This window comes from Mugil cephalus, chromosome 11 (assembly GCF_022458985.1).
Source record: "Mugil cephalus isolate CIBA_MC_2020 chromosome 11, CIBA_Mcephalus_1.1, whole genome shotgun sequence".
NCBI classification, from domain to species: domain Eukaryota; kingdom Metazoa; phylum Chordata; class Actinopteri; order Mugiliformes; family Mugilidae; genus Mugil; species Mugil cephalus.
In genome coordinates, this window is record NC_061780.1 from 20867528 (window position 1) to 21444243 (window position 576716).

Genomic DNA, 576716 nt, shown 5'->3' on the forward strand with positions numbered 1-576716 from the left:
TGCACCTGTGTGCATTAACATTTACTTAGCGTGTGTGTGTGCGCGTCCGTTAGCATGACTGTGTGCCGATGTAATAATGCCTGAGAGCGTTTTTGTGCGCCCGGTGTGTGTACGTGCACGCGTGTGTCAACACACTAAATGCAACCATACAGCCATCCAAGCTATTAATTCAAACCACAGCGGAGCCGAAATCCATCAATAACACAAGAGTTCATTCAAAAAATGATGTTATTTTAGTTCAAAGAGTGGGAGGAAAGGGAGAGGGGAGAGGAGCAACAAGGCTGGACCGCAGCCAGAGAGGATATTTTTGGCTTCCAGAGAAACAATCGCCTTTTTTTGCCTTCCACGATAGCAGCGACTTCTCAGTGACTCACTGGCAGAAATGATGATAACACACTGAAGAATTATTTGTCTTTGTGGGTGAATTTAATTGCGCCGTCCCACACTGCTCCGGTCATATGAGAATCTGAAAGAAGTGCCTGCGTCCCAGAGGTCCATCACAGCCAAAGGTCCTTCTTGTAACAGTGTCAAGATCTGCTCTCATTTTTTTTTCTTTCTCTTTTTTTTTTTAAAGTGGAAAGCCATTTCCTGACTCTCTTTGTAATGCACATACGTCTGGCACATCACAAAGGGAGAAAAGGGCAGGGGAATAAAGAAATTATATGAAATCACACAGGATGAATGTTATTGTTGTTGCTGTTGATGTGGGAAAGTGACTTGGTCTATTGCATTATTCATTCCTCTTCCAACAACATCACAGGGATGTTTTCAAGGAGGCCTGATTTCACTAAATCATGACGGGCTAGTCTGGATCAACGGCTTTTTAGAGTCATTCCTCCGTTTCTCCTTTCCTCACTTCAACCCCTTTCACTGGCCCATCTCCCCATCTGCTTCTTCAAACATAACCCGCCCCCCCACACCCACCCCTTTTCTATTCTGCCATTCTTCCATTCCTTCATCTTTCTATCCATCAAACGTCCCTTCTCTCCGTCCACCCAAGTTCTGTTAAATCTCTCCGTGCTTTAATCACGCAGCCCTCGCTCCGTTTCCATCTTTCCATCTAACCCCAGGTACGGGACGGAGGGAGCAGTCACTGGGAACTTTTAAAAATGTCACTCCTGACAGACTGGATGAGACGCTGTGCCGCTCTGTTGATTTATCCCTCCTGCGCGCTGCAGTAACTTTGTTAACGTCTCTCATCAGCCTATTAACAACACTTGAGCGTGGCCAGGAAACAGGTGCTGGGAGAGTTTTACTGTCCATCACCTCACCGGCGGGAGCCGATCAGCAGAAGGGAGCACAGGCATAATTACTGTACATCTGGGGATTCAGCGCTTTGGGCCCACAGAGGCGCAACTTCAAGAACAAGTAGCTCAGGATCTATTACTTCCATTAGTGGAATACAGTAGAAGAGAAATATAGCAAAAGAATGAAGGCTGTGAGTTTAGTTAAAATAGGAGTTTCTGGTTTGAAAAAGGAGAAAGCAAGTATGACTTAAAAGGAACAGAGATCTTAAATAAAAATAAAACAACAAGATTCAGGATTAAAGTTTACGTTTAAAAGAACAATAAAAGTCAGTATGTTAAGGAAATATAATGAAACATGTTAGTTTGATTGTCCTACTCATTGTGTTTTTCGTTTTGTTTGTATGATGGAATTGTATCTTGGGAACTAAAATGGAAACGTGACAGTCAGTGTAGGCCGACACCTATTTTATTTTAATTTTATTTTATTGCTATCATTATTTTGCTGCTTATTGTGTTGTTGTTTTTTAATTTAAGTTCTTTGCAAATCGATTATTGGGGTAAAGGGGCAGATTATATAAGATTATTCTTCTTTCTGCACCCTTTCATTCAGATTTGGGAACGTTTGTGAATTTTTGTGAATTTTAGACACAGTAAGGGCCGATTTAAGCTTTACTTTACTGTCTAATTAAGCAAATAAGCTTATTTCCATAGCGGTTCCCTTAAAGTTTATAAAGACCGCTCCAATATAAATGTGCTTTTCCATTATAAATGAGAGAGAATTCACATTGAGTACAGTTTGAGCCATAACACGATCAAAAGTTGAATCACCGAGAAAAAAAAAAAACAGATTAGTCTTCACAGCTGGTGGAAGGCTTCCAGCGCCCGCACCAATCACTCAGTTTTCAGTGAGAAAAGAGGCAAAGCAGGAATGATGCAATGCGTGGAGGGCAACAAGGCATAAGGCACCTTTTAAAAAAGGCACCACGGCCCTCACACCCGCGGAGCAGCTGAGTCCAGAGAATCCCCGCCCGGCAACAAAAAGGTCATGCCTGTCGCAGCTGAGCCGTGGAGAGCTTCGGGAACGTGCTATGAGAAAATACCTTCTTCGTGACGATCGCGTATAACAATGCGAAAATGCAGTGACCTTACAGCTGGGGGAGCGTGTTGGAGACAGTTTGATATGACCCTCTCTGCCTATATTGTAACAGTGCAGGAAGCGGAGCCCAGAGCCTGCAGGATACCGCTCACCTAACCCAGCTCCCCTGCTGGCTTTTTACTCACATATTCTCTTGTAACAACTACTACACGCATATGTATATATACATACACAGCTGGGACGGGGTGGTTGAGTGCTGTGGCTTGCACTAGCCTCCATCTCTACCTTAGTTTTCCCCATTTTCACATACTCCTTCTGAAACCCTAAGTTCATCCATGTTTCTGCACCTTTCCGTTGCAGAATCCCTCACTATGTCCTTCCATCATTTCAAACTGCCCCTGTCATTCCCCGCGTCCATCTTTCCTGTTTCGCTACTACTAGAGAGGCCCAGCTGTTGCTTTTGATACAGTGCATTGTGTAAAAAACTTCAGCTCCCTACGGAATTTCCATATCGATAACAACATTTTAGCGTACCGGCTAAACCGGCTGATGGCTTGACAAAGATCAGATGTCCGATCAGGGACGTTTATGATCCCGCGCAGATCCTTCCATTTGCTCCCGCTCTTCATTTCTTCGCTCTGCTAGCCGTCAGACCAGACAACAAATAACTGGAGATGTCATCGTCATGGCAGGGAGCGTTACGGGAGCGCCAGGCCAGCACTGACAACCGGATGAAGCTATTTGCTGACAAATGGGATTTGGTGTTGGGCTTGAGCAGCATTAACTGGTGGGTTTTATTGGTTGAAGGAGCACGATATCACGGTGGTTTTCCTCTCTATGCCTCTCTGGCAGAGTGGATAACGTTGCAGGGAGCAGAGGCATTTGGTCACGCAAAGGTGCTGTTAAAACAGATGGCAGGAGACCAGTGAAGAGAGTGGCACCGGACAGCAGATGGAGAAAAGATCACGCCGCAAACCACAAAAAAAAAAAAAAAAGTACCGTATATATCCACCAGTGCATTGTTCTTGCTCACAGACGCACACTCAGTGGGTCTATCTCCTACTTTTAAATGTCTGAAAGATTTAAAGCGTCCTGCATCCCCATAAAATATGGAAAGAGGACAAGATGAAGCAGATATTTCTCCTCTCCAAAGCAGTGGTGATTTCATTAATGTGTATATGTCCACTTCAGATTAGTTCGCCCAGGTTCTAAAACTGACAGTAATGGACTCATCACAGAATAACCCAGCTTTTGATTACGCATCATAAAAAATTGTGCACCACAGCAGTTTTAGGGTGAACCAATAGGGGGCAATCTTGCACAACAAAGCAAAAGTCCAGAGCTTGTTGCAGTCACAGCTGAATTACAGTATGTGCTGTGGTGTCCAGGAAAGTGGAGTTCTGCAGAGCGTCATTCTCCTCGACTTTTTTCAAGCAGGTTTGAGACCACGTATTAATTCACTGCACCGTGTGGCAGAATTAAACATGTGGAAAAAACACGTTACTCTTATTTTTATATCCATTTGATTAATATGTGCTTTTACAGAATCCTTTACGTAACTTTAAGACAAACTCCTCCAGTGAACCCGATCGTGTTACAATTTGATCTAAAATTCTGATACTAAAAAGTAGCTTTAGTGGTCTTAATGGGAGAAAATCTGGACGCTCACCCTGGTGGATGATGTTACATGGAGGCTCAATCCTCAACAACATGACAAAGCGTGTCGTGCAAATGTGTTGTTATACATGAAACAGTGTTTTTTCTCTGTTATCTGGTACGCCTCTCTGATCACTAATGGTTTCTGTTATCGTTTCGTCACAAATTCCCTTAAAACTGAAAGTCTTATTCAGAAAGAGAGATGACTACATGAACAACAACAACAATAACAAGCAGAACAAAGAAGCCATGAGGTAAGAGAGGCATAACCCCACTTTTCTAGAACTGCTCGATTTCAAGTAAAAGAGTGTGATGTGGAGGAAAATGTGAGTAGAGGGGGTCTTTGAATGAAAAACACCCATCCTGAGAGCTGCTGCCGGGACAGGATGAGTGCGAGTGTAGGTGGGGATGTGGGGGCTTTGAAACCACAGCAGGTAGGTAACAATGACAGGTTTACCTCCCCCTGCTCATATAGTATGGACCTGACATCCTGTCTGCTATCAAACACACAGGCACAGCAACACAGACAGGCACAAAGAGACCCAGGCAGACTCCAGGAGAGAGGCCTGCAGCTCCACTTTTTCCCGTCAGAGGACTCAGTAGAGGATCCGAGGAGCGGTGCTCGGGAGTAAGGTGACACCTTTTTGTTAAGATAATTGTCACATATACTAATTGTGATATGATATCAGAGGAGGACACTCACGTCTCCAGATGTGGCACAGGGATTGTTCATTAAAATAGTAGGTCATGACACACATGTACTGCATGTACATGTCATGTATCACTCATGTGTTACTGCAAGAGAAAAAGTAAAAGTTTGAATTAATAATAATCTGTATGACTGACACATCTCAGATGCTCTCACCATAATATATTTTTTTAACATTTATACATTTTATACCAAGATTTCGTGCGTCAGTTTGATTTTCTTTTCACGTTTAAAAGCACGAGTTAGTAAATCAAATGAATGCTCTGACAAAGTGAAAGTCACTTTCTGTACCTAACCTCGCGAGCGGTCTACAGTCCCTTATGAGTTATTCCTCTCAGTCCCGTCTTCTGTCACTCAGTGTTATTGGAAGAGGAGTGTCGGCCATTACGGGCTTGGCAGCTGCGCTGAGCTGCAACGCTGATACTCTGTGGGAGTCATATTATCATAGAGAATGATGGCGGCTGCGGAGGGACTCAGAGCGGGGCCAAAGGGCAAGGCACTAACTCTCTGGCTCTGACATTACCCAAACTATAAAGAATACAGTAATCCTATAGCGCAGATGAGAGTAACTGTAAAATCAAAACTGTAAAATAGAGGCCAAAATGTCCTGTCAGGGGCATTAAAACAGAGCGAGATAAAATTCCACGGTCTTCTCGGGTCGCTGTAAACGTGATATTGATACCTGAGTCATATTTTAATAACAGTCGTATCACATGGGACTCTAATAGAATTAAGTACAATGAGTCACAGTCTGTTCAACGCGACGCTTATTATTACTGTTTTTGGCTTAATCTAACGGAACCTGTGCGCGTATAGAAATTCCATGAAGTAAAATCATACCAACATGAAATCGACGAATAACCACCAAAAAAAAAAAAAAAAATAATAATAAAAAAAATAATATAGCCGTATCATACATGAAACTGAATATTTCACTGGTAACAAGGCGTGAAGGTTTCGATTAAAAGTTTAGCAGGAAAAAAAAAATCTCACACAGGAAGTCGGCGTTTTCTTCACAGAAAGTATTTTGGTTTTTTTTTTTTTTTTTTGTAATGAATGAATTTAGACTGCACGAATTAGATTGGCAAATGCGAATATAGTTATTGGTGGGTAGATCTCTTCGACGAGCTCAAGACATATTTAAAACACACATATAGAGAGATATATATACACACACACACATATATAGGCCATCTTAATTACTTTTTTTCAAGGACCGAAAATAAACACAATTTAGGCTGCGCTGCTCTACCTCTCCAGAGTGAGTATAATATGTTGAGAAATGCCATTATCTATAATGTCAAAAAACGCAGGGTTCTATGTGTATTCTAATCTGTCTGTAGCTGTTCAGTGTTTTGACAGTGAAGACAGAGACCGGGGTGATATGAAACCGAACGAAAACCACAAGCATGTTGTGTGCAGACAATGTTCTGCAGCTCTAAGAAAACGAAAATTAGGCTACATAGGCTCTTGGATAGACTAAACGTCTTTGGTTGTTATCTCTCTTATAATGTACTGAAATCTGCCTGACCCTTTTCTGTCATGTCTTTATTAAAGCAGGTTTTGTAGAAATGCGTGAATAGATGAGAGGATCCACATGTGCACTGATGAGGTATATTTAAATTGTTCTTGTAGGCTACATGAAAGTTATTTGTTTGGGTTTTTTTTGTTATTTGAGTGTGCGTATTCAATGTATGTCACATTATTTAAAAGCACGAATTCCTCACGGGGGCACAGCTTTTTAAAATAAAATTCGTCTTCATTCATGACATAAAACTCGGGTGTCGTTTCAGAGCCGGGGACTCGATCGGTTCAAGAGAGAGCTTGTCGTTTTGCTCATCTTCCAATAGGCGGCGCTGCAGACTTGCATTTTGCAAAACCAAACTCTCTGCGGCAAACACAAGAGCTGCACAGACTCCAAACCTCTGTCAGTCCTGCTGCACTGAACATGCATGAATTTAACATTCCTCTAAAAACACAACAGCGATGTACTTCCAAACCTTTTGTCATACGTACAAAAATTTTAATTAGTAAGATAATCACAGAAAAAAAAAAGATTAAACACAAGCTGGGCCATAACGTGTCCGTTTAAAGCATTTTGACATTTCTCTAGAGGAAATAGGTAGACATCCCCATTCTTGATTTAAGTGTTTTTATTTAAATTCACATAAAAAGGGATTTTTAAAGAAAAAGGTTAAGATGTTATTAGAAAAAGAAAATGGCCCTTTCAAGTCAAAGTCAGTGTGTGCGTAAAGTCACCTCTGCAGCACAAGAAGGCGCGCAGTTTTAACTTCTGATCCTGGCTGTCAAAGGTCTTCATTGCTTTGCATCTAAATCCGCGGCCAGTAACAAACCGCAAAGCAATTAAAGGCCAGTCTCATATAACTACTCTGTCACTTCTCATAAATTGATTTAAAAAAAAAAAAAGAACAATCAGAAGGATGACGAAATAACACTGCATTTTTTGAATAGCTCCAACATGTATCGCCACACTTTCCGCATATTATCTACTATTTATTTATGATAATAAAAACGGGCAATTGAGAAGTATATTCCAAAGTCTGTGTTGTGATGTAATTAGAGATTTTTATTCAGTTTTTCTTTTTACTCAGGTTAATGGAAAAAAAAGAAACAGTGCAAACGTGAGAAAAAAAACAAAGCTCCTTTTTACAATAACATATTTGCATTTGTTCACCATGCTGCTCATCATTGTGTTTTTTATTTTTTTCAGTCACAACCTTAAAGATTTTTTTTTCACTCTTACCACAATGAAATCAAACGAGTTAATGTGGTGGATCTTGCATGTGCCCTCCATTTCGCAAATGGGGTCTATGGTTTCAAAAAAAAAAGGAAAAAAAAAAAGACAAGACAGAAAGAAAGAAATCTTGTAAGCTGCTCAAGCATCCAAAAAGCACGTTTTCAAAAGCGTGGAGTTGAAGGTGGGGGAAAAAAAATGTTCAAGGTTTCCTCCCGTGCTTCCAAACATGTCTGCAAAAGAAGGTATCAGCCTTGGCTATATGGTGTATGAGAGGTGTCAGAGGAGGCAGGTTCAGCTGAACACGCTACTATGGTCTGGAGCCTTAGTTGCTATCCAAACACAAATAAACAGAGGGGAACATTGGAGTTAATGATAGAGGAGGGGGGTGGAGGCGTGTCGGAGGGCGGGCTGTGCTCTCGAGAGTCCGGAGCCCTAAAAGTGCAGAACCGCACACTTCCAGCCCCAGCTCCGGACGGGACTCCCACGCTGCTGCTGTCTCTCCTCCAAACTTCTTCATCTCTTTCCACAACTTTTCACAACTTGTCACGTCTCTGCGAAAGTCCGAGACATCAGAGTTGGCTGCATGGCTACATGAAAGTTTCATGGACTTGGACCTTGGAAAACTTTTAGCGACGCTTTATTGGAGCTCGTCGCCTCTATAGTTACTGTGGATTACTGACATACCGCAGGACCCTTGGCAGCTATTTATTGGGGTAAGATTCTGTTTGGCAGGGTATGTGTCAGTCTTCTGCGGGAAGGGAACCAACCTCACTTAATTTACTCGTTAGAACTTTTTTTTTTATATATATATGTATATATCGCAGGGAAAGTTTTTACACGGACCGTTAGAAACCAAAAAGAGCAAACTTATAGTAAAACAGCTTCTCGTGCACAGTAATGAATTAAAACGTGTCCTAGAGGAGGTCGTAGCTCCGTGATGATAAACGGCTCGAGGTCACAGTTCGCTCACGCTTTGACATCGCTGTTCTCCGTCCGGAGCGCGCGGCATTAGAGAAACAAACAGTGGCCTTTGCGCTTGTAAAGACTTGTCGTTGGGCATAGAAATGTAAACCGTCCTGCCAAAATATGAAACTGGGGGGGATTTTAAACAACAGGACGGAACACTTAGGCTGCTGTCAAAGAGTAAGTGAAGTCCAAAGGTGAGAGAAGATCACGCCGAACGAAGTTGTTCTTATGGGCAAAGAACAACAAGTGCCTTCACGGTGACTTAAGCTGCACCTGTGCGAAATTATATTTAACCCCATCCCATCTGTGAGAGGGGAGGCAAAGTAGAGAGAAATCAAGGATCTGTGCGACAAAAGCGAGTGAAACAAGCGAACAGCAGCCCCTCCGGCTACCGTGTACGCAAGACCTTTTATTCTGAAAACCACAAGTGTGGATAATGCCTTAATCGCCAGACATTTCAGGGCAGCTTGTGAAATATTATGTTAAAATATGTTTTGGTCTAAACCGCCAAAAGAATTGCGCCTCTTATTTTATTACTCAAAGACACAAAACTCAGCTTTTTTTTCCTTATTATTTTCCATTTTGACCACAGCTATAACTAAAGGTCAGCTCGCCGTAGCAGCGCTGGCTCAAAGCCAGTCCCGCTTTCACCATCTGGAGCCTTGAACTTCTACGGTGGACTTTTTCTCTGTTGGGGGGAAAAACATAAGTCGTTATCCCCACGAACACGGGTCCAGACCAATTCCTCCACTGTCATTTCACCTCGTTTGTCATGCACAGTAAAGACAGGTAGCTTCTGCTTTCACTTAAGGCAGACATTGTTCTTTTAAAATTAGGCCTCTAAGTTAAATGCCCAGAGGAGATTTCCATGTTATGTTGCCCAGCTGTAACAAGGCATGTTCAAAAACACATGCAGCATGAAATATAATAGACCTAAAAAAAATAAAATAAAAAAATAAAAAAATATTAGTGCCAATAAAATCAGCTACTATCCGCCATCATATAAAAAAACAAAGTATTTCCAGTAAAGATAAAAGCAGCTTTCTTGTGGTTAATAGCCAGCCTTAGTGTGTTTTGTTCTGACTCATGCTCGTGCACTTAATAACGTATGATCTCCAGCTGGCAAAATTTCAAACTCCTACAAATCTACATTCAGAGCACTTGTTTTGCATTGTGTAACACCAACTACAACGACAACAGTGTCTTCTCTAATTATGGGAGATTTAGTGCTTCATTCAGTGGGTTCTGAAATTGTAATTTACAGTGTTAATCGGTGTCATATGAGTTGTTTTTCCACTCACTTAATTTAATTACAGTTTCGATGACTGGTTTGTTTCAAGGAATTACTTTGAAGCGCATCTGAGTTTTCGGGAACAAACTATCGCTAATGCCTACAATATAAGTTTATATCCTCGCGGGGGTTTGTTTATGGCTGGCAGAGGTTTACACGCTATTACAACAATAGTACTGCACCTGTAGGCTCTTCAGATTATTTAACTAATCGGCTAATTCACGCTGTGCAAGAAGTCATGCAATATTTTTTCCCTAATTTACTGTAGGTTACGGTGATCCCCCCTATAGATTGACGTGTGTTTGTGAGGTAAATACCATCAGGTTAAATTAAAATAAAAACATGTAGGACAATTAAACTCTCTTAATGCATTTCAAGTGTCTTCTTATATGCAAGCAGGTGGCATTGGGGCACGGCTTGTAACCGAGGGTCATATTTAACCTGCCTTTGTCACCACATAATTGCGAATTTTTTAAAACAAAGACCATCAACACACTCGCTCACGGTTTTTCTGTTCTCTGCTCTCCTCAGGGTTATCATCGTGTCTTCTGCAGAGGTCTGAGCCGATATGGGGAGCAAAGCCCTGCACGCTCCGATCCCCCTGCACCCAGCCCTCCAGCTCACAAACTATTCCTTCCTGCAGGCCGTCAACACTTTCCCCGCTGACCAACTGCAGGGTCTGTACGGCCTCAGCGCGGTGCAAACCATGCATATGAACCACTGGACTCTTGGCTACCCGCACATGCAAGGACTGCGGTCGACGATCACGGCAGCCGCCCAGGGTCTGGTAGATCCTCGTATTCCCTTCCCAGGCCTGCCCTTCACGGCCGCAGCGCAGCTCTTCCACCCGAAACAAGCCACCGTTGCGCACGGCATCCCCTCGCTGCACAAAGACAGGCCGAGGTTTGACTTCGCCAACCTGGCCCTCGCTGCCACGCAGGAGGACCCGCCGAAAGCTGCGGATCTGGCAAAGTTGGCATCGGGACTAGGGGGGACCATCTCCGAGTTGAGCAAGCTGTCCCCGGACAGAAAACCGACTCGGGGCAGGCTTCCATCCAAGACGAAAAAGGAATTTATTTGCAAGTTCTGCGGCAGGCATTTCACCAAGTCCTACAATCTCCTCATTCACGAGAGGACCCACACAGACGAGCGGCCTTACACCTGTGATATTTGCCACAAGGCGTTCAGAAGACAAGACCATCTCAGAGACCACAGGTAAGACAGATTTATAGCTGATATTGTACCAATTACGCACAGGGCTAGGAGGGGGGTCTGCAATTCCCAGCAGCATTCCTGAGTTGTGACAAACATATTTATTCCTTTAAAAGACCTCTTCAGAACTGGCTATAAAAAATATGTTCTCAATTTTGCCATGAAATACAAACAGGTCTATTCCCAGACTTTTCTCCATGAGGGCGCTAAAGCACTTTAAAGCATTAAATTGTACATCCATAACTTACACAGTGGGGATTTTTTCTCCCCTTGACTGCGGGGCTCGTAACATCGACTGGACAAGCAAATCCATGCATGAGCAGACGTTGATTAAGTGCCATTTCTGTTTTACAGATACATCCACTCCAAGGAAAAACCATTCAAATGTCAGGAATGCGGGAAGGGATTCTGTCAGTCTCGAACTCTAGCCGTCCATAAAACCTTACACATGCAGGTAAGCTCAGAATATTAAGAGACACCTTGACCTTAAACTGTGTGATACGCTATGATCATAATTCACCTATATGCACTGTCTACTGCATGCATGGGGATTTCAGTAAGTGTCATAAAACCATTGCGTTTGGCCTATTACCAAATTAAAAGAAACCTCTGAAAGCTATAGAAAGGTTGCATAAAAAATATTTTGCAAATCAGCGACTTAGAGCTGATACAAGAGTGGATTTATTTAGTTGACTGAAAGATATAATTGATAGACGTTCTATACAATAAAGGGAATAATCCTTTGCTTGCTTTAAATCTAAACAGGAGTCTCCCCACAAATGCCCCACATGCGGAAGAACCTTTAATCAAAGAAGTAACCTGAAAACTCACCTTCTCACCCATACAGACATCAAGCCCTACAGCTGTGGCCGCTGCGGAAAGGTGTTTCGGCGCAACTGTGACTTGCGACGGCACAGTTTGACGCACAGCCCACATCAGGACTACTAGCCTGGACGGACTAACAAAAAAATAAATAAATAAAAAAAATCATAAAAAAAAAACAATGGACAGAACACAGGAAGACAAATCAGTGACTTTCACCTTGTTCAAAGACAATCTCCAAATCAGGACACGTTTACAGCAGCACATTTTAGAGTGGGATTTGGTTGAACCGCAAGTGGAACAGCAGCGGAGCCAGCTTTCACCCCACCTGTAAATATCAAGACCATGTACATAATGTTGTTTTCCATTTTATTTTCTGACCATGAAATGCTAAAAGTTGTCAAAAAACAGTAATAAGTTTAACGTATGTTAAATTGTATTTTAGAAATAAATATTTCCATGACACATCTGCATACGTTTCTGTTTTTATTTCTCGTTTTTACGCGGACCAGGGTGTTATCGCCCTAAGCAATATTTAGTTGAAGCCATTTAGCGTGGCCATCGAGTTAATAGTCTGAATGTTTACAGCCAGCAGGCAGTAAGAGCTTATGATGGGCTTTTTACAATCGACCAGCAGGTATCAGTTAGCAGGGAGTATGGAATGACATGAGAGAACCTCTGTAGCTGTTTAAGTCTTTTCGGACTAGAAAAATATTTTATAAGACAAATCGCATGTGTCACTCTGAGTGATAATTGAGCTAAAACTATTACAATATAAAAAAATAAAAAATTAAAAAAAGCGCACCACAGTGGCAATGTCTCCCTGACACCCATTAGTGTTTTTGTAGGTCTACACGTTTTAAGCTCCATTATTATCTTCCATGTCAGGAGACTTAAGAGGCTGATTCTATTATATTAGCCGCATTAGCAGCCATATCACATGTCTTTATCTGCATCACCTCTGATATCACAATTGACCTGGAAAACGGTAATGAATCACCAGCTCCCTGCGAAATTAGATACAAATGGACACCGATGTATTTACTTGTAAAAATGGTTTCAGGATCTGCTCTGTAACAATTTAGACGCACGTCAACCTGCTACTAGTTATTACTCAGCTTACTGAGAATTTTAAAGGGCATCACTGGCGCCCAATATATGTAAAACGTCTCGATTATTGTAATTAAAATGTGATATAAAATTGTTAAATAAACTGTTAAATAATTAATTTAGGGGATATATTTTCCACGCCGCTTTATAAGTTCAAGTTGAAACTGTGAGCGCCTTGGCCACCCTCGTTTAGGCGATTTGTGTAGACGCAAATAAGCTAAATATAATTATTGGGTTTCCTCCAACTAAACTCTGAGTTTGGCCACTGATTAATCACGAGGGCCTGCGGCCTGTGACACAGAGAACTTATCTAAAATCATTTTCTATCATTCGGTGAAGTAAGCCCCTCTCGCTCGCTCCTCATCTCGCCTTTATTCTGAGTCAGCTGGCCTTCAGGCCCGCTGCTTCTTGATCACAGCAGAAATTACGGGCTTCAAACGACTCGTTTAAAACTAGATTTTCACCTAACAGTGCGGTGAATTGCCCGAAAATGCGCAGCATTTATGGATAATGGGCTCGCAAAGAAGAAGAAGAAGAAGGAAAAAAAAACAAGTGCCTGCAATAACAACAGACCACTTAAAACGGAGTTCATGGCTGCTGAAAGACCATTAGTAAGGCCCGGCTTATTACGCACTGCAGGATTCTACTAATTATTTAATGGATAGAAAAGCAAGGAAATGCAAACACACATTCGCAACAAAACAACCGAGCTGCTAGATAATCACATTAAAGAAAAATGCTTAATCAAGAAACTATAAAATTACAAGAATGCAAAAATGCCCGATGTAATAATGATAATAATAAAAATGATGATAATAATAGAAATGTTAATTTTTTTTTATATTAAGGGTTTGATAAAATTGAATTTAAATAAACCAAGTCGTTGAGTCTAACCATTTTAAAGCCTATAAATTACATCATTGTATAATAAAAAACGCGTAAAATAGTAATCTATAAAGGCACTATAGGGAAATGTTTTTTTAAATGAACTGGCATAAATATAATTATTTAATATTCAATTTTAAAATTAGTCGTCAAGTCTTAGCTTTTTTTTATTTTATTTTTTATTTTAATTTGTGAGAATCTGATCGATAGGAAATAGGCAGCAAGTCTCGTGTTTTTTACACATGGAATGAATGTGTTTGTACCGTTTAAATGAAAGTATTAAATAAATATGGCAAATATCACTTCATCCAAAAAGGGCAATAACTGAAGATTCCTCGTATTTCTAATTTACTACTGCTCCAAAGACCAACATCATGAACTGGTGGGTGCAGTTAGTGGAAGGATATGAAATTGTGCCTGATGTTCTGGTGTAAATGGTTTGTTCTCTATAGAGAGCGAATTAACCAAATTCTCCTAAGAGTGGAGGGATATAAGAGAAGGTATGACGGCGTGATTTTTTCCCCCCTTTGGTCATCTTGGTTTGAACGGACTTCAGAAGAGCAGGCTGATCTGTGAGTGCGCACTTGGAACACATACCGGGACGCACGTATGCACAGTTGTCAAAAAGTGGACAGATAGACGGCGAACGTCATCTGTGACCGGCCCGTGTGGACTGTGTCCTCAAGAAGCTTTATCTAGCCGAGCTGACGGGGAGAGGCTGCGCTGACTGCAGGCCATGCATGGGCGCATCTGCTCTAGCCTCATATCTCACTCCAAATGATAATATACATGGCTTGTGACAGACATCATTTTATATTAAGTTTATTCCAACAGTTTGAATCGCTGCATGCACGAACCAGGTTAAACTGACAATAACAGAAGTTTCCCTCTATCGTTTTGCTCTGACTTCAGTTATTTGGTTTTGTTTATGACTTTGCTCTAATTTGTAATCCCTGTGACCTAAGTCCGTCAAATATTCACTAAAACAAAGTGTGTTAGAGAAAGATCTGGTGTGGTAGATTCTGTTCAAATGGGCCTGACCTGCAGATTGTTTTGTGATGCACAAGTACAAAAACAAACATCCTTATTTTGTACCTTTCTAACGAGCGTGGGCCAACAGGCCTGCGTTTAATGATGCAAAACAGAGCCGATGGTTCTGAAACAACACACAAATGAAGCAAATGGCTCAGTTTTCATTGTCATTTAGGCCTATTTCACGCTTCATTATGTATATTTTCCTTGCATTTTATCTCCATCTAGTATTTATTTCTCACTAGACTACGTCTCTACATTTAATTGAGCCTGCAGTCCCGTAGCCAGTAATGCTAAGTCATGCACAGGCTATTTAAAATGTGTTCAGGATCCGAATAAGATATTTCAAATCCAGATCAGTCTCCATTATTCATTTCAATTGATTTTTTTTTCTTAAAACTGAATGTGGTTCGTGAAGAAAATCGTTGCAACTCTTCCAAGAAATAGTTCTTTGCAGTCACCAGCTTATATTGAAGAGCTGCCCGTCTTGAGACTTTTTCTTTTGCTTGGCAGTTAAGGATCTTACACAAAACCTTCCTTGCACACAGTCTGGAGCTGTGATGAACACGCGCATTGTGATTTCTAAATGCACATTTAACATTTATGAATTTAGGCACAAGGACGTTATGTTTACAGAGTGCCAATCAAGGACATGTTCTCTGGCTTAGTGGTTAGAACCACATCACTGAGCATAAAATTGTAACATGTAGCACTGAATATTGGCTTGGGGCTAGAATGAAAGTATATAACCACACGGTTCGCAGAGTGAAGGTATAATTTAAGCCTATAATAATATACTTGCACGATTTTGTCAGCAGGAAAAGCACAGGTGCACAAACCATTTGAGTCAATTTTCATTCGATTCCATTTAGGTGTGTAAATTTAAACCATTCCAGTGAGCTTGCATGTACAGCACTGTTACCTTAAAACTGGCACGCCTGAACTGAATGGAGTAATAATTAGTTTTATGGCGCATTTGTGCTATGACACACCGAAACAACGGCAGTGAATGGCGCATATTCCACACTGTGAGGTTCAAAATAAGCACTGGTTATTTTTTGTTCGTTTCGTAGTACTGAGGGAGCCCTAATTTCTAAAGGAGAAGTGTGAGTATAATGCGCAAAACAGTGTCTGTTCAAATGTTTGATGTGCGTTCAGGGCAGTGAACAAATATTGGAGTTAGACGTCACGTATTGCTCCCGCTGAGCAATGCGAAAGTGTACATCAGGAATCTAATGTCATCATGAAACAAGATAATATCACAGCAATTTAGTATCGCACTAGCCATCGCCATACCACTGAAACCTACCGCGTACCCCTAGTTTCCGTCCTTTGAGTGAGCCGTACGGCGGAGCGCAAATTTCCCACGGACAGAAAGGCAGCACCAGGCACTACGGAAGCCGCGTTGGTGTTTACTGATGACGTTTGAGCTAGCGCCGTGGAGCGATGTGGCTAACGTCCGTAAACTGGATGGACATGTTATATTAAACGCCAGTTTCAACAAATAGCTGCGGAAAGCAAGCTGGAGACAAGTAAGGAGTTGTGTTTCTGTTTTACTCGTGAATGCTACGTTTAGCCAGGCGAGACCGAGTTAGAGCTACTTCTTCTGACCACGTAGCTTAGCTTAGCTTTGCTATGCTGCTGTGTTGTGTGTCAAAACCTGAAGTGACAGGAGAGCACTGCGAGCCTTTTACTAACCAGTCCATCCATATTAAGTTCAATTTAACTACACACTGTCCTAAGTTACACGTCGTGTGTTCATAATTAAAGTTACGTCCAGTTACACCGCTGTAAATTTGTAAATGTTGTGGCTACTCACTGCTGGCGTGCCCCCTCAGTTGCATCCTAAAAAGTGAACCCACATTAGCAAGGAGGCTATTTCACACATTCCGCTGTATTTATATGAACGGTAGGTCAAAAAAGTAGACCTCTTGAAATGATAAATTTATATAAAAACGCTTTATTAAGCCTGTCATTAAACCCAAGAGAACATAGTTATTTTCCTGTTTTGTTTTTTTTACTTCCCAGACATGGGTTGGTCTGTCTCGGCTCGTCTTTATCTTATATCATCAGTTTGCAAATACACTTTAATATTGACTTTAGCATGTGCACGGTTGGTGTAACGACATATGTTTGGAGATTAGAGGCAGACTTGAAGCCCATATTAATAGAGCCCGACAGACATCTTGACAGTTTCTGATATCTTTATTATCACTCCATTCATTAAGTGTTTAAATAAACCACTCCAGTGAGTTGACATGCACTGTTAGGCTGCCTTAAAACGGGGCACACCTGAACTAAACGTAGCCATCATCGATGTCAGCTGTCACACCTGTGTGTCTGTGCCATGATACATCAAAATATAGATAGATAGAAATTACTTTATTCATCCTCAGGGCGGAAATTCGAGTATCATGTGTATGTTTGTACACAAACATACACAGACATCAACACAACAAGTAATAGCAGCAGTGAGATCAGTGCAAATCGAAGACTGGTAATATATATATATATATATAAGAATGAATCAGCACGATGCATATCTTTGCAAAAAGAGCGACAACAAAATAAATGAAAGAAAAACAATATGGCTGTGCAAAAGTCAGTGTGAAATAAAAGAGCAGGAAGCATGAAAACATATCGGTGCAAAAGTAGTGGTGGTTCCAAACTATGTACAACTATTGAGGCATTTTTAAAAGGTAACATTTAAACAGTGGTGTTGTACAGTTTGATGGCTGTTGGGACAAAAAGAACTCTTAGTCTTGCAGCGTAGTGAGAGAAGCCTCCCACTGTTGCTGCTTCTCTGCCCCTACTTCAGAATTACCCGTATTTATAGGATATGACTAAGATATAAGACTTTAACGTACATATAACCAGTGTTTCTTTGTGTTCCAGACAGCTAGAAGATGTTGGAGTCTTATGTCACACCGCTCTTGATGAGCTATGTGAACAAGTACATCAAGAATCTGAAGCCCTCTGACCTGCAGCTCTCTCTTTGGGGAGGGGATGTGGTGCTCAGCAAGTTGGACCTGAAGCTGGATGTACTCGAGCAGGTACCGTGTGCTTAATATGACTTCTGCTTTGTTGAGCTTAGTTTTGCAAGACCAAGACAAGACTGTCGTAACAGACATATTTTATACTTTAATCTCTTTCACTAAACAGGTAGTGTGGTTATTCTGTGTGGAAAAAGGTTCTAATATTAGAGAGAACATATATTCATTTTCACATGCATGGTTGTGAATCCATTTTCCTTCAGCGGCACAAGTTTTTGCTATCAGTATATGCACAGTTTATGTGTCTCTGGATATACACTGCTCAGTAAAATTAAAGGAACACTTTGACAACACACCAGCGATATGGATTAGACACTGTATTAGGAATTAAAGGATTCCATGCACCACAACTATGTCAAGCATAGTCGTTTGGGTTCCTAATGGCACGACGGACGGTGTCCTGGAGTATCTCCTCCCAGATCTGGACCAGGGCATCACCGAGCTCTCGGACGGTCTGAGGTGCAACCTGGTTGCGTGGAATGCACCAAAACGTAGTATATCCCAGAGGCGTTCTATTAAATTTAGATCAGGCAAATGTGGGGTCCACTCAATGGTATCAATTCCTTTATCCTCCAGGAAGCGTCTGCATACTCTTGCCACATCAGGCCGAGTATTGTCATGCACCAGGAGGAACCCAGCGTAGGGTCAGACAGTGGGTTCAAGGATTTCACCCTTATACCTAATATACCCTTATAACTGGTAGTCAGGGTGCCATTGTCTAGCTTGTAGATGTCTGATTATCCCTCCGTGGATATGCCTCCATAGACCATCACTGACCCACTGCCTCGTCTGTGAAAAGCACAGGCTTATATTCAGTTCTGGTGTTCTGTGGGAAATGCCAACAGAGCTCTGCAGTGAGCACACGGCCCTCTAGAGGACATCTGATTCTCTGTCCACCCTCATGAAGTCTGTTTCTGATTGTTTGCTCATAGGCAGCTACACTAGTGGCTTGCTGGAGGTCATTTTGCAGGGCTCTGACAGTTCTCTACTTGTTCCTCCTTGTACAAAGGAGATGATACTGATCTCGCTGATGGGTTCAGGACCTTCTTCAGCCCTGTCCAGGTCTCATACAGTAACTACCCATCTCCTGGAATCTCCTTTATGTTTTCATGTTGTAGACACAACAGACCTTCTAGCAATGGCATCTATTGATGTGTCATCCTGGAGGTTGGACTTAATTGAGCATATCAATATACCAGAAGTTTAATTGACTTGATGATATACTCTGATAAAAAAGTGTTCTTCTTATATCCTGGATCAGAGTAATGTGGAAATCAGTGTTTTGCCTTAGAGGAATTGTGGATGTGAAGCGTAATTAAATCACCAACCTGCATTTGAGGACAAACCGCTTTATGACCCGAGCCTAAGCCTCCCCATTGAGGAGTGCCAGTGCTATACTGCATCATGTTTTCACAATTCTAAGTTGTTACAACACAAAACTGAGTCAAGTCTTGCATTAAAGTGAATGTCTGCCCCACTAGCTAATATTATATTTCCATTTAGTCCACATTTTGGCCACAGTGTGCGTGACTAAAATCAAAAATCATGCAGCACTACCATTCAGCCAGACATCTTTATTGTGATTTTGGAAGGTGCCTGATAGATTTACTCTCATATTTTGCTCTCCAGTGTTATTTTGACACCATGTTCTTTTTTTAAACTTGTAATGTCTGGATTAGATCAATCTGCCGTCAATTAAAAGGATTTTCTTTTCTTTTGAGTGGTTTCTGACTGTTTCTGAAGAGCAGACCAAAACACTACCTAACCTAACAGAGACTGTGATTGAAGTGCTTATTGGAAGCAGCTTTAAGGCAACTGACAATGGGAATTATGTTTAGAATAGAGATTTGTGTGTAATGCAGTGTCAAAATGTTGGAAACTGCCCTGGTTTTACCTTTGTTTTATTCCATATCAGCTTTATAAGAACTTGTTAAAAATGTGCAGGCAGAGATCATCTGGTTAATTTTTAGTGAAACATCATGGGGATATTGAGCAGAGAAGTCCATGACAGTCTTTCCTCAGAAATATGTTTGGTTATTAATATTTTGGCTTAGACTTCCAGAGAAGGCATGTGAAGCCTCTGTGTAGGCTGTCTGGTTTCATGGGACTCGTTCTCACACAGAGTAGTTCAAGATGCAGAACAGTGATTTGGCTGCTTCTGAGACTGATTTTCTTAAAAGTGGGACCAGCGTGTAATCTGTAGCTGTTGTTTTTACTATCCACTCGTCTTCAAATATTAGTTTCAAAGTACTGTTTCAAACATGGATGGATGACGAATCCAAATGTTCTTGACGTCTCTGCAGTCGTTTTGCCACATGTCCTTGCAACACTGTCTGCACTGCAGATGTAATTCTCAAGTACAGATTATTTTAAATCAAGAATCAGCTATATGTTTCTCATCTTCTAATGTCTTTCCCTGTGCGTAGGAGTTGAAGCTGCCCTTTACGTTCATGAGCGGTCATATCCATGAGCTTCGTATCCACGTGCCCTGGACCAAGCTGGGATCGGAGCCCGTAGTCATCACCATCAACACCATGGAGTGCATCCTCAAGCTCAGAGACGGAGCCCAGGTTAGTTCTTTACTGGTATGAGAAACATGTTATTCTTGATCCTACTACAGGGCCAGAACAGAGCTGGCCAGATTTTCTTGTTATTTATGTGAAAGTGCTCTTCATGCCAAAGTTAAACTTTCTCATTGTTTCTTTTTCGCTCTGTGTTTCCAAGGAGTTTCGCAATGGCCCCCTTTTTTTTTTTTAAATGAATAAATAAATAAATAAATAAACAAATGCTAAAAGTTTTTATTTGAAAACTTTTAAATCCACCAAGCTTCTTGATGTGACAGTCAGTTGCTGTGGCGTCATTAAATTATGACTTCTTTTTGTTTTTCTTTCCTAAAACCACATGAAGGTACAGTACAAACTGGATTCTTATGTGTTGTTTGAAGAAATACAAATACATTTGGAAGATCGTGCTGGGCGTTTTATTCCAATTTGCCAATGGTGTGAAGGGTCACTTCATATGCAGGACTTAAAATGTTAATAGGAGAAAGCTGCCTCCTCATCTGGGCAAGACAATCAGTGTGCGCCTTTTAAAACTGGTTTGGATTGTCGAAAGTTTACACAAGAAGAAAAACACATTGGTGAGTGTTGTAATGGGCGACTTCAATAAGGAGCATATTTCTTTGGGATTAGAGAGTTTTGTCATCCAAGTTACCAGAATTAAGTATTTGCAAGTGCTCTTTAAATGTATAAAGACATACATCTGCCTTTGCTATTTTTTAACAGATGGTTTCCAGCATATCGTTTTCCTTCCATCTTTTGGTCGTTTAGAAACGGTTGTTTCTCCTTTGCCAGTATGAGGAGAGCACAGCACTTTGACTCAACTCTAAATGAAAGACATCTTCATTGACCGCTGCCCAGAAATATTCAAGGAACTCAAAACTGGGATTTGACTTTACTCAGTTTGACAAGTGCTATTTTCTAATTGTTCGTCTCATTCTTTAGCCTGTCATGTTTTTGTCCCATGAAGAAGAATTTCACATCTCTGTCAAATTTGCGTTACATAAAAGCGCCCTGTACAATATTTTAGATGTGTCCTTGGCATCGGTAGAACAATATCAGATAATGTCAGTAGGAAATGTCACTTTGTGCTCTGCCTTGTATCACCACGCTTAAAAATCTGAAAACTGTTCTCTCGAGAGAAATATTTATATTATTGTATTTAGTTAAGTTACAAATATTTTCATTTTTGGGCTGCGGTATACGAAAGGCATTTTTCTTAGATTTATTTTTGCTGAAGAGCCTGGTTCTGCGTTTGCCACCCATGCAGTTTGCAAAACTGAAAGTGTGGAGCACAGTGCTGGCCCTTTATGGGAAGGCTGAAATTTCAAGGCCAGATGTCCCAGAAGAAACACATTTCAAGGGAAGTCAATTACAGCTAATTATATAGACTGCGGCAAAAAGATTTGTAACACATGAGCTTGAGCTGCCCAGAACTAATGGTAAATATCATACTATGCAGGTGGCTACTGCTCAAGCGATCAGGTTTCTAGTTCAGTGGAAATTTAAACTTGCTTTTCGGGCCTCGTACACAGCTTAAGGTCATGTATCAGTAACCGGTAGTGGTGTAATGCATGTCGTCTCAAAACAACTATTTGTTACAGATGTTTTCTAAAAGCCTTCGAGTGAAGAAAAGATTTTGCAGAATTGCAAATGACATTTGGACAAATTTTTCAGTGCTATGTACACCCAAGAGACATAATTTGGAGAAAAGCCAGATTTACAGCAGAACTCCTTCTAGCATGTGGAATTTAAATGAGCCACTACACTTCTCTGTTTTAGTAAGAGGCGGGAGGCCGGCTATTGTGTTGTGAAGCCAAGGAAATTAAGCCAGCTTCCTTTGTGCGCTGCAATTTGGTTTCTTTGTATTCCATTATTATATTTATTGTCGTTGTTGTTGTTATTATTTATGTATTTATTTTTATTATTTATTTTTTCTTCGTATTGTTATTTAATTTGGAGTACACTTTCTCTGAACATATTGCAACTTAGGTGGTTGTTTGACTTTGCCCTGAGAAAAATGTCTTGATTTCTGAAAAAGAAGTGTTTTAGTCCACGGTTGCGTTAATCAGATTCTAGCAGGGATGCGGGGTGTTAGGTGTAGGTGCATGCAACACCTGGTCCATGATAGTTTTTCCCAAAGCTCTTGTATAATTGGGGTGAAAAAAAAAAGATCTTTGTATGGAAAATCTAGCACTATAAATTTAGTAGATTACTAGTCTTTTTTGTCTAGTAGAGACAGACGTTCTGTTGTAGGTTTTCTGCAGTCAAAGTGTGGAAATGATAAATGATATCATTAATATGGTTTGTTTTCATAATTACTGTTAAAGCCTGAGCGCCAGCCTGTAAAAACATCCGCACATCTTTTGAAGTTCATTAAGGGCTGTGTAATTTGACCGGAATTATTTGGACCTTTTTAATGTTCGTGTTTCCCCTCGAGAGGAACTGGGTAATATTAGGGATATTCAGATTGCTCAATAGGGCCCATCTGCAAAGCACCAAGAGCAGCTCACAATTATAGTTTCCAGCAAATGTGGAAATTTGGGCGTTTAGCAGCAGTTGGAGATTACAGCTCCTGCTGACAGTGTAATTGCTTAAAATAAGCTGTAATGAGGACTTGTACTGCAAAACGTATGGTAACAGAAAAAATGCTGTCAACTTGTTTTGGACATTAATTTTACAAACTGGAGACTATTTACAAACAAAAAAGATTTGCTGTGTATTATTGTGTTTTTTTCTGTAATTTTTAGTTTCACTTCAAGTCAGTGCAATCTTTTGAAGAGTTTGATTTGTTGAACACAAACGTGACACCGTGTGTTTATTTTAGTTTAAGTCTAAAAACTTTAATCCTTGCACTTCAAGTTTTATTTGAATTATTAGGGTGGACTGCTCCATGTGAAATCAGACTCAACCGAGCTCTGTTCCCATTCTAAATAAAAAAGCAATCGAGAAAGATCAAGCAGAAATTGGCAAAATGACTCTCCTTCATGAAAGAGCTAAGAGCAAACATTGATGTAATATTGCAATATTACAGGCACATTTATTTTCCTTTTGACAACTTGGTAAATTTCTCCAGATGCTGAGGATGAGGTGTGATCAGTAAAGACGGAGAGGAACTGCCTGGACAGCAGTTACAGTGGATCATAACACTCTCAGACACTCTGTATTTTTTACGAGACAAAGATAAGGATTTGGGTTTGCTGAGGAGAGCCTTTCTGGTTTTGGCTCAGCGCACTGCTTGATCTGGGAGTTTTATAGCCGTTGAGTGCATTTGCCACTGATGTGGAGGTTCTGATTGATGCATTGCCTCAAGATGATTTGGGGAGGTGCCTTTGAGACTTGTTGGTTTGGCATATGGTCCAACAAGGCCCTTTCTTCAGCTAGATTCCTTCCAAACTATTTTTAGGGTTTTTACACCACCAAACCTCATTGCTCCTAAATAATGGGTAGTACATGTGAATTAGGAAACCCCTTCTTCAGGACTTCTTAAAAACCCAAAGTTGTTATTCCATTGCTCAATCTACCACCTACTAGACAAAGGCATACTACTTTTACTTTTGGTTAAACAGAAATCCGTTGCCACAGTGCTTGAATCTTGAGTATGCCGTTCTAAATGTGTGGCGTTGCCTCCCACAGGTCAAATGCACAGTGGTCTGCTGCGAGATGTTTTATTTTCTGGTTTGAACTGAGATATGTATCTCTCATTTATAGACTGTGGTGCAGTCACGAGCCAAATCGTTATGGCCACTTTACAGATGACGCAAATAAAGTTCTTTATCTCACAACAACGTGTCAAGGTTTAGAAAATATTGGGCCATTAACGGCAGTTTATTGTATTGTTAAATGCAGGAGAATCGGACACGTGTAAAAAGGCCTACACCTTTGGCATGAGCCTAGCTGTTGACTGGGTCTGAGCATCTCTGAAATAGTGAGGCTTGTGGGCTACTCTAGGTCAGCAGTGGGAAGGTAGAACCAACTGCTAGTGGTTTGAGGATTAACAAACCACAGCCCACTGATAGGGTGTTGGTGAAGTGCAGGGACCAGTCTGATCTGCAGAGTCTCTACATCACAATTAACCATGACTTACAGCAGCAGAATCTGCTGATTTGTATTCTAAGAGTTGTATCAGTGAAACCTTGAACATGCTGTTAAATACATCTTCACTTTCTGTGTCCTTAGTACAAACTCTCCCCCGACAGAATGAGCCCTAGCGTATTCATGCCCATTCAGCTTATCTTTTACAAGTAGGAAAACACAAAGGAAAGATTACAGAAGTAAAGTTAAAACAGCCTGTGGAAGTTTGCAATCAGATGGCACAAACTGGATAATCTCTGACTCACTGCCATCCGGAAATCTTGCCTTTGATTCTCTGGCTTGCAGGAGCAAATGGCTTTCAGAGATTGCACCATAAATCCATCTGATCATCATCTCAGTGGGGCCTTGCCTTCCAAACTGAGGAAACGGAGGACAAAGACATGGAGCTTTGGAGAATCTTATTTGCCTCGAATCCAACCCCCTGCAGCAGTAACCAAACCCATCCCTGACTGTAAATAATAAAAAGATGGAGTAATGTTGGCACACTGTGGACTTTGTTTCAGGCAGGTTGGAAGCCAGAGCATGCTAGCCAAGTGTTATGTGATTGGGAGTGGTTAGAAAAAAGTCTTGTGCAGGTCATTGTATATTTGTTTTAGTGATTTTGTCATATAAATTGTGCAAATGGCCGTGAAGATAAAGTCTTTTGACTGCATGTGTTGTTATGTGAATCTCTCCTAAAACCTCACATCCATTATATGATTAATGACCCAATGACCTAATCTGTACTTTGTTGACCCTTTCTTGTCCCTTGGATTGAAACAAACTAAAATTGTGAAGTGTAATATTAACAATTTGTCTTACACTCACATGCATGTATATTGGAGTCATCCACTTAGTGACAAGATTGTTTAAAGCTTCGGCGTTACAGTCATGTCATGTGCTGTGTCCACAAGTAACCTGGATGGAATTCCAGCGAAAGACCAGCCACATGTTCGCCACGGCACAACCTGAAGTATTAAACTTGCTTTGTTTTTGAGAGTTGGCGTGGGTTTGTGTTCCTGTTGAGGATGAGATTACTTCAGTTCCTTCAGACAGGCCTCAGACACAGGAAAGCAGCTGGGGGAAAAATTAAACCCAGTGGCTTCCTGCACCCAGTGAGTCAAGTGGTGATCAATACACCGGGCAGGATGCTGCCGCCCCGCGTTTTAATCCCTGCTCCCAGGCCATCCGGACTAGAGCAATCCCCCAATGGAACTTATTACTTGATGGGTGCTCCTGGTTATATTGCAGTTTGGGAAACGATTACCTTACAATTAAGGCTAAAGTTATTCAGCAGCATAGACCGCAGTTTGTTTCATGAGCCATAAACAGACACTAAGGAATTCCAGCATTAATTTAGGGAAGACTTTTATCTCTACATGTTGCTTTTAAGATGCTTGTGTCAGTTACACACGAGCTTTAATTAGTCTCTCCGATTCTGCGCAGACTAAGGTCAGTAGTTTTGGGTCGCTTTTCATGATGTGCTTCTGTATTTATTTCAGTCACATTGACTCACCCGTCAGAGACTTTTTGTGAGACTGAAAGTCACAAAAAGGAGTAAGACGGGTGCCTCTTTGCGTATGATTCCGCGTTACACAAACCGTGGGTGGTCTGTGTTTTATGTCTGAGGGTGAGTGTGCGTGTGCTCATTTCACCCTCATTCCCTTTGACCTATGAATAATTCGACGCTTATTATACGAACGATAACGCCAGGCAGGATGTTTTAACCGGTGGACTCGCTGCTCAGTAGAAAGCTATTTGCTAGAAATGACTAATACTCAATTACATGCTGCTTATAAATAAACAGTGGATTTGATCTGTCTGAGACGTCTTCTCTGTGCGCTTTGATTCATAAGGGGGATATATGCAGCTAATTAGTTTCAGGATGAGCACGTTTTGCTTTGCGTGTGAGTTTCTGAATTTGATTTTCCTTGAAGAATGAAATTAAGCGTAATTCTAATTAATTAAAACAAATATTAATATTAAGATATGTGTATTAATGAATTTGGAAGGATTTGTTTTGCGTAGGTGAGGTTGACAGTTTTCCTTCTCTCTGGTATTCTGATGAACATTGACAGTACTTCAGTTGCTTTGGAAGCCGCTTCATAAAAGCTACGTAAACGTAATGCCTGCCTGCCGCATTCCTCTTGCCAACCTCCTGCAATATGGCTTTGGTATTTCTCAACACTGACAGAAAGCCCTCTCCCGTTTCTCTCAGTTTGATTTACTCTATCTAGAACATTGATAGTCTCCAAGAACACTTAGGCCTGTGGAGTTTGTGCCTTCCAGCTGCACCTCGCATTTGCAGTTAAGTTGTCAGAGTAGCCTCAGCCGCGGCCTGCAACGCTTTTGGAGGCTGGTGCTCACATTGTTCAGTGTGTGCTTACGTCTTGTATAATATGCTTGGTATGGTGGATGAAAATAATGCAAAAAAGCTCTTTTGTTTCTTTTTTGACAGATGAAAGTTAATGTTAAAATCAGGTCCTGACCACTAGTTGTCAGCAATTCACCAAAGTAAAAAGATACATTACTAGGTTGCTCTTTTTCCTCACTATTTACAAAAGGACAATTACTTTCGCATCAGGAGGAAAAGTAACCACAGTTTGCTCGAGCTGATTAACTACACAATAAATAATTGGCAAATAATAGGGTCCCGTTAATTATTTGGATAAGGAATTATCAGTTTAGAATTAAAGCAACCTCTGTGTCTGGGAATTCCCCCTCATGTGTTGTAATTGACTCAAAGATGGTTTTTTTGCACATGACTGTGTGAGTCTGCGTATGTCAGGGGTCTGTGTGGAGTGTTTTATTGTAGCTAACACATTGCAGTTATTAGCATTAGGGGGTAGCCGTGCCAGCGTAAGCAGCATGCCTCACATGCTCAGCCTGGGCTTGTGGTTAGCTGATGGAGACATCTGAAGGACCAGAACCTCTCAGATCTAAATCAGGAACAATTTCTCCCTCTTTTCAATTCTCTCGCGATGTCTTCTCCTCCTTAGATTTTCCCCCCTCTCAGCGTTTATGTTTTCACATACCTTACATTGTCATTAGTCTTATTTTTTTCCTTTGTGTTTTCCTTTGTGTTTTCCTTCTACACTTGAGTTCTCAGCTAAACTGAAGTGGTATTGGTCTCCTTCAGAAACAAGGTATGCAAACATTAGGTCACAGAACAAAATGTAATGTCCTTCCATGGAAACTGCAGTGGTCTGGGTGATTCAGCCAAGTTCTAAATTTCATCATAGCACCTACACCAGGACTAGTCACTAGCATGTCTGAATTCCTTTGTTTTTGGCTTTAAATCAACCAAGAAAAACTGCCTAAGTACTCAATTCCTTCTACTTTGAAATGTCTCATTGCTACTTGTTTACTATTCTGAGGGGAAAAACCAGCAAAACGGCAACAAAAAAAAGAAAAAGAAGAAAACTATTTCATACATGAATTGTGGCTTTGAGATTTATTTGATTAATGGAGCATTATACAGCACATCAACTTCTTTACCATAAGCGTAAGATTGGTTTTCTTCTGGTATTACTTGAGGTTTACTTGTAAGATTAAACCAAGTAGCTTTAAACCAATGATCTAAAATACAAGGTCCAGACCAGAGAATAAATCTCAAATGTGTCTCATTTAATAAACTCTAATGGGACTCATCCTTTCATGTTACTGAGATGGTGTAAGGCAGAAAACATCTGGATAAACTACCTCAAGCTGCGACCTCTCAGGTGAGCGTCACACGAGCACAACAGCGAGTCGTGACGTCCACTCGAAACAGCGAAATGTCAGAAGCCCACGTGTTTCTCCCTGTGGTCTGCTTTGTAACTGGGATCCCTGTTTATCTTGTTATTCTGGGCATGTCGGAGGCTGACATTAGACATAAGCAGTTTGACTTGGGTACAGTGGAGGCACTTTTGGCAGAGACCCTCCAGCATGACATCACCAGTAACGTTGTGATTCTTCCAACTGTGGAATGAAATAGTTTTGTAATTATACATTCTGCTTTTGGCAGATGTTTTGGCAAATTTTCTTTTGTTCCTGCTCCCTTCACGCTTGAATGAGCATGCTTTTGGGCTTCAGAAAGAAAGAAGGTCTTTGCTTGTCAAATTAGCCCGGTGCTTTCATGCTAACGGTGTAAAAATGTTTTAAAAATTTCCAACAATGCCACAACTCTTTATATTTTATTTTGTTGTTCTGCTAACTATATACTATATAACTATATACTACCACCAAACAGGAAAGGCCTGTCTTTGTTAGGTTCTTTTATTATTATTATTATTGTTTTTTTTAATGCATTTGTGCATTGATAGTAGGCTGTCGTTGACTTAACCTATTTATATTTCTATATTTAAGTCTCTTTACCTGGAAAACATTTGATTTATGCATTAATAATTTAATTGTTGCGCTTAAAATTGTCTACTGTTTTTTTAGAAAATTTTCTAGCATTTCATCTCTGTTCGATGCCGTAGTTCTGTTGCGCTCAGACAAACAAATGTCTAATTGATATATACAGTAATTTTTGCTTAATGCATTTCTTTCATAGAGACATAGACGAATAAAAGGAGGGAGAAAGTGAGGAAGGTTTGGCTTTAATGAGCTGTTTTCATTAAGATAATAACTCAAAATGAGATAGTCATCTGGGCTAATCCCTCCGATCTGCCATGGATTCCAGCTGCACAGCCGTACAGTGTTTTTTAGGAGAATGGCTCTTTATATTTAGACTGTGTGTGTGAGAATGTGCTTATGCTTTTGTGTGCGCTGTAGTTTGCGAGTATTTAAAATTTGACGAGGCGCGTTGTCGTCGGCGCACAAATTATAGAGCGTTATTGCAATTTTAAGAACTGTCATTTCATTTTTAAGTGTTTCAAACGGGGAGGGGGATTGAGTGAAATTCTGGCCTTTCCGCTCTAGCTAGCAGTAGCCTTATGTAGTCTGCCTCTATTTGAGGCGAAAACGAACCCCTGTCTTTAATCATGGTAAAATAGCTTTCCACATTTGTTACAGTTTCATTAAAAAGCCATTAGTGGCTAATTTCTAGCTGAGCTGACGGATGTGTTCGAAGCCAAGTGATGTTAAAGAGAAGGAAATCTGAGTCAACTGTGATGAGCTCGGTTCTCCTCAGCTAAAATTTCAGTGCGGTTGTCATCAATGGTTCAAGCAGCTTAAGTGTAAAAGAAGTGGCCACATACCTTTTGACATTACTGGAACAATCCCAAACTGTGACAGTATGTTTGAAACAGTGAGCCACTTTTCATCTCTAATGATTCCTCTGGTTGCCAGCTGGAAACCATTCAAAAGAGAGCCAGGGTCATCACTGTTAAAACAAGCTTCAGACCCACTGGTTATGGATGGGATGAGAAGCTCTGCAATAAGTGGAGGGATAAGGATTGACAAGCTAGATTACAGATAAAGAAGATTAAAGATGAACAGAAGTGAAAAAGAAGCACAACAGCAGCGGAGGGATTAGGTTGGTTGGTTGATTTTAGGTTTAACAATTAGGTTTGAAAATATTTACCCGCAGCTTTTATAATAGATGTTGCAGTTTTATGTCAGGAATCGGTATTAGATGAGATTGAGCATTACCTCGTGGGATTCTATCAGAATATTCTCTATATTTCAATGATTTTACATGATTTTATTACACATTCTGCAGTTAAATGGTGTAATAGTCAGACTGGTCTGCATAAATTGTATTATAGAAATTGTATTCTTTGTGATTCTCATTTGCATTGCATCAGATAATTTGTAATGGATTAATTGTTCAGCTCTAATATATAAAAGATAAGTTAGGAGAGTCACTGTTTCAAGAGCAAAGGAGAGTGCTTTGTGCCAACTGTGTGTTTTTATTTAATTTAATTTAATTTTAGTATTGCTCTGCATAAACAGTCTGAAAGCCCTCATATCCAGGGTGTATCCCATAATGACTGCCTGTTTTAAAAAGGTTTTCTATTAGGTTTCTAGAGGTTTATATGGCAAAATGTGTCGTCTGTTTTGTTTTTATAAGAATTGGGTAGATGGTACTCTTCGGACCCTGACATGGGCTACAGGGCTTCTACTTGTCAGGCCCAGTGTGTGTCTCTGTTTGTATGTGTGTGTGAGAGTGATTTAGAGGAGTAGGGGGTCAGTCTGAGATAAGGAGCTATTGGGTTTCCTTCATTTGTTTTCTCACTCCGTAGGCGTTCGCCCTCCCCTGCCTGGCCTCCAATCTCCAGGCCTGCTGCTTTGATGTCAGCATGAGTTCGCCAGCAACCTGCAGAGGAAAAACAACAATAACAGAGAGCGTGTTTATCCAGCAATGGTCTGCATGCTCCCATTAATCTGACGAAACTGTGTGAAATTGACCAGTTTTAAAAATGTTTGGTTTTAAAGATCAGGCACTTGCAGGCTAGCACAGTAGTCTCCTGCCAACATTTTTTTCCCCTACATGTTAAAAACTGCAGCTGAAAAATTGCTTAAAAAAATTTGTGAAGGAAAATTTTTTTTGTTTAGTCTAATGGATGTCAAACAGAAAACATAAAATGACAAGAGGAGGCAACAGGATGAGGTTATTCTTTTGCCCAAAACACATTTTAAATTGAATAATGTGTTGTTTTTTTCTCTGTACATTTCAAACTATTTTAAAGATTGCGCTGAATCTGTTTAAACAGATCTCGGGAAACATTATCCATTTAAAAATAAAGCCTGCTGCCGTAACCTGGAATGATCCACTTACAAAAATATATATTAGTTTTTTCCTCTTAGGCTGCACTTATTTCCTATCACAGGTTACATATAACTAACATTGTCAATATCAGATATTGTATCGCTTCTTTCTATTATCTGTGAGTTATGGATAGTTTGTTTGTACAAAGAGAGCTACGCCGAGCGTCTGCAGAGGTGCTGTTTCCTAATAGCTGGAGGTGGTGGCGGGCTGCAGCTAATGTGTTCAGCAATCGTACACGGTGACTTTCCAGACAGGCTCAACACGCTGCCTCCTGGTCTTTTGACTGAGCCAGACGTCTGCAGGGGGACAGAGGTCATGTCTGGCCTTCCTGTGCCCTAGCCCTCCATGGGTGCCCACTTACCCTCTGAGTAGGGGGTCCCCCTCGCCTGTCACTCACACCGCCGGGCTCCGCTTCGTTCCCTTTTACACCTTTTGTTCTAGTTCCATTACCTCAAAAGTCTCCCTTACCCTTACTGTCTCTCGTTTACTCTCGGCCTCAAAGTCTCACTTTCTCCCACTGTTATTTTTTCCACTTATGCCTTTGTTTCTTGACTCTCCTTTCATTTTTAACTACCGTCATCTTTGGTCAACAGCTGAGGTGACATGCCTGCAGGGGAAGCAGCCCCCCCCACTTTTACTTGGTCTCTCAATTCTCTCTCCCTCTTTCTCCATCTCTCCCTCCCTGTCCAGTGCCCTGCCGTGGCATTGGAGGGATCAGTTTACCCAGCAGCAGCTGAGGCAGGCTTCATTTGTCTCAGGGCTTCCCTCTGAAAAGGCATTTTTCGCCTCTGGAGAATTGCTCACTGCCCACGGTGACATTGAGCGCTTAATTGCGCTACTTCCAAATTTGGCAGTCTTGTTCTTTAGTGGCAGTCCAAGCTGTTGAACTCAATGTACTCTTGGCTTGCAGGGCTATGCATTCCTTTAGGTACAGATATGAGAGTCTACTGGGGTGGGAGACAGTTTCTAATTGTGCTCAAGTAGTCTATTGTGATGTAAGCCAAACACAGCAACACGTGAGTGTGTCTCATTATAGGCCTACTTGATTTAATTGAATGTTTTTTTCCCCTTTTATATTATAATGTCTTTAAATATTACTGATGCAACTTTTTAAGTGAATAATGAGCAACATATTTACATCGTATTATATGGCAATCTCTATTATGTGGGACCTTGATGAAGTATTTATTATTCCTTCTCTGTGTTTACTAATTCCCACCACTCACTGATGAGGAAAAAACGGCGTGCACAGTGCAGCTCTACCGCCTTGGCCCTTTAGTGAAGTAAAGTGTAAATATTTCTGCCAGAGTCTCTCATCTCTTTTGGCAAATGCATGTTTACTTTACTGCACTGGGGAATACTTGCTTCTCTGTCAGTGTGTCCGCAACTTAAATTATGCAAAGCATGTTTAAAACCCAATCTTCATTACTCAACCACAAAGAGAGAACGGGATTCGTTGTAATTAAATAGTGTCAGAATTGGGGAATGTGCGTTAATTGTGTGGGGTACGTGTATGTACAGTATGTACAGCATTTGTGACTTGCCTGGGAAGGTGTGGCCGTTGGTTTTCATTTGCTCCTTGGGGTGTTTGTGAATGAAGTGTGTGCGCATGGAGTAGCCAAATATATTTGGTTTTGACACCTCCCGTGTTTACGTTAGCCAGGATAAGGGCCGACTCCTGAGACACCGAAATGCTAAACACATGTGATCTCACCTTTCTTTGTCCAAATCGTCTGACTAACTTACCACCCAGACTTCTGACTGTGAAAAGGTTACAGTGCTGCAGTAACCCCTAATCAGTGCCATACTGGGTGTTAACTCATTTAAATCTCCGCCATTCCCTTACTTCTCACTTTTGACAGTTGCATTATGTTTGGTTTCTTTTTTTCCCACCTTTCTCTATTCACCTCTTTTTCATTTCTTCCTACCATCATCTGTTACAGGCTTATGTCAGCTGTGAATATGAATATGAGGTATTTGTTGTTCCACATAGTAGCTGTAGAGGAGTCTAATCTATTGTAGTTATAGTATTTTGTTTTGTACTTCAGTTCTGATGTCACAGGCTGCTCTCCCTTATCCTCCAAATTGTTCAGTTACGGTTAGAGATGTTATTGCGGCACGACTGGCTCCGATCCACGTCGGACAAATACTTGTCATTTGAATAAAACGCTGATTTGGCACATTTTAGCTAAATATCCCCCGATTATGAACTGTTGAATCCAAAGCAGTGAACAAGCAAATCCCCCCTAAACACTGGAAACGATACAACAAGACGCACTGGAGAAGGCGACAATCTACTTGTAGAAGTTTTACAAGTCCACAAAGTCACTCTCTTTATTGTTAATGGAGCTTCTCCAGAGTTTTGTCGCTTGATGACATCAGATATGAAAGCTTTGATTTTCTGCTTTAAGCTTTGGGAGCGGGTTTAGACATATTACCAGAAATAGTATCAGCATGGAAAATCCCTGTTACATGAATTTTCTTTGCTTTTTGTAAATATGGATTTGCAAAACCCAAGTTTAAAGTGTGTTTACCCTAGCAGTAGATCTAGAAAAAATCCTTGGCTTTCAGTCCTTTTACCCTAGCCTCTTTCTGTTTCTCCTCATGTCTCTATTGTTTTTATCTCACCTCATGTCTAAGTCTCTGAGCACCCACTAGCTTGAGGTACCATAGAAGCTGAACCAATAAATAACCTCCTTACCCCAAATCTCGGTTCATATTGTTTATCTTCAGGCTCATCTCTGAAGGGGATGTCCATTTCATCATCATTCCTACGCATGCATATCTAAACACACACATAGATTTGGACTTGCATTCCTGGGCCTAACACACTGCAGGTCTCCTGAGTGCAGATGACATGTGCTGTTATGCAGGAGAGACCTTCACCCTTTCTCATCCAAGGACTAGAGTTTATTTGTAGAGGCCACAGGGATGGTTGTTAAATGGGGATGGGAGGGAGGGCTGATGTAAGGGGTGGGCTCGTGGCTCAGAAACACCAGAAACCTAGTGTAGATGTTTCCACAATCACTCCACTGCCATGGAGTAGGACAGATGCTTTTGTTTAGAATCATTTGAATATCCTCAATCACTCGAATAAGGTAACAGATTAGATGGATTACATTGTTGTACCTCATAACTTGTTATGGAATAAAGTCATATGACTGACTTTATCAGTGGTAGCTTGAAATGTCCCTCAACCCGTGAACCTATTACTTGCTTTATTCTCAAAGTAAACTACACAAAGCTGTTCATACACGTTAAGAATAATTACTCTGACTCCACCGTGGATAAATAATGAAATAAACTGATGGTTGGGATCATTGTGGGATCATCGCAACTACTGTACACTATATTAAAATGTTACCTTAATTTACTTCCTCCATCACCTAAAGCTCTGGTCTGTTTGTTTCTCCGTTCGTCAGGATGACCACGACAGCGGCTCTAGCTCCACCAGCCGAAGTGTCTCTGACAGCTCCAAGTCTGTGGCCAAGACACGCCGCCTACAGCAGGCTGCCCCCAGTGACCCAGACCTGCCCCCAGGTGAGTAATGGCCCTTGGTACAGTGAGGCTGTTCTAACGTCTCAGGAATGAAACCACAGAATGAGCGTCCAACTAGGTCCAGATTTGCCCCCTTTTCTGTCCAATGTGTCGGCGTTTCTCACGACTAGAAATCCTTAGTGTGGGTTTGGTGACGGGTGGCACCTGGTTAAAGAGTGTAGGAGGCAAGTCATAAGTCTAAAGCATAAGCGTTGGTCATGAGTCCCTGTCTAGCCTTTCCCTGAAACTTTCAGCATCAGCATTTATTGACCAAATTTTTACTAATCTTGTTCTTTCTAAACTTATACAAATTCAATGTTACCATTGTTACTCTTTTCACATATGTGCTTAATCGGATAAAACACAGACTTTCTTAAAAAAAAAAAAAAGTTTTTTCACTGGTGAAATCTGCCGGGTTGACCATGGGGGGATGTGTGTGTCATAAATCACAGAGTGATGGCTCTTATCAACAAGGCCACTTGACCGCATGCCTCCTACAGAGCCGTGGATGCCCTGTCTGCTATGCAAACACAGACAATTCAAATCTTATTTAGATATATGAAGAAGTTTAAAAATATGCCTAGTTTTATTATTTTACTGAACTACTCACTAGCACATAATCGTGGAGAAAAAATATACAACAAAGGAGAAATTACAGTGGAATGGCAAAAATTGTGCCGCAAAACAGTGAAGATGAGAAAGAAGGTGGAAAATTGGAGACTAAAGAATAAATAGATGATACAGCTTTTAGGGAGTAGAAATAAAAAAAAATAAAAAATTGATCTAGGTCAACCTAACAACCGTTGGTTTACTCCCAGAACCACATGAATATGAATGCATGAAGTAAAAAACTGTGAGCTGGTTGTATCTGGGGAGGATCCATTACCAGGCCTGATGTTATGAGATAATATCTCTCCCCAGCTGTTAAAGCAGGGTGCCTCACACCCCAGCATCTCCCTTTGGCATTTGTGTGAGTGAGAGAGCGAGAGCGTGTGTGACCTATTTGTAATTTTGTGTGTGTGTGTGTGTGTACGGGTCTTAGTGTACCTGTGCTAATTTGTGTGTGCACGTCCCACCCCCCACCATTTCCTTATTTAGACCCATTAAAGGCCGTAGAGACTGCTCTGGGGTCAGATGCTGCAGCACCTCGGTAATAGCGAGGAAGCAGACGAATGCAGTAATCACAGCCTTCCTAATTAAAAGGTGAAGGTTAAAAGGTGGATGGAGTAAAGCTAACCTGCTATGACTCAGGCAGGGGATGTTTTCCTAAGAATAAGATACAAACCAAACCTTTCAGAAGTCCTTAATGTAGTTAAAGGATTTTTTTTTTAAGTGAGAAAACTGCAGTGTCTCGACACAGCGGTGCATTCTCTTGATATGGATGCACATGTCATGTGATATTTAAGGGATGCATTGCAATGCAGCAATTCCGGCTGATGAGTAAAGGTTATAAAAGAGGTTTTATCTTTATTTTTGTTGGTTGAGCACCATGGTTGAGTCAATAACACAGTAAACTTGAGTGTTGCTTTCTTGTTTCTTGTTTGCTTGTACATGTCAGTTGCACTTTCGTGTTTTGTGACGGGCCCAGGCAGATGTGTGTGGACGGCTGGTGAAGAAGTGCGTGTTGATGAGTTTTCGTGAGAGGCGTCTGAGCTCTTTCTCAGAATTTACGTTGACTATCGCACTGTGTTGCATCTTCTCGCCTCCTCTTCAAAACAACCAAAACATAACATAGTGACACCAAAAAAGCAGCCATTTGCAATTATGCAGTCATTTGGCCCTAAGCTCTCACATGCTGAATGAATTTCTCCTCCTTGTTCGCCCTGTGGTGGAAAATAGTGATGTTAATTCATATGCCATGGGATTGGTAGCCACACAAAGACCAAAGACCTAAGTGCTTCCACCTTTGGCAATTCTGTGAGTGATTATGTTTACTGCTGCTTGTGGGGGACCAGTGGCCACCGTTTGTGAGAACCACATTTGTCTGTTCCTGCTTCAGGCATATTCACACTCCTGAAAATGTCTGTTTTTTTTTTTTTGTATATGACATCAAAGAGATTTAATGGTGGCACGTCTCCCTTTGAGTCTGAGTTTTTTCCCCGTACGGGTGAGTTAGGTGAAACAGAAGCTATATTCCAGATTAGCTGTTTCAAAGTTGAACTCCCCAAATATGAGACAGCATGTCGGATCTTTTCATTATGGCAGCGACTCAAAATACAGAAAACTTGTTTCCTGGTAGTGATGGGAGACATATCCCATCTGTAATGGAATCCTTTTAAAAAGATATGTTGAGATACTGAGGCAACCTTTCATCATTCTGTGCTAACTCAGAGTCTACTTGTTCCTGCGGTTTCCAAATGATAAATGAGAGATCATGCAAGCAAGAGCGTTGATCTGTGGATAGATAAATATAGTAATGCCTGTAGCAGGAGGTGTTCATTTACATTTTGCATGAAAGTTGACTTCATTACAAAATGCATTACAGACAGAAGGACTGGAGGTGCCCACCTAGTGACAAACTCTACCCTATAACAAGTTCATCCTATTCAAAAGACATCGAGTTCCAAGACTGTCAGCCATCATTTACCATTTCACTCTTTGACTACTTGTCCTTTAACAGGAAGTCAAGGCTTCTTGTTGAAGGACAAGATAAGAAATCAAGAAATCATGAATCATGGACTATAAAAGAAATATATCCTCTTTAAACAGCTCTGCTTTTTCTTCCTGTCTTTTCGTGATCACCGTTGAAGCTTGAAGAATCCTTGGTTGATATTTCTGCGCCACACAATATTACATGTTTCACAAAATCCTCTCTTCACTCTCTTTTCTTTTAGTTATTTATTTTTTACAATTTTAACATATCGCCCCTTTAATGGACACTGCATTAGTATCTTATCAATTTTGTGTATGTTGTATTTTGGCTGCCCAGCTAACATAGTGAAAAATGTGTGGCGTTATTAGTTCAATTCAATTTTATTTATTTAGCGTCAACTAAAAAAACGAATTCTCAAGACGCTTTAAAAAACAGACCCGAACCTCCAGCGCATGCCTGAAGGTGACGGTGGCAAGGAAAAACTCCCTTTTAACAGGAAGAAACCTTGAGCAAAACCCAGCACATATGGAGGGACCCGTCTATCTAAGCCCAGCCGGACAGAAACATAGAAGAGGAGAAACAAATTTCTGTGATAAATACATACATTGTACTGAAGGAAACACGTAGAATCTAATAATACAAGATGCAGCTTATGATCTTATGTGACAGTCTGAGAGTAAAGAGAAGTCATGGACAGGTTGGAAGATTGTTCATCCAGGTAGGAGTGAATAACTGCAGGCCATGAAGACTGGGCAGGTTGATGAAACCACAACAACAGATGTATTTGGAGCTCCACCGGTCTATTAAACAACATTTATGAATTTACCTTATTCACCAGGTTTACAGAGCATTTGAAGACCACTTCTATAATTTTCCTCTAATTGAACTGAAACGTTGCGCTGTATCACCTAATATGTGGGAGAAAATACATCTGGGGGGAAAATCCAGTCTTAACATTTCTTATTGTGTTTGAAATTCCAACAAATACAGCTGCTGTTCTGGTATTACTGGAAAATGCAACTTAAGGATAGAGAATATCCCATATTGGTAAAAGCTGGAGCTTTCTCCAGCTGGAGATTTCTTCCACTCTGGAAACCTGCTGTATCATGCATGGCTGGGTTTTGTGAATCTACCATTTTACTATAAGAGGCTCTGGAGGTAATAGAATAGCTAACATAATTAAGTGGCTTAAGTTATTAGTGATGGTGACCTTATAATCATTTAGGCTTGCAGTGTTGCTACAGTTCTGTAAGAAACTTGTCGAAAGTAGAAGTGAGATCCTTTGCACCGCTGTGTTTGTACCCTTTTTATTTTACATTTTATACTAGTCCTACACTAGCTACTGTATGTATTCTCTCGGTTACACTGCGAACTGCATCACTGACATTTTAAAATAACACCACAGGACCACCTTACAGTATATTTATTGTCCGATTTTTTTTTCTTTTTTCTTTTTTTTCCCCCAAGGCTAATGCTTTAGTTGCTAATACTTTCCATATACAGGAAAATGGTGACCATGTACAGTATAGTGTTTCTTTCCTTTATTACACAGCAGTGAGTGCTTGGCCTGTTCTTAGATCACATAAAGGAGCTGGTTTTTCCAGTCATTTTATGGTTGAAAAGTTTTAAGTGGGCTTCTTCCCTGTGGGCCGCGGCACAGGTGCTGGCTGTGTCAATTGTTTACAGAAGTTCAGAGCGGTGCGATGGCTTGCAGAGAGATGGAATGGGGCCTTGGACTCGGTTGCAAGGCAAGAAAAGGTATAACAAGTGTACGAGAGTGCAGCAGGCAAAGAACGGCTCCCTGACAGGACTAAATTACATCCAGAGAGGGGAATAGCAGGGGGTAAAGTACTGGTTTTACTGCCCGGGCTGCAGGTGCAACAGCAGCTTTCTGACTGACCCCAGAACCACAGACACACAGAAAGACACACTCTCACACAACGGGGCCACATTCATGCACGCAAGAAAGCGGCACCGCGCACACACACACACTCGAGACAAGCACATGCAAGCATGCCAAACCACGCACAAATGTCACGAACACACATCGCGTTTATGAGCTGAGTTTATACTATGTCATCCTCTCTTCCTGCCACTCTGTTTGGTCAGGCAGCGAACTCATGAGAATTTTGTCAATTGGATTATGCTAATACATAGCACGGCCTGTGTACAAGTGGCAGAACAGTTAACCAATTCATATAAATATTTTCATCAACAGCACCATTTAGTTCTGCCTAATTATCGGTTCTGTTATGCCCTGGGCCAGGCATGTAGATACAGGAAGACTAATATTTAGTTTGGAAAATAAGGGAAAGCATTAAAGCTTTATATGTTTTAACTTGTAGTGACTGTGTTTAACAGTACATGGGAGGAATGAATAATGCCATTGGTCCTGTGGTTAGGAGGATTTATTGCTGTATATTTTCATATTTTATGGTTGAAACTCCCCTGTCTGTAATATTTTAAGTTCTTTCTTACTTTGTTGAGTAATGACCTTACCATGTATGTTTTTCCTGCAAAGCTTCTGTTTCTGGGCGTCACTGTGGCTATTAGGAGGTACTGGTAACACTACAGGATGGCTCCCCTAGCTCTGTTGAAACCCAATCTGTCAGGCTGCTTTTTCTCTCCTGCTTGCTCTTGGTTACTGCATCCATCCACCTCTTAAACAAAAACCTGCCGAGATCCCATCTTTTACTCCTCAAAAAAAAAAAAAAAAAAAATCCACAGCTTTATTTATTTGTTGTCTTTTGTACACAATTGAATTCTCCAGACTTCTCCACGTCTGTAATTCTTTACGTGTCGTTTAATGCATTATATTTCTAGAATTAATGAACTAAACTTCTCATTCGGGAAAGCTATAAAAATGTGTTTTGAGTGTGTCAGTGTTGTTTTTTGTGTTCTCATCTTTGGCAGATTGGAGTCTTAGGAGTGCCAGGATTTGCAATTAATGAACCAAAGTGTGGCTACAGGATCAGTAATTCCGTTCTGTTCCTCTTATAAGGTCCTATATGTGTGAATACATATAAAACATTTAGGCTTAATGGGCTTGGCTGTCGCCTGCTGATAGGTCTGGGTTATATTTGATTTTAAGAGGAGATGAGAGACATTCAGAGATTCATAAATTCCTCCAGCTTTTGTTCATGCACTGTGAGGTTTAAACATGTTTTCATGAATATTTAGCTCTTTTCATTGTGCATTTGTAAGGGATGTACTGAGGACAAAAAAAACACAACATGTGAGGAGCTCCTCTTATTTACTAGCCCAAGAAGACGGCAAATGTTATTGGTGTTCAGCCTTGACTTTAAGGGAATGTAGATATTTAGATAAGGCATCCCAGTAAACTAATATAGACACTCTGTTTTTCTGTGTGTGTATGTGTCTCTTTCTAAGTAGGTACACTTTTTGTGTACGTTATATAAAAGGTTTTCTGAAGACGATTTACCAATCATCCGAGTGTCTTCTTTCATCTAAATCATAGGTATTCAAGAGGGGGTCCGCGACCCCTAGGGGGTCCGTGGAGGTACTGCAGGAGGAGTCACAAAATCTTTGGATATTTTTATATATTTATATATTTTTTTAATTTCCTTTCACAGTTTTTCACAATTTTCTCCCTCAAACTCCCTGTTGCACATGTTTGAAATAAAAAACATGAATATTTGAACCCGTGTATTATTTGAATAGCTTAATATTGAATGCAAAATGAGAATTATAATTTATGTTTATAAATAGCACTAGGTCGAGTTTAATATAGAACACATATAGTAGGTTACCTACTTAATCTGTCAATCAGTTTGGGGGTCCTTGGACAGAAAACCGTTGAAGACCCTTTGTCTAAATCATACGTCTTCAACAGGGGGTCTGCAACTCCTAGAGGTTCTGCAGAGGTACTGCAGGGGGGCTTGTAAAACCTTTGGTTGATTAGACATTTTTTTAATATATTTTTTTTTTTAATTTTCCCCCACAAATTTAAACGTCTTTAAATACACATTAACATGAATCCATCATATTTTAGTAAAGGGATAAACGGAGGCGGAAGATGCTACGGTTCAGTCAGCGCTTCACTCCTTCACTCAGTCAGTGATACACAGGAGCGCACAGGAGTTTCACAGGAGCGCCACACTTATCGAAACCTGTCAATCTAAGCCTCCTGTACACTGTAGGCCCCGCCCCTAACGCTGCTGAGCCAATCACACGGCTGCATATTACAAACTGTCTCTCAGGTTCACCACAACTGGCCGAGAGCCCATTCAGTCTCCAGGTGAAATCCTAGACGCACGCTGCAATATGAGCAGAAGAGAAGCTAACAGTGCAGCTCGTTCCCATCAGCCACTACTACATTTAACTATGTTTAAAGTGAAATATTTTCTTTATCTACCAATTTATACATTTAAATATTCACATGATTAGGATCTCTTAACATCTTTGTGTGTCTTTTATTTTTTTTAATTTGTTCTCATTACACAGTTTAACACGTTTGTCACGCGCTTCCCTGTGTGTTCTCAGGTTACGTGCAGAGTCTGATCCGGCGCGTGGTGAACAACGTAAACATTGTGGTGAACAACTTGATCCTGAAGTACGTGGAAGATGACATCGTGCTGTCAGTCAACATCACCTCCGCCGAGTGTTACACTGTGGATGACATCTGGGAGAGGGCCTTCATGGACATTGCGGGTGAGCGATAGCTGCTCGCATTCCCGGGTGGTGCGATAAACTAGTAAAATAACCTAGACTATAACCTACTCTCTGCTGCTTTATTAAACGTCCAATGTTGGCAACTCAACTTAAGCATGCCACAACATACAAATATAGTGCATCGTGTCCTTGCATTTGATGGGTGCGTGGCTCACAGCACTCCCCTGGTGAAGTAAAAATAAAGTCATGCTGATTGCTCCAACTCCTAGATTTCCCCATTTCCTGGCAGAATGTAACTGTTATTTTAAACTTGAACCACCATCATCATTTTTAAGAAACAAGTGATTCTTTCAAGTGAATTTCTAAATCTGTCTCAACAGAGAGACACCATGAGTTGGCGATTTACAGTCATTGTTATCACTGTGGAATTTCTTGTTCAGGTGGCACTGCTCCAGAGTGGGAAGTCAGTGGTGGTTACAACAATAGATACTGGCGCTGTTTAAGGAATGAAACTGATCTGGGAATAATAAGTCCTGTCAGGGCTGGGTGAATCAGTGACAGTTAAGAATGCGAAGTTGGATGTTGCTCACTGTCATCGCCCATTTTTCAGATAACAGTCATGTTTTCATAACATATCACGTTGGAATAAGTTGATGGAGAAGATTCAAAACAACTTACTCACTTATTCAAGTGGTGCTCACAGTTTTAGATGTTTTTTTTTCCCTAAAAGAATAAATAAATAAAAAAAAAGAGATAATGTGCTCAGTGGGAGATGAAAACACCCAACAAGTTCTGATGTAGCGCACAGTCTACATGTGTGTGTGGCACCCATCTGTGTTGTAAGCTTCTTGTTGCGTGCCCGCGTTTGAAACACCGCATTATTTTCCGTCTTTCTGACAAGCCTGAAACACGGCCAGTACTAGATGACGTGAAAGAATAAGCCCTCCATTTTTCTTTCTCTCGCTATCCATAGCGAATGGTTTTGTTTTTCTTCTTCGTCACCTTGTTCTCCTTTGTTGTTAATCCGCTCATGACCTCTTCACATTGGCACCGTGGTTATTGAGCATGTTTTGTGTTAGTGTGTCCGTGTTTGCATTTGCTTGTATTGAATAGTACCTCTTTATGTGCAGGTCTTTCTTTGTACGCACATAATGTCCCAGCGTGCACAACAGGTCTTATAAACTCTTATATGTTTAGTACCAATTAATTTTCTTTTCTTTCCTCCTCTCTCTGCAGCTCCAGAGCTGGTCTTGAGAAAAGTGATCAACTTTGCTGACTGCACCGTGTGCCTGGACAAGCGGAACGCCAGCGGCAAGATAGAGTTTTATCAGGACCCACTGTTGTACAAATGCTCCTTCAGAACCCGCCTCCATTTCACCTACGACAACATCAATTCTAAAATACCATCCGTCATTAAAGTGAGCAACTCTAAATCACAGCCACAGCTGTGATCCTCTCCCCGCACGTCACCAACTGGAAGACTTTATTTTGTCTGAATCATTTACATATTTAGAGAATTATGTGACTACGCTTTGTTGGATTAGCTGCTCTCACACCAATAACAGGATAAAGACTAATGCTGGTGTATTGTTCTAATCCGGTGATTTCTGGATGTGGAAGACAGCTGTTTGGTTTGGCCAGGTTTCACTTCCTACAGAAGAATGTAAGATAAGACTAGAAATAATATGATGCATCACTCAAGTACCAAAAGTGTTTTTTGACACATCTGCTCCCTAAGGAGATCTTTCAAGAGTTCATATCTTAATCACTTTAGTCAATGATTGGTCAGAATTCTGTTGTGCAATTATGAACCACCTGAGGCCACAGCTTTTAGACTACAATGATTTTGAGAATCAGTTAATTTTTAGAACAATTGTAGAATCATCAATAGAAGTCGCAGAGATCGTCCTAGTCATTGTCAGTAGCTGTGTTTTGCAAAATAAAAGCGATATTCCTGAAATTTTGATAAAGTACAATTGGCTTTGTTCGTATTTCCCATGTAAGGTGTTTTGTGAATGAGCTGTAACTCTCTCTTCTCATTACGTGAGACTTCACTTTGAGGAAATCGACTTCAAATGAACCGGTCACATGACCCCCTGCTTCATCTCCAGTGATGTCGCTGACAGGGAATTTCCATTGTGTTTCCATTACATTTTCTGTGATCAACTGTTATATTGATACATCTGAAAACCACGTCATGAGAGCGTGAAAGTGTTTTAACGATATTTGAGAGGTTTTTGCGGAATGTGGGTGTTTCCATTACCAGTTTGTTGTTGCGATATTTGGCTTTTGCACATTTCTGGGGGTAATGGATACGCAGCAAATGAGAGGAGTTGAACCAGAGATTTGTGTTTTGATTGACGTTTTTTTTTTTTTTTTTTTTTTTATAGTTTATTTAATCAGATCTAAAATTGTTTGGATGAAAAAATAATGATTGACAACAGTAAGTCATTTGATGGTGTATTTTCTTAACCTAATATTTAAGTGAGTACGTTTTGTAAGATTTTGTAGAAGATTCACCTGTTTGTGGTTTACGCTTTTGTGTGTTCTGACCACTACCAAATTTTCTCGCATTAAGAAAATAATATATCTAATATATATATATCTTATAACTTTAATAAGGAGGAATATTTTCTTACAAGAATAATCACATTATATAGCGTTTCTGTACCATATTTTACATGTAAACATATCTTTCATCATGTAAACAATCTCTTACGGTTCTGCATGTCTCCTCAGATCCAGACGATGGTGGAGAGCCTCAAGTTGTCCATCACCGACCAGCAGCTCCCCATGTTTATCCGAATATTAGAGCTGATTATTACCCTCTACTACGGGGAGATCGGAGGGCACAAAGAGGGTGAGGGCGAAGAGGGCGTTGGTCTCGTCAAGGAGGCTGGAGCGAGTTTACCTGGTGAGTGAAGCGTCTCAGAGACTGTTGTTTTAGATCGTAAAAACCATCAATTTATTTATTTTTTTTATTTCAAAAGTTTATTTAAAGCTACTTTCGTTAGAATTGAGTGTAGCATACAGTGTATCTAAGTACACTATTCTTGTGTCTAGCAGTATGTTTCTACTTGTGTACCAATTATGGAGTGAACACAGCAAAGTAAATCAATAGATTTTCTCTCCGATAACAACATTTTTATTTGTTTTTACTCATTCGGAAATGATACGTCAAGCCCTCAAAGCGCTGTATGTATATTAGTATGGTTTTCATCTCATGATTTTCCACGTGTAACCTTGTTCTGTTGAGGGTCTTTGTCTGTCCTCATGCTGTTGTTCCTAGCCGGGACATTTAACATCGCTTTGACCATGGTGTGCACTCCCCCCCCCTGCTTTTTCCACAAACAAAACATGGAGCGTGTAACTCGACACAGACCGTTGTCATCAGGCCTGATCGCCTCCATGTGGATAGTGAGCAGGAGAGGAGGATGAGGAGTAGAAACATGGCTGAATCAAACGCAGGCCCACCTCCGTCTTTCTATTTGGAGCGCCATAGGAAATCACACAGCTCACATCCAGCAGCTGAGCGAAACACATGCATGCAGTCAACGTGTCTCGTAGGCGTAGCATGGACGAACAAACTCTACCACGCGCGGTTACTTGCAATGTTAAAAGCAGGCACGCACACAAAGTTTTAACACCTACACGCAGAATAGATTATATGTCATCATAGCTGCACTTACCGCTTTAAAAAACCCCACCTCATTCCTAAAACCCCTATCTCATCTCTCCCCAACTCCTCATCCTCACCACTGCCAAATAGAACAGGATCAAGTCCCAGGTCCCGCTGGGTTAAATCAGCCTCTGAGCAAATTATGGTGGAGTAGAAGTTGTGGGCAGAGGGGAAAGCAGACAGCCCAACACAATACAGCATATTCCCTTGCTCCTTCTAACTCGCTCCTGCCTCTTGGCGTGGAACTTTCACTGCAAGTTGGCGCAGCTTCCAGTTCGGTGTCCAATGCCAGATGTAAGAGTCGGTGTCATGCTACTGCTATGCGGAGCCTCTGAGAATGAATTAGTATCCCATCACAAAAATATACAAGAGGGGACCAGCTCTTGGAACCTGAGCGCCCCCAGATCTTGTTATGCTGGAAGTAATCGACAGAGCAATGAAGCTGAAGGGGGCAGGGGGCAGTTGTGCGTGCATGCACTGTAGTAGTAGTCGTAGTAGTAGTTGTAGTATCAGTAGGAAGGTGTGTGGATGTTGAGAGACATCGGCACTCGTGCACAAACATATTATTTTGACTCTATCCCTTTCAGATAAGGACCGGAGCAGACTGTCTAGAAAATAATAGGTGATTAGATTGGTAGCAAATGTAATGTTCCCTAACAGTACAGATAGAGCCTTTACTATGGAATGCACTTATGTTGTATCTTGATACTTACAGTGACTGACTTGGCTTACATGTATATTTATTATTAGCGAGTTGTACTTTGTAGGAAACAATCATTGTCACAAAATTGCTGAAACATGATACCAGTCTAGTAGGTAGTACTTCATCACTTCATTTGATTTCCCATAAGCTGTTTGTGGTGAGTCTTGGCTTTGTGTTCTGGCTCCACTGCTCCTGGATGTATGTTTCCTTTATTTACTCTTGCTGTGAGTTGGCTTATGTAACTGATGCTGCTGGACTGATTGAATGCTCATAGTTTTTATGAAATGAGGGTATGTGTGTGTGTGTATGTGTGTGTGTGTGTTTTCGAGGACAAAAGATTTAGTGGAGAGTAATGAATCCAGTCTGGATCTACTGTGTGATGTATTAATAAGCCATGCGTTTTAATTTAAAGTGGTTCCTTCTAGAACGTTTTCAAAGGGATTATTAATTTTTCCCTCATGTGAAGGTGTTTTTCTTTTGCCAATTAGTGAAGTGGAAAAAGCCTCGTAATGTGTTTATGTGCCCATGATTCACTGTGGCTACATGTTGTTTGTTTGAATCTTTCTCTTTTAGGTAAGAGCCAATGTCTCATTAATGAACAGCCCTAATAGGTGAAGGGTGCAGGATAGTGTTGTATCACTAACCAAAGCAACCTTTCCGTCAGGATTAAACCGCCGGTTTTCCTGCTGTCTGAAATTCAGTGAAGTCTGTGAAACACTAAAAAAATGAAGCGGTTGGAAACAGAGATGACTAACGTGCTTGAACAGAGCAGCTGGTCACGGCAGGGAAATCTGTATGGTTTCAACAAGTATGTGAAGAATTATGGACCGAGCACTGTAGTGTGGCAGGCGGTGGCTTCCTGTCTCAATAAACTATATATGTTTACTATTACTATCTGTATGAGTGTGGGGAGTTATGTGTTTTTTATTGTTTTTGCATTTTCTAATTGTCCATCGAAGATTTAACATAATGAATGAAATGGTCTCCGTATGTCTCCATGCGTCACGATAGTCTTTTTAGAGCCTCCTTTTAATTATCATCCCACTTTTTATTATTATAGCAAAGAGTCAAAGACGATTAAAGTTTGAAGTATGTGGACACGGATGATTCAGCATTTCTTTTGTCTGGCTGTTACTCTTACGCCTCTTTGCCGGCTTTTAAATATTTTGACGTTAATATCGCGCTGGTAGTTTCAAATGGAAACAACGCGTATTTTTGAAGTATGTTCTGCAGCCATGCACACCAAAGGGAGTCTGTGACTTTTATCACCTGTGAGAAAATGATAAACAGGCGGACTAATTGTGTCTCGGTGTGCAAATGCGCGTTAATGGTGTACGTGCAACCTTAATAATGAGATGTGTATGACCACATGTATACACCCTGGGCAGATGTTCAGTGGTCAGGTAACCGGTCCACCTCTCCCTCTATAAACATTGAGAGACATCTACTGGCCTGTGAGGGAACTGCTTTCTCTTCTCTGTCTCAGTGTCCCTGAGCTGTTCACTCACTCAAACGCTTTGACTAGTTTAGACAGCGCCGATGCTTAAAGACTCCTATCGCGACCCTGATTTGTATTATCATTACGGATACGCACACAAACACACAAACGTAGATTGCTCTTGCGGTGAACAGGGATCTTTCACACCTGTACGTTCAGAGCGCTCCACTCTATGACAGCATACATCCTGGCTGACCCTCATCTCCCTCTGGGAATTTTTCAATCACTTCTTTAGATTAATGCTTCAAAGTCTCCTTAAGCTGGCCCTGCTTTGATCGCTTGATTGGTAATTGTGCTTTTATTTTGATTGTCTTGCGTTTCCAATGTAGGATTCGTCATTCGGGGCAGTGACGTGCGGTGAAAGAGCTTAACTTGTTGAACTGACGCCGCTTTGTAGAGTGAAAACAAAACGTAAAGGGAAACGATAGATAGAATCAGACAGGGACATTGCGCTAGTGAGAGAGAGATAAAAAGCCATAACATGGGATTTCCAGCTGCCAATTCACAAAGTGAAAGATTTAATTAAAATATGTCATAATTTTCACCGCCTTAGCCTCTGGGATTCCTAAGCTGTGACCTCACGGACAATATTGTTTTCTCGTAAAAGGACGTGAGGAATGGGATTACACATTCTTGTGTTTTGACATAAGCTTCCTCCATCCCAAAGTGCATGGAAACAGACATGATGGGACCAGTTCAGGTGTCAGGATCCGGACCAGAGGGGTGCGTGGTGCTTTGGGGATCCTGTGAACCCCCCCCCCCAAATGGTGCTTTTTTTTGGTTACGCACGCCAGCAACATGCCAGTTGACTGACTTTATCCGTTACACTTCCACCTGGTGCGAAGCTTGCGGCTCAACCAGTGACCATTGTTAGCCTTCACTTGAACCCTTAACCCAGCTGGCTCAAAGCTACCACAGCCTTCCCTCATTTCTGTTTCCGTCTATTGGCCTATTAACAGTCCAATCCAACTTATTTATTTATAAAGCTGTCAAACAACCACGGGGTACCAAAAGTGCTGTACAGAAGAATAAATAAAAGATTAAATATGCGACTGAAATCCTGTAGCTGCATTCATCTGTGGATGTAGCATGTGCTGCAGGGCCCAGCACAAAGAGCCTTGACCACTGGGTCTAGTCAAAGCCGTCTTCTGTCAGGATGCTGGATGACAGGCTGTGCCCTCTGGCCTCCAGTGGAACGGACTTCCCCTTTCTCTCTGTAGAGTTCACGCTGCAGTGAGTTCATGCAGTACACAAATACTTACACACCTGCATGTCGGAGCATTGGCAGCCAGCGACTACCATGAAAGTGCTTTGGTCTGTGCTGTTTTTGTGTTTTCCAGCTGACAGCTGAAACAACTTGCTTGTATTAAACTAGCTCGGAGGCACTGACAAATGAATTTAGTGTTCTACAGTGGGTATAGACACTTCAACAGCTTTTATCTCTGTGTCAGACCAGTGTGTTCTCAGCCTATTAACTTGAACTGATTTGTCTGGAAGAGCTTGTAAATGGGGGGAATTTTATTCATTTCAATCCAGATTTAAATGTATTATAACTTTGTCAATGATATTGTTTACAAATGTAACTTATTTATATTTGAATGAGAGAACAGCAAGCTTTGTAGAAATCCTATCCTAGTCTTACATTCAGGCAAAGGCCCAAGCTTTTACACCAATGTTAAAGTACTGTAAAATCATCTGCTTTTGTTTCTGTCACAATCATAATTCATTTGTTTATCCCCTTCAGCGATAGATGCAGAAATGGAAAGTCAAGGGTCAAGCCAGTACTCGGGCCAGGATGTCTACATGCAGTCCGGGAGTCCTGAAGAGGGAGACCAAGGCTGGGTGTCATGGGCTTGGTCCTTCGTTCCAGCCATCGTAGGCGCAGAGGAAGAAGGAGAGGAAGGCCTGTACCAGCAGAGAGAGGCAGGAAGCGTCCCCAACAGCCCCCAGCAACACACTCCCAAAGACCCCATTGTTTCCATAGGCTTCTACTGCACCAAAGCTTCTGTTACCTTCAAGGTAAATCAACTTTATGAAAAATATTGCATAATTATAAATGGAAATTAAACGTAAGTAGTCGTTTTCTTACAGCGACCTCAGTTTAATGGCACTAACAAAATCCCCTCATAATGCAGCATTCGCTTGCCTCAGAAGTGCGATGTGAAAATACTTGAGCAGTGCGGCTTGAAAGTATTTGCACCTCTCAGAAATTTCCACATTTCTGCCTAAAAATGACTCAAAACATCCACAGATTTTTTACAGTGTAACTGTGAATTGCTGATTAGTCGTCTACAGCGGCTTGGAAGAGTTTTATCCCATTCCTTAGTACAGAACTGTTTCAGTCATAAGATATTGGTGGGTTTCCTCACATGAACTGTTTGCTACAGGTCATTTCCCAACATTTCTACTTGATTAAGGCCACAAAAAAAATAAAAAATAAAAAAATTCCCAATAGTCTTCTGGCTTGTCCCCATGATGTTTAGCAGTTTAGCAAACTGCAGAAGGGCAGAAATGTTGTTTTTGGAGAAGGGTGGCTTTGTCCTTGACGCCCTGCCATGCACACCATGTTTGTTCAGAGTTCGACTGATGATTCATGAACATTAACATTAGCCAATATGAGAGAGCAGTTAGTTACTTAGAAGTTATCTTGGGTTTCTTTCTCTGACTATTATACATGCTGCTTTGGGAGCTATCTTTGCGGCCCTGTACATGTCTCTTATTACAGCTCTGTACTTATTAGTATGTAATTATAAGGTAGTTGTTACGGTCCATTGGAAACGTGTGTGTACACACTGCAGATTGCTCCGGGGAGAAATTGGTTCACCTGAACAGATTGCGATTGCTAACAACAACCTAGACCTTTTCTCAGATGTGCTGGAGCCAGTCTCCCAGTTTACCCCAAGTGTTGCCATGACAATAGGGGACCACTGTTGCCTTCACCCTCCACATTTTTTCCGCTTCCTGTTTCAGCCATCGGTATTTCTTGATCCTCTCATGTTTTGTCCTCCCGGGTGTTTCTATCATCCGCAAATTGCAACATCTATCACTACAATGTTCTTCTGTTGTTTGTCGACGACTTCTAGAACTGGTTGGACAGCCGTCACAAGTTTATCGTTCGGGATCCTGGTTCACTCGCCGTCTGCTTCTACTTTTCGGTGGTGTCTCTCGCTTTGATTGGCACAGATTTTTCTGTACGCAGTCTAAAATATAAGACATGGCCACCCCCGCCCCATAGCTTTCATGTCTTCAACATAATTCTACAATGTAGAAAATAATAAACACCGAAGAAAGAGTTCAAACCTTTGACCGGTGCTGTATATATACAGATACTAAAGATAAAGATCGTGTGTTGCATGTACCGTTGCTACATTCACTCCCTCTGCCTACCTCACCTCTGAAACTTATTTTTATTTTGTTGACATTTTCAGTTAGAGTCTTAAAAACAGCTTGATCCCCAGGAAGTTCCAGTCCCCTTTGTCTCTGTGTGCGGTATAGGGAAGGGTAGTGTAACCGCTAACTGGCGTCTCGGGTCACATTAATGTTTTAAACATTATACATGGAATGATGACTATTCAGAAATGAATCCCGAACTTTAATCCTGCCCGCTCACTTAGAATAGTTGGAATTCATCTGTGTTTCCCCTCAGACTTAGGCGCTTCAGCTCACATTACAGGTCTGTGTGTGCACGTGTGTGTGTATGTGTGTGTGTGTGTGAGTACTTGACAGTGTGTGTAATCAGTGAAAGGGAGATACGTCTCGGGCCAAACAGGCCTTGGTGTTTTTCTAATAATGTTTAAATTGTTCCTGTATTGTTTGAGTTCTTTTAATCAATTAATTGCCCCTCGTCCGGAGTAATTGCAGGCAGCTGAAAGGATGGTTTTTTAAATGTTTTCGTCTCTTTCCTACAAGGAAGTATTTAGTTTGAAGGAATTTCATGTCTTTGAACAGCCACTGCCTGAACCTGAGTCTGACATGAATGTGAAATCAGAGGGGTATTTTTAGACTGCTGACGCACTCCACTCCAGATATCTTTGATCAGAGAAATTGGCAGTGTGATTTAATGACCTATACACACATAATGCATAGTTTAGCACTGACCATTTGATCTTTTACTTTGGCCCACCTGCCAGATTCTCACTAAATGTCAGACCTTTTGCCATTTTTCATTTTAAGAAACACTAGTTCTTTAACTTCTTTTTTTTTTCTTTTTTTCACAATGTTTAGTTTGAGCACGTTTCAGGTACTTGAGCACTTCAGTCTTTTTCCGTGTTTCCTTCAGATCCTTGTTGCATTTCTGAGTAATGGACAAAATGTAAAAAAAAAAATTACCCGAATCCATTTATTTGTGATGAACCCCCAAAGCTGTTAAAAGACATCTAATTGATAATAATAATGATAATGTCACTGGCTCTATTAAAGTCTTATTGTTTATAGTAGCGTGTTGGTGCTCTAATGAAACACTGAAATACCCCACTACTCTTCCTTGAGGAATGCTTTATTCATTTTAGTGTGGACAATTCATCCTGGCATTGTGCACTGATGTCGTCATACAGAACTATTCTTTAGCTATGCTAGGTAATATAACATCCTTGCTCACCATTTCTCCCTGGGACCTGCAGGAATGGGGCTGGGGTGGTCCCTGCACGTGATTAAACCATCAGAACTGAACGAGGGGAAGGGAGCGAGGGTGAGAGGCTGCTCCATCAGTAGGGATAATAAGGCCCAGCTGCTTCTTGCGCCGCACCTGCTTCCTGTGTTAAAGTTGAATGGGTTGGGGTCTGCATATTATGTCCTACACTCACAGTTCTGAGACTTAGGCAACCTCAGAAGCATCGCAGCTCTGTACCCTTCTCACCCCCGCCTGCTAAATTTGACCAGGTGCTCACTGTGCGTCTCCACCCTATCTCTACGGCCAATTAACCTGAATGCTCGATGGACAATCACCTCTACATTAGTGTTTGGCCCCTCGGTATGTTAAACTCTTTAGTCATGTTCTGATTGTCGTGCCACTAAGGCCAAAAGGGGCCTCCGCTAAAATCAGCGAGAAGTGGCTGTCATGCGGTTTGATGAATGTTTCTGGCCTGAGTCCAAAGTCGAAACACAAAACTACCTTAAAGTCCCATGGCTGGCATCGAGGCTCCGTCTGATCTGAGAAAACGTCCTTGTTTGGATGGTATTGTTTCTGGTTTTAAGCGCTGTTTTCAAGGGCCTTATGTTCCTAAGCTTGTGTAGCTTTTGTTTATTTTTCCAAACCTGTATCTTTTTCGGCAGTGAATAGTGGACACACACACATCAAGAGAGAGATTGAGAGCTACAGTTTTGTTTTCCAGTTTTACATTACTGTCCTCTCCCAACATTTTAAGTCGGCAAATTCTCCTCCTACATACCTACTTATAACACACATTTAAACTTTTTAAAGCACCCCATTGTCATGGTCTTTTTTTTATTGTGTTTGTTGTGGCACCCGTGTGTTTCACTTGAAGAAATTTTAAGATTTTCTTGTTCCTTCTCAACCATCACTCAAGTTAATTCTGTGAATTCTAACAGTATTAAATGTAATCCTTCTGTCTTAGCTGACGGAGACCCAGTCGGAGAGCAGCTATTACAGTCCTCAGAAGGTCAAGTCTAAAGAGGTCCTGTGTCTGGAACAGGAGGGAATGACTATTGAGGTAAGACCGTATAGATTACCTTATCACCTACATGGTTTGTTGATTGTAATAGAGCTGAACACAGGTTATGGACTAATCCATAGATGTCTACATACTGTATGTATATATATGTATGTATATATATATGTATGTATATATATATATATATGTATATAGAGGGAAGCTTGAGGCGAACACTGTCACTTGTTATATTTTTGGGGGCCAAAACTGAAAAAGCAAAAAGTTAAAGTTTATTTGCATACCAGCTACTGCTAGTTGTAGACGACTTTGGTTGAACGTGATTAAAAGAAAGGATTGGAGTGAGTTAATTATCAGCAACTCTCTATTTGCAGCGCACATTTGATATCAGGTCAGATTAATATCTAATAGAGCATCAGTTTTAGTCTGGATAACGTTATGGATTAGACTAAAATGTGACTGAAATAACGCTGAGTTACTCATTATTTGGAGGGTTCTTGATACATGCTAATGCTAATGCTAACTAACGTGAGGTTAGTTGTGTGTTTCAGTGGTATCCCATCAGTGGTTTCACTTACTTCTTGTAATATCTTTATCTTTTGGAGAGGCTTCACTTAATAAAGACAGACCAGACTTCTGCCCCTCTGTGTCCTCCTTTGGTCAAATTGTCCATCCAGTGAGTGGGAATGTAGGTTTAGGTGAACGTAGTCCCATCGGTCAGAATCAGAAACTTTTTAAAAATAACACTCATGGTCTGGGGGAGTGAATAAAATATGTTTTCCTCGTTCCTTCCAGCCAAAACACACTATTGAAATATGTTAACTGCTGTTTTGGGGTTTGAGTGTTTGAGATCTTTTGCCTCCAGTTAAGCCCCGCCCTTCAAAAAAAACATCACTCTGTTTACAAACCGTGAAAGGGTCAATTGGCCCTCGTAGAGTTTGAAACCATTTTTGATGACTATGAATATTGTAATTGTTCACAACAGTTGCCCTCAGTTTTACCTCGCACAATCTTGTTACCTGTCACAATTAGAACAGATGAATGAAGCTCCCTGTCCTCCCTTTTGATCCTCATTATGAGTATTTTCTTTTCTCCTTCTTTACTGTTGTACGCTTCCTTTTAATTCCCTCCTTAACTACATTTATAAAGCCTCGCCAGGTCAGTAATCAGTACCTGGCTGTACATGCATTGGTGTCTTCCCCATGATGTAAAAAATACTTTTAAACCTTTTTCTCTGATTACCTGGTTGGAGTAAGAACGTTTTTTTTTTGTTTTGTTTTGTTTTGTTTTTTTGCTCCAAAGCTTTTTACCAGATGTGAAAATTCTGAGTGATTTCCAGTACCATTTTTTTTTTGTAATTTATGTTATGGCTCGACGAGAGAGAGAGAGAGACAGAGAGAGAGAGAGAGAAGTATGAACTGGGACCAAAAGCGAGAGCGTTGAAAGGCAGAGGGGTGGCTAGTAAAACAGGGAGAACTAGGCCTTGTAATAATTTTGTGGTGAAACGTAAAGTTTTATTGGACTCTTTGTTTAGCTGTCTGGATGTTCTCTGTTTATCTATGTATTGGTAAAGCAAAGACATACTGAGTGAGGGGAAAACACACCTTGGGGATTACAGAAGCTGGCTGGCTGCTACCACATGCAAACATGCATCGCTCTCGAGGGAAAATAGAAGCTGTCTGACCCTGGATTTAATTATTACACAATAAATGGACGCTGCAACCTCAATGTCACTGCAAACCAATGTAACATAAATGGTCATAGTACCCGCCATTCTCCATTGATACTTTATTCAGTATACGCGGTCTTGAACTGTCCTTCATTTTACTGTTTTTATTCCTATTTAATAGGTTGGACAGTCAAATTAGTTTTGGGTTTACAAGTAAACGCCCATCTGATGATGATGATAATTCCTTATAGTCTTCACGTAGCGTTTATCTGTTCCACATTGTTCTTCAGTAGGAACTGCTTTTTTATTTATTTTTATTTTATTCCAGGTGCTCATGATGGGGGACCCCTTTTTCGATTGTCAAATTGGTTTTGTAGGCTGCCGGGCTCTCTGCCTGAAAGGCATCATGGGAGTACGGGATTTTGAGGAAAACATGAACCGACGTGAAGAGGTAAATACCGCGTACAAAAAAAGTAGATGACTGGAAAGACGATTAAAATGTCAAAGAACACTTAAGCTACGTCTCCAGGAGAAGGTTCTGTGTTTTTAACTTATGCTCTGCTAACAGCGTTGTACAGTTGCAGCAAATCTGCAACCCTTTTGGGCCACTGACATTACCTGAGATCCCTCTTAAATATCTTAGTCGGCTATAAATATATTTAATATTTTAATTAAATTACAGTACGTCTGAATGAGATCTTTGTAGCTCTCATAACTTCCCCTTTTCCTCCGTGTCTTTACAGGACGCGGTGTTCTTCAGCTGCGGAGACAGTCTAAGCAGTAAAGGAATGACTTACCTCACCAACTCACTCTTTGACTACCGGAGTCCCGAGAACAATGGAGTCAGGGCTGAATTCATCCTGGATGCTGCTAATCATAAGGTACTAATTAGACTGATTAGAGGTGACTACAGGTGCTCATCGCTGATACTGCCTTGCCAGATATTGTGTCCCCGGGCGTGTGCGGAAAGGTCTGGTTTTGATGGTTGGATACACCGAGTAGAATGAAACGCATTTCTGGTTGGGGTCCTCGGAGAACACCTAGAGGACCCCGGAGCAGCCGTGCAGCTCCGTCAGTAAAACTGTTTGTATTCACAGTAAAGCTGTTTCATCCCCTTGAAAATTTACCACAAAGTTTTAAAAGAGATCTTCACAGGAGTTCATTTCAGTTCGATTTCAGACCAGGCCAAGAACCAACTCAAGGTGCATCTAGAGGCTGAGAGCAGCACATACTAATTCTAATTGGCTCGGAAAATAATGCATTAAACTTCACTTAATGAAATATCTGTAGGTGAGATTGAAACTTCTCCTAAAAATACAAATTAATATCCACCCCCCCCCCCCACACACACACACACACACACACACACACACACACATTAGTGTTGGATATTATTCAAATGCTAAAACAATAAGCACATTACTTAATTTGGGTCAATAAACAGTAATCTGACATAATTACAAACAGCCTTTCTTTATCTTTCATCTGGAAAGCTGCTGCGTCAGCTATTACCGTCTTTAGTGGTGCTATTTTTCTTAACGTATAGTGTGCTCTCCTTCAAATAACCTAAAGGTTTTTGTTTGGCATCAGATTATTTCCGTCAGTCACCTCGCTGCTGGCTGCAGTAGAGGAATGTTCACTCTGTCCAAGTAGTAGTGTTAAACCCATTGTTCCTGATAACTCACAGCTTCCTTCATCAACCCTCACAGCTCCAGTGTTGACTCTGCTTAGAAATGTTCATGACCCTCAGTGGAGCAATTGTTTGGACATCCATCCATCTATCCGTACTTGAAAGTCTAAGACTCAAAGGTTTTAGTGCTAATTCATTAGTGATTTTGAAACCAGCCTGGCTTTGATCCAAAAGCATGCCAGAGCCATTAGAGATCCCCTAATAAATATTACTTATTAACCCGCCTCCCTGATAAGACTCTCCTGAAATCTCTGTTTGGAGAAATAGTGAGTAAATCCGGGGGTGGAGTGTTAAATGCGTGAGGGGGGGGGCCTCACTCATTCATTTGTTCTGTTTCTTGTTTGCTCACTCTTTCTCACTGTTCGTCAGTTGAAATATAACTTTCAAATAATGTTGATGACCCGTAATGAGTTATGTTACGACAGCGCACGACACCCAGGCGGACCAGGAATAAGGTCAAAGTTTACGTGTTTACCGTTTCCATTTGTTAATGATGATTGTAAATAAATACATAGAGGTGGCACAGTGTTTCAGTAGCCATCAATACCACACCTCGTAATTAATGAAAGACTGTTGGAACATTTTTATTGTCTATTGTCATGTGTACACATTATAATGAGTTGATAACTTAATTTAACATGTTGGTCTAAATGAAAATACTGTAAATAAAATGGCCCCAACTCAAAAGTGCATGAATTTTAAACAGACATTTGTGCCTCAAATCAACACTCTAAGAAATTATTCATGGGGTTAGTGAGTATAGATCAAAATCAAGAGCTTTTTCTGCATAATAAAATACATTTGTGATGTGTTCACTTTATAATGAGTTGATAACTTAATTTTACATGTTGGTCTAAAACAAATAATAAAATAAAATTGTGTCAACTCAAAAGTACATGGATTTTAAACAGATAACTCAAACTTAAAATTTATTCTGACTTGAATAAATAAGTTATTGTACTAAGAAAAAATAAGGCAACAATTTGCATGAACAAAAGAAATAAGTTAGAATAACTAGAAGAGGTAATTTGCTTCCTCCCGATGCCTGGTCTGTCCTCAGTGTCTGGTGGTCAGGTTCTGGTGTGGTGGTCAGTCACTACGATAAACGATGTATTATTATTTTAACAAAATTAAAATTAAGTTTGTTTAACTTAAATAAGCTTGTAAAGGACAAGAAGTTGTGTTGCTTATACTAAAGTAATTGCCTAACTAGAAAAGTCAGAAATTTTTACGTAGAGCCAGCACATCATTTTTTAGAGTGTAAGCTTTCTACGTTATACGCCTTTGTGGTTACATACAGTAATAAAAAAAAAATAAAAAATTGAATTTCACAATGAAAACGTGTGTTATGGTCCCAATGAGACAGTTTTGATTTGTTATAGAAAAAAGTCCTATCTTGTCGTAGATAAGATATATATATATTTCCTTTGGCATGCCTCCAAGCACCAACCGAATGAGGAAACTTTCAATTCCTTTTATCAGTAGCTTATTACTCAATAAAGTACAGAGTGGATATGTAGTAAATTACTCTGGCTGTGTACTGTGAAATATGGACTATTGCTTCTTTTGACCTTCGCGCTCTCAAAAAGTATATAAAAAAAGGTTTATTGAGTTTACAATTTAGCTTCAATCCCGTCTCTTTTTATTGCTAGTTTTTGTAAGTGCGTTTAAATAGCAGTGATATTACAGGTCTGTTAAGTATCTCGGCTAAGTACGTCCACCTCTTAATAACTCTTTCTATCACTGATTTAACCTCCACTGCTCTATCCATCTCGACCCCAGCCATTGCCACTCTAAAAGGTTATCAGCTTGTTTGCTCCCTTGCCTCCATATTTACCTAATTCTACTTTTGTTTGACAGGAGACCTACACGGAGATAGCAGGCATGCAGCGCTTTGGTGCCTTTTACATGGATTATCTCTACACAATGGAGAACGGCAGCGGCAAAGGTATTGTTTGATTCCTTCCTCCACACAGAGCTTGTTTGGTCACCTTGCCACCTCTTCTCTTTCTTTTCTTTTTTTTTTTTTTGTCATGTTCTCCCTTTCTCCGCCTTGTTCTCCTCTCTCCTCTTGTCTTCCCATCTCTTTCTCCCCTTTTCTTTTCTTCTCGCCTCGCTGTCAAACAAGCCCCCTGGAGACGTGAAGAAAGAGCTCGTCTCGTTTCAGTCACAGCCACCTGGTCCTTGACCCTCTCTGTCCTCACTCTCACCCCAAACTTACCTGGAGGGCAACTGTCAGAAGTGTTTAGTCTGCACTGACACGTATTTGAGTTTCTCTCTCCCCACTGCTTGTTGAAACACTGTTTCCCCCTCTGTCTCTTTACCTGTAAGCTCTTGAGAAAGTGAATAGGCCCCTCTTGCCTAATTAGATGTCACTCTGCCAGGCAGAAGCCTTAAGAATGGCAGGGCTTCTCATTCCTCAAGCAACCGCACTCAAGAATGTTTATTCAAGTCTTAAAGATCTGAAGTTCCCATTAAGACATAAAAAAAAAAAAAAAAAAAAAAAGGCCTCCCTTCATTTTGAAATGTTATATTTGGCCCGTGAACATCTTGTGCCGTACCGTGTGATGTTGAACATTTTTATTTCGGTGCTGCTGGAACGATTCTTTCTGTGTAACACCTGACGGACATTCATAAGTTCTCTGATAAAATTCAGCTCAGTTCATAAAAGAAATCCAGTTAGATCTTTAAACTTCTGAGACCCAGTCTTAATTACTTTATAATAAGATTAAGGTATTTGGGATTGGTAAGTATAAAAAATAAGCATAACCTTTGAACTGCAAGTACTTTTTGACAGACATTATAAAGACACGGGGATTGTTTCAGTGTATATTAAAATTTAAGTCCCCAAAGTGTACCAAAATTATACGCATGTTATATCGAACCAGAAAAGCATAAAGAAACAAGTGTATTGACCCTTTGCTAACAAGAAAAGAATGTCTCTTTATGAGGACAACTGGTCTAAATGACGCAGAATAAGCTGCCACAAACCTAAAACGTGACTTCTGTAAAGGCATTCATTGTACGCTATTGCGTAATGTACTGGCAGTGTAGTGTGTACTTGAAAAATTTATAATAGGATGCTTTATAGTTCCTTAAATTAACAGTGGAAAGTGCAATATTGCTTTGAAAAAGTCCCCAAAAACTATAGAAACAAAGAATTGCTTGGATTAATTTAAGAGCCTGTTCAGATCATCTCCTTGGAGTCTAAAGTCACCTGTGTTGTCTTACTTGCCGCCATCTTTTTTTTCCTCTTTCGTTCCCTCAACATTTTTCTGACTGGGCTATTGTTTCCTTCTGCTGCTGTCAGCTGCAGATAATAATCTAAATTAAAAAAAAACAGTGATACTGTCATACTGAGCTGTCAAAGTCATTTCTGACGGCAGGATAAGTGTCACTCTCCCCTCTCCTGCGGGACGGCTGTGGTTACCCTTGCCAGCTGGAATGCTTCTCTTCTGTCAGTGTTTCTGCTCTTCTCGGACGTGGACCAGATCCAGTGTCAACCAAACAAATTAGCCTGCATTGCCACAGGACTAACGTAAACTCTGAGTCGACTGAAATACTAACCGACCCAGGTCACCGTACCATTGACTTCACATTAGAGTAATGCTGCAGATTAAAAACTTTTTTTTTTTTTATAAATCTTGGGAAACGGAGACACTTTTAAATCGTTTAAATCCCAGCTAATTTCAGCCTTCTCATCATTCCACTGACCATTCATTCTACCTGCAGCCATATGGTTGATATTAGGCCTAATCCATTGCAGCCAAATCTCACTCATGGGAGGGGAAGTGGCACTGCCTGTTGCCCTTTATAAATTTCCAAAATTCAGTGGAAGTTACTCCCCCAATTCCCCTGCTCTTTCTGCTTTAAAATAAAAAAAAAAAAAAAGAGAAGAAGAAGAAAAAATAAAAAGTAAAATTCATAGTTTTGACTCTTAGCTGTAAGAATGTTTAGTGCATTGGTGGAATGTAATGGGAATAAAACAAGTTGTGACCCTTTGTCCTCTTCCTCCCTCGCTGCCATTCATCCACCCCCTTCTTTTATTTTTAATTTCTGCCTTTTTTATTGCCGGGGAGCTGAGTCTTTTAAGTGGACCTCTGGAACAGGGGGCCTGCGATGAATGAAGGGACAGCTGTGTGAGAGAAGTGGACATTTGGAATATTCATCATTCCAGAGGTTCACGGCTTTGTGAGCTGCCTGTGAGCTGCTGCGTTACACCGCGGCTATCTTAGCGGCTTCTCTGCCTAATGGAGACGACAGGATTCCGGGCTAATCTTAATATTAATATCTGCACATTAAATGACCCTATATCACCAATAATGCTACACTCTTCAAGTTTGTAAGGGCACACACTATAGTGTATACCGTAGGTCTTATGTCTGTGCATGTGTGTTCCTGTTCGCAGGCTCTCAGGACTTCTCTGTGGTTGGTATGGAGGAGGTAGCGCCTGTGGTTCAAGAGACGTCCATCAAGAGGTTGGTGGTGGGGCCTCTGGACATCCGGCTGCACAGCAGCGCTGTTCACCGCATCCTCAAGATGGTGACATGTGCCATGGACCACGAGTATGAGCCGTACTGCAAACCACAGCAAGGTCAGAGATCTTCTCCTTCTCCTTCTCCTTCTCTTCTCTTCTCCTTCTCCTTCTCTTCTCTTCTCTTCTCTTCTCTTCTCTTCTCTTCTCTTCTCTTCTCTTCTCTTCTCTTCTCTTCTCTTCTCTTCTCTTCTCGAACGTCTTTCTTATCTGCACTCCGTGCACTTCTCCCCTGCCAGCGATCAGAAACTGCAGCAGTTTACAGTATCCTCATCACATTGTTATTTCCTTGCACAACCCCATCCTTCAACACACAGCTGTACATGAAAGCAGTGACCTTTTGGACCACATCGGGGAGGTTAAGCCAAACACCTTTTGTTGCTGATGGTCCTGCGCAGCTATTGATGAGCTCATCCCTTCGATGTTGTGAAACAGCGCGGAATGTGTGGCTGTGTGCAATATCTGTAGCAATAACTCTTTTGCAAAAGATTTTTGTGAAATGATAACATCCGTAGGTTTCGGTCGTTTCAGCATCTGCGATAGATAATGGATGATGGGGTAATTACTATAGAGGTTTTTGTCTAAAGTTGGATAGGTCAGCATGTTCCTTCCTGTTTCTATATGTGTCTGTGCTCTCTGGCATTGTCTGCGGGGAGGGTCAGCGTGGTCAGACCCCTGGGGAAAGAGCGAAATTGAGATAAAAGGGAAAGCCAGCGTTGCTATTAAAAACACTTTATGTTCTGTGTTAACAAATCTCCTCTCTTCTACGTCTTCTGATTGCAATATTATTTAGTTTAGCTCTGCAGACAAATGTGTTTCCTTCGGTTTTTCTGTAATTTTTAAAAATATTAAAAGAAAGATATACTCAGCTTCACTGACAAAGCTTGAGTTTGTTTCTTCTCCAGTCGAAAGGACAAAAAAAATCTTAATTCTGACTGTCTTTGGGGCTACACAGGTTTTAGCTGGTCTGCACGTGACTTTGGTGACATCTGATATACTTCAGTTGATAGAAGAGCAACAGACAGCAAAAGGGGAAAGACATTCATATCTGTTCTCCTCTTTTTTTTTGCCAAGAAGAGTCACTTTCTTTTCCAGTGAGCTATAAATAGAAGCTATACTGTGTCCTTATGTTTTATAAAATCTGCCCCTTTTGCTGATCTTCAAACTAGTCATGTTAATTTTTTTTATAATAAATTAGAAGCTGGATCTAGTAAATGCCTTTTGTTAAAAATCATCTATTCTGCATGCTTTAAACATGTAAGCGTTTGTAATCACCTCCCCGTGCACCGTGTGAGCCGCATGTCGTAATTTGAACGATCGCTGTGGATATCGACTTGAGCCCTGGCACACTATTAGATTGGACATAGTAGTGCCAGATGAACCTGATGCGGGCTGTGGCGGTAAGCCAAAGAACAAAACAGATTTGAGATCAAGTTCTGAGGCCACCTTGTAGTTGGGAATGAAGCCCAGCAGAACCTTCACAGAAGAACTGAAACATGCCCGTGTGCTGGGACGGGAGCCAAGGGCCGTAAGAAAGGGTTTGAAATTTGGTCTACCTTATCCATGCACAAAGTTTAGTGATTTAGTGTTCTGATCACTCTTTACTTTGGGGAACCCTGACCTTGCTAACCTTTTTCTTTTTTTTTTCTTTTCTACCATGTTGACTTGCTTTGCTTAGTTTTCCTGCCTCTTTAAATGTTTCTGGTTATTGATTAAATCTGCGGTTTCATTAAATGATTCCAAAACAAAGCTTCTGGGAAATGGCCATGGTGATTAACAGTTCTCAGAGATGCAAGTACTTCTATCGTTCATTGTTTTAAAGCTACAAGCACAAACTGTCTTTCCTCACTTTATTTCAAATAATATGCAACATATTGTTTGCTAACGGTTACTGTCACTCTTGCAGAGCCAAGTTGTTTTATAACAATATGCAGAATTTTACAGCCTTTCTTTGCGTTGTCTCATTATCTCTGTAGAAATCGTTGAGGAGAGCAGTGGCCCAGCTACTCCAGAAGAAATATCACGCTTGGAGGAATTCATCCCAACCAGACTCACCAGTCTCACCCTGTTACGAGTCTCAGTCACCGTCTCAATGGCCGAGTTCAACCTCCTCCACACGCTGATGCCCGTCATCATGGGGCGGAAGGTAGTGCCTCCAAAATCTCCTTTGTTTGTCATTAATGTCCTCGTATCTCAAGCCTTACCTTCTTTGGCAACCTCGTTTTGTTCGGGGCTTATTGTGTCATTGATGGCAACAACAAAAAAAAAAACATAAAGGTGTGAAAAGGTGTATTTTACTCGTAACCCCCTCCTCTGTTTTATATTTTCCATCCAGCAGACTGCACCAGGACCAGTCTCTGTGCCAGCGTTTCAGCCGCTGGATCCCCTTCCGTCTTTGCAGTTCCAGGTGGAAAGGGTCAATCTTGAACACTCTGTGCCCATGTATGCTCAAGAACTGGTCACCGCTGTCAGCAGTCTTAACCAGCCTTCAGACAACCTGCTGCATCACTGCTATGCACACCTCTGCCTCAAGGTGAGCAGTTTAATATTGTACTGTATGGATTCAGAGTAAGAAAAACTCCCTTTCCCAACATGTAGTAGGTCATACATATATATTTGATTCATACCTGTGTATTTAATAATTATATTGCCATTTCATCATGCAGCTGAAACGGTTGCTTTCATGTCATGAGTGCATTTTCACGGTTAAGGGCAGTCAGATCTACTTAGCGGATGTGGAACCATCCGACTGCCATTTTCCATTAGCTTGTTTGCTCGTTTCTCTATTTTGTTTATTTCGTTTTCACATTTCTCTCTTTATTCGTCATCTTTCCATCTGAAACTAAATATGCTCTACATCTGGTTGGGTTTTCATGCATAGCGTGCCAGTAGGTTAACCGGGAAACGGCCACTGTAATGAGTGTAGCGCCACACGTTTGACTCTGCTCCGAAGTGGCCCCCGTGACCCTTTTAATGACCTCGATGACCCCTTTTCACCTGGTCATAAAAAACTCAGCACTGAGCTTCCTGATGAGCACCAGTTCACTTCTGGTCTTCTTTATCTACCAAACTGATGGGATGCTAAAGCCTTGTTCAGTGATGCGGTGACATACTCCTGTTTTTACACAGGTTGCATAGTTTTGACCAGTGCTTTGGAGGCTCAAAAAATGTTAAATTAATTGTTAATAACAGTTGCATATGATAATAACATTGAACTGATTAAATGTTTTGCGTCTTTAGCCAGCAGATCGCGTAAAGTTTAAATTAAACATTAAACTTAATGTAGCGACAGTCTTGAGTTTTTTTTTTTTTTTTTACAAACTCTTGGCATGTAGTAAAAAGGTTACTGTAGTTAATCAACAACCATATTCATAAGTTTATTCTGTGAAACAACTCTGTAAATAGTATATGTTCTCTAACAAAGTTCTTTTCGAAACCATGACAATTTATGTTAAGTGAAGTTTGCCATTTGTCTTCCACTTTGATTTTCAAAATGATTTATAACAAGGCTACAAATAATTAACTTCTAAGCTCTGCATTTATAATTTATTTGTCCCAGGTGTCCTTTGTGAGACATATAGAGTGCTAGTGGATTTGCTAAATCGGGTTTTAGGATGCCCGGATAACAGATCTGGAGTAATTTGTGATGGTATAGCGTGGCCTGGTATGGCCTGAGCGCGTTATTGGGGCAGGATGTTTACCGGACGTCATGCTGGTAGTCCTTATCAGAGGGTCAGCGCGGGGTTAACAGTCAACTGGTCAGTGGCCAAGGATCATTGTGACCAATCAGCCAATCGGCATCTGTATCTGCCGCAGTCTCTAATTCTACCTCTGGATTTTGGCAGCGGGATCATGGCAGGGTGGAGGTCATTCTGGCCGCAATTCACCCGGTGCAGGAAGTGATTTGAAAAGGGTTTAAACTGAGGCTTATCTTAATCGGTGTTTTATTGACGCTGGCTGTCAGAGCTTAGGTATCTGTCTGAGGGTAGTGGTTCGCCATTGTCTCGCTTTTTTCACGATGGTCACAAAGGGCTCAAAGCGGGGCCTGTTTGCTCAACAAGGAGACCACAGAAGTAAACAGATGTATCACAACTGAAGATCTTGATTATTTGAATGTTGGCTTCTGAATGGAAAACTTCTGAATGGGGAACAGAAGTGTGGATCCCCATAGAACGCTGCAGTTAATCAGAGTGTGGTGTGTGTGCATGCATTTCAAAGTGGCGTTTTTATTATGTCTACATCTGTATATAACAATCATGCAATTCAACTTGATATATTGCTTCCAACATTACATCCTCTGGCCACTTGTCCTATTAAAAATAAATGAACATCGTCATTTCGCCTGCCCGCCCTGGTCCAGCTGCAGAGCAAATAGTTAAGTTCACCTTTACTTGGAGCAACTGAATGAGTCCAGCTCTGTGCAGACACGGCAGCTGCGTGTAGGACAGCTGGGCCCAGCCATCATCCTGTACCTCTATTATTAAACAGGACTTTATTAGCATGTGTGCTATTAACACTATGTAAACACTGAGGTTGCAGTACATTATGTGCCGCTAACAGTAGCTTAGTTAATGAGAGATCTCTCTGGCATAGAGCAGGGTTTGCTGCCTTTTCTGTACTTATTGTTACTGTATGTACGAAGACTTGGCTTCAACTTCAAAGTTATCCCGAAAACCTTGTGTGTTCATATGTGTTAGTGTACATACCTGTGGACAAAGTGTGCTGAAAACTCGATATAGCGCAATAGTCATGTCACTTTTGTAATCAGGCATGTCTTATAATTCCATTACGGGGAAGCATGTTTTTTGTTTCCCGCATATAATATAATTTTGTCTTTTATCTTTATGGAAGCCAGAGCTGAACCGAACACATTTAGATCAAATCAGTTTAAGGGCTCCCCAGAACCTTAAGTGTAGCCGAGTGATGATGTCGTCGTGTTTTTTTTCATCCATTGAATAGTTTGATATCGCTGTCTCAATTTCCATCCCTGTTACTTCTTTGCAGGTGTTTGGGTTCCAAGCAGGCTTGACGTGCCAGGACAACGCAGGGGCTTTTCTGCCTCTCATTCCCATCATCCCTTCCTTCAGCACTGCGCTCTATGGGAAGCTGATTCAGATGCCTGTCTTCTGGTGAGTTTGTGCCGCTTACGCTATGCATCGATATCACATAAAAGCCCCGTGTATATGCACAAGATGCAAAATATCCATAGATAAAATAGAACTGTATTCATGAGCACAGATGCAATACAAGATTTAGTTTTGGTACAAGCAAAGAATCCCAGCATCTTTGAACTTGGGTCCCTTCAATGCTCAAAAGAATAACAGCAGATGCAATGATGCATCTGTTTGGTTATACTACTGTTCTGCAACTGTGTTTGTTTTTACTAAGAATGTTATTTGGACTTTCCACAAGCACCCCTGGATGGCGTGTTTGGCAACAGCAACTTTACCAACAACATTTAAGACATATGCCAAGGTCACGGGCGCAAACATAGATCTATTTTTTTTGTGGCAAATATAAAATGTGTACATCTAATGTGTGTGAACTCGCGGTACGTATACACTTCCTGTATGCAGTGTGTGTTCACTGTAAGTTTGACGTCAGGCCCGTGTATTGCAAGAGGAGGGCCGTGCATCAGAGGGTATTTAAAGTGATGGATGAGGCACTTCTTCAGCAGTCGATGGGGAAAACAGAAAAACAGTCATCAGCTTAACAACTGCAACTGTTTTTTTTTTTTTTTTTTTTTTTTTCGGGGGGTTTGAAACTTGAGAAGAGGAAAAATACAGTGCTGTCTAAGCAGATGAAAAAAAATATTGCTGTGTCCTTGTTTTTTTTTTAATGCCAGACAGAGGATGAGTCACTGGACACGTCTCCTAAGGAAGTGAAGACATTGAAGAGAGGACAAGAAGGAAAAATATTAGTTTGGAGTTGGAACAGTTGAACAAAGACAGCATTAGAGAAGTTAAATTATTAGAGATTAACAATGAATTAATGTCACATTTAAAGGTTGCTGTAATAATACGATGTTATGATAAACAAAAACTAATGGAACAGAACAAGGCAGAGGCTGCAGACTGAATGGAGAACAGAGAATTGGGACAAAGAACAGGAGAACAGATGAGAGGGTGGGAGCAAATTACAGTTTTGTGGGACTGTAGGGGGTAGGGATGAGAAACAAAAAGATTGTGAAAAGGGATAATGCATGAAGGAGAATGTGTACGGGACGAAATAACCTCTCTCAAGTCGTTTTTAAAGTTTACAATCACAGACCTCGACTGAATGTGTTCATTTTTGTTGATGGTACAAAAAAGTCTTTGAGAAACAGTCTTTCAAAAACAGCAAATAGTTCTCAGGAATCATTTTCACTCCATTACTGTGTCTTCAGTAACGATCTGGAAAACCCCTGACACACACAGACGCACACACACACACACGCACAGACGCACACACACTGTGCCCCCTCACTCACACCTTGCAGTTAAAGTGCCTGTTAAAGCAGGAAACCTGTGTAAGAGCACTAGCTTGGGAATCAATTTCCCCCCATTAGTTTAGATTTAAACATGTCAAAGAGCTGCAGATGGTTTTGACTTTTCCAGACTTTTTTCTCCAGGCAAACATTGTATCTACTGTACAATGGTTAGTTGGCCACAGGGGGAACCACAAAGCCCTCACTGAGAGCGCCGCGTAAATTCTTCTGTAGATAAAACCCGATTCCGTGTGCTCCCTGCTCCTAATAAGACCACAAGTTGTTTGTTTGATCTCCACCCCACCTCTCCTCTCTGCCCCGCCTGCCTCAAATAGTCGATTCAGACGTCAAAGGCATGTTATTTTTCTTTCTGACAATCACTACATGTTTTTCTTTCATCTCGTGAAAGCCTTCCAGATCAGTGCCTACTGTGGCTTTTCCTTCAGCCTGGACCGATCCTTAGTAATAACTCTGACAACCTCTCACAGAGTCTCTATGACATGTTAAGAATGTGCTCTGTTATTCTTAGTGTAAGCACAGCTTAGAAAGAAGAGAGTGTGTGTATGTCCAGCGTGCATCAGGTGGCCTCATCTTGCTGTGATCTGAATAGATGTTAAATACCATAATGACATTCAGATTAAACCTCAGTGTATCTGAACACAGATAATTCTACTACTCCGAAAGGGATTGTTTCCACTTTTGTCCCATTTTCTCCGTCCGCGGTTTAAACTCAGCGTGCCGTTCACGACACATGAACTGGTTAGACGCACTGCTCACATTTTCTAACAGTTGCCCGTTTGTTTCGCTCCGTCTCTTTCCTGTAGACGATAATGAGCCTTCATTGTGTAGTCTTATCTTTTCTGTCATGTTAGCGTTGACGTGACTCATATTTGACCCTTTTCCGTCTAAGTGAGAGGCAAAGACGCACCGTCCCCTGACCTGTCTGCTTCTGCAGTCAAAATCTAATAAATGCGACATGACAGTTTGCTCCTGGAAGAATGAGGATGAGCACGTTCGACGGGAGTACAGACAACGGTTGGTTAGAGTAAACGGAAGAAGGACGCGGAGGCGTGAGGTTGACAGCTGCCAATCATGTCGGATGAAGAGTGAAAACTTAATTTGTTTCTTGTCACACTTTTTGGCGTTTTCTATAAATAATACGGTCATTGTTTCTGCATCTGGATGACGTCAGCTGGATTGGATTGATAGGATTCCCTATAGTTAGTCCAAAAAGGGACACACAAGAGTCATGGAGCAGGAAAAAAGATGCACTCCACCAGGTGGTAGCGTTTATTGTGACTGGTGTGGCGTTTGTTTGGGGACCGCTCCTCGTGATGTAATTTTGACAACACTGCTCTCCAAGATGTTATCTGAACGCACAATGAGCTAAGCCATGCGAGCTTTTGAAATTTCAAAGGAAGTGAGAAGCAATTAGACCCCAGAAAGACAGAGACAGCCTACTCTGTATGCAACCAAGTGTATGTGACTGCCAGCTAATCATGGAGGATTTGGTAGACAGTGTCCATTTGTGATCCAGCACCTCTGCTGATGAGCTGGACCACGAGTGCGTAGCTCGCGTTTCCTTCAGCTTCACCACAAAGACTCCCTCTTCTCACAGTGGGCAGCAAGAGACTTTGCCCCATTACACTACCTTGACATCTTCTCCTTGACTGTCTTGGTTTCTCCGTGAGATCTTTGGGTGTTTCCAGTTAGTTAGACTAAAATGTATTCGGTTTCTCAGTTTTCCAGATGAAATTTGAAGGCATAATTGCCTCACAGAGCCACCAGATCTCCAAAAAGCAGACGAAGAAACATCCAGGCTGCAGTATTCTCGGGTTGTTGTTGAACCCGTATCTACCCTAGAAAGCCCTTGTATGGGCACTACCTCACAATTGCAATGTTTTAACCTCCTGGCTGTAGTTAAAATGACCTCAAATGTTGTAATGCAGCTCTCGTTGTCTCTGTGTGGGAACGTGGGAATTAACACTCGAGGTTGGCAAACTAAAACATGTCTGTTGGCTGTTATAATGCTGGAAAAAGGGAAGAAGAAAAAAGGTCCTAGCCACCTTGTGAGACTGTGTTTAAGACTGCATTGCTGTGGCTAATAAATAACTGCAAGTGAGTGCTGTCCCACTGGTAAACATTAAGCTGAGCTCCACTCAGTCACTGTCACTAGATCTCATGGTGGGTCGTGGATTCTTACTGTAGGTGCTAGTTGAGACACGAAGATAATGGTTCTTCAAAAATAAAAACTGCCCACTTGACGAATGACATTCACAAGACAAGTGGAAGATGCCGGTGGTGATAGAGCCATTGTTTAAGTTATTAAAAATGCACATAAAAAAGAAGTCAACGGAAATTAGCATATTTGCTGAATGAAACCCTCTTCCAGGCCGGTGTAGTAATTCTGGAAACTGCACTGTCAAATAAACTAAGCGAGTACAGTATAAACTGCATGTCCCTTCTCTCACTGAAAAGTCCAGAAACTATAAATATGCAAATATTTAGTTTTCAGAAGTTTTACAATGGGACACCATAAGCCTCCTATTGAGAAATATCGGTCTCTCTGCTACCATGAAGTAACGAAGCTGTCATTTGTTGAGCAAAAAAGGCCAAATTCTCCGAAATGCACTTTTACTTCCAGCGAATTAAGGTCCAGCTCAGCGGCGTCAGGTTGTACAAATCCCCAATGAAAGGCAATGTATGGGCCCCCCAACTTCACAGGGACTTAGCAGTGAGTCTCAATTGGTCTGGCTGTTAAACCTGTTATTCGAGATAAAATCAGTGCCTGGAAAAAAAGAAAAAGAAATGGAATGGGAGGAGGGACTGGATGTTAGAAGTGCCACCTGCATCGATCTCCCCAAAACCTAACCTCTCTCGCTCTTGAGCACGCATGCACACACACTCGTGCTCACACCATATAATATTCCTTGTGCAGGGCCACCTGACGGCAGCAGCATATGGAGACGGGCCAAGGCCGGGGCCCACCAACCGACCGGCCGACCAACAAACCAGCGGCAGCTTAGTGTGGTTCGTCGCGTTGCAGGCCATAATTCAGACCCACACCAGCTTTTATGTGGCATTTTTAGCAGCCCCTGTTACTCACTCAGCTATTTCTGAGGGGATAATTTCTCGAAGCATGTGGCAGTACAGGTGCATGTTATATGGCCCCAAAAAGGCGACTTGTTTTGCGAATGTTTTAGAATAGAAAAGAATGTTGGTTTTCCCTTGATATCTAATTATTCGTCTAAGTCCATTACGTTGTCAATGGTTAGTTCAGTTTTTAAGTACTACCTGTAAGGGTTTTTTATGTGAACTTGAGAAGTCCATTACTATGTCTGGACCAGTAGTCTAGACTCTAGATTAGCTCATGTTGTGATTTATGAAGGCTGCTTGAGGCATCTGAGGCACGAGGCTTCTGGTGTGATTGTAATGCCTCATTGCCCCTGTTCATAGTTAGTCATAGCAAGCTGCTCCTGGTCTGTGTCTCCGAGCGCTGCCAAGCACAGGAGGACAAATGCTATTTGCGTCCTTAAGTAGAGATCCAAGTCAAATGTACATAAACAGCGTTCGCTGGTGAGAACATTGACTTTAGCTGCTGCACATGCCTACTAGCCATTTTGGCAGGCCCTGTCATTAACAAGTGGAACTGGAATAAGATTTTTGGCAGAAGACGGCGAATTCAGGGAGAGGCTGCTGGATTTTAAAAGTCAAATTTCTGTGCTGTGAGTGAACCTGAATTTGTGAATGATGTCATATACACAGTCACCGCATCAAGCATTGTGCTCCTCCCTGTGAGAAGTGTTGATTTTATAATGAAGTAATCATTATAAAGGTCTCGGTTAAGACTTTACTCATCAAGGCCTCTGCGCAGACAGGGTTAACGTTAAAGAGAGCTTTTCGCTGTATGGGGAAGGATAATTGAATGACCTCAAATCAGCGTGTGGTTGCTGTGGTCATGCTCAACTTTTGAGTTGTGGTTCGGAGACCATGAGAGCTGTGGAGAATTCATTTAGTCGAACAAGGCAGCTCGTGCTTTCTAGGCCCTCGCTTGTTCTTGGAGAAATATTGGAATGTTTTCAGAAAGAAAAAAAAAAAAGTTTTCGCATGATGAAGCCGAAGGGACACGGGGACAAACTGCAACAAGTAGGCTTTATGTATTAACAGGTGTGTATTAAAAGCCTGGAGTGGCCTATGATGTAATATTGTTCCACTTTTCACTCTGAAGTATCGGAGTGTAAGGCACTGAGAGCTGCAAGGTAAAACATCATATTTCGTGTGGCACAAGCCATAAAATACTTTGGCCAACTTTGTGGTGAGGTTCTTTTCTCCCCTGCACCTGGTGTCGGACAGTTTTATATGGTTTCACCGCTGACAGAGATCAATGGATGGATTGAGGAGCGTTGTATGAGGGATATGGCATCAGCAAAGCGTGAGGCCTGCGCTCTCAGTGATTGACGTCCCCGTTGTGATGGAGAAACCGTTGCCACTCTGCTGCGGAAGTTGCGTTACTTGACATTTGGAAGCTTAAATCAACACATTTTTTAATTCAGCCCTGAAGTAAATGTTATTGCTGTAATGCTTTTTTTTTTATTCTATATTCTTGCAATCCAAGAACATCAGTTGAGTTTTACTGCGATATCCATTTGGATGTATAGGCCGGTGCTGGGATAGTGGATTCAGGAGCAGCTGTAGATGTTTTGAGTTGACTGAAAGACTCTATTAATTCTAGAATTAGTCATCTGAGGAACTGAGGCTTGAGGGAGGGAAAACAGTGGGAAAAGAGGGAAGGATAGATGGATTATCAGCTCTGAGTGGATTATCATCTACTGCGGTGCGCATTCCACTGTCCTCTCCTCCCCATCAGCCTTCAGTACTGCTCCGCTGCTTCCAAGAATCTGGCCCGTCCAATTTTCACTGCTTAAGGAGAAATCTGCGGTTGGTAACGAGGTACCGGAAGCGTTGCTGTCACCAAAGTCGGGCAGCTTGAGAGAGGAAAACTTCGCTGAATCCATATTCTCACTGTCACTGACCATCTGCATGAAGGTCAAGGGCTTTGGGAGTGGGAGAAAAAAAAAATTAAAGATGGCTTACTTGGATCAAAGTAAAGAACAACCAGAGCTTCCATTGACTGCTGTAGCTGTTATGATAACATCTGTAGTGGAATCTGTGGAGTACAAATGTGATTTTAGGTCTGTTGTCTGTGGATAGAGGTCTATTATCTCTGTGTGTCCTTAAAAGGAACCGCATGTCCTCCACAGCTGGACATGTTGGACACAGGCAGGAAGCTGCACACACAGACACACCATTGCACACACACACACACACACACACACACATGCCTCTTGATATGTTTTCCTTTAACGCCTGATGAACCACGTCATTGCCATTTTCTCGCCTTGCGGTCTGCAGCTGTCTGCACAACTTGATTAAAACATTTCTTTTAGTAATCCCTGTGTAATGAAGCCCTCTCCTGAGAATGGATCTCAGTGTGTGTGTGTGCATTCATGTGTGTGTGTGTGTGTGTGTGTATGTGCGCATGAGACCGTGCACATACGTTTGTGTTTTGGGTCAGGGGTGCTCCAGATGGGAGGAAGGGGAGGTCTGCGTATGTGTGAGTGAGAGGGAGAGAAAGAGAGAGCGGAGTGTTTCTATCTGAAGAGTTTCGGCTGTTCAGGACCAATGATTGAGAAATGCACACACGGCACACCTTTGACCCTGGGGAACCACAAAAACTCTGAGCCGGGGCCACAAATATAGTCCATGCCTCTCCCTCAATACCCAGATCCAGCACGGAGTCTTTAAAGAGTTTAGTTACATTACGTAACTAGTAGTTGAGAGATAAAGTAAAATTCCATCACTTCAGTTCACGAACACTATCTTCAACACGAGACGACATGCGCAGTTTAATGATGCTGTGCTCGAAATTCGACTTTCTGAATGTCCCAGTTTACATGCAATGGAAAAAATCAAATAACTGACAGGAACATGTTCTCCTCCACCACACTAGGTGGCGATATGTGTCTTTTTCAGCAAGTTAATACGGCCACCTTTCCAGGTGACCTATTACGTCGTATAATAAATAAGAGTTTATTACAGCAGACCGGCATTTCAAACAACAAGATGTGTAATAGTTAAGCTCTTTTTTTTTTTTTTTTAATGACGTACGTAATGTGAACGCTACTTATGGTGCAGATAAGATGGTGCTATCATTCAGGTGGTTCTTTTACCAGTTCCGTTTACCTTCTTCTTGTGCGACCGTCTTTCTTGGATACTTTTGTTCCAGCGGTTGTGGAGCATGTGCACAGGCATTGTCCAGTTAAAGTCTGATTAAGGCGTATACATGCCGAGGAAAATCGATTTCCAAATGCATTATCTGCGTGTCTTAATCGGATAACGAGAACTCTGATTTTGGGTTTACATGCACAGTTAAAGTCAGATTAAGGCAATAATTAGTTTTTTTCATTTGCATGTAAACGTACTAACTGACATGAAGAACAGTGAGTAGGCTGCAAAATAAAGTAAAGATAATGCAATATCTGAAGTTAGAAAAACGAGGTGGCGCAATGTGAACTTGTTTAGAACATATTTTACACTTCATTCAATAACGAATGAAGGAATATTCTAGAAATCAATCGAAACATAACACAAATAATCATGTCACCTCACCATGTGCTGGGAAGATAACTTTAAAAAAAAATAAACCGTTCTTTATCGATCACTTATCATATTTACCAGTCCAAGACTCCAGGCTGAGTCAGAATACACTGGAGACGAGCCATTCTCATCAGCGTGGGTTAACGGCTTTGGAAATGTTCTGTATCAGAGGCTTTGCTGCAGCTTCAGATTTTTCCCATAAAGCCGGTGACATAGACCATGCACAGCTAATGACAGAAATGCTTTGAATAAACATGAAGAAAGAGATAGTGAATGGGCTAGAGGTACTGTTTATTCTCTATCATTTATCAGAGAGTTTATTTATTTATGTTTGAATAGTTTTTTCCTCATTTTTTTTCTTTCTTTTTTTTTGCGAGTGTTAGTCATTTAACCCATATGACCTCCAGGTGGTGAAATGACAAGTTCTCCCCTCCCCCAAGTTGGCCACTTAGGTGTTTGTGTTCAGTGTGAAGTGCTTGCATGATTTATAATCTTCATTTGGAGGCTTTGCAAGACACTGTAGTGAGTCTTTTGTAGTAAGATAAAAGAGGGGACTTGAGAGCAGCTCATAACTCACTCTGGTTATTTTCAAGAGGGGTCACTGACCTTGGCTTGGAGAGATTGGGAATTTTGAAATACGTCAGATCAATCTCTACCACAAAGAACCACGAAGAACGAAAAAAAAAACCTAAAGGAACACGCTGTCAGTCTTTTTTCTTTCCCTCCTTTTTCAGTCAGATTCCCTCCAAAGATTCTCTGAAAAATTGAAAACAATAGCAGTAGGGGATTTTGCCAACTGCTTGAGTTGGGGAATGTTTGTGTTGGTTAATTAAGGTAGGCTGCGACAGTGAATGATTTGAAGAAACCTCAGATAACTTATCACCGGTCTCAGGACAGTGGCTATCTGTTGTATCTGTCAGACAAATATGTCAGCCTGTAATGGATGGCATTGGCGTTGCTGTGGACTTTGTAAATAAACTCAGATAAGTTAAAGTCAAGAGAAAGTTGCACATTGTGAGTTTTTTCAAAGGCATCAGTTGCTTTATTTCCGTAAATCTAAACTATACCGTGTTTTTGAGTCATTCCACTTATTTTAGGAGCTTATCGGTGTAGCATGTTCCAGGCCTTGTGGATTTTCCCATCTAGCTCCCATCACAGACAAAATACACCTGTACCAGCCCCGTGATTCGTGAATGTGATAAGGTTCTGGTGCTGGAATGTCTTACGTCTTGAAACGTGATGCCTCTAATTCAAACCAAACAATTCTACTTTGGTTTCATCTGTCAAACATTTCCTTCTGGCGTGTCCACTTGATGTTTAGCAAACAACAACGTTTTCAGAAATGTTCTTTTTGGAGAGCACTTCCTTTGTCCTTCCTCTCTGTAATGCACTCCGTGGTTGTTCATTATTGCTTAGAAGTTACCCTGGGTTCCTTTATCACCTCTCCAACTATTGAATTGCTCTTGGAGTGATCTTTGTTAGTCGAACACTCCTGCAGAGGGTAAGAGATGTCTTAAATCTCCTCCATTTGTTCACAATCTGTCTGACTGCGGATTTGTTGATTCCAAAGTCTTTAGAGATGCTTTGGTAACCTTTTCCAGCCTGATGATCAACAACAACTCTTTTTTTTTCTGAGCTCCTCAGAAAGCTCCTTTGTGCGTGCCATCATACACTTTTACAAACATGTGTTGTGAAGATCAGACTGTGACAAATCCCAGATTTTCTTTCTTTCTTCCTTCCTTTTTTTTTTTAAGGAAAGCAGGGCACTGAACAACACCTGAGTCTCTTTACACTGATTGGAAACACTTCTGACCACATGGACTCTAATTTCGCCTTGAAATTAACTTGTTGTCCTGAAAGTTGACTTACTTTCCCACCTCATAGATGTGAAATACGTGCTCATTTTCCTGATTAAGCAAATGCACAAGTATGATATTTCATTTCCATTCATTAGATTTGGTTCCCTTTGTCTACTTCCAGGACTCGTGTGAAAATCCAATGCAGTTGTAGTCGTTTTTACGCAGAAATGTAAAGAATTCTGAAGGGTGCAATATCCTTCAAAGACTGTATCCCTGACATGTATCCAAGCATGTATACTGGGACACTGTGTAAACCATTAGGACCAGCTGTCCGTGGCAATATTCCTTCAGTCACTGCAAGATGCCGGTCTTAAAAAAAGTGTTTGCTCACCACATTTGGCTCGACACATCAGCTGTAATATTTCTTTGCCTTCTCCGTCGAGTCTTCCGTCAGAACATCTATATTAATGCCAAAATATAAAACTGTCAACGCACTGCCTCCTAATTATACGTATGCAGAAACCTACCCCAACCAGCCCATTTTAATAAACCTACCTTTAGTTTTGTTGAAATATACTTTTCCTCTTCGCTATTATACATGCTCAGCATAGTTTACACATAAATGTGCCCACATACGCCCACAGCATCAGGCCCCTTGTCAGCTGCAGCCTCATTACTGCTGCTGATTGTGCTCTGGCCTACTAAATAGCTGTTATTGGTTTGTACATGTGTGTGAACAGGTGTGTTTGAGTTTGGCCGATAGCACGTGTGTTGGCATGCAAGTATACGCGCATTTGCAAACATTTTATTTCTTTGTGCCCGATACAGGTATGTGCGGTTTGTGGCTGTGTTACTGTGTCTATTTGCATTTATGTGCTTGTGTGTGGCCTTTCCAAAGCGGCAGTTGCATCCTCTTAGCTGGCTAACCCCAGCTGTATATTTCTAAATATAGTTATGTGACCACAGTCGGACCAGACCAGGCCGCTGATTAGCCTGAGAACCGTTGGCCTGAATGGATCTCAGCTATTATGATGTGAAATGACTATGGTGCAATTATTGAGTTACCCCGAAATAGTTGAAATTCAAAGGGAAGGTTCGGCTTAGGTATTGATGTATTATGTTTGTAATGTCATAGCATGTAATTGTGTGAGAATCGTCATTTGTTTTAATGACTGAATATAATTTTATATCCCGTGCCTGCTTTTTGTCCACATTTGAGCATGAACACGGAGGAAGCAGACGAGGCAAAGAGTAGCCTACCACAGCTGGTATCGCACTCATGACTCTGACTCACGCCCTCTGCACAACACCATGCCCTGTTTTGCTTAATTTTGACAGGTACACTTGGCAGAAAGGCCTCTTGCCAGCCAGTCAGCCCGTTACTTACCCAGGCGGCCCAGCATGTCCGCCAACTGGCCTGTCGTAGCCCCGTTCTAGTTCTTTGTCACTCAGTCACGCCTCCAGCGAGGGACAGGTCGGGAAATGAGGCCTAATGCTGTTGAAATACACCCGAGGAAAGCATATTTCATTGGCTGAAATGAAAACACCTAATTTTTCATAGCTTCTGACTAATTTTGATTTCCTTTTAACATATTCCTGGTGGCCTCTGCGTTTTAATAAAAAAGTTATTGACTTAAAGGACCACTGTGAGGTCAGAGACAGCCTTTTCAATGAGGCACTGAAGTTCAAGCCAAGAACCTGATTTCTTAAAATATGAGTCAGGACCCAAAGTGGGTTGTGGGCCGACTTGTGGTGGGTCTACACATTAGTAGAGTAGAGTAGTATGCTTTTAATGAGTTTTTCTCTCCAGCCTCCAGGCTTGCTTTTTTTTTTTTTTTTTTTTAACAGGGATTCTGCACTGTAGCTGCAGAATGCATTTTGTTAGTTGCCCCATGCACACTTGCTCCACAAATGTTTTTGTGTTGTTATTTATTGCGGCTGGTGATGATGCAGGTGTTATTTTTACCTCTTGGATGCTTTTGTTTCCTTTATAGCCTGAGGTAACAGCGAAGCGCTGCCTGCCAGAAAGCTGTTTACCATGTTGCAGCAAGAAACACTGACCGTGCCAGCTACTTAATGAAATCCGATGAGTGCCTGGCTGTCCTCACATCCAGCATTCCCAAAACACCCTAATGAGAGTCTCTGCTTCTCATTTAATTCCAAGATCCAAGTTGCTGCAAAGAATTGGGCATAATATAATAAAAACAGGTGCATAATTAAAGTTTTAGGAGACCACATGCACATGACAGCTCCCCTTAAACGCTATAAACACTCAAATAAGCCAACAAACTTTCATCCCTTGCCAGTCCTCTCATTGAAGTGGCTTTGCAGGCACATTTGCTCTGCATGTGGGGACATTGTTGTTGCTGGGTCCCCTTCACTTTCTTTTGTTCAGCTGTAATATCTTGCTACGTGTACACACACACAATGCACACATGTAAACACGCGAAAAACACATGAAAATCAGTTTGATTGATGTCTTGTTGTATAGCATGCAACAGTAGTGATTTTTTAATAGCAGAAAAAGCATGACATTGTATGGTTCACCATGGTGCCAAGTGCACCACATGTACCCAGGGATTTTTAAAATGTACATGTGTGCTGTCAAGGTAAACTCATTGACCCTGTCAGGTTGGGACTTTTTTTTTTCTCTCCTCCCTCTCCGCCTTTGTTTCTCCCGTACTGTTACATCTCTTTTTATCAAACTCCTTCGCTTTCTGTCTCATGATAGAGACAGCGGGCGGTTAAGAACTCCGGGCCTGCCTGTGTGCAGCTAACAGCTCATGTCACCCTGCCGAACCACCCAGGAGCAGAAGAAAGGGAAAGATAAAGAGCTTCGGAGAGAAGGAGAGGGAGGGAAGTAGAGAAGTTAAACGATTGCAGAGCTGTTGAGCGAAAGAGAGAGAGAGAGAGACCCTGTGACATATCCCACACTCTGAACTGGGACCAGACCAAAATGGATGTGTGATTAAATGAACTGTGATGCTCGTTCCTGACATGCTGCAGCCATCCCTGGAATTAGTCACAGTTCTATTTTCCTCATAGCGCAGCGCCTCGTTGCTTCCATTACAGTATGTAGTGAAAGTGAGCGTATGCGGGTGCGCGCACACACAAAAAATTGAACTTGCGTCTGGACGGTTGGTGGTTGGTGGGTGAGTGGGGGCGCGATGCCAGTTCTCAAAACGCCAACCCAAGAAGCTCTCAGAGCGCAGAACACAAGAGAGGAAAACAGGAGTGGAACCAAAGCGCCTTGTTTTGCTGTGTTTATTTCAGGCTCCCTAGGTGTTTTTCCAGCCAATGGAAGTTCTTAACGGGTGAAAAGGGCACGTAGGGACAGAAAAAGAGAAAGCGGGGTATGATCGATGAGAGAGCAGGAGTCGTGACACAAGTCACAAGCGCATCGTGACTAAGGCTGGGCGGTACGACCAAAAATCTGTACCATGGTCAAAAATTCGTCAAAATTCTGACGGTATCTCGTTTTTTATTGTTGTTCACAGCTTTTTCTACTGGTTGAGAGAGGAATTAATGCAGTAGATTGACTAAGGATGGACTATTTTACTGTGATGAGGAGTAAATATTGTAGAATAATCCCACACTAGTAGTAAAACAGGTGCGAATGGCCTTGTGTTAGCGCTGCCTGCTGATGTGGAAATCAGGGGACATTTACAGCTTCGAGATAAAATAAATAAATAAAAAGCATTAAATGTTGATCAAGGTAAAATGAAGAAACGGGGACAATTACAGTTTCATTTATTTTGACATATTTAAATATATTTAAACTGCCGTGTCTGCAATGTAATGTCAATAGCAGCGCGACCAGCTACCGTAATAATTAGAGTCTGTGCGCAACATATTTTTTTCTCATTCCTAAAAAGCAAAAATTGGGGACACTTTCGGGGACAGTTATAGCCGGCGGACATGTCATCCAAAACGGGGGCTGTCCTCAGAAATTAAGACTTTGGTAGAAAAATACCTTAAAGATAGAACTTTTGGATTGGAGGGCTAGGGAATGTGTGTTTGGGTATGAATGAATGAGAAGACAATAAATTGAGGAGACACTGAGGGGAGTGTGTGTGTTTCTGTGTGTGTGTGTGTGTGTGTGTGTGTGTGTTTTACACATGATGAATGAGAGCACGGCCCACTGAGGTTCTGATGGACAGGGGCCTGGAGGACCGCATTGGACCTCACTGTTACCTCATCCCCCCCGAACGCTCAACTCATCAGCTTGTCATACGCACGGACTCGCAGAATCTCTCCCCCTCCACACATTTGGAGACAGATGAAATGTTAAATGCGTGGAGATTCTTTTCAGGGTCAGGTTTCTGGGCTGTACATCTTTTCACATAAATCATCATCACAGTTTTGACGGAGGGGAGAGAAGGGTCGGGAAACTTAACCTACCTGCCAAGTAACTAAGGAAAGCTTGGCTCACACTTGGTACTTCTTCAGTTTACTGTTGGAATGTAGTTCTACTTATTTGGCCCTTTGTAGTATCAATGAGCTGTTTTATATTGCGATGTGGTATTGATGGATTTGTGGTAGTTGTGCGCCGTTTGTTTCCACCGGCGTCTATTTCATTCAGTGTATATCGGTGTTTATGTGCAACACTCCGTTCTTTCACTTTCATTTATCGGTGCCATGCCGTGATGCTCATGTACGATCTTTGGTCTCTTGCAGGAGCAAAAGGTCTTCGGTCCCCACCACAGAGTGTATCTTCGAGCTTCCCCACTTCACTGTACAAGCCACGAGGGCCCAGACGCTTTTGCTCCAAGCGATCTGTCAGAGCTGGACCCACAGCACGGCCAACGGAGCCCCGCCGACGCTCAGTGAAAGTTTGCTCAATGAGGTGTACAAAGCTCCAGGTAAGCAATGTGCTCAGTGATGTCTCGCCATTTTCTTTCTTAGCCCGCTGCTCTTCAACATGGCGAATGTAGGTAAAGTTTCAGTCTGTAGCTTCACCACACAAGATTTGTGTGTGCTGCTTTATTTTATTTGGTTTGTCAACTAAGAATGGGCTGTTTATGCATTGGACGTCCATCCAACTAACAACTAATTACTCCTTCTCCTACTAAGTGTGAGGAGAATGAGACAAAAGTCATCATACAGGAGAAAAAGGTTTGTAATTGTTAGCGTGACAGTTGGCTCAATATGCAGCCGCCAGCTATTCTCTTACCATAGTGTTGCACTGTAGTAATTCTAATTCTAGCTCAACAAAAGATGCATTGTCTTCTATAGCAGCTTCACAGAACACAAAACCCAACATGCTCATCTGGTCTCTTTTAGCCCAGGGTATTAGATGTTGTTAATGCATTCATTTATGTTGTTGATTTATTGAAATTTCCCTTTTCCCATAAAGTACATTTAGTGTCCTTCTTTTATTTAGTTCTGTATAAACTAAGGCTTGTTCCGTAGTACCAATAAATTGCGAGGAGTGATATATGGAACTGGCTCGAGCTGAAAGTGTTTTGACTCCTTTATGAAAAGTTTTACAGTTATTTTCGAGGGCTCAGCTTGTGTGCCAGACTATCGTTCACAGAAAACAAGTCAACCTGATAGTAGCTAGTGAGCTATGGGCAAATTAGCAACAGACTCTTTACCGGGGTATTTGCTCAAGCACGTATCCAAAAGTTACACTCTTCAAATGTACACTGGAGACACTTGCAGACGGATTTGTCTCGTGCCCAGTGTGGGGTACTGGACCTGCAGCCGAGGGCAAATTAACTTTGAAACGCTTCATGTCGCCTAGGATGCCTTAATGGTCAAATAATAAATTTTGCCCCTTGTTAAATAAAGGGAGGGGAGCCTGAATTCAATAAAACAGTAGCGTTTCTCATGACGGTAGCATCTGGACAGTCCTCTGGAGGGCCTGGGATTTTCCAACTCATTAGGATCATGTTGTTTGGTATGCCGTCAACATTCTCCCTCAGCCAAGCCAGCCAAGCTACCTTTTTCACCGTTGTGTAGCCGCCAGAATTTATGAAACTGGTCTCCCGTGGAGTGAAGTCAAATATTCCTCTCCCCTCATTCTGCCTTTCTCTTGGAACTGGACTTGAATAGAGACATGGAGAAACATTTGCACATCTGGTCCATGTGCTGGCAGGTTAGAAAAAGAGCAATGGGGGAAAGAGTTTGGGCTTAGGAGTGAAGGGGAATTGTTGATGTGTTGTGTAAGTATATGTTCAGTGGGGAAAATACTCAGCAATAATTCCTATGATATAACCAAAGATGTCTATTACTGTATCTGCTTTTGAAATTGTGGTGACGCTCGCAGCCCTTGAGGAAGATGTTAGCTGTCCAATCCCTCTCAGTCTTTGGTGTGACAGTTAAAGCCTGTTGGAGAAATGGAGATAGAGAAAAGCACTAGAATTAGCAGAGTTGAATGAAATGAATGGTTATGAACTGTGTTTGCTTCTACCTCACATTGTAGAACCTAGCTGAATAGTTTCGGTTCCTGTGGCCACTGTGGTTATGTCCACACTATAAGGTTAAATGGGACCTTGCCAGCGGTTCTCTGCTGGCTAGTTACCTTCCCAAATTCCTTCTAGGCTTCTCCCTCCTGTGCTTCCATTCAGATGTTTTCCTTAACTGAGGCCCCTTGGACCTTGCATTAATCCTGAGCAATCCAATCGCAAGTGACCGGCTTTAAGTACAGGTGTGAACACACTGAGGGCATTTCAGTGATCAGATCTCTGACCGCATTTGCAGGTGGTCTTGGAGGCATTCGATCACATTCCTTTGGTAGTGTGAACACACAATATGTCCTGGATCATATTAAAGATCGTCTACTCAGCAGGAAGCTCTTAAAAAAGTGGAGGTTTGGCTCATTCGTTTAGAAAAAAAATACACCCCACACAACCATTCTTTTAAATAACCACCTGAAAAGGAAAAGAAAAAAAAATATTGCCATAAACTGACTTTAACTGGACACTACTAAGTGCATGTTACTCCGACTAAAGTAGTAAAGGTCTCCTTGTCGTATTAAGACACCCAGATTTTCCCTGCCATGTATACGCCTTAATAGGACAACTGGACAACACGCGTGCGCATTCTCCACAACCACTGTGATGGCATATGACCTCAGAACAAAAGTATCCAAGGAAGCTGGTCGCAGAAGAAGAAGGTAAACAGAACTAGTAGAAGAACCACCAGAGGGATAGCGCCATCCTATCTGCACCACAAGTAGCCCACACATTACATATGAGATTAAAAAAAGCTGAACTATTATTCATCTTGTTTTTGTTTGAAACGCCGGTCTGATGCATGAATGACTCTTGTTATTATATGACGTAATAGGTCAACTGGAAAGGGGTCTTATTAACCAGCTGAATAGACGCATATTGCCACCTAGTGGAGTGGAGGAGGACATGTCCCCGTGAGTTAATTGATTTTCTCCGTTGCATGTAAACTGGGACAAGGACCACGTTCAGAAAGTCAGATTTTAAACTGTGCATGTAAACACACTGACTCATGTTTGTTCATAAGTAATAATTTTAAAATATTCTGACCTTGACTAAATAATAATCCAATCTAACCAAGAATTAACAAATAAAAATATTTGATATGAATACACTTTGAGTGAGTCTATGCTACGAATGTGTATTTGGTCTTGTGTGCTGTAAAATATTGAATTAATCAAAAATATTAGCAGTGGGTGCATATTTTTTCCGGCAGTTTATGGCCGATGTGGAGGGTCTGTTATAATGCTCACTAGATTTAAATCCTCGGCTTGTTCTTGTGTCACCAACTACTGTAGCAGTCACCAGGTTACCGTGGGGACACACTGAAACGCTGAGGCTAAATTCTGAGCATGCCGGATGTACGCTGTTTATTTTAATGTGTTTTTTTTTTATTATTATTCTTGTAGGAATGTGTTCTCCCTTTAGTCGCTTTGATGTGGCAGGTTTTTCATTACTGGAAGGTGTTTCATATTGAGGTCTAGCTGATAACACAGATGGTCAGTGTCCTTTGCGGGAGGGAGCCACTTGGCTATGAGCTCTAATTCCTCGTCCAAAAGAAAATTCCACAATCCAGCAACAGACAAACTCTGCAGCTTCAGGTTTAATCTCAAGGTACTGACAGACTGTAAAATATTCTTCAAAATCTTTCAAGTAATTCATTGCAACTGACTAGAACGCATCCGCTAGGACTCGTAATACTTTGACTTACTGTGGTGTTCATTTGACGCTACAGGGATAATGCACAGCATATGCAGTATAGCTTGTGGTACTTGGGCCCAAAGATGAATGAAATCAGAAAATAAACCTTAACACATTGTATTCTTATTTCTCAAGAGTCTGACATTGTCAGTTATTGTCTGTTCCACAACTGGTTGGATTGTCACACAGCTGTTTGTGGTACTGTGTTGATTTCTGTTGTAGTTAGCTTGGCTCCATCATTAGCAGATTTTTCTGCGGTTACACAATTTTCCAGCTTTGTCTTTTGCATTTTAGTGAAGCCCACAGTAGTGCTGTGTAAATTGGTGAGCAGAAAACAGTGTGACAAACACTAGTTTTTTTTTTTCTGATCGAGCCTGCTCCACTCTGTTCTTCATAGCTCTAATGTTTTGCATTTAAACTTTATTTATGTTTCTTCCTTTAAGTCTGTGCTGCCCCAACATTTTTCTTCCACAATGTTTGTCGGTTGCATTTCTCAGGTTGTCGTTTCGTGTTGTTTATGGATTAAATATCTCATTTTTTTCCTTGTAATTCTTTTCGCCCTCCATCTCCCATGATTGTCAGTGGCCAGCAAAGTCCTTCAAGTTCTTTGTTTATAATTCCAGGATGCTTGTGTGGTTTGAAAGAGCAGCGTGAGTAACAGCAGTAGAATGGAACCAGTGATTCCTGTCTACTGCTGCTTCTAGCCTCTGCTAACCTCAGATTCAGCAACACACTGACCACGCTGACCTCCCACATTACTCAAGTCTGCATGCATTTTTATGTGAGTGAACAGTCTGCTGTACATAAAAGTATGATGAATGTGTGTGCGTGTGTGTGTGTGTGTGTCGGATTTTGGCACTGGGGAAGTGTAATCTGCACAAACTCATTTTTTCATTGCTAATTGTCCAGTAACATTTGCAGCCTCTGTCTGGCTCCTGTTCTAACCAGCTCTAGTAATTACACTATATTCTTATACAAACCTTAACAAAGAATGCCAAACCGTGCATGTGTGGGTCATGGGATTGTAGAGGGTTACATATTATTGAGGTCAGGTAATAGTTTGAGTTTAAAATAACAAATAAAAACAGTAAAACAAACAAATGTTGATTAAATCATTGAATCTTTTGATTCAACCCCTGAACACATGTTGTACAGTTTCAGCAGATCTGTTGATAGATCAGTAAAAAGTGATGAATCGCAGAAAAATATTAAATCTGCTTATAGTACAATCCTGATGGGATGATCCGGTGATCTCCATCTATTATAAATCTAGTTATATATGTATTGCTTTGAATATGATTTTCTTTACTGTTGACATATTATATATATATATTTTTACTTGGATATAGGTCTGTGTATGTCCTCAAGTTCTTGCAGGCAGCAAAACTTTTTAGATGTGTCATTATTCAAGATTCATGCCCGTTCCTTTTAAACACAAACACCGGTTGCTTTATAGCCAGTTTTGTAGTTGTGGCTGACCAGTGTTCTGTAGTATTACGTTTCTTGACTCTAAACTCTTGACCTGCACAGCAGAAAAGGGGTTGGACGTAAATGTGGTCTTTGCATTGCTTCCTGTTTTAGTGTCTCGCTTCATTTGAAGGACAACACATCAAGGTAATTCAAATCAGCAGAAAATTGGCATTTCCACCAGTGATGGATTCGGCTTTAATGCAGCTACCACAGCTGTTTTTTTTAGCCGCAGCTATGTGGTGGTCTGGACTAGGACAAAAAAAAGGGGGGGGTGGGGGTCTGGTAGGAGTTGGTTGGTGGTGGTCACCGGCCGCGCTCTAGATGATTTCTGTGTGATATACGAGCTGTGACATAGCTTTAGCATGACAGATCTAGGGGTAGAAAGAACAGAGGAAAGAGAGTGAACGAACGAGCAGAGTGAAAAATGAAAAGGAATATAAAGCTCGAAGGGGAAAAGTGACAGAAGGACGGAAATAAAGAGACTGAGAGTGTGGGGCCGACCCTGGTGCCCTGAATTACAACTGGTCATTGGTGTGCTTTATTAAACCCAGCTTTGGCACCTAATTGAGTGTCAGGTTAGGCACACGCGCAAAGAGAAGTGCACAGGCACGTATGCACAGATGCATGCCCACCTCCATCTTGAGTGGATCCTATATGTACTTCTGAACTCGCACCATATGATCCCATTTAAGGCAAATGACTGCAAGAATGTTTGGACACAGCAAGCCTATGCTCTCATTGCACAGCAACTAGAAGCATGTTGATGGTATTACTAGAGGACTTATGCTCTTTCTCATAACCGTATCATTATTAAAACAAGTCTTTTGTTTTTAGTTCCCTCTACAGTTACAATGGGGAGAGGGGAGGAGAGGGAGGGAGGGAGTTGGGGGGCGGGGGTCACAGATTTAAGGATTTAAGGACAAAAATGGACAAAGGAGCATAAAAGTGGAACCTATTCCAGGTCACATTAGGTAGACTTATTTATTTATTTATTTCCCATTGCTCCGAAACAAACGTGACATCTTAGAGTGTGTCAACAATAGTCTTCACGCATTTCTGCACTGCATGAAAAAGGCTGCTCCTGTCACGGCCAGCGGTTCACATCCCTGTGATCTAACTGCCCTCAGGAGCATGAGTCTGACGCAAATCCCCCTGTGACGCCGTGCCACAATAAGTGTCGGTAATAGCTCCGCGTTATTGGAGGTGAAAAGGTGTTCATTCTCATTTCACTCTGTCACCTCCCTAATCTGATCCCCGGCTGGTTGAACATTTAACGTTGTCCGGTCACAGAATTTACCCGTCTATCTTCACTGCTTCCCTTTCACCCTCCTCCACGCCTCTCCCTCGTTCACCGCTAACGTAGCCGGTGGTAGCATTCTCCTGGCAGCAAGGCCGAACAGAGGAAGTCGCACTCCGCTCGGTTTTTTCGCTGTTTTTCTGCGCAGGTTTTGGCAGACGCGGCCTTCTTACTCACAACTTTAATATTCCTCACGTATTAGTCGAGACAAGCCGGAGGAACAGGCGGCTTTGCCCTGTCGTATGATGTGCCCGTACACTTAGCTCATGGAGATTGTTTTGATAGTCTCTCATTGTTCTATGGAGGAAGTGAAAGAAGGGAGGACAAGAGCCTTTTTATGGTCTGTGGTTGTCACAAATGTCAGTAAAGAGATGGGAAGCTTAATGGAAACCCTGAGATGTCTGTTTCAGCGCGGCCTGGCCCCCTCACTCAAGTAGCAGTGCTTCTTTGAAGAGGTAACTTATTGGTTTGGGAGAAATTTCTGCCTGTCTACTTCTCCTGCTTTGTGGATTGACATCAGGACAGGAAGAAAGCAGGAGGGAAAGTAAAGAAAAGGGGGGGGGGGGTGTTTTTCATCCAAACGCAACCGTATTTCTGACATTAAAAACACGTTGTGTCAGCATCAGAGAACCGATAAATAAATCTTGGATGGAACTTGAGACGGTTCTTGTCAATGAAAACTTCAATGAGCTACAGACGTCCCTCGCTCCACTCCTGGCAGATTGTGATGATGTTTTAAGTCAATCCAGACTTAGGCTTTCCCTACTTTTCTTTTGTCTTCGCGTAGCTCTGTTCTTTCTCCGTTGCTCACTTCACTTCTGAGCTAATGAGAGCGGCCAGTGGAGTCGATGCAGAACAGAAGTTTGTTGTGTTGTCCCAGAATTAGACATCACATTACATGGAAATTTGTGCGCTTAACGGGATGAGAGCTAAACGAAATGCCTGAGGTCTGCTTTTGCGTCACTTCCACAGCGCACCTTCCGTCAGAGTTGGGTTGGTGACTTCAGACGCTCGTTGAGGGACATCAGGCTTGTCACTTTTCTGACCATAATTATCCATTCATCATTCCTCTTTTCCTCACACTGTCTGCTGGGCTTCTGGTGGAAGAAATAAGGGGGAAATCAGCAGTGCGCCAAGGATTTTCTCCCCCAGTTTCTGTCATGGGAAATAAAATGGGATTCCAGGCATGTTGGAGAACATGGATGATCCCAGTACAAGATGTGGAAGCCGGAGTCTCATCTCTGATTTGAGTCACTGATGGTTTCTCGGAGGCATCATTCCATCTACCACTAAATTCAATATACAACTGGCGTGGTATAGGACTTAAATTGGCTGATGTGAAGATTTATCATACATTATAGAAGCCTGGCTGGTAGTTTACTATGACAGTTTAGTTAGCCGGCCAAGCATGTGCGGAGCCATGTTTGCGGAGGTTTGAGCTTTTGCCATTTAGAGCTGGAACACTGGACTCATCTCCCCTGTGGAGCGTAAACTGAAATATGATATGAAAACCCCCTGTAGCCATGGTTTATGAAGCATTACCGCGGTAAAGACTTGTAGGCCCCTACACCGTGTCATCAGCAGATAATACGTTAAACAGACACCAAAGGTGTGCAGAGTTGAGTTGTAGTCAGGTACGGCTCGTTGTGTTCTGCCTTTACGAATGCATCGGCCCCTGTAGCATGAGATATGTGTCATTAACACGTAAGAAAAAGGCAGATTAAACACAAGTCCAAGAACAGAACGTGTTAATTTGATAGGTAGTTAAGTAGCACGTTTAAAACGTTTATCTACTTGCAAAGCAAAGGGTATCACTGAGACGTAAACAAAATGTACTATAACTGCTACGGGCTTTAAAGCAGCCGCAAGAGACGTCTCTGTATCAGTGACAGCCCCAAATAAATCTGTTTGTATTTATTTCATCTGGTAGTGTCTGCAGAGCTGGCTCCCTGCTGTGAGCCAACCGTCCCATCTAAGGATAGTGACTAGTGCCGACTGAGCACATAGCTCCACGTCACAAGCCCATAAATTTCCACTGTAACTCCCATTGAAGTGCCGAAACCCCAGTCACGTCTTGGCTACCACCACACACAGACACAGTCAGCCTCTGCAGAGCTGTGACATAAATATTGATCTCAACGGATTATTGATAAACAGGAATGCTCTGCTTGTTTCTCTTTAATTCTCTCCCATAAGGCAATTGGAGTGAGAGGGGAGGGGGGGGCAAAAGCTTGAGAAAAAGAGCGAGCGTGAGTTATAGAGACGCAGAGATCTTAAGAGTCACACAGAGACAGAGCAGTAATCCAGAGTTGCATTTCAGCAATCGAGGGGCTGGTTTAGCGTCATTAGTTGCGGTCTGTATTTTTCGAGCATCTCTCATGGTGGAACCACACTGGCATTCCCTGCTGGCTACTACTTCAAAGCTAGAATGCCCCTGTTTCTTATGCTAACCAAATTTGTCAGGGCAGCATTAGGCTGGGGATATGGGAGATTGAGAGGCAGGCCCTCTCATCCAGAACTGTGTTTTAATGACCTATCTCACCACTGGCTAATCATCTCCTTACAAGTGGCAATGCGGGAATCATCTATGTCACAGCACATGTTTCTCTATCACTTTTAGTGCAACTGTCTCTCCCCTTTTTTCCCCCCTTACTCTCCCTCTCATCCTTCCCGCTTGTTCTATAACTCTTTACTCGGTTTTGCTCTGCGTCTCGTTGTGCACCCACCAACCCCGCCGCCACCCCCTCCATCGTCTTCCAAACCTCACTGCCTAGGCACATTAGTGTTGGCCAAATTGCTTCCGCATGAAGACTCCTTAATTGTGGTAATTCGGTGGCAGGGAAAACCACGGTTTGAATGCGCAGGGAACATGTGTCACTGCTTTAGCGGGGAGACAGAAAGGCAGGCAGCACCTGGAGGGGATGGAAATTATGAAAATTAGACCCCCAGCCTCTGCTACCACCAGCACTTACACCCCATCACTGTCTTTATACCGTGACCATTACAGGCAGCGAGCACCACCGCCGCTGTACTTGCGGAAAGCAGGAAACGCGCTCCTCTGATTTCTCACTCCATCCGACTGCATCTCGAGGGGTTATTTGTTAAAACTCTCGCCTCTTAATGTGTAAGTGTAGAGGAATGCGCTGTTAAGGTTTTTATGGACTAAAATAACCCAAACACTGGCACCGGGCTTACGTGTGTGCGGTGATTTAGTGGCGGCGGCCATTGCTGCTCGTGTACACTGCCCGGTTGTTTCCAACCGCCGATCTAAAAAGGCACAGGGAAAGTTTTCTACTGATGCTCTAACCTATGTCTTATGTTAGAACAACACAGTTATTTAAAAATATGTCACTTATTGGCTGTAGCCTGGTTGGCTGCTTTTGCCAGGTGAATGACATTTATTTCGTTATGACAGAAATATAACGCTTCACTACATCTTTCAAGCCACTCTACGTTGTTTTTTTTAAGGTTTAATTGTAAATTAAGTGAGAGTACCTGAAAGTCAGAAGACTTTTGACTGACAAAGCTGCACTCCTCTCAGCTTTAACTGCTGAACAAACCACTACCGCTTCACTTTGTCTGTTTTCCTCTGTCCCACTCTCTCTGCATGTGTCTGTATTTTTGCTGCGTGTCAGTTCTGGGCAAGATGCCAGTAGACCTGCTCCTACTTACTGCTTCTACTTCAGCCCCTCCTAACTTAAGAGAGACAGTTATTGTTTCTGCATCAGCACTTAATGGCTCAGCTGGCTGCTTTCAGGCTACCCAACTTGTCTATGTCTACCTCTTTTTCTGTCAGCCCCCTTGCTGCTGTGGGCCCGCTGCCAGACTCGGAGGTTTTAAAGCTTCAGGTTCCTTTTCCTTCTTTGTCTTTTCTTTGTCCTTTTACCTACCCGTTGGGGGTTAGAGATGAGGTACATCATCCTGTCATCCAGTTGCAAACACGTATAAAACTGGTCATCAATGCACGAGTTGGGGAGGAATCAAAACATAGCTTTAATGTGGATATGTTGTACCTTATTCTTTTTTTTTGTGTGTCTGTATAAATATTTAATTGAAATATGTAGTTTATTTGCAGCAAAATTCAACGCTTATAAATTCCTCCTTATATTTCCTCTTGTACAAGTGAATATATTAAAAAAAATGAACAAAAGACACCACTTTCTGTGATCATATTTCCAAGTGAATGCTAAAAATTTGTTTTCTTTCTTTCTAAATCAGATTTTTATTTATTTTTTTTAATCATGAATGTCCACTAATTCATGCCTCTCGAGCTGGAGTGTAAGTTTGCCTGGTCCAGCGCATAGGCAGACAACTTTCCCATACCATTCCTCAAAGTAGAGCGAACAGGACATGTTGGAATGTGTAAGGCATGACTTTCAAGTGCGCAGATGTTCTGCACACATACACATATACTGAACCCCGTGCATATCAGCTATTGAGGTATGCGGACTGCAAAAAAAAAAAAAAAAAAAAAAAAAAGCCGCCTGCACTTCACATTTGTGTCAGTGTATTTGTTCTCTCTTTTTTATTCTCTTAACCGACTTTACATCCCTCCTCCACTTCATTTTCTCCGTACTCTCTCTCATCAGTGTTTAGTATGGCAAATCCAGCTGCCCACTGTTGCCCTCTCAGTGTTTGATGGAGTGCCATAGCCTCTGGCCTCTAGCTGTGTGTTTATGTACTTCTTGCACCTGCCTTTCCTTGACGAGTAACAGCACCACACACATTCACTCGCTCGGTTACACACAGAAACGCACGTGTTTCGCAGTAACACACACACACACACACACACACACTAGTGCACGCATAAAACACACTGAAGCCAGCAAACTACCAGCCCCTTGTGTGTTTTTACTCTTCCTGTGTACCCCACATTTTTATAGTCTAACAGCTGGACAAAACATTGTCCAGAGCCCCCCCCCCCCTCCTCCTCCTCCACGCAACAACCACCAACCCAGCAGGTGCAACATGCCCTTTAGGACATCTACGTGGGCAAGGGGGATATGTTATAGTATTACCCCTTGTGCCATTCATCACAGAGCAAACAGAGTACAGGGAATGGCCCCTGTCATGTTTCAAATTGGCTTGCGCTTTTAACATCTCCATCTTTTCCCGACTCTGGGGAACAGTCAGTCCGTGCGCCGGCCTACTCATCACCGCTGCTGTCATTTTTCCTTTAGTGCTATTTTGAAAAAGGCCAAACGGTCACTGGATCTGGATATCCATTCTCTAAGTTGGTCTGTTCTTCCCGACTAGAGGGGTCATATGTTTTTAAGGTTCAGCGAGACGCACTCAATAATGCAGCCAAATGTCTGCTCCAGCCCTTTTATGGCAAATGTATATGGCTGTATTGTTTCTGTTGGGAGAAGGGAGCCCAGCTTTATGTAGTGCGTATGTCATTCTGTATGTTTCCCTCTGGTACCGGTCACATGACATAACCCGAAAATTATTGTGCTGTGTGTGGACATACACAGCGTATTCGTGAGTTTGCACATAGTCTCCTAGTTTCTACAAAACTAATCTTTTTATATAGTAAGCGGATGGAATTATGACTAAACTAAAATTTAGCATTTCAAAAGTGGTTTTATTAAGTTTAAGTTTAAGTTTCAGAACTCAGATATTACTGGTTGACTCGAAACATTGTCTCTCCTCTAAAATACCTCTATGAGTTAAGCAATGTGAGAGTATGAATGGGGATCCTATTGCTTAGGGTCATGTGTTTACTTTACATAAGGTGTAAATGATGTATGATATTCACGTATACAACAAACTGTATTGTACTGAGATTAGAAAGTGGCTTCCTGAGGTTGCAGCTGAACTGTGGCAGTGGTTGACCCTCTGCTTTGGGGTAGCTAACCACATAGAGAGGAGGCAGAGAGACAGAAGGAGGGTTATTAACGTTACCTTCCTCCATCTGGGCTCATAGAGGGCCTCTCTGACAGCAGGTGAAGAGGTTGATGGGTAATTTGTCTGAGAGAAGGAGAGGAGGGAAGTCGGTGGTTAGTTTTTTTTTTTCTGTTTAGCAATTTCCAGTAATTCCCTTGGTTAAATTTGCCGTGTGTCCACTCAGACCCCACCCTTATCCGCCCTCCGTGCGGGTTTTTCGCTAGGTCACCCTTGTCAGATTTCAACAATAATAACTTGACTCATCATCAGATACATGGGGAAGATGTGTAAGGATTCATGCAGGTCGGAGAGTACTTGCCTGTTGCCAGATGTGCTTTCATAGCCTTTAGTAGCACTGTTCATCTATTGGTTATTAATGCCGAATCTTCTCATTTACCAGGCGTCAGTAAATCTCTCATTTCCAGTTCTCGTTCTTTATTGATTTTCATGTATTATTTTTTTTTCATCTTGAACACTGTGCTGCTTTTCTGGTTTATTGATCTTGGGGCAGGAAAAAGCACCAGTGACTTATAAAGTCCCTAAATTGTGGACACTCACAATAAAGTGCAATCGCTGTACCGGGGGGATTACTTTGAGAAGCAAAGCCTTATTGGAATAGGTGATGTAAGAATTCAGTCTGATTCCCTCAGACAGTTCCAGCTCACTGGAAGAATGTAGCATGTGATGAATGGATCCCGCTCTCTTCTCTCAGACCAGATTGAGAACTCCCAAACTCTGCAGTATCTTTTAGCCATCCAGCTCTTTGTCCCTCCTCCTCCTCCTCCTCCTCATCATCATCATCATCATTTGTTTGAATTAGCCTCTCACCATAGAAATAACACTGACATATCATAATGCAAATCGTTTCGTTTCGGAAAGATGGAAGACGGAGGGTTCTTCCACACTAGGCTGCCATTAAGAGAAATAATCACAGAGTGAGGCTTGAGTCTGCTGTGATGTAATGCTGGCGTGAGGTGAGTCGTATCTGACACTAAGCTGGATACAGGCGTGAATATATTGGATAATGTTTTGGAAAAAAAAAACATCCATATTGACCTATTACTCACACTCCCAGTAGTCCCTGTTCTTTAACTTAAAATATTCAATTCATTCAATAACAGATTTACTGGGAACGTGTGAACTATTTAGAAAAAACAATTTAAGGGATTTATCTCTTTAAATGTCTTCTGCAGGTACTTGAGCTCAGGGTACTTTATCCAGAATCGTATCAGTCGGCTGAAAATGTTCTCACAAGTTAGTCAGGTGATGTGATATGAGGATGTTATGCTTTTTGGGCACTTAAATTTTAACCTGCTCAATATGTCTCTGTAACCGTCTTTGAAATATTTATCTCATTATAGCGACACAGTTCAGTAACAGGTTAATTATTGATGACTTGGATCGCTTGGTCGAGAACAATTAAAGGCCACTCAGGTGTTTAACATAATAACAGAAGCAGCGTTTAAACCTGCCGGACTGCAGTTCATTTTCACTTTTTTTTTCTTTCTTTCTTTCTCTCTCTTTTTTTTTTTTTTATTAGGTGTGAAATATCAAGGCCCGTCACCGACTCTCGAGGGCTCGGTCCAAAATCTGGAGCTGAAGTTCTGCAGCCGTGCGACGGTGAAATGCGCCTCGGGAACCGTGGGAGCTGTAAAAGTGTGCGCCAGGACCCCAGGTGTGTGCAGCTGTGCCCTGTTAAAACTTTACTGCCTGTGTAGGAGGGAAAGAGTGAGACAGACTAGGGCTCTTCTTTTACTTTCTTTAACTTATACGTTTACGCAGTCCACTCTGTTCCTCTGTCTTTTTTCTCCTGCTCGGTCTTTATCATGATGTCTTTCCAGCTACGTGTCTCAGTTGCTGTTTTCTCTTGGGACTCTGTCGTTGGGACGTGGCCACGTCTTTGATGGCGAGGATGTTATTGGAGCTAGTGTCATAGCATAGAGTTCACAAGGTCAAACTTCACACATGATGTTTGGTGGAGCAGACGATCCTTTGCAGCTGTCAATATAGAAATACAAAGGAAAAGTATGAGAAGTTAATTTTCTTATTTCCAAATGAACATATAATGATTTATACTATAATGTGCTCATGAGGAGGCAACAAAATTAACTTGTAGGGCTTCACGCCATGTGCAGTGTTGCGTCACTGGGTCACGATGGCGGCCTTTTAGCCGATTCAGCATATATTCAATCAGCTGTGGGACAAGACAGGAAGAGAGATCCCCCGGCTGTTTTTAAAATGATCAGATCAGGACTGAAAAGAACGAGCCTTTGTATTTTTAGCGACTGCCGGCTAATGTCAAAGACGCAGTAAATGGAAGAAAAGGAACCAATTCATAAATTGTTGTTGTCACCGACTTGACTCTCACCTACAGAACTAAATCACAAAATGGAATATGTCAAGTACACTCAGGAAAAGGAACAATGAACAAACACAGAGAAAAGTTTCCGTAAGACGACCTCAGGTCAAAACATTTCCCTGAGAGGGTTACAGTGTTTCTGGTGTTGGATGACCAGTCCATTCCTGTAGCAGAGAACACAGGTTTTCCGAAGCCAAAGCCTGAGCTACATTGTTGCCCTGTTTACTGTATTGATACACGTTGCACATGTGATCCAGGAGAATACAGTCATAAGATAAGAAAATCTCTTACGCATGTCCATGGGAGGAAATTTTCTTAAATTAGGATCAGATTGGGACTCGGATTGGCCAAGAGATTGGTATCAGGTTTGGGAGCCAAGAGAACTTGATTGGGACATCTCTAGTGTGATGAGTTATTTCCAGCCACACAGGCAACAATTTTGTGTTGATAAATGAGCCTGTCAAATAACATTTAATATGAAAACGAAATGAAACAAGGCTACAAAGGCGGGTAGTACATTTTCTCTCAATCAGTTGTGTGGTCTTTTGATTGTCTCATATTGATTATAGGTCTTCAACAGGGGGGGTCGCAAAATCTTTGGTTGATTAGACATTTTTTATATATATATTTTTTAATTTCCCCCCACAAATTTAAATTTCTTTAAATACACATTAGCATGAATTGGCCTGCAATTTGCCGAGAGCCTATTTAGTCCCCAGGTGAAATTCCAGATGCACGCTTCAATGTAAAATGAATATTTAAAGTTGAATAGCTTAATATTAAATGAAAAAATTAAAATAATAATGTATATTTATAAATAGCACTAGGCTGCATTTTATATAAAACACATATAGTAGGCAGGGGGAGGGGATCCCTACTTAATCTTGAAAAATGTTGAAGACCCCTGGATTATTCTATTGCAGCATAATTAACTCATTAACCAATTTTCTTGATAAAATGATTAAAACAGTATTATTTTATGTGTCTTGGTCACTTTGTAAGGAAGACTTTAGTGTCAGTGTGAACAGTTTTAACGAATATTGGTAATTAGGGAGTTTGTAACACATCATGTCTTATAACTCTTTCAGGCTCAGGAGAGGGTGCGAAAGAGAAGCTGGTTCCTCTGATTCAGGGCCCGTCTGACACCAAAGAACTTCACATGAGCCGCTGGCTCAATGAGATCCGCAAGCCCGAGTCTTTGCTGGCCCCCGACCTGCTGGCGTTTTCTGTTCAGGTGCCTCAGCAAGGAGACGACTGCAGGAACTCAGGTACGCAAGGTGTTTTAAATGCACGCGTTGCTTCCTCTCCCCTCCGATCCGCTTCATGTCACATAAAGTGAGGTTGTAGTTTTAGGATTTGTTACAGAAAGATTTGTTTTGCTTGTCATTTTTTTTTTCTCCTCCTTCATCCCGTAATGTCATGCAGCGCCCCCCTTTTCAGTTATTTGTTTAGTAAAGCCGATAAGCGCTTTCCACTCAACTATCCTTGAGGCCGCGTTGGCGACTCGGCATCTCTTAACAGGCAGCACCAGTTCTCTAAACAGCATTTAGTTTCTGTCAGCGCTGGGGTGAGCTGGCTAACAACAGCTAACCACTTGAGGATTGCTGTTGACGGCTGCTCTGATGTCAGGTTGCCGTTTTTGATTGCGTCCCTGGACCGCAGATTATATTTCTTGTGTCAATGTAAGAGCGGGTGTTTGCATGTGTGTTTAGAGGGAGGGAGTGCTCTTTGAAACTGAAGTAGCTCCTGCAGTGGTTTTTGTAATTGAGGCCATGAATGTTAGTGTGTCATCAATAAACTCTCCTGCACGTGTGCAACTGCAACTAGTTTTTTGGCCCGCTCCGCTTCGCTCCGAGGAAAGATTGATACCTCTGGAAGTACATATACTTGACAGTCTCCCCTATGTCATGCCTTCAATTGCTCCCAAGTGTCTAAAAGCCCACAGTGGGTGATTCTTTTTAAAGTCTTAAAGTACATTTTGGGCTGCTATCCCTCAACCCCCCTCCTTTCACCCAGCAGCAGATACAGGAAGAGCATGGAGGGACGATGTAAAACAATACACCTCCGCTATTTGTTTTCAGAGTTGTCTTCGGAGTCACAACTGTACATCACTTTTAATGCACAGCTATAGAGATTCATCATGTGGCCTTGACTCCCATAAACCCCCAACGCAGGCCCTGAATCATATCAGGGCCCCGGGCCTTAAACATGTCAGGAGTGGGATGTACGTAGAGCTGACCTCAGGTGGTTTCAGACTGTTCCTAAGCAGGCATTCAATTCCTGCTGCTGTCACACTGTCAGCTGGGCGGTGATAAGACTGCAGGACGATCCGTTTAGTTAGCTATTTAAAAAAGAGCAGACATCACCAATTTATGGTAATGATGTCATAACATCCGCCAGCAACTATGTTAGAGTCAATAACTCCTTAGCTGCGCTGGTGACACGACTCTAAATTGTCTTGCTCTGGTAGATTCCTTCCAGCTTTTTTCTCCGCTCAAGATTTATTTCGATGTCTGTCCACAAACTGTTGTCTACTGTTTTCTAGTAGCAAGCGTTTATTCGCCTCAGCACTCCCGCCAGCCTAAATTTAACTTCATCATCATCATCACTGCGCTTTCATATTGAGTTCGAGCGTCCAGACTGAGATGCATCCGATTGGAAAAGCACTTCAAACCCCCCTTTAAGAAACGCTTTGAAGCCAAGTTGCACTCAAAAATCAATCTGGATACAATCTGCTTTTAAAAAAAATGATTTGAGCTGATCCTAACATGCACCTACTATCCCATTTCACGTGAATTGAAGATGTAAAACGGGGGAATAGCACGCTTTCCTGGGAAACTCTCGGCTTGATTTATGTGAGGAAAGTCGCTGAATTTCTTTTCCCGAAAGTTCCATTGACATAAAAGCAGATTTTTTAAAAGAAACGTAGTATTTCTCACAATGCATTTCTCTATCGTTTACTGCCTCGCATACATAGATACATAATTTCAGGGACTCTGGTAAATGTTATTTAGTGGACAAGCCCGGACTATTACTTTGATTTAGAGTGCATATTATTTCAGCGAAGCAATGGCTCATAAGGACAGTACATATTTTTGAATATTAAAACCTGATCTGAACACAAACCAGAGGACTGAAAGAAAGCAAAAAAAGAGCAGGAGAGTGAAGGAAGATGAAGGTGAAAAGGAGGTGGGGGGGCCGACTCCCAGAAGCACGGGATATATCTTCAGCAGATGTGGAGCAGTGTAGGCCTGTACTCCTTCTCATCACTGCCTCTTTTCTTTCCCCTTGTCTTCGATGTTTAATGTTCTTTGTTTCTTGCTTCTTTCTGACTCACTCTATCTGCGTGTCTTCTTTGCACAAGCGCTCTCGAACGCCTCACAAACACACCCTCGCGCATGGACACAGTTCCAATATTTGCCTCAAACGTCTTTACTCGAATGTGCCTTTGAATGGATTCAAAGCTGGACGCAGTTTCACCAGACTTGGACATTGCTCTCTTTTTTCTGTGTGCGTTGTGTCAAACATGCCGCTAAGGGACAAGGCTTCATAGTGGGTGTGTGTGTGTGTGTGTCTGCTTATAGGCCTGTGCTGTGTATGGTGGTCAGGGTTACATCAAAGCCTTTGGTCAGTCCACATGTCCTATGTCCCTGCTGTCATCCACAGGGTGACTGGGAGCCTGTTAAAGCAATGCTAATGGAATGATGGATGCAACGCCTCATTCCGCCGGAGATGAAAGGTGGCACAGCACCACTCCGAAGGGGGGCTGCACCACCCTTTTCCTCCCGACTCAGTGCCTCGACGTTTTGCGATCGCTGCGTTTGTGCGTCGCTAGAACACTTGGCCTTAGTATCTAACGCATTTTATTCGTCCCATGTGGTTCTGTTGATTCCATTTAGCGAATTCCTAAAGCGTGATCATTACGCGTCGAGCATAATACTAGGCTAAGGGAGTAAGACTCCTTACACCATAGACACGCTGAAAGCATTAGGACGTAATGATCTACAATCAACTTTTATATTCTTTTTCATATTTGAGCAGTTGCTTCTGGTTTCTGTAAGGATGCATCATAAAGCGGAACAGTGCTGCGGGATCCGTTTGCCCAATTCCCAAAGCACAACATTTATTTAGAGTGCGAGGAAGGAATAATTGACGTGAAGATGCCCAGGTTTTGTCAGCGAGGTGTTTGAGTGCAGACGCTCAGAAGCTCACAGTGCTTTCGCGTACATAAAGTTTAATTTGTGTTTTCATGTTTCCGCGCACTTGATTGACTGCAGTTGATTATAAGTCGAGAGAAGTCTTGCTTTTAGTGTTTCCCCTCTCCGGTCGTATGTGTGTGATCTCTGTGTTGTCTCATTCTTAGAGGTTGTGACAGGGTCTGGAAATCACCAGCACTTTCCTTATAGATCCTATAATTCATCCCAGAAGCCATTTCCTCCATGCCTTACATTTTCCATTTTTTTTTCTTTTCTTTTTTTTTAAGATCTCAGAGAGTCCCGTATCTCAGAGTTCACAACTGATAGACAGTTTAATAGACAAACTGCATCCACGCCAGTCAGGAAACACTTGTTTCTGGTGTTTTTTCTCGTGATGGAGATGACTTCCTGAAAACAATTTAGTACAACACCTTTAGCGCACATTAGTCGCTGTGAAAACAGTTTTCCCAGTGATGAAGTCACGATTGATTAAATAATTCAATTCTTAGTCCGGGCCCTTTAAACTTGCAGCTTCGACACATGTTTTAATCTTGTCTCAATCTCCCACTCATTCTAGCTCTTTCATGCAAAGCAAATTCAATGAGTAGCTTTCAAATATGGCCAGTAACATCTGTTTTGTGTCTAATTGTTTACCAGTGAATTAAAACAAAATTCCAATTTACTTAGAAAATGAAGAGCGTGGGTGGGGCCGCGGTCGGTGGGAGTCCCTGTGCACTTGTAAGAACTCCTGCAGATCTGGACTAATGTGTTTTCGTTTAGCAGAGTTGAGGTTGGAACATTCTAATAAATTAGACACGATTAAAGACGTGGGTTTTAACGCTGAAGAACTAAGCGGCTCCGCTTTGAAACGTCCTCTTTTATAGATCCAAAGCGGTCGAGTAATTTCATATCTTGCCGTAAAGCCTTTACGTTGTAACGTGACGTTCCCACTTGATTTCTCCTAATTGAGCAGTCTCTATCTAGACGGATTCAACACCGATAAGATGGGTTGGCAGTGGCACGGTGGAGCCTTTTATTTTATTTTTAACCAAACATGATTTTTTTTGTGTCCTCTCTTATAATAAGAACTCAATGCCAGTACCAAGTACTATAAAAAAAGTTAGGCAAAATATGGAAAAAACCTAAAACAAACAGAGTGGAGGTAAAACCAAAAATGGAAAGGAGCGAGGCAGCGAGAGGAGGAGGCAGACCTGTGCAGCTCGGGGGTGAGGTAGTTGCTTTTAAGTCACAGTGGGCAGCGGTCCAGGTTGGAAGACGGGATCCAGAGGGCACAGGTTAGTCTTCCACATGAGCCCGACTGAGAGCCAGGGACATGTCATCATTCACTAGCACACACTCGGACAGATGCCTCTGGTATGAGATCCATAAATTATTTGTGAATTTAATCAGAGTGGAGCAGTTGTCTTATGGATCGCTAGGACCAGAAATTCTTGGCCGTGTCACTCATAATGACCTCCAGTGCTACGCGGAGTGTAAATTATCAGTGGTGCTCAAGAGACAGCTTGATCATTTTGATCCCTGGACAGTGGCTGGCCGGCTGACTATTCTCTTTGGCTTGGTCTTGGGGGCTGTCACTGCTGATTGATGGGAAAGACTAAGGGGGCCTTGGATGGGGCTAGAGGGCGTGTGAGGAGCTGGAGTTTATACTGAACCTTGGGGCAAGCAGCAGCCTGCAGGTGTCCCCCTCATCCCCAATACACACATATAAACACACACACACGCAAACACACACACACACACACACACACACACACACACACACACACACACACACACACACACACACACACAGCCTTCATCGTCTGAGTTTCACCAGAAGAGGAGGGACCAACGGGTCGGGTGGGCTTTGTGATCGTAGAAAAAGACAAAAAAAAAAAAAACAGAGGGAGAGGGAGAGTGAGGGATTGCATGTGTTTTCCCCAGGCACGCCAGCAGCTGTGAGACAATGATTTATGCTTTTCTCAGAACTCTGGGATCTCAAAATGTTACATTTAATCAAGCACACTGAGAGCAGAGCAAATGTTAAAGATGTTCCCTATAAAGCCCTCCAGTTTTGATCTCTTTACCATACCATGGGAGCTGTGGGAATAGGGGAACAAAGTGATCTTTAATCTCAATTTTAACATATTGGAGGGAATTATGAAAGCTACATGGAATTAATCCTTTGAGAATTCCCAGGCTGCTGTAATACTGAACATATTTAGAGCCCTAGTAGATATTAAAGCAGCTTTCTCCTCGGTTACTGTTTTTAAATTAGACAGATGGAAGGAAGAAAGTCTTTCGGTTTGTTTACGCCGAATAAAGCCCACCCTTCAATATTAATTTACAGCGTTTACGCATTCCCCCGCGCGTAGGTAAACAATTACCACATATATGTTGTTACTTGTTTATTTTGCGTCACATTCACACAAACCTGCACAAGTGTGTTTTCCACATGTGTCCTGAGAGACCCCGTCCACCGCAGTCAGAAACAGGTGGGTCTCTGAACCCTAAGACTAATGAGAGCAGGTGGGGAACGAAGCTCCACCTGACTTTGATCTGACCAGGGCGCACGGACGCACGCAGATTCAACCGGGCCGCGCTCGTAGCGCACAAACACATACATAGAAACGGCTCCACGCGCCCCCTTTGCCTTGTCACTGAAACCGTACCCTGTAAATGGGTTGCACTGACACTGTAGATGGGGTGTGAAGTGAAGTGGGATCTCCCCTGGTAGCCTCCTCCATTACAATCTTTCAAAGGCCTGCCGTACTTTCGCACATCCATCTATCATGTTCTATTCCCCTCCTTTGCATGTGTTCACTCACTCCATAGAGTGTTAAATCAACAGTCTGGCTTTGTCTCAGGCAGCAGCTTGATGGCTTTAAGCTGCTGCCTGAATCTCTTTCTGGCTGATAGAGCCGCAGTAGACGAAGTGGTACTAAAAATACATTTATTGTACGAGCTTGTAATAAACTGCGAGAGGCGATCTCGTAAGCGAAGTGGAGCGATTTTTAAATTAACGGAAGGCGAACATACTGCACTTCGATTAATATCGGGAAGACGGTACGCAGAAAGTTCAGGAAACTAATGGAATTAGGGGAAAAACATGCCATGTAAATGCTCCGTCTGAAATGGGTTCTGCACGCTCAATTTTAGATTCAACGCAAGTGCATGAAACTAGACCATACACAGTTATTCCATTTGATTATTTGTTTAAGCACCCCGTAACTTCCTCAAAGGTCTGTTTAATCTTCAAGGCGGCAACTCTCATCGTGTCTCTGCAGTTAGTGTGTGTGTGTGAAGCAGAGCAGGTAACATGGAGATTATACCCGAGGGAACCCACTCAGAGCTGACTTTTGAGGTCAATCACGGCCCATTACTGGAGCTGTTCATCTGTGAAGTGTTGGGCTACTTAGGCCACTCTCACAGGGCTTAAACCCGACTGAAGTGTGAGTCTGAGGGACGGGCGTAGAGATCGCGTACAGGGGGATGCGGGCTGAGGCCGGAGACGGGGTAGGGCCGGAGTGTGACTGCGGCTAAAGCTGCTGCTAATGCTAGCCTCCGCTCTTACATGATATTACAGCTCCCATGCTGCCACTCGGCCCTGACCATTTCATCACGCTCCCTTTCTGAGTTGGATTCGGTCACAGTTATTATTTAAAAATGTACAGATGTAAAGCTTGGGACTAGATCGAGGCGAATGACACTTTAACGATTCGCGCGGAAGTTGGTCAGTGCAGCAGTGAAGGACGAGAATTCACAGAACAGAATAATAATAGATAATAGAATAAAGCCAGTGAACATAATAATGCTCTAAAACTACAGGCTTTTCTAGAGTTTGCTGTCTGTGTAAAGTAGCATGGCGGTTTGTCTGTCAGATAGAAATGAAGTTGTAGCCGTTGAGTGTAAAGGGGGTCATTCTGGTTCACTTCTAAAATTAGCTTTCTTAGCAGAGCTGCGTCCGAGAATGAGAGGCAATTAGCCCTTTTCGCCGTGTGAAAGCGGAGACAATATTAGCTAATCCGTCTCATTAAGACGCTAAAGATGTAAAGACTGTCTTTTAATCATTTTCAGTTTAAACTATTTCCAGCACTTATGCAGTAAATTTAGAAACGCTACGTACAGACGTGTGACAAAGAATATGCAGTAAATGTTAAAATATAAAGAGAGATGTGTTACCTGGAATATTCTTACGTCATTATGTTTAAACTTAATTTTGACATGAATATTTTTTTTAATTTTATTTTCATCCATCCATGTCCGTTGTACGCCGGGTTTTGAAAAGTTTCCTGTTCCAAATCTTAGCGCAGATGAAAGATTTTTTTTATGTACTTTGTAACAGCGCATTAATGTTTAGCAACAGATGAGCATCATCTCATTTAATGTGGAGTTTTATGTCCTGTTCGAACTGAGACAACACATGAAGTAATTCTTGTTCCTCGGCTTTCCCTGCATTTCACTTTTTCCCCTTTTAAGTGGTGGGGGAGACGCTTTCCTTGGCCTCTCAGCAGCTGGAAAATAGTGATCTAGCTTGTCAGCTACCGGGCGTAATGTAATTCCCAGGGCACCCTGATTCATTTCCCACTAAGGTGCAATTCATTTTTAAGGTCTGAAGCACCCCCCTCTCCCCTACACACACACACACACACACACACACACACATCCAGTATATACTCCTATCATTTCAAATTTGCATGTGTGACTGCAGAGCTATTCTATTACAATGAGTAATTATAAGTCGAGCTCTTTAGAGGGAGAGACGGTACTAAATTGGTCGTAGCTCAAAGTGGTTGGCCGTATGCACTTCATTCACCATTAGTAAAGAAGAAAAGGGGGTCAGGTAATTAGTGTAGTTTTCACTAGTTTCATACCAGAAACGCACACTGTGTGCTGTGAATCAGAAATGGCATGCCGACTCTAATCTCTGGCGTTCACTATGTTGCTTACAAGCTGTTTACTCCTCCGGACTGGAGTAGCAGGGATGGAGGAGGTCAATTTACTTAACCTTATCTAATTGAATGTTGTCCCTGGATTAAAGGTCGCCACATTCCACGCGGGCAGATCAAACATCACACAGCACAATCAAAACAATTGGGCTTCTCTGGATCACTTAATCGGGGGCTTGTGGGGGTTTTATTCTCACAAATTAGTGGGGATAATGTCCAGATTGACTGCGGAGTGCCAGGACACTGTTAGATTTATTTGTACTGGTGCAGGAACGAGGAAAAAAAAGTTATCTTTAAGTCAGTGATGGTGGTTTAAGTGCTTTCTTTATACTAACTCGACAGACTCCAGACTTGCCTCGCAGTGCAAACTCTCTCTTTCTAATGACTTCCCATCTTTGCTGACAGAGGCAAACATCATCACACCACTAAGTTTATCAGCGTCTCTGTTTGTCTGTGAGCCATGCCTCTTGTCTTTCATCTCTCATTATTGCTGTTCCAGCAAGTGAGATCAACCGCCACCTCCTTACATTATTAGAGGTTGGTTACTGATTTATACTCCGCCAGCGCTGAAGTCACATACAGGCTAACCGGAGCCGAGGCAGACGCAGGGTAGGCCCGGGCCGAGCGGTGCTGAGGCGAGCTGGCTGGAGTTCTGTGCCAGTAGCCAAACCAATATCTGTCTCGCCGCTTGAGTGCCCATCAGAAAACACGTGGTGGGCGTGGGAAGGGGGTTGAGAGCCCATTAGCTTCTTCACAGCTCAGCTGCCGCGGCGCACCTCCTCCCTCGTACCAAGCCCTCCCCTCGCCTCTTCTCCCATACCCTGACATTACACTCCTCCTCCTCCTCCTCCTCTTCTTCTCCTGTCCTGTTATGCGCTCCGCAAACACATTTTCCCAGGCTACACCGTTGCCCGAATCAGTTTGTGTGCGCACACAACATTGGGCAAAAAAAGCTTTACCACACAGAACTACAGCAGCACCAGCTCCTCAAATGAATACAAGGGGAAATATTAAAAGTTCGCGGGCTAAGTACAGTCCCACATAAAGCAGCAGCGGCAGCAGCGGTGATGAAAAAAGGGGGTGGGTGGGTGGGGAGGGTGAGCCATATAGTTGAGAAGGGGTAAGAACTTATGGTCTTTGAAAAAAAAAAAATTCTTTTGATGCTGATGTGGAGATTATTACTGGAGGACTGAGTTCAGATGTAATTAATTAGGCTAATGGTTGTTATGGGGGGGTGGGAGAGGGGCTGGGTGGGACAGCGGTGGCGGTAAGAGAGTTTTCTCACAACTCTCACAGAATAAAAAGGCAAAGTAATTAACAGAATCAGCCGTTAGGAACCAGACTGGGAGGGTTGATGGGTGGAGGGGGGGGTTCACTGAGGCTCAGTCAAGAATGGAATGTGACACACACAACCTGCGCTAATGTTGAATTCTCCCATTTAACTGGTTTATACCTGCGCACTCATTCACACATGCAAGACTCCCAGTAGTGCACATTACAAGTTCTTTAGATTTTATTTATTTATTTATTTTTAGTGCTGGCTTGTGTTTTGAGCCACTGCTGGAGTCTGCATGCTTCTTCGAGGGCAACCGAAGAGAAACACACAAAGTGGATCGTGCATGGTTTTTGTTTTCCGCCAGCAGCCTGACCTTCTGTTGTTCAAAGCATTTTTCTTTCGATTGTCTGAAACCACCGTGATTTGTCCCAGTGACAGACAGACTGAAGGATGGATTCTCGGAGTCTTTATTCAATCGTCACATATTTACCCTCCTAAATATGGAAACTGTTGCTCCTCCTCGGAGTCCTGTACTTGTTCTCGTTTTGCATGCGGGGGCCTCGTTTGTCTTCGCGAGTCCCCCTGAGACCACACAGGAACATTTTTTGGCGTCATTTCCTAGAAAAGAACCGACAGTCATCACAGCCCGGTTACAGATGACATACAGGTTTAACCAGCTCACTACAGCACGATGATCGGCAGATGAAATGAAACCTCTGTTAAATTATACCTTAAATGTGTTAAATTGTAACCGACACGTCTGGTGCAAACAACATGCACACAAGCTTCTTACTATGGCTTTACGCAGAACCACTACCTCTTCACTTATGTGTTGGCATTGTTCTGTAATTGCGCTGCTAAAATGTGCGTCAGCCCCTTGTCATCTGTGTTGAGTATTTCTGTGTACGGCAACCGAGTGTCTCATGTTGGAGTAGGAGCTAATAAATCTGGGACAACAGTTACTGAAATCACTTCAAGGCGGTAAATAGAGAAGACATCTAAGCAGATGGGGAGAGAGTTTTCGGCGCATTCGGTGGTTGTTTCGCAGCTGTTGCCGTCTACGTCGCTGAGCCGCGCAGTTAGATTTCTGGGGAGGTGAAGGTCAGGCTACAGCGTATCGTCTCTGAGGCCGTTATGTAACTCGCCACCACAGATCTGGCTTAATTCCTCATTAACTGTAACATGTACTGGACGATGACAGATGAGATAGCGTGGCATTTGCAGCATAGTTAGAGTTGCTGTAATTATAAGAAATGTTTTGAGATTCAAGCTGCGGCCATTAATAAGTGACCAAATTGAGCTTTTAACATTGGGCAAACTATCACTTTAGCTAATTCACATGCGAGAGTATAGATGGGTCCTTATTTAAACTGTTATATGAGCACACTGGTTATATTAAATAAGAAAAAACTGATTAAATTTGACAAGTTTGAGGCAACCTATACAGTTAAATGGAGGATCATTTATTGTGTAATTGTCTATTTGACCAGTAAAAAAAGAGAAACGCTCAGTTATTTGCCTTATAGTAACATTTTCAACTCTTTTCTTTGTGCACATGAATGAAAAACATTTCAAGTTTTCCACTGTGAAAGTCAATCAGCCAATGGTAGAAACATTATCCAAAACAAAGCAACTTTAAATGGACTATTTGATCACATATAACCACTGAAAGTCATTTTTGTTTAATGTATCTTTTGCTTTAGGTGAAAGAATCAGAGAAGAATGCCACAAAACAGGTTTTGTGTTTGGTTGTTTGTTACAATTCACATTTTTCTCTTAATGTTTGTAGATTTTAATCTAGTTTGATCTGCTTTTAGGCCCACGGTTTAATAAAACACGGCAGAATGTGAGACATCTAAAAATAAATAAATAAAAAAGTATTATATTGATTGATGGATTTATCGGTTTCACTGTTTACTCTCCTTGGTGTCGTAGTGTGACTAAGTTGATTTAGCTCGGTTCTCATTGCTAATGGCTATAGGGAGTTGGTACTCAGCAGCCTGGTTTATGTCAACCAGTGCTGTCCACTGCTGACCTGAAACAACAGGGTCAGCCCCAGATGAATTTGTATATTGGTGAGAATTTTTTATTTGTTTTTTTTGGCTTGGTTTACAATTCTTTGTTCTGCACAATTATTTAAACACTATTACAACTCCCCATTCTCACAGAGCTCTTTGCATCACGTATAATCACATTTAATTCCTGAACTGGTTGAACAACACGACTTACAAGCAAGCGTGTAAGTGCTCAGCGTGTTTTCGTGCACGCAAACCCAGACCACTTCCAGATCCCTGTACCGGCCTGACCCCCTCTTCAGCCGTCCCCCCTCCATCACTCTCCCTGGCTCTCTCTTCTTTACACTTTTCTATCATTCACGCAAATGCTCTCCTTCTTCTTCCATCTTCTTCTACAACTTAAAAACTAATCCAGGCCCCAGCTTAATACACCACCACCACCACCACCACCACAGCCCCACTTAACCTTCATTCAGCTGCCTGCCAGGTTGGGCAGGAATGTTAATGGAAGCTGTCAATGGGAACTGATTCTGAAAGGTGAGTGGGAGCTCCGAACAGGGCGACCTCTAGTGACAGATGCTCTGGTCCAGTGAGAGTTATGGTCTCTTGGGTGAGGAGCGCATCCTGCTCCCTTGCCCTCCTCCTCCTCCTCCCCCCTCGGCCTCAGCCTCTCCTGGTAACCTGAACCTGATTGTCTCTGAAGTTCATGTGACTGGTCATCTTCAACTCAACTCAACTTTTATGACCAGCTGTCATTCACGATGAAGCTTTCTCATCTGCAATCAATCTTTAACCTTTTTTATTAACTTTATCTACCTAACCCTAACCTGTGTTTTAAATTAATCTTTCGCTCTGGCCTCATCCGCAGCATCAGCATTCTGGGGTTACCAGCTCCCTTTGCATCTCTGGGGTTTCTTTTATTTCCCAAGTAAGCGAAATATTAAGGCCAAATATGAGCGCCGGCCAAAATGAAAAGGTCGGAATTAACCATGACTCATCAACGCTGCTTTGGCATCTAGATCTGTGGAAGATCAGAGAGAGGATGAAGGCAGATGGAGCTGGAGACAGACCTTACACGGCAAACGCATTCATTACCGAAATTAATAAGGAAAACATTTTTACCGCGAAATATGATCTGGTGTTTTGAAAGCTGCGGCTAATGCGCGCCTGTGCCCACAGTGTGTATTAGCTTAATCAGCTTTCAGGCTGCATAAACTGTCTGGACTGAGATGGAGGTTTGACACCCAGCCTTACGGGCTACATCCTTCCTCCTGTGAGGCTGTGAGCTCTACAGCCAAATTGCAGACTTTGCTCCGGGGTTTCAAGGCTCAGACCCTCCTGTCAGCTCTGTGGTTGACGGCAAATTTAGGGCCTCGTATCTGGAATGTCTGGGAAAAGGCAGAAAAAGACCTTTGACATAGCCATCGTACATTATGAGTGTGTGGTTATAATTGCATCATTTCACAGCCACACATATATATTTATATATATATGTCTGTGAAAATGAATTTTAGGCTGATTTTAATTAACCCGTGGACTAGTAGCAGTGGCTTAGTAGTAGTGTTCTGCATTCAAGATGTTCCTGATAAGGCTTCCAGAGCTTCCTGTCCTTCCTGGGGAGAATGAACAACGTAGTAGAAAGATACTGGCCGGTAACCAGCACGCGGCTGTTTTATCTTATTGAAGGCATGATGAAAGCAGTTGGGTGCTGTTGTCTGACTGTGCGCTCATAAGTATGCATGTAAAACTGGAAGTGTGGGCCTATAAAGATGCTGATTTGACCATTGACTTATACTTTTATGCTTTTTTTTATGTGCGTCTTTCTTTTAATATCCTTCTGCTTGGGGGTTCTTATCTGAGAACTGCAACGAATGGAAATTTCATCTCGCGAATCCACTTGATCCCGGGACGTTGACATAACATTAGTCATATGTAATGAAGAGAATTAGAATGATAATAGATGAGTGTGTTTGAGCAGGGAACAGGGAGAGGGGGGGTAGGGAGGGGGGGGGGGGGGGTGACAGATAACATGAGCAGAGGAAGTGAAGACTGCTGATTGACTGCTGAATGAGTCTGCTGTGTTTTAAAGTGTCACTTTGAGGCCTGGATTTTGGACAAGCAGAAGATCTCCAGCCAGGTGCAGACACTAAATTCAGCCTGCATCTCTACAGAGGGAGATGGATGACTTGTCTACATGTGTGGCGCGCCGCGTGCAGTAGGCCAGAATTCACAGGGGCGCGTTGCTTTCTATAGAAAACTGGATATGACTGTGAGTTATGGAGTTTATAAGGGGGAAATGGGAATATGGTGTAATGTGTGCAACATAAGCCGTTATGTAATTAAGAGGTTGGCTTACCTAACAGCGTCTTTGATTAACTTGAGAAGCTGTTTTGGCACCAACACTTTTTTTTGAAAGACTTGACTGGAAAGCCAACCATTCAGAGCTGGTTGTGGCAACTTGGTCTAACGCAACTTTAGGGGTAACACCGCCTCTTGTGGATTTGTTGGAAGTCCGCTTGGCGCACTAACCGTTATTTGACCCCCCCACCCCCCAGCCTGGTCACATTGGAGCATGAATTATAAATATTACCCTCTTTTAGTATAAGTTATAGGCTTTTGCTCCTTTATCCTAGCTATATCAACACATTGATCTAATTCTCATTTTCTCTGTGATTAATTGCCATGTTTTGTGACTGCACCATTGTCCTCTTGGTGCACTTTGCATATTTTTCTTGTGCCGTCACTTCACCGCTTGTTACAAATCATTACGATTCAAAAGGAAAAGTCTTTTATCTATGTAGACATGTGCTAACGCTGAGTGTTGTGGTGAAAGTTCTGCACAAAACTATTGTGCTTTTGGCGAGTGCGTCTGTGTGCATTTGCTAACGCGAGTGGGTGTCCGGATTTGGGCGCTTTATTGTTGTGAAGCTTGGCGGCTTCTCTTAGGTTCTCCGACATTACAGGATCATTAAATCACTCTCACCCTTTCACCTCCATCTGTGCCTGACAGACAGAGACCCTGCCTCTTTGAGACAAGGCCTAAACGGACAAGCCAAGCAACATGACGTGTGACAATCCTAAAAGGGTGGAAGGTCCCTATAGTGAACCAATAAGCCAGGCTAATCTGTAAACCCTGCGATGGCCGACACTCTCCCACCACCTCTGCCACCTCAGATGTGTTGGCGAAAGCGTTTCAGCGCCGCTGCTCCGAGATCCGTCTTAGCCTCCAGGCCAGCCAGCCAGTCGCCCTGTCAGTCCGATCTGCCCAGTCCGTCGGTTTTGTTTAAGGGTCCCTTTAATGCCCGTTGATTAAAGTGCCAAAGGTCATACTGTCGTGCTTTTCCTCATCGTGTAGGGTGGGGTTAGGTGGGATGTGGAGGGGGGTGGGGAGGGGTCGACGGTGTGATAAGAAGCAGATGGGGGGGGGTTCAGCCATGGAACCTTATCACAGAGTCACATGGTAGATTTATGACTCAAGAGAACGGTAGTGTTGCATGAAGCGTTGTATCAAGTCCGAGCAATACGTTTAATAGTGCTTATAGTGTATCTGACAAACGTACCCACATAACCAGTCCCCATAACCAGCCCTTTAGTGCCTTACTTTACTTTACCCCTACCAAAGTTCTTGTTCACTTAATTGCATTTTTTTTTACAAATCAGCTTTTTACAAAATTCAGTTTTCATTTTATGTAAGGTATATGCAGCCATCACATACAGGTTAAAAAAAAAAAACCCAAAACGCTCCATTCGAGCAAGTGTCTCAACTCTGGTTGAGTCCTCTCATCCAGTCTTGTAACCCCTCTAACCTCTGGTCTTTTATTTTAGCCCCCTGCGGTGACCCGCTTGCGCTGCTGTTCACACCTCTGTTATCAGCTACCAGTGCTTCTCTTCTATCAGAAAACTTCACAGGAGCTTCCTCTGAGGCCGCAGCGAGACTGAAGTGGCAACAAAGCCTGGAGCCGGACACGTTTACCGAGACACTTTGGCAAAATGAGTCAAGTTTTAGATTTTTTCATAGTGTCTCTTAGTGCTGTAGCCAATCAATACATGTAACAATCTGTTACATTACAATCTAAGAGTTACAACGATGTATTCTTCCACCCTAAATCCTGTGTAATCTAGATGTAATCTAGGAATCTGAGGTTAGCAGGACTTGTTAAAAAAAAAAGAAGATGCCTTATCGCGACATTCAACAGATCCACTCAGCTGGTGTCCGCACATCAGGAGATAAGGCGAACCTGCGGACACGGACAACCCTGACAGGGAGTTACCTGGGTATCAGGGATGTCGAAGGGGTGTTCAGAGTCATGCTGGCCCCCTTGCATTTATCTAGGTGTGAATACAGGGTCATCCGTGCCAGGGGAGGGGAAGAGCAGCAGGGTGCTGGAGACGGTTGTCAAAGAGACAGACAGTGGTTAGTGGTTAGGTCACACTCCATTGACACCCTGGGTAATGGACCACAGCCAGTGACTAACCCCCTCTAGTATCTGTTATATGTTGTATGGTGTCCTCAAATATGAAACGTGATTATCAAATTAAATGCGTTTCTCAAGTAGCAAGTTAAATTTCGCTTCGTCACTGCTGGTAAACAGCAGATCCAAGAGCCTTTAAATAGGCACGCAGTAAATTATGACTTTACTTGTCATATGCTTCATTGTGACTCATTCTACACGTGCAACTCTGCATATGTGCGAGACGCAGCCGACGCAGGGATGTGACTCATGTGAAACCACTGCAGCACACTGTCACTGAGTTAAAATTCTGCAGTTTATGGACACTGAGAATTTGGTCCTGAAACAGCGGCTTAATAAACACCATTTGGAACTTGAAAAGAGCGTGGCATCATGGCTGTTTGTGGTCTCCAGTTTAATGCATGTGAGTAATTACCAGCAGCTTTTGAAGTGCACACACAAAAATGCTGCACAAAACCCAATTACTGTATGAGCATACAGACGGGTTTTAAGGACCGAGAGGAGAAATGTGATTCTTTTGGGTGTTAAGCTACGTTGTTATTTCCTGCAGTCTTTCAGCTCACTTTTGATTATTGTTTTTTTAGAAAAATAATTACATATAAATATAGAAATGTTTGGTTTCTCTGACTCAGGATGGCTCCCGGCACTTCCCGCATTTGCGTGATGGTCCTGCACTGAATTGTTTATTGGCTGCGCTTTGTCAGAATGACACAGCATTGGGTGGGGTGAGTGTGTGCCGCGTTTGGTTGCGGAAATTGGTTGCGGTTTGGTAGCAAGTACTACAGTAATACTAGGCTTTATAGGACTGTGTGTTTCTGCTTCGCCACATGTGTTGCATTGGTCACTGGACTCTTCATCTTTGTGGTTTGCCCTTTGCAGGCTGCCATTAAGACAGCCAGGCAGAAAGAAAACAGTGCGAGGCGGAGAAGCATGTTAAGAATTGGGGAGTTCAATATGGGCTATTGAGGCAGACAAACAGCCAGAGGTTTGGACATCTGGGCTGGCAGAATATCACACACATAGAAAATGGGAATTTGACAGTGTTTGCGGTAGAGATTCTATGAACCACTGCAGAATGTGTAATAGAAAAGCATTCAGGCACTAAACAAGAGTGTAAAGGGATATCTTTGTTGTGAAAAATGAAATTAGATTTTAAGTTTCTCATTAACAGTTTTTCCATTAGTTTCTCCCAGAAATATTCAGCTTCAGCTCTCGCATGCGTGGTAGACAGTCAGACAGCTGAAGCTAACAGCGGTGCAGCAAGTTCATCAATCAAGCGGTGAGAAGGCAACAAACCAAACAAACCTGCGTAGTCTGTGTGGCTGGCGACCATTGTGAATGTCCAGGAACTTATACAAACTGCGGTAATGGAGAGCAATAGTTCAGCCTCTCCTTCTAGCTCCAGCTCTGAAGCAGCAACATCTCCGGGCCTGTTTAAAGAAAGGGTCACTAAAGAGATACCAGGGCGCCTCCCTCTGGGACCTGTGGTTTTACTGGGACAGCTCTCTGGGAGGCCAATAGTCCTTGTTTATGTCTGCTAACATCTGTGTTTTCCTGCACTGCCATTCAAAGGACAGTGGTGGCAGGCGAGCTTTAATATTTTTAGTACTCCAAACGTTTGGTCTATATTCGACAAGTGGGGAAATGTCAACCTAAGAGAATTAACTCTTACTCTCCATTTATGAGTCCATAATGCTGGCTTACAGGTTGCGTGGTTTTGTGTTTACCGTTGCACACACACATATACGCCAGAATCTTTAATTCTTCCCAGAATGCCCTCTTTCTACTTTCCCCTTCTCCTTCCTCGTCTTCCTCTTCTGCCTTTTGCTTCCCTAAAACTAAAACTGAACTTCCTTTTGCTTTTTCCACCTCTCCTTCACTCCTTCACCTAAACCCCCTCCACTTTCAACCAACACCCCAACACCCTGCTCTGGTTCCTGCTCCTCCTTCAGCTCCTAATGAGGAAGTCTGGCTGACCTTTTTCCACGTCCTTGTTACTTCGCTGCCCCCTTGTGGTGTGCTGTTTGGTTGAGAGCTTCCTCGTGTCAAGTTGATGGTAGACCACAATGGGCACAAAGACTATATTTTGCAAATTATGCTCAGACAGATTTCTTTTTAACTGGATTCAACAGTGAGGACAATACTGAAAGTAGTCTATGGTGTTATTGTTGAATACTTGTGTGCGTGTGTGTGTGCTAAGTTTGCACGACACATGCACGTCTCCGGCCTTGGATGGCCTTCAGTGGTTTCTCTCACACAAGTTATTAAACATGGATTTAAGATCAGCGTTTGGAAACAGGTCTTAGGTCTCCAACACTTATATTGAATTATGTTTTAAATATAAGTGAGCTGGCAAGCAGACCGGGGAAGTTATTGTGAAAAAAAAGAAAGTAATTGTAGTAGGTTTGGTTTCAGACACATAATAAAGCTATATAATGTAGTCTTCTTTCTCTTTGGCACTCAGCCACTTCTTTTAATCATTAAGTGTGGTGCGGGTGGTTTCCTCCGTGGAAGTGATGAAGATATTATTATAATCTGGAAAGAGCTGCAGGAGTCATTTATAAAAGAGGAAGTAGACATAATCATGCAAATACCCTCAGTTACTTTCCAAATGGAGCGGACTTTCACTGAAGCGAGTACACAAGCACTTTATAAATATGCAAGATGGTTGTGTGAAATGCTCTCGTAAACACATCCAACCTTGGCTGCGTGCGCGTCTGTGGGTGTTTGCGCTCTCATGCAACAAGTGGTGTAAATGCTGCAAAGCTGAAGGAATGTAGCCGTTCAGAGGTCTTCTCCTCTACAAATAAATATTTGGTGATGACAATATTGGAGATATGTTAAACACAAGGAGGGTAATTTTCTAGTCAAATAAACCTCAGCAGTGGTGGTTGTGGGGGAGGCGCGGGGGAGGAGGGGGAGTGGGGGGGGAGGCACACATGTGTCTGTGTTTCTGACATTTTAGCAAGAAAGAGGGAGATATGCAGACAAAATGACGCAAGGAGAATTTGATGAATATGCAGAGATGAGTCTGTCAGTAATAATGTTGACTGTTTATTTTTATTCCTAAAAGTCCTCCTTTGTAATATCCCTTTAGCATTTTAAGTTCAGGTGTAAATTCTGACCTCGAGTGGGACTCCTTAATATTGGAATGAAAATGATTAAGTGCGGTTTTGTTTGGTCCTCGTGGACAATGGCTAAACTATGAGCAACTTAATTTAATTAAATGGTTATTGTTCATAGCGGCTTTATTCCTTTCCAATAAATTCAGTCACTAGCCACATTAAGTGATATTTTATAGCCATAGTGTGTCCCTTTATTTACAAAACCATGCTTTTACAATAACCATAAATACTGTGCTGTGAAATAATCACAATCTGAGATCAGCACAGAGTTCAAAGTGAAATTAAAGCATTTCATCAAATCTGAACCAGACACCACTTGAAAGTCTGGTACTTATGTTGAACTTCATGAATTCCACATTATTTCTCAGTCTTCGCCCTAATATAAACATTAGGTTTTCTAATGTCAGGTAAATTTGGTGATTCCTCATCCTGACCTTGTTGTCTTTATAACCTACAAGCATTTATGATTTCATTTGAATCATTAGAGAATTGGGATGTAATAATTCTGCTTTTCATAATGTTAGTTTAAGTGGGCCTCAATGAACTATAACGGACAGATATTTTTATTATTTTTTTTTGCCTTTTCGTAATCCTTTCCACTAATCAGTTGTCTTGCCTTTTATCCAAATCATTAAAACATTGACGTTTTCCTTCCATTTTTTTTTTTTTTTTTTTTTCCCAAGACTTTCCCAAAAGTTCCTCAAGCGCTCCAGATGAGGCAGACGTGACATTGCCCCAGCTTGCCCTGAGGCTGCCCTGCTGGTGCCCATATCTCAGCCCAAAGAGCGGTGGCTTCACGTGCAAGCTCTCCCAAATAGTTTGTCCCTTTATTGTGTCATATAGAGCGGGGCCAGCAGAGGACTCTTGTTTAGATTGCATCACGGCCTGAGACCGTGGGTGAAGGTCTAACTCGAAGACTGACTAATGAAAACATTGTTTTGTCACTCTGTGCCATTTTACCACGTTTGCGCTTTACAATGCACAATACCCAGCTCATGTAGGATGCACCCCCAGTAGAGCTCCTTTGTGGTTGACAGCTATAGATGTAATCAGATGTAGTAAAGCATTTGAAGCAGGTCAAAGTGAGGTGAGCCAGCAGCTCCGCAGATAATGTCCGCACTCCCTTAACTTTATGGTGGGCGGGGATGAGAGGAAACCCAACCTTAACGGCGCTGGAGAGAGGTCAGGACCAGGGGGAGCCTCAGCATCAACAACCCCTAAATGTGAAAAGGCCAGAAGTTAACAGTAGCCCCGGAGGTATGGACGAAGCTTAACGTTGGTGAAAGTATCATAAGTTTAAGCGTCACTAAAAGTCCTACCGGCGAAAATCACTGGGTCGTTGTTCAGGTGTTTGAACATTATGTTTGAATGCTCTCAATTGTGACAGACGTGACACATAATGGAACTTTCACTCGTACACACAGTATATATTTCCACCCAAGAACATGTCATAGCCAGACCTTGCATTATAACTGGGTGTGTGCAGCTGTAATATAATATAATGAAGCATTTTTGAAAATGTTTAGCTCATTATACCCAAAGGCACATAAGTAATCAGTTCTGTAATCCAGACTCCTCATAATGCCCACTGGTTATGACTCAGCAGTGAATGAGTGAGTAAAACATTGAGATGTTTTAGAATATATATATATATATATATATTTTTTTTTTATTTACAATGAATGAGCACCTCTCGTGCTCCATCCAGATGTTCTAAACCCCGGCAGCAGCCCTGCACTGCCTCAGACGGTCGGTGCGCTGTCGGGTCCGGCGGTGGGTGTTACACCAGCGGTAGTGGTTGAGACCGAGAGATCTGTCACATGGCACGATACCCTGCATGCCTGAGGAGATGCCAGGGTTTATTTAAACAGCAATTCAACTTAACATTTTTGAATGCGAGAATGGCGATTTATTGTTTAGCTGCGAGCCTGTCAGTGAGATTCTTATTTCATGACTTGTCTTATGGGTCCAAGAAAAATAAACCCACACCTGAGCTGGCTTTATAGGTCTGCCTGACGTCAGGTCCATTATCCGCAGCATCGGCTGCATAGTTTTTATTCCACTACAATCTGGCGCGCGAGTCTGTGTGGGAGGCTGCACATGGGGTCGGTGTGTTTGTGTACGGTATGTGGACTCGCAAGTGCAAGTAAGATTTTCGCCCCGCTGCCAAGCCTGCAGGAAACCGATGTGCCGTTTAATATGATTGCAGGTAAAAATATTTTGCTAGCGTGAAGCTCGTTTGAAAGGCCTAGAAAAAAAAATGAATGATGCCACCTCGCTGGAAAGCTGGAAAGAACACAAAATATCTTAAATAGTCACCTGTGGTTGTGTGGAACATTTAAAATAATGATGTTAAACAACAAGTCAGGTGTGCTATGTTAATATATATGTGTGCGCTTGCACGTAGCGTGTTATCTTATTTTCTCTGTAATATTTTGCAATGCATGCACCGTTTCTGATTGTGGAGTATGTGTGTTCCACATTGTTCTCGTCATGAAGCTTAAGCCAGGTACGTGACATCATGGGGGTCAGGTCCACATCTTGGAGGCTTTGCTGAGGCAGCGCTCGTATTTTGCAACACAATCTCCCGCCTGATCCAACATTGTTTCAGGGTTCTGACCTCACAGCAACCAAAATACAAGCCGAACACGATCCTTTAAAATTAGGTAATGCACTCTGGACCCTTGTTGACCATCCCTTGGGCTTGGAAAGACAGATCAGCTCATGTTATCCTGTTGTCTGGTCTTTATTACTCAGCTCCTCTGCAGCTGAAAAAAGTTGACTGGTTGCACCCAGCTCGGGGTCCTGGACTCCCAAAAGCATATCACCACCAAGATCATATTAGCCCATTTTCTTTCAGTGTAAGAAAGTAAGACAATCTTAACACTCGGATCGTGGTTTCCCCTCCTCCTTCCCGAGAGGCTTTGGTGAACTTAAGTTGCCAATGGATGCTAAACAGAATTGTTTCTATTGTAACAGAAACAATACTGTTGTACTATTATAAAACATGGGAACTTATTATAAAGAAATAATGCACCAAAAGTGAATCCAAAATTATAATGATTCAAAATAAAACTAAAAATACTTTTGGTTTTAAAACCACCAGTGGATGCACTGTGATTAGACGTAGAATACTCCCTGGAAATGTCACATTTATTGACATTTATTTATTTTGCTGGATTTGAGTTCTTGAAGCCAAGTGAGTTCTTCCACACTCTTGTTCCTGGTCCCTGGCAGCAGCTCCTGTCAGATAACTTTGTGCAGGTTTGTTAAAATCGATGACTCAACCTCAAACGTTTGTAGTTTGTAGTCTGAACTTGGCAATGACAAATAAAAGACTAAATAAACGGTTGTGACTCTTCAACTCTGCCTGAGTTTGACTTTATGGAAATGTAGTCAAACAGAAAGAGGAAGGGAAAGAGATGAGTTTGTGGTCCCTCTCCTCCCCTCGCTATGTGAATGATGCCCGGGCCGAGGGGAGGACTCGTAGACTCAAAGGATAAAGGTTGATAATCTTGTCCACCAATGGAAGCGCTTTGATGTGGGTTGTTGTTTCTGTGAGGCTCTCTGCCTCGACTCATCCCCCTCCAGCAGCTGTGCACCGGACGGCCAGCTGTAAGAACACAGAGGGGTGAGAGTGTCCTAAAGAATACAAACACACGAGCAAACTTCTGCTGGGCAAGAACTTCATAACCGATCCGAGCTCCGTTTTTACTTCAGCGCGTTTTAATTTCTCGCACACGGGTTTGGTAGGCGTGCATTTTTCATAACGTGTCACGCACAGTGAGTGTGAGCGCGCGCTGAGCTGAACCATCTTGTCCTTGCGCTCAGGACAAATCAGTGCTTAGTGTTCAAGCACAGATTTATCTTGAGACTTTGCAAACACTGCCACGTTGTGTTCTCTTGGGAATTCGGCGGTTCATTAATCAATAATCAGATTTGTTTTCGTTTGAGGTATAAAAATACAGATAACCTCACAATCTTTAGGTTGCGCACTGTACAGCGGCTTAAAAATGCTCACCGTTTTTGACTCGGGCTCGCACATGTGGCGCATGCAGACATGTGCACATTGTGCTGCGAGGCAAGATGCAGGTGCCTCCTAACACTGTTGACTGGTGTTATTTTAATAGGCAGCTCCCTGCACAGCTGGCATAGTATGTGTAGACATAACAGCAAAGATGAAAGCGCGTTGGAGAGATGGTGTAAACTCGCATGGCAAAGGGGAGGTATGTTATTGCCAAACTTGATGTTTTATCCCTTAGTCATACAAGTCATTAGAGGGTAAATACTACCCAGGGTATAGTATAGTCCCAGATGGATGGTCCTGTATCAGACTGCCAGCCTGCTCACTTACAATATATTGTTCTACCGAGAGGACTTAGCACTTTAGCTGCCTGGGTGAAGACAAATATGGGTCTATGATTTTGACCCTTTCCATTTGAGAAATGGGGGCAAATTGCCCCTTAAACTCGTTCTTTAGACTACCCTTATACTCTTACCCTCACCCCCACTCACCCACCCCCCACCCCACCCTCGGCACCCCGATTTCTTTCTAGTGCCTCAGGCGGTTGTGTTCATTAACCTTGGATGTAATTATTTTTGTTTTAGTCTCATATTGCTGACATTTCAACTCAGGGGCTCCTCAATCAGGATTAACCCAAACCGCAAGAAATCACACTTCACAGCCTTTTCTTACAGCAGCGCTTGTTGCCTCCAATTTCAGTCAAATTAAAGGTTTATTTTATTTAGCCTCTTTTTTTCGGTCGGGCCCTGTACCGTGAGAAAACAAACCAGGCTGCTTGCCTTTGATTTGCTGGTTGCTAGTGAGTTTTTCAGAATCTCTCCCCCCCATTTCTCTGTCTCTCTCTCTCGCTCTCTCTCGGTCGGCACAAAGCAGTCCTCTGTGCCGGCATCGGTTCTAAAGATTGAGATCACGCAGGTGGTAGCGGTACGACCATCTGCAATGAAAGAAAGCCTCTCGTATTTATTTACTTACCGTGCAACGTAGGTGTAATAGCATTAAACGTGTAGTCTGATGCTTGTGATAAGTTTTACTACTTTCTGAAGTTCATCTGTTACTCGTTGTGAACAAAGTTCTCTCCGTCAGTGTTATGATGTTTGGACAAGGCCCGTATGATGCTAAAATCGGTAGGCCTGCACTGTTGGTATGTATATACGAGAGTGAAACTATATACAGTGTGTGTTTATATATGTGTTATATATGCGTGTGTGTTTTCATTGTACTATATAAATTAGATACAGCAGGTTTAAAGCAGCAATCTAGTGTGTATACATACTTCTCGAAGCTGCGCTTCCCTCTCACTTCTCCTTGGGGGCCTTAAGGTCCACAGGAACCCTCAAGTCATCTTCCTGCTCTAGGGACACTTCATCTTAACACAGTAGTAATAAACTATCATCACTCTGAGTCAAGTATGTGAATCTGTGCAACAGCAGCAGCAGCAGCAGCAGCGGTAGTCATAGACCGAGCAGCAGTAGTTGTAAAATCACATCACTTTGAGTGGTCCTCCGGGGGTCCTGGACTCCTCTCGCTGTGTGTGGTTTGACCTGTCGTGGCCTTCCAGCCCCCCACATGCCCATTAGATAAACAGGCAGTAAACACAGGCAGCCCCGGCACTGCTCTCTTCTCTTCATAGCATATACAAGGCCTACAGATGAAAGGACCGGTTCCCGACACTAATAGCCTCTAGACATTAGCTTCCATCAGCCTCCTCCGGCTCATAATTAAAAGTTGAGCCACCGTCTTCTCAGAGTTTCCCACCTTAGATCACGTCTTCTACGTCTCGCAGATGAACTGCCTTCACCTGAACTTTAATATTCACCCCCACACATTTAATCCTTGTTTATATCAGAAACAAAACTACTGCACAAGTCTTGCAACTTTCACAAAATGTTAAAGTTAAACTTTCACATTTCCAGATATGCATGCAAGCCTGCATAAAATACATTTCCATCACATTTAAGATTTCCACATACTTTTTTTTGGCTCATCTCTCCAGTATTTTTTTTAATCAAGAAAAAGAAACATGGACAATCTGCGTGGATTTTGCAACCTTTAAAAAAACAATATGTTTTCGGAATTAGACCCATTGGACCAAAGAAGATGCATCTTCGTCCCTCTCCATGACCCTGACGCTCTCATATAGAGCTAAGAAGGATAAGTGCAACCTCTCTAGCAACTGCTGCTGCTACTTTTCCGTCTTCAAAGGCTCGTCCTTACCCCTCCCACACCCTCCCTGTATATCTCTTCTGTCTTCCCTCCCTTTTCTCCTCCGTCCTAACCCACCTCTGTCCTCCCACCGTTCCCTTTCTTTGTCCCGTCCCCTCCCTTGCGTTCTTCATCCCTATCATCCCATCATCTCCCCTCTCCTCCCTATCTGTCCTGCTGCTCTGCAATAATCCAGTCTGGGGAGCATTTCAAGTGTGTTTAGAGTAGCTGACTCATCACTGCTTTTGTGCCATGGTTTGTTAATGTAGGGCAGCTGATAGTAGTTTGGACTTCCTGTATTGCAGGTGGCCCGAGCATCCTTTATTTATGTATGCGTGCACAAGTACATGTCTGTCTGTATGTGTGATGTCGGACTGTATTAAATACAGCTCTGATGGGTGTAAACACTTCTTCTTTATCATCAGTGTGTGTGTGCAGACAGGACTGACACCTTCCAACAACAAGACACACACTTAGCCTTTACTTTGCAGTGAGTGAGGAGTGTTCAGTCCGTGGCTTCTTTCAGCGCTGCCTAATAACAGGCTAACAAAGCAAAAGATCTCTTTCTCCGAAGCTTTAGCACACACTTACAAAAAAAAAAAATGCATGTTTCTGATCATGTCCTATCACATCTGTCATCTAGGAACACTTTAAAGCAAGGATTTGTGGTTTTACTGACAAACCAGTGAATTCTAATAAAGCAAAAAGAACCATAATTTTACGTCATTTTAGCCATACATCACATTTTTATGTGCCTACATCACCCGTAAATAATCTTTTATCTCCCCCACATATGTTGGAATATTTATCTCCTAACTTCTAATTGTTCAGTTGTAATCATCCTATCTCTGCTCGGGCTCATCCCTCGTAGCGCTGACACTGCGGTGACCCCCGTCTTGGATAAGGAAATGCAGCCAATCAGAACTAGTATTTCATTGCACTGTACACCCCTTCATTCCCCTCTGCCTTCGTCCCCGCATAGCAGCTAAAATAGCTCATCCTGAAACCATTAGACCAAATTGCTAAATGGTTCAAATGTGCAACCACTTAAGACTATGTCTTTAAGAGGAGTAATCTTCAATCTACTGTGGCAAGCAAGAAGAGGATGAGGTGGATATTGGGACTGGGAACGGAGAGAAGGACCAACGGAGACTCGAACTGAAAAGCAAGAGAATGGGTTAAGAGTTAATGGCCATTTCATATAATCTTCTCCCCCCGTACGCATTTTCTCTCGTGTACCTATTTTTCAGCTCTTGGTTTCTAATGAGATTGCGAATTAAATTGAAACATGAGGCTGTCACGGTGATTGAGGTTAAATATAAAAGCAAAAACACACAATCGGACTTGTTTCCGTTTACGCTCAGGCACATCAAGTACAGCGAAGCAAGAACAGGGACGAATGTAATGATTTCAAATCATCTTAAGACAAAGTGTTATGCAGACACCTGTGGAGAGGAACTGAGACCAACTGTAACAAACATGCTGCTGTGAAAACATCTGTAAAATTTTGTTACAACCGTAACCGTACTTTAACCGAACTGCATGCACTCACACTTGTTAAAAGAAAATACGAATCCCCCTCTGCTTATCCTGAAGGTTTTTACAAGAACATTTCTCAACATATGCTGCTGTGCAGGTTTTCCCAGGAAGAAATCCTCTGGTGTACAGAATTCCCAGCCGCCCGAGTTTCTGGCAGCAGCGGCAACGTTTTCTTTGGAATTCGTACAGTGTAAGACCTCGGTAGCTAACATGAGCAGCAATCAACTGAACATCCATGGAAAAACACTTTTAAACGTTGGCTGTGTTCTTTTATTGATCTCCGAGGAGCACGGTGCAAAACATTTCTCATCAGTGACCCTTTATCACCTACGATGTTGCCAAAATTCACAGTCTTCAAAATTAACTCGACTTCACTCGTGGACCAAACCGACAAATTTGCCCCGACCGAAGTGTTCGGACCGGTCGACTGGACGACTGCCAGGCCGGTAGACGGACATACACTACGGGAGGATGCAGTGCACACACAACTGTCAAAACGTCAAGATTCTTCAGGAGAACATTCCCAGCTTCATGAGTGACCCGAAATCTTAACCAGAAGACTTTGATCTGTCACTGAGATCATTACTTAGTCTACTGAACTGACAAAAGGCCAAGTTGAAAGATTGAAGGAACGGGGATTCTGCAGAGAGGTGATGAGACTGGAAGGTAATTGATAAGGATTGTGCTGCATGCTCTCTTGAAAGCTGAGGGCTGTGGAGTGAACTGAAGGATTAAGCGGAGAAGATGGTGCTGGGTGCCCACCATCTGGACGCATGTCGTAAGAGACGGCTGGATTGTGACGCAGGTCCGTTTCTTGGTGGCGACACAAAAATATCAGAGAGAGGCAGCTGCAGACAACAGGATATCTGGGAGATGTTATAACAAAATAATAGAAGTCAACAACATCTGATAGGAGAAAGAAAAAGCCACAGTAACATTATTAGAATGTGTGAATAAAATGCGTTTTCATCAGCTTGGTTACGTGCGCTGCACACAGAGAGACGCACAAATGTTCACGACATACACAGAAATAACCACGACACATTTCAAATTGTGTTTGTTTACGTCCCGTCTCGGTTATATTCTTTGTGTCTAATGACCATTTAATTTTGTAACCACTGCACATACACTGATCAGCCACAACATTAAAAACACTGACAGGAGGAGTAAACAACATCAGCCATCTTGGGACCAACGGTTCTGCTGGGAAACTTTTGGACCTGGTATTCGTGTGGAAGTTACTTACCACCCACCTGGACCAGAGCAGGAACCCCCCACCGCGTGGCAATGACACCCTTTGATGGCAGCAGCCTGACACAGGCACACAAACAAAAATGGTTTAGGATTAAAAACTTTGAATTCACTAGATCCCAAACTGAACAATCTGTGGGATGATCCACAGAGGCTCCTCCCCTCAACCCATACGACCTAAAAACCTGCTGTGCATCTAAAACTTTGCATTTCCAATCTTTGTCAAGTTGTTACTATTTTGTTACGACAGAAAAATCATTACTTGTTTGGCAACGAATTTCCTCTTTATGGACATTATTAACCTAGAGAGTATAACATTTTTTGCAATATCGCATACACTTTACTTTGCCACTTGCAATAAACTTTTCTATTTGTTTCAGTGCAATTTATATATATATATATATATATATATATATATAAAAAATATTTGGAACCAACTCCACATAATGGCAGACATTAAATAGCCTCACTCCCCCTCTCCTCATGACAAACTGAGAGAACTCGGCTTGAACTGCGGAGAAAGCCCATGAGCCAGCTTAATGATAGCAGTGATAAGGAGATTTCAAGGTAACTATGCAAAACTCAAGCTTTCTGTGGGAAAGCAGCAGCAGAAGCAGAAGTCTGTTTATTTTAATGAGCTCAGAAGTGTCTCTCCTGTTCCCCTTACATTACACTGGGGCTCATTTAGGGTTCACACGGTGCACTGTATGTCCATGATGGATATGGTAATGATACATTAATGCAATCAGGACCAAGTCTGTTTTGTCTCTCATTAAGAAGGCTAGCTATCTTCCTGACAAGGCCCAGGTCACGTTTAGTTGCGACTATAAGTATTTTCTGCTGGAGTGGTTTGAAGTGAGCAAAGGAGTGTTTTTTTTTCTCTTTGGCATATCAGAGAAATAATCTAGGAGAGAGGATAGGAACTGAGACAACAGCTGGAATCCTCCAAATCGAGGATGGTTGGGTTTCAGTCGGGGCACAGGCTGCAACTGTGCAGTGTCTGGTTGTCTTTTCAACACCACGAGAGTTTATGTGGATTTATGAAGGCTAGGAAACAACTAGAAGGGGGATATGGATGACTGTGGATCCTCTTATCAACATCTGGAGCTTGACAAAGCTGCTGTTCTTCTGGCTTCTGCACCCTCATCTGGCCTCACTACCGGCCTGCAACACATTCTATGGATGTGCTTAAGTCCATTTGTCCATCGTCAACTGTTTCGTGTGTGTGGTCTGCTTTATGCAATTTAAGAATTTGCTCCAAAATATGGAGACTAAATAAGGCCGTAGGCAAAAAAAAAAACATTCGGTGGTGGACTCAGTCACACTTCAGAGCCACTTCAGACATCAAACGTTAATTCACCTTTGTTTGGATCGGATCTTACTCGGCTTGACGTACTTGCACATCTCGATACCTTGGGAAATAACCCTGCACCAGATATTTGCATTTTCTATCTGTCTGCAAACAGCACGTGCGCACACTAACATGGAGACATGCGCACACATGGAACGTGTTGCTACTGTTGAGTCGAGCACCACCCAAAGCTGTCCAGACAACAGCGCTGCACCGCGCTCGAGCCGGGACTTTCGACACAAGTCTGAGAAATGTGTCAGGCCCCGCAGCTAACGAGCGTGAGTCAACAAACCCGGTGGATGAAGAAAAGGAGGAGTCTCTGGCTTGATGCGAGCGGGGATAAATCTCTTTTCTGTGGATGAGCCTGTTGGTTGCTACATACGTTAGCGTCCACGTACACATGTTGACGTGCACGCGTCCTGTATACATACTCGCAGGCACTCGGAGCGCATAGCATAAACACTTCTGAACCACGTACTGTTTGGATGCACAGTAAATGTACGTAGACCTTTCAAACATGCACAACACATATATATATATTTCACTTGACGTGTGTGATTTATCGGGTTCAGTGAGCGTTGCTTCCTAGCTACTTCTTTCTCTTCATGTTCTGTATCTCTGTCCGCTCTGCCACTCGTTCCCTGGATATTTTCCTTTTTAATGTGACCTGTGAATCTGCCCTTCCGTCACCTTTTTTTCTGTTCTCTTTCTTCCTCTCTCTCTGTATGCCCTTTGTTGATTTCCTTGCTGGCTGAACCGCTCGCCAGCTTTCTTCCTTCCTACTGCCGTTACTGTGCCCACAGCTATAGTCAACCTTTACGAGGTGTGTCTTGCCTGTCAGCTGCAAGCTACCGTAGTTGGGTCATATTGACAGACACACACAAACCTTTATATTCCATGAAAACCACACACACACACACACACACACACACATTCACATACACACGTATATACCAGCTTCCAGTACGGAGTGTTAAATGGGCCCAGAGTGAGACCAGGCTTTTCCGTAGGCCAGGGTCTGTTTCCAGTCAAATCTGCCTGTGTCCTTCCTGAGGCCCTGGGCTCCTGTGGCGGCGTTGCCCTGGGCCGCTGGGTCGTAGCTCGGCGGGGGAACGGCAGCACAGTGAATGTGAATATGTCAGAGGGGTGTGTGTATATGTGTGTGTGTGTGTGCGTGTGTGTGTGGGAGAGCAATAAGGTTCTGTGTGGCTTCAGTTCCTGTTCACTGTCCTACTGCTCATAGAAAACGGACACAAATAGAAACACTTACGCTCATAAAGATGCGTGAACACACACACACAGACACACAGAGACACACAATAAAATATTGGCACGCCGTTCATTGCGTCCACCCACACACAGCTGAGCCCCTTTCGATGGTGTCAGCAGCGCTAGCTCTCTCTGACACACACACACACACACACACACACACACACATACTCATACACCATCATAGACACTCACTCTGACACACACACCAGTAGAACACCTGTCGGGCTGCATGGCTGCTCCAGGACACCTTCGAGTCATGAGCTCATCGGAAAAGCAATTAAAGGCGGTGTAGGCCCTGCACGCTGGCGTAATGTTTTGTTTTGCTACTTGGCTTCGAAATTAACCAAACCTGTCAGAAGTCATCTGGCTGACGCGGGCTGGGCTATATTTATTTATTTTTTGTTGGAGAAGCTGGACGCAGGGTCCCTGCGCTGCCTCACGTCCAACAATGAAGCGATTCTGAGGGGGCGATTAGCTGGCCGGGACACGAATCCCCCCCCACCCCCCAGCTCCCCTCGGTCTACCTGGGGGGTGCTTAGAGAGCACCTCCCACCTCTCCTCGCCTGTCTGTTACTCTGAAGTCGGGGTCGTGACCTTGTAGTTGAGAGGTTGCGCTCTCTGTAACCCCAATCAGGGCTTTGGTCTCCACTGTGGGACTTGGTTTTGAACTTGCACTGACCTGACCGCTCCCTGTTTATTCAATTTCGCGGTTGCAGTGACGGAACAAAAGGAGATTTTTGCATTTAAAAAAACGTCCTCGTATAAACTATTTAACGTGATAAAAAGTCAGTGTGAAGACAGAAACATCTCCGGTTGATGGATTAATGGCGGCGTCGACCCAGAAAAAGAAGAAACAGGCAAAACTATAGAAAGGGCTTAAAGGTTCCTTATAGCCTCAGGCTGCAACCGGTCTGATGTCAGGCTGCAGTAAAACAACAGCAGGGACCTCATGCATTCTGTTAACTCTACTGGTCTTTAGCCACTAATGGAAAAAAACACCTTTGACATTAATAGGTTCATCATGGGGGGAGTCCAGGTGAGTGCGTCCTCACACATGCCTCGCATGTACATTTTCTGCCTCTACGTATTTTCACAGTCCAGGCCGCTGAGCCGTTCCTCTGGTGTTTTCTCGAGGAATCATTTAGGAAGTAAGAAAAACACCTTTGTTATCATTGTCATCACTTTCCGCAATTACCCGTATGCCACCCTGTCGAAGTGGAAAAAAACAACAGTCAGCCTGCTGCCGAGGTCGCCCTCCAAAGCATGCCAGGCCCATTTCACGGAGGCGCGAGCTTCAAAGGACGTGTCACTCTCCGGCAGTTGTGTCAACACAATGATGAAACAAGAACACAGTGTGGATAGTAAAGCTTTGGTGTTCAAAGCCTCAAAAGCCAGGTCAACACATATTTTATTTCTGTGTCACTGTCAAGAAAGAAAGAAAGGGGGAAAAAAAAAGATTGTTTGCTCTGTTAATCTCAGAAAGAGAGCTTTTTGAGTGGTGTTGTGATATATCACCATGGTCATGGCTGTCATTAACAGACATGACACACAGCCACAGCGAGACTGCAGTTGCTGACACAACAATGAAAACACTGCTCGAGCACCAGCAGTTACTTCAGCACTTATTTGAGCCGCCAGCCTACCGGACTAATGCACTCAACAAATCAGCTCCTCTCATCTGATGATGGGATATCGTTTCTCTAATAAAAACTTAGATGTGGGATTTATGTGTATATGTATCGCATCTGCGCTTTCTCCACCGACCGCTTCCTCTATATTTTTATTTTTGTCACCTTGCATAAACTCCTCGCGCTGAACTTTTCGCGGCACATCCCAAGATGAAGTTTATTTTTTATTTGGTGTATCCTGTAATAGCTGTTAAATAACCAATCCATCTGCTGTGTCGGATGATTTATTGCGCCGTGACTCATTTCTGCTGAATGCGCTTAGTCGTGCTCGGTGCATCGATTTAGGGTCAATTTATTAAACACATCTTCACTACTCAGCCCGTTCCCAGCCTTCTGGGGCCCATACCGCTCCTGCTGTTCCGAGCTATGATGAAACCACTTGAAGTCAGGCCCCAGCACTACAGCCACAGCCAAAGCCTATTAAGCAGCCACACTGCGGTATAGAAGTTCAAGCCACAGGACTGAGGTTATGATTCCCTGTCAGGAGGAGGGAGAGAGGTGGATGCAGGATGACGGGGGCCGTTGGACGAATGGTTTCATGGGGAAAGGGGTAAAAGGAGCATGAAAGATGGAAGAAGTGATAAAATGACCTTGAGGGAGCGGAGACTAATGGAGAGGTGGAAATGAAGAAGTCTATTTTTAGGGGATCGGGATGTGTTGAGGTGTAGATGAATAGGGAGATGGAGGCTACGGTGGAAGAACACCCTGCTTAACTTGAGTGTTTTTCGCCTTTCGTGGAGATTTTGTACCAGTAATAAATCATGGTTGAGGATTGAAGTGCGCCTGGTGAATAATAATTTGACGCACACAAACACTGACAAGTGCGTACACTGTAAAATATTATACTGGAGATATTCACATCAAAAGGTTTCACACCTTACCCCAACACAAAAGCGCATATTTGACTGTACTGACACAATGCTTTCAGTCGCACATATTTACTGCAAACACACACACTTAGCGTAGGGCACTTACACACACACACACAAGTTCACGGGTCGCAAATCACTGAATGTTGTAAAAGTGGAGCAAATTAGAGCGGTTTTATTTGCATTGTTCACAGGGAATAATGGAGGAGGGAGTCGTTCCTGCCAAGCTCGAGAGCTAGCGTAACAAAAAAAAAAAAAAAAAAAAAACGCGCTCGTGTGTTTGTTGAGGGAGGGTTCGTAATCGTGCTTTTTGTCCGTGCTTTAGAAAATGCTAAAATGTTACGCAAAGCAGCAGGCAATCAGGCTTTGATGGAGTCGAAACAGACACACATTTACACTTTCGGCACATATGCACACGCGCTCATATACACACGGTCTTACATGGCTTTGCCCCGGGGCCCTGAAACAGAAGACCGGGGTCTTGTCCAAAGCTCCATTAAACTGCTGAAAGTCCTCCTAGAGCTGAAACATCCTCCTATCGTCATGCTGGGACATTCCACGGCACGCCAGAGACCCCGCGCTAATCCTGCCGGCATGGGAATCATTATTGATAGGATCCTAATGCATTACCTCAGGGCCCGCTTATTGTTGGTAAAGATTATTATTTAAGAGTAAACCAAAACCCAGAGAAAGTCTTGAGTTTCATAGAAATTTATCAAAAGTAAATGTTATTCTTGGCTTAGTGTGATACCACTTTGAACGGTGCAATTGAAACAAACTGTGCTCCTTGCTGCACTCCAACAAGCACGGCTCTATACCCACCAGCAGGACATTATGACACAGTATATACTCCGGTGCACCGTCTGAGCAGATTGAGTCAACATGACTTTCGATTGAAAACATTTGCCGTAAGTCACTTTCACTCTTTGCTTATTACCTTACATTGATTTCAGTGATCCTCATTGATGTGCTAGTACTGTTTCACCATCAGAAACATACATTTTTTCCCGGTGACTTCACGCAGCCTTCACATCGGGCAATCGTCCCGTACATCTCTCTATCTGCGTTGAATGTTTGTGTGTAAAACACTAAAGTCTGGACTTGCTGAGCCGCGGCTAGAGTGCTTTCAAACAGCTGATCTGCAGTCATTTTGATTTTGTTAAAGCAAGACAGATGTGTATATCATTTGCTATAGTTTTCCTGAAGTGCCCATTTATCATCGGTTTGATTTTCTTTGCCCCGTGAGTTACGCTATCCACGTTGATTTGTTGGTTTTCTGCGTGTGTGTTTGTGTGCTTTCCAGGTGCAGTCCTGCTGGTCAGTGTTCAGGGCATAGCCGTCAATGTGGACCCGATCTTCTGCACATGGCTGTTGTATCAACCCCACAGAGGGAGCAGCAGGCAGCAGCAGCAGGTACTTGTACTCATGTTGGCAGAAGAAGATCTGTCAGTATGTCTTCCTGTTGTCCTTCCCTCTATTTTCTGCTGCCTGTATACAATCAGATAGGCAAAGGTAGTCCGGACATCCATCCTCTAGGGTGTAGATCTTCAAGCCTTATTTGAGGTACTACAGGAGGTGTCGCAAAATCTTTGGTTGATTAGACATTTTTTATTCATTTTTTAAAAATGTCCCCTACAATTTTCTATATTTCATATAAATTATAGATATTTGGACCTGAGAATTATTCGAATAGCTTAATATTGAATGCAAAATGATAATAATAATGTATATTTATACATAACACTAGGCTGAGTTTAATATAGAAAACATATAGTAGGTAGGAGGGTCCCTATTAAATCTCTCCATCAGTTTGAGGGACCTTCGCCTGAAACATGTTGAAGACCCCTGCTCTAGGGTAATACTGAGGTTTTCCAAGGCTACATGACAAATATAATCTGTCCGGTTTGTTCTGGCCTGCTTTTCGATTTCCTGCTATTTGCATTTACCACGACAGCCTCCAGTGGAATAGACCTCAGAGTCATCATCCCGGTGCAAAGGAACAGCGGTATCTCACCCCTGAGCCTCCTTCCCCTTCTCTCTAATGATGATCCCAGCCACCCTATCAGGGGAAATCATTCCCCACTCTTTCTTCATTAATGGTTTAGCATTACACCTACATAAGTGCTAAAGACGAACCGATCATTTATTCTGATTCACCAACGAAAAAACCCAGAGATACTTAAACTCTACTTTAGTTCGAGCGCTGGAACGCGCTTTAACGTTAATTTTTTTTTTAGCTCTAATTTTAATTTGCTTTTATAAAGTGCTTGCAGCTTGCCCGTACACTCCTACTGTTGCACTCGGTCCCGATTACAGCCTGGAGCAAATGTACATTTCTGCGGTTCTTCCTCCTTTGGTTTAGCCCTCTCTTTCCCAGCTACCTTTTTCCATGTGCTCTGCTCCTGTCTTCCATCCAGTCTCTCTCTATTTATTTGACAGGGGTCATGGTGATGGTTATGGACATTGAATGCTCTGTGCCCACACTCTCTCACACACACACACACACAGGCGGACATGCTCAGACTGATTGCCTGGGATATAGCACAGGTTCACCCTGTAAAGTCGTATAAATATATATATATATATATATAGTACATGAACGTATCATATTATAATACTTTTAATGTTTTTTTTTTTCCCCAGCAGGTTGCTCTGTTTTATGCCTCTTGCAGTTTGAAGGGGTACATGCGTATGTTTGTCAGACAAAGAGAGTTAATTGCACCAACTCCTTACTCTGGAGGTTGTTACTGTACGGGGGTAAACACATGTTATGAGTTGAACCTCAGCCAGTGTGAAGGATACAAAACACTGGCTGCACGGTGTGTGTGTGTGTGTGTGTGTGGGTGGGTGTACGTGTGTGTCTGTGAGGCTCTGCCTCCGCTGCCTGTCAGGGCCGCTTCTCAAGGCCTGGCTGGTTTAGACGAGGCCTTCGGCTGAAGGCTAGTCAACAGCATGTGAAGGACAGAGGAGAGGACACTGACTGGTTTGGGTCAGGAGGGCGGGAAATGCAGAAAAAAAAAAAAAAAAAAGTAGGAAAACAGGACAAGGGAGGGAACGTTTTTTGATGCATGGACAAGTGGAGAAAAAGCACAGGAAAAGTTGATGGTAGGAAGGGAAAACATTTGAATGCATCCGAGTGACATGGACAATGGAGGTGGGAGGCTCACGGGGTTTTATTGAAGCATTTTGAATATCTCGAAATAATAATAAATAGCAAAATAATAATAAAAAGAAACAATCCTCAATTGCCTTTTGCCTCAGGGATGAAAACAGTATAAGAAAATCGTTTTACACTGTTAACCCTCAGGCATCTGTTTAATTTACTACCCTCTTGTAACCTTAGCGGACAAAAACGTCCACGTCCAAAAACTGCTATAAAAACTTAAGGGATTGATATTTTTTTCCCGATTTTTTTCTGCATAAATCTCTTCAACCACTTTAGTTCTATACAAAGCTATTAAAGCTATACAATTCAGTAATTTTGAGGAATTATAACCCTTTAAATGCCAGTCTGATTACTTGAAGTCACTGTTGTTTTTACGAAAAAAAAAAAAACATGAAAAGTTTTCCAGCTACTTTGAGATATTTTCCATAAAACTAATGTTGGGTGTTTTTTTGTTTTTTTGGGTTTTTTTTGGGGGGGGGGGGTTTCAGATCAGTTTGACCAATATTATATAAAACATTGACTTGATGGCATTATTAATTTTTGTGTAGCATCAGATTTGAAATTTACTACCCCCTTGTAACCGTAGTGGACAAAAATGTCCCATTGACTTCCATTATAACTAAATTTTTTGATCTCTCAGCCACGGTGCAATGAAATCATTCATTCTGCAATATTAGTGTTTAATTTATGAGTAAAATGGTCAAATGTGTCATTTTAAGTGTTAAATCAGTCATTTCCCTGTTACAGGGACTATAGGCAGCATGAAACATGACCAGTACGACCTCAGAAAGATTAGCTACATCTTGGCAAACTTCAAACTTATCCCTCTCTTCTTAAAGACTAAACTTCTGTTTATTTACCGTATTGTATTCGATTCACACCCTCTACTTCTACTCTCGTCATTACAGCGACGCAAAGTCTATACTGCCACCTTCTGACAACCTGAGCCGCCCCTTTGTTGGAAACACGCCCTGTAATAACATAACTGTATGGAAACGTGGCTACTGAGATAGCTCGAACAGATTTACAGAGATGAGAGAAGAAACAAATAGTACAACAAATCCAAACACTGGGGAACGGGGGGGGAACAAAAGACGAGTGTGTAACAGAGAACACGGCAGACAGAACGGAGGAGGTTGGGTTAAAGCGGGAGGAAGTTGAATTAAAAGCAAACTGCAGCCAAAGCGAGCAAGAACCAGAAGAAATCAGATAAGTAGAAGGATAGCTGGGGAAATGGGTCCTGAAGAGAAGGCACATAAGAGGAAAAAGGAAGGTAGAGAACCAAACAGGCATTTTCCTTGGCTCCCTGAGTGTGTGGTAGGAGTTAGCTTATATTATGTCATCCCCGAGGAATGAGCAATGGTCACTGGGTACGGTACCTGCTTTTAACAGCGCTAAAATGTGGCCAAAGACATATTTTCCATGAGGTTTACACACTGAGTTATATAATATTTTGTAACCTGTTTTGCATTTTTTTTTGACACTCGTGAACAAGCAAAACTGTATTTGCTTTGTCTATACGTTGTTTTCTCATATTTGTCCACCTTTGGCTGGTGAAGCTGCCTGTCCTACGTTATTTAATTCACCTAATAATCTAGAAAGTATTTGGCCTCGTACCTTAATCAGTAGCTTCAAATGCTAACATAATTTGGGCACCCATCTTTAATCTTAACCACAACCAGAGTTTGGGTCCCAACCTAGTCAGTGAAAAACAACTGCATCAGTGTGTGTGTGTGTGTGTGTGTGTGTGTGTGTGTGTGTGTGTGTGTGTGTGTGTGTGTGTGTGTGTGTGTGTGTGTGTGTGTGTGTGTGTTTACACAGGCTGCAGTACGTGGTTGGCCTACGGCCTTGTGCAGCTGCATCATAGTCTAGTGGTGCCGCTGGCTGATACTAATGGGGTTTCCTTCTTTCAGACTAACCTTCCACTCTTCTGTCTTTCAGGCATTTCACTGCCAGCCAGGATGTGTGTGTGTGTGTGTGTGTGTATGTACATGTGTGTGTGTGTGTGTGTGTGTGTGTGTGTGTGTGTGTGTGTGTGTGTGTGTGTGTTTGGCCTGCATGGGAGACTGCGCAAAAAAAACAGGGAGCTGTCACTGGCCCTTGTTGGTCTTGGAGACCAGTATTCCACTGCATTTTTCTTTTCTCTTTCTCTTTCGGCCTCCCCTTCTTTCTGTCTTGCGCCGCATTATATATTGTGCCCCCTGATTAACTCTGATTGTGGAAGTTGCCTGTAGCATTCATACTGACCGAACAATATGTTTTAAAAAAAAAGAAAAGAAAAAAAGAAGCTAATTTTACATTCAGAAGGACATTTGTGTTGCAATAAAATAACATCATTCCTTTCCATGTCCTCACTGGTGCTCATTCATGTTGTGATGTCATTGCAGAATCCGGGCCCAGCTCCTAAGAGAAGAGACGACGAGGTGTCGGTGGGGAGCACGCCGATGGCTAAGCAGGCCTCCAATCAGGCCTCAGACTACGCCAGCAGCCCCGTCAAAACCAAGACGATGACAGGTATGTTATACGGTGACGTGACATTACACCGATCAGCCATAACATTATGACCTCTGACGAGAGAAGTAAAAAGCATCGACCATCTTGTGACAGTTCAGTGTTCTGCTGGGGAAACTTTTGGACCTGGCATTCAGGAATTAATGTGGATGCTACTTAGACGTGTAGCACCCACTTAGGCCCCACCCCATAGCAATGACACTCCTTAAGGGCCGCAGCCATCCCCTGCAGGATGCACTGACCCCTCAACCCATAGCACCCAAACACCCCCACTAACAACAACACACCCTCACCCTCATTCTCACATGATGAGTCACAACTGTTTCGAAGGCAAAAAGGGAGACCTACACAATATCAGTAAGGTGGTCATAATGTTATGCCTTGTCGGTGTATGTCAGTCTAGCAGAGTTGTACGTTGAACATAAAGGGATCTACGCACCCTCCACACTCACATAAATCATTTTTTTTAAAGTGTTTTCTGGCACTTAACCGTGAATAGACAGCAGTTAACCCTGTTTCTATTAAATAATTGTACGTTACATAACACGCTGCAGTGCGCTGACACCTGACTGAACCCGTTTCTCACAGGACACCAAATATCCAGGCATGACATCCTCTGTTTTCCTCTTCTGGTAGTATTACCGTGGCTCTGCGGGCTCTGGATGCCCAGAATAGATGAATGGTTTGGCTGTGTGTAGCCTTCCCCAATGCCAGTTTTCCACTTTCTGGGACCCCCCCTCACCACCACCACCCCCTCCCCCACACACTTTTTTTTTTTTTTTACTGAACAAACAGATTCAGTGCACTTGCACACATGCACAGATCCACAGAATACATGCATTTTATTTTATTTTTTTATCTGCTTTTAAGCATCGTTATGCAGCTTCCTTCTATCTTTCTATCTTTTCTTATTATTGCAAATAGCTGGTGTCCTTAAGTAGGAGACTTATTTTTTATACACAGACTGACGGACTTGAGAAACAGAAGAGAAGAGGACGATGCGGCTCCGGTTCTTGTCAAGGATGTGACTACTTGTTTTAGTGGCAGGAGGTCGCTGCACAGTACTCCAGCTGTATCTATAAGCTTTTAGGTTACGGTGACAGGACAGGAAGAACGTAGCTACAGACAATTCATCATGGCTACGAACCGAGCGCAGAATGCGTTGATATTTTTTCATCTAAGTGAGAGGTATGTGTAGTTAACCCCCCTGTAATACTGTACAGTGGTCACAATAACAACAGAAAAGGCTACCGGAAACACTACGCACGCATACTGTACTCTATTTTTAGACTCGTACCTGGGAGGATGTCTGGCAGTGTCACTGTGTTTAGGCGCTGTCCATGACACAACACAGAGCCTCACTGACTACACCAGCGCTTTTTTTTATTTAATGCTCACACGGTTATTTATAAACCGTACAGCCTACCTCTTCTCCCATACGTTCCCCTATGGATTTTATTATTATTATTATTATTTTTATTATTATTATTATTGTTATTATTATATATTCAGTGCGATCCAAAGGAACATCTTGGCAGGCTTTGCACAACTGAATTAGGTGCGGAGTTTAAAAAAAAAAAAAAATGAACAAATAAATACGTTGAAAAGTCTTCCCAGTCTACTGTTTGACTCTCACAGTGTTTAGGCTCCAGGTCCTTTAAACACTGTAACGGTTTAAACATTCTCTGCCAAAGCATCTCAATGACGAGTCAGGGGAAATAAGCAGGAGGCTTTTTTTTTTTCTTCTTCTTCTTCTTCTTCTTCTTCTTCTTCTTCTTTTTCGAGTCTCTGAGAAATGTGTTCCCAACAGGAGCGATGAATCCCCGCTTTGGGTGAAGTCATCCTGTAGCTGTAAATAACATCGCATGTGTATAACATTCTCCCATGGCAAATGTTTTGATAGGAAAAATGCTCCTTTGACATTTCGGAGTCTAAAAAAAGGTCATTAAGGTTCCTTCCTCGCTCACTTAAAAAAGCCCACAGCTGAAAGGTCATACCACCGTTTCCTCCGCGTTTTTTTCCTCGTTTCATCCAATCTGCGCTAATGGCTGCTCCGCGCCGCGCCGTCTTTGCTTACTCACATCTCAACAGTATATTTTCTCATTACGTCCTGTCAGTAAACAATCACCTTGGCACCGATCACTGCACACGAAGCTACGGTACATCAGGCTGTAGTTTGTCAGCAACACCACCGGTTAGATTACAGTGGCCGTCGATGCGCTGTCCGTCTCCGCGGCCGGCCCTCCATCTTGCTGTCTAACGTTTTGTTTTTCTGTCTGTGAAGTTGTTTTTCTATCTGGCCAGAGGTCTGTTTGTCTTTCTGTTACATTTTTTTTCCTCTTTTTTTTTTTTTTTTGTAGTCCTCTTTTCTTTCTTAGTCATCCCGCTCATACTTTTTGTCATCCTGCCTACCACCAGGCCTTGGTGAAAAAAAAAATTAAAACAAATGCTAGCCTGGATATTACCATGGACTGCACTTACTTATACAGTCCATACACTCATAGTCGCGATTGTTTTGAGATGTTAAGTGGACAGCTCATCTGTTCCTGAATTGTGTCTCTCGGAAAATTTAGTGTCTTATTTGTATATGGCATCTCATTGTTGGGCTGCATCGGTTTGTCAGTTAGAAGTAGCGCTGAACTGAGTCACGCTCGGGCTCTTTCTTATCCAAATATTTTTCTTGAAGAGCGAAAACAAGAGGTAACTAGGTGCTCGTACTGTATTCTGTTAAAAGCCAACACCACTCCAATTCCCCGCGTCGGAATGGAGCTTATAAATAAATGAATAAAATCTCCTCTAGGAAATTGCCTGGGTGTTAAAGGAGAAGATGTAATGAAAGGTAACAACGTGTTTCTGCAAGCAATCAGAATAAAAAAAGAAGGGGCCGAGACGTGCGGACCTTGTGGTTTTAATCGTGGCGGAGCAATGAGCCTCCACGCAGTCGGACGCTCTCGATCGTCTGCAGCGGGAGGAGCCGACGGCGCGACAGGTATCCTGCCTCGTTCATCCCGCGTCCTCCAGTTCCACCTTCTCCCCCGTTACATAACCATCTGCACTTCCTGGACTGTTTTGCTCCTCCGTGTGCAAAAATTACTAGAAAATACTTTCTCACAGATTGAAAAACTGATATTCTGTTCCATCTCATTTCTCTTAATCATTTTTCGGTTCCTGTGGTTAATTTTGGGAATAATAAATACAAGTAATTTTCAATATTCCTCTGGATTGGCAGACCACTCCGGGTCAGATACTTGATACGCAGATTCTTGATGTGTTAACTGATCTGACCTGACATTTATTGCTCGCTCGCCTAATAGTTAGCTTACTGCAGAAATCTACGGAAAAGTGCCATTTTCTGAGAGAGTTCATTTAGAAATCAACCATAAAATGGAATTCACATATATTAACGGCGTGGCTGCACGGAGGCGTATTAAAGTGGGGAAGTTTATGCTCCTAATGATTTAGGGTCATGGGAATAACATCCGCGTATTCTGTTTTTAGGGTGGATTTCCTTTCTAACACCTTCTTCCCAGTCACCTCTCGAGAAGAGCTGCCGACATGTAACATGTTATGATTGGAGTCAGGCTCCCTAAAGATGATTTATTAATTGATTTACCGCGTGTGGAGCCTGAATCAGGAGCTGGACGCTTAAAAGCAGGAGGGATGGAGGAAGATGGAAGCTCACCCCTCTCACGCTGTTATGTTAAAAAACACAGAGTCGGAGTCGGCCCTTCAATCCAGCTCAGTTATTAGTCTATCATGTTTGTCTGTGGTGTTTATACAGCGCTGACTGTTCGCTGGACATAAAACCGCCTTCCTGGTAGCAAGATGCATTTCAGCTCTAAAGCCATTTAGCCACGTCGACTCATCTGATGGATTTTTTAGAATCAATTTTAGAGCGCCGCGTGTTTACCCCAGGACATCCGATCCAGCTGTTTAGCTTGGATTGAAACAATAAGCCATAATGATTTACTGAAGGCTCATGTGAATGTAGCTGAGAAATCACCAGCGCGTCATGATGGACCTTAATCTCATCAGCTGCGAAGGAGCAAAGCTTTCAGACAAATTAATAAAGAAGTGAAATTATGTCGTTGGAAAAAAAATGTATTTAAAAGTTTTTTTTTTTGTTTTTTTGGAGCAGGTACACAAAGAGACATTCTCCCCCGCCCACTTCTTCTTCTTCTTCTTTTTTTTTTCCCCCGCTAAATTATCATTTGGCATTTTCCTTGATAGCTCTAATGTGCTTGTTTTAACATGTCTCCAAATAAACGTCCGGATATATGACAAGGTCGATTTTAGTTGCGGGTTTATTGCCGACATATAATTTCTCAGGGGACTCTAAGGGGGTTTGTAATCACTGCAGCAGACGTTTTATTTTTCAGTCTTCAGTCATTTGTTTAGGTAAACAGAGGAGAGATGTGCAGGTTGTTTGCCAGTTGGAGTCAACATGTGTTTGAACTGCCATTCACGGGGATTCGGAGGGAATAAACACATAAAAGCTAGCTCGGGTTCAACAGGGGCAGGCGGCCAACTGGACTGCCACTGGTGCTGCTGCTGCGTAGCTGACAGCCCGCTGTCAGGACAAGACACAATGAGGTTCTTATGGGAGCCGCATCAGCTGTATTGTTTGCACTTAATTTAACATAAGCGCGCAACTTTAAATAATAATACATAGGCTCTAACCCTCTACGCTTGAGGTTTTGCTTTCAGAGCTGCTGACGTTTAACATGCTCCAAATTAAATCTTTTAAGTTAAAGCCTTTTTGCTCAAACACAGTAGTTGTTCCAGCTGCCTCAGTACTGCTGTAAGCCCCTTGTTTAAACGCACAAAAAACAAAAAAAAAAACACATGACGATGTTCCTTTACAAACTGTGATTTAAGTGAGATTTTCTGCTAAATTGTACCCCGGGATAAACGCTCTGATTCCGAAGAAGCCCCGGCAGTGCGTCCGCTAACCGCGGATCAAAGTGGCCGGTTTGAAAATATAAGTTAACAGCCTTGCACGTCCAGAACTTCGGTGGTTCGAAACACTCTTATAAGATTAAACGACCCGATGGATATATGGAATACTGAGATAGACCCGTGTTTTGTTCCGCCTGATTATAAGCTGGCGAGGGGAGGCCTTTTCTGTGCCTATTGATTATCATAGTTTTCCACTGTAGCTATTGATTTCCCCGCAAAAATCACCTCAGGGAATTAACAGAATAAATCATAATCCACTGAAAGAAAATCATTTTCAGAGTTTTTCGCAGTTCAAAGCCTCCTCAGAACAATTGCGCTGGCTGGATGTCCCTGCTTCCAATTGGCCATTTGAACGCATGCCTGGCACTTTTATGATGTAAAGAGAGTGTTATGTTGTTTTGTTACCACATTCAGCCTAGCTACAGTTTCATAGTAATCAAGGGGGACTTTCCTGCAGGCTTTTTTGGAAGGTGCCTGTTAATGTGTAGGCAAATGTACAGAGACACACAGGACCAGTCGGCTGCAGATCATTTCCCCAGAAAGCACCGAGGGGCAAGGTGATATCATACTGGGGCTGTGAGGCTGCCCAGCTCGACTCTCGTGACCCGTATCCACTCAGCTCCGTTTGGCAACGAAATATTTCACCCTTTTCTGTCTTCCTCTCTGGTTTTGGTCGTTGCACATGTTAAATATACAGGGGCGCATGTTACAAGACACCGCTGACTTTCGCAAACCGGTGCTGACTGAGTTGGACCGGAGCCAGTTCCGGTGGATGACAGAGACTTTGACTTTAAACACAGCACTCGGTAAAAGTTATTGTTGTTATTTTTGCGCTACTAAAAACCCGCGCAGGTCTGCAAGCCTGGCCCTCCGTCAAATGGGGAATCAGATTACTCCTCAAACTGCCTTATATTTCATAATGACACATTCGCTGTACGCACACCAAATATTAATCACTTAGGGAGTTTTGAAGCTGCATAGTTGGGTTTCATGTTGGCTGGTAGTCCTGCTCTGTTTATTTGGATTTGATTGTTTATCTAATTATATGGTCTGAGTAAATATTCTGGTTGATGGACTTCATTTTTTAATCCTGCACTTGTTATTGAACTCACATCACAGGTTTATTTGAACGTTGCTTAGTAACACCATCACAGAAGTGTTAACAGTTGCTTTTTGTGTGATTATCCTTTACAAGAAAAAGGCAGCGGAGAGACAACTTTGAAAACAAGTCATTTTTCCTCAGTTTGAGGTCGATTTCTGTCTGCCCGCACAATTACGCCACAAATTGGTTCACATAAAACTAGCCTCTAAGTATTTTCTTTATTTGTCCCTAATGAATGTTCGTCTTGGCAGCAGCGCCGTGTTTCTGATCACGAGCCTCCCAAGTCCCGAGCTTCTCATTGTTCTCTAACATCTACCAGAGTAATGATCTCACTGGCTTTTCTTTTCAATCCTAAAATTAGCCGTTGGCGCTGTGAGAGCATAGTTCTAATGCTGAGAAACCTATCCTCCTATCTTGGCTCCGTCTCCTAAAAGGTTGTAATGAGGACTGTTGTCTTTGTTCCTGTCCGTTTTGTGGCCTGGATGATGGGATTAGATGCAACTTCCTTGTTTGCTGGAAAGGGCTTAAAAGGGACAGAGAGAGATGGAAACATTTGCTTTGTTCAGGCTTTTAATCTGCGAGGTAAGAAACAATATCTGGTGTCAAAAAAAAAAAAAAAAAACACTGATGACAACCGCTGAGCTTTAGCATCCATAAAGAAAGTCCAGCTTTCATGGTTGAGAGACTTATATAAATGAGTGAATTTATTAGAAATGAGCAGCAGAGAGAATCTAATAAGTACATGCATGGACACACAAAGAAAACTGATGAGAGGACATGAGGCAGAACAACACAGACGCACAACTATAGTCCAAACTCAAGTAGCCTGATGGAAGTCAGGCAGGTTTTTATTGGCTGCTGTGCGCTTTTCAGAAGGGGATAATATTTATATTGTGGAGTTATTTATATAGTTTAATTTTTCTGGTAAAGTCAATAATTTATCAAGGTAATGATGGCTGGAGTGGGGAAAGAAAACAAGAAAAAAAAGGAGGAATAATGAGATAGCAGCCCCCAGCTCCCTTAGAAGAATGACTGTACTCTGTAGGGGACCCTGCTCGCTAGATTAGAACGTCATCGGCCCCGGCGCGCTGATGAGTCCAGACAAACGTCTCGCTGACGTCCAGGACGACGGAGCTGTCCGCGGGGAATAGATGTGTCCTTACGCATCACCTCCTGCTTCCATGAATGATAAGGGTTTTAGGCCTTGTGGATGTTGGCTTTGGTTTTTGAGGTTTTGAGAGCAGCACGGAGCGAAGTTGGGGTTGATTTGCAGTTCATCAGATGTGATGTATGGGTGTACAAGTTACAGGGGGTTTAGTGACAGAGGATGACAGAGGGAGGCGGGAGGAGAGGTGGGGGGGGGTGAGGGGGGACTGTGTTGAGATGATTTCTCATGGGCTGTTTTAAACGGTTTGCGGTGTCACAGGGAGAAGAGGGGCCTTTTTGTTTTAATTCTTTGCACATTGTGTCATGATGGAGGCCGGCAGGATTCCTCTCCTCTGCCTTACAGAAGAATCTTTGCTAAATAATCAGTGCAGTGTTGTCTAAATTTGAACAACCCTCTTCTAGTCTATAGAGCGTATGCACTGACGTCTCTGACGCCTCCCAATTATCAAATTAAGGACAATTGGACTCGACAATGATCCATACAAACTAGTATGGGTTTGGAAAAGTGGATTAGCCTCAGTTTCAGTTGGTTTAAGTTAGTTTTAGGTCATTTCAGTTAAGATAACTGTAGCTAAATAAAAGATGCTAACGCTAAGAGCTTTACTGAGAAGTAACGTTAGCCTTATGATACTGTAGCGTCCGACCAGGGGTTAAAAGGATGATGAGAAGTGACTGCAAATATTCCGTTTATTGTTATTTATTGCTGGAACTGAAATAGCAACTATCAGCCATAAATGCACCAAAACAATAACATCCGTAAACTTATCTGCCAGCCCTCCAGAATGAAACTTAAGAAGTAACTTAAGGTGCAACTTCATCAAAAAATACAGCGCAAATTAATATTACCTGAGAAAAACTGTGAACCACAACTAGAACCTACCTGGATTCCAGTTTTTTGCTTCTCTTTTGGAGGCATCTGTAAAAATATATCTCTGTCTGCTTTTCAAATCCATTCAGTTCAGTCAATCACACAACAGCGCAAAATTAAATTATATTTACAATTCAGACGCCATTAAACCCTGTGGTTTAAACTAATTGCCGCTAATCTCCGTGCTGACTTTTTTGCCGCTCAGTGGCCGTAACCACGGAGACGTCGCTTGCTGTGACGTCACGTGCGTACCCTCGATTGAGACGCCGGGGACGTCTTGAAGCACAGCTTTCAGGAAAGAGAGACTCTGGAGTGTGTGCTGTGGACGGAGTGTGTGCAGAGAACAAAGAATATTTGGTTGCCACCCCTTGCACCAACAAGTCCTCACCCATTCCAGTCAGCCTGACCGCAACGTCACTACTTCTTCGTCTTCTATTTCTTCTTCTTCTTCTTCTTCAATAATGCTGTTACAAATGGAGTCACGTAAATATTTAAATAAACACTGACTTGCATCCAAAACAAATAGGAGGGCAGGTCTATTAAAGATCCCCATTGCTGTCTCTGCACGCAGCTGTAACAGAATATACAACACTTCAATTCACTATAAACCATTTGTAATAGGGAACATACCAGGAAGATAGGAGGCGGCGTGGGGAAGTGTGCCTTTTTTTTTTTTATGTTTCTGTTACTCAACCTCCTGGGAAAGACGTATGGATGCTTTGCACTATCATTGTTGTTGAGACTGTAAAGTTTTTAGTGGGAAGTTTGCTAGTGCTGCAATGTTAATGTTTCACCCTCACACCTTTTGCCGATGCCATGAGATGAGGCAACGCGGATTCAACATGCAACTCAACACGCTGCGATGTGGCGCTGGTCTCTTCGTTTTCTCAGATCATTGTCTCACACACACACACACACACACGCTCAGACTGTGGGCTTCAAAGGAACGGGTCTTCCACTTGCTGGGAGATGAGATGGAGCTGTTAAAGAGGATGAATAATCGCCATCAGAGCACTAGAATGTTTATAGGGGACGGGACTGGCAGCTCCACAAACCAGCTGAACGCTGAGAAGAGAAAGACAGAGGGAGTGGTGGGAGAGAGTGAGAACAAAACAGAGGAGGAAAAGGGTGTATGGTCAGAGTTTGGCCAATAACATATTAGCCTAATGGCCTCACTGAGGGTGAAAATGAGGACATGGCTGAGATGGCACGAGGCAGGGGGAATAACCCCACTTTAAGAGGCCTCTCAGGACTTGTTAGGCCTGGGCAGGTTTAAGAGCTTTGGGCGCTCCTGTCATATTTTTCTTTCATTTGAATTTAGAACTTTTGTGTTCTCTCTGTCTTTCTTATACTCTGTCCCTGCATGCCTCTCTTTCTCTCTCTCTCGATCCCCTCCCTGCAGAAATAGCAGGCGCCAAGTCACTATAACAAGATATGGCAGTTTCATTCCAAATAATGACCCCAGGATTAACAAACAGAGTCCTGGAATGGTATTTAAAACCAAGCGCAGGGCTTCATGCAGACTGGCCTTGCATTGTTACTGCCCATGGTGTGCTTCAGCTTCAGCGCAGTTCCTGATTTGCCTAACAGACTCTCTCCGGGGGAAGAACTTTCACAGCCTGGCCAACCCCCAAAGTCAAAAAAAAAAAAAAAAAATAGATGATCCCTGGAGGTCAAGGTTAGCCAAAATTTGGCCAAAATAAAATTTTAGATGAAAATTACAGTCGGTACCACCCGTGTTACTTCGCCAAAAAGCAATCTCGAAGTGTGTTGAGGACAATAACTCAGTTTTGAAGGTAATATTGTTGCTCGAGTTAAATTTAACTTGCAATAACACATCTATCTGCGCGTGGCTTTCTCTGTTCACACGTACATACGCAGCTATACTCGTGTCTTTATGATGGTGTTGGTGTGTTACCAGGAATTCTGTTTTTTTTTTTTTTAATTTCAGAAGGGTGGTCTTTATTTACTTTAAGATTGCATCAGTGATGAATGCTGAGGGCGTATACTCGTTTAGCGTCCTCTTTTTAGCGAGTGTTTTCAGGTTTTCTCAGGGCAGCGCACATGCAGATGCGCTACACCGTCACAACTTACTTTCCAATTAAACACATACGTGTATACACACACACACAGAGCATGCCCAGTTCCCGGGGCAACTTCTCCTTGGTCTAGACAACCGGGCCACATGACAGGGAGCAGTAGCCACAGAGCTCTGTCATGTCTAAATGGAGCCCCTGCAGAGCTGAATAGGAAATAGCTCTCTAATGTAGTCAAGAGAACGCCAACGCACACACACACACAGCCCTTTACAACAAAACTCTACGGACAATTCAATGATATCACTGCAGTTTATGCAGCACTCTGTTACTCAATGAAAGAGAGTCCATGAAACCGAATCTTTCCTGTCAAAGTCAATTTTTGCCATCTTTGACTATGTGGGTATTTAGTGCAAGAACATTGGAAATGGTTGTGTAAAAAAGGCTGACAGAAAAAAATGTAACTGATGAATAAGAGTGAGGGAGAAGGTAGATTGGAAAATGTGCCGTCGGTTGCCAAATGTACTAAATGTGCAGCGCAACACTGATTGTAGGCATCATGACAAATACAGTCCATTTCATAGTCCCCAAGTGCCAGAGGCACCTGGATGCTGAGCGTGAGAAAATACTCCAAGAGAGTCCAGACACAATGATCTCGCCTACAGTCTGCTTACTTCTTCTTATACATACACACATTTTACACACACGCACCTGTGACCCGAGTCACTCAATCATGCGCACAGATGCCTGCGCACACACAAGCTTACCTCACAAGTTTTTAGACAGGTTTCCACAGCAACTTAAAATCAGGGTAATTAACTACCCCCCTTTTTTTTTTTTTTCGTCTGGCTGTTATTGCCATGCCAACCCATTTATGTGATATTTGGGAACACGGAGTCGGGAGCAGGAGACAAGGTAGCGATGTGACATCACTTCTCGTTTGCATGACAGTTGTGAGATGGAGCTGCTGAGTAAGGCAGACGTTTAAATCATGGAACATGTCTTAATGTGTCTTTAAAGAGACCCTCTTTCCTTAACCCCTGACGCCCTGATGGCTTTAGCATGCACAAAACCTCAGGTTAACCTGGAAGACGGCTGCACGCTCTCTTTATATACTTCTCTGCTTCTGTGCATCTCCCAGTTTCTCCTTCCTCCTTCCAAAACAATTGTCTCTTTAACACTGAAGGTGTTTTTTGATTAGCGCGGAAGGATGCTTGTAAGTGCCGGTTGCTGTGTGATTTCTGTGGTCGACTGTTGCCATGAGTGTCAGCGCAGACAATCATCTTACCACAGCAGGCCCACGAAGACATGTCATGTCTAGAACAGTGTGTGTGTGTGTGTGCGCTGGTGTTTTCTCAGTTCTCATAGTTCCCTCTCCACTCTAGGAGACACGAAGCCTGACTGCCAGCATTACATCACTTCAATGAAGTGTCAGTTAAACATCATATAACATGATACTTCACAGCAAATGAAAATAACAGTGAATGATGAAGCAAGTTAAATAAAGCATAAATGCATGGCAGTACATTTCCGCATGTTAATAAATAAAATATTGATTTTTATTTTAGGACTTTACAGGGTGCTACATTACTTCTGTGGTGAGGGGGGGGTTGCTGTAGAAAGGGCTAAATGTTTCACCGAGTCTAAACCGGCTTTAGCGCTGGATACATACGGTGCTGAAAAATTAGCCGCAGTCGGGCTGATTGTATAAGCCGTGTAAGTTGTGTGTCACTCATCATTTTCCTCCTTTTCCCAGAGTCTCGTCCCCTGTCCATCCCAATGAGGGTGATGCCTGACGCCACGACCGAGGAGTCGTGGACGACGTCTGAAGAGCGAATGAAGGAGCTCATCGCCCACGCCTGGGATGCTGTCAAACGACTTACACTACAGGTACAAAACTGGATTATTATTATTATTATTGCACTAAGTTTACCTGCGCATACCTGGTGATCTTTTCCGTCATTCTGTGACGGGAGGGTTTTTCTACTTCTGTTGTGGCGGCGTGTCTCAGAAGTACATCCTTTTACTCCCAAGGCTGCAGATCAACAGCACATGTCAACAAGAGCCTACCCTACTGAAATGTTTACAACATACAACATGCAGCTTCACCGTTCACTGATTTTTCTCTTCTGTTGCAGTAAAGTACTGAGGTTCAGCTCAACCAATCCCAGCTTAGCTCCATCTGTGGCTCTTGCCATATGGCTTCCAGGGAGTTCTGTTAGCTGTTAGCCAATTAGCCTGTTTTGCATACAGTTGCATACATAGCGTCTCTTGTCCCTTTGTGGTGGGTTGAGTATCTGGTTGACTGTCTGGATGTCCCTGCCTGTCTGTTTAAGTGTCTAACTGGACACTTAAGTGCTCGCTTTGTGTGTCTGCTTGCTTGACTGGACCAGTTAGCAGAGACCACATCACAACTGGTCCCATCTGAAGTGCATCAGGAAGTGCTGACAAGTCTCTGACAGGCCTCCTCTTGATGCAAGAGCGGGACATCCTGGTGTGTGTGCACATGTGTGTGTGTGTGTGTGTGTGTGTGTGTGTGTGTGTGTGTGTGTGTGTGTGTGTGTTTCTATGCACACAGTGCTCATGTGGGGTACATTACCGGATGGGGCAAACTTCAGTAGTGTACAGTTCAGTTCTGACTGGGTGTCTCCAATGTGCACATGGTCACCACGTTTATTCAGAGTATTAATTTCATCTTTTTTAACTAATTGTTCAGGTAAACTCCATTTTTTTTTCTTAATAAATATTATAGTTACATTTATTGTTTTACTTTTATGTGAACGGGATCTAATTTCACTCAGATCACTACAGGAATCATAAATTAGATAGATGTTTTTAGTGTTTGATTGGACTGCAAATGCAGGAAGGTCAATGCAGGTGCACAGAGGTTTTCCCTCGTGGGGTTTATTCGTGCCAACGTGAATACTTGTCATTGGGCTAAACGCAGCTGAAACGCATATATATGGTTTATGAGTGACTTTATTTGTACGCGTTAACAACAACTACCAAGTGGGGTTCAAGTCCAACAAATCAGCTTAATTCTTACTGCTAGGACCACACAAACTGTTGTCAGTCAAACATGAAAGAAAGCACACGTGAATAGAAATAATGCTCCAGAGACCATGTCCCGTGTCAGTCCATTGAGCTGTTTACAGTACTTCCACAAAAGTTAACTCAACCTTCTAATAGTTTGCTGAGCCCGTCATTGCCTCCACTTTCCTCTGTCCCCTTCGGCTGTGCGACTGGGACCACACCATGTACTGCAGCAGTAATTAGGAAACACTCTGTCCTGTTGACATGGGAGTGGAAGCGAACCAAACCGAATAACCCAACAGCTGGTACCCCAGGTCTTGGATATCCCCAAACCTAAACCACTCAATTTATTTTAGTGTGGTGTAAACAGAATACCTAATAGCTCACACTTCTGCTGCACATGTGCCCAATTTAGCATGCAGAGCTTTCTTTCCATCTTTTACAGAGGAGTGCGAGGGATAGAGAGAGGTTGAGTTAATGAGAGTGGGGGATACAGCGTTACAGAAGTGTTTATTATTCTATGGCTTCTGAGCTCACTTAGACTGTTGACTGTTGTCATTTCTTCCACTCGTGTAAAACAGCAGACCACCGAGGATGCAGTATGTTCAATATTTTAGTTAATAAATAATTTTTGCATCTCCAAGGAATATCAACTTCAAAAATAAGTCAGGGTATGTCATTCAGCCCCACTACACAATATGTAGCTTATGTAACGTCTTCGGAACATCCCCCTCCAAGTTTAAAACCAGAATAACAGCTGGAAAAAGTAGGACATTTACTGCCTCTATTTGTAGCTTTCTGCTCTTAAGTAACTCTTAACGCCATACTTGTCTTTTTCAATGCCAGCTATAGTTAGCATAGATTCCTTGTGATGTTTTGTCATGCATGGTTACAGCATGGACTATTATCTAAACCCATGAGTGTCACGCTCTATCTGTGGCTGAGCACTTCAACGAAAACCAGAATGATTTCAATGCGCTATGTTCCTGTCTGTTTCAGAGCCTCTTCGTTTTTTACCTCGGTAGCGCTTGTTATAAAAACAGCCACGTCATTCGTGATGAATTCAAAAGACATCAAAGAACTTCTTCTAGATTTTTTTTCCCGTAAGGTGATGAAGACAGATGGGACGCTAATACTGAGAATAAACAAGCAGAGTGGTTCAAAGAGAAATAGCGTTTTCATGTACTGTATACCTATGTGAATCACTGCTTGGGCAAACAGAGGCCTCTGTAACTCATTCTCTAAATGCAGAAAGAGGCAGTGTCTTTGTCACACCACCACAATGGGTATGGTGTCGGCGGTAAGTCTGAGCAAGACCTCATCAAACACCACAGTTATTATTAAGGGACTGTTGTTTCCTGAAAAAGTAGCTGTAGTTCATGGTCATGTTCAAGGCTGTAATAGTTGTAGGTGGCGTTGCTTTTCAATCGTCCTTGTCCAGAGTGGCCTGGAAGATCTTCAAGTAGCCCTGGGGATATGACTCTCAGCTTTACTTCCATTAAGCTGTGCTCGAAATTCGACTTTCTGAATGTGTCCCAGTTTACATGCAGTGGAGAAAATCGAATAACTGACAGGAACATGTCCTCCTCCTCTACACTAGGTGGCGATATGTGTCTTGTCAGCGGGTTAACACGGCTCCCTTTCCAGTTGACCTATTACGTCATATAATAAATATGAATTGTTCATGTGGCAGACCTGCAAACAACAAGATGGATAATAGTTCAGCTTTTTTAATCTCGTACATAATGTTGCAGATAAGATGGCGCTACCCTTAAGGTGGTTCTTCTACCGCCTCTGTTTACCTTCTTCTTCTTCTGCAACCGGTTGTCTTGTATGGTTTTGTTCTGGGGTCATACACCAGCACAGCAGTTGTAGTTGTCCAATCACATTACCTGGGTGTCTTAATCAGATAAAGAGAACTCTGATTTTAGTATCGCGTTTACATGCACTTAAGTTGTCCAGTTAAAGTCAGATTAAGGCAATAATTTGTTTTTTTCAAGCCTCGTGTATAGTACATCTTCTGAGCTTCTCACTTTGCATTGCTTTCTAACCTCTCCGTCCCATGCATGTTAGCTTCTTCTTCTTACTTCCTGTCCACTCCCTCACTGCTCACCCTTTCCTGTTTTTTTTTTTCGTCGTTCCCATCTCCCCTTCTCTGCCCTATTGTCTCTGAGGACTCCCATGTTCTCTGTGGCCCCTGATAATAATTGCATGTGATCAGGACGGTGATTCTATTTCAGGAATTCTGAAATAATTCCTTCTATTTAACACATGAATGTGTTCAGTGCTGGCAAAGGAGCACGTTGCTACCAAAACTGAAATGGGATCTGCTGAAACAGAGAGGCCGTTGCCATGGAAAAATGAAGTAACACTGCTCCCTGCAGCTGCCATGCATTAATGAGAAGGAGATTTTTTTGAGAGAGAAAAAGAGGAGAAAAAGCAGTGGGGTAGAAAAGGTAAATTGATGGAAAGGAGAGGGAGGTTAGGAAGCAAGAAAGAATGAGGGGGGAAAAAAATGGCGAATCTGAAAGGAGAAGAAAAGTGAGAGCGATACAGAAAGAAGAATCATGCACTCTGTATGTTTGGTGTGTCCCAGATCAAGCTGGCCAGATGGTTTCCATGAACAGGATCTGACCCCCGGCTAGACCGCCTTATGCGTGCACATTACTTCATCCGCTACCCCCCTCTCTTCATCATATCATCCCTCCATTCAACACCTCATCCTCCCTGTCTGTCAGATCCCACAATTTCCAAAGGATTTGTAACTACAACTATAATTTGTGGCCAGCTATAAAACCGTGTGTTTGTTTGAGGATTATAGCACATTGGCAACTTTTAAAATTGACAGTCAACTTACAAGCCCTGGGAGATGCTGTCCCTTCAAAATGAAATGAAATTTCAGTGAAAAGGCTATAGCTAAACTGTTTTTTTTATTCATTTGAAAACAAAAAAATTAATTTAAGGAAAATTAGTGAATTTCTTGTACATATTTTAATTTGTAACTATCCCCCATACACAAAAGTTTTATTATAGCTTGCACTCCCTGGACGTTTAGTGGAAAGCTGAGCTCCGATTGGACGAGTGCAGAAGCGAGAGATCACTGCCGAGGTCAGAAATTGTTTCTCATGCCTTTGCCATCCTCCCCAAAATTTGTCAACACAGACATGGAAACGGCCAGCAGGTTGGAAGGAAGGAAGGAATGATGGGAAGGCACTGAGGGAATATGAAAAGAGGATGTGAAAAAAGGGTGTGTGCACTGTGTCCTGATTAGACTCCCCTGCTTGTCTGGTATGGCCTGCTGTAAATGAAACCCCCACAATGTAACAGTAGATGTGTTATTAGCTGTTTAGTGATGAGAACGCTCTCCGTGCGTGTAGGTATGTGTGTGTCAATGCGCATGTGTGGCCGGAGTCTCATTCCATCATCTGCTGCTGTGTCAATATCCCGATGACCTCACAGCCATTATAAGACGCACATGCATATTTGACCCTCTCACCGGGCTGCACTGGAAAAGTGCTTACCAAGTTTCTCTAGTGTCTGTAACCTCTTGAATCTCAGAGGCCTTGAGACCTGGAACTGATTTTCAATAGGATAAAAAAAAAAAAAAACCCTCTCTTACATTACAGCATGTCTTAAGTGCAAAATTGTCACAGAAGCTACAATTGCTGACAGCACTAGAATGTTTTAAAGCTGTCACGGAAAGATTACGTGCAGTTCATACCACGATGTTCAGAATGTGCCTTGGAAGGCTTGTTTGGAGGTGAATCTGGTTAATATGTTGGAGCACTCATCCACCCTTTGTCTTGGGACATAGCGGGAAGCCATGCCAAACAGAGGTCAAGTCGGATCGGTTGGAGTTTAGAACCGGCCCAGTTTGGCCTACCTCATTTGGTCACACTGCATAAATCAGTAGTGATGACAATTTGCCAGAGTTAGCCAATAAAACCTCTTTTCATCTGTAGTCCATCACCCTCTGATCCAACTTGGCCTGCAGTACATGCTGCGTAACATAATCACAGCCACCTCCACTCCCCGTAGTCAGCCCAAGGCATAATTGTCTGGTCACACCGCTATTTTAGATTGACCATGCCAAGCCTATTTTTTTTTCTTTTTCTTTTACATCTGGCACCAGTCCGACCCCTGTAACATTTAGCCCAGCCGGTGTCTTTTCCACCTAAACTAAACTATCCTTGGCTCCGCTCGGCGGAACATCAGCTGTCACGTCAGAGTAATTCCAGTCGCGACCACCCCCTCTCCTCGTGCATCTCTAGCCTCAGTTTAGAGTGGTCACCCCTTACACCCCATCTGCGTCGGCTCACCACGCTTGGAGGTGGCGGAGGGGCAATTGTTTGAGATCGGGGGTGAAGTGGGAGTATGCGAGGCAGGCCCAGGCCAGCCCGCACTCCTAAGGCCACTGTTGGATCAATAAACCCAGCGATCAAAGTCGCAATTAACCCACCGCGCTAACACAAACAGCTGGGCCAGCAGAAACAAACAAAGCCTTCATGTCACCTAAAGCGTTTATTTTTGCAGATTTCCACCTCGGCCAGGGAGACCTCCAGAGCTTGTCAGCTTCTGTAAGCAGTGTTAGAAGAGAGGAATGCAGGGCCACAGGGATGGCTGGCTGCCTGGCTGTGTTGCTGTGCCAGGCAACGACTTATTGCTTGTGGTGGCATGTGGGTGAGACCTAGCCCATCTGTTGTCAGGAGGCATCATGCTTAAATGTTTTTCTCATCGACATGTGGAAGGAACGCTTGCCCTCTGAGGTTGCAGCCAAAACTTAATGTGTGTACATCCATGCACCACAAGACACATCTGCGCAGTGTCATCTCCAGGTACACACATTAATCACATTAATTTACAGGAAGACGCTATTTACACTATTCGTCCACCATTCCAAATGTGTTTTTGGACAGAGCAGAAAATACAGGAAGATAATGTACGAAGAAGAAGAAGAAGAGGAGCAGGAGGTTACCGGCGGGTGGGTGGGTTTGGGGTTTATGCTCTGCGGACCTTCTGTTCATCCGACTGGCCACTAAGGAAACACGCTGTCCCGTCTGGTGCAGGCACAGGAAGATTACATTTGGAGAGGTATCGGGTTTTTAAAACAAAGGGATGTGTTTTCCGTTTGCTGCCGATCCTTCCACTGAGACTTCTCCGCTCCAGAGTTGCAAATGTTTTCACTGGGGATGCTGGGAGGGTGTTTCTAATTTCCTCCTCTCTATCTCTGGGTGATTTCCTGTGTGTCGTGCTTATTGTGCACAGAGAAAATTAGAGAAAAATGTGTCGGCACACGCGCGCCTCAAAACGTGCGAGTCCGCGTGCGCACGTGAGCGCGATCTTGACCTGCAGGGTTCATGCACTGCTGAAGCCCGTACAGGTTTGGAACGTCCAAGTTTCTCTTCCCTGCAGTGATGCGAAAACAATAAGCCTCACATCGGGTGTGTGCGCGCGGCTCCTCGGGACAAATGTCGCACATGTGCTTCGCCGCGGCCGTGCAGCGAGAGACAAGCCGACAAGCTGCTCCTCGAGAAGTATTTAGTTAACGCACGGCATCATCCCCTTGTCATATAATACAGTTAAACATTTTACTGGCTCGGTTCAGACGGGGCTTGTCAAAAGAGGTTACTCTTATAAATCATGTATTTTAATTAACAGGACTTTACTCTGGAGAAAGATGGTTTACAGTGGGCTTCCACTCATCCAGTTGGAATGTGAAGAACAGCAACCCTTTTATACAGTGGAGACATTCCCTAAAAAAGTTCTTCTTAAGCACTCGGACTTTAGTCCTGTGTGGCTTCATTGGGATGTCTACGATTCCAGGTATGCTCTCAGCGGAGCAGGTCTTTGTAGCGTCCCCACAGCCTGTCAGTTCACGTCTGAAACGTTTAACTGTACTTCTAAAGAACACTATCTATCAGAGAATGATATACTCTCTTCTGCTTTTTTTTTTTTTAAGTTGCTAGAAGACAGGCTGTCCTGCATCTAACTCAGTGTTCTGTCATTTACTGGCGAGGCCCAGCAGATCCTAAGAGCCTCCTGTGGTTATATAGGCCATTTCCACATGGCCTCAGCCTTTTAAAGCCTAAGTGTGTTTGGCCCTCAGCTTCCTCTCTATTAGAACCTGCTCCGCTGGAACCAGATAAACCATCTTCACAATGACTCAAGGGAGAAATACACTACACAAGACAGATCGTGCACTCCCCACTGCCGCTCAGAAGAGCAGGAAGTGCGGGACGCTTTTTGGGGGGATATTAAGACGGAAAGATTTGAAACAGGGTCGACACATGTGGCTGTGTTCTGAACGCTATCTGATGGTGCAGAGCGGTGATCGGGAATAAAACTGAGCAGGACTTGCCACAAAAAAAAATGGAAGAAGAAGAATCCCCCTATTTAGAAGTCTGTGATCTGATGCCAGGCAGGGATGAGAGGGAAGAAACAGACAAGATTAAAAAAATAAAATAAAAATAAAATAAATGTCTCAAGGCATCTTACCACTTAATCAAAGTACCCTCCGCTTGGATGCATTTCCAGCTTTTTGTTTGCCTGTGTCTTTTCTAGCTGTATTTTATTTATTGTCGATCAGCATGTGGCCCCCTGATCCAGAATCCAGACTGAATCAGATCCTGTGCGTTGTAGATCAAAGTGTAAGTAGATCCTTGTTCATTTGGAGGCCTAAGAGGAAGGGCTAAGTACCTAAGTCTCAGGATAAGCTTTGGTCACCTACCACATTAGCAGGCGGCTGTCACTCAAAAAGCCGCGACACTCTCAGTTTTGAGACACTGAATCTTGTATTTGTCAGTGACTATAGTGAGACTCAACCCAACCTGTAAGAAAGTCTCTCCACACATGAGTTGTACACATGAAACACGTCTTATACAGCACAAATAATAACGGGAATCCGGCCCGTCTCCGATTCTCTTATTGAACGGGCAGTCTCTGGATTCCTGTTGTGATTTTTTCCCCCTCGGGACAAACATGCGAGAAAAAGGAGAAGGGACGCGGCAGCCAGCTCACTGTTCTGAACTTACTCAACACCCAGCAGTAGTACAGCAGGCTATAACCTTGTTACTTCAGCAGTGTTGTGTAACTGAGCTCATTGCTGTTGCAGGTGCCATCCTTCAGAGGAAGTGCTAAGCACAGCGCCAAGTCTCAGCGAGGATATTAAAAAAAGACTAGGGACACCCTGAGAGCCGCACTTGTTTGAAGAAAAAAGAAGACGGGGGATGTGAATTCAGGTGTTTTGAGGCCGGAGGGGGTTTTTCTTTTATTTGTTTGTTTTCTTAAACTGCTTTTTTTCCACTCTGAATGACTGGGCGCAGGGAGGGATGTGATCGTGTGTTCAGTTTTGCATGTGAACTTGCAAAGCCGTGCATGTGTGTGTGTGTGAATGCTTTTGTAAATGTGTAAGTATGTAATTTGAGCATGTTTTCACAGTTAAAGCCTGGCACGTGCAGCCTCGTAAGGAGTTGATTGGCTTCCGTCTATTTTTTTTTTTTTTAACTGAGATTTCCTGGATAAAACTGAAGCTTTTCCGCTGTTTTTGAAGTATATATTAATATAGTGTGGTCCGGGTAATGCACCCTGCCCCTGCTTACACACACACACACACACACACACACACACACACACTCACATTGTCAATGTCAGTGTTTTTTATTATTATAATTTTTTTTTTCTCTAAATGAATTTGTCATTAGAAGCAGTAACTGAAGTCCAGTCCCAGCTACGTCCATTTGTTATGTTAAAAGATTCAGTTTCACTTTGACAGGACATGATGTCATCGGATAAAAGGGACGAACAATTATCCATCTTTGACTTCTCTTTTCCCCACTGAACCATCTGTAATTACACAGATACCACATGAACACACCTGCGAGTCTAAGGCGCCGGCCAACAGTAGGCTCCAGCTCTCGTCTAAAAGTGTTGTTTAATGTTTCTCTTATTGTGGTTAAGCCCTCCTCATCAAAATGAAATGAATGTTTAACCCACAACATTGTTCGCACATAATTCACACATGCACACTCACTAAAGTCCTGCACCGCCCTATGCTGTATATGTTTGTTGTTCCTGAGTCATTTCCAAAGGTCGTCTGTCATTTTTTTTTTTTTTTTTTTTTTTTTGCTGCTGCAGTTTTATTCCACATTACCATGAACCTTGCAGAGGGTAAAGTTGTGTAACAGATATTCCACACTATAATTACACCCCTGGCTTTCGGATTATTTGTGCCCATTTCTATTTTTGAATTAATTTCACAATTTTCCCCTTCGCCGTGTTTGGAAAAGCTGCCTTTCCACAGGTCCCGCGCTAACAGAAAACTCAATTTCCACGATGCCGCTGTGGATAAAAATATAATTTTGTTTGCTGAGCCTCATGAGTGAAGCAACGCTCCTGCGAATGTGGCCCTTTGCCTCCCGAGCATGTGACGGAACAAAATGAGTTTTAGGTCAGCCCTGCCATCCCTGTTAGTTTCCTGTCCTGTCACAGGACATTGTGCAAACTTTTTCTTTCACACATACACAAACACACTTGAACCTGGCATGCCCATCAGCACGGAGTAGGGGGACATTGTCACACACTCCTAACTGCTTCCAGTGCTGTGTTTATTGGCCTGTTACAGGGCTGTTAAACATAATTGTGTGGAATACCAAGCACGACCCTGCACAACCTCAACTGAACTTTTTTTTTTTTTTTTTTTTTTTTTGCTAAGTGTGCAACCATGCTATAACCCCACACACTGGATTCTCATTCACTCATTCACTTTTTTTTTTATTCCCCAGGACCTATCTCCTGTCTGGTTTTCTTACCTCACTTTGCTGTGGTCAAAATCTGTACTCAGGCTTTCCACCCTTAATCAATGCATGCAGTGACAGTGAGAGGGAGAAAAGGACTAAGGCATGGGAGGTTTGGGTGATGGAGGGATTTAGAGCTGGTCAGGGAGAAGAGATGCTGTCAGTGGTTTTGGCTGCGGTCGAAGCTGTGATGCATAATGGGACATTCTGACCTCAGAATATTTCTCACTTGGATCCGTCAGTGTTGTTCAGCCGTGCCAATGCTCCCCTTTCTTGCCCTTTGTTGCCCCCGTCGCCTTTGTTTGGATACTGTATGTTGGCCTCCTTGCTTGTGTGTGTGTGTGACTCACAGCTGAAATATTGGACTAAAGAGGGGTGGGGTGGTGGTGGTGGTGGTGGGGGGGGGGCCTTGGAGAGCTCTGCAAGGTGAACCAGGGTGACCTGCGGTTAGCAATAGCACGGAGGCTAGCATGACACGACGGCAGAACCGTGGATCGACGTTTTTAAATATTTATCCATGTGTTAGGCTGGAATTTTGAGCACATTTCAACGAAAATAGTTTGGCCTTAAGGCTTTATATGCTTTCTTCAATGAGGTACAGCAAACTTTAATGTGCTTTTGAGCAGCGCACTAAATAATACTGATGGAACACCTCGATGCTGCTGTTAATTTTGACCAGATTTCACGGTTTGAAAGTAATTCAACACACCATCTACTGCTGGAAAACCATCCGTACTACGCGAGGCCAGGGCTGACACAGTCAACCATTTGATATTCATATTATAAAAACTAAAATAACAAATAATATAACCCCTGATTTGAGTGATGACGTTGTTTTTACGACCATAACTCGAGCATTTTGTGTTTCGCCGAAGGGTTTAATTGTCTACACCAGAATTACTTTGCCAGCGTTCCATGTTTCTCGTAGGACGTCGGTCTATCTATATTTTTTTTTTTTGCATTTTCCCACCACAAATTTTCTTTAAATACATGTTAACATGAATCTAACATACTTTAGTAAAGGGATAGCTTAATATTGAATGATAATAATAATGCATATTTATTAATAGCACTAGAACACTATAGTATGTAGTTTGGGGGCCTTGGCCTGAAAAACATTGAAGACCTTTATCATAGAACATTGAACAAGGAACTTTGGAGTAAATGAAAAGAAAAAAAAAGAAATCTCTCGGTCTACACATCCGTTTAACATTTTCTCTTATGAACGAACAGTTGTTAAAAAAGAAAGAAAGAAAGAAAGAAATCTGGCACAATTTTCCTTTGATTGTCTTTCACATTGTGTGTTTTGCTCTCGATCCAGATGCAGATTAGACATTCCTCAACCCCCTTTTACCATATTTGTCTTGGATACGGCTACAGCATGTAGCTGCGTTGCCTCCTGGAGCAGGTATGGATTACAATAAGTAGTTTGTTCGTGGACTCTCTGGCCCTGCAGAATTTAGCACAATTTAATGCAGACCCTGGCGAGATATTTGTCCACCACTACAGTTATTCATCCTTTCGCTGTGGCTTTATTCCCCTTGTCCTTATTTGCCGTCCTTCTTATTCTAGCAACTGTGTGGTTTGGACTCAAGTATTCATCAACAAGGCCAGCATTCGGCCCCCAGTGTGTATAATACCCAGTCCACTGTTGTTCTTATCTACCCCGCTGACCTAAACTCCCTCATTCAAGAGAAAAGCAAATGTTGTTTTAATCGCCGCCCTCAGATGGACTTGTGCACTGCCATTGTGAATTACAACATGTTTGTTTCTGTGTTTTTGTGGCTTTTATTAGCTGTCACTAGAAGAAGGATAAAAGGATAAAAGGCCAACCAAAGATTAGTTTTGTATCACCCAGATTTAGGGCTGACATCCCATTTTCTTTTCCATTACATACTTGGACCCTTTGAAGCATTTTTCAGCCTTTTTTGCCGTGGCACAGACTTCTAGAAGCAGTGGTCGCTGGGCCCAGTTTACTGCAGTTCAGTTGTTGGGATTTTTTCCCCTGTTGTCATCTCCGAGATGTTATCTGATTATTCTTAGTGTTTCCCTGTGTGATGTGGCATGCCTGTGGCTGCCATACACTTGACATCATGTTTGGTTTCATGTTGCTATGGAGAGCAACCCTGAAAGAATTTTAAAATCGCAAGCAAATTTCATTAAAAGTTACATTAGGTTTTTATTGTATGCAGTCGCTATAGCAGTCGTAGTGTGCAGTAGATGTCTATTTTCATCTACCCCACTACGGTTTGGGATGCATTCTCTGGTGGTAGAGCTTGGCTCTCTTTTCCCTCGCTGACATCTTTGCTACTTTATTAAATAACAAATGCTACATCTGTGTCTTCTCAAATACAGGCGGCGCTTTCCCCCCAATCAGACTCTAAACCCGGCCGAACTTTAATCAGCGAGAATTTATTTCAGTGTTTAATATTTTTACCGTGATTATGTACAAACGTTTGACTCCCAAAGTTTGATATATGGTGACAGATTTAGTCAACCATCAGACACAGTATGGGAAGTAAAATAATTTAGGTAGCCGTAATTGGTCATTTAGAGGTGGCCTGCCTGCTGGGGTAGCCGTGCTCTGAAATGACCCATGGCAAACAGTAAAGGTTTAAGTATAAGATTACTATCCATTTATTATTGTAGGACGTTCCATATATCTTTATCATTGACAGTAATAGAGTTAAGCTATATGTGTGTATATATAACTATGCATACTCTATCTTTGAGCTGCATTTGAGCTCGCTCCTTCTTTAAATTAGTCCCTGTAATGATTAGACATTCACTCAAACTGTCATTTAGTGTATAAATTACGTTTCGGTTATTTAACGAGCGTGGATAACAAACATATTCTGGTCGCAAATTCTTAAATGAAAAGATTTGTTTGTTTTTCATCAGATGGTTGTAGAACCAAACAGAACAATTCTGTGTTCTGTTATAACATTTTTTCTTTTTCTTTTTTAACATATTGAAACAGTATTTGATATTACGGCATGGACAGATGAAGCCCATTGGCTGCCAGTGCTCCTGATTTATCCCATGCACTGCCATCAGCTCTTTTTGTTGACAGATATCTTCACTAGTATCAGCAAGTGACGGGCCGAGATGTAGCCCAAGCAGAGGAACAACTAGTATTTGATAATGTTTATGACTAGACCAAGTTGTCCAGCAGGAGAACATTAGCCTCAGGCAGTGGCCCCAAAGTGCAGACCGGAGTCAGTTTTTAAACCAGGCACTTTCCGTGTGTCTGCCTGCTTTACAGCTTAACCCTGCTAAAATGTGCAGCAGACCCGGCAGCGTCAGTGAATTTTCTCCCTGCGTGCCAGCTCTTAAAAAGACCAAAGCTTTATGTGTCAGTATGCAAAAGTGTTCCGATTTCAAACCCCCCTTTGAAGAGTAATCAAAAGGGGAAGCAGCGTGAGATGCATGTGTAACCGTATCTCTCCCTCTTTCTCTCTCCTCTCAATCTCTTTTACCTTCTTTTTCTCTGTCTCTGCTATTCTCACTTTCTCTTTCTCAGCTCCCCTGACAGCTAAAATAAACTTCATATAAAGGCCTGCCCTGCATACGTCCTGATTTTTTTGTGCATGCAAATGCTGGTGGAGGTGTGCCTGGTGCTGGTGTGTGTGTATGTTGGAGCACCTGCTGTCTGCCCCCTGGTCTCTGTACTTCTTTCCTTTCTGTACTTTTAAATCAGCGGAGCCAGAGTGTAATGGAAAAAGACAAAGCCGTGTTGAGGCTCAGAAAGGTTTAAGACTACTTGTACACTTACCGACTTCTGGTTACTGACCTAATGGCTTGTAAACTTTTTTTTTTTTTTTTTTTATTATTATTTTTGTAGAACAAAATATGTTTGACATAATGCTGCTGGAATCGGTCTCCATCCCCTTTAAAAAGACTTCAAAGTGATTGAAGTTCGAAATTTAACCGTCAAAGTCCCCGAAGTTGTAAAAGGTGTTCTGTTTCCTAAATAGGGAATTTTGCATTGGTGCTGGAAGGTCATCCAATGTCTACTTTTTATTTATTTATTTATTTATTTATTTATTTTTATTAAATCCTGCTGTTCAAAGCAGGACTTACACCTATCAGCCACATCATTAAAACCCCCTGCTACTGCTGGGCACTATACTGGTATGTGTCTTTTCGTTATGATATGAATTTTTAATATACGGGCGTACTGGTGCATTTGATTACACAATGTTCAGAACGCTGCGCCGCAGGACACTGTTTCAGACCGGACCATTGTCAATGTAGTGCTTCTAAAGACACAAGGTGCGAGGCGTGGTGAAGATGTAAATGTATGAGGCCATGCTTCCAATGTTCTACAATATTTACTCATCATCACAGTAAAATAGTCCATCATTAGTCAATCTACTGCATTAATTCCTCTCTCGACCATTAGGAAATACCATGATAATAAGTGATTTACCGTCAGAATTTGGAAAAATACCGTGACATACACTCACCGGGCACTTTATTAGGTACACCTGTTCAATTACTTATTAATACAAACAGCTAATCAGCAAATCACATGGCTGCAATTCAATGCATTTATTCATGTAGAGGTGATGAAGACAACTTGCTGAAGTTCAAACCGAGCATCAGAATGGGGAAGAAAATGACTTTGAAAGTGGTATGGTTGTTGGCGCCAGACCGGCTGGTCTGAGTATTTTAGAAACCGCTGTTCTACTGGGATTTTCACACACAACCATCTCTAGGGTTTACAGAGAACGGTCCGAAAAAGAGGAAATGTCCAGTGAGCGACAGTTGTTGACATGAGAGGTCAGAGGAGAATGAGCAGACTGGTTGGAGATGATAGAAAGGCAACAGTAACTCAAATAACCACTCGTTACAACCAAGGAATGAAGAATACCATTTCTGAACGCACAACACGTCCAACCTTGAAGAAGATACAGTTCACACAGCCTCACCAAAGTTGGACAATAGAAGACTTTAAAAACTCTCAATTTCAGCTGCATCATTTGGATGACAGGGTCAGAATTTGGCGTAAACAACATGAAAGTATGGATCCACCCTGCCTTGTATCAGCGGTTCAAGCTGGTGGTGGTCGTGTAATGATGTGGGGGATATTTTCTTGGCCCCTTAGTACAAACTGAGCATGGTTTAAATACCACAGCCTACCTGAGTATTGTTGCTGACCATGTCCATCCCTTTATGACCACAGTGGACCATCTTCTGACGGCTACTTCCAGCAGGATAATGCACCATGTCACAAAGCTCATATCACCTCAAACTGGTTTCTTGAACATGATAATGAGTTCACTGTACTCCAATGGCCTCCACAGTCACCACATCTCAATCCAATAAAGAACCTTTGGGATGTGGTGGAACAGGAGATTCTCATCATAGATGTTCAGCCGACAAATCTGCAGCAACTGTGTGATGCTATCATGTCTATTATGGACCAGAATCTCTCAGGAATGTTTCGAAGAATTAAAGCAGATCTGAAGCCAAAGGTGATCTAATCTTTTACTAGAAAGGTGGTTGGTGAGTGTACATTTTCGGTCATATCTCCCAGCCCTCCCACCCCATCCCCCTCTTACTGCCGATCAGCTCTGACTCATTGAGTTATAGACATTCAGGCATATGGGGGTGTCCTCCAGTGTCTGGAAATTAGATGTTTTCATAGAAAGAGTTGTGGGTGGCGGGGTGCAGCCTCTGTGAATCAGGCTTTTTCCAGCACATCCCACAGATGCTGGATCGGGTTGGGATCTGGTGAGTTTGGAGGCTGCGTCGACATTTTGGCCTATTTGTCGTGTTGCGTTATTCTGTTCCTTGTGGCTGGGAAAGGCCACTGTCATCAGGTCTGTTGCCGTTGCCAATGGGAGGCGGCGTGGCTGGGTTGCTGCAATATTTAGGTGGGCAATACATGTCTAAGTAACATCCGCGAGAATGGCAGGTCCTGGGAAGCGCAATGGAAGTTTCCTAGCAGAACATTGTAATGATATGCTCAATGTCATTCACTTCCCCTGTGAGTGGTTTTTGATGATGTGGTTGATCTGTGTATTTGAATAAAGTTAGCTCATGATGTTCTTTATAACTAGTTTAGTTAACCATGAACATCAAGTGAAACTGCATGTGTAAATGTGGGGTGGACAGTTTCCCCTTTTCAAATTAAGGAAAGTTTTATTAGTACGTTCAGTGTTTTCCAGCAACACCCTGCTTTTTGGGCATGCTTTTTCTTAGGTCCTTTCCATTGCGGTCCAAGTCCTTTTAACACTGGCTCCATGCAAACACTTGGACAGTTCACTGAAAATAATTTGGGGAAGCTCAGACAGGTGTGTGGTCAATGATCAAGTTATTTTTCTCTCCTTTTCCAGCTGGAGCTGCAGTCATGCTGCGTTTTCCTGCCCAACGACAGCCTCCCGTCTCCGGGCACCATCATCTGCGGTGACATTCCCGGCACCGTGCGTAGCTGGTACCACAACCAGGCTTCCATGCCCGGGACTCTGGTGGTCTGCCTTCCCCAGATAAGCGTCATGAGCGCCGGGCACAAGTACATGGAGCCACAGCAGGAGCTCCCCTTTGTGGTCTCGAAGCCCATCTTGGAGGAAGGTATGTTTTCACGCTACATTTAATGAAATCTAAGCCTTAATTAGCATGATTGAATTGCTTGGAGACAAACAGACACACAGCGACAACACCGAAAGGGCCTGATGTCAAAAAGATGGATTTGAAAGTTTAAACAATGATGCTGATAGGTGCACCGGTTAAAAATGGGAAATCTTGGAAACTAAATTCCAGCGGATAGAAAAATGTTGACTTAACTACTTAGGTTTTGAAATCTCTTTTATTAATAATTAAAATAAATGGTTCCATAAAAGTAATAGCCTATATAATGTGAATTCATCATCATTATGGCCTTTTCAACACTGAGCAAACCTTTGACCCACTACTACTCATTTACCATGACAAAAGACAAACAAACTTAAGTAAAGCGACTTTGAGAGATAGATCTTACACATGTGGTGCGCACACCTGGTAGAGTTGACACAGGCAACACTTAGAGGGTTGAAGAGTGTTTTCTCTTAAAAAAGAAGAAGGGGGGGGGGGCACCCTCCTTTTTTTTTGTTTCTTTTTTCCTCTCAACTTCTCAGTGACATCAGCACTAGGCCCACAGATTTTAAAACCGGAGGAGAGAGCAAAACGACAGCAAAAACAGTGACATCAGCTGCCTTGTCAGTGTTGCAGTGAAAATTAACAACCCGCGCTTTTAGTATTTCATTCCTGCCCTTTGAAAAGCTCTTCAGCCCTCATTTTCAATACACCGGATCAAAGCAAGCGGCCCACTGTGCATGGGAAACGTACCTCCTCATGGCCATGTGCTTGTCGCAAACAAGTGATGCTTCCACCGGAGCCAGCCGGTTAATAGTCTTGCGGTGTCTTCTTGCAGACCCACACATTTAAAATACACCCTCATTTAACATGTTGTTTTTGTAGGACGATAGACTCTATATAAAACATGTTTTCTAAAAAGCTTTCTCAACCCGTGTACACAAACTTTGATTTTTACAAGTCGGAGGCTGTGGTACGATCCGTCTCTTGTTACCCAGATTTGTTGGAAAGGTTTAAATTGAGGTGGGTTCCTACAAACTTGTTTTATGAAGTGTCTTAGAATCAGTCTCAGGACTTTCATCCTACAGCGAGACAATGACACAAAACTTTAGTCCAAGCTTTACCAGAACTACCTCAGGATAAAAACAAGATGGAAAGCTTGAAAACATGCACACATTTCTGGGAACTTCTGCAACAAAACTGGGAGGAACTCCCACAAGTGTGTTCACATGTTGAATCAGCCAAAGATGGTTACTTTGATGAGTTGAAAGTTTTGAATATATTTTGGGTTATATATCGATTCCATGATTTTTTCTTCAGTTGTTTATTTAGTCTATGTTTTCATTTCAGAGTAAAATGAGACATTAAACCTTTAAAACCGAAGGGAAAGCCGGCGATCCATTAAAGCTCACAGTTTTTCAATTACCGTAACTCACAGTAAACTGCGCTATAGACAAAATTCAACATGTGGCTGAAGACTGGGAAGATGTGCTTACCAGTGTATAGGTGCATCTCAAGAGTATAGGGTTAGGGTCATTTTTACCAACGATTCCTCCTAACAACCTGGGTCTCCCCGCCATCGCTCCCCAACCTGCAGCCAACAGCAGCGATGCGTCATCATTACCGTAATGGCAGCTTTTTTTTAAATCTGTGGGCGGATGTTTAGGCCTTAAAGGGTTAAACTGCATTACATTTCAATAAAAAAAGAAAGAAATATGGGAGTGTTCAGAATCTTTTAAAAGATATATACTATATATAGATGTATACTTATATGTAGCCATTGTGTTGCAGTGTTTTGCACCTTTTGTGTTTTTCTACTGAACTTTCTCAATCTCACAATTACTTGCCTTGTGCCCTTTGCTTTCCTACAGACTCTGGGTTCTGTAAAGCACCCTGAGACACTTTAAATAGTTATTCATTGTTATTGTTTAATTATTAAAATCACAAACTGTAGATTACATCCTCAAACAACCTTGTTTTAATCTCTCCCACGTTTACCACCAGGCGATGCCTTCCCATGGACAATAAGCCTGAGCCAGTTCAGCATATACACGTTGCTGGGGCAGCAGCAAAGCCTGAGCCTGCTGGAGCCCATGGGGTGCACCTCCACACTGGCCGTCACGTCTCACAAGCTGCAGAGCTGCTCTGAAGGAAGGAACTCCTTTGTTGTCTGCCTCCACGTCGATCTGCAGCCGGTCCACGTCAAGTGCTCCAACCCTCAGGTCAGCCAGACAGCCCTGACATTCACAAAGTAGTCATTAGAATTACATGTGTATTTATACAAATCATCTCCTCGTAAACGTTCCTGAAATACGAACACACAACCCCTGCCAGGGACGATCTTGGCTCTGCGCGATTTTCTGATATAGATTGACTCTAGTAAACAAACTGCCTCATCTTCTTACCTCGTGTAATTTTCATGAAAATGGTAGAATAAACACAAGAGTGTTGCCTTGTTTGTTTTGGTCAAATATTTAGAGATCTAAGTGAAGAACAGTGTGGATGTACTGGACTCATCATTTTTGTCTCGCGGTTGTGTTGTTGTGGTTTAGCGAGAGGCTGATGAATGCGGGCAGATTGGAAATGGAACATGCTTGTCTCCTAGTTTAGGTCCCCGCGTTTTTTTTTTTTTTTTTTTTTCATTTCGCTCTAATCACATCTGCATGTACCATTACACATGTTTTGTTTCTTTGCAATTGAATTAGCCGTATTGAATTAGGTCCTCCTGTAAACACTTAATTGGGGCAACCTTTTGAGTGGTCGCACTGTTAAACGTCTCCGACCACAGTGATGAGCCATGGTGATATTGGGGGGAATTGGTACCAGAAAACAAATGAAAAAGGGCCTTAATCTGATGGTGGGGAAAACTTTCCCAGAGACGAGGAGGACCGGCCGTTTATTGAGAGGAAAAGTTTCTTTTCTTGCTTTCTTTTCTCTCTGTTCTCCCGTTCAATTGAAGTGCCTATATCTGGCAAAGCTGGGAAGACTTAGTGCGATTATATGAGGAGGCATTATTGGTTCTTCTCTTCTCTTCTCTTCTCTTCTCTTCTCTTCTCTTCTCTTCTCTTCTCTTCTCTTCTCTTCTCTTCTCTTCTCTTCTCTTCTCTTCTCTTCTCTTCTCTTCTCTTCTCGTCCCATCTGTTCCCCTTCCCTCTTTCCCTCCTTTCTTTCGTCTGCATTTGTGACTCGAGGGGGGCAATAAGCTGGTGCAATTTGGAGTCGCGCGGCAGCTCCTTAAGAACTGCTGCCAGAGAAACCCCGCCCTCTCCATAACAAAAGAGACCTCACACTACATGCAGCCATTGCCGCTTGTGAGAATGTATACGTGGGGGATGTCAGCTCTGCGCCGTAGCTGCACGCTAATAACCTCCCCTCCGCCCCCCACGGCAGGGGCTTTGCAGGGTGGGGTTACATCTAAAATGTCATAATCAGTAAATTATTGTGTGATTTTGGGCTGATTTTGAGACATTAATACATTTAAAGTAAACACAGAAAAACCAAAATGCCTGGTCTCTTAACATCCCCTGGCCTCTCAACCGCATTTTTGTGACATCAAATCAGATTTTCCATTACATGTGATGAATTGCTTCATAGCGCAAACAAAGGTATTTTTAGAAAGTCGGGGTTAAACAGTCAAGCTTCGAGCTAGTATTGTTACATTTTTAAAGTTAGCAATTAGCTAAGGAACTGCCAACGGTCCATCTGCATGAAAGACAGGAGGTGAGGTAAGTGTGTCTGAGCGCGCACGAAAACGGCGATGAGGAAGTGAGCAGTAAGTACAAATAGATAAACTGAAATAGAGGCCTAATTTATACTGCGTGCTTAAAAACTGAGTGGCAGAAATACGCTTTCAGTCCACCCCGAGGTGAAAAGTGACAGAGCAGACCACACACTCGAGTCATTTTAAGTTCTGGTTTCAGAGAATTTAATTATTTTATGTTTTCTAGCGACTGCGCGCGTTCCTGTTACACGTATCAAGTGTCCGACGTGACGTCGTCCTATCGGACCCTCAGCGCGCGCATATACAACAACTGTTTAGCTTAATCTTTGACACATAATTGTATGGCATTTCAGCGAGCGCACAGCGCTACCACACATTGTGTTGTTATGAAACTACTATATAAACTGTGCTTAAATCAAAACACACAAGCGCTCCCCATCAGCACGCTCCCCTGTCCTTCTCCATCTGTGTGTTTTTATGAATGGTTTCGGATGCCTCTGTTCGGTCTCCAGTTTGTACTACTGCAGCCTCGCAGGCCGTTTGATCTGCAGATGACAGGTCTTTGGAGGACCCGGCCTTCCAAATGTTCTGTTCGCTTCTCCCGACTCATGAAATATGGCATCTGCATCGTGAGTTGAGTAAGCGTGTTTGTGGCCCAGCCTGCCCCACTGCAGCAGTAGCTGAGCTGAACGAGCTGACCCTGCCGTTTCGGAAGTACCACGAGAAGGACGTGAAGGAGACGGATGGACGAAATGAAATCTGAAGAGCGGTGATCGAGGGATTAGAAGAAAAAAAAAAAAAAAACAACTTGTAATGACATCAGGAATAAGTTGAACTCTAAAGGAGAGAGCACGTCCTTCGTTTTTCATATCATATCAGTCTTACTGTCCACACCCTGTCCCCTTTCTCTTCTGTTCGCAATTATTCACGCTCTTCCTCCACCTCATCTGCTGAGTGCAGTAGGCCTTGTTGTGCTTGGTTGGACTTCCAGGTCCCGAATTCTCAGAGAAGGGAGCGTGGTGCCGCACCTCCCCTGCCGACGGTGCAGTTTGGTTCGGGTATGGCAAGCAGCTGTTGGGCCCCCGTCCCTGGACGGCGGCTGGATCGGCGTTTGCAGCTTCCTGGACATGTTTGAAATGGCCCAGCTGTTATGTATTGTGCAGCTTTTAATTTGATTTATGCTTATTTGTGGAGGGCCTCCCTGCAATGTGTTCATGTGTGCGAGCGGGTCGTAGAAAAGTACAAAATGTGTTTGGAGTTGAGAAATCCACTTTTGTGCTCATGTGTCTGTGCACCTTTAAGTGTGAGGCATCCTCAGTGGTGGTGGTGGTGGTGGTGGGGGGGTGGGGGTGGAGGGGGGGGGTTTAGCTGGCTGCAGATGCGAAGCATTTGAAATCCAGAAATTAGCTCACTGTGAAACTGCGCCGGTTTTCTCCCTTTCTTTCCTTCTCCCTCCTAAAAAACACCGGGTGAATGCACGAATAACCGAAAGCATCACATCACATTCCCCTGCTTTCCTCTCATGTTTTCCACTCTTGTTTTGGATTTTGTTGTTGTTTAAAGCCAAGGCCTCTTTTAATGTGAACACATGATAAATAGCTGAGAACACTTGACGCTAAGCCTTCAGTTTTTCCTAATCGTGGTGAGTTTTTCAGGGGAAATTGATGACACAACTTTCCTCTGTGGGTGTTTCTTTGGAGGTTTTGTTGTTATGGATAACAAATGCGTACAGTGAAGCGTGTGTATAAGCACGCTGCGCCTTTCAAATAGTAACCCACCGAATGGGAACGCAGCTTTTTACATCGGTTACGTCATCGAGCATAACGTCTAAAAGTGTGTTAAGTGTGACAGTTAAAAGAACGTATGGTGGTCGATTTCTCTCTTTCTTTCACTCTCTCATAACCTTAACTAGGTTTAGTGTCACATAACTACAAAGCTGCCAAGCCAAATCATGGTAATGGCCCCAGAAGTCAGAAGTACATGAGAACTCCCCGGAGCAGCTGTTTGAGTCAGACCTTGGCAAAGATGCATTTGAATCTGGTTCCAAATATGAAGACTGCTTGTGGTGTGTTAGGGTTATCTATTAAGGCACTCAGTGGGAACAGTATACTATTGAAGGAGTATTCAGCGGAGTCGCCATGATCAGCTTTTGTTTACTTCTCCTGCGTGCAAAGACGAAGCGACTGCACAAATGTGTTTTAAGACATTGTAGCTTTTCCCTTATATAACCGAATAATCCAATATCCCGTTTTCTGCCTCCGGTCACTCTCCAGGTTCAGCTGCTGTACGAGCTCCTCCTCAGCTGGAGCTCCACGTGGGCTCGTCTCCAGAGACATGGCATCCTGCGTCAAACCTCCAGCGTCCCCCAGGACCCCCCGGCCGGGGCCGCTCCATCTTCTCCGGTGCGCAGCAGCGCCGGCACCGCCCTGCCTGACACCAGCACCTGCAGCCCCTCTGCAGATTTTGGCTCCCCTACCGAGGTTGGTATTCCCCCCCCCCTTCGCTTCGTGCGCAGATCGTTTGGTCAGTTAGGTGTTTTCATGAATTATAGAAATTATCTGCACGGTGGACAAACTTGTAAATCACTTACCACCAATGCGTCATGGAACAGGACTTTATTTACACTTGTGTTGAAAGTGTTCACTTCTACTATATTACACAGCACATTATCTGTAGCTTTTGAACATTCTTGCTATTGTCAGTCTGTTTTCCCAGTAATTCTCCTTTCATGTTCTGCTTCTTGATTAATACGAGACTGAAAACCTACACCCTGCCAACACCCATATATTTTTTTTTCATCTAAGGTGCTATGAATCATCCAGTAACTCATGCTCTTTAAGCCATTGTTGTATATATAATTCTGGTGCTGATTTATGGTTTTAAGTGCAAATATTGTTTTTTTTTTTTTATTGTTATGAGTAGCTGAGTCAGTGGTAACACGTGCGATTTGTCCAAAAAAAAAAAATTTGCTTTGTTTGGGAAGGATTTTCAAAGCTGGAAAAATCTCATCAGTGCTGGTGTTTCTCTTAGCCGGAGCAGATACTGCTGATAGGCCGAAACATGATTGAATATAAACCTGCGTTTTAATTTGGGAAAAACAATAAGTTGTATTTACATTTTTTTGCTCAGATAAAATAGAGCGTGAAATATGCAGAGTGGCAGTGTATGCAGACATTTGCAAAGCCGATGGATAAATTGCAGCCACTGCTTTTAATAAATGTTATTTTCTTTTTGTGCCAAGGTGATTCTCATCCCAGGTTCAGTTACTGTGTCAGAAGTTGTTTCTCCTGCCTCGTACAGTTGCAGAAACAAAGAAAAGATGAAGGTCTTATTGCCTCCAGACTTTAATCCTGAGGCTTTTTTGTGTGATGGTCAAAATGATGGTGTTGATGAGTGTTTGCGTTGTTAAGCTGCGGTAACTAACCCAGGGCGTAATGGGTTTCGACCGCATGGCGGGGGAACCTGGGATCACAGCACGACCATCACACCGCCCTGAGAAGCAATAAAAAAAAAATAATAAAAAAAAGCGATCATGAAAAGAGTGTTTCATATGTGCGTGCGCGTCTGCATTTGCGATCAGCCCGCGCGTGTGTTCTTGCGTCATTTGCGGACCCACTGAAGTGACAGTCGTTCAGTGTGGCAGCGGAGGACCTATGGTACAGTGAGTCTGTAACGAGGCCACGTTGGCCACTGACAGCCCACTTGTCACTGTTTACCTAAGTACAAACACTGGTAGAAGTGTTTAGTCCTCTGGGAAGCTGGGTGGTTGAGCAAGAATGTGGGAGCTGTTATGATAAGTCTCAGCAGTAGTGGCAACAGTCTCTCCCCAAATACCCCGCAACCCCGCCCTCTTCTTTAGCTGCGTCCACGTCACGCCGCCAAAAATATCTGCCCTACGTCCCCCCTCTCCGCTCAGCTATTATATCAAAGCATTTTTCTTTTGTTTCTGTTTCTTTTTTTTTTTTTTTTAAACGTGTAATAATTAATTGATGACATGCAGTATTTCTACAGAAGTGGTTTCCCTTCGGTCTTTCTCTTCTTTCTTCCCCTTTGTCCCGTGTGCCTTCACACCCTTCTATTCATCACACCTTTTATTTGTCTTCTCTTTTCATGTTGATCCCAACTTCACAAGATTCTCTCGCGAAACTAATCCGCCCGACATTTGACACCGATTTGTGGACTTGACCATACCTTGAAATACATTCCTGCCTCACCTGACGAAAGCCTGGCCGGCAGCACCAGCCCCGACTTAAAACACAATAAAAAACCCACATCTCCTTCTCTCCTGAACCTTCATGCCACCTCATTTGTCTTTCCTTCTTTGTCTGACATCTTTCCACCTGTCCCTCAACCCTCCTGTCTTAGCATTTTTCTTTCATAATCCGTCTTTTTCGCCATCTTTCTCTGACACTTCCCAGCCTGCTGTTGTCTTCCAATGTTTGGGTCTCTCTGATGAGCAAAGACAAACTCTGCAGAGAAAATAAACCCGGATCCTCAGCCCGTTTATAGCACAGAGGCCCAGGAATTAAACTGTATACTTTACAACTTGGCTTGTGGAGGTGTGGGAAAATAGCTCCCTCTTTCAGTGTGTGTGATTGTTTGGGGCCCCGATCTGGCAGCTCCGAAAAAGTGGCAGGACCAACCTCCACCGAAAAACCGCACTATCTAGTCGGGAGACTGATAAAAATATAACCTTCAGCTTTGACGAATGATGTTTCTACTTGAGAGTATCCTCTTTAGAAATTCTCTGAAAAAACATTTAAAATAAACCGTTCTTTTTCACAATTTATTTCACTTTATTTGCTTTAAAAAGCAGGCATATTTTAATACTGACATGCTCCGTGATCTTCAAACCTCCTTTGACCATCTCTTATTTCTTTTTTTGGTCCCGTCTGTTTTGAAGTTCTCGTTTCGTGCTCTCACGAAGTCCGCCAAAATGCCAGAATGGCAGAGAAATACTCATATTTTTTTTACTTTTTTATTTTTTTTCCTGTTCCGAGTGCCTTATAAAAATCTGTTTGCATGTGAATGAGATTTTTAAAGTGACAGCAGTGGTTCTGGCTGGGAAGAAGGAGTCGGGTGTCCGATGCTCCAGCGTAACCACGCTGCAGTACACAGTGGTCTGAGCTTCCCACAGCGCCAGCGGCTGGCTCCTGTTTCCACACATGACATTACAGAGCCTAATCCTACTGACTGGCCAGAACTGTAAACTAAACAGTTCTAACCACACACACACACACACACACGCATATACACACACACACACATGCACACACACAGGCTGTTATGTTTTGACTCCATCTCAACAATAATTAGTCCCCAAATGGCAGTTGACATTAGAATATCTCTCATTGAGACTGACTGAACCCCATTACTACTGGGCTCATATTACTCACTGCCAGTCACCATCATTATTGTGACACATATGGAAAGATAGACACACGTGCACGTATTATACACACACACACACACACACATCTACCTTTACTGTTTGGTTCCCGTGGAGACACATAATGACACTACGTTTGAATTTGCAGTATTTAAGTTTATCATTTTAGCTGGTACGTAGCCCATCGTATATACATATAGCTATTTGATATAATAATACAATGTAAGATCTTCCCCCAGCCAAGTTCCCAGTGCCTGTGCTTTTTCTGCATTCCTCGACTTTTCTCATTCTGCGAGCCAATATATGGAGCACATGCTTCTCATCAGTTCATAGTGGCCCCCCGTACAAATCTATTTTTGAATCGGCATAATCCTTAATTTATTTTTATTATTGTCATCTCGTGTTATTGTGCTCTGCTGTCAGCCACCCTCAACTGTGTGATTAAATTAAATTTGCAAATTAGTGTGGGGCCCTCTTCCCTCCCCTCCCTCCCTTCCCCCCAGCTGTGGAAAGGGGACATAGTTTCCTCATCTGGATCCTCTTTGAGACACTGTAATCAGCCTAGCAGCTGTGGGGTTTCTAATTGAGATGGTTGATAACCTCCTCACCAACTACAGCCAAGCTTGATAACCATGACACAATCTGTCATTACCACACTGCGAAGGGAGCAGTTGTGGAAAAAGCGAAAACCCCGCGATGCCAGAGCTGCAAATTGCCATATTGTTTGTTTGCAAGCTTTTCACTTTCCGAGTCGGCCGCACAGATATATGTTTGGAAAACAGATTTTGCCAGGAAGAGAAAAATAAAAAACTGTCCCCAGTGCTGTCATCTTCATTGCTCTGCCAAACCCCGAGTAATGAGCTGAGAGCTCACAGAAGGCAGCCTCCTCTACCGCATCCTGCCTTCCTCTCCGCTTCGCCCCCCACCTCCGGTCTTCAATTCCCGTTCTCTCCCAAGCTGCAAGACGTGTGTGTCCTGGCGCACTTCAGCGAAAGGAGGCCATGTGGGTGCTGGTGGCTTAGTTTGGGGTTAACACCAGTGACAGCTTTGCGCAATTGTCCTGTTCCCTCCCCCCCCCACATTGCTCTGTTCTGCGTGGAGTTCTGCTTACCAGACAATGAGGTCATCCGTGCACCAAAAGGCTCGATAGCTGCTGGATGCTTTGTTATGGCTACAGCACTTTCAAACATACACATTCACCAAACACATGGACACAAGAAGATACACAAACAGTTCTCCCAACATCAGAATATTAAGGTAAATGTTGTATTTGTGGATGCACAGCTAAATAGTTTTGATCTATTTACCTGTTGTGCCCTTTAACCGAATATACAGTCGCTGGCCACTTTATTAGGTACACCGTGCTAGTAAAGGTTCGACCCTCTTTTTGGCATACTTAACAAGGTGTTGGAAACATTCCTCAGAGATTTTGGTCCAAATTGACATGATAGCATCACACAGTTGCTGCAGATTTGTCGGCTGAACATCTATGATGAGAATCACTCGTTCCACCACATCCCAAAGGTTCTTTATTGGATTGAGATCTGGTGACTGTGGAGGCCATTGGAGTACAGTGAACTCATTATCATGTTCAAGAAACCAGTTTGAGATGATATGAGCTTTGTGACATGGTGCATTATCCTGCTGGAAGTAGCCGTCAGAAGATGGTCCACTGTGGTCATAAAGGGATGGACATGGTCAGTAACAATACTCAGGTAGACTGTGGCATTTAAACCATGCTCAGTTTGTACTAAAGGGCCAAGAAAATATCCCCCACATCATTACACCACCACCACCAGCTTGAACCGCTGATAAAAGGCAGGATGGATCCATGTTTTCACGTTGTTTACACCAAATTCTGACCCTACCATCCGAATGTCACAGCTGAAATCGAGACTCGTCAGACCAGGCAACGTTTTTCCAGTCTTCTATTGTCCAGTGTTGGTGAGACTGTGTGAACTGTAGTCTCAGTTTCCTGTTCTTAGCTGACAGGAGTAGCATTCGGTGTGGTCTTCTGCTGCTGTAGCCCATCTTCTTCAAGCTTCGACGTGTTGTGCGTTCAGAGATGGTATTCTTCTTTCCTTGGTTGTAACGAGTGGTTATTTGAGTTTCTGACATCTCCAACGAGTCTGCCCGTTCTCTGCTGACCTCTCAAATCAACAAGGCATTTTTGTCCACACTGGATATTTTCTCTTCCTCTTTGGACCGTTCTCTGTAAACCCTAGAGATGATTGTACGTGCCAGCACCAACAACCATACCACATTCAAAGTCCCTTAAATCCCCTTTCTTCCTCATTCTGATGCTCGGTTTGAACTTCAGCAAGTTGTCTCGATCACCTCTACATGAATAAATGCATTGAATTGCAGCCATGTGATTGCCTGATTAGCTATGTGTATTAATAAGTAATTGAACAGGTGTACCTAATAAAGTGTCTGGTGAGTGTATGTTGTGAAGCAGTAATGACCGATTGTGATTGAGACTTGGTTACAGTCTTACCTTACGGTCTGTGTTTGTCCCTAGGGTGACTCTGTGCCTGCCGGAGACGATGGTCCATTCGCTGACACAGTGACTCTGGAGCAGAAGACAAACAGCATCGGTGGAACCAGTGGGAAAGTCAGTCTTTGGATGCAGTGGATGTTACCCAAGGTCACAGTTAAACTGTTTGCTCCCGAGCCAGCTGCCAAAAAGACAGGTAGCCAAATCTCGACATAATATTTACCGCCCCCTCTTTTCCTAACTGAATTAATTTCACTTTCTGTGAACTCTTTGCTCCACGACTTTGGCATATCAAGTTAGTTATTTTTTTTTTGCTCCAAACACATATATCTGTCCGTGCTTATGTTGCTGCAGCACAAATGGAAAGATTAAAAAATAACAGCGTAGATGGCGCGGTCATTGACAGCGCACTGTGAACAAATAAACAGTCCACGGCACTTGTTCATAGTAAATTAAATTTGAGATCTATGTTAAACATTAAGACAACGTAGTAAACCGTGAGATAAAAAGCAGAGGACTTCTTAATGCAAATTTGTACATTTGCAGCGTGAAACAGTGCAGAACATGTTCGGGGTTTTACAGTCTTGCTGTATCAACACTTAAAGTGATCACCCCCCCTCCCTCCCTCGCTCCCTCCTCCTCTTTTCTCAGTCAGATGTTAAACACTCAGAGGGGAAAGGCAGCTGGAGAGAGGGAGGGATGGAGGGAAAAGACAAATAAATAAATGGGTGATGAATCCCAAGCGAACCGCCTCTTGTCCCCTTTAGATTTACTGAGGCGATGAAAGGCTAGATTTACCTTTAATTGGTGGCTGTAATATTTAGCATCTGCCAACCAGATCGCCCAGCTTAAGGTCTTTAATAGTGGAAGTGGAATGTTTTGGAGAACCTCACAGAGATGGTTTGACTTAAAGACATCCTAACTAGGCATTACTTTGGATTTGGCCTTAATATGTGCCATCTGAGTTGAGAGATTAACTTACCACCAGATTTTCTGTATGCAACACATTAAGCATTTTATTGAAAACAAGAATTGCGCAATTTATCAGACGCAGAATATCTCAAATGCATTCCTGGAGGTAAGCGAGCCACGTATATATATATTTATATATATGACTGCAGACAATCTGCTGTGATGTAATGTGTTTTTCTACTGCAAAGGAAATAAGATTCTTGTCTTTCCAGAGAAATGGAAAAACGTCCATTCCAGACGTATTGGTTCTCGGCTGTAATGTTATGCCATTATGTGTTGGAAGATCAGAGGTAGAAATTCAAACATGAGCCTTCAGAAGCCCTGCTTAAGGCACAAATCAGTGCTGCGCTTTCTTTTTTAAGATGAACCATGTAAGACGAAGCGACTAAGCGTTTCCAGTGCTCTTATAGGTTTAGAAAATTCATACATCAATTTCAGCGCTGTGTCGGAGACTATGAGTTTATGAGATTTTTTTTTTTTTTTTTTTTCCACACTGTATCCACGCTAAAGCTGACAGGCCTTGTGTTTCATTATTAATAAGTTATTACCAACCCTCCTCAATCCTGAGAATCACTGAAAGAAAACGGTACAACAACAACCACAGTTTCAAACGCATGAAGTCCATTTTCCCAAGCTGGTCTGTGATTGTGGGACTTTCTCAGTGGAAACAATGAGAGACCCAACAGTTAAGCTCACATGCTCGGTTCAGTACAAATTTAATCAGTCTTCCTATGAAGCTTACTCACTTCGCCTGCAGTTGGTGGGTTTGTTTGCACACAAGGTGCACAGAGGCACGCACAAGCAACCTACGCAAACAGCAGAGTCGACACGATGTTCGACGTTGTGTATACTGAGCGCGCATTCAGCCTCTCCCTCCTCATTATGATGGACTGAGGGTTGTGTAACAGATTCATTAGAGAAAAAGCTTTGCGCTCTGAAATACAAACAAAACTCAGAAATACAACCAGGCATCCTCATGCAAAGTAGGTAAGGGTTTACTCATTCGTCTGGTGTGTGTGTGTGTGTGTGTCTGCTTAGTTGTGTGTACTTAACTTTCAACCTTAATCAGCGTAACACTCGTCCACCTTCAAATACACTGGACAGCAACTGGACAGAACTACAAAGGCAACACCTGGACAGGATTGGCTGCAGTGCAGGTCTTCGGTCACAGATATGCAATTCACACATACACCCACAGTCCGCACACATTTCCTCTCTTGGAATTCAACTGCAGCACTGCTGCCTGTTTGCCAAGTACAGGGGTGGTCATACGGCACACTGAAGCAAAAAAGCAAAAAAACAGCATTCGCATTAATCCAAACTAATTGAGCTTCGGAGTCGGTTTAGGTCCTTCCACTGTGTTTCACGTCATGATCTTCAACTGCAACAATATTAAAATTACTTTTGTGTGTGTGTGTTTCTGTTAGACATATGTGTCATCGGTGAACTAGAAGACCTGAGTGCATCTGTAGATGTCCAGGATGTTTATACAAAGATCAAGTGTAAAGTTGGGAGCTTCAACATCGACCACTACAGATGCAGGTATGACTACATCTGCTACATGCTGCATGTACAGATGAAACCCTTTATTTTTGTCACGCGTCGATCAGGCATAACATTATGACTACCTTACTAATATTGTATAGGTGATGTGGGGTGAGGGGAGGGGCCTCTGTGGATCATCCCACCCATGGATACTAGTGAATTTGAAGGCCAGGTCAACACCTTGTCTTGTTTCTCATGTTTTTTGAGTTGTTCCTAGCCATTTTTGTGTGTGCATCCATCAAGGAGTGTCATTGCTATAGGGTGGGGGTGTCTGGTCTGATCTAGGTGGGTGGTACAAGTAACATCCACACAAATGCCAGGTCCAAAAGTTCAGTTAGAACACTGAAATGTACCAAGATGGTCAGTGTTATTTACTTCTACTGCCAGTGATCATAATGTTATGGCTGATCGGTGCATGTCGGTTCCTGTAGCCATCCAGTTTAGGCGCAGCCTTATTATCCGCCAGGTCATCGCCCCTGTCTCCACACTCTCGGGCTCTACGTCCACACACACACACACACACACACACACTTTTACCACCAGTACCACTAACACTTCATCTGTTCCCACTTCTGCTCATATAATTTTTTTGGATTATCACCTCAGCGTCCCCGTCTTTCCAGACAGCTGTTGTGGCGGTGACCACAGACTAACAGACAGATGGACCAACAGACTAGATAGACGAGTTGAATGTACTCCGGGCTGGCCCACGTCTTAGTCACAGAGCAGAGGAGGTTCAGTCGGTCCGTCAGTCATTTTCTCTCTGCCTGCGGTGTCTGAATTGATTCACAGAAACATTAACACGTTGTTAAGGGAAGAAAACCGCTGGGCAATATTCCACTCCGTCCTTATGGTAATCTCTTCCCACGTCAAGTTCCAGTCAAAATTTCATTTCATTTTTTTTCCCCTTTTCCCCATTGTCCACACACATTCTTCCCATTAATTTGAGAGTGGTCTTATTTGTATTATCTAACTCTTTATTTTTTTCCTGTATTTTTTCCTCCTCGCCTTGGCCGCATACCTTTGCGATGGAGTCAGCAGCTCCGAGTGTGCACCGTGTACGTGCCTGAGGTCTTGTTCTGTTGGGAAGAGACCACTTAGCGGGAGGCAGTTCTCTCTGTCTCGGGCTGAGGAGATAATGAAATGGCGATCTAACGCTGCGGCATGTTGCATCCAGCAGACCCGAGTCCGTGTGTGCTCTCAGGTCTTCGTGTCTGTGAGGATATGTTCCTATAAACGTCTTCTGCTCTGATCGAGCCAGACAGTGAAAAGCAGATGGACCTTCGGGGACTTCTGTGCCCGTGTTGAACCCCATCGCCGGCAATCAATGCTCTCACCCTGATGCGATAATAGAAATCGATTCCGATTTGCCAGATTATAAAATCACCTTAGCCGGGTCCTGAGCGTGTCAGTTCGGGTCAGAGGAGAACTGAGGCTATTGTCTTGGCTTTGAAACTGACTGCCTTAGCAAGCATCTCGCAGACCTCCCTGTTTTTCTGAAGTTACCTAATTTATACTGTGTCAGGCCACATGTGTTATGTACGGTATAGAGTATCCACCCGAGCCAGGACAATGTCAGTGGTTAGACATTTTTAGAGCGTGAAGGTGTTGTGGATCATTAAATCATGCTGTTCTGTCCTCCGCAGGTGTGTGTCCAATTGCTTCTGAGACAGCGCCAACCCTAATCTCTTTAGTAGACCTCTATGCCTTCCTAAGTAGATAATAAGTCAATTTTCTCATTTCTAGGTTATTTCAGTTTAATGTGCATTTAACAACATGGTCTCAACACACTTTTACAGACCAAAGTTCTGGCAAGCAGAAGCAGTCCATTATCCAAGCCAGGTTGCAGTCATGGCTGTTTAGGACACAGTGGAGGACCTCTGGGCTCCTGGCCCACTCTAATCTCTATCATCCACACATACAAGAAAGCCCACAGCAAGTGGAGTCCATATTAATCATTCTGAACAGATAATTGTTAGGTATTTCATCACCCAAGCCCAGGTTATTTGTGTGCAGTAGGTCGGATTAGATCACGCTTGACAGAGAAAACGTCTCATCTGGCCTCCGCTATCCTGGAAAACCAGTGGAAAGTTATAAAGGTTCACGCAAATATGGTATAGGTAAATATATAATTCAGTTCCTGATTGTGTCAAAATGGGAGGACAGAAGAAAAGGGTGGAAGAGGGAAGGTCCACGAGGAATTCAGAATAGTTGAACCAAAGGCAGGAAGTGTCTTCTCCTTATTTTATCTGTATCGTCCCTAGCAACGGTGTTCGTTTAATTGTTCTGGATCACAGATATGCCACCCCCCCCAACACAACACAACACAACACAACACAAGACAGGGCGACTGGTGACAGTTCACCCCCGTTCACTCCAAAGAGCAGCTCGCACAAATCGATGCTGATGTCTTCCAGCTGCTCCACGAAGAGCTGGGAACGAAGGATGGAGGCTGGATGGGGAGAAAGGAGGAGGATTGGAGGGGGTAGAGAGAGTAGCTGTGGGGGGTCCACATTGCATTAGTCACCCTTACACTGAGAAAGGAGATATTCAACAACAAAGCAACGGTTGACACTCACAGACAAGATAACAATGCTAAAAAGTCACGGCCGCGCACTGAACAGCCGGCCCGCTCCGTTCTCTCTGAACTCTCGGGGATGCCAGTAGGGAGCAATAAAGAGGGAGAGTGGCGTACGAGAAACGCAGATGGTGTTGAAGCATTTGCGCCGTGCAAAATATTTGTACATGTTTTGGCTTTATTTCTGCGCTTTATGTGGTTTATTCACTTATTTATTTTTGTTGTGCCGCGAGTTGATGTTAACCTGTTTTGATTTCTGCTTTACAGGTGCCTCGTGCAGACGGCTGCACAGTAATTAATGGATGTGTCTGCAAAAAGATAGCCCTCATTAACCACATTTAAATCGTTTGAATAAGTTGAGACACGTGCGCCATTTGTATTCATTTTCCAAAGCGCTGTCTCGAACCGTTTGTAACTACTGTTGCCGTTAAAGAGATATTACCGAGCCCCGCCACAGCCTCGTGAATAGTCCCAGATGCCCGTTTTAAGGTTGGCCTTGTGTGTCTCTACAGGCCAGGGCAGGTCTGGCATTCTGGCGACTATGAAGGACTCATTCTCCAGTGCAAGGAGACAGCTGTGGTGAGGCTTGTGCCTGTCCCAGAACAGTCGTGGCAGCCTTAGGCCTCTATATACTGTCTCTTGCCATTCTGCTGCTCTTAATCAAAGTCCCTCATCTCTGCTCACGCTGGACAGACAGGAAAAATAAAGAGAAATGATCGTGTTTGGCTGAAATGCATATTCAACTTGAAAGCAGACTGAAATTCCAAATGAATTCTTTTGAGCGTAACCTGTCTGTCCAGCGGCTGAATAATGAACCCCAATGAAATCTGGACAGTTGTTCTTCTGCGTGTGTGTTTGTGTGTGTTGGAGGAGGCTGACGTGGGCTCCCGTTCTCTTGTTTACGAGATCTTATTGTGGTGATGGTCTTATACTGGCACCTAAGGAACACATCATTTAAGCAGTTTGGACAAACAGTATGCGCGCTAAATAAAATGATTAAAACATTCATCTTGTGCATGGATCATGGGTGTCAAGTGCCTCTATATTGTGGCCTTTTAATTCATAACACAGACTTGAAGAGTGTAGCGTTTTAATTTCTGGAAAGTATAAGACCATTGCACAACGTTTCAGCTGGTTTGAGCTGGTGCAGCTTCCTGTGGTTTTAATCAGTTTACTCTATATTTTAATTCTTCCTTAATCTTAAACTTAAATTCCTCCTCTATTGTCTTTTTTTTTCTTTTTTCTTGATCCCGAATACATGCATTTGTATTCTCTGCGCCCTCATTGTGGCTTCTCAACTTTTCTGTCCTTATTTTTATTTTTTATTTTTTTCCTGCTTCCACTTTCTCTTCTCCTTCCCTTTCCTCTCCTCACCTCCAGTATGGAGGAGGGTGTTCGGAGCTCGGGCGGCTGTGGAGGAGTGGTCCTCTCTTGCACTGACAAGCTGAACAGACGCACTGTGTTGGTTCGACCCGTCAGCAAGCAAGACACTTTCAGCCACTTCTCTGGCTTTTTCCCTCCTGTAAGAATCCAGCTCTTCTTCTTTTTTTTTTTGTTGTTGACCCTGTTTAACCTCCATCAACAGTGGATTTAAGAGGTTTAAAGTTCCTCTGAGACATTTTGCAAGTTTCGAACTCCCAAAATGTCAACATGCAGTTCACACGTGCAGTGTGTGCGCATGTTCTGCAGAAATTGACATGTTATAAGTTCAAAAACAGCTATTAAACCCACTGTTACTGGATGTTCTTTACCTTGGTGTCTTAAATTGATCTGCTTCGCTTTTTAACCAGCAAACATCATGTATTTTTTTTTTTTCCACCTTGCATTTGCTTTGAATACTATATTTTAAGATTGGACATAATTAAATTCCTCAAATCAGAAATAATTCTACCCTACAACACATCATTAATTGGTGTAATAAGAATTTAAATTTATTTCAGCTTGGCTGGCTTTTTAGAGTTGCATAATGGGAAACTGAGGACTGTTTTTTTTGGCTGAGGTTAAGTCTTTATTTTCTGAAATAGACTTCAAAGCTGTCCTTCTAAACTACAATTTTTTTAAATAGAGCATTGAATAAGATTAAAACTTTTATAAAACAATCTTTATTGAATTGTATTTCACTCTCTAAAGAAAATAGTATTTCCATTGTGAAATCCTCACTTGTGTCCATTTCAGTCTGACTTAAGCCTCATCCAGGAAATCAGACCAAAAATCACACTGGCTAGGTATTTGTCTGGGATTACTCTGTGTGTTGATCTCTTGTTGAACTTTTTCACCGACGGCTAGACGGCAGCTAAGGTCCTGGAGGGCTCTCATCAGCAGCACGGCTTCCTGTCAATCACCTACACTCAGGCCGTCACCAAAAACGTCCGTCACAAACTCACCAGCCGGCCGGAGCGTCCGACACGTGGCGGCGCCTCCACCGCCAGCCAGCGGGTGACGACCGATCCTCTGGCAGACAGCTCGCCTCAGTACTTGAGAGAGATCCTGCTGACAGCTCAGCCCTTTGATGTGGTTCTGTCCTGTCCCTTGCTGGCCACCGTAGCTGGGGTTTTCCAGGTAGAATCAATGTAGACGCTGTGATTCCAGGGTCATAATGTAACATTTAAACCAGTCAGAAGATCATTTCACATTAGTAGATAGTTATTTCATGTGTTTTCTTAGTTTAAATGAAAAGATCATTTTACCTTAATGCATATAGAGGGTATGTACTGACGTCACTGCCCCCCTGAGTAGCAAAAACATGGTGAAATATAGCCGTAAATACAGCGAGACTGGGAAAAATGTGGATTATCAGATAAAATTAAGGACATTTGGACTTGACAGTGATCCATACGAGCTAGTATGGATTTGGAAAAGTGGATTAGCCTCAGTTTCAGTTAGTTTAAGTTACTTTTAGGTCATTTCAAACGTGGCTGAAAGAAAGATGCTAAGAGCTTTACGGATAAGTAATGTTAGCCATACAGTACTGTAGCATTAAAAGGATGACAAGGACAGATCACAAATCTTGCATTTATTGTTTTATTGTTTTATTATTTATTGTGGAATAGTAACTGTCGGCTGTAAATACGTTCAAACATCCACAAACGTATCTGACAGCCCTCCAGAACGTAACTTAAAAAGTAACTTAAGATATGACATCATACAGCATAAATTAATTTTACCCGACATTAAATGAGAACCGCAAAACCTGGTTTATGTGCTTGGATTCCACTTGTTTCTCCTAATGCAGCGATCCATTTACTTTCTTTGGCTTTCAGGAGCCTGTAAAAATATATCTCTGACTGCTTTTCAAATCTGTTGGTACAGTCAACCGTACAACAACTCTTCAGACGCTATTAAAGCATCTCCACGTTCAACTGTCACTTTTTATCACTCAGTGGCCGTAACCATGGAGACCTCGCTTGCTGTGACGTCACATGCGTACCCTCCCTGTTTGATGTATTTCGGATTTAGTTTCGCATTATATCAACCAACCCCTTAAACCTATTTCTGTAGAATATATTCCTACTTTTAATTTCTCCTCAGGCTACGGTACCAAGACGCTACAGAGAGCGCGGGAAGTCAGCAGGGCAGCCAATGAGGAGCCACACGTTGACCTCCCGCTGTTTGCCCCTCATCTACATCAACACCAGCGTGATCAGGGTCTTCTGCCCCGGGTCGCAAGACAAGGCCGCCGCTACGTCCGGTTAGAGAATCTCTCGTCTTCTTGTCACACACATGGAAAACGTTACAACAATAGGCAGTAATGTGTCGCAGGCTGGTTGTTTTGGATTTCTCAAGTCTGTGGTGCCTGTGCGAAAGCCACTGTCATGGTCAACCAGACATGGCTACCACATTAGCATGCAAAGACATTTGCTAAAAAAATATTTGAGGTTCCAAAAAACAACCACAGTTATATTTGCTCCTACAGGGTATAACATCACTGTAGGATTTTCAGAGATGTGTGGAGTCTTGTTTTGTCTGCTGCGTTGTCGTGACTAATAGTGTAGTAATAGCGGCAAGACTTTCACAGCTCTGTAAAGCGGTGTTTGTTCGTACTATGTGTGTCTTTATGTATTTGCACTTGTGTTTAGTCGCAATAGTAACATGAAGAATCTGTCTGAATGAATGTCATCTGTAAGTCCAGTGGTTTACTTGACTCATCTATACTAAGGTGTTATTCAAATACTTTAAGCATCGTCTCATTATACTAATTTTTTATGTACTGTGCATTATTGTGTGTCTCAGGAGAGCCCAATGTGAATAAAGAAGACACCCTGGCAATAAAGTTAGGGTCCCTCAGCATGGCTCCTCAGGCTGATAACCCACTGACCCGCACGGTGCTGAGAAAAGACATCTACCAGTAAGAAAACTGATTTTTTTACTCACCTTCGATGACGCACATTCCACCTGTAGCATCAGCCCTCCACAAAACATCACTAGCGCCTTAGTTTGTTGAAGCTTCCACTAAAACGTATCTGAACTCTGCGAAGTCTGTTGTGAGGCAAGTGTTTTTTTTTTTCGTGCCCCTACGCCGCATCTGTCTCACTGGGTGATTCAGGATGCAGTGGGTAACAGCACCTCATAGTGGCTGTGCTACCCCTGCAATGACAGAGAGCAATGAGTGACACCTTGGGGGTCCGCCGGGCCCTTCCAGCTGAAACACAAGACTGTTGACACAAGCCCCCCGTGCCATGTGGATCAAAGCTGCGAAAGGCAGGGAAAATCTGGTCTTCGGAGGGAAATAGTTCCCCCGCAAAACACATTTCCCCCCGCTATAGGCAGCTGAAAGAATCTGGATTGTGTCATAGCTGCCTCAAAACCACAGCCCCACAGCGCGCATGTATGTATGTGTGTGAAAGAGGGAGAGCAGTTGTGCGCAATGGGCAAATATGGAGCTGGCAAACACATGTAATGAGGGAGATAAAAGTGGTGCCTAATGCTTTGTGCAGCTGCAAGTGAGATGTGAGCTGATGCGAAATGGAAAAGGGGGAGAAAAAAAAAGAAAAAGGAAGGTGGACAACAAAAGGAGAGGAGAGGCCACTTTAGGCTTTGTTGCTGCTTTCATTTGGTCGATATGTCAATATGTAGAATGATGCCTAGCTCAGGGAGGAGCAGAGACCCGTGTCTGATAATCTGTTGAAAGACTGCTGTCAACATTTCATACACAATACATAAGGTATTTCAATCACAATCGCTCATTTTCTTATTTGCTGTACTGGAGCGATGGTGATATTATTCAGTAACCATGGCTACTGTTTTGCAGGAACTTTGGGGGGTATTCGCTCAGCCTCGCTAGGTTGCCGAAATGTTGCTGTTTGTTTTGGTACAAGTGAGCGCAGCAAAATGGAAGCGCCTTGTCGCCATGGAAATTGCACTTAGATGTGTGCTGTTGACATGTTGAACGTGTTATCGAGTCGGATGATAAATGATGATCTTGTGGGCACGGAAAATAATCTGGAGATTTTCTCAGACTTTCACCCCGAAAACCAGGAAGACCAGCCATGCAATTTCACCCCGTTCTGGCCAGAATGGCGGATTGGTGGCTCCGAGGCTGCGGTGCCCACATCTGTTCATAGGCATCGCGCTACGCGACGCTCCACCCCGGGGCCCGAGCAGACGCACGCTACCGTCGAGGGCCTCAACGCGCACATAGACATAGATCACACACACACACACACAGCCAGGTACGATGACAAACACAGTAGCTTGTTCACACCAAAATGCGAAGTACACACAACAACGCATGCCCACCCTGTTACAAACACAAGCAGCAGGCACGGCCATGTGTACAAACTCACCCACATTCAGTCATCCTCTCAACCTCTGCACACAGAAGCCAAGAGCCACCACTTTCCTCTCTGCAGCGAAACCCAGGAATTATGTCGAACCGCTCTCTGTGTTCATTCTTCCACTTCTAACCGGGCATTATCCTCACCACCTACCCTGTTCGCATCTGCCCTCCAATTTGGGATGATCAACAATTCTGAGTCACATGATTGATAACCCTGAGATCGGGGAACTTGTTGACATACCATTACTGAGCTTTATCTGTGCTGAATTTTACTCACACACTGTGTGTGTGTGTGTAGCGCTCCCCCAGGTCGCGTAGAGATAGTCATAGCGAGACTCTGTAATCATGCAAACCAATGTGTGTTTACAATCTATAACCAACCATGGCTGTAGGAAGAAATATGTCTGTGAGCCCCAGTAGCCATTTGCTGCGATTCTGTTTAAAGTCCACCACTAATTACATCCGTTGTCATAATTGAATGACTGATCTGAGCGGCTATGCTGTTATTGTCTACTGTACACGAAATGATTGCCTCACAGTGTCTATAACCAAGATTTACTGTAATGCCACCCTAGGAGACAAGACGTGAGAAGGGAGAAGAGTGAAGGCTAAAATAGCGTACATGTGTAAACATTTTGATGGAGTGTATCTTCATACCGTTGTACTTACGCTGTTTCTGACACACTTCAAAGCCCCTCAGCTTCCCTTTCGGCCCGACCGTGTTCAGGATATAGTGTGTATTTATAATTTAGAATAGACGGATTTCTTCAAAGACGGGTTGCTCGGGCGTAATGCCGCGGAGCTAAGTCGATATCCACCGTAGCTTCATTTGGCAGCAATTAAAACGCTTTCATTCGATCATGTGATGTTGGGTTTTCTTTCCGTGAAGGGGTAGGCCCCCAGCAGTTTCTATACCAAGCAGGAGTTATGACAGAGCTGCAGGCTTCCCCTCTTTCTCCCTCTTCATCTCCAGCTACAAGGCCGCTGTCAATTTACACAGCTGAAATCATTTTCCTGTCTTGAAAAAGCCAGCTTTTTTTTTTTTTTTTTTTTCCCAAGTACACGAGTGCCGGCCCGGGGAATGTCCAGCATGTATAGAGCCCCGGACTTTCTTGTGGTTTGTGCCTCTGTAAAATCTCACATTTTTTATCCCCCCTCTCACTCCCACTTTCTCTCATTCTTTCTTTTTTTTTTTTCCACATAGATTTTTTTTTTTATCTTTCACTCGTGGAACACTTAATTGAAAGTTTCTCGTGTGCTGGCGTAAATGGGAACCATTCTATGAAACTCCTTGCGGAGATCGGGTGTCGCTCTTTAACTTCAAGGAGACATGCCGGAGTGTCTCTGCGTGAGGGTTTACACCGTTCGCAATGCTAACATTGATAAAACGTTACCAGTAAATGGTTAGAAATGGCTTCTGATTAGCTTATTGCCTTAAAAATAACTGTCATTACAAATCATTTTAAAGACCTCGGCCGCAAATTATAGATTATTATGTGCGTATTAAATAAACGTATTTCTAAAATATTTACATTATGAGTACTTGTCATTGATTCTCATAACAACAAGGCTAAAGTAGCATGTATAAACATTTATGGCATACATCGTTCTGTTGTAGAAACAGAAAACTACAGAAAAATGTTTCAGATGCCTTGAGGTTTTAAAATGACATTATCAATACACATGGCTTTCTGTTTCTAATTTAGATCCGTGGCTCGCGCTTTAGTTTTTGGATATGGAAAGAGTTTGGACTGACAGAGCGGCTCTCCCAACTCATTAACGCTCACACAAGAGCTATTTGTTACTGTAATCCATAGGAAGCAATACAAATGTATACATAACATAGTATTATAAAGCACTAATCAAGGATAGTTTTAAGAATGGAAACTTGCGTTGGCCTGTTTATTTGTGCATACGTGTTTGCTCTGCTTGTATCCATGTGTCGGCACGTGTTTCTACGTGTGTGTGTGGGTCAGTGTGTGTGTGTGTCTTAAAATATCCCGCTCATTTCCCGACATCCCCACACCTAGATGACACAGCTCTAGATTCCATCACATACTCAGTTACCTCATGGTCTCTCCAGCGGAGGCTCAGAGCAGCATCCCGCTGCCACATAATATGTTTTTTTTTTTTTTTTTTTCGTGCGTGTGTGTGTGTGTGTGTGTGTGTGTTTTTTGTTTTGATTAGCGCACATGCCTGCGTTTCTACGGCAACGGCAGGGAAGACTGCTGTGTCAGTGGTGATGCAGAGCCCAGTCAACATGATGTGGCCGTATCAGCGGACTCCCCTTCTCTGTGTTTTCCTCCAACACTTCTTGAAATACGACATTTGTTTTTCCCTCATGCCACGTTTGTTCTTCCCGTTCGTCTTAACCCACCCTTCGACTTTTATTTTCCCTCTAAATCTCCCCTAATTTCCCGTACGTATTCTGATCGCTGTATTTATTGTTTGATTTATCGTACGGCCTCTCTCTCTCCCTCTCTTTTTTTTTTTATCACCGGCAACGTTTCCCTTTCTCCTCAGTCTTCCCTCTCTGTTTGTATGTGTATTTATTTCCTTCCTGTCTCGCTTTCCCTCTATGTTGGTTAGACTGGTCCCAGTCCCAGCTCTCTGTGGTCAGTAAGTCAGCTCCTTATTACTGTTGAAGGGCTGCCTGGTTAAGCCCACATATGTCCTAATAAGTGGTTGTGATGGGGATCTCCCCTCCGCAGATAAACAGAGCCCGCTGAAGCCAGGTCCCTGCCTGTTACTAATAAAATTCCCTGGCAGTACGTTATATGCGCCCTTATCCCACAGTAGCATCCTGTCCACGGCTGGGGGTGTGTGGATGGAGCGATAGAAGGATTAGTGCACACTTGCCCCTCCCAAAAAAAAAAAAAAAAAGGTGAATTTATTTAATTATTTATTTTCCACCTAGAATTATTTCCTCTGTTTGCTTATATTATTATTTATAGGTTTGTAACTTTAATTGTATTTGGAGGTCAGCGGTCACCAGGGTTCACGCTACTTTCATGTATTTTAATATCTTCCCCACATTAAAGCAGAAACACTGACGACTGATCCTCGGGTGTTCTTTTCTTTGTATGAGAAGTTTTAATTTTTTTTTTTTTTTTTTTTTTGCTATGCTCTCAGCTGGTCTCCTCCTTTCTTGTCTTCCTCCTCATCTTTCTTTTCCTCATAAAAACCCAGCGTTCCCAGTAAATGATTCATTAGATGCTTCAGTGCACACTTGCCTCATCACTCACTTTAGTCGGCTGCCAAGTGCCCCATTTCCCCGTTTGTTTACACCAGCGAAAAGTGCTCCGGCTTTGCTTCACTGCAGCGGCGGAGAAGAGCTGCTCGGGCCACACACAGTGACACCCAGTACCTACTCTTATATACACTGAGTTGCTTAAAAAAAAAAAAAAAAAGACCGGTTTAGTGATAAACTCCCTTCAGAGGCAACAATGACTATAATTGAGTTATCTCACCAGAATAGAAGAAGTCTCCGTGCGTCCCAATTATCTTTTGACCGTGGAAGGAAACTCTGAAACGTTTTTTTCATTACTCCCTGTTGGTGGAGCGAGTCCCGTTTTAGACCAGTAAAACGTGGTGTCTGTGGGGATTACCCAGCCAGGCATCCTCCATATGAACCGAGCTCTCTTAATCTATTTTTGTCTTTACTTTCAGACTTCAAAAATATAACAAGATTATGTTTTTCCTAGTCTACACTATTTTTTTCAGTGTGTCATTAGCGCAGAACTGCGGGCGACGCCAAACCAACTGAGTAAATCTTTTTTAATTGCGTTGGTGCTTTTTTTTTTTTTTTTTGTTTCCAGCTAACTAGCTGTTGTGATCTTTTACTTTGTTCATATTCTGTGAAGATACTACGTGATTATCTTGAGCTCTTAAGTTGGATGTTCAATCATCGTAACGTGCTTCAGTAGTCAATCTAAGCTGTTTGCCTTGTAAAAAGACGCCGAGTCTGAGCCAGACAGCAGAGAACACGTAATACTCATGACAAAAACCTATACATTATCATTATTGGAAAATTATTAATAAGTACAAAATCTTGGAACTTGATAGCTACCAGTTGTTTTTGGATGCCTGTGTCGTGTTTAAGGTTTTGAATGGATTAGCCCCTCAACCATTACAGGGCTTCATGAGAAAAAAATCTTCCAGAGTAAACACCAGACTAGAGGAGACTGTGATGCACAATGTCGCAGGACAGGATTTGGCCAAATGGTGGCGTCCATCAGAGCAACACAGTGCCAGCTCACGTTAGAAACTGTGACAATTTCATCTTTGAAAACAAGCCAAACCTGCTCTCATTGGTAACTTATTCATCTTTTCTATCTTGTGCATGGACTTCTAACCTTGATCTGAATCTGGACTCATTTTTTTGTGTAAGATTTTTTCTGTTAGTCATGGTGTATAGAGGGTACGCACTGACGTCACTGCCGCCTCAGGCCACGCCCCCCTGAAACAGCGAAACCGGAAAAAATGTCGATTATCATATCAGTGATTCATACGAACTAGTGTGGGTTTGGAAAAGTGGATTAGCCTCAGTTTCAGTTAGTTTAAGTTAGTTTTAGGTCATTTCAGTTCAGATATATGTAGCTAAATAAAAGATGCTAACGCTAAGAGCTTTACTGAGAAGTAACGTTAGCCATGTAACACTAGCGTCCAACAAAGGACGACGAGGAGTGACTGCAAATATTCCGTCATCGACAAACTTAATCTGACAGCCTTCCAGGACGCAACTTGAGAAGTATTAAGGTATGACTTCACCACTTTTGGTGCCTGGATTCCAGTTTTCTGTCAGTAATGCGGCGACCCATTTGCTTCTCTATCGGAGGTATCTGTAAAAAAATATATCTGTGGCTGCTTTTCAAATATGTTGGTACAGTTAATCACACAACAGCTCAAAATTAAATATATATATATATATTTTTACAATTCAGACGCCATTAAAACCTATGGTTCAAACTAATGCGGCTAATCTCCATGTTCAACTGTCACTTTTTGCCGTAACCATGGAGACCTCGCTTGCAGTGACGTCACGTGTTTATATCTGTGCATACCCTCTGTATGTTTTTTAAGATGCCCGCCTTAAGACAGGGGATGAAATTTAGCAGCTGTGCTAATTCCGGCAAAGTTATATTGATGCTTTTTGCTGATATGTTAATTAATGTGCATTGTCTTAATCAAATAATACTAATGAAATAAATGAAGTAGACCCCCCTAGCAGTGAAACTAAGGTGAAGTGGCTAATAGCGCAATAGATTTCATCAACAAGAATTACTCTGAGACATCCTTCTTGTTGTCCTCTGGGCCTGGGAGGCTCAGGAAGGAGACATCCAATTGAAATGGTTACAGCTAGACCTTTTTTAGTGAACTCTAAATCATTTAGCTCCATTTGTTTCCCTCCCTTGTTTTTCTTTTAACCTACTCTCTTACATTTATATCTACATCAGTGTTCTCCCTCTCTTCTCAAGAGAAAGAAGATAAAATAAGCGGGGATTGGAGGGTCAGCCAGAATAAACATTGTTTTTTGTCATTCCCACAAATGAAACACCTGGTGCTGGTAAACGCAGAGGACATATTTCACGTTGCCTTGACATACAGGATTAATGTAACATCAAATTGTTTTAAAAATGGGGACAGACACTACCCAGAGTAAATTATACGCCCCCTTTTATTAAAGTTCGCCCGAGGATTTATGATTAGAATCCGGCAGGAGAGTCTGCGCAGGGCCGACAGATGAGACTGGGAGTGGGTTCGGAAGGGCTCTCCTTGAAGCAGTGTGCTCAGACGACATGCTATAATGTGAACAGGAAGTTTAGATCCAGCCACTGAATACTGCCGCGGCTTTGAGGTGGATTACTTCCCTCTTCGCTGCTTTTTTTTTTTCTCCCCTCCTCAGATAAAGCTATATTTGTCATTATTCTCTGTGGGAACCGGGGGTGATAGAAAGATTTCTCTGTCTCCCAAATGATACAGCAAACATATCGTATAACATGGGAGCTGATTTCCTGGAATGGGAGAAAAATTTTGCCCCTAAACCGTAAAAGAGAGAGCGGGAGACTTGGTCTGTGTTTGCGGAGCTAATGTTACGAGAGGAAACCAGATGAATGTTAGTGGATTTGATCTTTGATCTGAGGTACCTGACCGCTGCGTCCAATCGAGCCCACAAAACTATGACAAACTATTTGTCTTCTTAAGGGTACACTATACTCTGTCTCGGCTCTTTCTGTCTGACTTCATGCTGATGAATAGATTATTACGAATAAAACAAATGTAGAGTATAATCTGTGATTTATGGCTATGTGTATTTTTTTTGTATCAGCCTTCCTGCCTGTCCACCTAATTCCACTTATCCATCACTGCTGAGCTTTTGACGACAGGTCTACACTTTGTGTTTAGCTGGCAGTGTCTTGTGTTGTATATGAGCAGGGAGCTGTATACAGCATCTTGTGTGCTGTGTTGTGGTGTCTGCTGACTTCTGTGTACAGGCTGTGGTTCATTCCATAAATATCTGTGGCCTCTGTGATGTTATTCTCAGGCCCTCAGCTCTGAGAAGATTGCACCACAACACTTGTATTCCTCGGTCTGCAGTTAGAGGTTTAGGGGGATTAGGGGGGGAGAAAACCCCAGCTCGGGCCCTGCTATACATTTTTATGGCCGTTCTATGCATATGACTCTGATGTAGTGTGCAAAAAAAAAAAAAAAAAAAGAGCTGGGAGAGAAAGGGGATATCAGAACTTACCACAGAAGAATCAAATAAGTAAACCACAACTTATTTCCCCTCTCTTTTTTGGCCTCCAGTCGAGGGGCTGTTGGGATAGCTATGTCTATCCGATTGTCTTTGGGACCAATGGCCCAACACTTTGGCAAGCCCAAGACATCTTAATAGCTTTTGGATGGCTATCCGTGAAATTTGGTATTGACATCTGTCGTCCAGAGAAACTGACCGCGTTGTCCAAAATTATGCAAACTATTATGCAAAGTTTATTTTGAAGGAGTTTGTGTAAAACTTGGTGTATATATAATCATAGCGCTGGAAAGGTGAATATTAATTATGCTGTATCACTTCCTTATGTCACGGTGTTTATTTAGTCACCGGGTTGCCCTGAGGTCATGTGTGTTACAGTTTAATTTTTTTTCTGGTCCACCTGCTGCTTTAAAAAAAAAAATAATAATAATACTGCACTTTTTTTCTCTCACCAGATGATGGATCTGTGTAAATTTAGGGAAAATTGGGCACATGCTCACCGACCAAATGAGCAAATTCAACATGGATTCAACCGCCTGCTGGTGTCATTCCGTGCAAAACCAAAACTTAAATTATACAGACTCTTAACTACTTAATCTGCTTCCCTTCTTCTTTATCTTGTGTCTCCGTGCTGCCGTCGGTGGCGACGTGCATTTGTGCACGCCTTGTTTGGTGGCACTCAAGGTGACAGACCTTAATTCATAGCTTCCCGGAAACTGCGCTTGTGTTTTGGCACGCTGCTGTCAGTCAGGTCGGGGATGCACGCTGACAGAGGTAATAGGGATCAGCCCTCAGCTGTCCTTCACTCATTAAAGGGCCTGATCCAGGGGTTCACTGCATGGTCACACAGCTCCAGCCTCGCCGATTGTGCCTGCATGTGTGTGCATGTGTGTGTGTGTGAGCGGCTCATCCTGAAGCAGGATATAAGGGTTCTAAGAATACTCCCAACCTCGGAAGCTCTGTGCTCAACTGCAGCATGCGATATACACAATCTACCGGTGTTACCCTGTCAGAGTCTGACGAGTGCCTGTTTGAAAACGTAAGTGCAAAAGTTATGCGTGTGTGTCCGTGTGTGTAGTCAAACCCCAGCCTTGTGCATAATTGTGTTTTAGTTCCTTTTCTCCCCGCTCATGACATGTTGATGTTCTGGCATCCTGCGTGGCCGGTTTAATGTTGTCATTGTACTGACAGGGAGACCCTGACTGGCCAGTAACACAGCAGTAGCAGAGGCCAGGTGGACTGTCGGGGGAGTTTGGGAATATCTCACTGATAGTCAGTGTATCTCTGCTTTGTCTAGTATCTTTCCATGAGATTTACATGGAAATAGCTGAGCGTGAGCCATGAGTCGAGACGCACTGTTAGGTTTTCAGATGATATATGCGGAGAGACGGTTGTTGGCAACGTTTTCCTTCGAGCCACACACAAAAAAGCTTAGAGCGTATTTACAATGTAGCTGCCGTTACAGTTATTAGCAGTTTAGGTCTATAGTAAAACACACAGGTTGTTTTTGATGCTTATTTTTTTTTTGGTACAACCAGATGCTGAGTTTACGGTTGCAGCCTATTGGTTGTGAGCTTCGCGTATGTCTGCGTGTGCGTGATCTGCCAAACCTGCCTAGTTATCAGTATGTCACACAGTAGAACATCAGACCAGAGAGGAGGCAAGTGAAGTACGAAAGAGGAGGAAAAAAAAAAAAAAAACCTCAAGAAAGACGGAATGTGCAGATGCTTTCAAATGTCCATGTGTGAAGCCACAAGCTCTTCTGTGGCTCTGGGAAGCCAATGAGAAACCAGTGGCATAATTTTCTAATGCTTGTGTAACAAGAGGCACATTACAACCCCAGGAGGCCCAACCAGACATGAAAGAACTAGTGGCTGGCACTAAAGTTGCCTCACAACTGTCATCCTCCTCCCAGTCTTTAGTTCAGGTTTTTTTTAATTTTTTGCTTCATATTGCTCTGTGCTGTATTTATTATACACTGATCAGCCACAACATTAAAACCACTGACAGCCATCTTGTCACATTGCAGTGTTTTGCTTGTCAGACACTAACAGGACACCCTCACAATATTAGCAAGGTGGTCATAATGTTATGCCTGATCGGTGATTATTATCAGTAGTCCTCCTTTTGCTCTATTTTTCCTTTTTATTTGAACTAATGCAGTATTCTATGGCTCTGATGTACCAACTCTTCACCTTCCTCATTGTTTATATTGTATTTATTTATTTATTAGCACAAAAAGTTTGAGATAGGAATGTGCAGGAGGAACTAAAAAACACTTAGGGGCTTGTCTGGTGACCCTCCTACATTCACCACAAACAATAAATTAAATAACACAAACAAATCCAAAGAACAGCTAGTAAAGAAAAAAAATTCATAGTGATGAATGGAGGCCCTTGACCTATTGTATACACTCATTAGCTACTTTATTAGGTACACCTGTTCAGTTACTTGTTAACACAAATAGCTAATCAGCCAATCACATGGCTGCAATTCAGTGCATCAATTCATGCGGAGGTGATGAAGACAACTTACTGAAGTTCAAACCGAGCATCAGAATGAGGAAGAAGGGGGATTTAAGTGACTTTGAACGTGGTGTGGTTGCTGGTGCCAGTCGGGCTGGTCTGAGAAAGGCAACAGTAACCCAAATAACCACTTGTTACAACCAAGGAATGCAGAATACCATCTCTGAACACGTGGAACTTTGAAGAAGATGAGCCACAGAAGCAGAAGACCACACCGGGGGCCACTCCAGTCAGCTGAGAACAGGAAACTGAGACTACAGTTGGCACAGACTCACCAAAGTTGGACATATGAAGATTGGAAAAACCTCTGAGGAATGTTTCCAACACCTTGTTGAAAGCATGTCACGAAGAATTAAGGCAGTAGTGAAGGCAAATGGGGGGGTCCAACGTTTTACTAGCAAAGTGTACCTAATAAAGTGGCTGGTGAGTGTAGGTGTTGTGTAGGCTTCCACAGATAGACACACCATGCATGTATTTTATTAAATTCACCACAGCTTTAATTAATGATCGAGATCAAATGGAGGCGAGTGCTACGTGGTCCTCGTTTTGTGTGCATGTGCGAGGATACGAGTCCTGTTACTTCAGCTGCAGGTTTTGAGGAAAATGCGAAGCCACTGCGTAGACAACTCTACCGTGGTGGTCCCCTTTCTTCTCTCCATAACTTATCCCGAACGTGCAAACACACACGCACAACAGCCTTCCAATCACCACCCCGCCCCTGTCAATTTATCATCGCGCAGCTCTAGTTACGCACATGTAACCCTGGCAGAAATTATTAACTCGACCAAATATGCTTTGCTCCATATACTTACGCTGAAATGAAGTGTTCGAGTGCTGGCAAGGCCTCCCTCCATTCCACAGTAATGATGAGGAGCCGGTGTTTAAAGCATCATTGTCCCCCCTCGTAATAATTTTCCATCTACTCTTCTAACAACTACGAAGGAATTTCTGAAAAAAAAGGAGGAAGAAGTTTGAAAGGAATTTTTGAAGCCTTCACATTATGTGCAGGGCTGTAATGGGTTCATATTGTTAGGATTTTGAAAGTCACTCAAGTTTTTTTTTTTTTTTAGGGAGCAGAAGGCTCAGTTCAAGGATTGGAGGGGAGGGGGGGGGGGAATCCAGCTGAGAGGCACATGTTGGAAGAGCAGTACATCGCAATCTTAAAACACAAACACGCATACCTGCCATGTCCGCTGTTTATGTGTCGCTAAAAATAATAAGTAAGAACACTCTAATAATATACATCAGTTCAAGTTACCAAAAAAAAAAAATTAGCTTCAAAGATACAGTGACGACACATTAAACCCTATCCTTTGTTTACTCTAGTCCAAAATGCTTTTTTACCATGAATCCACGTTTCTCTCTTATTGATTCATTTGTTACCCACCCCACCCAACCGTTTTCGCTCCGCGTCCAACAGTGCAGCGCTCCAAGTTGGAGTCACAAGATATTTGAAACACAAGAACGTTCAATTGCCCTCCTCCCCTCCACCAAATTGCCAAGTCGTGTCACAGGATGTTTTGAAGCTTTTCCTACTTTCTCCTCACTTTTCTTTCTTTCTTTTCTTTGCTGCCCAGTCCTCTTTACAGAAAACTCCCTCCCATCTCCCGTTTCTCCCCCCCCCACCCCCCCGATGTGCCTTCTCCCCCTCCGCTAATCTCCCCTCTTCTCTGCAGGATGTTGTCGAACATTTTCTACATCTGCCCTCTCCTGTTCTTCACTTCCCAACTTTTTTTATTCGGGGCTCCTCGTTTCTCCCTCTCTCGTCTGTCTCTCTCTGGTCAGCTCACAGGATGCTGTAGAGCATTTCCTGCCACCAGGGTTACAGGAAAGAGGCAGAGCACAGCCCCGTTTGATGTGCCATCTCCTCTAATTCTTTACACCTGGGCTGTTTTCTGCACAGACTCTCTGCTCAACAGAAGCACTGCTTGTTCCCCTCGTTCTGTTCTTCCTTCCTTTTTTTTTTTTTTTTTTTTTTAGCCCCAACTCAACTTCTCACTGTTTTCCCGTAGCTTCTTACAACACTGCATGCTTTAACATGAGGGGGGGTTTTCTTTCTACGGGGGGTATAAACTCCCTTCCACACACAGAGGGAGGGTTGGCGTGTTAGCGTTATGTCTTTCTCATCTCTCAGTCCCTCCTAATAAAACCAAGGCGCAGTCCAGCTCCGCACTGAGCATGATCTATTTAGCATGTTTTTGATTTTTAACCTCCACCCCTCCTTACTACTTCTTTTATTATTTGTGCCTCTCTTTTTTTTTTTTTTTTTCTTTGTCTTTTTCCCATTAAACACGCTCAGCGCCTGCAGCTGTTTGGATGTTGGTCAGAAGTTTTCGGCATTGTGTTGTTTGAATGCCATATTTTCACAGCGCTGCCTGTTTAGAGTTGCGGTTTGTCAGGAGTCTGGCCTGCAGGGGCCACTTCCTCCTCACTGTTCTGGAAGTAACTGTACCAAAACACTGACTGGCAAGAGAGGAAAGGGGAGAAAGGAACACGTTATTAGGAGAGGTAGAGGAGAGTTTAAAGCACTAAAAGACGAAGGAATGATTTTAGCCGTAATTGCGAGCAAAGGATGAGAGATGAGGTGCCGCACGAAAAATTTCACGATTGCCGGAATTAAATCTTTCCACTCGATCTCCTTCACGGCCGCTCTTCTCCCATCTTGTGGGTTCTCGCTTGCGCACGGTGCGTCTTCCCTGTTGGAACGAGCCGCGTTGCCAACAGACAGGAACTGCTCATCTCAGGGCTGATTCCTAGAGAACGCTGTCATCGCAACGTGACGACTCCCAGATGAGGCTGATTAAACGCAGCCTTTATTCCACTTTTAATCTCCTGCAGTTCCCTGAGATCATTACAGCAACCTGTTGGCCGCCGGTTCGTAGGGGGAGCTCATCTTTTCTCGCGTGTCACTTGTGTCTGTGCTTACATTTGTTTTTGTTTTTTTTTCCTGTTTAAGCGTAATTTCAGATCACTTCATCAAACTGAAGTTTTTCTGGAAAGCCGAGCCGTGTGACTCTTTATTGTATTTATCAACGCGGGCCGCGTTAACCTTTTCTTCTCTTCTCGTGCGTCCACTGCAGCATCAGTAGTAGCATTAGATAAGCACAGAAGTTCACTCGCCTCACATGATTTCCTCAGTTAGAGGGGAAAAGGGGGAAATCTCCCATATAGAAATGTCACTTTGTATAAATACACTTGGAGGTCTGGATGAATTCGAGATCCGCTTCACAATTATAAACACTGGCTCCGCAGTCATTCACAGAGGAGGAAGAATTAGCTGATGTAGGAAGCATGTGTGCCCCAGATTATTGTAATTATTTTATGCTGTTTTTCCTTGCTGACATGAAAGTATTTGAACACTATCTCACGAGAAAGTGCTCGTAGCCTTGGAGTCCTGGGAAGCACCGGGGACTTTTTAATCCGCACTCATATTCTCAAAGTCCGACCTGTCCCCGCTTTTAAGCTCGTGATTTAGACATAAGTTTTTAATACCATTACGTGAAAAGCTTCCAGCAGCAAGTTGTTGTATTGTGTTTCATTTCTGCCTTTTTTGTTTGTTGGAACCAAAATTTGAATTAGAACAAAATGTTTTCTAAGGTCGAGGGAAAAAAAAAACGTCTATGAGAAAGACCTACTGTTTTAGCTATCCAATTACATGTTTGTTCAGGCCGTCTGTTTAACCTGTAGCATACGTTAACCTAATCAAATATGGCCATCGCTTCCCCGGCTTTGTTTAGGAAAGTTTTTATTCTTTATCCAAGGAAGGATAGTTCCTTGATATGTAATCTCGCTGCTTTAAACATTTGTCAGAATTCAATAATTGTTGTAAACAACGCGTAATCAACTTCAAAGTGCTCTGCCAAAGACCCTCATTCTCGCAGATAAAAATGAGCATCTTCAAAAAAAATACACGCAACCCGCCTGTGTGTGTGTGTGTGTGTGTGTATACTAATGTGAACCAGCTTGGCAATAGTGAACCGCTTAATCAATATCAAGTGGAAAAAACAGTAGTGGTTCATGCTGTTGGATCCATAAAATGAGCCTAATTTTACAGCTCCATAAAACACTCTCCTTGCCGGAGCACGGATTGAACAATTTATGTGCAGGAGTAAATCACGAGGAATGTTCTGAAGGCAACAACCATCCCGGGCTCATATCATAGAGGAAATATGTGTTGCATGTGAACCTCGCGCATTAATGGATAACGTTTGTAGTCGTGCCAGATAATTTATTTTCTGTTTGTTTGTTGACAGTTCTAAGATTTCCCAACCAAAAAAAGGAACATGGAACGTCACTCCGTGTATCTTGACAGTCTAGACAACATGTCAGATGCAGCTGAACTCCTTTCAGCACAGATCTGTGACACACTTTAGGCTTTGTCAATCACACCAGCGAACGCTCGGCGTGCGTTGCCAGGGACATGGGAAAAGATTATTTTCCTTTAATTAGTGTAAAAGTTGCATTAACTTGATGAAATGACTGCACTCCAGATCCTTGGCTTCCCCCGCCGCGATCCCAACTGCAGCCAGTTATGAATAATCTATTCCACGCATGTGTGTAGCGATTAATTAAAGATAAGGCCTCTCAAATTAGAAGGGCGATGGGATTACATCATTGTGAAATTGCTTGGTGGGGACACAAATCTGGTTTCAATCAGAGGCCTGAGGAAGTCGGCGAGGCATTCCCTTCGCACCTCGGCATGAGGGACCCACTGCTAGAACTCCGTCTGACATGTTTTATAAAAGCAATCTTATGTCCATTGTGAGAGCAGGAGGAAGCATGTCGAATCTGTTACTGCTAACAGAGGAAGTGATTTCACAAGCACCGGCCCACTCAGTTTTATGGGAAAATGGTAGCTTTGTCCCGTGGTGACGCACACACGGAGACACACAGATGACTCGCTGTAATCCTCAGCAGCGGCGGACTCAAGTGCATACAATATGTTGTGGAAGAAGATCTATGACAAACCGATGCGCGCACACAAACCTGTCAGTGATTTTCGGCAGCCGCCGCCGCAGCTTCAGTTGTTCTCGAACGATGATCCAAGGTTCCCTTTTTTTCGGTAGATCCTTTGCAGATGTATCTACTGTATGAAGGAATCCAATGAGGAGTCGGTGCCCTTAAAATGCCGGTGAATTACTGTCTCTGTTATCCAGGAATGTTCCATGCTTAGAGCTACATGCGAGCAGAAGCGAAGAGAAGAGCACGGCTAAAGCTAAACAGACTGAGCTGTGTCTTTGTCTGTGTGTGTGTGTGTGTGTGTGTGTGCACGCGCCTGTGTAAGTCGAAGCAGAACAGAAGCCGTGGGGATGAGGACGACATGTGTGCATTTCAATAAATGGCCCTCGCGGTGCTATTAGCCGGGACGAACTGCAGAGTACTTCAGACTGAAACTGTGAGTTCGGAGTTGCAACATTCTGACAGATGCGAGGCCAGCGAGATGCGAAATATACGACTTCGAAAACACTTTTTGATATAATGTGTTAATAAATGAGTCAGTCGCCAACATGTGATTGTAGGACGCTGCGTGTTTTCGCTGCACAGTGAATCACAGGATCTATCGAAAGATTAGCAGCTTAATCTGTACAGACGCTGGCACGTGTGAATTCTCTGAAATACGCATCTGCTGAAGCCAAATGAAATATCTGTTCAGTCGCACATGGCTTTTTTTTTTTTTTTTTTTTTTTTTGCTGCAACATGGAGGTCTGATGCAAGAAACACATTTGGAATTAGCGCACGATGAACCTATAAATTAAAACTGGCCAGACTGACATCTTCAGCGGGGGCCGTCATGGGGAGCACATGTTACCCGGTGTCTTCACAGCTTACGCAGGCCGTGTTTATAACAATATAACTTCTGTGACATGTGAACTGCAAGGGAGATGAATGACTCCTGTAATAAAGATACGCTGAAACGGTGCACGCCATGTGATTGTAAAGTGAGCCGTCGTCCCTCGCTATCGCGCGCCGCCGTTGTGCGTTTCTGATATAATTGTTCGACTGCGAGTGTCTTTAAAGTGCAATCAGCCTAATGGATAACAGGCTTCTGTTGGGAGCAGAGCTGCAGGGCTAAAAAAAAGGAATAGATTATTAAGTTTTCTTTCATGGGAACTGGTCAAACATCGAAGGCAACAGTTTCTGTTTATAGTGTTTTGTGCCAGTTAGAAAAAAAAAATCAGCTATAAATTGGAATTTCGGTCCTTGGTAAGTACCTTGTTATTTCCAGGTATGACATATTTATTATGGAGTATTGCTGCAGCTTTGTTGGCTCGACTGTTTTGTTGGTTTTGTGTTTGACTCCTGTTTAAAAAAAAAAAAGAAAAGCTCCAGTCATCAAAAATCATTTTAGTAGCAGTCGCATTAAAGTCTCAACGTGACTGGCTCTTATATTCTGCTGACTCGCCTTGTTCCACGACATCATTTTCCCTCCCTCTCGCTCCTAGAGCTGCTCTGCATTCTAATTCGGAGCCTTAATTACTATAATTGTTAGATGCAAATTAACAGCAATTGGACTTGACTGGGGTCATAAATCCACAGCTCAGAAGTTGCCGAATTTCTGGCAATCCGGAGCGGACCACCGTAGACAGGGGTGCTTAACTTACTAAGTAATTGCAAGTTTCATGAATCATAATGCTTATGAATTCCCCCTCGGCGCGCACGCGGGCCCAGTGGGACTCCGCTCTAAGCCTCTGGGAGTCGCGGCGGGGCTGCTCGAGAAGCCACCGTGCAGCTTTTGGCTTCCCTACAACGAGAAATACCACGGAGGAGCTCCTGGGTGCTAATGGGGTTCGGCTAATAACGTTTGGAGCCACGGTGAAAGAATATGAAACCTCAGTCGAGCAGTTTCTTTTCAGAATTTATGGATGAGTGAATCTGCTGGTTCTCACCAAAATGCTTTGCCGCTCGGATGTCACTTTAACGTTTGAAAGAGTTGTTGAGGGTCGAGTGTAATGACACAGCGAGAGATGCGGCAGTTGCGTTTGTGGTGGCGCGTTCCTTTCAGTTTGAATACACGGTAGTGGGACTCTGGGCGCACTTGTGAAAACGGAGAAAGTTGAAGCACAAAGCTAATTTATCTCGACTGGATCGGATTAAGGCCGTGATTTCAGTGAGATTTCTGCGGAGTTCGTTCTGTCAGGCGAGTGGAAGCAGAGGGCTTCACCTCTCATTCGCGTGTTCGCATCTACCTACGCCCGCGCCTCTGCTGAACATGTACGCAGACGTGTATTGCATGTGATTTTTTTGGGGGAAACGGAGTGAAAAACAGGTCTGAGGTTGCAGGTTCAGGTTGCGGGTTTTTTTCAGAGTGACGAGATCCAGAAGCCAGGCAGCGCTTGGGTATAACCCCGGCGCTTCCTGGCCCGCTGGCCTGGGGCCCGAGGATGGGGGTGATCGAGTGGAAAGCGGTGGGTAGAAAGCGAATGGAGTTCGAGGGAGGACAGTGGGGGAGAGCGTTTAAAGCCGCGAGCCGCAACGCAGCCTGCCCCACAGGATCCTCGAAAAAGAGGCTTCCACACAACCCGTCGCTCCCACACTCCTACCATCGGGCCCGGAGCCTCAACCAGATCCTGCTGTGGTTTGTTTTACAACCTTGAACCGCATTTAGCCTTCAAACCCTCAGCGTGGTAATCAGGATCCTCCAAGATTCCACTTTCAACCAAACTTTTCACTTATTTACCCACTGGCTCTGTTTAATATGGTTCGTCAGCCATGTAAGACTCTGTATATATATTTCACTTGTTTTTCTTACTCTTCACTCTTTCCTATCATTCAAGTTTTGGATGTTGCTTCGAAACCGGTCTGCAGCAGGGAAGCAAAATCCCTCACTGGTTGCTCCTAATACCTCTGTGGCATGCAGCGGCAGCGCGTGTTTGCGTTAGCTTTGTTGCTGTTTATCTTTATGTACATATGCATTAGCTAATGTGTGTATTCACTGGTGTGTTCTATAATAATCCCATTGCCAATCTGGCACGCAGTCCCGAATCTACTCCCCGTTACGCACTCGGTCCTCCCGCAAGAACACAAACCATGACTGATGCTCTGCCCGGCACATGAATAGGCCCGGAGAACGCTAAACAGAGGAACGTAACAAGCAATTAATTGTCCATTTGTATAACGCTGACCGAACGTCTTATGTTCAAAGGCACGTGGAACATCATTATTTGTTCTCGGTGATGGAGTACCAGTAAATCGCTCCATCCGAGCCCTGCATATGTTGGATGCGTAACGCTGCCATGTCTTTGCTATTTTGTCTGCTGTTTCTCACTGGAGGGCTCGAATTGGGTGGAGGGTTTGACTCGGAGCCATAATAGCGCTGGATCGGGGCCCTCATATTTCAGCTCTGATGCGAAATCGGCCCAGTGGCTTTTCGGACTCAAATTGGGTTTAAATTGTGTCAGGAGAGGGGAGAAATGTTTTTTAAAATAATAGCTACGAACGCTGTGAAACAGAACATTCTTACTGCAGAGCTTTTGATCCGTTTTTATAAATAGCAGAATTTAGTCGTAAAAAATAATGTTTCTGTGGTCTTTTCCTGCAATTAAAATAAGGTTGGCGAAGGAACAAGGGCAAAGCTAAGTACTTGTGTTTGAGAAAAAAAAAAAAAAATCTCTCTCCCTCTCTCCCCTCCCTGCCTTCTTCATCTGTGAAAGTATGTCATTTATGACTTGTTATTTTCATTTTGCTCCATATTTTCCACGCGGCAGTGGCAGGCAGATGTCTGATAATAGCATGTGAGACCCGGCAGAAGGGAAGGGTGTGTTCCACCTGCCCCGCTCTGTATGTTTTTAGTTCGTCCATGTATATGGTGGGCAGAGCGAGTGCCGTGCTTTCCCAAGGCGTTCTCTGATTCCTCTTGGCCAGGCGGTGTGGTCTTCACATGACCAATCAAATATGTCAAACCGCCAGTGTTTTCCCCCCACATGTACAACAAGAAAATCTGGCTTCAATTATTATTGCACCCCAAGGGGAACTTCCAAAATTCCTCCCCTCCTCATTTGTCAGAAATGAAGCTCTCTCGTTTCCTGCGATTTGCTGAAATATGTCTTTTGATATTAAATCACACCGGTTTCCACCGGCTGCATGACCAAGACAAATGTTTATCATATTTATTTATGTCATTGGAGATGACCCTGCAGCTCAGCAATGCAGGGACTTGGCTGCGGACTCCCGTGTTATGGTGATTATGAGTAAGAGAGTCTCCTAAATAAGCTGAAGTAAAGAGATAATTTGGAAAGCATATGAGGTAACTGTGGTTTGTTTAATGTGAAAAATACAGTTTAGGGTTGGGGAGGGTGATGGAGGTACTGTTACAAAAGCACTAATGAATCTAGACTGACACATCCCACCCAAATCTCGTGGAGCTCTTGGTTTGATTTATATTATACTCTGTTGATAAATGTGGTTCCAAATGTTGATTAAGGATCTGTTTCACTTGTTTGTATGTCAACAAATCCAGCTAAACCCAGTTATGCACCTCTGATCTCTCATTGCCATTGTTTTTGTACTTGGTGCTTATTGTCATAACATCACGCTCTGGTAGAGACCTCTCCAGTGTGGCTAGAGGAGGGAAACGCTATATGAAAATTGCCATTGACGTTGCCGAAACAAATAAAACTACTCATGCTGCTGCTACATCTGTAGCCATTTTAAGCCCCTTATTTATACCATTTAAGCTCTCATTTGAATTCACCAGCACAAATAAACATATCATAACGAAGCGAGAGCCCTGATGTCATATGCAGATGTTGAATTTTGATTATTCCTTTTGCCTCGTGAATTCGTCAGGATCTTGTCTCTCAAAAGGCAAAATAGATGACATCACTTTTTCTTGGCGCGGGAGGGGATAGACTTTGCTCACTTGACTGCGGCGGCTCAGCTGCAACGCTGCCCGCTCCTGACATATCTCTACATCTCTTCTACCATGTTACAGTTTGTGTACTCTGTAGAAATCCTGTGTTTCTGGAGACAGAAATAGAAAGGGGAAAGGCAATAAGAACCAGTCACAGTATCCAGACTACTACTGTGCCGTCCAGGCCAGGGTTTAAGCAATGTTTACTGCCAATGATAAGCTGGCATAAATCAGAACTTTATAAAAGGCAAATGATTTCACCTGAGGCCTGCGGGGTTATTTATCTGAGGTCTGGCTGTACAAGAGGCTTTGATTTAGCCATAAATCATCCTGGAAGAAACATGTGCTACTTAACCACTGAGAAGGCAGAGGGAAGAAGTCAGTAGTGGTTAGGGCGTGTTGCCAGGACATCTTTACTGGTTCAGTATAACAGACTACCTGGCGTAGTCCTAGAGCCATGTACTTCGTTGTAATTGACCATATAAAATAGAGCCTGACCCAATGTGCCTGCTATAACAATAAATAAAAACCTATTCATGTTGTTGTTTTTTTTTTACATTTAGTTTAGCTAGAATTAGGCACCTGCTTGTTGAATGAGAGTTGTACACTACATTACAAGACACGTTACACAGCATTACACAACTAAAATTAAAAACATGTTAACTTTCTGAATTTCCAAAGCGCAAACGGAGCTAATTTCAGTCCGACTCACTCTTTTCTGTCTTCCTCTTTAGACGTGCGTTGAACCTTGGCGTCCTGCGCGATCCAGGTTCAGAAGTGGAGGACCGTCAGTATCAGATCGACCTCCAGTCCATCAACATCGGAACCGCTCAGTGGGAGCAGCTCAAGCCGGAAAAAGAGGGAATCAAAGGAGGTGTGTCGGCGGAGAGCGAGCGCAGCTCCCAGAACCCGGCCCTCGAGTGGAACATGGCGAGCAGGTCAGCATCGCCCTTGGATATTTACGAATAAGTCTAGTTCACTATTACATTTCTGTATGTAATTAGATCCCAATGTACAGTATGTACCAGATGCGTCTGTTCTCTTTTATAGCACTGAAAAATAAGTATTTTATCATTTTTAGCCATGTTACTTGGGACTCTGGGATGTCACTGATTCAGATTGAAACATCCCAGATAATATTAGATGCATATTAATACGTCTAACTCAGCTGATTGTTTGACTTGTGCCATTAACTTCCATGACCCCTAGATATGCACAAAAAAACTCTTTCAAATATCGCTTTTACACTCGTATGAGGCAGTTTTTCAGACGAATCAATGTGAAAGTTTATCGTAAAAGTTCAATGAAACCACTTTTTCCGCATTTCTTGGTCACTGGCGATAATACAAGGGGTCATGTGACCAGTTCATTTGGAGTCCATCTTCCTCAAAGTGAATTTAAGAGAATTATCACGAGACTTTACAAGAGTTACAGCTCATTCGCAGAACAACTTTCAATTGAAACGTGTACAAAGCGTAACTGTACTTTATGAAAATTTCAGAAATTTTATTTAGCACAAAACAGTAATGCATAGGTCTTCAACAGGAAGAACGCAGATGTTGAAATTAAAAAAAATATATATATATTTGATCCCGTGTATTATTTAAATATCTTAAAATTGAATGCAAAATGACAATAATAATGTATATACAGTAGGAAGGGGGTCTCTGCTTAATCTCTCATCCGTTTGGGGTCCTTGGCCTGAAAAACGTTGAAGACCTCTGCTGTAATGGAAACACAGCTAATGTCTCCATGGATTGGCACAAACCTTTGTACAGCCGAACACACATTAGCATTTATCTCAAATAATCATTATGTCTTTTAGTGCAGGCTTACGCACAATGGTGCCTTTGTTTTATCAATATTAGTATATTATTACAAAGCACGTCAAAGCAATGTCACGAATCATAAATTTACTCCAGACTCAGATAGGGAATCTCAAGTTATTCTTCCAGGTCAGCCAGTTTTTTAAAATAGATGCAGTGTGTGCCGAACAGACCGAAACACACGCTAAAATTATGAGCTGTCAGATGACAAAATTATAGATGGATGGATGGATTTTGATCTGTGAGTCTGCTGAACAGCTTCCAGGTGCCTCCAATCAGGACCCGAGCCCAGCACCAGACCGGTACAAGTTATGCTGTAAAGTCAGATGTACATTGCAAACGCACGGCTTTGTTATTGTTTTCATTAGTCACTGGAACTCGTTTATATCTTATTCTCTAGCTTTTTTTTTTCTCATCAGTCACTTCGTATCATCGGTCTTGATGTGGGAGCACCATATAGTTATTGAGTTAGCTCCGTATCACGGAGCCTCTCCATGCGCAGTCATAATTACAAATCCTGTCATTTTTTTATAGACTCGGGAGCTAAAACAAGCACGACTCTAACAGCCTGTTTGGCCCCGCATCCTTTTTTTTCCACTCATGTTTTGAGAGGGAGCAGTCCCAAAAATCACAAGAATCACAGGCAACGACTCCAGATTTGTTCCCTGTCAACTAAAAATAAGCCTCGTGGAAGAATGCAGTGCAAAATCAACACGGCCTGATTGAGACTGAGCGCTCTCAGGTCATCAGGGCTTGGAGAGATGCCGGCTGAGAAACGCACACCTTTCACGCGCGGCCATTGCGCGAGCAGTCATGCATGCTCATTAGGAACCCTGATATTTTCTGTAGTGTGTGTCTTACACACTTGCATGCATGCAACATGATAATATTTGGAGTCCTGCCAGGAAAAGAGAGGCCGCCGCTTCGCTGGCGTTACTGATGCTAAGCCCTCAGCTCTCAGACCTGCAATAAGACAGTTAGTTGTGGGAGCCAGTCATGACTTATTTACTGTGGAGCCTGTTCTTGTAGTTTCTTCTCGCTTTAAGGGACTCGCTACTGTAGAGTTTCTCATAAATGTAAACAGTGCCCAAAAGACACTTTAAAAGTCAATCAAAGTTCGCTAGTTGCTCAACCTCTTCTCGGTTTTAGCAAGTATCTTATAATTGAGGCAATGGGAAGAATTAAAAACGTCTTTATTTTTGGATTAAGTGGAGCTTTTTAAGTATTGACCATGTACAGCAAAATTCTCTTAAGGGCAGTAAAGGCCTGTTGTAAAGAAAAAAAAAGGCCTTTTAGGTAGCGGACGTGGACCTCCTTGAAAGTCTTAAAGTTTTACTACTGAGTCAGAGACGCTTGTATTAGCAGAGGACTCCTGAACCTCCGCTCCTGTCACATTATTTTTCTCTTCCAACAATATGTCTCTCTGTTGATGAAAACAGGGCTGTGAGGGGGCTAGTGCCAAATCCAGATGGTCAGAAAGGCCAATGAGGTGAGATTTTGGGCTCACACTTTGGGCTCCAGGCATTGCTGAAGGCCTGTCTTTAGGCGTGCTGTATCTGCAGGTCTGGATTTCCATTCAGACCTTGATTACAGGGTGAACTAACATGTAGCTTTGCAGTTACTTTTGTACTTAATGATTGATACTCACTGTTAAAGTGCAGAATGACACGTACTAAATCTCCAATGCTGCTTTGACAGTAACATGTTGATAGTCAGAGGGCTTCGACGCGAAGGCCACGTTTACACGGATCTTCATGTGACTGGAGCCGAACCCTTTTGAATCCAGGTCCCAGGGTGAAAAGGAAAAATTAACATAATATACATAAATAAATAAATAAATAATAAATCTAATATCAGCCCTTCTTGGGGGACTACGTCACCACTATGATGAGCGTAAAAGGATTATGGTATGTTTGTATACGGCATGCGAGGTCGATACGCTTGCTCCGCCTCGTCTTCTTTTTTTTTCTTTTTTTTGGCTGAGGTCTCTAGCAGAAACAGCGCCACGCATAGGCCTGATTTATGTACCACAGCTTTTCTACAACTAGATGCAGTTTTGCAATGGATTGACATTTACAGAAAAACACTTGAAATGATGCCAAGGAAAACTGGGTTGTTTTCGTACGTGTGGACGTGGCCTAAAGCAGCATCAAACCATAGCAGTGAATCATAATCGCAAACGTCAGGCTCTGTTATTGTTTTCATTAGTCACTGGAACCCATTTATTTTTTTTTTGTTTTACCTTTTTATGTATCATCAGTTGTTTTTTTTTTTGTTTTTTTGAGATTTCGTCATCACTCACTGTTCTGATGTTTCATCTCACCTCCTTTCAGTTCTATTAATTTACACGAATTTACAGAAGTGTGCCTCTGTGTAGCCACTGAGAACGTCAAACATCCAGTCGTTGTCGACGTCTTTGAATCTCACCCCGAATCAGAACACGTTCAGCCTCCAAAGAAATCATTCTAGGTGGCTGTGGTTGCCTTCTCTTTCCCCTCTCTTCTTTGCCGTAGCAGGAAGAGCACTGGAGGCTCATTTGGAAAATGGGCTTTGCTGTACTGCACTGTGCTGCAAACCAAGTCATAACCGAACATGTGATTCCGGCTGTTCCAACGCGCTGAAGGAAGGGGAGTCAAGTTCACAGCTTTACTTGTCTGCTGCAATCACTCGCAGAAATACACCACTCTGCTCGTAACAAGCTTTGACACACGCGACTTCCAAAGTTCACACCTTTCCCTTATTCCTTACATTGATACCCCCCGCTCCCTCTTTCTCCAGCCTCACACTCGTGGCGTGTTCACTCCGCTGCTTTTTTTGGGTTCAGTTCCAGTAGTTGCGGATCGTACAGTGGCCTCAGTTTGCTTCCTGAGGTTTTGTGAGGAAATTCCAGCGCCATGGATCCACTGACAGGATCTGTCCTCGTCAGAGTTTGTAGTTCCTGGCTAGGAAAGACCCCGTGTCAGGGAGCTGTGAACCTCTCCCCCCCCGTCGCCCCTCCTGTCAGCCACCCAGCGAAGGCCTCTCCTTTTGTCCGTGCCACTGAAATTCCCACTTACTGATCACACTGTATAGCGCTGAATGAAAGAAAAGCCACCCCTGCCAGTTCTCTAGGCTAGTCCGAGGCTCCCATATTACTGGTAAACCGAGCCTCTCGCCTCGTAGCCTTAGCTGGTGAATGATAGCACCTGTCCCATGCAACGAGACGCTCATTGTTTCTATCCCTGTCTGAGGGGAGATTAGCTAATGCCAATTGGCCTCACAGATCATTTCACCTCTGAATTAGGCCTCCCTCAAACTCCATACACAAAGAAATGTGTCAGATAATAATCCCTTAAGGGCACTGGTAATGCACATTTGTGTAGCACAGGCGAATGTGATATTGGTTCTGGTTAAGTACTGTACTCGGGGCCACCTAGAAACTGGCCGCTTTTATAATCCTGCCCAACTATAAATATTGGAAGCTGCGCTGCTTGATTGTTTTAATAGCAGCAGATGTGGCAATTAACACCACCTTATAAAGCCCACTTGTGTATTTGTTTTACTGCTAACAAATGTTCCCACAAATATGACTTGATTGTGGGAATGAACATTAGTGAAATGGAGACAGTTGATACGAGAAGGTCTGAGCTTGATCTTGTGTATACAATTAAGGAGTGTTCCCAATTGAGACTTGTCAAATAACGTCTCACTCTGTCTCCGTACCGTGTTGGACCAGAAAGGCTCGGTTATGGAAATGTTTTACAGATCAGCCCGGCAAGAGAAAATCAATATTGAAGTCTCTCTCTCTTTTTTTTTTTTTTTTTTTCGACTTAAGCTTTATATTGAACTGGTTTGAATTTGAAAAGCCAGAACATGTTTGAATTGTGTGTCTGCCTGTCAGCGAAGGGCGCAACAATAGCCCGGTTGTGCACATTTTGCGGTTTCGACTGTGTTGTGTTGACTTGTCATTCCGAGGCAGATGAGACAAACCTATGATGTTTTTACAACTGGTAACCATAACAAGTTATTAGTAAATAAAGAGTGGGCAGTAGTAGTGGATAAGTGGCTCTTGTGCTCACTCTCACTGTTGCTGTTTGATGCTACGTCGACACCGGGAGACTTTAGACTTTAATAGAATTATATTAGGTTTCAGTAGATGCTTGTTCTTATAAAGTTAAGACAAACATATGCAATCTGACTCATTGTGTTTGTGTCTGCAGCATCAGGAGGCAACAGGAGCGTCGGGCCATCCTGACACCAATCCTAACCGACTTCTCCGTTCGAGTGACTGCCGCCCCAGCCATCATCTTCAGCAAGAGCCTCTCCCCCGACAGTGGTCAGACAGAGGTCCGTGTGTGCATGTTCATTTCCATTAACTGTGACTGTGTTGAGTCAAAGTAAAAATGTCAAAAAGTGACACTATCTGTGTTTTTAATCTTTATTTGTAACGACAGCTGCTCCCGAGGATGCAGGATTTTTCTTACACGAGGGTTTTCCGCAGAATTCGTCAGCGCTTGCATATTTTTCTTCTTCAGCTGCTTCGTAGGAGATTGCTCGCTACTTACGCCGACTTCTTGCGACCTCTGACCGTGACCTGTTACAGCCATGATTAGAACCATTACTCTCACAATCCGTTTTTCATATGAAAATAGACATTGATTATGTGAGATGTCAAAAGTATTTACATTTTGCCCTTAACTTACAGTAACTTACTCATTAGGAATCCCTCGGCTAGTCCACCGTGTAATGGAGGTTTTTGACCTCCAGAGTTCAAACCTCTCTGCTTATACAGCTGATGTTTTCTGGCGCTGCTCTCTGAGACTTCCTGCTCCTTTGATGCCTCGTCCGACCACGCTAACGTGCCCCTTGACAATGTGTAACAGCTAATCCATAGTTTGCACTGAGACACACTCACAAAATATGATTTGTGTAACTCCCTTTAGACGTGTGGAGCCAGGAAGAATAACACAAACAATACAGGGCTTTGAACTCGGTGGTGTAGAATAATTTCTATATTAAAATTCTTATTCTGATGTTAGTAGATTAATGCGTGTCTACCACACAAATATAACCTTAGTGAATTATTAATATACAGTGTGTATTATAATCAACGTCTACAATGTAGATCTTAGATTTTCATCTTCCCCTTCGACTATTATTATAATCTTACTTATACTTGGACCGTGTGTTAAAATCACTGCTACTGCTAGAACAGCTACTACTAATAATAATGATAACAATTAACCCTAATGTAATATATAATATGAATCTAAATGAGGGGAAAACACAATGGATACTCCAAGGATTGAGATTCCTTTTTGGTTTTAAACAGTGAAACTGAATAAATTATGTTTACACAGCAGTGTCCAATACCATTGTGTGTGGTTACTGTAGGTCAGGCCCATGTGTATTCAGTCCAAGCCACCATGTTAGTGAGTAATATCCTATCAGATGGAGCCCCCAGACCGAGGTTTGAACTGCTGGCTGTGGGCGGGACCCTTGAGAGGACAGAGGGAAGAGCGGAAAGAGGGGCCGACTTTTCCAAGAGACCGAGACAGAGAGGAGATAGAAAGTAAAAAATTAAGATAGAGAAAGCAGCAGTTGTGCTGTAGAGAGCCATGTGTTTCCTGCTCACTATTGACTGTTCCCTGTTTTACCCCTTGTCCCTTGTCTCTCTAGGAGGTGGTGGTGTGTGGCCACTCTCTGGAGGTGAATGTGACCAGCAGCCTGGATTTCTACCTCAGTATCGCCCAGGTGCAGCTCCTTCAGCAGCTTCTCAGAGACAACATGGTGGGCATGGATGCTCCCGAGAAAAGTGCCGAGGTGCGTGCTGTAATCACAAATATATGGGTATTCATCATAGTGGTCTAAGATGGAGGCCAAGGACCCCTAAACTGATGGAGAGATTAAATACAGACCCCCCTACCTACTATATGTGTTCTATATTAAACTCTGCCTAGTGCTCTTTATAAATATACATTGTTACTATCATCATTTTGCATTCAATATTAATAATCAAGCACATATTTTGTCACCCCATGCCATGTGACACCTCTGTAGCCATTTATTTTTTATGTGCAAGACCAAATAATCCTTCAATCAGCCATCATACCCCATCTCGCTCCTGCTGATCTTGATTGTCTTTTCCATTTTTATCTATGGGATCTTGAAAAGGGTCTCCCTCACACATCCGCTCGAGTCAAGAGTGAAACTTGTTTTCAGTAAAAGCCACGCTGGAATTCATGGCAGCAGAATGATTGTCTTTCTTTTGGCATGGAAGAAATAATTCAGCACCACTAGTCACTGTTTGTTCTTGGCAGCTCCGTTTGTGGACAGTCCTTGTTGACCAGATCCATATTCTTGCAGCTGCAGCCTCAGCCTCTCTTCACTAGATGGCTTATACCCTCTGCCACATAAAATAAATACCCCGACTGTTGTTCTAAATCACCCAACACTCTGTGAAAAAGTGTCCTTTCCTCATAATGTTTTCTGCACTCATGTTAAAAGTTGTCATTTTCACTCTTGGACCCGTGGTTAGTTTTGAATACAAGCAAAGGCGGAGACTACAAATCTCAGCTGAAACAGCTTATATTTCTGGAAGAACAACAGATTTTTTTTTGAAGCTCGGCCCCAGAGACACAGAGAGCATTAACGCGATTGTTATTCCCACCATGGTCCTAATTCAAACAACTAGAGATGAGGTTGAAAATCTCCAAAGTGCTCTTGCAAAGCTCCATGCGTGAGGACACACAGTAAAATGAGATCGAGCTCATTCGAACAGGCTGCTAGCTGTACAAATGAATTGTGCTGTATTCCAAGTTATATATTTACACACTCGCATATCACACCTTGGTCCCAAGATTACTTCTCTTGTTGATGTAAGTAATGACTGGTTATGTTTTACGCGCAACCGCAGCTTAACATAAATCTATTTCCTAGTCAGGCAAAGTTATGCAAGTTTCGCTCAAAAATCCTTCAAAACCGTTTTCCCGATACTGTGCCCCTAACTATCGCCCCTGACTATTTTGGGTGAATCCAACACATTTAAATATTTACTCACTCAGAGCAAGGCATTTCTCTAATGTGGCCTTAGTTTACTGTGCTGTGCTTAGCTACAGCTTTCAGGGCCCTTCCTATTGTTTACAAGATAGGGAGCTCCCAGGCGCCATTTGCCCCGTCTGACCGCTTAATGAAGCTTTCTAATGGAACACAATATAAAAATATTTACCAGCTGTGGTGAAGATGGGAGTCATACATAAAGGAAAGGGGACAGGGGAGAGAAGAAGAGAGGGGGGGATGTGATGAAATGAACCGAGCTGAGAAAGTGATTTTGCTGTTATCTCCTCTCGGATTCTTTTTTGGGAGGGTACGTGTAGCGAGAGCGTCAGATGACTCAAGTCCCAAAAAGGCTTCTGTAACATGATGTAGGCGTCTCTGGAAAAGAGAAAAAAAAAAAAAAAAAGTGGAAAAACTTGAGATATCTATCAGGGTTTCACTCTGTAATCACACCAACAGTTTACAGTCACACATCGTGGATTAAAACACTGTTCGAGAAACAACTGAGGGAACAGCGTGAAGTGTGAAGATATCCTCTTCTTTATTTGAATTTGATTTTGTCATTCACGCAGTTTTGACCTCGGGAGGTGCCGGCTGTGCATCTGGTCTTGATTTGGGTGATCTCTGAACCCTCACCCCTGACTTGTAATGATTCATGGCTTGATTCTGTTCAGGGGCAGCGTAACTGCTGCCGAGGGTTCATCCAGGTTTAAGGCAGGACGGGAATCTTCAGCAGCTCTTTGGAGCTGTGTTGGCAACAGTTTGAAAATTAACCCAAAACAAAAGCATAAAAGCCATTTAAGAACTGAAATTGGATTTATCTTTCTTTGACGTTTCTTTCTCAATGCACCATAAACCATGCATCTCTTTTCTAACTTTGCCAGCGATACTTTTTGTCTCACATACACTCTCAGACCTTCCACTAGGATTCCAATTTTCTATGCATCCATGCTGAGCAGCCCCATCTGGAGGAGCTGGGGATTCAGAGGATTGCTCAAGAAAACTGAGACAGTAGCTGCAAGGGGTTATGCTTTTTTTCCCAGACTTTTTTTTTTTTTTTTTTTTTTTTTTTATATTTTTATAAGGATGTGTATGTTTTGTGCAAAACATGACATCTGTATGTTATTGCTGCCTAGAGTTAGAGTAGGTGACATTGAGGTGTGAGATGAAATGTGTAATATAATGTTCAGCCATAACAATTAAGAACATACAATATAGTCATGTTTATTTATTTATTTATTTATTTTTAATTTGGTGACAATCATTGGGCGCTGTGCTTTTGCTCTTGAATCTCCCATATTAGTTTACGGCGCATTATGTTCCTCGCTAATTGGGTTTTATAGTAGTGACATTATAGAACGTAACACTGTCATTAACACTGAGGTCAGTCCCCGTGTCTTCACCTCTGTACAGCTGCAGAGCACGGAGGTTGCTCCGAGTAAATGTGGTCTGGCTTTGACGTTTTTGGACACTCTGTAAAAGTATTTGTACCTCCATCTATCTCGGTGTCGTAAGTCTTTTGGCAGCCGCCTCTGTCCGGCTGCTTGGCCCCCACTGCGAGGGAGGTTAGTATGACTAAGACATGGTCTGAATCCCATTTCACAAGCTGCAGAGCCCTCTAGTGGTGCGTTCAAATGACGGTGTGGTGTGATTCCGTGCTCCGTCGCCAGCTGCTGGGGTTCACAGACCGCTCTGCCAGGATCCTGTCTACCCCCTGTTAACACGCTAAAAACATTGTATCAGATATTATCAGAAGTATCTACCCTGAAATTGCTGAGTGTGTGTTTGGATCTGCTTAATGCATTTGATATACTCACAATAGACTAACTGGATAGAATAAAACAGATGATTGCCCATCCCCTGCTAACGGGTTACAAATAATAATAATAATGAAGTTCAGATGTATTTCCATTGCGAGTTTCCAGAATAGTCAGATTATAATCAGAATCTGTATTTGAAGCATGGGTCTGTTGGGTTCTTTGTTTTGCTTTTTTTGTTCTTTTTTTTTTTTTTTTTTAATCCCACCTTCAGTGATGATATTTATAGAACTGAACAGATTTATTTGTATTTCCGTTATACAACCTGTTCAAAGGATTCGGTTAGAAACATGTCACGGAATTCAAGCATCTGGTGTTTTTTTTTTTTTGTTGTTTGTGTTTCTGTAAAGAATCTCCGCTCCCACAGTCTGCACTGTCCCCAGCTAGAGTTTAAATTAAACACTGGGCTTTAGTCACTCTCTCTTATTTCCAAATCCTTTCCTCACATTTTATTTTCTTTATTTTTTCACATGATGTTTGTCTTGAACAGATTCTCCACAACAGGCACTGTTTTCAAACAGTTCCCATTACCCCTCACAGCTGTGTTTTATTGTCTGGGTTAATGAATTTGTTTTGTAGGGGCTTTTTGGTTCCTTGGCAGTGGTGAGCCAAGACGGGCGCGTGGGCAATATGATTTCAGTCACTGCTAGACGCTGGGCTGCGCCCTCCTAGACGCGCTCTTATTAAGACCCCTCGTACGTGGAGATGATCGATTGTAATTTCTTGTGCGATCTGTCCACAGTTACCATAGCAGCTTTCACGAGTGCAAAAGGATTTCTGAGGACACCGCGCGCTTACGTGTTGCTCTTCAGATCCCCGCATGTTGGTTGGATGTTTATCGCAGCATTAGCTGTTGCTCAGTCACAGTTGGAGTTGCTCTCGGTGTTTCTGGTTGACGTTAATGATGATAAAGTGGGGCTGAGTTCAGATCAGGCAGCTCTCAGGAGCAGGAGGTACCACAGCCAGGGAGCTATGAATAGATGGTCGAAGCGGTTTCTGGGACTTATCTCCCAGCTATGTCATCAGCAGTGTCACCGAGCAACGCAAAAATTCCTACCATCACACATGCTCACACACACACACACACACTCACACACATGGTCCCCACATTCTCTGCGTGGTAACCGCCTGCAGCCTCTGTTGGGGAGCCAGGTCTGTAATACTTCTTTATGACCAAACAGCTGACCTACATGTCAGCTGACTTTATTTGTTCTTATTGGCATCGTCATCTCGGTGTCATGCAGTTGCGACGGTGATAGGCACCCAGATTATTAACGCAACGTCTCAACAAAATGTTGGGGTATATCTTTAAAGTTGCATCCGTTATCATATATGTTGTTGTGTTTGTATCACACACACACACACACACACACACACACACACACACACACACACACACATGCAGAGACCCATGTGCTCGTACCACTGTGTGAGAGGAAAATACCCTCTGGTACAGGGGAAGTCCCGCTTGGCTTCATCCTCCACCTCATCCTGGGATGATTACACGCATGGGAAACAGGGCTTTAGACTTCCTCCAACACTCATGCACACAAACACACACACTAATGCCAATGCACATGTAAGCATGGTAAGACAGCGCTCCGTTCAGAAGGTATCAGGCATCACCGGAACTTCTGAATTACAGATTTTTAGTAAACGCACATGTGTACAAACTTCCTTATCTCTATTTCTTTTCGTTTTGTTTTTTTTATTTTACATTATGTTGACATTCAGCACTGCTTTCCCTCTCAATCTCATTCATCTTTTAACCTTCACCCGACTCCTTTTCTCGTTTCCCTTTGATGACTCTCCCCTCTTCTTTTTTTCTTTCTCCCCATGCTCTTTGTCTTCCCTCGCTCATTCCCTCTTCCCCCGCTCGCAGGATTAGCACAGCTCCTGGTTGGAAAAGTGTTGGCCCTTCCAGAGCTCGTCTTGATAGCGGGGAGGGTTGCTCCTCCGGCGACAGATAGAGTTTGACAGTCTGTAGATGTTGATATTACCGTAGTGTTACATCTGTGTAGTCTTAAATGTCCGACCTGAGGAGAGACACAGGCTGCTCTCTCAAGTAAAGTTGGACTAATACAGCACTTTACACGAGGCTCGATTGCCAAGGAAGATAAATCGCTGCGAGAAGTGAATTTACAGTAGGCACAAACATGCTGGTCGGTAGCTGGTTTGGTTTGTCAGTGGGTTTGGACGGCAGTTTAAAGTTATTAGTGGGTAAGAGACTGTGCTTACACTCCTATTTATCTGTAGGAGCATTTTTCTACAAATCATCCACTGAACCACACTCGGCATTGGCTAAATGTGTTGGGACAGTGATGGTTTTTCCCTTGGTATGAAGTTAACTACTAAATAAAAATACAAATTTTTCAATGCATTGTTCTTTTAGTGCTTTAAACCTTTTCAAGGTTCTGTAGTTCAGTCGACAGCCAGGAAATAAAACCTCACATGTCTCTGTCCTAACTACATTGGATGTTTGGTTTTAGATAAATTGAGTAATAAAACTTAATTTTTCATTTCTGTTTTTTTTTTTTTTTCTACTTCGGTCTTCAATACAAAAATGATTCACTGTGGGAACAAGAGCGCTCGGTGACCTGTTCCGCTCTCTTGTATAACAATTTAGCTCTCGTTCATGTAGGAGTATTGGCTGGATGTCAAAAGCATGAACGGCGGCCTATCTAAGCCACGGTGTTGTTGACAAGCTTGGCTCTGTAAGCGACCTGGGGCTGAATCCTCGTCTGTGTATGTTTAAAGTAAACCATTTCCAAGGCCGCTCCTCTCTGTGATGAGTGTTTCATATTGTCTCGTAGCTGTTGAGCTTTGAGAACTGAAGTTTCTCCCTTGACCTCCAGTCTGTTTGAGGACAGTGAGGTGTCAAAGGAGCTTTCGCGTTGTCCCCTGGCCAATAGAAATAAGGAGACTGGATCAGACGAGGGTGAGAGCCTAAAAGTATGGAAAAGAAACAGAGTGGACGGCTCGAGAGAGCGCCGCCAAATGACGACGATGAGTCAAGAGATTAAAGGAGAGTTACGCAAAGATGAGACATGACCCAGTGAGAAAAAGGCTGCGATTCCTGGTTCTGTCCGGAGCATTTCTCCGTAAATGTGGGAGCTGATGTTCCAGAGAGGTCGGCTCTTAACCAGTCGACCTGGCCATTAACCCTCTCTGAGGGCCAGATTCTTTTCACCCTGACCTCTTCCCATTCTGCTTAGCACTATTTTCATTCGCCCTGTTGCTGCTGAGAGGAATAATAAATAAAGCTCGCGGTGCAGCCATCTCCGTTTTCCATTTTGGCTGCCTTACATCTGTAAAGTAAGTGTCGTTGTCTTGGCTTATCTTAAACATACATATTTTCACAGCCAATGATCATCTCGCTGCCCCCCGTTTGTTATGAAACCATATCTTTTTTTCTATGTGTCACTGACCCTCCTGTGTGAATCAACTGCTAATTGACAGCCAGTCATAACAACTCACCTTCCCTGTTTAGCCCCCCCACCACCACCACCACCACCACCACCACCACCAACCAGCCTCCTTCTCAAAGCATAACCGTGGCACATTCTCAAATTGGCCCCTTGGAAACTCAATCTATTTGAGATCAGTAGCAGCTGAATTTGCTCCCTCCTCAATCGGTTTTGGCGAAATTGGCGTGAAAACTCCAGATAAAATCACCAAGGTTGAAATTTTGTTAGAGGAAACAAACGGTGCCTTTGAGCGGAGGCGGGAGGCCCCCGCGGTGAACCCTGGGATCGGGTGACCGCTCAGGTGAGCGGGAGTCAGGAGCGCCCTCCTCCTCCTCCCTCCTCTGCCTGCGAGGGAAACAGGGTCACACACCCAGGGGACTAGTAAAAGCAGGGCACACCAGGCCAAACTCACAGAGACACACATGTACGCGACATAGTAGACGCTGTTCGGTGAAAAAACACCGAATTTTTGTCTGAAGAGGTGAAAAGAGGAAACACGTTTTTCTTCTACACCTGTATAAGCAAGATTGCACCTAGAATAACAGGTGATGGAGAGTATTGGGTGACTTGAATCGTGTAGTGCTGGATACTTCCTCACCCTTCTTTTCCATAGAGTTCAGTTCTGTTGCTCGCGTTACACTAAATATTTACCTAAAAACAAAATAATTTCAGGCTTTTGAAGGTTTTCCATGGTTTATTTTCTTCTACAAGAAGAGGAGACCTTAAGTGTCTCCACTACTCCTCACATATCCCAAGTCTTAGAACAGCCCCTTTTCAAAAAATGTGTTCTCTATAAAGTGCTACAACAGGAGGAAGAGAAGTGTATACGTGATAATGTGTGTGTTTAAAGTAAAGCGGTGTCGAGTTATCATGTCAGGTGTTCTTTCCATTTCACCCTCTCCTTCTGAATCCCTCTGTGCAGCCAGTTTATCGTATTTTTAAACATTTAAATTGTTACTTTCTCACTAAATGTCCGCTTGAACTGTGTGTTTGTAGCTTAGACAGGGCGTGATGTATCTTAACCTCCTTATGCACCGCGTCCTCATGTGGGGATGTTACGTTTTGGGTTTGTGGCAGCTTCTTCTGCTTCATTTAAACCTCATGTCCTCTTAACTGGATACTAGTTGGTGTAAAAACATTTCAGCGAATTACTTCTACAGCAAAAGTGACAAAAGTCCGCTTTACTTACTTTTCTAGTTTAATGTGACACGCAAACGTAACAGATTCTATCAGTAGTAACGAGCTGTCACTTCGCTAATTAGCAAATACTCGTTTGAGGACATTGGGAATTCATTATTTGCAATTATATATGTTATAATATACAGTGAAATAATCTCTGTGTCCACATATCAGGACATAATTTTGGCCAAAAACTACTTCCTGGTCAAAGATGATGCTTAGTTTTTATAGTTTTTAGGTCCTACTATTCCCAATGACCTCAGAGAAATGAAAAATGCCAAAGTGAAGCTCAGGTCTCAGGAGGTTAAGGTAATTTTTGGTCCTGAGCTTTTATTTCCTCCACTGGTTTGTCCACTGTTCATGTCTCTTTGTTTGCATCATTCTTTGTTGAGAGGGAGAAATAACAGATACTAATTAATTAATTCAATTCAATTCAGTTTTATTTATATAGCGCCAATAACAATACAAATCATCTCAAGACGCTTCACAAAAACCAGCCTGCATCCTTCTCTTCTAATTCTAATTGAGGTCTGCGTAGACAGTAGGTCAGGATTGTTCTTGTTGTTCTTCGTGCCGAGCCGACAGTCTGGTCTGCTCACGTCAGCTCAGTCCTCAGCAGACAACCTGGGACTCTCCTGTCACGCTCGGCCCATAACAAACTCCATCAGCCTCATTGTCTGAACTACCAAGCAGGATGAGGCCTGTGAATACAGTGTAAAAGCTAGAAATGTAAAGTTAAAAGCCTGGGTGAGCGTTTTCACTGTGAAGGCTTCTCCACAGATATACTTTGCTTTACCCACATTATAAAAACAGTGATGAAACTCATTTCACATCTCAGCCACAGACACTTTCATGCCGCTTTTCACACACTACTGTCTCCATCAAGCCCACCTCTGTCTTGCAGGGACTCGTGGTATGTGTTAAAAAAAACAAAAAAACTGAAGCCTATATATTATATTAGAAAGTTACCCCCCTACACAAATCTCAAAAATAAATAGGGATGGTGACAGCTAATGAGAGCCAGTTGTTCAGCGCTCCATTCCCATGCAAAAAAAAAAAAAAAAAAGAAAGAAGAAAGGACAAAGGAAAGAGAGACTGATGAACGTTCTGCTGCTATGGGGACCAAGATCCCAGCAATTAAGACAGGACCCCAGGGTGCCTCTGCCTTTCATTCACTTTTTCACTTTTTTCTAATCACATGTTTCCCCCATCTGGCCTTCATCTCGGTGTGATCAGTTACCATATAAAATGTGAGGAGCGCTGGGTGCAGTTGTTTAGCCGTGTAGGAGAGGGAGTTAATGTAGATGTTTTTATACCACACACACACACACACACACACACACACAAAGGCTGTTTGTTCATTTATCAGCCGTGTTCATTCTGCCAAGTACTCCATCTAGCTTTAAAATGCCTGTGTTTTCACTCTCCCTATTTTGTTTAACATATGATTGATACCTTGTTTATCATTAATGATGGAAGCGTTCGGGATGAAATCCGTTCAGCAGCATCTCATTCCCGCCAAGAGATTATGTCGGATGAGTCGAGGAAGCCTGTGTATCATTTCTGAATACTTGCATCATGACAGGTCGGCCACTTTTCCCCTTTATTTGTTTTTACTAACACAGTTGTGGTGTTAATCTCGAAAGTGTTTCTTCGGGTATTTTTGAACACTTCCTCCGGTGAGTAATGCAACTGCAAAGCATCCTGCTTATACAACAGCCTGTGTTATTGTAGCGACATGGGATAATTCTGGTGTGTCCTCACGATCACCCCTAACCTAAGCGTCGGGTTTGATTGGTGGATCTGAATCAGGGTTTTGGTTTTAGGTTGGTGGATCTGTTGAGGACGGCTGAAGCAATAAGTCTCCTGTCGAGCTTTAAGGGTGGCGTCTGTCAAACCTTTTAAATCATCCTAGATTGCCGGAGATTATGAGCGGGGGTATGGTGGGTTTGGCGCGCGTCTCCGAGGAGTCACACTGGGAAAGGCCTCCGTTTTAAATGAACGTCTCGCGCACACCACTGCAGCCTGCAGATTGTCAGCGCTGTGGATGCTGTTGGTTTACCAAACACTGGCAATCTGCCCTCTATTTGTGACTGAATGTTTGTAAGCAAACTAATGCCATGTGTCTGGGAGAAAACCGGTTTTGAAATACTATCAATTAAAAATTCTCAGGATTTGACTGCCACATCTCACAGAGCTGGAAGCTCCTCTAAACCCGGGAAGTAGCTTAAATCTGAAGACTTTTCATCTTTTTTCATGTTCCTCTCTTTAGACCAGCCATCCCCCCCACTTCTCCTCCTGTAGGTCTCTCTGGGTGGAAAAGCGTTTCCAACTGACCCAGCGTTTTAGGAATGTCAACATGCATAAATTATCTCTGTCACCCCTGTGTTTGCTTTCCACGTGGCATCAGGAGAAGATTCTGACATTATTACTCTAATTCTCTCCACACGCATAAGTCGGAGAAAGAAGAGATGCTTAAGCAGAGAGAACAAAAAAATGTTTTCCCTGTTTAACCCTGGAGGAGTAAACTCACCCACCTACCTACCTGCCCACCCACCCACCCACCCACCCAGCAGCATTACAGGGTGGAGGGAGCTTGTTAAAATGGCCCCACTTGGCGCCCTGAGCTTCGGAGTACACTGTTTAAAGTACAGTCGACATTCACTCTGAAGCACTCTGCATCCATTTGCGAGCTCCGGGGTCACGACCTTGCAGTGCTTCTTTGTTGTGGTTCAGCCGAAGTGCATAGCAGGTTGCCTTTGTTATTGAAACAAAGTTCAGTGTATTAAATGACTGCCTTTGATGCCCTTTTTTTGCTTTGTGACCGCCGCAGCAGCAGCGCACAAAGCAGTGACTTCATATTATAAATGTCTTCCCCCCTCTGTTTTCCGTAAGAAAACAAGAGAATGAATTGTGGTCTTTACGGCCTTTGGTTAAGTATTATTGTTATTATTTTTGATTAACATGAGGTATTGCCACATTGAGGTTTTCTTCCATCGGCACAAAAGCACAGAGGCCTGCTATCAGCTTTATTGCCCTGGTAAACAAAAGTGGGTAGCGCAACCTGTAAACTTTGATGTAGTCAAGATACAGAAGTTCATTTCCACGCAGGCATCCTGCAAAGCAAGTAGCTCTGTTGAATGGCACTGTCAAAAAGATTTAATAATGACTTCCTTGGCTTTTCAATGGCAATTCTACTGGAGTTCCAAGAGATCATGGGAAAACTGTGATAAACATTTCATAATTTTTCAACAAGACTAACATGAATGGTAGCTCAGTTCCCTGCTACCGCATCTATCTGTCACTTGTTGGATGCAGATACGATGGCTATTGTGGAGCTTGTTTTCTATACGCAGTGCTGGAAAACCTTATTTTTTGATGAAGTCATACCTTTGATGAAGTAGTTACGACCGAAAGTACTTAAGTATTTCAGTTCCAACAATAAATAACAACAAACGGAATATTTGCGATCACTCCTCGTCATCTTTTTAACGTCCGGTTTGACGCTACAGTGTCTGTATGGCTAACGTTACTTCTCGGTAAAGCTCTTAGCATTAGCATCTTTTTTTTAGCGACATATATCTGAACTCAAATAAACTAAAACTAACTGAGACTGAGGCTAATTCACCTTTCCAAACCCATATTAGTTCATATGGATCATTGTTGAGTCCAATTGTCCTTAATTTGATCTGATAATCCACATTTTTCCCAGACTCACTGTATTTACTGATACATTTCACTCATGAGGCCGTGGCCTGAGGCGGCAGTGACGTCAGTGCAAACCCTCTGGCGCTCTGTGACTTCTCTGTGCTACATATTTAAAAGTTTTATGTGAATAATTTTGTTTCTGTAATGATTTATTCAAGTTTGTTAATTTTATTTTAATGTTGCTGCATTAACTGAGCACTTTTCTTTCCATTCTGCAGGTATTTGCTTGCTTTTTTAACACATTTAAAGTTAAAGACAGGGCAAAGTGCTTTATTTGTCATTATACAACATTGTACAATGAAATTACATGGCCAGATGGAGGGTTAGTCCACCACTGTGGGCCAGCCTGACCTGTCGCATAGCACCCATGTTTGTTCTGATGTTTCCGATGGTGAAATCTTAAAGCACATAGTCAGATTAGAAACCGAATTTTACATGTACATATTTTTTCTTGTTTTTGCTTTTTTTTTGCGTGTCTTAAGTCAGCTTGTTCACTCCGAGGGCCTCTATAGTTTAACTTGACTGACTTCAGACCACAGTGAGAATATGCGACTATTAAATATAGGAATAATAGTCACCTTTGTTACTTGGACTGTATTTATTTTATCCTTTCCTGTCGACCGCCATGGACTTTTCAACCATCTTAAAACATCCAGATTTCTGTTCCCTGATCTTTGAACCTGAATTGCAACCTGTTTTTTGTTCATCTGGAAACCATCAGCCGCATATGTGGTGTTCAGACGTAAAAGTTATGTTGTCATATTTGACTAGCCGGCCAACACTGTAAACGGGTGGCATTTGGATGATGTGACATTTGCTTCCGAGTATTAGCCTCCCTCCAGCCAAGCTGTTCCGACTTACTCTGACAGAAATGGGGTCAGAAGTCGTACAGATGCGCTCTGATATGATTGGCACCCGGGAGACTCATGGTTTCACACTTTAGGGATTATTCTCCATTTTCCAGAGTGTTCTGCCTAGAGACTCTGAGGCGATGACCTCATGATTGGCTGATGGGGGCTTGGGGGGGGGCGGGGGGGGCGGAGGGTTGAGCGTATGTGTGTGTAGTTGCACATTCATGATCATGATCAACTAAGCCCAGAGAAAGATTGCATTTGGGATCTGGAAACAGCGTTTCACTGAAGCCATTATATAATATAATAGAAAGTAATGGTTGGAAAAGGGGATTTCCGCTGGGGCATTGCCTGTACACCGACTCCACAGTCCACATTCGTATTCTGAATTTATTGCCCTCTGTCAGAGAATGAATTGGCATGAGGTTAATGCGTATCGACTACAGAACTATGCGTTGTCTTTTTTTTAATGTGCATGTAGCCGTGGGATAAAGCTAATCCCTGAAACACAAGGTAGACGGCCGGCTCAGATCCAATCCTGGGGAAAGCAACTGACTTCATGTGCATTTTACAGTGCGTTCACATGTTTACGAATGCACTGATTGCATGCGCTGATTCAAACTGCATGGACGCCGTGCACCGTGGCGTGTTTTCTCATTGTCTCTTTCTCTTTATGCCTCCGATTGTGTTCCCCATTATCCCTTGTTCCACTTGTAAGCACATCTAAATATAGACCAAGAATTTGCTTAGGGGGCACTCTCTTAGTAGTGGTGGTTAAAGAGAAGACGGGGTATTTGCTGTAATTGTAAATGCATGTGTACAGCCTAAGCTTGGGAAGGGAGACAGAGGAGCGTAAAGAGTATCTGGCAGTGTCTGCTGGCTCTCGCTCTTTCCCAGCTGCTGTGCAGCTTATTTGTCCCTTCCAATGTGGGGCGCTTCTTAGAGTGGACGCTTTGCCTTCGCTGAATACCTTTTCAAATGCCTCCTCGCCTCAATACAAGTTTCACTCTCTTAACGCAACACACATGGAGACAGGTCCAGGCCATTTTCTGCCTTCGCTCCCCTTCCCTACGCTCGGAAAATCTTACATTTCTGCAGAGAAGAAGTGCACACATCCTGTCCTCATTATGGCAGCGAAAGGAGAAAGATCTGGCAGGGGCCGATCCTATGGAAGCCCTACACATGAGTCTGGTCGAACAGAACAGAACAGAACAGGCAGGCATGCTGCTGCGTTTTATATGGCTCTTATTCTTAGCCTTTGATGACACTGTTTAGAATAGGAAATATCTAATAAGTCAAGTATTCTGTCTAATGTGCTGCCAGTGGGTTTAGTATTTGCCTGGAGGTCTTGAAACACTATCTCCGCCACAGCAATAATATACATTTAAAATTCTCATGGAGCGGGAGGGAGTGATGTAGAAGAAGGGAAAGGGGGCAGCTGAGAGTACACGCCGTAATGGCAACCATGTGCAGGTCGGAGGAGACGAGGGCGGGGTAGAGCGGGACACACCTTGGGTCTGTCTCCTGTATTTTACAATACATCAAAATCATGTTTGAAAAGACAGCAGTAGCTAATTGGAGCTGACACTCTGCCCATTAACATGGATGAGAAAGTTTTCGGGATCGCCCTCAGAAATGCTGTAACGGTGTTGGAAATGGTGATTAATAGGTCTGAGCCTTTTCACGCCACACCTAGCCGGCAACGCAGCTATAGGAGGAACGCTTAATTGTGGTGACGCAGCGGCTGAATAAACCGGAACATCTTTGTGCGTCTACATGTGCCCTCTTTAACCTCCCCCCTTTTTTTTTGGCCCGATGTTTCTGCTTCTGCCTTTCGTCAGTTTCAGCCACGCTGCAGAAGAAAAGAGTGCTTTCGTGTGTTCTGGTTTCAAGCAGGTCTTTTTAGCATCTACAAAATATTTCCATGCGCTTGTGTTTCTGTTTAAGCAGAAACCTTTTCTCTTTCTTTTTTTTTTTTTAATCCACATTTGTGAATATTATATAAACAAGCAGTAATTAATTATTTGGTAGGTAGCACGCTGTTTGTCTTGTTCCTGTCCCTTGGGAGCTTGCGGTGACTCCTCTATAGTCTTGAAGATGCTTCGGTTGCAGAATAAAGATGCCTGTTTTCATTGTCACTCGAAACCCGGCGACCTACTCTCTCTCGCTGATTTATTTCATCTGTCGCTGAAAGCTTTTCATTGCCACAATGGCTGGAACCCTCCCGACAACACTTAGCTTGAGCGCAGCATAACTTCTCAACTGCTTCATATGAAATACCGCAGTCGTTTTTTTGCGAAATGATTTGACTTGCCAGGGTGAGGCCAATTCTTCCAATATTTCAAGAAGTGTAAAATAATTCTTAGACCACAAAAAAAAAAAGTCCCAGCGCATGCCTTTAATGTCTCTGGGGCTCCATGATGCTCTCATTCTTTTCTCACTTTGTCCGTCTCCTTTGTAAGTCTAACAAACCCTTCTTGGTTTGATTTGGGTTGAGGCTGTTTGTTATAAAGCAAACACGAAGCGAAGGTGTTCCTCATGTTCCCTAATGTTGGTGAATTGTTCACGGCTGCGAGGTTGTCATATACCCATGTATGATGTTTATATTTTGAATTATGAAGAGAAGGTGTTGGAAGTTGTCAAAATAGAGACTGATTAAGTAGCAGAGTTCATTACTATATATTGTGCCTGCAACAATTCATTGACATAATTATGTTCTGTGATTATGAATATGTCGATTTGTCCAAGTAGGAAAACATTAGCGTTTAAAAATGGGTTCTTGATTCATACATATCATAATAAAATATCTAATTATGTGTTTGAAACTAACGAGGACACATAAGAAGAAACTAATCAAACAATCAAAAGGGATGAAAACAAGACATGAATCACCAAGTAAGAAGTCTACTAAATGAAAAACACAAAAAATACCAAACAAATATTCAAATATCCATACCATGACATCATGATCATGTTTAAATGAGTGTTTAATCATGGAAGCGTGATTTATTGGAAAAGTAATCCCTAGATTAACTGTTGCAGCCCGACAGTACATGTACATAAAAGGGCTGTAATGAGACACTGATGAGACTAATGAGGGTGAGAAAAGACAGGAAGTAAACTAAATACACATGAAATACAACGGAGGTAAAGGTAAAACAGGAAGCAACGCACAGGATTATCAAACAAATATGATTACTTGGGTTATTTTGGCTCTAATTTATTACCTCTGAGGATGCAACTTACAGCATTTTTCACTTTTCAACTATCATTATGAAGAAATCAAAGCAGGCAGACTTGTGTGTATAAATACAATTGAAACTCAACATGTCCAGACAATTTACATTTACACTGAGGTCAATTTCTTCTTCTTCTTGATGCATTTCTGTGAACAGGTGCGACGGCACGAGCAGAAGCGGGGCAGCCGAGACCCCGCGGGACGAACCGACACCTCGTCGCGCCACAGCGGGACCGGGCAGGACAGCGGCTTCGGCAGCGACAGCGCCCGCATCCGCATCGTCCAAATAGAGCAGCAGAGCGGGACCAGCCACCACTGCATCGCTAGGCCATCCCACAAGTCCACCATCACCAAGAACCTCAACTTCATCCCCTTTGACATCTTTCTCACCGCGAGCAAACTGTCCATCATGACCTACGCTAGCTCCAGTCCCCCGAAGGCCCTGTCCTCATCGTCGGACACACACAGCACACCAGAGAAGAAGGAGTCTGGGGACAAGGTAAATAAAAACTACTGACATGGCAGCTCTTGCGCGAGTAGTTTCATTGGTGGCAGACATAATAGTGAGATGTGTTATTTCTATGAGGGTTGTAGTGCAGATGTGTAATCGACATTATAATGTGTAAACATTAAATAGCTCTATACAGCCTTAATTCATACAACTTAATAATGTGCAACATGGACTGTCACCACCCATGCTGCCATCAAAAGGTTTTAAATATATGTATAAGATGTAAAAATGTTTTACAGTGTGGTGAAATACCCCAGGGACATGTGAAACTAAACAATAGACTTATAGAGTCACTAAAAATAAAGTATACTTACATAGATTAGCCATTTCATTTAGTAAATTGCAATCTTGACGTGTGTTGATAGGGTGAAAATTATTTGAAATTAAATTATTAAATTATATGAGAGGCCGTGAGCAGTACTAACCGTGTCCACTTGAATTAGGTGGGGAAGCGTGCCCTCAACCAACCTGACATCCAGTCTGGGTCTCCTCCACCCTCGGCCTCCACGGATCCCGCTCCGGCCGCCCAGGGTTCGCTCGCCGGTCTGACCGCTGAGGACATTCTCAACAGCAACACCTCCCAGCCGGCCTCCCCGCTGCTGAGAGGAAGTCTGCTCTCCCTCGATGGCCTGCCCACTCCCACCCGCTCCTCAGCCCGCCAGGCGCTGGGGATTACCATAGTTAGGCAGCCGGGCAGGAGAGGGGCTGGGGACCAGGTGTTGGAGCCCCTCTTGTACCTCCAGGTGATGCAGCCGTCTGCTCTGCTCAGCTGCCACCACCGTAAACAGAGGATGGAACTGTCCGTGTTTGATGTGGCCTTAAGAGGAGTAGCTTCCGACTACAAGTGCCTGGGTGAGAGACGGATCAGTAGATCAAAGTTTAGCTGGGAACCGTATCAGGATCTAGACTAATAATACATGTGATATTTCCTTATCTTAAATATGTTAACACAGTTTCATTGCCTCCCTGGTTTGCTTCCATTCTCAATACCCATTTCTCCTCGTTTTGTCTTGAACTTTCTGTCTGCTTCGTTTTGTCCAGACCCGGGGAAGACACTGCCAGAATCCCTGGACTACAATGTGTTTTGGCTTCAGACAGTAGCCGGAGAGGTGGACAGTAAAACAGGCATCCCTCCCCCTCTGCTCTGCCTCCAAATCAAAGATTTCCTCAACGGCCCAGGTGGGAATCGCATACACATCACCACTTTTTGTCACGCCAACACGCAGCTTATTATTTACACTCATCCATTTCTCATTTAAAATGTCCACCGACGTGAAGCGGGAAGACGTGACAGTCTTGGTTTATGTCCACGGGATGAGCAGCTTAAATGATACTGCAGATATTTTCTGCAGCAAACTGCTGGTATTGACAGTGTCAGTCACTTTTAACAGCGGACTACGAGCTCCTGTGGATTTAAGTGTGTGCATATGTGTGTGTAGTGTCAGGTTCCTGTGATTTGCCTTTGACGGGGTTGGGTTCTCTATTTTTAGAATGATATGATATCCATATGAGCGGCTTTAAGCTAAGGTTGTCGACCTAAGGGTGTGGTTGACCTCCTACCCAAATACAACTGCGATGAATAAAAAGTGTGAGTGGGTTTTTTGAGTCTCAGTGTGCACAACCTTTTTATCCCTGTGAGGGTTTCGTGGAGATTGTGTGTAGGCGCAGGACATCCTTCCAAGTTCAGCTCCCTGAACCCAGTCCAGATGTTGCAGACGCGTACACACTCATACCTAACTACAGACATACTTTGACATATAAACTGTATTTCTTCCACATGCATGCAGTCATGAACACATACTGTGCATTTATACAAGGAGGAGCTCCAGGATGGCCTGGAGGCGTTATTGATGATGGTTTACCAAAGCCAATAGGTCCCTTGCCAATACACAAATTCCTTCTTGCTCTCGGCTAAAAGCCCTCGGCTCTTTGCTCTCCGTCCACCTGGAATCACACGAGACAACACGGTGCAGCCCACTCTTCACTGAAAACAATCCCACAGTATGGCCGTGCACTGCATCTATTTATCAGGTGACGCCAGCGGCCAAATTACAACAAGCGAGACCTTTTCGTGGGGCATGAATTACACGTCACTGTGTACAATATCACTTTAAGGTCCTTTTTTTTCTACTTTGCATCTTTAGGGTGAAGGGTTAGAGGTTAGTTAGTTAATAGGATGTGTCTCCATTCCACGTGAGCACGTTTGATGTCATATCACAGATAATTCGCCAGCAGTTTCTTCTGAGTGCAATTGAAGCGAACGCATCAATTTTGTTGAATTACAGTCAGGTGTTTTCTCTGAACGAGAACAGATCCATCCCCGTCTCCGTAGGATAACTTCATCATAATCAGTCACGATCATTCTCTTCTCATACACATTCATGTAAACAACGACCTCCCAAATGACTTCCAAACAGGTTCCAGACTCGGTGTGAGGTTGCTCCAGGTCAGACTCTCCTGGAAATATCTAGAATTGACCACACATGCTACTGGTTCCCCCCTCACCCCTTCAATCATGCCTTCCTTCTCTCTCATATACACACACGCGTAGAGATGATCGGGAATTATTTTTCAAGTTCTTAACTGTAGCATCGTTATCATAAAATCATAAAAAGACACGTCTTGACGCCTCTATTCACGGGAATTTAATCTAGAATAATGTATAACCCACCATTGGGAGGAACATGTGCATTCAAAATTTTATTCATCTGCGCTGTTTTTATGAATGGTTTATTTGCATGTGCAAGCCTTTATAACTGTCGCCGTGCGTGTGCTGCGATGTGTACGTATCATGTTTGCCGGCTCTACTTTGATTCAAAGGAGCTTCACATTTGATTTGATTCAGGCAGGCGCAAACGGAGAGCAGATTGCCATGAGGCCACGTCGTGCCTGGTGTTTACGTCAATATGCTCCCAATTTCAGCAGCATTTATTCTGCAAGACCAATCAAAGCTGCCGTCCCAAGGATGCTGAGTGGGAAACACTTGTAACATGTGTACTGTAAACTGGATGGTGTTTCAACATTGACCCTCACTCAGCAGCCGCTCATCACATACAGACTCGCGTAAAAAAAACTACAAACGCAGATGCGTACAGGAAGCCAGACGTAGGGGAGTTCAAGGCTTGACCAGCAAGCTCATGCATGAAAAATGGATTTGTTATTGTTCAACAAGAGGAGCGGTGGCTGACCAGCGAACACACATAAACTTTCCCTCCCTCATCCCTCCCTCCCTCATCTTTCCAACACATTCTAGTCTTTTTCGAGGGTCATTGAGCGAGTCCAGAGATGTAACTGCTACCACTTGGAGACAAGAGATCAGCCTTCCCTTCATAGAGAAGCAGCAGGTGATAGATTAGCTAGAACAAATTGGAAACATTACCATCCCTTGTCCCTGTTTCCCGTCAACCTGAGAGTTCATAGAAATGTTGTCAGTTACTGTATACAAGCGTGTGCCCTTCCAAACCGTCCAGAACCCCTCTAATTTGAGTCAGATGGCATCTGAGGTACATGTCACTGGCCTTTCTTGGTATGAGACGTTTCTTCTGTAATGGTGGGATTCTTCAGATGCCCCCTTCAAAATATTATTAGTCCTTCCAAACACAGACGTGCACACGCGTCTGTTATACGAAATCTCTGCATAATTGGACACATTGCCACCTGTGTCTGAAGCGGTCTTTGTGCTGTCGAGTGTCAAGCGTGAAAGTCAGCTCGAGAAATCAAAGGTGGGGTGGGAATGAAAACAGTGTTTGTTGCGCGCACAAATATAATCCAGCGCCAGGTTCAAAGTGGGGACGGCGTCATGCATGACCTCGCTAAAAAGGCCCGGTAACCTGCGCGAGAAGCATATTTGATCTCCCCCACCGCTCTGCAGAGACTTGTGTATGTGCCTCTGTCAGGCCTTGATCTTCCACTTTCTCCAGCGCTAATAGAGGCTGACACCTGAGAAGGGCCAGTCTACGATTCCCCCAGCCTGTTCAAATTAAGACCCGTTTCTTAAAAAGTATGCGAACACCGACACCACCTCTCAACCTCTAGGCTCGACGCTGGTTCTTTGTGCGAGCCGTCCACTGGCTGCTCTCCTGGTTTGAAATAGTTATTAGTTTTAAGGCTGAAGTCAAAGCAGTCCCAGTAAAAACACGTGTCACAATCCTATTTCTTGTAAAACTCTTCTTTGATGCCCCCGTGCTTGGTGATAAAAGTGGCACCACAATTATTTCAGTTCATTTGCGTTTCTTCTCGACACACACAAAAAGCTCTCATAACGTCACTTTGCAGCGTAAATTTAAGACGAGCCTCAATCAAAGGACTTTGTTACATTTAAATCTGTAAATTTGAATTTGTATGATATTTTTGGAGAGTTGTTTTTAAGTTGGTCATACAACTAAAATTCCAGATATGTGTTAATCTTCAGTCAATTCACATTATATGAAAGAAGAACATTTACATTTATCTTAACTTTCGGGTCCTTAAAGTGACATCAAAGTGTCAGTTTGATAGAAGCAAATGTGATTTATTACTGGAGCTCACATGATTGTGGAAACACACAATAAGGGACTTTTTTCTCTAATTCTTTGAGCGACAGTGAACTGATTTTTTTGCAGCATATGTCATGACCCTGTAAACACTGCATTATTTTTGTCAGTGGATCGTAGGAGAAATTGTATTTAATCCTTTTCCGAGGAGAAAAAAAAAACATAACGAAATCAAGTCTCTGGAAAAACTTATATATTTGAATGAAGCTGACATTGTTCCTAAAGAAAATATAGTTTCATTATGACTTTAATATTAAGCGTCTGAGATCATGTCAATCGGAGCAATACGACTTTTGGAAATGAATGAACTATTTTATTTTATTTATTTAATTTAAACATACAAAAACAACTAATTAAAGTATTCTTGCACGATGTTCACCAGAATAGTTGGATGCATTGCTGTTTAAAGTCTTCTTGGAGTACAGAGGCTGATGGTGGTGCTTAACTCGCTGCCTAACAGGATATTGGTTTAAATGACCATATCTGTCTGTGGTGCTTCTCACCTGCCATGTGTCTTTACTCTGTCTGTTTGGACCAATGTTCTGCACCTATATGTAGATTAATGCGCCCATTTTTAGGTCCGTCCATCCCATTCGTGTTAATGTGATATCTCAACATCACCTTGAAGGGATTTCTTCCAATTCAAATAGTTTTGAATCTGTTTTCTGTTTCAGGAGGCAAATTAAATTTAAAATGGCCAGCCATATTGGTGAAATGTCCATCATTACTGTGTTGTAGATCAGTGCATCAGTTGCATGTCTCACTGGGGCTAGATGAGGTTTAGATGGTTTAAACAGGTAATAAAACCTTTATTATCATTCCAGAGATGCTATATTTGTGAGTAGGATTGTTAGTTTTTTTTCTCCCTCTCTCTTTTTATTAAGAATTGGTCAAAAGGGATGTTTGGTAGGAAGGACTACAATAATCAGTACCAGGTCTCCATGTGCACAGAATCAAGCAAGGCCCAGGCCCCAGCACTGGCCCTGACTGGGTGATCGGAGACATCTTTATGTAATTACTCAGGGGGGAGGGGTTGATTAGGTTGCAAGAGGAAGAAAAGTAAAAGATAGAAATGACCGAGAACGAGAGAAGATGGGCCACATGGGCAGAGGCTGAAAGGGTGTACGTACATGTGAAAAGAACAGAAGAACTCAAGAGGCACAGCTGCAAGTAGAGTACATGTCCAGCTGCATTGCTCAGCAAATTCCAGCATCTTTATCCAGTTCCTCACTCCAGCCATCTCTCTTTTTACCCATGTGCCCCAGTTTGACTGGATTAAATCCTGAAGGCAGAGTGCGACTATGCAACTACGTGTACACTTGCTTGACAATCTTTCTTAGCATGCTCTAACTTGCGGTATGCAGTGGACCTACCTGGGAAGGAGACAAACCCTTAAGGGCCTCTAAACACCGGGCCTTGATGAGACCATGAAACACAGCTGTGCTTGCTTTTGGCCGCTTCGCTCTCCCATCATCATGACCAAGTGGAAAAATGGGATAATGGAAGTGGTGTAAAAATTTAGTTAATTCGTGTCTCTGAAAATTCCAGTGTTTGAAGGTTGTGGAGTACCAGATAGAGGGAGAGAGCGGTCTCCTCTGCTATTAGTGTCGTCAGGCTCTCACAGTGACACAGCCAGTAATTGTGTGTCCATACGAGAACAGGTGAAAGTTACTGAGACTGGAAGCAGCTGTCCTTAATTGCAGGCAAAGCTGAATGACTAAAATAGAGACGAGCTCAAGGTTTGATTTATGTGCCACCAAACTATGAGGTCGATAAAGATCTGCCCTGTCTTCTTTTTTCCTGCCTTGTCCCCAGATGGATTGTGTAGCATTTTTTAAGCGTAAACACTGCAGAGCAGGAGCTGACACCTGTCCAGAGATTGTCCACAGACTGTCCACAGAAGGAGTTGTTATTTGTAAAGTTTTGCTGACAAGTAAATCTATTATTGATGTTGATAATCCTTGCTTGTCGCTGATCTTTTGCTTTTTTTTTTTAATCATCTGTCTTGTTCTCTCTACAGCCGAGCTGAATGTGGAACTATCACGGCCCCTGAAAATCAGCGCCACTTTGGCAAAGCTGGAGCAGGCCAAAGGTTACCTGAAGAAGGTCCTACCGAACCACACGTGGGACTCCTCCAGTAAACCGCCGCCCGCTCCCTACACCCCTCATTCTTCCCCTATGAAAATGCGGCACAGGACCTTCCCTCCTCGCTCAGACCCGCACCATCAGGCCACCTCTCCAGGTGAAGCCAGTGGTGTCGGGGGCCTGGCGCTGTCCTTCCACAGGGTCTTGCTGAACACTGCCCAGATTTTAGTAGTCATGGAAACAGAGGCCCACCCAATGAGGCCTAGCATGACTGTATCGGTGTCAGCCATGATGGGGAGTCTGAACATGAAGTCCGGGCCGAGAGTAGAAGGTGAGTTTTTGTTTTGTGTCTCTTTTTTTCTTACAATATGATGATGATGATTATCTGGTGGACCAGCCAAAGATTTGTAGATTTAATATTTAATATATAGTTTACAAGTGATGACATGAAGTAACATCAACAACAAAATATCATAGACAGACAAATAGATAATAATAAACATATAATAAAGAACACACATAAAAAACAGCAACAGACTGCAGTGTCTATTTAATATTGTTTAGAGCGGTTATGTGCCCGATTAACAGTGCGTTTTGTTTTATGTTTGATGGTGATAAAGTTGTATCTGGATGAAATATTGTAGGTGTTGGTTCGGTTCACAGTTTTCCAGCCTTTCTTGTGCCCGTCCTGTGTAGGGAAGTGTGTCATGGCTACCCACGAGAAAAACAAAATGAGAGTGTTTTTTTTTCCATCGTGCACTTCGAGAAAAAAACTCAAAATGTACAGAATAAAGTCGAAATACAATGTCAGGGGCAAGAAAAACGACGATTTTGAGAAGACTATAACAACAAACGCATGGGACTGCCTCTACAAAATGCTGTGCAGGCAGAAATACTTCCTCTTTTACCTCATAAACACGTGTGTAGTTATCAATATTAGGACTTTTAAGAGTGTGCCAAAAACTGGGAGTTCCTATAATGCACTTAGAAGAGGTGGTGGGTAATAGCAGTAAATATAAATAAATAAACAATGATGGCCCTAGTCCGAAGTATAGTTTCAACACTTCACCTAACTGCTTCCACGGCATTTTATTATGCCTATTTAGGACATACCCAAAGTAAACTGAATGCTGTTCATGAACAGTTTGGAGCTCATGCATGATCTTGGTCTCTTTTGAAAGCTAAGATTCTGAAGTTTCTACCACAAAAGTCAGAATCCCCCTGTGATATTGTGCTTGAGGAATCTAAGTTGACACACAGTTAAAAGTGAAAAGTTTTGGGTTTGTCTGAATTATTTATTTATTTATTTTTTTCTTTTTGCTATCTGATAACTTCAGAGAATAAAGTATTACCTATTGCCAGTTCAAATTGCATATAAAAATGACCAAAAACTGAGTTTATTGTAACCTTTTTTCTTCTAAGTGTATAAGCAGGTGTTTTCAAACTGTGCCGTTTGGACACGTTTGAATAAAAGGGCCATAACTTTTGAATGCTTCAACATACAATCATAATCTTGGGCTCCACTGAAAGGTGACACTCGGGAGAATTATATTTTATAGTTATTAGAGTAACCAATACAGAATTAGTGAAGTAAAATAACATGTTTTGCATTGCTTCTCATTTGAGATGAGAAGTTCCCCCTCTTTGAGCGTCTTCCGAGCCCCCCTGAACGCCACTCACCTGGGACATGCCGTATAGAGCAGCTCATTGGCTTCACGAAACGTCAATCATCCGCTAACTTCTCTGCAATTGGCTCAGTCTGTGGCTCGTTCAAAGACATATCGATCAAAAGGTCAAAATTCAGCGGCGATTTAAACATTAAATAACGCTTAAAAATTAGATTATTATTGTATTGTTTCATTTAGTACGAAGATTGCGACGTATCCCCTCCTTCGCCCAAGACATTGAAACAGCTTTTTGGACTTTTATGGAACTAAAAGTAGTTTTTGGACTGAAATAAACAGTTTGGACCCTTAGTGATACAAACGGGGCGTTTTGACCTGGATAATTGTTTGATTGTTGGATCGTTATGAGGCTTTTTCTGGTGAGTTTATGCTCGTTTCTCGTTTTTCTTGTTTTGAACAAAATGTGTTGGTTGAATCCTATAATGACTTATATCACTGTAATCGGGAGAACACAGCTCACGTAAAGAGCTCCACTTTGTTAAAAAATATACTGCCGTCCCATATACGACCCAGCGGAATGTTAAGGGGCTGTTAGCACACTTAACCCACATTTAGCACAGTTAGCTTATGGTTAGCACAGGTAGCCTGTGTGTGGGTGTTTAACGCTACACACGCTATGCTTTTCCGTAGTCCGAAGTATAGTTTCACTTTATCTAACTGCATCCACGGCATTTTATTATTGTTGTTGTTGTTGTTGTTGTTACTTTCTCTCCCCTACCTGTTTTGTTGCGGTCGTCAAATCTGTTACCTAGCAACAGGACTGCCCGTAACATCAAAGGCATCTGATGGCGTCACCGCACAACATCAAAGGCTCGCCACGACCCTTATATAGGTGGAAAATAAGAGCGTTGTCACAGATCAGAGACAGATCGTAGTTCATACAAGCGGTAGAAAAGTAGTGAAGAATCTTAACAGTTTACTAGTACGTTTACAGAGTTAAGTCCCCAGCAAACAAATACTGTTATTAACTGTTCCACTTTTAAATAGGATAGTTATAAGGTTAATACTTAAACAAAACAAAAAAAAGGCAAAATGATAGTACCGGTTCGACCTCCACATTGCATGTGCAGATGCATAATACACCATGAGAGTGTACCCAAGGCTCCGGGCCGTAAACCTTGCAGGACAAATTGTCCAGCAACTAAGTTAAACAGGGAGGTGATTAATCTAAGCGAAAAGGTAAGGAGGATGCAAAGGGAGAGACAAAGACTATTTGCTGAAATCAGACATAGAGACACAGTGATTGAGGCCGAGCGTACCTTGAATGCAGAGCAGCAGAGTAAGTTTAACCAACAGAGAGAGATCGAGAGAAGGGAGATGCTGCAATACAAAATGCAACATTCAGAGCTGCAAAACAAGTGCAAAGATATTGAGTTGACTCACAGCAGGTGGGAGAAAGAGCTAACAAGTAAAAACGAAGCCCTGGCGCTCGAGGTTGAGACATTAAAACAGCAAAAAGACATAGTGGAGATAAATGCAAGAAAATATAAAGCGGATCTTGCCCAGAAAGATCAAGCATTGCTAGTAGAAAAGGAAAAATTAAGCAACCTTGAGCAAGAGCTGGCAAATCTAAAGAAAGTCCCTCAGCTAGACGAACCTCTAATTATTAACATACCCCCTAGCTGTGGGATAAACCGTAATGATACAATTTGGAAGCAAAGGGAAAAGTTGGAAGAAAATGTTGAAACAATGAGGAATCAGAGAGCAAAAATACATAAACTGATTCACACAATTAGTGAAAAGGATAAAAACTATGAAGAATTGAAGCAAAGTAGAGCACGGCTGCTACCACCAGAGAGATTAGACAGATTAGAGAAGAAATTAAAATGCCAGCTTAATGTAAGAGACCAGGAGAAAACAATTCAGTCATTGAGCGGACAGCTGACCGTGTTCCAAACAAAAGCAAAAGAATTACAAGTTGAAAATGAGAAACTTGTTGATAAAACAACAACCATCAAAAAGTTGTACCTGAATGAGAAAATGAAAAACACGGATTTGAATGAGGCCCTCAATAAGGTAAGTAAGGTAAAGCAGTTTCCTAACAGCATATTAGACGAAGAACCGGGTCACACAGAGTTTAAAAGCACTCAGACAAAACCCAACAACCTCCCACCCATTGCCAAGAAGTCCGTGCGGAAATCCACCAAAGTGCCCCTCATCACCAAAAATATTGTGTTTATGTCTGATGTTAAGCCAAAGTTAGCTCCCATAACCGGAAAGATAAGGTCTGAGCAAAAATCAAGTTTTATTCCTCATCCACCTGCCTCCCCAAGGCCCCAGAGTCACTTAGCATTACCAAGGAGAAGACTTTTCTTGACTGAAACAGAGGAACATACGTCTTTAAGTGTGGTGTCAGTGTCCCACCAACCAAAGTTGCCTCAGTAATAATGCCAGACCTTTAATCACCCCTTTATCTGTAGCTTGATATTGAGGGTTTTCACCAGGCACTCTGGTCTCATCTCCTAACTAGATATGTATTGCTTCTAAAAGCAATAAGATAAGACAGATTTTGAGGGTTTTCTCCGGGTACTCCGGTTTCATCCCACAACTAGATATTAATTGCAATAAGATAGATTTTGAGGGTTTTCCCCGGGTACTCCGGTTTCGTCCCTCAACTAGATATCTATTGCAAATTTCTAGAACCAATAAATTATTTAAAATAATATGTCTGAATGTGTGTCCATAGTTTTGCATGAGAGATAGATGTCTTTATTGTCAATGTACAAATACAGGGAAATGCAGATGGAGCAAACCTATTAAATGTCTAGGATCCCAGAAACAAGGTACGAAAAATAGAAATACTTAGATAAACTTAAAACTTAAAATAGTATTTACACACTATTTGAAACTAATACTATTTAAAAATGTACACTATAATTATGATAATAAATGCACTGCTTAGCTTTTTTGTTGTATTGATAAATGAACCTATGCTAGCTAAAGTCGGTGGTAGCTTAACACAGCACTATATACTTAGACCGAGGCCTGTTGCTTTGTTTTCTGTAATCACTGCTCCTCTAGAGGTTCCCAGCTGTCATTGGGCAAGAGGCAACAGGTTCACGTTAATTTAGTTTACAAATTAATTTAATTTAAAACTTACCAAGTATGTCTATTTTAACATCCTACTGTAGATACCATTAAATCTTGCTTTCAGTACTTAGCGATCATTATAAAAGTCAGTGGCGGTCCCAGACCAAAATTAACAGGGGGGGCCGCGGTGGGGCCAGTGTCTTTTCAGCGGGGCACATACAAGGACAAAACAGGGTAATATTTAAGTGTTCAAAATGTTAAGTTTATTTAAGTATTAATACAATAAGACAAACATACTTCGTCTCAATAAACATAATATAAAATGTGCTCAATAAACCTTGAAACCATGTTTGTCTTTTTTGTAAAATCAGATTTCTCTTTCTGCATAAAATAACACTTTTATCTGCACAATGCATGAAAATTAAATGTAAATTACATCATCCTGCTCCTCCCCAAGATGGCGGCCGCGCTGACGCATCGTTCCAATAGACAGAGACGGCGGAGGCGGCATCCAGTGACTGTATACGGCATCTAGTGTTTATATATCTCTATGGGGGTAACACTGTGTGTAGCACTTCAAAGAGTCTGTGTAGAACGCTCTGTCGCGTTAATACTGATCTTCGAGCCACCGCATGTCGCTGTAAGAAATTAATAAACCTATTAACTGTTAAGCACAGGGGCCTCAACAGCGGCCAGAAGCAATTTTACATATATATGTATATCTATAGGAAACCCCATAACTTCAGTACTTCCCTCAGGCCCCCGTCAATCATGATGTCATAGAAAGAAAAAAAATCACTTGAACATGTAATATTTTAAAAAGCACATAAAAGGACAAAAACCATCTTTGGAAAACATTTATTTGTACTTTAATGTTTTAGTTTGGCTAATGTGGAGGGGACGGGTTTATGACCTATACTGTAGCCAGCCCCCGGGGCTCTATGACTTAGACCATGTAGAAGAATGTTGTTGATAAATGAACCTCTCAAAGCAAATATCAAACAAGTTCTTAACTTCAATGCCACAACTTGATATTTGGCTGAAAGTGAATTTCTTTTTCACTTCCACAGTGTCCTTGGGGCATTTGTTCGGAAACACATGACCCGGTATAACACATTATTGGCGTCAGCTTGAAGCCTCATATTGCCGGTTTCTACTGGAAATGACTTGCAGCCAGCTGTTTTTCACCATGTGCACCCACCCCCCACACACACACCTTAACATCATCAGATGCAAGTGTTTGATGCGCGTTATAATGCCAGAGTCTGATAAGAATGGGGTTCTGAATTGTGTTTGATATGTTACCGCACAGCACTTAACTCAAACATTTTGCTTTCCACCCTTTTTTCGAAGAATACGCAGTATATCAGCTCATTTGGAACACTTGACATTCTTTCAATCACTCACACTGGGAAAGATTGGCAACCAAATAACAGTATTGCTTCCATTATTATTTGGAATATTGTAGTTTTTTACTTGTGCTAGCAAAGCCCTCCGATGCCAAAAACACGGTTTGTCAGTAAACTGTAGAGTGAGATGTTTGTGTTAGACTTGGATCTAAAATTGGTGTGGGGCTGTGTTTGTATTTGATTACACGGGTATGTGTGTTTGATAGAAGGCCTCTGAGACGAAGATATTTTCATGCGTTTATATATGAGTGTGTGTGAGAGCTAAATGTTTGTTTTCGTGTTAGTTTCAAACCCGGCCTTCATCAACACTGACTATTATCCAGGAGGCATCTCAGTGTTTCCATTATGACAATCAGAACTGCTAATTCTAATGTAAATTAAAAAGCTTCCAATTTCTCTGTGCCGTCGGGTTTGAGCCGGCGCACTATAACAGATCATCAAGGATTTTTTGTTTGTTTTTCGGGTTTTTATTCTTTCTTGGAATTTCTTTTAAATTAGGCTGCAGATGGAAACTGAATGATCCAAGAGCGTAACGGGCAGATAACAAGGAACACTTTGTCTCGTAATTTTGCAAGTAGATGGTAGTTGTTTTATGTCAGAGCCACTGGGCATCAGCTCCTCTGTCGGTTGACTGGTGTTGCACAGGGACAAGGACAAAGGTGGAGCAGGGCTCCATAAGTGCCTGCATCTGTTTTACAGATGTTGTCATATAAGATTACTTCAGATAAAATGATTGTCAAAAATGTTAATTAAAACCTCAAACAATTTTCACTGTGTTTACTCTAAGCTGCATAACTGCACAATGACACAATGCCCTGCTGCTTCCCTGCTTTGATTTTCACCAGCTTTGCAACATTCATCCATCTTTGATGTGTTGACTTTGATAAACACAGTTGAAGCATTGTGTGCAATGCACTGGAAAAATAGTTTAGAGACAGTTGTGCTAATATGAAAACTAATCCTCTCCCACTCACTTTACTTTCAAATCCGTACTATTTATACTCATTACCCTATGTTCTGCATCCAGTAATTGTTTTTCGGGAGATATGCTAATAACCGTTATCAGATGTTTGCAGTAAACGTTCATTTGTAATGAGCAGCCTTTTCCCCATAATTATGGCCGTATAGCTATTTTGTCATAATGTCATGCAGACGTGTTGCTTAGCTCCTCTTTTAAGTACCTGCGAGATTTAGGATTCCTCATGAATGACACTGCTATTCATTCAGTCATTTCTGTGCTTCTGAAGCATCCTTTGAGTAACACCGACTCGAAAGTTTGCACAGGATCAAATGCTCGCAAAGAAAATCTTGCTTCTATGGGAAAGGGTTTTAAAGCTTTTAAAGCAAATGTCGGAAGTTGCCCTCCTGAGTCACGTGTGCCTCTGCTGTTGTTTCTCTTCTGTTGTTGTTGTTGACAACTTAATCTCCCTTATAAATCTTTGTCACAACACACAGAACATTTTCCCAGAGGTATTCTTCACATCGTGTTTCCAGATTTGTTGCCAGCGAAAGGAGACAAACTGTCTCCAATTACACAGACTGATTACTGGTGACAATAGATGTATCTGCTGACTTTTAGCCTCAGCCGGACCACCTCCATCACTCACCACTCTGCGCCTATTACATACCTTGGAAAGTGGATACCTTGGAATTTTTCAAAGATAAAGGGTTAGGATTCCCGTCCTGTACGGTAGAGCCTTAGAGCTGCCACAATAATTCATGGGGAATAACGCCCTAGGGAGAGGCTGTACATGAGAGATGTAAGACAAGCGAGTGTAGTTCACTACTGTTGCTGTTGTTGCTCCGCTGGTCCTCAGTGGCAGGCTGAGACTGATGAAGCGAATCCTGGCGGACCTCAGGTTAATGCCATTGTGCAAGAGGAAACAAGGAAGGGAGGGAGAGTTGTGAAAGAGGGGAAAGCAAAGAGGGTTTTATGAAGTTGCAGATGGAGAGAAAGTGAGGCTCATTAGTTTAAGAAATGTGGGAGGTGTAGGAAATTAAACAAGATTAGGCAGAGGGAAAAGTTGAAATAGGGCAGAAGAGCATGTTCGGAAAAGAAATCAGTCAAAACACAAAATCAGTAAGAAAGAGGCCGAGAAGCCAGAAGCCAGAACGAAAGAAGTTATGTAGTAATGTGGGACAGAAGGAGAAACAGAACACGACCAGACTACATCGTGCAGGATCTTCATCACCGTACATCCAAAGCTGTCATCCAAACCCCCCCCCCACTCATCCACGCAACATCTGGGGCTCCGTACCTGGTCATGGCAGCCCCCCTCTGCCAGGGGACAAGATGGAGAGAGGGGGGATTAGGTTGACAGTGAGGTGTGTTACCAGATCCCGTGTTAATGAAAAGCAAGTGGAAGCCCCACATTCCTCCTTCCATCCACGGCTCACCACTCCCCAAGGTAGGGGGGCATTTATAGTTCAGTGAAAGAAGGGAGGGAGGTGGGCAAAAGAGAGAGAACAGATGTCTTAGGGTCCATGAAACAAGACCCTCCCTAATCTCTCAACTCTCCATCAGAGTGCCCCTGATTTCCTACACACATACACACATACACCAGCAGGCCCTGTTACTATTGCGCACTTTTTTTTATATGCATACAACATACACACACTGACACACATGCAAAGCTTTCTCCTCGGTCCTTTGCTTCTGTGGACCCCCTGCTTCTTCATGGTGATTTACTCCAGCTAAAACTTCTTTCCGCTGAACAAAGAGAAACACACTGGTTTTTATTTATCTCCACTCTTTCTTTTCTTTCTGTCTTTCTTTCTTTCTTTCAATTCAAGTTTTTATTTTGTTACCCCGGCCAATCTTTGAATTACGGTCATGTCAGTTTGTTTACTCTGCTGAAAGAAGGCCACTCTCTTCCATTTATCACATTATTTCTGTTTCAGTGGTCAGGGGAAAGCAGAGCTGAGCTAAGCCAAAACAGATTTATTTGTGGAAATACACCCTGCTGGGATTTTGCAAGCTAATCCAACTAATAAATACTTTTCAATTCATTAATTTTAGCAGTACATGACACAGAGGGAAGACATGTATGGGAAAAACTGTCCAGACGTTAAACACAAGTTGTGATACTATGAACATGAAGTCTAAGAAGAGCTTGTTTTACTTGAAATTTCTGGGACAACCAAACGGGACTTTGCAGTACAGATAATGTTCAGAAACCACTAACCTAAAAGACTTTATCAGGGCTTGAGCTAATGAAAATGTTCAATACCAGATGGATGGTTATATATATAGGTACCTCCCTATGTAGCCTATCTATCCATCCATCTGGTATTGAAGGCAGGTAGGTAGGTCATTATGTAGGAAGGTAGGGAGGTACGTAGGTTGGTCAGTCAGTCATTATGTAGGTATGGTAGGTAGGTCATTACGTAGGTAAGTACATTGGTCGGTCATCATGTAGTTGGGTAGGGAGGTCAGTCATTACATAGGTAGGTAGGTATGTCGGTAGGTTGGTCATTACGTACGTAGGTAGGTAGGTAGGTGGGTACGTTGGTCGGTCACTTCGTAGGTAGGGAGGTCATTACGTAGTTAGGTACATCAGTCTTAATGTAGGTAGGTACATTGGTAGGTCATTATGTAGTTAGGTTGGTTATTACATAGGTAGGTAGGTACGTCTGTAGGTTGATGGTAATTACATACGGAAGTCGGTCGTTCAGTCATTATGGTTGGTCGTCATTACGTAGGTAGGTAGGTCGGTCGGTGTATGTAAGTACATACGGTATATACATACACAATTTATTCATTCATCCATCCATTCTGGTGTCAAGTAGCTTCAACACATAGAAACAGATATGAAAGACAGACCACACCAAAAAGCGAGTTGTTAAAAATGGCACAAGATGGAGAGAGGGAAGATCAAGATTAAGACTAAGTTAAGAAGATTACGTTGACACTGAGGTGTGTTGATGGTACATCTTTAGTGACACACAGAATGCGTTCCCTGTTTGCCTTTATCCTGCTAAACTACAGCAGAAGAACTTCACCATATGGTCGTGGACAGTAAATTCAGACTTCCGACAGTTTAAACAGAGCTATGCACGCTTATTCTACTGTTTTTATATATATATATATATGTGTGTACTACGTAAGCCAGGAGCTACAACCCAAAAATTCCATTATGTACACACGTAATGATGATAAAAGATTCTTGAATCTTGAATATCACGCGTGCAGAAAGATATTTAGAGACGGCCCAAATAAAGCTTTGTTGGAATCCCTGGTTAACCAGGTATTTCTACGACGAGATCACGTGAGAGTTGAATATTAAGAAATTAACATATATCCAATGTGCATAACTTTGCTTATGGGTTGTAGCTGTCATTGAATCCATATGCAGCTCATCAACACTCATCAGTTAGTAACCTCTTGGATGACACACGGCTTCCTTCCCTGTGCCATTTTGGCCGGTTGAGTCCCCTGCTACAAAACCAGTTTCCTCTAGTGTCCTATAGTGGTCTTGTGGTGAGTGAATAACGTATTTCTGTGGTGAGTGACATATATTATTCTTATTACTCTTACCATCCCAGAAGGTCTTCGGGGGCCTCCACTCATCATGCAATGACTCCTTTAGGTTTCGTCTAATTGATACCAGTACATCACGGGGTATAAATCAGCCAGGCAGTGGTCAGATAACGGCTGCCAGGGAGAAACCGACACGGTAAATCAGTCTCCCATCCTATCTAATGTCACCCGGGGTGTTTGCCAGAGATGTATTTCACTTTAGGAGGATTTCTGAACCCGCCCTGTCTCCCACCGCACACGGTGTCTTGAGTGTCATAGGTTGTGCGTAAGCCTGCAGCGGATATGCATGCGTGTTCTAGTTTACTGGCTGTACGCTGTGACGGCGTCACCACGTCCACATCAGTTAGTCATCATTTTGTGGCAGTTTTTATTGTAACTCAGGCATTTAAGAACCAAAACCTGGATGTCTGCATGTCTGCGGTGTAGCATGGTTTGCTTATGAACAATTATATATATGTATTTTTGAATGTGTTTATTTCTCAGTGTTTATATATGACTAGTGTCCATAAAGTGGTGCACACATCATGGACATCAAGGACAAACGTGGTTGCTCTTCCAGTGTACTGCATATAGTAATTAATTATTATAATCTACATTATTTTAACTATTTTAACTATCGCTTAACTAAGTTTGTTTTTTGGTCCTTGCGTGTACGTGTGCGCCTGTGTTTTTGTTTGTTTTGTAAGGTATTAAGCAATGGTTTGAAGATAACTGTCCGTCCACCAGTCGCCAATATTGCCGCAACCATGTGTTTGAGGTCAAGATCTCCCCAAAAAGCTCTTGCTGCTATTTTATTTTCTCTCCAGCACTTTCGGCGCTTCCCTCCTGTTTTTCATCTACGGCCTTAGTCGCGTCCCTGTTGTCTCTCTCGCTCTTTGTGTTTTTAACTCCTCGTTCGTAAATACGCGATGTTGTTACAGTATATGATATGTATTAAACACACACACGCAAAAGATACCGACTGCCTTTATCCACCAATATTATCTCAGCGCTCTCTTTTTCTAACCTTCCCCTCCTCTCTGCTCATGGCAGAACTTCACAGTTCAGCAGTTTAATGTCTCTGGGCTGCCTGCTGACACATCTGTGGAAACAAACCTGCGTGGCGGCAGTGTAGTCACACTGTACAGGGCAAAAACAAGGATGGGGAATCGTGCCTCTGACTGTTATTCAGCCTGGAAGCAAGGACTGAGTTGGGGGATGAAGAAAGAAAGGGATCCCCCCTCATTAAAACCACTCCCCATTAGGTTGATTATTGAGAGCGCTGGCTGCTGCTGCTGCTGCTGCTGCTGCTGGCTTTAGCATCAGGATGCTGCGGTAAACTGACTGTAAATGACGCATGGCGAGACGGGAGAAAACGCTTTGATACACGTAGCGTGTGTGTGTGTGTGTCAGAATATGCATGTGGGCATATTTGTTTCCACGTGTTCACCTGGGTGCGAGTAGTTGCGTGTCTGCATTTACATTTGCATGCGTGCAGGCGTTTGGCCGTCCTCTTTTCTGCGTGTGTCCCCACTTAACTTAAATGTGCTTTTATATGTGTTTGGGAAAGATTCTCGTTTTAACAAGCCAGTTTGGGAGTTCCCCTGTGCTGTCTAATAAATCCTGACCATGAAAATAAACCCGGTGTCCACAGTTCAGTAAGTAATCTCAAACAGCTCTGTCTGCACTACAACACCAGAAGATATTAGCAGGTAAATTGCCAACTTGTATCAACAATTTTTTTCCTAAGAGAAATGACTCATCCCAGTTTAATATTTCCTCCAGATTGTTTTATGCAAGAGGAGCCCTCTCTCTCATTGGATCCCCCCCCCCCCCCCTCCCCGTGTCACTCACTACCTTCTACTATTGAATAAGATGTTCCTTAGTCAGTTCGTTCACCAAGCCTGGAAATATTTCAGTACTCTTGTGTGTCATATCTTCATCATATTATAGTTCACTTTCCCTCTCACACTCTCTGGTCTCGTCTCTCTCACTCTCTCCTTCCATCCATGTCTATATCTATTCATCTCCTCATTTATCACCTCCTCCCCCAATCCCTTTATGCGCCTTTCCATCTCTCCCTAAATCCCCATTCATCCTGCTTTACCCCAAGTGAACCCCGAGCCCCAGAGTACTCAGTCTTTCCTCAAATCGCTAAGATGTTAATATTAAGAGGATTTTTTTTTTTTTACTTTTATACATTCATGTATATCTCACTTTCCCAAACTCAATAGTTTCATCTGATCTCAGGATGAAACTGAAGCTGGGGGGGCACGCTGTGCCAGCGATGCTCAACCGGGGGTCTGCAGGCCCCTCGTGGTCCGTGGTGTGATTACAAGGGGTCCGTGAAAATAAAATCGTTTAAATCCTTGGAAATAAAGTCCTTTCAAAAAGATCGTATGACATTTATAGATTAGGATTAAGGGGTAAAGGGGATTTTTCTCTCTAATTACTTCTGTTCCACAGGTGTAATTTACCATATTTTATTAAGAGATCTCACTTCCGGGTTGCATTGTTCAAAGTTACTGCATGACTCAGTTAATACAAACTTACACTCTTCATCCAGTCTTAACAATGCTCTTATTGTGAAACGTCTGCAAGGAAACTCAATAACAGGTTCAGGTTAGCACTTGAAATTAAGCTAAGCTAATTTTGATCCACCCTGAGGGTGGAGAGTCAAAAATCAAAATCAAAATAGATCAAACCTATGCAGGGGGTCCAGGAACCCAAAAAGGCTGAGAACCACTGCACTACGCAAATGTAATAAATTTAAAATAAGATTTTCAAAAGGAGTACACACTAACAGACTGGGTTCAACAGATTTTTGCAACCAACGTTATGTAGACAATTCCCGCTTTGCTCTGGCACTATTTCCTGTGTCCCACCCTCTCTTTGTCGCGTCGGTAACCGGTCCACACTACCTGATTGCATCCAGATTCATCTCAAAAAAGTCAAACAGTCGGGTTTTGTGCCAACTGTGCGCACTGACTGTCCCCAACTAGTGCAAACTGGTGCAGACTTTGCCCAACTTGGATAAAACTAGTAGTGTGTCCCCGGCTATGGGTGGTCCATTCACTGCAAAGACAAAGACATTATAATGTATATTTTGCAGACATTCACACATGTCGTATAATGTATTTTCTGGTTGTATCAGGGATTTTTTTGTAAGTTAAGTTAGATGCCATCATAAAAGAGTTTAATTTTGCTCTCTACTTAAGACGCAATGTGTCACTGCAGTATAACTTAGAACTAGACATTGAAACAGGTGTGCTTTGGTCAGACATGCAGCCGAGCCAACGGGAATTAGAAGGAGCGTTTGAAGAACTGCTTCTCAGGACGTCGTTATTATTCATCGAGGATTCCAAATGAGCTGCTTCTGCTGCTGCGGCTTTAACTGACCAGATCAGCCTTCCCATGTCAGCGTGTAGCAGAACGGCTTTCAATCCGCTGAGTTATGAGACCAAAAGGACGACCTCTGACCACAGTGACACATCTCTGTTTTAATGGACTGAGAATGTTTTTTGGGTTTTCGTTATTAAGCTGGAGCTTGTGCTACTTTTGGTTCTTCAAGAGTGAGTGGGTGTTTGGCTGCTCTGCGGATCACATCAGGGTTCTCTCGCTGTCATCGTGTCTGCTAAACCTTTTAGTTTAAAGTAAATACCTCTGCTTCGTGAGACACCCAGGAGTCACTTGTGATCGTCGTCTCGTTAACTGATGGCTGCATGTTGCGCGCTGTAGACGTGGTTTAGTTAGCGTCCCTCTCGTGCCAAAAATCTTGAGAAAAACGTTATTCGTTAACGGCCGTGGGAGCAGTGGAAGAACTTAAAGGCAAATGCATTAACATATGCACATAATTGGAGTAAAAAAAAAAAAAAAAATCTGTTTATTTTCCAGAAGGCCATTAATTTAATTATTTGCGGTTCATATATCTGCACCCTCTATGCTTTGCTATCACACAGCCAGACTGTTGTAATTGAACTGTGTGTAAAAAAAAAAAAAAAAAAAAAAAACGAGAGGCAAGCATTCTTGCAGCCCAATTTTGAGGTTGAATTGTTTATGTGTTTTAATTTCATCTGGCCCAGTACAAATACAGATATATCAATGAACTCTGTTAGTTTTTATATATAATTAGAGGTATCAATATTTCACTTTGAAATATTTTACTTTTCCACTGTGTAATCAGTTAGTGGCTGCTCCTAGTTTATCCACAAACCATTTTCTACATTAGTACAGTATTATTCACAAGGCTTTCTTCCCTCCGTTTCTGTGCTTTTTTGGAGTTCTACCCCGTGCTGTACATGCAATTTATTGCTATTCCTTCTGCGTCCCTAGATGCAGTTCAGTCTGCCTCTGTGCTGCTGGAGTTGAAAGATATGCTGGTGAGAACGGGGCTGAAGGAGCGGAGCCGCGTCCTGCTGGGGCCGTTCTCCTGCGGCGTCTCCCTGGAGGCCCGGTGGTGTCGGCACAGCGGCAGCCCTGGACACGAGCCCGGCCCCCCTAAACTGCTGCTGGACCTGAAGGGGGGCCTGCTGCAGGTTTGTATACTCATGACATCAATTCTGCATCCTCAATCAGCCGGGGATTTATCACCCAGCTCGACTGCAGTTCAAGGTCACGTCAGCACCTCCGCACCTGGTTGGAAGTGAGTGTTTTTTTTGCTCAGGGACACATCCAGATGAAGAACAGCCCTCGATCGCGAGGCGATGCTAGCACTGCCCGCTAAAACTCCGGCTTAGGTCTCCTCGGTTTCCAAATTAAACCGTACAGTATTCATGAGCTGACACCCACAGGCACAGCCCATCGCATTCGCAACACTCCTCTTAAATCTGCTGCTCCTCTTTAATTCTGCCGTGGCTTCTGTCCTCTTTTGAGTGAAGTGATGACAGTGGAATTGCATGCCGTAATTCCACTGCAGATTTGACTCACATCTGTGGTGGAATATTATAAGGCTATTTTTGCTGGGGTTATACCTTATGTGTGCTTTTTTTCCTGTGAGAAGTTACATAATATCCACACGGAAAAGTCCCTTCTCGATGTGACTAACTGAACAGATTATTACTAATGTATTATTCCACATTACTTTCTCAGGGGCATCCCCGCCCCCCCCTTTCCCCTATTATCGATGCTCCCCCTAATGCTTTTGTTGCGTGCTCATTAACAGAAACATCACTCGCAACTCAACACTTTATACGCAATCATACATTTCCCTCTGCAAATATTGGCATTTGTGGTGTTTTAATCAAGTGCTGCACTAAAACCACCGGAATTCCTTCCGATTTCTTCTTCTCGTGCTCACTTTCCAAAAAACTTCCCCAAATTTTCCTGTTTTTTCGAGTTTAGACATAGCTCACCCTTGCAAACTAGTGCGTAGCGGGGCAGGCAGGCAGTCAGCTCCATGTGTGAAGAGTTTTTGACTCAGAGATTCCTGGTCCCCGGTCCAAACCCCAGACAGACTCACTTTGATGGAGCACGGGAAGGGGAATACCGCGGCTAAGTGAAGAGGATGTAAGGTTGCGTTGGTTAATGTTAGTAAGGTTGTGAATGGGTAATGAAGAAGGGGGGGGGGGTCCTGACTGCTTCTCGTCCTGTTTTGGAAAACAAAATAATGAAATGGTGAATGCAAGTAGTTATGCAACAACCACAAGTCTGTGCCTTTTTTCTTAACCTAGATTTTTAATTTACTTTCTTTGCTTTTATATATTTCTCTTACTTTTTCAATCCATGCCTAACACTGTCTTTACTTGCTGTTCTATTTCCATCTGTCTTACCCTCTCTCCGTCTGCCCCAACAGGTCTTCTGGGGTCAGGAACATCTGAACTGCCTGAAGCTGGTGGAGGAGCACCTCAGTGCCTACCTCCACGCCCAGAAAGGGGATTCATCTCATAGCTCCTCTAAGGGCAAGGCTACCCACAATGCACCACCTCCCTCCCCGGGCTCTCCATCTCCTCGGACGGAGCACAGCTCCGACGACTTGCGCACGGGACATTTTCAGTACATCCAAGACTCAGGTGCGTGGTGATCTCACGCTCATGGATAAAGATGAATCGCGGTTACTGTCCCGTCCTGAGTCTCAGTCTGCAGGACAGTAACCGCGGTTAATAATTCATAAATGTATAACTGAGTTGGACGAACTAAAAAAAAAGAACATTTGTGGGGAAAGTCAGATGTCACTTAAGCTACACTTGGGCTTAAATCAAAGTCAGATCAAAGGCCCCTGTGAAGAGAAGTTTCATCAGGCACGTCTGCCTGTTTCCACTCCGAGTAACATGGTGTTTATTCCCCCTCTTTGTGCGTTGTGTGCGCTTTTCTTTGTGTGCATCGACTCACATACACACAGTAACATTATACAAAGAAGATCAAACTTCTCTCTGGCTGCGGACCAGCCGTCCACTCTGTCAGCTGTGGTTGAGCCTTTGTTTGTTGCACTGTTCCACTTGTGTTTGATGCATTTAATATTTTGGCTGAAGCGGGAGAACCTACAGTAGTGAACTAGAACCAAGAGCGCAATCTGTCCGCAACATGTTGTCAGCAGCCGGAGTAAAAAACGGGGGCCCTGCGCACGGCGTATGCCCTGCCTAAGTGCCTGACGGGGCGACGGAGGAGATAGATGGACAGAACGGCAAAGAGAACGGGTCTCTTGTATGACTTTGTCGAAAATTTAAGCAAACAGAAATGAAAGCAGAACCCCATGAAAGCATTTATTTTTCATTTCATCCACCTTTTTTTTTTTTTTTAAAGGACAGCTCGCTGCCTGACATGAAGGGAAAGATTAGCCACAGACAGATTTTTCGCTGCCAAAATGTGTTTTCAGCAAAAAATAGTCTCAGTGTTTGAACGCCAAGGGGCCAAACAAAGCAGCACATCACCGCTAGACTGTTTTTTTCAAATAAACATTTTTCCAAAGAACTTGAATCCCAAACAGCAGCCACAGCCTAAGTCAAACATCACTCAGAAGTTCAGATCCAGTGTCCTCCAGCTCTTGCAGGTGCTTGGCATTGTTCAATCAATGGCTGTTTACTCAATAGCAAAAATGTTTACTCAGTTGCTATGTTTATGCAGTTTGTTACGCATATAAACATTCAGAATGCGGTGTTTTTTTTTAAAAGCTATTGTTTCCGAGGGTTCAGATTCATGTTACAAAGAACCGTAAAAATACAAACATTGCTGCATTAAAGATGTGCTCAAATCAAATATAGTTCTTTTGTTCCAGCGGATGAATTTCGCGAGCTTAAAATAATACCCGATTTCAGAAATTTTCATCGCATTTTTCGGCCTTCATGCCTTTCATCCTGCAAATAATCAGAGGATTTTTATGGCTGCAGAAAATTGCCGCAAACTGGTGTATCTAAACTGCAGGGAATCGTTTCAGGCCCGCTCTTGGTTTCCGATTGTAGGATTTCACTCTTGTTTATATGCTTTGTTTTGAAGTATAATCTAAGTATAAGCCTTGCGCTGACAGATTCAATTAAATTTTAACATTATTCTTTTTTCCTTTTTTCCCCTCCCCTTCCATTGTCCGTAGCTTTGCAGAGGCTACCGGGTCCCCATGAGGTCGTGTTCTACGGCGAGACGGAGGACAGTCCGGGGGTGATGCTGTGGAGATACCCCGAACCCCGCGTCCTCACCTTCGTCCGGATAACACCTGTTCCTTTCAACACCACGGAAGACCCTGAGATCAGCACCGCTGACCTGGGAGATGTGCTTCAGGTAGAAACGTCTGCATCGCACCTCAAAAACTAGCTTCCCGAGTCCCGTCCCTCTTCTCCTTAAACTCAAGTAAGCGAAGATCCGATGTGTTAAGCAACATCACGCGGCCGCGACGAGGCTATAAGAAGTGAAAGATAGGTGTAGACATCACACATCTCTCTTACTGCTCCCTGCTGAAAGACACTTAAAAAAAAAGAAGCAGAGTCTCAGAACCCGGGCTGCGCGCCATCACGATTCTCTTGACATGAGTCATGAGAACTCCCATACCCTACATGTTATTGAATGACAGAGACCCCTGCTGTCCCTCCAAACATGTAATACATGGTCGGCCAGCTGTGGAAGTCATCTCGCTCGCTCTGGTGTGAATAGCCAGGTGTCTCGGACCCCAGATGAGGTTATATTTTGGCAGTCTCTAGCAGCTACTGAGCCTTCAGGGCCTCAGTGGGAGACGGGACATCCCACTTTTCCTCCTATCACTCATCCTCTGCCTTGCTATTCCCCACCTCTCCGTCCAGCTTATCATTCTTGAAGGCGAGCCGTGTCCCAGTTCAGTTCAGTTTTTTGGGTTTTTTTTTGGTTTTTTTTTGTTCGCACACTCCTCCACATTTGTCCTTTTTCCTGGAGCAGAAATATTCTATTTTAAGTTAAAACTGTGGAACTGACACTTTCGTGGCAGAGCACTTACATCGGAGTCTGATTTTTATTTTTATTTTTTATTTTTTATTTTTTTTGACTGCGTTTAGGAATCGACTCTGTGGTAACAGAATACACAAAACACATTTTTGTCTCTCGCTGAGTTTTAAGCACAGTCGCTTGTGAATTTATTTTTAGTATCACAGTTATTGACATTAGTATTTAACACAAACTGATTCGATTATTCTTAGAGTATCGAATCCTTTTAATTACATTTTTTAAGTCTTAGGTAACCCTTACTCGTCCTCTTCCATCTGCTTCTTCCCTCATCTCAGCATATTCTCCCTTTATCTCTCAGATTATTTCCTGGACTCCCACAATTATTTCACCTAAAGGACAGATGTTTTATTCACTCTGTTTATGTGTGGCGGCTCAGGAGAGGCATGACATTAGAAGGTGCTGCAGATGTCCGATTTCCCTGCGAGGCCTCGCAGCTGTAAAGTCTGTAATGAGCGAAACTCCAAAGCCTCTAGCTGATTGAGAGCGTATTAAGTTACGGTAGAGAATCGAGGGAGCTGATGTGTGTGGAAGATGGAGTGATAGACAGAGCTGGGCTGAGGAAAGTGTGGTTAATGGGGAGTAGAGTAACAGGAAGGAAGAGTGGGAAGAGAGGGGGGGGTCAAGAAGTATGGAGATAGATGGTCACACAGGGAGGAGGTGTCTTCTGCAACATTTACACACAGAAGCCTCGGTGCAAGTACATGTTTGGCAAAAATACACTTTCTTTAATCCAAGGAAGAGGAAGCTGATTATTCACCAACAGATGAAACCAAACCTTAAATTTATTTGTTATTAACTATATACCTAAATATCACACACAGAAAACAGACTCACAGATAAGTCACAGATAAAGTAATGATAACTTTACATGGACTAAGCTAAAAATGTGTAGTATTTTTCAGAAATATAGTAAGGTATCAGCTTTAACTAAATTTTTTAAGTTGATCTCACTACATAATATGTTATATGCCATACTCAGTATTTTAAGTTCAGTTTCATTCGTCTAGTTGCCATGTTTCTTTAACTATCTAGCTATCGCTCCGACTCATTGACTGTTTATACTATGGACAAACCCATCGTGACTTCACCCATTGGAGTCTGAACCTCGAAAAAGGAAACCCGAAGTGGGCGGAGCAGTCGCGGATATTCCAAATATGGACGTGGCCCGCCCACTCAACCCTCCGCTACCTGTTAGCCCAGGCTACCACCAGTCACTCAAAGTGGGAACGCCCTTAATTTTGCAGAATTTTAAACCTTCATAAAAAGTAAACGATAATTCACCCTCATACAGTTGTCATGAATAGTGAAATGAACCATTGAGACCAAAACCATTGTTTGTACCGGGCTGTAAACGTGTTTAATATTGCTATTTTAACATGGGGGTCTATGGGGATTTGCTCCCTTTTGGAGCCTCAAGTGGCCACTCGATGAACTGCAGTTTTTTGGACTTCATCATTCAGACCTTGCTCAGTTTGCTCTGACTTCAATATTTCCCTGCGCTCCCTCATTCTCACATTTTTTACTTTTTTAGACTTGGTATTGGGGTGGCACAGTGGTGTGGTAGTTAACACTGATGCCTCTCAGAGAGAAGGTCTGAGTTTGAGTCTATATTTCTGTATTTCTGGGTGGAGTTTGCATGTTCTCCCTGCGTCTGCGTGGGTTCTCCCTCCGGCTACTCCAGTTTCCTCCCACCTCCCAAAAACATGCTTGGTGGGTTAATTGTTGAGTTAACTGAACAAAATATAATTACAACTAAAAGTATTAGTATGTGGAACTAAACATTTTAAGTTCTTATTTACAAGAAAGTCAGTTAAAGTCTACTGCAGACCGTTGCCTTTTCACTTTAACGGTGCATCGACCTTCAGCTAGGAGGCGGTTTTGGAGCATGCACATACGTCTGCATCTGCACTTGTATCTGTTTGTACATAAAAGCCAGCGTCTGTGACTGCAGACATACAGTACCTATTAGTGCGTGTGTTACACAGCAGCAGTGGTGGAACCAGCGGTTGAAAAACATGTGGTTTCCACATCCTCCACTCCCCTTGTCATGTGGCATGGTTCTATCTCTTCTGACAAGTCTGTTAAAAGGGGTCAGGTAATGAGAGTGCCACAAAGATACACAGGGCTCTTACTGAAACCACTTCACATGCGGATTGGACGTAGTGTCTATAGAATCTGTATAAGAAGAGCAAGAAAAAATAAGAAAAAAGTAGGTTACCAGTGCATCTCCTCATTTATAATGTGCTGCTGGTGTTTTTACATTGTCCCTGCAGCAGACATGTCTGTGATAGGACAGCTGGACAACATGGACTTGAGTGGTAGAGACGTTTTTGAGAAAGATATTGGGTCTGTTTGTCGGTATGTCCCACTGTCCTCCTTATCTGTTGTGTGTTAGCAGCGGTGCTGTGTTCAAGGGGCATATTTTAATCAGACATCTTGGTCTTCAGCCAAAGTTAATCCCTGCTTTTATTGATTTCAGCCTCTGTGACACAATGCACAACTTCAAAGGTCTCAGTTAATTCTTCTTTTTTTTTCTTTTTTTTTTTAATTCCCTCCATGACCAGGGGAAAAAAAAAAAATAAAAGAATGTCCAGCTGAAGAGAGCGGAAATGCAGCCATAAAAATCCAAAACACAGCAATGGCTCAGTTCCTGTTCCAAAGGAATTTCATTTACTTCAGGTCTGCGCAGAGAGAGAGGGAGCGGGAAACGGAGAGAAGGCGGTCATAATTTCTCAGGCCTCTAAAATTACCATGTGGCCACGCGGAGATGGAGGCTGATAGATTTTGAAAAATGGAAAGTGAGAGGCATGAGGAAAGAAAAGAAATAAGTGGAAAAGAGAGCAATAGCTTTAAACTGCCTGGTCATTCGTCTCTGTCATTTTAGTGTGGGTGTTTTATTGTTTTGTTGTTGGTTGGTGGTGTTCTTTCAGTTTCACTTCTAATAACAGGTGGACAGATGGAATTATTGCATGTAAACATTTTTCATTCTTTACCTCTTCTCACCTCTTTCTCCTCTTTGTCACACTGCCCCCACTCCTACTTCGCTTTGGTCCTTTCCTCCACTGTGCAGAATATAGTAGTGGGTTGCATGGGGTGGGGTGGGGGGGGTTCTTGCTTTGAGCCTCGCTGCTCGCTTGTCCCCAGAGCAGATCATATTAACATTTTATAAAATCAAGATTTCCTGCATTTAAATAGTTGCGGTTTCCCAACTGGTTCCAGTATCTCAGAGGGGGAATTCAAACCTCCTTCCATTACTCAAAGTCAAATTGCTGCTGCGCTGTTTTTACACACAGTAGAAGGGGAGCGGTGTCAGAGCGATGGAGGGTCAGCCGAAAAGTGACACATCCTCGACACAGCGTCCACAGCTTCCCACCTGTTGAATGTGAACGGGGACGGGACAGGGGAGGGAAGGTGAGTCATTCTCACCTTTCCACTGCCGTGTGGTCCAGCGCTCTGAATCATAAGCAGGTGTTCGTGCTTGCTCCTTTTCCGTCCCTCTCGTTCCTCTTCCCCTCCTCCTGCCTCTCTGCGGATTTCTGAAGCCTGAGAAACATGGATTAAACACAGCGGCTCATTCAACCTGACCCCAGCTCAGGGGAGCGAGAGGAGGAGATAGATTATGTTAAAGTGGTGAGCAAAAGCTTCAGACTTGGAGCACAATAAATGAAATGTAACACGTCGTGCTCTCGTACCCCCCCTCGCTTTTCTCTAAATGCGTTAATGCGATCGTCATCAGAATCAACTCCTTCAGACAAACATCACACCATCTGCTCCCCTGCTGTTGCTTTCGTGCATGGCACTGTGGGATAGCCTTTCATGTCCCAACATGGATCTATACTTCCATCGTGGCCTGCGACCGATATCGTAAAAGCTCTGTGGCCTGAGATGAACCAGCAACCTTCAGCCGTAACCACTTGTGCAGCTGCTGTTTCCGTCATTGTTGTTATTATTATGAGAAACACAGGTCCGCCGTCAGCTTCGCGGCCATGACGCACGCCTTGTGTTTCTTTTCTTTTTCTTTTTTTTTTATTATATCGACGCCTTTTCTCCAATCACTAGAGGTCACAGTCAGCGGGATATTGACCCATAAAGAGATGGCGCTTTAGCCAAAATAACTATTATTTTAACGAGACAGTGCTCAAGTAGACCTGCATTAGTCACAGCTAATGCACTATAAAAATAAAAGACTGTACATGTGGTTAATTTGATCAGGAGCCTTTACACTTCATCCACCAAAAACTACAGTTCTCTTCTTTTTCTTAAAAAAAAAATGGCATTATATATAAACAAAACAAAAAAAGGGAGCGTGAAGATCTCAGTTAGGGCTAATTCCTGATTTTCCACACTGATTAATGTTAATGTGTTTTAGCCCACCTGAGACAGCATAGCGGGAGTCATTTTCAGAACAATTTTCATTACATCTCCTGAGTAAACATTTACTCAAGCCGACGTCAATTCAATTCGACTGCTGCCTGATAAGAGGTAGCAAGCGGTGGAATTTTTTCGACATATAGGCATCAGTGAAATAACAGACGAGCTAATGGCGGTGTTGACGTTCTTAATAGGAGCAATGGCAGACACGGCCGTGGACATCAGCGGCCGCGGCCTCAAATAGAGCTGAGGGAGTCTTCAGTTGCAGAGACGTATTTGTAGTTTTAGCAGCGTTCACACCTGCGTTGCTCGTGGAAATGGGAAAAAAAAGACGTCGGCGCGTTGTGTATTTGCTTTACTTTGTCTGCATTTTGTTGACATCAGGCCTGACGATGAGTGAAACACGCTCCTAAATAGTCAGCTGTATGAAAAGTCGTAAGCGTCGCTTCCTACTCTTTGGAGCCACCCCCAAAATGAAACCTTAGCTCAGAAATTAAGATTACATTTTATTCAGTTTTCCGTTTATATTTTGCCCAAAGTCCAGCTGCCAGGCTTGCCTTGTTGAGCTCTTTCGGCAAAACACAGATTGGACCCATCCAGCCAAGGGAATGTCAGCTATTCGGGGTTATATGTTGTTTATCAGATAAGGTACACACACAATCAGGCAGCGGAAACTTACACTGCCCAGACTGTATCGTGCACTCACATACATACGCACACCTGTGTATACACATATTTTATACACGCATATTGTCTTTCATACGTACAATTATACATAGTCTTCCCTGTGAGCACATACACAATCCATCTGACATATAAACAGGTGCCTTCTCCTCCCAAAAGCGACTGCCAGATTTTCTTTTTCCATCCTCCTCCTCCTCCTCCCTACACTGGTTATCGATTTCATCTCCACTCCAAGGCCAACACCGCTAGTAGAAAGGGAACATGACGCACGTTCAACCATGCAAGTGTATTCCACTCTGCCATATATGTGCCTCGTGCATCCATTTCTTTATGCCGTCATCTGTATAGAATATCACAGGTGAAAGAAGAAGAAAAAAAAAAAAAACGAGCTTGGTGTTTTAGCAATGCAGTTCTGGGAATAGTTAGTGGAGATTCAGCGAGTTTCCACTCCGGTGGCTCAGCGTTGGGGTTGCGGGTGCACAACTCTGTCAGGTACAATTACGAGAAGTTAATTTCCAGGAAAACCTACGTGACATTTCTTATATGATGTAAGCTATAGTTGCTTCGTCCATTCCTCTGTAACTGTGCAGCATGTTTTGTGAACAGAGTGTTTCAAACATGCACACACACAAAAACTTATTGGCAAGGACTTCACGACGCGATATGTATCACGATACTTGAGTCACGATACGGTACATCATTTTTTTGATATTATCATATTGCAATATATTACGATATATATTTTTATTAATTGAATTATTTTTAATTTCAAACAGAAATAAAATAAACAACAACAAGCACAGTGAATGAACATCGTCACCAGTCCACATCAGACTCCCAAGATGAATAAACCGTTGCCATGGAGAGCATTAAACACAATCTATAGACCACTCTTCCAGCCAAAAACATAGAACATAGAACATAACCTGCCCAATCCAGACTATGTAGAAAGCCCCCATACCCATCACTCTATACCCCAACAAGCAGAGACCACTTTTCCCATCTTGCCATGTAAAGGTCCTTTTTAAGTCTAAAAAGGATGGTAAGCAATCTATTGCAATATTAAACTACATACATGAACTACATAGTTCACTGAGAAATTTTAAATGCAACTTAAAATACATGTCAGTGATAATTCATTGGACAAATTGAGTCAAAAAACAATATTAATCCAAATGATCCATTTCCAGTTTAATGCATTTCTACAGAAAATGGTGGTAGAGGTTCACAATCAGCCCAAAACATGGTTTTGTCTTTTTCTTTTAAGTTTCATATAAAGACTTTCAAAATCGATATTGTATTAGAAGAAAAAATATTGCCATATCAATATTTTTTCCCACCCCTACTGTCCAACAAGCGACATAGAACCAGTTAACGAATGGATTGTCACAAACATATGTGCACCAGCAAATGCACTTACAAGCGCTCATTCATGTCTGTCCACCTGGCCTTCCTCAGGTGTACTCCTGAGAGAGCTCCGTCACCACTGATCCATCATCAGCTGAATCGTGCAGGTGGTCAAGGGAACTGTGCGACCTGGTTTAGTCCACACACAGGAGCACCAGGCACATTTTGTGTTCATTTTGGCACAATGTGAGAGGAACAAATGGAGCCCTACCAGTCATCACATCAGTGATACTCAGTGGGAGAACACTCACACAGCCTGATTGTTATTCAGTGTGAGAAATGGCTCCAAGACTTCAGCGCTAATAGCTGTCTTTGTAGCGTACAGTTGCCGGGTGTTTAGTTATTCTGTGGTCATGCAGTGTTGTTACGGAGATGAGTTGTCATCTTGCTGTGTTGGTGGTCTGCAGTCAGAGAGCTGTCGTTTTTTCCGAATAGACCAGGAGTTGAAAAAAGTTCCTTTCAGATGTGAGTAAAAATTCAAGGTTGTATTGCGTATGCCATAACAATCCCGTAGTTATTACTTCTCCAAGACAGGGATTCCCCATGCCTTTAAAAGGTCAGCAGAGAATCAACAATTGATGATTAGCAGACCACTGCGGTTGCTTAATGCTTTATTTGTAATTGGGTATTTAGTAGTACCTGTTGTGCAACAATAAAGCCTTACAGTAATCTTACATCAGATGAGTAATCAGGGTTACAACAGTGGGGGTTTACAATAATCCATGTGTTTGGACTGGAACCGTAACTTTAAGTGATGACCTTAACAACTGACGGATACAAGAGTAAAATATCCTCTAGTGTTGTTCTGAGGAGGATTCTCAGTGGGGGATCTAAAAGCATTGCATAAAATGCTGTCATTTAACAGATTGAAGCCACCTGTTGAAGAAGTAAATATGTGTGATTCACGGGTAGAAAAGAATGTCAATACTATTGCAAAACCATACGTCGAGTATTTTTCGAGGAAGCCGCCTATGATGAATGTTTAAAATATATTCCACAGCAGCACTAACTATTTGAGTTAGAAGTAGGAGGGAGGGGTTAGTAGAAAAATGTTCTTTTTTCTTTTTTGTGACTTTTTGAGGAGACAGTGAGAATAGACGGGAAGCTTGTCTCCTCTGCAGATTTAGATTTAATGTTCTTCTTTAATGAGCCAGAGATTTGCAGCATGAGCGGTCCACCTGTACAAGAATGAAGCTGTTACATCTGTTAGGTCTATTTTGTAAAAACAAAACAAAAAATTCATACTTTAATGGACACAATGAACATAAATACAATAAATAATACATAAAATAAATACAAATAAAAATTATAAAAAAAAATACAAATAGCTAAATAAATAAAAAATATATAATAAGTATGTAAAATAAATAAATAAATAATAAAAATTAATTAATTAATTAAATTTAATAATATATTATAAATTTAGTACTTGGTTCTTTGTAGAACCAGGGTGATGTCATCCTGCTCGACACTGTCCATCTTTTACGACATGTTTGCAGAGTAAATTATTTATGTTTTTGTTCTAATTATTATTAATAAAATTCAAATTTCAGGGTTCATGCGTTTCACCGTGTGTTTGCTTTCAGGTACCGTGCAGCTTAGAGTATTGGGACGAGCTCCAGCAGGCCTTTGTTCCGTACCGGGAGTTCAGCCTGTCAGAGAGCCGCCCGTGCCAGCTGCAGCTGCCCAGCCTCAGCCTCACCAGCCAGCAGAAGGAGCTTGTGGCCTCAGACCTGTGGAGGATTGTACTCAACAACAACTCGGAGGGAGGAGATGAACAGAGGTGAGAGGAAATCCAGTTTTTACCCTTTTGCTGTTTCCATGCTCCTGAAGGTATGAGTGGGCGTTGTGTACGCTACTATCTGCGAACTTGTGTGTGTGTGTGTCTTAGAGAGAGCGTGTTTGTGCCTACACACAGGTATGTGTGTGGACCTAAAGGCTGTGTGGCGTCCCGTGTGAGGAAAAACAGAGAGAGGCTGAGCGGAGAGCTAGAATGTGTCCCTCGCCCCACATCTGGTGTGCAGGAGCAGGGAGCGGGCTTGGAAGGCGTTCAGATCGGCCTAATGAGATTTCCCAGCACACCAAGTGCCTGTCAGGGCCCATCCGGATTCCTTCCTGCTTACCTTGAGTGTATCTAATCGAGGGGAAGCGAGAGGAGTCAAACCCCCTTTGGGTTGGCTCGCAAGTTTCTTAGGCACGGCCTGGCTTGGGCAGGGAAGGGGCAGGTTTGAAGTACGGTGGGATGGGTTGGACCGGGCCTGCCAAACATCGTAACACCTCAAAGAGCGTGCGTTTACTCTCCCTTTTTTTCTTCCTACCTCTGATATATCTTTCATGTCTCACCCAGATTTCTGTTACATCTTCAAGGCTTCTATTTTCTTTGTCTTTTTTTTTTCCTCATCCCCTCTTCGTCGTACTTTACTCTCCCCTTTTTTTCTTCTTTCTCTCCCCTTTTCTACTTCCTTTTGGGATTTAGGGAACTTTTAGTGGAAGAGAATTGCCAAGCCCACATTCTGTGTGGCTTAGAGAGCTCCAGAAAAGCAGAAAGGGAGGAATAAAGCAAACATGTAAGAGTAGAAACAGAAGGAAAAAAAAAAAAAAAAACGTCCTCAGGACCAGATACAGTGTAAAGCAAAATATACATCTGCATTTCATTACAATCATACTCCAAACACTACATTTCCTTTATGTTTAAATTATTTGTCTTTTTTGATCAAAATTGATTTGCCTTTCCTTACTCGCTCGTTTCATCTGCCTTACTTGGGTTTCCACCAAAAAAAAAAAAGAAGAAAAAAAAAACTTGGCCGCCCTGCCAACTGGAAGTAATGAAAATTGTCAACATATGATGCTTATCTTTTTAAGGAGCACTCTGCTGCACCAGCATTTTTCTGGACTTGAGCGTTTCCTGCTGGAGTTTTTATGGTGGATCATGGTAGCAGCAAATTACAGAGCAAATGGTCATTCACTTCAATTACCTTCCATTCAACATCATTAACCATGACATGCAATTAATGTCCACAGGGTTCTCCTCCAAACTGCGGGGCGTAATAATGCACCTGACAGCGTCGGACAGTGAGGAGGCCCCGTCTCGTTTCATTCCCGCTTTTGTTTTTCCCGGAGTAACTGCGATGTTTGTCTCAGTGCAGGGGAGGATGTCACATAATTTGCAACTCGCTGGGCAAGAGATAAAAAGCCTTTAGCTCCAAATACAAATCAGATTTTTTTAATTAAATACGATTTTTGTTACTATTATTGCACAGCTGGGCTCATGCTTTTGATAGCAATATAACAAAGGATAGAAATATAGAAAATCCATAATCATTTCCCTTGAAACTGTCAAGTGCTGAATCCCAGTCGTATATTTAGAGAATTTTTTTCTCCGTTATTTTTTCCATATGTAATAATTTCCTCTTCACATGGTGCCTTTAGTTAAACCTAGCGTCTTTTGCAGTTGTCTTTAAATGCCGTCGCATGTCTTCTGCGCTTTCTCTTCCCTTCCAGTTCTGATAGTGAGAGCGGGTCACAGCTCCCCTGTGACCAGTTGGTGTCTCCGATGGCGTTGGCGGCTTGTACCCGCGTCGACTCGTGCTTTGCACCCTGGTTTGTCCCTTCCCTGGGTGTGTCGCTACAACTAGCACAGCTGGAGGTGCACTTCTGCCACCATCTAGAGCAGCTTGGTACAGGTACTGTATAGTAAACATCATCACAAAGTCTCCTCTGGTCTAGGTTTTGAGTTTTAGTTAGGGTTACCCTCTAAAAACCACACTGTGAATTTTTATAGTTGTGGCACGTTTAACATTAAGATGTTTTTAACTCCTTCAGCTCCATCCCGGCAACTTCACCCGTTCCTGCCAGACCGAAAGTTGCCTCAGGAACAGGAGTTCATGGTGATCGGTGCTCGGGAGCCGCGAGTGTTTTTGCACCAGTGGAGCAACGGACCACGTTTCTGTCAAGAGTTCAGCTTCTCCACTCGGCTGGACTGCAAGCTGCTGGAGTATCGAAACTTAACGCACCTTCAGCTCCTGCAGCCTTGTGTGCTACAGGTAGAGCTCTGATATTTACATAGGCTTTTTTTTAATGTATGCGCAGATATGTTAATGTGAGTTTATTCAGAATTTGGTTTCACGTGTGTTTCAGGGCCAAGCTGCCGCCACTTGCTGCCCCCAGAGCACCTCTTTGGATGTGAATGTGTTTGTGGATCCAGTGTTCCTCAATGTCAGCCAGTATGCCATCCATACCGTGGACACCGCCCTGCACAGCTGGCAACAGGTGATGTCTAAGCCCAGATACTACATATTCCATTCATAAAATAAGCATTAAAGGTCCAGCCGGCTCAGAACCAAATCAATGTCTTAATTTCTTACATGGATGGACCTTGTGAATAACTAAAGAATTAGGAATATTGTCATTTGGGTTTTTAAAGTAGCTGAGGATGAATTGTTCACTTGTACATTTCAGTAGTCTGATGCATTCAGACATTAGAGGGATAAGGGATTTTCCCTTGTGTTTGATTTCTAGTATGTGTATAACTATTCTATTTGGAGCAGGGGGCCAGTCAATCAGCGGAGGATATCCACAGAACGCGTATGTACATTTAGAGAGCGTACTGAAACTCTGCCTTTTGTCCCAGATGGGATATCAGCTAAACAAACTAACAACAAAGTGGATTTCACGAGAATGGTTTTGGTTGTTTGCCAGCGGTCGTAGAATTTACAGGATGAAACTGCCTTTTTTTTTGTTTGGTGAAAACTCTGACTAAGAGGATTCGGCGCATCTACGCTTGGACTTCTAGCGCTTTGGTCCTCGTCATCTCTCGGTTCTCAGCACTCAGCGCTGCGTCTGGTAGCCAGGATATTTGTATGTGAAGTGATGCCCATTAAAACATGGTAAAACTTGAGTGGTGACACCTGCCAAGACTTCATCTGGCTGGCCTCTCTGGCTTTGTATGCCCTCTCATGGCTCCGCTCAGCTCAGCTGTGCTGACTCATATACTGGCCCCAGGAGACATGAGGTACTCTCATGGTTTTTACATGCATGCCGAAACTCACTGCCAGGTGAAAGAAATAATAGCTTATGTTTTTCTAGGAGCAGCTGTGGTCTTTTACCTGAGGAAAATAAAATTAAATAAGCTGTATAGAAAATATACCATTAAATGATTGTTCTGGCTAGCACTTTAATCCTTCTGTTTTCACTCTGTGGCATCACTGACTCATCAAAAGCTCTCGGCCAACTGTGTTGGATGGTTGGTCATTTGACCCTGAGCTTCATCATTGCATCATTTAACATGAGCTAGTCAATGTTCCCTATTTCTTCTGCTTATTTTGGTCATAAATAAGAATTTAGAGCATTGATGGTGTTACGATAAATGGTCGTATTGCAGCTTTGCTGCAGTGTTTTCAACATGTTGGTATCCATGGTGGGCTTTAAGCAGCGAGCCAAGCATGATGGCATAAGTTATTAGTTGGTGGTACGTTCGCAGAGGCACTCCTTACCATACTGGGTGAGTGATATGTCTGGATTATTTAATGCTTTTTTGGCTTATTGATTATTAAAAACCTCAAACAAAGGCGCACACTGTGTACTCAAACAAGCTGTCTCATAAGACTGACTTATACTCAAATACAAACTCTGCAAGCTGCATCCACATGTTCCATTGGTACGGGATTGATTCCTAAAATTATTAAGCCTGCTATATTGTCTTGATTGTTCTAAACAGCAGCAGCCTTGTAACTTGTACAGAAACTTTTAACTACCTCCAGCCCTCACCACTTTGCTGAACACAAGGGAAAATACACTATAATTATAAGGCAAATGTGCTGCATGTGGCTTGGGTAGTTCTGGAGTAAGGGGTAGAGAGAGGTCAAGTACAAAAGGCAGATTCTTTAACAAATACGCGTCCACTTCAGAGGAAGTGAACACTTCGATCATGGAACATTGTTTCCCTTTTTGGGGTTTTCACTGAAACTAAATCTTGTATGTGGTGAGAAAACCTTGTATGCGTGCAAATAAGCACAAACTGTCTGGTGGCATCGCGCACTACGAGGATGGATGTAACGGCCCACCCGTTTAAGCTAAAGTATCTTTGATCTAATATAAGCTTACATTCCAGACGCACGCATGCATAGGAAAGAGTGGTCGTAGCTGGAAATTAGTCAGAGGCAGTCGAGAAATGTTCTCAGCCTCCGTCCTGCTGCTACAGAAGGATGTGTCCTAAAGTGTTTAAATGTGTCAGTGATTTTCATGTTTCCTGGTGTCAAGGTTGGCAGGCCTGGTTGTGATGTGGCCTCCAAGGCCACCATTGAGATGTAGAGAAGATTCCTCAGCTACCACACCACTGAAACCTCACTAACCAGGCATGGTCATAACTGACCACCGCTATCAGAACAGCTGGAGCATTTCCAGATGGATGTCAGTAAATAGAAATAAACGACAATTCATCGTACAGTAGAGGGCTGTAATTACCGCTTATGCATCAATAGTCAGCAGTAGTACACAATCCTAGTCGTGGTGAGTGGACCGCCCTTGTTGCTATTTTAGCATATTTTGCTAGTCACAACTACTTCCCGCTTTCTATTTATACTGACGTGGATGCATGTTCCTCAACGAATCTCAACTCTTCACCTCGACCAGTGTTCAACTAAATCCTCCTAAATGATATAATAAAAAACGAAGGTGTTTTTCATCTTTTAGCCTCCAAAAATCAATTTAGAGTAATGTTCCTTTCATTCCTTCCACTTTCACCTCCTTGTACTCAATAGCCCCAAATGCCCCCAACCTCAGCGCCCGCAACGCTAACCTCAGGGCCCTTGCCTCCATTCTCAATTCTCTGTCCCCAGCCCCACTCTCAATTGCTACTCCCCGAGCCCCTAACCCCAGGGAAGTGGCTTTGGTGGAAAGCCACACGAAAGCCCAGTAGTATTTACACACTCTGCTTTCTCACAGAACATTCGCAGGCTGTTACATGTGCAATTGAGACAACAGGAATTTTCCTCCATTATTATTATTATTGTTTTTCCCGCTCTTTTCCGCGTTTGAATGATTCTCCGCTTTCCCCCACCCCCTGCAACCGGAAAGAAATCACATTCCTGGTTGTAGCAGATGTGTGGCTTTGGGTCATGTGTGGAACAATATATTGGCGTTTTTTTTAGCTCTGATTAGTGTTTCATTACAAACCTTTTACAGGTTTTTACTATCACCACCAGTGTCTTGTTTCACGCGTGTTGCTCTTGAGTTGGTGTCGTTATTTACAATGTGTTTTCCAGACATTTTACTGTACCTAGTCATTTAATGTGCGCCATTATGCCATGCAGATCTTGGTTAGACTATGAAAACTAATGTAATTGTATCTGGGCGGATTAGGGGGAATGGATAAGTCGCTGCCTAGTAGAACAGCGTCTGAAAAAGAAGTTGTCATCTTGTGCTCTTTAACAAGATATATGTGTTGACCGTTTAAATACCTTTGTCTTAATTTTTTTTTTTTTACGTCTACTTAAAATCCCCAGATAGACAGAGAGTGATTAAGATTACTGGAGGAAGCTTTTCTGGAGTGTGTATCGCGTTGCCTTATGAATCGGAGCGGAAAGACGATACCATCAAAGAGCGGGGCTTAGCGCTGGTATCTTAAGATGGCAGCAGGAAGTTTGTAAATCGCAGTGTCAGATTCAAAAGGGAGCACAGATAGTGTTCCACAATAAAACTGGAAATGGATTTGAACCCGCTGCAGCAGCTGTCCCATCTATGTTTTGCTCTCCCTACCTCTTTCTCTCACACACACATCTATCATCAAGTGTTCTTTTAATGGTGTAAACTTTCCCATCCGTTTTCAATAGCATCAACAACCCCAGGACCCTGAACGTGCTTGGCAGTCAAACTCTGAGCTTTTACTGCCAGCCTCTTTTAACCATCAACCATCGCCCCCCAGCCCCCCCCCTCTCTGCCATTTAAAAGTATACAGCAGGCTGGGGTCCCTCTTTGTTGGGATAGTTGAGTAGTTATTGAGAAGCTGTCTGAACTACAGTTACGTGCGTCAGGAGTCAAGGAGGGGTGTGCAGGAGGGATCCCATCAGGGCCTAAGAGCCTTTGGAAGGAGCTCAAGGAAATCTTGCACTTGCATTCACGCACTCTCTCTACGCGGTTCACATGAACAGTGTGTTCTGGTTTGCAATTGTGTACTTGAATTCCTGAATGCAGAAGATCTGACTCATCCCACTCTTTTTGTCTGTTGGGCCAGTGTGTTCTCTCTTGCATGCAAGATAAGTTGGCAGCATCCTTGTGCGACTTGCAAGATTTTCTGTGCTGCATTCTTACTGACCCAGTCATGTAGCTGGGCCGGCATCCACCTTATTCCTTTCTCCTACCAAACCCAATATATTGATAATGGGGCGCTTTGACAAAAAATGTTTTTCAAAATTCTGGTGGTTTCATAGTATTTACATGGTTGAGACAGGAATTAATGCAGTGGATTGACTAAGGATGGACTATTTTACTGTGATGATGAGCTCAGAGATAAAAAAAAAAAAGAAGAAGAAGAATTATGTTGTCAAGATGACATGAAGAAATGGGTACAATTATGGTTTAATTTATTTTGACATATTTATTCATATTTAAAGATATTTAAACTGCTACGTCTGTAACGTCAACAACAGCATGACCGGCTACCGTAATGATTGTAGTCCGCGCGCACATTTTTCTTTCGCATTCATAAAAAGCTAAACTTTGAGACATTTTCGGGGACAGCTTTAGCTGGTGGACAGGTCATCCAAAACGAGGACGGTCCCCAGAAATAGGGGACATCTGGTCACCCTAAAAAAAAACTAAAAACAGCCGAAACGGCACTTTTTTTTGGTCTTCTCGTTCTCACAGGAATGCCTACATAATGGACCTATTTTTCCAGGAAATTGAGAAAATATATAGTTGACATGCACATAGACACATGCTTCATAGAAAAAAAAAAATATTTGAAAAAAATTATGGGTTTGCTAAAGATACGGGATGTTTTTTACGCGGGGCCAGGGAAACAGATTTGGCCCCAAAGCCCAGTCTAACTTGATCCAGCTTGAATAGCTGTCAAACCGTGATCCACTGCCTGTTGAGGTTGTGTTTCCTCCTCAGATAATATCACTCACATCATTCTCCCACCAGTTGACAGTACCAGGATCTTCAATTAAAAGACTGTGAATCCTTATGTTGACACCCGTGTATGTGCTCATACACACACACATGTACTGTAGATTACGCATGTACAAGGAAACCTATGCCCTTTTTTTTTGTTTATTCCTTTATTCTCTTTCTCACGTCATCCCATTCTTTCTCCTTCCCGTCATCCACCGATACCCCTCCTATCTCTTTTCCCTTATTTCTTTCAGAATCAGAACCCAGAAGCCGAGGAGCTGTTTTTCAGCCACTATGTGATCTGTAATGACACACACGAGACTCTGCGGTTTGGCCAGGTGGACACAGATGAGAATGTGCTGTTGGCCAGCCTCCACAGCCACCAGTACAGCTGGAGGTCCCATAAGTCCCCCCAGGTAGCGTGCGCACACACACACACACACACACTCACACACTCATGTCGACAACCGAGGTCTGGGAAAGTATCTCATGACCCACTGGCCATCTGTAATACACAGACCAACGTGTGCACGTTCAAATACTCACACCTTTAGGACACTTTTTCATATCATACACCGATCAGGTGTCTGGCAACTGAATACTGTTAGTGGGGGTCTGTGGGTCCTATGGGTGGAGGGGTGGGGTCACAGATACTCTATCAGTTTGGGGTCTAGTGCATAGGCCTTCAACAAGCGCTCCCTGACCCCTAGGGGTTCTGCAGGGGTACTGCAAAGGCGGGTCGCAAAATCTTTGGGTGATGAGCCATTTTTCTTTTTTTTTTTTTCTTCTTTTTAATTTTCCCCAAAAAATTGGCCTGAAAAACACCAGGTCAACACGTTGTGCTATTTCCTAAACAGTTTTTTTGTGTGTGTGTGGTTGCATCCTGACTGGTTTCATTGCTATGGGGGTGGGGATGACTGGTCCAAGTTCTAAGTAATATCAACATGAATGAATGCCAGGTCCAAAAGTTTCCCACCAGAACACTGTATTGTCACAAGATGGTCAATGTTATTTACTTCACCTTTCAGTGGTCTTAATACTGTGGCAGGAGAGCATCATTAGTGTATCTACATGGAGCACATACATTGAAAAATAATGAACACTTTGTACCTACATAAACTTGAGCAAACACATTCTGAACCATTTATAGGAATGTGCACACACACACACACACATCTAGTACCAAAATAATGGTTGACACACTGTGATTCACTCTCACTGAGTGAGCGTACAAATTCTGTCCACAAGCTCACAGAGGTATACACACACACCAGAAACACCGTCATCAGTGCACAGTGTCTATCTGTGTGTTTCTGTCAGCGTTCTCAGACAGTGCCCTGACAGCATTGTTAAAGAAGATTGATTATATTTAACCCTTTGTGGTTTTGAGGTTGAGCGGAGGGTGGGCTGGCGATCCGTGGCGTGTGTGTGTGTGTGTTTGGTGCGCACATGTTTCAGGACCCCCATGTGTTCCTCAGCGAGTGTGAGAAAGTCAAGCTTGAGAAAAGACATGGCCATAATTGCTCGCAGTAAGTCAGTAAGTCAAGTTGTATTAATCATCGACCATGGTTAATCTGTGCTCTTACCTCACTCTCACTTACACACATGCGCGCACACTCTGTGAGTGGCAATCTGGCATATCGGCGCTGTGAATACCACGTCTCGCTTTTAGCAGTGAGTCAAAATGACCTCTCTGTTTTCAAGGATATTTTGGATGAAAGATTGTCCAAGCGGGGCCAGATGTCATCATACATGAAGAATGTGATTCCAGGATGGCTCTGTCATGTGTTATTCCATCATGTGTTTGTGGTATATGAACTATGTGTTCTCTAGATGAATATGATTTGTGAAACTAGATAAATAAGGAATAGCGCAACTTTGCCAAAAGAGCTCAGCTAACGTTGAGCTTGATGATAAAAACGCTGCCAATGTGTCCGCCTCAGCAAACTGTAGCAAACACTCCTAATTACATTTTGGGGTTATAAAAATAGTGACACTGATAAGAGACCGGCTTGTATTTCTTAAATGGTTACTTGGTCCTGCAAGTGTGTTTTTATAGCTCCTACAAATCAGTTTCCAAGCATTGTCATAAGCGGGTGTGCATTTTTTGCTCTAGTCCCATGATGCCAAAACAGCTCTGATCATCCCAAGCGTCATTCCTCAGGTCTTCCCGATCTTCCTAGCAAAAGTTTTACCGTTTGTATGTCTGGGCGTGCTCTGTGTTTCACCCCATGACCTCGCACCCTACTCTGCCAATTTGCGTTGCAAATGTTAATTTATTTAAATTTTCTGACAAAACGAAAGACCCCTCATCATTAGCCCTTTATCGATACTTTTCATGACAAATCTTTACATCTCAGTCCAGAAGGTGGCGATGATGCACCTAAATGTTGTTAAATAAAACAACAAGAAGAAGAAGAATCATCTTCACGTCGTTCACATCACATGACGACAAGGAAGACGCGATGGCGGAGAGACTGAACCGGTCCAAAGTGTAACTTCACCAGAAGGGACTGTAACAGTGCAATGCACAATTTATGCAGCACTGTAACTTCAAGCAAGGGCGGCAACAACACCAACAAGCATCTGTAGACGATGCACGGAATTAAACACGGAGAGTGTCATGTATTCGACAATCTGCAGTTGTTACTAAGTCTCAGCAGAGCAGCGTTAGTGAGGATCCAGTGATCAACTTCCTATTTGTTTAATTATACAAGCTCTTATCTCTTGATTAGAAACTCAATAAAATGTGTGTTGTCCACACTAAATCACAAACACCTACCATTTCTAAAGCAAAAGCATAAGCGAATCAGTATCAATAAAGCACCAATCCCTCCACTACTACTCATTAATGATCTCCATATTAAACCTTAGTCAGAGAACCACCAAAACTCTGTGGTGATTTGTGTGAAGTCAGCTGTCGGTTGTGTCCTCACACCGATCCGGCCTCCAGACATGCGCCTTCTCCCATTTTCAAGTCGTCTGAGCTCAGCTTAAAAGCATAACCAAAGCCTTGTTCCCATCCGCTTTTTCACATGCTTTCATCACTTCCCCATCCCCCCTCCCAAGCTGCAACCCTTCCAAGTACATCAGTAAATACTTTGTCAGCTTGGGACCCTCAGCGCAATTAACCCACTCTTACTGTGGATATTCTAATGCTGTGCCTTTTTCTGTTTTCTGTGTCTTTTCTTGCCGTTCGCTGTAGGGTCCCACCAGACACGGGTCACCACCCATTTCAAGCCTCACACCCTAAGCCATAGGTTAGCGAACACAGCAGCACAAGATTCCCATGACGTTCGCTCGGTAGAGGTCTCTCGTTATTCCTAATGCCTCCGCTCCATCAGCTCGATGAGCTGAGTAGACCTGGACAGTCTCTGGCCTCCGCACTTTCTCTTAAGACTATCCAACAACATCACCTACCAAAGTCCCCTATTCTGATTTTATGTCCACACTTGCTTTAATCACTCTGGCGAGATCCTCTAGCTGTCTATCCTACCCTTTCTTGGACTTGGTGAGAAGCTGACTTTGTCCTTGTGCTCTTGATTGTCCCCCATTAAGTGCTGACCTCACATGTGGGATCATGGCTTTGGATTTCAGGTTTCGCAGAATTCCCTCTGCCTGTCTTTTACCTTCCTTACATTATCCATGGTTACATTGTAGCACTATTAGTCACTCCCATCTGACTCTCTCCACTCCCCTGTCTGTAATTTAACACAAACATACTTAACATACATATACGGAAGTGGGTTTTCCATGCCTCTAGTGTTTATGGCCAATCTTGTCTATTCTGGGAAGCCTGAGGCCTTGTCCAGAAGTCAGGCCATCAGCCTGTCCTCATGGTTCTGGTATGATGTGCTGGTCCCAGCTGACCTTTCTCCCAGGCAGTCACACGCACGCACACAAGCCCGAGCTACTAATTTGCTGTTGTAAAGTAATCTAGCCCTGTTTTTCTCTCGAGCTCCCCCGAGAACTCACTGGACATGAGATCATCTTGAAACTAGGCGGATGGGTAGAAAAAGAGAGATTGTGGAAGCGAAGAAGGAGACGTGGGGGAAATATGAGAAACTCAAAAGGAGGGTAGCACAGAGTTGTCAAGGGGGACACTGTGCAGCCCCTACTTGAGAGAAACAAGAAGACATGGAAAAAGGGAAGCCGGGGTAAAAGATGAGCCATGCTCTTAACACTCACAGATTGGCCTCTACAGTGGCAGCGTAGCCAAAAATGTGTCTGTTCACTATCTTCTCTGTTCCTCCCACGTTCCCCCACATCTCTTTTGCTTCTGCATCTGTTCAAGTAACCCATCACAAAAGTGTAGACGAGATGATTTACCTAGAGTAGATTGCTCCACCTTAAGTTTTTTTTTTCATATGAGGAAAAAAAAAAACGAACAAGGCACGCTGTTGTTTCAGCTTGAACTCAAACACGGAGGAATATTTAAAGTCCCGTGTGCGCTTTTGTGTGTCCGTGTATGAAAGGCGAGTGCCTTAATGTGCGCAGTCCCGGGACTTCTAAGCAGCGCACACTTTTCATAATGTTGACATACCTTTGAATATATGTCACTTCTCTCAGAAGAACACTCAGACGATGTGTTTTTGTAGTGAAACATGAACTTCAGCTCAGGTCACACGCTCTCACTGATCCTCAGTTTCCCTCAGTTTCTCCTGTCAATCACAGCCGTAAGATGCATTAAAAAGGGTCGATTGATGCAGTCACGTCTTAGAGCGTCGTCCAGCTTTTGACAAATTCATACCCACGCATACTACACTGATAACTAAGGTTTTCTAAAGTCCAGAGTCTCTCAGGCCTCTTGGTTCTCGTCTCTCTATTTCAATGCCTTCAGACCCCAGCTTTTACCCACCACTGTAAAGGAATGAATGAATTGAAAGTCTTGCAATCGATTTTGTGGCGTGGCGTTTCCTGCCGTGATGAGCAAGGTAGTCAGAGAAGTAGCAGTGGCAAAACTTGAAACGTCATCAGGCATTTAAAGCCGACGTTTGGAGACATTTTCAAATGGAAGAAGGGACTAATAAGCGGGACAAAGAGTGTCCAGTTTGCAAACCACATTTAAGTGGCAAGAAACTTGATCCACTTTTTTGTTTAGTGCAATAAATTGTAAATTAATATTGTTTTTTGACTTTGTCATTTGACGTAAGCTCCATTTTAAGTTCCTCAGTTAACTATGTAGAATATCGCAATATATCGCAATAATGTATCGTATCGCGACTCAAGTATCGTGATACGTATCGTGAAGTCCTTGCCAATACCCACTTCTACTAAATATGTTATGTGAGACGACATATAAATCAAGGGATAGATGCAGATAGATGGATTAATACAGTAATAATAAATAATAATAAAAAGAACCTCAGGAAGGTCATGCGTACCATTACACTGACTCCCTCTTTAATTACGTTTGTATCAAACACACTCACCATCTCCACCCTGCTGTTTTTCAGGGCTTTGGCGTGTGGTGTGGTGTGGTGTGGTGTGGATGGTTGAAATATCTGGCTGCTCGGTACAGGATGCAGCCCGGCTGATGGAAATCCCTGTGGTTAGTGTGGTTAGCAGGGAGAGGGGCGTAAAAAGCCCCCTGAATTTGGGAAGGACTTTTTAAGTGCCTACAAGGAATATTCTCAATTTGAATAAATTGTAATTTACTCCAACAGCAGGCAGTAGGCCCGTAATGTGTGTCTGTGTGTGTGTGTGTGTGTGTGTGTGTGTGTGGTTCCCAGGGGTAATGTGCTGGAGATAGCGGCCCAGGACTATTAGTTTGTGGTTAGATTGGCCATGTTGTTGGAAGTAGGTTTGACAGGCTGGTATTTGGCATGGGAGTGTGTGTAACAGAGAGAAAATTTTATCAGTAGAAGCTGTACTGTGTGTTTTCCATTTTTTTTTTAGTTGTATGTCTGTATGTGTGTGAACATTTATATATGAGCTGTGCATAGACTGTGTGCCCTGCTTCCTTTTTTTTTGGTCCCAAACAAGTGTTGTCAATTTGCAGCAGGGTTAAATGTTCACAGCTCATCAGTCTGAATAAATACATCTTGTCTTTATCATCTATCTGCTCTTTTGTCTGGTAGAATTTAATATTTCACTGTCCTGGCCCGTAGTTTAAGAAACACTGCCCTCAAGTGAAGTGGTTTAGTCGTGCTGTTCATCCAAGATTGTAGCTTCGACTGTGAGGGACCTTGATGGATATGATGTCTCCAGTCGGGTTAAGCCGTTCACTGACTGATCAGAGCGAAGGGAAAAGAGAGAAGCTGATGGAAGAGACATCTTCGTTTTGATCCCTGGACAAAACCAACACTTTTCTTTTTTTGTTTAATGCACTTGTAGGGGCAGTTGGTGAAAAATGGTGCTGAAAGATTAATATTCATGAAAATAAATCACAGACCACAGTAGGCCAGCACTGAGAATGACGGCTGATATTTCATCTCGCTGTTAAAGTAACATTTATCAGATAATAAATTCATTTTGAACTTTAACTTAACCACTGTATTTGCGGTATTTTAAATTTTTTTTTTTTTTTTTTTGCGTATGTGTTTTTTAATCACAAAGTATATTTCCACTCCCTTGTTTCATGGGAACACGTCAGGGATGCGATTATAAGAAACATTATGCCTTAAAATAACACATTTATGAACTTCAGTATTTGAAAATTATCATATTCTGCTATAGGATCATTCTCCTTAACTCCATTAAGCAGTGTCCCAGCTACATGCTACCTGCAAACATAGCTTCAGAAGCAACACATTCGCTTGTTAGCCTGGGTTGTTCCTCATCACCTTAGTCAACCATTAGTCTCCGTAAAAAGTCGCTCCTCTAGTCTCATTCCCGGTTGTAATATTTAGGTATTTGGTCCATGATGTAGACCAGATAGGGAGAAAACTGGAAAGTTGAAGGTGAACTCTGTATCATCAGACAAAGGTTGTACATCGGTTACTCGGTGTCCTGCTTGTTGATAAAGGTTTGTGTCCAAGTAACATGACTAAATAATGCATGAGATATGTGTGTAACTGTACAGTCATTTATCCTGCACTGTCACACTCTTTATCTTGTCCAGACGTGACTTGTGAAATAACCTCCTGGTGGAAGAATAAAAAAGATAAATTTCACCATTGTGACTAATAAGACAAAACCTTCGTCAAAAAAAAAAAAAGAGACACGTATATGACGTGATTAAATTTGAAGACGTGTTATGTGCTGCTTATTTTAAAATTTTTGTGTCCATGGCAACTAGATACAAATAGTGTGTGAGTCAGTCAGTCAGAAGCCAGTCAGTCCTTAGAGGATGTAACCTCTAACCTCCGTAAAATCTTAAATCAGTACCTGGCAATTTGATCGTACTTGTGTTAAGCCATCGGTATGTAAGGAAAAGTCTCTATTTGAGAGTCAAAGAGCAACAGAAGAGGCTTTTATTTTTAGCCGCAGATTTGATCTTCCACCCAAATTCTCTTCTTTAAATGCTCTTTGGTGATTGTTGCCGTATTGAATCATTGCCATGGTGTGAAACTCCTGCCAGGTTTGCTAAAGACTGGGAATCATCGTTTCAATCAGTATTTGGATATACAAATAGCGCAGTCCATTTCATCTCCATCACACTCCATGCACTCATTCGGTGTAGTACATTTAGGCCCAGGAATACTTGGACAGTGACTCAATCTTCGTGATTTTGGGCTCTGCATGCCACCACTTTGAATTTGAAATGAAAGGACTGAGCTGCATTGGGAAAGCAGGCTTTCAGGTTTAATTCAAGTGGTTAAACAAAAATATGAAATGTTGGCATACCATTTTTATACAAAGTCTCCTCCTTTCAGGGGCTCAAAAGTAATTGGACAACATTACTATGAACAAAATGGTAATTTTTAAGTATTGTTGAGAATCCTTTGCAGGCAATGACTGCCTGAAGTCTGGACATCACCAAAAGCTCCTTCTTAGTGATGCTTTGCCAGCTATCTTCAGTTGTTGCTTGTTTGTGGGTCTTTCTGCCTTGAGTTTTCTCTTAAGCAAAACGAAGCGCATACTCAATCGTGTTTAGATCTGGTGAATGGCTTGACTCCTGGGTTGCTTTTACCGTATGTTTTGAGTGATTGTTCATCTGTATTGTGAAGCACCTTTTAACAAGTGGTCCACTGCCATTGGAAGCCATGCATGTCCATGCTATCACATTGCTTCCACCACATTTTACAGAAGAAGCTTTGGATCAAGATCCATTCCAAGCCTCCTGCATACTTTCTTCTTCCCATCCGTCTGGTCCAGGTTCATCTTGGTTTCATCTGTCGAAAGAATGCGTTTCCAGATCTGGGCTGGCTATTTCTGGTGTTTTTTTGGCAAAGTCTAATCTGCCCTTCCTATTTTTAAGTCTGATTAACAGTTTGCACCTTGAGGTGAACACTCTGTGCTTTGCTGTCACAAAGTCTTCTGTTTATTGTAGATTTAGATACTGATACACCTATTTCCTGGAGCGTGTTCTTCTCTTGGGTGGGTGTTGTGGAGGAGTTTTTCTTCACCATGGAAATGTCCTACTATCATCCACCGCTGTTGTCTTCTGTGGACATCCAGGCCTTTTTGAGTTCCTGAGGTCACCAGTGCACTTATTTTCTCTTAGAATGTATCAAACTGATGATTTGGTCACTCCTAACATTCCTACTGTCTCTTTCACAGATTACATCTTTTATTTTTTTATTTTTTTTAGCCCAAGCAACAGCTTCCAAATGAAAATGGTCTGGAATAAACTCCAGACCTTTTACTTGCTTAAATTATGAAGGATTTAATGAGGAATACCCTATGCAGCCCATGAAAGCACTGTTGTTTTTTTAAAAAAAAAGAGGCAGCTTCATGCTTGTGGCATTTGAATTACTGTAAGTCACCAAGGAACAAAATTTAAAGTGTGACTGAACTTTGGGAAGTTGCGCTTTCTGGAAAAGAAAGCTGACGCACCACTGATGTTGGGAAGTGACAGAGCCTCAGTAAGAGAGAGTTGTTTGAAGGAATTTCTTGGTAAAAATGACGTTAGTTATACCCTTATGTCACACAAACTCTTCCAGACAAAAGTACAACCTCACAGTGTTCAGCCACACTTTGAATTTTGTCAATAGTGCAAACCACTGTGAGTTATGATAATTAAAAAACCACGTGCTTTATCGGATCACCAGCGATCCATTCTGTTTTAAAGGGTTAAAGAGTTTTAATTTCTAAAGCCTTCCTCCAATCTGGATATAAATACCATCCAGTTACAGCTTGAGAGTCTACACTTTAACCTCATGTTGATATAACTTGTATGTATCTTGAACTGGTTTTGGTAAACAGCCAAAATAACACAGCTTGTGTCAGTATCCAAATATATGTGGACCTAACTGTATTGTCATTATTTCTTTATTTTTCACACACTGAGTTCCAGCTAGTGGGCTCCATAACTTCGTTGTAGGTAGATGTGATTAGTTATAGTGGCTGACTACATTGGTTTTTTCAATAGTACTAAACAAAATATCAATTTTGTGCATTTTGCCTGTATTTTGTTTTTTTACATTTGGGCTGGAAACAATCAGCTTTATCTGGCCACAACCCTCATACAGCTCCATATCAGCTCACTCCCACCTCCATGATTGACGGTCAACATTTGGCAGTCACCGTGGTTATCCCGGCCAGGTTCACGCCAAACATGCTGGACCCCATCTGATTCAAACACATTTATTTCAGTTTAATCGGGCCGAAGTAAGAGCCATCTGTGTTTTAATGCAAGGTGTGTTTCAACTTCTGTTCAGTTCCTCGCTGACGTTCTTGTACGCTCTCCCAGAAGGGAAGCAGACATTTTCTTGATGTGGAGTTAGACATTGTTGTCGTGTTGTTACTCGGCCGTTTCATGGAGAAGTAGCATTGTAGTAAGCATAGTGGGAAACAAAGATTATGAGATTATGACTAGCATAAACATCCTCAGCAACACAGATCACAGCAGTAGTTCTCTGTTTGTAAATACCTTAGTGGTAAAGAGGCAGTTTTTTTTTTAATATGTGTGCATACATTTACCCAAAACACTGTAGTTTGACTTTGTAGAAGTGAGTCAAATGGACTTTGGACAATTTGAATGTTTGCACGTTTGCATGCGCCCATCCAATTTAATAACATTATATGTTATATATATGGAATTGCATCTGCAAAAACCATTACAAAAGCTTCCAGGGCACGAGGTCAACATGCCTGCATACCCTATATACTCTATTGCTCAAATACTTACTTGCCTCCTCACTCTCAAGCACTCTTGTTTGATTTAATTCTTACAAAATGCCACTGAATGATTTTTTTTCCCCCCATGCTGTTGTTGTTGGGAGCAAGCTAGTGATTAATAATGGTGTGTGTCAAGTACTTCTGACCCTCAGATTTATTTCATACTGCAAAGATAAAAAACAACAACACAGCATTTACAGCTATTTTTAAAATCTCTTGATTATTCAGGGGAAGTGTTCTCATCTTTCTGCGACCCTTGTCCAGCCTTTTTGGAAACAATGTTCTACATTTCTCAGCTCTACACAATGGCTGCCACGGCCAAGATTGTCAGAGAGATATAGTGAGGACAGTTTCCACCTTCACCTATTGTTTCATCTCTTTAAGTCATTCCTGCGAATCTTTCCAAATTCGACCCATGAGTTTGTTTTCTCAGTCTCACCGACATGCTGTAAGGTTTTATTATGGTTTCATGGTGTATATGTGATGAGCCATTGGTCTGTTTGTGTATATACTGTATATCTGAGTAATTCTCTGCCCTGTGTAGTTTGTCCCAGAGGAAGCTCTCCTTCTGATGTGTGGAGATTAATTTAATTATCATGTTGATGAGAGCTCCGCTGCTAGACTGTCATATTTGCTTTTCTATGTAAATCTTTTTAAACATACCAATGTGTTAGCAGTTTACAAATTATGTTTTCATCCTCTCCATCAAAACCCTGGCCTTGAAACTACAACAAAGGGTCTTAAGCAACGGGTTGCAACCCTGTTTGGGCAGCAGAACGGTTTCTGGTTGGCCCCCACATGACAAAGTGTTGGTATTTTTTTAATGGCCCTGGGCCACATTGTGACAGCAGATTTATTCAGTTGACTTCCCAGTCTTAACATCTTCACCAGCCTTTATTGTACTGTGATATCAATTACAGAATTATGTCTTTCGTTTGGCGTGGACATAAGGTCTACGTCAAACGTGTCAATGCCAGTAATAGAAGAATTAAAAAAAAAAAATCTGTATCAAAAGTGTACAAGGGTTTAAAACATCAGTGATTATACTGAAATTAAATGCAGTCCTTTGCAGAAGCATTAAATCAAAACCCACTGTACTTTATTTGTCAGGGGAAATCTTCTAAGACAGAGTTTTTCAACATACCAAGCACTGTATAGTCACCACACCAGCCAAAATATCCAGGTCGTAGACAGCATCTTTTGACCACATCTGACTCCTGCAACCGCAGTTAAGTTTTTTTTTTTTTCCCCTATTGTAGGAGCTTGACAACCTTGTGTTTCCACTTTGCATAACAAACCAAAATATTGTGGATGCATAACATTGGCGAGTTTGTATCTGGGCAACTTGACAATTATTTTCATAATCAGTTTGGAGCAGTGGAATAATAACTCAAGTATTGACGAGCGTGTTAGTGATTGGTGCAGGGACAGGTCAGGAGTTGTCCTAACTTCCCCTAACTTTGAATATCTGTACTTCATACCATCTAACCATCCTATGGATGATTCTCTCCTGAGCCCGAACGCAGGTTCAGGTGAGGAATTCACTGCTGCTGCAGCCCTGAGTTCAGTACCATGGACAGTACTGTGGTACGGCTATTCCCATAGGGGCTGCATGGCCATTTTTCACCAACGTCTGGTCATGGACATTTGGTCGCATTACGCTCTGGGACCCAGTTTACCCAGGCTTCTTACTGGATGCATTCAAAGGAAACGGGTTTAATTCATGAATTAAAAACTACTAAAAACCTCTATACTAAATACAGTATGTTTAATCGCCAAACATTTTTAAATCATTGAGCGCGCTGCAGTGATATGTTTTCTTCTTTTTTTGAACTAAGTAAACTAAATAAGTTTTATGTCTCAACTATTCTGTTGTTCTGTTCTTTGGAGGGAAGGCTTGTGGATGAGAGTCTACTTTTTCTACACTTACATGAGAAGTGTGTGTTTTGCCTTCATCTTTACATATCATAGTATGTTTCTGAACTCCAGTGAACTAAGCAGGTGGGAGGAATGAATGTCTGGGTAGAAATTTGTCTGAAGACTGTGTGAGTGACATAATATATGCCGGTGTCTGCTGCTGCTGCTGTGCAGGAAGTTTCTCCTTGTTTCATTCCCTCAGAATTTCATGTTATTTATTTATTTATTTTGTTGTTGCTGTTAGACTGAGACAAGGTCTCTGTCCTTCCAAGGGTCCTCGACCACCGACTGCCTCATCCCCCTATCATGTGGTTTTCCAGCCTGTCTTCCCCCAGACAGTACTCCTTTTCAACTTTTCCACATTTGATGTGTGCACTTGCCACGTCTGTGTCTCCTGGAACCCTGAAGTCCCTGGATGTCTAGGATGCCTTAGCAGAAACCAGAGGGAGAACTATGGAACAATGTTAGTCGAGCATAAACTTCTTAACGTCTCCTCTGTCGACCACGGACCCACACAATGCCTCCTCTCTCTGTAGCCTCTTCCAACTTTCAAACCGCTTCTTAGACTTGCAAATCCGGGCTTTGATGTCGCGCTGCTTTCCTTCTTTTGTCAGAAAGAGGGAGCCAAGGAGGAGAGGGAGCATTGCAGACAGCTGTTGAAGCCACCATAATTCCCTCATGTTGCATGGGTTAGCCCTCACTGCCCTGGCATGGATGCTGTTGTGTCTCTCTGTCTCATATGGTTCTTTCTCACACTAATTTCTCCTAAAGGACAAAGTAATCCGCATTCTTTTGTTTTGTTGTCTGGATATAAACCTGTTTCTCATTTGTTAGGTGGCTAGCTAGCTCCCGGGTCCCCAAAGTAATTTCACCAGACAGCGCAGACCTCTATTCCACATCCCTCTTTTATTTTTTTTTCACTTTTCTGTTCCTGTGTAACATTAAATAAAATCAGCAGTACAGAGACTCAACGAACTATTTTTAAATTTTTTGGTATATGATAATGCGTTCACATGATTCTCATCAACCATCTAAGACTTGCCTCAGGTTCTCGGGGCCCTTTTATAGAAAATTGTGTGCAAAGCTACTGGTGTTGTTTATACCTCTACGCCATGTCCCCATGTCTCAAATCTCCTATTATAGTCTGACTGAGACCGAATAAAGGAGTGGTTGTAATGGGTAGACGACCAATGACCGCTGCAGCTTTGTCAGCCTGTCTGTGCAACATCCAGGAACGCCGATTACATCCCCACTGCGGAGAGACACTTCATTTATATTAGGTGCACCCCAGCACATTCCTGCTAGAGGACAATAGACAAATAGTGGTTAGAGTGCTATTTGATGTGTCTGTGTGCGTCTCAGAAAGAGAGAGATTTTGTGTGTGTTCCAGCGTGTGTCATTATCAAAGCAGATACTTGCGCGTTTGCCTCGTGAATAGACTAATGACTCTCTGTTTACCAGGAAGTTAGCAGTCATTACTTTGGCTAGGACTGCGTGTTATCCTTACCGTCTTTTACAGGAAACTTTTGTTGCGCTGTTGCTTAAGATTTTCTCCGGGGACGGGATTAAGCCGAGAACCAGGCGGTAGACGTGACATCGTACCCACGACGGTTGGTTGATTGACTCACCGAATATGAAACGTACGATTTAGACGGGCGGGGACGGTAATTCTCAGAAGTTAACACCATCTCTCAATGTGTCAGCCCCCGTGTTTGGGTTCTGCATCTAGTTTCCATGGAAATATGAAATCTGGGTGATGGGATTTCAGAAAGATCATGTGGTAGTGATCTTGTGTTAAGACCACAACACGATCTTGGTGGACGTCATCCACTCCGTCCATCGGATATTTGGTTTATTGAACAGGTGTTCTCTGTTACTCTTGGATTAGTCACAATTTCAGCACCGCCTTTGATATTTAAAACATGAAATAAAGTGTCACTTTGTGCTCAACACTCACCTACACTATAGTGTAGTGTAGAACTTATTGCTCTTTGGTTAGTAAATCATATTTGATTGCGGCAATGTCAGTAAAGCCAGTGTTGATCGTATCATATCTTAAAACTGACCAGTACAGGACTAATCCCTGTGATGCTGCCATGCAGTCACACTGCAGACATCCGTCCAAAGAATTTGTTTATTAAGGCCAAATGGAAAATCTTATTGTCAAATCCTTCAGATGATTTATTTCCATGAAACTGGGATGAATTACTTGTAGCTTTGTTATATTAGCATAGCTGGACAAACAAGTCACTACGAACCATCATTATGATGTAAGATTAGCCTTTACTTTCAAACAAAAAGGCGGATGAATAACTCGGAGTTCATTTTTTTAAGAACTGGAATGAATAATTATAGTTTGACTATTTTAATGATTGGAAACTATGTTTGTTTAAAATGTTAATTGATATATTGGTACCACTGCCAAGTCAAATCCAAAGGAATTTGGATGGATTGTGTATTGTGTTAGTGTAAGAGTTTAATGGAAAGCAGCAGTATAACGTTCGCCTTAGTTAAAACCTACTCACTATATGCAAAACCGATGCCATTCAATGTACATTATTATGCAGTCACAAAATGACAATGCTTTGTGTTGTAGCATCCACATACTTACAATGATCCCTGCGTAGATCACTCAGGAACCAAAGCTACAGCTTGATGCTACGTGACCACCGTCAACTCTGTGGAGTTTAAAGGGAAATGAGGAAAGACTGACAATTAAATTTCACATTTCTTTCACACTCACTAACTTGCGGTAAATAACCATAATATAATCTCTTGGTTCTCAGTTGCTTTTTGGACAAAAATAATCTTCACTCAGGGCCAGCTGTTGAGTCTTTAAAAAAAGATTTATTTGCAGATGAGATTAAAACCGAACTGGCATCTGAGGCCCAATCTGAAGGCTGTTTTTGCTCATAATATTGTTTTTTTTTTTTTGTTTGAATACCCAGTCGAGCATCGCAGAGCTGATAATGATATGTTTGTTTGAAACATGTCTAATTAGCTGCTGATGGTGTTTCAACAACTACTTCTCAAACTTCAGATATAGTTTATTTCAGTTTGTTGCCTTGGCATACTGGCCTTGTGTAGTTGATACACACATAAGGCAGTTTTGGGATATACTGTCATTATTTCTCAAGGTGAGTGGTCTTTAAATTAGAGAGCGGATGTGATGGTTGCTTCACAGACCTGGGGATACCACAAGGAAATGAAACTCTTCTGTATAGGCTGTAGAAACGATGGAATGACCAGATTTAGGCTGCATATTTTCAACATGCTGATTGCTTTTCATTTTGCACGTTAATTTTACAATAAGATGATCAATAAGTAAAACGCATCCTAACTGAGGAGGCAATCCAGCATCTAATTAAATAACATTGGAGTTAAATTATTTTCTTTCTATTTCCGTTTAAGCCTCTGCCTTTTGTTTCTTCAAAGACATTTCTATCGTGATACGTCTCAATTGAACTGCACATTGTTAATTCTCGGCTTAATCCATGCGCATAAAGCGGCTACATGTGGCTGACTGGGTTCTCTCAGTGTCACAGCAGTTGGAGACGTCACAAAGAGGCGAAGCGTCTTCTTATTTTTCATTCTTATTGTCCTACGTATCCTGTTCATCTGTGTCACTGCTGTTTTTTTTTCCTCCGCTGCTTGAGTCAGACCAGTGATGAATTAAAAACAAAAGCAGCAGTCGCTGTTTGAAGTTTGAGGAGAGACGTTATTATGACTTCTCCCTTAAAGGTCGAGTTGAGCCACAGGCATGATGAACTACATGGAGAAAGAGGGGAGGTAAAGAGGTTAGAGGAGCGAGAGGTGTTGAAATATCATATCGGTCCGCGCAGAGACGACGGAGGCGCAGCACAAAACTCCGATGGGTTTGTCACCACAAGAGCTTTAACCGTAATTAACGTCAAATTAATCTAGCTCCAAATTCTGAAAAATCCTTCTAATACTAAGAACTTGAGGTCGGTTTTGAAGTTGAATCCACATTAAAAGGTTTCCATTGCATCTGCACCAGGTCACTGGGAGAGAGACTGAACAGAAGAGCAGAAAATCTCCCATTACGGTTATTTTCAAACTTTTCCCTCAAACCACCATGATCCTAACTGGACTTGATTATAATGTTAGTGCTGGTTTAGGGAATCATCTAGTGGTTCTCCACCCTCAGGCTTAGCCTTAACCTCCGCCACCTGGCTGCTTACACCACATTGCCACTTTCACTGTGAGTAAGTCCTCTGAGCAGGAGATCTGAGAAGTTTAAGTCATTTCCACTCGGCCAACAGGGAGGAGGGACGAATTCAGGCTTTGATTAAGAATGTTATTGTAAAAAAATCTGTCTTCAAACACTAAGGAGAGACTGCAGTGGAGAGAAACATAGAAGGTCTTGACCAGGGTCCCCCAGTGCTCTTTGACCTCTGGAGTAATTTGTTTTTCTTTAAACAGATTGGCTAAGTGTTCGCCACGTAGAAGCGACGACCCAAAGTGTAAATGTTCAAAAAATGTTTTGCGGCGTTTCACTCAGACCGCGACTCCTCTGGGAGATTATCGAACCTGTCCCTCCCCCTCCCCCTCCCCCTCCCCCTCCCCGTCCGCTGCTTGTCTCTCGTGTCTTTTGCTGGACTCTCTTGACATTCCTTGTCTTTCTCACATTCTCTCGCCTCCCCCCTCCTCGCTGTTGCAAGTTTTGACGTTGTGCTGGCAGCACGGCCGACACGAATAGTTCGCCGAGGCCGAAGGGTCAGCCACGCGGCCTCGGGAGGGGAGAAGGCTTCAGATCTCTCCTGCGTGGTTATGATCCTGCTCCCGTATTGTGACCGTAATCTTATGACAACACTCGGCATTGTTTGACAAATGAGGTTCCCCGTCATGAATCGCTTCACAACCTGCGCAGACGAGTCTGTGAGTGACCTCACCGGAGCGCAGTTGTGATGGACATTTGACCAGATCTTGTGTTGCATATTATGGATTTACATGGGAGGGGTATGCACTTCAATGGAATTTCCATTAAGTGACGATTTACTGATTCACATAAAAAAAGAAAAGACACCGATACCCTGCCAGTGTATGACGCTGGTGTCAATGTGTGTCTGCTTGTGTGAGCGAGTGGGTAAATATGACATGTGATTCTAAACCGGTTTGAATACCAATAGGTAGAAAAGCGCTATGTAAACACAAGCGGTTCACCATCAAGGAATGTGTTCACTACATGGACATTGCGTGTGCGACTGTCATTGTTTTTCTCCCTTACCAAAAAAAAAAAAAAAAAGTGAGGCCTCAGGCTATCTGCAGATACAGCTGTCATCTTAGAAATCATTTCTCTTCACATATTGTCATCCCTGCTGCCATGTCGGGGCCCACAATATAAGGACCTATGTGAAAAATGGTTGGAAAATTGTCACCGCTGTAAAGTTGTTTGAATGTCAAAGGACAGGACAGCATGTGTTTACTGTTGTCATGCTGAGCCTGTGTGTTTACTGCCAGCCACACACATGGATGTGCTCCACAGCGAAGTGATGGATATGAAGCTAAAGGTTTGAGAGCCAAACTATGTGCCTCTTATTTAGATGTGTGGAGAAAAGAGTCTTCCACGTCCAACCACACAACTACACACACACACTCAGCCATAATGATCTTCCACATCAGCTGTTTTCCACCAGCCAGTTTATTGTGTGCAACCTTCCATTTCTACTTCCAGCAGCAGCCAGCCGGTTCAGCACCAGTAAACAGGAACTTTGTTGTTCTTCTAAACAAAGAATCCTGTTGTTTACTTGCCTTTTGCTCGGGGTAAATAAAGGGCAAGGAGACTAACCTCTGATGTCTGGTGTCTCCTGTCTCTGTTTTTGTGTGTGTGTACCCTGCTCCCTGTCGCATCCTGCAGCTGCTGCACATCTGCATCGAGGGATGGGGGAACTGGCGCTGGTCGGAGGCCTTCAGCGTGGACAATGTGGGGACTCTGCTGAGGACCATCCAGTACAAAGGACGCACCGCTTCGCTCATCATAAAGGTCGTGCAGCTCAGTGGTGTCCAGAAGCAGGTCAGTTCGGAGTGATTTACTGCTCTTGTGTTTGTTACGTTCTCCACAAGCTTTTTCAAATAAAGCTTTGAGGGAAGTAAGAATGTCGGGGAAAACACCGAAAACGGTAATTGCGAATGTCTATTCTGCTGCCATACTTGTGCTCAGATACGATACATTAGTATAAAAGTATAATGTTTGTCAATCTGTGACATGTCTGGTTTGACTTAAAAAAAAAAAAAAAAAAAAAAAAAAATGGCCACTGTCTATTTCCAGAGGTTTCAGTTTCCTCTCCTAGTCTTTACCAGCATATTATTATATTTTCTTCAAGCTGCATCAGGATTAATTATAAAAGCTGTAAACAAATCTTCGTTCTGCGCTTAAGTGATAAAACGAGTGATAATGAGGAGCATCACCAGCCACAGATTTAATTTGCAGTTAATCCCAAGCATAAGGCTCACATTACTCACGACACTTTGTAATTGTCAAGTTGGAGATTTGCGGTGCAGATTAACCACAGAAATAAATAATGACCAACATGATCTAGAATATAGGAAGATTATCTTGCAGCCGATCTTTAATATATCGACAGTGAAAACACGAACATGTTTGCGTGCCTGTTGTCCTCGACCGTGTGACTCAAAGCCGCGTCTTTTTATCGGGATGATCTGTTCTTTTTTTTTTGTGATTTAGTGGTTGTTTGGCTAAACATACCGCTTTCTGTTTTGTCAGTTTTTATAATCTGCGTTATAGTAAATCTTGTGAACTTAAAGCCCTTCAGGAAAGGAATGTGTTCCATCAGTCCGTCAAGAAGATCCCAGGAAATCATAAACCAGCTCAAACCAAATCATAAACCCTGACTGCCTTCGTGGGGCCGAGATTAGGCATAAATCTGCCGCGGGGGCGGAGTCGCTGTGATCCCCAAAATGCAAAGATGCCGTCCGATTAAAAGCGGTGACATTTTGTTATGTAAACAGTGTCAAGTGTCACACACACATCTCCCGCTCATCCTCCAGACAAAACAGACGCAGCTTCTCACATTCCTTCCTCCATCTGTCCCAAACTTTGATTACATCTTGTTTTCATTGGATCCAGTGATAGAGTATGAGCACTGGTCACATCCAATTCGCATAAAAAAGCCTCAGAGTGGGACAGCAGCTGCCGCTACAGAGGAAGTTGTCTCCCGCGTGTATGAGCATACCTCAGCTCTTGTTTTCTTTTGGTGGGGTTCATCCTTAAAGTCTCTTACTCTGCTCTCCCTCCCACATCTTCTTCCTCTACGGCCTTTTATTGTCCACATGTTGGCTGCTGAAAGGCAGCTCCTGATTACGGCCCTGATCAATTGATCCGCCGATAATTTAGTTTGATCAGCGATTTCATCTGTCAAATAAAGATGGCGAACAAAGTTTCTGATTGCTTGCATCCCGCCGTAAGTGCCAAGTAACAAATGTCACAATCTTTGTAATTCTCTCCGAAACACTCTTTCTCCCACTCTTTTTACAAAACATGTTGTTGTGCATGTGTTTGTTTGTCCCAGCGAGCTGCTGACATGAAAATGAGTCTAGAAATAGATATAAAAAAAAAAAAAAAAGATGGATATTGTTCGTTTGGAGTCGAGACCGCAAGATTATTATCAGTAAACCCACACAGCAGTCAGTGCACATGCATGCAAAGACATAAATACACAAACTCACAGAGAATGATGGAAACAATCAGTTCTTAGCACAATTATATGTGTCAGTCCCAGATGAGAGCTCCCTGATGACTGTGGCGTGTGTGTAAGTGCATGTGTTGGTAAAGCATTTTGAGTTTGACACCTACGACTGTCGGGTGTGTATCTGTGTGCGTGCACTGTATGGATTTAATGCGCACTGTCTGGCAGTGAAGACGCAACCAGGACGTAACCTCTTGATAAGAACAGAGAGATATCGGCACTTGGGGAATAAGTTGGAGTCGCAGGCAAAGTTGAACTTCCCGATTTCCACATCAGCAGGCAGTGCTGATACGGGGCCATGCAAACCTGTTTTATTATAGTGTGGGAACAGTGAAATAGTCCATCCTTAGTCAATCTATTGCGTTAATTCCTCTCTCAACCAGTGGAAAGTGTTGTGAAAACGTGATACCGCCAGAAAAATACGTGATATACATTTTTGGTCATACTCCGAGCGCTAATTACAGCTTTTAACCATTCCTTAATAACAGGACAAAATGTGATAACTGACCATACAACTGTAAGAATTAACCTGTTTAGAGTGACAGAGTGTTCCTAAACTATCTTTGTCTGCATAACAGCACACGTGTGCCAATTCTCCCTTGCAACATTCGCCTCCAGGTGATCATCTGTGGGCGGCAGGTGATGTGCAGCTACCTGACTCAGGACATCGAGCTGCGAGTGGTGCAGCACTACGTGGGGCCCGACGGCCAGACGGTGGTCAGGGAGCACTGCGACTGCCTGGAGGCCGGAGCCAAGCTGCCCTCCTATGTGCTGGAAGACGTGGAGATGACGGAGCTGTGCGTGAGGGCGCGAGGAGACGAAGACTGGTCCCAGGATGTTCAGCTGGAGAGGAGGGACAAGGGCGGCAGCAGCTCTGTCGTGCAGGTACGACAACGCGGATAGAGTTAGGTCAAGTGTTTTGACCCGTACACGTTCTCGGTGAAGCTTCTGTGTTCTCTTTATGGCTCAAGGCTCTATTAATTAAATCGTGTGTCTTTTTTTTAAAAAGATATATTCGATATGGATGTGATTGCTTGTCGGCAGATGGAAAAACTTACCGGTGTAGACCTAGTGCAAGCTTTTTAACCTGATAGCCAAACAAACACAGATAGGCGCACACATTGTTCACAGCACCACTTCTTACTGGCTCTCCTTCCACAAACACATGTTTGGATCTTTTGACTGGACCACCAACTGTGGCCGGATCCTCTTATCCTGGGTGGCCACAGTGGCAGAGCTTCCATGCTGCTACTCGCTGTTGGAGAACAGATTGAGATCTTCCCCTCAGATAGGCTTACAAAGGCCCTCCACCCCATAACCCGACCATGTTGAGAGGTAGAAAATACAGTTTATGCTCTCTCATAACAACACTAACCATAGACAGGAAACACTAGCTGATATGTGGGCACAGGGAGAGGCTTTGAAGCACTTTCACACCGCTGGATTAGCGCCAGCTCCATCCCTGCTGGCCTTGTTCTTTATTTTTGTTCCATCTTTTTTTTTTTTTTCTTTCCTTCCTTTCTTTCTCTATGAGATCCGTGCTGCGTGCAGCTAGCCATCCTACCACTCCGGCTTCTGTGTGTGAGTCTTAACATCTCTGACTCCACTCCAACCTCTGCTGTTATCTCTTCTGTCTTCCACATGTGGACGGTTGGCTCCGAATGAGAGAGCTGCCTGGACTAGTAGCAGGGTCCACAGATCTCCTGCTATTTCACTCTCTTGCTTCCTCCCTTTCTTTCACTCTTATCGCCCACACACTAGTTTAATCATCTATCTTGTAGTTGTTAACTCCTCTTCTTTCTTTCTTTCTTTTTTTTTTTTTTTTTACTTAATCATCTGGCAAACGTGCTCGTCCACCTGCCCTACCTTCCCTCCCTGGCTGATTTCTGTCTCCTTTCTCAGCTATCTCCTGATTGTCCATGTCAGTAATCCATCTGAAGTAACTCCTCTCCCATATATCACCCTCCTCCTCCCGAATTCTTATTTCCAGCATCCCCCCCCCCCCCCCCATCTTTTACTTTAGTCAAAGCACAGGAGGTCATCACGACCGACAGAGCATTTGTTTGCTGAAGTTTCACTCGCTCATTGCAACAAGGCCATTTTGCAATTGGCCGGTGGATTAAATGGTGGAGACATGGTGGAGTGCTCACCATGTCACTCTGCTCCACTCTGCTGTCCCCACCAGTAAATGACGTCCCCAGTCTGTCATAAAGTAGACCACTTGTAATGTGCCTTGGCTTTAATGAGGAGAGAGGAGTAAATGGGACAAACACCAGTGACACATTAAGGGCGCTCAGCCTTCGATTGGGCACATTTTCAGCCTTTAAATCTTGCTAAGATTTAACTGCCTGTAATGGCCCCATTATCTGGCAACAGTTGTCAGTCGCCTCGGCCGTAATAATGTGTTGCAGGGCTTTAGGGAGACTTACGTTTTACTACTGGAAAAAGCCGAGGAACAAGAAGTCTCAGGACAAAACATGATAATGCAGCACTGATGGAGGCAATAAACATCCTGTCCTCCCCATCTGGGGGTTGGAGACGGGCATTTAGGCCCTATTATATCCATATTTTACATCCCAACCACAAACACACTCCAACAAGTTGTCCTTGAGTGTCCTTGATTATTGTTAACTCTTTGTAATAATGGTAAAATATAAGTATTAGCTCTATATAGGATAGTGTGGCTTCAGGGCAAATGTATTTTGTGAATACATTTTGTAGCTTTTCCTCATTTCAGGTGCCCTGTTCCAGTGGTTCTTTGCTTTACGTGTGGTGCACTCTCATCACCATCGAACCTGGCTCCCACATGCAGCAGAGAGTGGTGAGTAATCTGCAAGTTTTTATTTGCGCAACAAAGTTAAGTCTGATTGTTTGTGTTTTACAGGTACACCATCAGTCTTTACATTAATACTCAATGATTATTGTGTCCATCATACATCGTTTTCCCCAGCTGCAGTTATCATTACATCGTTAGAGTGTACCAATGCCTCTACAGCTACGTTTTAACCTTTAGGTTGCTTTATAGGATAGAAACAGGAACTGGACCTAAGACAAATACATAAAATAAAGATATTCAGTTTGGGCATTATGTGCATTATATATATTCCATGTTTCAGGTGGTTTTCAGTCCACTGTTTGTCATGAGGAGTCACTTGCCGGATCCACTGATCGTCCACATAGAGAAAAGGAGTCTAGGACTGAGAGAGAACCAGCTGATTCATGGCCAGGGCCACCAGGAGCCCCTGTTAAACACTGAAGCGGACCTTACCCACCACCTCACTTTCCAGGCCAGGTAATATATTTTAAAAAGGACCTAAACCTCTCCGGTTCATATAAATATATATATAATCCATACAGTAACTTAACAAACTCAAAGTACCACTAATAAAATACCACTAACTATCTCACCGTCAGGACCAAATACATACACATTAACCTTTCTGTACATCCTACGATATTGCACATTAAGCCATTTAACTGTCTTTCCTAATGATGGAGGCGGACCCTCACTCCTACGCTGCTTGAGCATCTGTTTCCATCCTCGTCATTTGTTCAAACCCCAAAATAGTTCTTTACCAACAGGGCATGTTCAGTGGTTTCATATTATATCATCCGGAACTAGCTCATACAGCCGCAGAAGAAGGAGTCCCGCTCTGGACTTCTGTAATGGGTTTGTTATGCCTTAATTTAGCAAAAAGGGAGAGACACCTACTTAAGATCCTCTCACACCACATTCTGGTTTCTGCGAGCCAGTACAAAGACATGATCTAGGGGAATCTATTCACATTACAAGAGAGGAGGAAGCTAGTCTGCCAACAGCTGGAGAGACAGATCCGTTTCCAACATGTCAGGCTGGATCATAATTACACCTCATTTAGATATGGGCCCTAGCGGAGAGCATGTTTTTGGCTCAATATTAGCTCAGCGTTTGCCCTCATTTGTGCGAGTGTGTGTAGGGAATTGAATGTGTGTGTGTGCACACATGTTTGTGTGGGCGGATGAGTGGTGCGTGTGTGTGTGTGTGTGTGTGTTTGCACATGGCCTTGGGTCTGTGTGTGGTCTCTGTCTGTCACTGTCTTGGTTAGCTGTGTGCCAGCACAAGTGTCACAGTCGCCACTTCATCATGGGCAGAGCCTGTCACATACATCACTGCTGCGCCTGTCCCAGTTTGTCAGTGCGTGTTCACACTTTCTCATACTGTCCGTAACCTTTTGTAACACACAATCGCGTACGCAGTTCAACACGTTAAGCTACATGAATCTGCAATTTAACCATTTAATTCAGTTTCAATTTATACAAAAAAAATGTAGATTACCTACAAGCTGTGAATTGCAACATTTACATTCTAACATTATTATTTTTTACTATTTTTACTTTAGTTAGGACGCATTCTCCTAGCTTCATAAATTTGATCTCCATCTTTCTGACAACAGCGGGCGCCAGTTTAGATGATACCTTCATGAAAACTCGGAAATTCTATATTCCTCCTTAACTTGGAGGAGACAAAAATAAGTTTTGTATATTGTCAGCGTTTGCTGAACATTAAAATATGTGCAGCAGCTATTTTTAGCTTTTCATTTTTTCACAAGTTGTGTTGAATGCAGCATCAGCTACACCTGGATCTCAACCAAGCTTCCCAAAACCCACCCCCACCCTACTTCATATTGGCTCGTGATGTTAGTTTGGAGAGGGAAAGCTGCGTTACTCTCATTCCACTGGTGGATGAACTCACTCGACTGCTCGAACCTGACAATATCCCACATCAACATTTTATTTTTAATCGCGATCACACCACTGGTGTTGGGAACCACTGGTCTAGAGCATAGGTCTTCAACATGGGGTCCGCTACCCCTAGGGGGTCCACGTCGGTACTGCAAGGGGGTTGCAAAATCTTTGGTTGATTAGACATTTTTTTATATATTTTTTAATTTCATCTCAGAAATTTGATTTTCTTTAAATATATATTAACATGAATCCAACATATTTAAGTAAAGGGATAATGGATAGCTTAATAATGGATGCAAAATGATAATAATAATGTGTATTTATAAATAGCACTAGGTCAAGTTTATTATAGAACACATATAGTAGGAAGGGAGTCCCATGAGTAAATATACTTGGCCCCAGACGACATAACCACCACATACTGTCCCATACAGTTGTGTTCCTACTGTATTTGTTATCTCTGCAACTGTAATTCATGTTGTTTTATGTCAATGCATGGGAGAAAAAGTCACCCCTCTGGTAGCAACTAGTGGTGATCTGAATAAACAGAGTAAACGTTGAGTGTAATTGACTCCCCTTGAGAGGATTTTTTTTTTTCCTCTAACTGTTGTGTTTAGATATCCGGTCACAAAGTTTGTTTTGATTTCATCTGCCATGAAGGAACCACAGTGGCCATACAGTGACTGGGAATGTGTTTGGCCCCAGTTGTTGGAGATAAATCCTTTCATTGCGCTCAGAAAGCAACAACTAAGTGTCTTGTCTTTCTAGACTGCGGCCACAATGCTCCTTGTGTTTATGATCGGCCCCCCCTGTCTAAACCGCTTCAAACCGCACGGACTTACATACTCCCCTCTCTTGTCCCCCCACAACTCAATCCATCCTTCATCCCTCTCCATCTTCACAAACACACGGTCACTCCACAGCTCCAAACATACACACATTTTGTAGACTTGCACACAAGCCCTCCCTCCCCCCCCACCCCCCGATCCCCTTGACCCCAAACCTCTAGGACACAGCCAGTCTTGAATGTTCGCGGGTCAACAGCTCATCTTTCCTTCCTGTAATTACACATAGTTGTGGGCTCTAATGGACGAGGTAGAGAGCAGAGCTGTGGTCTGCGACACAAGAGACACAGACAAATCTTAACCAGACCCATTATGTCCTGCTCTGCTCATACCGGCCGCCACATTAGAAAACAGAGGGTTGCAATCAGAAGCCTCTTCCAGTTTTCTCCCTCAGGAGCTGCTCTGGATGAAAAGCTTCCTGTCAACACCTTGTCCTTCTCCTCTGTCGCTCCCCAGATCCATGAGCAATAGCCCTTATGTTCCCTTTATAGCACAATGGGCTATATTAATAAACTACTGCTCAGGGGTAAGGGGTCTGCTTTGCTTTAGCCAAGTGGAGCTGGATGCTACCCAGACAAAGAGAAGAAGCTATTACAGTGTTTGGATTTATTTATTTTTTCCCTTGTTGTTGCAAAGCCCTAATTGACCAGTGTCTGGGGCTTGAGCTATCCAATAGGATTATTTACCGCCATTTAGCTTCTTCTGTGATCTTTATGAATTAGTGTTTTTATGGCAAGACTGCACGTCATGAAGTGAAATCCATAACAAAGGGCACATTCAGCCCCCTAAAAAAAAGGTTTTAGGGGAAGAGTGGAGTTGAGCCGCGGGTCACTTTGATTGTACCGAGAAGAACAATGGGAATAGTCAGTTGCTGTCAAGAAATGTCTTGTTTTATAATGAAATAAAAAAGTATGGTTGAATTGTTTTTGGCGTAAAATGAGTAAACGTTCTCTTCGAGACAGATTCGCTGAAAAAACACACAGCTGGGTTTTTACAGCCAGCGCTGTTATGACTTTCATTTTAAGCTGATAACTCCCCACCGCCAGCGAGGAGCAGAAAATCGAGTTAAGCGAAATCAGTAGATACAATGCCTCCTTGGCAGGAGAAACCTGCAGATTCTCAGGAGTCACAGAAACCGTTCATTTCCTCTGTAGTATCTCATTTCTTACATAGGCAAACACATTCAGGTCTTGTTATAGAAATCAATAACGACTTTGTGCTTTTGACCCTCAGGGAGGATGAAGACGCTTCACAATGCGCCGTGCCCATCTCCACCAGCCTGATCAAGCAGATAGTGAACAAGACTGGGAGTGAAGACAACCCGGAGCACATCCTGGCAGATTTCTATGGTCCCAAGTCCACCACTGAGCCACCGTGGCCTTATCTCACCAAAGACACTGAGAGGTACTTTTTGCTCTGTTGCCTTCCTATAAAACAACTAATCTTGAAAAAGCCTACGTGCACTCGCACAAATAATACGATCAGTTCTGCAAAGTAGTACAGAGAAACAACGAAACATAATGGAAGCCACATTCACGCTTATAACATCATGGAAACACAAGAATCCGCCCTCTAAGACACGATGACACCTCATGATCTGCTCTAATAACTCGGTATCTGTAACTCCGTTTCATCTTTGTTATAGTTCTCATGCGGCAAGCATTAAATCTGGGATTTCATAACACGGTTTTCACTGAGACCCACCATTGTGTTATTTTATTTATTTATTTTTTTCTTTCTTATAGTAAGCTTCTTACAGCATTCCTCCTCAAAGCACCGAGTTGTGCAAGCGATCCCCTAATGAGGGAAGCTTCTCTTTATTGCTAACTCTTTGTTCGCGTAATAAAACTGCGAACTGCAAAGACAATGCAGAGCCGCGCTTCAGACGTTAACAGCGATCCCACTGCCGTCCCCACAGACCGGAGATTTAGGCTGTCATTCTGTCACAGTCCCACTTTCTCACACAAGTCACAGGGCCTTGCATTTGGTTAAAGCTTGGCACAGGCTTGCAGAGCGTGCAGTGTGTGTGTGTGAGCCACTATGCATATGTGTGTGTCTATGTGGCCCATGCATGAGTTTTTCCATATAGCAGAGAGCAGAACACACATATGAATCTGTCCACAAATGTCACTCTGGGAATCATCTTTTGTTACTAGGCAATCACATCTTGATAGCAGTGGTAGAGAAGCCACATGTTCTCCCACAGGCTCCGAGTTACAAAGACTCCCAGTGGATCTGCTGGACATGTGGGCCATATGTCTGCTTGTGGTTGCCTAGGTTTCTCTTCTCTATATAGGCAAACACACACATTGATTGTTGTCCAGCGCGCACACACACACACACACATGTATATATACACATGCACGCTCGTGACATTGTGTTGCACATTGACATTGTGCACACACACCACCATATACCTTTAAATGTCCCACACTGCGTCTGTGGAGGTTTGGTGGTGGTATTAGGTTTCCTTTGTCAGTCAGCCCTCCGTCCTCCTCGTGAGACAAAGCCAGAGGCCAAAGCACATTTCCTACTGCAGAAAGTGGCAGTTTGTCTGAAATCCAGGAATCAGCTACTTGAAAAGTGCTTTAGGAAAAATGTTAAGAGAAGAAGGTGGGGGGAATGGGGCGTCATTAGAGGATTAATAGCACTGATTGCTGTCTCTAAACACACTCAGGACTTGGACAGCGAGAGAAAGCCACAAGTTTAATTTGTATATTTTTCCTTAATGTTGATAACAGTGATAGAGTTTTCTGCTTGGAACGAGCGCTCAGTCTCCCTGGCACAGTGGAGAAACCAAACCAACTGAACCTACTGGCAGGGAGTGTGTAAATATTGTGTCTTAAAGGGGCAGAGGAAGTTGAAAGTGGTAAATGTTATTTTTCTCCTTTTCTGTCGGATTTTTGATGGCAGCGAGGCACCTCCACAATCGTTAAACAAACATCTTGTAGTGGTTGGGGTTAGGGTAGGCATGCTGTGTGTGTGCGTGCGTGTATGTGTGCGTGTGCGTGCATGCATGCCTTGAGTCTCTGAAAAGTCTCACTTTTAAAACCTTGAACTTCTAGAGTTAGTGAATTTTGACAGAAGCTGCCGAGCGCATTTCGTTCAATTACCGTTTTGTGAGCTTTGTAATCCGATTTATAGGCCCTGTACTTTGTTGTCTTCAGCTTCAAGGTCAGTGGTCTATTTAACCACACACATGCTAACATAAACACCAGTAAATGGTAAAGAAAAGCTATTCCCAGTGTTTTGGTCTCGTTTCATAGCGGGGAGTCTTTGGGTTTGTGACAAGTTTGAGATGGCAGGTTGGTAGAGTCCTGGCAGCCTTGTGGGAGAGAACGGCTGGGTCGCTTTTGATGGCTTTGAACTTCAGAGTAAGTCTGAAGGAACTGTTTGTTTCGCTCTCTGTTGGCACTGACCACTGTTTAGGGCTCACAAGACCATGATTATGTTGAAATGACTGCTATGTTGGTGAACCGGTTGGAAAAATGGTTCTGCCTGTCTGCCTGTTTGTCTGTGTCTCAATGTGCCCATGTGTGATCCCGGATGGTTTGTCAATTGTTTTCTGTATCTGTTTGTATTGCATAACTTGTTTTCAGACCAGCTCTTTCTATGTATTTGTTTAGCCTGTGTGACTCCTGTCAGCGCGTTAATGGCCTGCGTAGTATAACAGTGTACGATATGTTTGTTTGTATACGACACATTTGTATTGATGTTTAAGGCTGCATGCAGCTCCATATTTGACAGCGTGTTAAACATGTCCCCAACCAAATTACGAGAGCAGACGTAGGAAATCATATCCTTAAGCCTGGTGAAAGAACATAAATCTGTTTTATTACCTACTGATCTGACAGCGCAGGTAGCCTGGTGTGGTCTGGTGACGCGCCATTTGGATTTCATTATGAAGCGTGTTTCAACCGTTAAAGAGAAAATAAAATACGTCTCCACGCAGTAGGACACTCCCCCAACCAATCCAAGCAATAAACTGTACGCTTCCTGATAAATGCCTCAATCGCTGTTAACTTTTAAGTCCATAAAACAGACGCAATGAGGAGAATCTAAACACAACGAGATGTGATTGGCCTGACAGGTCTTCAGTGGGCGTGATGAATTCTAAATGGAGCAGACCGAAATTCCCACTAACCAAACCAAACATTTTGTTGGTCAGGGAGCTCTAAGCTGTCTACCTTCTGGTGTCTATCTCTCTGTCTATGCATATGTAATGATAGCTATGTGTCTAGAGTGAAGTGTTTACAGCTCATGCACTGGTGGCCGCAGTAAGAAACAAGGTCAGAAAAGAGGAAACTTGCTCAGGCTGGTCTGGCAAGAGCCAGAAAAGTCCATGCAATCGAATTTGGTTGAGCATTAAAATACTTTTATGGTTAAAACCAAAGCTCTCTCTCTGTGGGATTGGATCAATGTCTATTTCCTCTCATATATATTAGATAAATGACCAATTTCCCTATATCCAGGTGGTGCTGGAGTCTTTTCTGTAACGGTGTGTCCCCATTCCCACAGGTCAGTGCTAGAGCCTCTCGCCCAATGGGACAGTCCAATGCAGGTGAAGTTGTCCTGCTGGAAGTCTGGTCTGAACACGCTGCTGGTGGAGCTGCTCCCCTGGGCCCTGCTGGCCAACGACTCCCAATGGGATCTCTGGCTCTTTGAAGGAGAAACCATTGTGCTGCAGATACCGGCCGGAAAGGTTATTGTACCACCCAACTTTAAGGTAAAGCGTCCAATAATGCTTCTTCTAGGTTTCCCATGGTGCCTGTCAGTTGCATATTTCCACTAAAAAGTTGTTCTTTCAAGCCCAAATCAACATTTTACCCTCTAACAAATGTTCCACAGGTTGAATAGTATTACTCTGACCATCGTGACTTAAAGTATGAATTAAAAAACATTATCCAGAGATGTGACATGATGATTCAAGACCTCTACATTTTTCTATTTCTAGTCTGATTAAAAGACTTGTACTTGCCCCGATCCGCATTGGTCTTTGTCTTGTACTAAAAATATACATCAGGACCTGGATGTCTTTTCTTGACATCACAGGCGTCATTATGAAAGCAGCTCTTTTCTCATTTCGGTCCTGACTAACGAGCTCAGAACCTGAGCTCATTCACCAGAGCTGCATTACAACAATATTCCCTTCCTGCAGTCTTTAACTGCGGCCAAGCTCTGTCACTGTACACTACAGGCATGTCTTCTCGCTGGCTTCTAAGATCAGAAGAAGTAGTCAGCAGATGGTTTTCCCCCTGTGGAACATAACACATACATACACGGATTTCTCTGTCACTTACCCAGGCCTAAGCGGGAAAGGCAGTGCATCAAAGAACAAGTGCTGATACGGTTCAGCACAGAGAAACAAAATAAAAAGTTGTAAATGTGCAATAGTCTGTGAAATAGAAACAAATAAAGCATTGTTTCCATAGCACCCTGTTATTTATCATGGCAAGACAAACGGAGAGAAGAAAGACTCAGCTGTAACTCCCCTAGATCTGCTTAATAGGAGAAGCCTGGTGTTTTGATCGGCGTGTTTCACGATGCTGCTGAGCCAGATGAACTGTCATTACGTGGAGCACTTAAATTATGTCATCCTAACATAGCCAGCACTAATGGAAGTTATGTAGTCCTCAGTTGCAAGGACTAAATGCAAGAACACTAAGTTGAGTAGTTTGGAGGGAAGCCACAGCTGACCCTAACACTGAATGGAATACTTCCACATGTGATCCGAATGTGATTTTAACGCCGCGTTGTTTCCCCCTTGCTTTACTTTCGCCCTTAACCCCTTCCCCACCCACCAGGAAGCTTTTCAGATTGGCATCTACTGGGCCCACACCAACACCGTCCACAAGTCTACAGCTCTGAAACTGGTCCACGACCTGACCTCCCCCCGGTGGAAGGAGGGCTCGAGTTCAGAGATGGTCACTCTGGACGAAGAGGGATATGTAGAAGCTGACATCACCTTGGGAGCATTTCCTGGCAAACAGAAGGTCAGAGAAACCTCTTGGCTTCCTTTATCATACACTAACCATTACTTACTAAATTTAGACAAGTGTTCTTCAACGGGGAAAGTGAGGTAGTTTATTGATTCTCCAGGGAAGTCCAGACATATTTAATCAAACATGTCTTTCAACGGGGGACCTTGTAGCTATGTGTCAGGATTGTTTATGTTCCCACGTATTTATTGGATTACATGGTGGTTTTCTGCTGTTTTTGTTCATTATAAGTTTTTTTTTTTTTTCCGCAGTAAGCCAAACCGTAGTTAAAACCAAACTCTTTACTCACTTTGAATCAACTGAGCTTCTAGCACAATGAATATGAAAGCAAACTATACTGTGGGCATATGGAGGCGAGACACGGCTCAACGTTACTGAGTGACCTGAAATAATCTACCACAGCGTTTCAGTAAAATGTTCCTTACCGAAAACACGGTTTTAAATTACGCATTTAATTGCCACGTGATGATATTGAGATGTACTAAGAAATAAAATCCCGTTTTATCATTTCTTGCTGACAGCCTATTGTGTATGTGTGTGTTGTTGTTTCCTCTGTAGCTGTGTCAGTTCTGTGTTTCATCTGTGGTGAGACATGGCATCCAGATAATACAGATAGAGGACAGGACAATACTTGTCAACAACACTTCGTACACGATACACTACAGGCCTCTGCTGAGTAACAACGCCCTGGGAGCTGATGACCAGGTAAAGCGAATGTGTTTTTTTATTTTTCTGATGAATCTCACTTTGATTTCTCCCATGCACAAAAAATTAAGGTTAAAAAAGGTAAAACAATCTGGTGGCGTAATGCTCGAACACATGAAGCATCATGGAGAGACTTCCTCTACGCTACACCTGCCTAATCTCCAAGTCCCTACCAGCTTAACTCTTAGCTCCAGCTATAAAATGCTGTGAAATGGAATAAATCATTGGTCCGTTCTTTATAAAAACATACACACACGATCCTCATGGTTATAAAATACGCGCATAGCCCTGCATCATGTCTCTCCTAAAGCTTCACACACACACACACATCCACACCAGCACTACCGCACATACACATTGCAGAGATGTTGCAAGCCGTTTTCCATCAGATCATGACCCCCCCTCCCCTCCCCTTCCCCCCTGTTCTCCCTCCAACATTCTCACCATGTGGCAATGGCACTTCATAGGGACATTAGACAAACACCCAGAATTGGATGCAGGTTTCGCTTCTTGCTTTCATCTGCTGCTTGTCCCCAAAGAGAGCAACAATGTTGTGATGTCATTTAACGAGCCTTCAGATCCCCTTATAGAAGGATGGCAAAGCTTGCCAGTTGCCACTAATTGACTGAAAAACCTTTAAAAAAAAAAAAAAAAGAGCTTAAAAAAACTAAAGAGCGGGCAATGGGCTTAACAATAACACAGACCACAAACAAGGCCAGGAATGCCTTTCTAGTTGGTCTATTCATCATCCTTAGGGCCTAATCCCTGTAGTCTTCTACTGCTCACTGCTCACTGACTGCTAAACCAGCACAGCAGGACTTCTCTGCTACCAATTTAGTGCTAAGCTCAGTGGGAGAAAGAGCTGAATGCAATAACAATGCGGTTTTGCCATGCAACTTTTGTTGTAATCACATACATCTTCTTTTCTCCCTGTCTTTCGTTTCTTCTTAGCCTTGATGTCCCATATCATATCCTCTTTTCCGATTAAACTCTTTCCTGTCCTCCGCTTCCCTCCTCTTTATTTCCTGTCCAATTTCTTTCCTTCTTTCTTTAAATGTGTTTATGTGATGTATTTTTTTTCCCCAGGCCTGTGAGATACCAGAGACAGCCATGTTCACCTTGCCTCCTTGTGAGGAGTCGTCCCTCGCTAAGCCGTGCTCAGTGCCATGCTGGGACCTCGTCCAAGCCAACGTCCAGGGAAACGTTGAGTTCCCGTTGCCGCTCAGACACATGCTCTTCAGCGTGCTCCCAGGGCCAGATGCCGGAGTTGGATCAGCGGCGTGGAGCCTCCCCGCTCCCATCCGACCGGACTTCCCCAGGCAGAGTTTGTCCGTTCCCGGGGAACCAGACTCAGGGGGTGGCCTGAGCAGCAGGTGGGCAAAGCACAACATTTGCGGTTTGCTGGCAGTGACAGTCGATTTAGAACGGGGCACCCAACCCCGGCTGGCATCGGACAGAAAGAGACGAGGCACCGTTGCTAGTCACAGCTTGTTAAATACTGGAGATGGAGCAGGAGAAGAAATGCCCTCATCATTTCCACTGTCAGTATTTCTGCTTGTCTTGTGCAATCGATCCTTTTCAGTTTTAATGCCAGCCATGTAATTTTTAAGTTTATTCTGAGCTGTATCCTTCCAATAACGGAAATTACAGTGATAAATGCACGAAACAGGATAATGGTCACATCATTTATGTTTTCCAGATACAACCTTGCCTTCTGTAGTTTGGCTAGCTCGGCTACACTCATTTACTCCCATGCTTAGCCAGACACAGAGAGACAAAACGCAGATATGGATACACATAAACACAAACAGCGATGATGTATCACTGCTTGGCTTCAGTTAGGACTCTGCCCATGGATGAATCTTAGAGGTTTGCAAATGGACATAGCAGTAATGTGACGTCTGACAAGTCACTGGGCGTGTGCGCTCTTATCTGCGTGTGGTTAGGCAGGGTTGGGATATGACCTGTCTCTGGACAGTTTATTTATGGATGGTGTTAATTTATGTTGTTGTTTGTGTTTTGCAGAGCTATCGTACTCACATATCAGGAGCACCTTGGGGTGACATACATCACTTTAAATGAGGACCCCTGTCCCCGCATGCTCATCCACAACAAGTGTCCCATCCCACTGGTGTTTAAGGAAAATGTCAAAGGTAGGAAGGTCAAGCTCTGGATGGATGCACTGCAGACGTTCACGAGACTTTTGGGTTAACTGATATGTTTCCTCTCGTCTTTCACAGAAACTCCAAGGACTGAGGTGTTCTGTCGTCCTCTGCCTGCTAACTGTTCCCTGCACCATGAGCTCTACTACCACTTCTCCAGTTTCCCAGAGTGTAGGCAGAAAGAGACGCTGCCCACAGTGCTGCTGAAAACCACCTCAGACCACAGCACCACCGACTGGACAGACCCCATAGACATCAACTGCCCTGGCACTCAGGTAAAAGTGTGCGTGCATGCAGTGAAGAGCTTATGACTTTGTAATATCTGAAGGTGCCAGTTATAACAAAACACCTTCTGCAGCAGCTAGAGGGAGACAGAGTTCATTAGTATTTTAGTGGAAAAGGAGATTAATCCTTTCACCAGTTTGTAGTTCATGTTTTAAATGATCTGAAGCCAGATGCATTAGGACGCAAAGAAACTTTATATATGTGACACTAAACTAGGTTTTTATGTCTGCTTCTTACATCATCGCAAATACTGTTTCATTTTATTTGCAGAGGCCTTATTCCCACAACTTTATTTGTTGTTCTTTTAAATATGTCTGTCTGCGTTTACCCTCAGGGGTAAGTAGCAGTCCGGCCTGAAGTACATTTGGTCTGATCAGTGTAGAAGTGTGCGGGGTTAGCAAAACGTTAAGGAGCGGAGTGTCTAATGTTTGGTGTTGTGTCTAGGCAGCAGTAGGTTGAGGTTGAGGCCGAGGCTGAATATCTCTGATTACTGTGAGGTCTGGCTGTGACCTCCGCGTTCAGGGTGACAGGTCAGAGGCTAGACTTGTTATGACTGCTCAGCCAAGCGTTCGGCAACGATCTGCTTCCTTTTGTCACGTGAGGGCCTGATCGCTCTGAACCTGCAGTGCTGGAAGCTAAAATGAGACGCATGTAACATCTGAAACACGCACTTCATAATAACAGCGTAAAATAATAGCACTGAGCTGATGTAGAAATTTGTAAAAGGCGAACATTTGCATGTGCTTGGACCTATGTTTCACTATAGATCTGTTTCTTTGGTGTTCAGGTGGTGTTTCTGCCGGGCTTCGGCTGCCTCTATGTGGACGTGTTGTATGAGAACGGCACCCTGGTTCTGTCTCTGGCGCCCGAAGGCAGCGTGGCCGCTATAGTCAACCAACACAGCAGGTACGTGTGCAGAGGCAGCGGTTTTATTGTTGTTGTTTTATGCTCCCTGCATATTTGAACCATAAGAAATCACCTGTGCACGTTGTTCTTCCTAACCCCGAGGTATCCACTCGTGTGCCTTTTTATTGTGTTCACTACAATTTGCTTTATGATTATTGTTAACAGCAATGTTTTCGTGCAGCAGTTGTTACCGCACTCCAAACATGAAAAAGCAGGCATCATTTTCACCACAGGAGGGCAATAAAACCTTCTTGTGTTGTCATGAGTGAAATTAGTTGCACAGTAGAACATGGCATTACAGCTTTATTCCATTACATCAACACATAGCTGCTTTGTGATTTTGGCAAAACAGGATATTAATGTAATCACATATTAGGTAAATGTAAACAAATGACCTCAGCCAATGAGCTTTGTTAATGTGTTCTGCTTGGAAATTCATGGAATATCAGCACAAGATGAACGAGCCCGGTCTTTTATTATACTAATACAAATAATCAAAGCCATCATACACACGCCTAGTTGAAACTTTAGTAATAACCAAGATGGAAGTGTTTGTTGCTTGTACAGCAAAATGGATTATTAAATGCATGAGAGCCCGAACCGTGGTTTACAGTATTTGTTGTCCGTTTTTTGCGCTTTTGACATTAATCATTTCCTTTCCGTTTCCAGGTCTTCCAAGCTGTCTTTTCGGGTCCTCCTGAGTGAAGCCAGCGTGGTGATAAGTGACGACATCACCAGTCCCACCGGCTCCGTGGAGCTGCTGAGACTCACGTTAACCAAGCTTCTCCTCAGCCTGGCCCCCACACCCACCTCCCTTCCCTCCGAGTTCGAAGTAGACCCCGGCGTGGGCGCAGCGTCCATCTCCGCTGCGGTGTCCGACGCCTCTCTAATCGAGGTCTACTGCTCGAGCCTGCAGGTGGACAACCAGTTGTACAACCGCGCTAGTTTCCACTTCCCCGTGCTGCTGTGCCAAGACCAGAGAGGGGGAGTCGAGCCCGGGGGTCAGTGGAGCAGCGACGCCAACCCTACAGAGTCCCCTGAAGCTCTGGACGCGTTCAAAAGCTCCTGTTTTCTGCAGCTGAGAATTAGACTGTCTGGGGACAGATGCACTGTGGAGGAGGTCAGAATAATTCCTGCAGGCTATTTTCTATAAATGCAAGCATTTTGTACTGTATTACAGTATTTGACCTGTATAGTGATAATTTTACTGTGTATGATTTTTTACAAGAAGCAAAAATAAATGTTCTTAGACTTTTTATTTGAAAAGGGTTCAGCAGGAGTTGCTTTACTTCTTTCCACAACAACACCTTGAACTGCTCGTGTTCTTTCCTCAGGTCTCCCTCCAGCTGCAGCCGGCCAGAGTCTACCTCGAAGACACTTTTGTGTACTACATTAAGACCTTGTTCCACACCTACATCCCCGAAAGTGCTTTTGCCCCCGCAAAGTCCCAGAGGTGCCAAAAGTCTGGATCGGCCCCAGTTCTCCCCGAACAGGTGCACTACTCATGTCGTAATGTTTTTATTTAGGTACAAATGAGGCTGGATGTTTTACAGCTTAGTCACTGCATTCTCATTATCTTATTACCACAGCGGGACGTTTAGCTTGTGCCAGGTGCAAAGGAAGCAGATTCCAACCTCATTATGTTTAACAGCCTGCCAGCAAATTAGGTCTGCAGTAATCCACTGCTGTGTTTGAAGCACTTGGGGATCATTATTTATGTATGCTGTCATTGTCTTATCTTCTCATGACGAAATTACGCTGCTGGGGGACAAGGGAAAATACTAATTTCTTTCTTCACCTTTCCACGTGTCCTCCAGGTGATCCAGTCGGTGCAGGCGTTGGTCCAGCCCGTGCGGCTGCAGAGACTGACCATCCAGCCGGTCAACCTGCTGGTCAGCATCCACGCTTCCCTGAAGCTCTACATTGCTTCAGACCACACTCCCCTCTCCTTCTCTGTGTTCGAGAGAGGACTGGTCTTCACCACAGCCAGGCAGCTGGTTCACGCGCTGGCGATGCATTACGCTGCTGGAGCCCTTTTCAGAGCTGGTAGGTTGAAGATGAAGTGAGTCTTAACCTCCTGAGACCCAAGCTTTAAGATTAAGATCTTAAAGTAGGAAGTACAAAAAAATAAGCATCATCTTTGAACTGGAAGTCGTTTTATTTCACTGTATATTCCAATTTAAGTCACCAAAATATAAAACTGCTAATGCAAAAGCAGAATTGGAAACAATGAATTTGTTAAATTTGCATGTCATATCAAACTAGAAAAGTTAATAAGCATAAAAAATCAAGTGTGTTGGCCTTTTGCTACCAGAAAACAGGACTAAATAAAGCAAAAAAAGCTAAAACAAACCTAAAACATAATGTCCCCATATGAGGACGCCAGGTCTCAGGAGGTTAAAACTAGAGCTGCATTTGCTGATACATATATACATATTTTTTTCTCCGGCAAGATTTACAAACGGGCACATCCACAGACAGCCCTGTGCTGCTGGAGCCGCTGCGAACCGTGCAGCCCATGCATTGCTCCTCCCCCACTAGCAGAGTGCATGTATGCATAAGAGCATTAAATGTTCTTCAGTAGATGTTCATGTTTTTGGTTAAAGTGAGACTTGTAATATTTGTTGCTATCAGTTAAAAAAGCAGTTTGGGCCCTAAAAAAAAAAATCTGTATCGGTTCATGTCTAGCTAAAACTTATTTTGCCCTTAAATGTGTCCTGTTCACCTGCTGCCACCTCATCTACTCATCACCTGTAGATGAGGCCACCGAGTGACTCACACACACAAATCTATGGATTTTTAAACCCTGCACAAGCAAACATGGGCAGAACGTCAACAGATCTACTGGAGCTCAAGTTCTCAAAGTGCAGCTAGAAAATGATTGCTCCCGGGGGCTCCCTGCGCTTTGTGGCAGTGAAACTGTAGAGCTCCACGAGTAGAAAAACCTGAATCGCTTGAGAGAAAGATTTACTTTCTGTCATTGTCATAATTTACAGCTTAATCACACGATTTGACTGATGACTCACGCTCCACAATCTGTTGGTAGGCACTTTGTTACAGTTAATCTGTTAACGGAGCCTAAGCCTTACTTATCAGGCGCTACAACGGCTCCATACCTCTCTGCTGCGATGTCCTCTTGTCTAGTCAAAGCCTCCACACATGGTCTGATTTAACCCAGTCATTTCCACATCAGAAATCACCATTCTGGCCAGACGCTTCCTTCCCGCTGTCTCTCGTTAGAGCCCTCTTTTCTGCTCGTATTTCAACACGTCACCTCACCCCAATCTCTTCTTCTTCTTCTTCTTCTTCTTCTTCTTCTTGAGTCATCGCGGAGAGAGGGGCTCCAGGAAGCGTTGCATTCTGGGACTGATTAACATGAGGATGTACTGTACTATGATCACACACACACATATTTATAACCGTAAATCCATGCACATATGCATACAGAGTCCAATGATTGATATTAAACGGCATACAGTATCTATGAACGCCGCTAGATGCATGCGTGCATGTGTGTGTGTGTGTGTGTGTTTCAAGGCATGACTCAGCCCTGTAAACATCAACTCCTGTCAGGACTTTATGCTTCAACCAAAAACCACAGCTGGGAGACCATATAAAGCAGAAACAACCACCAGGCCCCACTGGAGTTGGTTTCCTACCATTAGAGTCCATCACTCAAGCGCAAATTGACAGAGAATAAGAGCAGAGCGGGGGCCTGGCGTCTTGAGAAATGGCTATTTGATTTTTTGTGATGCAATTGTCAGCGCATAAATATCAATGAGCCGTGCCATCTGAAGGGGGCTCAATGGTTGAATGAGAGAGGTGAGATAGTAGGAGGCTGTAAATCTAGCTGTGGCACATGAATGATTTCACTCTGGAGTCGCTAGGTCTGTGTGCATGAGAGCATGTGTTTATGAGCGCACAGGTTTGTGAAAGGTTTAATTCAGATACAATGAACCTTGGGCTAAAAATAAAAAGTCGTGATGTGAATTACTTCATAAGCTGCTTTCAACTGTTTTCTCTGCGTTGGGAACAACCTCCTCCCTGAATTTCTTTTGGCTCGTGGACGATAGTGAAAGGTTTATGTGTGTGTGTGTGTGTGTGTGTGTGTGTGTGTGTGTGTGTGTGTGTGTGGACTCCTTCCTGATCTATGTCTTTTAATTTATATTGGATGCAAAACTTATTCCACCCATATGAAGCAATAAGATGTGGTCTGTCATATATTATAAAAAAAAAATAAGTTAGATTTAGTTAAATGTCTCCTCACAAAGGACCTGGGGTAAACAGACATTTTTAAAAGCAAACCAAAGACCTACATTTTTTTAGCTTTCAGATGAATTATATTTACCTGTTAGTCTGGTTGTGAATTGATTTTTATTTATTTTATCATTTTATATTTTTTAGTCTGACTTTTTACAGAATTTTACTTTTTTTTATATATTTTTTTAGTCTAGTTGTTAATTGAATTTTATTTATTTAATCCATTTTATAATTTTATATTTTTTAGTTTGTTTTTTAACTGAATTTTACAATTTTTTTGTTATTTTTATCTTCTCAGTCTGGTTATTAATTGAATTTATTTTATCATTTTATATTTTTTTAGTCTGGCTTTTAAATAATTTTAACGTATTTTATTATTATTACATTTTTAGTATGGCTTTTAATTGAATTTTATTTATTTTTATGCTTTAGGTAATTACTGAATTATAATTATAATTTATAGTTTTATTTTACCTCTGTAGCCTCAGTTCCTCAATGTTTTTAAATCTGCATGTGTGGCAGAACGTGTTACCTCTTGTTTTATTTTTATTATCATTAGAAATAAAAGCACTTTGGGCTGTGTCTTTTGTATGAAAAGTTCCCCATAAAGTGATTGATTGATTGATTTGTGAAACTAATTGAAAAAAGCTCAAATAGCATTCAGAAAAAATCAATAATCAAGATTTTGTTTAATTTATTTTATAAACCCTCATTACTTGTGGCCGGTCAGGATGAAAAAGGTTAACCACTACCACATTTTTATGCGTCGGTTTCGAGTTTCTCCGTTGGGAACTGATTACACTCTGGCAAAGATCCGTCGGACTAATCAAATAGTTTGGGCAGGATTTATGCAGTGATGGACTGAAGAGTAACAGCGGTGTGGTCGTCTACGTCATCTGAGCACCAAGTCGCTGAATCCGTCTGCAACATAATGGCTCTTAATACACAGAAATATAACCGTTGTGCGTTGTGGTTGTTCTTCCTCTGTTTCAGGATGGGTGGTGGGATCTCTGGAGATCTTAGGAAGTCCTGCCAGTCTGGTGCGGAGCATCGGTAACGGCGTGTCCGACTTCTTCCGCCTCCCGTACGAGGGTCTGACCCGTGGCCCCGGAGCCTTCGTGAGTGGAGTGTCCAGAGGGACCACCTCCTTCGTCAAACACATTTCCAAAGGTAATCATTGAATTTTTTTTAAATAAAAAATACTAAATATTATGTTATCAAATGACGCATCATTTGTTAACATAATCTCGTGCTACATGATAAATAAAGCTGTATTCAGTTTACTGTAAATCACAAGGTTTGCCAGTCCACTCGTTTGCAGATGATTTTAAATATTCATTTTTTTTATTTCAAACATGTGTAACAGTAGAGTGACAGATAAAAAAAAAAAATAACTGGCTGATTCACATTATAACTTTAAACATTACTAAATGTAGTTGGGTGCGTGAATCACCAAAACATTTTGGCCTCAGGAGTTGGCTGATGGGAGCGAGCAGCACTGGCCAATGGTGTGAAACCTGACAGTCAGTGTGTAATATGCAGCCTCGTGATTGGCTCAGCAGCAATAGGGGCGGGGCCTACTGTGTACATGAGGCTGTGTGTGAAGGTGCGCTGTTGAGACGGCTCCTGTATCACTGAATGAGGGAAGTGGTGACTGTCTTCTGCCTCCATTTATCCCTTTACTGAAATATGTTCGATTCATGTCAATGTGTTTTTAAAGAAATTTAAATTTGATGGGGAAATTAAAAAAAATAAAAAATGTGTAATCAACCAAAGATTGTGTGACTCCATTGCAGTACCCCTGTGTTTTAAAGGCCATGCACGTCTTTAATTTAATGCCTTAAAACACAGCCCACAACATGAATTTGCAAAGTGACAAAATTACATAGAAGACAAGGCATTTTTTTCAATGAAAATTACTTCCACCCATAATTTTAGTCAGAGAAAACACAACACTGAGACCCAGGACTAGCAGAGCACACAGCAAATTGCACTTATTTATGATAAGAAATTTCTTTATTTCTTTTTTTTTTAGGGTAGTTTATTAAATGTAAACATTCTCCTAATTTACATGTTCTTCTTTGCACTAAAACAAATAGAAAACATCTGTAGTTCTTATTGCTTATAGGTCACTGTTCTGTTATCTCACTCGTCCACAATGTGTCCCCCGAAGTAAAATGAGTTTGAAACCCCCGACTTAACCTTTACCACCCGTCTCCACTAATTAGAAGTGTAGAAGTGTGAATAACGCCATTTCCACACTAAGTTTGAACCTATCTTCCTCTAGGCACCCTGACCTCCATCACCAACTTAGCTACGAGCCTGGCGAGAAACATGGACCGTCTGTCCCTGGACGAGGAGCACTACACCAGGCAGGAGGAGTGGAGGCGACAGCTCCCAGAGAGCCTCGGGGACGGGCTGAGGCAGGGACTGTCACGACTCGGCATCAGCTTGTTAGGTATGAGTGTGGGTGGAGTGGAAGGGGGCGGGGGGCGGGTTAGTTGAGTGATGTTTTTTCCTGGTCCAGCTGCTGACTTTTTAACCTTTAACCTCACGTTATTAGTCACCTTCTCCGCTATACAACACAAATAGTTGTTGACAGGAGCATTAGACATCAGTATAAATATGTTAATAGGTCATCAGTCATCCGTGGCGAACCATTTCCCAGACTTTTGGAAATCAATATTTGAACGCCAGCCAAAAGAATCATTACGAGGAGTTTTTTTTTGTTTTGTTTTTATTGCTTTTCATCAGCCGGGCCCAGCGTAGGAACCCCGCTGTGTCAACATCAGGTCACTCGATATGTACGGAAACATGTTCTGCCCACACACATCTCGTCTGCTGTCCATTGGTGTGAACCCAAAAAGGGTGCGCACACACACACACACAGACACACACAGTCAGTGTGGTGTTATGACACAGAGCTGTGGAGACAGCACAGTAGGGACTCAATAAACACTCAGAGGGCAGTAAAACTGTATATGGTGCGTATCGTCATTGAAACCAAACAGCTGCTTAAATGTCTGGATTGAAGTGGATTATGATCAGATATTTCCTGGAGGGCCATAGCATGTCTGATTCCTCTTTAATTCCCATTTATAGGTCTAGGATCCTGTGTGGGTCTAACTCTGTCTCTCATATCGTGTTCCTTTTTAATCCACGAAAGATATTTGGATTCTCAGTGTAGTTTGTGACTCTAAGTTTTTATTTCATATCATTTAACCTCTTATCATTCCAGCCTAATTGCAAAAAATGTTTAGGACATTACAAAAGGAAATTAAATGCTGTTCATGAACAGTTTGGAGCTCATGCATCATCTTGGTCTCTTTTGAAAGCCGAGACTCTGAAGTTTCTATCACAAAAGTCAGAATCACTCTAGGTGGTGTTGTTGTTCTTGAGGAATCAAAGTTGTTAAAAAAAAATAAGGCCTTTGTTTTCGGTTCATCTGATTTTTTTATTTTGAAAAAATGTGTTGATTGAAACCCCTAATTTCATCTATTTATTATTATTATTATTATTAACAGTCAAAAAGGAATAAAATAAAGTTGAGGCAAAAAAACATAACAAAACAAAAAAATCAAGCTGGTAAAACATCTCTTTAACAGCATAAATAGTCATTCCATGTTTGAAAGGGTGTAGGATGAAGTTAATAAAAACTAGTCCTTTGTTTTTATAGTTTATCAATCATATTATTAACAAACCAGAACAAAAGAAGCATATCAGCCAAACAAGACACATTGTTCATTGGTCACAAAGTTTTGTGTCCATTTCCATCTTGTGTCTGTTCAGAATATTGTTCGTAAAGATTTGTTTGAACTTGCAGGTTTTCAATTCATTGCTACAGCTGTTCCACACATTTCCTCCTTTAACTCATGTACAATGCATTTTTCAGTTGTACCTGCTGCTTCTTGAACATACATATTGAACATACACATTCCCCTGAGATTTCATATCACATGCAGCATTTACTCAAACACAACTCGTGTGCAGAGCTCTGATTGAAAGCTGCTGTCCCACATACGACTAAGCAGAACATTAAAGTGTTAACAAAGTACATCAGAATAAAAACGTCTTCCTTGTTCTTTCAGGAGCAATCGCCGGCATCGTGGACCAGCCCATGCAGAACTTCCAGAGGAGCTGGGAGATGCAGAGCTCGGCTGGTAGCAAAGCCAAAGGAATGATTTCTGGCGTGGGCAAAGGCATCGTGGGGGTTTTCACCAAGCCCATTGGAGGAGCAGCCGAACTGGTGTCCCAGACTGGATACGGTGGGTTCAGCATACAAAGTGTTAGCAGCAGTTATTTAATCTAATTTCCAGAAGCACACACCACCACGACAACCGTCAACCAGTTTGCCATGTTTTGTCAAATGCACAAAATATGCATTTAAGGCCTCATTCGTACACAACTCAACAAACAGGTCGCATGTGCAGCTTTTTAAGGAGCTGGCGTTAAACACGTATATGAGCTTCAGGCAGGAGCCAAGTAATGGACCCAGGAGAGACACACGATCGTATGCCTGGTGTGTGTTGTGGGGAGAGTGGGTCAGCGTTGTGGTGTGTGTTGGTGCTAACAGGTCTTGGCTACAGTACATAAACTATCAGTGAGGTGAACAGCTTCATATAAGAGCAACGCCTCCCCAGGGCCTGACTCTGATCCCTCTGACCCTCTGAATGACGCTCACTAGCGCCCCCCACAGGTAACACGTGCAGATCAACAGCAGTGTATTATAAAGGTCATTAATGGAGCTCACTATATTCGCTCTGCTGATGGTCAGAGGAGGAAAACCGACCACACAGAATCTGTTTCATTCTTCTTCTTTCTTTCTTTTAAATGTGCAATAGTCGCGACTTTAAAGTTTAAATGCATGAATCAACCTTGTCTGCTGTCAAACCCATTCATCCAAAGTTCCACCGATGCCGACTGTCTTTGTTTTAACAGGCATCCTCCATGGAGCCGGGCTGTGGCAGCTTCCTAAACAGCTCTACCTGCCCACAGAAGAGAAGTCAGCTCTGGCCCCGAACAGCCACCTAAAATATGTCTGGTACGACCCTGCAGCCTCTCATCGTTCCTGCCAGCTCCTTCTTTACCTCTGCCCAGTTCTTCCTTGAAGTGGGACATATGTTCTCGCCTATGCTTCTTTGCTTTTCTTGGATTCTCTCCAGGATCTGCTGTTCCCCTTTTTCTCTCCCCACCTCCCCCCCTTAGCTCTCATCATTTTTGCTGTTTTGTTTTAAAAAAAAAAAAAAATGCTTGAGGGTTCATTACCTACTCCCACCCTGCAAAAAAAAAAAAAAAAAGTTTGGAAGGATGTTTGACCTTGATCCCACACATGGTAGCCAGCCTGCCCTGCCTTGTTCTCATCCAGCCATGTTAAAAGGTTTTTATAAGCACTCTGCCAAAGCCGCCAGCTAGAAATTGTTCTTGTTGTTTAACTGTGAGTCTGTCCAGAGATGTTTCCCATTGCCATCAGATTCGAGGGGGGAACACCTCCCCTCCCCTCCCCCCCGTGTTGTGCAGTAGTGTGGTGGTTGATTGGTTGGAAGAAAGTCAGTTTACAAAAGTTGCACGTTGCACGGAGCGGTTTACCTTTAAGTCCTTTTTTCGTTTTGTTCTGAGAGCATCAGATCTCGAGCGTTTGTTCTCACTGGAACGCTTAAAATCATCACAAAGATTTACGAGAGGCCTCTCTGCATTCACAATGTTATCAGGAGGCATTTTACGAAGACTTTTCTGCAATTTAATTCGGTTTCCATGGCTATCAAACATTTACTTCTAACAGTTTTAGATCCAATATTTCTTTTTCTGCGTTCCACTTTAGTTGTCATCGCCCGAGGGGGCTAATGCTAATGTCAGAAGAAAATGAAAAAGGATTAAAAAAAAATACACGAATGCTGAGATAATGCTCCCTGGTGGTTTTATCCGTGGTTGCGTAGCAGTCGGACTGGTTTCCATCGGGCGTCCATCAATTATTTTTACTACTACAGGTAGCGCAGACTCTTGAAGGGTCAGACTGTTTGAACAGAGTAACACTGAACAGATGCAAACTGTCCCTACTGTGGCTGCTTCAACATCTGCTCCGCAATGCGAGCACCTGCCTTCCAAAGTAAACACTCTGTCAGAGAAACATGACTGAACACTTCAGATCCTGCGCACGTATTTCCGCACCCAAACTTGTGTATAATAGGAACCACACAGAGAATGAGCAGAAATGTAAATTACAGGATGTGCGCAGACACATATGGTTACTTATATATGTATGTGTGTATGTGTGTGTGTTGAGGTTGGCTGGATCCTTTGTGTGGTCCTGTGTTTACAGTGAGAGTGTATATCTGATGTTATGTCGTCATGTCTACGTGCGGGCGTGTGTGATGCATCGACCGCATGGAAAGTTTCTAACGTATAATGTCATAATTTTCCGCGCTCCACAGGAAGATGCTTCAGTCTCTGGGGAGGCCGGAGCTCCACATGGCCCTGGAGGTGACCATCGTGAGCGGGTCAGGTCAGGAGCACGCCGGCTGTCTGCTGCTCACCTCCGAGGTGTTGTTCGTGGTCAGCCTCAGCGAGGACACCCAGCAGCAGGCCTTCCCCATCACAGAGGTTAGAAAAGAAACAGAGAAACCATTAAATGCAGCGCATCTACAGCGTTCGGCTTCTGTGCAGACAGAGACGTGAGGGCTCGACCTGTTTTTTTTTTTTTTTGTTCTGCAGGTGGAGTGTCGGCAGGATCCGGGACAGCCGGGCCAGCTGACTCTCACGTTACATCAGCAGACGGTGGCCAGCGACACGGAGGTGAGACTCACGCCGCAGTATTTTCAGTATAGAAGTGATTTTCTGATTCGATTGTTTCTGCTTTTGAGTTTCAGAGTCGATGACATTAACTCACTCGACTCAAACAATGTGATTTTATCTTGCGTGTGCTCAAGTATTAACGGACGAATCTTTAAGGGGCAGTAACCTTTGACCTCAGCTGTTTAGTTGCCCCCATACACCGATCAGGCATAACATTATGACCACCTTCTTAACGTTTTGTAGGTCTCCCTTGCAAAAACAAAGTTGTGACGACTTCATGCAGCTTTGTTGCTGTTTTTATTTATATTTCTACTTTAATTAGATATTAAATATTATGTTTCATTTAATTTATCTTATTGTTATGTTTTATTTAATTTATCTTATTCTTATCTATACAGATTTAATTAGTATCTTTATATTATAGTTACTGTGGGAAATAATCTGGGACTTGAGTGTGTACTTTCATTCCATCTAATGCTTCTGTATGGTTGCAAATGACAAAAAAAACTTGAATCCTTCTGTGGCGTCTGGTAACAGTATGTTGTTAGTGGGGGGGGCTTTGGGTCCTATGGGTTGAGGGGAGGGGTCTCTATGGTGGATCATTCCACAGATACTTGATCAGTTTGGGATCTAGTGAATTTGGAGGCCAGGTCAACACCTTGTGCTGTTCTTCATGTGTTTTGTTTGTTTTTTAGTTTTGTTTAGTTGTCATTGCTATGGGGTGGGGGTGTCTGGTCTGGTCTAGGTGGGTGGTGCATGTCTAAGTAACATCCACATCAATGAATACCAGGTCCAGAAGTTTTGAAGCAGCAGCAGCAACGTTGAATTCTCACATGATGTTCATTGTTATTTACATCTCCTGTCGGTGGTCATAATGTTGTGGCTGATCGGTGTATAATAATTCATACATGTGTGGTGAAGATCTTTCCCATGATGCATTTCTGTCCGGTTGAAGGTCATATTTTTAGTTGGCGTCATCAGGTCTGTCCTCTCACAGGGTGACGGCGTCCGCGAGCGTCTCTCAGAGCTGCAGTATCGCCGCCTGGTGGATTACGTGACGCGAGCCTCCCAGTTCCTCTCTCCCTCCGTCGCGTCTCTCCAGCTGCAGCCCCCGGTGACGCTGGCGGAGCCGCCGGCCTCCGTCACCAAGGGTTACCGCTACCTGGTGGACCCCGCCTTTGCCAAGGTGTTTGTGAGCAAGTTCACCATGGTGAAGAATAAAGCCTTACGCATCGGCTTCCACTGACGCGCCAGAGCACACCTGAGACTGATGGCTATAAAAAAAACAAAACAGACCTTTTACTCTGTTTATTTTTTATAAATAAGCCTTAAAAAACTATTACACTCTGTTACCTGTTCCTCACCTTTTGATGTAAAAGTTAACTTTTGTATATTTAAGTCCACTTGGTGGCGCACGCCTTAGGGAATTAGAGCAAAGTAGGGAAAAAAAAAACTCATCACACAACTATCAGTGGGGTTAGAGTGAGTTTTAATCATAGAAACACATTTCGTTTCAGTGAACGCTAAAACAAAAAGGAGTTAAAGTCAGCGTGAAACCTTCCTCAGTGTTACAGATAGAAATGAACAGTCTGTGACGGTTCACTCTGCTTCACGACGGCTCTCTGTGTTTACACTCTGCATCTAATGAGTCTCACGCCAACGTTAAGTGCAATATTAAATACATGTTGATGGACACTAGAGACAGCAGCTGTCAACCAAAATGTCTTTTTTTTTTTTTACAAAATATAAATGATGTAAGATACTGGTTTGACAGTAACACTGTTGTTTGTAACCTTACGTTGATGCCAACCCTCTTTGTGATGCAAATACATTATTGTTGCCTTTTATATTGTTGTTGTAAGATTTTACGTCAAAATGCCTTAAATGTGTAAATCCATAATATATTAATCAAGAATCTTGTTTATTAAAAACTTGTAGAAATGTCCGGGTTGTTGTTTTAACGTCCTGACCGATGATACTTTCAGCTTGTTTTCAGAAACTATTCTTACATCACGCGGAACCAGCATCGAACTTCCACCTCATGATCAAGATATCAGTGGCCGCTCTGCTCTCAGCTTTCGCTCGCCGTGCTCTGATATCCATCACATCACATCTTGTTTGTGTGAAGTCACTTGACCTCCTGGGACCTAAGCGTTTGTTTAGGTATTTGGGATTAGTAGGACTTAAGAAGTGTAAAAAAAAACAAGCATCATCTTTGAACTGGATGTAGGTTTTTAAAAAAAATTGGTGAATACAGGGATTATTTACCTGTACACTCACTCGCCACTTTATTAGGTACACCTGTTCAATTGCCAATCACATGGCTGCAATTCAATGCATTTATTCATGTAGAGGTGATCAAGACAACTTGCTGAAGTTCAAACTAAGCATCAGAATGAGGACGAAAGGGGGATTTAAGTAACTTTGATCATGGTATGGTTGTTGGTCTGGGTGTTTCAGAAACTGCTGATCTACTGGGATTTTCGCACACAACCATCTCTAGGGTTTAACAGAGAACGGTCAGAAAAAGAGAAAAATATCCAGTGAGCAGCAGTTGTGTGGACAGAAATGCCTTGTTGATGTGAGAGGTCAGAGGAGAATGGGCAGACTGGTTGGAGATGAATGAAACTCAAATAACCAGTCGTTACAACCAAGGAATGAAGAATACCATCTCTGAACACACAACACGTCCAACCCTGAAGAAGTTGGGCTAAAGCAGCATAAGACCACACTGGGGGCCAGACACTCCTGTGAGCTAAGAACAGGAAACTGATACTACAGTTTACACAGTCTCACCAACACTGGACAATAGAAGATTGGAAAAACGTTCCCTGGTCTGACGAGTCTCGATTTCAGCTGTGACATTCAGGGTCAGAATTTGGCGTAAACAACATGAAAGCATGGATCTACCCGTGGTTCAGGCTGGTGGTGGTGGTATAATGATGTGGGGGATATTTTCTTGGCTCCTTAGCACAAACTGAGCATGGTTTAAATGCCACAACCTACTTGAGTATTGTTGCTGACCATGTCCATCCCTTTATGACCACAGTGGACCATCTTCTGACGGCTACTTCCAGCAGGATAATGCACCAAGTCACAAAGCTCATATCATCTCAAACTGGTTTAATGAACATGATAATGAGTTCACTGTACTCCAATGGCCTCCACAGTCACCAGATCTCAATCCAACAGAGGAACCTTTGGGATGTGATGGAACGAGTGATTCTCATCATAGATGTGCAGCCAACAAATCTGCAGCAACTGTGTGATGCTATCACGTCAATATGGACCAAACTCTCTGAGGAATGTTTCCAACATGTTGTTGAAACTATGACACGAAGAATTAAGGCAGTTCTAAAGGCAAAAGGGGGGTGTACCTAATAAAGTGGCCGGTGAGTGTATATTACAATTTAAGTCACTAATGTTTAATGAAATCCTAACGTCCTCAAATGAGTACTTGTGAATTTCTCAATTTTGGATGTCATATCAAACTAAAAAAGTTAATGAGCATAAATAAACAAGTGCACTGACAACAGGCCTCAGGAGGTTAAACATGAAAGTCAGCTGAGCGGCCGAGAAGATCGTGTTGTGCTGATTTACTCTTCTATCTGTTGCACTGTTTGCTGTGTGTGGCCGAGGAGCGATGCGAGCGCTGGCAGTAGCTGCGTTTGACACTGCAGGCAGAGGAGGAGTCTGGGAGGGGAGAGAATGAAACATCTGTTCATACAATCCCACCACGTACTAACACTGTCTCACAGAGAATAAGAGGAACCATCTTCAAGGATATCTGTTTAACACCGTTTGGCTCGCGTCCACCGGAGATCAGTGACGACGTCCATCTGCGCTCCCACCAGTGCTGCTCCGCCATTTCATCCCATTAAAACACAATTTGCACCACGCTTCATTTCCACGCATCCTCATTCATTACGGGCTAAAAGGAATTCCTGCGCGGAGCGTTGATAATTAATGGAGGGGCTAAAGTGGCTGTTTTGGCCGAGGTTTTGCCCGGCGAGACGGTTCTGACACATTGGAGGAGGCCGTTTTGACGTTACTTTGGCTTCGACCGTCCGTTAATATCGGAAGGCTTGGAAGGTGCAGCCCGGATTTTTACCGTGGGAAACGGCGAAATGTGATTTCATAGTTATGGTTTGCTGCACTTAATCTGACTAGTAGCGGAGAGCAGTCAGCTGGACGCCCCCGGTGGACGAGGGGAGGTGTGACCTGTGTGGGTACCTGAGGCCGCGGAGAAAGTTTCCAGGTGGTTCTGTCTCCTCCTCAGCTGCAGCTCCTCTCTCTTCAGCCCTGCCACGTACCTGGAGTACGACCACGACCACTGAAGGGAAATATCCAGAAATAAAAGTCAAATCAATTCAATTAGAGGACGTTTGCGGCACCTCACCGTCTGTGTGGGAGTCAACAGGTCTCTGCTCTGTGGCCTCGGCTGCTTTTTATCTCTTCCTCCGTCTTCCTTGGTTTCATCTTCATCATCCTCATCATCTAATGTCTCCTCATCCTGCCTAGAACTGGACTCTTGTCTCTCCTGTCCTTCCTGAACAAAAGACTGGATTGAGGCTGTTCCTGCCACAGATTTTAACATATCAGCCACATTTCTGTCTCGATTTGTCTTTTGTTTCATCACCTGGGCTCTTGTCTTCTTATCTTCCTCCTCCTCCTCCACCTCCTCCTCCTCCTTCTCTTTCCTCTTCTGCCTCCGCTCTCTGGCTCTGTGTTTGGCTCGTTTCTCCTGCAGCAGAGGTAGGAGTTGCTCCTCCGGGACGCTGCTGCTAAGCTCTTGGAACTCGGGCCAAAACTTCAGTAATTCAGCGAACACCGACATCTACGAGGAAAATTAATGGCGTGAAGCACCACCTGCAGCACGAGCTTACATAAAACACGTTGGAGGCAGACGTACCTGCGGCTCTCTGAATATGTAAGGCCCCAGCTTGTGGCGCTGCTCCAGAATGCGCTGGGCCTGTTCGGGGGGGACGTCTATCTGCAGGGCGGGGGGCGTGGAGGAGTTGATGAAGCAGCTGATGATGGTGGAGATCTTCTTCTGGATGGTGGCCTCATCGCTGTGGGAATGACAGAGGTCCTGCATTCAGAGGAGGAGGCAGAGGAGGCCGAGAATGAAAAGTAACACGGGAACTATTGCGATGCCAGTAAGTTAATTGTCCGTTAATGCCCAATACACTGATATACAGCCACAACATTATGACCGCTGACAGGAGAAGTAACTAAGATCGACCTTTGATCTTTTGGCATTCGGGTGGATGTTATTTAGCCTCCTGAGACCTGACTCTTTTTGTTTTTTAATTTCTATTTGAGGAAAATTATATGTCCTCATATGTGGACACGGGGATTATTTCACTGTATGTTACAATAAAGTCATCAATGTGTAACAAAACACAAAACTGTTTATTTTAACACCTGAACATGGCTGTGCAAAGACGGAATTGCAAACAATGAAGTCCCAGCGTCCTCAAAGGAGTACCTGCTAATTAGTTATGAGGACAACAGGTCTAAATGTGTACCGCAAACATTCACTAGATCCCAAACTGATCAAGTATCTGTGGGTCGATCCACAGAGCCCCCCCTCCCAACCCACAGGACCCAAAGACCCCACACTAACAACATCCTGTTTCCAGACACCACAGGACACCCTCAGAAGACCCATGTCCATTCTTTGATGAGTCACATTTTGGAGGGAGACCTACACAATACTAGGAAGGTGGTCATAATGTTATGCCTGATCGGTTTACACTGGTCTCCACACACCAATAAAAAATGAAAAAAGTTAATAAAAAATGTTGACATAATTACAGATATATTTAAATATGTGCACTTATAAGCCTGATTGGTTCTCGTCTACATCGGGGGGACGTGTGAGACGAGCGAACGCGTTCTCTAAAGAGACGCCAGACCGGCTTCGCATGCACATGTGACCAACCAGCAAAACTCAGCCCAGAGGTTTTTTTGCTTTACCTTGTACCTCTGAACCTCCAGCCAAAAGAGCACATCATTCTCCAGGAAGTCTCCCTTCAGGGAGACGAAGTGCTGGAACTGCTGACAGGTGACGGGGTTGAGTAGGATTCGACGAAACAGCGAGACCTCCTTGGTGGAACTCATCGACGCGCCCTCGGCCTGCAGGGAGACATGACAGACAACGCCTGGGTTATTAATGACACCCTCTTGGTTGAACTTGTTCAGAACGGGGGAACGTTCCCACTGCAGATAAAATAAGTCCACCATCACCTTCTTGTGAATATTAGAACAGAACATAAACATTTGCAGTGCAGTGATAGATTAGTTTTCTCCAGAGCAGATCAGCTGTGACCTCTGTGCTACACTCTCAGCTCACGGTTACTTGCCAGTGATGACATAATGATCGTAAAGATGATAGTCACAATCGTGGACGAAAACTCCTTCCTGTAATTATCCTGATTCTAAACGTGAAGGGTTCATGTTTTATATCGGTGTTCTGCCGCGGAGCTGAGATGTGAGGACGGGAACGGAGCTGCATGGAAAACACTCCAAAGGCGTTTAAGGGAAGGTTAGCAATGTTGATGCTTTAATCTTATTTATCCTGGATTCAATTTGGGAAAACTAACCTCAAGGCCAAAATGGTGTTTGACAAAGCCCGCGCTGGAAGCCAAGTCATGAACTAAGACGTGCATGCTTTCAGGCCAGGAAATGCCTTATTTCTCTCCACGCTAAAGCTGCAGCCTCCCCAGAGGATTTCTCCTTACCTTCCAGGCTTCTCTCCTCTTTCTGGGTCGACGGTAGACGTGCCGTGAAAGCTTGTCTGCTGCCTGCGGCTGCCACACACAGAGACACGCACACGGAGGGTCAAGAGTCAGAAACTGAGTAAACTAGGATTAGCAGAGACACACTGAACACCGCTAACGCTCTCTGCTGCTCTTTGTCACAAGCTGTAACTAAAGCTCTCTCCTATTTTTTTTTGTTTTTTTTACCTTTAACCTTTCCTCCGTCTTAATTTCCCTCCAATCTCCTCTTAGTGAGCTCTTCACCTCTCTGATGTCGCCCGTCTCCCACCTCTGACCTCCGTCCTCCTCCTCACCTCCAGACCATCTTTTCCGCCACCCTGCTCCTCTCCTCTCCTCTTCCAGAGTGTAACGCTAAACTACGTCTGCGGCTCATTACTTAATGAGGGGATTCATGTGACCAAACATAGTAAACTTGATAACATAATGAGGCGGAGCGGCGGAATCTGCGGTTTATGTGTTTCCACCTGATGAGGCAACCTGAGAGAGTGACTGGGTGGTGGCAGCGCTAAGAGGTTAGCTAGCGTAGCGCTGGTGTCTGACTTCTTATCTACATTTGCTCTAAGGCCTTTATACGGATGGAGGTACTGTATACACCAATCAGCCACAACATTAAAACCATTGACAAGAGAAGCTAATATCACTGATCATGTTGTGACAATTCACTGTTCTGCTGGGAAACATTCGAACCTGTCATTCATTCACGTGGGTGTTACTAAAAGAAAGTGCAATAAATCAAAACCTTTGCTTTGTGCTTCTGCCGCTCAGTCATGAACAAAGGCATCCACGTCTTCTCGATGTAATTCCTGACCACGTCCTGGATCTTCATGACGACCGAGTTTGAGAGACACTCTGACTCCAGGAGCTCCGGTCCACCTGCCCAACGCAGTATCTGCACAAGCACACAGAAAACAAACATGGAGGCGCATTGGTTGCATGTGTTTGATGGGACGTCTGAGTGAACATGTCTGTGGACTTCTATAAAAAACCACACTGGAGAACATATGAGGAGATGGATAAGAGACTGAGAGAGGGGGGAAAAAAAAAAGACTAAAAGAGTAAGCGCCCTCTGTGGGAAACCCGTCTCCTGCTGAGCTCTTCATCATTCCCGCAAAAGCTCTGTTCCCTTCATCCCCCTTCTCTGTTTTCTGTCTTCATACATCGGCCTGGCCGTGTCTCGCTCTTTTTTTTTTTTTTTTTTTTTTTTATATCTCCTTTATATTTTCTCTCATCTCGTTTTGCACGCACACAAGCCATGTACGCACGCTCACACTCACCCACGCTGCAGAAAATGAGAACCAGTCATGGCACAGGAATGGGAGGCAGCAGATGAAAGGAGGCCAATCTGTGACTAGATGACTGAGAGACCGAAGGAGTGACGGGCCAAAGCAGTAAAGCTGTCAGTCTCTCTGTATCGCTCACGCAGACGAGAACCAACGGCGAGATGCAAGAACGGCAGCCAGGCCCCGATCCTTACAGAGTTAGAAGCTCTAGAATTGGCGTCCCACTGCAAACGCTTGGGTTTATTGGGATTATTTTTTTATGGTATTTATGAGATGAGGCTGACAAACGACAAAGATCATGCACCAGAGTTGAATTCACGTCAACAGCTGTGTGTCTCTCTCCAGCCACAACAACCACCTCAGACCTTGGATCCAAATCGTGATTTGACTTGGACATGTGCTGTTGCCAGGTTGTAAATAAAAACTGGAATTACAACCTAGTCAAATAGGAGTTTACGTCCATGTCTGTCCGGCCTCCATACACTGTGATATATTGCGTGCAGTGAAAAGTTTGAGCGAATGAAGACTTTGTGCAGAACATCAACATGAAGTTGAACTTTTCTGCATATGAAATGTCATCATTTCATCCCATCTGTGTGAGAATTTGTCATGATTAGTGGGTGATAAGCCATGTGTGGTGGCCAATAACATGTTTTGCAACATCTCAGTGACTTCTGCTGAGTAGCAACAGTTCATCCAGTCCAAGAGAAGGTTTGTGCCACATTTGACGTAATCCCATTAAGGTGTTTATCCATTAATATAGTATGAGAACAAGGCCGGAGGATGGACAACCTGAAAACACGATGCCTCAAAGGTGTAATTAGTTGTACTAAATTGAAAATTAGAAGAAAATTAAATGCTAGGAACATAGTGGCTCTAGTTTGTAGACTTCTGTAACAGGAACAGTTTAAATCATTGGATAAAAGTAAAAGATAAATGGCTGGAGCAGACAGCCAAATGGTTGAAATACCTAGCTATGTCAATTAACAGATACAATGTAAATAGTCTATTGAGCCAAAAGTGAGAAGTAAATAACAGAAATTGCCAGAGTCCACTAATGTCATGGTTAATGGCAGAAACGTCAGTGTGTGGTAGTTGTGTAAATGCCCCTGACCAGTGTTAAATTATAGAATTAATTTTCAAATCAGTTTAAATAAACACAACTGAGTATACAGCGGTTTTTGCTGAAGGATTACTGATGGGGCTTTGGTGATCCGTCATACAAAAAAAAAAGCACTTTAACACATAAAGTGACCCTTTTCTTAAATATTATGCCATCCTAAACATGTTGTTGACTACAACAATTTATCAACCCCTAGCTGTGACAAACTGTCACCGAAACAGGGTGAAATTATATTTTATATGCAATTAGTCATTTCGTTTATATGTACGTGAAAAAAAAAACGAATTATTGCCTTAAATCCGACTTTAACTGGACAACTTAAGCGCATGTAAACACGCTACTCCGACTAAAATCGGAGTTCTTCTTATCCAATTAAGACACCCAGATAATACGATTGGAAATTAACTTTCCCCGCCACGGCCTTGATAGGAATTTAGCGGGACAAAGCGTGTGCGCATGCTCCAGAAACCGCTGCGCTGACGTATCACCCCGAAACAAAAACATCCAAGAAAACCGGTCGCAGAAGAAGAAGGAGCGCGCATTACTTACGAGATTTACAAAAACCGTCCTATTATCCATCTGCTTGTTGTTTTAAATGCCGGTTTGCCACATGAACGACTCCTGTTTATATATGACGTAATAGGTCAAACGGAAAGGGGGCCGCATTAACCCGCTGAAAAGACGCATATCGCCCCCTAGTGTGGAGGAGGAGGACGTGTTTCTGTTAGTTATTGGTTTTTCTAGGTTGCATGTAAACTGGGACAAGGACCACATTGAGAAAGTCGAACTTTGAGCATCGCTCCGCTAAACTGTGCATGTATAAACGCACTGAAATGTTCAGTAAAGATAGAATCCGGGCCCATTGCTACATTTCACATCTACTCATCCTACTTCTACACACCCCGTCCTCCCGCAGGAATCCTAGAATCCAGAAACCTGATCTCGGACTGTAAACGTCAGGACGGTTTTCATCCTACTGTCACTATCCTGGAGCTCAAAACGTCTTTGTCTGTCTGGATCGAAACCATGCGCCGCTCCTTCTTCTTGTTTTAATTCCAACCATGTTTTCTCTCCCCATTCCCCACCGACACTCCTCTGTCACAGCTGTCAGCGTGAAGCCTGCAGGATGCCGGAGGAGGGAGATGGGGAATAGTGTGAGAGCCGCCGAAGCCTCTGTTTATCAAATCTGGATGTTGAGCTTCAGCCGGAGCTTCAAATCCCATCTTGGAGCTGTCATGTCACGGACCCCCTGTTTCAAGGCCCGCGTGTTTGTAACATTTTTCCAGGAAGTTGACAATAATTCATATTCGGCGAGGCTGAGGCATCACCACCATGGTTACGTTTGTGAATAAACATTTATTTTGATTATACATGTGAGTGACTGACATCACTTTGTTGCTCTGTTGTGGCAGGACTGCCGGAGCCAAAGAAGTACTTCCTGTTGAGGTACGTGGTGGCAATGTGAGACGACCTCTCCTGTCTGATGGCCTTGTCCTTTTGAGGAGTCATCCCGTACTGATGCAGCTCCAGCCAAAATGTCAGGTGGATGCTGACAACAACATTTTCAGGTTAATGTGGCCAGACACAGTGTGCATTTCTTATTGTATATCAATATTCAGGTAAAGTTTGGGGCAAAAACGCGTGGTTACGCGACTTACCTGGCATCCTGACTCTGTAGGAAAGACATAAATTGCCCAAACTCATGATGCTGATGCAATAAGGCACCTAAACTGTAACCACGGTAACTGGGATACACACTGGAAGAAGAGGGAGCAGCCCTGGTGCCCTTTGAGAGGCGAGCAGGAGCTGCAGTGGATGACGGGAATTGCGTGGAGCTGCACTGCACCACCTATAAAAGACATACAACAACAGGAGGAGGGAGAGCGATGCAAAAGATAGTTCGTGATATAAAACATTGATTGTTCTGCATCAAATTACCCCTCATTAGATGTTCTAAAGTCAAGGTAAAGCACTTTCATACTGCCAAGTAAAACTGGTCTGGAACAGCAAAAACTCAACATGGTCACTAAGCTATTGATAAATGCTGGTAAGAGTTCATTCATGAAAAAAAAAACACACAAGTATTTTATAAATCTTGGAGTAGCAGGATGTTGTTGGTTGACCTGTTTCAGTTTCAGCTGCGACTCCTCGTACAGACTCTGCAGCTCCTTATACTCCTGAGTGTCAATGCAGCGCACCTCCTCCTGCACACACACCTGGACACACACACAAAACTAATTATAGATAGATAGATAGATAGATAGATAGATAGATAGATAGATAGATAGATAGATAGATAGATAGATAGATAGATAGATAGATAGATAGATAGATAGATAGATAGATAGATAGATAGATAGATAGATAGATAGATGACTAACCATGCTCAGTCTGTTATTAATCCAAGCACTAACACAAATATTGAAGTAATTAGATAGTCCTCCAACCATTCAGAGCCATTTTGTTGCAAACAAATTAAACTCCACGGCACTTACATGATGTGTATGACTATGTCTCTGTTACTCTATTGTCCAACACCACAGACAGCCCACAACCTCTTTGATTGTCCTGGCAGATCTTTGCAGGAGCATAATCAGTTCCCAGTGGAGAGATCAAATTTAACTCGAAGGACAACTCTTTGTGTGTGATTGGACCATTAAACTCACTATTACAGTGTAGTTTCTCCAAGTAAAAGTGAATGAACCAGCGGTCGTGCCAGTGTTTACCCGCTGGAAGGACTCGTTGTCCCTGTTAACCAGCAGCGTCCACGGCTCCAGCAGGACGTTCAGTGTGTGCACTTCGACCACATCAAACAGCTCCTCAAAAGCAGGAATCATTCTGGTACGGACCTCCCCTCTGATCTCCTCATCTACACCGACGCTCCTTCCAGCACAACTGGAAAGATATGTGGAGTAAAGGAGCTGGAGAGGAGAGGAGAGGAGAGAAGAGGAGAGAAGAGGAGAGGAGTCATAAAAATGTCTTCACTTCAGAAACATTTCTCCTCAGAACCGCCACCACTTTCATCATCGCCCCTCTCATGCACAATATTCACTATCTCTCATCACTGCTGCCATCGCACCACATAAATGTCACTCCTTTAACCCTCTTGGCCTCGGCGCCGTGGAAAGATCATCTAAATGTCATTTATCTGGTGAACTAAAGGTTAACTGAAGGAAAATAGGTTTCATTGTGAGGTATTCTGGACGGCTCTGCTCTTCCCCCTGGTCCAGCTGTACTCGGGGCTGGGTGGTTCTGGGTGACTGGACTGGCGCAAAGCTGGGGGGGTCTGACTCATTTGTTTTTATGGGAGTTTAAATCTCTCCACTTAGTGTGAGGGGGCGAAAGAGGGTGGAGGGAGGAGAATGAGAGTAGCGGCAACAGAGCACGCAAACAAGGGCAGGTGTGTACGGGTCCGCAACACAAAATGTTACAAGCGACCTCTGTCGTCTTTCGCTGACTTCATGTTTGATTACTGGTTCTTTTTATACATTTGAAGATATTTGTTTCCCGCAGCTTCAATTTATTGTTTTTTTTTCCTGGCGTCCTCTCCAACAGAAGCATCTTTATCCCTCTGGACGTTGTGTTCCACTGCAGGAAGCATCTTTAATTTATGTTCAGCTGTAACAGAAAACAGTAGTCACAGAAACGTCCGTATTGTTTGAAACTGACTCACTGGATTCAAATTTAAATGCAGCAGTAGTGAAGCGAATGCGTTCGGGCCCCGGGGTGAAACATCAATGCTGACACAGAGCTACTGACGCTAGATACAGTTTATCAAACCGAGTTATTTTACAGTTAGAAAATGAATATGTGGTGCAGCTCTGATTTGAGTGTATGGACATAAAAACTGGAGAAATGTGTAGGAGTTAAAACCATTTTTACAAACATTTGCTTATTTTCATGGGCTCAAAAGTGATTAGAGAAAGACAATAAAAAGTTAATTTTTAATACTTAGTGCAAAAATGTAACACTATTCCATTTCTTTACCTTCAAAATTACCTCCAAAAATGTGTTTTGGGTCAGTGTCCATCTGCACTGCAGCACCGTTCACCCCCTTTGCTTCATCTGGTTGACTCTGAGCTGACTCTGTATCTCTAATACACTTCCCAATTCCCACACACATCACACGGCTCACCCCGTGTTTTATGCGTGAAGTTGCATGCTTCGGATCGTGAGCCGCTCCAAGTCTTAATTTATTCGTTATGCGGCTCTTGTGCAGTTTGCTTTCAGAACTTCTTCTTGGCAAAGTCAAATCCTATCTGTTCTCTGCATTTGCTCCCGTGAAGTTTTCTTTTTTTAGACTTGGATAATGACACGACCACCTCTTGGAGAGTTTTTTCTCCGCTGGTTCGGATGTTGTGAAACAGTTTTCCTTACTGAGGAAGTGTCCCGCGATCGCCCACCGCCGTATGTGTTCCGTGGAAGTCCAAAACCGGTTCATGCATGAACGCTTTTGGAAAATGTTTTGCTGCTTGCAACATTAGTGACTAATATTATCTTGTGACGTAACCATCACAGCATCTTTGCATCATACGGCATTACATGCAGACGGGCAAGCAAAGCAGCTTAATATTTTCCTTCGAGGTCAGTGTGAGTGAGAGTTGATGAACAGCAGCTGTGTGTGTGTGTGTGTGTGTGTGTGTGTGTGTGTTTGTGCCAACCTGCGCCTCCCTCTGTATTCTATAGGGGTCTCTACCATCCTGGTGGAACAGCTCATGGTAGTGTCGCAGGTCAGTCCAGAAGTAAACTGCATTCACCCACAGCTGAGACGGAGTCACATAAAAAAATAAACTGTTATTGCTCCACCTTTTCAGTGACAGTGATGTTCCAATTTACTGTACTTCACTCATTTGGATTTATTTTAGCCATAATACAGACCTATACAAGATGCACTGTACAGGATGAACATGCAGTTAATAGTACTGTTTACTACGTTACCATCCTGTCGCTTGATGTTTGTACCTTGTTTCCAGACTGTTCACAGAAGAGCGTGAAAGGTGAGCCGGCACGGAAGTCCAAAAAGAGAGCCTGTAACATCGCTTGCATTTTTCCACTGCTCCGTGAACGACCTCTGTTCGACAAGAACTGATGAACACACGTGCACATGAACAAAAACTGTTTTATGTAAATAGCTTAATACTGACACATCATGCCACTGTTGTTTAAGCTCTATTTAAAACTATAGCAAGCAAAGTGCTTCAGAGAAAAGTACACTCAGCTGTGTGTCAGGTTGTGATCCCTCCTGCTTCCACTGGAAGAACAAGAAAACACAGAAATGGAAAAGCTACCTGTGAATGGACGGTATGCGAGGGCTCGGACAAGTCGGGGTCAAGATGTAAGAAAGCCAGAGTTGCAGAGGTGTGACAGGGCCGTACGCCTGACAGGGGCCTTTCGCACCACTCTGTCGACAGCCCAGCACCAGAGGAGACATGTTCCTGAACGCACCGGGACGCCCAAAACCGAGGGGCCCTGCGGAAAAAAAAAAGGGGGGATGTACTGACGCTCAGAGTATGTTGACACTGTACACATCGACACAGAATGGTGTGTGAACCTCACCAGTAGAAAAGCAGAGACTCGGTGAGGCAGGGTTGGACGGAGCGCAGTTTCTCTTCTGTCCAGCAGGGGGAGGTATTCAGCCCCAGAGAGGAGAGCAGCTCCTCATTCAGACTGCTCTGACTGCTCCTCAGCAGGTACCTGTTCCTCATCAGTTGCAAATACCTGAAAGAAATACATTCCACATGCATAACAGTCTACATTCCTGTTAGTCAGTTATGCATCGAAGAGAGCAAGTACTTTAATAATAATAATCACAGAATATAAAAGCTGTGTCTCCACCTGTTCTTTCGCTCTCTGTGCTGCGTAGCTTTCAGTCTCTCTATATCCATCCAGAAATCAAGCAGCTTCTCTCCCGGCCTCTCTCGCAAAAAGTTCTTGAACTCCTCGAAGCCTGGCCGTCTGCCATGGCAACAGGTACCATGGCAACAGATGTCAGGGACATTTTCCTGCTTAATGACTCTTCTCCCCACCTCCATCTTCCTCTCTTTCCATTCTGTCTTTTCTTCCCATTCAACCCCCCTCTTGCCATCTTGAACTTTCTCTTTCTCTCGCTCCAATCTTTCACTGTCCTCGCCCGTTGATTGCTGGAAAACTTTACATTCGCGGCGTTTGTCTGAGCTGGCGCAATTTGTCTGGTCTTCTGTCTCGCTGTTTGCACGGCTCTCGCCATCAATCGACTTAACTGAGTCTTTAACCGCATGTTTGACCACTTTGGCAGCCAGGTACGCCAGCTGTTGTTCAGGAGAGTCAAACCCTTTGGGATGTTGCTCCTCTCCAACGCGTGTTGATCGCTCTGTTAAGTCGAGGCTCAGGTCTGTTTGTGATCTCTGGGGCGAAGAGGAAAAGGTGCATGGATATTCTGGCTCAGAAGGTCTTGAGTAGCATCTGGATGATTTGCTGCTTTTTGTGTTGATATGTTCTGTCTGGTTAGATGTAACATTGTGCCCTGTACCGTGGAAGAAAGGAGGCAAAAATAAAATTGTTATCATCATAATTAGTGTAAAGTTTAGAGCACGAACAGAAGTTTGAAAAGTCATATAAACCTTTAACTGCTGACATGCTTCCTTGAGAATGTGACCGCAGTGGGACTTTCTGTGAGTTGTTACTTTCCTTGCTGGATTGGGAGGAATGACGTAACCGTGGGGCTGGAGGAGCAGTTCGACTTGAGCTGCTTTTCCTTTGGTGGATGCACAAATTTGGGTCCCACTGAAGCAAGAGCTTGGCTAGTCTGGGAAAAGTCAAAGAGAACATGTTCACCGCCAGTCAAAGAAATCACAAGCACATACTTTTTTTTTATGTATATATAAAAAATACATGGAATGAACAGTCTTGACTATAGTTATTCCGCTACTTTAGTGTGCGGGTCGCAGGGAAGCAGGTCAGCCGGTCATCTGATCTGTGCAGGGAGGGAACACTAAAGCTTCTTGCAGGGTGCATAAGGAACTAGAAGCAATAAAATGACAACAATGTTCCACACACAGATGAAATCTGTCAGCGAAAATGACATGGATTACTCCAAATTTAGTTTCCTGCAGCTTCATTGAAAAATTCTTTCCATTGTGAAGATTTTATGGATTATTTTGCACCAATCACCCACCTAATAATAGTCTTTCTAACAGCTACACTCAGGAAACCAAATAGGTATTGCTTTTATGTTCATATATATATATATATATATATATGTATATTTTTTTTTTTTTTAATTTAAACATCCAATTGCATCCAATTAAAAGTGTTTAAAGTGTATATATATATGTGTGTGTTCTGTATGGATTTGGAGGAAGTAAGAGAAATATATTTAGCCCAGACTTGCCGCACTTCCTTTGTTTAACATATATTCTATTTATTTTTCTTTCTTTTTTTATGTATTTGCATTTATACACTTTTATGTATCTTCATTTTCTTTATGGCATTGTGGAAAGAAAAAGAAAATGACAGAGCTAGAGTCTTTATATGAGCGAGCTAAAGGTTGCAGCAATAAAATATTAAATAAAAATAATAAAAAATCAGGTTTGGTTAGTGTGTACACCAGGTTTAAAAACACACATCTATACATTTGTTGTACCTGTATTCATAGTAACAATCGCTTCGAAGGAAGAAGGCCAGTCTTTCTCTTTTGATCCACTGAATTCCTTGCTCTTTGTCCAGGCACTGAAAAGGTCACACCTCAAATCAGCCGTCTGAAGCCATGACACTGACGCTTCTGCCCATCTCCAAAAAAAACGCCACAGCTACTCACACAGACTGTGTAATGGTTGTCCACAGGAGGGTTTCTGGCCAGCGCTGCGGGGTCACCGGTGAGGAGCTGTAATTTCGTGTGCTTTATGGCTGACCTGATTTTTGTGGAGACAAACTCAGCCGCTCCACTCGTCACCTCAAACAGCCCGGTCTCCTGGTTGTACAGCAGCCCCTCTGAGAAAGACTGGGAAAAGAAACAAACAAAACATGTAAGAGCATACGAAAGAGTAACCGGTTAAGTCTATAGATCTAGTTATATATTACCGGCAAATTTAAGAAATCATTGAAGAACTGAGCCAATACGACATCAGAGGACAGAGAGCTCTCCTGTGTGGAGATGGACATAAATATATATAAAACAAACATTAAAACAGGTCTGCTACATAAGTAGTTATACTGGAGTTATACAAAATAAGGACTCAAAACTTGCACTCACAAAATTACCAGCAGTAAGATGAGGAAACTCTGAGAATAGAAACACAAATTTAAAGTTATTAAAACTAATATCAGCTCAAAAAAGGTAAATAAAATAAAAAATGTATTAAAGTTATTGGTCTTACCTGTTGAAATTACTCGAGGCATTGTTCCCCTCATGAGCCCAGTATTTCTGAGTAAAGTCAGACAGCCCAGCCTCTCAGTGTAATTACAGACACACTTCACGTTGCTATGGAAGTGGGCTCCTTAAAGACGTAAACCCGAACCCTGCTACTAACTTACACACACTGACAACACAAAGAAGGTAAAACAGAAAAAAAAAATGTCGCTCCGACTTTAAATAATCTGTCCTAACACGTGATTTAGGTTAAGTTTTGCGCGGCTTTCTGAGTAAACACAATAAGTAGCGGACAATTATTATTTTAAGAGGTTTTTTTTTTTTTTTTACGTGTGCGTACGGAACGACGTACATTGACGTCATTACGCCAAGACGTTGCGGCCTATTGTCACAAACTTAGACATGATGAACTTTAATGATCCTCAAGGGAAATTGCTTGGTTGTAGTGTATTATTTGTTACAAAAAAGTGAGCGGCTATACAACTGGATAAAAAAAAAAAAATTGTTTAACATAATTTTTAAATTTTATTTATTTGTTTAGTTTTTGTAATTTATATGCTTTATGCATATTAATTCTCTTTATGGCATTGTGGAAAGAAAAAGAAAATGGCATGCACTACATTAAATGACAGACCTAGCATTTATTTCTGATTCCGGAGAGTGCTAAAAGTTGTACTAATAAAATATTAAATCAAAATAAAAAATCAGGTTTGGTTTGGAGGTTCTGTAGCGTTCACTATGGGAGTGGAGGTGAATCAGTTTGTTAAAGAATGAGCTCCTCTGTCCCTCTAATGTTTGGTGTAGTGGATGGGACAGATTGTCCACGATGGAGAGCAGTTTGTCCACTGTCCTTTTTTTTGAGTGAGGGTTTGTACAGGTTTGAACAAGTGAAATTTAAGACTTTTTAAGACCATGATGAGTTAAATTTAAGACCTACACAAAATACAAAAAATAAGGAAAACCAGAGACCCAGAATTACTTTCAAAATAACAAAATTTATTATCATTCACCTATCAACTCAGGACATTCCTGAGGTGGGCTCCACTAATAAGCAACAGGAACATAACAGGCCATACTGCAAATGAAGCAGTAAATGAACGTAAGGATTTAAAACAATGCAAAATAAGCTTGTATTTATTTTTTAAGGCTTTAAAATGTGATTAACAAATTTTAGACTTTAAGATTCAGCAAAAACCCTGAATTTTATGCAATTAAGTGATGAAAACACTTAACGTTAACACTACCACGTTTTCCCAAATGTTTTTTTTATAGTATTATTTAATTCTGAAGTATTCACAGACCATTCATCACAGTTGTTGTAGTTCACAAATTTCACCACTAGATGCTGCCAAACACTGAACAATAAATGAGTGCAGAACATAATAGTGATCCTAAAAGAAAAACAAAATAAATCAGACAAGTCAAACATGTGTAAAAATTCAAATTTATTATAAAATTTCATCTGAAAACACATTGGTAAAAGCTGAAAATCTCAGAAATTTCCCAAAAATACGCTGTACAGTCAGTCAATCTGTATGGAAAAAGTACATCAACAACAGCAAAATAAAATCAATGGGTCTGCTGGTAAAACCCTCACATGCATAATTAAAAACATACTGTTAACAACACTGTTGGGGGAAAAAAAGGGAGGGGAGAAAAATAAGTACGTAGAAAAACAAACAAACGCACACTGAAGAGTACAGACGTCGCTCATGTACTGGCTACAAATCGGTTTCTTTGCCGAGTCTACCATTTGGCAGAAAAAAAAAAAAAAAAAAAGTAAAGTGACTTCGGTACAGGAAAGGAAACAGGAGTCGAGTACAAATTCTGATCATAGTCTTCTAACGTTTCGCTTGCTTTGAGCGCTTCCGGGGAGAAGTATGTCTTTCTTGCGACGACCAGCAGACTGACTGCCGCACTCTCGAGAGCCGTGAAAAGCACACAAGCACGATGTGCAAAACTGGAAACCACAGTCCGCTCTGCTGCACACGCCCTCACCTTTCACTGAGTGACACCTTGCCGGATGCTGACATCTGGGGCAAGGTTTAAGGCACTCATCATTGAAGAGAGTTTTCGCGACCTGAAAGAGAAAAAGGGTGATTAAAATTTTATGTCTCACATAAAGAATAAAAACTGCGCTGATTTTGTAACTTACCTCTAGAAATTTATCCCGTTTGCCGCTGCTGAGTGAATTTAAAGCGCTGTGTTGTAATGGGGTTAAAGTGCGGTTTCCTGACTGCGGGGTGCAGAAGCTGGACGTCCTGGACTGGGCCTGAACCGTCTTCAGTGCCGACCTCTTTAGCAGAGCGAGTCTGGTCTCTGCGTCAGGGATGGTGACGGAGCCACCGAGCTATAAGGAAACAACAAAAACTTCAGGGTCATTTCATCTACAAGGCATAAACTGAACTAAACACAGAAGATGAACTGGATGACAGTATATTTATTTAGTACAGCAGTGTGGTAGTATTTGGTGTCCCGCACATCTGCCCTCAAGTCGTGACCTATGTGGTGCATTTACCTCAAGAGCAGCCTCCACTTCACTCAGGTGGTTTCTTCTCCTTAAACTAGCCTGTTTGTCCTGTTGGATAATATGATTCCAGCTTTTGCACACCTGACCACACCTGTCAAAACAAATACATGCATGAGAGAAAAGTTCCACCAACTTTGATAGTTTATAGTTAAAAGTCTTTATAGGATTCTGCATATTGTGAAATATGTGGGGGGAAAAAATGAACTAATCACCTGTAGATACTCGCAGAGTCCAGCCTCCCCAGTATGACATTTAAGATGTGCCTGAGGTTCCTCTTATTAAGCTCAGTGAGTATGTCAACCTTCGCCAGGCCCATCTTCCTGCCAATCAGCCCTGCCAATGGCATTGTGGTCCTCAACGTCACCGGGGTCTTAGCTAATGACGCTGTGGACTTCAGCTGCTCCTTCAGGCTCGGACTTTGGCCAGAAAACATCTGGGCTTTGTGCTGGCACATAGCGTGAATGAGCTGCAAGGCTGGAGTCAGAGAGAGATTGGCTGGGGTCGTTCTGAGAGGCGTGATATCTGCATTAGAAGACTCTGTAGCATAAGGCGTCATGTATTCTGGCGTAGCTGCAGTCGTCCTCAGTGGGGTGGTGTAGTAGCTATTACCACACTTAAGAGAAAGTTTAGTGCAAGGAGTGGCATCTTCAGCAAAAACGTCGTCTCCTTTAGAACGGCTGTGGCACTGAGGGGGCTGTTGATGCTTTTTGTCCGTCGGGTCTTCCTCAGACTGAGAGCCACCTTCTTTAAGTGTGGAAAGCCTGTGCTGCCGCTGCAAGCGAGAGCGCCGCTTTGCCTCTGCCAGATTTGGGGTTTCACTGTTGGTTCTGGGGTTAGAGAGAAGCATCTCCTGGAAGGAGCCATCATGGTCCACCGAGGAGCTTTGGGATTTATCAAGGGTTAGGGAACTGAAACCACTGTCTTCAAACACAGACCTGTACAAAGATTAGAAGGTAATTAATACAGATATGGTTTGATTCATTGCATGTCTGTATAGTCAGCTGAGAAAATTAAAAGTAAAATTATAGAAAGTTCAATTTAGAGAAAGTAAAAAAAATTTGCACAAACCTGATGTATGTTGGTGTCTTTGCAGACGTTGGTGTGCACAACACATTTGAGCTGTCGTTTATTACACGGCTGCACGGTGAGTTTTCAGCCTCAGGCTTACAGGAGCCTGGGGTTGCAATAACACGTTGGTCCGTGGGAGACATGATCCCACTGAAATCTGCGTCTGTGAGTGAAACCCGTCCCTCAAAACTGGACAGGCGACCCGAGCTAACTTTACCATCTTCAAGAGTGGAGGTCCTCACTTGAGCAAAAAAGAGACGACGTTTCCTGCCAGACAGTGGCAGATCTTGGTCTGTCTTTAAAGTGCTTGATGCCAAAGCCCCGATCATACTGTCAAGAGAGTCACACGACGATCTGTGCCACTGTCCATACTTGACACTGTGGGAAGATTCAGTCTTTCTAGCGCACGGCGATTGTGTGTCATCACTTTTGACATTAGCGGTGGGCTTGCACATTAGTAGCCTGTGTCGCAACGAGGCATCTCTTTTGTAGACTTTAGGAGTTTCGCACCAGCTTACTGCTGATGACCGTGGCACACACCTGGGGTCTTTGCCCGAAAGCCTGACCGACTCTCCGGTTTTTACTTTAGGCGTGACAGAAAGCTGGAGGTTCTCTTTTGGCGTTTCATTGAATTCCACAGGAGATCGATAGGGGTCAGCTCCGGTTTTCCCCCGTGGGCTCTGGAATAAACCAGAGTATCCGCTGTCGGAGCAGTCATCGAAGCAGTGCTTGCCTTTGCAGCTTTTATGGTAGACGTTTGATTCAGGAGTGCACTGCATTTTCCTCCTCCTCCTCACCCTCCTCCTCCTGTGTTGCTCAGGTCACAGAAATCACCAAAGTGGGCTGTGGATAACAAAAATGAATGTAAATAAAAACATTTCCAGATGGCAGGAAAACATAAAATAATTAATTGCTGGATATAAATGGGGGAAAACAAACAAAGATTTAAAGCTCATTTGTCTAAGGCTGTTCTGTTGGACTCACTTTGTGTCGAGAGATGAGCAGAGGGATGAAAATATCTCACCAACGCGTTTCAGTAGCTGTCAGGTTATAAAACTAGAACTTTTTTTTTATTTTTTTAAATAAATCAAAGTGTCAAACGGAGTCAGCTGCTGCAACACTAAACAATCTCAGCTGTTCCAGCGCGTTGCTATGAGAGCGCATGCTGCAGATTTAAATCCCCTCCTCCTCCTCCTCTTCCTCCGTCGCCGCTTTAAAGCCAGTGAAAGCCGCCAAAAGCCAAACAACCAACCAAGACACCGCTAACAGCTGACAATATAAACACTACTTTACTCCCTACTGCTCCCAGTGACTTGAACGCGATGTGTGTATATTTCAAAAATAAAAGAAAAAAAAGTTGCCATTCAATTTTCACATTTGTCCTGAATAAATGATAATTATGTTACAATGTACAAATAAAACTATATAAATTAAAATTAAAACAACGCGAGGCTTCCTCGCTGCATCAATTAGTCTGTCCAGAAAACACCTGTGTCAAGCCCAGGCTGTACGGAGTATTTTTTGAGTATTATTTGTCCATATAACATGTTTAATAAAATGTACATTGGCTATTGTTGCAAACTAAATGTGCACACGTTCAAATGCACACGTCTATTATCAAAGAGACAATAGTTGGCAGTAAATTTTACCTGAACGGTTTATTGTTAGTGTTAATCATCCTCCTTAACAACCACTGCTAGGTAACGTAAGTTCATGCATAAAACAAATGTTTAAAAACTAAAAGGCAAATTACTAAAATGACAAAAATCTGACCTTACTTTAAAGCAAGACTAGGCAGCTGCAAAGGCCGTGGTCTTTTTATCGGCAATGTCGTTTTCCTCAGACACTTCCAGGTCCAGGCCGCACTTTCAAATTTTGGAGCCCCGAGTTGTGACGGGATCACGTGTTTCCGCTCTTCGTGCGTCATGCGTGCGTCGTTGCCATAGTGACCAGCGTTCAGCCAAACAGGAGACGGTAAAAAAAATTGTTTCTGTAACTTTTGTAGGGTACAAGTTAATATAACATTACTAGTTATTAGCATTGGAGACATTAGAGGAAAAAATCTGTCTTGATATTTCATATAACTGCATCAATTGCGTAATTTTCTGTCTGACGAGCCACTTTTCAATTAAGAGACACACACTCGATTAGCTAACAGTAGCAAGCTAGTTTTATATTATATCGCCAGGGAGTAGAAAAAAACTTATTTATTTTAAACTTATTTATTTTTCTAGACATGAGTGCAGAAGCCCTTTTCTCTCTTCAAAGCCAGCCCACGACTGTCGACTACAGTGGGGAGGTCCCCGTGGAGCACCTGGACTATGATTACATCGAAAAATGCAAAGATGTAAAATACCTGGAGAAGATCTTGAGAGTACTGAGGTAAAAGCCACGCAAATTACATTTTTTCCCATTACTGTAATAAATTCAGAAGCACAATTTTACTGATTTTCCACTCTGAGGCATTAAAATCTATTATGTTCCACTTGAGATAAGATGATCCTTTTATTTATCCCATAATTGGTAAATTAGCAGTGGTGTAGCAACACACAGGCAAAATGAGAGGTCATACAAAAAAATAAAAAGGTAAAACCCCAAATAAATACAAAAAAATAGAAAATCAAACGCAATAGAAAGGATGCTAGAGCACAGTGTAATCCCAAACAGTCTGATAAATGTGAGTAAAATGAATGCAATTGTGTGTAAAGGTCTGGCAAAGAGGGCATTTATCCACATTTAATCAAGTTCTGTGAGAGTCACTTGGAAAAACTGGACCCGAGAAGTCGAGCTCTCAGGAAGGAAGCCCCTGTAGCCACAGCAGCGAGTCTCCCTAAGGATGAGTGGCACCAAATAGTTGACGAGTTGATGGTACAGTACATGAACATTTTGTTGCTTGTTTGTTTGTTCTAACTGTATTGCTTTCTCTCTGAAAATGTCAGAAATATTCATATACTTAACACTCGTTTACAGATGTGGCGAGAAGAAACCAAAAAGCATGAGACGCTGCTAAAACAACAGCCAGTGTTTGATGATCTAATAAAGGAAAATATGCCACCTGTAAGAGGCTCCAATTGCTCTGTTCCACTTAGTCAGGTAAAAATTATCTTAATTCATATAGTATATTCGTGTTTATGTAAGTATTCAAGACAGACGCTTAAATTAAATGTTGCATTACAGAATTCATTTCCAAAAGGAAGAAAGAATCCCTCAAAATGTCCTCTCCCACGGGATTATCAAGAATGGGACAAGTGAGTCCACAAATGTCTATTGTACTTTGAAGTAAGGCCTTGGTTTACAGTGTCTTCCTTGACCCATATAAAACTCTCCCCGTTTCCAGGTTCGACGTGGAAAAAGAATGTGAAAAAATAGATGGGAATGTGGTTAAAAATGATTCACCAGCCATTGTGAACACAGGACAAAAGATCAAGACTAAAGTGGATTCCTCATGTAATGCATTACGAATAGCAACTCATATTTGTTTTGTGATCATTACAAAGCATGATGTGTGTGTTTATGTGTGTGATACTTGTGCTCTCCCCCCTATTACATTCAGGTCTGTCACAACAAGAGAAGGTCCTTCTGGCAAATCGAGAGAAGGACAAAGGCAATGAAGCTTTCAGAGCAAAAGACTATGAAGAGGCAGTTGCATACTACTCCAGGTCAGCTTGTCTAAACAGCTCATTTATTATAGAAAGCATCGTACATCTCTTCAGGGGATTAAACAGTTTTACTTAGCATTTAAGTAAACTGCCTGTCCTTCATTGATTTCTTTCGTGCTTATTGTGTTTGTACATTAGTGTCACTGTAAAGAAAGATCTGTTTTATTTTTCATTCCATTACAGGAGTCTTTCCATTATACCAACTGTGGCTGCATACAACAACAGAGCCCAGGCGGAGATCAATCTCAAGCACTGGCACAAGGCCATGAGAGACTGCCAGAAGGTGCTTGAGTTAGAGCCAGACAACTTGAAAGGTGCCTTCTTTTGTTCCTCAAATTGTAATACTCTAGTGTTTGCTAAAGGAGATATTACTTCTTACACATAATCTTGCCTTTTTTTGCATGCAGTTATATGCTACGTTTGTAAATTTAGACAGAGTAGCATTAGTATAATGTATGAATAATGTATTTCTCATCTGCAGCCCTACAACGTCGTGCAACTATTAATGATCATATGGGCAACTTCCAAACGGCTGCTGAAGACCTGAGAGTGGTGCTGAGGGAAGAGCCGCAGAATCCTGCTGCCACTGTAAGTGAGATACGTACTGAGGCAAGTCCATGACGTACCAGCATACCTCTTGTACACTAGGTGTCACTGTATTTGTGTTAGATGATCAGGCATTAAGTAATATCTATATAACGGCTGCAATTTGTTTGATTAAATCACATTTGGTCTCATATTAGTGAACTACATATCCCGAATAATGTAGCTTTAGTGGGATGAGATTTTTTAGTTGTTCCCCATGACATGTGTATTGTGTATTTTTTAATGTGTGATCTCTATAGAGCTAAATGAGATGTATGTATTCTTTTAATGGTATTATAAAAGCCATTTATACATAGTCCGTAGTATGCAGATTAAAGTCATGTAAGTTGTGATGTCACCTTCAGAGACATTCTTGGGAGAACTCGGTGGGGGTCCTACTGTTTACTAATTTTAATGTTATGTATGTTGTGAATTACTTTGGGTTTAGCGACTTCTGTCTCAAATTGAGAAGAAGATGAAGGAATGTCAACCAGAGCAGCAGCACAAGGCCAAAAAAATCCTCATCCAAGAGGTAGAAGAGGAAGATGACAGCGGTGACGATGACGCAAAATTACAACAGACCGGTGAGATTGTTTGAACACAACCTCCACAAAATAAATGTCTGTTTCTATATGATTTACACACACACACACAGACCAGTGAACATTTATAATTCCCTGAGCACATTGAAAATATCTATCTACACCTGATCTAAGGATTCCCGTATGTTTTTTTTTTCCTGCTACAGTCAGCCTGCGCTAGTTTATTTGTGCTGAATGAATTTTTGTATTATGTAACAAGGCTTTACACATAATGTATAACAGCTGGTTTTAAACTGAAAATAGAAAGCGGAACTCTGATGGAGCGATTTCAGTGAAGGGCTAATGCAATACTTCTAGTACCGCTCTCGCTGATTGAGCCTAAAATGCAGTGTTGTTTTCTCGACACTACAGTATTTTGTGAACTCTTCTGTGTGTTTATTGTAGATTCCTATGTTTGATTCTGTTCTGATTTAGTCTCCAGTGGCAAAGGATTCGCCCTCCAATGCATTCATGCTTTATTTTAATTATCTTAGTAATGCAAGGGAAAATCAAATCTTTCAGTCTGAGAGACAGATAGAGGTAGAGGAAAATCCCCTTGTCACCATGGGTAATATGACATATAAAATGTGTGTGTGTGTGTTATCCACCCAACCCCCATCGACTGCTTTCGTATTCCACCGCTTCCTGGAACTCCCCCTTTGAAGTGGCCGTGTGTCATGTGTTTCAACCCTCCCCCACTGTGATGTAACCACTGACTTCTTCCTGTGGGTGTGTTCGCCTCCCCTCCTCTTCTCGTTCTGCCTTTCCCCTCCCTCCCTCCCTCCCTCCCTCCCTCCCTGCCTCCCTTCCTCCCTCCCCCTTCCAGCTCGTCCGGTTCAACCCAGCCAGCCTGTGGGAGGGGAGGAGAGCTCAGCTACTCCTGCCGAAAGGGGAGACATGGGTAACGCTCAAAAAAAGCCCCACGGCAGAGGGGACGGGGGTCCTCACAACGACTCCAACAACTCCCACCACGGACACTGGAGGAGCAAAGGAGCCAACGCAGACAAGTACAAAGTCACGCAAGAAAAGGTAGTCAATGGATCGAGCAAGAGAGGCTCGACTGCGTCTTCCCAGGGCGAGCAGAGCGGCACCGGGAAGGGAACTCCAGCTGGAGGAAATGCAGGAGAAACTGTCAACCTTGATGCTCCATGTGGAGCCCTGCCCCCACCTCTGTCCCGGTTAAAGAATGAAGGAAACCTGCTGTTTAAAAATGGACAGTTTGCCGATGCACTGGACAAGTACTCACAAGCTATTCAGGGCTACACAGACTCAGGTAAGGCTGAGAGGAGTGCTCAGTGTTGATGGTGTTCCTGTCGTTATATTTTAAGGTGGCTGGTGGAAGTTCAGTCAAACTGTGCCGTTGACATTGGAGGAAAGTTAAGAGTGTGTGTTCGTGTCATTATACAAACAGGATTTATAGTGATGTTATGAACCAACTGAGATACAATGTAATTGTTGACGTTTCCGCACCAGTGCACTCACCGCCATACTTGAACATGCACAGCTTTATGACGCTTTAGTCACCAGTGCTTGTGAGGCTACAATTTGCTCATGTAATTGTAAGTCAAAGGTCATGACCTTGTGGTTGTGTTTTTTTTGGTTTATCCTCACTGCAGATATCTGACAAGTGACAACAAAATATCAAAAAGTATGCTCACATTTACCTAAACAATCCAAATGTTCTCATCTATCAGTCTGTTTACTACATTATAGTGCACATACAATCTACAAATAGTTAATAACAACCATTACGATGTTTGCTGCTCCCTTTAGTGACTTTGTCTACAACGATGCGTCACAATGGGGCTGTTGTGAGGTATAGGGATGGTGATTCTGTTTTAGCCCGGCGCTAAGCCTCTCAGCTCAGGTCTGTCCAAGTCACATGACCACTAACCACTCACTGTGAAATTGAATCTGTAGGGCCGCAGCTATAATTCTCTCAGAAAGTGAGAGGGAGAGCGATTGATGGAGGGAGAGGGACTGGCGCCTTGTCAGGCTCATCCAACATAAAAACATACGACCCCTGTCTCTCTCTCTGCGGCCTCCCGTAATAAACTTGCAACCCGACTGTGCTAGTGCGTTTGAAAGGGACTGGACGTTGACATATTCCATCTCGCTGACTATCAGAAACACTGCAAATGCAAACAGGATGCAGGATTTCATCGGCCTGTCAAGAGGTGGCACTTCTAAACAAACTGTAACACATTGAACATGATCTACTGTCACAGTAATGTCACCAAGTGTACGCAGTTGCTGAGACATGCTCATCGCCGTCACTCTGTGTCATCATCCATAATCTGGTTTCATGTGATGAGGCAGCATGCTAAGCTGACTGTACTTATTGTAGCTGGAGAACGTCGCCCTGTCTGTAACATACAGTGACGGGCTATTTAATTTGCCTACATGCGTCATAAAGATGAAAATGGAGGGAAATGTAGAGAGAAACAAATACAACATGTGCTGCTTGTATGAGTGAGCTGATCAATTGAAGATTTCCTTGAACTTCTCACATGGCCTACTTTTAATATTTTAATAATAAATGCCTACTTTGAACCTCAACAAAAGATCTTTCCTATGTGACAATACAAATTAAATTCAAATGATGACGAGAGTAAGCATGTGAAATGTGTGTATGAATGAGCTTTATCAGTCTTAAGCTGAAAAAACTGTAGGTTAAGTGGTTTTCAGAGTCGCTCTTCCTGTGCTTAACCAAAGTATAAGGGTGTTCATTTCATAATTAGTGTAATCCAGCGTTGCAACATACACACACGTGTATTAGGAGTGTGGCTAGGCCCTGGCACTAAAACGGACTCTAAAGTCTCACACGTAATCTATGTCCTAACACAGCACCACCCACATGTTTCTACGGTTCCTCTGAGTCAGTCACATTACATTAAATGAAGAATGAAGAAATAAATGAAGAAGATTAGATGCACGTTGTGTTACAGCGTTCTCTATGTGTGATATTTGTGATATTCTTTGTGTGCAGGTATTGACAGTCCAGATGATCTGTGTATACTGTATTCGAATAGAGCAGCCTGCTATCTGAAAGATGGCAACAGTCAAGACTGCATACAGGACTGCACAAGGTGAGTGAGATACATTCGTTGTGGGCGTGAAGCTGAATTATTTTTCAGCTTTACCTTTTTTTTTTCTTTTCTCAGTAGCAGAGCACAGTGGTTTTGTGATGGGATTTGCACTGGGGTGTGTTGCAAGGGATTGTAATTAATCTCTTTAGAAGTAGTCGGAATAACTTGAGGAACCCTCCCATGCGAGAGCCTTTAAACGCTTAGTGTATTTGCAGAGAGATTAAATTGTACAACGAGTTAAAATACGAACATAGCAACGACACGCTGAACTCAGTCACTGTACATGTACAGACACCAGCATCTATAGAAGGGGGCGGCAGACTTGATCCTTTGCTCCTCACTCATCACATCTATTTATACCAACCAGAGCCCTGGAGCTGCAGCCGTACTCCCTCAAGCCCCTCCTGCGCCGGGCCATGGCTTATGAATCCCTGGAGCGCTACCGGAAGGCCTACGTGGATTATAAGACTGTCCTGCAGATAGACATCGGTGTTCAGGCAGCACACGACAGCGTCAACAGGTATTAGCCTTCACCTCTCCGTTCAGCTACAGAGGCTGCAGAAGGCAGAGGAACGTCAGCACTGAAACGCAGAAGGGGTTTAATACCCTTTTTGTGTTAAGTGATCTGTGATATCCGAGCCATGTGTCTTAATTCTGGTCTACAAATATTATTATTAGTAAATAAAAAGGCAGGGAGTCATTATTATTATTATTATCACATTGTCTGCCTTGTATAATGTATCATTTCATTCCAGACATTTTACTGGAACATAACAGAAGACTGAAGTAAAAATGAAAACAGCAGATGAGCAAATATACACTGTCTACTTAACAGATTTAGCTGTTGGTCAAAAGTAGCTGCAGCTAGAGGCTAATTACGACTCAGACTGCTTGTTCTTTCTCTCTTATGCAATACAGAAACTCATCTGTCTGGTTGTGTTCAGGAGCGCCGGAGGGTCAATGCTCTAATGTCCATATGTGTTTGCAAAGTAGAACAATGAGATTTTTTGCATAAAAACACAATGAGCATTAAGTCAGTACACCTTTGGCATTTACTTACTGTGAGCCTTTTTAACAAAGTGTCTGAAACATTCACGAATCCACTGCTCTGTCCTCCAGGATCACCCGGATGCTGATTGAACAGGACGGTCCAGACTGGAGGGAGAAGCTCCCGGATATTCCTCTGGTGCCTTTGTCAGCTCAGCAGCACCGGAGAGAGGAGCCACCCAGCGCAGAGGTCCTCCAGGCTCGAGCAGAGAAGGCCGCCAGGGATGCAGGTCTGGTTTATGTTTTATAGGTTTTTTTTTTTTTTTATAGATGTCATGTCCTCATCTCTCGTGTTTCTCCTGTGATGACCCGGCTCAAGGAGATGAGAAAATGGGAGAGACGCAATGCAAAGCCAATGGAAATAATGTGTGTACTTAAACAAATAAAGACCAAATTAAGACAACTAGAGAAACACAGGTATGAGGCGTGTAAGTCCGTGGCATCAGTGATGTACATGTTGGTCATGTAAGGTGTTGTGTTGTGTTGTGGAGTGGGAATAAATGAAAAGCCAAACGAGAGACAGCGACTGGCACTCTTATATCCGTCTGGAGCGCCAGGCCCAGATGCTCCTGATCAAGTTGATGTCATCAGCTGATCACCTCAGGAAAAGACACAGTTACGTCACCACCAAGCCTAGTAAAAACCCACGGCAGCCTAAGCAGCCTAGACAGGGGCTGATACACTCCTCATAGAGAACATCCTGAGGAGGGTAAAGAGACAACAAATGATAAATAAACAGCATAAACTGAGAATCAAACACAGATAAACAACAGAAAGCAAGCAAAAAACAACATAAAATAAAACAAAAAATATGTGGGACCAACCACATTGGCTTCAAAGTCCCATGTTGATGTCCAGTACAGCTCAAGGTGTTGACCTGGCCTCCAAATTCACCAGATCTGATCTGGAACTGATCAACTATCTGTGGGATGATCCACAGAGGCCCCTCCCCTTAACCCACAGGACCCAAAGGCCCCCCACTACCAACATCCTGTCACCAGACAGCACAGGACACCCCCCAGAATGTCCATGTCCACTCTCTGATGAGTCACAACTGTTTTGGAGGCACAAGGGGAGACCTACACAATATTAGGAAGGTGGTCATAATGTTATGCCTGGTCAGTGTATATGTCAACAAATAAAATACAGAAAAGTGTTTAGACACGTCCCTGCCTCATCTAACTACGACATTAACACACATTACACATTAATGGATCAGTAAAAAGGATCAAGTAATGTAACATATGATAATATAACGGACACAGGGACGTTGTTCTGCATAATAAGCTGCTCATAAGATATACATCTACGTAACATTAGTGAGTAACATTAGAGGAACAGAGGAGAGTTGACTTCCTGTTTTTGTGTCACCCCCCACCCCCACCCCTCCCCCCACTGATTCTTGTGGGAGGAGGAAGATGTAAAATGCCTAACTTTTATATAAGTGGACGTGTCACCTCTGTTCTCTGACCGTGCAGTTTCTCCATTCCCGAGACTCTACAGCAGCTGTTATTTTTAAACTCTAATGAAAGAATAGACCTGCTGGCACAGTTCTTCTTCCCAGAAGACCCTCTGCAGCAGATTGATTAGCCCTCGGTTCACACTGTGACTGCTTTGCTGACTGCACTCTGATGCCTCACGTCCAGCTAGCGCAGCATTAATTCCAATCACTTAAGCCCTCGAGCCGTGCGGCGCAGGCTTGTAAAAGAGAGGTCGGTTAAACCTGCTCTACTGTAAGAGTCCGTGCGAATTTATGACCCTCGATAGAGAGCAGAGGTGGAACTTCTCTGTATGAATGAGCACGATTAAATAATCGCCACTGTACTTTGTCTTCTAGAGAGAAAAATGGAAGTTCGTTTTTCATCGTTGAAGCAAGAAGGGAACGACTTTGTGAAGAAGGGCCAATACCAGGATGCTCTTGGAAAGTACACAGAATGCCTTAAGCTAAAGCCAGAAGAGTGCGCGATCTACACCAACAGGTTAGAGGCCTCATTCTTTCTCCGGCGTCAACACAGAAACTCCTTCTTTCACTTTCTGTTCCTCGCTAGTTTTTGATATTCTCCGTCAGGTGTTTTCTGCTACATTTTGAGACTTGTTTTCTCATGAAGCCGAAAAACAAGACGATCCCGTCATCGGCTTGTTTATTAAAACAGACCGATTAATTATCCCCAGCTGTCATTTGTCAGCTCTGTAGTTAATCCCAACCAGCTGTCGGCCCGTCACTGCCGGTAAATTAGGACGTATTGTTGGGGAATTGGAACAGAACAGATAAGCCTTCTTCGGCCGTTTGTCACAACATCATGTTATCTTACATCTTAGGATAACCACACAAAGCACAGTGGACACAAAGCGGACAGGTCTTACTTCATTCTCTGTCCGTAGCTGCCCCCCCCCCCCCCTTTGTTTTCACAATAGCAGGTAGATTGTTGATGATGTGGCAGAGGAAACTGATGCTGACACGATGAAATATATCCTGTTGTATGGAATGGAAACAGCTTGTATGTACAGCCACACCAGAGCAAACATTTGGATGCTGCCTCCACACAGCTGCTCAGAAAACACTGACTCCATATACACCCACAGAGCAGCCTATACGAGCATCTCTGTGGGGTCTAATTTTCCCTCATTCGCTCCATATGACAGCGGCCCTTTAACGTCTCCTACCTCTGTTATCAAGTCTGATTCACAGTCAGTGAGTCACGATCTCGTGATACATTTGAGTCATCGCACAGGCTTAGCCGCTGGTGACAGAAATAAAAATCACAAGTGACGTGTGTTTGCAGAGCTCTGTGCTACGTGAAGCTGGAGAGGTTTAGTGAGGCCAAGCAGGACTGCGATGCAGCACTGAAACTGGAGCCAACCAATAAGAAGGCCTTCTACAGACGAGCCCTGGCCAATAAAGGCCTCAAGGTGAATGGAGATGGGTATTTATGACTAATGCCGTGAGGGTTTCTTTTTGTAGGAGGGTGGACGGGGAGTCTTTCAATTAAATCATAATCATGTTTGCGTGAGGGATGCAGCATTTTAACATGTTTTTAACTGCACCAGGACTATCTGGCGTGCAGCTCTGACCTGCAGGAGGTGCTGCAGCAAGATCCCAACGTGAAGGAGGCCGAGCAGGAGCTGGAGGAGGTCACAGCGCTGCTGAGACAGAGTCTGGCCACCGCTTCACCTGCCAAAACCAGGAAGACTGTCCCCATCACAGAGGTACTCACATACACACACATGTATGTTTTTGATTAATAATTCAGCCAGGCCTCCCGTGCAATGGGAACAGGGAAAGTGGGATTTCCCGTTTCCACTCTTTTGATTAAAAAAAGGCTTATCCACTCTCAGCGCTTTTTGCAGAATAGTTGACATGTGCGAGTGCTTTCGGAAGTAGGGGATGAAACGTTGGCGGGAGACTGAAGGAAGCATGGCTCAGGCTGCTGTGCGATGGTGTTGGTTTGGAGACATTAAGCATTTTTGAAGTGACAGCAAACATCTCTGGTTTGATTCTGGTCAGGAACACAACACTGCAAAGGAGTGCACACATTTCAGAAATAATCTTTGGGTAATTTGTAACATTTAAATGCTAACCTACATTAACTCAGAGTTAGCGGCACTGTCATAGCACAGTGCTACGTGATAATCTCCCCTATTTGCCAATGAATCTAGGTTAAACAGCCCCCAAAAATGCATTCACACTGAACTAAAGCAATGAGCGTCATGTGGATGTGGATGAACGGACTGAAAAGTAATCCCTGACATTCAGCTGTTAGCCACTTCCAGCTAATTGTTCTGGTTTTCTACTGTAGACAGCTCAGACAGGACAGTTTGTCCAAAATAAAAAACGAAATGGACAAGCTGAAAGGATAATTATTTTTAAAAATTTCTAAAAGGACATTTAATGTTGGACTCTATCTGATGAATGTCGACTCATAATTCCATTTTGATGTGTTCAGGATGGTTAGTTTGAGAAAAAGAAAATAGACCAGTCAGTTTTATTTATACAAAAAAAGGTGAATTGAGAATACTTACAGAGTTGGATCGCGGCTTCATGACACGTCGTGTTCCCTCCTCAGGTCGAGGATGAAGAGGACGGGACGCCCGTTCCAAACTCAGGGAGCGGCGGCAGCGGAGCGGACGTCAGCATCAACCTGAAGCCGACCAACGCCTACGACTTCGGCCAGTCTCTGAACGCAGCTCGCTGCAGTGGAAACACGGCGGCCGGCGCTGAAATACTGGCCTCCACAGCACCGGAGATGCTTCCCCAGTTCCTGAACACGCAGCTGGACGGACACACTATCAGCTTCATCATGCAGGCGCTGGACTCACACCTACTAGAGAAAAACCCCAACCTGGTCTACCAACACCTCAGCCATCTGCACACCACCGACAGGTTCTCGGTACGAGTCACATATTACCTCAATTTGGTCACTGCATTAAATACATTATTAATAATATTTCCCTGCAGCTATGGCTTTGATGGTGATTAATTAAATGCTGTTTGCAGGTCGTACTGATGCTGCTGGAGAAGGAAGAGCGTCGCCACATGACACAGCTGTTCGAGCATCTCTCAGCCACAGAGAGCGCAGAGTTCACCAAGAACGATGTTCAGAACCTGGCCAACAAGTACATCTGACCCACCTGCTCCCTGCTCTCTGCTGCATGAGCTGCTGCACCTCTACTCTTGGATCTATGCAAAACACTGCACATGAACTGAGTGCAACAAAAGCAGGAAGCTACAGAATGAGCAATACAATGGACCTGAGTCACATTCACCGTGCTGGTGTGCGCTGTAAATTATCTAAACCCCTGTATGTTAGCGTGACACTAAAAAGAAATCTATTTTTCTCTCCAGAACATTTTGCTATGCAGATTTACTTTTGTACCACCACTAACCATTTGCGTTGTACAGCAGAGGCAGCGGGACAGAGTGGACCTTTTTCGCCGCGGTGTATTGATAAATAGGGTCCAATGTGCAACGTTACATAAGGCTACAGGCGTGTCCCACCTCTTTGCACAGGACAGACTCATGTTCCCAAAGCTGATCTATGTTGATCTGGTCCTTGAACCCAGTGAGTCATTTGATAAGAGCTTAGATTCACTGCATGCTAATTATTATCAGGCAAAGATGGAAAAAAAAAGAGGTCGTTTGCTACTGAATTTATTAATATATTCATCGCTTCAGGAAAACAAAACAAAGAATTTTATTAGTTTTATTATGACCACATGTACTGTTATATATTTGTGGAAGAAATAGGCCTGCATGATGTCTTATTGCTGTTCTGTGCAGCTTGATAACAGTCACTGTCACACTGGTATCTGCTGACGTTGTAGAAGAAATACAAGACCTTACATGCTCTGTTTTTATTCATCTATGCAAACAGCAGATGTGTGCCGTGGCGTAAAATCGCTTTTTAAAGGTAGGTGCTTGTCATCCTGCCTGCCTGCCCGCCAACGCACATCTGCGCCGTTCTCCTTCCGCAGCAGATGTGAACACACTGGAGAGAAGCAGCATCTTTACGAGATGCGTGCCTTGGATTTCAGGTTTAGGGGTCGACTTACATTTTGGTGAGGACGCTCCCGAAGAGAAAGTGTATTTATGTCGTTCTGTAGCTTCAATCATAATTGTTACACAGCTTGGATTTATGCATCATAAATCATACATGTATATCCACTTAGCTACATGCACATAATTGTTTAAAATGTGTAGTCCATTTCCTAATTTAAAGGTCGGTGCAACTAATTAAATGCTGAAATATTCCAGTTGTCCAACATCGAATACAGCCTGAATCCCAAACTTTTTTTTTTTCAGATGTTTTATCAATTCTACATGAATGTAAACGTTTAGTCCAAGGAGTCAAAGTAGAGGCAATAATTACACAGTTTTTCCATTCATGTGGTTTTAACAATGTTTCTGTAGCTGTAAAACGTGTGTGTACAGTATTCACAAAAGGCTGTTCAATAAACTGGAGAAATGTAGTTGTGCTTTTTTTTTGTTGACCCATACAGGGGGGGCTGAGGTGAGATACATGCGCTACAGACGATCTAAACGCACCAAAATGACGGGGAGAAACTCATCTAAAAGCCTCTGTCAGACATTGCCACCTAAACGAAACACAAATAAAATCCCAAGCAATTGTATGGGAGAGTGATGAAAACAGAACTCAGAGAGCTAGAGGCCAAAGAGTCGCAAAAATAACATTTACAAAATCATAAAGTATGTCTTACCTTAGCTGTTTTGTGATTAATCGTTATATTCCAGCAACAAAAAAAGCTTTCTAGGTTGGAGTGTAGGGTCGTTAACAATATGCAATCTTTAGATTTACTTTGCTCTGGATCTACATTGGTGGCTGCAATGGTACATTTGGGCATGGTGTTCAATTCTCTAGACTGATCAATCAATCTGGTCAATCATTAAAATTGACCAATTGGTTGTGGAAATATCAGCAAGTTTCCCCAAAGGCCTCCTTTCACACACGGTCTGGGTGAATGAAAACGGTTGTATTTGTATTTAGTGATATATCAGTGAAACAAATTGCACCAATGGCACCAATGTGACAAAAAGGCCTGGACACAAATGGGCTAAAACAACTCTAAACTGGGTCAGATTCACCTTTTTACCATCTACTTTTGCACAGTCATTCATCAGATTTTACATTACTAATTCATAGTGGTATTGGGCTTTTGAACCACATATCAAGAGTGGTTTCACTATAAATAATGTGGGGTTTTTTTTAGGCGAGAACAGAAATTTATATTTTCTACTTTGTTCCAAGGGAATTTTTGCTGACACAGTAACATATATCTTTATTTTGACACTTTTGTAGCAATCTCACAGGTGTTTCAGTCACAGGTGACCAAAATTATTCATGCAGCCCTTAGAGTTGTGAAGATATAACCCATTTATTATTATATGACATTTTCGCACAGGAGGCAGAAAAAATAGGCCTAGAGACAAAGAGGTCAACTTCAAAAAACAAGGACATGTCATAGATATATATTTTTTTTTATTTTTTGATATGCATTTACACGCATATAGTAAAGCAAATTACCAAACAAATATACAAATACCTTATGCCTTCCTGCACAAATTATATCTGGCACTAGTGTTCAAATCAGGATCAAGAAACCGGAGTTTTGGTGAAGTATGAGAAACAAAAATCGCGGAGGAAGAACAAAACAATGTTTTCCTGTGATACAGGGAGGACCGCGAGCGTGAAGCCCCGTCCACAAAACCAAATTGAGTGTTCGTTCAGTAACAGACCTGGGTCAAAATACCATTCTGGCAGAGGTTGACCTGAGCCGACTCGGTGGCCTCGACTGAACGGACCACGGAGCAGTAAACACAGGCTCAGGCAAATACTCCCGAAAATAAAGAAGAACTTGACGTCATGTCTGATCAGCAGCACCGGTTGGCAACACAAACAGTAATCACGGAACGAATCAACGGGGAGCGTACCCCCTAAACAAACCTATGTATCCCTATTAACCTTTGTGCATTTGCAGAACATCAATGTCATAAGAAATACAGGTAACAGTGCAGGTGCCTCGGGCCGTTGTGCAGCCTCGGTTATTTGCGTAGCATTGGTGAAGCGTGTATGAAACAGCGGTCTGTGTGTCTGTATGATCCCGGGTCTTGTCTTCATTCAACCCTGCGGCGTAACGAACGAAGGATGCACAATACTGCGTCTACAGCTGACAAGTCCAAGGTATAAGATTTAACAAGAGCCTGAGTGCTGTCTTTGGTAGGCAATTGAAAACTCTTCATTTACCATGTCTACCACAGTACGGTCTGTGTGTGAATGAGCATCCCTCCTACACAGACAGACATTCTGCCATCTATAATGAGTCGTTTGTTGTTGTTGTTGTTTTTGTTGTTTGCGATCTAGAAGACACAGTGGAGAGAGACGAAGAACACAAACAGCTTCTTGAAGGCACCATGAGTTAACAAAGAAAGATATCAAAGCTCTCTCTTACTCAGTGAGGCGAAACCATCAGCCTGAATAAATCACTTTTTTGAACATTACAAAAACATTTTTCTTTGTACAATTTCACAGAATTGACCAACCCATTGGTTAATGTTATAATGACTTAATAGCATTATCTCGACAACCATGGCCTTCCAGAGACCTTTCTCAAATCAGGACAGCCCACACCCGCCCCTCCCAACATATGACGACATATTCCACAGAGCTAGATGAGGCTTGGGCCCTCCAAAGTCACTTTAGCACTAAAAAAAAAACACACACTCTGTGAGTTGTAGGCTACAGGTCTAAACTAAAGAGCTGAAGAGCTGCTGAGCACCATCTCCCAGAATTGGACTACAGCTACAGTTGGCATGAATCCATCTGAAGAGGATCTCTGTCCTGTTACATGTGGATTTTAGTGCTAAAATGACTCAGGAAGTTGAGCCTAGGCCTTAAAAATGATACATTAGAGGGTTCATTTCAAATGTCCAGGGGAAAAAAAGGGGAGAAAACTAATAATAAATACAGACAAGAACCGAGACGTTCCCCTGTTACTAATACATTTTGGGAAAAGCTAGACCTAAAAAGGAAACGGTGAATCATAATGCCTGGTCCCTGCATGACTTCACCTCTGGAAAGCTGAAACATTTACGATTCCTGCATGGTGTTGCATCCACGTCATAGAGCTAAGATCAAATACTAGCAAAACTGGCACAGTGGTTTTAATCGAAACCTACACAGATCAAGATGACGGCGACGGCCTTCTGTTTACGAGCGGCCGGGGAGCGAGTGTCAGAAATGTATCAGCAGTCTGTGGGCAGCACAGGGAGAAACAACCAGCATTCACAGCCTGAACATTTCTCACATGGTTGCAGCCTTTGAAAACTTCCAACAGCCTCCTGACAATCAGTGGACACACAGAGGTCTCTTTTTCTTCTACTAAAGGCTGGTTTTTATGAAGGGCAAAGAACCCCAAAAAAAAAAAAAAAAAAAAAAAAAAAAACATGTCCCCTTTATAAGGGAATAACAGAAAACGCAGGTTAAACTGTAAGCTATGTGTGTTAGTTTGAAGGAGGATGTTAAATAAAACAGTGTCTGTGCAGCACTTAAGGTTTTGAGATTTTTTTTTTTTTTAGATATCAGTTTGTATACAGGAGTTCTTGGACTGCTGCTGGGTTTGGGCTGGGTGTTGTGGCTGTTGTTGTTGTTGTTGGTGGTGGTTGTTGTTGTTGTTGGTTTCTTTAAGAATCTCTCCGGTGTTGCTGTGAGAGTCCAGCTCAGCGGGGCACACCAGGTTGACGTTCTCCTCCGTGATGAAGCAGAGAGAGGAGTGCTCTGTGCCGTGGCCCAGAGAGGAGTTGGTGGAGGAGGGGGAGTGGGGAGTGATCACGGCTCCTTGCCCCAGGGAGGAGGAGGACGAAGAAGCCGGGCAGGTCTCCAGGCGGTCGTTCTCCACTTCAGGTAGGGGGCTGACGGTGGCGAAGCGCGTGTGGTAGTCGCCTCCGCTGGAGCCGTGGCTACAGGACGTCTTCATGCTTTCCAGGTCAGAGCAGCTGAACTCTGAGAAGTGGCTGGAGTGGGAGTCGGCCACGGACGGCAGGCTGCCGCTCAGTGAGGGAGAGTCGAACTCCGAGGAGTTGGTGCTTCGCTGCTCCAGCAGCTGAGCATCCATGTCTTCCCGGGTTTCATTGATCTTGGTGCCTCCGCCGCCTTTCTTGCGCAGCTTGCCTTTGCTTTTTTTGCCCGCCGAGCTGGAGGAGGAGGAGCAGGATGCCTCTTTGGCCCACTTTGCGGCGGCTCCTTTGCCCTCCGAGGAGGTGCAGCCGTTGGAGGGACAGGTCCAGCCACAGCGGCCCATGTGGCTGCCGTCGTCCACACTGCTGCTGCCGCTGTGATGCCGTAGTTTGCCGGGTTTGGATTCGATGTCGACCTGGACCTCCATGCTGTTCCCATCTCTGGAACGAGGGAGAAGCAGGGAGACGAGAGACAAACTAGCATCAGTAACATATTACAGATTTCTGAAAGTGCAGCAGCTGCACCGAACCAACCCCTTCATTCACATAAAAATTATACTCACCTGTCAAGGGGCATGTAGGCATTAAGAATGGATCCAGCCATTGCTTTGGTGCTAGCGTTGTCGCTGATTGTACCCAGGCTGACGGTGCCAGACTCACCGCTGAGGCTGCAACGCTCCTTCTGCACGTCAGCCTGCACCTCCAGCCTAGCAACACATGAAGAAAGGTTTCACCAAAGACGTTTACAATGTTTACATTTAGACCACGCTGCAGCTGTTTCTGTTCCCGTACCTGTTCAGGTAATTGACCATGGCACTGCCTGACAGGCTGCCTGTGATGCTGGCTCCAGCCAGGGCCATGGTGGAGGCCGTCTCGCTCAGATTGTCCCTGATGGCCCCCAGACGGTCCATGTGGCTGCCACTGGCGCTCAGACTTCCAGTTAGCCCCCCAACACTGCCTTCGCCTATACTGGGATTATTCCTGGTGTCTGCCACAGATGTAGTATCTACACAGAAGAGGAAATAAAACATATTAAAACTCATTACATCCACAAAATTACATCTACAATTATTATGGGTGTGAGTGGGGGAAGTGTAGTTGAGGAGGAGCTCTGAAACTTACCAGTGGCTGCTGCACCACTGCCAACATTCATGTCATTCTCGTCGTCAAACTCTATGCGGACTCCTTTTCCATTCCCAGCAGAGACGCCACACCCTCCGCTACGGCACAGAGAGATGGGCACTACGCCGTAGACGTAGGCGAGCATGATGGGAACTCCAATGCCTATAGTCGGGGGGGAGAGACACAGCAGAGACATGTCAGGCCAAGGCACAAAGAAAACAACAGCGGAGGCCAGCGCTGCTGACGCAAGTAAGTCAAAACAGTCTAAATCTCCTTCAGCTTTTCCCATCTTTGTGTAACAACTCGTGAGAAATTATGACTTTGAAAACAAACTTTTGCATAATGTGAACTCGAACATTAAACAAAAAGAATTCCCGGAGCTGTCGGAGTCAAACGAGGACACGCCGCGTCGATAAAGATCTGCAGGCAGAAGAGAAAGTCAGACAGAGAAAGAGGAAGGACGGGTTGAAGACCAGACTGACCGACTGTGACTGCAGCCACCACCGGGGACACGATGACAGAGAGAGTCACTCCACCAGCGATCACAAGGTTCCTCTTGTGGTTGGAAATATCTTTGCCTTCATAACGGTTATGGATCTGAAAAGGAAAAAAAAAATGGGAGAAATGTGAGTCACAAACTGAGAAGTCGACTTCTTCTGCAGAGAACTGGTGACAGAATTCTTTTGATGAATGAATAAATACCCTGGTCGCTGATGAAAACCCAGAATAAACCAATGCGAACCAACTTGTGTAGTTATTTGTTTAACCTTATCCTTCTTTCACCCCTCTGTGCACACTTAGTCTAGTCATTTGCAAAACAACATGAACAGTTTTCAGTCAGGTCTCAAATTATTAGTTCCAGATATCAGACTGGGGTTTAAATTTACGTATACGCATATATTTATGTTTCACAGAACTCTTTCTACACAGAAATAAAACTTTTGTTTTGTTATGATTATCATTTAAGAGTTTAAAAAGGTTTCCTCATTAACAGATTTCATGTTTAAATGTGTTCACATGAGATGAAGACGATGGTAAAAGCTGTGGTTATTATTTAGTCATAAGTTAACCTAAGGATCAATCGATTACTCGAAAGATTCATCCAAAAAAATAACCAGTAATTTATCACGTGATATAAATTAAGAAAGAAAAAAAAAATTATATTTGATGAATTTGGGACAAAAGAAGCTTTCAACACAGCTTCAATGTCAAGGAATTGTTTAAAGAAAAAAACATCTTGCTGGTGGTGAAGCAGCACCAGAAGAACATCTGGTAGAAAAGTCATGGAAGAAAAATTATTTAAGGCTCAAAACAGCAACACTGGACCAGAGCTACAAATTAAAACATCAATAGGGCTGCATGAACAATGGAAATATATCAGTCTATCCACCATCTGGCTTTGTTACTGGTACAATTTAACACTGGAAACACTTGCCAATAAATATTTAAGTGACTGTGAGAGAAAAAAAAACAGAAAAATGGTTAACAGCAGTGTCTGCTGCTGAGAACCCAGAATATAACTCACATGTGACAAATAAACAAAAATCATTAATATCTAAAAGGCCTGCGTGTGCTGTTTAAATCAGTTTACAATTACAAAAGAACTGCCGATACCAAACGTGTGACACATCCTGCATGAAACTGGGATGGGTTTAGTGAGTCACCGGGATGCAAGGTTAACATGAAGCCTGAACAGAAACCTTCCTTTAGTCAACGTGGAATGAAGGTGATTCGTTTCCAGATGTCTGACATGGGTCACGTGATCACTACAGAATGTGGTCGGTTTTCTTTTCTTTTTTTTTTAGAGGAAGGAAGAATAAATTGTTGGCCTTGGCTTCTTCTTGGCAGACAGCAGTGGGGGAATTCTGGAGAGTCTGAATACTTTCATTTCATTGTAATGTGAAATTCTTATTCTAAACAGACCTCGGTTTGAGAGCGATACGACCAGATACACAGACACACAGGTTGCTGACAAATGACCGAAGTTGGCTCGAGGTATTTTCAGAGCCTGGGAAAAATAAGAGGACTGCGTGTGCACGGATCTTTTTAATATAACCAGCTAGTTAGTGATTGATGCGGTGTTTGTTTCTTTGATGATTGCAATGAGTACGGCATGTGTGAAGTTACTCATTGTAAATCTAAAGGGTAACAGATCGCTCTGAGAGCTCTGAACAAGAAAACTTAACCTTCATATTGTTCTCCATGTCAAATTTGACCCGTCTCCAAAGTTTCTATGTCACATAATTTGACTGGAATGTTGTCCAATGGCCAAGGATTTCTGAAAGCAGCGTGCAACATACACCGATCTGGCAAAACATTACAACCTAATATTTTGTGGGTCTCCCTTGTGCCTCCTTAGGATCCTATGGGTTTAAGGGGGAGGGGGGTCTGTGGATCCTCTCACAGATACTTGAATTTAGAGGCCAGGTCAACACCTTCTGCTGCTCATCGTGTTTTATGAGTTGTTCCTAAAGCGTTTTTGAGTGTGTGTCTGCTTGTGTCACACTGAGGATGGCTGCTGCCATCAAGGAGTGCCACTGCTATGGGGTGGGGGGTGTCTGGTCTGGTCTAGGTGGGTGCTACATGTCTAAATAACATCCACACAGATGCCAGGTCCAAAAGTTTCCCAGCACAAGATGCTCAATGTTATTCACTTCTCCTGTCAGTGGTCATAATGTTATGCCTGATTGGTGTATGGTCAAAAATGTGTAACGCAGAATTAGGTGTGCTTTTTAAGTCTCACCTTCCTCCCCACATATACAGGTATACCAATAATCATGGCGGGGATGGCTACACCGGCGATGAGCGCGATGCCGACGGGGGCGCCGACAAGCGTCCCCAACTGCCAAAGGATCTTCTTCTTTCTGCTCCACGGCTTCTTTCCCCAGAAAGTACAGCCTGACGGACTGAGACAGAGCACAGGAGAAACTTTCTTCACTTTACATGTTTAATAATAACAACCTCAAGAGTGTAAAAGTGATGAAGCTAACCAGTTCCTGTGTGTGTGTGTGTGTGCGCCGCTGAGATACTGACCTCAGGTAGTGTAGGTCCGAGATCTCCTTCATGCAGAGCCAACAGAACTCGCAGCCGCAGACGGCGCAGGTCATGTGGTTGCAGCTGCCGTCGTTCATCTTGATGATGTACGCGGCGCAGCGTGGACATGGCTTGATGTCGTCAGCTGAGAGGAACACAGTATAATTGACAACATTTTACTTTCAGGTTGTGGCGTCATTTAAAAACGTTAGAATAAATGTTTGAGATGGATCTGACACATACGACCATGTTTTCTAAAAGCATGAAAACACAAAGGACAGAAAGAGAGCAGGCAAATGTGAAGCCATGTGCATGGCGTGTGTGTGCTTATGATGAGTTTTCAGTAATCCAACCTGCAGCTCCGCTCTCTTGACTGTAGCTGAGGGACGACGAGCGCACCGTCCTCAGACGGAGGCTCTGCGCTCTCTGCTGCCGCGCTGCGTCGCAGGTCTGGTTGGGATGCCACAGTTGCTTACAGTGGTAACAGAACTCTGTGCCGCAGCCCTCCCTGCCACATGTGATCTTTGGACAGCTGGCACAACCGAAAGCTATCACCGCATACCTGGAAGAGGAAAAACAAAACACTTATCAGGTCATATACGCAAATGGTGCCGTCTGAAAAAAAAAAAAAAAAAAAGAAAACGGCAGCTATTAGCAACTGATGGATGTATAAATAAACGCGACTGCCTGTAACATGAAGGTGTGGTTTCCTCAGCTTTTAGATTGTGTGCGTTCGTTATCAGGTAACAGCCAAAGTACAATAGTTATACAAGTCGTTTTAATAGTCTTTGGTTTTTAATCAACTGGCCTTTATTGATTGCGAAAGAGAGAGAGGTGTTTCTTTTTAAAGTCTCCCTCTTTCCTTTACAAAGGCTGCTTACTCTTCAAACACTGTCACACATTCAAACACTGCCATAAAAGCCTTTAAAACAACAAAGGGAGATTGTGGCCTAGTTAACTGGTCACAAGGCCTGAGGCATGAAAGTGAGTACTTCCTTTGGTTTTAAAAAAAAAATGATATGAAATAACAAAAGGTGTGAACCTAATGCTGACATTTTTGGGGGTTTAACCAGTATTTTATTACATCTGATCCGCCTCTTTCAACCGTGCATGTTCTTTCAACGTGGCTTCACACAGCAAATCATAACACGGCTTCGGTATGACAGAGCGACGGCAGAAGCGATCGGATAAATCTGTGCGACGATGACAGCTGTAAAATACTAGCTATCCAGTTTCCTGGGGGAAACCCTCGAGTGCGTCATCCAGTCCTATGTGAGCGTAGCAGAAGTCTACCAGCCCCCCTCTGTGACTGACCCGAGGTTTATGTTTCAATCACAAAGCCACGGAGAGCCTGGGAGACTTCCTCTGCCGTGGATCAATTTACTCAACCGAGGACTGTGTCTACAACGCGGACAGAGGGAGGAATTCCTGAGACGTCTCGGTCTTATTTAAAGTCCACCTAAGCAAACCCCCAGCGCTAAACATTATACAGACCAAAGCAGATGCAGTGTTTTCCCACACAGACCATTAACGTATGGTGTATTAAAAAGCATTTAAAGTCTTAAGATATTTCACCATCAATTAACTAGGAGGCAATTTCCCCTCTCAGAATAATCTGCAAACAATTGCACAAGTTCTCCAAAGACACAGAAAGAAAAAGAGAGTGTTACATTAGAAGATGCAGACATGGTCTTGTTAGTTAAGCACTGAATGCTTACTCCCTGAATCAAGATTTGAGAGTTTGGAGGAAAAAAAAAGTCTGGACCAGAAACACGAGTAAAAACAGAGTTGCTAAAAACTCAAGGAAACACATGTGGGAAAGACCACTGCGATTAGTCCTCCAGTTAATATGTTTTCCGATATTTCCCAGCTTATACCAGTGTTGAGCCAGATCCAGTAGCAAACGAGGGTTAGGAAGAAATAACGGTAGCAAATGACAAGAGAGAAGACAGCAGTCAACAAGCTGTTGTGGGGAAGGCAACGGGTATCATTTAATAATTACCACTGCCATGGATTTATGGCTATGGTGTGGTGATGATTATTAGCAACTGTCAGATTCCCTGAACACAGGATCCATCTCAACATCAACACATGGTTCAGGACAATGTGAGTGGTTAGAAAATGCAGTTAACAATTTGCTGAACAACATCTCAAAAGCATTAAAAAAGCAAAAACGGTTCTGGCTAAGCAATTTTTGTTTAGATGAAACTAATGTCAACCTGTACCGGAAAGACATCATGGAAAAGTGTCAATTAAATGTTCACTAACACAAAACAGCTGCAGAAAAGTCCATGGGTTCCAGACTTTAAGTATTAAAAATTAAACATTTATTATTGATTGAGCTTCTGAAAATGGAGAAGAAAAATGGCTCCGCTTCTAGAAGTCTGCACCTCAGCTGCATTTTAATATTTTAATTTGAAATCTTCTGCGGCAGTGGCACAGGACCAAGACAGGAAAAACTCTGACAAAAATTCTGCGACAATATATTTACTGGCTTAAATACGTATTGACCCGATACAAAGCAACCACTACAACGCGGCAATTTAGATTAGTTGAAATGTGCCTACGCTGCATTTCCAAAGCCCCCGAGCGGCAGGAAAAAATGAATAAGCAAGAGGAAAGGACGGAGCACAGAAAAGCTGCAGAGAAATGGGAAAACTAGAATAGAAGGACATTGTAAATTCCTCTCGGCCGCTGCGGAGTAAAAAAAAGAAAAATAAATTGTCTGAGCACGAGACATGCACACTTGCTCTCGCACACTTGAACACTGGAGTGGAGGAATAAAACAAACCCCAAAGAACCGATGAGGATGCAAACTATACTGGAAAGATCAGAACTGAGGAAATGGCCTTAAGCCTTGTGCGTACGCATGATGCTGCTGATAAGTTTCATTTTGATTTGATTTGATTTGATTTGATTTGGCACACATGCTTTTGCCTCTCCTTTAACTGACTCTCAGTATGCCAGATGGTGGCAGATTGAAAGGACTGTCGGCTAAGGATGACAAATAATTAGACATGATAAGATGAGCATTAATGAAATAGCAATATGTACTGTGTGTATATATCTCAGAGAGCTACAGCTTTCTAGAAACCTAATCTACCCTCGTTTCATTCAGCAGTTCCTTCAGTTTTTATGAAAGCACAATTGGACATGTCATCCCTTCTACAACTCTTACCCTTAAAATACATTTGCTGCTATTCTGGCCAAGTTTACAAAACAGGACTTCCCACAAAACAAAACATCCAGCTGACCAACTTTTGAAGGTTGCTGCGGCCTCAGAGTAAAAGCGCAAACAATACAAGATGTTTTTTTTTTTTTTTTATACCCACCTGCCCTCAAACAATTCCTGGAAGAAAAGGAAATGGTTGAGTGAGAGCGCGTGAGCGTGTGTGAGCGAGGCAGCGAGAACGTGAGCCTTTCACGCACAATTGTGTACTGCTTTAGGGGTGTTGCTAGATGTCAGAAATGTAAATAAAACAAACAAAAAAAAAATAAAAGATAACATGCAAAAGTATTTAAAACATTTCCATATTACACCGCGGTTTGTTGAGAAAACAATATTTACAAATAATTAAATGTGGTAAACTGTGTAATGGAGATATGCATAGCCCGCAGTCAAGGAACTTTGGACAGATGTCCGCTCAGCTCCACATAAACGAGCTGCTGATTTGATTTGTCAGTGAGTCACAGTGACTATTTGACCCTGCAGGGCCTCTACAAAGACACACTGCTGTGACAGTGTGTGGGGGGGGGCGGGGGGGGCTGATGGAAACGGGCCAACCGGCCGTCACTCAGGAAGGGGATTAGACAGCAAAACAGTCTCGCACAACTGGATTACTGTGGCGAGCAGCGAGTACAACTAAAATAAATACGTACAGGCTGAAAGGCAGGGAGGGGTTTATTAGGGGGATCAGTTTCCATCTAAATGAAGAGAGTATCATCATCATAACAATCAAGCACTACCATACATGGCCGGACTCGTGCGGCATTTTCCATTATTAAAAATGCTCGTCTTGATTTACCAAGGCACGACACAAACACTTTCTACAATTTAGTTGGTGAGAAACTTCTAACGGCAACATCGACGCAAACTTTTACTACATTTAAACATCAGCTAGGTGAGTTATCCTGAAAGACACTGTTTGCTTTGCTCACAAACTAAAAATAGAGAAGCTAAAGAGGAAATGAAACGTACATATGTTGGTCCTTGTACTGAGAAATATATCCAAAATAACACCTTTGCTAAAATCAAATATTAAAAGTTGCTAAAAATCTAATTTTCATTATTTCTACATAGTTCGTTCGCTAGAAAGTCGCCATTTTGAAGTGTAATTGAGTATGTCACAGGGCTGTTTGGATCATTCTGATTGGAAATGGACAAGGATGAAATGGAAAGAGATCACGGGTCCGGTAAAAATATTATTGAATGTGCTTTTGAACCTATACGGCATGGAAACTGAACTTGGTACCACTAAGAGTGGAAGAAGTGGTGAAACTGGTGGTTTGGAGAGAAGCGCGTGTCGTACACCAATGCCACCGTTTCAGAGTCCATCTGGTGGACCATTTAATCCGCAGCCTGTCCTGTACTTTCCACACTATATGCCGGGAGGTGGAAGTGTTGGTAGCGGTAATGCTTTCACTGAAAGACGTCTGAGCAGAAACGTTGCAACGCCCCGTTTGCAGCATGCAAGGTAAGCTAGGTGTAACCGCAAGTTAAAATGTGATATTAAACAAATACAAGCTACGTGGTGTTGGATAGACACAGGAATGATTAGAATCTTTCTATATGCTACCATTTGTTACATACTGTTGATAAGAACGGAAGTGCTTCATTTCCCCTTTAAGCAGCTCGACAACAGAACAGCTCTTTCAAGTGTTGCAGACATTTGTTAATCTATCAAAACAGGAAAAGTACTAGTACTCGCACTAGTACATTTTATGATTTGGGGAGATGATTTGACAAATATAAAGTCCTTGTCAAGTTGTTAACTGATTAACAAAACCAAGCGCCCAAGCTTGCAACTTAGTCACAAAGACATAAAAATGTAATTGCCCGAATTGAACCACACGTCAAATCTCACAAATTTTAAATTGCTCAAAGAATATGTCAACTTGGCCCAATAAAAAACATTTCAATTCCTTTTTCTTTTTTTTTTTTGCACTGCCTACTATTAAGCAAGGCTTCATGACAGCAACTTCCTTTACGGAGTTATGTCAACACTTCATTCAGTTGTGCAATTAACAAATGCCACGTTAACTCACATTATGATACGATAAGTCAGTATAAGTTCTGTTAGAAGTCTACATCTGACTCCAAACTCAACACAGGAGAGGTCATATTTTTAACATCTCTTCGTCATTTCCCTTTAGTATTCAACATTTTATTGCTTTAAGACAATCTTACAGACTACGTCCAAAGCCTTTAACAAATAAACATCTTGTAGAAATCGCTAAAGGTCAGAATGTGTGTGTTTGTGCCTGTGTTCATGGGTTCCTTACCCACAGTCTGGTGCAGGGCACCAGCGACAGTCTGGGTCAGCCACCAGCCACCTCCTCAGCATGAACTCCTCGTATTTCTCCATCAACGCCCGGTCTCCCAGGATCATGCAGATGTCGTGCGGGTTGAAGCGCTCCGAGCACTCGGGACAGCTGATGTTGACGCGCGACTCCGAGATCTCGATCCGCAGGTACTGGCGCAGGCAATCGATGCAGGAGCGGTGGTGACAGGTCATGATGTCAGGGAAGTTGTCCCGGGAGTGGCGCAGAAGGCACAGCGGGCACTCCAGGAGCTCGGACCCCACCCCGCCTCCCGCTTTGGTGGAGGAGGAGGAGATAGAGGAAGAAGGCCCTGAGGCAGATGAGGTGGAGGCAGCAGCAGCAGCAGCAGCAGCAGCAGAAGCAGTAGAGGCAGCTCCGGTCTCAGCCACAGAGAAGAAGGCAGAGTTCTTGTCATTACACATCTCCGAGTGGATGCTCTCGATGCTAGCGATGCCGTCCACCCCTCCGAGCCCTCCGAGTCCAGGATGCTGGAGCTCTCGAGACCTCTGGCGTCCCGATTTGGACTCCTTACCGCGCCGTCTGAAAAGAGAGGCCAAGGAGAGGCGCCTCTTCTTGGGGGCCTTCTTCACAGAGGGGAGAGAGATGGAGGAGGCGGTGGACTGTAGGTCCCGGTCAGAGCCCATCACTCCACCACTACCTCGGCCCAGCTGCTGGTGCTTCTGCAAGCTCATCTCTCCGGAGGGAGGGGAGGGGTGCGCCAGCGGGGAGCCAGGGCTGGGCAGCCTGTCTCTCACATGGGACGGGAGGTCTTGGATCTGGATGGGGCTGGGGGAAGGGGTAAGGTGGTGGATGGGGGAGGGGGAAGGTGGGCCAGGGTGGGGGGACAGGGCTCCAGAGGGCCCTTCTGCGTTTAAGACATGGTGGCTTCTCCTGATCAACCTCGTGGTCACATCTAATAGCCGGATTTTGGCGAAGGGGCGGGGGTCACCTGCTGTGAATATGGCGCAACAGAACCTGGAGAAAGCAAGAAGAAGGGAAACGTCAATGTGGTTGGTTAATAAATCGTAATAACCACTCGGTCCAACCGAAGACACAATGAAACAGGGAGACGTATGGAAAATTATGCTCCAAGAATATAGTGGATTGCAGGAGTTTTTCCTATTTTTTTATTATCAAAGGCAATGTTTTTTAGATCGAAAATGTACTTCATGTTTAAAAATAAAGAATGTGCACATACTCAAGTAAAAAGTGTCATTTCTTTATGTTCTTTAATAGTTAATCGTTCGGCTAGTTTCCTTTTTCCTCTACCTTTTGCTTCTTTTCTTGTTGAGTCACCACAAACAGCACAAGCAGTTTAGCTTTTCGTTTTTACCCTTCTATGAGTTTAAATTACTTTGTCTAAGTCCAAACTAGACTTCAGACTTTCTTCCATATGCACATGACCAGTTATTTGTAAAGATAACTCTTGGCATTTTGTCGGATATAACAAAAAATAACCTATTCAAGTGTTTAGAATGTGATTCTACAATGAACGCTGCATTACTACAAAGGACTTGCTGTTGACATTTTGCAGTGTAAAAGTTGGCTAAGTAAAGCCAACGAGAGTGTCGGTCAGAGATCCGAGGACAGGGGACAGGAGGCTGACAACCTTGACAGCATTGACGCAGACAGTCGACACTCGATTTGTTCATAGGATCAACAGTGACAAGGCCTGGGCCAAGACCATCCTCTGCTGATAATGGCCAAACAGGAGGACGTGTGAGATAATGGAGAGTAGAGCAAGGGTTTGCTGAGGTAAACAGGTTTTGTGTTGCACACGTAAAAATCCCACAGCAACTTCTGTACATCACAGCTGGGATGGTCATAATGTCCAGTATAAAAAAATCAGTCCAATGAAGGGCTCTGCATCTGAGTGTTGACTGACCTTTGCAGGCTAGATCTACTAATTTCACAATTTCCTGTATGACAAAATGCTTCACTTCCCTGTAATCTCTAATTGTGTGTATATACCCACTCAGTTTGGCATATGACTGAGACACTCCCTGTGCACTTGATAATTTTACACTTTTGAGAAGCAGAGAAAGGTCAGTGCGCAGTTGCAGAAGTAAAATATTATGACTATTACCAGATTACTGAGGCTATAGCTACTGTTAGATTTTAAGATACAGCAAAAGTATAAAGTTGTCCTACTTGTTGCTGACTAAATTACAATTTTCTCATTTGTGATAGGCCACAAGCTGTATAAAAAAAAAACAGTTACACTCGTTAATTGTTAGAAGCTAGACATTTATTTCTCAAACATGTGAAATGACCGCATAATTGTGTCTCCTTGACAGTCCGCTTCTGGAGTGATTCAGAGATTCGTCCAAAGGTAGGCTGGAAAAACGCATGCAGCGTCTAAGGAATTCAATGTGAGCCAATAAACACAAATAGCTTTCAGTAGTGAACCCGCAACTTCATGCAACAAACAACTCCGTGTCAAACAAGAGAAGGCTTAAACTTTACACAGAGGTTGTATCACAATAATTTATGTTTTCTTGATTCCACATCTGTGCTGTGCTTTATGTTGTGGTAGTGGTGTTGATGCAGGTGAGGAAAATTTTTTTTTTAGTTTTTAGGAGAGTGTTGCTACTGAGGTCCAGCTTGCTCATTGGGTGTCCATCCCTCAGTGTGTATGTGTGTGTTTATCTGTGTCTTTGGTTACACCTTGGCACTGAACCTTGCAGTGGAAACACAAGCAGAGTAGCGCCAAGAGACACATACACACCGCTAAACTACCTACACGAGCTCAAGTGTGTGTGACAGAACATGCTCTCTCTCACACACACACTCTCTACATCCGATACTTCATAAGCACTTGGTGTAACTGCAGTAAAACGGCATATCCACAAATCTGTCAATCTGCACTACTATACCAGAAGATCAAAAGCAGCACTCAGCACAGCAGCTGTGCAGCTGCAACCAAACCACTGACACTACCAGCACCGCACTGTTCTCAAGCATAAGCTGCTCATTCTACCCTCACAACCTCTTTCACTCTCCTCTCGTGCGCACACAAACTCAGCGAGAGGCAGAGATCTCCTCCCTGTTCCATGGCTCGAATCCTCTTGCTATGAGCTGAAAGCAGGAAACACTGTTGTGGAAGGAAGGACTGGCCTTTCTTAACTCCTGGACATACTCAGTGAGGTACTGGAATTACAAACAACATCTCCCGTGCTCGCACATTTATCTTTTATTTCCTGGAAAGCCCATTAACAGAATACAGTACTGTGAATATTTTTTACGGATTTTGAGAATCGAGCGGTTGCAGATGCTCTTAGTTGTATCGAGAGTAAGGCTTAAGAGTATGTAGTAAACTAAATGTCAGAGGCTAATAGTCCTCATTCAATCATGAAAAGTCCACTGTGCTTTGTCCTGACCTGGATGCCTGTCAGAAAGCCACCACTGCATCTAAATTACCAAAGAGACCCTGTGTAGGCTTATCTCAGCTGAGCAGACAGATGTGTGTGCATGTATCCGACGAAAGGGCTGATGATGCAGGGGAGTCTAAGCCAGCTGTGTCATCTGAAGGCTCTGGCAAGGCCTCGCTCACAAAATAAAAACATCTATGTCAGCTCAATGGCTGCAGGTTGAAGTCAGCAATTCAACCTTCTCTAATTCAGTGTGTCGCTTTAAGTGCCTTAACAAAAAAACAAATCTGCCCAGTATGCCTGAACCTGGGTGAAAGAGCCCAGTGGAAAAAATAAAAAAAAGATAAAAATACAGAGGAAAATGTGGTGAAAAAACACCAGCTCACTATTGTGGCTGTGAGCTGAGGACTGAATAAAACACAATCGAAGCCTATAAATAAATGAAATTAGTAGGAAAGCTTGGGATCAGTTTCCGCTAGCTGTCCGTGTATTTTTCCACATCTGTCCAGTGCACAGAATTCAGGTTCAAATTTCCACAGGTCAGTAATTCCTGTGATCCCAATGATGACCACCAGTTGTTGTTGTTGTCTCTTGGCGATAGCTCGCTAAGAGACTTAAACAAGACAGCTGATAAATGAGAAATGTTTCTAAAATATTCTACTGCCTTCAGATGTGACCTGAGCAGAACCCGTGAGCAAATGGCATTTTTGCTCAAAAGATGCAGAGTACACCTGGTAATTTGGTTGGATCGAGATCAGATACCATTCACAATAACTCTCCCAGAGTTTGTTTGGGACTGGACTGAGGCCAAAACAAACTTGGATGGAATTGTGTGCAGTGATTGCCGTGTTCCCACCTCCTCAGTTAAACCGAAACACGGGTTCAAACACAGACTAAACTCTGTATGTGTGTAAGCATCCTGAAGTCCCTGCAGGTTGGCCACCAAAGATTCCCCTGAACAACGGACATACTTCAGTAAGTTGATGCCAAACTTCTGCAAATGTGTCCATTTCACTGAAGGTACCATAAATGCATTACCACGGAATATTGCACCAAGTCCCCTGTGCGTGTGAAACAAAAAAGTCTCATCAAAAGTTGTGTTTGAGTGTGATAATCAGAGGCAAACCAAAACCCTCTCTTCTGAGCAGGAACAGAGATGTTCCAATGACACAGTTTGTGTTATTAAATCTATATTAATAACACGTTTACAAAATGTTTACATCCTGAAAGGTCAGCATTACACCAGTGGCTACAACTGGCATGCTTTGGAGAAATTATCCACACAAAACATGTTAATCCTGTTAAGCTTAATATACAGTAGGTATAACATATAGACTTTTTCTTTGTGTGTATGTTGGCTCTAAATAATCTTGGGTGGTAGCATTTAAAAAGCTCTGAACCCTGGTGTCAGTAGGATACGGGTATGACACAACTCAAAAATGCAGAATAATGACCATGACTCTGCAGCGACAATTTCTGGGAGAACAATTGTATGCACGCACAGGCACAACAAACAAACTGTGAACGCAGATTGAAAGATGAGAGCTGGAAGACGTGCCAGAGATTTCCTTGGGGACAGAGTTCATTAGACATTCCAGAGAGAGAACAGATCCAGCGCCGACCTCAACTGACCTGCTGCAGCCTGGGAGAGTACAGCTCTCACTAAACACACGCTGAGAACCACGGTGCACTCAACTTTTAAACTCAACACAGATTTCCTGGAGCTGTGATTCACATTTTCCCATATGATGATTGCTGCCCTGAACAAATGTGGAAAAATATCTAGATATGGTCGGCAGTTAAGCATTAACAAGAAATAATTGCCACTGTCAATTTCCAGAAGTTGATTATATGTCCAAGACCAGTTAATGACCAACTTGCTTCCACCTCCTTCCCTTTGATAAAAGTGAATACTTCAACATAAGCCAGAGAAAATGCATTTGATTTACTCCCGTGTTTGACATACGAAAAAAAAAAATGTTTATCATCACGATCAAGCGTCTCAACGTGCTTCGTTATTTAAACCTGATAGTTTGTACATACTTTGTATAATAAATTGCATACATTCATTAAAGCAACAAAACAAATGATGCAAGCAAATGCAATCGCTGTTATTTCTAGGACAGTCTATGCACTGACCACAGGACACTTGGGAAAACAAAAAAGCAATTCCTAACCAATTCAAACATACTCATGTGTCGCAAAAGAACGAAGTGGTCCTACGACATGAAACAAACCAACCAAACCATCAGTCAGAGAACCTTTTAAATTTCACAGAGTCGTTTCCCTGTCACGTTGACATGGTGGTTAAACATTAGCCTGGAAAGCAGACTAGAAGAAAATTACAAAGGGTAACCCCTCTCCATGTCTGAGCCTCCTCTGAGCGTGGAAGGTAAACCAGCACCTTTCTTCAATCTAACAGAGAGGAGAGGACCACCCTGGGTGACTCAGCAGGGCAGGAGAATGCCTGTCATTCCACTCAGCTGATAATTACACCTGGGACTCTACTAGGGTCTAAACATAGCTAGAAGAGACTTGCTGGTGCGCCGTGTTTCTATATGCGGTAAGGAGGGTGTGTGGGGCAACTTATGAGCGAGGCACGGGAAACCACCAACAAAGAGAGTGCAGCTTTCCTACAAGCATCTGCTTTTCGTGCAGCGGTGCAGGGCTGAAATTACGACAAGTAAATACAGACTGATAGATGAACACGTTTGCAGACAGAGAGACGGGTAGACTGCAGTGATGACAGGCTAGCGATGAGACAGACACTAAGACAAATGTGAAACACGCAACGGCTCAGCCAGTGTAGTCAGCCAGTCAGTATTACTGTAGCTGCATTCCTGGCCTGCCCGTCTCCTGTGTAATGCTGCCTCGATGCACATTCCTGGGCTTCTATGGGGCTGGGGACAGTCAATGCGTGAACGAGGCTTCCACTGCATCACGAACAGACACAGAGCAGCCTCCTGGCAGCAAGCAAGATGAGCCACTATTGACGGATGGGGGATGAAAGTCAAACAGTGACCCTCCCTTATTCGCCACAGCTTGGAGCGAGCTTAGAACTGGCTATGTGGTCAGTGGCTGTATTTAAACAGCTGTATTTAACCTCATACTAATGTGTCCAGAAGAAGACATTTAAAAACATATTAATATAATTCACTACCTTTCTCTGATGCAGATCGATTAAACAATATGCATTTTAAAAAAAGAAAAAAAAGCACTGTATTTACATCTGCCAAAACATTCAATTGGAAATCGGTGCAAATAATATCAACAGCAGCATGAACAGGGAAGGTATTGTTGAATATACAAAGAGAAGGCAAGGCAGGCAGCTGGAGCGAAGAAAAGGAAAAGTTTCCAACCCCAACAAAGCCAGTACAGTCTCTAGCTGTCTCCCCCCCCCTCCTCTCGGACTTCCACTCTTTCCTCCCTCACTTCACTCAAGAGGGGGGGAAATGAGGTAAGAATCCTGGCATTTCTGCTCAGCTGAAAGAGCTAAGAGCTCAGGAAGAGGGTGTGAAATAGAACAGAATTGACTGGTCAACTGCTTATCCCCTGGTGGCACCCAAAACAAAAAGATACGGCATAGTATAGGCAGCAATCGAACAAATAGCGTAAACTGAGACATATCTAACAAGGAAAAAAAAAACTTTCCAACCTTGTGAAACATCTACAGCATGTATTTCCATGTGTTTTCCAGCAGGCCAAACGCCTTCCCACTTATTAGTCCTTCTCTCCGTATTACCATTTCCTGAATTGTCGTTTTCTCCAGAAACTGACCATTCTCTAAACCTCTTCCCTGAACAGCAATCATCCAACCGTGGCTTATCAAAATGGCCACAGCAAGTTTGTCCAACAACACATTAGTCCTTATCCTCAAGATTAGAGATATTTACTCTGCACACATTAATAATGGCATTTCATTCCATACTTTTACAGATTTGGAAGGGAAGGGTTAGGGAGCAGGCACCAGAGTCTCGTGGTCACACATTGCACTATATTCTTATGTTTTACACACAGGTTTGCCTCGCTGCTACTTTTAGTTTCAATAAACTGAACAGAGTGGTCTGTTCCATGTCAGACAAAAAAATGAAACCATTTCCATGTGCCTGAAGTGACGTGACTTTTATTAAGCGTTATTATGTTGTCTGGAGCAGCTGTGACTGCTATCGTAAAAGGATGCTGTTGAAGCAGAACTTCCTAAAACTCAGACACAGCTATCAGTGAGATAAGATAAGCCTTTTTTTTTTTTTTTTTTTTTTTTAAACACACAAGGGAAAATTTACAGCCTGAAGACAGGAAAGTGCAGAGCTACACATTAGATGAAAAAAAAAATCCAATATAAAGTACAGCATATCAAAGGTACAAGTCACAAAGTGACAGACTGTGTCACTAAAGGGAACTGGCCGCCATTTCGAGCTATACCACTCAAATCCCAGTCAGGTATACGATGTCTGTGACGCTGTGTGGAAGTTTTTCACATACTTGTCGGCTGGTATCGATGAACTGAGCTAGCGAGTACTTCTGCATTACAGTTGCGATGGTATCCACTTTGGAAAGAGTTTATAGGTGATTTACTGTTTGTTGCCTGACAAGATCTAGAAATTTACACAACAAACAAATGGCAAACTACCTGCCACTTCGGGAGATGGTCTGTATACTACTATTATGCATTCTAGGATTTATATTCACGCTAAACCAAGCGCTTAACCACCCAACTCTGTAGATGCCAGTCATTATTGATGGCAGCAATCCGATGTGTTGGCCAGGCCACCAACACCTAGCCTTGCAGCTGTGTTTACCGTAGAGCAAAAAGAGGTAGGTCACGCAGACGTCCTGACAAACACACACAGAGAACACAGGCCAGGTGACCACGCACGGCTAATGACCTTTCTTTGGAGGAACACAGGTTCAGTCTACATACTGACATGCTCTCGGATGCTGATAAAACCAAACACTGATGACCCTAAAGGGTTGTCATGGACACCCAAATAATGTCAGAATAATTTCATGAGCTGTAACACCAAGGTTTTCAGTTTTTGAGCCTGGCCTGAGCAATCAAATAGTTATGAAAGTATTTGGTTTTATCAGCACAACGACTTTCTATACTTGATACGTGTTAATGACACTGTTCATGCAGAAAAGGACTCCGAAATCACAAAGTAATACATAGTATGTGGGCATGTATTAGTGGAGTTCAAAGCTCATGTTATGGATCATGGCTAATTCAGAGACTGTGAGTAAAAGCATCCAAATAACCTTAACTGGACATGGTGATATTTCCAATAAGCAAGCAAACACAGTGTACATCGGTAATGTGATGGGAACGCATGCGTCCATGCCTGTGTTCTCTTTGCATGTTTGTCAAGAAGTATCCCAATGAAAATGAGCAATTCCAGACATAAATGAGATGTTAAAAAACACTAAACAGATCAAAACCTCAAGATCTATTGTACTGGAGAAGTTTAGAAATAATTAAAAACAAACAGTCATAGAAATAAAGACTGAACTGGTAGTTGTTGGTAGTAAATCTTTTGTTTTTTGTGTAATATTATTTTCTCTGGCCATTTATTTGTCACATATACAACAATTAAGGTGCTTAATTTAAGCATTGGGTAGTCAAACTGTCTTTGGATCAAATTACGTCTTACAGTGAACAACTGAATTTGGTTAAGGTACTTTATAGTTTTCCCAATATGGAAATATTACCATCCAACGAAGTTATTCAGGCTCATCTCTCAACACTCAACTGCATTTGCACTGAAAACCCTACAATACAAAGAACCCAGAGTATGACAGCTTGTGGCTGCATAACCTCTCCTAATTTTTGATTTACTGCTTCACTACCATCTAAAAAAAAGTGCCAATGACTGAGTTGCTGCAGTAGGTGCTAAAATATGAGAGCTTTGTGTCCGGTTTCCTTCAGCAAAGCAGAAGTACTATACAGGAGGATGAAATTGCTGCAATAGCACAGATAAAAAGGAGTTTAATAATAAACACCTGGCACTTCCAATTAAGGCAAAATAGAAACTCTGTAGTTTTATATAAATGCCTCTAGAAAGACAAAAACAGATGTCTCACACAGTCGCAAATGAACAAACTCATTCACCACTGTCTAATGAAAGATTAGAGCCTCGCGGGGAAAGTAACTGAGCCGGTCTGTTTGGAAGTGTTCACCTGCAGACTGAATCAGTGGAGATATAATGTCTATTCCAGGCACAGGTCATGGCACAAGAACCGTAGTTACATATGTATAGGTAAGTCCTTAGCAACGAATACCCTAAATATCTTAGTCCTATTAATTAGCTGTATACAGTCAGTTTACCCAATGACAATGGTGTTTCTTCTCCAATTACTTAATATGTAGCCTTTCCATCTAGAGGCTTATGTCTAATCATCAGTACCTTAAAGCTGTAAATGTTAGTGTGCACTATTTCTGAAGTGGCAGGTGGACTGAAACTAGTAGTGGATTGGAGGATATTAAAAATACCACCAGCTGTTGTGAGAAAGTTCTTCTGCATTTCCCCACAAAACACACAACATATACAATTTCTAATGTATGTATGTGTTGGGAAGAATAACTAATAAAGTGACACGTTTCTCAAATCCAGCTCTGATATTACACACACCTCATCTGTACACAGGTTTTCATCGGTTCGAGTTGTTTATATAAACAAACTATAAAGCTATAGGTTGAGCTATAAAAACAATCTGTACCGTACCGCTTTTATACTGCATACACTTACTGCTTATTGCACTTCTGGTTAGATGCCTAACTGCGTTTCGTTAGTCTATACCTGGACATGAGTAATGACAATCGAGTTGAATCTAGTCTAATAGCTCGGTTACACTTTGTGTGAATGACATCATGGTAAAACCCTAAACTTATTTTTCTTTTTTCTTTTCTTTTTTTAACTTGGTGTTAACAGCTTTTGTCTGTCTGTCTCTCTCTCCATCTATGGTCAGTTAAAGACATCTAAACGTTTCTAGTGTGGTTTTTACAAGTAATTACGTCCCGTGCTGCTCATTGCCATAAACTTCTTAACAGCGTTTTACTGATAGCTTAGCTAGCAATATAGCTCTCACTGTGTTTCAGCCTACGTTACCAAGCAGGTTGTCACCATGTTTTAGCAGTGGGAACATGATGTTATCAAAATGCGGCTTTTCCCAAAAGGCCACACTTACTGCCGACCACAAGAATACCAACCAGCTACCAACAACCAAACACACCGAACCGAACCGCTAGCAGCTGGGCTAGCAAGGTTAGCCAGAAACGATGGGAACGTACCGTCTGTTGCTACTGACACTTGTTCCGGAGACAATAACAGAGAAGGGACGTTCTGCTTTTCAAAAAAAAAAAAAGCGAGGTTTAAATTAATTAATCACTGGTCTCGCTGCGGTGCCGTGAATTACTTCCCCGCTGGTACTTCTTTATCCTTCGGGTCCACCTCTCGCTACGTTTCGAACGACAACAGCTCGCTCCGTTGTTCACTGATCCCGTTCTAGCCCCGGAGATTCAAATCATATCGCGAGATTTCCTGGAGCGTTGCACAGGGAGTAACTGGCCCCTAATAATAATAATAATAATAGAAGAAGAAGAATTACTCACAATACTACCTATTTGTGAATCATTTATTATTTGTTATTGGGCTGAGTACAGAAGGAGAAGAATATATTTTTGCATTTTAACAACACACGGAAGGGAATTTGACAAGTCCTTTGCAATATTTCCTATTGGTTAATAATTTATTATTTATAACTGGGTCTGTGATAACATCTATGAAAACAAAAACTAAATTTCAGCTCAAGGGCATCTAAGGCCTGCTTGAGGCTGAAGGTCTAAACTGTGAAACTTGGCTTCTGAAAATAAAATGTCAATAATAAAGTGTATTAGATAAAGCAAATATATCTTTGAGAAACTAGTATCAACAAAAATAATATAGATTTTAGCTAACTCTGTGTACTTGATTCAGTGAAAAACTTCAAAGTTGGATTCATGATTTTATTATTACATTTTATTTTTTTTTATTTTGGTTGGAGTCTATGTGGACAGATATGCACATGGTACAAAAGATTTTGTTGATGAACTGGTAGACAGGGCAGCTCCAGACAGACAAACCTAATCCAAGCTAGAGAGGATTACACCATAGTGCTCAGTGTGTTTATCATTATTCAGAGAGACACAATAGGAAGTGACGAATGAGCTGTTGGAATTTTACAGCGCTGATTACCGCCACTACTCACATCCACACTGACGTCTTTGAGACACTGTTTACCTGAAGCAAGGATTCCTTTCACCAAAGCTTAATGAGGAACTGGAACAGTCTGAACCAGACTGTGGAAATCATGTGAAAGCAAGAATCTAGGGTAAGCTGAAGATTTTTTTTTTTCCAAGTCAGAGTGTGCGCAAAAACCTTGCACAGTCTACATTCTTGCAGTGTTTACAGATGCAACAGCAATCTGACAACACAACGGCTCCATCCACATACCTGAAATGAACAGAATAAGAAAGAATGCCCTTTGAGAACAAGAGCATTCTGTACTGATGGTGTATCAGAAAAGATGAATCCTCCCACTGCGAACCACAGACATGAACAAACGTAAGAGTCAAAGCTGGATAATCCTATGAAATCCCCATGGAAAGTTGTTTTGGGCTCAGCCACAAACTACATCAGGTTCTGAGGTATGTTCACAGTCTGGTTGATCTTGGGCCAGAAAGAGAAAGAGCCGCAGTGATAATATTTAACAGGCTCAAAAGCTACAATGTGGTCAGTAACATAAGCCACATTGTCATGATTAAAGCAGACATCCCTGCAAAAAGAAAATTCTGATGATCAAAAGCGCAGTTGGAGATCGGTTTCAGCCACACCCTTCTCTCCACTACATGAACAAAGACTAAAATGCAGATGTTCCCATTTGTAAATAAGAAAAACAGCAGATTTGTCCTTTCTCTAGTGTTAAATTGCATTATCTATATACAAGAAAAAGAGCAGTATCCCTTCAAGGTCTGCCACATTGCTGTGATCTGGTTAGAGGGGTGAGCTCAGAGGTAGGGAACATGGGATAAAATGGCATTTCTACTGCCATTGATATAATTATACAGAGCTGGTGAGGTAAGAAAAACTGTACAATAAACGGATGAAATAAAAGGACAAAGCACACACATTATCAGTTTAGGGACACAGTGCCCTTCAATATGGCTTACATGGAGCATATTTATCAAAAATGTCATTCACTATATAAAATAAAAAGTCTAAACCCCTAAATACGCATCCTCAAGTTCCATTTTACATTCTGCATGCACCGTATTACACTAGTTCTGCATTTTGCTCAGCAAGATCAGGTCTAATCCGAAACCCAAATCTGTGACGGACAGGTAAAGGCTACTAAACTGAGCAAACCTGACACCTGGTGGCGAACACCAGTGTTGCACCATGGTCTAAGACATTTCTAACTCTTCAACCAGCCGGAATGGTTGTTTTCATTATTAAAAATAAATAAATAAATTACTCTGTACACAATAATTTATCCGATTATGGCCAACAAGAATTATGAGTCATTAAACGGAGACAATACTTTGAATGACAATTTATTACAGCCACATTATCCAAACCACCTTTCAATGTGCTCAGTTACCACCTTGGTGAACACGGTTGATATTCTGAGCACCAAACACAGTAAAATGACATAAAACAGAGGAATGCATTCAAATGTATAATCTCAATTTTTCTCTATTTTGCTATTTTTTTCAACAAATTTTTGTTTATGATCAAGGTCTAAGACAAACCATCCCTAGACCTGGCAGAGTCAATCATGTTCTTTTTTTTTTTTTTAAGAAATAATTTATCATTTTGCGATGTTTTCAGAGTTTTAGGTTTTTCAATGTTTAAGTTTTTTTTCTCTTTTTCCATCGGTGAAGCAGGTTTCAAAATGCTCAATCTGGAAGACAGAAAAAATAAAAAAAAAATCAATGTTTATCATTATAGCCATTTTAGATGTAATTTAATTGCAACCTTTATTTAAAAAGACGGAAAAATCCTACACACCTTACACGCTGGGAACACCAGCGGGGGTAGTAGACTTCTGAGCAGCCTCCTTGGCCTGGTGGGCCTGAAGCACAGCAACAGCCTCATCCACCTACAACAACAAAGCACTTACTGAACCACTGCATATGAAGCTTTTTCCATTAAATCCTCCATGATGAGGTCAACGGGGAATACTGTGTCATGCAGTTTACTCAGGTTACGATGACATGCAACAAGCATATTAATGCAGAAGAACAAATATTTCCAAGGAAGGCAGATAAACTGACCTTTGAGCGAAGCGACTCAGGTGACTCAAGCATATGCAGCAGCTCAGAGTTGTCGATCTCCAGCAGCATACCGGTGATCTTGCCCGCCAGGCTGGGGTGCATGTTCTGGATCAGGGGGAACAGACGCTCACCTGAAGGCGGAAGAAAAAGTCAAATACTTAAAAAAACGTAATGAAAGTGGATAAATGAATGCGCAAGTACAAACTAAAAATGCATCAGAAGGAGGTGTCAAATAATTGTTAATTATAAATGATTTAGATTTACTAACCCAGCATCTGCTTCTGTTCCTGAGGAGGAGCAGCAGCCAGCATGGAGGCAGTCAGAGGTTCCTGTCCTTGGACATGTACCGCCGGCTGAGGAAAGAAAAACATTTCAGCCTCAACTACAACCACAACTGTGGAGTAACAAACGCAATCCAACCAGCAACAGATTACCGACTAGTTCCATTATAATTTTCTGCTACTTTAGGGGCTCTAGTCAACACTGGATGCAAAAATAAAAATAACCTGTGTTCTATCTTGTGAAAGACAAGTTTAACATTTACAAGATGCCACATCTCAGTCCAACTGAGCAACTTTTACAACCTGTGCCGTGAAACAACTGCATTCCTAAACATGAACTTTGAGTTAAAAAATAAATGTCTATGGATCAACCATATTCATGAATGTCTGTGCCTCACGCTGAGAAAGAGAAAGTCGATGCGTTCTTACTTGCTGCATGGGGACCTGTGGTTGGGAAGCCATGTGCTGCTGAGGATTGCGTACACCAGCAGCGTACTTGTACTGGGGCATGGCGCGCACTGGGGCGGCAGTGGCTGAAGCTCCGGCAGGGCGTTGGCTGAGGGCCTGTGTGGCTGAGGTGAGGACAATAAAAGGGACACTTGATCAAAATGGGTTCAATTCATCAACAGGCAGCGCTCAGAGGATTGGAACATGACGGATCTGAAAGAAAGAAAGAAAAAATACTCACGCATACGCTGTGAAGCCATCATGCGTGGGACCTGGGTGTTGGTGGTTGCGGCAGCACGGATGGTGTTGAAGGACTGGGGCCTTGGTGCCGATGGCCGCATGGCATTGGGCATGTTTTGGAAGTCTGAAGGAAGACACGGCGTGTTACTAAAATACAACTTCTGTTGTTCAGAGAGGGAGGTTACTAATATAAAGAGCACAAATTAACAGATATGCTACACAGAAAGAGAATCAATTTGACTTACGTTGAGGACGCACTCCTTGGGTGGCCCAACGGGGGCCGGGGCGCAGCTGGGCAAGCTGGTTTGCAGAGTAGTAAGCAGCACGGTTCTGGGCCTGAGAAGGACGAGACAGATTTATCATCCCGTGCCAGGAAACCGAAACTTTATAGTCGATTCAATAGAAGCGACTTCCTCTAAAGACTTTCAAATCATATTACCCAAGCAGATCTAATAAATCACCATAGTGTATTACAGCAAAGGAAGTGGCTCCACAGTAAAACTGTAGTTTTATGACATGTAGCAGCATTTAGCCGTTATGCTTCACACAGACGGAACAAACTATGAGCAGAAGTGAAATCAACTCCAAGTGTGAATGTTTTCTTTTTTGAAAATAAAATGTAGCATTCTTTTATTGACTGTCCTCATCTTTTTATTTTTCTAAATGTAAAGCACATCGAGTTGCATTATGTATTAAACATGCTATATAAATCAAACCGGCTTGCCTTTCCCTTGCCACAAATATGTTACAAACTTCGTGGAGCAGACTCACCTGTGGTATAGCCGCCATGAAGTACCCTGAGGGAGGAGCGGGCTGGTATGGGTTGAGGACAGGGTTGGGGACAGCACGGACTGTGGCCATCCTCTGCATGTACTGGTTGGTGAGGTGGGCCTGGCGCTCCTCCTTTCGCTGGGCCAGGGCCACATACAGTGGCTTGGTGGCCACAATACGTCCATTCATCTCCGTTACAGCTTTAGTGGCCTCCTCTGGGGACGAGAAGCACACAAAGCCGAAGCCTTTGCTGCGACCACCCTCCATCATCACCTACAAGACAAGAGATAAGATTAGTGTTGAATGAATTTGCTAGAAAATCATACAAATACATAAATTTGTTGTATTTAAGCTTTTACCTTTGCACTTGTAATGGTTCCAAAGGGAGAGAACTCTTTACGCAGACGCTCGTCATCAAGGCCGTCATCCAGGTTCTTCACATAAAGATTAACGCCCTGGTGCATTGAAAAAAAAAAAGTAATGCAGTGTTAATTTTGAATGTTTGCACAATCCCCCCCTCATTTCTCCGAAATTGTTTGAACAAAGTAGCGACCGACCTGATATCTGGTCATGCGATCTTGTTTCATCTGCTCAAATTTGCGTTTCAGCTCGTTCTGTCGCTCTCCCTTCTTCTGTGCGCGGCCCACGTAAACCTGCCTGCCATTCAGTTCTTTACCATTCATGTCGTCCACGGCCTACAATGAAAAGGGAAGAAGACCGCTGAAACGAGCTGACCGTGTTTATACGCACACAAAGCAAACGGCTCAATGAAGGACAGAAGAAAAAAAAATGAATGTACAATTCACTGGTGCTAACCTTTTGTGCATCCTCGTGTCTTTCAAAGCTGACAAAGCCAAATCCCTTTGATTTCCCACTCTCGTCGGTCATAACACGGATACTGAGCGCGGGGCCTAAAAACCACAACAGCTAATCAACACGTTTAACTGACCAAGTCTTACCAGCAAAGCGCACAAAGTCAGCGTTCTACATCAAATCTCAAAAATCTTACCATATTTACCAAATAACTCCTTCAGCTTCTCGTCGTCCATGTCCTCCCCGAAGTTCTTGATGTAAACGTTGGTAAACTCTCTGGCACGTGCTCCAAGTTCGGCCTCCCTCTCTTTGCGAGATTTAAAGCGTCCAACAAATCTGTTATTCAAATATAGGAAAATACAATAAATCAAAAACAAATTCTAGACAAATCCAGTCACTTCTGTAACATTATGCGGTTAACATTTATTTTAATGAAATAATTAATTTTTATTGGTAATCTTGAGTTTGTAGAAACTTTGGGTGCATCTTGGGACCTCCTGCCACTGAATTGAGGAACTGAGAGCAGACTGCATTAAGGATGTGAATGCAAACTATTTTAGCTTAGAGGGCTCCTGTGAAAAGTGAAATTCAAATCTAAAAACTTTCATCATAGTGAGAAAAACACACCGTATGGTGTCTGAAACCACTAACAGTTAGAGGCATTTGAGTAAACAATGCAGTTAAAGACACACACAAAAAACAACTTTGATTAGATGTAACTGTAAATTCCACATGTTAAATATGTCCCCCAGAAGACTTACACTTTTCTATCATTGAGCAGCATGCCGTTCATTTTCTCAATGGCGCGTTCAGCCGCCTCGTGGGTCTCAAAATGCACAAAGCCGTAACCCTTTGAGCCATTTTCATCACAAACCACCTTGAATAAATGGAGATTTTAGGATGTCAAAAAAACTTCACAACACCATGCATTCTCATCACGAGACACTCAACTACAACTTGATGCAACCTTTAGACATGCAAAGTAGTCTGTATGTAAAACAGTCGAACACAAAACACAAAGAAGAGAAAAGAAGCGCTGCTCCACCTACCTTGCAGGACAGGATGTTTCCAAAGGCGGAGAAGGTGTCGTAGAGAGCCTTGTTATCAATGGACTTGTCCAGGTTCTTGATGAAGATGTTGCCTACTCCACTCTTTCTCAGTGAAGGGTCACGCTGAGACCACATTATGCGGAGAGGTCTGCCCTTGATCACATCGAAGTTCATGGTGTCTAAGGCCCGCTCAGCTGAAATTAGTCACACAAAGACAAGTTTATATGCCTGGCTGTGTAAACAAGTGTGTCAGCAGAGACTAACCACTACCTAAATTAAAACCATAACTATAGTAAAGCACTTGTGTTTAGTGAAACATGCTATAGCAGAGGATGTAAAGAACACATCCAAAATGGAGTCAGTCGGTGCCACATCCGCTTCAACTTTTTAACTCTCAGTCTTAACAGTGAACTTAAGTACCACTGCATTACTGCACTTAAATCACAGCAGTTTCAAAATATTGTAAAGGCAGGTACATGTGAGCCAATACCCTCCTAAGTTTACAGTTTATTGTATTTTTCTCAGTTTTAGATCTGCACTCAGAGTTCCTGCAGGTCTGAACGCATGAAATTAAAGTTTTTTTAAGTGTAAGAAACATAAGGAAAATATGAGACCAAGAATCACTTTCAAAACAACAAAATGTGTTGTCATTTAACTCAGGACATCCCTGGTGTGGGCCCCACTACTGAGGATCAGAAACATAATAGGCAGGGGCCACAGGGGGTCACACTGCAAAATAAGTGGTAGGACTAAATAATTGCAACTGTAATTTAAAATCTAAAATGCAAACTACGTTGGTATATTTGGGATTATCAAGACTAAACTTTAGAAAATTTTGCAAACTCTGCAACGCGCTGTGAGTAGTTTTTACTACTGGCTACAGGTACAAATAACGTTTCACGGCGTGTGCATGTGACAAATCTTATCTTATCTTAACAGCGTGGTAAACCTACCATCAGCAGGCTGCTGGAAGTTCACGTAGGCATAGCCGAGGGAGCGGCGGGTGATCATGTCTCTGCAAACTCTGATGGAGAGGATGGGCCCAGCCGGGCTGAATTTCTCGTACAGCATGGCTTCAGTGACGTCCGGGTGTAGGTCCCCCACATAGAGGGAGGCCATGGGGTAGCTAGGCGCGCTGGGATTCATGTCGACTTATCTTTGCTCGAAATATTTATTGACGGCCGTCAATGTAAAAAGAATTTCCTACGCGAGTAGGCTCCGTTTCCAGGTCTGCTGGATGGCTTCACAAGAGCGCCGACACGAGTGTACCTGACCAGTTAGCAACGTGGGCTAGTTAGCTTGATTAGCAAAATGTCGGAGCGTGGCCTACCCGATACGGCTCGCACACAATTTTGACTCCTTTAACAGTCAATTAGAAAGCGTAACTACCCGTAATATACGAAACAAATACTCCAACTAACAATTATATTCGAAAGGTCAAATCCCGTAAAGTGGGAAATAAGTGGTAAACAATATATCTGGCTCACGTTAATCTCCCACGCTTTCAACAATGACGCTAACAGCTCAGTCTGCTAACGCTCCTCTCCTTCCGTCTTTCGTTCTTCTTCGCGTTGCTTGGGTTTTTTTTGGCAAATCAAATCCTGCTTCACCGATTTTTGCTTTTTCTTATAAAAATATGTCTGCGTGTGCTCTCTAGCTTTTGGTTTGTTTCATAATAATAAAATGTGTGCCGAGGCTAGCTCCTGAGCACACCCTACGCAGACAGGTTACGGGAATGAAAGGAAGGTCGGAGGAGTAGGAGGAGGAGGAGCTTGTTTCCAGATTCCACCCGCTACTAAGGGACACGTCATACATCTCGCGATATTTTATACATGATCCTGCCCTTTACCTATTTCGTTAAAATTCGTTAGTCTGATAGCATAATTGTCTAAATCATATTTAACCGTTTTTCGAAAAAGACTATAAATAAATATTTTTTTTTTTTAGCAAGCAAATACTTATAGTAAATAACTAAAAATAACTAACGATATTAACCCTTGTGTCTTGTTGGCGCCAAAATCAGCCACAAGGGGTTACTTTTCCCTCTTAATTTGACTGTAACTTCCACTGTATAGCAGCAAATTTAATAATTTTTGGTGAGGAACCTTGATTTTACATATATTTTTAACATATGATTTCAAAATTTTCAATAGGTCAATAACACACCGTGGGCAATTTTACTACCCTCTCTTACAGTTAGTGGATGTTTTCAGCATTTAAATGCATTTAAAGGGTTAAAAATAATAATAATATGTGTTTTTTTTATGTATTTAGTAGTTTTTATCCGTACTGAGGGTGATTAACAGAATTATGCAAAAAAAGTTAATATTTATCTGATATATTTCTACAGCAGTCAAAGTTAGTGACTGAAAACAGCCACTAACAGAAAGAGAGGAAGTTTTTTTGACATGACACGAGGGTTAATTATATATATGTTTATATCTTACACTATTTTCTATTTTATTTTACTAGATATTACTTATACTGTATATATTATATATATTTATATATTATATATTTGAATATATGAATATATGTTGTTGATATGCTAATTCTGTCAATTTTTTGGCTTACACTACTTCTATTATATTTTACTAGATATTACTTATATTTTAATCTTATTTTATCTTCCTTTTACTTGTGGCTCTAAAGAGTGTCTTTTATGTGCAACTAAGCTAGTGTAACCAAGCAATTTCCCCTTGTGAATGATTAAACTCTAAGTCTATTTTTTTTCCTAAAGTCTGAGTAATGTTGTACAGGTGGATCAATATATATATTTTTTAATGCTCATTTAAGTTACCAGGGTCAAATTCCTTGTATGTGCACACTGAGCCAATAAAGCTGATTCTGATTATCTTTCATTTTGAACACTTAGCCTAACGTGTCAGTTGAGTAATAGGCAAAAGTGTATTATATTACACAAAACAAGTGAAAGTACGGACTGTTCTCGTTAATAATAAAGTTCACTCTATAATTACATTATTATATAATTGATCTAATTACAGTGAGAACTTTGTCAAGTAAAAGCTTTCCCAAACACTTTGATCTTCCTCACGGAATGAACTGGATCAGTGTTCATTAAGATCAGATAATCTACTGCCATAGTTGACATCGAGGAAAAAGAAGTTATAATAAATAAAACCATTATATTTCACAAAAAATATCCGATCATTTAGGCTTTGGTTTTGCTCGCTCCCGTGAAGCTCGTCCACGTAGCTGCAGGCAGGTAATTTAACAAAACACCAGCAGGGGGCAGCAAAGAGCACGATTTTAGTGGATGGCGGGTGGTTTCTATCAGGCCACGATATTTATGGAAATATAACTTGGGTCAATTACAACAACCTAAAACGCATATGCGCCATTTACATGTAAATATCACATGCATCACATACAGTTTAAGGTGTTACCAGTCTCACAATGTAGTGTAGTTAACGTGAAAAGTAATGTCTGCTGGGAAACTTTCCTTGCCACTTTCTTGCGTTTACTGAAGGGTTGGGTCATGGTCATCCCACTGAGGGAGCTGAGCGCTTCTCTCAACAACTGTAGAGGGAGTGGGGCAGACACACCCAAAGTGAAGGGTAGAATAAGTTTCCACTTGTCTGAACTGTTTATACAAGCCAAGGCCGGAAGCAGTCTCAATGGTTTCATGAGGTGTCTTTGCCAATTTGGATATTTTTAAGCGTTTAACTTTTGGTTCCAATATTTTCCAAGGACGTGGGTACAAAAGAACCTGAAATCAGCGACGTGTAGTTTGAGGAGGAAGTGTGACAAGAGAACGAGATGCATCGCTGACTACAGTGCAGCATCGAGGCACATCCACAGGACATGTTGACTCAGACTAGAGGGTAATGATGAAAGTCTCTTCGTCTGCTCGCAGCCTCCGCCTCAGCGTGACTCACTTATTCTTGTACAGTGATTCACAGGTAATGGGAGATGCCAAATATAGTAAAACCCAGGTGTCCGCTGCAACTCCAGAGAGTTAAAAAAAAAAGTCATAAAGTGAATCTAAAGATCACTTCAGAAAAATCACGTTATCGGACTCGAAATTACCACCACACCAAACTGAACCGTTTAAATTATTTTATTCCACTTACACTGAATTACAGATTTCCCCCAAATAATAGGTATGCTTGGGTGTTTTGTATGAAAATTCAATCATAAAGACAAACATAGCTACCCAGCCCGACAGCGACCACCATCCTTACTTCTCCACAAACTACTTCTTAACATGCAGTTTAGGCAAATAATGGGTGGGGGGGGGGGACAAAATAAAAATATTACACGTGGAAAAAGCAGTAACTAGATAAGCATGTAGGACTCTTTTTTTTTTCTTGATTTGTTTTTTTTTTTTTTTTTTTTTTTACTGCTGTGGTCATACAAAAAAAAGCAACAGTAAAAGCTTGTGTGCCGTTTTGCTCATGAGAGTTTTCTATACCTCGTAATTAATAGGTAGAAATACAAAAGCAGCACCCCCCTCCCGAGAAAAACAAAAAAAAAAGAACCAAAAAAAAAAAAAAAAAAAAAAAACAGAGTAGAAAGTTGAGCAACGGACAGTAAATGGAATGTAACCTCTGTTCAAACAAATCTTGCCTTCCATCTCCAGCACTCCCCATTTCACCTCTCGCTGTCAAATGCTTTGCTAATACAGACCCAACACCTGCCGTCAGCTACCGTTCTCTGTCAAACTGCATGTGGCATCGAAAGATTGTTTCTAACAAAACCGATAATAAGAGCGGAGATACACACACACACAGTCTAACCATTTTTCTGCGTTGTTTTTTTTTTCTTCGAAATAATTCAACCGACTGCACGTTTCCTTAGTTCTGCCATCCAGCACTTGAATAAAACACTATTGCTCCTACACAGGAAAAATAAGTCAACAGCAAGGCATCCAACCCCTGGACTCACGCTACCCTCCCTCCCTCCCCCATCCCCTTTTCCCCCCACAGTTACTACAAAAAAAGGAATAGTAAACCGATAGGGTGAGATGAGCATCGAGAGACCTAGATAGACAAAAAAAAAAAAAAAAAAAAAAATGGAGAGTTGGATGACAATGATGATAATGAGGTGGTCTCAGTGTTGATGGTGATGGTGGATGAAGATGAGCCGGGATGATGGCAGGCAGACAGGGATGACTATGGGGATCTGGCTCAGTCTCTGGTCTCCTCTTGATCCTCTCCCTCGGCCTGGTTATCAGAGGTCCACAGCTGAGGGAAGACAAGAGAGTAGAAGAAGAAGAGGGTCATGATAAGGTAATAAAAAAAGAGACAGTAACATACAGTCACGTCTAATCTTTTCATTAGAATATGAAATTAAGAATATACCGAACCAGAAAAATGACTTATGGTGCAACTTAATATGGGAACTAAGTGCTTGCCCTCATTACCGCTGGCCACACAGACGGCAGTATTTCTTTTGCCTACGTTCATACGGCTCATTTTAATCTTGTGTTACTTAGTCGTGACTGACAAACAAGTGTTCTCTTCCATTTCCTTTTGTTGTTTAAAGAGCCGTAATTTAATGAAAAGAAATGTTACTCTCTAATACATGGACAAATGAAAAAAAACAAACAAAAAAGAGAGAGAGCTCCAGGAAGCTTGTATTTAATAAATCCAAAAACTAAATGTGAAAATAATCTTTAGACTATTCAGAAATGGGAAATTAGCTGTAGTAGTTCTAGTTTCATTAGTAGACACAATCTCTTGTCTTTTCTGCTGGTACGACTTTAAGAAAGTGAAACTTACTGTCAAGTTGTCTCTCAATAGCTGCATGATTAGTGTACTGTCTTTGTACGATTCTTCGCTCAGTGTGTCGAGCTCTGCGATGGCATCATCGAAAGCCTGTAGGAGTCAAAACATTTTTTTTAACAAGCGTGGAAAAACCGTGGTCATCATTAAATAATGACGTCGTGTCAGTTTGTGCACAGGTTTTATCTGCTAGCTTATGGCCCGTATTAAACAATTTAAGTTTAATTTAATTTAAAAGCGCCTGCGTACCTGTTTGGCCAGCTTGCAGGCCTGCTCAGGTGAGTTGAGAATCTCGTAGAAGAACACTGAGAAATTAAGAGCGAGACCAAGACGGATAGGGTGCGTGGGCTGCATTTCTTCTATGCTGATATCAAAGGCTTGTTGGTAGGCGCTCTGTGAGTCTGCAATGATGGCTGAGAGGAGAGAGAAAAACGTATGAGAGGTGTAAAAAAGCATGAGAGTAGGACAACTTCTTTTTCATGGATTTCAGATTTCAGAATCTGATGCAACACTGCTGCAATAACTCTTCCTCGACTGTAACTCGTAATGGTCAAATCTTAGAACTTCAGATATTGTCTACAGCTGTGAAGTAAACCAAAGTTGAATAAAATCAGCTTATATAATAAATAAATCCAACACACTACAGCAATACAGAAGCAATGAAGGATGAATAATGCTAGACAGGCCACGCCTTGCTGTGGTATTAAGAAAGGCCTCTTTTTTTTTCTGTAGTTCCTGTTGGGTGGAGGCCACAAGGGACGTGACTTTTAAGAAGACTAATCGCATGACTGTTTCAGAATCGGAACTTAAACAAACTTTCTCAGCGTACAGTGTTAAAGGCGACAGGTTTCACATACTCTGTAACAGTGGTCATTCGCATTTAACAGGTAATATTTCCCAGGTTTGTGCTGAACACACCTCAGTGAGATTAACCAGAAAAATGCAGCAGACAATCAGGGCGCATCAACTCAAAAGTGGGTCTAAGATTTAATTACTTTTCAAACTGGAAATACTGATCTGTTAGCGGCAATGACACATAAATTAAGATCTAGACCGTGTCCTATTTTTGCTGATTCATGCCTGTAGCAAAGGTGAAGACACTCAAAGCAAATGTGATACAATTTAAAATATTTCACCTTGTCTGAGCACCTGGTATATGGTTAAACAAACGCATGAAGCAAGAATGATGCTGGCTACAAACTGCAAGTCATTTAGGGAAATGGTGACCTATATTTAGGAAAAAAGAGTTTCGGTAACGTTTCTATATTACAACTACAGGAAACAACGTTCTAGGTTCTAGGGTTGAGATTGTCTTGTAGAAAATAGAGAAAATTAGGCTACAGGATTTAGTAGCTTCGTAGTGAACAGTGGAGAATGGTAACGCTGCAGTCGACCATTTATAGGCACTAGCATGTCTCCAGAAGCACGCCACTAGGAATCAAGTAGGTCAAAAGAATAAAAAAACTAAACTGAACAGAAAGGGAGACTAATGCTCTGGAAACACGAGAAGCTCTGTATGAAATAATACGAGAGCGTGGTTATCTAACAGAGCATTCCTTTAAGTGCACTGGTTGTTAGGGATCAGAGACAGGGGCCATTAAAGTTTAAGACAATTTTCTTTTTGTGTAATCTGTTGCACGTACACAAGTCAACAATAATGACAATAAGTGTTATCATTCAAGTGCAATTATCCAATATTTGTGACAGGAGGACACTGCGGCACTGTTCTACTTAGCGTTGAGGAGTCCACCTCATAAAGTTTAACTATAGACTTGAGTGTACAATTATTGTGACTTAATCAAATACATTTTTATTGGGTTAAAACGACGAGTTGTTAAAACAGTTCTTACAAGCAGACCTTCCAGTCAGACAAGCGCACATAGAAAAATTAAATAAAACTACCACCCCACACACACATATACAGAAGTAATAAAGAGATTTAACAGAGAGCTTACCTTTCTTCTCCTCGTCTGAAGCCACCTCAGCCAAGTAGCGGTAGTAGTCACCTTTCATTTTCAAATAAAAGACTCGACTCTCCGCTTGGGTGGCGTTGGGAATGAGGCAAGATTGCAAGAGTTTCTGCGATAAGAAAACAAACCGACAGACATTAAGAAAAGAATATATACTTCACATCACGACATACACATTATATTAATACTAAAAGGGTTTACTCTTCATTTGCCCCCTAAACTCAACAATGACTCCAGCTGCAGTGGTTGCTATTTCAACCTATTTCAAGCCATTATTTTAAGGCATCATTTCTCATCAGATCTAAATAGGGATAGAGAGAGCTGGGGAAAAAAAAACAGTAGCCCCTGGGCCGGAGCCCGAGACCTTGGCTGAGCTACATCACAGATGCTTCAGGGACCACTGAAGGGGAACGTATCTGTGTGGACGACATGAAAGCACTGGGGAGGAGAAACGGGATGAGCCGAAGAGAGAAGTAAAGACTGTTGAAGGGGGGGAAAAGGGTCATGGAAGAAAAGGAGGGAGTACGGATGAAAGATGGTGGGGGTGGAGAAAGAAGAGAGCTAGGCAGCTGAACTCCTGATGAGCTTTTGCTGGGGAAGTAGGTCACTGAAAGAGTAGAGCAGGGCTCTCTGCAACACAAGCGTGTACCACTTCATAGCCCGTTCTGATGCTAACCTGAATGCTAACCGCAGGAAGCAATGTATCGTTCTGTCATAAACTGAATCTGCAATGTTTGAGTTCTCGAAGAGGATTAAACATGAATTAACACTTATATTTAAGTGCAGATTTGATCTGAACTGGTTCACATGCAAACCGGTGGCATTATGAAACGAGAAACGTTAAAAGTTCGGTAAGAACTCCTTTCTGGCGCAACACATTTCTACATTTTTCCAAAGCATAATGCAATAAACAAGGTTAATAAGAGGCTGCATTTGCCCAAATGCTCTTAGACTGATGTGAGAGACTGGGATAGGGGGTAGCTCTCTGGGATCTGAATGTAGAACTGGGCCACTGGCAAGGGCATAGCAAAGATCAAACTGCAACCACGGCAGGAATGGCTGCAAACGAAACTCAAATTTTAAGTAATCGTCCACCTTTTCAGATTCTATCTGACTTCTATAATTACTACATTCGGAGGAATGAGGAACGAGCAACGTAGCCACGTCCCCCAAGACAAACGCGCAACTCAAACCTAAGTACAGATTTCATTTCCTGCTTGAAGAGAAGCGTTATCGTTTCTGCAGGATTAGAGTGCACACCACGTTCTTTTAGGATCATATATGTGCCGTTATTAATCGATTCACACTATTCCAACTATTAACACAAACAAGCACACCTTCAGGCTTCAAGTATACACCAGCGTCTTCCTTAACCTACCACTAAGTCTGTACATTTCCCTCACGTCCCTCTCTAATTCTGTCGCCATAAGGCTGAAGTGGAAGTCGGTGAGCCACGGTGTTGGTGGCTCAGCTTCTCTCATTATAGGATTAGGACCCAGTGAGTCACCGAGCAGATAATGCATAGGCTGAGAAAGGAAGGGCTTCTACAGATGGATTTATTACTGCTAAATATATGTAAAAAGGAGCTAGGCTAAAGGTCACCTCCCAAGAAATGTATCTACACATCACGGGGTAGCGCTGACACAATAGTTGTAATTGGTTTGAAGTGCATTTCACACTCCTCCGGCCTCCTACACACCATCTACCGAGACATCTTCTCTTTCCTGCAATGCGGTGGTTTCGGTGAAATGAACTGTAGTTCAACATTTATTAGCTCCAACTACACAAAGCCATTCAGTTCGAGAAGCTACTGTTTTAAGTACGTAGGGAAAGTCAACGGCTCACTAGCTCTCGCCCACAAGCTAACAAATATAAAAGCTTAAAACAGCAAAGGCTACCCACATAGGTATCCAGAATATGGAGCGCCTTGAAATCACTTCCTGCTCCAACAGCCTTGTGAGCGTCACCCTACTCAGAAGAGGTGGGTGGCAAATGTGCAGGGATTACAGCGGACTCAGTGTTGTCCGTGGCCTCTCTGAACTGAGGGACAAGCCAGACGTTCCTCAGCGTCATCCCCTGTGGGTAACCCAGGCGCTTACAATTAAATGGGCATATCACACCGCCTGCATACCAGGCTGGGAAAGCACTTCTGTAGGCCAGCCTCAAGTATAGCTTCTGTTCCTGAAGGTCCTGCGGGTCAGGTTGTGCGCCTCAGGGCCCCAAGGAGGACCTCTAGACCTTGTTCGTTGAATTTAATGATGGTCGGCCCCTTCAGATCCCAGGGGATTTTGTCCCTCATCATCACTGCACATGCTGCTGCACATCAGTGGCCCTAGCTCCTAGATAACACCAAAGATTTTGGAGCATGGCCTCATACACTCACAAAAACTAGGTTGACCTGCTTGGGACGGCCAGTTTCACATGCTGGAGATTCGATGCAAGTGCTTTATTATCATGGATGTCGATGGCAAACGTTTCAGTGGAGCATCTCAAGTTGGCTCATCTGGATTGTAACCTACCCACCTAGGCTCCGTCACCTTCTACCCAGACCGACACCCACTTAAACCCTCGAGGGTGCACCCTTGGGCTGTCCCAGACCCATTCATGTTCAGGTCAGGCTATCAATACCTCTACTACTGACCGTTTGAATTCTGGAGGCTATATCTATCCATCTATCCATCTATCTATACATCCATCCATAATTTACCACACCCGGTGTTTTGCTAAAAACTTATGTGTTTTTTTGTGAAAGTGTGCACAACTCCATCCATTTTTGGGGGTTTTCTTTATCCATGATGAGAAATTGTACCTTCTACAATGTAAATAGTGTTTTAAATGCTGGTTTGATTTATGTTTGAATAAATGCCAAAGTAAGATTAATGCACATATATTTTTTTTTTACCAAAAATATCTAAATTTGAAACACTTTCCTCATTACAGATATGAACTTAATGCAATCAAATTAACCGATATCAGACTTTGTTGTTACGTATAATAGTCTTGTAAATGTAAAGACATTAAATCAAATGAATCAGCCTCACCAGCACATCATTGCAGATGTCCTTCAGCTCCTTCTCGATTTTTTCCCGATACTCCTTGGCCATGGCCCGCTTCTTCTCGCCTTCGGCCTTCGACTCGATGCTGGACACCACGCGCCACGAGGAGCGTCGGGCGCCCACCACGTTCTTGTAGGCTACCGAGAGCAGATTGCGCTCCTCGATCGACAACTGGTTGTTGTCCTCCGTCACGGTCTTCATGGCAGCGGCCATGTCGTCGTAACGCTCGGCCTGCTCCGCGAGCTTGGCCTTCTGGACCAGTTCTTTCTGAGGTGCGTCGCTCATGACTGCTCACTGGAGGACGGGAAGAAAAGAAGGGAACAGCTGAAGGTCAGTTAAGTAAGTAAGCAGCTCAGAAAATATATTTTTTAATCTCATCTAGTACCCATTTACCAGAAGTAACAATTAATAAATCAGTGGAGTGATACAAAAAAAATAGTGAGGCACATTAAACTACATCAGGAAAATAACTGATCTGTGTTTGTTCTACACAGAACACATCTACAGAAGTGGGTCAAAAGAAAAGCTGCTACACTAAACACATTTAATGTCGTTTCCTTAACCTCCATTAGAAGTACGTTTAAAAGAAGAACAACTCTGATGCACACCATGGCAGCTAAACGCTAGGGAAACACAAGATAGCAATTATACAGGCAAGTATACAACTCGATCTTCAAAATGTTTGAAAATAGCAAAACTATTGCTATTTTAAATGGCTCCTTATTGGTTAAACCAGAAGGGACAGGGGGAAAATAGCTATGTCTGCACACGTCGCGAGCACAGTGACTTGAGTGGAGTGGCATTCCTATTATTAGCCACTATACCCTAGCATCGCATTCGCACATCACAGCAGTGTTGAGTCCTATGGCGTTTGTCGAGAGCAGAAGCACCAGCTGCAGTTTACAGCGTTAAGGCAGTCTGCGTAGACTTCACACATCAATAACCTACATCCGTTTGACCCATCGCAATTAGCCAGCGGGCTTCCACCCGATCAATTACTTTTTTTTTTTCCATTCCAGAGTACATGTAGTGTGACGTGTTTCGAAAATCCAATCCAGAGAAACAAAAAAAAAAAAAAAAAAAAGAAAGAAAGAAAGCACGTTTCCTCTCAGTTCACAAGTCTTTATGTATGAGGTCGTGCAACCAATTAAAACTAAACATAAAATTAAAAAAAACAGGTGAGTCACTAAATAAAACAAATAAATGCATGGAAATAAATGGAAGTCGTCTGCTTGAAGACAATCACTTCTGACAATATTGGATTTGTACTTTTTTTTATTTATTTTTTTTTTTAAGTCAAAAACCAAATGGGTTAAGAAAAGGGTTAAAACAACAAGGGCCGGACAAGGGCAGACATGAAGACCCACGGTTGCACCGGTATGTGCATGCATTTTTACATTTTAATCGGTTAAACCATTTATGTCACGCGTGAATGTGAGAACACTATTCAGCAGAGGAATGCAGGCCGCAGTGAGGGCAGAGATACATGCAAGAACAACTTGAACCAGTACTGGTTGGCTCGCTTCCAGGGCAAACGCTGGTGTGTCGTCCCCCCCTTCTCCTCCCCTCCTCCTCCCCTCCCCTCCTCTCTCTTTCTCCGTGCTCTCACACCACACCCTTCCCTGTACCTGTGGCTGGCCCGACAAGCGGAAATTCAAGCACGAAATGTACAGCGCCGTTTGAACGTGGGATATATTACAAACGAATGCGCGTATTTTTATTTTATTTTTTTTTTTTGACACGCAGAGACTTAAACAAAAAGCGTTTACCGTGAAAAACACAGGCTCAGTTTTCTGGCGACAAACACGATTCAGTGATTGAAAGGGAACCATTATAGTTTAGGCCCTCGTGACCCGATTCCAGCATGGCGCCGACTATTTCCTGAAACTTATAGGGGACGGACTCGGGAGTTGTGCACATTTTCACGGCCACCGTCGTGCACGTAATTTGGTCGCTACACGATTTTAAGGCGTTTGCGTTTACCTTGAACTTAAAAAAAAAAAATGTGAGACTGCTTCGTCAGTGGGGCGCCTAAAGAGGGGGGGTTACAAAAAAAAGGTGTGCATCTCAGTGTAACTGAGCTAGCAGCCCGCCTAGTGGCCGACGTGTTAAGACTGAACTTAACCCTAATTTGCTACTTTCTAAGTACACTAGTTACCCGGAATGCCACCTACCAAATTACAGCAAATAAAGCTAATAACACAATGCAGTAAGGATGCGATTGCACGCTATTGGCACTTCAGGCCAGTTCTCAATTTTGCCTACGAGACTAATACCTGAAGATTAGACAATTATTGGCGAAAGCTGTGACCCCACCTTGACAATACATTTCAGTCTCCAATTTAACACACAGATGTGGCTTTATAAGATTTAACGCCAGTGAGGGGGGCAAAAAAAAAAATCAGATGTTTAACATTTGAAGCCGACACGCCTTCCCCCGTCTCGTGTTCGCTTTTGAAACCAGCCATTAGACATATCCCAAATTGTAACGTAAGCTAAGCTAGCCATTGTTCTTCACATTGATGAACGTCGCCGCGGCGCGCAGCACCACAGTCCACTGGAGACAGCGGGCTTTGTGCTAACACTAAATCTGGTGACAAGTCAAGAAGTTTTACCAATAAATTTCGCTACTTTTGAAAGCCGTCAAGCTATTTCTTACCTGAGTACTGGCAGATGTCAGCGTACCGAACCACAGCTGATTCCCAGTCAGTCCGACTGAATCTAGTCCACGGGGTTTCCTTCCAATCACACCAGTCCAAGGCACCGAAGGAGGACTGACGTCAAACGTTACCGGGGCAACCGAACACTAAGCAACTGTGGGAGTTGTAGTTTTTACCCATCAACATCGCTTCACTGGCCTTTATGGGGCGAATGCAATGTGGCCAAACTTTTTTTTTTTTTTTTAATAATGCTGTAGTAGAACATATCTCCACTGTGAACTTTTTCATGCACTAGTTAAGACCGTGTTGACTCTAACAAACATGGAGGAAGTGAAGGTGACTGGCAGATTCAAACACTGTCCCCAGTGTAACTGTGGATCATAATTTCCAGTCAGAACAGAGGCAGGGACACCACATACCACACAGTGACCAGCACCGAAAGGATTTTTCTTTTTGCCTTGACTGGCATGGTGCTTTGGAACAGATTTTATGAAACGCACCGCGGCGTTCAGCTACCAGCGGGATGGTGCTCCGACTAAATAAAATACTGTTGTTTTCTAGGGGACTATTTGCTGGAGATGCTGAGGGCATCACAAACTAGAACACAGGGCACAGCTACAGTATATCTTTCCTAATAGAAACTACTATTTCTGCATTCTGGTTGGTGTCCAAGGGGAGAGAGTGAATCTATTTTTGCCTGGTCACATGTTTTCCCCCTGGGCCAAGATTTCAAGCTTGTAACCTATTTAAGGGCAAATCAGATACTATCGGCTGTAGAAATGTGCAGGCACCAGAAAGAAGAAAGAAAGAAAGAAAGAAAGAAAGAAAGAAAGAAAGAAAGAAAGAAAGAAAGAAAGAAAGAAAGAAAGAAAGAAAGAAAAACCTCACTCATCAATTTTAGGTTCAGGAAGGGCGTAGTACCATACCAGAGGTATTTCACATGAAGAAAAAAAAAACTGCCAACAGTGAACAAAAGTGTGTAACCGGTTAGGTGAGTTCTGACTCAGTCCATCAACGTCATCTTGAGAACTTGAACACACATGCAGGGACACAAATCTGCCCCGGCAGACGCTCGACTCCTGCATCCAGCTAACCTTTGCATGTTACAGCAAAGCCTCTGATGTTAAATGATGAACTAATGGACATAAGTCACTGAAACTGGCAGCATCTGTCTGGGGTGGAAATTCACCCGAGCAAAAGTACCAGATGTATCACAAAAAATTCTTACAGGATATGTTGGATGCTGAAAACTGTGGTGTTTTACACAAATGAACACTAGAAAACGTTGTATATGTTTAAAAAAATATATATATTGTCAAGACTTGAATGAAATAAATACACGGCCTGCCTCAAGCTGACTGGTGCTGTGTTCTGCTCAAGTTTCCCCCTCTATAATCAGAGAGAAAGGGAGTTTTTCTTCGCTTGCTCTGGGGGCGTTTCAGGCTACGGCTTCTGTAAAGAATAGTTTGATTGTTATTGACGCCAAATAAATGAAGCTGGACCGAAATGAACAAATAATCCCTGGAGTTACGTTAGATAATTTACCCTGAAGTTTACAAAAAAAAAAATAAATATATGGGAAATCAATACTACTAGAAATCACTGAAAAGGCCAACACATGCTATATAGTTACACCAATCAGGCATAACATTATGACCACCTTTTTTATATTGTGTGAGTCTCCCTTATGCCTCCAAAACAGTTGTGATTCATCAGAGAAAGGACATGGGTCTTCTGAGGGTGTCCTGTGAGGGGGAGCTTTGGTTGCTATAGGTTGAGGGGAGGGGGTCTCTGTGGATCATCCCCCCCACAGATACTCGATCTAGTGAATTAGGAGGCCAGGTCAACACCTTGTGCAGCTTTTCATGTTTGTTTGCTTGAATTTTTGGTTGCTCCTTAACAACTATATTTGTGTGTCTGCGTCTGCATTCTGCTGATGTCATCAAGGAGTGTCATTGCTATAGGGGTGGAGATGCCTGGTCATTTAGATACACGCAAAAAAAGTTACATATTATTGTCCTTGTGCCATTGTTTTAAGGGCAAAGGAAATAGGCCAGTTCACAGAACCTGTCAGTCCGGTAGCACACCGCTCTGACCACCCACTATTTACATTTCGGGAGTCACAAGACGAGCTCCGAGCTTCCTCATCAGTCAAGGGTGTGAGAAGGTACAAAGCAAGAGGGTGAAACACTAACAGAAACAGCGATGACCAATATGCCCTGGAAGATTCACTTTGAATCACAAAGCTCTACATTTCACGTACCTGCATCATATTTTAAGGCGTTTCTCTGGTTTCTAACAACGCCCATATTCCTTAGCAACCAGCGTGATGAGGGCATTAATAGATCATGAGCGTAAATAATAGACGAGCGGCATAATCCGTTAGCGTTTGTCGGCTCATGTAACAGTCCCACCATGCTAGCAATTCATTATTACCTTCATGCTACATGTCTAGCTCTTAAATATAGCGTTTGTTTACTTCAATCAGTTGCCTGGGTCGGCAGCTTTTAAGAGAGCACTTGGACTCTTGGCCGGCAACTGGAGCATGAACTGACAAGCTAATAAAACTCTGATTATTGAGATTTAGTTTGTTGGGCCAAGACTGAAACGATTGGCAGAGCAGAGGTAGATGTGATTCATTACACAGATATTCCATTGTCGTGGCTCTGTTAGCAATCGGTGCATGTACACTCACTGTAGAAACAAGTGTTCACAAGAGTGATACGAACACAAGACACAGTGATTACTTTTAAACAGATGTGAATGGACCACAGCGTTACAACACACTGGAAATTCCCACCTCGCTGAGTTTGCAGCACCGTAGCTCATTAAGTCGAGAGACTTCCATTCGTACTTGTTGAAATAAAACACAACTTAGTAATGGTTAATATAAAAGTAGGATCTTTATTAAAACGCTATACATTACATCGTGTGGACAAAGATATGATTATTACAAAAGTAAAAACATGGCTGGTTGTCAGTCCAGACATTAGCACAGTGATAAAATGCCAGTGGTTAATGACCAGTGGGTTCAAATATATTGAAAATAGTTCTCATCTATAAATTAAATCTGCCCGTTAGCGTGCTATGATAAGAAACAAACATTAAAAAAAAAGAGTTAAAGCTAACTTACAGTGTAATATACTTCAGTCTTTTAATGCAGGTTCAGGGTTTTCACATATGCCACAGAGATGAGGGTGAGAGACAGACATAATACAACAGAGATGAACTAAATCGTTATCAAATACTGTAGTGGCCACAATTATGCCACATGCATATTAGAATGGAAAACCGGGAGGTACAGGAGTTAGTGTTATCATTTACAAGCCCCAGTGCAAACTTTTACAGTTAACAGAACGTGAGATTGGGAAAAAATAAAATTTGTTGTATGCAGCAGCAGAGTTAAAATAAGTAATGGAAGGGTTTGCAACACTTGGTCAACTTTTACAACTCTGTTGCACATGAGAAAGTTCTGCATCGGACATAAACTAAATAAACTTCAGGAAATTCTCTGGGGTAAACACAATGTGCAGTTCCAGTACCCGTGTAGCACACTGTGCTTAACGTATTCTTCATTCCCCCCCGACTTAAGATAGAGTTTTCTGGAAATAAAAATAAAAATCAGTGCAGTTTGGAAGAAACTCTTAGTCAAAAGAACACACAATTAGTGGTACTGAATGTGTCTTATCAAGCACATAATGAACCCAAAAGTCATTCTGGATAAACTATAATTTTTTACCCCGACCCTGGTGCGTCACAAATTGGTCTCAGTTAGAAATCCATAACAATCCATCATTTCACAGCACAGTGGATTTGTCTGGAGACGACTTCCAATTATCATTATCGACCTCGTTGAGCTGAGCCAGAACCAGTGCATGTTATCTTCAAAGACTGATGTGAAACTGCGGGAGACCTGAGATGCTGTGGTGGTGGTGGAGCCCGTGAACAAGCTGGTCGTACATTTTTTTAAAATGATCAGATATTGCAAATATTGCATACAACTGAAAATGGAACATACACAATTTTTGGCACAGGCCAAGAGAGGGTCGTTGTGTGTTGCGTGTCTACCTCCAGAACTGGCTCTTAATTGAATTCGAGTAGGCTAGAAGGCAGTTTTACAAAATAATCTATTCAGGAAAGATTTCCACTGGCAGGCAGGCAACAACCATCCCTGCATAAAAATACCCACACATCAATTATTCAGTACGAGGAATCATTGACGTTGTACTGAAGATATTTTATCTGAAAACACTGCAAAATGTAGAAGCCTGTCCTGAATCAGCTGCGACGGGCTTACTGAAAGAGCGGTGAATCGGTTACGCCTCCACACCAACCAACTCTGGGGGCATCGGAGACTTTGGATGTTTGCTTTCAAAGTGCTGCTTAAAGGTCTTGGGGTCGGGCATTTGTGTCTGAAAGAAAGTGGGAGAAATAAAACAGTTATAAGTAGGAAAATGTGTATAAATATAATAGTATGATTCATATGGTATCGAAGTGAGAAGGTGTGTAAAGCAAACTCAGAATAAAGTATCGTGTCAAGGCAAAGGATATTATTTTGGTTATTTGCAATGATCCAAAGACAGAATCATGGACGGACAATCCTGCAATCTTGTATGTTATTGTGATGGGGGTTTGGTAAACGGTAACAGAGCGAAGAAGTGGAGCTTTAACTGTCTACATCCGGTGAGTCAGACTATTGTTGGGGTGATACGCTGGTGGTCTGGCATCACCATGACTAGAGATAACCAACTAAAGGAGACAAAACATCACATTTACAGGTAACAATACATGTCACCACCTCTCTGTTCAGATCTAAAAAAGAAACCTACACAGCGAGAGCTTGCATGTAAGCTTATCTCTGTCATTTTGAATTTCACACCCATCAACACAGAAGCAATCGGCCTTTTCCGCACAGAGACTGGTGGAGGTACGAATACAAAGACTGTGGGAGTTCTGCCAATTTTCATACGTGCAATCTGCATCTGGACAATGAGAGAGCTGACAGCGTGGTGCAAACTGGTGCACAGGAAACCGTTTGTGTGCAGCAAAAAAAAAAAAAAAGATTTCTGGTAGTGTCTGGCAAAATGGAATCAAATTGGTAATGTTTTTTGTCCCATCAGTAATGTCATGGTGTGTACAGTATCCAAGGATGCAGTCTTGAGGGGAGGCGCAAGTTTAGTCGGTTTCAATTACAGCAGTAACGCGAGAGAACATGAAATGCTCAGCAAGGCAAAAGAGAAATAATAACTGACCACATTCAAATGAAACAAAAAAAGAAATCAAAGGAGAGCCCAAAAGTGGCAAACATCTCAAATGTGCAGCCGAATTATCATATATGTATATTTAAGAATGCACTGGTATTGGACGAATGGCTAATGAGGCAATCAGAATTACACAGTTTCTTATATATTTATAGAAACTATTTGCCAGCTTCCCATTCTACTAGATTCCCTCCTGAGATCGAGGATAAATTAATGTTTTTTCTGCTAAAGCACATACCCGACACACTGTGCATGTGTATACTAAGGCAGCCTTAGCGGCTGCCTTCTGGTCATGGCCTTTGCTCTTCTTGATCTCCGCCTGTTTTTTGGCATTTTTCTGCTGGGACTGGAACTTCTGGTGCCCACGGGCCATATCTGATGTTACACCTGAGGAAATTATACAGGAATTTGATCAGCACAACACCGTGGAGAAGGTGACGAGCCATAAACTGAGAAAAGCTACAAAGCCTAGGCAGCACATAATTCCTTTAAAAAAAAAGAAAAGAAATAAAAGGGTAATGGGAATGGAAATCATAAATGCAGTTACAACAACAAAGGCTTTGAATATTTACAATTAAAAAACGCTCCTCTTATGACATTACCAGACATCAAAAAGTGCAAGACAGCAGTGCCTGTTTCAGATCTAGGTTAATTGCCCCTTTTTGGGTCACATGTATAAGGCAATTAACTTGGAAATTTCCCCAAAGAAAATCAGACTGCAGTTATTCAAAGTTATTATAGACATAATGTTAGATCTAGGCCAGGGGTAGGGTTGTATGAACTTGGCTTCTGATCGGTATTAAGAGGGAGGGACTAACTTGAAGTCAGTGGGAAATTTTGAATGCGAGTCTGCTGCACGTGAGCAACTATTTATTTGTTTTGTCATCTTCATATGAACTTACTAAAAATTATATGAACCTCACATGTGCAGCAGTGAGGCTCGTCTCCGCCACGCACCGCTCTCGTGCGGCTAACATTGATGGATAACGGTATAGCAGCGATGCTAGATAGCGTTTAGTTTCGGAGCGATTGTTGTAAAAACAGGATTTGGTTGTCTTCACAACACAAAGCAGTTGCATAAACATACCTTACACGAAAAATTAACACGAGTGTCACTTCGTCCTAATACAGAGACAAGAGTTCTATTAGCCGGCTGCTATTCCTGCCGCTAGGCTAGTTAGAATAATACGATAAAAAACACACATAGTGAACATGAATACAGAACAGACGTGCGGCATTAAGAGACACACATACACATTTTGCATATGTCTTACCAGTGAACACACACGTATTACAGGAGATAGCCACCAAAATACAATAAAAAAAACTGCCCAGTTGAGTCCTCTGGTCCTTCCGCCGACCGCAACGGTTTTGCCCTCACTACGCTACTGCGCATGCTCAAGGCGTATGGATGCGCTTATCGATACAGAAATGTCGATTCTACCGATCTAGGCGTGGGTTTTTAGAATCGATCTCAAAATATCGATACCAAGTCCGCTTTCACAAGAAATAGGAACACTTTTATGACAGCGACTCTGTAATAAATTATAAAAAACTTAAAAGCGTGAGAGAAAGGGAGGAAAAATGCACCCAACATATGAGACAGACCTCTATGATGAAAGTCCTTCAACTAGTCCCATCACAGTCATTTACACGTAGATCATGTCAACACCCAGTTGTTTCTTAACAAAAACACATAAATGGGAAGTGACAGAGAATGTAGAATGAGACATTTGATGTCAAGGTTCAAGTTCTGTCGAGTTCTAACCTGAAGACCAAAAATAATTAGTCAAAGTCTAAGCGACTGTGCTTATTTTCATTACTGTTTTTTATGTTTAAATGTGATTAAAGAGAAGTCTGATATTTGGCAGCTTTCATTATTACACTCACAAATGTTCATTGCAAAAGTCATCGTTTTCATATACACAAGAGGGCGTATACAAGTATCCATATCAGTATCGGTACCAGGATATTAGGTGTGGTATGACTTGGTATCGGATCGAAAGGAAAATGAGTGGTATCGCACATCCCTAGCAGACAGCGCCTCTTTCTCTTCGTGATGAAATGAAACTGATAAACTCAAAAAAGCACAAATTCCTGAAACGATTAAGATGTCAAGGTTTTCGATATGGAAAAATGACAAATAAAGTTGTAAAAAAAAAGCATCAATTCATTCAGAAAAGCTTCATGACCGTTCATAGAAAGTCGTCTGCATCAACAGACCAAAGCGACTATTTATCCAGAACAAGATGTTAATAAAAAATTAAAAAAAAAAAAGATGTCCACTGACAGCCCCACCTGTATGAACGAGTTCATGTAAATAAATTGTTCACGGTGCAAGGTAATATGTCTACCACAAGGTGTCACGCTGCAACAATGAGGCAACTCCCAACAACTACTAACCTTTCTTTACCTATTATATTATGAATTGGCAGATGCAAGGACCTTGAACAAAATCCGGTCCATTATGAACAATGTCCACCATTGTCTTGTGTATTATATTATATTATATTATATTATATTATATTATATTATATTATATTATATTATATTATATTATATTATATTATATTATATTATTTGGTGTGTCCACCTTTCCCCTCTTTTCCAAGTCACGCCTTGTTCCTCCGGGCTCTAAACCAATGAGAAACCCGCTACTCCACCTGCGCGAAACCGTTTAACCAATCATCGAGGCAGCTTTCGTTTCCTTGTTTATTCTCCCTCTCCAGGTGCTGCACAGACCATCTCTTAATTCACCAACTTCTCCTAAAAGAGTCCCCGGGCCCGTGCAACACATGTTACATTTTATTTTATTTTTTTAATTTATCCAGTGTGGACTCACACTTTACCTGACACCACGGCCAATGGATTCGGTTTCAGGACGTAAGGTTTCACATGATTCATTGGATGTTTTGGCTGAGAGGTTAAACAGAGCCAGCCTCGTGCGGGCTTAGTTTTCTCCCCCTCTCCTTCCAGAGTCCCGCACAAACTTATCTGCACTAACTAGAAAGTCCAGTTTCTCAAGCAAGTCCTAGACAAGCAACACCAGTGAGAACTGGAGGCAGCATGGACTTGGACAGGTAAGAAAAAAAAGCCAATAATATCACGGGTAATAACGTCTGCAAGTTTTACTTCAACTTTTAATTCTGATGCTTTCGTTTAGTTTTGTGTCTTTGCTGAATGTTTCCAGTGCAGCAGTTTTCTCACGGAGTGCAATGTCTATAAGTACTTCCCTTTACATCTATACAAACAACTGAACTGCACAGAAGGCTAGATTATATAAAAATTTGCATAGTGTTCTGAACCCTTCAGTGAGATCCTACTGTTTTTATACATGCTGTAATAATTCCTAGATTTCACTTAGCTGTGAATCTTATCAACAATCCAGCATGTGCCCTACAGAACCTGAGATCATATACACAATCAGCTAGACAATCTGCACCTGAGTTACATCATTTCAGTTGCTATTCAGTTTGTGTTGTTAACTGCAGCGTATACAAGCAGTTATTTCTCAGAAAGCAGTCTTGCATAAACACACTTGGTGAGAAACAGCCAGAGGCGTACCTGGTGGCTCGGCGCCAGATTCATACTGGATTCTGTTACTAAAAGACTGGTTTTGCAAAAAAAAAAAATAACACGGTGGCCCGCTGTCTTTTCTTCCCATTGTCGTGCTGTCTTTTCAGTAAACGCCTGGTGGTGGTGGTACCAAACGAACTGTCGGCGCCATCCCGCAGGGTGTTCAGCGGCGAGAATGAGACGTGGAAGAACTTCCTGGAGACCCCACTGACGGCCGCCACCAAGGCCATGATGAGCATCAACGGAGATGAGGACGGCGCTGCGGCTCTGGGTCTGCTGTACGACTACTACAAGGTGCACCGCAAGGCTCCATGATTCAACACAAGTAATACAAAAATAAATGGGCTTCAGATCATAATTTCTTGGTTTCCTGTAGACCCCTCAGCTTCCCGGAGAGAGGAGACACTCCAGCAGCAACGCCAAAACCACAGACTCCTCCACACTCGAGCCCAACAGCTGCAGGACCACACTGCAACACCAACTTTTAGGTGTGGGGTCCATGCCAGTCAATCTGTCCCTCAACAACAGCAATGCCGCCGAACACCAGGGCTGCAAGTATGGAGCCGTGAGCCTCACAGAAGACGCCAGAGGAGCCGACGGTAAAGGTGGAGGCAGCGCGCCTCTTGCTCTGGTCAAGGTTGAGGGCCAGACGCCGATGTCTGCTGCTTGTTCAGGCGGCTCCTATCAAGACGATTCTAAAGAACAGACGAGGATGGTTTACGAGCAGAGCTGCTATAATCTGTCCCTCGCTGGTTACCTGAAGGATGGACAGAGAAGGACTCCGGACAGCACTTATGAGGATGCTGTGGAAGGACAGGTCAGACTTGTTATACAAGGGGAGTGAGTTGTTGGTGGTGGCGGCGGCTCTTTGTCTGCTTGATGCACAGAATCTCCCTGCATATACGTTTTTTAAAGGGTGCATGTTGTTTTCTTTCACAGGTTCACCACAGAAGTCCGCTCATCACTGATGCATTTCACTACTGCCTGCCTGTGTAAGTTGAAATTTAGAAAACCAACGAAAACGTTAAATCAAACGGAGATTCCCCATAATGTTCTAGCACAAAACTGCACCCCCACTGTCAATAGTCTGCTCAGTTCTGGTTCTGTTTTTGCCAACAACTCTCATTTAAGCACCAAAACTAAACAGGGTGTTGCTTTAGCACATTGTGACTTCCCCCCCAGTCTCTCTTTAAACTTCCACAACGAATAGAGGTGTGAAATACCGGTTTTAGCTTTTCACCCTACAGTGCTAAAAATATGCAGGCGATGCATGGACGATAACCACCTCTACTACAAGATAAGATATATAAATGGAGTAGTTAAGTATAGCTGTATGTACTGTATGAGTAAATGTTTGACACAAATATGACGTCTTATATTTTTTTTAATTGTTATATCCTGTAACATCCGGGCACTTTAGTATTTACACGATATAAACAAAATAAACTACGATGTGTGCATTCACGGTAACGAAGGAAAAGTGCGTTTTTGATCAAACAACAGAGCTCAGTGGCACAGGGGAAATGATATACAGTGATCGTTGGCAGCTGTTTTTTTTAAATAGACATATTTAAGGATGTGTACTTGTTCATTTAGAACCACATTTATCGTGTAATCCACCACTTGCTGCAACAAACTCCTGTTCAAGCTCCATTTGCAACATAAAAACGCTTCCTTCTCGACTCCAGTCACAAAACAAAATCTTCAAAATGCGTCCACTTTGTTTTCCCTTTCATTAATGCGTAGACACATTTTGTGCTGCTCATGTTCAGTCATATAGTTTAGTCCATAGGTCTTCAACATGGGGTCCGTGACCCCTAAGGGGTCCATGGAGGTACTACAGGGAGGTCGCAAAATCTTTAGTTGATTAGACATTTTTTATACATTTTTATTTTTATTTTCCCCTACTGTTTGAAATGAAATATTAATATTTGGACCTTTGCATCATTTGTATGTTATGTTGAAGACCCCTGGTTTAGTCTTATCAGAGGAGCTACTGTCTGTTCATGAGGGTTATTATGTGCTTGCTTTATGTCTCACAGTGACAGTTTCCAGTACAACCTGGAGGCCAGCATGTCGCTCCGGCCGCGGCAAGGGGAAGGACCAATGGCTTACCTGAACCGGGGCCAGTTCTATGCCTTGACGCTGTCTGCCACCGGCTTCAGGTCATCCCAGTCTCAGCCCCAGGGCAAAGTGCGGATGAGCGGGTCGACGGCGTCGCGAGGGCCCGACGGGAGCCCGTCCAGCAGCGAGCAAATCACCGCGGGAGGCTCTGAGCTGCAGCGGGCCGGTGTAGTTCAGGTGAGGGAAAGGAGGCGGTGAATTTAACTGCTAGCTTATCATCAAGCAGTAGCACTTTTTTTTTTTTTTTTTTTTTGGCCTAATCACACTTTGCGTTTTTGTTTGATCTGAAGAGCGTCATCATGGTTGTCTTTGGGGAGGACAAGTGCCGAGACGATCAGCTGAAGAACTGGAAATATTGGCACGCTCGCCAGCACACTGCCAAACAGAGAGTCCTGGACATTGGTAAGTTTTTTTTGTTTGGCTGCCTTCTACATCCATTGCTGCATACTTGGAGTAGCTGGGGCACAGGCCAACACACAAAAATGACTCAGTCACACAGTTACAGAGCAAGTAAGTGTGGCAAACCTGCAGGAGACTTTGGAAGAATCCTGTCACATAGCCTCAGGTGAAACCAGTCTGAATAACAGTCAGCCCTCGATTCCCACAGGAGCTCCACGGAGAGACACCCCGTGGGTCGACATTTGCATAGACGTTAATGGGAGGAGCAGGTGGGGGCCTGGATTGCGGCCATATTGTGTGCGATCAGCAGCAGACAGGCCTCAACCTGCGGTTTAAAACTCAGTGGAATGAACCAGAGGTTTTTTCGTAGACTATGGTGGTTTTTGTCTGTGGCAAGTTTATGCCAACGCCAACCAGGGTACTGGCATGAACATGTCATGGACAAAGTAGGCAGGGAAAAGTGGATTTCTGGGAATACTCGACGTCTTTGGGAAATCGAAGCGAGGGGAGAAAAGATGTACTGTGCTTGAGTTTAGTTTTTCATTATACAGTATTACACTTAACTACTTTCAGCTGTCTAGATGTGACTTATTACGTCCTTTTTAAGGGCACATTACTCAATAAAAAAAAATAGTCACTGAATGGGAAGCTTGTGCAGCAGAAACATATTTCACTCAACTCAAATGTCTCGTGGCGGATGGCCTCTCAGGTTTATCTTGTGACCTTTTGGTGGATTCACATCCAAAACTTAGAAGACTAAGCTACAAAACCACAAGACAGTTGCCGTCTGCTCTGATTAGTCAACTGCCAACGAAAGGAGAGAGGGAAGGAAAGGGAGGGACATCGGAATTGGGACGGAAATTTTGTGTACTGCCTCTTTGAAATAGTTTTCCAGGAAATTACAAACTCTAGAATACACGCAAAACAAGTGTGTTGTCATTGCTGGCCAAGATATTGCATTACAAATGACATATCACACTACATCATAACATTAAATTTGGACTTGTGTGCTTCTTTCCCTACACTTAATAGATATTAAGGATTTAGTATTTGAAATAACAGTTACTAGTTATGGAGTAAGTTAAGATCCTTGTGTTGTAATTAGGACTGACACCAAACTTCGAGGTCTAACACAATTTTCTCTTGTGTGCAGCTGACTACAAGGAGAGCTTCAGCGTGATTGGGAATGTGGAGGAAATTGCCTACAATGCTGTATCCTTCACATGGGATGTCAGCGAAGAAGCCAAGGTAGGAAGAAAAAAAAGTTTCAAAGGGGAAACGGGTCAAAATGATCCTTTCTTTGCTCGTGACGGGGAAGATTGCGCAATAAAACCTAGAGTTACTTAGTGTTGAGGACTCTACTCTACAGGGATCAGGCATAACATTATGACCACAACATTGACCACCTTGTGACAACACGGTGTTCTACTGGGAAACGTTTGGACTTGGCATTCGTGTGGATGTTACTTAGACATGTACCCTCAGAAGGCCCATGTCTATTCTCCGATGACTAGACATCACAACAAGAGATCGTCCGATATATATCGGGCCGATATTTCTGTTTTTTACTGGTATTGGTATCAGCCAATACACTGTGCATTCCCCTATACACACATACACACACATATATATATGAATATTTTTATTTCTCGCCAAGATTTACAGACAGGCGCATCCACAGGCAGCCCTCTGCTGCTGGAGATGATGTGGACCTGTGCAGCCCATACATTGCCCCTCCCCCTCTAGCAGAGTGCATGCAAGGAAGCTGGAAAACACTTGCACTCATAGGCGTGTGGAGCACCCCTAAAAATAAGAGTTGAAGATAAAACCCTAGAATTCTTTGAGTTCAATAAATGTTAATGTTTTTGGTTAAATTGAGACTTGCAACATTTGTTACCACTGTGTCATTTTTATTATTGAAATAGAGGGAGAAACAGCAGTATTGGCTCCAAAAATCGGCAGCATGTATCGGTCAATGCTGATGTAAAACTATTCGGTTTGAGCCGTAAAAATTCCATACTAGTCGTTCTCTAGTCACAGAGACACAAGACCTACACAGCATTAGGTCATAATGTTATGCCTGATCAGTGTATAATCATCAGTTTATGTCAGTATTCTGTTGCTGAGGCCACCGACCATCCACCCCCAACCTTTTTGTCCTCAACGACAGAAGGAGCGTCTCCTGCTTTGTGTCAGGTCATTATTCAGTGGGTCACAGAGACCCAATATGTAATGAAGCAGCTCAGATTTCGCCTTTCTATTGCTGCTCCTTCAGATAAGACAAGCAGCAAACAACACAAACTCATAAGGCCCCCGGTCAGATCTTGCATGAACATCTAATTAACTGACATCACTTCACTTTTTCCTTTTCAGGCGATCATTTTATAACAGAAGTTGTGTTTTGTTTAGTTTTTTAACCTCAACGAACGAGGCAAAACTCTTCCGACACAAGTGCTCCCCAGCTGACTACTTGCGATAAAGATTCCCCAGCATGGAGATCAGTGCAAGGTCTAAACGGGGCCGAAGAATGAGCCCAGCCTCAGGTTGTTTTGGTCCTGTGGCTCCTATTCAGTTCAGTGTTTTTAATGAGAACTCCACAAACCGCCTCGCTGAAAGACGGATAATTGCAGCTTTGCGGGTTTGTGGATAAATATTTACCGTTTGGCAAACACCTCCGCCACGCTGAATGAAACTGTTTTTAATGAGCTCAGGTGGTGATGATGCGGCAGCGTCATTCGATGCGTACTAGTTGTACACCGGACCACAATAATCAACTGTTGTTCCAGGAGCATAGTGTAGGTTTTGATTGTCTGGAAAACAGCAGCATGTGTCATTCACATCCATGTTTTGGCATCAGAACGTAAATCATTATAGCTTTCTGTGTTTACCAGTGATTAAGTCCTGTTCAGACTCGGAGACCAGCATTTTGGCTCAGATGATGGAGCGGTTTCACAGCAGGACAGGTAGACTCAGTTCTGCAGTCTTTATACAGATCAGCCACAACATTAAAACCACTGACACGAGAAGTAAACAGCATCTTGTGACTACTCAATGTTCTTCTGGGAAACTTTTAGACCTGGCTTTAATAGATGTGGATGGTACTTAGACATGTAGCACCCACCCAGACCAGACCAGGCACCCCCACCCCATAACGATGACACTCCTTGTTGACAGTGGGATGCAGACATTAAAAAAAAATGGTTTAGGAACAACTCAAAAAACATGAAAAGCTGCACAAGGTGTTGACCAGGCCTCCAAATTCATTAGATCTAGCGTCTGTGGGATGATCCAACTCATCCAACTCACAGGACCTAATAATCTCCACTATCTAGAAGTTCCAGTTTCCCTTTATATACGATGATCTTTTAGACTGAGAACCTCCACATTTGTTGTTGTTGTTGTTGTTGTAGATTTTTTTTCATTCATTCATTGTTCAGATGTTCCCTGAAGCATTGTTTACAAGAGCAGGTCCACTCAGGTTTTGGTGATTGTCAGTGGGAAAGTGTAGCCAGATGTAAACCGGATGAACGCTGCCCGTGGCTTTGCAGTTCGCTGACATACTATAGCCTGCACACAGGACCAGAGCCTGCTGGAAATAACAGCCCTGTAATTGTGGGGAAATCACCTTGTCACTGCTGTCACTTCTGTGCGGTGCCAGCTAGACATTTAGATGTCCAAATCTAATTTGGAGTCCAGTTTTGACGGGCTGAAACTGATATTTTTGGTGCAAATGACGTTTTTTTTTTTTTTTTTTTTTTTTTTGGCATGGTTCGGCGGTTGCCAGGCAACAACTGGCATCCTCTTTATCACAGAGCGTACACTGTGTTGGTGCGGGGAGATAAGCGGCTTCCTCGAGTGTAAAGTTGTTGTTTTTTTTTGTTTGTGCCTGGATTGCATTCGTCAACTTTTTAGGAAGGAAGGTATTCGAACGCTCCTGGATGCAAGAGGCAGAAAACACAACCACCTACATGCATCCGCGCACGCACAGATGCTGGCGGCCATGCGTCCGGCGTTCGCGGAGAACAAAATCAAACGGCTCGGGTCTGTGGAGGTGTGAGTTTGCGGAGGCGTGCAGGAGGTTCATTTGCGCTCCTGGCCTCTCCAGCAGTCAGCCCTCACCTCTGCAGGTTCAGACACGGTGCTGTTGATGCTGCGTAGTGGGAAAATTGCTCCCGAGCCGCGGTGAGGAATCTTATCCGTTATCTGTCTCCGCCGACCTGTTTGCCGGAGCCGTCGGTCCGGTTTAACAAGAAGATTCAACTGGAGTTTATGTTGGTTTATATGGTTTGGCATTAATCGTGAGAATCTGTTCCACCGCGTTACGAAATAAAATAAACACACACCGCATTGTTTGAAGTGTACGCTAACGGTGACACAGCTTCACTGTGGCGGATTGTGAGATTTTGTGAATTTCTTTCGCGGGCACTCAAAAGGCGGCAGATCCGCAGCTCCGTGGCTAAGCTACGATACTGTAGCTTGTGAAGTTTGGAGCAGGGCCATGGATTTGAACAAGCTGCGACACCGACGGGTCTGGAGCAATGTTAAACCACCGAAAAATTTCGCAAATGTGTTTTGGCCTCGAGGCGCTTGATTTCGAAGCCCGTTCGTGAGAGGGATTGTTGAGAAATCGGACACGATTGGCCTGCAAAAGCGGCCGCTGCTGCTTTTGTGACTCATGACCCCGTGACCCTCCCACTCATCATCATCGCTGCACATGAGTCAGATCGACATTCATTGGGAAAAACATCTTAGATCGCCATCAGATTTCTCAACCGGTCCGAATGTAAACCTTAAAGAATCTTTAGTGAGGCAATGGCTGATGAATAATGGGTTCTCGTGATAGGGGTGAGGGCAGGAATGATCTTTATAATAAAGCAGGAGAGCAGGGGACGGCTACGCTGGTGCCGCCCGTAGCTTTCTGGGAAGAAGCTCATGTGATTTGTCCCACAAACCACGTTCGGGTTTCCAGCTTGTCCGGACAAGATCGAAAGGGCTGACGTCTCACTTTTTTTGATTCTTAACTCGCAAAAGCATCCACCTACAAGACATGGTTTACACAGTGAGATGATTTATGTCATCCAAGATTAAAGATCAAATTAAAAGAAGTGCAACGCTAGATTGCAGCTGCTTGAGGTTGAGAGATATCGGGGGGAAATAAACTGGGTCGAAGAGGGAAGCGGATAAACTCATGCAAGCATCTGGATAATGCATAAATAAGGTATGCAAACCAGAAAACATGGTACATCTACAGTAGGCTTGTTCCAGCTGACTCAATTTGAGGATACTTTTTGTTATTATATAAAATAAAAAATAAATGAAAATAAATTGTGCTCACTGACAGCTGCTAAATTACCTCCTGCAGTGCAAATCAAGATCAAATCAAGATTTATTGTCACTTTAACATACATACAGACAGGATCTGTGCAGACTTTTGGGTAAAGGAGTAGAATGAATAGGTGTATGTTAGTAAAGTGCACGGTGCACCTTCTGCTGGACAAGCAGTCCTCATTACTGCTGCGCGACGGCTATTTGATAATCACCTTTCGGATCACGAAGCCAAATTCACCCAGCCATTTTCGTTTCCCCAGGTCTTTATCTCCGTGAACTGTCTGAGCACGGACTTCTCCTCGCAGAAGGGCGTGAAGGGGATGCCTCTGATAATCCAGATTGACACCTACAGCTACAACGGCTGCAGCAGCAGGCCCATCCACAGGGCCTTCGCTCAGATCAAGGTCTTCTGTGATAAGGTGAGGAGGGTCGCTGACGCAGCGCGGGGAAAAAAAACTGGACTCGGATTAAAGATGTCCAGCCTCCTTTTAATACATCGTGTCTTTTCTTTGTGTGTCTTGCAGGGCGCCGAGAGGAAGCTTCGCGATGAGGAGAAGAAGCAGATCAGGAGGAAGACGAAAGGTGAACATGTGTGCACGAATGGTGTTGGAAGGTTTGATTCGAAGAAAAAAAACAAAACACCTCCTTGGGTGTTATAAAACTAAATGTAGGAACAAAGCAGGGGAATATTTAAAAAGCAGGGTAAATGGCAAAACTCCACGTGAAGTGGTTGCCTGGCAACAGCTGCTGAGTTCATGCTCTTTCTGGATTAGGGAAAAATGGCAGCTTGGGGCCGACCTCTCCCATTAAGAGGGCTGACAGCACGCTGTTGAAAAGCATGCTAGACCTGGACTCCCAGCCCGTCCTCTTCATTCCTGATGTCTACTTTGGGAACCTGCAGAGAGCAGGACAGGTGAGGGAAGCACTCACAAAAAAAAACAAAAAAAACAAAAGAAATGTCTGCATCTCGTTTTGTGTCTCATGTTTTTTTATTTTTTACTCTAATTGAAGGTGTTTGCCTTTAAAACTGCAGAGGTCGTCAAAGATGGGTGAGTGTTGAGAGGTTTTTCTCTAAACCGTCTCTTCATGGTGAAAAGTTATAGAGTTGGATGTTATTTTGTTTTTTTAAAATTACGTGTCTTTGTGTGTTCATCAGAGGGGTTCTGATGAAGAGGATGCCATGTGGTGGTGAGGAAGATGTCTGTCCACCTCAGCCCAAGAAGTCCAAAGTGGAGCTGGAAAGGAGAGGTATGTAACTTGTGTCTGATTACAAATTCACGCCCTTACAACTCATGAGCCTATTTTATTTATTTTTTTGCACATTTCCTTTCCCGTGCTTCTTCAGTTTTACTATATGTGAGGAAGGAGTGTGATGAAGTGTTTGACGCCCTAATGCTGCACGCCCCGACCCTCAAAGCATTAACGGAGGCAGTGAGTATTGATAAAGCGTAAGTTAGCTGCAACCTCGGGCTGCTTCAATGTTTAACGTAAAATGCACTTTGTCTTCACAGATCTCTGACAAATATGCACTGCCGCTTGACAAGATCGCAAAAGTTTATCAGAAAAGCAAAAAGGGGTGAGTCAAACTGCAAAGAAACGAAACGAAGAGTCTGTAGTTTTACTCTGAGAGGCTTGAATTCGACCAAAACGATAACGTCATTGCTAACATGCCTACGTCTGCCAGCATATTCAGTTATCATGTTAACATTTTCTAATTGAGAAACAATGTATATATAGATAATTAAGAAATTGATGCGACTTTATTTTCACTACTTTTGTCTGATAGTGGTGCTTTGAGAGTAGATGCTAACTTACAAGCGTTAAAGTTATTATTTAAAACTTTGTCTCCCCCTTCTGGCAATTAGAGTAATTACACAAGTCACTTCTCTTAATTAAAAAAAAAACACACGCACACAAATGGTATTTTATGTTTGTCCTCAATGCTCTCTGAAGTTTCCTGATCACCAGAGATGGTTTTCATAGAACCTTGGTTACATTAGTAACTCTCGTTTCTCCACGATCAGCTCCGGCCTAAATTGCAGGCTACTTCATCTCTATCACTACAGCTTCTCTCTTCATAAAAAGAAACGTTAAAAAATATAAATTTTATATTATTACCGTCATAATAATGTGTATGCAGTTTGTTTTGTTTTTTTACTGTTCTGTTATAAATGGCTGTTGCCGGTCGGCGTGAAAATATTGCATCGCCAAAATGTAATGTCCAAAGTGGTCGACTGACCAACGGTTCCTAGCGTGACAATCATCTCCAGGCTCTTAACTATTTTTGAACCAATCAGAGAGCTGTGTTCGAGTAAATGCTGACTGATGTCACATGTAATTTTCTTATGATTTCATTGATAAAAGTCATTATAGGATTCAACCAACACATCTTCGAAATAAAACATTCAGGCGAACCCAACGGCGTCTTATTTTTTAACTGTGTGCCAACTTTGATTACTCGAGAACAATACCACATAGAGTGATTCTGACTTTTGTGATTGAAATTTCAGAGTCTTGGCTTTCAAATGAGGCCAAGATCATGCATGAGCTCCAAAATGTTCATGAGCAGCACTCAATTTACTTTGGTCTTGAAAAGGCGTTTTTGTTGTTTTTCGTTTTTTTTTTTTTTTTTTTTTTGCAAAAAGGCTGGATTAATAAGACGTTAAAGCTGAACTCATTAGAGGATGAAGAATCTTTCTGATCTGTTTATTGTCTCCCTCAGTGTCCTGGTGAACATGGACGACAACATCGTCCAGCACTACTCCAACGAGGACACCTTCATCCTCTCCATCGAGGGCTCGCCGGACTCGTTCCGCGTGATCCTGTCAGAGATCTGACGGTCGCCAGCGGCAACGCGTCACTCGTCGGCCGCCGCGTGGTCCGGACACATGCGATCAAGAGCCTCGTTACCAGCGTTAGATGCCAGCGCCAAAAACCGTGTCCTCCGGAGGGGCCACAAGGGAGCCTTAGTTGGGGTTGTAGCCTTGTGTGGATCATGTTTACTAGACAACGTGACGCGGGAGGAAAACCAGGCTTAAATAAAGCGGAAATTTGGTGTTAGGTGAGGAAATATATTTTCATCTGCCCTCACAGCCTGGCCTGATTTCACTTCTAAAGTATTTTAAGACGAGGTTCAGTCCAGTTCACCAGAGGGCATCCAGGCAGCTCGCTGTGGCTTCTCAGGAAGAAGCCTTTATATATTGGATTAGCAGCAGGGAGCAGTGCTGTTGCTTCCCCCTGTGCTTTGTTGCACAGCTTTCCTGGTGCTTCTTCTTGTGGTGGAAGCTCTTACATTGATCACTTGACATTTGACTTCTAAACAGACGTCTGCTCAGAGGTCCCCTTTAAGCCGCCACTCAACTCTTTCATTGTTTTGTTGAAAATATGATTATTTTTAGACGTGTCTTCGAATAAAATTGTTGTAAAAAGTGAGCGCGGCCATTTAATCTTCGCAGATCATCCATATTTTTTTAATCTCACTGTTCATATTTTTACTGCACGCTAAATGCTTCCTATTATTAAAGCGAAATAACCCTTATCTCAGGTTGTGATTACGCTCTGGTGTCTCTGGAGCTATAATTACACGAGGCTCCATTATGGAAGAAGACTGCCAGTCTCCAGGATGCTGTTAAACTGTTTTGCTTCCTCTGTGCCCGTGTTTATTGCTTTTCCTCTCACTAAAGAGACCGTGGTCATTAGTATTTATGGCGTTCGTTAAGAGACTCGCGAGGCCCGAGCCGCTCCATCCGTTTGAACTTGTTCAGAGTTTCACAGAAAAGTACCAGAGCTCCGCTGGCTGCGCGCTGGCTCCGGTCCAGCTGTCCGACCTGCCTGTGTTTACACCTGATTCACTGACACCTTCCATACGCTACATACGCTTCACGCGCCGCCATGTACAGCCTTTGAAGTGAACCAATAAATATAGTTTTGTACGCAGCCGCTCGTCGCTCCTCGTCTGTTGCACCACACACATTTGTCATAGTACAGACTTTATTTATATATATGTATATATAGATTATGAGCTATTTATAAGAACACATTCAGGATTAACAGCTTGTAAAAGGATGTTTACATTGTGTTTAATGCGGTTATAAGTGTCTGTGTTAATAAATGGATTTAATTAGTTGTACAGCATCAACAATCTACTGGCTATAGAGGCTCCTACAGCTGATGCAAATGTGCACTTAAACTAAGAGCCTCGCACGGGCATTTCTTCCAAAGTTTATACATAAATGCAGTTTTTTTCTTGATACTCTGATACATATGGAGACCAGGAGCCAACCTCAAACCTCAAAATGTTTGTGACCCTGGGTTAACACTTAAAATTATGGTATTTGTGCCTTAATTTGCCAGGAAATAGTGGTGAGAAACTAAAAACCATCCATCTGGAATGTGGGTCCAAATTCATCTTCTTTTGAGTCCACTTTTTTTGTGTGTTTCAGGTTTTGAAGGATAAGATTGAGGTTTGTTGACTGACTTCTAGAGGGATTTTGAGATTTCTGCACGAATGGGCACAGTTATGTCCATATACGCTATGTTTAGATACTGACATCTTGTTTCATTCTTTTAGCTATTGGTCAAAACAAGCTACAGTTATATGATAAATTATGGCTTTTAGTGCAGATACCCAACTTTAATTTGAGGATTTTGGAGGAATAACAACCACATGGTGATGTGAGACATTACTTTCTTGTTTCTTAAGTAGTTAAAGTGTGGTATTTGGAAATCTCGCAGCATGCCATAGGCCGCACTGGGCTCAGCCAGTGGTGGATGATCCAGGGACCCTGGGTAAAGAAAACGCCTTCAAAGCATTTAGTTGCGCGAAGAACGTTTTAAGAAAGGTAGGCACATCCTTGAACGAGTCTTCTGTAAAGAGAAGACGTCATCGAGAATAGAAAGGCCCCATTAGACGTTCTCCAGAACCTCTAAAGCGGCGTGAGGCCGCGCTGCCTCCAGCGACACCCAGTCACTAGTGTTTACTGAGACATGACGGAAGCAGCTGGGTGGACTCTGAGATGTGTAGAGATAGGAAAGAAAAAAAGGAGTTTATGATGGTCAGGATGTTGAATATTCTGATCTCACGCATCATGATCCAAAAATAATGGAGCTGTAAGAAAGTGACTCGTCATGGGCTCCAGACTTCCTACAAAGAACTATTAAGGATTAACATTTTATCTATGATTTAGCAGCGGGATGTGAATGAAAATGGTTGTAATCCTCCACTTATTGAAATTATATGAAACTCTACCTAAAATATTTGGTTAAACTGCTAAAATGTCCTATGTCCTCAATGACTTAAAGCCAATAACTGAAGAACACAGACATTCACTGGACAAATATCTGCCTCCACCACTGGAAACATACTCTCTTATCATTTTATTAGCTCATTCTGTGTTGTTTTTTTCATATTCATGAATGACTATAGTGAATTTTTACTTTATTTTGGTTGGTTTCTCATTAAACCCTTGTAAGTTCATTATGCAAGCTTGGAACATCAACTTTAAATATATTTTATACCTTTGTTTTTCCTCTTACCTTAATCTGTTTCATGTTTTTTTTTTTAATCTAACTTGTATTTTTGCACCGTCTTCCACTTCCACAAATTTCCTCTCTTGTGTATTTTACCCAATTAACCAGACACCACATGAGCATTCGCACACAATATAATGTAAATTTAATTTTCGCCTTTTAAATTGACAAAAAAAAACAAAAAAAAAAAAAAAAAAAAAAAAACAACAGAATCCTTTGTTCCAAAACTGCAGTCACTAAATACAGGATACCATAAAAAACCTACAAAAATGCAACAATTACAAACATTTTGTTCAACATATAACAACTGTACTTGTATAAACTTATACAATACTGTTTTTTGTTTTTATTTGGCACTTGACCACAAGATGCTATTTTGTGTTTTAACAGAAATGTTACACCTGACACAGCTTTAGAAAAAAAAAATATATATATAAAAACAATAAAAGCAATCGCTGCAGTAGTTGCAATTCTCTGTTTTGTTGGTCGGTATCTTTATTTATTTTTTTATTGTCTTTACAAAAAAAAAAAAAAAAAACTGCAGTTAATCAACTAAACAATCAAAGCTTTTTTTTTTTTTCTTTTTCTTTTCTTATTTTTTTTCTGATTGCAGTAAGAGGGTCCGGCTCGGCTCTGCTCGGACCTGGAGGACGAGGGCTCGGTTACATTCAGGGGAGCTTCACACATGTCCTGGTGCCACTTTAAAATATGTTGAGGAGAGTTTTTTTTTTGAGTGAAGGAAAGCAGTAGTGAGATAGGAACCCAAATAATAATTAAAAAAAATAAAATAAAATTAAAAAAAATGCACCGTGCACTGTCTGTAATATTCTGAAATATTGAAGGAGCTGCTGCTCTCTGTGTATGTTGGGCCCTGTTAGAGATTCAGATGGCAGGAGATCTAATTATTGAGCTCTCTTACATATATATATATATGTGTGTGTGTGTAATTAGTTGTGCATGGTGGGCTTCCTAAAGCTTCCATAAAATCCCCGGTGTGAACTAACAGACGCGTCGGCTCTGGCAATAATAACACTGACCACTGGTAGAACTAGTGCTGACAAAAAACCAACACAGAGAAGCGAGCGCAGAGCTGCAGGGGCGACTGGGCCGTTAGCGATCCATAAACATACGTCACGAACACACACATGCGCTTAAGTCACATGCATGCGTGTTATTTAAGTCTACGCGCCCCCCCACTCCCTCCCCACCCCCCCGTACCCAACGACTGATTCGACATGCAGCGTTTCAAAAACATCTAAAAGTGAAGGAGCCTCCGCTCCTCACGTCAGAATAAAAGTCAGAATAAAAAGAAGTGGTGCATGCTCGGTTTCCCCGCGACAGCTTAAATAAACAAGTTTTTTTTTTCTTTTTCATTATTATTATTATTATCATCATCATTATTATTATTTCACAACATTTGTTCTGAGCATTCTGGACTATGTGGATTTGCTTTACAAATTTAGGTGCACTTTAAAATATCTACACGGTACTGAAATACTTTTAAAAGACTAGTTTTTACTACTTTCTAGTGCGCAGTAACTCTCCGTCGGTGTCACTGGTCGGAGATGAGAGAGGAGGAAAAAAAAATAACAAAACAACACAAAACACTGGAACAGATGACGGGGCAGGAGAGGATGGATGTTCATCCCTCAGAAGAGGCTTCACAAAACTACTGATCGGTGGGAGGGGGAGGGGGGGGGGGTATATGCATAGGAGGAGCATCGTGTTTATGTTCTCGTCGTCCCAGCACGAAAAGTCTATCGAGTTTTTGCAAAAAAAAAAAGAAAAAATACACAAACACACGTACACATTCTCACGGTAGAAAAGAGGAAAGTGAAAGCAGTTGCTCGTTCTGAGTGAAGGACAGACTCCACAGGTCCTCTCTGCAGATTGGATGACGTCACCTACAGCGTGTCCTGTTACTCGACACCTCTCATAGTCCCATGCACAACAACACTCCGTCTATTATACACATTAGAGTGATGGAGGCTCTGTGTGGCCCCGGGTGGAGGGAACACAACCAAGCAAAGACACTGATAAAGAGACTCCAGTTTATACTGCATATATACAACCTACTGTGGACCTTCTTCACACTCTCACATGCCTATAGGAGAACTGAGGGGGTTCAATTACAATCGGTGGGGGTTTGTTTGGTGTTTTTAGGGGGTTTAGATAAACAGCTCGGAGGGAGGGGAAAGTGGAGGACGTGGCTCCCGTGTGTCCATCTTTTGAAAGTCCTCAGTACATACTGAAGGTCTGCGTCCTTCATCGTCGTCATCTTGTCATTCTTCATCATCAGTCTGCTCCAGAGTGGAGAGTTACGGGCGTTTCAAGTCACCCAAAGAAGCACTGCAGGGGACACAAGACACCAACAGGTGGTGTTAGATTAGTGATGCATTCAGGTTCCCGCACATTTGAAATCTCAAAATTCCCTATTTTTTTTTATCAGAACCTAATTTGAGTAAATAGTTGTGATTGTGATCATTAGTTTTCATTATTCTGAATATATACATATATGCTGTTTATATGATGATTATAGGTCATGTAGCTCATACAAATAAATTAAAGATAAATTCAGTGCATGTTTTTTTATTGTAAATTGCACATGAATCATCCATCAGTGATTATCTATGCAGCCGACTGTGTGCTCTCACACAATTTTCCATACTTTTCCAGACCTGGAAATTTACGAAAAAAAAATCTAATTCCATATTTTTCCATACTTGTGTAGGAACCCTGGTATTATCACATGAAAAGTCACGACTTTACTGGTTCTTAGTGTCCGAGTAAGGGTGAAAAAATGAAAAACAGCACGAGGTGTTAATCCTGACCTCCCAATTCAGTAGATCCCAAACTGATCAAGTGTCTGTGGGATGATGTGAGTAACACCACAGGACACCCTCAGAAGGTCCATGTCCATTCTCTGACGACTGTTTTGGAGTCGCAATAAAGACCTGTGGTCGTAATGTTATGCCTGATCAGTGTGTAACCCGTGGCTCTTTCATACTTAAGTTAAGTCACGAGAGTTCAGGAATACCGCAGCTCTCAGTCAGCACGACCACTCGATCGATTCGCTGCACACACAGCTGGGCCACAGCTCGCTTCATGCTAATGAATCACATTCATGACGTTGGCTCGTCCCCACAGCTGGAGTCAGACCCACAGCTACAGCTCCGTGGATGAGACACAGGACTCACGCTGTGGTCACGCATCAGCTTTTTCATTTATTTTTATTTCTATTTTCCACAGGTCATCTCAAACTGTCGCGTGGTATTGTATAAAACAACGGATTCAACTCACAACCTCAGAAAAAAATCCACCGTCAACACACAACCAGTAAATCCATAACAGTACATCGGTTTAAATGTATAAACCAGTTCAAACACACGTTTATTGAGAATGAAGTGGATATTCTCCACAGTCTGAGCCCCCTCTCTGTGTTACATCCCAGCTGAACTGCGATCTCATCCTCTGAGAACCACATCACCAGCCACCACTGTCAGTTCCACTATTCGCCTGCGGGGCAGAAAGAGGAGGTGATGACAGCACCACACATCCTCCGTTGTGACAGCTGAGAACGTTTTTAAAAAAATGAAAATCCTTAAAAGGAGGAGGTGCCCACGAACGCAGCGTGTCAGAACAGGGTCACATCCTACACACGGGGGCTTTTAAAAAGAACCTTCCGAGCGTTAAAAACCTTTAACACCTGCTCTAAAGTACCAGGCCACCTCCTACGAAGCCAGCGACCCGTCCCACGTTCTTCCCCGGCGCGCTCCTCCTCTGCACAGGTTCCCTCCAGCGCCCGTCTCCTCTGCCCGCGAAGAGCCGCGACTCTTCGTGGGAGAAAACACCTTCGTTCCCGAGAACGAGCTTCTCCCAGCCCTCCTACGTTACACCCCTGCAACCACTTTTAAGTGAGTTCTGCACGACTCACATTTTGCCTTTTTTTGTTTTTTGTTTTTTTTAAACGCACGGGAGAAGTTTGAAAAGTGAGGTGCTAAGCTGAATGTGGGCCTTACAGGTCGTTGTCGATGCCTCGGGTCTAGAACTGTCCGGCGCTGCTGGGGTCGCACTGCAACAGGCGGACGATGGAGGGGTCGCTCTTGGCCCCCTTGATGAACTCCTCCAGAGAGAGTTTGCCTAAAACATACAGAGACAGCAGCGTGTGAATCACAGGAGAATTTACTTTCTCATTTATTCTGCAACACAAAGCAACAAACCGACGGAGGGTAAAGACGTTAAAGGCTTAGAAAAGTTAGATTTTGTAGCACAAGTCATAATGACCTCCCGTCTAAACAACACTGGACATGACAGTATGATGACAGGTGTTTTTTAGCTTTAAACTAACTGGTTGTTCTTTAATCCAGGTGTCACCCTGGATGTAAATAGCTTTTCATGTGTTGTTGCTTTTAAGGTGCTTTATACATAAATAAAATATGTGATCGACAGATTCGAATGTTATAACAGAGACCTGCTCATGTGGGTGCAGCTAACTTTGAACTGGCCTTACAGTTCATCAATGACATATTTGTTTATATTCACTCCGCCCAGTCTTTTCTGCACTATTCAACTCAGGGTTGCATCATGTGCTGCGTCATATTTCTCTACTTTGTATATACAGGACATATTTTTTATATGTTTGCACATTTTGTTTTAATTCTTTATGGTTATGCTGCTGCACCGTGGGCCTTTCAGGAAGGTCATTTCAATCATGTTTTGTGTTGCACGTGTCACAATTGACAATAAAGTTGACTTGACCTGACTTGAAAAGCCTGAGCTAATTATACCAGTTCTCCTAAATCCTAGAAAGCAACAAGAGACTTAAGCTCGGCTTTATCCCCATGGGTGTGAAAAGAATGCAGCTTGTTTCACACAGAGATTATATGATCTATTTTTACTTTCATATATTTATATTTAACATATTTATCACCTTTCAACCTGCTGCTGGAGATTGCTGCCCAATAAAATTTTGTTGTAAGTTGTGTTTTTCTCTTCTCTTCTGATTTTTCAGGACTGTTCTCACTCTTCTCTCTTTTTCTGTCTCTACTCAGCTGGCATCAAGCTCAATCTGCTCAGGCTTAAAAAAGGAGGTTTTCCTTTTCTACCCTCACGTTAGCGCTTGACTCTGGCGCTCTCTTTTGCAAAGCATCTCCAGACAATTTGCATTATCAAGGATGTTACATAACTAAAATAACATTTAGCGATGTGCGGTATCGATGCGTAACTATCGATACTTTCGATACCAGGTCTTCATGCTCTAAAATGGATTCTCAAATCAAAATATCGACACTTTTGAAACAGTGGAAAGTAATTAAACTACTCAGGTTGAACCACAACACAGAATATGAGGTATTTATGATGAGTAGGACATTTAAGGAGGATAGTTAAACAATAATCTATTTTAATGGTCTTATTATTTCACTTATTTATTTATTTTTTGTTTTGAAACGGCTGATTTTTTCTTCTGTTGTTTTATTAGCTCAGCTATATTGTAAATGAGGACACTACCTCAGTTTACTTCCAACTTTAAAATAAATAAATAAATTACCCTGATGTGCTGTATTCTTTATGAAGCTATGACTTTAAATACTTTTTTTTTAGGTTTACCATACACATTAGGGTGGATTTATGGAAATCGATGGTATCAAACACCACGATTAAAGTTGAATTGAATTCACGCATTAAGAGCCTTCAGTGCGTCCTAATGATTTCCCACCAGCAGGTGGCAGTGTTGAGACGGCTCTCCTTTCTCCTCGGAAATAAACGGGAGCTGCCTCCACAAGCTGCTCTCCACTCGTGATTCTCATTAGGCGAAGCAAAACACATCCACCACAGTTGCACCGCTGTCACTTTTCTTTCCTGTTCCTCCTCCTACTTTCTCTACTTCACCCACCCACCCACACAACAACAACGCACTAATTCCTCTCTCTTCTTCCCGACGCCTTGTGCTAAGGGGTCGTTAGTGTTGCGCAGAGGTGCCGTTAGAGTTCAACCGTAACTCAAGTGTCTCCTCGAGTGCGTCGACTAAAATCAACAGGTCATGAGTGAACTGCGCTGTCAGTGAATGGCTTCTTCAGGCTGGAGTGCTCTGTAATGGGAAACCGGGGCCTGTTTGTATGTCAACTGCACAGCAGGTGGCGGTGACATGGTGCTCAGTGCATGTGCACGTTAAATGCTGTCCCCCCGTCCGTGGACTCGGTCAATTAACACCTCGTTTTAAAATACTTTTGGTAGAATCTAAGAGAAGCTCAGAGTAGTTATGATCTTAACAGTTGTTGTTTTAACTAAACACCTGCACACTGACAGGCCACAAAGAGAGTTCAAAAAGCTGATGGCTCTAAACGAGGATCGCCTACCGTCTCTGTTGGTGTCCATCTGCCTGAAGATCTTCTCCGTCCTCTTCTCAGGTGTCGACTCGTCCTCGGGCATCTTCATCACAGAGGACACCATCTTGTATATTGCCTACGGAGGTGGACAGTCAGAGGTTAAATCACATGAATTTATAGACTCGTTGTAGCTCTTAAAGCTTGGACATGTCTGCTGGTTTGGTTATTTCAATGGACATGGACCTTCTCAGGGTGTCCTCTGGTGTCTAGTAATGCAGTGCTGTTAGTGGGGGCTTTTGGGTCCTATAGGTTGAGGGCATCATTCCACAGATACTTGATCAGTTTGGGGATCTAGAGAATTTGGAGGCCAGGTCAACACTTCATGTTTTATTTTAGTTGTTCCTCAACTGTTTTTGTCATGTGCATCCTGCTGCCATCAAGGAAAGACATTGCCCTGGTTGCTACATGTCTAACTAGCATCCCCACGAATAAATGCCAGGTCTAGCTTTCTAGTGGCTGCCTTTGCTTTGCTATTTTATTTTACTGTAGCTGAAAAAGGTCTAGACTGTCGATGCACTACCAACGTATCTGTCCGCATCTTACTTCCTAATGCCGCGAGAACGTTTGCAGTAATTTTCCTTTGAACCTGTGACATCACTGCTGCTTCAATTAAACTCACTTGACAGGATTAAGTGTTAAGTTTGTCCTCTCTTGACGGAGTTAACAGAAAACACCATATTCTACACCCTCAGACACAGACGAGGCCAACACGTAGGAGTTTACCACACACACACACACGGCATCTTATCTAACACGTCCCCTGTGTTATATTCCTTTTATTGATATAAGGGACATTTATTCTTCTGTGTCGCAAAAAAAAAAGCAAACACGCAGGTGAGTCAATACACGGTACATTCAGAATTAATTCCAATATGCCAGCGTGTTGCGCCGCTTCACCCGCTCTTTATGATTACATATTCATCGGCGGAGGAAGGGAGGGGTGCACATACACGAATCCCTCGCCGACTATTTATCAGTGTTGTGTCTCCTCTGCTCTCTGTTGCGTGTTTGGCAGTAAACAGTGAAATCACAGCCCACTCTCTCTGTGTCTAATAAGGAGGCGGATTTGAGGGGAATGGGAGCTGACATGTGAACAGAAGAGGGCTGATTGTGATTACAGTACAGCCAGAGCCATATATAGGTGCTGGTTGTGCCTCCCGTTACATTGTGGCAGGGCGGCCCAGCTCCTTGGTCACAGTGGAGCCGGGGGACAATCAGCAGTTATTATCCGCCTTCATATCAGGTTGGAGCTTATTAATCAAAAGTGTTTTAGTGCATTTGGTCAATATTGTATTTAGTCTAATCCAGAGAAACGCAGTGGAATAAGATTCAATTTCCTAAAGTGAAGTGAAGAGAAACAACCTGGAGCTTATGGCTGTGTCAATATTCTCCACTACACACAATTCGATGAAAACTGAGGCTTTCGGTCTCCGGTGATTCTCATTCTTGCAGTTTATTAATGTTGCTCCATTAATAAAATCTGGCTGACCACTGAGCGCTTTTTTCCAGTAATGAGTGATCAGATTAAAGTTACTTATCCAAGTTACTGTGTGTTACTTCCGTCATGTTTTCAGCATGAGGGCAACTCATGTATAAAACCACACAGCGACACAAAGGTACACAACAATGGAGGGAGGAGTGGAGTTGTGGTTAGATGCGCAGCTTGGAGGCAAAGCGTCAGTAAAAAAAAAAGAAACACAAAGTCTAAAAACTAAGTAATTTGGGGAGAGATGAAGAAGAAGATGAGTGGGGGAGAACAGTATGTTGGAGGGGAAATGCTGCATTTTTATAAAAAAACATGTTTGTTTTTTGATGGGGGGGCAGCTGATGAATGTAACTAATAAAGTAACTTGTAATCTAACTTAGTTACTTTTAAAATCAAGCAATTAGTAAAGTAAGTTACTTTTCAAAGGCGTAATCAGTAATATCTAATACTTTTTCAAGGTAACTGTGGCAACACTACTGATAGGAGACTTTGATCTCTGCCATGTCTGCAACTGTGATTGACAGTTTTTTCTTGTCTCAGGTTTGCACTAGAACACAGGTCTTCAACAGGGGGTCCGCGCCCCCTAGAGGGGTCCATGAAGGTACTGCAGGGGGGTCGCAAAATCTTTGGTTGATTAGACATTTTTTATATATATTTTTTTTACATTTCCCCTTATAAACTTTCTTTAAATACACATTAACATGAATTTGAACATATTTTAGTAAATGGATAAAGGACATCTTAATACTGAATGCAAAATTATAATAATGTATATTTATAAATAGCACTAGGCCGACTTTAATATAGAACACATATAGTATGTAGGGGAGTCCCTACTAAATCTCTCCTTGGCCTGAAAAACACTGAACACTAGAATACCAGTCCTGAAACACGTTGTCGTAGCTGGTGTTAGCTTCTCTTGCCGCTTCCCACGTAATTCACAGCACTGACCTCTGCCTCACCTTAAGTGTCGTTTGCAAACCAGCTCTAAAAGTGTTTTTATTTGATTTATGCTTGTGAACTCACAGGAAACAAGTTCAAAAATGACCTCATGTAAAGTTACAGGAAAACAGCGCCGAGGTCAACACACTTGGAAAAAAAAAAACAAAACAAAAAAAAAAAAACATGACAACGAAACAGGACACAGCTATTTAAGGAAATCCCTGAGCGCTGGAAGCGATACGTTTGTTTCCTCACTTTTACAGATTAACATCTTTAGTAGGAACCAGAGGTTGAGGCTCAGAGCCACGGAGAAGGCCTCAACAGGGCACTGGACGTGTTGGCAGCGGGGGAGCTTCTAGCCAAGAACACAACATCATCCCCCTGTGAGGCTGCAAACGGCTCGGGCCACAGTTAAGTGAGGACAAGCAGATACGCCGCTACTAAGCCGCAGCTCTGCGCTATTACCTAACCACTTGTGAATGCGAGGGTGAAAGGAACGGATCGCCGCGTTCAGAAATATCTCCGTTTCTGCCCTTCATCTAGATACTACAGAGAGAGACAGATGTGCATAGGCAGAGTCTGAGAGAGGCGGCGGGTCAATGAGAGAAAGAGCCAGCTGAGCTGCTCTGTGGTAATGAGCGCACACGCTCGACACACACGCAGCCTCTCGTCTCGGCCTCACACCACACACGATTCCCACGGCGGCTTTATCCGCCTGAGCAGAGATCTGTTCATTTACCCATCCATTCAATTTAATCTCACTAAATCGCCAATACGAATGCTCCCTCCTTTGTGTGTGTTTTTTTTTTTCCTCTTCTTTGCCACTGGACGGCCCCTCTGCACCTGCGAGCTCCGCCGCTAGCGTCGTGTGTTTCCGAGGAAAGGTGGAGGTTATACATCAGCTACTGATGGAGAGGATGAAGCGGTTTAATCTTCCTCTCCGCGTTCTGATTTTTTATCATTATCCGAGGAGAAGACGAGCCGGGCTGGCTGTTAGCCATCCCATTCAATTACTCCCACAGCAAGGCTAATTATGAGCATCACCAGCATTTACACACTCTCCGCAGGAGAGAGCATTAGCTGGTTGGAGTGAGCTGCAGCTCCACGTCACAGTGGCGAAGAGTGTGAATTGAGGAAGGCGCTGGAGGAATAAACACATTATACGAACGCTAAACTAGCCAGAATCCATTCTTCTGTTAGTGGTGCTTGCAATAGGTGTGGACACTCATATGTTTTGGTCTTGTCCTAAATTGGGAGGTGCTTATAGGGACTACTCTCCAAAGTACCTTATCCATGGCAGTGAAGCAAGTATTGGCATTTTCTACTTTGCTAGCCTGGAGGCTAATCTTGTTTGATTGGAGAGACATGATCTTACTGGATAAAAGACGTGCTCTCTAACTCTGACTAAGGTTCTCGCTCACGGGTTCACTTCAGAGAAATGTCAACCGGAGACATTTCAAGACATACGAAGGGCCCATTTTTAGCAGTGGTAAACTCTTCTGATACATCTCCAGCTGTAGAGGATGTTTACGCTTCTCTGTACATGCTATATTTTTCTGTAGCAGCAACCGCAGCCCCCTCCCTTTTTTAAGTTGTTGTTGTAAGTTATTATTCTTCTTTATCGTTGTTTTTTGAGTGTATATAATCTGAAAGAGGTTTGATCACGGGGCGGGAAGGGACATGAGGACATTTGATGTGTAGCTATATAATTATTTGCTATCGTTGCTTGTCTGTATGGAGAAAAAAACAAAAAAACAAAATCCTGTTCAATAAACAAAGTTGGAGAAAAAAATACTGGAGGAATGGCCTGGTCCTTCGGGGGAAGAACACGAGTGGTTTCTCCGTGTGGATGAGGAACTGCATGCACTTTTACACAAAATGCAACCAGGGGTTGGTAGAGGTTGGTGAAGATGGCTAAAAGAAGAGCTCCTTTAAAAGCTGTATGAACACCAGGCACACGACAGAGACTTGAGGCTTGAATAAAGTATTTTTTGGGTCGAACATCACTGAATAAATTCAGCCATTTTCAAAGGAAGCCCTCAACGTTGAGAGGTTGAGCAGCAATAATGTCGCTGGATCTTTGTTGCTTATAGTGTGAACATAGTATAAGTACAGTAATCTACAGAAATAGCTGAAATAGCTCTGAGGCCGTTGTGTTTCCTCACAGCTGTGCTTTGACATAAATGCTATAGTTCCCCATTTGCAGCTTATTATTATATTAGATTATTATAATACTAACATTTGCATCAATTACTCTGCAATTCAGCGCCATTTTTCACTCATATAAAAGCACATGCTGACATCGCGGCGTCCCTAAAGAGAGCCAGGGAGAGTCGGTAGGCATTTTAGTGGAAGGACGCGTGGGTTGGCCTGCAACCATCACAGACGCAGAGGAAAATGAAATGGATTTATGAGAGTCACCTGCCAAATTTGCTCTTTGATAGCCCTGAGAGCAGTAACAGCGATCACAAGACTTTGAGACAGATTAAAGACTTGGAGCGCGGTCCTCGCTTTAAACTTCAACAGTTACTTTTCTCTCAAGCTTGTTTTCTCTCTGCAGAGGCGGGCGGCTTTGAACCTGGAAAGTCATCCGGGCAAATGCAATGGGGGCAGGAGGGTAAAGGCAGTTGTGTGTACGTGTCTGAGACAGAGAGGGAAATTGAAATGGCCCTGGGCTTTTTTTTCTAAATCAAGGAATGACATCTTCTAATTTAATGAGTAGGACTCCTGCTGCAATGAAAGAGTCAGAAACCACAATTAATATGTTTTGCGTGCCTGGTGGACGGAGGAAGACATTTCCCAGTGATCAACAAACTGCAGCTAATTAACAGCTAGCAGAAACAGTACATGCACTGACACCCATTCCTTCAAGAACTCTCCTCCTCTTGTTCACTTGAACTGACGTGCCCCGCTAACAACCGGTGACAACCGTCTGAGTCACCGCTTTCTGTTCTCTCCCTCGTCCTCGCGAACAGTGCCACCTTTTAATGGAAGGTGGGCAGAGGGATTCATGTTGTCAGGCTGTAGGAAGAGGTGACAGATTGAAGGCTGAATCACGACGGCCTCGAGGTAGGAAGGCTTAATCTAACCTTGAAGTGGTGACAGGTGAGCACATGTGAAGCAGAAGTGCAGATTCCTGTTTTCCTGGAGTTGGCTCTTGGAAATTAATTAGAGAAATGGGATTGATTAGCGCCTATGCATTAACGGTGATTGTACTCGCACTTGGAGGAGGACGGACGGAGCGGGCCTGGAGATGACGTGGGCAGGTCCCTGTGACTGCACCCACACATCTTTAGTTATTTTCTATACAGAGAAGGAGGTCTATGGGACCTGACTCACTTTTGAAGCATGCCTCAAGTGGTCGTTTGAGGAACTGCAGCTTTTGGCACTTGTGCAGGACTTGCATCGGGTATTTATCAGTTTTCCTTCTGGCTTCTTCTGAAAAATAATCTTGTCTTCTCATCTTCTACTCCACCTTTACCTACTCCATTGTTTTTTTTCCTCATGCATCTTCCTGCCCTCACATACATCACGCAGACGTCCGGTTTCAAACGCGACTTCTAGACTAAAGACACAATGAGAGGTCTGCTCATCAAGACAGAGAATCAGAGTAAACTAAATTAAACGGGGAGCATTAAGCTGCTGTTATGGAAAGACGGCAGGAAAAAAATAGAAAAATAAATAATTAAAGAACTGCAAATGCTGTATATACAGAGTTTGTGTGCTGATGTGCTCAACGGTCTGTTTACATGAAGAGCTTTTGTGCAGGAAATGCCACCCCCTCCCCTTTCTTCCTTGTGTTTTTTTTTTCTTTAGTTCTTAAAGGTGAGCTGTGGCTTCCCTCACAGCATTAAAAAACATCCTTTAACGTGAAAAGTCCGCTCAATTTAGCTGACATTTGTCTTCCTCGTCCTAATGGATACCAACATGTGTTCGCAGCACGCAGGCCTTTTAACACATCCCTTTCTTTTTCTTTTATATTTCTTAACCAAATATGCTGCACTAGATAAAAACGTGATCCGACATGACATTATCATGTCAAAGCTAAAAGCCAGACAACAATAGCGAACAGAAGGTGATTCAGCAGACACGGATTAGGTTAAGCTGCAGAGCCATTTGTTCCTGTAAAAGGTGTGGAGCGAACAGAAAAGCAAATGTTTCTAAATTAGGCTGAAGGTAGGAGTCAATGCTGACCCGAATGGATCCCTGTTTTTCCAAAGCTGTTCTCCTTGGCAGTACAGGGGTATGTTTCCAGTCAATCTAAATGCATCTTGTAAGTGTGCTGTCATTTCAAAGCTGGCAGGAAATGTAGGTCCTACATGACACATCTCCTAGAAATCGTAAGTTAGGAAGCGGCACATCCAGCCCCCTACGTCTTTCTGAACTTCCTCTCAACCTGAAACAGAGATGTGTGTCCTGCTATTCTTAAAATGCCAGCAGTGTTTTCCCTAGTCTCATAAAGAGTGTGTTATGGATACAGTGGCTGCTCTGTTAATAAAACTGTTTAACAATAACTGGCCTGGGCAGTGTCACAGTTGGAGTGCACGCGTCTGTGCGTCGCCTGACTTCAATTGCTCGCGTAACACAGATACTTTTCTCTGTAGTGTGATTATTTTTCGCTGGAAACTTTTCTCATACATAACCTGCTCTACATGTAGGATTCCCATACAAAGACTCACCTGTACAATCTCCAGCATCTCGGATTTGCTGATGTACCCATTCCCGTCCAGGTCGTACATACTGAAGGCCCATTTCAGCTTCTGCTCCAGCTTGCCACGCGACGTCACGCTCAGCGCGATGATAAACTCCCGGAAATCTATCGTCCCGTCGCCGTTGGCGTCGAATGTGCGGAAGACGTGCTCGGCGAACTTGGAGGCGTCCCCGTAGGGGAAGAAGTTGCCGTAGATCTTCTTGAACTCCTCCATGGAGAGGTTCCCGCTGGGGCAGTCCCTGAGGAAGCCCTTGTACCACTCTTGGATCTCGTGCTCGGTGAAGTCGGTGCTCTCCAGCAGGTCCTGCATCACCTCGGGACGGAGCTTGCTGTTCTGCTTCCCCATGTCTGGTGGTCCTGTCAATCACTCGGCTTACAGCTGGAAGACACAGTGAGAAGTTTCGGGCTTTAGACGTCGTGCATGTGTGTAAAATGTTTATTGCTTTGGAATCACAACAGATTGAATGCAGGGTTCTCACATGTTTGAAATTGCAAAACTTTTCCAGACAAAAAAAATCTAATTTACAGCATTTGAGCAAACAGTTGTCTATCATGTAAATACATTATGGAATTAATCGTTCATTATTCTGAATATATGTGCTGTTGTGTCACCAAATAATTTCCAGAAGATTACAGCTAGGTACAAATCGGAATAAAAAATAAATTCAGTGCATGCCTTTTATTTTTTTATTTATTATTTTTTTTGAAGTTGTGCATGAATCATTCATCGATGTTTATCTATGCAGCCTACTGTGTGCTCTCACACAAACATGCTAGTTGTACCTGAAGCGCCTTAAAAAAAAACAAAAAAAAAAACAGATCGATCCATTTTTTTTTAAAATTTGTGTATAGAATATTTTTTCCATACACATACTTTGTCCTACACAGTATTGTGAGTGCAGCGTTAGCTACGATCCTCAGAGACCTGGATTTTATTAAGACGGTGCATAGTTTTGAACTGTATCTGTGTTAAGACAGTAACATTTTTATGGATGTTCAATAATTGGTAAAAAAAAACACAGTACAACTGATCAGTTTGATCTGAATTTAGAGTTTTTAGAGTTGAAAAGGGAAACAGCTGGCGCAGGTGGTCGACAAATCCCTTTTGAGAATTTTAAAAATATTGTATAAGCATAAAAAAGATAAAAAAATCTGTAAAAAATCTTTTCACAGTTTCTTTCCTGCAGCTAAGACAACAGATATAGAGAATGTGATTTCTGAGCTCTTAACTTGTTGACTGGCTTTGACTTTTATGAACTTTCGTTCTAGATCTGATGATCTACGAGTCATTTCTCTCCATTTCCTAGAGCTCGTGGATTTCCAAGAGTCGTGCAGATTAGACTGACGGATGCCTCTTAATATAACTGAGTGTGATGTGCACATTTTTTACAGTTTACAGCAAGTAGCTCTGGTTCAACAAACCAAACATGTCCATTTATACGCATCTCCGTGGTCAGTTTAGCTCCGCCAATGGTGTCCATCACCAGGCGGGGAACAAATAACAGGCAAACGCCATCGTGTGCTTTATTTAAGGTTTGAAGGCGTTACCACTTTGTTGTGCAAGCGGATATCGGAAAAACATATTTTGTGTTATAGTACACCTATTAAATTCCACTTTACTTTGAAAGAGGAGTTCAGAAAGTGTTTTGTTTTGATGCCTCGATCCAAGCAATGCGTCAGCCAAACAACCACCAGACCCAGCTGTTCTGTCCTTGAGTGGTTTTGTTGAGGTACAAAAAAATGTAAGCAACCCCTTGACTTTTACATTTATCTCGACTGGAATCTTCACTCCCTTTTTTCCCCTCATTATTTATTTATTTATTTATTTATTTTTATTTTTACAATCGAATGGAACTTTCCACGAAAACAGCCCTGTGTACTTTAAGCACACACGGCGCCATATGCTCGACACAGGTTTAATTACTCTATAAAATCCCTACGCGCTCTCTACACCGGGCTTAGATGCACAGGAAGGAAAAGGTGGTACAGTCAAGTGATGTGTCAAGTCGCGCCGCTCAACAAACGTCATTTGAGAAACAATTTCTTTCTGCTCTTCCTGGAACTGGCCTATCAGTGTTTGTTGTGCAGATCTTTATGAACCGGATAAAGCTTTAAAATCCCTGTTTGCATTCAGTTTAAATGTACATATTTAGAGACGTATGACATTTACTCAAAAACAGCACCACAATTAGCCGTCGCCTCCACGCATGTGGACAGGGGACAGTTTTATTCCTTGTGACAATAAAAGTCGTCGCCATGCTCACGAACATGAGTCATTAAACGACTGCTGACCTGGATATTATGGTCGTAAAACATCTCAAGGAACAGACATTCATTCGTGTATTGATTATATTCTTTTTGTTTGACCACAAATGTTTCACAGATCTGTTGTGACTCTCGTAGTTAATCTGAATAAACAGAAATATTTATTACTTTCATCATGTTGTTTGAAACACGTGTCATGTAATATTTAAAAAGGATGAAGAGACGCTGTTCAGGTTCACTGAAGGTGGTTTCTACTCTTTAGTTTAAAGTTGTCTTTTCCAAATAACTCTCAAGTTTTGAAAGTTCATTCAGTTAGATTAGGATGTACTGGCTATTTTAAACGTGCACTGTCTACGATTATTTTTAATGGCCTCTTGTTTCTTGTTTATTTTTTTGTATTGTCCCGGAGAGTCAATAATAAGACGTGGAAACGGTGACAAGAGACACAGCGAAGAGTCTGTTTTTTTTTTGTTGTTGTTTTTTTTGTATCTGCCCTTTTTGTAGACACAAACAGGAAGTGCCTGCTCCTGGTCTCAGTGAGATTGTTCTGTCATTAATCATACTGTGAGTGCGTATGTGAGTGAGTGCGCCATATATGTACGCGCTATAATTAAATTACTCGGGCTAAAAAAGATTATCACAACATATGCAGCAGTAATCTCTACCCCCCCCCCTCCAAGATGCTTTTCTAGTTGAGGTGTTTAGGCCGAGGGAGTCTGTGTACAGTATGCATTCAGCTCTGCGCCGCGTACTGTTAGCCTCGGCTTGGCCTTCACTCTCAGGAAATGAGTCACTTGTGTCCTCAAAACCACCATGAATGTAACTGAACCGTAGGAAGCCGTATGAGATGAATAAGAACGGCTGTACGTTTTGTTTTGCACATCCTACTAAGCAAGTAATTCGTCAGTTCTCGGTCGACTATGAGGGCTCACGTTGACAGAAATAAACACATAAATAAATAAATAAAAAAGTCAAACCAAAGCTGCCACGGTGCAGAAAAATCCCACAATGTAAGCAAGGGTATTTGAGGAGAGATAACATATCAGACTGCAGAATTATCTACCCGAAGAACCCGATGGAAAAGTATGAGCTGCAGCCATGCTCTAATTCACAGTCAAATAACCGGCCAGGCACGACTGAACAGCCTCAACTTCTCGTGTCGTCAACAACTTGATAAAAACCCTTCTGGCGATTGGATGGGAAAGAATCACAATCGAGGGTTACCGGGAACAGTGGCGCACTGAAAATGTGGGATGTGGAGATAACGCGGCGTTAGATAAGTAAAATTTAACAGGCTGCACGTTTATCAGCGAGAAACCTGGAGACTGGAGTTCACTGAGGGTGCGCTGCACTAGGCCACCTGTTAGCAGAGGAGAAGTCAAGTGAACGCAGCGCTACGAGGGACTGTCCCCTCACTGAAGCGATTCCTCTCTGTACGACAGATGCTTATTAATTCCAACATCGGGCGTGTTTGCTGTGTTTTTTTCTAACCTGGTCAGACATCTAGATTTAAGGAGTTTATATTCGTAAATATCGTGGCTCTTTTGAGTTTACAGGAACGCCAGCAGCTGGCTGCTCTTGAACACGGCGGCACTTTGAGCTAAATCCGCAAGCTCACAAAGACGAGCCCACTGGGGATTCTGGCATGTTAATAATTTACAGCGCTGCCAATCTTAGAACAGCTGATGAGAATGCCACCGATTTTCAGTGCGTTTGGTTGTGAATCAAAACTGGATAAATTTTACCCACATGACAGAACTTAATAAATGAGGCTATGAGGCACAGGCCCTAACAATTTATGCAGCAGCTGTTGAAAAAAACAGTTCAAACTACAACTTTTTTTTAAACGTAATAGCAACAAACATACACCCACTGGCCACTTTATTAGGTACACCTCGCCAGTTAAAGCTTGGACCCCTTTCGCCTTCAGAGCTGCATTAATTCTTCGTGGCATGCTTTCAACAAGCTGTTGGAAACATTCCTCAGAGGTTTTTTCCAATCTTCTATTGTCCTTTGGTGAGCCTGTGCCAACTGTAGTCTCAGTTTCCTATCCCCTTCAAGGTTCCACGTGTTGCACGTTCAGAGATGGTATTCTGCATTCCTTGGTTGTAACCAGTGGTTATTTGAGTTACTGTTCCCTTTCTATCATCTCCAACCAGTCTGCCCGTTCTCCTCTGACCTCTCACATCAACGAAGGCATTTTCGTCCACGCAACTGCCGCTCACTGGATATTTCCTCTTTTTCGTTCTCTGTAAACTCTAGAGATGGCTGTGTGAGAAAATCCCAGTAGATCAGCAGTTTCTAAAAAACTCAGACCAGCCCGTCTGGCACCAGCAACCATACCACGTTTAAAGTCACTTAAATCCCCTTTCTTCCCCATTCTAATGCTCGGTTTGAACTTCAGCAAGTTTTCTTCATCACCTCCACATGAATTAATGCATTGAATTGCAGCCACGTGATTGGCTGATTAGCTATTGGTGTTAACAAGCAAATGAACAGGTGTACCTAATAAAGTGGCAAATGAGTGTATACTGTAGTTGTTGTAACACGAGACTGACAGAACCTCCAGCATCTGCTTGTGCAGAATAAGAAACAGTAAAGTAGTAACCCCACCTCTGCATCAATCTGTCGACACCATTCACTTATAAAATTGAAGTTGTCATTGCGGTGTTTTGTGTCTGTATTGTGTCTGGGGGGTTGCCTGGTCTGGACAAAGTGGATGTTACAAGTCTAAGTAACATTCACACAAATGCCAAGTGCAAAGGTTTCCCAGCAGAAAACTGGTTTTAATGTTATGCTTGATCTGCGTATGTTTTGATTGATGTTCTTTGTCCTTTAGTAGCGAGTGAACAACTGAACAATTGAGGGTTTGGTGGAAAACATTTAAGAAACTCAAGACTTAATGCCAGTTACTGTAGTGACTCATCTCAAAGGTGCTGCCACAAAAAAAAAAAAAAAAAAGACCCTGGGAGTGATTACACCTCCGTGTCCGTCGCCAACCTCTTCATCTAATGGGAGTCCATTGATGTGACCCCCATCCGTTGCTCTATCACAGTCTTCATGGAAACGTACCCAAGCTGTAATTACTGACCCACTGCGCCCTGCCACCTGTTATGATACACTCTATTTCCAGCCTGCATCTGTAGGTTTGTGCTTACACACACACACACTCCTTTACACAATCACAGCCATGAAACCGCTCTGCCGCTCCTGGTAACACGCTCAGCCGAACAACACAAGACGCTGCTGCACTCGTGTGATGACACGAACGTTGACTTCTAGTTCTCTTCTGATCAGTTCTGGACTGTTTAGACTTTAGGTTTTATTTCGCGGGTTGGTTACGGAGGAGAAAATAAATGTCAAAGTGAACGAGAACATGAGTAAACCGTAGACTGACAGCAGCTGACATTAAAACGAGTGGGCACCGCTGAGTGACAGGACGCGTTTCTTTGCCTCTCGAAAGCTGCTGCACGCTTCGCCGCGCTGTTCCGAATGTCAACAGAGCTGGAAAGCTGCATTTTTTTAAAACATTTTTTTTTTTGCATTCGGCCGGGGGTGGGAACCGAAATCTACACCAGGCCAGAGCAGTGAGATGGGTTAACAGCTCAAAGACTCTTGACACGCTGAAGCTACGCGGATGTTGTTGCAGAAAGAACCACCGTGTGTGAGTAATTTAGATCAAAACGTGCAAGGAATACATTTAAATGGCTCATCTATCTCTTTCAACAAGAGCTGCAGCTGTTACCATGCTGTGCTAACAACACAATCGTTTTCTAACCGACAGGACATCCACTGTGCAGGATATATACATTGTGTGGATGAGCAATTCTGAATGGATTTAGGTAATTTTACACCACAGGTGAAAACATACTGATTGAAAATAAAAACTAGCACACAAGCTAACCAGAAATCAGACAAACTGAATCCAACGTATACTTTTTTTTTTCATTTACTGCAAAACCTTGACATGAGAGACCAAATGGAATGATTGGTTTTATGCCTTTCCAACTTGTTAAATGTAATGCAAGGAAAACAAAATATATGCACGTACATTCCTGAGAAGGAAGGCGTCAAAAGCAAGACAGACTGGCAGCATGTATGAATGAGGACGTTTGCATGTACGGTGGCTCTGTAAGCTGTTAAAATAGAACTGAATTCATTTTATTTGGGAAGGGACAGTGCACATCGATTGACAACAATACAGAAGAATACTGTTGTAAATATGTCGCATTATAACAGAGCTGCTAAACAACAGTGCACTACACAGTCAGGATAAAACCAAACAGTAAATAAATAAAATGAAATAAAACGTTTGTCTAGTTTTAACCTTTATTAGCATTTGTTTGGAATGCATGTTAATTTCTTTTAAATAAAATTAAGATCTTTTGGCATTAGTAGAACCTAAAAACTTTGAACTGGAAGTAGTTTTTGAAAAACTAATTATGTACAATTTAAGTCATCACTGTGCACCAAAATACAAAACTATATATAAATTATTTTAATGCAAAGGCAGAACTGGAAACGATAAAATCCCAACGTCATCAAACAAATGCTTGTAAATTTGTTTTTCATATCAAACTAGAAAAGTTAATAAGAATAAACAAACAAGTGTATTGACCCTTCGCTACCAGTACATGGCAGACAAAAGTGTCCCCATATGAGGACGCCGGGTCTCAGGAGGTTAAGTCAAAGAAAAGACTTGAATCTGAAAACTGAAATGCTGTGTCAGAGTTGCTGTGTAAACATGATTGACACGAAGGTCACCAAAGGGTGTTTTAAACCAGCTGGAGTTAACATTACCTCAATTAAAGCTCAGACATACTTTCATTGTTAATTATTAATAAAATGATCATGAATAACGCTGCTGCTGTACGTTCCAACCACTCAAGAAACTAAAAGAAACTTTATTAATAGCTGCAGTGGGTTCGTGTGGGTGACTGCAGGTTTATAATAACACACTTTTCTATGATGGCGAGGACATGCCGCCGCAGTGGCGCTCATCTGACGAACAGACACGAGCTTCTGTCGCTTCTCCAGCTACACCGTCCTCTCACACGGCCATCTGCACGTCCCTTTGAACGCCGCTTCAACTCACCTTATCATTCAAATCGAGCAGATAGCGATTCAGATTCAAATGGGGTCTTTTTTGCAGAGCTGGTCCCACGGTTCGGATTCACGTTCTGATTATAACGGCCAAACCACTTCACGCAAACACACACGAACACGCACACACGCGAACACCAGTTAAGCTTCCTCTGTGGACAAAGCAATTTTTATGTAAAACACAAGGCCTCTCCAGGATGAAAGGCTGCGATGGTGTCAGCGCCGTATGAATACATTTATGAGGATGATGGGAGAGAGGCAAGGAGGCTGGAGCAGTGAACGGGGGAGAAACTGTAGCTGGAAAACGACACGCCTCATTATTTAATTCTCTTTTGATCGGTTTAAACTCATTCACACTCATTCTCCTCCTCAATCGCAGTTTTTCTTTCTATTATTTTTTCATTTTGTCATTCGTAAATTCCACATCTTTCTTTCTCCCTGTGCAGCTTGTGCCTCATTTCCATACAGCTCAGTTTTTTATTTCAACCTACACATGACCAGTTGTCTTTTATGAAGCAATTTCACTGCAGTTACCATAGTAACATTCGGCAAAATCTCACAGCCATTGATGAGCTTTCTGGCTGAGAGCGCTGCGCACACACACACACACACACACACACACGAAATTCTCAATAAAACACATGAAATCAGTGACTGCGGTCTGTGTGCATCTCTGCCCGTGTAGGTGTATGGGTGGTTGTGTGGGTGCAGGAGCGATGTGAGGTGAGTAGCAAGCAGTCGACTGTGATCGGCAGTTGTACAAATTCAGAAATGTAAAAAAAAAAAGACTCAAATGCTAATAATAATAATATTAATTATGATAATAACTGAGACATAACACAGGTCTCATAAGCTAAGATATACAGACACCTGACAGGATCAGCTGATATCAGTGTCAAAGTGAGCAAGATAAAAACTTAATCAGGACATACCTAGTTTGCATCTTAAACTGTGCATGACTGTTCTGTACCTAGACATATTCAGTACTGTAGAGCCTAAGCCTGGTAGGTATAACCAAAAAAATGCACAGTATTTTTCAAAATGACTACGTATCACGGTATTTTTCTTTTTTTTTAATGCATAATCACATGTTCACAACATTTTTTACTGGTTGAGAGAGGAATTAATGCAATAGATTGACTGAGGATGGACTATTTTACCGTGATGATGAGTAAATATTGTAGAATTATCCCACACTAGTAGTAAAACATGTTTGCACGGCCCCGTGTTAGCGCTGCCTGCTGATGTGGAAATCCAGAGATGGCTCTGAGATAAAAATAAATAAATAAATTAAATGTTATCAAGATGAAATTAAGAAACGGAGACAATTATGACGCACTTATTCATATTTAAACTGATATGTCTGTAATGTGAACAGCTGCGTGACTGGCTACCGTAATAACTGTAGTGTGTGTGCAACATTTTTTTTTTTTTGTTAGTCATAAAGATAAATATGGGGACACTTTCAGGGACAGCTATAGCCGGGGGGACAGGTGATGGAAAAAGGGGGCTGTCCCCAGAAATCGGGGACATCTGGTCACCTTAACAACCGACACGGACCATTTCCGTCTTGACCACACCTCGCAGTGACGCAGTTGCACCGTGTCTGAAACAATCTCGCGAACGCCGTGAAATCAAATAAACTTGTATGTCGCCCAGCCATCTTGAAATACACTTTAACAAAAATTACAGATTAAAAAAAAGCAGCGCACACAAACACACGGCTAATCCAAACTATCCTCGTACTGTCTGACTCACAGCAGCAGCAGCTGTTGCAGAGAGTAAAGAAGGCTTAAGGTCTAGCTGCACCAGGATTCCCGTGGAGAAGGAATCTTAGCGAGTAAAGGCCAGTAAAAGGATATGAGTGGATTTTATGACGTCGGGCTTGAAGTGTAAACAAGAGCGAAGAAATGGAAGAGACTGCCACCACCACTGGGAACTTTACAAAAACGTTCGGGATAAACATCCCCGACCGAAAGGGGCTGAATCTTTTGCACATTTTTAGACCTAATATGTGACGAAACGTGTTTAAAGCTTCTTTTAAATACAGTCAATTGCAACAAATTTCAGTGTTTGACAGTTTCCATTGTGTGTTGTGACTTCTGTTAAGGTTTTGTGAATTTGAGGGAATCCTGGGGGTAATAAACTTGAAGGTTCAGTTTTTATGAGTTTAATAAAACTTTTATGTGACGGACCCTTGAGCATTGATCATTCATCTATGTGCTCTGAAGGGCCTGGCGACAAAAAAACTACTCACAGATGAATCTTCAGTGTAATATCGTATCAAAACTATTTTATCCATTCGAACTACTTCTCTCTGAAGTAGCTCTGGAGTCCAGATAGGCAGCGTGTTTGTAGAAGTAGGCCCTCTGTCCTGGCCGTGCACAAACATAGGCCCCTTGGAGGAACACCAAACATGGGATACTTGAGTTAACTCTGCGTATTCCTGGTTCTAGCACTGCTCGGAGGAAATAACTCAAGTCTTAGATGGATTAAAAAGTGTTCCCAACAAAGTCCTCCTGATCCTGTGGCAGGGTTGTGTCTCTGTTTTACTCTCTCTATGAGGCAAGCACACACTTACCATAAGTCAAAAGGGGTGAGTTTGCTTACAATAAAAAATAAATGGCAATATATGATACAGAAAACGGAGCACTTCACTTTTGAGCTATTCTGTGCACTTCCTGGAGCATTTTTTGTATAACAGGGTGCTAATTTAACATTTGCTTTTATTTGTTTACTGCCTTGAAATCCAAATATTACAAGCCAATATACTGTGTGCAGCCCGTGTCTGTTGAGCAGAGATGTTAAATTCACAATGGAAAGCAATTTTGGAGACAAAATCCCTCGTGAGTAATGTTTGCTAACAATAGAAAGAAATGGGTTCTGTTTATAGAGAAACTATAGAGAAAAAGCTGGATATGAATAACAAAAAAAAAAAAAAAAGAGAGAGAAAGTTTCCCAGGCTACAGGAAGACGTACACTTGGTTTTCCTTAGTGTGAGGCAGCAGCTCGAGTCTCCAGAACAATGAACGGTAGGAACAAGAGGGTTGGGAGACGGGAGGTGAGACAGAGAAGGACACGAAGTCGCACACAAAAACAGAGATTAAAATAAGAAAGAACATGCTGATGAATGGAGGATGACTGGCTACTTCCTACTGGGCCTTAGGAGGCACACCTCTGTTCTCTCTTTTCCTGTCCCAACAGGAAAACCCTAAGACAATTCAAACCATTTAATAATACCGTAATTCATCACTCAAGCCACACGAGTTCAAGCGAACCCGTTTTTTGGAGTCGATCACACTGCTATGCTAAATCAGAAAATTCTAATCTATAACCAGTCTGCATCATGGTTTGGTAGCAAAATTGGCTCCTGAAAGAATAAACTTCTACCCTGCATGTGTCCTGACAATGCTCTGGCACAAGGAGGCAAGGTGGTAAAAAAAAAAAAAAAACGGCGCCAGGCGCTGGCAGACGGCCAGACAGTAGCTGGATAGAGGGCAACCCAAAAGGGGAGCAGACTAGATTTTGTACTACTTGGACTGAGTCCAACTTTTCAAGGATCTGACTCCCTCTCTCCTCCCGGCTCTTCTGGAATAAAGCTGACCATCACCGCGCGAGATCTTTCCCCCCTTTCAAACGCCGACACCACACCGGAGACGTCGCATTGATTCGGCAGCCTCGAGCTGCTCAGCTCGAACGCTGCCCACAGTCGTTATTTTGAGCCCTTATACTTTTAAATGGCCTCCTTAGCCTTCATCGGGTTGCTATGGTAACAGACCTGATAGGAGGAAGAGGAGGAGGAGGAGGAGGGAGGAAGGAGGGAGGAAGGAGGAGGAGGCACATAGAGGCTATTGATTCAGGAGGAAAGACGTTATGCAGTGTAACGTATGACAAGGCCACGTTAAAGGTATTAAACTCTAATTTTGAGCATTTATTTGACTTCGTTTGACTGCTAGGAAAGAGCCAGCCGGTATTTTTTGTGTGCCGCTATGAGAATCGGCCCGGGTTCTATGCTCATGTGGAATCTGTTGTCCTCCTCCAGCTCTTTGTGTAACAGAAAATGACCCCTGCCTTGTACTCTGAGGTCATGTCTAATTTGTTTGGCTCCCTGTCTGCGTTGCCCTGGTGGGAGCGCTCCGTCTGCCTGGCACTGGATCATTGGAACTGCTTAATTGGTTGAAGGACTAACTCTTGGGTCCCACCAGGGTAAACAGAATAGAAGTCTGCTTCTCTGTTATTGTGGCGACTAAGTTTCCACGATCTCCTGCCATGAATTCTTAAAAATTACTTTTATGGCGTTACCAGACAACGTTAAGTGACTGTTGCTAGGCTATCAGTTCTTTCACTATATATCAGCTGCTCCGAGATTTTATTTTCTAATCTTTAGGAAACATCCTTCAGAGAGGCTGGTTCTGTCTGTAACCAGCTAGATTCCTGAGCTTATTGAAACATCACTCACTTTTGTTTTAATGTTCTAATCTGACATATTTTAAGACGAGAAAAACACAAAAAGAGGTCTGAGAATGTCATTTAACGCCACAACATTAAAACCACTGACAGGAGAAGTGAAACACATTGACCACCTTGTGACAATTCAATGTTTTGGACCTGGCATTTGTGTGGATGTTACTTAAACATGTACCACCAAACATCCCCACCCCATAGCAATGGTTATCTCTAGCAGGTTGCAGTGTGAAACTACAGTTTCCAACGAATAAATGACGGGAACATGTCCTCCTCCTCCACACTAGGTGGCGATATATGTCTTTTCAGCAGGTTAATACAGCCCCCTTTCCAGTTAACCCATTACATCATATAATTGACAAGAGTCGTTCAATGCGTCAACAAGATTGATCATAGTACAGCTTTTTTTTAATCTCATACGCCATGTACGCACCACTGTTTACCTTCTTCTTCTGCAACCAACCTTCTTGGATGTTTTTGTTCCGGGGTAATACACCAACGCGATGCTTGTTGGGCAATGTGCACACACGTTGTCCAGTTAAAGTCCGATTAAGCGTGACTTCCAATCGCATTATGTGGGCGTATTAATCTGATAAGGAGAACTTTAGTCACAGTAATGTGTTTACATGCTCCTAAATTGTCCAGTTAAAGTCGGATTAAGGCAATAATTAATTTTTTTGGCCCTAATGGTATGCCTGATCAAGTATCTGTGGGATGCACTTGAACAAGCCTGATCCAAAGAGGCCCCTCCCCTCAACAAATAGGTCCCAAAGGCCCCAACTAAAACAAATCTGTTGCTAGACGCCACAGGACACCCTCAGAAGGCCCATGTCCGATGATTCTCTGATGAGTCACAACTATTCGACCAGTCGCAAAGGTTAGTTTGACGAACAGCCAATATGTGTGGGGAGGGCATGGACAGCTAATTTGGTTGGGACTGCTGGACTGGTGAGTATCACCAGATTCCAGCTACAGTCCAACATAACGGAGTCCAAGACTGGGTAAATATTACACAGTGGCAGCTTAAAAGGAGCTTTGAAGGTGCCCTGCAAACCCCAAGGAATCCAAAGCCTGCCAGGCCAACCATTGATGGTTATAATCGCTAACTTATCACTCGACAATTCTGCGTAGGACTTACACGTGCTCGATTATATTGTTTTAATTGGCTGCCAAAGTAAATTTCAATCTCACACTCCAGGTAGAATAAAGACGAGGCACAAAAATACCTACATTTAAAAAAAAAAATCTTTATATATCGACTGCTGCAAGTGCTGCAAGAATAAAGACGAGGCACAAAAATACCTACATTTAAAAAAAAAATCTTTATATATCGACCGCTGCAAGTGCTACTTCAACATGATTTTCTTTCATAGAAATAATGACGGATGATTAAAAAGGAAAAGAAAAGAAGAATAGCCTCCCACTCATTCGCACCTGCTTGATACAAATTGTCATTAGCAATACAAAAATAAATAAATATATAAATAAGAGTGTGTGGGCTGCTTGTAAAAATGTGCCAAAGCTGAAGCTGATAAACGCTGTTTGCTGAGCAACTATATAGAGCAGCTGCAGACTGTATGTTTGTTACAGGAGTAAAGGCAAGGCCTCTCATGTTTAACAGTGTGTGCGTTGCGAGAGACAGAGCAGAAAGTGAGAGGCAAAGAAAAAAAGGAACGAGGACTCAAGCAAGAGACCGAGTCTGTAGATGGTTCTGATTGAAGAATGCCCCCGGGGATGCAACAATGCTCGCTCTGCTTCCTGCGGTCAAAGGAAAATATAGAAACAGGATATAACATCACGGAAAATAACAAACAGAAGGGAAGTTACATCACGGAGGTCGGAGGTCGGGATTAACCCAGGGAAAGAGTTAAGACATCTGAATATATAGGCCGGCGGTCGGCCTAAATGGATTCCACCAAGCAAACTGAGATTGTGTGACTGACATACGAAAATATAATTAGTTTTGGAGTTGGCAACGGATTAGTTTTGCTGTTATCAAAGCTTAATTCTGCACAACATTGATTTAATGTGTCGCAGGGTAAGAAAACGCAGCTGCTTTCTACTTGAGAATCCTACGCACACGGTGACGTTTCATGTCTCTGGGAGCAGCAATAACAGCAGCTATTTGTTTGACAGAGAAGTAGCAGACGCAGCATGTGATATTGTTCCAGAGAGAGAGAGAGAGAAGAAGAAAAGGAAAAAAAAAAAAGAAGCCAATGAGGAAATATGATAAACAGTCAAGTAATAGCTTTGAAGAACTAAAGAGCCACAGAGCCAAGAAGTGAAGTGAGCGAAAAGGATGTTGTTTATTTAATGAGATTTTTTTTGTGTTTTGTTTTGTTTTTAATAATTTGAGTATGTTGCAGATTAAACTGCATTTAGGTGTGAAAGTACGGTAAAAAAAAAAAACCTAAAGAAAATCATTCATCATAGGGCTGTTACCGATAAACAAGAATATCCACTCATGGATCATTCTTGTTAAATGATGTCGTTTTTTGGCAAACCTCTCCATGGACCTCCTAAGTTGATTTTAGGAGGTGGTGTATTTTCTTTTCCATCCCTGGCTTCTTTCCACATGTTCTACTCGTCTCTTACTCAAGTTTGCAAAAACGATCAATTATTTTCTTCTTCTTCTTTTTTTTTTTTTTTTTTAGTGTAGCAGACGGGCTTCAGTTAAGGTCAGTGAATATACTGTACCTGGTATGTAGTGATGTAAATACTTCAACATTTAGAGAATTTTACTGTGAGCCTCCGAGGAGAGATTTTCAACATCACGATTTCTTGATTCACACACGCACAATTATCTCTGTCCATCAGAAAAGACGTCGAATTTTCAAAATGCAACAAGTTCCCATCTGACCGTAATTAAGATCAGCCTTCCTTTATCCACCAGTCCACGTTTGAGGATTTTGTTCACTTAGTTATTCAGAGAACATGTGGCAATGACACCTCATTCATTGACATTTGTGAATAAACTTAAATTTATGTGTCAAAAAATTCCTGTATACTATAACTGTTGCACAGTTTTTCCCCTTATATGTCACGCTGTGGGCAAGTCAATGACAATGACAAGTTTATTTCAATACTGACTTGGGAATAAGTAAATATAATTATGTAACGGACATCTATTCTGGTTATTTATCTCCCGTGGGTTCTCCAACCCAAACTAAACCACCTGAATGACCAACACGTGTTTCCAGTAATAAAATATCCGTGTCCAAAACTTAAACGTAGTGTCATAAAGGTTGTAAGGTTAGTCTTAAGACTTTCCTTTTTGATCAAGCTTATAGTTTGAGCTGAACTGAGGCCTAGGGGGACGATGCACTGAGCTCCTTCTCTATCACTAATCATGCAGTTGTGCGCTCCTCTCATTGTTTGCTCCGGGGTTTCAGGCCAGGTTTTGTATTATTATTGACGCTACATAACTTCGATAACATTGAACTGAATTGAATGTCATATGTCTAGATTTATATTGTATGAGAACTATGTAAATCGTGGTTTTTCAGGGACAGTGCGAGAAACCACACTCACTGTCCTTGTGTGCCATCACAAAATGACAGAGGAAGTTATTGGGTAGATAACGAACACACACACACGGCGAAGGACAGTTCTCCTCACATAGCATTTGTTGTACGTACAGGAAAGATATTCATAACAAGCTAATCTTGCGGGCTTACAGTGTCTCTATCTGTCTCGTGAACAGCTGCTACGAAAGCACCCGAGCTGAAACACAACAAGAAAGGACTCTTCTTCTTCTTCTTCTTCGTGGCCTACTACGGGAAAGAGACGTCATTTCTGACTGCTCACAATAAACGCACAGCTTCAGAAAAAGGGGAATTTCCAGCCAGATGATGCATCCACTTGATTCTTCAATGACAATCAAGCGATGGGAGGAATTTTGAGTAGCTTTGTATCTGAGAGCCATCATCTCTTTACTGTCGCACCTTCATGCGCAACGCTGTTTTGGGGGAAATAATTCATTTCCTATGCTTTAAAGGCGGCCCTGATCTTCATGTGAAAAGTGAAAATCAGAAGAATAGTTTTGACTAAACCGTGCAGTCAACTTAATGAACAAATTAGGAATTTGTCATTTGTTTGCTGCAACATGAACATAGCGTTCTGTGTTTATCATTATTTCAACATTGATTAATTATCATGCGTATCCAAAATAAATTACAGATTAACCCAAATTTTATGTTTATTACATGTGCCGTACAGATGTAACTACAGATGTCTGCAAAATCAACCCAGACAGACACGCTGGAGGCTGACTTCTTTGCAAAACACATTATTTTATTGTAGTAATACCACAAAAATATGTTCTATTCCACCTTTCCAATATTAAATACAAACCTCAGAGACATAGCAATAAATTAAAGCAGTCTCACATGGATGGCATCCACCTTCCCTTTGTTTGTATAACACAGCAAAAAAAAAATAAATAAATAGACAAACATACCCAGGAAAGTCTTCACTACAGCACGGACCCTGACTTCTGAAAGTCCATCATCATTATTATAAACGAGTGAGCGACCACATCTATTGTGAAATTTTTCTTCCCGTTCGCATCCTTTACACGCAATCGTGGCACGAATGTTGAGTCTGTTAACCACACATTCAACTAAAACCAGACAGAAATATTAAATTATTGAACTTACAGAGCCAAAGAACCTATTCTTTGTTTAAAAAAAAGTGGCTCTGATTGGTTGTAGGTCCATGCAGTCGATTGCAGACACATTATTTTGTCTGTATTGGTTGAACTGCGCCTCATAACGAAATCCCAATGAGGTGTCACCAGACTCATATTCAGATGAGTTAAACACCAAGGTAAGATCAGGATTTTCCATCATACACACACGATCATTTTTATGACTGGATTCGCAGAGTGCAGGAAACCTCCTTTTATTTAAAGACAGATTCTCGGTAAACCCCCCGACAACTATTCTCCAGAATGTGACAGCTCAGACAAAAAGGCCGCCGTCTTTTCTCTCTTGCGTCCAGCTTGACACGACAGTGCGTGTGAATTCCACTTTGTGGTAAAAATAGAACATCTGTTTCCCATAGTTCCTCTACATCAATGGATGGGAGCTTATAGACCAAGGCTATCTGTTAAAGCGTGACCTACGCCCCGGCAGCCACTGCCTTACGTAGGACCTTTTCGCCGAAGGCGATCCTTCACAGCATTCCACACCCCACTGGGGCTGCATTTCAGCTGAATGACCTATGATCCCTTCAGAAAGAAGCCCATTGGAGAAGAACAAAGAGCACGGATGACCAGCTGTCCCTCGACACCAGCATGAACATGTGTCTCGTCTACAAGCCCTTACTCAGCTTGTTTGTCACCCAGATGAATAACTTTCTCAAGGGATGGAACGTAAAATTATTTATACTCTTATTTGATGTGTAGTGATCAGGACACCTGATGCAATCATCTCCATCTCCAATAAAGCCCAACTTAAATGTTCAACACGTTAGTTCTTTAATCTGTTTATACACTGGTCATATAAATCTCACTATTAAACTCTGAAGACTCGCATCACGGAGCAGTGCACTCGTTAAACATTTCCGTTAGCATGTCTAATGTCATCTGTCAGAATGTATTTTTTAACTCTTCCAACAATCTCTGAAGAGTCGCAGACCACAAGGCCTCATTAATGCTGGGAGTCATTCTATTCAGACGGGCCAGCGTTGTAACAATGCCTCCTTCTTGATGCACAGATAAACAAAACTGCAACAATAAAATCCAGAGTTTTGTGCCGCAAAGAAACTGAAATGAAACGTGACATGTTTTAAATGTCAGGGATGAATTCAGCATGTGTTAGTGGTACAGTGGGGGCACAGTTTCCACCGGCAGCTGACATGCACCCTCTGAAGATCTTCATATAGTGAGGATGCTATAAGCGCAGACGCTGTAAGACGTAAAGCGTGTCAACTAACTGAACTTTGTGTTTTATATTCAATAGTTACAGTACTGCTACTGCTTGTAGCAGCATACAGTAAAAACATAATACTACCTAATAAAAGTGTGACACATCCATCTAGTGTGGTGGTGCTTTGGCAGTCAATGAGTAAGCAGACTTCACTTGAACTACAGACACAAGCCACAACACCTCGGCAGAGAACTATAATTGTCTCGTAAGCGTCCTGGTCCATCTTGACCTTTACGGCGTAAAGAACTGAAAAATGCCACAGCCGCCTTTGTGCGGTAATCACAGTGACCTACACGTCCGCACGTCAGCCAAGTGTGACTCTTCAGCACCTGCTTATGTAGAAAGAGCCTCTGCTCTGATCGGTGTGATTGTTGGGGGACATTGTCAGATATACGCTACCGCACCCAGTAAGGTTTCGCTCAGTGTTTGACACCAGGAGAAGTGAATTGAGGTGCTCTGTTGCTAAGTGGGTATTTACTGCATGTGAGTGGGCCCACACAGTTTCCACTTCAGATTACAGCCAAACGCTGCGTTTAACTTAGGGAATTATACCATAAATCTTTATTTTCTTTCTATTTAACAAACTCTGGGGGGGTTCTCGACCATTAGTGGTTCTAAAGATCTTTAAATGAGCAGGTGTCTTTAAGGATTTATGCCGTGTGTACATGAGTATTCACATTTCTGGAGAATGTAGAATAAAAACATCCACGCAATACCTTGAAGAACATGACAGAGGCCATCACAGATACAGTGTTTCAAGACCTTTCAATACTATATTTGAGGTTTTCTTGACAACTAAGTTATCTAGGGAACTGATGAGTTAAATTCAATGAAGGAATTCTAAAGGAAGAAGTATGTGTTACGATGCGCGGGGCATCTTAAGCGACGTCTGTCCCTGAACAATTAAATACAAAAAAAAAAAAACAGAGCCAAACATTCCTTGATTCGGTTTCCAAGTTTTGAAGATGCTCCGCCATTTTCACCTGATAACATAGCGAGAGGAATCCAGAGAGGAAAAATGTTTGACTGCCTCCCTAAGTGTCTGTCTCTTGTCTTATAGCAGAATATATCACTTAAACTCCTTCTTTCTATTCCTTTCTGTTTCCGTCTCCCTCTCTGCCTGTGGTCATAAATCAACAGTTACATAAACTGCCTTCAAGTTAGTTTCCACCAGCGTTACATGAGACTCCCTTAAGTACAAAACAGGATGTTAGAGAAGTCTGGTTCATATAGTTCAGCTGTAACCGAATTAAACCATCTTCTCCAGGTTTTTTTGAACGGATGTGGGCATAACACATCACTCAAATGTCTCCGTGCATGTGTAGGCTTGGTTGCAAGAACACTAGAAGGGGAACAAATCAACTTTTTCTGAGATACAAGAACTTTAAACCAATGAAAGCCCAATGCAGTATCCACTTAAACAAATGCACACACATACATATGCACACAAACTCACACAGAGGTAACTTTTACATTCATGCATATATAAGAGAAACATATGGATATGCATGCATGTAACCCACCCCACCTGCAACCACACAGATGCACGCTGCAAGCTCACAGTGCACACTATGATCTGCGTGCAGAGGTATAATGCTAATAACAGCAAAGTGGATGAAAAACTATGCAATATTGTCTGCAATCCCCTTCCCCTTGCAGCAAAGCAGAAATTACATTTGGCTTTTTTTTTTTTTTTTTTTTAAAGTGGATGGTTTGGTGGATCATTTTTGCGACACGATGGTACAGGAAAGTGCACATCAGGCGGCTTTTTGGGCATTATTTAGCAATTTTTAACAAAAGAAGAGAAGCCCACGTGAAATTTTAACCAAAAGACACAGTTAACACACCATTTTCAAACAACCGGGTGCACTGAACGATTAACAAAAGCAAAAATCGATTCCAGATTTAATTTCAGCCCAACTAGTCTCTTTATTTCGTCTTTCGTTTTTCGTCGTCTTTTTACGTGTCATTTAGCAGCCAAAACACACACAGCACGCAAACCCACACAAACAAAACTACGGCAATATGCTTGTGCACAAAGTCTTATGTTGCTACATGGGAAAGAAGGTTTTTTTCTTTCTTGCCTCTGAACTCAAACGGCCTCTTGTGATGTTGACGCAGCTCATCTCAGGGCGAGATTTCTAAAAGATGCACCCTGAGGCGTCCTCTAACATGGACACTACACTTAAAAAAAGACAGATTATTTGTACCTTGCGCAAACTGTTGACTATCGGTAACTGTGTTACTTTCAGACTGCTTCTGAGGTCGGTAAAGGAAAAAATATCCTGATAAAACGGGAATTACTGCCTCGAGCCAACTAAAAGCAGCTAACTGATATAACGCTATTTGCGGATATAAAAAGCCTGTCCTCAAACTGTATAGTATTATGTCACAGTAATCTCTCTTACAAAATAAAGCCAGAAAGAAAATCCCATCAAATCAACGCAGCAAATGCTAATTTGTGTCCTAATCTTCTGCACAGCCGTCATCGTTTAATTAAATGGACGCAGTAAATATCTGGGACGAGGATACTTTCGATTACAGCTGCAGAGACCTGTTACGTGCTATTGGCTGGTGTCCACTTTAATGAGTTGGAAGAGGGACACGCTGCTGAGGAGGAGAGGACACGATAAAGTCTCACAGTGGAGTTTAAGAGGAGCAGAGAGACAGAGCACGAGGAGTAGTGTAGGGACTGGATCCAAACCACTTGTTATCCACATTTCCCCTTTCTTTCCTCCCTATTTGGACTAAATGCAAGCTGGCGTGCTTTTGTTTGAGGCATGCAGGGGGCGGGGTGGAGGGGTGTTAGGGCGGCAAGGAGCTTGGAAAAGAGAGGCAATTCTAAAACAAGACACTTGATAATTCCTATAAAAAAAAAAAAAAAAATTCCTTTGGAAAAAATTCCCTCATCTCAACCCCGTTATTGATTTGTTTTCTAAAAACAACAAAATCCCAAACTGAGCCTGAGACAGCGAGCGCATACCACTGAGGCTTTCCCATCCCCTCTGACGGGGGGCAGGTGGCAGCTGCTCTGCCCCCTCCCTCCCTCCCTGCCTCTGACTCTCTGGCAGACAGAGCCAGCAGCTCCAGCCCACACTGCTGCCTCTGACATTAGCAATGCTTTGGGAGGAAAAAAGCCATGTGGAGCTACACATCACGGAGCAGCCCCGCTAATGTTCACACTCTCCTTCCTTTCTCTCGTCTCTCTCGTGCACTCACTTCCTGCATGAGGTCTGAAAACAGAATCTGGCTGCTGTAAAAAGAAAGCAACTAGTAACCAGAGGAGCACACCCTCAGCAGGGAAACCCTCAAAACATCACGCTGCATTTCTGCATTAATTTAACTCTGAAGCGTAAATAAACCAAACGGAGACGTGACACGAGGCGTTTACACTTTCATTCACAACTTCCCTTCTGCACATGTTTGTGACTGAAACGCATGAAATAAAAGCCAGCCATCTTTACCCAACTTTAACTTGACTTGCACATCCTTCCAGAAGCAACCGCCGCATCGTGCGCTAAAAGCTCGTAACACTCAGACAAAGAGAAAACACGGGAAGCTTACCTCACTTTGTAGCGACGTACGAGCCGTTCAGCAGTCCATCACCCAGCACTTTCTTTCTAGACTAAGTTTGTGGCAGCAGCAGCAGCAGCAGCAGCAGGAGGAGGAGGAGGAGGAGAAGCAACAGGCGAATACAGAGCAAGAGAATAGAGGAGAAGAAAAACAAAGAGTGAAGGGAGGAGACCAGCTGAGGGGCGAAGGAGAAGAGAGAGCTGAGTGACTGAAACGGAGCTGACAGACTCCCTGGGTCTCCTCGTCTGAGCAGGAGGTTTATTCAAAGCCCACAAACCAACTCGCTCCTCTGACTGCCTGCCTGCCTGCCTGCTTGGCTGCCTGCCTCTTCAGCCTGACGTCAGCACGGTCACATGACCCGCGGAGGGGGGGGGGGTGAAAGGGGAGGGGAGACGAGAGAGAGAGAGAGTCGCAGAGCCAGAAAAAAAGAGAGAGAAAGACTGAGAGAGACGGAGAAGCCCGTGTTGCCGTGGTAACAGGCACATTGCACTGCAACGATTTCAATAGGTCATTTGACACACACACACACACATACGCACACGGATTCTTACACGCAGGGGAGCTAGTAAAAGACAGATTCATCTAGACAAGATAGGCAGAGAGAGTGATTCAATCTTCCCATCGTTTTCCAATTCTTAGAAATAAATGCAATCATAAGTGGAATGTGAAGCGGATTAAAGCCGAGTTCCTTAACCCGTAATGAGCACTATATGCCGCTCTTTACACCATTATACCTTTTTTTTTTTTAGTTTAGGGGCGAGTATCTAAAGGCCTTTCTCCATTTGCATGTTTTTTTTTTTGTTTTTTTTGAGTGTTAACAGTTTTCTTATCTCAATCTGGTCAAATAAAGATACGACTTCACTCATTATAGATGGACTTCCCACTTTGTTGTTTCCCTGAAGTGCCTGAGCATACTCAATTCCTCCAAGACGCAAGCGATTAATTAAGCACACGACTAAAAAAAGAACCGTTAAAAGAAAGCGCAGGGAGGAAAAGAAAAAAACAATGAGACACAGAGAGAAACTTAATAACTTTCATCGCTTCGGGGCTCCAATTTCAATAGTGTTTGTAATTTTGTTTCATAGAAAATGAGAATCAAGCACACTGAGTGAATTTAGACAATGATTTGCAGCCGGTCTCATTCACAGAATGACGTACAGCGACCAGGCATAACATTATGACCACCCTCCTAATATTGCGTAGGCCTCCCCTGTCCCTCCAAAACAGCTATGACTCATCATGGACGCCGGGTCAACGCCTCGTTGAGCTGTTCCTCAACCATTTTTCTGTCTGCGCGTCTGTGTTATAATGATTGCTTCAGGTGGCAGTGTGCGGCAACGGAAAACGTGTCTTTCTTCGCACGACAGACGGCTCTGCTGCTCGAGTGGATGCGAGGCTGAAAGACTCGCAAGACCAAGAGAGAGAGAGAAGGCTCCCGCATCACCGTGGTGTGTGAAGGTACAACCAGCGGCCTGTGCGCTTTCAATCCCGGAAACGAGGGGAAATAGAATCCGTGCAAAAGGTGACAAAAATCCACCCACACAGCTAATTAAACTGGTTTTATACACACGGCATTAACTTGACAACCTCAAGGTGATAACGAGAGTCCAGGAAGTCACTGTCACCCTATAAAACCACAACCACTTCAGCCATTTAGGGCTAAACAGATGTTGCAAAAACATGTTAGTTAATGAGGCTTAGAGGTGTGTGTGGTGCCTTCTTAACTAAAAACAAAAGCAATGGTGTCAGGTTCTATGTTGTAGGTTCATAAAAATACTTTTTACAATATAACATTTTAGATATTTCTGTCTTCACAGTATATGCAAACACTTATTTATTTATTTCCTTTCTAAAACTTTACATTGAGAAAAAACTAATTCCTGTTTGTGCCTGTTTATAAAGATAAATGTCTCTTTACAGCTTTATTTATCTATATTATATTTAATATTTTCTCATTATTTGTATTTTTATGTCTGTATATTAATTTTTTTTTAATATACACAGAATTTCTTGTGTGTGTTTTTTTTTTTACACTCTCATCTGTTCAAGTGTCGCCTCGCTTCGACTTGCAAAATGTGCTGTTAATTGTGTCAAGTTTATCTGGGGCAGGGCTTCTGTGTGAGGCGGAGGGTGTGCACAGAGGGAAGGGGAAGAAAAAAAAACGACCACAGACCCCACTTATCCCATCCTCCACTAACCCAAGCTGTGAGCATGAACAGCTTTGGTCTGATCTGAATAGCATCTGTTGGCCGGTTTGAATAGGGGACAGTGGGGCCCACATCAGGGGTGGGGAAGTGTGGAGGGTGGGGCCCGAGGTCGAGGTCAGCCAAGTGAAAACCACCCCCCACCGGACTACTGTGTGCAAGGGTATGTGTGGCTGAGTGAGCGGCGCTGGGAAAGAGGCAGATGAAATGCCTAACGCCCCAGAGGGAACTGACGGAGTGCAGGAGAAAAAAGTAATTTAATAAAAAGCCTTAAGCTAGAATAAATATGATTGTTAAGATCCTGCTGAGGAGCGAGGCAGAGAGGACAATGAAGGCTATCAGAGAGGAGAGCAGCAAAGCACAAAAGAGCTGCGATAATGCAAGAAACTGAAATGGGAGTCTGGCTCTCGGATGGGTAAATTGGTTGCGAGATAAACGATTTAAGTCCTGGGCTTAGCAGGTGATACGTTAAGCTGAACATGTGGTCTTTCAGCACTGGCCACGTTTACACGAATCCGATTTCTTCTGCCGACCGCCATGAGGGACCCAGATTTTTTGAAAAAGACAAACATGGAACCTGTGGGATTTCCTTTTTTTTTTTCATCCGTGTGGACGCCTGATATGATGAGGTCATCGCTTCACTCCTCGCCCCTGTAGCCTCTGGCGCACTACAATACTTGTGATGGTGCTGCGTCACATACTGACCCTCGTTGGATGTTTAGGGCAACAGATACTGCTGCTTCGCCATTATGATGAGCTATAAACGGTCATGGACTTTAATCATTGACTGTTTATACTATGGACAAACCCATTGTGACGTCACCCATTGGATTCTGAACCATCGCGGACGCCATGTTGGATGAGCTTCACTCCACCCACACTCCAAATATGGACATGGGCGGTTGTGTTGGATGTTGAGACACGCTCACCCAACTCTCCGCTACCTATTAGCTCAGGCTACCACCAGTCACTCAAAGTGGGAATGGCACTTAATTGTGCAGAATTTTAAACCTTAATAAAACACAAACGAATGAAAAAATTCACCCCTCGTACAGATGTCATGAATACTCAAATAAATTATTGAGACCAAAATTGTATCAGGCTGTAAATGTGTTTAATATTTCTATAAAGTTGGGTTTTTTATCATGGGGGTTTATGGGGATTTGCTTCCTTTTGGAGCCTCAAGTGGCCACAACATGAACTGCAGTTTTTTTTGCATTTCTGCATGGGCTTCGTCGCTCAGACCTGGAGGCTGCCGCTCGACTGTAACACAGACTGTATGTTTGTATGCGGCCCCTCTTCTTCTTCTTCTATTAGCTGAGTTCTGCAGCAGAAACGGCGTCACACAAACAAACTGGGGTATGCACTTCAGCGTTTATACAACTAGATGTAAGATCGGAGAAATTCTCGAAACAATGCAGAGGAAACGCGGAGAAAAAATAAAAAAAACGGTGGAGAAAAAAGTCAATTGAGCTGCTGGGCATTATATTTGTTGGTACAGGAGACACTTTAAAATTACTGCAGAAAAAATATTGTATGTATGTAAAAGTTTTATTAAGCAGGCCGCCTTATCTTATCTATCTTTCAGACAGGGTTATATTTACTGCTTTGAGGCTGTGCATGCAAGCATATAACCAGCTTCAGCGCGTGTTTAGACGTAGGGCGGGTAAAAGGCACTAGAGGGAATTCCTTCCTCCAAAAGGCTCAGGAAGCAACTGCATGAAACGGAAGAGAAAACAACTTTTCTTTCCAAGGCAAGCCCTTCAGAAGTTGTTCCTTTGGAAACGGAAGTGCTCCCCCGCACATTGTGTCAGCGTTTGTAACTCACTTCTAAATAACTCCATTATTGTTTGCAGTGTGTTACTGAAATCAGCCGGAGGCATAAAAAGCGAGATAAAAGACAATGGAGGTTCCCAAAATGGCGGACAAACCCAAACCGTGAAACACTGGAGGATGACAAACGTATGCACAGGAGTGTGCTGGAGGAGTAAATTGTTATTTTGCAGCTAGACCTTGTTAAGGCCTGAAGGTTGGACCAGGATCAAAGTGCAGTGATTTTAATCTCAGGATCTGAACAGGAGGCATTAGATAACAACATAAGTTGGATAATCAGCCGTCAGGAAGGGAAGGTCCACAGCAGCTAACAAGGATGTTGTATCACCAATAAAATACATTACAGGTAAATCTTGTGTTTCTCTGACTGACCAAAGACAGCACACAGCACAAAAAAAAAATGGTACATTTCCACAAAACTGGAATGCTACACATGCAACGTCCTTTTTCAATGACGACTGGTGATTAGAGCGCGCGACAGATGCAGCATGAGAGGATTGACAAGAGCAGATGATTAGATTTGTTATAGTGACTGGAAAACGGCAACATGTAAAGACATTATGACTGCCTTCCTAATGCTGTGTAGGTCTCCTTTGTGCCTCCAAAACAGTTGTGACTGTGGTGTCTGGAAACACAATGTTATTAGTGGGTGGGGGGGGTCTTCGGGCTCAATGGGTTGAGCGGAGGAGCCTCTGAAGATCGGGCTTGTTCCAGTCCCATAGATACTTGATCCATTGGGGATCTAGACCAGGGGTCTTCAAGGTTTTTCAGGAGGCCAAGGACCCCCAAACTAATGGCGAGATAAAGTGGAGACCCCCTAATTATTATATGTTCTATATTAAACTCGACCTAGTGCTGTTTATAAATATACATTATTATATGTCTGCATTTGCAAACATGTGCAACAGTAGGTTAGTGTGTGCAGGAGGCACAGATTGACAGGTCTATTGTGGTGCTCTGTGTGAAACGGTGCATTGTTGAGACAGGTCCTGTGTCTCTGAACGAGTGTGTGAGTGTTGGCTGAAAGTGAAAGTCTTCTGCCTCAATTTATCACTTAAATAAAATACGCTGGATTCATGTTAATGTCTGTTTAAAGACATTTAATTTTGTGAGGGAAAATGTATAAATGTGTCAAAATGTCTGAACAACCAAAGACTTTGCGACCCTCCTGCAGACCCTCTGAGGACCCCCTTAGGGGTCACGGACCCCCTATTGGAAGACCCCTGATCTTGTGGTGGTCAACACCTTTTCATTTTTCGTTTTTTAAGTTGTTCCTAAACACATCTCCTGTCAGTGGACGGAGGAAGTAAATACAAAACCCATTACCAGACCGAGACCAATAATAACGGTGCATGTGCTTCTAAGAATAATAAGGCATAATTTATAAGGCATTTTTCTAAAAGGTTGAGAGAAAGGGCAGGAAGGGTGTTTTTCAGGTGGCTGTCATAATCACAGGGGCAAACACAATTTGCATGACAGTTCTAAAGCTTTCAGTGTCTTATTATGAATTATGAATTAATATTCACAGGCCACGGTTTTCAAGTAAGAGTGAAACAGGGAGTAAGATTATCTTCACTCGCAGCACTCGTTGTGCACTTAAACCTTCTTAATAAAGCAGACTTATCACTACTTACAGTTCAGATAGTCAGATATAAGCTTAAAAATATATTCTCACTTTGCAAAGGAACCCACATTTATAACATCGCCGGTGAAATTTTGCTAAGTGAGTGCTTAGAAGAACTCTGTGGATTTTGTCATGACAGATGCAGCCTGTGGGGCCTACGGTGACGAAGACAATGTGGCGTTGCACAATTACAAGCGTCGCTTTTCTGTGTAACTGCCAATTACCACACATACAGGAATCAGCAGGAACCTGGCCAGCAGTCACAGGGAAATGAATTCGTTCTCCCACACACCATATGCTTATGAATGGATGAATCCTGAGAGGACATCCGCAAAACACCACAACACGTATGGACACAAATCTCAAAAGAGTGGGAAAAGATCTACGGCGAACGCTCTGAGGGGCGACTCGTGACTGCACACCCTCCTTTAACTCGCCTCCCACAGACCTTCCCACAAACGGCAGGTTACACACAGCTGTTCTCGTATCTTTCTTTTTTTTTTTTCAATCAGTGATGCAGTTTCAATTCATAACTCGCTGCAATGGGTAGCCAACAATGTTTAGGAACAAATCTCCTCCTGGCATGTTATATAAGTGCAGTCGTTGGGGAGGGCGAGCCGAGGCACCTCGCTGAGTGGGCTGATCCGACGCGCCACGCTGCCAAAACAAATGACGACAGCATCTTTGAGATTTATGCCGTTGTGTAATAAAAAAAAAAAATAAATAAAAAAAAAAAAAAAACTGGTTATAATGCCACATTAATTCCATGGAAAAGATTAGAGAGGAAAAAAAAAACTCACTGGATCTTATCAGCTGTAATTTAAGCGTTCAACTGTTCAAGCAAAGCTGCTGGAACAGACAGATAATTAATGACTGGAAAACACATAGATAAAATCTAAAAAAATAAAAAAACTCAAAGAGGTATCCACTTGGTGTTGACCTGCAACAAACAGGTAACACTCCCAACTTACTCAAAAATAACCCTCGTTTTTCCAGTTCTTCTAATTCGACCGGCATTTAATCCAATTAAATTTCACGCCTCGCTCCAAATTACGTATGTCAACATCGCGGCCGAACAGGTGTGTCCTCACAAACACTTATCCTTGACTTATCCTGCAATTCTGTGCAGAGAATTTGGAAGAAGTAAAAAAACACAATGAAGGAGAATGAATGGAGGTGGATGGGCTTCAGAAGACTGAGGTGAATCAGGTAAAACTGTTGTGAGGTTAGTTTTTTAGATGTGACGGTGACAGTCCAAATTCCAGTCTACGTGTTTAAAATAATAACTTTTAATTATAAACGAATGCTTTCTCCACAGGAGCTTAAGCAGCGTTATGTCACTCTCAAGGCTCTTGGCAGCCATATTTGTTTCTTTCATTATGTGCTTATGAGTCAACCATTCATGCGTCTATATTTCTTCATAGTGCAAAGAGCATTATTTACAGAATATAGCTATTTAATCACATTTATAGCTGCGTGAAGGGGGGGTGGGGGGAGGTTTAAGAAACAGGAAATTGGGATTGAAAAAAAAAATGGGTTGTTATACAATCAGCAAAGTGTCTCAAGAGTTATTCAACAGCATTACAACCCACTCGCTTCTCAATGATTCAGGAAGTATAAAGAGAAGACAGAAGAAATAGACGGATGACCAGTGTGTCCCATGCCATTGTTTTTTTTGTTTTTTTGTTTTTTTTATGGTAGATAACAGGCAGAGAGAAGATTAACCCGAAGCCCAATGTCTCGCTCTCTCTTATCAGAAAGCAGCAGGTTGCGAGTCTCCACTCTCCCCTATGAGTCACACTATAACTGGTACACACACACACACTAAGCATACACAGTGAATATATACACAAAAACACACACACATCTGCATCAATAATATTCCTACAGAAATAAAGCCGTTGTCTCTGCGTATTGATGACTTTTCTACAGGCTCGGATGCAGCTTGCCTATCAAATGTCAAACTCCACCGGATTCAGCCAAGAACTTCCTGTGAGTCATACAGTTTTTTATTTTTTTCCAACTTTGGACAAATACTGTCACTGTGTTAAGACAAAAAAAATAAAAATAAAAGATATAAGGTAGCTAGATCTGTTATCTGACCTAAATCGGTTGGGAAAATGAGACCGAATAACATAATTTGAAACATAAGTGGTGTCACATGGACGGAGATTTTCCACTCAAGCTAAAGAAGCTACATAGTGTCAACACTTCACAGTAGCTGCTTTACATCCGTATCAGATCTATGCGCCTAACTGACGACCTCAGGATAAGAGGGTCATCAGTAAAAGGTTCGGCGCACATTGTAAACGTGTAGCGCTGCACTTGACTGAAATGCCACAAACCTGTGAGTCACAACAATAGCGGCGTTCTGCAGCAAGGACTCGAGAAATATTAGAAACAATAACACGCGCAGCGAAGAAACACGTGACGTGTCTCATTCTTGTCCAGTAAATGTAAATTTGCAGACGTGACAGCAGACTTTGGTTCTTATAAGACGTCTCAAGAAACACTAATAATAATAGTTACCAGTCAGAGAATCACTGGTACGTACAGTGAAGTCAACCTGAAAACTTCTCCATAGTAAGTGAATAAGATCTAGAGCTTTTGTTGAATGAATCACTGATGAATTACACTGTCAAAAGAAAACAGAAAGCTATAAGACGGGTTAATAATAACAGATATACAGTAATAAATGTGTTGTAATGTTATGGATGACAGTAGCCTTATGTGACTGCGAAGTCCACGCCTCCTTACGGGTGAACAACAAAGGAGAAGTTGCCGTGTTGTGCATCGTTCTTCAAACAATTTAAAAGATAAAACTCTGAGATTTTCTCTGCTCCTCTAATGAGAGAGGGACAAAAACAGAATAAATTTATGGCTTCGGGTCATAAAATGGGTGGACGAAGGGTGTGAGACCCTGATATGTGTAAAGGTGGTGCTAATACTGCAAACAAATAATGATGCTAACGTTAAACGCTAATGTCATTTCATCACAGTTGTTAGTTATAATGTCGAAAATACAAAATTAATTTTAAAAGGTCTAAGAAGTTAATGTTGATGCTGACCTGAAACGACAGTAGGTAACGTCAGAACAGAACATTGGCAAAGTCTATGCTGTATTTACGTCATGATTAGTTAATTGGTGACAAATTTACAGCTCCTATTTTGTTTCTACGTAAAGAAAAGTTTGGCAACAACATTATTTATAAAAATGCACAAATGCTGGTTTTCCCCCAGATGGGGGCGTGGCCTAATTTGCTGCTGTCATCTAAGATGACTAAAGCTGGGTGAAGTTTCCTGGAAGGATTAGATTCAAATTCACAAAGTCCTGATTCAAATGATGTGCAGATATTTCCATTTCGAAGCAAATTGATTCCGTGATTCGTAGCGTTTCCATAACACTTCACTTTAGAAGGCATTGATTTGTGCAGCTCTTCTCTGATGTCATACCATTTAAATCCAAAATGCTGCCCTACATCAGTTTTCAGACCGGACGACGCTCTCAGACCAATCTCACTGCGCGGCTTTGAAGATTTGTAATGTGAAACCAGTCTTGTGACTATATGTCACAAGAGGATGCAGAAAATATATCCAAGTCTTCTATTAATCTAGATCGGGTCATTTAAAAGTAAAAAACATTTTGAATGTGGAAAACTACTTTTTTAAACTGAGCTATAAATGCAAATGTACCACAGTAACTCATTTATCTTTGTTCAGACCAGGTTTGACTGGACACTGGCCGATATTACGCAGACAGAGCAATGGTAATGTGGGTCAGGTCACTGCATCAGTTTAAAAGGGTCATTAAAGTAAAAGCCCACAATAGGATTTTGTCCACCATCTCCACCAGAGCTTCTCATTAAAACCCAAATAGTCAAGAACGACTGGACAGACATTCCTGAAAAGAATCGATTATCAAAGTGCGTGACCTTTTAAATACTAACACAGTCGATCACCTGACCGAAAATAATAACAACAAAGACGCCAGAAACTGAGGAAAATCAAAACCAATTTAGCTTTTTTTTGTTTGTAACACACATCTGACCTCCCTGTCTTTGTCATTTGGAAGACAGAAACAAATTGTGCTGTGCTTACTAGCAAAACAAACACCAGCATCAATAAGTATCAAAGGTTTTTCGGTTGTTGTCTTGATTGGCCACAATCTGGAGAGTAGCACTGACAGGAGAAATAAATAACACTGACAATTCAATGTTCTGCTCAGAAACTTTTGGACGTGGCTTTTGTGTGGATGATACTCAGACCACGCAACGTTTTTCCAATCTTCTATTGTCCACCTTTGGTGACCCTGTGTGAAGGGTCTGCTGGGTGCTGCTGTAGCTCATCTTCTTCAAGGTTCTACATGTTGTGAGTTCAGAGATGGTATTCTTCATTTCTTGGTTGTAACCAGTGGTTATTTGAGTTACTGTTCCCTTTCTATCATCTCCAACCAGTCTGCCCATTTTCCTCTGACCTCTCATGTCAACAAAGCATTTTCGTCCACACAACTGCCGCCCACTGGATATTTCCTCTTTTTTGGACCGTTCTCTGTTAAACCCTAGAGATGGTTGTGTGTGAAAATCCCAGTAGATCAGCAGTTTCTGAAATACTCAGACCAACAACCACGCCATGATCAAAGTCACTTAAATCCCCTTAGATCACCTCTACATGCCTAAACGCATTAACTTTTAGCCATGTTACTGGCTGATTAGCGGTTAACAAGCAATTTAACAGGTGTACCTAATAAAGTGGCCAGTGAGTGTATATGATCAGCCATAACATTAAAACTATTAACAGGAGAAATAATTAACATTGACCATCTTGTGACAATTCAATCTTCTGCTGGGACCTGGCATTTACGTGCGTCACTAGTACATGTACCACACACCTAGACCAGACCAGGCACCCCCCCACCTCCACAGCACTGACACTCATTGATGGTTTACAGCAGCCATCCCCAGCAGGAAGCAGCCTGACACAGACACACACACACAAAAAAAAAAAAGGTTTAGGAACAACTAAAAAAAACAAGAAAAACATGCACAAGGCGTTGACCTGGCCTCCACGCTCAACAACATCCCAAAAACCAAGTATCTGTTCACAAGCTTTCTTCCTGTTTCCATTTGAGCTAAGCAAAGCTAACCGAGACCCCAGCCATCCCAGCAGGCAAGAAAAAAAACTAGGTTGAAAGCACAGGAAATTACTTAAGTTCATCAAATCCTGTGAAGTAGTGAATCTAAATTTAAAATTCTGCAGGTTATTTAATCACAACGGGCACGTGCGTCGCTGCTGCCGCTTCTACTAATGTCATATCAAACATAAAGTGAAGCAGAGATGTCATCTTACGGAAATTCAGTCGTTCCATTGACTCCAAGTGACCTGAAGCGCGAGCGCATGAGGCGCAGGGCAGCGTGCCCTCGTTTTATGCAGCGGACCTCTCAGCCAGACGAGCTGCAGCTGTCCCTCGGTCTGAGAGCCTCGCATGCCTGCGTGTTTGTGTTCATGGCTAACAAGTAAGAGTGGACATGTGTGTATCAAAGAGCAAAGGATGTCCAGGCCATTTATCTCTTTTAATGTTGGCAACACAAACAGACACACGCATATTTGTCCTTGACTCTTCCAGCCAGTGTGTGCGTCTGCGTGTAACGGCCTGTGTTCGGAGGGATCTGGGGGCCTGGGAACTGTGTGGAAATCACACTGGGCTTCCTCTGGCTCATCTCAGAGTCATGGGAAACAACACTGACCAAAAACAACAGGGCTCGCGAGTGACCACCCAAATATTTCACCGGTTTGGGGCCGGACATTGTAAACCACCGCCTTCCGATAAAATAAAAGAGGTGTATGTGTCACCTGCATTTTCTACGGCAAAATCACATCCTGAAAGTTACATAAGGTTTAGCTCTGGTAAAATACTAAAAAATAATGTTTGCAGGTGCTATAATCGAGCTTTAGTGGTAATAAGACATGCACCTTTGCTTAGTGTCATGATGTTATAAAAGTCTACAGCCTGCCTTGCATTACTTTTACTTTTAAAGCACATAATAAAACACTTTTTCTTTTTTATTATTCTTGTGCAAACCTTTAGCGTCTTCTCCTGGACTTACAGGGTAACCTCTGCCTTTCACGCCGCACACTCAGCTGGAGCTATAAAAAGAGGAAACATATTTAAAATAGTTAAACGCGAGCAACGGGGGGAAAGCTGCAGTGTGGCTACACTTAGTCACTGGAATGCCAAGGTCAGTGTGCCGATGGAGCGGTCAAATATGAGGAGAATGGTGAAAGAAGGGAGAGAATTTCAAACCTAGATTACACTTCTACAGCTACAGAGCCGACAAAGTACTAAGTGTCAGACTGATGTGAACAGCAGCTCTTTAATACTGTTGATGTGAATTTGCTGACATGTAGCACGTGCAATAGTTTAGCGCGTTAGTATGCTAACGTACACTTATCAACGCTTTAATACTGCGACTACAGATGTTAAATAAATTCACATTTTCTCCATAGCTACTGTACGTTTCATAGGGTCATATCCCAATTAAGCCGGGTCCTTGTGTCCTGTATGTTTAGAATAGAGGAGGAGAGAGGGCAGGAATAGTTTCTAAACCTCAAATCCCATTTTGGGGCCAGAAAAATGCTTCTAAACTTACAGTAAGTACAGGCCAGCTGGGTGTAATTTGCTAGAAAAACAACACTTACAATAAAAATAATATTAATAATAAAAAAAAAACTAAACACAACAATATGCCTATTATTCTATAAAGGCCTATGTTTTTGTATCGCTGTTAATTTGGGCTGAAATACGTCACGACAACGACCACAATTTAACTGTTTGTGAGCAGTTTATGGTCGGTACAAGCAACATTTTCCATTTCCATTTCCAAGAAAAGAAGAATAGAAGCTACTTTAGTATTTTTAAGGAATTAAAAGTAATGTCAACATTAAAATGCGCACAGGTCGGTGAATGGATTTCAGTTCCTTAATGTGCTTTTTTTTTTTACCTCAGAGACGAGGAGCCATTTCGTTAGAATAACCCCTTCGATTCCTGCTATTCTCTTCAAATACCAGGCCACACGACCTGCTCTTTGCAAGTACGTAGTGTTTGTCTCAGCTGTGACAATACGAACCGACCGGCATTAAAGTTTTTCTTTTTTTTTTTTTTTCCCTGCTGGGTGCCTGGAGCAGGGGAAAGTATGAGGGAAAGCTACCTTCCGTGTTGCAGGCGATGAGGAACAGAACAGCTCCCGAGGTTCCTGTCCTCTCACTTCCCCAGGCTCTCTCTCAAATAACACAACTTGTTCTGGCACAGCACAGCTTGGTAACCACGAACTCTGCAGGCAAACTTCGCATGTGTGTGTGAGGGAGTTTGCAGGAGCATATTCGCCATCGCACAACGTTTGTTAACACAGACACATATATATATGATCTTCAGCTCTCCTCCTCTCACACACACACACACACATGTGCCACATGCTTTGTGTTCTGTATAATTGCAGAAGGATCAGTGAGCGTCAATCATCGGGGCTGGAGGAAGTTTCAAGAATTACACCGTGTCTTCTTCGCAGGAGGCGTGAGAAGTGTGAGAAGCGTATTTGGAGAGCAGCAGCAGTTTCGGTCGTTCCTCCATCTGTGTCACTCAGGCACAACACTGAGCAGGTCACTTGTGTTTTGGTAGCACTCAAGAGCCCAGCGCACAATCACAGTAGTTACACAAGTAAAAATAGACTCGAAATGGTAAAAAAAAGAAAGAAAAAACACTGCGTGCTGTATTTACAAGATAGTAAAAGTCATTAAAATGGGAGCGTATGTGGATGATACAGATGGTGGTGCGAGGTGGTTAAATACTAAATGTTTGCTTAAAGAATATAAATCCATTCGAGCTACTCTGGTAGGCTGTATAATCTGATAATATTACTAATATAACTGGGATTGATAGCAACTGGACCTGGAGTAATTCAGTCAATAAATTAAAAGGCAGTGACAACAGCTGGGTTCACATGGAGACTTTTTTTCTCATTCCAGGTGAAGGTTTCAGGTCAGCTGTTTACATCTGGTGTTTACATGTATCAGTACTTTTAATCGGAACGTCCGTAATCGGCATAGGTAGTTGCTACTGTTCTTACACTTCATTATTTGTGGGGTCATATCCACTTTTGCTATTGTGTTGTTGAGCCGTCTAAGCGTGCCATAATGTCCAGTTCTTTCAGAGGTGTTATTAAAAACAAACTCTCGGCGGAGCCGCAGACCAGTTGAGAAAACATCACTCGAACGCCACTGTGCAAACAGAACGACTGGCTTCCTTCCATTTACATGACTTCCGATCAGTTTGGGAAAAGAAATATTCTACCCCTGCGAAACCGAATGAAATCTCATTTGGTTTGGGCCTGTTTATTCCCACTGAGGTGTTTACATGGAGCATTTTCATTCGGTTTGTGCTTCTAAACCGATTGTAATCAGAATATGTGGCTCCATTTAAACCCAGCTAATGTCAGTTGCTGCACTTTCATGCACAAAACCTGAATATTGCAATAAAACATTAGTAATGGAAACGCCAACATTTCCAAAAACCTCTGACATATCACAAAAAAAAACATTTCTTTTCTCTCATGAGGTGTTTTTTCAGAAAAGCGCAAGTCACTTTTTTCGCAATTCCTCTCACCGGACATGATGCAGGGGGTCATGTGAACAGTTCATTTTAAGTTCATCTTTCTCAAAGAGAAGCCTCATGTAACGTTAACTTAAGAAAATTGTGGGATATCGAGAGACGAGCCTTTACGAGAGCTGGAGCTCATTCGCAAAACAAGTCAAATTTTGGGGGGAAATGCTGTAAGACTGGAGATATTAGCTTCTAAAATGTTAGCATCATGTGCATATTCAGCATTTGGTTTCAGGTTTTGAAGGCAAGTGGTTATTTGGTGAATAATTTGGTTAGCTGGAGCACTAATAGTGGTAAATTTGGTATTTTGCCAGAAGTTTGTCACTGTGGTGGTTTATGCCGGGGGAAAATGAGAAATATTATCTCATCTTCTACTAGTGATTAATCTTCATTCGGGTCGCGGGGGTTTCTGAAGCTTATCCGAGGTGTCATCAGGCGAGGGGCAGCTGCGAGGGGCAACCATTCGCACTCACACCTAGGATCAATTTAAAATCACCAATTAACCTAACGAGCATGTCTTTGGAGGTGGGAGGAAACCAGAGTACCTGGAATAAACCCACGCAGACACAGGGAGAACATGCAAACTCCACCCAGAAAGGCCCAAGCCGGCCTCAAACCTTCTCACTAGGAGGCATCAGTGCCAACCACTGTGAAAAGGAGAAACATTAAATAGGAATGCATTACTTAAAATGTCACTACTTAAAACAGTTGCATCCCTGTTGTTCTTCTGTGGGAAGTGTCTTGTGAAAGGGCCTCCCTAACAGCTCCAACACCAACTCTTCAAACAATGAAGGTGTTGATACTGTAGCGTTCCCAGAATAGCCACTAAGTGGGAAGGTTTTGCACCTTTGAAGATAAATACACATATCATGTGATGCCAACAATTTTTCGCCTTGGGTAAATTACGTTAGGGAGCTTCTCCAAAAATATCTCGCAACAGGGACGACTATACGGGAGCGAACATTTCTCCTATCGTTGCAGTGACAAAACATTCAAACTTTTCTTCAGCACCTTGAAACAAAACGCCACAGAGCGTTTTGTTACACGATCCAAGAACGGTGCCTTTAATGTACCGATTCCTTCAAATCGAAGGGCACTATTTCTCCTGGTTTTGTGAGAGCTGGTTTGGCTCAGAGCAATTTTAATAGTCCCACGATTGAAAGCAGAACCACTCGTGTTTACGCATATTCACGTCTCCAGTCTCACACACAAACATACAGTACATGCAGCATGTACGTAGACACCGTGGGCCGTCCTTGTCGCAAGCATGTTTCACACACCATTCGCGACTAAAACAAACACTAATGACCCCGTAGTGGGCCTGTCTCATGACCGTATATGGAAGGCAACTTCTGGCTCAAAAACTTAATTACTCAGGGAAAAAAGAGGAAACGCTAAAACAAAACTAATAATAGAACAAAAAACCCATGACGGAGGCCAGTTTTTGTTTTCCAGATATCATATTGATTACATCATCTCCGCACTGTTGAAGCAGGCCAGTAGCAGCTAACGATTAACCACTAAAGCAGCAGTGGCTTTTGTGATTTCACCCTTTTATTCGGTTATTTTGTAAAAGATTATGTCACTTTTCAGATTCTAAACACCCCTGAGGAAGTGGTCAGCTCCCCCGCGGAGACGCATGGTTTCTGTCTCAGGGCGGAGGACAGGCAAAGCAGAGAGAGACATAAAGGAAATAATTGCACTGAGATAACGGAGCAGCACAGAGTCTGGTGTCTCCGAACAAAATGTGACAACGGGGAGACCTCAGCCTTTCACCGGTGCCATGGCAACATGCTCCATGCATACGGTAGGTACGAAAAAAGAGGCAGGATCAGGTGTAAAAATTACACACACACACACACACACTATACGAATCGGGGAGTATGATCAAAAAACCCCAGAGTTAGCGCGTGTGCGTTCATGCAAGACATCAAATGCCGAAAGCCAAACGAGCAGAAAGACTGTGCACTTCAAGGGGTTAACAATTTATTAGCAGCATACGCCTAATGCACACCTGAGAAATAAACTACATGACTACAAGAAAACTCTACCTTGTCTCACTCTCAATATCTTCTCTTGAAATGGTCACTTTGCTGCTCCTGCTACATGGCAGCCTGTTTGCATCATCACGTCATGTGTCAAAGGGATCACCCCCCCCCCCCCCCCCATGTGCAAATTAGCCCTATCACTTCAGGAAAAATCGCAAATCAGTACTGCTAACCAACACCGCAGCTGCTTGCATGACGCTCGGTGTTTGCGGAGAGGACTGGGCTGCGTGTGAGTCAGTGTTTGGACAGGTGTTTCACATTCATTAATCCAGCAATAATGATCCGTCGCACAAACTTGATGAAATGCCATTTAGACTATATCATTAAAGTGACCAGCCTACGCAAAAAGAGATAATAATATGGAGCTAAATCTGTAAGCAGGTGATGATGTACCTGTATAGGAAAAAGGACTAAATCTCCTCTGAGTATCTGATGTATACTGGAATGGCACTGAAAACAACATAATGAGAGCAAAAACAGAGAAAGACGTAACAATGTGTTGCTAATCTCCTAGGACACCAGCCCAGGCGGTGTGGGTGTCTGGACGAGACACGCTCGCTTGCTCATTCGCTCTTCTGCTCAATAAAACTGGGCTGTGGCTGCAACGTGTCCTCTTCCTACCCTATTCGCTGCGCTATACGGCCACATGTAGCCCACCCTCTCCTCTCATTCCCTTTTCTTATTCGCTTTTCTCTCGGCCTCCCCTACTCGTGGCAGACTGGCTGTCATGCTTTGCAGCCCACTCAATACCGCTCCCCTCATACGACTGTCGCTCCGAGACGCTTTCATCCCACTTCTCCTCCATCTACAGCACACGAGGCGGCAAACTGGAACATTACGCGAAGAGAATCTGAACCCAACTCCAAATTCTCTGATCAGCCACAACATTATGACCACCAGGAAATAAGATCTTGTGACAAAGTCAATGTTCTGCTGGGAAACGTTTGGACCTGGCATTCGTGTGGATGTTACTTAGACATGTACCACCCACCTAGACCGGACCGGACACCATCACCCCACAGCAATGACACTGATCCAGCCAGCAGCATCCATCCCCAGCAGGATGCAGCCTGACACAGGCACGCACATGACAAAAACGGTTTGGGAACAACTCAAAAAACATGAGAAGAGCACGACGTGTTGACCTGCACTGCAAAAAAGGAATTTCATCTTATTATTTCTTATTATTTTAATAACTTTGCGTTTATTTTAAGAAGTTTTCTTTAGCGAAAAAAAAAGCAAAACCCACTGGCAGATGTGACTGATTATAAGAATGTTTTAATTCTTTCTAGTGATGCTGTTTTTGCAGTGTGGTCCCCAAACTGATCAAGTATCTGTGGGATGATCCACAGAGGAGGACCAGACACCACACAATATTAGTAAGGTGGTCATAATGTTACGCACGATTGGTGTAGTTCCCAGCAGGGTTGTATTACCCAGTGTTCGGTATTTCGGCAGATTTTCTGAACTTTAATCGTTCCTCCAAGAAGCCATTAACGTTATTATAGCTCATCCACGTTACAAAAATGAGCCTCTCTTAAAAATAAAAATGCAATTAGAAAGCTTAAACATTAAATTATTTTATGGGCGATTAAGGCAACGATACTCACAAGGCAGTTTATTCCTTCTACTTCATTCATGCCCATGTACACACCCGCGCTCAAAAATCCCAGTGAAGTCAGCTTCGTATACAGGTCCTCTCCTACTTGTCTGACAGTGACAGGCGTCCCAGCCGCCGCAGCTTTTGTCACATAGTGGGAAAGCCCTGTGCTAATTCGGGGCATGTCCGTGGACTCCTGTGCAGCCGGGGTGTGAAGCCAAAGCCTGTCAGTGGAGCTTAGCAACTCCTCTCAGCTCTACCAACTCCACAAGCTATTGATGCCACCACTTCTGACAATCTGTCTGGCCTTGCTGCTGGACTGTCACGGTCTGTCTAGTGTGTAACTTCAAATATAATTAAAAATACATCGTTTTTTTACTGAAGCTGCTTTAATCGTACAGTGTTGCAGCACCAGTGTGGGCAGTAAGACCAGTCATTCAGTCTATACGTTCATGTTTTTAATGTGAAACCCGCTCCATGCTGTGGGGAATATATACATATATATAGTGTAACTGTGAAGCCACATATGGAGTGGACCGAATGACACACATACAATGAGAGAAATGCCACAGCTGTTGCCCATTAAGTCCGCTCATGAGTGGATGCACCGTGGTATGTTACCCACTGGGCTACATGTTCCACACTGGCTTTGAGCACCTGGGTGATGTTGACAGAGGTGTCTACCAGCGGCTCCGCCGTGCTCGTTTTAGGAACGGGGTCATTTACTTTGGCTCGTCGCACGTACGCGCCGTGTATCTCTGGGAGTCTAAGGGGGGGGTGCTCTGCTTTACATAAGTAATTTGTGAGCTGTGCTTCCACAAACACAAATACAGTTTGTTTTGACTGTCCAAAACTGGGCAAAATTAAGCTGCGGCTATACAAGATGAACCTGGACCCAGATGTGACTTTTATTGTTGATTTAAACGTGATTTCTACAAAAGCCAAACACAAAGAACCAGACTATGGTTCTCTCAGAAGCCAGAGCTATTTGATCACCCGGCACGCAGCTCGGACGGATCATAAATCCCCGCTTCAGGCCTTTATTTTACTTGACGTAAGGCTTCATTAAGTCCGCGCTAGTTGTTTCAGGCACAGCTGAACATATTATCTCCTTTTAAGTTGATGCACAGTGCTGCTGCGGTGTCACTCATTTGGACATCGCGCTCACTTGATAAATGTTCCGCGCTGAAAAATGAGAACGACGAGCTGAAAGACACGAAAAAGGTTTCCAGAGCGACTCCTTACACATACGAGCAATCGTATGATGCGTTGTTAATACAGACCCACTGATTACATGCAAGTCGATATCAGAACTGTGTGACAGACCTATAGTATCGTATGAAGTAAAAATAGTGAACTACATCACTGTGTACAGTCTAGAAAATTGGCGTCATGGTTTTAATGAGCGGAAACCCTAAATATAAAAGCTCTAAATAAGTAGAACTACTACAGATATGACAAAGCACATATACTTATACTTTGCCTATAGCAAGTGATTCATATCTACACTGTATTTAAACCGCTACTGTAATTATTGATTAGATGTTTCATCAACTACAGCTTTAGGAAATTATCATCTTTTATAGAAAAGGAGATTAACTGATCATTTGGAAACAATTCTGCAGAGTGATCCAGATAATTATAGCCCTACGTTGTCTGGATATAAACAGACAAACGTAGCACAGACTAAACTGAAATCCATTTATGAAAACACACGAATGCAGCTCTATTTCGCATGAGGCCCTGAAGCCCATCACCGGACTGTTTAGCAGAGGGACGTTAGATAGATGCACAGACAAGAGACGCACTCTGACACAGAGTCGGGTTATAACAGCCAGTTGGTGCGCGCAGCTGACATTTGAATGACAACCACACAGGGATGTGGCGGGCGTGGTGAAGGGACTCAGCGCTGATCTAGAGCACGTCCTCAAAATAAATGTGATCAAATTTAAGGAGACCCAAGTGGATAACTAGAAAAACCTGCCAAGATCCAGCGGAGTCACGGTCCTGCTGGTGAGTGTGGAGCTAATGGGAAAGCGTAACTCCACTCTCAGCAGTGACATTATCAGCTACATTAAATGTTACTTTAAACAGGATCAAACAATAAACTTCCCCCGTCAAAGACAAACAGACCGCAGATTACGTTTACACTAAGAGACTCGCTTTTACATTCTCCCTCTGGTTCCTTTTAACGAGTCCGTATCCATCACTCCGTCTGTTTCGGATTATAGTTACGTAATTAATCTTGCATCAGAAGCGAGAGTATTTAAAATCAATAAGCGCTACCGACGGGAACCATTTTATTCAAATCTGTCATCCCCTCCTTTCTCATGATGTAACACATGGGAGCAGGCTGGCGGCGCATAGCTGCGATGACTCACAGGTCAAAGAATGGCCTCGGACCAATCACGAGGCCCCGTGTCAGCACTCAGTCATGTATGGACCGCGAGCTCAATCTGACACACATGAGACGTGATGGTTTGCCTTTTTTTTATTCCACGTAATCCCTCCATACATAATCTCCTTGCCTCCATTATGTTGTATAACATGAAAAAAAAAACAAATGGCCAGAGAAATGGTTTCATAGATGGGACCTGAATAAATACACCAAAATGTAATAGATTCAGCTCTTTTTCAGTCTTGAGACAAATCATTTTGACTCTTAAGCTTCCCACAGACATTCTGACACGAACTCCAGACTGAGCAGCTCTTAAATGCGTTCCTTGAGCACATGATGTTTCGGTTTTCAGTTTCATTTTGAGCTGTTTTATTGGAGTACTTCACATGCAGGTATTATTCTAAAATACAGCCACACAGTAACGACGTCGTGTACAATAAATCTTGTGTTATGTGCTGTTGTTTTTCTTTGCTTGAGACTGTAATTGAACATGCTTAGTTTATTTAGTTAATTGATCTAGTTAGATTTATTATGTATCCTCTTGTTACTGTGTAGAAACTGTATCTGGACCTCGGTACAAGTACTTGTGCTCCATGTGCTGCATGGAACAAAAAAAACATGAAACTTTAACTTCTTATGAGTGACATCTATCGCAAATAGTTCAGCGCAATAATCACCGACCACAGTCACATGTTCCAGTTTATCGCAGTTTTGTACAAGGTTTGCGCTGCTCTGCAATAACTGCATGAACGTATGACACAAGTCGGGCATGTATGTGGGATTTTCTTTGAACTCATTGTGAAACTCAGAGCACATATATAATCCCATGATATTTGATCAGTACATTTTTGCGTTTCAGTTCTGCACCTAAATCATCTAATTAACGAACAGCGCAACAACATTATTTGCAGACCCGTTGAAGGACGCCAAACAAAAGTAATATAATTTATTTGCTTCAGATGAGCAAATTCTTCATTAATATATGCTAGAGACAAACATGTATCTCTTAAATGTAGGTTTGTTGGGTTTAACATTTGGAAAGGAGCTGCATTAGAAACCGCCGTGAATCCATAAAATGGATGGATTTGGGGGTGGCGGTAGTGAAGCGTGCCAGTCCTGAAGGCGGTGGGCAGCACATCATGTTCTCCTGTTAAAGCTGTCACCGCCATGACCGTAGGAAGTAGGACGCTGACAGTTGATGATCCTGTTTGATCTCAGCCCCTACGCCGCGCTCAGCAGAGCCACGGGGCAACAACCGAGGAGCTCTCTTTTAAAGAGCGTGGGCGGCATGCTGGGATATTCGTCTGCATGCTCGTATTTCAAGGATTTTTTTTGTGAAGGACATACCTTGACATTTCCGTAGATTATTATTGTTATTATTATTTCCTTCGTCCAAAGACACTGAAGAATAATTTCTGTTTTTTTCTGGTTCCAAAATCGTGTTTAAATCTACTACCTTACATTTTCTTTTCCACAAAGTCTACCAGCCTTTGTGATATCAGGGTTTAAAATGAAAAATGCCAAATAAGTCTGATATGCAAAGTAACAAAAAATCAGCCCTGTTACATTCTTATGGGAGCAGAGGAGCTCAATGAGCCGCAGTTTAGCGTCCTTGGTACGAATAAGGAATAGCAACATTCCCAGAAATCTATCCTGTGAAAACTGAAGGACAAATGTGTTTCCCACACGGTGTTCGCGTTTGATAAGGAAAACAAGCCAAAGAAAAGCAAACACGCGACTCAGAGCCGCTGCCATGCTGTCGGTCCTGGCTGGATTCCCACATGTCCGCTGCACCAAAACACGGAAAATCTTGCTCACTATTGACATTTTTTTCCCATTCACTTGTTATTTTAAATCACTCTTTACACTTCAGATTAGTCCTGCAATGATGCACTGGTTAAACTGACTTCAGTTGTGTAAATACCTTAAGTTAATTCATTCACAGTTGTAGCAGGTCCCACTGTCAGACAAATGACAATTTACCTAAGAAACCCTGAACATGTATATGATATAATATAATTGTCATGCAAGAGCATCTCATGAGACAATTCCCTGGAACTTTCTAACCATGAAATGACACGGACGTAGCGTAATTATTTGGTCTTTATCACTGTCCTGTAAACTGTTTTGTTGGGAGAGCAGATACAGGCTTGTGTGTCTATGAGATTCCTCATCAGTGCATTTATAAACCGTATCGGACTAAGTGATGTAAATTTCCATTGAAGTGGGTGCAAGTAACCCTTTGCAGATTTTGCAGAGTCTGATAGTACACTACGACATCGTTCTATTCTGTCTGTGCTGTATAAATTCTTTAATTTTATGACGATTTCACATTAAAAAAAAAAGTTAATTATTAGACTACATTGCCAGACATGCGATAATTGCAACACTAAGGCTGTATAAATTATGTATAAAAATAAGTTCATGGTACACATCTGTCAGGGTGCTAAGTGTGCAGTTGTAATCGTGAGACACTTTGCATTTCTCTCGACAGGAAACAGGTTCCAAGCTACGGTCTGAGATGTCAACCACTGCTGTTTGATACAAACAAATGTGGTCAGCCACCATAGTAGACATGTGTCAGAAAGAAAGCAAGGTGAAATAAATACCGTATCGTAATGGAACTAATAATTTTTTTAGTTCACGCAAAAGTAATCACTATTGCCTTTACTACGATATATTTACAGTATAGAAATGAGACAAAGACCGAAATTCTTCCAGTAACCTGTGCAGATGTTGCCGTATTCTTGAATTTTACTTTAACTTTGACTTTAACCTCCTCAGACCTGAGCTTTAGTTTGGTATGCATTTTTAATTTCTCCATTTCTCTGTCTTTTGGGATTAGTAGGACCTAAAAACTACAAAAACTAAGCATCGTCTTTGAACAGGAAGTAGTTTTTGGTAGAAGAAAAAATGTCCTCGTGTGTGGACACAGGAATTATTTCATGCAATATTATAACAAAGTCATAAAGTCTGTCATGCCTTAACGCTGCTGTGTAAAATAATGCAAATAATGAGGTTCCAATGTTCTAAATCGAGTACGTGCTAATTAGATTTTGAGATTTTGTTCCATGTCCAGTTTTGTTACGTGATCAGCTACTGAACGAATCCGCTGGAATCCCTACTTTCATGTTTTTACACCAACTAGTATCTAGTTATGAGGATAAAAGTTTAAATGAAGCAGAATGAACTGCCACAAACCTAAAACTTAATGTCCCCATATGAGGACGCAGGATCTCAGAAAGGTTAAGTGAGCAACAACTGTGGGACTCACCAGGTGGAATGTGTGGACTCCTGCAGCCCAGGTGAGTGCTCTCAGACAGCGGGTTCAGTCCTTGTTGTGGGTGAGGTTACACGAGCCTTCTTTATCCTACCGGTGTCTTATCTGAAATTTCACAGCACATGAAGAAACAATTTGTTGGTACTCATGGATGTGTGTACACAAACTGCAAGATTAATGCGTTGGTTACAGGGTGTGGTTCAGGGCCACTGGGACCCAGAAGTGTGAGATTCTGCTTTGACTTCACTGAGGGACAAAGCTTGAGTCGGGTTATCTATTCAATTCAAGCTGCTCATGCACTCACCGACTCACTTCTTCCACTATGCAAAAAAGGTGACACTTTTATTTCTTTGAGCCCATTCCCACAGCAGTGAGCTTTCATGTGATGCCTGGCCACAAACACGTATGCCACTTTACTTCCTGAGCCACAAACACCTCGCGGGTGCAATAAACACTTTAAAGCTGCATGTGACCGTGCATGCATGAAGTCATAGTATGATCTTGTACCTGGGTCAACAATCAGGTTCTTGACTCGAGTACAAGATCAAAACGGAAAAAAAAAAAACACACTAACTGCTATATGTTATTTACATGCAGTTTGAAAAATTTCCATCCTCACATCATGATAAAGTGGCACCGACTACCTTCCTGCACGGTCGGCTGATGCTGAGTGCAGCTGTCAGGTATAACGCACGGCCTGATGATGTGCAAACCGCCCCAGATGTCGACTCATCTGTCTTTCCGTACATGTAATAAACTGAGGAGATAAGGTGAGAAATCTACTTTGCACATACATTAGTCGAGTGCCGCTGTCGCTTTCCCCGTTATTAATCTGCAGCCAGATGTTGCACACTTCATAAAAAAAAAAAAACACGTACTAACACTGACGCAGAGATTTACAGATGTGCAGGAGAAGCGCCAAATGTTAACCTCAGAATGTTTAACACTGCAAACTTTCACTTGAGGTTGTTATTACAGGCGGTATTTAGGGTTGACGATCATTGTAACACTTCAGTTGTTTTTGACATACAGTCAATTAAAGCTGACGCTGTTTCTCGAATCGAAATGGAGAGAGCGATGATGCATTCTTGTGATTTTTCAAAGGTCTAAAAATGAATCAGTTGTTTGGGAAGGCAATCAGCAGATTAAATTAATCTTTTACTGTTCTTATTGTGCCCAGCTGTCCTTCCACGTTGCTGCCTCCTCGTGTTTTATTGGATCATTTTAAGATAAAAATCTATTTGAGGGGGCATTTTACTTGGAAAAGTCAACTTGGCAGTGCTCTCTGGTGGACAAATAAAGTTGACGATGATGATGATTATGATACATCGTTACAGTCCTGTAATTTTTGCAGTTTTGCTGAGCACTGGCTTAATTGCTGTTCGGCTGGAGCAGAGGTATTGAACTAATGTTTAGCCCAGGGGCCACATACAGCTCAGTTTGATCTCAAGCTGTAACTTACCAGCATAATAACCTGTAAATAACGATAAATAAGACCACATTTATCCCTTTGTTTTAGTGTAAAGAACTACATTATGAAAATATTTATATGAACAACCTGAAATTTCCTCTGAAAAACGAGTGCAATTTTGGCGCCGCATGTTTAGTTCTGGGTGTTTTTGCTACTCTTATGAAAACAGTGGACAAATCAGGAACAACAGATACTTTTATTTTAAAAGATGCAGTTAATACCTTCAATGTAAATTTTCTCACTTTGCATGTTCATCCCACGGGGCCAGAGTGAACCCTCCGGCAGGCCGTACATTTGACACCCCTGATCTAGAAGCTATTAGCAGGTGATTTTAGTCTATCTCTACGTAATGTGCTAAAGAGAAACGATTTCAGGGGTAAACATTTGATAAATTCACATAAATAGTGTGTCAATTATGTTTGTTTATCTCCACCGTTGTCAGCTGAGGGATCTTGATCAGAAATGAGAAATTACGCAGTTTCTTTTTTTGTTGAGATTAAACGGTGTGCATGGTCCTACCCAGTGCACAGTCAAATGAGGGAAATGTTTCAACCCACTTCGATTTATCTCTTCTTGCAGGAGAACTTATTAATTTCCCTCACAAGTGTTACCTCTGCAGTACAGGGTAAAACCATGTGCAATAACACAGCTGTGCAGCACAGAAAAACAGGTGAAGACTCATAAGTTTTCGTTCGTAGGTGTTTTAGTTCGCAGCATAAATTTGCAAGAAGACTGCAGTTTTTCAAAGAAAACAAATGCCATTCCTAATTTGTAAACTGTCAAGTAAGAGATCACAACACTGAGACCCAGAACTAAACAGCAGACAGCAATGTGGCCAAATTTCCACTTAATTCTTAATCCCCTAATTTATTTGTACCTGTTTAAAACAGGTTGTTTTGACATTATGTTACTGGCCCCCTTGAAATCAAATTGGATTGAATGTGCCCCCTGAACTACAATGGGTTTGACACTCCTGAATCCGCCCACAGCGCAACGTGATTATAACTTTTATTTACACGTACGACAAAAATGTAGGGGGGTGGGTGGGCACGATACTAACAAAGTAATAACAATGGAACACGCGGTGGGCAGGATTTAAGCCTCTGGCATCAGGACGGAGGCAACGACGAGTAAAGGAAAGTTGGTTTCTACTCACACAAGCTGTTAGCTTAGCATGCTAAAAAAAAAAAGATTCACAACCACATGCTGCATTGATGCCAAAGTACAAACAAGAAGCTAGCTAAAGTTTTCTGAACTCTAACGAAGGTGGAAGTCAATTATTATTTTATCATTTTTGTCAACGAAATAAATATTCAATCACTACATTTACCTGGTCACTGGTTCACGACAACGTAACGGCGCCGTATAAATGGAGCGAGAACAACATGAAACAAAACAGCAAGTTACAGCGATAAAAGCGACACAACGCTGTTGGCGAATTAACAGTTTGGCCTCACATTAAGTGACTCACCATTTATTTCCAGTACAAATGTCCTCCGAGGGTGCGTCTTCATCTGCCGGCGACTCGCTACACAGAGCAGAGAGGACACACACACAGGAACACATGTAGACCCCAACAAGTGTCACTGTGTACACTACTGGCAAAGATAGGGCAAAGGTGATGTGCAGCACGGTGGGGAAAAGTAGCTCGTCTTCCGGTCTGCCATATTGTTTGTGTCCCTGCCGCCCACATCGTAAAAACTCTCACAGAAATGTGTACATTTATATATTTTAATTAAGACATTTATCTTAGTGTGTTTGTTCATTTCGCCCTACGAAAATAATGCTAATTATGTGCAATACGTGAAATTCGGATCATGTGCGTCGTATTTAGAAAAAAAGAAGAGTGAGACGTCTGTTGTCTTCCTCTTCTCTAAACCTAAACTAGTTAATCTCTTATGAAAGGCTCTGGCGCCATCTAGTGTACAAATAATGGAAACGGTGACTTTCCTCTGACAGAACAAATTTATTATATTTAATAAATAGATTGTTGGTCGGTGCAGCAGGGTATTGATGGGTATTACAGTTTAATAATATAACATCGTCAGTAACTACTGTCAGAACTGACGTGTGTGTCCAAGAAGTCCTTTCATAACACCGACACAAAGTCCTTCAAGATTCAAGAGGTTTATTGGCATATGCACTGTTGCAAGTCTCCTTACGAACACTAAATAAATAAAAGTAATATATATATATATATATTATATATATTAAGTTATATATATTATATATATATATATATATGAAATGAAACACTAAAAAGCTTCAAAGTAGGAGTGATAGGGAAGTGAGGCAGCATATGAGAGTCTGCTGTCTTGAGGGTAGAAACTGTTTGTAGAAACTGTTTATCTTTCACATATTAGTTTAAATAACAACAGCTCTACTTCTGCAGTACATCATGAAGTGTTATTTTAAATTAAACTTGCTCTAGTTTTAAAAGTGCTCCATAGCATCGACCAAAGGGGGTTCTCTTAATATTGAACGTCTGCCAATTAAATTCCATTCGGTGTTTTATTTATCATTTTATTTTTCATAGTATAGCTGAACACCACATTACTACTGCACGCTATGACACTGCAGAGCTACTTTAACGTCTCATTGCAGTAGCAAAAATACTGAAGTTCTGCTTTGGAGAAACTACATGCTGAATACTATGTGGCTGTTTCCTGTCATATATTGTGCAGTATGATGACATGTGGAGTGTGGAAACACTTTTTGACGGAAGGCAGATTGTCCGTGACCCAAAAGCAGCACTTCTGATTCACTTTTTAAAATGACTTTGCATATGTAGATAAGAATATAACCATATTATTTCTGTTTTTTTTGCATGAGCAATGTACACAGGAACACTTTGTCTCATAACCCATTCATGCTCCTCTGCCAGCGACATCTATGTACATAAAAACACACATTTACTTTTCTTGTAAAACCACCAGGTGGCGACGAGGCCCTGCACTTTATATTTCATCTTCAGTGTCTCATTTTGCTTCTTTTTAAACTAAGGTGCCAAATATCATCCAGCCATTTAAGTCATTTTATTCAGACTAATATGGCACATTCTTTCTTTGAAGCACATTTCTTGTTGTGAGAAGTGACTATATTGTGAGTTATAGCCAGTTAATTATCAGATAATTAATTTTGATTGGATTACAAAAACAAAACAAAGATTTGCTCTGTTTAGCAACTAAATATAAGCATTGAAATGTTTTTTTATCACACGTGACGGGAAACTAAATTCAATTATGGGCTGTAAATCAGATATTTGAAGATGTTAGCTACTGTAAATCTGTGGCATTGTGTCTATTTGTGGACAAAAATACGAATGAGATAAAACTCTGCAGAATATTTAACATTTATAACCGGGGGTCTTCGACATTTTTCAGGCCAAGGATCTCCAAACTGATGAGAGATCAAGTAGGGACCCCCTACCTACTATATGTGTTCTATATTAAACTTAGCCTAGAGCTAGTTATAAATACACATTATTATTATCATTTTGCATTCAATGTTGAGCTATTACGTTAATATTTATTTTTTTCAAACATGTGCAACAGTAAATCTAAACATACCTGCCATAAACATAGCAGCGTGTGTCTGAGATTTCACCTGGGGACTGAATAGGCTCTCGGCCAATTGCGTGGAACCTGACAGAGTCAGAGTGTAATATGCGGCCTCGTGATTGGCTCAACAGAGATAGGGGGCGGGGCCTACTGTGTTTTCTTCCTCCATTCATCCCTTTACTAAAATATGTTGGATTCATGTTAATGTATATTTAAAAATTTGTTAAATTTTATTTAAAAAAAAAATGTCTTATCAAGATTTTGCGCCCCTCCTGTAGTACCTTCGCGGACACCCTAGGGGTCGCAGACCCCCTGTTGAAGACCCATGATTTAAAATAATCCCAGAATGTCACAGCATACACACACTGGTAATTTGCGCCCAACGTCAAAACAAGAAAAGAGTTTGTAAGTTTATGCATTTGTGTGCGCGTACTTTCACTAATTGTCAAAGTGTCGCCAGTCTCCTTTTAGCTTCTGCTGAGATCAGAATATCATTAATCTTTGACACTTTTTTAAACATCCACTGAACTCCACTGGATCCCAAACAGATTTATCACGGCCGTGACGTCGTATTTCTTTTCCCCCCTTTCACACATGCATCAGTCAGTTTCCGTCCATAAATCCACTCTCGCTTTAATGAGCAGAGAGGTAATCAACAAGAAGTGATGCCAGCCGCCGTAATAAATTCTGCAGGAATACTAATTGGGGTTTTGAAGGGTCATAGGACTGGGCCTCTAACATAAAGCACCCTGTCACATGCTTCTTATATTTTGGTCCTCCTCCTATGCGCTGCAGTGGATGCTCCACATAATTTTTGAATTTCCCACATGAGCTGATGTTATCTGTCATATGGAAACCATAACAGCCAGTTATCACCGAACATATCTGCTGCTCATTGTTGGACTTAATTGAAATGGTGTTTTGGGAGCCTCTCTGTGGGCTGTGGGCGTGGCGAGGAGGAGAAAAAGTAAAGATTTCATCACGTCTATTGTCCAGAGCCACAACAAATCCACTTTTTGTTCCGCAGAATCTTAATTACTGTTAATCGCAATTAACCAGGCCAATAAAGTAGATGGAATTATTGGACAATTGAAGGGAAAAAATTACGATTCTTTAGCCCAACAAAACCCACAGAATGAAGGCAGAGAAGTCCGTAATAAGGAAAGCTTTGTGATCAGAGGAGGAGAGTAGAAATGGCCCAAAAAAACACAACAAAAAAACAAAAAAAAAACAAAAGAACGTGTCCAGAGGAGAGGATTACATTTATCAGGACGGCAGAGCTTCCACAGACCAGACAGAGGCCGGATCAGAGGAGGATAACTCACAGAAACCAGGCTTATTGAAAGGGGAGGGGGGCAATCTGAATAATGAACGAGTGAATGTGTAAAATAAGACAAAAAAAAAATAAAGTTTTTAATTATTTTTCCGAACATGAAATCGCTAATTGCGTCAATAACGATTCCCCCAAAATTGTTATCTCCAGAAAAGATTTGCTCATGCCTTTTTACGCCATGCAGCATTTTTAAATGAATTAATTAGGCGATCACAGTAATTACTGTTTATATTGTTGTTAATGAGCCCAAAGGCAAGCGAGCTGCACTCATCCAAATTACACTCATGAGGCACGGAGCCAAGAAAAGGTCCAAACCAGAGTGCTGCATGTTAAACATTCCCAGAGTCTTCCTGGTTAAGAGATAACCACGGGCACGCTGAATTACACTTTAACCTTTCATTTCCTTTTGACCACACATCAAGCCATTAACATGTGTAATTAGTTCTCTGGATCTAATGAAATATAGAGACGCTGAACTGGTGTAAACCTCCAAAAAAATAAATAAAATAAAATGTACTCATCTGATCTGATAGTGTTTGAATATGCATACAAAACAGGAACGTCAGATCACAATCAACGCGTCTTTTCATTTCGTTTTTCTTATATTTGTCAGGCATCTATCTCAGCTTTTTCGTTCGTCCCCCCCCTTCCACTCGTCTGTCAAATTTGGTCTGACATTTACCGGCTGCATCTCGCCCGTGTTGTGTGTCGCACAAAAGCCGAGCGTTACGACGGAAAGGTCTCACGGTAAATATGATAATTCCATCAGGTGAATTTAATCGGGAGAGTGAGTGACACACGCGGATCTCCCAGCCCGAGGAATTGATGTCCTTTTGTTTCTGATTAGTGAAAATGTCAAAGCAAGGTATAGTATATTGTAGAAGGGCATTATGTTCTGAGCTGAGGTCAGAGCACTTACACCCCCCACGGATAAATGCATTTCTTTTCTTTCTCAGTCCCATTACAAAAAAAAAAAGAAAAATGCCGTATATAGTCAGTGCAGAAAAACCGTATGAGCAGCCATATACTGTATAAAAGCCATCACATGCTACTTATATATATGACATCAACAGAAACAAGACCAGAATCTTTCAAATCTATTTTAAAAAGAGGAATAAAAAGTCAAAACCTAATAAAATAAAAGACTTTTCTGCATGCAATCACAACTATCAACCACCAACTGCAGTGCCGCCACAGTTCCTCTTTATTTCCTTAGACCACACATGACTTTGGACCAAAAGCTAACTAGCCTTTTCTCACAGGTGTGGAAACTACCACACTCGGCACGAGTCATGTGAGTACGAGTGAGCCCAAAGTCCAGCGTGTTTGATATGTGAGAGCACCTTTTTTTGGCATAGACAGCTAGTTCTGTCTAAAAATACGTGAAGCAGGATGGCAAACACTCCTGTTTATTTTGGAGATCTGCTACCAGGCATTCGGCCATACAACTAGGCATCACTAAGTAAATAAAGGAGAAAAACACGCATCCCAGCGGATAGTTTTTTTTCTGAATCTGAACAAGCTCGTTTGGATTTGCCTTTTTTATTAAATGTGACATTTTGCTTGTCTTGCTACACATTTTAAGCTCCTAAAGGGCCATTTTGTGGCATGAACACACAACTCAGCAGCGTGCGGTCCTAAACCACAAAGCATGTACTGGTCGCATGCGTATTTTGTGTTCCTCATATGACGTCAGAGGACACCAGGGTCGGACCCTTCGGAAGCTGAACGCTTCTAAACTAATGGCACTGTCTGATGAATGAGGGCCACGGTAAATAATAATGCATGACAATGATTTGATTTTCAAATTTGTAGCCGACGGAGCGGGCGTCACATTATTTGTGGGCCCTAATTGATCCAACCAAACCCGTTTTTAATCAAGTTAAATGTTACACATTTTATGGCCGTTTCAATTTGGTGTAGATGTGAAGGGCGAAGCGAGGTGAAAATCTACATTAAAGGTGCTTTTCGTTTCGGAGCGCTAAGTGCGTGCAGCTCTCTCAAACCCGAATGTGTGCTTTGGACTTTGGAAAAAAAAAAAAAAAAAAACCTGATGACATTGTCCTGCGTGCAGGAAGGAAAGAAAGAAAGAAAGAAAGAAAACCACTAAGTGCCGGCTTTCAGCGTGTCTCTTATTTACTCTGAGACTTGACTGATTGGTTTGAGATCAGTGGGCAGAGTGTGACCTTGTATAATTTCAGCATCGAGGTGCTTACAGCCATGGTTTTGCAGAGAGAGGCCTACTAACTTAACTAAAACTGGGAATCTTAAGGATTTTAGTACAGACAGTAGAAATAACACACAAAAAAAGGGTTTCTGTGTGTGTTAATTGTCCCCCACAAGTTTAAATTTGTAGATTTCACACAGAGCACCACACTAGACCTGTCAATCTAAGCCTCCTGTACACAGTAGGCCCCGCCCCTATCGCTGCTGAGCCAATCACAAGGCCGCATATTACACGCTGACTCTGTCAGGTTCCTCTCAATTGGCCGAGATCCTATTCAGTCCTCAGGTGAAATCCAGAAGCGCGCTGCAACATTAGCAGAAGAGTAACAGGTTGAAGACCTCTGATTCAAAGTTTTACAATTTATATTTATAAAACTGCTCCCTTTGTGGGCGCTGCACGCTTGCATACTCGACTCCCACAAGAAAAACATACATCACCACCTCCCAAACTCCCAGATGACGTCAAACTTTTTGTGCCTTGTCCGTCCACCGGTCCAAAAGCCACAGACCTTCACTTAAAGCGCGATGTGCAACGAGACAAAGACACACCCTCACAGCTGAGACAATCGAAGCACTTACCAATTAATCTGTCTGTCAATTGCAGTCGGAGTGTGGGTCTGGTGTACGCTTTTGAAAAAGAAAAGGAGGCAGACGGGGGATGATGTTGCACCTGTGTTTGTGTGTGTGTGTGTGTGTGTGGGGGGTGGGGGGGCATCCAGGGTTGATGAAGTCTTCCTGTTTCCTGCTGTAAAAGCACAGGAAAAAGATCTTTCTGTCGCCTTGGTAACCACCATGCTACCCCCTGCCTGGCACACACACACACACACACACACACACACACACACATGCTGATACTGATGGCTGCTCTGAAACTGACTGAGGGGTTTCAAAATTTGCGATAAAGCTACAACAGTAAACTTTGAGTATGAAATCACACACGTGTTGCCTCCTTGTATGATCAAAATCATGCACCATTGTGACCATTTTTTTCCACATAAAAAGGGCTCTTAAAATATAAACATGCAAAAATAAATAAATAAATTTAAAAAAAATAGGCTGGGAGGGATGTTAAAATAAATGAAAATGTGCCGTTCTGAGAGGAGTCGATTGCAGCAAACAGATTCACCAAGACCAGGGGAAATAGAGCGAACAGACGCTTCAATCACAGAGACAGAAGTATAATTGTAAAACAGTGCTTTTGTGTCATTTGATGCCTCCTACAGGACCCAGCTCAACGCCTGCTGCAGAGCTAGTTCAAAAACCACTGCGCGCACCAAGTGTTTTTTTTTTTGACTGACTGGTGCGAGCGCAGCCGATCCCAGCCAACCAACCAGCCAGCCGGCCAGCCAGCCCGCCCGTATGTTCGGGCCGAGGGATGGGCAGCTGCAGCACCGATATGAGAGCAACACCAATCAGCAGCTCTGATTGAGACGCTGCCACAAACTGTTGTGACTGGGACCAGATGGAGCACGGAGGCCTATTTACAGAGACTCTCTCCCGCTCCGTCTCAGACACAAGCTATAGGTGCACAGAGATCAAATGACACGCTAACACACACAGGCTGCTGACGATTATAGGCCGACAGAATATTTATACAGATGTGAATGCATATGACGCGTAAAACAGGAAAAGAAGCGTGATGAGTGTCACGTGAGCTCCTCTCCTGGATGGTCACTTGCTTAATTAACAGTCTGTGGATGGATGGTTTCTCCGTGAGGGTGACAGGGTGATGCCCAGCAAAGGTGGGAAAAGAATGGGATTTTTTATTTTTTTTTCTACCACATTCAACCACAATGTTTGTCTTGCTGTCAGTGTCTGCCACTGTTGCAGACTCTCTGTGTGCCTCTTTATATATTCCAATCAGCATCAAGCGGTGTTCCACGGAGCACTGCCGGCTCAACACTGCGGGCGATTTCCATACGTCTGCAAATCACCCAAATTGCAAAATGCGAACTGCAGATGCTGCAATGCAATCCAGCAGCTCCATATTTTTTTTAAAGTAACTGGGGCTGTCAAGATATTCCTGCAGCATCTGAATGCGCTGCTCGTGCTTTCCATGAAGAGGCAACTAACCACGAACATGACTTGATTTCATGTGCCAAACTCAGAGCCATATATTAGAGAGAGTCTGGCCAACTCAACTCATGGGCGCCATGTTGGGTAGATCAGAGGGAAGATTCTACAGTGTAACCCTACGGGAGGGATGTGCTATGTGGAAATAAATCCCTTAATTTCACCGTTAACGGGCCTGTAAATGTTATTGCCAATGTCTGTCAATACTTACTTTAAATATCTTAAATGAGCCTGTAAAATGTTTTGTAGCCCAGTCACATCATCAGTCACGGAGCTGTGTTTACCTTCTCCTCAGTCTCCGTGTTCATCCATCACCGTTAAAAGGTTGAAATTACTCAGAAATAGTGAAAATTAAACTAGTCCTACTGTTATTAGTATTATCATTAGCACGCTGGCCATACTAACTTACGTGCCAGTTAAATCTTTCTATCTACAAATGGGTTTCACAGTATATATGACGATGCCTCCTATTTTTCTAAGTCTAAGATAACTAGCTAGCATAAGGCTAGCATGAGGCTAGCTTAACTTCAAACTTAATTTATTTGTAAAACGGTGTTGGGCATTTTTGAGATCAAGGTTCACACTGATGATGCTATGACTTTATTTTTCCAATAAAAAGTAATACAAATGTCAAAGAGAGACATTGACATTTACCTCACTTAATGGGGAGAAACCAGTTGACATCCAAGTTCTTCCTTTTAACCTTCTGCTCCCATAACTTTCTCTGTTTTTAGTTTTTCCTATCCTCTGCTGGAGCCGTAGGCTGAGTACTGTGGCATATTTTTGAATCCAATTTTATTCTACGTTATTGCCACTTTTCTGTGGATGAATATCGGTTAGATACAGATAACATGCCGCCCATGAAACACCAGGCGGTTCATTCCCTAGTTGGCCACACTGGTAGCCACCTAGTGGTTGCTGGTGGTATTGCTCCCTGCTCCCTTAAACACCAAAAACTGTTCAGCACAATGCAGCTATGTCTAGTCAAGGGGTGAGAGGGGAGCAATGCGTAGATGGATATTTTTCATGAATATTTTTTTCATGCAGAGGAACCAGGGAGGAAGACACAGGGGGCACATCCTCAGCTGATTCCTGTCGTGAAAGATGGAAGAGGAAGTAAAGAAAAAGGACGGATTAGGAGGGTGGGGGTGGAGGAATCTAAACAGAGAGGAAAGGTTAAGACATCTTTATTTGTAAGGAGGACAGGAAGTAGAAAGGCATGTTGTGTTGCTGTATTCCTAAAGTTAAGTTATAATAATTTATAATCTATAATAATAATTTAACCTATTCACTGAATCCACTAATATTGGTCATCATTGCAACATTGTCCTGCATCACACTCCTTGACGGATTTGGTAGGAGCTGCCTCTGTGTCTGCTGCACAAATGCTAATGCTAACGTGTAGGCTTCAGTGAAATCATACCTACAATTCACACTATTTAAGTGGCAGGCTCATAGGAAACAAAAAAAAATACACTGCATGGAACCTCACAAAAACATTTGTTCCACGAAACAAATAAGAACAAAATGTCCGAGATCGCAAACAGGAAAACACATTTACTAAACGCAAAAGGTGCCATTTCCACATATTAAGAAAAATAGTATGTAATTATTTTCATATTGCATATTAATAACTTCCCTTCCCCCCCACCACCTCGCTCTCTCAGACGTTTATCTAAATAGATGCTCTCTAATTAATGTGTCTGGCGGCCTTATTATTCTTTGAGGGTGATATTTTCCTGTGATGAAAGGCAGAGAAGGTCAATTTTAACAGAGACCCATGGGAGAGAACAGGACGAGCGAGGTTGTGTGTGTGTGCGAGCGTTTACCTGTGTGTGTGTGTGTATGCATACTACACTAACGTGATTTAGTTTGTGAATGGATGAATTGCACTGCACGTGCATTGTGATACGCTCAATTTCACGTCCTTTAGTTCACAACCGTTGAAAGGAACACAATGAACATGATGATCAGATTAATAATTTTGCTCTACGTCGTTTGACCTTTGGGTTTATTTTTTTTTTATTTTTTTCGTATTTAATCACTTTTGTTTTATAAAATGAAGCCTAAAATCTGACTTTTCACAGATGTCGTGCTTCATGGTCGAGGCTTCATGGAACGGTTAATGGATCTGAGCCATCATCAACACACCTGCGATTTCTCTGCTGTGACAAGTCAAAATATCGTCCTTGAAACAGACTAATTCAGTCAGGAGGACTATGTCCTTACAGGCTAATTTCTCTAAACCTTTAACGTAGCGTTTGAAAGCTGCGAGGTCTCTCATTCTCTTCTGTCGTTCAGAGTTTTTGTGACCCTACTCCACCCAGTCGTCACCTAAACTCTGGACACGCAGCACTCTTTAAATCAAAAACCCCAAACCTCCGGTATCTAGGCTCTCGGGGGAAGTTTTCCATCACATTAGGAGCATCTTATTCCCCTCTTCCCATGGCAATCTTCTTCCTGCCAGGATTTAGATTTTTATATTTTCTCTACATGTACTACTTTTTTTTAAAAATGTAATCTTCTAATAAAATCTCTTATTAATTAATTCCTCCTGTTCTGTAAGTCTCTTTTAAACTCATTTGTGCAAAAACTCACGTTCACTTTCGTTTCATACAGTTGCACATATTTCTTTATATATTTATTGGACTCTAAATTCACCGTGTGCAATTATTTACCCCATATTCAATTATATTATATTATAGAGCAACAACTCAGAACACATGTTCACCTATACTTGTACATACATTTTTTTTACATTGATAAATGTATTCTTATTTTCTTATTGCCTAAATTGCTTTGTTCTGAACATTGGTACACTTTGAGTATGAGCTGCTGTAAAAGAAAAGTAATTTCCCCTTAGGATTAATAAAGTCATTCTGATTCTGAAACATCTGCATTATCCAGAACAGCATTTGGTTGGTTATCCAAAAAAGCGTTGAATAAGGTCAGCTGGACTTGTAGAATTTAAATTCTACAAGTCCAGCTGACCTTATTCAACGCTTTTTTGGATTACCATGACCTGGATGACTGAGAACCTTCACAGACATTTGGTTGGTTCTTACTCTCCTTTTTGGAAATTGGACAATCCTTTTACCTAACTAACTGTAGCATGTGTGTGACAATTAAACGAAAGTAATAAACAAGGACATATCCTTCTACATCCCCATTTAACTCTATATCATACTTATTATCTGTATATCATAGTTACTATGGGTAACAATCTGGTGCATAATCTCGTTCCATCTAATGCTTCTGTATGGTTGCGAATGACAAATAAAAATTCTTGAATCCTTGAATCCTTGAACTGCGCTGTGATATAAGACTTATTGTTTTTGTTTTTTTGTAAATCAGTTGTAAAGTGCCTGCTGTACGGCTGCGTCTGCCACATATTTATTCTCCATACATGCTTGCCCATTGTTTAGTCCACCGTTTTGCACATCTTCCCTTTCCCAGTTTGCTTCCTCTTCACTATGAGTAACATCGTAATGCTGCAGTAATTATGGCTGAGTATTATCATCTGAAACCGAATGGATAGGCCATGACCCAAATATTTCGTTTGTACTGCGAGTGCAGTACGGCAGTATGAAGAAACAGTTCCTCAGTACAACCAAACCAGATGGAAAGGTGTTGTTGTAAAGCTGTCCTGACCTCTGACCTCCCTCTGCTGTAGAGCTTTACAGAATCATCTCACTGGCATGTTCTGGGTCAGATACACTGACACAGACTTCAGCCCTCTGGTCTCCACGGCGCCCGGAGGCGCTTTCATTCATTGTGGGCTGTATATGTTCCAATAAGGTACTCCTCCGTGTTTACCTCTGGATTTCAGCTGCTGCAATAGTGACTGGCTGAAACCTACAATAATGAGACCTGCAATTAGCCCTGGCCAATCAATGGGGTAATTGTAGAGCGAGACTGATGGACTGCAGCAGGAGAGGAGGGGTTTGCTGCCAGCACTATATCGATTTCCCTCAAACCAATTAGTTGGTTTCCACCACTTTGGAGTGTTGGTCCCCAGCCATCTGCTTCTATAATGCGGAGAGGAGAAAACATACTGACGTATAGACTGTATGCTACACATATTCATTTCCAATCCGTGCATGGCTGCTTTGTCCATAAACACAGTCACGTGTATTTTATGAAAGGCAGGGACCTCGGAGCACAGAAACTACGCTGCTGATGAATCGGCTCATTACATTCAACGTATAGACTGGATAAAGTTTCAACAGTACAAGTGTGAGTTGGGCTAAATTCCCTTTTTTTTTTACAATAGAAATACGCTACTTAATTAAGCACTGTGGAGTGGATAAAAATATTGCCTCCGGCTTATTTTTAATATCTCTACCAGACACTTTTAAACTAGTACCTTGCTTCTTCACCAGGTAACACGAGGGAAATAAAACCATTATGTACTAGCTAGTCTGTATATTGTTAGCAGGACTGCAATTCAATCCTTTTTGTGTATATGTCAATACTTGCATATTGTTTATTCTATCCTATTATTTCTATCTTATTATTTATCTTTTACACAGTCCACTCTTTATTCTTGTTATTTTTTTCTGCCCCTATGCATGCTATTGCAAATTGCAGTTTCTCCATTGTGGATCAACTAAAGGTTTTGTAATTCTAATTCTAAAGCTTGTTATTGTTATTTAGTATTCAGTTGTAAGGGAAAGAATTTTAAAAGAAATAGTCTTTACTTAGACAGAATGGCCCCTCGGAATATATATTGTGGTTGTGACCCATTTAGATAACTTTAGCTGAGCCTGCCTGCATACAATAAACAAACACATTGATTGTGTGGTTGTAGCGTATCATGACCTGTAGCTATGTGTTACTACTAAACAGCCTCCAGTGTTGTGCAAGACAACATTAATCCTGTGAGCAAATGCCTGAGAGCAACATAAGTCAATGTTTAAGTGATGGTCCCCTCCAGAGCCAAAGAGGACATCAGATCACATGGTCACAGTGCCCCATGTTCTTAGGGAGGAGGTCGGGGTGGATGGATGTGTTAACAAAACTTGGGTTGGGGCAAACTACCTATACCTGCTCCTTAAAGCTACAGTTTTTTTTTTTGATGCTCCCTAAGATCAGTCGTGTTGCTGCCGTTTCTTATAATAAATCCAGTCGCAGCAGAACTTGTTCCAACAGAATTCAGCAGCTCCATAATCATTTCCCCCCAGATTACATATGAAAAAATCATTTATCCGACAGGTTATAGTCTGCAGCAACTCCAACTCCCAATGAAGTCATGCTTTGCTCATTATCCTCTCTTTGCCGAGGTGAACACACAGACATGTGCGAGCGCAGTATTGATTTGGAGAGCTATTTCCAAGATGTCTTTTTCCATTCATGCGCCAGTAATGTAGAAAAGGCCAGCCTCACCCCCAAGTGAAGCCATTAATGCATGCAACCTGTCCACCCAACCATAATAATAGAGCCACTTGAGATCAGCACTACAGCAGCATTTTTTTCCCTCCTCCTTCTTCCAGGGACCACAATCACAAAAATTATTTTGTGCTTTTCACAGAAAAGCTAAATGGATCTCTAATTATAATGACCTTCTCTGAAAAGGTTGAGCCATAATTGGAAAACAGCTCTGGAGTACAGGCTATCTTCTGCAGGAGTGGCTGAGATGGAGGAGAAAAAGAGAGCGCGGATGGGGGGAGAGAGAGAGAGAGAGACGGGGGATTTGTGAGGAAGATCAATTCTGGCATCAAAATTGCAAAAAATAATGTAAAATACAGCAAGCTTCTTCTTTCCTCTGTGTCCGTCTCTTTCCGAATAAAAAAAAAAACAAACAAACTGTTTATTCACATTTGCTGAGGTCAACCAGCACAAAGATGACGGTCGGTGATTAATTTAATAAATAATTTACTGAGATTTGGCTTTTGCGGTGCGCCACTTTCCAGAAAAAAAATGCAAAAAGCCCATTAGTCACATTTGAGATGTAAAAATCTGACGCAACCTGAACATTTTTTGCCCGCGCGCAGCCTATTATTCTGCTACCTTTTCTGAATAAATCCTTGGAATAAATCTAATTTAAAGTATGGCTGCCAAAGTGTTTTCTATACAGCATGTGAAACTTAACTAGGGCGATCTCTAAGGGATGAGACGGAAATGGGGAGAGGATGGTAATTGCTGCAGAAAATTAAAAAGTGCTTTCAGATAAGTTGGGCAGTATTATTATTTCGACTTGTTTTCCCTCCCATATCGCATTTACATATTTCCTTTCTGCAGTCAAATTAACATTGGGTGACTGTACTAGCTCTTTTCATTACCAAACTAATAGATTTTAATCTATTGTTCTTTGCATTCATTTTCCTCAGACTCGTCAGAACGTGACACACACACACACGCACACAGCATTGTCAGTCTGCAGCTTATGTTACCCGTCCTTCTCTCTTCTCTGCCTATTTCAGAAACCATCACAATGGAGCTGCTAGCAAGAAGAGAAAACTGCTTCCTCAAGCACACTCTCTGCCTCCCTTTATTGTCTTCAACAAAGCCAGTTTATTAATCCAAAGGGGGACGAGAAAAGAGAAGAGAGCAAAAAAAAAAAAAAAAAAAGTGGGGGGAGAAAAGAAGAGAGAGAAGAGAAAGGCAAGTCAAAGCAGTTTTGAGTTTCATCTCATTTTTCTTTTGAGAACTGAGGGTTGAAAAAAAAAAAGAAATCAATTATGGAGCACACCTGAATATTATTTCGAGCACCCAGCCACCCACGCGCTGCCCGTCCCCTAGAAAACCAAATTACTCAGCAAACTTATCGCTTGCTGTAGCAGGTCTGGTATTAAAGAAAACAATCAAGCGGGCCTGGATTAATCTCTGACAGGCGCCTTATCTTTAACTTGCACCTTTGTTATTTTCTGATGAGCTGCTCTTTTTTTTTTCCCGCCACATTGTACCATACCTCACTGCCCCCTTTCATTTTCTCTATGGGCCACGGCGGAGGACCTTTCAGTTTATTAAAAAACCCTTTATTTGTGAAGAACAAAGAGAAGGCGAAGGCAAACAATAAGGTCAGGCAATCTCCTTTCTGCCAGCAGTCGCTCACCTGTTATTTGGAGTGTTATCAGTGCTGGGGAGGGATTCGCTGTAGGTGAGAGAGACGGACAGGGCTGCAGACGCTGCTGTTGCTCTTGCTGCTGCTGCTGCTGCTGCTGCTGTGAGGGTTGAGAAGAAAAAAAAAAAAACTGATTGACATATATCAGCCTCCAGCCAAAGACCTTTTGCCTGCTCTTCATATCAAAGAAAAGAGGCCTTTGGCTGCTGCACACCTTTGCTGGATTGTCATACAGGAAGCAGAGATGCATAGGGCAACGCTCCATACACTATTATCACACACCTCCTATTCTGTATGTGCGAGCACAAACCGAATGCATGAGAGCACATTTTATGAGACGCCTACGCTCGGACGGTGGGTTAGAGTTGCCGCAGTCTCGTTTAGCCCCCGTGGCCGGTGGAAGCGAAGGGAGCAGGGACTTGTTACTTAACGCACCTCAACCGTTTGTCCTTGACAACCCAAACAGAGAAAACACCTGCCACAACTGGCCACAGCCACACAATGGAGGCGCGTCGGCGTGAGTCGTGTCAAGGCGGCAGACGAGTATTGATTTCGGGGCTCGAATGCAGACGCGCGTAATGCTGACGTGTGCACAAACGCATGGAAGGGCCGCCAACGTGGCTCCAGACGACTAGAGCGGCTCTTTACACTCATCTGTGCTCAGAATTAACGACAGCGAAGTCCTATTTCCTTTCCGATCCAGTACTGAGTAAAATTCAGACTGGTGTCAGCGATACCGATCCGATACTTTGTGTAATATCACACTAATGTGTCTGGTAATTCTAAAAGAAGGAGTAGTTCAAATTATAGCTTCATAAAGAATACATGACATCAGAGTAATTTATTTATTTATTCATTATAACTGAGCTAATACAACAGAAAAAACCAACAGAGGACACAATCAAACAAAATATGAGAAAATGCTGTTTCAAACACTAAAAATGAATAAGTAAAATAATGAGACCATTAAAATAAATGACTGTTTAACTATTAAGGCCTACTATAAAATGAAATCTTACATCTTAATTCTAACACTGTTCTCTCCTCTTCTGTCCTCCTCATAAATGTATCGTATTCTGTGTTGTGGTTTAACCTGAGGTCTTTCACAAGGTTTGTTGTGTTGTCACAAGTCAATAGTTCACTTTCCACCGTGTCCCTACATTACCTTGAATGACTCAAGTATCAAAAGTACCAACATTGTGATTTGAGAATGGATTGATAGAAGACATTTTTTGTTCATGAAACACAGTTACACTTGAAAGATTTTGTAAAGGTGACGCAATATAATCTACGAAAACACATTTTCTTTTAATTGTGGTTACAGCCAGGTTGAACGCAGTGCTGCATCCCAGCGAGGATCCCAATAGACTCTTTGCCTTCACCACATCCCATTCGAGCCTTGATTCCATTAAATTCTTCCCGTCCCAATCTGAAGCAACATCAGCTGTGACAAGTGTTGCTGTTCACCTTTTCCCTTCTTATCTCCTTCCTCCCACACAGCTTTCTCTCCTCTTTTGCGATCTCTCTCTCTCTCTCTCTCTCTCTCCTCCTCCTCCTTTTTATTGCCCTTCCTTCACCTCCTGGACTCCTCCGTGGTGGAGAGAAGAACCGTGCAAACTCACAAAAGGAAATGCACCCGAGCACATGCATGCATTCATGCACACTTTAACCTCCAGAGACCCTGCGTCCTCATATGGGGACGTTAAGTTTTAGGTTTTTACGGCAGCTTATTCTGTCTCATTTAAACCTGTTGTTCTCGTTAGTGGACACTTTAGTCTGCCATCTAGTGGCAGCAAAGGGTCAATGCAGTAGTCGGTAAAAACATGATAGTGGGCATTTCACTGGGTTCATTCAACAGACGATCACGGGACAAAAGTGGACGAGGAACAAAACCTGATCAAATTCTACAGTTGAAACTTATTTATTTATGCTTATTAACGTTTCTAGAATGATATCCCCCACAAATTTAACAAATTTTATCAATAGCAGCGAGCTACAGCCTCGCTAATTAGCACGTACTCGTTTGCGGATGTTGGGACTTCATTGATTGCAGTTCTGTGTATTAAAATAAACAGTTTTATATTCTGTCACACATTGGTGACTTTATTATAATATAAATAATGAATAATCCCAGTGTCCACATATGAAGACATTGTTTTGTTGTTGTTTTTTTTCTCAAAAAATACTACTTCCTGTTGAAAGATGATGCTTAGTTTTTATACTTCTTTGGTCCTACTGATCCAAAATACCTTGGAGAAATTAAAAATGCAAACTAAACAAAAGCTTGGGCCTCAGGAGGATAAGCAATAAAATCAGGACAAAACCTGTAATGATTAAACTTTATGTAGGTCTCTAAAATACCTAGATTCAGCTGGAGTGCTCTTGTAGTTACACTGTGTCTGACACAGTGAGCAGCATGTTAGCAGTAGTTGCAGCCCTCCACCTGAATACACGTCCCATGAGGCCACCCATAGGTTTGGTAGCTCAGTAGTTTGCTCTGACTATCACCGTCTTGGAACTGTTTGACTCTACCTCCCAACATCCGGCTAATTCAAAAACAATCAAAGAAGCGGAGCATGAGGGGAGCCAATAGTAGCCGCAATGGTAAATATAAACCCCCTCAAATCCATACAGCCAGGAACCTGAAGCTATTTAAAGTGGCAATGTCCTAAATTGTCTAAACCTTTAAGCACTGATAAAATTTTAACACTTTAAATAAAAATGTACTGCCAGTTCAATTGTCATGTCTATAGAAATTAACTATAAACAAGTTTATCTCTGTTGTAAAGTTGGACATTTTAACGTCTGTGGACACTGACTTGCTTTTAAAGCTTGCCTCAAGTGGCCATTTGTTGAACTGCAGTTTTTGGCATTTCCATGTTGGCTTCATATTTCAGCCTTGTGATATTGGCTGTCATTTGGTCTGCATCGGGGGAGTTCAGGCAGTTATGTGCATGATATTGCAGAAAATAATAGTCTCATAAAATTATGTTTCTCATCATGTTGTGTAGACAGCTGGAAACAGACACATGTTCTCTTAGACACACATGTAGAAAAAGAAATCTCCTTTCACTCTGCTATATTTTAAACACATAACATATCAGATGCGTTTTCATGTCCATTTCTGGACAGCTGGAAAACATCTTAACATCTTATCATATGTAAAAATGAAATATTTGACTGTAGTGAATGGAAGGGTGAAACAAACAGAACATTAAAGGCTTAAATTGTTCTTGACACCTGATTCTTGTGAAATGTTTGCAACAAGCACACAAGCTTGATCCACACTCACTCAGCCCGTTAATTCTGCTCATCTAAAACTTTGTCCTTGAGCTCACTATGTGACATTTACTGAAAGCACCGCTAATTAAGGTTTCCTTAAAACTTCTGTGCAAATCTCCTCTTTCTCCCTTTGAATCTACAATTTATCTTCTTTTATCCGCATTATAATCTTGTACATATTGATTTATTGTCACACTTGTCTCACAAAATGGAGACGGATTATATTTTGATGCATTTACACGCAGTTTTGTTCTCTCGCATGGGAAAAGAGGAGTGCAGATTGTAAAAAAAAAAAAAGAAAGAGAGACACATGTTTTGACTATCTCAGCTGGTTCTGAGCGGGCTCTTCCTGTCCAGGCTGGACTCTAATGAAGACCTGCAGTGGTCACCACAGTCTCCTCACAGAGCTGCTGATTCGCAAGCGCTCACATTTTCCACAGCGCTGGGAGGGATGCAGGAGAAGGAGTGCTCCTTTTACATTTCCTTCTCTCTCACTCTTTATCTTCTCCCTCCTCCTCCTCCTCCTCCTCCTCTCATCATCCTCCACAGCCAGGGCGTCATTGTGGCCCCGTGCGCGCATTGTTTGATGTTGTTCGAGAAGTAAATAGACGCTGCAAACACTTGACACAGTTGTTAAACAGAGAGCGTTTAAATGTCTCCTAACTCGACATCAAACACTATGCTAATGTCTGCTGCATTAGTGATAGGGAGAGCGGCGGAGAGGAGGGAAGCGTACACAAGCAGCGCGGCTCGGCGCGACACAACAGAGCAACACATCACAGCGCAACACACCTAGTGCACCGCGGAACAAGATAATGAATACAGAGGAGCGGCATGAAGAGGCTTCTTTCTTCGTGCGCGGGGTGTGTTGGAGAGGTTTGGCCCGCTTTGGGTATAAGAGCGCTCCAGTCGCCGGTGATATAGAACAGTTTGATGCATCTCAGAAAATAGTTTGTTCCCTTAATTCGATTACCGCGCTCAGTGGATGTTTGTTCAGATAATGTAATTGATTATCCCCTTCTATACAGTTGTCATCAATTAAAATTAATGTATTACATTTCCCGGCCTTTCCTTTCACCTAAAAAAAATCCCATCTGCTCCCAGCCTAGTTACATTTTTCTTTAATGCAGTAAAGACACAGGAAGTGTTTAAATTGACTTATCTCGGTTACGATTGTGTTTTTGACATATACGAGGGTAGTTGTTTGTCTTTGCTTATCTGCCTTTAAAATTTTGCAAAATTTTGGAAACAAGCTTTGTCACTAACAACAACAGATGTTGAACTTGTTGGCTTTTTATATATATATGTGTGTGTGTGTGTGTGTTTAATATATATGTATATGTAATGGTAACTCCGGCATATTTATAATAAATCATGTATGTATGCACTGTTCATTAATTTGCACTGTCCCGATGATAAGGCCACGCCCCCTCATGAGTGAAAACAAAGGGGACCTTACTGCGTTGTGTATCGTTCTTCGAACAACTTGAAAGATAAAACCGAAGGTTTTTTCTGCTTCCCTCAATAGAGAAGGATAAAAACTGAATAAATGTGTGGCTTCAGGCCATAAAATAGGTGGACAAAGATGCAAAGCCGTGGGACTCTGATAGTCATTATGTGTACATCTGGCAAACACTAATGTCAGTCATCAGAGTTGTTATTTAAAATGGTAAAAATTCAAAATTGACGCTATAAAGTCTAGGTAGAGAACGTTGATGCTGAACTGAAATGACAGTAGGTAATGACAGAGCAAAGAGTTACGTTACTGTAAGAGCTGTGATTGATCCACTTGCTAGTAACGCATTTCCACTTCAGTTTTTCTGACTGCTTCTCCATCTTCACAATTTTCAAATTGATTGTTTTGGATCAATAGAGTTGGAACACACAGGAGAAAGACTGACTGAGGAGGTTTGAAGGAAAGTATTTGTACGACTCGTCAGTCACCACTGCTGAATGTGAAACAAAACAAATAAAAAAATAAAAACATGCCTAGTTTGTGGTGTTCAGTCCCACAGAGGAATATACACATCCAATATTTTATATATGACAGAAAATAAAGAAAAGCATGATAAATCACATTTAAATGCAAAGTTATATTGTGCCTTTTTGTTTCTGAGATTTCTATCATGCATGTCCACTGCTCTTTTATCTGAGGAGAATACATGTAAAAAAGTCTCCTTTGCCACATCATTTAGTGCACACCCACAGCCATCTTTTCCAATCTATAGACGTCGTGGAAGAAGTGAAATCTAATTTGTTTTTTGTGGCCCCCTGAGACGTCAGCAGACTTTTGTAATCTATTCATGTAAATCATTCATTTAAATCATTAAAAAAAAACTTAATTTAATCAATTTACATGCCGTCGCTGTGGGGAAATACCAGCAATGTAATAATAAATGTTATATAGGAGTGAATGTAAAGACAAACTAAAATAATTAGATTCAAATTCTAAAGTCTTAAGTCCCATTTCCCACTTATGCACCCAAACGAAGAGGTATTATAAATTAAAGGAGACATTCTTCAAGACCCTACCTGACCGAGTTTGGCTGAGCAGAATTAAGGCCTGAAAGAAAAGGCAGTCTGAAGTAGAAGTAGAGAGTTTTGAAGAGACAGGATGGCGCCATGACGGCCCCTCACGCTCCCGTCTGAATGGCAAACAAGCCTCGTGTGTGAAAGTGTTTGTGTTTTGTATACTACAGTGTGTCCATCAGCCTCGCTTCACCCTGGTGTTTTCTCCTCCATCCACTCGTGTTTTCCTCAGACAGGCCCCACTGAGCTGTCTGCTGTGTGTGTGTGTGTGTGTGTGTGTGTGTGTGTGTGAGGGAATTCATGACATCTAGGGCGATGCTGTGACGGGAGGCACGATCCGCTCAGAAGTCTGATGCTTTCAGGCCCCGCTGTCCTCCTCCACTCCTCCTCTTTCTCCTTTTTTTTCTCTTCTTCTTCAGAGGAACGAGGAGAGCGACCCTCCGCCTCCCACCCACCTCCCCCGACTCTCTTTTCTTCTTTACCTCTCTTCTTCTTTTGGATCCCTTGGCTTCTTCTTTTTTTTTTCCACGTCTGCTTTGCCCTTCTCTTTGCCATGTCCGTCTTTCTTTTCTTCTTTTGTAAGCGTGTTTGGTCAAAATCAATTCAGACCCAGAAGCATAGATAGCCTCTTCACTTTTTATACTTCATAACAGGAAGGAGAGGGATAAACCTAGAGATCAAAACATTCACACCGCAGAAACCTCACTGTTACTACGGTTACAAAGTAGTAAATAAGATTTGTGCATTAAAAATAAAAATATTTTAATGTAAGGCCCTGTTAACCCAAATAAAACGATTCATTTTCAAATCACATAAAGAACAATTTTGTCATTTCTCTTTTGTATCTTTCTTCTAGCACACGTGCACCTTTCAGCTTTTTCAACCACAGCTACAGTAAAAAGAAACTGCATTGTGCCACGCACACACTTGTCACCCTGATTGATGTTAAATGGTCTTTTGAATGTGGACTCTCCCCGGTGTTGACTCTCCGTCTGCGTTGTACGCTCGGCTTTCCCCGGAGCTCCCGAACCCACCGAGGAGGAAGACGACTAATAAATTAACCAGTCCTCCTCCTCCCCCCCCCCTTACTCCAGACGCTCCAAAGTGAAAGTGATGGATGTGAATAAATGGGCCATATAAAAACAGTGGGACTCATCCAGTCGTCTCTGCCCGTCCTCTGCGCCCGTATCAGATCTCACTGTGTCACTGTGACGTGTCTGGTGAAAATGTAGGCCACGTCTATTCAGCTCAATTCAACTGTATTTATATAGCGTCAATAACAGCAGACGCCTTACAAAATCTGGTCTGAAACCAGGCCTGAAACCTCCCGAGCAAGCCTGAAGACAACAACTGTGAGGAAAAACTGCCTTTTAACAGGAAGAAATCTTGAGCAGGACTCATACGGAGGGACACATCTGCCTGAGGCCGGCCAGGAAGAGACAGAAAGGAGACGGAAGGCAACAGCAGGAGAAACGAGATCAGCATCCATCTGTCATAGATACATACATCTGACTAAAGCAAACATGTAAAATCTGATGTTGACACAAATACGAGAGGATGTTACCTGGCAGTATAAGAGGAATCACAGGCAGGTTGGAGAATTGTTCATTCAGGTAGGAGGAGACAGCTGCACGGAGGTGGAAAACAAATATAAAGAAATAAAAAATAAAAAGCTGCCAATAGTGCACCGACAAAGTGGAATCCCTTATGTCCATATATTATATACATATACTGAATACCAGCCATGACACACCTACAGGTCTTTGCAGGTGCCCCATTGACTCATACGTGTATGTGCATGTATATGTTTTTTGTTGTTTTCATGAAGATATATATAAATAAACTTTATACATAATGTAAATGTGTGTGTTTCTTCATGACGCCGGCGAAGGCCATGAGCTGAACTGCGTGCTGCAGACAGAATCTACCAGATTGTTGTCTGTGCTAATGAGCATGCATTTAACGCCTTTAATTTTCTTTGAGATAAGATGTTAGAGAAGTGCAAGAATACTAATTCAAAACTCTAAAAAGTTCAAGCCGTATATGATTTAAAAAGTCTGCATCTAGTTCTTTAACATCAATTAGTCCCTGCTAGATAAAATTTGAATCATTATCATAATTAATGCAACTATTCGAGACCACTGCTGAGATCATTGTCGGCTCCTGCCACTCTGTGAATTCAATGTAACAGTGTTTAATGAATCACATGAACTGATCATGTGTGATGGAGCTCTGCCGTGCCTCGGTAATTTCTATGCCACGTTTGTGTATGAGTTCAGACCACACGTGTGTTACATAGCTCGGGGAAAAAACACTTTTTTATAATGACTGCAGACGAGTTGCTTTTACTCCACGTCTTTATTCCAAAAAGAAGTTAACCGCATAATAATGTGTCTGACTTAAGCAAATATTTCATTTCACATCATGGACTGTGGAAGAAATGAATGATGTGTTTCACATCCTCTTTTTACTAGAACTAACTTTCTAAAGAAAAAGGACTCTTGAACATACGTCAGCATTAGATTAACTACCTTAAACAACAGAAACCATCCTTGAAAAATGAATTATTTGACGTGTACATAAGTGTTTTAGTTCGGCTCTAGTCTCATCCCATAACATGGAGTAGGAGTTGTTTATGACCTATACTGAAACCAGCCACCAGGGGGAGCTAAAAATGCTTCAGCTTCACTTTTAACGAGCTGTCATGGTGTCCACATATACTACAGTCTATGTTTCACATCATTTAATAAAAAAGCATGGATTCAGCTTTTGTGACACTTTTCTCTACAAGTCCAACGTAGGGGGTGAGGTTTGGACTGAGGTCTGGATCAAAAAACCTTTTCACTTATTTGTTTATGTTTTAACAATGACTGTCACAGATAAGGAAAGGAAAACGAGGATTCAAATTCAAGTCCAAATTTTTAAATGCTACAAAAGGGGCAATCCAACCAGAAAAAAAAAAACAAAACAAAAAAAAAGACAAAAACAGGATAATTCAAAGGAGAGGAGTGGAACCAGAATCAAGCCAGAAACTCAACACAGAAAACAGTCAAAAAGCAAAGGAAGACCAAGATTTTGTATAATGACACACAACAACAAATGTGTTTTTTAAACTCTCAGATCATAACCCAAATCACGTTGTTTTTCTGCCTGAACCCAACCAGTCAGAGGTGACAAACATCTGTGCCATGGTTCCTGCCACTGATTAGAGGTTCCACTTCAGTACAGCTCCCCTGGTCGTACTAGCAGGGCAATAACAAAAAGACCCACTCTATGGGTCTTCAAGTACACTTGACTTTGTCCACGCCGGCAGGTCCCACAAACTGACTAGATGTTCCTTCATTAATTCAACTACTTTGCTGTTGTTCCTCGTTCATTATGAGCTCCATCATCAACAAACAAACAGATAAACAAACCACTCTACCTGCTCAATGAAGAAGCGGTGTAACTTATGTTATGGTGAGTAAATGAGACCCCCAGCAAGAGTCTGAGAAGCTGCTGTCACATAGACTTTTTTTTTTACTAATGCTCTGCATATCCTCCTCCTCCTCACTCCTGCTTCCTCAGCAGGGATAACGGCCACAGGCAGCAACAACTCTTGCCCAATACCCATGCACATCTGCACATTTGCATATACCTGTCCTCTATGCAAAGTCGGTCTGCACACTGCACAAAAGCCGCTAAGCAAATAAACTGCAGCACTTCTTCTCCTGCACTGGTTTTATGGCTCTAGGTGGAGGATTAGCAGCTACCAGCTGTTGTGTGTTTGACCAACCAACTCATAATACTTCAGTCTATTTTCAGTCTTTTGGTGGTTTGACTTCCATCACATCGAATTGGCGGTGCAGGCAGTTTATGACACCTTGCAAAATCCCAATAAACTTTTCATACGGACCATAATGAGTTTCCTCTATAATGGAAGAGGAACTGGCCAACAGGTGGTACTGCTCACACATCCAAGGCAGGTGCAGAAGTGGTCAGCAAAGCAGATCAGATCCAGATCATCTCACTCTGCCTCGACATAGTCATCTATTCCATCAAACATTGATCATGCGGGAACTCATGGAGCCTTGAGAAAGTGAGCAAATATTAGGAACATGTGGAAGGATGCAGAACCCGAGCAGAATCGAGATGGGCTGTCGAGTGTTCATGGGTCACTCTCTATGCAAAGCTGTAATGGCACCAAGAGTGACTGGAGCAGAAAAAAATATGACCCATTCGTCCCACCACTGAAGCCATGCAAAAAGCCACAAAGTGGCTTGGGATTAAGAAGGACTCATGGCTTGTTGTTGCTGGGATGCAAGCCGGGACTTGATCCACCCACGCCCGGGTCACCTGGGTAAGGGGATCTGACGATGAAAGCCTAGAAACCTCGCTAATGATGCATCCCAGTGCCTCACAGAGATGTATCTTAAAACCAGCAGCACATTTGACCGGAATACAGCATAAGATCGGCTTGTTCCCTTTTGTTTAATCTCTTTCTTGTAACTTAAATAACTTCAGTCATGAATCAGCAAAACAATGTCAAATGAGGGGACCTTAATACCTGCCCACTGGCAGGAGTAAAAAGTTTAAAATTATTCCTTTAAATAGAGTCTCCACACAGACTGTATGGCCTTGATCATATAAATGAGTTAATATGTAGTTGTACTTGGCTCATAAGAAAGTGCAGTCATAAACCATAATTCAATAATAATCCATTAGTAATAAAACATCATAAAGTGAACCACAGATTAAAATATTTGCATACATTGTCATACACTGCATGAGCTGCTCAATTCGCAAAACAAAAGATGTTCTTCAACGACTCAAATGTCAGATACAGCCACGCTTTACTTTTTGCCTCTTTTAACGTTGATAAACTGGGTGGAGTTTTACATAAAAATATCCCTCCTGTTCTAAACTGAGTAACAAAACCAGGCCCATCAATGTATAACCCCATCCTGAAATTTAGGCCAGACAGAAATAGAACAGATTTCAACTGATGATGTGAGAGGGACAAAAGCGCCACAAGAAAACTGATGCAGGAGTTGAAAAATGAAATAAGGGCTTTGCACAAATTCAGAACCAATAATCAGGCAGATGGACAGAGGAGATGTGAGAAAGATGGACAAGGCAGGGGGGAAAGGAGAGAGGCAGCTGGTGGGAGAGGCCGACCAGACACAGAGGGAAGCGAGATAGACTTATTACAGCCTCAGACTAATTACAATGTACTCACCAACGCTAACAGGCACGCGTCTCTGCCACAACACCCACACCTGAGACCTGCCATTGGCCGAAAGGAGGGCTAATTTCAGCCAACGGGAGGTCTGCAGAGATCCTTTAATAAATAAGGATGCCCCTGGATTCAGACATCTGCACCTGCGCCAATTAACAGGTTACTAATTGGCTGGTACAAAGCAGGATATAACAAAAATGTCTGTTCGTCTCAGCAGACTGATTGATCCACAGGGGAGGATGTGGGCTAATGTGCGCTGTGCTGTGTCGAGTCTCTCAGTCAAAAAGCAACAAGGTTGTCATTGTTTGTTATATTTCAGAAAATAGGAATTGTCTAAGCATTTAAAGAAGCTTTACAGCTTAATGTTCAGTGTGATCATTTCTGATCCGCGTATCAGTGCATGGTGGAGTATAAAACTGAAATCTTGATGAAACATGATCTTACTGATTTCAAAGTAGGCAGATAAGTGAGGATTAGTAATAGAATCCTGACCAACCTAAATCACCTGAGGAGCTAAACTCAGAAAAGATCCATTTGTTTTCATTTGGTTGGACTTTCCCCTTTATATAAAATTTTCTGTGGATGTAATTGGGTTAAAAAAAAAATGAGATTCCATGATTAAAACATCTATATGCTGTCATTATGTGATTATTATGTTTGTTTGTGTCTTCCAGCTGACTAAATCTATGTCTTTGTTTCATGATTTGCATCTTAAATACAGGTTAATGAAGTAACAACAGCTGGTAATATATCATTGCCTACTTACACAAGATGGAACTTCTCCATACACACATTGTGATCAGCTCTAACTGTGTTTTAATGCATCCTAATTTCCAGTATGGCGTAGTTATCATTAACATTATTTTCTTTTAGTTTTCTAACAATGAAATGAGTATAAAACTGTCATTTTACCATGGGCAGACACACAGCTTCTCCAGGCTATCTCTTTTCTCTCTCTGAATTACTTACTATCTAAATACCCAAACCCAAACACTGACTTATTACCACACACTGATAAAAATATGTTGCTCCATCCACTTAAAAAAAGTAAAGCAACTTTTTGCTTCATTTTATCCTGTAGGTTAAACAAGACAACTTTGTTGTGGCTTAAAATTAATTCCATAAGTAAAGTAAATTTACTTTTGGAGATGATATCAGCTTCCTTTAACAAGGAAAAGTACGTTTTTTAACTCAACTTGGTTTAATGTTAGTGATATAGTTGGTTAATTGCTGCAGTCTCTCAGTGTTTTATCAGTGTAGGATTAGCTAACGGTGTTAGCTAACGGCTAACCGTTGCTAGCTCCGTAAGCTAACGTTACTTAGAAGAGGACAAAAAAAGCATCTCTGCTTACTTTAAATAATAGTCATTTGCAAACGTTAGCTCGAAATTAGTTTTGAATGAAGTATTTTAAAACAATTTGCTAACATTAGTTTTACATAAAAAGCATTTAGGAGCCACTTGCTATCGTTAATTCCAAATGACATCAAGAGTCTCCAGTTATTTTGCTTATTCATTTCCACAACAATATAAAACCTGAATATAATTTAAAACCAACTATATCACTAAAATGAACTTAATTCTTACCTTAAAGTCCAGTCTCCCACTTTTTCCGAGGTCCTCTTTTGTAGAGCTGGTTGATTGGTGGGAGAGTGAGCAAATTATGTATAGTAGGGATCTTCATAAAAAGATTTGTTGAGCCACCTACATATAGTTTGTTAATGCAAAAAAAATCCAAGTATTTTGAACAAATGTAGATGAATTCAAAACATATTACAGTCACGTTTTTATTGTTATTGTCACAGGTTTAATTATGATACAGTTACATATTCTCATATCGACTCGTTTCCAGTGCATGTGCGGCATCTTCTCGTGATATCGGAAAAGCATAAAATGTATAATTAAACCCATGTAATGTATAATTTTCCCACAGATTGCCTTCTTCAGGCGAGTGTTCTAGTGGAAGCCACAATGGGTTTCGCTGGTTAAGGCCAGAGAAAATACTGTCCTCCTCTGTTCTCTGACTAAAGTGTTTGATCTATTGTTCTCTCTTGAAAGTTAGATAACCTAAAGTAGCTGCTGCTGTTAAATCTCTGTTCTGATCCCTTCATGTCTCATGTTCAGATCTGTCTTCTTATTCCCCCTTCAGCTCTAATGTCTCTCCCCTGTTTCAGTTTTTACTTTAGGCTTTATCCCTCATCCACAGCATCTCTTTTTGTTTTTGTCGCCTGTTTTTTCTCTACTTCCTCTTTCACCACCCCAAACTCTCTCTTTCTCTCTCTCTCTGTTCTCTTTCTCTGTTCTCTACCTCGCTCTACCCCTCTCTCGCCCTTGTCTTTCTCTCTGCAGCTGCACACTTAAAGACCCTTGCTGCATTATCCTTTTAATAAAGGCCTGGGCAGGAAGCAGGGAGGCAGAGGACAGAGACAAAGACGAGGCCGCCGCTGCCACAGCAGCCTTCAAACCTCATTAACTTTTGTCTTGTTGCAGCAGTCTCTCTCTCTCTCTCTCACACACACACACAAGGACACACACACATACATGTACTCACAAACATACGTGCACACAAACACCCCCTCCTAGCCGTGCCGTACATGCAATTACCCACATATTCATTTTGCTTTTTCGCTCACACAAACACACACAAACACACACACACACTGCTCTTGTTATCCAGCTGTCCATCTTCTGCTCTGAAGCCTCTTCCTCCAATCAGCCTGTATGTGCAGCATTTGTGTCTCAAATGTTTGCTTTGATTGCCTTTGTGATCATCGCTTTTTACATATCTGCTGCGCAGACACGCGTATCACAATATAAACAATGAAACAAATTCCCTAAAATCAACAAGGACGGGTTCATTCACACATCAATCACCGCTCGAGGGTGCGCGTACGGAAATGAATCAGAATGCCTCAGTGTCACCTCCGTACAGTTAGCAGCAGGTCAGGCTGCCTGTAAACACACATCATCGGAGCTAAGACAGATATCCGCCCGCCTTGGCAACAACCTCACCGCTGGCTGGCTTCTCTCCAAAGATGGGCGTCATTAATCACGGAGTCATATTGTTGCATTGATGCAGGTCATTGAGCGCTGCAGCTGATAATGTGTGAATTGGAGTTGCTGAATTGGCCGGTGGACGCATGAATGAGATCTGCTGTTAAATCATTACCAGGGAATCGCATGGATTGAAAGGAGTTCCTAATGTTTTGTCCACAAATACACAAAGGGAGGCAAAGCATTTTTAATAATTATAAAGTAGAATGAAATTAGATTGCACAGAAGAATGCAAACAAAGCAAGGTGTGAGAAGACAGAAGAAAACACAGAAACACTGGAAATATTTCTCAAAATTCACAGCTAATGTAAAAAAAAGCTTTATTAAAAATCAATTAAGTAAAAGAAAACTTAATTACAACATAAAGTGTATCAAATATTATGTAAATATTAAGCGCAATAATATTAAACTTGTAAGAGTCTTGAGGGGAATAAGATGAACTGTATACAGTAGTCTGAGCACATAACCAGCTGTGCACAGAAGCTACGTTAGCTTTGCAAGGTGAATGAAATTAACTGGACTTACAGAGGCACTCCAGTTCATTTAATACTATGCCTCCAGGAAGAAAGACTACAAATGACAAAAACTGAAGCATCTAATGGTGGAGCAATGCTGGCTTTCGATTAACAGAGAGATGTGAGAGAGGGATCCCCCTTTCCAGACTTTTTAAGGTGTTTTGCATGCGAAGTAATAATAAATTGACTGTAATCTGTTGGCAGCATGCTAACGTGATCTGTGGTTGCCGTTTTTTCTGGAGGCAAATGGTGGAGTTCTGCAAACACAATGATGATCATAGAGGTTCACATAGGAATGAACAGGCTTCCAATTGACCTAATGTATGTACCCGGAGCTATGTGGAAATGCAACTGCTGATCTGAAAATCTGTCTCTGGATATATATACATATATATATACACAAATGCTGACATTCAGTCTGTCTTTGCTTAAATTCCAGTCACTGTGACCACATTGTGACCACAGAAATATAAATCTGAAATACAGTTCTGTGCAGGGAGGGACTCCGATCAGTGCAAAATTCATTCTGCAGCAGGTGAACTTAAAACAAGAACAATTGGTGTGTCCCCAGCAGGTCCCCGGTCTTAGTATCGTGGTACAAGGTTGGCAGCTTGAAAAGACAGAAGACAGAGAGACAGACATTTACACAAATACAAAGCAGCCTCGGCTTTCATGTATGCATCATCCTCTGTGTTATTTACATACTCTGGTCTGATAAGAACAACGACTACATACACTTAGTAAGTCATTTTCAGTTTTACAGTTCGCCTCCTGATCTTACAGCGACATGGTTTGCATTTTTTTCTTTACCTTAAGCTCCTTGCTGTAGCAGTTTAAATACCACGCCGATGATATCACAAGCTCTCGCGGCCCGTATCTGCACTGGACGTGACTCCCACTCGCAGCGTTCATTACCACTGGCTCTCGTTTGGCTGCTGCCGCTCACACTACGCTGTGGGAGATTTGCATAAACTTCCTCACCTTTCCTATGTAGTGCAGTGGGCCAATTTTAGAGTCTGTTGAACTCGGGAGGGGGGGGCACGGGGCCGTAACGCAAGGCCTCGTTCAACAATGAATAATCAACTTTATGGAAATCCAAAGAAGGACTGTGGAAAGTTCTACAAGAAACGTGGGCGGTTGGGAAAGACCCAGCTGCCGGCGGCGTCCTTATCTAGAAGAACGGGAGCTGTTTTAAAGACAAAATGTGATATATTTTTTTCTGTTTATTAGAGTTATTTTTTAGCGGAATTCATGGCATCACTTTGGAAAGCATCCTCACTTTAGTAAACACAGTAATTTAAATGAGTTAGACATCTTTCGGTTCAAACTGCAGACTGAAATAAGGTAATATTATTGAGTGTTTATAGTATTTAGAAGAAGTTGTAAAAAAAGAAAGAAAAAAAAAAGCATCTTCACTTTAGACTGGATTTGAATCCATCCGTTTTGCTGTGGGACAGTCCCCCTGTGTCACCGAACACTGTAAAGCAATTACAAGTACATACAGTAAAAAACACAGGAGGGGAATTTAAAGGGGGTGCCAGGGTTGTTTGTGCCACTCAGTCACCCGCTAATGAGTAATCAACTTTCACAGCTTGAGTGTTGGGGTGGTAATTCGGGTTGCACACCATGTTCCCGAACCGTGGAGTAGCGATTCATTATCATGGAGATCTGTATAATCAAACAATTAGTGAATTTCTTCTCATCAACAAGGCCTGCTCCCTGTCTGATGTGCTCGTCGGCGACGGGGGGGAGGGAGGGAGGGGGGGAGGTGGTGGGGGGGTTTTGAGGGGTGAGGGTGGTGATAGTCGCTGACAACTGGCTGCCTCCGTGACGTTCCCTGGCTGTTTTCCAGTTCGGGGCGACGCGAGGGTTAAACAGCTCTGATGAACACGCTCACACACTCGGTGGATGTGTCAGACTGAGGAGGAAAACCACTGGGACAGTAATTGACAAGACAGTAAAAATGTGAGAGCGAGGCAGGGAGAGACAGACAGACAGACAGACAGGGAGAGAGAGGAAGGACTGTTTATGAGAGACGAAGGCTAGAAAGAAAAGAGAGGCATCTAAATGTGTCAGCCCTCGTTGCTTGTTTACAGCTTTACTCCTGGAAACAGATTCATTTAAATCTTTACGGGCGCCGGGAAATGAAAATAAAGCAACATTCTCACAAGATGCTACGGTTTTAATATGTCTCGTTATTTCTCCTGTGACTGGCTCGGATGTCTGTTCTGGCATGAGCTCATTCTTTTAGTCGGTCTCACCGCTGACATTTCCTTTCTGGAGATCTTTGAAATAATAATAATAATAATAATACGTCTTGTATGAACTGACAGTTTGAAGGCACCGCTAATTCTTCCCAACATCCAGGGAGTGGTGCATGTTTACCGGAAAGAATCGTCTGGCGTACAAGCGATGTCTTTTATGTTTGGAGCTGCAATAATTTGTTTGAAGCAAACAGGCAAATTACAGGAAAGGCAGATGAAGTAATTCACATAATGATTCATGATGACTGCGCGAAAGAAAGATTTTCTTGTAGATTAAACCGACTGAAGCTTGTGACCCTGTTGGTCAGCACAGACAGCAACAAAAGAAGCTAAAAATAGTGGCTGACGGAAAATCGAGAGAAAAATAAATGGCAACATTTTGAATGAGGAATGGACGAAAACAGAAAAACACAGATGGTTATTTTGTTTTTGTTTTTTTGTTATTTTTTCTATTATTATGTGCAACTGCAGTATTCCACCAATTCTCACCTTTGTGCTGTAGTTCACACACAAATGCATTCAAACACAGCGCATGAAAGGCAGCAGTGCAGAGCGTGGCTGAGAGGTTAATCAGATTTCTCTGCAGTGGCCGGCGTGCCAGGCGGCAGGTAGCCATTACACAAACACACAGTCGACGACTGGTGCCCACTTGGCATCAGATCAGAGTGAGGGATGCAGGGAGAGGGGAGTGTGTTCGTGTGAGTTGAGGCCGCTTTAAATGGGGGGATTTCTTTAATATTTTACCTTTGTTGGCACAAATACGACAGTGTGAACGTACTCTATTTCAAGTTTGTCTTCATTCATAATCCTACTTAAGTAAAATTACTGAAGTAAATTCAGCAGAAGTATGGAAATAGTAAAATATTTGTGGGGTTAACAGAGCCACTTATTATCTGTTTGCAGTTCAATACTTTTTGTATATATGCCAATACTTGTTCTATAATACTTTTATCTTATTACTTATCTTTTATACAGTCCACTCTTCATTCTTGTTATTTGCATGTCGGCTCATGTGTATGCTGTTGCAAACTGCAGTTTCCCCATTGTAGAACAAATAAAGGTTTTTCTAATCCTAATTGTAAGTGATGTAGTAGGAATTATTAATACTAATGTGTGAAATCAGTGTGAAAGTATTTTTTTTTATCCTGTTTTAACTACTTTATGTACAGTTGGTCCAGACTCCTACAAAGGATTTCAAGAATTCTTTAAGGTGTTGTAATATGACAAATGGGAGTGGAAGAAGATAAAAAACGTGCTGTAAGGTTAAAATATTGTGGATATTTAAAATATGAGGCAAAACAAGACAATTTTTAAGCTTTTTTGTTATGTCAAATTTAAGTCAAGCCTTCAATGTGATCTGTATCTTCACATCTAGCCAGTTACAGTTGTAAAGCAGATCTATTTCTCCCTGTTTTTAGCTCTCCATCCACCTTCAAAATGGAGCTTTTCCAAAATGGCCTCTGGTTTGTGTAGATGCGAAAACACTTTGTGTTTCAGTGTGTGCAGGGTTAACAGAGTCAAGCCCATTAGGAAACCTTGAGTAACCTCTAACGTTCACTTTAATAGTTCATTCTGAATACGAAATATCTACCAAAACACACAGCGGACCTGTTGGTGGACTTTGCTGATTTTGTGCCTTTTGTGTGATTTTATGAGCAGGTTGAACATGAACCCTCTTTAGATATTTTGACACTGATACAGCTTGATGCAGACATGGTGGTAGTCTAATTATTCTTGGTCCTTTGTGCAGTGAGTGGGTTGTTAGTGAAATTGGAAGCACCTGGGCCTGTTTCCCCACAGACATGAATGTGATACAGCTTCTCTGAACCCTGCCACGCACTTTATACCACACAACACTAACCGTGCGTTATCACAATAACCAAATAAATTGACTCCATCATTGTTCCAAAGTTGCATGCGATGTAAAGGCTGGATTGTGACATAGCTTTGCTGCTTGAGGATTTTTTCTGTAGACAACACCTACAGTACAAATAAGACTTAGTTTAAAGTGCTGATGTCATGGAAAATGACATAGAATATGTGACTGTACATCCAAAATAAACAGTCACTTTAAGGCTGTTAAAGTAGCTGTACCAGCCCTAGGATACAAGGATCAGCAGGCCATATATGTCTTCAAATGGAATTCATGGTCACCACAAGTTGTGTACAAAAATTGCTCGGCATTCAAGGGGTAATATCAGTTGTTATTGTCTGGTTTCTAGTGAACTCAGATGCAGAGCAAGAGGGAAGCAGAATGAGGGAAAGCTCAAAAAACAGAATTTAAGGTGCTGCAGGGATGACAGGGAAAAATGGAAACACACAACTCATTCTCCAGGTATGGACCAAAACCAAGACACATAAAGAAATGCAGGAAACAGAACAGCAAGACAAAAAGAGGCGACATCACAGACAGTGAACAAAGGGAAAGGCAAGACTAAGGAGACACAGGTGAAACTAATGAGGGTGGAGGAAAGACCAATCCAACAATCAAAGAAGAAAACACGAGGAAAACCAAACACGGTCACAGAAAACATTCAAAATTGAAAACCATGACAGCAATGGCGTGTTTACATCATATAGTGAACGGTTCATGGTCGTGGATATTGTCACACACTGTTGCCTCGTCCACTGAGGGTGGAACGTAAACTCTAAAGCTAAGAAACATTCCTTAGTAAACCATAGAACACCATAGAAAGCTTCCTAGTACCTAAAAAATAAAAAATAAATGTTAAAGACAACAGGAGTTTCTAGATGATGTTTCATCCACTGTGCTTCTACAGTTCTGAGGGGCTGGCGGTTTAAATACCAAGCTCCAAACTTGTGACCAGTGTCTGTTAACGACTAGAAATTGGCACAACTAAGGTCAGTTAACCTTTTATTGAGGGGAGGGCTGTTTGTCCTCATCCTCCTTTCTTAATGATTGGTTCTCCAATGAACCCATTATCAGTGGCTCCAGTCTCAAGGAGGGAATGGAGACGAAACTTCCAAATACCTTAGCTTAACTTAACTTAGCTTAGCTTAGCTTAGCATAAAGACCTGATCTACTATGTTTTCAATGCACCCGAAGCATCAGTTATTAATACTCCTATCAAGCAACTATGTCAAGTTTCTATCTTCACGATGCATTCCTAAATTCCCTCATATGACTGGCAACCTGTACTGAGTCATACTTAAATGTATGCTATCAATTTCTTCCACAGTCACTGCCTGCACATCCATTTAAAGGCTTTAACTAGACAAGACTTTAACAGTGTTTGCACTCACTGATGTGTTCAAACAAAAGGTCGCTGTTATTAAAAATGGTCCCGTTTCATCCCATTTTCATCCACGTTTCGCCTTTTAAAAGTAACCCTCGCTCTAACTGCCGATTCAGAGTAATATCAGATGTCACAAACTAATTACCAACAACCTGCATCAAACTAAGAGATGAGATTACGGAATTTACCAGCAAACAGAGTGCACTGTGTGTCAGTTGTGATCGAGTTATTTTTGAGGTTCGGGAGCACTGAAACCCAGAGGAACACACCAAGATTCAGTCATGAGGCACTAGTATGAATCTTATTATTAACTGCATTCGTGGGCCTGATAATGCAATAAAAGCATCCACATGATGCCTCTCTATTGGTTTTGCATGAAAACAATATCAATCTCTACCGGTGAATAATCCACGGCTGAAATCGAATTTGTTTGCCTCTGTTGTGATGAATAGTGTTTCATAAAGTGAACAAACCTCACCATTATTCCGAGCGCAGAGTGTGCGCCACTGACATTGCACTGTATATTACTTATCTGGGGAAAATGGGGTAGCTGGGAGACATTATGCATGTGATAAATAATGTATTCATTCAGAGCTACCATATTAGGGTTACACCATATGTGGTATATAAGTGTGAGCAAGAGAGACTGAAGAACTCTGTGTGCGTGTGTGTTAATAAGGTTCTTATATATGTGTCTCAGTGGCTATTGAAGCATTGCATGAGACAAAACTGGGTTGAGATTGAATATATGTGCTGTGTGCCGTAAACAGATGATCTGTATGAAGTGTTACAGAGCTGTAATTGTACCAAAATATAATATACGTGACAGAGTATCATTCAGAATAATAATAATAAAAAAGCCTTTCTGCAGATTTGCTGGAATTTTAATACGCACAAGTCAACGTTTCTGTCTCTGTAGGCCTTGTAAACACTGAAATGAATGATGACTTAATTCCATTTAGCTGCTTCAGTATCATGGTCCTGGTGCCGTGTATGCTGGCACATTGCCATGCCTTATTAAGACACTTTAACAGAACCAACTCATCATTAATGTTATTCGCTTCACGTCTGCTGCAGCAGACCCAGTCTGAGGCCCCGATCAAACCTCGCATGAACATCCTGCCTAGGCAATCCAAATCCTAGAGGTCAGCTTTTAAATGTACGGGGGTAAACACACCGAAGATATGGTGAGGTTGCATTTGCGGGATCTGATCTAAGGCCACATTTTGAGGTAGTCTGGGGCGCATTTAACCACGGACCTTTGGTACACTAAATGTGTCCTGGGCCACTTTTAAAGACCGTCTACTCAGCAGGGGTGCTCTTGCATATAAGTGGATTCATTCATTCAGAAAAAAAAACACTTAACTGCTGTTATAAATGATCTCCTAAAAAGGAAAAGGGACCACAAGTGATGTCTGTTCATTAGTTTTGAGAGGCTTATAAAAAATATTGAGTCCATGGATATTTTGCTGCCACATGGTGCATTTCCATGACCCCTAGAAATGCGCAAAACCCAAATATCGTGATTAAAAAAAAATGGTAATGGAAACACTTACATTTTGAAAAACCTTTCAAAAACCGCTTAAACATTTTTACGCCCCTATGGTGTTTTTTCAGACGTATTAATATAATAGTTTATTATATCGATATAAGTGTATGTATAATATTTATTTTTTCTGCAATTCCCCATCAATCACTGGAGATGACGCAGGGGGTCATGTGACCAGTTCGTTTGAAGTCCATTTCCTCAAAGTGAAGTCTCGCGTGACGAGAATTTAAGAGAATTGTGGGATACGAGACTTTACAAAAGTTACAGCTCATGCGCAAAACACTTTTCAATGGAAACACGTACAAAGCGCAATTGCATTTTATTGGAATTTCAGATATATCGCTTTTATTTTATTTTTTTTTTCGTGTAGCTCTCTACAAATAGCTAACGTCAGGGCAAAGACATATAGTTGGTGAGACTTCACAGCTTGTTCCATAATACGTACGAAATCCCCACGTCACGACGCACAACAAACAGCTGTTCGTGGTTCTGAAACAGCGGTGGAGATAAAGAGACAGTATCTGTGATAATATTTTTTTCTGCGGCCCCAAATGATGCAGCGCTTATTTGCATACAGAGCACGAACCTGAGAGCTGGACGGGGAGGCGTGTGGAGACGTAACACAAGGCGTGACTACAGGTACGTGAAGCTGACATGGGAGGGTAGAATAACACGAAGCTTAAAATTTGTGCGCTTTGGAAGCGTAGATTACAGCAGAGCTCCCTTTTTGGAGTATTTATGCTAAGCTAAGCTAAGGTAAGTGGATAGAGGTATATTAATTGCACACAGGCATATTAATGGATCAAATACATTTGTATAGTGTTTTGTGGGAGACAGGATTAAAATACAAGGCCTTAAATATCACACTAAAATAGCAAAAGCCTGAAGGAAGTCACAGATGGTGCAATACAAGGTGTAACAACATTACGCTATGAAATATGTTGCAAAATGTTATTATATGATATGATTTAGACATTCACAAAACTTGAGAAAGATTTTAAAGACTTCACAAGTCACAACATCAGGCAGTAGTAATGATGAATAGTAATCTGTGTGAATACCTATAGTACTTTGTGCAATGTACACCTTGGATGCATCCTTTTGTAACAGACTCAAGGAGACATATCCAGTATACCAGCATGTGTGCGTGTCTGTGTTTTATCTCCTTTTTTTTTTTTTTTTTTTTTACCTCATCTCAATAAAAGTTTTGGTTGTATCAGCACAAATTAGCATTGATGGTACCTAGCTAATCTCACACAGCTGCAGAATGGAGCATTAGGGAGAGGGTGCAGGGCCCCGGCCCATCTGTGGAGGGACCGACTCGCGGTCCCCTGAAAGCAACATCACTTTGGCCTTGTCAGATGGTCCCTCCAGTGTGGCTGCATCCGCATATGTGTGTGTGTGTGTGTGTGTGTGTGTGTGTGTGTGAGAGAGAGAGAGAGAGAGGGGGCGAGAGAGACAGAAGGCGTGCGTCGTTTGTTTGCTTCTGTCGCATTAACTTACAGAAAACCTTGGGTGCGAAAGTGCTAACTTGGAGGTAGTGAGTTTCCGTAATGGCGGATAAGCAATTCTCTGAAGATGCTTCCCCCCAGTAGACTCACGCAGCTGTGATCAAGGTGCTCCGAACAGCCAAGACAAATGATTTCACTGTACATTTCCCTTGAATTATAGCTCCTCTGCACATATTGGCGCCAGCGTTGTCACTATTCTCCCTCATCGGTCCCTCTGCGCTAGACATTGTTCTGTTCAGCACCCTTCCTCCTCTCCCACTCATCTGCGCCGCCCCGCTCACTTTTCGCCAAGTGGCGGCCCGACGCATGTGGAGTAATCTGAAGTCTGTCATCTGTCTCCTTCCTCGGGCGCGTCTGTCTCCGTCTCTTTCCGCGGCCTGTGGCCTGTCATGCTGCACATCAGCAGCTGTTTGCTGCTTTCAGTCCGGAGCTGAGAGTTAGAAAGTGAGGAATTATCTTTCCGTCCCAGTTCACATTACTGAATGGTTGTTTTACACGCAACACTTACTTGACACCTCTGATTAATAGTGTCACGGAAACACATTTTAAAAACAGAGGGTGACATGCAGAAAGCACACCACGGGGAGGGCTTGCATTTCACTTAATATGCCAGTGGCTATCTTTTTGGTCCTTGCAAATCGTGTCCCCCCCCCCCACACACACACACACACACACTAATGACATTATATTAAGATTCCACATCACCGTACCAGGAAGTGGCCTTTCTGTTCATTCTGTTTCTATTTTCCGCACGGTGGTCCTCTTATAGCTGTGTGTCTGAGTATCTGACCTCAGGTGGTGCAGAAGCCCCTGTGAATGCGGCGCCAGTGGCTGGACAGTCCAGACGATAGCGGCTGATACCCTGTCAACACTGGCGGCCATGTCAACCAGCGCAAAGTAGCTGTGAGTGCTGCTGCTGCACCACTCGGATGGGAACAAGTGCCTGCTCAGAGGAGACAGAGACAAAATGGGCTTATAAACTCCGTCTAAAAGTCTGTCTTTCGACATCACCCTGTAGTTGGGCGGTCCGAGAAAGCACTTTATTATCATTGGGTTCTTAAAGTTACAGTGTTAGTTTGTTAAAGAAAATGGAATAGCAGGATGGAAATGTTAAACTGAAACTTACAAGTGTAGTAACAGTAACATATTTTGTTATATGCTTCGTGAAGTGCAGTGCAGCTGCAAAAGACAGAGAGGAAGACATTTTCAAATGGAGTGAATGAGCAGTGCATGGCTCAAGTGGCCCTAAGTGAGGCTCCCAAAGCCCTGACCACCACAGACGCTGCACACGGCTGAACCAATGTGCTCACGACCTCATCTGTGTGAACGGATAGGTTAAATGCAGAGAACAAATTTCCTGTGTAGGTGAATAAATTTTCTTCTTCTTCTTCAGATTTATTGGACTCAACGACTAAATTTTAAACATTTTAAACACTGTTCAAGCTCTGTTCTGTCTCTAAAGCCATTTGATGTAACAATTAGGATCACGATTAGATTTAATCAGCTGTGCGTTTATCTCATTCCTCCTCCTTCTGTCTCTACCTGACCGGCCTCCAGAGATTTTCATTGCCGCCGTCGCCTTCGTGCTCACTCTGGGTTTTTCTGGATGAATTTCATAAAGAGTCTTAAGAGCAGCGTTGCCAGATGTACAATAATGATCGTATTTATACGATAATATAAAAAAACTCTCTGTACGATCAGTATTTTTAAAAATCCTATAATGTACGATAAATTGACCCCTTCATTACACGGCTGTTAGCAAACACAAACAGTGCTGTTAGTTTATTTAAAGGTAAAACTGCATTATAAGCTGTACTATATGGTCTGTGGTCATGTTTCACTGTAGCAGACGGTAACTGAGCAACATTAAATCGGGTATGTAATAATAATTTTCCTCAAAATACGATAATTTTAAGCTTCCGGTCACTGGTAATTTATCATTTCCCTTCTGGCAACACTGCTTAAGACAATCTGAAATGTAATTGACGCGATATGCATAAAATTGAATTTAACTGAATTAATTCATAAAAGAACAGGTGTAAATACTGATTTTAGTACACTTTATGCAAATACTTCTTGCATCTTTGCTTAATTTAAGCAGATACATTGTACACGCTATTCAGTCTTTATAAAGGAAACCGGCATACATCCAGTATATAGCTACTATGCACACAACATTATTATTTAACAGATAGTGTTTAGAGGACAGTAGTTAAATTATTTGGCTTGTCTGTATTTAATTCCTAAAAAAAAAGCACATTAAAAAATACACAAATGTGTGCATATCATCACCCTGCACCATATTTTCTACAACTGTCCAGGTAGTTAATCCGACCAGTGACCTTCAGGTTTTCATGACTCTTCAAAATAAAAGCAGTTGCAGCAACTGAGTACAAATACGGCATACAGATGGCTGCTTTTAACCAAAATAAAATTTTAATTTGCCCTCTCCTCCGCGCCCCTGTCCTCTCCTCCATCCTTGCTCAGCCCTTCTCCATCCACAGAGACCATTAAGTTAATGAGACCAGAGGTAGTGGTGGCTGCAGCAGGAGGCTACCCCCCCCCCTTTTTCCTCCCCCATCAACCCTCCTATCTCCCTCCTTCTCCCTCCACCTTCCATCATCCTGGTATGTTCTTCCTCTCCCGTTCTCCACGTCACTCCCCTCGCCTTCCTCACCCCGCTCTCTTCTTGTCTCTAGTTTCATTATTGGACGCCTGTTGTAGTCACCAAAGTTGTGCCACGGCAACAGCAAAGCTCTGCTCCTCGGCCCGACTCTGGGGACAGACATTTCATTTCCGCACTCTTAACGAGTTCGTGGAAGTGTGTCTGTGTGTGTGTCAGTGTGTGTCGGTGTGTGAGTGCACAGGAAGGAGCTGTGAGGGAAGAGCTGGTTGGTGAGGGGCGGGGGTGCAGGCTTCATCGCTGTCCTCCTTCTTCTCCTCCTCCTCCTCCTCCTCCTCCACACTCTCAGACAGAGATAATGGGGGAGCTGATAGCAGCCTTGGAGACTGCTGTGGCTCCGAGCACAGATATGGACCGATAACGCCTCCACCACCTCGTCTGCTCTGTGTGTGTCTGTCTTTGTGTCTGTATCTGGATGTACGCGTGTAAAGCAGTGTTACACGTGATATTTTAAAATGTGGTTGCAAGTTTTTTTTTTTGTCCGTGCAATTTTGTGTGTTTGATGCTGCATGTGTCACTTTATATATCTTGTATCTGGGAGTCTTTTAGAGTATGTGCCTATGTGTTGTGTGCATGCACATGTACAACACTACATTGTGGGCTGTGCTGGTTATGTACTGTGTGTGTGTGTGTGTCCTACATCTGCTCCTCTAAAGTGTGTGTGTGGCTCTCCTGGTGTCTCTGCAGCCTCCTTCATCCCACCAGACATTCCTGCCTCATTTTTATGGGCACAAGAACAGCTGGCCACCCCAGTAGGGCATTTTCACAATGAGACAATCACAATATATGAGCCCGGTGCTACACACTCGCTCTCTCTCTCACACACACACACACACACACACGCACAAACACACTGTATATATGCAGTATGCAGAGACACACACACACACTCTCCTGGCTATTGCTAATATGTTTCCTGTTGTGCTGTTGTGTTACGGCGCCATCAGGATCTAACAGCCGGAGTGGGTTACTGGTGCAAATGCGTTCATCATCGCTCTTTTCTCTTTTAGTGCTCCAGATCTGAGAAGCCTTTTCTTCATTGTTACGACTCCGGTGAAACGCACCAGAGCAGCTCTCCCGCTCTGACGCTTAAGATTCTTTTTGCCCACGCGACTTTGATGAATGGCGAAAGGCGAACCTTTTCGATGTACTTCACGCGGTCTCCTCGTGCAACAATCACACCCTGACAGTTCAAATGAGAAAATGATTAATAGAGCTCGTGATTAACATAATGAGTTATTATCCAGGACAGGTAGAGGAATTATTTCATCAAGCCCGGCTATATTTATCTTTCTTCACCTATGCACCTGTTCTGCTCATTTCGCGGCGTTTTATTGCATCTGAGATTACAGTGTTTCTCCATTAGTGGACCTGCGCTGATTAGTTTTGAACAGTGGGAATATGTTTGAGCACAGATTTGTACATGAAAATGCATATTCATAAGTACACATACTGTATGACGCAGTACTCCACCTGAAATGTATATATAGCAACTAAATAAGTTAAGATAGTCTTTCGACTGATGAGAGCCAGGACAGGCTCAGGATTGATCATGTTATTGTCATTATTTAAATAAAGCTTGTGGAAAACAAAATATAGTCTATCCAGGGTAGATTTTTTTGGTTCTGCTGGAGAAAATGTATCACTGTAGAGTCAGCCTTACAAACTGAGACTTGAGTAAAAGACAGGCAAGGTGTCAGTGAAGATGACAATGTCACTCGGTTGGATAATGGTAAATGCTTAACACTACAAACTAAAAGCATTATCTATTACATTTCATAATATATCTTGGCCTTTACTAGTTTGTAATTGTAAACCGTGCAGTGCAATTCATGGGAAAGATGAGCCAAAGGTGTAATTGCTTACTTTTAGTCACTTTACGCACTCATCAATTACAGAGCACAGTAGGAAAAAGCATAAAAACACACACATATTCACCGTCCAAGAAAAAGGATGTGACATGAAAAAAAAAAAAAAATTCAAAATCTGAAACACATTCTCAGAGAGAGAGTGACTGCACAGACATTGTCAACCAGTATTGTCAGATTGGAAATGAAGAAATATGATACTGCCCCTTTAACATTGATGTATTTTGACCCGGTCTATCATATGCACTAAAACAACTTGAAAATAATCACGCACTAGGACACACAGTAAAATCAAAGCTATTCAGTGTGCATGCAGCTGCAGTAGCCTAAGAAATAAACACAGAAGATTGGCTATTTGAATGAAACAACTGCTTTATTCACTGTTTATCGTATATTTGCGTATATCGTATAGGCCCCGAAGCTATCGTAAAACTATCGTATATCTGGCATCACTGTTGTCAACCCTGTTCACACCACATGCCATAGGCATGAGCAGCAACTGAGCATCTCTCTTCTGTCCAAAAGAGGTTTATTGTTATAAATCCTGTACTTTTCCATTTATGTTCAATGCACGTGATGTTTCAACATAAATGTATTTTGCTTGTTGACCGTTTGACCAAAGAAAAAAAAACATCAGCCATAAATTTATGAACATATATCACTAAAGATGTCTGTAGTTAATGAAATGATAGTAAAACTTTACTTGTCATTATAATAAAAGCTTTCGACCAGTTACTAAATGCATCTGCTCTCAGTTGCAAATGTGGTATTATCCTGACAATGTGGGAGCTACTCTTCATAATACTGTTTATAAAATACAAAAAACTGTACTATTACTGTTTAGGTCATATATGGTGAAGCTACAGAAAAAAAAAAAATCTTTTCATACACACTGAGATGCATGTCTGTGTTTAATACAGAACACTGAGGTAAAAAGGTAAAAGGCAGTTTATTGTATCGCATCTGGTTAAATTCACTTTCTTTTTGGAGGGGCTTTTAATTCTCCGAAATACCAAAAATATGGAGCTTCAGTCCAGCCACACGTAAAATTAGAATATTAAATTTGTGGAATATTGAACAACTCATTGTTTTTCTGAGAGGTTACTGTGCATGAAAGGTCATCCAAAGTCTTTTTTTCCCTCTTTAGTTGTGTGTGTGTGTGTGCGCGCTCTGTTTTAGCTTGTCTGAGTTTTACTTTCTGACGCACCTTTGAAGGGCTGTTTGAGGGTTCAGATTTGGCTGTAGGTTTCAGGTCAGGATCAGGTTTGAGTGTTTAATTGCGACGGCTGCGACGGGGTTAAGGGCGCTAGCGTGTGCTGCCGCGCCGCCGAGTGTCCTCGAAAAGATATAAACCCGTGTGCGCGCCGCTGCCCCCGCGCTCACGCCCGAATCTGTTCATTAGCTGCTCACAAACTCGCCAAAAGCTCAGACAGACAGTGGCACTACCCAGAATGCCTTGTTCCGCGGAGCCGCACGCACTCGTGTTTCGCTAATGAGCACATCCAGGGGACATTTCACATAGAAATGTGCGCGCACACGATCCCACAAAGCCGCACAAGACTGACATTCTCCATCGCACAACTGCAGAGAAAGTCTCCCGAGAAAGAGGGCTGCCAGGCACGAAAATGGAGAGTGTGAGCACGAGGAGCAAGAGGTGAGGGGGAGATGTGTGTGGGGGGAGGAGGTGGAGGAGGAAGAGGAGGAGGAGGAGGACGGCTGAAAGAAATGAAAATGCAGTTTTTTTTCTTCTCCCCCAACGTTTCTTTTTCTTTCCACAAAGCGCGGCTGTTTTGTCCTCGGCGGTCCTCGTGCCTCCACTCCTTTTCTCCTCTTTGATAGGTTTCACTGCACTCGACTGTATTGACTGCGGTCTTGGCAAGCGCGAGGACAAATCAATTAAGAGCGTTGACTGATACAGTGTCTGAGTCCAACCCCGCACCCCCCCCACCCCCTCCAACGCCCCCATCCTCAATAGCGAATACGAGCAATTAAAAGCCGACTGTAGCGCACAATGTGACAGTAATGGCCATAATGGATCGTCGTCAAGGTTCAGACGCCAGATAATGTTGTTGTTTATCTAGATGATTGTTGTTGTTTATTCATAAGCTTGGGAATCCTCACCCCCCCCTCCCCTTCTTGACAACCCCTCGCCACCCGTACCCTGAGCCTAAACACAAACAGACGTCTGTGATATTGAAAGGTGGCCATCTGTCCAATCAGGGAATCAAGTCAATAAGGAGAACCAGTTTGGGGGCGAGACCTGATCTGGAAGACATTAGCATGTGAATTAGTTGTTGACTGGGTGCCAAAGCCAGCAGCCTGATCGCTGCCAACTAGATGACAGCATTCCCCTAATCGATGGCTTGATATCTATATGGAAACATATGGAGGGATCAGGAGTGGCGGGGCTGCGCCGTTTCATTTTGATCCAGTTTCACGGTGAATTTCTCAGCCTGGGAGAGTTTTTCAGTAGCTGAGGCCTCTTGGAACTGATTTTTTTTAAATATATTTTATCCACACTGTAAATGCATCAAAAGGGAGAAAGTGCATGTTTACATTTTTTTCTTATATTTTTTTCCCAACTTTATTTATTGGACGGGATTTTGTTTCTTTTGTCCATACAGACAAGTAACAGCAGCAAACAATTATCAAAATAACTGTACATTCTTACAATTACACATAAACTGTCCTCTTATCCCCCCACCCGCCCTGTGAACAAACCCCTCTCAGGTCAGAGCCAAAGACAAACACAAGACAAACATATAATTTGTTTTCTTATATTGACACTGTGGTACAGTTACCACTACATCATATATGAAAGCTCCTCTACAATCAAAAATGTGTAATGTTCTTTTCAGTTTTTAGCTAAAAAATGCAAACTACCATTCATGTTAAAGCAAATTTATTATTACCATTATTACTATCACTTGAATACTCAAGGTATTTTCATTATTTTAAACTGGGTGATGTTTCAAAAAAGTATCCAACATTATATTAAGTTAGTCCTTAATAGTCAGACAAAAGCTGCTGTATTCAGACATTTTTACTCATTAAAAACATTTAACTTGATGACGTTTATTATGTAGCAGGCAAAAAATGCATATACAAACAGTCATTTTTGACAATTTTCGGCAGTGAACCAGTTGGAAATGTTGCAGCACTGGAAGGAGAAGGAGCAGTCACAGTGAGCTGTTAGATGAAGTTCTGCAGGTGACAGGCTGCACACCTCCCACCTATCACAGACAACTCCACTTTACTCTGCTGTGTGCAGGGTCATCAGCAGAAAATCACAGCAAGATTGCTCACAAAGTTACGGAAATTTTAATACTAAAAAGGCATTATTTTATTTTGCTGCCCCTAGATTTACTAACACGTAAATCTGCGTCATCAGTAGTGTTTAATAGTACTTCTAAAAGTCTGTTCACCACCAAATTGTAGATGTGCAACCTCCTCTTCTCTGTTAGCACAGGACACTTGGGTGAAGTTGTTAACTGACTGCTGTCCAGAGAATTTGGACCATTCCTCTGTAGCGGATGCCTTTTCAGATGATTGCATTGCAGTAGTTGTTGTATTTCAGGACTGACTTGCATATTCTGCATGTCATGGTAATATGGGCTTTTCACACACTTGATGAACCTCTGCTAGGTTGCTGCAATGACCCACTGGGCTCATTGCAGTCCTCTTTGACATGATCCTTCTTGTTCATGGCACAACAGTAAAGTCGGCTTTCTGGTACAAGCCCCTGTACCTAAACTAATCTTAACTACTTTATTTTGGGCTTAGCAACATTAGCAGCAGGACCCCAGGATCACTGTCGGTTAGTTGCACTTCATTTAATTATTTGAACATGCAAGACATGTTAGAGCATAGACAAGCAGCTTAAGTTAAAGTTTAAGGTATTTCACTTAAGTATTAACTAAGTTTAACTACGCCCCAATGCTTAAATATATATATATATATTATTTCAAATGTATTCACCCATCAGCAGTAAGAAGCAGGTAAAAGCACCATTGAAGCATTTTTTTATAAGGTTTAATAAAACTACATTACATCTATGCTATCAGGTATTTTATCCTTTAAATGCATCTGATTAAAAAATCAGAACCTCATGTTTCGTATGAAAAAAAAAACTTCAAAGTAACCAGTGCCTGTCAAATAAAATAAAAACATGTAATGAAATGAAGTGCTGCAAAAAGTCAGAAGTTGCATCGAATCCAAACCTTCAAGAAAAGTGCAAGCTCTTCATATTTGTGCTCGAGCACACTACTTGAGTCAAAGTTACTTTCCTCTGCTGGCTTGTTAACTTGAAGGTTTGACCATCTGTGTGCTGCATAATGACGCATCATTTCATCTGCTGGAGTTTCTCTCTGCTCAGCTGATTTTGTGATATCACTTCTAGTCGGGAACCTCCAGAGCCCGAACAGACTTTTCAGTGACATCTCCTGAATGCTAAACTATTTTGCATATTCATAGGTTTAGAGGAATATAAGTATTTTTATGTTGTCATTTAACTTTCTGGGTAAGAATCATGCAAAACACTCAAAATTAATCAATGCAGAAATTGTTGTGTACCTTAAAAATAAGTTTCAAGGGGCCAAGTTTCCCCTCAGTTCCTGTGCTTCCAGTTTCATTGTGACTGTGCAGGCAGATACCACAGACAAATATAGATGGCTGTAAATGTGAACAAATGTTTCCCTAATGAAATTGTAAATGATCTATATCAAAACCCCTCATCTGCCAGATCAGCTAGATATGCAATCTGTAAGAAACTGAAACACGGCATTGAGGTGAAATTAATTTTTTTCCATTTCCAAATATAATAGCAGTAATGCAGTTATTCAAGGTCTCCATTTGTCATCTCAGACTCCAATGTGATTTCTGGTTGGTCAGATGTAGTTTCCCCTCAGGCAGTCGCTGAAATAAAATCCCCATTTTGACTTGGCATTCCCACTCAGAGACAATTTCATCAGAGGGAATCTGATCGCTCATATCTGAGTCCCGGAATGAATTTCAAATAACAGAATAATGTGGCACACACAGACACACTCCTGTCACCCTGAATCAAGACAAAAACACCGCATTAGATCACGCTGCCTCTTTCGGGACCTTGAATCTATCCATCTATCTATATATAAAAATAACCAACCAACAATTATTTACCAAGCTGCTGCAGAGGTTTGCAGATGCATGGGTGGATTTGACTAGCTGGTTGAGAAACATAAACTTTATTACTTGCAGTTCTCTTCAACAACCTTCACACCTACAATATGGATCTGCTATTCTTTATTTTAACAGGTGACCATAGGTGGCTCCCTAAAAGCCAGCCAAGCAGAAGATAACAGGCTTTTAGGGAGGTTGAGGGCGGCTACCTCTGGGACTGAGTGATAAAGACCATGCAGAAGTGATTTTTTTTTTCTAACTTACTGTTTTGTTTTGTTTTTAATTCTTTATTCATTAAGGTTTAAAATTCTGCATAATTAAGGGCGTTCCCGCTTTGAGTGACAGGCAGCAGCCTGAGCTAACAAGTAGCGGAGAGTTGAATGGGCGGGTCTCAACATCCGACACAACTCCACGTCCATATTTGGAATATCCGCATGTGGGCGGAGTAAAGCTCATCCAACATGGCGACCACTTTGGGCTTCATTTTTGAGGTTCATTTTTGAGGCTTCATTATGGGTTTGTCCATAGTTTAACAGTTGGGATGAACCAGAAATCTACTCCAGTGTAATCCAAGAATTTAAATATGGAGTTGAAAATGTCTTTAAATGACTTTAAAGTGAGGATGTTGGAGACACGGATTGAGGCCCTTGAAAAAAATAAAAAAAATGAGTGTGGCTCTTAAGATGATGTAAAACATTGTTAGACTATGATATTCAGCCAAGTTCTGAAATGTTACTAGTAACGCAGGGCCACTCAATACCCATGGGAAACAGGCGCCGCATAGTCACTGTGACTGAGTCAACTTTCCACCTCCGCAAAAAAAACAGCATCTCTGTGATTCAGAGTAAAGGGAAAGGGAACAAATAACACCATGCTTGGTGAGGATGTGAACTGGTCTGATGAAATGACAAACTTTAAAGTCACCAAGGAATTGAAATGTCTTCCTGCTTATTTTGAATCCAAAACCACAAACCACCGACACAACCAAGATGTTCCGACAACTGTGTGGCGATATTTCTGCGTAAGTGTCGGTGAGTTACTTCCCTGCTGTGTGGACGTGGGATTTAATTGTCTCGGGAGCTGGGCGTCGGCGCACAGTGAGACATCTTATCCATACTTTCCCTTTCTTTTTTCTTGACTCACCTACCTCAGCAGTTTTACTGGTGCACGGCGAGACACGCGGCCAACCAGACTCTCTGTTAAGTTATCGACCCATTGTTTTAGTTGTGGTTTTCTTTTCTTTGTACCATCTATCATGCTGCTTTTTTTCTTGCATGATGAATCACATATAGTCAAAAACTGCAAAATGGTGCAGCGTCCGCTCTGAATCAAAGATGTTTGACATTTTTATTTAACTTTCTGCGTCCTTCAGAGCAGCCGGTGTTTGTGTGTACAGTCAGACAGTGCAACAGTATAAAATTCATTAAACAACTGACCTACATGTTGATCTCCCTGATAAGCATTGTATTATTGGTTAAATTGGGACAAGGCCTGTAGAGCCCTGATGCCAATGGATGGAATATGCTAAATCATAGGTCTTCAATAGGGGGTTCGTGGAGATACTGCAGTGGGGTTGCAAAATATTTGGTGGATTAGACATTTTATATATATATAAAATTAAATTTGTGGGGGGAATTATATATATATATATATATATATATATATATATATATATGATTTAAATTTCTTTAAATACACATTAACATGAATCCAACATGTTTCAGTAAAGGGTTAAAGCTACACGCTGCAGAAAGAAAAAACGTTGAAGACCCCCGTCCTAATTGATGTGTAAGGAAGTGGAGGCAATAACAAGCCCTAACTCGTCAAAGGTCAATTAGCAAGAGCATCAGCCATCATTCATCAGTCGCTGATTATCGGTCCTTGAAAATGCATTACATAAAATTTTTAAAAGAAGCTTTTTGGGCATCGCTACTTTTTTCCGATGAATTGAGGGCAGACTGGACTCTACAACTTTCATTACTGATATGAAATGACATGCTGGCACTAGATGGAAAGCACAATAACTTTAACAAATATTTCTTCAAATATGTTGATCGTTTTAGTTAGCGTAGTTATGCTAACTGATCAGATCCGTACCTGACTTAAAATAATATGGCGTCCTTTGGCAAATGCCGCACGGTGTTCCCCCTTTCGAAGCAAAGGAAGTGTAAACGAAGCCTCGTTAATTAAGCTCATTAGGTGAACAGAAACCTGTTTGATTGGAGGCAGTTGGAGCCCTTCCGCTCTGATGCAGCAGCGGTATTTAACTCACCATATTGGCTGTCTGATGGCAGCACCTCGGGGTCGTGTTCTGTGACATGGCTGTTGTCCCGGTGCCACCCTTCTACACACACACACACACACACACACACACAAACACACCGACAAGTCCTTTAAGGGGCTTGGCAGACCCCTGGTTCCCCCTCTCTAATCACTGTGTTCTCCAGAGGGGGTGGGAGGGGGACGCAGCCATTCTCGTTGCTCTTTGGAAAAAGCTTGGCATTTGTCTGAGATCTCATTTCTGTAATTCATCGCCCGTCTCCCGGGAGTCGCAGTTGGCACCGGTTGTGGCAAGTCCTCCCACCCTCCCTCCCGCTCCCACTACCACTCTCTAACCCTATTCCCCGTGTATTGCGGCATCTCTTCTCTTCTTCCCCTCTTTCACCCCCTCGCCGTTGTTTGTCGTCGGCACTGAAAGAGGCACTGACTGAAGCTAAACTGGTGGGTGTACACACATTAAGTCTCCTGTGATTGTGTTTGATGGCTGCTCTGGGCCCGGATCACATAAACACATGCCTTCTCCTTTGAGCGTGTCAGAGTGTAAAAGCATCGGCGGCTAAATCAAAATGAATGACCCGCAGAGGGATTATTGTTTCTTCATATTTTCCACTCATATATAACAACATTAAGTGTGCAATCATTAACACACACACACACGCATGTGCGCGTGTGCGCGCGCGGCCCAAATGAAGAAATAATTACACATCAATTATCACAAGTAAAATGAATGTGGAAAATGTAATTGTGATTAATTAGGCATCAGTAAAAATGTACATCTGTTACGTATTTGGAAAGGAAGAAAGGGGAAAATCGAACTCGCTTTTAAGAGCATCTGAAGAGCAATGCGAGGTTCATGCATAAAGCTTCCTGTGTGAAATATAAGGTTTAAATATTTAAGATGTGCGGTGAAGTCTGGCAGCGGCGCGGAGCTTCCTGTGACTCCCCAAGCCTTGTTTTCCAGCCTGAGCCGTACAGGTGAATTGCTGCATCTCACATTTTGTTTATGAGTAAACGGCTGTTGGTGGCAGGCGTTTTAAGCTAATAGCCGCCTTAAATAGCTGCAATTAGCGAGAAGCATGAGATATTTAATCACTCTAGACCAATTAGTCTGTAATCAAGTAGTGTCCAAGAGCGAGCACGTTTTTGTCCTCCACTGTTCCTCTGCAAGCGCCCGCCATATATTTCTCGGTGCGCCGGGAAGAGCAGTGATTAACACGCGGGGATATAGGCCCCCGCGGAACGCTGTAATGTGGAGTTAAATCAGGGAGAGAGGGAGGCGAGACACCGCGGCTGAACCTGTTATTGCAGTTTAACATATGCGGAAGGTTAATTCGCGGCAGACGCGGCGGCGAGCGTCCTCGTTTTTTGCCGTTTCGCGCCACGGTGCGTGCGGTGCAAACGCGTGGAATCGGGAGCTCGCCGAGAAAACATTTGATTAGCTTTCCCCTTTATCCTTGTTTACAATCAGCGGCGGCGGTTTCACCTACAACAGGAGCGTGAAAGAGTTTGCGGATAATGAGCGGTTAAGATTTAATCAGAAATAGTGATTTTGGCAAATTTTATATCGTTATCTTTTCCAACGAAGTCACAGCAAAAAAAAAAAAAAAAGAAAAGAAAAGAAAAAACACAATGGTGCGTTCAAACAAAATGGGACTGCACACGCTCACACCTGTGCAAACAATTGGCTCCACTTGCAGCCGGGCCGGTCCCTTGTTTTTATTATAATGATATTGTGCTCATACGTCTGAGTGACTGGTCACAGGGCCGCCGCGTCCACTCCCTTGACCTCAGCCTGAGGTTCGCCAATGTGGTCTGGGCCTCCTTATCAAACAGGATGTGATGCTTTCCCACGATCTGGACCAGGGAGCACACACACACACACACACACACACACACAAACACACACAAAAGGAGAGGAGAGCTGCAGGTATAGAAACTCCTAATGAGAGCTGAGAAAATATGAGGAAGAAGGAGCTCCTAAAGCCTCCATATGAGACTCTGCACTGCTGTCTCGCTCCCAACAGGGATTATTTGGAAAAGCCTGCAGTGCTAACGCTGGAGAGGAGCAGGATGTGGTGGCTAATAGCAAGACAGTGGGAATTGTGAGTCAACATATGGCTGCAGCAAAGTATAATAGGAGCACGGATGAATAATGTATCTGGGGATGGCAGCAGTTTGGGGCTGCTGACTAACAGAGAGAATTAGAACTAGAGCTCAAGTAGCTGTAACACAAGTCCCGCGTCTCTGCCGTGTTACTGTAACACTGCAGCTGTGAAGGAGGGAGGAGAAAAAAAAATGTTTTACCCCGTGTTTTCATTTAATAAGATTTAGAATTAGATTTGGAGCATGTTTCATGTGTGGCTGAATAATCAGCGAATTGCTGATCGGATGCTGAATTAACGCCATATGTCTCGCGCCTGGGAATGCATCACTTAATACCTTCTGTCTGCGTTTTCTCTGTAAATGTTTAAGACGGTTTCTGTAAATATAAAAGGGCAGCGTGAGGTGTGGCCGGCGGCTTTTAAACTGCTTTGTGAATGGAAGCAGCTGGGCTGAGTGAGTCAAAGGATCAGCTGAGTTTATCTTGACTCTATCGCCAGTTCTGCATCCATAAAAAAAGTAGCGTTTCCTGTAAAACGTGCTTCGCCCGATGCTCTCTTGGTGTGTGCAGTCACGGCAGCTGAAGCCTTATTTGAACTCTCAGGCCGAGAGCTGTTGAGCTCTCCTCTCTGTGAGAACCAGAACATCTTTAATCATATCAGGAAGGTCTAACTGTCAAGCTGGCCACCTGTGCTTTTACACATTTTTTCATTTTCTATTTTTTTTTTTTTTTACCTTTTATCACTCACACACAGACAGGCGTGCGCACACACTCACATTTCACATCACAAGGACGGTGCTCGTCAAGGGCAGCGAGGCCAGGTTTTCGTTACTGTCGACTATAAACACACACAAGCGGCCCGCGTGGCCCGCTTATCCTCAGACGGCCGCGGTGGAGCGAGGGGTGCGTGAAAGGTGTGTGCTGCACCCAAAAAGGCGCCCCTGTCGCCGGGCCTGTCGGTGTCAAACGGCCGAGTTAACCTGCATTCAGCGGGGCAGATATGGAGACGATTAAACAAGGGGCAGCGAGAAAAAAGGCTGCAGGTCCGTGTGGGAAATACGAGAAAAATAAATTTTTTTTAGCTCTCTGGCCATAAATAATCAACTTTATAATCACTGTTGTTTTAAAATATCATATTCTGTGAGGCCTTGAGTTCCTTTTCCACCATATAAATCATAAAAAGCATTTTTCTTTCTTACTTTTCCATTAAAATAATTCTCACAATTTTTTTTTTGTACTTCCTTGTCACCAATTGTCTTTCCAACTGCGCCCGCATGACTATTATTCACTGCGCTGTACATCATCATGACAGCCTCAGAAAGAATGGCAAACACCTAAGAAGCAATGAATGGGCGTATGTTCTTATCCTGAATGCTGCGAAGTATTGACTTAAGCCTTCATTCAGCTTTATTCGGTTGTTTCATTTCGACTTTTGTTGTTACGTGTCAGAAACCCGAAGCGTTAACGGGCCTGCGCTCTCACAATGTTCCACAAACGTTCGTCGGAACTGAATTAAGCCAAAAAGCTTTTAAATACGCTGCCACCTTTCTTAGTGGAGAAATGTACCTGAACGTTGTAAAGCAGCTGCCGTGCGGGGATTTTAGATCAAATTTAAAGAATCGTTAAAATTTTTGCGCTTTATTTTTACTGTTTTAATTTCACCTCAACATTTCCAGGTTAAATAAAGCACATAAACAAGTGATGTTTATTACAGAGGCCTATTTCTACTTCTTCTGCATTTCATCTTTTTTAACATGTTACATTAGAATCACAATAAGAAATCTGCCTTAAATATACGAATGCAAGATACTCGCACACGAGGACATAATTTTCATTCAGGAGATGATAATTATGTTGTTTCTGGCACCACAAAACGTCTGACACATATCTGACCTCTCTGCTGGTACCTTAAGCAGCCCTGCTTTCGCTGCAGTTGTGTGTGCAAAGGAATTAACGTGAGCTCAGAAAACAAAACACCCGATCCCTGGATCCTGTAAAGCAGGTTTGAGGACTTACGGGAGATAACATCTGCAACACGTTAATAACTTTATCCTCCCTTTATCTGCCATGAAACCATGTGAATGTGCAGAGTTACACCGCTGCTTTCCCCTCCTAGTAACTGCAGCATGACAGCGCTGGCACCGAAAGTAACGCGCCGCGATTCTCCCACGAGTCTTGACACAAAACTTGAGACGACACAATTCTTCCTGGAAACTTTAATTGTTTTGACAACTCCTCACAAGCCAGTGAAGGTCAAATCCAACAGTGCAGCTGACAGTAATGTACAAGTGCCCTCTCACACTGGCAGGAGGGTGGTGAGGTAAATTCGGTGTTTAATGTCATGAAAAATAAAGGCTTTTCTTTCTTTTCTTTTCTTTTTTTTTTCCTTCTTTACATTAATAATCGCTGCCCACTCTCCAACGGGGAAATCATTTCATAACCTATTGAAGAGCAGGTCTGTTAATGTTCACATATTTCACCAATTTGTAACAAAAGTTTAATGATTTCCTGTTGTCAATCATTAACTTCTCAAGGAGAAGCTCTGACTGCACAAATAAAACTGAAACATTGCATTGCTGTGATTTTTTTTTCTTCACGTTTTTTTTTTTTTTTTAGGTACTACATTGTAAACCCTGTCAGAAGTGCTGTGACGCTTAGATAACTTTTAACTAGAGTGCAATGTAACAGAATATCAAATCAAGCCTTCTTTCTGTTCATGAAAAAAAAAAAAATATAATAATAATAAAAAAGATCAAACAGCAGACTGGCCCATCTCTCCGAGCCGAAAGTTGTCATAGTTAATGAGTAGAAAACAATTAAAGAGAAAGCTGAGCAGGGAGAATAATAATCAAAGAACTTGTGTTGAACTCCACCACGTATCTACACAGTGAGGGCTGCTTCAGTGCACATTCAACATCTCTGCAATGCGCCTGACATGCTACATATTAAACTATTCCAAAAACACTGCAAAGAGTTAACTGATATCATCATGTGTGAGGACATTATTGGCAGAGCGTGACCACGTCCATTCACTAAAGTGGAAACACAATATTTACATAACGACAAAAAAAAAAGGTTTTAATAAAAATATCTTATAATTACAATAGTCTATTATAAGCATATAAGTCTTCCTTTCACATACTTTTATAGAACATTTGCGTCTCTATATTTACAATCGTAATTGTCTCGAATCAGAATTGTTCTTCTTTACAATATCAAACATTTTAAGATACCAGGGATGACATCCCTGTTCAACACAAATCATCTATTTTAAACAATAGATGTCCAAAACATGTACAATGATTTTCGCAGTTTAGTAAAGCTTTAAACTGGAGTCATTTTAGTTAAGTTTTTTAAGCACAGTTCACAAACAGTTTTCATAGCTGTTAACAGACGGATTCCAACGAAAAAATCTTCTGTGTGTGTGTGTGTGTGGAGGGGGAGATACCATAGTTTTACTCTTAGGGAAAAAAAAATGTGACGAGAAGTACAGTGGGAGCAACTTAAACAGGAGTAAGGAGTGGGAGATGTCTACATACTGAGTCCTTGTTCATTGAAATTAAAAATAAAAAAAAAAAAAAAAAAAGCTGATATGAATAGTGATTTTATTTGGGTTTAATTCCTCCCAGCGGTTTTGAAATCCCCTTGTGATTGTGCCTCCAGTTGGGTGTGAGTCCCTGGCGAAGCTTTGCTGGCTTTGGAGCGGCTCTGTGCAGCCTGCACACCTGTGGAGGGGATGAATAGAGGTGGGGAGGTGAGCTGCGGAGCTCCAGACTGACTGGCGCCACCAACAAAACAGAGGCCATGCTTGATCAACAACCCAAAACAAACCAGGTCAAACAACAACCGCACAGCTCCTCAGGCTGTTGGGCAAGGCTGGCGAGAGGCAGCCGAGGCTCTCAGAAAAGACTGGGAGAGTGTCTCTCAGTCACACACACACACTCACACAAACACACCGCGTACGTGTTTTTAGTCTTATCCAGGTGTGTTTGGTTTCTGTGCAGTGAATATGGCCGTAAAGCCAGCTTGCATTGAACTGACACAGAGCAGAAGAGAGAGGGAGGAAGGGGTGTGTGTGTGTAAGAATGAAAGAGAGGGCAAGCTGAGGTTTTAACCCTCTCGTCTTCTCAGATTGCTTCACCAGTGACAGTTATTGCGCAAAAGCACAGCTGCCTCTGAGGTTGGTGCCAATTTCGTGTTCCTCAATTATTACTTTCCTTGACATCTACTGGCCTCCCCAGAGCACTCTACAGATTGTCAACTTACACCACACATGGGCTACGGTAATCAACTTAATGGGGATGCTTCAGTGACCACCGGTTATGGTGTTCTCTGGAAGCCACTTGTGTTTAATTAAAAAAAAAAAAAAAAAAAAGAGCTGTGAAAAATATACAAAACATATATATCTATATATATAAAAAAGACTTACACTAACTGTAAATCAACTTACCAATGCAGTGCTCATGTCTCAGCGGCATAAAATCGAGTCCTCCGGCTTTTTGACTATTGACGTCCTCTACAAAAGAAGAAAAGGAAGAAACATGTAAAACGATGTGGCGCTCACGGATAAGAAGAAGACTCAATAAAGACTGGGCCCGCAGCCCTGCAAAAAATAAATGATATACAGCAGGGGAGCAGAAAATTAGCCCGCTATATCTCCCGTAATAAATTCTCTTATAGCCTATTGAATAACAAATTGCCCTTATTGTGCGCAGTGGAGTGGGATGCAGGCTGAGGTACTTCACCAATCCTGGGATAAGGTGGGCCTCTGACACACACCGTCATTATCATGCAAATCATAGAGCCCGCAATCAAGTGCGCAATCTCACCCACGTCAAATGCGTTTTTTTTTTTACGCACGATTTTTCAAGGTTGTGATAAGATGTGTCTAGCATTCTGATTATTTCCTCTCATTTGGTTAAAGAAAAAAAAATGCACGGCGGGGACAGTGACATATAACGGGCATGACGCGCTTTGTCTGAGTCTGACTGGAGGACGGTAGTCTGGCACAAGGTGGTTTACCGGATCCTCCGGTAAGTCCCGGTGGAAACGCGGAACGAGAAGGAGCCGCCTCCGCTGATTAACGCTTACCTGGTGGTGGTCAATGTTGAGCACCGTCAGCGGTGTCCTGCTGGGGTTGGAGGCTGGAGAAGGGCAGGTCCCGGTCCGCTGTGGCTGTTGTTTATGGAGAGAAGGGTGCGTCTCCAGGGCCAGCTGCAGGTCCAGGATGTAGTCTATCACATGCTGGAGGATCTCCACTTTGCTGACTTTCTTATCCTGCGGAATGGTGGGCACCAGGCGCTTGAGTCGGCTGTAGCAGTCGTTCATGTCGTACTGCAGGCAGAAAAGGTCCTCCTCTTCCATCCTGCACCGGGCGATGTTGAGGCTCTGCTTCGACAGATAGTGCAGGGAGAGCTGGTTGCTGTTGGAGGAGGAGTCCTGAGGGTGGACTGGAGTAACAGCCTTCATCTTAGATAACCAGCGGCTCAGAAAGAAGCAACGGGGAGAAAAAAAGCAAAACAATTCTACTACTGGTAGCGGAGGTATTTGAGATAATACAAAAGCAATGCAAATACGGTAGTAGCTACTGCAGTCGCGAATGAGCGAGAGAGCGAGATCAACCAAAAGGCGGAATTCTAGTCTGTCAACACATCCCGTGGAGCCTCACAGTTCCTCTTACTTCGGCAAGCTCGGTGTGAAAGGAATGAATAGATTGCCTACATTTATAGAGGGGAGGGGAGGCGCCAAGCCAGCCGGCTGACAGATCAGGGAGAGAAGCTGGTCAATCACCGGCAGCCCGCTGCCCACCGACCCGACAACGGAGCTGAGAAAAAGGCGTGTCTCATTCTGTGTGCTGTGGGCTGCCTATCGGTAGGAGGTGTGTGTGTGTGTGTGTGTGTGTGTGTGTGTGTGTGTAAAGAGGGGGTTGGGGGGGATTTAAAGCAAATTGCGCATTATACCATGGCCGTATCTTTCCATCCAGCGATACAAGAAGCCTCGCTGCCATATGGAGCTGATCCAGTGAGAGGTAACTCGTGTATTTGCACAATTCACCAGGCTGATTAGCTCCGGATTGCATCTTTAGAGCCGTAGTCATTGATGCGTAATTACGCACAGCTTCCTGGTATTGATCACTGGCGGTGAGGGATGAGCCTGAGCCCAACCACCTGCACGAAAACCTGCACAGTATGTGAAAAATGAAACTCAAAGGGTAACATGACAGCATCCGAACTACCTGAACTGCTTTATAAACACAGCCAAGCAAGAGCAGCAGAGAGGAAGGAGATTCCTAAAATACCTCTTTATGCTATTATTCTATTATTATGATTTGCAACAGACTCGTGAAGCTCAGGAATATGTTTATATTGGTTGACAATAAAATACATTTTTATTTCATTTTCTCTAATAAAGTAAGTGGAGCGATTATTACCACGAAGCATCCCAAGGCTTCCCTTACGCGAACTTAGTCTATTTTGACTCGTATTTTCATCAGATGCATTTGTAAAGTTCATAAAAGAACAGCAAATAACAAGAATATTAAATGTTCGCAGCCCAACTGCAGGGTTGCAGATCTAGGGAGCCGGACCGGCCAATTTGGCGGTGCCTTGCCATTCCTTCTCCCAGCTGTGCGTTATTGTGTCTCCTACATTCCTCCGCTCTCCGGGCTGCGTCGCCGTTCCGCTCCCTCCCTCACAGCCGCCTATTGAGTCGCTCCGCCGGGCAGACTGCCTGGCGCCACACATCGGGACCTCATCCATTCACACCCAGCTCCTCTTCTCCCAGCCCCTCTTTCTTTCTTTCTTTCTTTCTTTCTTTCTTTCTTTCTTTCTTTCTTTCTTTCTTTCTTTCTCAGTCAGGTTGCCTAGACAACACTGACGCTACACTTAGCTTCAGCCCTGGATGTTTCCCAGCCTAGGACGGATATGGGGGGGTGGGGGGTGCTGTCTGAGTCTACCAGAGATGACACCCACCTTAGTACCTCTTTGGAGGTTTAATGTCCCAAACTTTATGGGAACCGCCACATTCCCCTCCGTCATGAATATTGAAAGGCTTAAATGGATTTAAGTGGGTATTTTCCTCCTGTCTCTGTCTTCCTCTCCTCCTCTCTTCTGTTTTCCGTTGCCATGGGAAGTGACTCTTCTGCTCAGTAATGTGTGCGACAATGTTTGGTTCAGGGACAACTTCAAAGCGGTCAGTGGTATGAATCTTTGATGGTAGCCTTTCCGCAAACTGCATGGTGCATGAACTCCCCATCCATGACAGGCAGATGATGGACGAGGTCTGAGGGGAAAACATTGTCCAGTTCAGCGATGGCTCCCTACTGGTGCTAGTTTGAACATTATATCATAATAATACAGAAGGCTGAAAGGGAATGGCTTTTGGATCCATTGCCTCTGGATTAATTGACTGAGCTGACCTGCTGCGGTAAAATGGAGGAAGTTATTAAAATACATTAACTCTGTTGCAACATTCACTTTTTCTTGGAGTGGAATTTCAGATAGTAGCAAGAAAACATGAGAAAGTAGGAGAAGAAGTCTTTTAACTAACTATCCTTAACCCTTTGACTGGGATCATAGCCACACGGATGATCTTTAGACAAAAAATGCGTAATTTCTCATTTTGTACCTGTTTTCTAACCATTGCTAGTCATGCAATCTGTAAGATACACAAATCTGCATTGCACGTCATATATACAAATATATAAGCTGTGGGTTTTATACTTTTTGAGATATATATGCCACTTTAAAAAGCCAGCTTGCTTGTTTGGTGGTATTTCTGTTTCCTGTATCAGTATTTCTTATTTAACTGAAAGATGGTACAGTTCAAAGAAAATGCTCGAGGAACATGTTTCGAGAGCCGCTGAGACCGACCAATGCTGGACCAACTGGCTAGCAATAAGACAGCAGTTATCTCGGCGGCTTCGGTAATTTGCTCTGTAACGTATTTCTAAGGGACACACATGTGAACCCTGCTCTTCCACCTGTGTGACCGGGCAGCATCAGTTCAGCCTCTTTCTTATCTTTTGTTGTAGCGCTTAAGGTTGATTGCGGCTCAAAGAACAACCTTGTTACCGGCGCAGAGTTAGCAGCGTCCTCTGTGAGTGGCGAACGCGTGTGAGCGGGAATGTAAACAACCTGCTCTTTGACTCTTTGTGCTCGGTAACCTTGTTACATTCTATTCTTGTCTGTCTTCAACCTTGTAACCCAGTCAATGATGCACAGATTGACCTCACGTTCACCACAATGGACTGCTCAGAACAAAGGAGGAAACGCGTATATGCGTGATGTCTTTGCCCCCGTGTTTGTGTTTGCTTTCTCATACTTCTCCTGCATGCACTTTTCTAATTATGGGCCTTCAGGCTCTGCCTCCCTGTAGGTACATTGCGGCTGGGGACTGGAGCTTGGTAACTAGAGACTCATTAGCCTGCTAGATAAGCCTGATAGGTGAACCTGTCTTTGTTGTGGCTACACGATTCAAACCGGTAACTAAACCAGTCGGCTCCTGTTAACAAAACTGCACGTGGCCAAGTTTGGGGGAGGACTTAAAGAGTGAGCAGGAAAAAAAAGTCTTGCAATAGCAGTATTTCAGCTAAATCCTCTTGTGGTGGGGGAAAAAGTGCTGCAACCATGTACAAAGTGGAAATTGCATGATGGCCACATCTGTGCGAGAGGTTTCCCTGAGTTGTGGTTGAAGTTGCAATGGGAGGATACACACACATGCACACGCGCACACACACAGGAGACAGAGGTGACCTTACACCTCTTATTCCCCATTGACATTAAAACCATGAGATAATATCACTACACAGAGGAACTCATGACAGCAACCAACAGCGAGTATTCCCACCTTACATCAGACGTTCTGCTCACTATGTGTGGTTTATGATTTAGTTCAAACTCGAATTAGAGCTATAAAATCACGCTCAAAACAGAAAAGGGAAAGCAAACGATAGGAGGCTTTGAAAGTAATCAGCCACACATATATGTAACCGCATCAGTAAAGTACCATTTCATTTAATTCAGGGTGAAGCAGGACGACGAGTCTATTCAGATGCGAGGGGGCCGAAAAAAGAGAAAATAACACTGAAAACTCGATTAAGCCACGATTCACCGTTTCATTTTGAACTGCAGCCTGCCTGGCCCCGTGTGTACTCACTTGGCCCAGTACCAGAGCAAGAGAGCAAAGACAAGCAGTCACATTTCTGCTTTGTTTTGTTTATCCACTGGTGCGACAAGAAGTGTTCTAAATGCAAGGACAACATGAGTATAATCGCTCTGTCTGTTGGGCTGACATAACGAGACTGCGCGCTGTGCCCGGATCCTGAAACTGAACTGAACACAGAGAAACGGACTTTTTAGAATTTATTGTGAAATGTCAACATGTCAATCAGCTCCCCTTTCTGTTTCCATTCGTGTCTCAGTCCCCCTGGTCCCATAATGGCTCCCGCGATGGCTCGTCTGTTTAGAAATCTCTACTGTACAGCATCTCGCGACTTCCGAGCTGAGCCCCCAGCTGTGCGCGCTGGCTCGTCTGGTTTTGGTTTTGGTGGGTGAAAGCACTCTCCCCCATCCTCCATCACCAGCTGACACAGTTTGGCCAACAGTTCGTAAATAATACGCAACAGGTGGATCGGCTTCTCTCTCATTCTGCCTGTCTGGTTTGAGACGGGCGGCGGCGCGGCCCTCCTTTCTATCGAGCGCGCTGTACGCACACGGGAGAGCCGCGGGTGTCTTCTGAGCCCAAATCTGTCTCAGCTGTGGTTGAGATGGGTGGTGCCACACTTTTTTTTTCTTTCTTTTTCTTTTTTTTTTTTTTTTTCTCGCTCTCTCTCCAGGTGACACAGTTTGCACAACATGCCTTATTCCCTGATGGCCTCCCCAGCTAAACACAACAGCTCCCTCTGTGTCATTTACACAGGTGCATTCACTGTTTACACTGTGCAACCTGAGTAACCATCCACACATACACACACCTACCTTGAAACATACACAAATGCATCGCGGGCATACAGAGACGCAACACACTGTACATTAATAAAAATAGATTAAAAAATTGAGTTGAATTCGAAAATTAGACTTCAGGGTAAAAATAGAATAAAAAGAAAACCCCTCACAGATAATTCTCTCCGCATACAGCGGCAGCCCGTGTGCCAGTCCACCTGTGGGGTTCGTGTTTAGTAGCCATGATCTATTCTCATATTAACTGTGCTAAAAGTGGGAGCTGTGTTCTGGGCCACACTCATTTAGGTCACCATCAGTTCAGTCACGTCTAAACGCATTATGCACCTTCTTTTTTTTTCTTGCCTTCTTTTTTTCTTTTTTTTTTGTCATGGCCACTGGGAGTTTTTCATAATTCCCCCAGCTGCTACTTTCACTTCCCCATTTCCCACCGTGGTCACATCAAACACGACTGACCTGGCGTTTTGGATGCTCGCTCACTTTTGCTCTGTCCTGTTTGTACTCCAAACTGTGGAGAGAGGCCGACAGCATGTGCGCGATGAATGTGTGTGTGTGTGTGTGTGTGTTTCAATGGGGGACAACAGGTGCACCTTTGTTGCATCCTGTTGTACAGCTGCTGACCTGCTTGTTGTGTTTTCTGTGAGAACCTTAACCCTCAGCTCTATCAGGTGAGGCTTTGTTTTAACATGTTACCGGCTCGTTGTTGCTCGTACACACAGACGGGCCGACCGACCGACCCAGGCAGATGAACACTTGTTTCCTTTGATGCATAAACTCAAAGACCAGAGTGCTGTAAGTTACCACGCAGTAGGCACAGTCTGATGTCATCAGGCTGCAGGGGCCAGAGTTCAGTTTTCTACAAGTAGGTTCACAGCAGCCCTTCACAGGGACATTAAAATAAAGGCCTGTTCTTCTTCTATTAATCCTGTAGGTTGAGCAAAGTAAGTAATAAAAGGGGTGAATGTAAGGGTTAACTTTAAATAACTTTAAACTGCAAACTACATATAGTTTACCATATATACTCACTAGACAGTTCATTAGGCACACTAGGGAAAACTGATGTATTCTAATGCAACAATACTGCTCTAAATCTTATTCTCTTGAAGCATTAGGTGTTCTGCATCTGAGTAAAATAACAGAGAGCTCTTGATTCAACTGTGTTTCCATTTTGGAGGCTGTGGTTTGTAGTACTATTGGACTGGGCTAGTCTGTAACTCAGAAAGAAAAAACAACTATGCAAATCTGATATATTTATCTCTGCCGTTTTATTTAAATGTCAACCTGTCACACATTTTAGGTGTTCAGGACGAAAAAAAAAAAGAAAAACATTTACATTTTGCTTTTCCTGTACCTCTCTGAAACACCAACCACCAGAAATCAGTCAGTCAATCAAATTTTATTCATAGAGCACTTTTCATACAAAGGATGCGGCCCAAAGTGCTTTACTCAAAAACAAAAACAAACAACAATAGACCCAAGAGACCACACACGTATATAAACGCATAAAGACATAAAAATAACCGTATAAATTATAACTGTAATATAGTAATTATCTAAAAAAATAAATAAAATTACCGGTAAATGAAAAGGCATGATACAAAGATAAAATATTAAATAAATAAATACAATAAAATAAATAAAAATCTATTAATAACCAGACTATAAAGGTAATAATAATAATAAAAAAGTAAAACTCATAAATAAATTTGTGAAGTTAAAGGATAGGATGTGGTGATAAAACCACATGATGACCACATGGTGATAAGAAGCATCTTGGAAATGGATGCATCACAAATAGGAACTATAATAACCAGTTTGTCATACTTTTAATGCCACAACTTTTAGAAGAAAAGCAAAAACAACAAAAAGCAAATATAGACTAAATATTCACCTCTAGCTGACAGACTTCACAGGGTGTAACTCGTCTGACACTTTTTCTGTCATCACTCTCTCCAGCTGTATTTAGGGGCTGAGTGTCTGAACATTTCTTGCTGTAACTTGCCGACTGGAAGCTGATTAAACGTCAGCTGGCAGCCATAAGCTGTAGTTTCCAGTCTCAAACGACGATGTTTAAAACTGCTTTGTGAAAATGCCATTTGTAAATTCTGCCCGGATTTTGCTTGAGGCGCACGTGTACTTACGTCTCTGAGCCTTCCCAGCGTCCTGAAAGCAAAGCGCAGACCTCCAGAGTCAGCCGCGTGCCATTCGCTGCAGTGTCACTGTAAAATAACACTTAAACATATGTTATGTTAAGTCATAGTGGGAGACTAACATTATCGCAGCGGTGAAAAATGAGCTCTAAATGAGCTCCATTTAGCTATTAGGCTAATTGTAAATGATGAGCAGCTTAGTCTGCCCTTAAATGAGCAATAAGTTGATTATCTGGTGCTTTTAATGTTTGCTGGGACGCAACAGGATCGAAGTTGAATGCCACATATAGTCAGACAAAGGAAGTTTCAAGACTTGTCCTCCCGGAGACTTTATGTCTAAATAATTCTCTTTACGTTGGACATGTTGCGTCTGAACATACAGAGACGTAAGCTCCAAGTTTCATTATTTTTTATCGTGAGGAACCCACATTTTTTCCTAGAGCTGTGAGTAATGGTATAAATGCTGTTCAAAATAGCACATACTTTACAGAATAAGATTTAATAGAAGGCTCACTCAGTGTGAGAGTCTGTGCTTGGCAGATACACTGATCTGGCATAACATTATGACCACCTTCCTAGTATTGTGGAGGTTCTCCTTTGAGCCTTCAAAACAGTTGGGAGTCATCAGAGAATGGACATGGGCCTTCTGAGGGTGTCCTGTGGTGTCCGGGAACAAGATGTTGTTAGTGAGGGGCCTTTGGGTCCCGTGGGTTGAGGGGAGGGACCTAAGATACTTGATCAGTTTGGGATCTGGTCAATTTGGAGGCCAGGCCAACACCTTGTCCTGTTCTTCATGTTTTTCAAGTTGTTCCTTAGGCTGCATCCTGATCGGTCCTGATTTACTTCTCCTGTCAGTGGTTTTAATGTTGTGGCTGATCCGTGTATCTCATGCGACTCGAGTGACCTCCACGTCTTTCTCTGTGGTCACATGTAGCAAACAGAGACTTCACCGTGGGATGTTTATAATTCACATAAAGAAAAAATGCAATTGAAAAGGATGGGAAAGAAAGGAAAAGAGACCAATTCCTTGGAGAAAGTGTCCAGAGAAAGGACAGATGACGACATCGGTGTCAGAGTTAATGAGGGACTCGACCCTTGACCTGCAGGGTCATTAGGAGCTCTGTGACGCAGTGTGGTGACAGATTACAGCCCTTATGTTACCGCTCAGCCTACTTAGCGCCGCATACTGTTGCACCTGAAAAGGCAGCAGTTGATGGACAGATTGATTGATATGTTGATTGATCGCTCTGGACAGCTCATCAGTTGAGTAGCATTTGAGATTTTCCGGATATTTGGTCCTAAATGCGCTACGTAAAATCTCCCTCTCGCTTGCACTAAAAGTTTGATACACTTTGAAGTAAAAACATATTTTTTAGTTTATTTTCGGCCGTGGAATGTGGAAATTCCGATGTGGACCCTCAGCCTCCTTTCAATGAGAAAAGTTCCCATAGCCAGCCTCATACTTTACACGCGCTTTTCTTGCCAGGATAAAAAAAAAAAAAAAAAAAAAACTCCCTTTCACTGTGTTCTTCCTGGAACCCCCCCCCACCACACACACACACACACAACTTTTTTTTCTTGGAGGGACTTTCAGGAGGAATGCCATTCAACACATTCAACCACGCGCCCCCAAATCTCTGCTGCAAACATGTTCCCACTGATTCTCTCAAAGAATTAATTGCTCCAAATAATCTCACCATCTGGTTGCGGAGGTCCGTACTTACGGGGGCTGCTTGCATAGCGGTGGTCGGGGCCCTATTCAGATGTCCCCAATGCTGCGGTGGCGCCGAGAAAGAGAGTGCAAGGGAAAGTGATAGAGAGAGAGAGAGGTGGTCAGGCTTGCCAGGAGGCTGAAAAGAGGAGGTAAAGACAAAGACCACCATCTGCTCCTTGTCTTTCTTGTCGGCGACCCCGGACGCCAGCGGAGACCCTGCATCACTATGATCCAACTACAAACCACTGACTGGAATGTTATTGAGAGAGAAGAGGTGAGGAGAAGGAGCAACAGGGTAAGAAAGAAAGAAAGACTGAAGTTTTGTTAGCAGGAGGCTCCTACCTCTTTCACAATCATCTGGTTTTCCTCCCCCTGGTGTGTTTTTGCTCCACTGAAATCGCCATCCACACGTTACCCAAACTGGATTCCAAGTGGCAATATAGGTACAGAGATTTTGATCATTTTGAAGTATCTATTTCAACAGACTACCAGCTGGCAAATACTACTATTGGTCCCAAATGTGGCCTGGACACTCCATGTGGTTACGCCATTTTGTGGCGTTGTCCAAAACCTTAATGATCAAATTCTATGCCCTACATTGGGTACTCAAAATTTCCCATAAAGCATCACGAAAAGTAGTGACCATATGATGGTCACTCAACGAGTGGTGGATATCTCATCATGCATTGCATCTCTAGCGGCACCGCCATTAATGGCTGTTAGTGCCCGCCTGAAGGGCTCACACTGGGAGATAGACGAAGTTTTTTTTTTAAATGAACATCACACATATTTGTTTACAAAATCGTCATGTTTTACTAATGTGTAAATTATAATGGGATGACCAGGTGAGGTCCCAAAGCTGTTGGGATTGAGCTCGCTATATAGTGCACCCCTACATAGGGAGTAGGGAGGGGTTAGGGAGCCAGTGAAGGATTTCGGACAGAGAAAGTGACTGAAGTGCTGGATATAGATGACGTAACCTAAGCCGACGCTGTTGGGAGCATTTATACTTCTGTGCTCGCCCTGTAAAAACACCTCCCAAACACTAGTGGGCAGTGGATATTTTTTGCCAATCGGGTTAATTTTTGTTAATTTCTTCTACTTCCTGCTCCACTTTAAACAATTTCGACTGAAACTTTCATCGTAGATGAGTCGTGCGGGTGTTTGTATCTCCTCGGTTAACGTGTCCTCAATGTGGTCCATCATTATTGATCCAAAACAATTAATTACATAATTGGGAGAGGGTGTAGGGTCATTGGTGTATGATAAACCTACAGCATCAAATTGATGCAGAGGCATAAACTGCACATAATCAGTGTTGTATTTCGAAGCCATTTCAGATTTAATCTTAGTCTCAGTCTTTTGGACGAAAATGTTTATTAGTTTTAGTCACATTTTAGTCAGTTCTATATGTGATAATTGACGAAAACTCAAAGTTTTAGTCTAGTTTTAGTATATAAAAAGGAAAATATTTGTCTTTTAATGAATTAATTTAGGTCAATAAGTATTAGATATTGGAATCAAGGCTGACAGGTTGTATGAAAATAGCAGGTCTACAAGATCAACACATCGCAACTCACTGTGAGCTTGTAGATCTATTTTCACTAATAATTACATAATTACAATAATAAATGAATGGTTTTAGGTTTCCACCCAACAGCAAATACTTTCTGATTGACTGACTGACTGATTGACTGACTTTCGGACTTACACACTGATAAAGTGGTAACAGCCAAAAAGCCAAGAACAAAAATAATCTTACTTTGGCAATTGTGGCTTTATTACTGAGACTTTGCTAAAGTGAAATGAACATACACATGCCCAAAATATGAGCAATGGATGAGGAACACACATGCTCAACTTGACCCTGGCTTCTAGACCAGAGCGTCACTGAATGTAAACATGGCTAAACATGCTGCTAATGTTACAGAAGTTGTGGGGAACAGTAACAGGTCTGAAACTCAACATTTTCCTCCATGTTTCAGTCACTGGGTCAATATTACAACGCATTACATCGGCCAAATTTCCCTGCATGTTTTCCACATAACAGTAACACACATATAAGCTAATGAATTGAAGTTAGCGCCACCAAGCTAAATTTAGCCTGAAGTTATCAGCCCATTTGCGCCAGGAAGCTTACTATGAAAGTTACCACAAAGCGATTGTCGATTGTCGAGTGACATCGTATGACTGAATTAATAATTAATATGAATGAATTAATAAACGCAATTCAGTGCCTGTGTGTGTCTGGTGACCGACTGACCAGCTGCAGGCATGTTGCGCAGAACGTGCGCTGCAGGTGGTGGCCATGACCAAACAAAGATAGCACGCAGCAGAATTGCTGATACTTTTTAGCTTTTGACAGACGCATAATAGGCAGAAATCTCACGCTGGATGCAAATTTACTCCCAGTTTCATCTCATCAACGAAAGCTCACGCACGTCTCGTCACATTTTAGTCATCAAAGAGTCACGTTTAGCTCGTTATCGTCACGTTAACGAGCTAATGACAATTTCGATGACAATTTCGTCATTGTCATCGTTGACGAAAACAACACCGCACAGAATGTTACATTTCATCTTTATTGTCACTGAGTATTTTGACAGTTTGGACCTTTTCCAGCTGGACCCATGTACTATAAGGGGAAATTGAACATTAGCTAGCTAGCGGCCCCACCCAGTCCTGTTATTCACAACTAAAACAATGTATGAGTGCCTCTAATGAATCAGCTTGTCTACAATCAATAAACTAAATTGTTGGTAACCAAAGCAAATTATCTTTCACTTTCAGAGGGGAGTACAAACCTGTAACTGTACTGATGATGTTTGCATCCACTTCCCCAAGAATTGAACATGATATTAGAGGAGATTGTGTGTTTTTTTCATTTTTTTTTCACATTTAATGGAATAAACTAAACATAAACTCTGAAAAGCTCCTTGCTGGTTTCCTTAACAACGTCACAGTTAAATGTCAGCTGCTGATGTTGGAAAACGCCCACCAAGATGTTTAAGCGCCATTTGTATTAACGTGCATCTCGTTTTATCACCTTATTGAAAGTGACACCTCCGGCGACACTATGTGTCCTTAAGCAGAGGATGCCAATTTTAATTCATCAACTTTAAATTAAATAACATTACAGTGGAAAATAACAAAAGAAATGCACGCTTGCTTCTTCCCCACCGGGTGACTTTCATCTTGCAAAAGCCTACTTGTGTAATGAGTACAGGGTTTCGCATCCCTCTTCTCCTCCCTTTGTCCCAGCTCCCTACACCAGATCACTCATGTGACTTCTGCCCCGAATCTCTGAAATGATTTGAATAATTGGCTGATTTTCTGTCACTTATTTGATCTTCAGGATCAGATGTTTCCTCCTGGTAAAACTAGACCACTTTTTGAATTACTCCACATATGGAAGCATCAGTTCCATCCACCACCTCCTATTCAGTTGGAAACTTCGTTTTTTAATGTGTGTGTGTGTGTGTGTGTGTGTCTGTGTGTGTAAGGGGCGGAGGAAGTGCAGATCAGCTCGCGGTGTTGGAATGTTTCGTGGAATGCGGTGGAAACGATGGAGGCTGAAAGAAGGTTTCGTGCCCTATAGTGTGTGGGCGGCTGCTCTTGCTGCCTTTCTTGTGTGAGAAGCTGGTGTGTGTGTGTTTTCTTTTGTGCTTCGGGGTGTTTGTGCCCTCTCCACCTCCTCACCCTTGGGAAAGTGTAACAGGTGTGCCTCGCAGTGCAGCAGCAGCACGAGGGCCGAGGGGTCCTGGAAGGTGGGCAAGGAGGGTGTGCTCGCCCTCCTTCGGGGTGTGGGTGGGTGGGTGTGGGGTGGGGGGGTGCATGTCCCAGCATGCTTCCTTTCCATGAAATCAGCCGGTGACCACCAGCTTCTTTTCCAAAGAATGCGGTTGCTAATTACTTAATTAACATCACAGTCGAACAGGGAGATCACGTATGTGTGACCCTGAAAATATTTTAACCATCACTTCACTCCTCTGTACCTGTGTTTAATCACCAGAGCTGAATAACTAATAACTGGGATTCTCCATTCTTCACTAACCATACAATACAGCATTTTAAATAAACAAATATCATGCCTTTGATTTTAGGACGATGTAGAGCAAAGAATTATGATTAAGAATTGAAATTTTGTATCTGCCTGGATTCTCACAAGCCTCCTTTGAAAACTTCTCTGGTACAGTTGCACTGTAGAAAAGATTTTATTTATTTTTTTAGAGCAATTCAAGAACATAATTTATATTGCTTTAAAGACTAAAAACATTCGACAAAACCAGACTTGAACAAGTTTTATTTTACTTTCTCTCAACCTAATTTGTTTTCTTCTATACTCTTCCACATCTTTCAGGTTTTGCACAGACTAATTAGTACTCGCTTCTAAAAAAACAAAATTCTTTCTTTGAGAGAAATATGCACCATCACATCCTGTTACCATGCCTTTCCCCTTTCTGTGGTGTCTGATATCCTTCATCATCATTGAGTCTGAGCAACTGATTCCTCTTTTAAAAATTTACTGATATTTTGTTATCAAACTTCTGACAGTGGCACCAGTAAATTTGAGGCCAGCCGTTGCACTGCAGTGTAGCTCTTAACCGATTTCTCCTCTTTACTCAGTCTAATTGTTAATTTATTGGTTAAAAAAAAAAAAAAAAATCCACAGCTTTAAAATTCACCACTTGCATTTCATTGAAAACCAACTACATGTCCCTGAACGGTTTGCATAATCTACTGTTTGCAGTCTGAGTGGTGTGTGGGGTGTATTCTGAAACGGTGAAATGTTCAGACAGTTTGATGTACTATAGCGATGTGCGGCTTCCTACCCCAGTCCTGTGTTTTATATCCCACCACACCAGCAGTTTGCTTTGGCAGAGCATCCACACACAATCACACAGGAACCTTAAGGGATTTTCAAAAGTGGACTTGTCATGGAAAATTGCCTGCGCTTGGTCTCGAGTCCAAACGGCTTTATTTGGACGGAGTGAAGCGCTGGAGCCTATCTGAATTAATAGATGTGGCGTAAGAAAGGCTTATTTTCAGAGGCAGGGCTCAAAGTATGCGGCGTTAGTACCCTGAGCTCCGGGCGGTTCCTGAAGTTGTGTTTGCAGTGCAGGGAGAGGAGCCAGCACAGATGGTTAGGTACCAAAGGCAGCAGACTTTTTCTCATGCCTTTAAATGGGAGCACTCTCTTTCTTAGCTAATATTTAGCTCCTTCAAATGCTAATGGAGTAGCTTCGCTCTCCAAGGTTAGCATAACAACGATGGGAAAGCCTTTAGATCTCAGACATTTGTTTACCAGATGAAAGAGCCTGCACATCGTAAGAGCAGAGAGGGAGAGAGTCAGGCCTCTTTGCACTATATCTCCTGAACCACCCCCCAGTCAATTTCAAGTTACATGCACTATTTGTGCCTTTTCCCAACACTTCATTTCCTCTTATTTTACTCTCTGATGATTTTGAGAAGCCCGTTGTCATGCTTTTAATGTCTAATGGTGTGTGTGTGTGTGGGAAGTGGGATTTTGTATGATAATAAATAAAGGCTGGGAGAAAAGCGAGCTGCATATCTTGAACGGAGCGCCATCGTCTGAAAAGGATTGGACAAATAAGTCAGCGATAGTTTGTATATTTTCATATAATTTATTTAGACCACATAACAGATTATTTGGACTTGAGCAGGAAATCGTCTGCTTGACTCGATGTCACTTTTGTAACCCGAGCCTCGCTGTTTTTTTTGTTTTTTTTTCTCCAAACCTCTCAAAATAACTGCAGTCATCTGCATTTCCTATAGAAAACAGGGGTAGAAAATGTATTTTTTTTTTCCTTTTTTATTTAAAGAAAATAAAAACAGTTGGTGCCGTATCCGTGAGCTGCAACGAATCTGTTTTTAGCTCCATCTGATCCATTGTTAAAAGGAAGGAAAAAAAAAAAGATTTATATCACCATGGAAACACCAATAGCGGGCAAAAAATCCTGACAGAAAACCTAAAATGCCACATCCAAAAAAATAAAAATAAATAAAGCTCGGGTTTTGATCAAACTGTTATTGACATGTGCTAGTTCTTTGACTTTGAAAAAAAAAATCTCCTTGTGTGTGTTCTTTTTTTTTTTTTTTGCTTTGGGGAGAAGCAACCTGAATTATTAAATACGTATCAAAAGATGGAGAAGAAAGAAAAAACAGAATGGCCCATAAAAAGGTCCACAGCAAGTAGCAGCATTTTCCCCCACTGAACAGTTTCCGAGGCAAACAACTCATATTATACTTCAAAACTGTAATAAAGCACTATCTTTCCTGCATCTCCGTAATGCATTATTCACTTCCAGTTGCCGAGAGGAGACTCTAGAGGATGGTTAAGAACCCTCTACAATATTTATGTAGCATGCTGCAGCGCTGCCACACACACACACACACATACACACACACAACCCTATCAAACCTTCTTGTTTGTTGGCAACAACCCATACCTATATCCCTGAGGATTAACAACATAAAACTCTCAACACCTTGCTGACACTTTTTTTTTTCCTTCTGTGCACGTTGGTAATAGAGGAATGCATTATGTCTTTAGGATCATTCTCCCTTTTGTCACACCATCACTTCTTCCCCAGCTTTGTCCCACATACTGTACATTGTTTATGTCTGTTTTCAAGATCCAGGCCAGGCATGACTTCTTTCGCTTGGGATTTCTGCACTGGGAGCATTCTCAGCCATGATCTATTTGAAAACGGGAGATAGAAAACACATTCCTCGGAGAATGCTAAATATATTTCTGAAGAGGCTAGGCGAGCGCCGTTTGATTAAGGAGCGCGGCTACGTTGGCCTCTGTGTAGTGCGTCGAACTCCTCGAAGTAGCGGAGCAGGGGTTTAAGTTTGCAGATCATTAATGGTAATGATGTATGCCGTATGGTAATGGTGTAGACATTGCAGGTCGTCAGATGATCGTGACGACGGTAGCCCCGGCTCGTGTAATGACACAACCCGTTTGTTATATACGGAGAAGCCTACGCCCCTCCCTCCACTCGTACGAGATTTTATTTAATGCTCGAAAAATCTGACTGAAAACGTTTAGAACAGAAGTACAATGTGGTGGATTTTTCATCAAACTGATAAAAAGATAAAAAGGAAGAGAAATTGAAAGAGGCACAGCTGGAATCCCTACAGTCTTCTGCCCCAGATTGCTGACCCAGGAGGTTTGTGTGGGCCCATCACCTGTGTGAAAGGGTTCATTTGAGTGAACCCACAAACTAGAGTCAGGCCCGGGGTTGAGAGCACGTTCAAGTTCTTCTCTGCAAGGTTTCGGGTCATAACCGTTCCAGCTCCACCAGGTCGCCGTATACTGCTACCGATTTGATCTTGATGGGGATGTAAGTCGATTAAAGGGCTGTGACATATGTACATTACGAGGGTAACTGCTCGCTGTGATCATTTCCCCTGTCCATAGTGGTGTAGTGAGGGCCTGTGTTGTGAGTTTGTAGCTCTTTTGACCGACAACCCTGAATATTTTAGTCATTATTTCCACATTGGTAGTTTCACTGCATTAAGAATATGTCTGCGTTCTTCCTACGTGACCCATTGGTCTGAATGTCGCCTAACTGCTCGGCACAATTTAAGTTGTATCAACTAAAGCCTGCAGCACTCAGCAACATGCACTCAAGGAGCCGGGTTACAGCTGTCTTCCCGCAGTTGGCAGATTTGGTTGTAAACAATAAGCCTGGTGTTAGTCATACGGGTAAAGGTGGACTTCTCCTGGAGAGGCAGCTTGGGTTTGTTTGGTTTTTACAACCTGTGCAAAGTTAAAAAAAAAAAAAAAACACACACACACACAGGAGAAGTGGAGGAGAAGAAACAATGGAGTTACTGCATTAAAGGACTGCTGAGCAATGTGTCATTACAGATAAAGTAATTTCCAGCTAACTCTGACTAAGACTGAAACCTCTGGAAGTTTAAATAACAGGGCTGGTTATTGCTACTGATTTCCTGAGAAAGATTAATTTACAATTCAGTCTGTTTAAAGAGCTTGCAAAATAATTTTAGTTAGTTTGCGAAAGAGCTTTGAACCAGCAAATGTTGTCATTGGTTCCAGATTATTTGTGGTATTTCTACAAATTCTTACCTCTAGTTCCCACATCTTGCTTTTTGATAATGCTCTCAGAACCGGAGCTTCTGCCATGTCCGTCACAGTCTCACAAGATGCAGGAAATAGTATATTTTTAAAAAATGGATCCAAGGATTTTAATCAATAATGGACCCAGTGTTAAACCTGCTGAAGAAACAGATCCTGATGAGCAGAAGCTTTAAGATACATTGAACAAGCAGGACTTTATTCAACCACTGCCCTTCTTTCAGCTTTACTAGCATTACCAGTGTTGTGTTTATGAACCTGCAAGAATCTACTGTGCCATATCAAGAAAACACAAAATGAACATCTAATCATCTTCCTTAACAGATGATGTGATGCATTAACAGGTGCGCTGTTCCATCCTGAGGAAGACACATATGATAAAGTTCTCCTCCATAACCCCAATCTAACGGCGTGATCAGCTCTCTACACCCTCCACACATCCTGATAAATAGAAGCTCTGAGTCACCGAGTCCAGATTGAGAGGCCTGATATTTTTGCAGTCAGGGAGCCTATTGTGGCTATTTCAGCGTGTTTGAGGTCAGGGCATTCAAGGAGCTGTCTGCTCATGGCTCGTAGAGTGAATGAATAAGAGAGAGCGGCTGCAGCAGAGACAGTGTGTGTGTGTGTGAGGGAAAGAGAAAGAGGCATGGAGATAGATAGATAGAGAGAGAGCATACACGGACAGAGAGCGGGAGATAGGGCTCTTTGTGCTGATGTGTTCAGTGACCTTGCACTCTTGGTGATGGACCTATATCTCCACTCGCACAATAGAACTGCAAAATAGGATTCTTAGATACATCAGCACACAGTGGAGCCAGAGACTGGATCTCACTGATGCACCGAGCCAGGAGGTTGAGTGTATGTGTGTGTGTGCTTGTACTATGCGAGTGTGTGTGTGTTGTGCGATAGCGGAAACAGCAGAAATAGAGAAAAAGGAATGCCATCTATCACAAAGGCTGAGAGGCCTTGGCAGAGCCTCAGGGTGCTTATTATTTTGCCCACAGTGTGTGGGCGAGCTGCAGCGCACAGTCTCGTAAGACGGCACACAGATGTAGAGCCAAGGTGTTGTGCTCTAGTTGAGGTACAAATCACATTAAGTACCCAAAATTGTAACATACCGATTAAGCATTAATTACAGAACTATCTATATTAGGAATCCCATCGTAAACACGATTTAACTAAGTCAGAAGGCTTTTAACGCGCCACAAATTGTCCCGTGCACAGGGGCGTCTCTAGGTTTTAAGGACAGGGGAGGCTCAGCCCCTAGGAGATGCACAGGATGTGAGTGAACGTAGCACGAGAGCACAAAATTCGTGACTGGACTGATGCTCCAGAAGGAAGTCACCCGAAAGATAGAATAAAAAAATAAAATAAAATAAAATAAAAAAGAGTGCGTACTTAACTCTATAAACAAAAAGGACCTTCATCATGCATTTCAGGCTAACTAGCTAGCTGAGTAGCAGCACTGGAATGTATCTTTTAACACTTTTGTTAAACACAGAGCATTTGATTGGTTATTTACATGGGACTTTGTGCTGTTAGCTGTGGGCTGCAGCTAACTAGGTGTTACTGCCAGCAGTGATGAATAGATACTTTCTCAAAAAAGCGTTCTTATATCATCCTTATCGGATCCGTGTGCTTCACATACGCTGCAGGTACCGAGTGCTATAGTGTTGCATTGGGCTTCAGCTCCCCTAAAAGCCTAACGATGCTAGTGCCCATGCAGCTCTAGCAAAATGTTGAATTTTCACAATGAAAAGACTCGAATCAATGTATCATGAAGCTTTTCCTCAGTATAGACCTTCTCTGTTAGGGTGACAATCCCAATAATCCCATGGTGCATAATATAAAGACGAAACCTAAAGGTATGGTATCTCTTAAACTTCAGTCGCAACAGTCTGATTTTTCCATATGCTTAAACCAGAGCGTAAGTGGCTTAAAATAGACAAAATCATAATCAGCAAATCACAGAACACTCCACACGGTACAACACCAAGTGCTTCAATATAACGTGCATTTGTACATCTTTTAAAAAAAAACATTTTACAATTTTAATTTGAATACTGTTGCTGTTCAGGGAGCTAACAACTCACTTCAGTGTTGCGTGCTCAAGCCTGCATCGTATTTTATTACACGGTGTATTTTAAATCATAAACAGGCACGATTTTACTTTCCCAGCCGGGGGAAGTTCAACCGATGATGATCAGGGTCGCCTGGTTGGGGCAGTGCACCGAGATACATTATGGTAATTGTAATTTCGAGCATTTTATAGCTTTGACCCCATACAAGGGAGTTAATGTGAGGACTTCTCTTGCCTCTGTTGCTGCAGAAATGGTTGAAGTATTTTGTTTTGGTCTGCCTCTTAAATTCAGCTTTATTGAAATAAAGCACTGAATTCTTTTCACCATCCGCTATAAATGATGCAAACTAAATGCATTTTGGAGAAAATGTTATGGATGTGCAACATTCCTGTGTCTGCGCCTTAAAGTGGGTTTGAAGCGTGTGTTCATATGTAATGAAATGCGCTTGTCTCTGTTTGGTGATGTACATCTCATTACTGCGTATGATGTCAGGACAGATTAAACGAATACTTTCAGAGTTTTGCAATTCAGAGGATGGAAGGACGTATTTGTCATGAATAAAACCACAACACGAATTCTTTCTCTTCTCTCTGCCATTCGATTTGTGCCAAATACAAGCGCCTCTCCTCTCCTCTCCTCTCCTCTGCGCTCCTTCTGCCTCTCGTCATCTGTCCATTTAGCCGTGATGCGATAAGACAGGTATGGCTACTCCCACGCCGGATACATCTTGATACACGGTCGGGTTTGTGGCGCGTAAACCCCGAGGTCTTTGTGCTCCTCACGCCGCGCAGATCAATCTCCGAGGCAGGTTCCCAGGAGGGACACAAAGCCTTACAGCTGAGACACCACTGTCCCTCAGCAGAGGCAGGGGAAGGCAGAGAGCGACGGAGAAGGGAGGGGAGGGGGGTGGTTAATGGGGGGGGGGAGAGAGGAGAGGAGGACGAGGAGGGGTGTTAGGGATTAAGTCTTTTCTTCCAGGATAAGGACCTGTCTTGGAGAGAAAGACTGAGAGAGGCTCTCTTGGAGGACGGGGAGGAGGAGGAGAAGGAGGAGGAGGGGGAGAGGGTTTGATCCCCTCCTCCTTCTCCTTCATTCCCTCCCTCTCTCTTCTTCTTCTGTCTTTTGTGGTCCTCTCCCGCTCACTGTAATCCAACGTGACACAGTTACAGATGGTCTATCAATGCCGCAGCCCATCAGAGCCCTGTTGAGGGGCCTACTGGGGGCCTGTGGGGGCCTGATAGGCTGTCCAGTTCCCTGCCTGCCTCGCTGTTAGTGTGTGTGTGTGTTTTACATCCATGTATATGTATGGTATGATATGTGTGTGTGTGTGCGCCTTCTGTTCCCCCTCCCTCGCTCATCTGGGACCAGCCAAGACGGACAACACATCAAGCATCAAGCAGCCGTGTCTCTGTTGTCAGTCACAGGGCAGATATATGCTACAGGACAACACAACTCACCGTGGCAGGGGTCTGCCGTTGCACAATAGATTTCTTGGGAGGCAGGTGAGAGGAAACCAGACTGACACTTTGACGGATGGATGCGTAGCGGCGCGCTCGCGAGGAAGGGCCTCCTGCGCCATCTCGCCGCGGTAATGGCATCCCAGAGGGAAAGGGGCCTTTCACTATACGTCCCATCCCATACATACGTCCCACTCCGACGCTCAGATCTCATCTCCTCGTACCTGAATAGGTGCGTCTTAGTAATTGGTCCTGACAGTAGAAAACACACAGCTCTTTCTGATGGTAATCAAGCAACGAGCACATAATATGCACCGCATGAGACAGGTGTTATATTTAGAAGTGCATAGAATGAAACCCTATACAAAGAAACAATGCAGTAATCCACAATATGATTATGAGCGGGGACGTGCCTTTAGAACCGACTGCATCGATGCACATTGGTGAGAGTGGATGTCACAACACTTCGGGTGCTCTTACATTATGTGTGTTTGCAGCCATTTAAGTGACTGCTCTGTTTCTGCACTTCCATAAATTTGAGAATTTGTGAAACGCAAATAAGAGGAATTGTCAAAACTAAAGCTTCAGATGTTACGATATCCCGACCTTCACCCTATAGATCCAGTCTTTTCTTTTTAGATGCTTTCATTCATTTGTGGTCCTTTCAGTCATGAATAACAGTTGCTGTTATGGAAAAGCACTCAGTTGCCTATTAGCTGAGTTCTTACACTGAGGCCTTGTCAGAAAATGAATAAAATGCACTAAATGTATTTTACGCTTTTTTTATACAGGAGCCACTTTTGGTTTCAAAGCCAAAACATTATTTCAGGGTTATTTTTCCAAATTGATCAGTCTTCTTTCAAAAAAAAAAAGTCATTCACATGAAAGTTAAACCATTTCAGCATGATTGCAAGCCAGTATGCACCGATCAGGCAATCTGGCAAAACATTATGACCAGATGACAAGAAAAAACATTGATCGTCTTGTGACAATTCAGTGTTCTACTGGGAATATATTTCGACCTTGCATTCATGTGGATGTTACTTAGACATGTAGCACACACCTAGACCAGACCAGACCAGACACCCCCACCCTAGAGCAATGACACTCCTTGATGGCAGCACACACACAAAAGAACAACAACAAAAAACAACATTAAGAACAGTACAGGGTGTTGACCTGGCCTCCAAATTCATTGTACCTAATTAGTGCAAAGGTCACGTTAACAACCCAAATAAAGGCTAAAGGGCAGATGTTCAATAGTTATTATTAAAAAAAAACACACACACACAAACTATCCTTGAGGGTTTAATTATAGATGTTTTGTGTAGCATTTGAATTTCCCCAATGGGGATCAATAAAGTATTATCTTTATGTAAGTGAGAGGAGGATTGTTGAAAGTCGCATTTATAGAATAGCCTGCCTTAAATAGCCTAAATTGGTTCAGCTGCACTACAAAACTGCAGCCTCGGTGCAGATCACATTACTGAATCGACACCTCTGTGACACGGCCTCAGCAAATACTGAACTTGGGGCTGGTATTTATAGCAGAGCTGCTACCTGAGACATCCTTGTATCTAAGGCCAACGCGTAATCCCGTCTGAAGCGCACAAAAACCTGGAATGCTAAAATTAGACGCGCAAACAATTAAGCACAGGTCGATCCCGTACGACGCCTGGGCTTTGTAGTCAAAGAACAGCCTGCGAACGTGAGCAGATTTGATGATCAGATTCAACCTGCGGTCTGCTCGCCGTGTTCTCGTGTTCCGAGACAACAACCCGACGAGGCGGATCACGTTGCACACGCGGAAAGCTCGAGCAGATTTAAATCTCTGCCGTCGTTCGGAGACTCGGAGGAGTTTTTCTTTCCTCTGATTCTGCTGGCAAACAGAGCAACGGTTTGAAATACGCGATGCGCATCGCGAGCCAGCGCGTCTGTAGCGTGTGTAAACATCGGAAAGAGCTTCATTTAAAGGAAAAAACCGTCACACAGCTTGGCACATTCATAACAAGGGGAGCATGAGATATTTCACAGCGAGCGTAAAGAGATATTATGATGCACAGAACTTGCTCACAACTTGTCACGCACACAAAAAGCTCCCTTGGCGAAGGTGAGACTCACTATAAATTCATAGAGCGAAGGAGAACTCGAAGGAGTGACAAAGGAAGAAAGGAAAGAATGGGAAGCTCACTGACACAATCATGCTAACTTTTTTATGCGTTGTGTGTTGGTGTGCGGCAAAATCCATGTGTGTCTGCGTGCATGTGTGTGCGTGTGTGTGTGACAGCGAGGCGTGGGGCGTTGTCTGCCACTCGGGGCCCCTCTTGTCGACTGCTGCCGTATCCCAGAATCCTATTAGGAGCAAGTCACACTTGGGTGGCACATTCATCATGGGCCCTGCACATTCAGATTGCTGTTATGAATATAATTAGAGAAGAGCACAGAGGAGATGTTCGGGGCACTCACTCACACACACACATACACACACTTATATTCACATGTGATTGCACAAACACATATGTCAGCACGCACGCAATTGTGTGTTTGCGGTATATCGCCATGCATACAAAAGCACGATCGACCCACGTTACGGTGCGCATGACACGTACGGAGCAAATGCACATTCCTTTTCACACAAACACTTTCCTCACGACCTGTATCACTCTCTTTTCAACAAACACGGTGATGCGCAGACAGACACACACACACACACACACACACACACCTACCGTGATGTCAGACACTTCATTTTCACCCCGGCACCCGGTGCGCCTCGCCGCGCCACTTCAAGTACAGGCCGGCCAGCTCGCTTGGGACGAAGCGCTCTGACGCCGTCAGACTGTCTGCGCAGTAACTTTTTTATCCTGAAACAGAAGAAAGATCAAAGAAATTAATACGATTCTGTCATTTGCTACTTGGCACATCTGATTTGTCCATCGCTGGCAAATTCGAATTTTGTAGAAAACTTCACCAAACACTTGCTTTCTGTGCCAGAAGGTGTATTGTTCTGAATTAGATAATGGCTCAGTGGCAAAGAGTGACACTTGAATGTGTTGCATTGGATTTTCTGACGTGTAAACTACACAGCAAGGACGAGGTTTTTTGTAAAACATGGTAACACTTTCTGGTTTGAATATTTCCACTATTCTTGCAAGAGGGTTTGTATCATAGCTCCAAACGTTCTGCTTCATAAATGACACCTTGCTGTGGCTTATTATTTTACTCTATGTGTGTGTATGTACCTGTGCACGTCTTTCTTTGTGTCGGATGTGCCTCCTGAATCTTTTGCCTGAATAAATTTGATATTTGAATCTTAATGTGTGCATGAGCCAAATGTTTGTTCCGTCAGATATGTTCATGTTTTATCTTGAAATTTTTCAAAAAACATACATTTAAAAAAAAAAAGATTAGCTTTAAAAGACCAACAATGAATCCTCCTGACTCATCTAATATGTTCTTCTGCCCCAGAACTATTAAAAGTGTCATTCATTTCGACTTTTTCCTACATACCTTCCATGGTGCAATCAATGCTCATTTCTTAAATGCATTTTATAATAATCTGTAGTTTAAAATAGTCCTAAAAAAATGCACCATTACTTCTTGTTTTATCAAAATACTGTTTATACAAACAAACCGAGTGTCTCCTTTTTCCAGTTCTAGTATGTTTGTCCTTTCTGTTGTGAACTTAATTATCCTTCAGCCTGTTTTGTTGACTCTTGTGTTTTATTTTCATTTTCATTCTGCTATATTTTATTTCATTATTGAGTTTTAATTGATGTGTGAAGAGCATGTTAAATCAATGTAAAATAAAGCGTAAAGATTTAAGGATGAAGTGAAAGAGGATGTGAAGATTAATTGGTGTAAAAGAAGTGGATACAAGGAGATGGAAGCAGATGATTCAGTGGGATGACGCGTGAAGGAAACAGTTGAAAGATCGTTATTTGCTCGTAACAAGTGAGTATGAAACAAGCACAGGTAGAAAGCATACATTTTTGAAGGGATATGATTGCCTGGAAAGGGAAGCTGGTGTGGAGTCACTCCATTGGGAACTGGCAAAGATTTGCTGAGCCAGTCCTGTTACTGTTATTCAGTGATAGACAGAAAAGTAACGTGGTCATTTGGGTGCCGGGCGTTTACCTGGGTAGTTCAGACTTGACCAGTTCGGTTCTGAAATACAGACTCTGGAGGACTGTCCCTCTGGAAGAGGAACAGCAGCGTACTTGATGACGTCAGCGAAATGCATTTTGGGTTACGTGGTCGTACTGAATGGATATAAGTTTGGTATTTGCTCCTTTGTATTTGGAAACAAACCCAGATAATAAATCCAAATGGAGTGTTACCAGTCTTACATTTTGATAAGAATTGGACGTCCGAATGAAGAAAAATCATATCAAACATTAAAATTTAAAACAACGTTTTAGGATATAGTATAGTAATTTCAATATTTCATTATTTTCCTCTGTTCCAAGCCTTAGCTGGAAGCCAACAGCCTTAACACTCTGTGTTTTTTATTTATTTATTTTTCTTTGCCATAGCCGTGCAGCATTCTGAAGCACCGCCGCTGAGTGCTGTGAACCGCAGGTCTTGAAGTGCACTAATGGATCAAAAGTAGGCGGCGGTGCAGGTCTGGCACGGTGGGACTCAGCAGCACTACAGTGAAAAGTAATCTTTTCAAAACGCTGCAACATTTTAAAGCATTTCGACCGCAAGTGCAAAAAAATATATACGTATACGTAGTTCTCCTAGCAGTGGTGAAAGCTCTTTAGAAGACGTTGGTTGCTCGTCAGTATATAATCCAAATGATGGTTCTGATGCCAAATGTTCCCATGCTGTGGTTTGACCTGAACATTTTTCCACCTCTGGTTGCGCAGCACGCCGACAGAACAACTGATGGAGCCTTTAAATATCAGTGGGCCTTGATTGCGTTACTTAATATGGATATTACACATGCTAAACTGCCAATAACACAACGCGGTGATAACAATAAAGCTTGCCCGTCAGCGTAGTGTTGATTAAACAGCGCACCTGTGTTCACTTTACACGGAGAGGAGAACGAGCTGGATTATTCATTAAACTGACAAATAGAGACCATTGGATTCTGTTCAAAAGTATAAGCGCTCGCTAGGACGTGTTCCACCGAGAATAAATAACAGACGACTGAATCTGCTGCACGTCGAGAGCTGGCAGCGTTTCTCCGCGTTTGGATCAGCCTGCATGATTTTGATGGAGGCTTGAGAAATTCCTGAATTCTCTAACGCGCCGCGTTCTAGGTGTAGGAATAAACAACAAAGCACACGCTTCTTTCCTTTTGTGTCAGTAGCCTCAGCAGTAACACATCTGGGCTGACATCCAGCAGTCCAAGGGCAAAAAGCTTCATTTTGTCCGCGGCTGAAATTCCTCATGAGGCCGACGCGGGGCTCTAATTAACTGTGTGGAGGAACGCAGGTCGTCTGCGATGGCACGCTCTCTCCTCCTTCTCCTTCACACACACACACAAACGCAGCCGCTTCCTTCCCTTTCCTCTCTCTGCCTCCTTTCCGCGCGCCTCTGCCTCGCTCACCCCTTTGCTAAGCGCTAGCAGGAAGCTGGCCAAGACTCTTGGAGAGCCAGCATGTGTTTACCACCCTCTGAATGCACGCCACGTCGAGAGCTCTGCCTGCCATCTGAATGCTCTGTAATATCAATAATTGATGCTCTTGAGGAGTAGTAATTAAATTAGTTAATTATGCCGGTAAAATTACATGTAATTATGAGACTGGAGGGTATGTTTAGTAAATTAGTCTCATCCATGCTCAGTGTGTGTACTGCTGCCAAATTTTATTCCTTGATGATTAGGTAATTTTGATACCCTCTCCGTTTTTATGAACAAATGCAGTCGTTTGCACACAGACACTGTCTGATCTGGATTACACAGCTTTTGTCACCGGAGGTATTCCTCTTTATGTTTTGGAAATGCCGCTCGATAAGTGTGTGATAATTGATCTTGGCAACAATTTCTGTGAGGCTGACTGCACAGAAGGAACAGAAGCAATAAGACGACTTTCTCTTTGCACATCTCACAAGTTCAAGTCATTTATGCGCTAACAGGACAGGCAGCCCAGCTCTTGCGTCATGTGTAGTCGTAGGGGTTTCGGGGTAGATTCAACGACATTAACACCACTGACAGGATAAGTGAATACATTGATTTTATGATGATATAATGTTGTGCTGGGAAACTTTTGGACCTGGAATTCATGTGAATCTCAAAGTACAAAGCAGGAATAAAACAGGAGTAACCCTATAATGACATCGTCGTCAACTTTAGCAGTATACACCAATCAGGCATAACATTATGACCACCGACAGGAGAAGTAAATGACATTGAGCATCTTGTGACAATTCAGTGTTCTGCTGGGAAACTTTTGGACCTGGTGTTCGTGTGGATGTTAGTTATGGTGACTAGCTATGAGTTTGTGAAAAAGGGGACCCTTCAGTGAGGGGGGGATATAGAAACGCAACACAAATTCAATGTAAACGTGTTTGAGGCTCCAGTAGAACAAAATATCGTACTGAGGAACATTCAGTTGTACAGGGTACGGGGTCGGGGGTCAGACAACATGTCCAGGAAAAGGAGGATGTCTGTTCACTCTAATGTTACTTAGACATGAAGCGCCCACTTAGACCAGACCAGACACCCCCACCCCATAGAAATGACACTCCTTGATGCCAGCAGTCATCCCCAACAGGATGCAGCCTGACACAAAAACGGTTTAGGAACAACTCAAAAAAAACATGAAAAACAGCACAAGGTGTTGACCTGTCCTCTAACGTCACTAGATCTTAAACTTATCACTATTTAGCAGTTCCATTTCATTGTAATACACACATAACTAGGAGTGTATCTTCCTCGTACGTCCTGTAAAAGAACACAGGAAGCGCCTAGTGAAAAAAAAGTAGCTAACAATAAATTAAGTCCCACACAAATGTACTCTCTGAAAATAACATCCCGTCACAGCAATCCTTCTGTGAAAAACCTGTCTAAATATGGTTGCGCTCAGGTTGGAGGCTCTGTGTCAATAACGGCGGCGAACGCCTGCAGGCTGCGGACCAACTCTCTCTTGTTTGACTTTGAGCTGCGGAGGGAAGCTTATCTGTAAGCCCTGCCATATTGCAGCATCACATTTCCCCCAAGATCTCATAAACAGCTTGTCGTGCTGCTACTTGTGAAATCGACGGCATATTGTCTAGACCGGGCTGAATGCACAGACAAATAACAAAGCTTAAAAACACTGTGTACTGTAGTTAATGAGATTAAACTCACTGTCAGGGAAGTTTTCCCCCATTAATTGCCTCTGGATTACACAAAGAGAACAATTGCACCACATCATCTGAGAGTCACGCGCGGAAGTTTCCGTAAGTGCGCACTGCGGTTGTAACAATAGGCCCGCGTGTCATTTTAAAGTGACGGCTGATGTTATTGATCACGAGCCGATTTTAAATGAGTGTTGTGATTTCAAAAGGCAAAAGCCGGGGATGATATTGAACAAGTATGCAAATGCTCGGCACGCACGCAAGGCATATTAATGATTGGCAGAAACGCCGGTCCACTTGGCCCTTCTGCGGCATGATGGGAAAGCTGTAGAGGCTGTCAGGCCTAAGAGGCTGTCAGTGTCTAACTTCGCCTCAGGCTGGATCCTTTTAATTTATGTTTGTAAAGAATCGCAAAGTGCTGCCATCTCTCCAGAGATGCCCTGGCAAGTTAATTGCTTTCTTCCACTTGTTATCAACTCAAATGTGTACAATCACACACACACGCACGCAGGGACGTGCGCATAGAAGTACAACCTTATTCCTCTGAGACGAGAAACACTCTTTGATTGATTCGTTCAGTACAATGTGTCGTCCCTGAGAAGTTCATGGAATCGAACAGACATCCAAGGGTGGAGACTCAGCTCGACTGCAGAGAAACTGTTGTGCAAAGTCGCACACACGCGTGCACACACGCTGTCATATAGATGTACATGAGTCTTGACAGGCAGAATAACTGGCTGATTGAGCAATGAGAAAACAACTGACACAGAAATCCTTCTCTCTACCTCTTCCTCTTGTTTCAACCCTCCCTTGCTCCCGTGCCGCTCTCTGGGGTTCCCCCCGCTGATGCTCATTTTGGTCGACCAAGACGTGACCGCACTCATCGGATGTGACACCGGCGGATGATGACGAAACGAGTGGAAAAATATCAAATAACTGTGTAAAAGAATCAGCTCCTTCTGAAGCTCCACATATTTACCTGTTTTTAGGATCCTCCACTGAGAATGTTGATTGTGTTAAACTACCTGGTGACTTGCTGTTTAGACTGTTAATAAAGCACGAAACGATGAGACAAGGTCATTGATTTCAGTCTTCCAAAAGCCTGCGCTGCATTCAAAGTCATTAATGTGTGATTTTTAAAAGATTCAGTTTGCGATTCAGCTGGAGGCACCAAATATTCAAAATTCAAATTGAAAAGTATAAATGCAAGACATAAAATATTACACCTTCCTTTCTGTGAACAAACTCATAAAAACCCCAAAACCAACTCTGATCTGAACCAATTAAATTATACAGTAAACTACAGGCCAAACGTTTGGAAGCAACTTCAAGTTTCTGTTCACAGTACCTTTCTTAAAAACACAGAGTTATATTTATTCTGAGATGAATTGACTGCACGATCAGACTTTGCTTTTATTGATATGCACCATTTTCCTCAGTTTACCTTAAGGTGTACATTGATGTTACCAGACTGTTACTGAATAAATGTCAGCAAAAGAAAAGAAAATTGTTCACTTTAACTCTCTGGCTTTTGAGAGTCTGCGTAAAAATATGTCTTGTGGAACGAATGCGTCGTAGCTGCCATGCTGCTGTTAAAGCCAGAGGTTACTTTGGAGAAAGCAAAGTCTAAGCAAGAAAAACTCCTGATAATTACAGTAAAAAATGTCCTCTGATAGGTTACTCTTTATATAATGATCATGTTTATTATACCAATGAAACGATGATCTTTTATGCACAAATTTTATGTTGCACGCAAACTTTGGCCTGTAGTGGATGTCATCCAGGTCACGGTTTATCCAAAGAGAAAGGCAACCAGACTTGTAAAGCGTCTTGAAGACATTTCCTCCCAGTAGCGTCTTCTCTTCCAAGGTGCTGGTGGGGAGTTGGGGTTTAAATAGTAACATCTGTGGGTGCAGCTGCAGCCCATCAGAAACTTGCTCTGTTAACAACCAGAAACTCTTTGAGTCATTGGAGCAGGTAGAGTAGCAGAACCTGGCTGCTGTGGAGGCTTTTTTTTAGTCTTTTAAAAGGAAATATGATGTTAACCCTGAACATTTGCCCTCCTTTTTTTTTCAAAAAAGAAAAAGAAAAAAATTTGACTAAAAGCTCGGATGCTCTGCTCGTAGCACTCTTAGACTAATGACAGAAAGGAAAGTGTTATGGGGTTGAAAAGATTAACAGGAACGATAGAAGCCATTAAGAATCTTTTGTCCCATTTTCCATATTCAGATCTCACTAAGGAGAGGCAGGAGACGGCATGTGAATTTTAATGCGACACTTGCCAATTTATGCAGAGATCTTCCGTCTCAAGTGTTTCCATACCACCCTGTTTTTCCATAGGTGAGGATGTTCTCGATGTTCACGCTTGACACAACAGCATTATCATTTTCAGTCGCAGACCTTTCTCTCAGTAAGAAAGTTTTGTTAGTAATGTTGACACTTATGCATGTCTTACAGAGTTGCTACTGTTTTTTTTATTGCATTATGAACGCAAATTTGTAGAATACGGTATTTGATACTGAAAAAAATCCATATATATATATATATTTACATATGCGTGCCGAGTACAGACAGGAAAGAAAAGACAGCTTAGCAATAAGAAAAACACTTCCAGACTTTAATAAGTGATGGATCTCTCACCATGTATATGGGGCAGGCTCCGTCTTTTCTGCATAGCTGAATAGAATGACATCTCCATCTGAAAAAAAAAAAAAAAAAAAAAGTCTCCTTATTAAAGCAAGATGATGCCTCTGGCTTTAATAAATATTCTGAGCTTTATAAGCCTGGGTAATTATTCAGAATTGTCCAATAAAAAAATCATGACATGTGGCTTAAATGCTTTCACATTCCATTTATTAGATCCCTGTAAGTTTCCTCTCTGTTTCTAAGAGTTTGTGCATGTGTGTGTGTGTGTTTGCATGTTGTGCATACATCAAAAACAAGCATATGTAAATGTTGTGCACATGCCTGCTGCAAAAAAAAAAGTGCATGGACGTGCTCGGACTGCCGCTGTCACTTTATGAAGACCCTCCCCACGCAAACGACGGCAAACATTAAATAACCCCTTTAATTACAACCCATAATCCTCCCATGATCCGCCTCTCTTGGATCTTATTATGAGGCTTGACGCTCGCTCTGGAAAACCTTACATCGACAGTTCTGCGTTCAGACGCCCTGTCCTCTGATCGTCAGCCGCGCCATTATCGGCTGAAATATTGATGATAAGGTTGTGAAGCGTCAAAACGGATGACTTACGAGTGGAAAGACAAGCAGCTTTTCTTGTTTCCTGATAGATTTACCGTTTGCTACGCAAAGCATTAGATAGGACAAAAACAGACCGAATCAGATCTTTAATAGCGTCATCTCTGTTGATGCCACAGCTCTGCATCGAGGCTCATCCCCCTTTCGCTGGCAGTTGTGGGCTTTGTGTGTGTTCGAAGGGGTTAGCAGTCACTTGTGTTTGTGATTGAGTAGGGCAAGGGCTGATGAAGTGTTAAGGGGGTTGAGTCCATCTTCACCGCTGCGTCCTGCTACCACAGCTGTCACTGTTTGTTGTAGTGCACCGCGAGAGGTGGAGGGGGGTGTGTGTGTGTGAATGAGTGTGAAGGAAAGTGAGAGGAGACGGAGGAACAAAATGAAAAGGAGATAGAGTAATGGTACCGCGGCAAAATCCTGTCAATTTGTCACAAGCGCCACCGTGCTCCTCTCCAGCCAAGCAAAGAGCCACCGTGGGCTCCCATACTGGTCTGTCATATATTTACTGAGTGCGATAATGTGTGTGTGTGTGTTGTGAGGAGACAGATGACAGAAACACAGGTGACAGACGATGAAAAGAAACATTACTCTCGGTAAAAAATGGAGGTCACCCCGGTGGAGGACTGAAAGGTGGCTTTGCCACAGTCAACCCGCAGAGAGCAGGTGACAAAAAAAAGGAAAAAGATCAGAGATGAACGTAGACCGGTATGGGCAGGTATCAACACACACTCAGTGAATCCGTCTTCCAGTCAGAAACGAGGATGATAGAAAATACTTAAAAGAAGAAGGAAACAGAGAAGAAGAGACGGAGAAAAATAGGACGCGCGGGGATTCAAGATTTTATCAAAGCAATGATGCAAACTGAAGCAATACGTCAAAAAAAAAAAAAAAGGCGGAGGAAAAGACGCAAGTATCCAGGAGAGACTCCGCAGGTTTGCTTGCTTGCTTACTGATAAAAGAAGACTGAGAGGAAAGGCAGGAATTTAGATGAAGGAAAAGCACTTTTATCAAAGCTGGTGATGTAATGTGGAGAAATGTGTATTTTAAGAGAAGGTGAATGTGGACAAGGACGCCACAGAGAACAGAGAACAGAAAGAAGCATGAAGAGAATCCTGAAAAAGTCAATTATTAACTAATAATAAATTGTAAATTTCACATAGGTGCTGCTCTCCTTTAGTTACACATTCTGTTGTTACATTTTCCCAGGAAGATAATATACAATCATATGATATTTTTAACAGAGGGAACAGCAGGATGTCTGCAATAAATGTGAGTCAGCTTTGTTTATAAGCAGTGATTGCTAATAGACTCAGGAGCAATGTAATTTAGGCCTCTGCTGCAGCACAAACACAATGCAAAAACTCAAGAATACAAATTCTCTCAGCTGATTTGTACAAGCTGAAGTGGCACAGCCCCTTTTTCGCCGAGCTGAGACAGAAGCTCGGCGGAATGGTGTGAGTTTCAGGAAAATGAAACGTCCAGACGTTGCCCTCTGAGAAAGAGTTATGAGCTGGGAGATGTGCTAATGTTGCATTCCCTAAAATCATTTAAATTAATGTGCCATGAAATAGGTCATTAATGAGGATGCATGGGCCATACATGGAGACAGACAGATGAGGAGGATGCCGCCGCCATCATATAGCAGACGTCATTACACCAGACCAGACGCTGCCAAAGTAAGAGATTTAAGGAAAGAAGAGCCGCACCGGGAAGGTGGAAAACATAATCTCATTCAGCGTCTTCAGTACATTTGATCGTTAGAATAAGTCTGCGAATGGGCAACTCGTTTCATTCCACCGTGAAAGTTGTAATGTGCCGCTGATATATGCAGAGTGGATTACAGAATACATTACTGAGGACAATGTGAGAATATGAAGCGAGTAAGCTGCAGCTCACCTCAGCTTTAGTGAGTTTTATATCGATTCATACGATCACAAGTGGACGGCTTTTAGTGGTGGTGTGGACACACCCAGGACACACTGAGGTCACAAAGGTCACAAAAACGTACTCAGCAGGGGCATCAATTCGTGCAGAAAAAACACACAAAATCACTATTTTGAATGATCATTTGAAAAAGGAAGAAGCACCGTAAGTCACGTTGCTGTCACAGTAAATACACTGCTGCCTCTTTTTATTCCTATTTATATGTAACATGTTTGGTTTCTGGTGACGTAGGACCAAATAAGTGGAGGAAGTAGGAGTAGGAACTCAAAGTAAAATTTTAGAAAAAGAAAACTCATACACGAAGGAGCAAAAGGAGCTGCAGGGATGGCGGGATAATCCCAAAACAAAATAACAAAAACAGGTGAGGACCAAAACCAAGACAAAAAACAGGGAAAACAACAGAATGCAAAGAAAGACAGACAGGATGACATCACAGGTATAGGAGAACAGGGATAGAAACAGAGACGAACTGACAATGAACAAAGGAAAGGCAGTGCTATACATACGGGTTAACGAGACACAAGTGAAACCAACAAAGGTGGAGAAACCAATCCAACAATCAAAAGGGGACAAGAAGAAACACAAAGGAACAACTTTACATAAAAGGAAACGCAACAGGGTCACAAAAAATATACTCCAAAAACTGTTTCAGCATGTGGTCAGTTATCGATGTGATCAAAAGCATGATCACATTGATCACATCGTCTGAAATAAGATGAGAGAAAGGAGGAAGCAGATTAATTCTGACATGATGCAACTGGTTAAGGGTTATTAGCAGCATATGAAATAATACAAACAAGAGTAAAACATACTAGGTGATGCATGATTCATGGGAGATTGAAAATAGTTATAAAAAAAAAGATGGAATTCCAAGTCTGAAGTGTCACCAAAACTGCTTATGTTTGCAAATAAAGTTATTTTTTGTAGACATAAAAGTGTATGAAACACGCACTGTACATATATATATATATGTATATATATATATATATATATATATATATATGTATATATATATATATATATATATATATATATGAGGTCAGCTCAGTGGGCAGGAGAATTATGCATAGTATTAAGGTGTAACTCTGCAGGCTGGTGTGCAGACACACCAAATGAGAAAGAGAGATAAATGAGGAACATTATAACCCATCCTTGTTTTTATCTCTATCGTCTAACATGTACGTTCAGTAAAACCTGTGTTTATTTCACTGCTGCAGCCTCTAATTTCACTAACTGCCCGGACAGACAGACGGACCAGCCTGCCTCCAGGTAAAACACAGAGGTCCAGGAAACATCTCCTGGAAATAAAAAATGTTGTTTACTTCACCAGCCGCCCCGCAGCGTGCTCTGCAATCACCCAAATAACCAATTTCCTCCTGTTTTCAGCTTGTACAGTGAACCATGAGTGTGTTCCTTCTTCCCTCTGCTCTTCCTGTGGAGCCAGCATTAAAGTTTACCAGTTAAACGCCCTCCTTTCGCTGCTGTCCAACCGGTGTTTTGTGGTGAGTAATCACCTCCCCACCTGCAGACGTGCTCGCCGTATGGAAAAGGAGCATGAGAGTGTGTCACTGTGTGTGTGCGCCCGTGTGTGTTTGTGTGTGATTTATGACTACAGGCCTCAGAATGGGCTCTGTTTTCCTACCTCACAGGCTGCCTGTTGCCCACGCTGCTCCTCTCAGTCTTTAACAAAGATGCCCAGCAGCTGATGCGCTGCACCGAGAAAAATGATAAAATATGGACCACAGACAACATGCTGCTGTGTGCACAAAAAAAACGGCTGTGTTACGGTACATTTAACATTTTACTGTGATATATTCTTACGAGTAAATCAGTGTATGGATAAAATTACATATCTAGGATTTTCAGATCTAGGTTTCTCAGTTTCACAGTAACCCAGCTGGCCCACACACACAAACTTCCAACCTCAACAACCTCCAGCCAGCACCTTCGGGAGGATCTGGAACACCGACCGTGTGAGCCAGTTACCCCTTATCGCCCACATCAGTGTTTGACCTCCCTAATTCTCCTGGGGAAGAGCGGGAGCGCATCCCTGCGGCCAGCTCCCGACATCAGGTGCAAAGCCCCAAAAAGTGGTGGTTCTTATTGTAAGAAGTCAATCAATACAGCGTGAGGGAGATAATACCTGATGTGCACTTACGTTTGACTGGTCACGTGCGGGCTGTGAAAAGGGAAACCATGGCAACTGTATCGGTTCATAAATGTCTCGTGCGAAAATTCAAAAGAACGGAGCGAAATATCGGAGCGTGTTTACGCAAAACTGCAGCTTAGTTATTAGTTTCATCTCCAAGTTATTTTCTGTATGTGACTCAATAAATCTAATAGTGTATAACAGAAGTCTTCAACGTTTTTCAGGCCAAGGGCCCCCAAACTGTTGGAGAGATTAAGCAGGGACCCCCTACCTACTATATGTGTCCTATATTAAACTTAGCCTATGCTAATTATAAATATACATTATTATTAACATTCAATATTAAGTTGTAAAAACAATACACGGGTTCAAATAATGATTTTATATATAAAGCTGCAATATTAGCTTCTCTTCTGCTAATATTGTAGCGTACCTCTAGGTCTACACCTGGAGACTGAATAGGCTCTCGACCAATAGCTTTTAGTAAAATCTGTTGGTTTCATGTTAATGTGTATTTAAAGAATTTTAAATTTGTGGGGGAAAATTTAAAAAAAATATATAAAAAATGTCTAATCAACCAAAGATTTTGTGACCACCCTACAGTACCTATGTGGACCCCTCAGGGGTTGTGGACCCCCTGTTGAAGACCTAGGATCTATAAAATAGTGTAAAAATTGTAAAATAAATTTTAAAAAAGCCATCGCTGTTTCCCAGCTGTCGCCAACAAATAAAAAATCAAATGGAAAGCACATCACATTATCACATCTGAGACGATGAAACAAGTTACAGCGCACACATTTCGCTCCGTCTCTGTTTGCTGTTCACTTCCGTTGTGTTAACGTGGAACAGTCTCAACAGCGGCTGAACAATGGGCGCGTCCTAAGCCAAAGCAAAAACATACACGTGTACACGGCTGTGGTAAATAAGAAGGATCTGTGGTGACGGGACATGTGATGTGCTGTGACATCCCTGTCATGGAAGGTGTCGATGGAGACAGAGCAGTGTGAATAAGACACAGAACAGTGAGAACAACGGTCGTCATCGACTTCATCCGCCGAGAGTATATTGCCTCAATGTGTCTTCGATAATGAGCGCATCTTTTACCAAAATGCTAATTGAGTCGATGCTTTTAACTTGCGCACGCAAAAATAATCTGAATCCCCAACAATCCCTCCTCTGACATGACAACAGGTTTGGCACGATCCCATTCGAGGTGCTGCACACTGCAGATGGCGAGAGACGGGGAACGTATTCTCTCTGGATGAAGGCTTACAAACATCCACCGGTTGTGCCTCCTTTCCTCGCGCTTTTTCGAAAAGAGCGTTTTACAGGAAGGACGCGAAACGCCACGGCCTGACACGACACCGCTGTCAAAAGATACTCTGAAAGCAGATGAAAACACTCGTGTAAGCTTTAATTAACATCAAGCTACGCTGCTTGCAGCCCTGTACAGCTATACAGTGAGTAGTCAGGACTGGTGTTGTCCTTCAAGTATGATATGAAGCACATGTGAATATGCCCTTTTACAACTGTTATTCTGTTATATTGATATGTGATTGCACATTATGAGCAATAAGGAGGAGAATCTCTTTCACAGATTTTTGTTCTTTGAAAAAAGTGTAGTAAAACTTTCCCCCGTTTGATTCTCAGCGCCGACTGTGATACTTTGATGTGCAACATGAGCCATTACTATTTCCTAATAACCATATAAATCACGACTCTGCGCCGCAGCGAGAAGTGTTAAACACGAACTAAACCGTTTCATTGTTGGCGGACCTTTAACGGGCTCTAATTACATCAAGTTATCACACGTGCATTGTCGGTGGAGCCGCGGCAGAGGAGGCATTTGGGAGTGAAGAGGGTTGAAATGCAAACGGATTACGTCAAACTGTTGCAAATCTTTTTCAGGGATTAAGGAGGCTTTAAGTCGGGAGAAAACCCAGGGGTGTCTTCTCCTGGCGCGTGCGCGCTCGCGCCGTCTGCTTTTTCTGCAGATGACACGCCGCGCAGGTGCACAAAAAAACATACGCGGCACGCGGGCGAATACAGCTACTTGTGTGCGGGCTGGCTTCTCCCCGCGCCGCACGCGTGATCACGCTCGATGCGATCGAATTCTGCTGTATGTGCCGACGTGTGCGCGCGCGTGCTATTGAGGTGTGAATAGGCTGCGAGTTTGCCCGGCGCTTCCTCCGACGGGCTTAATCTGCGAGATGACCCGCGGGGTCAAACCCATTCTCTCGGACGTGTCCCTTATTGTAGCAGGCAGTTTAGAGGCTCATCCGCAGTCAAGCCCAGTTAAAGCATGAAGGATCTGGGGGCTATCAGACAGTGTGGCCATCACATCACGTCTGCGTCTGTCTCAGTGTGCCTGACAGGGGAGGCAGAGAGGTTTCAGACGCACACGGAGGGAAAGAAAGCCGGCCTGACAGCTGTCAGACATGTAGTGTAAATGACAGGCAGGGACGGCGGACAGGTAGACGGAAACGCGGGCTGCAGAGACGGGCTGATGGACTGATTAATAAACAGCCACGCAGGTAATACAGAAGACACACATGTGCACACAAGGGGCACAGGTGCATCAGTCGTAACTGCAGTGAAGTCGGTTGTGTGTGTCGCGGGAAAACAATAGAGATGACAGTGGAAATACAGCGGAGAAGGGAGCCATTACAATGAATGATAAGCTCTTAATATGGGCACAGGCAGACAGGGAGTTTGCCCAGGTGCTGCTCTTTGTTCGAGTGTGTGTGTGTCTACATTTGTTTGCATTGGGACAATATAACAAGTCGTGTCCATGTGAGAAATGTTTTGTGCCCCAGAGGCTGCACCGCCCAGCGCAGTAAATATATCACTGAATCACAATCTAACTCCCTGGAAATGCAGTCAGCAGTCAGATGTCACAGTCTCTCCCTTCCATCTACCGACCACTGGAGAAGAAGGAGAAAATTTATATATATATATATATATTATTTTTTCAATCAAATTAGCGTCACAGTTTTTCTTTCTTTGCCATCCACAGTAATGATGCCGGTTCGTTTCAGCTGGCCGCTGGTGGAAAAGCATCTGAGCCGAAGCATTAGTTTTCCCAAAGCCTTCCCTGATAGAGACAGATGGTGTCCATTTAAAAGGTCCCATGGAAGTGTGTTATTTCTGGTGCCTGCAACCCACACAGATACTGGGAAACACACAGTCCCACAGATGCGGACACCCAGCGGTGCCTGCATCTGTGTGCACATGCAAACACTTATAAAAACCGGTACAATGCATGCAAATAGCGCGCTACAAGCAGTGCGCGGACGAGCCTCGGCGGTGTACAAACACAAAGGTGAAAAGAGGAAGCAGGATATCTGTCTATCTGTCTATCTTTTCTGTGTGTTAAATGTCACATCTCACTCAGCTCCGTTTTCAAGAGCCGGCGCACAGATATCAGCTTTTATGGCAGTCCCCCACCCCCTACTGTTTTCCCCGCATTTCAGCTATGAAAATAAAGGCTAACGAAATTCTGCTGATGCATAAAATGAGGATGGGAAAGGCACACAGTAGCACCTGGTGGCATAGCATCAATTGGTGGCTGTTAAATAGCTCCCTGTTTGTGCCAGCTGCTGCATTGTTGGACTGAGACAATATGAGAGTTCCAGTAGCAGGGCTCGCCACTGGTTCGTCTGTGTGTGTGTGTGTGTGTGCAGCCTGACCTCAACCCCCCACCCTCCCTCCCACTCGGGGCATTTTAGTGTTTTCTAGACCTCGTGTGACCAGCGTGGGAGACTTTCTGGACTCCCGTCATCACATTTGCATTCAGATTCTCGTAGCTAATGTAGCAGGGTTTACCTCAGGACATGCTACATTAAGTGGACACCCTGATACTGCGGCGGAGGCTGAGCCGTCTCCGAAGTTTGGCGTGGGTAGCTGCTGGTTAATTCATGATGCTGCGTAAACACCCGGGCGTGGTAGACGTGCTCCGCGTGTCGTTTCCGTGCAGGGGCTGTGGGAGGAAACGGTAATTGCTGTTTGGCAATGCATGCTTTCACGCT

At 42.6% G+C, this 576716-nt stretch overlaps 12 protein-coding genes across 21 annotated transcripts; 4 read left to right on the top strand and 8 right to left on the bottom strand.

Moving 5' to 3' along the window:
• The first annotated feature begins 7480 nt into the window (after positions 1–7480).
• Positions 7481–12222, top strand: osr2 (odd-skipped related transciption factor 2). Of its 2 annotated transcripts, none has more exons than XM_047599767.1 (4): positions 7481–8179; positions 10255–10938; positions 11290–11389; positions 11701–12222. In XM_047599767.1, the coding sequence occupies exons 2-4, from the start codon at positions 10292–10294 to the stop codon at positions 11881–11883; spliced, it is 930 nt and encodes a 309-aa protein (XP_047455723.1). In that variant the 5' UTR covers positions 7481–8179; positions 10255–10291; the 3' UTR covers positions 11884–12222. The 2 variants fall into 2 exon arrangements, with proteins under 2 accessions (XP_047455723.1, XP_047455724.1); XM_047599768.1 differs by having other exon boundaries at positions 7494–8179; positions 11783–12222.
• Positions 12223–16161: 3939 nt separating this feature from the next.
• On the top strand, positions 16162–318821 carry LOC125016930 (vacuolar protein sorting-associated protein 13B-like). 5 transcript variants are annotated; one of them, XM_047599702.1, is made up of 68 exons: positions 16162–16316; positions 17680–17837; positions 20264–20407; positions 34589–34706; positions 41800–41967; positions 43165–43346; positions 44668–44842; positions 49553–49827; positions 53382–53477; positions 55433–55555; positions 55848–55985; positions 58655–58742; positions 61203–61388; positions 63305–63474; positions 63664–63861; positions 66333–66457; positions 80928–81112; positions 94600–94734; positions 96507–96686; positions 130951–131060; positions 135201–135327; positions 147213–147346; positions 163626–163860; positions 165865–166082; positions 169855–170061; positions 175492–175663; positions 177867–177981; positions 181075–181141; positions 182849–183121; positions 184091–184250; positions 184793–184907; positions 206202–206405; positions 211493–211619; positions 212952–213095; positions 228746–229087; positions 229543–229951; positions 230141–230278; positions 235652–236047; positions 250692–250894; positions 252151–252367; positions 253882–254066; positions 262808–263004; positions 264723–264904; positions 265044–265264; positions 265359–265490; positions 270587–270748; positions 288352–288507; positions 290819–291085; positions 292938–293021; positions 293317–293492; positions 297004–297174; positions 300289–300496; positions 301575–301763; positions 302328–302474; positions 303561–303847; positions 304500–304627; positions 304715–304911; positions 305709–305827; positions 306497–306947; positions 307162–307320; positions 307645–307873; positions 311081–311257; positions 312375–312545; positions 314176–314352; positions 315026–315128; positions 316516–316684; positions 316796–316876; positions 317874–318821. In XM_047599702.1, the coding sequence occupies exons 2-68, from the start codon at positions 17691–17693 to the stop codon at positions 318120–318122; spliced, it is 12120 nt and encodes a 4039-aa protein (XP_047455658.1). In that variant the 5' UTR covers positions 16162–16316; positions 17680–17690; the 3' UTR covers positions 318123–318821. The 5 variants fall into 5 exon arrangements, with proteins under 5 accessions (XP_047455658.1, XP_047455655.1, XP_047455659.1 ...); XM_047599699.1 differs by lacking the exon at positions 181075–181141 and adding an exon at positions 181943–182084; XM_047599703.1 differs by having other exon boundaries at positions 63667–63861.
• Positions 318822–320251: 1430 nt separating this feature from the next.
• On the bottom strand, positions 320252–334637 carry LOC125016069 (regulator of G-protein signaling 22). Its single transcript, XM_047598237.1, has 23 exons — positions 334419–334637; positions 334295–334323; positions 334123–334185; positions 333860–334042; positions 333686–333771; positions 332727–332848; positions 331900–332566; positions 331621–331782; positions 331353–331533; positions 331027–331149; positions 330726–330827; positions 328791–328985; positions 328188–328280; positions 327723–327913; positions 327451–327613; positions 324401–324550; positions 323623–323691; positions 322859–323017; positions 321789–321968; positions 321516–321713; positions 321276–321425; positions 321110–321209; positions 320252–320569 (listed from the first exon to the last, which is right to left on the bottom strand). Exons 1-23 carry the CDS (start codon positions 334450–334452, stop codon positions 320481–320483), a joined length of 3489 nt encoding a protein of 1162 aa, XP_047454193.1. The 5' UTR covers positions 334453–334637; the 3' UTR covers positions 320252–320480.
• A 1202-nt stretch (positions 334638–335839) lies between these two features.
• fbxo43 (F-box protein 43) lies at positions 335840–339924 on the bottom strand. Of its 2 annotated transcripts, none has more exons than XM_047599757.1 (6): positions 339788–339924; positions 338010–338852; positions 337154–337876; positions 336930–337032; positions 336567–336761; positions 335840–336491 (listed from the first exon to the last, which is right to left on the bottom strand). In XM_047599757.1, the coding sequence occupies exons 2-6, from the start codon at positions 338786–338788 to the stop codon at positions 336243–336245; spliced, it is 2049 nt and encodes a 682-aa protein (XP_047455713.1). In that variant the 5' UTR covers positions 338789–338852; positions 339788–339924; the 3' UTR covers positions 335840–336242. The 2 variants fall into 2 exon arrangements, with proteins under 2 accessions (XP_047455713.1, XP_047455715.1); XM_047599759.1 differs by having other exon boundaries at positions 339783–339871.
• Positions 339925–339939: 15 nt separating this feature from the next.
• Positions 339940–352937, top strand: LOC125016958 (sperm-associated antigen 1-like). Its single transcript, XM_047599755.1, has 19 exons — positions 339940–339983; positions 340244–340391; positions 340718–340877; positions 340980–341102; positions 341187–341257; positions 341347–341456; positions 341563–341668; positions 341852–341982; positions 342150–342256; positions 342702–342837; positions 343661–344107; positions 345824–345923; positions 346291–346443; positions 347043–347200; positions 348808–348949; positions 349754–349880; positions 350019–350177; positions 351035–351358; positions 351466–352937. The coding sequence occupies exons 2-19, from the start codon at positions 340246–340248 to the stop codon at positions 351592–351594; spliced, it is 2829 nt and encodes a 942-aa protein (XP_047455711.1). The 5' UTR covers positions 339940–339983; positions 340244–340245; the 3' UTR covers positions 351595–352937.
• A 1011-nt stretch (positions 352938–353948) lies between these two features.
• rnf19a (ring finger protein 19A, RBR E3 ubiquitin protein ligase) lies at positions 353949–367108 on the bottom strand. The gene is made up of 9 exons (XM_047599756.1): positions 366097–367108; positions 360948–361156; positions 360595–360739; positions 360305–360467; positions 358044–358158; positions 357562–357723; positions 357232–357445; positions 357003–357146; positions 353949–356880 (listed from the first exon to the last, which is right to left on the bottom strand). Exons 1-9 carry the CDS (start codon positions 366825–366827, stop codon positions 356058–356060), a joined length of 2706 nt encoding a protein of 901 aa, XP_047455712.1. The 5' UTR covers positions 366828–367108; the 3' UTR covers positions 353949–356057.
• An 11971-nt stretch (positions 367109–379079) lies between these two features.
• LOC125016820 (polyadenylate-binding protein 1A) lies at positions 379080–385168 on the bottom strand. 2 transcript variants are annotated; one of them, XM_047599551.1, is made up of 15 exons: positions 384370–385168; positions 383417–383610; positions 383129–383244; positions 382573–382703; positions 382371–382465; positions 382112–382249; positions 381914–382009; positions 381555–381827; positions 381029–381119; positions 380785–380907; positions 380526–380668; positions 380084–380168; positions 379816–379946; positions 379550–379640; positions 379080–379442 (listed from the first exon to the last, which is right to left on the bottom strand). In XM_047599551.1, exons 1-14 carry the CDS (start codon positions 384560–384562, stop codon positions 379551–379553), a joined length of 1899 nt encoding a protein of 632 aa, XP_047455507.1. In that variant the 5' UTR covers positions 384563–385168; the 3' UTR covers positions 379080–379442; position 379550. The 2 variants fall into 2 exon arrangements, with proteins under 2 accessions (XP_047455507.1, XP_047455506.1); XM_047599550.1 differs by having other exon boundaries at positions 382564–382703; positions 384370–385167.
• Positions 385169–387479: 2311 nt separating this feature from the next.
• Positions 387480–397000, bottom strand: LOC125016821 (14-3-3 protein zeta/delta-like). The gene is made up of 6 exons (XM_047599552.1): positions 396849–397000; positions 394175–394483; positions 391119–391242; positions 389413–389576; positions 389161–389256; positions 387480–388623 (listed from the first exon to the last, which is right to left on the bottom strand). Exons 2-6 carry the CDS (start codon positions 394472–394474, stop codon positions 388567–388569), a joined length of 741 nt encoding a protein of 246 aa, XP_047455508.1. The 5' UTR covers positions 394475–394483; positions 396849–397000; the 3' UTR covers positions 387480–388566.
• A 2727-nt stretch (positions 397001–399727) lies between these two features.
• On the bottom strand, positions 399728–403501 carry LOC125015702 (zinc finger protein 706-like). The gene is made up of 3 exons (XM_047597608.1): positions 403385–403501; positions 402349–402497; positions 399728–401261 (listed from the first exon to the last, which is right to left on the bottom strand). The coding sequence occupies exons 2-3, from the start codon at positions 402481–402483 to the stop codon at positions 401166–401168; spliced, it is 231 nt and encodes a 76-aa protein (XP_047453564.1). The 5' UTR covers positions 402484–402497; positions 403385–403501; the 3' UTR covers positions 399728–401165.
• A 1306-nt stretch (positions 403502–404807) lies between these two features.
• On the top strand, positions 404808–417473 carry LOC125017006 (grainyhead-like protein 2 homolog). Its single transcript, XM_047599829.1, has 15 exons — positions 404808–405190; positions 405794–405980; positions 406063–406503; positions 406626–406678; positions 407729–407987; positions 408101–408212; positions 409363–409457; positions 413798–413956; positions 414062–414119; positions 414311–414450; positions 414549–414586; positions 414694–414785; positions 414883–414968; positions 415049–415113; positions 416260–417473. The coding sequence occupies exons 1-15, from the start codon at positions 405177–405179 to the stop codon at positions 416372–416374; spliced, it is 1914 nt and encodes a 637-aa protein (XP_047455785.1). The 5' UTR covers positions 404808–405176; the 3' UTR covers positions 416375–417473.
• A 1715-nt stretch (positions 417474–419188) lies between these two features.
• On the bottom strand, positions 419189–480639 carry LOC125016132 (neurocalcin-delta A). Of its 3 annotated transcripts, XM_047598349.1 has the most exons (7): positions 480509–480639; positions 477561–477671; positions 465667–465731; positions 432560–432970; positions 425423–425528; positions 423086–423206; positions 419189–421415 (listed from the first exon to the last, which is right to left on the bottom strand). In XM_047598349.1, the coding sequence occupies exons 4-6, from the start codon at positions 432935–432937 to the stop codon at positions 423109–423111; spliced, it is 582 nt and encodes a 193-aa protein (XP_047454305.1). In that variant the 5' UTR covers positions 432938–432970; positions 465667–465731; positions 477561–477671; positions 480509–480639; the 3' UTR covers positions 419189–421415; positions 423086–423108. The 3 variants fall into 3 exon arrangements, with proteins under 3 accessions (XP_047454305.1, XP_047454306.1, XP_047454304.1); XM_047598350.1 differs by lacking the exon at positions 465667–465731; XM_047598348.1 differs by lacking the exons at positions 465667–465731; positions 477561–477671; positions 480509–480639 and adding an exon at positions 453918–454260.
• Positions 480640–534762: 54123 nt separating this feature from the next.
• Positions 534763–538374, bottom strand: id4 (inhibitor of DNA binding 4). The gene is made up of 3 exons (XM_047598979.1): positions 537653–538374; positions 537012–537077; positions 534763–536286 (listed from the first exon to the last, which is right to left on the bottom strand). The coding sequence occupies exons 1-2, from the start codon at positions 538028–538030 to the stop codon at positions 537030–537032; spliced, it is 426 nt and encodes a 141-aa protein (XP_047454935.1). The 5' UTR covers positions 538031–538374; the 3' UTR covers positions 534763–536286; positions 537012–537029.
• Positions 538375–576716: the final 38342 nt, after the last annotated feature.

Excerpts from the sequence above, each read along its gene's own strand:
- LOC125016820 (XM_047599550.1), bottom strand. The coding sequence starts at position 384,562 with ATGAATCCCAGCGCGCCTAGCTACCCCATGGCCTCCCTCTATGTGGGG. Across the intron at positions 382,704-383,128 it reads CTGCTCAATGATAGAAAAGT|ATTTGTTGGACGCTTTAAAT; the intron begins GTAAGTCTTCTG and ends TTTGAATAACAG. Across the intron at positions 381,120-381,554 it reads TCATGGCGGCTATACCACAG|GCCCAGAACCGTGCTGCTTA; the intron begins GTGAGTCTGCTC and ends CGTCCTTCTCAG.
- fbxo43 (XM_047599757.1), bottom strand. The coding sequence starts at position 338,788 with ATGCAGTGCACTCCTGAATCAAACGTCTACCATAAAAGCTGCAAAGGC. Across the intron at positions 337,877-338,009 it reads AAGACACCAACATACATCAG|GTCTGTGTTTGAAGACAGTG; the intron begins GTTTGTGCAAAT and ends ATCTTTGTACAG. Across the intron at positions 336,762-336,929 it reads AAGTGGAGGCTGCTCTTGAG|CTCGGTGGCTCCGTCACCAT; the intron begins GTAAATGCACCA and ends GTTTCCTTATAG.
- LOC125016069 (XM_047598237.1), bottom strand. The coding sequence starts at position 334,452 with ATGAGGGGAACAATGCCTCGAGTAATTTCAACAG. Across the intron at positions 332,567-332,726 it reads CTCCCAATCCAGCAAGGAAA|GGCACAATGTTACATCTAAC; the intron begins GTAACAACTCAC and ends TCCACGGTACAG. Across the intron at positions 331,150-331,352 it reads CGCATACCGTCCATTCACAG|TTCTTGTCGAACAGAGGTCG; the intron begins GTAGCTTTTCCA and ends TGTGTTCATCAG.
- LOC125015702 (XM_047597608.1), bottom strand. The coding sequence starts at position 402,483 with ATGGCCCGTGGGCACCAGAAGTTCCAGTCCCAGCAGAAAAATGCCAAA. Across the intron at positions 401,262-402,348 it reads ACACATGCACAGTGTGTCGG|ACACAAATGCCCGACCCCAA; the intron begins GTATGTGCTTTA and ends ACTTTCTTTCAG.
- LOC125016821 (XM_047599552.1), bottom strand. The coding sequence starts at position 394,474 with ATGAGCGACGCACCTCAGAAAGAACTGGTCCAGAAGGCCAAGCTCGCG. Across the intron at positions 389,257-389,412 it reads CCTGCAAGCTGGCCAAACAG|GCTTTCGATGATGCCATCGC; the intron begins GTACGCAGGCGC and ends TGACTCCTACAG. Across the intron at positions 388,624-389,160 it reads TATTGAGAGACAACTTGACA|CTGTGGACCTCTGATAACCA; the intron begins GTAAGTTTCACT and ends GTCTTCCCTCAG.
- id4 (XM_047598979.1), bottom strand. The coding sequence starts at position 538,030 with ATGAAGGCTGTTACTCCAGTCCACCCTCAGGACTCCTCCTCCAACAGC. Across the intron at positions 537,078-537,652 it reads TCAACATTGACCACCACCAG|AGGACGTCAATAGTCAAAAA; the intron begins GTAAGCGTTAAT and ends CTTCTTTTGTAG.
- LOC125016132 (XM_047598350.1), bottom strand. The coding sequence starts at position 432,937 with ATGGGGAAGCAGAACAGCAAGCTCCGTCCCGAGGTGATGCAGGACCTG. Across the intron at positions 425,529-432,559 it reads AGATGCTGGAGATTGTACAG|GCAATATACAAGATGGTGTC; the intron begins GTGAGTCTTTGT and ends CCACCTCCGTAG. Across the intron at positions 423,207-425,422 it reads GATGGACACCAACAGAGACG|GCAAACTCTCTCTGGAGGAG; the intron begins GTAGGCGATCCT and ends TGTATGTTTTAG.
- LOC125017006 (XM_047599829.1), top strand. Across the intron at positions 408,213-409,362 it reads ACAGAGAGTCCTGGACATTG|CTGACTACAAGGAGAGCTTC; the intron begins GTAAGTTTTTTT and ends TCTTGTGTGCAG. Across the intron at positions 414,786-414,882 it reads AGTGGAGCTGGAAAGGAGAG|TTTTACTATATGTGAGGAAG; the intron begins GTATGTAACTTG and ends GTGCTTCTTCAG.
- osr2 (XM_047599767.1), top strand. The coding sequence starts at position 10,292 with ATGGGGAGCAAAGCCCTGCACGCTCCGATCCCCCTGCACCCAGCCCTC. Across the intron at positions 10,939-11,289 it reads GACCATCTCAGAGACCACAG|ATACATCCACTCCAAGGAAA; the intron begins GTAAGACAGATT and ends TCTGTTTTACAG. Across the intron at positions 11,390-11,700 it reads ATAAAACCTTACACATGCAG|GAGTCTCCCCACAAATGCCC; the intron begins GTAAGCTCAGAA and ends AAATCTAAACAG.
- LOC125016958 (XM_047599755.1), top strand. The coding sequence starts at position 340,246 with ATGAGTGCAGAAGCCCTTTTCTCTCTTCAAAGCCAGCCCACGACTGTC. Across the intron at positions 342,257-342,701 it reads CGCAGAATCCTGCTGCCACT|CGACTTCTGTCTCAAATTGA; the intron begins GTAAGTGAGATA and ends CTTTGGGTTTAG. Across the intron at positions 342,838-343,660 it reads CGCAAAATTACAACAGACCG|CTCGTCCGGTTCAACCCAGC; the intron begins GTGAGATTGTTT and ends TCCCCCTTCCAG.
- LOC125016930 (XM_047599699.1), top strand. The coding sequence starts at position 17,691 with ATGTTGGAGTCTTATGTCACACCGCTCTTGATGAGCTATGTGAACAAG. Across the intron at positions 44,843-49,552 it reads GGCTGGAGCGAGTTTACCTG|CGATAGATGCAGAAATGGAA; the intron begins GTGAGTGAAGCG and ends TATCCCCTTCAG. Across the intron at positions 183,122-184,090 it reads CCGTAGCTGGGGTTTTCCAG|GCTACGGTACCAAGACGCTA; the intron begins GTAGAATCAATG and ends ATTTCTCCTCAG.
- rnf19a (XM_047599756.1), bottom strand. The coding sequence starts at position 366,827 with ATGAGCTTGCAGAAGCACCAGCAGCTGGGCCGAGGTAGTGGTGGAGTG. Across the intron at positions 360,740-360,947 it reads TCAAGAGAGCGGAGCTGCAG|CTGACGACATCAAGCCATGT; the intron begins GTTGGATTACTG and ends TGTTCCTCTCAG. Across the intron at positions 356,881-357,002 it reads GCCTACATGCCCCTTGACAG|AGATGGGAACAGCATGGAGG; the intron begins GTGAGTATAATT and ends CCCTCGTTCCAG.